The sequence below is a fragment of the Aotus nancymaae genome, unplaced genomic scaffold (assembly GCF_030222135.1).
Source record: "Aotus nancymaae isolate 86718 unplaced genomic scaffold, 86718_ANA_hifiasm-v0.15.2.pri h1tg000062l, whole genome shotgun sequence".
NCBI lineage: Eukaryota > Metazoa > Chordata > Mammalia > Primates > Aotidae > Aotus > Aotus nancymaae.
The window spans coordinates 40,298,833-40,706,204 of record NW_026988476.1 but is presented as its reverse complement, the minus strand read 5'-3'; the positions used below and the strand labels follow the sequence as shown (position 1 = coordinate 40,706,204).

The 407,372-nt window shown below is 43.0% G+C and overlaps 3 protein-coding genes and 2 long non-coding RNA genes across 9 annotated transcripts; 2 read left to right on the top strand and 3 right to left on the bottom strand.

The window, feature by feature from the left end:
* Positions 1–25,086: 25,086 nt before the first annotated feature.
* On the bottom strand, positions 25,087–86,333 carry GLDN (gliomedin). Its single transcript, XM_012442295.3, has 10 exons — positions 85,971–86,333; positions 56,691–56,742; positions 50,783–50,800; positions 50,356–50,463; positions 39,646–39,792; positions 36,218–36,346; positions 33,580–33,660; positions 33,357–33,482; positions 31,798–31,948; positions 25,087–29,192 (listed from the first exon to the last, which is right to left on the bottom strand). Exons 1-10 carry the CDS (start codon positions 86,331–86,333, stop codon positions 28,715–28,717), a joined length of 1,653 nt encoding a protein of 550 aa, XP_012297718.1. The 3' UTR covers positions 25,087–28,714.
* Positions 86,334–109,835: 23,502 nt separating this feature from the next.
* LOC135270387 (uncharacterized) lies at positions 109,836–115,037 on the bottom strand. Its single transcript, XR_010338531.1, has 3 exons — positions 114,764–115,037; positions 113,758–113,862; positions 109,836–109,969 (listed from the first exon to the last, which is right to left on the bottom strand). It is a non-coding gene; the product is annotated as an uncharacterized LOC135270387 (long non-coding RNA).
* CYP19A1 (cytochrome P450 family 19 subfamily A member 1) lies at positions 110,139–209,984 on the top strand. Of its 3 annotated transcripts, XM_012442298.3 has the most exons (11): positions 110,139–110,243; positions 111,157–111,309; positions 176,623–176,805; positions 182,848–182,998; positions 192,084–192,238; positions 197,422–197,598; positions 201,338–201,452; positions 204,194–204,308; positions 204,777–204,939; positions 207,418–207,659; positions 208,922–209,984. In XM_012442298.3, the coding sequence occupies exons 3-11, from the start codon at positions 176,661–176,663 to the stop codon at positions 209,168–209,170; spliced, it is 1,512 nt and encodes a 503-aa protein (XP_012297721.2). In that variant the 5' UTR covers positions 110,139–110,243; positions 111,157–111,309; positions 176,623–176,660; the 3' UTR covers positions 209,171–209,984. The 3 variants fall into 3 exon arrangements, with proteins under 3 accessions (XP_012297721.2, XP_012297719.2, XP_012297720.2); XM_012442296.3 differs by lacking the exon at positions 111,157–111,309; XM_012442297.3 differs by lacking the exons at positions 110,139–110,243; positions 111,157–111,309 and adding an exon at positions 176,342–176,415.
* Positions 148,228–327,447, bottom strand: LOC135270386 (uncharacterized). Its single transcript, XR_010338530.1, has 6 exons — positions 327,311–327,447; positions 317,941–318,053; positions 192,959–193,072; positions 174,811–174,960; positions 149,490–149,557; positions 148,228–148,423 (listed from the first exon to the last, which is right to left on the bottom strand). It is a non-coding gene; the product is annotated as an uncharacterized LOC135270386 (long non-coding RNA).
* A 695-nt stretch (positions 327,448–328,142) lies between these two features.
* On the top strand, positions 328,143–374,288 carry TNFAIP8L3 (TNF alpha induced protein 8 like 3). 3 transcript variants are annotated; one of them, XM_012442404.2, is made up of 2 exons: positions 328,143–328,495; positions 366,978–374,288. In XM_012442404.2, the coding sequence occupies exons 1-2, from the start codon at positions 328,444–328,446 to the stop codon at positions 367,538–367,540; spliced, it is 615 nt and encodes a 204-aa protein (XP_012297827.2). In that variant the 5' UTR covers positions 328,143–328,443; the 3' UTR covers positions 367,541–374,288. The 3 variants fall into 3 exon arrangements, with proteins under 3 accessions (XP_012297827.2, XP_064221746.1, XP_064221745.1); XM_064365676.1 differs by lacking the exon at positions 328,143–328,495 and adding an exon at positions 329,661–329,852 and having other exon boundaries at positions 366,978–367,924; XM_064365675.1 differs by lacking the exon at positions 328,143–328,495 and adding an exon at positions 365,182–365,598 and having other exon boundaries at positions 366,978–367,924.
* Positions 374,289–407,372: the final 33,084 nt, after the last annotated feature.

The window sequence follows — 407,372 nt, the reverse complement described above, 5'->3', positions numbered from 1 at the left end:
ATGGTTTTTGTTTTGAAGTCTATTTTGTCTAGGTATAGCTACTCCTGCTCTTTTGTGGTTTTCATTGGCAAGGAATATCTTTTTCCATTCCTCCATTTTCAGTCAGTGTGTGTCTTATAGGTGAAGTGTTTTTCTATAGGCAACAGGTCATTGGGTCTTATTGGGTCTTTCTTTTAAAAAAATCTAATCAGCCTCTCTATGTCTATTGATTGGAGAGTTTGGTCCATTTATATTCAATGTATTATTGATAAGCAAGGACTTACTCCTGCCATTTTGTTGTTTTCTGGTTATTTTCTCTTTCTTCTTTCCTGTCTTCCTTTTAGTGAAGATGATTTTCTCTGCTGCAATGTTTTAATTTCTTGCTTTCTATTTGTTGTGTATCTGTTGTATGTTTGATTTGAGGTTACCAGGAGGCTTGCCAATATTTTATATAACTCATTATTTTAAACTGGCAACAATCTAACACTGATTACATAATCAAACAAAGAAGCAATAAGAAAGTAAAAACTCTATACTTTAACATTGTCTCCACTTTTAAACTTTGTTATTTCAACTTATATCTTATTATACTGTCTGTCTTGAAAAACTGTAGTTACTTTTGATTGGTTAATCTTTTCATATTTTGATTCAGAATATGAATACTTTATCATAATTATAGTATTATAAGTCTGAGTTTTTCTGTGTACTTATTAACAGTGAGATTTTTACCTTTGGATGATTTCTTATTGCTTGTTAACATCCTTTTCTAATTGAAGTAGTTCCTTTAGCATTTCCTTCAGGACATACCTGGTTTTGATGAAATCCTTCAGCTTTTGTTTGGGAAAGTATTTCTCCGTGTTTGGAGGACAGTTTCACCAGATATACTATTTTAGGGTAAAAATTTTTTTCCTTCAGCACTTTAAATATGTCATGTCACTCTCTCCTGGCCTGTAAGGTTTCCACTGAAAAGTCAGATGTAGTGGAGCTCCATTGTATGTTTATTTGCTGTTGCTGCTTTTAGGATCCTTTCTTTATCCTTGACCTTTGGGAGTTTATGAAATGCCTTGAGGTCGTCTAATTTGGGTTAAATCTTAACATTCTATAATCTCCTATAAATCTGCTTGAATATTGATATATTTCTCTAGATTTAGGAAGTCACAGTACCCCTTTGAATAAGCTTTCTATCATAATCTCTCTACCTCCTCTTTAAGGCCAACAAGTCAGAGCTGCCCCTTTGCAGCTACTTTCTAGATTTTTGTAAGCATGCTTCATTGTTTTTCACTCTTCGTCTTCTCTGTGAATTTTCAAATAGCTTGTCTTTAGCTCACCAATTCTGCTAGATCAATTCTGCTGTTAAGAAACTTTGGGGGCCAGGCGTGGTGGCCCACGCCTGTAATCCCAGCACTTTGGGAGGCCGAGGTGGGCAGATCACGAGGTCAAGAGATCGACACCATCCTGGCCAACATGGTGAAACCCTGTCTCTACTAAAAATACAAAAATTAGCTGGGTGTGATGGCGTGCGCCTGTAGTCCCAGCTACTCGGGAGGCTGAGGCAGGAGAATTACTTGAACCCAGGAGGTGGAGGTTGCAGTGAGCTGAGATCACGCCACTGCACTCCAGCATGTGCCTGGCAACAAAGCGAGACTCTGTCTCAAAAAAAAAAAAAAAGAAAGAAAGAAAGAAAGAAACTTTGGGACAGGCATGGTGGCTCATGCCTGTAATCCCAGCACTTTGGGTGGCCAAGGCAGGTGGATCCCTTGAGTTCAAAAGTTTGAAACCAGCGTAGGCAACACAGGCAAACCCCATCTCTACTAAAAACACAAAAATTAGCCTGGTGTGGTGGCACGTGCCTTTAACTCCGCTACTCAGGAGGCTGAGACACAAGAATCACTTGAACCCAGAAGGCAGAGGTTGCAGTGAGCTGAGATTATACCATTGCACTCCAGCCTGTGTGACAGAGTGAGACAGGGTCTCCAAAAAAAGAGACTGATATGTTCTGAAGAAGTCAATTGCATTTTCAACTCCAGAATTTCTGCTTCTTTTTGATTATTTCAATCTGTTCTATATGATAGATTTCTGAATTTCTTCTGTGTTATCTTAAATTCTGCCAAGTTTTCTCAACACAGCTATTTTGAATTATTCATCTGAAAGGTCACATATCTGTTTCTCCAGGGTTGGTCCCTGGTGCCTTAGCTTATTTGGTGAGGTCATGTTTTCCTGTTTAGTCTTGATGTTTATGGATGTTTGCTGGTTTCTGGGCATTGAAGAGTTAGGTATTGATACAGTTTGGCTGTGTCCTCGCCCAAACATCATTTTGAATTCTAGCTCCCATAATTCCCATGGGTCATGAGAGGGACCTGGTGGGAGGTAATTGAATCATGGGACTTGGTCTTTCCCATGTTGTTCTCATGATAGCAAGTAAGTCTCACAAGAGCTTATGGTTTTATAAAGGGGAGTTCCCCTGCACATGCTCTCTTAACTGCTGCCATGTAAAATCTGTGGTCCACCTGTGCATTTCACCATGATTGTGAGCCCTCCCTAGCCATGCAGAACTGTGAGTTCATTAAGCCTCTATTTATAAATTATCCAGTCTCAAATATGTCTTTGTTAGCAGCGTGAAGATGGACTAATTAAGTTGGTACCAGTTTTGAACCCGCCAAATCTGAGACAATCTCAGTCAATTTAGAAACTTTATTTTGCCATAGTTGAGAACACACACCCATGACACAGCTTTAGGAGCTCCTGACAATATGTATCCAAGGTGGTCAGAGCACAACTTGGTTTCATACATTAGGAAGACATGAGACATCAACCAACATACATAAAATGAACATTGGTTCAGTCCAGAAAGGCAGGACAACTCAAAGCAAATGTAGGCTGACTCAAAGCAAGGAGGGGCTTCCAGGTCGTGGGTAGATAAGAGACAAATAGATGCATTATTTTGAGTTTCTGATTAGCCTCTCCAAAGAAGGCAATTAGGTATGCATTTATCTCAGTGAGCAGAAGCATGACTTTGAATAGAATGGAAGGTAGGTTTGCCCTAAGCAGTTCCAGCTTGACTTTTCCCTTTAGCTTAGTGATTTCTGGGGGCCCAACAAATTTTCTATTCACATTTTCTCCCCTTTTAAAAATATTTTGGAGAAGGCATTTTAGAATGAAATGAGTCTCTGGTCTCAGGTTTCATCTGATCTCTCATGGCTAGGATTGTGTATTCCTAGACAGGTAAGTCTTGAGTCATTAGGAATGCTCGTTTTTGGAGGTTATGAAGTCTCATATCCTAGGAAGAGAAAATAGGGGGAGGAAGGGAGAAAAACAAGAAGAACAATCCTGGAAAATCAATCTAGGCTACATTACTCTGACGTCCATACATCAGTAGGCAGGTATCAAAGAGGTTTATGTATGTAAATAGGTTGCCATTATTTTCTTCTGAAGTTTATGTTGTCTAGCTTCAGTTCACAGGGCTTTAAGAAGGCACAGCTTAGTTTTCAGTGACTCCAAATTAGGAAAAATGGGGAAAAAAGAGGAAAAAAAATGAAAACATTCTTTTGAAGACTTATAGCCAACAAAAAATAAAATAAAAATTGAAAACAATTAGGCAAGATTAGAATTTAACAACAGATGTGTACTATAGTTTTTGAAACAATTTTTCTTCTCTTCAGTTTCCCAGATTTACTAAAGACAAATCATGGTAGCATTTATTTATTATACTTGACCTGATTATTTGTATACAGTGCAGCAAGAATAATTATTTTTTACATAGGCTTTTAAATTGACTTTCATGGAATTTTGTTCCATGGTAGGAATCTCAGATAAGAATTTTTCTTTTGAAGCCAAGCTCAGCCATAGATCTCTGCCATTAAATACTTATGAGTTGGATGAACTCTCCTCTTGAGGTTTCATGATAAACTTAGAGCTTCTGGGCCTGTCAAATAGTGACATTTTTTAATTACCGCAGGTCAGGAACTGTGTACAGGAATTGTGTAGAAAAATGTATGAGGCCAGTTTTTCCAAGGGCCTTTCATTGGCTCCATAAATCAAGTTTGATTCCTTAAAGGAAAGCACATCATTCCAGTCAAAGCCTTGGCAAAATAACCAGTTTCTCCAATTGTGTCCTATTACAAATGAAAACCGATTCTTATTGCACTTATGCAAATAACGGTATTGTCATACAGTAAGAATACTCACAAATAGTTTTCAAATTCTGTAGAAATCAGGTAGCAAGAAACAAATATGCTCCAAATTTTGTTTACAGGTGTATACTTTAATTATTAAAAGCTGTACATAGCTTAGGAGAAAAGTTTTCTTGACTCAGAAAAACAAAACGAAGGATCAGCAACATTAGAAGCAAAAAGTTAAAGAGATTTTTTCTTTTAGACTTTTACTAGTTTAGTTCATGCAGTTAATTCCTGTTCTGCTTGATATTCATGAACATTTCACCTCTCTGTGAGTCCTGAAAGTTTTTTCCTCTATTCTGATGTCACAATCTCCAAAGTTATCAGAAACCTGCATTTGAGAGCACCCGTTAGAATTTTATAGCTGATTATAAAACCACCTCCTAAAGAAGACCAAAACAAGACAACAATTGTCCGTGGTTGACAAAAAGTTTTAGGGCAGCCATAGTCAAAGACACAACTGACAAGGAAATTTGTTACCTATATGGCACACAATAATTTAACCTAACAATTATTATTACTGATAATGTATACACTACATAATATCAGATTTATAGGAGTTTCCCATAATTTGGAACACATACCAATAACATATCTGTACAAAGATAGCTCAAAGAAAACCAAACAGCATTTCATATTTGACAGTGCTTCCTGTGTAATTTTTATACCAAATAAGCCAAACTATGTCATTTTTGGACTTAGGGAACCTAATATCTTAAAAGATTAGTTAGACCAGAAAAAGATATAATTTATAATTTGATTTTGGAATGTTTGTCAAACATCAAAGGTTTAACACTCTTGATATCACAAGATAGGACCATTCATTTAACCCAAGTAGTAACTCAAGGATTTCAAAAAAGGCAAAAACTTTCATTCTTTTAACAGGAGATTTAATTTTCCAAACAGCCCTAATAAAAACAGCATGCAGCTAATTCAATTTGTTTAACATTTTATGAATCACCTATAAAATTTTAATCTTGACCATAAGATACAATTTCCATAAGCCTTTTATAACCTTTATATCCTTTATTAAGGAGTCAGTTAATGCTTCAAGAAAACCTTGTTAATCTGACACAGGGACCCCTATGCTGGTCTTGCATTAGTGTGCCTTTGACATTAATGATTGATTTATAGAGAAATTGAACTATCTTTCAAAATTGACCCTTAAAATCTCACATGCCCACCTCTTTCGTAATAGTCCCTGGGCCATGATTTGAATAGCTTTAATTTCTGGCTCTGTTTCTCAAGAATGCAGTTTGTTTTGATTGGCTTCTTCTACGGGGCCTGAAGATGAGGATTTAATTCCTGTCAGCGTTTAAGATTTGGCAGGACTTGATGTCCTTTTTAGACCCAGGAGTCAAAGCCCTGTAACTCACTGTCACAAGGACTTTAAAAGAACATACAGAAAGATACATAGATGTAATAACCTTAATTTAAAAAATTTAATCTGTTTTTTCCTAAGGAAACCAAAACTTTTTGTTTTTTGTTTTTAATAAATTTTCTTATTGTGACTTAAACAGTTTTTTCATGACATGGTTAGACTTTCTGGTTTGTCCTGAACATCTCACTTTTTAAACAACCAGTCATTTTACAATAGGACTAAATTTGCCATACACAATTATTTCTCATATGAAATTATTTCTCTTTAAGCTTTCTTACCAAAAAAAAAAAAAAAAAAAATTCTTATTTTTACAATTTTCTTTACATCTCTTATTTCCTGGTTCCTTTTACCTTGTTTTTATACATGACCTTTAAATAAGCTTTGAATTAGACAAAAATTGTTTGCCTTTTATTTTTCTTTTTTTCTTTTTATTTTTTTGAGACAGAGTTTTGCTCTTGTTACCCAGGCTGGAGTGCAATGGCGCAATCTCGGCTCACCGCAACCTCCGCCTCCTGGGTTCAGGCAATTCTCCTGCCTCAGCCTCCTGAGTAGCTGGGATTACAGGCACGCGCCACCATGCCCAGCTAATTTTTGTATTTTTAGTAGAGACGGGGTTTCACCATGTTGACCAGGATGGTCTCGATCTCTTGACCTCATGATCCACCCGCCTTGGCCTCCCAAAGTGCTGGGATTACAGGCGTGAGCCACTGCGCCCGGCTGTCACCTTTTATTAAAAGAACATTTTTTAGAAAAAAATACTTGCCTAGAAATATATTTTATAGGAAAATGCCAAAATAATGAAATATCTATTATTTAATTTAATGTAACTTTACATTCTCAATTATGACAAGTTTGTCTACAAGTTTTTATCCTATTAAATTTACATATTTTAATTGTTTACCTAGAATATTTATGAAAACTGTAATGGTCATTTAAACTTATAGAACCACAGTTGCAAAATTATAACTGAGACAGTGAAAAAGTTTTGACATAATTAACTCCATCTTGCTTTTAACCTCCAAGCTGTCCTCGTTCATTGCTGGACATAGGCCATACTAATTTTGGGAGGAACTTAGTTTATAGTTTACCTTTGAAACAAAGATGATAATAAACCTTGCTGCCTATGGACTAGATTGCCTAAAGTCCAAGAGTAGAAGTTATGGAAATCTTACAAAATTCAAGATATAGCTGTTTTTATTAAACCAATATTAATGTCTTATTTATTAATGATTACAGACACAAAGATCATTCTGTTTTGGGTTGTGTTTATAGTTTTGTAAACCCTATGCCAAATGTTGACACCTTTTAACATTTGACAAGGATAAGTATGAAATTGCTTAATTAATAAATGCAACTCAAAATGTGTGCTGGCAATTCTTAAGACATTTCTAATATTGCTTTACCAATAATTTTAAAGCTAGCTTATTTATGAAATACTTTAAATGGCAAACTTGAAAAAGCATTTGACTAGTCTTTTTTTCCTGATAAAGTATTTTATTCAAACACTTTTATTTTCTTAAACCAAATAATTAGATCTTTTATATATTTTCAGTAGTGAAACACTGTGTACACAACACATAAATACATAGACACATTAGGCATGCAGATCCAAGTACATCTTACAGAGTCATAAAAAGCTTTCCTCCCCCCATCTTAGACTTTCAGATTCTTGATAACCTATTTCACAACCCTGGGCAGTTGTCAGCTAAATAGCCTTAAATTTGCATATTAAAGGAACTCAGGTGAAAATCAAATAGCAAAATTTACATCATAAGGCACAGAGAGAGAAAGTCTGGTATGCTACAGGGAAATAAAAATAGATTTAATTGCCAATTAAAAATAAAATAGACCAGGTGTGGTGGCCCATGCCTGTAATCCTAGCACTTTGGGAGGCCAAGGCGGAAGGATCACTTAAGGTCAGGAGTTCAAGATCAGCCTGATCAAGACGGTAAAACCCCAGCTCTACTACATACACAAAAATTAGCCAGGTATGGTGGTGGGTCCTGTAATCCCAGCTACTCTGGTGGCTGAGGCAGGAGAATCACTTAAACCTGGGATGCAGAGGTTGCAGTGAGTTGAGATCACACCACTGCATTCCAATCTGGGTGACACAGTGAGACTCCATCTCAAATAATAATTATAATATAAATTATAAAGACCTTTTAAATATATATACACACGCATACATAAAAACACAAAAAGATCCTATAGCTTTTACTTTAGAACTTTAACCATGAGACAAATACAAATTCATTGGCTCACAAAAAGAATTTGTTGGATCTAAACAGTAGTTTTTATCTTAATAGAAAAATAACAGCAGATTTAGAGCAGGCAGAAAAGAAAAACAGAAAATGAAGATTTAGGAACTCTAGTTTGCAGGTCAAACTTAAGGCTTTTTCCTTAATGTAAATATGTACAAAGACCATATTATTTCCATTTTATATAAACTCTGTCAAGTGGAGGTGCCATAAAACCTACAGAGTGCTCAAAAGAAGGTCATTCTCCTTGTTCTCTCCTCATTCTTACATTATTTGTTTCCCACTTTTTTTCTTTAAAGGAGGATCTGAGCTGTGGTCTACTGTTTTTGTGTGGTGGGTCATTGTGTGCTGTTTGTGGGCAGGACTCCACGGTGAGTTACCATTGAGTCATTTCCATTCTCTTAACTGTCTCCACTTCTCTCTCCAGATGTCTATTACCTCTGAGAGGGCTCAAAATGCTTAGTGGTCAGCCATTATATGCATTTCCTGGATGAACCCTTTTTTAAAATTAATTTTTGGTGGGGATTCCCTGCAGGGCTGCTGCTTATCATGGGGGGTCAACCCCCAAGACACTCCCACAAGGTCCATGGTCACCAGAGGCACCTTCTGACTAGGAGGAACAAAATGCCCTTTCTCTTTGGACCTGAGAAAACTGTCTCTCATTTACCTATGAAAATTATGGTTTAGTTGCTCACACAAATGCTACAGACAAACTGAATTGAGATCAATTTTGGGAGAAAAAGAAATAGAGAAAACCCTCTAGAATGTATCTTTGAACAGAATTAGGATCCTTAAACAGAAACTCCTAAGAAGAAAAAACCAAACAGCCAAGACCACTTCCTGCAAACTGCGCTCAGCCATATCTGACTTTGTAGCTGTCATCCACCATTATACATGACAAAGTTAAACCTTCTCTCAGTGCAAAGCCATCTCTGGTACTCTCAAATCCAAAGAGGTCAGGTCATTCAAAACAGGAAAACACAGTTTTAGGCCCAAGAAGAATCTGCCCATGACTCTTGAAGCTCTGCAAAGAAAACAGAACGCCCCGAAAGTGGGAGAGTGGTGCCTTTGTTCTGAATTCTTTAAAGGAGTTCAAGTCATTAGAAGCCTTCTCTAGAATTTTTTTGGTACTGTAGATGGCAAAAGGGGAAGGAGGTATAGGGTAAAATACATATTGTTTTTATAAGACATATAGCAAACACACAAACCAAACACATGATTTTTTGTTTTCTCTTTTCAGCTGTGAGGAAATTTACCCAAATTAGAGAGGTCTTGTTACACATAATTTGGAATTCTCAGTTGAATTTGACCAAGTCAGGCAGGGATGGTGAAATCTGATGGGAGAAATACCAGGACAAACAACAACAAAAAAACCCCAACAATATGATCACTGGGTGCCCTAATGATAAAAAGAAATTAAGACCAGCTGGTTGTTAACTTTAGCCAAGACAAAACCCAAATTTAGTTACTTGCCTAGGGATGGGTTTCAGGCTAAAGACTGCTCTCTACCATCTTAGAAGCAGGAAAAAAACCTCATCTTCCCTGTTGGAAATAAGCCCAACTCCATAAAGGAGTTACCTGTCTTCCATCATCATGGAAGCAGGAAAACTTGCCTTCCTTGTTGGAACCAAGTAAAACTCCAAAAAAAAAAAAAAAAAAAAAACGGAGTTGTACAGCAAAATAATCTGTAGATCTTGAACAGATTTTGGGAGATCAGGGATTCTCTGGAGTGGGTGCTCCCAGACATCAGCAAATTATCCTGTTGGTTTGAGCCATAAAGTTAGTTCATGCTGGTACCAAGTACCAATATATTTGTCAAAGGTCGGGGCACCTCCAGTCAGAATCTCTCTGTGGTTACCAAAATGTGAACCCCCAAAATCTGAGACAGGTCTCAATTTAGAAAGTTTATTTTGCCAAGGTTGAGGACACGTGCCCCGTGACACAGCCTCAAGAGGTCCTGATGACATGTGCCCAAGGTGGTCAGAGCACAGCTTGGTTTTATATATTTCAGGGAGACATGAGACATCAATCAACATATGTAAAATGAGCATTGATTCGGTCCAGAAAAGTAGGACAACTCCAAGCAAAAGTGGGATAACCTGAAGCAAGAGGGGGCTTCCAGGTCACAGATAAGAGACAAATAGTTACATTCTTCTGAGTTTCTGATTAGCCTCTCCAAAGGAGGCAATCAGATATGCTTTTATCTCAGTGAGCAGATGGGTGACTTTGAATAGAATGGGAAACAGGTTTGCCCTAAGCAGTTCCAAGTTTGACACTTTTTTTTAGCTTAGTGATTTCCAGGGGCCGAAGATATTTTCCTTTCATGCTTCAAAGGGTATTGGCCCACTCCTGGTTACTTTCACAGGCTGGCATTGAGTGTCTGTGGCTTTTCCAGCATTCTGGGGTCTGGACAACAGTGGCCCTCTTCTCACAGCTCCTCCAGGCAGTACCCCAATGGGGACTCTGTGTGGGTGCTCGACCCCACATTTCCCTTCTGCACTGCTCTAGCAGAGGTTCTTCATGAGGGCTCTGCCTCTGCAACACACCTGTTCCTAACTAGATATCCAGGCATTTCCATACATCCTCTGAAATGTAGGCGGAGGTTCCCAAACCTCAATTCTTGACTTCTATGCACCTGCAGGCCCAATGCATGTGGAAGCTGCCAAGGCTTAGGGCTTGCACTCTCTGAAGCCATGGCCTGAGCTGTATGTTCGCCCTTTTTAACCACACCTGGAGTGGCTGGGATGCAGGGCACCAAGTCCCAAGGGTACACACAGCAAGGGGGCCCTAGGTCCAGCCCATAAAACCATTTTTCTCTCCTAGGCCTTCAGGCTGTGATGGGAGAGGCTGCTGTGAAGGTCTTTGACATGCTCTGGAAACCATCTTCCCCATTGTCTTGGAGATTAACATTTGACTGCTCGTTACTTATGTAAATTTCTGCAGCTGGCTTGAATTTCTCCCCAGAAAATGCTTTTTTTTTTTTTTCTATCACATCCTCAGGCTGCACATTTTCTGACCTTTTATGCTTTGTTCCTTCTTGAATGCTTCACCACTTAGACATTTTTTTCCCCAGATACCCTAAACTATCTCTCTCAAGTTAAAAGTTCCACAGATCTCTAGGGCAGGGGCAAAATGCCACCAGTCTCTTTGCATAGCAAGAATGACCCTTATTCCAGTTCCCAACAAGTTCCTCATCTCCACTTGAGACCACCTTAGCTTGGACTTTTTTGTCCATTTCACTATCAGCATTTTGGTTAAAGCCATTCAACAAGTCTCTAGGAAGTTCCAAACTTTCCCACATTTTTCTACCTTCTTCTGAGCCCTCCAAATTTTTCCAACCTCTGCCTGTTACCCAGTTCCAAAGTTACTTCCATATTTCCAGGTACCGTAACAGCAGCATCTAACTCTATTGCGTGAAAGAAAAATATATCTTCAGGCCCCAAAATCACTAAGCTAAAGAAAAAAGTCAAGCTGGAACTGCTTAGGGCAAAGCTGTTTCCCATTCTATTCAAAGTCACCCATCTGCTCACTGAGATAAAAGCATATCTGATTGCCTCCTTTGGAGAGGCTAATCAGAAACTCAGAAGAATGTAACTATTTGTCTCTTATCTGTGACCTGGAAGCCCCCTCTTGCTTCAGGTTATCCCACTTTTGCTTGGAGTTGTCCTACTTTTCTGGACCGAATCAATGCTCATTTTACATATGTCTCCCTGAAATATATAAAACCAAGCTGTGCTCTGACCACCTTGGGCACATGTCATCAGGACCTCTTGAGGCTGTGTCACGGGGCACGTGTCCTCAACCTTGGCAAAATAAACTTTCTAAATTGAGACCTGTCTCAGATTTTGGGGGTTCACATTTTGGTAACAACAGAGAGATTCTGACTGGAGGTGCCCCGACCTTTGACAAATATATTGGTACTTGGTACCAGCATGAACTAACTTTATGGCTCAAACCAACAGGATAATTTGCTGATGTCTGGGAGCACCCACTCCAGAGAATCCCTGATCTCCCAAAATCTGTTCAAGATCTACAGATTATTTTGCTGTACGACTCCCTTTTTTTTTTTTTTTTTTTGGAGTTTTACTTGGTTCCAACAAGGAAGGCAAGATTTCCTGCTTCCATGATGATGGAAGGCAAGTAACTTTTTTATGGAGTTTGAGCTTACTTCCAACAGGGAAGATGAGATTTTTTCATGCTTCTAGGATGGTAGAGACCAGTCTTTAGTCTGAGACCCATCCTAGGTAAGTAGCTGAATTTGGGTTTTGTCTTGGCTAAAGTTAACAACCAGCTGGTCTTAAATTCTCTTTACCATTAGAGTGCTCAGTAATCATATACTTTGTGGGATCATTTGTTTTGCTTAACAGGTTTTTTTTCGTTGTTAATGTTTTTGTTGTTGTTCCAGTCTTTTTTTCCATTGCATTCGACCAACTCTGACTTGATCAAATCTGAAGGAAAGTTCCAAATTATGGGGAATAATGCCTCTAAATTTCCACAGACGTGTGCATACACACACACACACGGTGTGGTGGGGGATAAAAACGGCCAACAAAAGGGAAAAAAGAAAAAAAGGAGGAAAGATTTTTGATTTTGACTACTAAAGGGGCTTTATTTACATAACAAGGTCATCATTTTGCTAGCCGGACCAAACTGAAAGCAGTGATGTCACCCGAGGCTGCAGTTCAATAGCTAACGTACTGCCTTCTTTTTTCCACCACAGCAGCCTGGATTTTGTTCCTAAATCAAGTCCTTTCTGGTTTGATACTTGGTACTTCTGAAATAGCAGCAATTTGTCCCAGCTGAAATATGGTAATAAGATTAAAAAGATTTTTTTTAAAAGAGCTCAATGATTAAAGTCAGTTTAATTAAAAGCTAACATCCAGGATGTGTGTGTGTGTTTTAAAGGCCTTATTGTTTTTGGGGTTTTCCTCTCTCCTAGGACCTCATCCTTGTTTTGAGCAAAAGTTTTTTTCTTCTAATTGACTGAATTCTGTTTTCATCTACTTCCGCAGTCTCTTCTTTCTCTTGCACCCTCTGCTGCATGAGGGACCTAAAATAATTTATAATACCCTGGGGTACCTCGAAGAAAATGGAGAAGCTGCCAGACTCCCTTTGGGGGAGAAACCCATTTTTTATGGAACCCCAAGAATGTAAATGAACAAGTTCATCTCAGTTTTTAAACTGCTTTTGTATTGTGTTACCTGATTTATTAAATGAAGTAATTTTTGCAACAGAGGCTACACTTGGGTTTTTAAAGAAGAGTGTAGCATAGACACTTAGAAATATCTTTGTTTAAAAAATTTTAAGTGCACTGTAACATCATGTAGTCTAGTCTCATAATGATTCTTCCTCTTTGGAAACCCAGGATTCAGTGTGGATTCTGCCTAAAGTTTAGAGATCTAGTTAAAAGATAGGTAGTCCCTATCTAAATAAAACTGACCTCGTTTGACAATGGTATGATAGATTTTTATAATTTTATGTTTGATTTGGCATCCATCTTTAATATCCCTCTAGTACAACAGAGTTTTTGTCTCTGTACCTTAGGATGTAACTTTTGCTATCTGATTTTCACCTTGTTTCCTTTAATATGCAAATTTAAGGCTATTTAGCTGGCAACTGCCTAGGGTTGTGAAATAGGTTATCAAGAATCTGAAAGCCTAAGGTAAAGGAAAAAAGGTTTTTATGAAACTATAAATTGTACTTTTATTGGCATGCCTAATACATCTATGTATTTATGTGTGGTGTACACAATGTTTTACTACTGAAAATATATAAAAAAAGCTCTAATTGACTTAAAGAAAAAGAAGATCGCTTAAATCAAATACTTTATCAAAAAAAGAAAAGACTAGTCAAACCCTTTTTCAAGTTCACATGATTTAAGTAAACATCTTTAATAAGCTAGCTTTAAAGTTATTGGTAAAGTCATATCAGAATGTCTTAAGAATTGCCAGCATACATTATGGTTCGCATTTATTAACCAAATAATTTCATACTTATCCTTGCCAAATATGGTAAGGTATCAACGTTTGGCATAAGGATTACAAAACTATAAACACAGGCCCAAACAGAATGATCTTTTCTTGTGTACTTTTCAATAAATAAGACAATAATATTGGTTAATGAAAATAGCTACATCTTGAATTTAGTAAAATTACCATAATTTCTAATCCTGTGGCTTTAAGCAGTCGAGCCCATAGGCAGTAAGGAGCTTTGCCTTGGGAAAGGACTGTTTTCCTTTTTGTATCAAAATTAAACTATAAACTAAGCCCTTCCCTAAGTTAGTTTGGTCATTTTTGGCCCAAAAATGAACAACGACAGCTTAGAGGTTAGTAACAAGACAGAATTATTTAGGACAAATCTTTTTTACTGTCTCAGTTATAATTTTGCAATGACAGTTTCATAACTTTAAATAACTATGCAGTTTACTTAAATAATCTAGATAAATGATTAAAATAATTAGGTAAATGTAATAGGATAAATACTTGTAGACAAACTTGTTATAATTTAGAATCTAAGGTTATATTAAATAATAGGTATTTCATTATGAGTATTTTCCTATACCAATATATTGTGGAAAAACATCCTTGCTAAAAAAAAAACGTGTCCTTTTTAAAAAGGTGAAGAATTTTTGTCTAATTCAAAGCTGATTTAAAGGTTTTGTACAAAACAAGTTAAAAGGGACCAGGAAATAAAAGAGATGTAAAGAAAGTTAGAAAAATACAGAATTTTTGTGGGGGCAAGAAAGCTCAAACACAAATAATTTTACATAAGAAAAAAGTCTTCTAGGGTAAGTTTAGTCCTAGAATAAAATGACTGGTTGTTTAAGAAAGAAGAATGATCAGGACAAACCAAAAAGTCCAAACATGTCATGAATGATCTATACAAATCACAATAAGAGGATTTATTTTAAAAGACCAAAAACTTTTATAAGATCAAGCTGTCATTCATTGAAAAGAAATTATAACATTCATTTTAGAGATTGACCTTGATAAAAAATAATTTGAGGTTATTACATCTGTGTATCTTTCTGTACGTTCTTTTAAAGTCCTTGTGACAGTGAGTTACAGGACTTAGACTCCTGGGTCTAAAAAGGACATCAAGTCCTGCCAAATCTTAAACGCCAACAGGAATTAAATCCTCGTCTTCAGGCCCCATAGAAGAAGCCAATCAAAACAAACTGCATTCCCAAGAAACAGGGCCAGAAATTAAAGCTATTCAACTCAAGGCCCAGGGACTATTATGGAAGAGGTGGGCACATTAGATTATAAGGGCCAATTTTGAAAGGTAAGTTCAGTTTCTCTATAAATCAATCATTAATGTCAAAGGCACACTAATGCAAGACTAGCATAGGGGTCCCTGTGTCAGATTAACAAGGTTTTCTTAAAGCATTAACTGACTCCTTAATAAAGGATATAAAGGTTACAAAAGGCTTATGGAAGTTGAATTTTATGGTCAAGATTAAACTTTTATAGGTGGTTTATAAAATTTTAAAAAGCAAACTGAATTGGCTGCATGCTGTTTTTATTAGGGCTTATAGTTTGTAAAATGTAGTCTCTTCTCTCAAAGAAGGAGGGATTTTCTCTTTTTTGAAATCCTTGAGTCACTACTTGGGTTAAATGAATGGTCCTATCTTGTGATAAAGAGTTTTAAACCTTTGTGATTTGATAAACATTCCAAAATCAAATTATAAATTATGTCTTTTTCTGGCCTAATTAATCCTTTAAGATATTAGGTTCCCTAAAGTCCAAAAATGATATAGTTTGGCTTATTTGGTATAAAAATTACACAGGAAACATTGCCAAATATGAAATAGTGTTTGGTTTTCTTGAGATGTATCTGTATAGATGTTATTGGTCTGTGTTCCAAAATTATGCGACACTCCCATGATTCATACAATAGAGTTAACAAATTTCCTTGTCAGTTGTGTCTTTGACTATGGCTGCCCTAAAACTTTTTGTCAACCATGGACGATTGTCTTGTTTTGGTCTTCTTTAGGAGGTGGTTTTATAATCAGCTATAAAACTCTAATGGGTGCTCTCAAATGCAGGTTTCTGATAACTTTGGAGATTGTGACATCAGAATAGAGGAAAAAACTTTGAGGACTCACAGAGAGGTGAAACATTCATGAATATCAAGCAGAACAAGAATTAACTGCATGAACTAAACTAATAAGAGTCTAAAAGAAGTAATTGCTAACTTTTTGCTTCAAATGTTGCTGATCCTTTGTTTTTCTGAGTCAAGAAAACTTTTCTTCTAAGCTATGTACAGCTTTTAATAATTAAAGTATATACCTGTAAACAAAATTTGGAGCATATTTGTTTCTCTCTACCTGATTTTTACAGAATTTGAAAACTATTTATGAGTATTCTTAATGTATGACAAATACTGTTATTTGTTTAAGTGCAATAAGAATCGGTTTTCATTTGTAACAGGACACAATTGGAGAAATTGGTTATTTTACCAAGGCTTTGACTGGAATGGTGTGCTTTCCTTTAAGGAATCAAGCTTGACTTAGGGAGCCCATGAAGGCCCCTTGGAAAACTGGCCTCATACCTTTGTCTACACAGTTCCCGTACAGGGTTCTTGACCTGTGGTAAGTAAAAAATGTCATTATGTGACAGGCCCAGAAGCTCCAAGTTTATCATGAAATCTAAAGAGGAGAGGAGTTCACTCAACTCTTATGTATTTAATGGCACAAATCCATGGCTAGGCTTGGCCTTAAACAAAATTCGTATCTGAGATTCCTGCCATGGAACAAAGTTCCATGAAAGTCAATTGAAAAGCCTATGTAAAAAATAATTATTCTTGCTGTACTGTATACAAATAATCAGGTCAAGTATAATAAAGCAAATAAATCCTACCCTGATTCATCTTCAGTAAAACTGGGAAACTGAAGAAAAATTATGTTTCAAAAACTATAGTACACGCCTGTTGTTAGAGTCTAGTCTTGCCTAATCATTTTCAATTTTTATTATTTTCTACAGTTTGAACCAAATTTTATTTTTTGTTGGCTACAAGTCTTTAAAAGAATGTTTTCAATTGTTTTTTCTTTTTTCCACATTGTTCCTAATTTGGAGTCATTGAAAACTAAGCTGTGCCTTCTTAAAACCCTGTGAACTGAAGCCGGACAACATAAACTTAAGAAAACAATGGCAACCTGTTTACATACATAAGCCACTTTGATACCTGCCTACTGATGTATGGACATCAGAGCAATGTGGCCTAGATTGATTTTCCAGGATTGTTCTTTTAGTTTTTCTCCTTTCTTCCCACTATTTTCTCTTCATAGGACATGAGACTACACAACCTCCTAAAAACGAGCTTTCCTAATGACTCGGGACTTACCTGTCTAGGAATACACCATCCTAGCCATGAGAGATTAGAAGAAACCTGAGACCAGACACTCATTTTATTCTAAAATGCCTTCTCTAAAAGATTTTAAAAAGGGGAGAAAATGTGAATGGAAACTATATTGGGCCCCTGGAAATTACTAAACTAAAGGGAAAAGTCAAGCTGGAATGGCTTAGGACAAACACGCCTTCCATTCTATTCAAAGTCACACCTCTGCTCGCTGAGATAAATGCGTATCTGATTCAGAAACTCAAAATAATGCAACCATTTGTCTCTTATCTGTTACATGGAAACCCCCCTCCTTGCTTTAAGTTATCCTGCTTTTGCTTTGAGTTGTTCTGCCTTTCTGGACCGAATCAATGCTCTTTTTACTTATGTTGATTGCAGTCTCATGTCTCCCTAAAATATATAAAACCAAGCTGTGCTCTGACCACCTTGGGCACATACTGTCAGGAGCTCCTGAAGCTGTGTCATGGACACCTGTCCTCAACTTTGGCACAATAAAATTTCTAAAATAACTGAGACCTGTCTCAAATTTTGGGGGCTCCTGAAAGTCACATAGTCTAAGCTGCCTTAAACTGTGGGAGCCCACCTCTTACATCAGTGTGACCTAGAAGTGAGCGATGGACTCAAAGGAGATAATTTTGGAGCTTTAACTGCCCTTCTGGATATTGCATGGAGCCTATAGGTACTTCACTTTGGTCAATTTCTCCCCTTTGGAATATTGTATATTTACCCAACCCCTGTACCACCATTGTATCTAGGAACTAACTAACTTGCTTTTAATTTTATAGGCTCGTAGGCAAAAGGGACTTGCCTTGTCTCAGATGCAACTTTGGACTTTTGAGTTAATGCTGAAATGAGTTAAGACTTTGGGTGACTGTTGGGAAGGCATGATTGGTTTTGAAATATAAGAACATGAGATTTGGGAGGGGCCGGGGGTGAAATGATACGGTTTGGCTACATCCTCACCCAAATCTCACCTTGAATTAAAGCTCCCATAATTCCCACGTCATGGGAGGAACCAAGTGGGAGGTAATTGAATCATAGGGGTGGATCTTTCCCATGCTGTTCTAGTGACAGTGAATAAGTTTCATGAGATCTGGTGGTTTTAAAGTGGGTGTTCCCTTGCACTCACTCCTTTGCCGGCCGCCATGAAAGATATGCCTTTGCATCTCCTTTGTCTTCTGCTGTGATTGTGAGGCCTCCCCAGCCATGCAGAACTGTGAGTTCATTAAACCTCTCTCCTTTACAAATTATCCAGTCTTGGCTATGTCTTTATTAGCAGTGTGAGAACAGACTAACACAGGTATTCGTTGTGGTCATTGCTTGTTTTTACCTGTCCTTCTTGGGGAGGCTTTCCAGGTATTCAAAGGGACTTGGGTGTTGTGATTTCTGTATTTGGTAACTGCAGCTGTATCTGCATTAGGAGGCACTCCATGCCCAATAATACTGTGGCTTGTGCAGGGTCAGAGGTACTACCTTGGTGGGCTCAGATGAGAGCCAGAAGAATTCTCTGTATTAGCAGGCAGAGACTCTTGTTCTCTTCCTTTACTTTCTCCCAAAAAGATGGAGTCCCTCTCTCTATGCTGAGCTGCCTAGAGCTGGGGAAGGGGGTGACACAAGCACCCCTGTGGCCACCACCACCCCTGGGACTGGGTGAGACCTGAAGGCAGCACAGCACTGAATTTCATCCAAGGCCCACTAACGACTATGTGGCTACCACTTATGCTTGCTCAACGCCTAGGGTTCTACAATCAGCAGGTGTGTTCTTCCCTTTAGGGCAGCAAGTTCCCTCCATCCCTGGGCAGGTCCAGAGGTGCTGTCTGGCAGCCAGGGCCTGGAGTCAGATACCTCAGGAATCGACGGGTGCTCTATTCTACTGTGGCTGAGCTGGCACTCAAGCCACAAGACAAACGTTTTTGCTCTTCTCTCCCTTTTCCACAAGAGTCTCTTCCCATGGCCACCACTGCCACAGACCAATGGGGAGTACTGCCAGGCTACTGTCGGTGTTCACTCAAGGCCCAAGCGCTCTTCAGTCAGCTTGTGGTAAATGCTTTCAGGCCTGGGATTTACCCTTCGGGGCAGTGGGCTCCCCTCTGGCCTGAGGCAGGTCCAGAAATGCCATCTGTGAGTAAAGTCCTGGAATCAGGAACCCCAAGCCCCCACTTGGTGCTCTACCCCACTGTGGCCAACCTGTTACCTAAGCTGCAAGACAAAGTCCTCTTTACCCTTCCCTCTGATTTTTTTTTTTTCAAGCATAAGGAGTCTTTCCCCATAGCTACAACAGCTGTGAATGTGCTGGGTCTCACCTGAAGCCAGCAAATCTCAGAGGTTCACCCAAGGCCTACGACATGTACTACCTGGAAACCACTGCTGATTATTCAGGGACCAAGGGCCCCTTACTCAGCAAGTGATGAAGCCTCCCAAGACTGGGTCCTTCCCTTTAAAATAGTGGGTTCCCTTCTAGCCCAGAATATGCCCAGAAATGTTGACTGGGAACTAGGCTCCAGAATGAGTGGCTCAGGACACTGCCCAGTGCCCTATTCTGCTGTGGCTGAACTGGTTTCTGAGTTGCAAGATAAAGTTTTCTTTACTTGTCCCTCTCCTCATCTTGAGTGGAAGGAAAGTCTCTTTCTGAGCTTCAAGCTGTGTGGCCTGAGCCTGAGGGGAGAGGTGGTGCAGGCACCCCTTCGGCTATCCCGGCTGTCTCACTAGATCGTGCCCGACCAAGTCCACTGGCTCCAAGTGCGGCACAGCACTAGAACTCACCTAGGAGCTGTAATCCTCGTGGCCTAGACTGCCTCTCAAGGTTATTTGGAAGCCAAGTCACCTTAGTCTGCAGCGGTGAGGCTTGCAGGAACTTGATTTCTGGCCACTGGAAGGGATGACTCCCCTCTGGCTAGGGCTCATCTGAATGTTCTCTCTGTGGGTGTCAGCTGATTTCTACCTGGTGTTGCTTTCCACTGTGACAGGGCAACACTGAGTTCAAACGCAAAGTCCCACAATTACTGTGCTCTCCCTTCCCCAAGGACACAGATTCTCTGCCAGGGGTTGGGGAAGGGGTGGTGTTGGCTATGCAAGACTGTCTTTCTGACTCTTTCCAGTGCCTCTTTCAGTAATAAGTTAAACCAGGTACTATGATTGCTCACCTGATTCTTTGGCTTCTTATGAAGGTGCTTTTTTGTGTAGGTAGCTGTTAGATTTGGTGCTCCTGTGGGGAGGATGATTGCTGGAGGCTTCTTTCACCATCTTGCTCTGCCTCCATCTGAAAAATTAATTTTTAAAAAGGTTCTGAAAAAACATATGCATTATAAACCCTAAAGTAAAATAAGACAGAACTCACACAATTATACAAACTAATAAGCCCAGAAGGGAAATACAGTGAAATTTTAGAACACATTCAGTCAATTCAAAAGATAGCAGAAAAAGAAAAAGGGGAACAAAGAACAGATAAAGTAAAGCAATAGCAAGGCGGCAAATATAAACCAACCACACCAACAAATGCATGTCCATCGCATGAAACGGAAATGGTCTCAACTGGGAAGTTGGGAGAAAAAAATGTAAGTTGTTCAAACGGAGAGTCTTCAAACCTTTTCTTAAAGGGGCCAACAGTAAATATTTTAAGCTCCTAGGCCATAAAGTCTCTGTTGCAACTATGTAACTTTATAATTTAAGTATAAAAGCATAGACAACATATAAAGATGTGGCTGTATTTTAATAGGACATTAGTTACAAAAACATGTAGCCCAGGAGGCTGTAGTTTACTAATCCCTGGTCTAAATATCTCAATTAAAAGGCAGAAGTTGTTAGAAAAGGAAAAAAAAAAAAAAGAGCGACAGAGAGAAAAAAATCCCATGAAGCTTAACTATATGCTTCCTACAAAAAAAACAAAACAAAACCACTTTACCATGACACCCATAGATTAACAGTAAGAAGGAAAAAGATAAACTATGCTAACAGGAACCAAAAGAAAGCTGGAGTGCCTATTGTAGTATTTCCCAAAGTATATTCTAGAGCACAAATTGGGGGATGAAGAGACAGAGATGGCAAGAGTGAAAACAGAAAGAAACACAGCTCCATCTTTCACCAAGGAGATCAGCTTGCCAACCTCACGTTGCCCTGCCAGACTCCTAAGGACAAGAGAGACCAAAAGACGAAGACAGAAAAGGACTTGCTGGGTCTCCTCCTATGTGGATGTCTTTAGCCCTTATCATCACAGTAGAAAAGTCAGAGGGAGCCAAAAAACATGGGGGGAATCCTAGGTATTCTCTGAGAGGCAAGAAATAGTGCTAAAAGCGTGAGCTCTGGTGTCAGACTGCCTGAATTTGAATCCTGACTACACCACTTACAAGCTGAGAGACAGTGGGTGAGCTTCTTAGTTTTTCAATCTGGAAAACTGATTTTAGAAAGACTATGCCTTATAGGCTTCCCATGAGAATTGCATGAGTTAACACATGTAAAGCATTTAGTATACTGCCTGGCACACAATAAGCACTCAATAATGTGAACCAGGATGAGGGCACTCATGTTGCCACCACCATAGTATTTCTTTTCTTGGTTCTTTGGAGAAAATTAAATGAAAACGATTGTAGCCTATGTGTGCATCTCTTTAAGTTGGCACAGTGGCTCCCATCTTCTAGCAACGGCCAAAAAACGTTCTTAACCGAAAGTACCATTTAGGTAGCATGAATATCCCAGGTGTTGGCAAACTATGACCTTCGGGTTAGATCTGGCCCACTACTTCTTTTTGTATGGTCTGTAAACTAAAAATGGCTTTTACATGTGTATATCGTTTTTAAAAGTCAGATGCATGTCGAAAGTTTGAGAACAAAGGAAAGAGTCAAAAGAAAAACATTTTGTGAAATGTAAAAATTATATAAAATTCTAATTTCAGTGTCCATAAAGTTTTATTGGAATAGAGCCATGCTCATGTATTTGCATATTGTAGTTTTCAACTACAACAGCAGAGTTGAGTAGCTGCAACAGTGACCGTGTGCCCCACAAAGCTTAAAATATTTGCTATCAGGTCTTCTACAGAAAGAGTTTTGCCAACAAACTTGATTTAACTCAGCTCTGAATTTTCCCTTCATTTCCAAACGCCCACAAAGTCTACAAAAACTGCAACTTGGAAGTGGCCAACACAGACATTTTATCCCATATGTCAGAGCCCCAGTCTGTCCCTGTCCATGTTCTAACCTGAGCATAGCAGGTCTTCTTTTGTCGGGAGTTTAACCTTCTCTGGAGGTTGGCAATTCTGATCTTTATGTCCAGGGTCTGATCCTGAGCTTTTTCTCGCCTTCTGCAGGAGACGAGAACCTCTTTGTAAGCTGGAAGTGTAAGGAGCTGGTTAGGAGACCCGTGGCTTTCTCACTCAGCTGTCTTTTGGTGATTAGTCACGCTCGGCTTTTTATCTGTTTCTAGTGGGTCAATCAAGCTTAGCAGTAGCCACCTGATTTTATTATCCTTTCAGTCCCTATTTCTCCCATAATCTCAAACATCTGATACATCACATCAGCTAATACCTTCCTTTCTATCACTATACTATGCCAGTTGATCACCAATGAAAGTTTTAGCAATTAGGCCAATTCCTTGCTAACTGTGCTTCATCTATTATCAACCTGGGGTCCTCGCTGAAGGAAGGGTGGTGAGCGATCCAGCCTGGAAGCCCCATATCAGTGGCTTCTTTCTGGGACCATACTTGGTTAGGATTGTCAGATTTAGCAAATATTAATACAAGACTCCCAGTTAAATCTGAATTTTAAATAAACAAATACTTTTTAGTATTTTTCATGCAATATCTGGGACATATTTTTACTACAATTTTTCTGTCAATTTGAAATTAAAATGTAGCTGAACATCCTGTATTTTATGTGGCAATTCTACAACAGGTTGGGTTCCCTGGGAAGCAAACTCTGAGATGGAGTTTAGCCAGCAGGATGTCATTAAGAAGATCCCTTAGGATCAACATCTGTGGAAGGGAGGTGCCAGAAGCAGGAAGGACAGAGAAAGTCAATCTGCAATACAGGCTCAGTGACAGACTTGGCTGAATCATGGGGTACTCTGGCACTAGAATTGCCTTTTAGCGTAATAACAAGGTGGGCTGAGATGTCCAGACCTTTACACTCTCACACTGATCAGTCGTTGGATGATGGGGTGTGTTCATGGGCAAAGCGGCTCCTTGCAGCTCTGGCCATTTCCGTAGAGGCAGCACTTCCAGCACCAAAAGCAAAATGTCTTTTCTGAAGTGGAATCCAAGTTGTGAGTGCATCAGAGTCCACTGCATTTGTAGAGAGGATTTAAACATCATGCAGAGAGAAGGGGTGATATCTAAGGACTTCTCCACTTGGGCATGATTGAGTGAAATCACATGTGCAGTTTGCCCAGAAGACATCACGGCATAGAGATCATGAGCACCAAGTGGCAGCTACTTTGATGTTTTTAAAGCATCTACAAGTAACAAGTAGTGCTGGACTTGGGCGTGTCTATCTGCTCCAGAAGGTGAGGCTGGGCATTCCCAAGTGATGGAACTTCTCTGCAAGACGAGGCTGGGTTCAGCATATTTCTTTAGATACAGCTTTTTAAAAAGGAGTGCCATAAAAAGTGTTCAAAGTTAATTATTTCTGCTTTCCAGTTATAAGAACCAAATCCTGTCTTTGGAAGCGGTAGGATGAGGTGGAAAACATAAAGTCAGAAACCGTGTTTCCTCTTGACTCTGGCACTCAGGCTGCATGTGTGGTGAGTTAATCATGCATCTTCTCTGGTCTCACTTTCCTAGACTATAAAATGAGAGGGGGATCAAGTGTTCTGGAGGGTCCCAACCAGTGTTGACCTTTTATCCTGCAGTTGTGGATGTGGCCTCTGGGCAAGCAGCTTGGGAGACTGACAGTGCCACATTGCTAGACACAAGAGTCTGATTTTAGAAGTAGTTTAAACCACTTCTGTATTAAAACTTAACTCAGTTGTTGAGTTTGATTGCAGCAGAGTGTCTGGAGGAAACTGTAGTGGGACTGAAAGACCAATCTGAACCTTATTTAAAATCTTTACAGTGAATAGATATAAGATTAGATATCTTAAAATCACAGGCACAATCTTAAAATCACACCCTTAAAGGGGCAAGACTATTATTTTCTCCTTGGACTTTTCTTTTTGCTTTGTAATATTTCAGTTACAAAAGTCCAGTAACAGGCACCTCTAGGGAAGGTTATAAAGAAGCTCTATAGGTCAAGGTAACACGTCCTTGAACTGTTTTTTCATTATTTGGGGACAGTTTTATGTAAATTCATTGTATAACTAAGGGACCATTTTTTTGGCATTGTGACAGTGTTACCTGATCTACCAGGTCCTTGCTCTCAGCCCATGGGAACTATTCACATGGTGTCCCTATTTCTGAAGCCCTAGATAAGGCCATAAGAACAACAGGGTCACTCTGGTTCCCTGCGGAGGAACAATAAAAGTAACAATTAGGATTTGTCAAGAATTGTATAATTATCAGAGCATTTCACATAGAAAAGTAAAGGGAAATAAATACTATTATCCATGTGTTATGGATGAAACACAGGCTCCAAGGGATTAAGACACTTGCTCAAATTCACTCAAATCCAGTTTTAAATTTTTGTTCTTTTCATCTTTAGCCTCAAGTATTATGTCCTCAGTTGCCTTTCCCAAGCTGATGAATTGGCAAATCTTTATTGCATTTATGTCTGTGTATTACCCAGTTCTAGTACTAGATTTCCATTGTTCATGTATTCTTATAGAGAAAAGACAGTCCATATCAACAATTTTTCAGTACTGTATTCAGAATGAGCTAGTAAACTGAGAGCTTCCACCAAGGAGCCACCAGTATAATTCTACCACAATATTGTTTTAGATTGTTTTTTCTTTTAAATATTACATATAAATTAACAAGAGGTGAAAACAACAACACACTTGTTTCAACATGTGATTGTGCTCAGCAATGATTGTTTTATTTGGCTTGTTAAATTACAACCAAAAAGACATTCATCATTATCATTTGTTGTTCAGAATCTGTACAGGTTGGAAATTATGGCTCTTAATACAGTGAAACACAAGCCCACGGCATCTGGATGTAAATGAAAAGCCCTATCACTCACGTCTCCTTCACTTGACATCAGATGATCGTAGCCAAAATGTAGTCTGTGTGACTGGGAGATGACACCTGACTCATCAAGAATTGTACTGTTTCATTTGACTTTTCACCTTGTGACAGTTAAGATGCTTAAGATCAGGATTCCTCATCTTAAAACTTCCACCCCAGAACATTTTCTGCCATAGCACCTGTGCCTAATGATATCTTGAAACCAGAACCACCTGCTTGGCTTCAAAAGGCCACCTTATCAGTTGAAAGAAAATGCTTTGATGTAGAGTCTGGCCTAGCTTTGAGGTTGGGAGGGATGGCTTTATTTACTTTCCAGTGGGAAGCTATCTACTTTGGATTAAAGAAGAGTTAGAGAATATCTGGTTTGATTCTGACATCAGAAGTGCAGATATTTGGAACGTGCTTTTGAACAACTTTGATTATAAGTGAGAGGTTAAACTCCTAAAACAGTATCTTGACTTAAAAACATTAGATTGTACATTCTATTTTAGCAGCGAGCCCAAAATTTTTTTAAAAATCAAATAATGTTTATAAGAATAAAATCTCAATTCTTTTCACTTTTTTTTTATTGCATTTTAGGTTTTGGGGTACATGTGAAAATCATGCAAGGTTGTTGCATAGGTGCACACGTGGCAGTGTGATTTGCTGCCTTCCTCCCCTTCACCTATATCTGGCATTTCTCCCCTCTTTTCACTTTTTTTTTGAGACGGAGTTTCGCTCTTGTTACCCAGGCTGGAGTGCAATGGCGCAATCTCGGCTCACCGCAACCTCCGCCTCCTGGGTTCAGGCGATTCTCCTGCCTCAGCCTTCCGAGTAGCTGGGATTACAGGTACGTGCCACCATGCCCAGCTAATTTTTTGTATTTTTAGTAGAGACGGGGTTTCACCGTGTTGACCAGGATGGTCTCGATCTCTTGACCTCGTGATCCACCCGCCTCAGCCTCCCAAAGTGCTGGGATTACAGGCGTGAGCCACCGCGCCCAGCCTCTTTTCACTTTTAAAGACAATCAGATAAGATGACCCACTGCCACTAAACACTGATCAGACTCAGATGTCCTTACATTTGCATTACTCTGCCATAGCAAGAAAAGAGAAAAAAAGTCCCAGTATGAGCTTCTCCAACAGTGAGCATATGATTCCTTACTCACAAGTAAAGGAGCCAAGATAGCTCAGATATCAAGACTAAGGTTTCTAAAGCATTTTTCTAAAAGGAATAACCTCTTTTGATTGCTACAGATAAACAATGAGTATCGTATACATTACCATTACTATGAAAGTAGATTCCTATCCTGGTCTCCTGTGTTCAGCAACAGCAACATATATATTTAAATACTTTAAAAGAACACCAGCATTCATTAGACAGATCAATGTAGAGAACGTGAATCTCAAAAGAGTGTTTTTTAAAAGCTAGGGTGATGTGGCACAACCATTCTAATGAAAAGGTAGGGGGAGAAGTTTCAAATACTCATCATATTGTGAACACAACAAACAAGTCACTAACAGCTGGGACTTTCAGGGGAGCAGGGAGATCTGATTATTTAAATCTGTACATCTCCTAAGTTTTATTTACTTATATTTTACTTTTTAGAGACGGGGTCTCTCTAGGCTTGTCTTGAGCTCCTGGCCCCAAGCGATCCTCCCACTTCTACCTCCAGAGTAGCTGGGATTACAGTTATGTGCCACCAGGCCTAGCTTATCCCAAGTTTTAAAATACTGCTGTAAATAATGCATTGAACTAGGGCCACTGAGAATGAATTTGGTCCCAGAGAAAAAGTTTCGGAACACCCACAAATTGGGGCAAGTTGCTGAAAAATCTTTACATGAGATTTGCCCTGGTTCCCCTTCCTGGCTGTAGAGCCCCAGGAACTTTTCCAGCTTCTTCCCTATTCTCAGTGGCCCTTCCAGGATATAGCACTGGGCTGAAAGATGTTTAAAGAAGTGAGTTGGCAGAAAATATGCATATTTAAGAGCATTCAGGAACAAGTTCAACTGGATTCTCTCCTGGCATCCAAAGAGACTAGATCACATCCTCTAAAGCTATGTTAGGGAAAGAGCAGCCACTAACTGGCCTTTGTGGAGGACACTTCATCTTATCACCCTTCCCCTCTACCCAAAGGCACGTCACATCCTCTGTGGCTTCTTAGTCTAGAACAAAACAAAACAGGGTCTGGTTCTGATTTTTTTCAAGAATCAGGCTCGCTTTGTCTTTATCGGGAGTCAGCAGCCTTTTTCCATGGAGGGCTAGCTAGCCAATATCTGAGGCACTGTGGGGCCACACACTCTTTGTTGCGATGACTCGACTCTGCTGTTGCAGAGCAAAAGCAGTCACAGGCCGTACTGCATAAACAAATGAGTGTGGCTGTGCTCAGTAAAACTGTATTTACAAAAACAGGCAATGGACTGACTCTGGCCCAGTTCTACACAATAACCGCAAATGGCGCCTCTCTTCTGAACACTGCAAAGTGCTTCCCGTGGTTCCAGCCCGATTAGTGTCTACTTACATAGCATTTAGTACTTTGATAGGGGACCCACAGAAGTATAAGAAGTCAGAGTGACCTGACGACTCGGTGTTCATGGTGCACAGCTACAAATCAACATGATCGGAAACTGGGGGAAACCTGCAAGGTTGTGATTCTGTTTTATTAAGAAACCTGGGCCAGGCACAGTGGCTTATGCCTGTAATCCCAGCAGTGGCAGGCCAAGGCAGGAGGATCACTTGAGCCCCAGGAGTTCGAGACCAGCCTGTGAAACATAGCAAGACTCTATTTAAAAAAAGAAAACAACAACAACAAAAAATATCTTATTAAAAAAAAAAAAAACACCTGAGCATGTAGCTGTCCCTGGCTTTTGCTAATCTCAGAGCTGCCCAATCAGCAGCTGAGGGTAATGATTATTCTGTGGTGGCAGGTGCAGATGCAAAGAAAAGCAATAAATTATGGATAGCGTGATACTTTAGATGTCTTAAAGAGTCAATGCATTTTTTCAAAGAACCAGATATAAGTCAGCACTGAGGGGTTCACTACTCAAGCCACTGGACTTATCAATTCAAAGTTAAAATTTGGTCAGCATGTGGCTAAAAAACTAAACAACAGAAGCAGATACATAAAAGTTGTGAGGATAGCAGCAGCCAAGAATCACCAAATTTCCTACAGGTAAAGAAATCTTACCAATCATCTTAGCCAGCTGATTCAGATTACTAACGGGGAAACTAAGGCCCAAGGAGAAGGAGGTAACTTGCCAAGCCAATTGTGGAGACATCACCAAATCTCAGCCATTTCAACTTCCAACGTGTTGCAATTTCACTAAGAGGGGCTCACTTGTGACCATATAAACACGTACGTCACAAGTTTATGTTCTAAATATCTGGCTTCCCTTAAAAAGACAAGTTTCCTACTGGGAGACAACTGGTCCCATAAAACACCTGAAATTTGCTGAAGGGAGCAGAATGCAGTACATCAATGATTTAAGGTGGTTGACAAAAACTGCACAGGATAAAGCATTAAATGGCCATCTTCCCACGAATATAAATGCTTATCTCTCATGTTGTATGCTAACATGGCAAGAACAGACTGGGAAGTTCTCAAATCAAAGTTTGCATTGATCTGTTTCCCTCCTAACAAATCAAATGCAAATGTGACTCTCATATCTTTGGTGTCTGTGACATAGAGGATTCCTCGGGCAATGAAGGCATTGCCGGCCTTGGATTTGGGGTACGTGGTATTGATGTGCTGCACCACTGAGAATGTCCTCTCATCCAGCTGTGCTACAAGAATGCTTGAGCCATCCACACTTGATGCATAGATAATCCAAAGGCCCTTTTCATCTACAGCTAGATTGAAGTAAGTCTTGGAATTTGCAAAAAGGTATTTTCGATCAAAATACAAAGCATTTTCAAGCTTCAGAGTTTGGGATGTTTTCTTGCCAAATTCAAATCTGAAATATGCAAACAAACAAACAAAAGGGAGACGTGAGTCACTGTTTCTGTGGACGGAGGTGGTTTATCAGGCTCCTCTATTAAACTGAGTTAGTGGGTCTAGGGTAAGGGCTGGGGTTTTGCATTTTTTACAAGCTCCCGGGTAATGCCTGTTCTGCTGGTCCTTGGACAATGCTGTGAGCAGCGAGGGCGTTAAGAGATGATGATGGGCTGTGCTAGCAGAGGCAACAGGGAGACTGTGGTGTGGTGTTCAAGAGAATGCTCCTCGCAGTCAGAATGAATTCGCATCTGAGTGACCACTTACTAGCCATGTGATCCCCAGAAAATTACTTTACTTCACTAATGCTCAGATGATTGCTGACCTCCTGAAATGCCCCCTCAAAGATTCTTAGAGCTGCGCGGGGGCTGTAAAAGAGGATGTAGTCCAATCTTCTCATTTTATAAGCAAAAAATGAGAAGTGACTGGCCTATGAATACAAGTAAGAGGCAGAGCCGGAGGTTGAACTTAGGGTTCTAAGTGTGGGAGTTATTCCTTTACTCCTTGCTGAAATTAAAAAAAAAAAAAAAAAAAAAAGGTTTCACAGCCTGCTAAGAAGAAAGTCACCAGCTGAGAAGGGCTATTGCAAAGTCATGACTGTGACCACCATTTTCTTGTCAAGTAAGTGGCTGGACACCTTAAGCTATGGCATGAAATCTCATGCCCCTTAGCTCCTGGGGGCTGTCTGATTGGACAGATTCCAACTCTAGGCTGTACCTTTTGAATTATAATTCCAAAGGTACCTAACTCCAGGAATGAAAGTTCAGGAACATTAGGCTAAAAGAAAACACCAGAGGGTGCCATTGAGCAGCAGAAGAAACATGAAATGTGTGAGTCTGTGGATATGCATTTGATCCTAACAGACTTGAAGTCTATTAAGAATCCATGAAGAAACTAGAGAGGAGTGAGGCTTGGGAAGGTCCCTGCCCATCTTAGTTCACAGGAATTCTCCTTCCTCTGAATACCTGGGGTTCAGTGCTGCCATTTGTCCCTGTCTGGTCCTGGTACCTCACAGCTGCATTCCTTGGTGAGGCCCATCTCTCCCAGCAATAGCAGGGTCGAATTCAGCTCTGCCTCTCCATCAGGTCCAGGCTCATGGCTGGCATACAGCAGTACAGGCCTCCTAACCACTGCGTCCAAACTTAGCCTTCTTAGAAGACACAGCTCCTTAAAGAGGCCAAGTCTCACTGTGGGGCTTATCCGCCACAGAACTCCCCCGACCCTACCTGTGTGGCGATAGCCCTATATAACATGGCAGCAGGGAACCACAAGATTCAACGAGAAGCATAGGAGGAAAGAGTGTGTCTTGAGAGCAAGGACTGCTGAGCAGGTGGTAGGTCACTTGTCTTTTTCTGCTAGCACAAGACTGCCCAAAAGCGTCAGCCAGGGAGGTGTAGAGATGATGGGGGTGTCACGTAGAGGGAAGTGAGAGGCAAAGGAGGGAATGCTTCCTGCCACGGCTGACGCCAATGTCCGATGTGTCTGTGGATGGAGGTGGTTTACTAGGCTTCTCTATTAAACTGAGTTAGCGGGTCTGGGGTAAGTGTTGTGTTTAGTGATGTGCCTGATCAAATTGCACATTACATTGGGAAACTCGCCCTATTCTAACCTGAGCATTCAAATGCCAAAGGTTGTTAAAGCTGGACCCCACTAAGGGTAGGAGAAGGATGAGGGAAAGAGAAAGGACCATCTTCCCTCATCTTGTTTGGAATGAGTAGGACTGTGGCATTCATAATACTGGGTTTACTGTTTCAGACAGGGAAAGAGCTAGAAGGACTCAGAGTCTCTAGTCCGTCTTTTTAGTTGAGGACATGGAGACACAGGAAGTGCTGTCTCTTGTCCAAGGCCATAGAGGAGGCAGAAGAGCTGGAGCCAGAAACCAGGTGTCCTGGCTTTCGGTTCATTGCTCTCTTGATTTGCCCAAGATGACCTGCTTCTGCCTGAAAAGGCCAGAGCTTGATTTCCTCTTCTTGATTTCCTCTTTTTGAACCATAAAGACAGAACTTCAGCAGTTCTCATGGGGAAGGCTCAGCGGCTGCCCTGGCAGTGACTACCCAGGTGACCCTCCTCCCTTCCCCGTGGGAGAGCAGAGGGCGGCCTGGGAGGACTCCATAGGGATGACGCATGGATCTGAAGGCAGAGACGCCTGACTTGGGGTTCAGTCCCCAGTCTTCAGTGATCTCAGCTGTGACATGAAATTCCTCACATCCAAAGTTTTCCAAAACAAAACTTTATCAGGGAGCAGCAGCACATTCCAGCCGAGAGAGCTCTGAGTTTCTGCTGCTTCTCTCTCAGAAGACGAGGAAGCTGTGACCATCACCCACTCCAGGCCTACTTCTCCCTGGCTCTGACCTTCCTTGGGGTGTCCAGACCAGCAACAAATGCAGACCCCAGGCAGGGGCTGGGCCATGGGGCTCACTAATGTATCCTGTGATTCATTCATCAATAAGCCCTGATTGACCTCTGTGTGTCAGCCCTAGGGTCACAAAGATCATGCTCACAAAAGCACCACAGCACAGGTGCTGCCTGAGAGGCCTGAAAAGGTGCCGTGGTCCAGAGTGACTCACCTCACTATGGTGCTGGAACCCCCTTTGTGGTAGTAGAGAGAGTTGTTGTGAACAGTGTGTCCACAGCCATGGAAATAATACGGGAGGTGGATGAAGGTGTAACTGCCATTCAGAAGAGAGGGCTGGTCCTTGAATTCCTTCACCATGATGCCTGTAGGAGGGAAGCCAGAAAGAGGCTGTTACTTGCTTCCAGCTTGGGAGGGAGTTCTTGGGAGGAATTTCAGAGGAAGGGAAGTTGAGAGTGAAATGTTCCCTAAGGTCCCATGTCCAATGTGAAGAGTCTAAGACTCCCAAACTCAAAGTCCAATTCTCCATATGGATTTCTGAAATGTCCTTCAAATGTGGTAGGCATCAAATTGGCCTTGTTCCTCCTGGGAGAACAGTGTATCACCCTCTCCCTCCCTGTCCCCTCACTCTATACTGTTTATCAAACTCTTCTTTTTTCCTTTTTCTTTTCTTCTTTGAGACAGGGTATTGGCTATGTCACCCAGGCTGGAGTGCAGTGGTGTGATCTCAGCTCACTGCAACCTCCACCTCCTGGGTTCAAGCAATTCTCCCTCAGCCTCCCAAGTAGCTGCGACTACTGGCATGGGCCAACATGCCCGGCTAATTTTTGTATTTTTAGTAGAGACAGGGTTTTGCCTGCTGGCCAGGCTGGTCTTGAACTCCTGACCTCAAGGGATCCACCCACCTTGGCCTCCCAAAGCGCTGAGATTATAGGCGTGACCTAACACACCCAGCCTCATCAAACTCTTTATGAGAATGGCATAGGCCATCACCAGGAATAGCAAATACTTGGTGCTTGGGTGGTCACCTCTTGCCTCCTCCCACTTCTTCCTGCACTGTGCGGCAGCCACTGCTAATATACAGTATTACTCTTCCTTTTTGAGTCCCCAAATTCTGGTATTCTGGGCAGTTACTAATAGCTGCCCAGTTGAATAACTGGCCTTGATGAAAAAAAGAAGTGATTTCTTCTGAGCTCTTTCTCCAACCAGTGAGTATGGCCAGACCCCTTCTTTAACGAGGCCAGTGTTCCTACCACCAGCAATTCCTGACCACATCTCTTTGGGACAGTACAACCAGGGTCCTGCTCAGACACAGTATAACTGCAAGGTGAAGCTTCACCTTCTTCCTGGGCTCTGCGTCCACCAGGTGGCTGGGAAAGATGGCCAGAAGTACTCTTCTGGGAGCGGGGGCAACCTTAGAGAAAGATGGACGGTGCACAAGGATTTGTCTGACAATTTTTTCACATTATGGTCTGGAGGTTTACGAGGCCTGCAGTCACAGTGCTGTGTTTCCTTCTGGACGCTTGGCCTAAAACAGGCTATATGTGGGTTACCCTCGCCATGCCCCTGGGACCTTAACTTCAAAGCTTGCCGCCAGCATGTTCAAAGGAAGAAAGTTTTCTGCCCACTCATCGGTCTTTCTAAAATAAAGAGACATTTATTACACCAACTACCAGGGATTTCAGACACACAAATAGAATACGCCAGAAGGTAGGCAACAGGTGAAAAATCCAGTTGCCACACAGATATGGGTCATCGGCCGAGTGCAAGTACCTGAAAAATGCTCCGTCACCCAAATCCGGTCATCACTCTTGTTAGCAGACTCTCTTATCCAAGTCCCAAATGTCTCTGTCACTTTCAATACTTGCACGGGGTTTCCAATGGAAGTGATCATGGATTCTGCCAAAAGAAGAGAAAAGAATGTCACTTACCAGTCAATTATGACTTGAAGGCATTCAGTTTCTAAATTTCAAGACAGGAGGCTTTGTTTCTGTACCTGCTTGTGGGGAATGTTCACTGGCTTTCTCATCAGCTTTTCCAACCAAGGTATCATCATTCGGTATGGCACAGGTCTCACCTAAAACGACAACAATAATCATCAGAGCAAATGCAGTTGGCACAGTGAGATTTGTTGGACTTTATAGCTGCTGCTCTCCTCTACCTCATTCCAAATTCTTGTCTCATAAGCATCCCTTGCAATAGGTCACCAGATTCCTTGGTTGCTTGCTTTTAAGCAACTCTAAGCCATAGCCTTCCAAATTCTACCCCCTGCTTGTTGAGTTCCCAAGAAGCTTTCCATAAGCACAGTTGCTAAGATAATACAATCCCAAAAGGATGTCAGTAAAAGCGACAAAGTGACCTGAGCCAGCCTGTTCAAGGCATCAGCAATTTGGGGAAATGAGAGACTTGTGGACACCTTCCTGGCCTGTCTGGCAGGTGGTGTCACTATCATGATTGCATTGTTCTGGAAGGATTCTCACTTTCAGGCAAGGTGGTGGAAGCTGTGAAGCAGCAGCCCCAGAGAACGGGGTGGCCCACTTTATGCAGCATCTTCCTGGGAGAGGCATTGGAGGGAAAACACAGATTTAGAGGAAGAACTAATCTAGATTCGTCCAGCCCAGAGACACGGGAGTCCCCTTCATGACCATTTCCCCACTGTCTCTGAGGGCCTAGAGAAACACTGGTCCTTGACAGGGGCCTGGTTCAGGTTGGCTTGAGGCTGCAGCTGAGCTGTGATTCATCCTCCTCAGCTCGTTGGTGTTCCCCTTAATGAATGGGCTGAATTCAGACCTTTGGTGAAGACGTGCCTTAGGGTGGCAGCAAGGCAGAGGGAGGAGGATGAACGTGGCCATGGACTGGACTGCAGGCCCACTCAAATCCTGAGGGGTTCAAATCACCTTGTAGTTGCTTGACGGAAAGGGTAATCTAAAGGGCTCCTTTATCAGTAAAATAAGGGGGCCCAACCCTCCATGATCTCTAAGCTTCCTTCTAGCTGGATAAGCCTGTGTTTCCCTGAAGTCCTGTCATCTGATGAGAGTGGTCTGGGGATCTGTTACTACTTCTCATGGGCAATCCTGCTGCCCCCAGGGTTTCAACGGGGCTTTCATTTAGGGAACTACACGGTATTAAAGACATGGAGTTGGAGCAGGAGAGAGGGCCAAGTTCAGATGCAAATGCCTGGCAATCAAAGACTCATTTCTAGAAGGCAGAGTGGAAGATAAGATAATGCCTCTCATTTAAAGCCATTTTCATGGCTCTGGGTCCAGCCCCTGCCGACCCAGCCCCCGGGTAGATCACGCCAAACCCAGGAGATGGCTTCTCCAGACAAGGGCTGTCACTGGCTGGCAGAGCCTGTGGCAAATTAGAATTCTGCAAAAGCTCAGGTCAGAGCCCTCTTCTCTCAGGGGAGGTTCCACTCAGCTCATTCTTCAAAGGAAGCTGAGCAAAGGGCTGGTGCTAATGTCTGGGGAGGAACTGCCGGGCAGCCCAACGGAGGAGCAGCTCTGCCCTGGTCTCACATTGCAGAATTAGAATCAGCCTCCACCGAGTCGGGTAGGGGGATGGTGCCATCTTCGAAAGCACAGATTCGCCCACTTTACAACAGCTAACTGCATGCACCCAAATGTCTTCCAGAAAGAACAGTGCACCAAACAGAGCTCAAGACCATTTAGGAAAATAGCAGCAATGGCCACAGCAAGGCTGAGAAATTCCAGTGAGGAGCCTCCTTATGAGTGCCATTGAGGAGACGGCTGCAGGTGGCCCTCCTCATGGTTTCAGTAAAGGGACAGATCCTAGGTCACTCCTTTTGGGAAGAAGTCCTAGCATCACCCTAGAAGTATTTTCTATTAATATAATCCTCGATTTCCAGTTAGCTTTCAACCCTGTGGCCACTGTGCCAGAGACTGGCTAAAGAACAAGTCCTCTTGGTCCAGCAGAGCTCAAGTGTTCCTTGCTCTTGGTTGGCTTGACCCTGGGTCAGGTCTCACAGTGTGGATTTCTATCTAAATGGAAGATGCCCTGAGAGCTGGGTTTGAATCCTAGCCCTTCCACTTACTCCTGGAGGTACCTTGGGCAAGTTCCTTAGCTCTCTGGGAGCTAAGGAATAGGATAGTATCAGTTTTACTATCTGAGAGTTAAATGCAATCATGATTCCAATATCATAGGATTGCTGTGAGAATTAACCAAGCACATAGCCCTGTGCCTGGCTCATTGCAGCACCATTGTCTCTATTCGTGAGGACTTAACCAACCCAAACTTCCCCTTCATCTCCTGAGCATCAGTCAAGCTTCTCACTTCCCAAGAGTGCAAACAGTTAGCAGCTTAGCTTTCCAGACTGTTTCTGAGGGGAGGGATGATCTGCTCATCTGAGCCCCTGACCTAACCTCTGGTAAATGAAGGAAGCAGGATGAGGGAAGGAGAATGGGAAGCCTAATTCTATAACTGTCCCTGGTCCTTAGCCTAGGGGCGGACTACAAAGAGACCTCCTATGAGAAGGCTGCAAGAAGGGGACTCTTATTTTGTACAAAACCCTCCTCCCTCTATTAAAACAAATCTGGTCACAGAGCCTGGGGTGCAGATCAAGAGTTTGGGATAATAGACAGAGGTGATGGGTCCTGTGGGGGAGGGGTGCTGACCTGGGCACTGGCCGTTGAACATGTTTGGCTGCCGAGGGCCTTTGGCTCTTCTGCTTCCAGGGGGCCCTGGAGGACCTGGAGGGCCTGGAGGCCCAGGAGGACCGGGTGGGCCTTGGTCACCTTTGGCACCTGGAGAGAGAGAGAGAAAGGGAGAGAAGGAGGGAGAAGAGGGAAGAGGAGAGAGGGACAAAGAAGGGGAGGGAGGGAGGAGGGATGGATGGAGGGTGGAGGAAAGGAGGAAGGGAAGGAGGGAAGAGGGAGATTGATTAAGGAGCTCTAAATATGAGTAGGGAGGACTAACCGGCACCTCCCTGGAGCCTCACTGAGCTACCCCTCCTGGAGGTAACTTACCCTAACACTTGTCTTTGCCATGTTCAGGAACAACCTATAGTAGGTGCTGAGTACCAACTGGGTGCCAGAGACTGTGCTGAGAGTTTCACAGTCTCCCAACCACACTGTGAGGTCATAGTGTTATCTCCTTAGGAAACTGAGTCTTGGAGAAGTGACGTGACCTGCCCAGAGCTACAGCTGAAGACAGTGGAAGCACAGCTTGAGGTGTGTGTCTCTCTGCAAAGCTCATCCTGTTTCTGTTGGCCAGTGCCTGTGTATCTCAACCCTGACTGCCTATTGGAATCACCTAAAAAGCTTTCATGCAATTTTAATGCTTGGGTCCCATCTCGGACCAATCAAATCCGAATGTCTGTGGGGAGGTTGGTCTGCTGTATCATCTGAAGCATCTTCATGTGTAGACAGGCATGAGAAGCACTGCTCTGTGTGGTTGAAGAAATCAGGAGTTCTATAGGTTCCATTTCTGTTCAGCTTCGTGATCTTGGGCAGAGAACTTAACCCTTCTGAGCCCCTAAATTTCTTCATCTCCAAATTGAGTCTCACAATTCCTGCCCTGCCCTGTGGGAATCAGGGAGGCCACTGCTGTGAGTGCTTTGACAGCTGTGTGATCCTTACACGCTTGCAGGCAGCCACTCCTCTAACTTCACGTGGCCAATGTGGATGAAGCCCCAGCAGGGCTGTTGGTTCTGGAGCTTTTGCAAAGATGGCACTGGCTGGGGTGTATAGCCCTTTGGTTCTCCCCGCCTGTCCTGAGCTAAGATTGGTCAGCTAAGGTCTCTTTAGCTGCCTCCTCACAGCCAGACCAAATAAGCCTTTTCAGTCTCTCTACAGCGGGCAAGTGGAGCCACAGAAGCCGGAAGCAGGGATCTGCAGGCAGAGCAGACGTGCCCCAGCCTCCTACGCCATCTCCGCCCTCCTCCTGCGCCCTCTCCGCCCTCCTCCTGCGCCCTCTCTACTCTCCTCCACGGGACACCTCTGCCCTGACCCGGCCTTTTCAGTTGGGGTTTGTAAAGGATGGTGCTTTTCTGAAGGGTTTGTCATCACCCCTCACTTGGTCAGCAGCATGGGGGAACGTGGTACTCTGGATGTGTAGATTTCCTATGTAGCTGAAGTGTAACATAATCTTGTATTTTTCAAACATATTTATGTATATTACTCTGTCAAAACCCCTCTTAAATTTTACACGTTTTGCATAGCAACATCCCCTGTTCATGAAACAAAATGTACTAAACTCAGTTCGACGTTTCCTTGATGCTTTGGCCTAAGCACAGTGCCTGGTGAACAACAGGTACTCAGTCAAGTCCGAGTGGATGGATAGACGGTTGGATGGGCAACTGATTCCGGGTCATCATTCTCAACATCTAGCATCCTCCTAGCTTCCTGAGGACAGATGTTATGTCTTACTCATCTCCAGCTACTAGCTTGATTCAGAAATAATGTTCTCTGGTGTTTGATAAATCTTTATTGACTAATAGTTATATTTATATAGTTATATTTTTATCATATAGGTGATCTCCAAAGTATGGTGCTTCTAAAATTCTTCTGCCTCCTGCTCCTCCATGAGAGTCAGCTGTCACCTGCTCTTTCCCCTGTGCTATTGTCTTTCTGGCTTGCTGCCCCTTACCCTCTTCTCCCATAAACACCAACTATCTGCTTTTACCCTGGCCTGGAAAAGCAGCCACTGTATTTGTAGGGGAAATGCCCCTGATGACAGTAACCGAAGTATATCCTTAGAATGACTCTGTATGGCAGATGCATCTGAATGTGTGCTCAGAGCTGGGGAATCTGGGAGTTGCCAACCCAGAGCTTCGTTCCTTGTTTTGAGGAACATCTGAGCCCCTGACCCATCCCATGGAACGGGGGCCATGCAGGCAATTGAGGCACTGAGTTTTGGGTTAAGTGAAGGTTGCCAGGTGGAGGTGGTTAAGGGGAGGGTGCTGAGGTAGTATGAATGTCCCGCTCAAATCTCATGTTGCCCAGTGTTGGAGGTGGGGCCTGTGGGAGGTCTTTGGATCATGGGGGCAGATCCCTCATGAATGGCTTGTATCGTCCCTTGGTAATAAGTGAGTTATTGAGAGACTTGGTCATTTAAGCGTGTGGCACTTCACATTCCACTCTCACTCTCTCTTGCTCCTGCTCTTGCCATTGATGTGTCTGCTTCCCCTTCCCCTTCTGCCATGATTACAAGTTTCCTGAGGCCTCTCCAGAAGCTGAGCAGATGCCAGCATCATGCTTCTAGTACAGCCTGCAGAACTATGAGCCAATTAAACCTCTTTTTTTAAAAAACAAATTACCCATTCTCAGGTATTTATAGCATAGCAATGTGAGAACAGACTAGTACAGGTGTTAAGTGAAAATGCCAGGTAAATTGCATGCTGTTTGCAGGTGGCTGCGGTTTTCCTGCTCAGCCCACAGCCCCTGGGCTGCAGGTAAGGCAGTTAGCTCATCCAGTCCACTGCCCTGGGCTGTTTTTGTCCTAAGGTGGTTCTCCTGTCCACCCCATTACCACTGGACTCTCTCCCCTGTACGAAGCCCCCAGTAAAGCCCCATGTAGCAGTTGCTGGCCCTGGGTCTCTTCTTTGGATTCTTGAGTCTGTTGCCATCCTTACTGAGGTTGACCGGGGCTTGGCACAACAATATTTTGCCCCAGTCCTATGTGAAAAGGCCATTAGGATCAGGGCCTGAGGATGGCTCGACCTCGACAGCAAATGCTTGTGCTTCCTGTCAGTTGTCCTCTGAGGTATCGTAAGTTGCTTGCTTACTTGTCTTGTTCTGGATTGTGCTGGATTTCAATAGATACTTAGAAAAGAAACTTCCTTCACTCCATTGAAGTCAACCATGGCTTTTAGACCCAATTACCTGAACCACTTATGCTTAGATCCCAGATCTGGTCTTGCCCACATGGAGTAACATGCTCAGGTTTCTCCTCTTTGAAAGCATAGAACTCCAAAACGTGCTGCAAAACAGATGGCCTCATAAGGCCATAAAGGAGAGAAGACACAGGAGCCACCCTTGTGTTTGAAACCAGGTGGTTCTCTGGGCACGCATGCCCTCAGAGAGTCAGAGCGTGCCCCTCTTACCTGCCAGGAGCACGTCGTTGGACACATCTCCTTTGTCTCCCTTTTCTCCCTTCTGCCCTGGTGGGCCCTCATTTCCCTGCGGGCCCAGTTCACCAGGGTCTCCCTTTTCTCCCCTTTCGCCTGGATTTCCTGCAGCTCCAGGTATCCCTGACCAAAAAAACAAAAGACATATTAGCCTATTGTGAAAGAAGTTCAGCATACCACTTTATTGTACTTTGTGCTTTTCGGAGTAGCAGACACACCAAACGCACAGCTTTTCATAACCATTTTAGAGCAGCAGTGTGGCCATATGTTCATTAAAGAACAGCATTTCCGGTGGCTCTGCTGGATTATTTATTTATTATTTTTTGAGATGAAGTCTGGCTCTGTTGCCTAGGCTGGAGTGCAGTAGCATGAGCTCAGCTCACTGCAAGCTCTGCCTTCCCGGTTCGAGTGATTCTCCTGCCTCAGCCTCCTGAGTAGCTGGGATTATAGGTGTGAGCCACCACACCCACCTAATTTTTATATTTTTAGTACAGACAGGGTTTCCCCATGTTGACCAGGCTGGTCTTGAACTCCTGACCTCAAGTGATCTGCCCTCCTTGGCCTCCCAAAGTGCTGGGATTATAGGCATGAACCACCACACCTGGCCTGCTGGATTATTTTCAGAGAAATTTGGCTGAGCCAACAGATCGGAGAGAGGAGAGAACGGCAAGAGGGGTGACAACAGCAGCACTGGAAAGAAGGTCAGGGAGGCCTAATGAGAAGTCTGCAACCATGATGCTCAGAGGGGTGTGTCCACTGCCATAATAGTGGTGTTAAATACATTAGTTTATTCCTCACAACATATCGGAGTGCTAGTCTGGGCGGTCATCCTTACTCTCATTTTATAGGTGTTGAAACTAAGGCCTACAGTGGTTATAACAGATGCTGCCAAATCAGAGCGGCAAAGCAAATCTCTAATGCCCTTTTCTGTGACATTCCAATGCAAAACACTTTCAATCACAATAGCAAAACAGGCAGAGTTTGCTTTAAGACAACCATCAGTAAGGATGCTGAACAAAAGGTAGTGGGTGAAATTTCTGCCTCTGTTCACAGGGAGCTATGACTACAGGAACTGCTGTCCTCCGCACACTGCTAGCAACCAGTCAAGCTCTAAGTTACAGCTTGTGTCCGCCCTGGACCTGGGCAGTGAAAGCACCCCCTAGGATTGTCCCCGTTCACTGCTGGGAGGTAGTTCCCAGTGGCACAGGGAGGAGGACCTCAAATAGCCTATCAATCTCAGTAAGTTGAGGAGCCAAAAATCAGAGTTTCGGGGAGATGGAGGTGGCTAGAATTTGCAAGATAGAAGAGCAGAGAGGAGACAGCTGTGTGAAAGAGCCCTGCTGATCTGCAGAGGGCGCTCTTGAACCTGTGACTGAGGGATGACTCGCACATGTGAGGGAATTCCAGAGGGCTGGGAAAGGAATTCACAGACCATTCACTATACAACTTTTGAGGTTCATATAGCAAAAAGTTCTCATTCTCATTGCCAACATGGAGAAATCTCAAAATACTGACATAACGGGTAGAGTCTTTGAAAAAGTCTAGTTGTAGTAGTGAGGCTAAATTAGCCCCGGCTTAAAGGATGCTGTGGACCCATCATTACAAAGCTTCAAAACAAGTTTCTAAAGGACCAAACTTATCTGCAAATGATTTAACCGCTTGACTCTATGCTTGCTGAGAGTCCAAAATTTGAATCATTCAGTTCATGTAATCCAGTGTATTACCAATTTAAGCAAGAAAAATTATATGATTATCTCAAGGATATAGAAAAGGCCTTTGATACAATTTAGCACACATTCTTAATTTGTCAACAAACTAGAAATAGAACTTCCTCAGTCTGCAAAAGGGCATCTACAAAAAACCTACAGCTAGCGTCATCCTTAATGGTGAAAGACAATGTTTTCTCCCTAAGATCAGAAACGAGGGTATCTAATCTCATCACTTTTATTTAACATCCTACTGAAGGTCCTAGCCAGAGCAATAATGCATGGAAAAATAACTAAAAGGTGGATAGATTGGAAAGGATGGATGAAGACTGTCTTTATTTGCAGGTGTCATGAGTGCTTATGCAGAAAATCTCAAGGAATCTATTAAAAGGCTACTAGAACTCTTAATTATACAGTTATACAGGGTCCCTGAGAGGGGAAGTTAATTATCTAATATTGTACAAAGCTATTGCCAGATATGGATCAATTAACATGATACTCTATCTCAGGGAATATGTGCTCATTTTAACAACAGCTCCTCGGAGATATTGCTCAACAGAGGTATTGTCCAAGTGGCAGAGATTTCAGTGATGGGGAGGTTAGCAAGTCATAATACTCTTCAGTTTATACCCAAATGCCCTGCACTGCCATCAGATTAATTATTCCCTAAAACAGCAGTCCCCAGCGTTTTTGGCACCAGAGGCTAGTTTTGTGAGGACAATTTTTCCAGAGACTAGGATGTGGGGAGAGATGGTTTTGGGATGATTCTGATGAATTACATTTATTGTGAGCTTTATTTCTATTACTACACTGTAATATATAACAAAATAATTATATAGCTCACCATAATGTAGAATCAGTGGGAGCCCTGAGCTTGTTTTCATGCAATGAGACAGTCCCATCTGGGGGTGATGGGAGACAGTGACAGATCATCAGGCATTAGATTCTCAATAGGGCTTGCACTCCTATGAGAATCTAATGCCACTGCTGATCTGACGGGAGGTGGAGCTCAGGGGTAATGTGAGCACTAGACAGTGGCTGTAAATACAGATGAAGCTTCACTCAGTTGTCCACTGCTCACCTTCTGCTGTACCCAGTTCCTAACAGGTCATGGACCGATATGGGTCTGGGGGTTGGGGACCCCTACCCTAAAACATAAATCTGGAGCTCTTAGCACCTTTCATTTACCCTAGAGGAGTAATAAATAATCAAAATTGTTTCTGCTCTTCCATATTCATATTTGTATCCTATATTCAAGGAACTATCCACAGATTATTCTAAGGAAGACAGCAGTGCATGAAAAAGCCTCAAAGTGTTGATCACTGTTAGAAGAAAACTGAAGTGAACAAAAATCATTTGCTAGATTTCAACCAACCAATAGAAAACCTTTGTGAAAACCATGAAATTTAGCTACAGCTGGGAGTCAGAAGACCTGGGGTCCTCACCGCTACCAGTGGTAAGCGTGGGTGGCGGCTGCCCGTCCAGTGGAAGATGATGTGAAGAGGAGCAGGGGCCTCTCCATTGTCAGCACTGGCTCTGCTATGGGTTCAGTGGATTCAGTGGTCAAATCGTGCCTCTTTGAGGGGTCATCAGTGGTAATGCCTTCCTCACAACAGCACCAGAAATCCATTGCACTGGCTCCCCCCAGCCTCAGTCATCAGGCCATTTGGCTGGAAAATGGTTCACTCACTTGAAAGGAGCCCTTCTGCCAGGCCCTCTGTGTGAGAAGACGTTCTTTTGTCAGTTTTAAACAGGCAATTTGGCACTTTATCTAAAGGAGACAAAAGATGAGGGCATTGCCATAGAGTCCAGCCCGCACAATGCACCAAGTGTAACTGACACCTTCGAAAGGTCTCACATGGCCCAGATTTAGCAGTGCTCAGGGAAATGGTATCTGCTGGTTACCGCAGGGATATCTTTTTCAGGCATTTATTATAGTCACAAACAGCCTTCTGCATCATCTGATTTCTACTTCCTTTCTTTTATTCCTTCCTCTTGTCTTTTCTTTCTCAGAAAGGTCATATGTGAAATAGGGAAACGTGCTTGCTGTCGGGCAGCTGTTGTAATGCAGCCCCCACAGGGGCAGGTATTTAAAGCTATTCAAGGCCTTTGTTTAAGGCTGTATTTTGACTCTAGTTGGGGAAGGCATGATCATTGTTCTTTCATTAAGAGAGTGTTGGGGGACATTTTATCTGCACAGAGTTTGCCTTTGCCCTCTTGTCCACCATGGCACTGACAAAGCATCCCCTCGTCTTTGTTGGTTAAATCTCCCTGGCTGTGCTTTGGCTGTGGTATGTCAGAAGTGAAATACACCTAATCGTGATTCACCATCAGGAACCTATGTGTGGCATTTTCCACCCTGCCCTGGCCCAGCGAAGGTCAGGGATGCTGGCTGTGCACAGTGGCAGCTAAGACATGATGTGATCTGGACCCCTGGCTGGCTTTGAGTCAGCACTTTCTGCCAGAGAAGGAAGGCCCAACTCTGCCTGCCTAACTTATGCTACGAGTGGCTCGCTGGCATTTCTTTTCCCTGGTGTCGCCCACTCAAAACAAACAGTTTCATTAGCATTTGAGTTTGGAGTTGTGTGATATATCTGGGCTGAGGTCGACTCTCATCTTCACAGTAGGGGGTGAGGGAGGAGGTTTTATTTTCAGCAGTATCATCTGTTGCTGACTAAGACGGGGGAAAGGGGGCTGGAGGGTGTCACACAAAACCCAGTCCTGAGACATGAACAAGGAGGAGGGCTTTCATTTCTGTTTTTATAAGAATTTGATTTTTAGAGACGACTCTGCAGCACTAACTCGTAAGTGAGAAAATGAGAGGCAGATGGAAGGAAAGAAAATGCTTGATTTTGAGGCAGTGGCATGTCATACTTCATAGAAGACGCTGGCTGCACAGTTGACAACATTTAGGTCTCTTTCAGTTCTGACTCTTCTCTTCAAATCTAAGTGGGTGTTTCCAAATGAATACAGAACACTTCCAGTTAGGTTTCCTTTTGGTCTAAATAAAGTTTCTCCTTCCCCACTTTTGAAAACAACAACAACAATAATAATAGCTAACCCCAGTATAGCACTTACACTGTGTCACGTCCTCTTCTAAGCACTTTATATATATATACAAACTCATTTAATCTTCCTAATAACACTATGAGGTTAATGCTATCATTGTCCCCATCTTACAAATAAGGAAATTGTGGCACAAAGTGATGAAGTAACTTATCCAGGGGCATACCGCTGGTAAGCAGAAGAGCCGGGGCCCAAACCACCTGGCTCCGCTCTTCCACCATCATTCTTAGCTTTTCTAAGGTCAGAACCTGAGAAGCTTTGATGTGTCAATCTTCTAGAAGCCACTCTTAGCCTACAGAGCTTAAGCTCTGGCTTCATCAGGGTAGTCTTATAATGGCTCCTGGTTGCCTCCTGCATGGGTGGAGCTGAACCCCCTGACCTTACTTTGAAGGCCATTACCCCCTAGTCCTACCCTAACCTAGCCAGGGTCCCCGCTAGTACCCAGGGGTGGCCTCATAATCTGTGAGCCTAGGCCTTTCTGTTCTCTCCCCGCGGTTAATGCTGCAGTATCTTCCCTAAAAATCGAATTCTCAGAAAAAAAACAGAAATGCAAGCCCTCCTTCTTCTTTGAGTCTTGGGACTGGGTTTTGTGTGACACCCTCTGGCCCTCGTTTCCCCGCCTTTCCCACTGCTCCTCTACTTATGTCCAAGCTGCTGATCGCTCTTCTCTCTCGCGCTTTACACTTAGTTCTGTTTGCTCATCATCTGCACAGGGAAGTTTGGCTTTTTCCTCTGGCAGTATTGCCCACTATGGAGTATTAAGCAGTCTTCCAACCAGAATAAATAGTTACTGAGTACCTGCTGTTGCCCGGTATATCTTCTCTTTCAACTGGTTTGTGAGGAAGCCCTTGTATACAGACGCTATGTTCTATTCTCATTCGTGCGTTCATGCATGCATTCAGTCATTCATTCTTCACTCATCAATTATTTATTGAACCTTAGCTGGGCCCTAGCTAAGAGATGTGATGAAGAATAAAAGCTGTAAAACATAGTCCCTGCCTTCATAGACTAACACTATAGTAGAGTATTTAAAACCAGAAACCATATTAGAGTTGTTATAACCCAACCTCTTCTGGCTACAGATGAGGCGGTCAAGGCCTCATCTTGGAGTGACTTGCCCAGGGTCTCAGGGCCAGTAAGGGATCAAGGCAAGAGCTCCTAGAACTCTTTCCACTGTTCCCTTCTGCCTTGAAGGCAGGGAACGAGAGGGACGAAATCAACTGTCTCTGACTGGCAGGTTATTACTCATTGAACTGCATGTTCTCAACAATATCCCGCAGGCCTTTCTGAAGGGCTGGAACCCTCCCAATGCTCCCAGGAAGACTCAGCCTTGGAGCTCAGTTGGAGGGTGTCTGAAGCCCTGTATTCTCAATCATTAACTGCACCAGTGCCCAGGGCCCAGGCTTCCTTCCTATTTGCTCCTGCTCTTCAGCACTTCCAATAACCCTGCTCTCACAACAGGGCCCAAGCCCCTTGAGTATGGAAACTGACAGGTCACTCTGGTTAAGAGCAGGGATCCAGAAGTCAGAGAAACCTGGATTCAAGTCCTGCCTCCTCCACTTATTAGCTTTTGACATTAGACAATTTATATCCAATCATTCAACGATGAATTTACTGAGCTTCTTGACAGAGTGTTCCAGGCACCGAAGGTAGAAACTAGGCAAGACAGACACGCCCTGGCTCTCATGGGTCTCACATTCCACTTGGGGAGCCAGTCCATCAGGGCAACAGCAAATAATCACCACGGGGTGATTTCAGGGAGGGATCAAGATTTCAAAAGAGCAGAGGATGACAGAATAGGTGAGACAGGCTAGACACAGCGGCCAGGGATGATCTTGTATACGAGGTGACATCTGAGCTAAGACCTGCAGCCTGGGAAGACAGGGGAAGGCAGGGAGAGGGCATCAGGCAGTGGGCACAGGTCACTATGCCCTAGTCCCACCTCAATCTAGTCTGGGTCCCTAGTGGTTCATGTGCAAAGGCCCTGGGGCAAGGGAGGCTTGGCCTGTTTGAGGAGGAGAGAAGTATCTTCATCTGGAAAGAGCATGGCTAACAAAAGCATTTGTGACCTTGAGTTGTTTTGAGGACTAGATGAGCTGCATGTACTGAGGCCTCAGTGGAGTGTCTGGCAGTAAATGCTGGCTGTGTATTATGGTTCCAAACTTTGTTGCTAGGGGGCACATCCCACCCTAACTGGGTCCCTGACACTGTGGAACACAGGCCCTTTTTCCTTTTCTTGGAAATAACACTTGTTCCCTCTTTGTGGAATGTACTCCCACACCTCCCCTGCCTCACCCCTGCCAGCAAACTATGAATGATTCTTTAACTCTCAGTTTAAATGATGGCCCTTCCTTCTCTACAGTCACAGCATTGGCCTGGCAGGTTGCATACCCACGTGAGGACCTGCAGTGCCTTCCTGGGAGCTGGCTGCTTATCCAAAAGCTCTGAAAGGGCCTGGCACCAGCCTCCAACCTCACCTGGCTGTGTGGTCCTACCCTTCTGTGTGTGCCAGCCCTCCCTTCAAGTCTGGCCAAGCTGTTACCTCCCTCTCTATCACGGTACCTCGGAGCACCTCGTTCTTCTCTTCAAACACACATCTCGTGTTGAGATGGTAGGTGGATGTGACTGTTGTCTGCTGATAACTATTTATCGATGAATGTCCCCACCCTCTCCTGGTGCTCCTCTCGCTGCTCAGGCCCCACCTCAGTCTCCTTTGCCGACTCATCCCCTTCTACTTGGTCACATTGAGGTTGGAGCTTCTCAGGGCTGAAGCCCAGCCCCTCCTCTCCTGACAGGCTCTCTCCCTAAGTGACCTCACCCCTGCTCACATGCCCAGATGCCTCGAAGATGCCCTAGTATATACCTCTCACCCCAGGCCTCCTCTGACTGCACATCTGTTTTCCAAGGCCACCTCCCCACCTCCTCCTGGATACCTCAGGGCATCTCAAACTCAGCACATCCCACGCAGTCCACGATTGTCCCTTTAGATCTGAGTTGAGTGCGGGGCTCCCCAGTTCAGGCAGGAGCAGCTCATTCATCCATTCAGTCAAGCAGGACGGCAACCTCAGAGTCACTCTTGATGCCTCCCTGACCCCCTGACTCCCATATCCACCATCCACCGGGAACTGCTGGCTTCACTCCTAAATATCACTTACCCCTATGGGTCTTTCTGCCCCCGCTCACTGTCCTCCGCCTACGGAGGCCGTCTCCCTGCCTCCACCCTGGCTCCCTCACCTGCCCGTTCCAGCGTGCTCTCCACGCAGCAGCCACAGTGGTATTTAGAGAGGCAGATCTGATTCCATCACTCTCTCCCACATGACAATTCTCTGGGGCTTCTCATGGCCCTCAGGAGGAAGCCTGGTTTCCCTCGGTGGCCCTGCTGCCTCTGGTCCCTCCTCCCTATCTGTTCTTAGCAAGTGCAGGGTAGGAAGGGAATCTGTCCCAGGGCTCAGGAGTGGGTGGAGGAGGGAAAGTGCATCCTCAGGGCCTTGGCAGGGTGAACAGGGCAGTGTGGCTCCTGCTCTGCAGCCTGAGCTGGCCCATGACTGAGCGATCCCATAGAGCTGGGCTCTTCAGATAACCTTTGGTGGCTAGTCTCCCACTTCCCTGGCCTGGGACAAGGACTCCCTGTGGGGGCCTCAGACACTCAACTTTTACCCTTAGTATGAGTGGAGGCTTCTCAGTTAACGCTGCTGACCCCTAGAGGCCTCACTGTCTGGGAGTTTGCTGCAGAGAAGGGTCTGTGTTGTTGCTGCAGTTCCTATGGGACCTCACAGAAACCAAGCATTGGGGTCACCCTCTAGTGACAAACAGAATCCAACACCTTCTCCCTCCTCTGCTGCTATCCTCTGTTCCAGCCTCTTCCCTGTCCTCCTGTGTCCTCTCAGCACAGCTGCTGGGCCGTCCTCTCACCCATACGCCAGGCACAGCACTGCTCCGCTTCACAGCCTCCCCGTTTTCCTCCGAGTACAAACCACAGTTCTTAAAATGCCCAAGGCCGACCTGATTTGGCCTAGTTACCTCTCTGATCTCAACTAGACTAGGTTAACCACTCAGCCTCTCTGTAGGTATCCTGGTGACTTACACGCTCTGCCAGAGCCCTCTGTCCCAGAAACCCTGAGACCCTCTCTCAGCTCCTCCAGGTATTTGCTCGAAGTTCCCTTCTCAGGAAGGTCTTACGTGGCCTCTCAATCTAAATGTACCACCCCCAACTCCACATAAACTTCCTACCCCTTTCTATGGTATGTTTTCTCCTGAGCATTTCTCACCATGGAACAGGCCATATATTCTGTTTATTTATCTTATTTACTATTCACCTCTCCCAGCTAGAATGTAAGCCTCATGGAGGTGGCGGGGCGGGGGGCGCTTATATCTGAGTCTCCGGCATCTAGAATGGTACCTGCCACATAAATACGTGCTTCATAAACAAACGCAGTTTTTCTTTTCTGCACTCCCTGGGTTGCGGGCTGCATGCTAAGCGCATCCTCAAGGCCAGGATCTGTCTCAAGTCTTTTTGAAAACCACTCCTTTCCTACATGCCCTCCTGCCCCTGAGCCTGCCCTCATCATGCCCATTGCTGAGGCCTCAGGACTGAATCACATTTTTGGAGTCTTCCCAGGATAAGCCGATCGTCATGTTATTCTACAGCAATGGTCGTGTATAATTATAATCATTATCCTATATGAACAATCCACTGCTGCTCTGTAATTCCAATGGTAATTGCTGGCCTTCTGAGGACTGAGCTGGCTTGGACGGTGTGTGCCCATTTTCTCTGAAGCTACCCTCTGGAACACAAGCAGGTAGGCACTGCCAAGTGGCAGAGGGGCTCAACAATTTTTCCCTCTCCACTGGCCCTTACTTCAATTGTTAATGAGAATAAGAGTGGAGGTCACCAAAGGAGTAATGCTGTCTGGAAGAATTTTCTACCATTTCTTCTAGTCTAGGGCCAGTCCAAGTGAGTTCGGGTAGCAGAGCCAAAAGGTTGAAAATGAGACAGTGCAGTGGAGTCTCTGGCTGAAAACAACCTCTCTCTGCCGTCAGCAGTGGCCTTGATAGATGGCTGAGAGCCAGGCCTTTGTGGGAGTCTCCTGAGTAGTTTCTTACCCTCTGTCTTTGAGCCCCCACCATGGCATGTGCCAGCTTTCTTCAGGTGAATCTGCCTGGGCCCTGGCTCCCTGGGACTGCTGCTCAGAGCCCTTCAGAATCTTCCCCTTCTGTGCTCCAGCCTCCTGCCTGGCCCTGCACCAGCCCCTGCTTCTCGCTTTTCCCCGGGCACATCTGACATGTTGGTGCTTCTGGGCCTTTGCTCCAGTGGTGGCACGGCCCTGCACATAATAGGGCAAAGGAATCTCCCCTGAGATGCCAGCCATGTCTTTGTAGTTATCCTGTAGACCCTGAAGAGGGGACCCCATGACCTGAGTGCTGGCCTCAGAGGGGCCGGGATGCTGCCTTTCCACTAAAGCAGTTTGAGCTATTCCTCTAGCCAAGAAAAGCCTTACCAGGGGCCAACATCAGTCCATTGATTTTTCAACCAAACACAGATTTGCTGGGCAGGAGGAGGCAATAGAAGGCAAGGCAAGAGCTGAGCCTTGAAAGAGAATGCACCAGCACCAGCTGTCACACGGACCACGGAGCGTCCCTCCCACTGCTCCCTCCACCTCCCATCTGCAGCAGAAGGGTGGGAGTCAGTTCCCAGGAGCTGGCTTCTCCAGTCTGAAATAAACAGTTGCCAAGGTGGGACCAAGAAGTATACACTTGGCGTCCCAGAACACAATGGCTTCTAGGTAAGAGTTAAACCGGCCTTTTGTGCAGAGGTGAAACACCTTACCTCTGCTGCACACAGCTTTAGTCATCCAAAAATGCAATCATGGAGGTAAACAACAGGAAAATTAATTAGAACAGTTGCCCAAAATACCCATTTTTCCTCTTTTCCCATTTGCTCCTTTTTCTCCTTTTGGGCCCTGAGGACCAGGCTGTCCATCCGATCCATTGTGTCCTGGCAACCCGCCAGCTCCTGGAGGTCCTGCATCAAAACACGGAAACAGGGACATTAAAAAAAAATCTTCATTGAAGTTACTGTGATTTCCTCTACCAGTGAAACTGAGCAGGCATCAATGCCTTTTCCACATCCTCTCCCACTTCTTCCCTTCCTTCTCTGGCTGAAGCAGTGCCAAGAAGGGGATGGTGACGGCAGAGCCTCAGGTGAGGGGCGCCAAGAAGGAGACACACAGCCAGGACCGCCTCAGGCTCTCACCCTCCCCACATCTGTCCCGGCAGAGAGATCCCAGGGCTTTGGCCACCCACAGCCACCCCGTGAACTAGAAAAGTCCATAGGCTCTTACCTGCTGGTCCAGGAGGTCCTATAACAGAAAAAAAATTTAGATGAGAAACCACGGGTGGAAGAAAGAGAAACCAGCATTGAACTCAGAAAACAAAAAGCACCCTCCCACCTTTGAGTCTCCTAATCATCTACTGACCCTAAGGAACAGATTCCACACCTTCTATTTAGAATTCATTATATTTGGCCAAAAGGTCCTTTAAAATAATTCAACAAAGACCCATTTGCCAATCAAACCACCTTTGCTTAAGTTTCAATGAACCAAGATTAATTTCTGAGCTGGCCTCACTGTAGATTCACAAATTAGTCATCTCTCAAGCTGTCAGCCTCATAAACGGAGGGCCAGTAACAATGCTGGTGGGCACGAGTGCAGCCCTAGCACAGGGGGTTAGCGAATGATGGTGCTGTCATTGTGGGACTGAGATTTGGCTGTCCCAAGAGTCGCTCCAAGTGCTCTCATGTGGCTGCCTTGTCTCATCTGAGCCACTGGAGGGAGTTGGAAGTGGAAGCTGACTGGCTAGATTTCTCTTTTGTTACATGATATAGCTTGAGAAAAATTGAGAGCATAGATCAGGTAACAAACACCTTTCTTAGTGTGTATATACCCAAGAATCTAAGGGATTCAGATGAATCCAAATTGATTTTGCTCCCACAAATAGGAGTGTCTTATTGTCAACTATTCTGAGTACTCAGACAAGCTAATGAGGTTGTAACTTGAGCAGTTGATTTCCTATTCTTTCTTTCTTTCTTTCTTCTTTCTCTCTATCTCCTCTTTTTTTTAAGATAGAGCCTCGCTCTGTCACCAGGCTGGAGTGCAGTGGCATGGTCTCGGCTCACTGCAACCTCCGCCTCCCAGGTTCAAGCAATCCTCCTGCCTCAGCCTCCTGAGTACCTGGGACTACAGGTGCATGCCACCATGCCCAGCTAATGTTTGCATTTTTAGTAGAGACAGGGTTTCACCATGTTGGCCAGGATGGTCTCGATCTCTTGACCTCATGATCTGCCTGCCTCGGCCTCCCAAACTGCTGGGATTACAGGCATGAGCCACCGCACCTGGCCCTTTTTTGTTTCTTTAGACCACATATAATGATTTACCAATATTGGCATGGCAAGGTCTTTCCATAAATCTAAGCTTGTGACCAATCACAAAACAAGCATTAACTAAGCACTTACTATGTGCATCAAACTCCACCAAGAAATCTTCGTCCCTGTATCTGTCATGGTCACAGTCTATGTGGGGATGGTGGACTCTTTGAAATCATAATGTAGTATGAGAGAGCTACAGTGAAGTGTCCATTCCCATATCCCTGACAAGGGGTACTGGGGAAGTGTGGGCACTCAGTGGTTTGAGAAGGATCCTGGAGCCATGACATTGAAGAAATTGGGCTTAATGAGATCTGGCCTCTATGCATGGGCCACGAAGAGTAAAGGTACAGAGGTGGGGACTTAAAAGATTCAGGGTGGGAGGAAGTGAGAGGACTGGCCCAGCTGGAGTGTGGAGAGACGAGGCTGAAGAAGGACCTGGGTATGGTGGGTGGCAGAAGCACTTGACTGCCAAGCCAAGAGGTGTAGATGGTATCTGTGAGGCAGGAGGGAGCCATGGAAGGTTCTTAGGCAGGGGGATGATGCTGTGAAAGCAATGTGGGTTTGCCAGCCTCTTTCTAGCTGGAAGATGGATAGAACTAGGTGCAACAAGACGAGAGAAACAGTGACAAAGAGACAGGAACAAAGACATGGAGGATGGCTATTGCAGAAAAAAAAAACCCAGGGAATCCTTGTAGTGAAAATCAGTGACAAGATTGTGAATAAATGTGCTGACTGTGATGTTGTAGAGAAAGCTAGAAATTCAGGAGGTATTTCAGCAGAATGAGCAGGAATCTATGTCTGATTGGGTAGGAGGCAAAGGAGTAAGCGTTTCAGATAGCAGGGGGCCTGCGATACAGATGGATAGAGTCTATGTTGACATATTCCTGGGAGAAATAGGTGTTTGAGGGTATGCTTTCAATACATAACAGTCCTACTCTGGGCAAAAATGGTCAGTACAACCTGCGTCTCCATGACTTTACCACCAGATGGCGCACACGTACTGGGAAGGGGGTGATGAGTCAGAGGGAATCAATTAATCATCGTTCCCGACGACAGAGGGAGCCATATTCGGATATACAGATTGGTAGAAGGATGCTTTGACTGTAAGACGGTCGACTTGCCTGTACACAGTAGGTTTCAAGATTTCCCAGGACAGTCTGATAACCATGTCCGTGCATCGGGACTGTTGGTGAGAGCTCCCGGCTGAAGCTTGTATATTCAGGACACGTTAGCGTGGCCAAGGGTCTTACTATGGTCAAGTGCTTAGATTAGGGTTTTCTGCAAGAACTCCACTAACGCCCTAAGGATTGTGTTCCTCTCATATGAATCCAGAGAATTGTCTGCAATGCCTATTAAAATGAAGATACCCAGGCCCTATCTGGAGTTCCTAATTCAGTTTGGATTTAGAGTAAAGCCCAAGAATCTGCATTTTTACCAAGCATCATAGGTGGCTGGGATGCAGATGGTCATGGGCCCTCTGATGTGGTATGAAAATTTTCTGGGAAAAGAATCAGTCACCATCAGCAGACCCTTAGAGGGGTTCTTGACCCTAAAAAGGTTCAGAGCTACTAGTCTTAAGGCAAAAGTAAAAAGTCTGGGCTAGAATTGGTAATGGAAGAGGGGGAGGGCCACGCCCCACCTGGAGAGGCAAGTGAGAGAAGAGGCACCAGGAAAGAGAGATCATCAGAAGACACGTGGAGGAGGAAATCCAGGAGGTCTAATGCCCCAAAGCTAGAGGAGGAGAGAATTTCAGAAGAGAAAGGAAAACAGCCCCAGGCAGACATAAAACATGCTGAGGCATAGGGAGCTGTGGTGATGGCGGGATGCCCTCTTGTCCTCTCAGAATGCCAGCCCAGCTCTCCAGGGGCCCCAACATCCGGAAGAGCCCCCAGATGGGTCAAATAATGTCAAATGTCATGATATGTGCCAACTGAGTGTTTAGAAAACTTTTTCAACTCTTGACCCTTCTCTTTCTTGAATGCCACATCCTCAAGGAATATGTGCAGACATCCACGTTCATGCTAGCAGCGCATGCAGGGCTGGTGCCCTGGGCCTGCCACCCATGCGGGTGCATAGGGTTTCACCTCACAAGGGGGCTTCAGGTGTGGGCTTAATGCTCTGCGGTCGCCATTTAGAAATTCCCAGTGATCTTGGCTTTGAATTTGTGTTTTGTAAATGAAGTCCAATGGGTCAATAAAGTAGGCACAGAGGGCTTGGTGGAGTCCCACTCCCACCACCTTCCTAGGACAGGTTGCCTGTCATCTGTTCCCTTGCCCCGTGATGTGTCCTCTGTACTCCTTGCCCTGTCAGTAACTTCTGCCACCTTCCACCCTGGTAGGGACCCAGGCACAAGTGCAGGAAAGGTGGGGCTGAGTGGTGCCTTGCATGCCTGAGTCACAGGGCAGGACCCCTGGTTCCTGTGAGGGTCTGTACTTTCCCAATAAGTATTCCATGCTTTGGGGAGTATGACATTAGGTAGCAGATAAAAACTCACACCAAAAGAGGTCAAGACTGTGGAAGAAAGAAAGAAGCCTTTTTTTCTGCTTCTTTTGCACAAGAAACCCTGCATTTTCATTTTTCACTGGGCCCTGCAAATTATGTAGCTCACGGTAACTGTACCCATCCCACACTTCTAACCAGAATTGATTAAAACTGGGTGGATGCTTGGTAAGAGCTGAGCCACTTAGATATTTTTTTTCCTTGAAATCTACAATTGGCCACGTGCCCCTAGTTATGTAAACTTGAGGTATGTGATGGCCATGAACACTAAAAACAAGTCAGTCTGCAGAGAGAAGTGTCAGTTCCAGTCAATTTGTGCTGGCTTTCTGGAACAGCAGAAAAAAATGCTACGAGGCTGTGCTCAGCGTCATTAACCCATGATTGATATTTGCCTAGGTATAGAATGAGGGAGTAGTGACAAGTATCATAACTGGGTTAGGCTCACTTGGCAGCAAGGAAAATGTGTAGTGCTTCTGCCCCCGTAAGCAGTTCAGTAACGTGATGATTCCCAACAAATCCACATGAAGAGGATGCAGTGAGTGAAGAATCACTCAAGAACATGGCTTCTTCAAGACACCTGCTCTCCCAGAAGATATGCTGCTGGGTTCCCAAGGAAATGTGGGCTCCTGAGTAAGATGTATTCAGAAAAACATGTGGTGTTTGACAGACTCCGTACTAGCAAAAATAACTAATTACTTAAGCTAGGGGATTAGGCTCACAATCCAACTGAGATGTTAAAGGTTGCACAGAATGGCATAGCATCTGTCCTGACTGCCAGAGCAGTGATAGCTGGATGAGGAAGAGGAATGGGAGCAGGGTTGCCTGGTCACAGCTGGACTAGCCTCAGGTTATGAGTGCCTGCTTTTTCAAAGATGAATCCAGTGGAAAGCTAAATCTCGTTCCTGGTCCCCAAGCCCAGGTTCTGCTCTGGCACATCTTCCTGCCAGGCATCCTCTTAGGGCTCAGAACCAATGCTCTCTGTCCACCCACTGGAGCTACCCAGTTCATTCCTGGGTCCTGTCACTCACCCTCCTGCCAACTACCCTGTCCCCAGTCCAGGCCTTGTGGTTCATCCCAAAGCATCCTCTCGCTTTGCAACTTGTATTTTTCACATCTACTTTTAATTGAAGAACTTTCTGTGTGAAAGAGGGCCCAATTTCAGTCTGGCGTGAAAGGAGAAGGTGCTGTCTTTTGAAAAGCATTTGGAAGTGCTAAAGTAAAACCTACTCAACCCACTTCTAACGCGGGTGTCTTCCCCCACCTCCCTGCCGATCTCTCCTAAGTGATCTCAATAGCTCCGTCCCGTGCATTCACTGTACAGCCTGGCTATCAGGTCTGTCACTATAAAAATAAAATGAAAAAGGAAGATGCTTTTCCTCTGCCTCTCAACAGGCTTTTGTGCCTGTAATTCCATCCTTCCATTTCTCTAGCACTCATTACTGTCACATGTAACTCTGAAAAGGGACTTCCAGAGATGGAAGAAAGATGCTTAAGCTACAAGAGTTTCAGAATAAAGGACCAAGCTGTTCTGAAGATCTTTAATTTCCAGCGAGGGCTGAAATATGACTTGAGTTATTCAATCAGCATTTCCCAAGAAGCCACAGGATTATAGTTTTTCTCTCGGAGGCCAAACTAACTGAATGTGAGTCAGACTTGGATTTGGGGTTCCTGAGGGGAGCTTCTTTCTTACCATCTCACCTCTGTTCACACACTCACATGACCACAGCAAACTCACATTGCACTCCGAATGCAAGGCAGGTAATGAGAAGGAGGTGAGGGAAATATTGCTGAAAAGGGCTAGGCTTCCTACAACCTGATACAAACTGTGCAGGGTTTGTCAACCCTAGCCTGGCCTCCCCAGGGACTGGGACCATCAACTGAGAGGTCCAGCAAAAGCTTCAGGTAGCTTCAAGGTCTCATGGTAATGTTTTAAAGTCAGAGCGGGTGGTTCTAGCACTCTGCAACAACACCTGTACTTCTGATAACAGAACTCTATTAATTAGCAAGGTCTTTTCCCTTCCTCCCCCCGCTCTCTTAAAAACTAGTGGGAATAAGAAAAACATCTCTGGCTCTGGTTCAAGGTACCACATGTTTCTAATTACCCAAGTCCTTGTTATTTTCCATGGCTCTATTTCTATGGCAATACTGAAAATACTGTTTTTCATAATCATATTACAATGGGTTTTCGGCTCATTAAAAACATCTGGTGAAAGTAAACCAACATGTATTTTTATAACGTCACGTGTTCCTAGGTGTTCATTCTGCCACGGGCCTCCGGCGGCACACGTGCTCGTTGCGTGAGCGGCTCTGCTGAGCAGCCGGCCTACCTGTGAGGCAGATGCCCTTGGTGCTGTTGCACAAGTCCACCATCACTCGGATCTGCAGGGGAGAGAGGGTCATCAGAGCGGACAGTAGGCAGCAGGCCCTGGGCTCACCCTTTCTTCACATGAGCAGAAAGCAATCATAGATAGTCACCAAGTAGCTTCAGGAGAACACGCAGTTCAAGGAAAATGCAGTGATGTCCCACATCGTGACAATGCAGTCAACCATAGATCATACACAAGGGTGATTTCGTAAGATTACAGTGGAGCTGAAAACCTCACTTGTGCAGTCATGAGAGAACGTCTTGGTGCAATGCATGACTTTGTGTTTGTGGTGATGCTGGTATAAACAAACCTACCACACTGCAGAGTGTAGAAAGCATAGCACGTATAATTACGTATGGCACATCATACTTGATAACAAATGACTATTACTGCTTTATGCACTTACTATATTATACTTTAAAAAGTCTTTTTAAAAAGGTTCCAGCTGACATCTTGACTTTACCATATTTTGTATTGTTATTTTAGAGTGTACTCCTACTTAGAAGAAAAAAGTTAACCGTAAAACAGCCTCAGGCAGGTCTTCAGGAGGTATGCCAGAAGAAGGCACTGTTAACATAGGAGATGACAGCTCTGTCCATGTTACTGCCCCTGGAGACCCTCCAGTGGGACAGGATGTGGAGGTGGGATACAGTGATACAGACGAGCCTGACCCTGTGTAGGCCTACGCTAATGTGTGAGTTTGTGTCTTCATTTTTAACAAAAAAAGCTTAAAAAGTAAAAACAAACAAAAAGCACCAAACTTTAGAAATAGAAGAAAGCTGACGCCATAAGGATATAAAGCATTTTTGTAGATCCATACAATGTGTTTGTGTTTTAAGTGTTATTATGAGTCAAAAAGTGAAAAGAAATTTAAATTTCATAAAGTGAACAAGTCACACTAAGCCAAGGTTAATTTATAAAGAAAATATTTTAAAATAAAGTTGCGTAAGTGTACAGCGTTGATAGAGAATACCATGGGGTACAGTCACGTCCTGGGCCTTCACATTCACTCACCACTCACTCACTCACTGACTCTCCCAGAGCAACCCCAGTCCTGTAAGCTCCGTTCCTGGTAAGTGTTCTATACAGGTGAGCCATTTTAAATCTTTCATACTACTGTTTTACTGTACCTTTTCTATGCTTAGATACACAAATATTTACCATTGTGTTACCGTTGCCTACAGCATTCTGTACTCTAACACGTTGTATAGGTGTGTAGTCAAGAGCGACAGGCTCCCTCAGAGAGCCGAGGTGCGTGGTGGGCTATAGCATCTAGTTTCGTGCAGGTCCACGCCATAATGTTTGCACAACAAAATTGCCTAATGATACATTTCTTAGAATGTATCCCTGTCATTACATGACATATGACTGTAGTTAACATAAAGCTTAAAAGAAACCCTTAAAAGATGTAAGAATATTTGCTGTCAGCAGCTTGTCTCTCAACATTATCAACAGAAATTCCTTGAATTTCTGTGGAATTCTGGCAGATGATGATGAGGGAATTGCCAAATCCAACTTCCACCACTGTAATGAGTCAGCCCCCACAGCATCTGAAGGGCTTGATCTGTGGGCCTGAATAGAAGGGGTAGTAAGCCTAGTGGTGGGATGAGCACAGATGAGGTACTTAGCCTCTCGGAACTCTGGTCTCCTCCTTTGAATAATACAAGCACCTGGCCTTGAGGATTGTACCTGCTCAGTACCTGGGATATGGAAACTGCCCCTGGGTGGCAGTGATTCTCATGTCATGTGGACACTCCCCACTGGATGACCACCTGTGGTAGATGGTCACTGCAGCATGCCATTAGTCTGATGTTTTGAAAACCAGTGGAAAACAGCCGGCTGCCCCACACCCACTGTATATCTCTTCCCATTTTCCACACTGCTCCAATGAGCTTCAGAAAAAACAAATCTGATCGGGCTAAATTCTTAGGCTGATACTGAAAGATCGCTAAGATAAATGAAAAAATGCAAATGTAGAACAGCACATATAACATACTTTTGTTTATGTAAAACAGTGGTGCACACAGAAATGCTTCTATATGCTTCTCTCTTGCTGCTTTTAAGATACTCTCTGTCTTTCCAGAATATTTCTGGAGATAGATCTAGGAAACCTCAAGTGAGGGGAAAATGGAGGGCCAGGGTGGAAGGGACCTGTACTAAACATGATACACCTTTGTCTTTTCCAAAATTTCACTGATTACTCTTTCCATTAAACTATTTTTCAAAATACCATGTTTTGATGTGAAGGGAAAATGATTTTGTCTTAAATCTAGATTTATTCTGTTTGTTAGGAGATCCAGAAGAAAGCTCATACTGTATTTACTTTTTGTCAGGTATGTCAACCGCTATTTATTGACTGCTTTAGAAACTTATCGTGAAATATATCATACATATCACACATAAAGAAAATGTGGGCCTGGTGTGGTGGATCATGTCTGTAACCCCCATGCTTGGTAGGCCAAGTGGAAAGATTGATTTGAGTTCAACCAGCCTGGGCAACATAGTAAGACCCTTTCTCTACAAAAAAATTAAAAATTAGCTGGATGTAGTGGCATGCACCTATAATCCCAGCTACTTGGGAGGCTGAGGTGGGAGGATTGTTTGAACTCTGGAGGCTGAGGCTGCAGTGAGCAGTGATCCCACCACTGCACTCCAGCCTGGGTGACAGAACAAGACCTTGTCTCCAAAAAAAAAAAAAAAAAAAAAGGAAAAAGAAATAAAATGTGTACAGATAACTTAATGATGGATAATATGACAAACACATATATATGAAATGAAATGGAAGCTTATCAATGCCTTGGAAGCCTTCCAATGTCCCCTCATCCCCAACAGCTCTCTGAGTTGGAGTACACTGGGCAGTATTACTCTCCATTTTATTCAGATAAGAAAGTAGAGATTTAGAGAGATGGCATCATTTACTCAAAATCACACATCTTGCTGGTAGGAGAATGGGACTCAGCTCCAGGTTTCCTGATTCCAGGTCCATTCTACTTTCTATTATGTCTCTGGTGATTATCTTAACATCACAAGACAGAAAAAAAAATTGATTTACTGCTTTTAGTCATTTTCACAAATGAATGTAATCAGCTGCGCTAGGAACAAAATTTATTGTCTTAAAAAATGTGTAATTGCCCATTGAGAGGACAAGAAAAGACTTCACAATGGCTTCATTTGCTGCCTGGGGATCGCAGCAGAAGGGGTCGTTGGAAACAACAGAAGCATCAATAGGGAAATCAGCCTTTCTCTTTGGTACTCATCACTGATCTGGGGCAGGTGCAGCTTCTGTGAAAACTAAGAAGCAGTTTTCATTTCCTGACCTTTGGTTTCATTTGTATGCTAAATGTCAATTTAGATATTTACCAGTAAATTATGTTCATCTTTACTAGACAATAGTCTTTTAGTGAATTTCGGCTGCGTATATAAGATTGTATTGAGATGAAACAGATGGTATGAAAAGGTGCGGCCAGAAAGTTAGAAACTTTTATTTCTGGTCATAATGATTAAAAATTGGAATGAAAATAAGAAAACTCCCAATTGCAAGTCACAAAAATCTAGATGGTCAAATTAAGGAGTCTTATTTGGCATAAGAGGCCTCTTAAAACTTGAGGTAGGTCTAGAGAAGGTTGAAGCTGGAAGAGTCCTTAGAGATCATTGTCCTGGGGGTCCTGGGCATGACCCATTCATGTTGTGGCCCTGCCCCCACCTTGGAGGGCATCTCCCACTGCTCTCGCCCTCCCCTGCCCATCACTGTCACTCTGCTCCAGTCTCACTGGCCTTGTTGCTGGTCTTGGCTGTGCCTAGTGTGCTGTGCCCTGCATCTTTACCTGGTGGGCTTCACTGATGCCTCAAATCAGGCTTTCCCTGGCTCCCAACTGAAGGGAGCCCAGGCAGCCACTCCCCATCACCTCAACTGGCCTTTTGTCTTTGTAGCACTTATGATTATCCAGTACAGTTGACCTTGAATAACAGGTTTGCACTATGCCCACTTGTACACGAATTTTTATCAGTAAATACAGTCAGTTCTCCATATACACAGGTTCTGCATCTGCAACCATCCACAGTATTCAAGGGATGCGAAACTCTCAGAAAAGGATGGCTGACTTTCCATATACGTGGGATCCACAGGGCCAGCGTCAGGACTTGAGAGTGTACAGATTTTGGTATACACAGGGGTTCTGGGCCCAGTCCCCCACAGATACTGAGGAATGACTGTATTATCTCGCTTACATATTTGTTACCTACTCCTGCTCCCCAGAGAAAGGAAGCATTCTGAGAGCAGGAAAGCTTGTTCTTTGTTTTGTCTGCGTCTCCTGTACTATGATTTGAATACGTCCTCCCAAACGCATGTGTTGGAAACATAATCCCCAACATAAGTGTTGGGAGGTGGAGCCTAAAGGAAGACATACAGGTCTGCAGAACTCCACCCTCATGAATGAATTACTGCTGATTATAACAGGGCTTGAGTTCACTCTCTTGCCCTTTGCCTTCTGCTGTGGGATGATGCAGGAAGAAGGCCTTCACTAGATTCTGGTTCCTCAATCTTGGACTTCCCAGCCTCCAGAATTATGAGAAATAGATTTCTATTCATTACAAATTACCCAATCTATGGTTTTCCATTAGAGCAGCACAAAAGAGACTAAGGTACCCTGCGTCTAGAACAGTGACTGGCCTCAGGCCTGGAACTTCTCTGCTGAGGAGAAGTGGTTCAAGTGGGAAAGCACATCGACTGTCTCCAAGGGAGAGTTTCCCTGAGAGAAGCTGACAATGAATTGCTAATCAGTTCATGACAGAAGCGTCTGGCGGTGCTGGGGAGAGGGTGGGTGAGGCACAGGTAAAAAAAAGTCCAACCCAGCCACACTAGCATGGAGGACGGACTTTGTGGGAACGATGGGTGTTAACCTGAGAGCAAGATAAAAACAGGACCCCCAAGAGCTCAGGAGGAATGCATCATTGGCTGTAAGCATCACTGAAGAGTGAAAATTATCTGCCAGAAGAAACAATGGGGCCCATCAGGTTCATCTCCCAGGTGGGAAGATCAATGAAGCAATGGACAGGGACATATTACGTTGTGTGGGGACTTGTTTTCAGCACTGAATGTATTGTAGCTGCTGTGGTTTGAATGTTCCTTCCAAAACTCATGTTGAAACTTAATCCTGAACGTGGCAATATTGAGAAATGGGGCCTTTTAAGAGGTTACTGTATCATGAGGCCTCTGTCCTCAAGTATGGATTAATTATCCATTCATGGATTAATGAGTTATCATGGTAGTGGAACTGGTGGCTTCATATGAAGAGGAAAAGAGTCCTGAGTGAATACATGTCAATCCCTTGCCATGTGATGCTCCGTCCCACTTGGGACTCCTCAGAGAATCCTCACCAACAAGAAGCCTGTCACCAGATGCAGCCCATCAACCCTAGACTTCTCAGCCTCTATCACTGTAAAAAATAGATTCCTGGCCAGGCACGGTGGCTCATCCCTGTAGTCCCAGCACTTTGAGAGCCCGAGGTGGGCAGGTCACCTGAGGTCAGGAGTTCACATGACAAAACCCCGTCTCAAAATACAAAAAAAATTAACTGGGTATGGTGACGTGCTCCTGTAATCCCAGCTACTTGGGAGGCTGAGGCAGGAGAATCATTCGAACCAGTGAGGCGGAGGTTGCAGTGAGCTGAGATCAAGCCCTTGCACTTCAGCTTGAGTGACAGAGTGAGACTCCATCTCAGGAAAACAAACAATAAACAAACAAACAAACAGACATCCTTTTCTTACAAATTGTCCAGTTTCAGGTATTCTGTCATAATAAACAGAAAGTGTACTAACACGATAGTGATAGGGGAAAAGATAGCACAAATGGGCCCTGCTGGTAGCCTGACCAAATTTCCCAGTTGTTTTCTCTGAAAGGGAACTATTCTCATTGGATTAGTAGAACTCTTGGGGATCTCGGCCAAGGAAGAGGCCCCAGGAGAAAAATAACAGACTTCTTGCTAACCTGGCATCAGATGGTTTGAGCTTGTTTTAATTCAAACTAAATAGAGATGGGACATAATTTGGCAGTATCTGTTAAAAAGAAAATGCTACAAATTAGGAATCCCACTTGGAAGAGCATGCAGTGATAGCTGGGACAAAATGCTCAATGCAACATTGGTGGCAGAACACGCAAAGCACCTAAAGGTTCATCAATAAGGGTCTTGTCGAACAAATTTTAAAGGATGAGGTAGATCTATATGTACTATTGGAAAGACAGCCTTGGCATGGTGTTAAGGGACAAAGCAAAGTACAGCCCAAGCCACACAATGCAACACAACTCTTTGGTTGAAAAAGATTACCTATATGTTTCTGTATAAGTACGCAGAAAAGCTGGGAGGGCCACGAACCCAACCAACTGATATTCTTCCCCCTAGAGACTGAGACTAGGGGATAAGAAGAGAGTATTTTTATTTTTATTTTTTTACTTTTTATTTTTTGAGATAAAGTCTCACTCTGTTGTCCATGCTGGAGTGCAGTGGCACCAACCTGACTCACTGCAACCTCCGTCTCCCAGGTTCAAGTGATTCTCCTGCCTCAGCCTCCCAAGTAGCTAGGACTACAGGCACCCACTACCACACCTCGCTAATTTTTGTATTTTTAATAAAGACAAGATTTCACCATGTTGGCCAGGCTGATCTTGAACTCCTGATATCAGGTATCTGCCCACCTTGGCCTCCCAAAGTGCTGGGATTACAGGTGTGAGCCACTGGACCTGGCAAATTTTTTAAAAAATTGTTTCCACTTTTTAGTTTAGATGGTTGTAAAGGTGTGTTGGAATAATAGGTGATTTTTTACTTTGCTGTGTTTTTAGTAATCCAGAGAATGGAAAGTATGTAAGTGCTGTGTTAACCCAAATATCACATTCTCACAATTACTCCCATCACTCGAAATTACTTGAACCGGTCTCTGTTGTTTCTAGAAAAATGAACAGAATGAACTAGAACTCTTGTCCAGTGATTTTCAAATTGTTCATCAGCTATACGACTTTTCTTTTTCTTATATATGTACCAAATCCCAAAATATAAAGCAAATAAAAATGGAGCTGCCCTGGGTAAATGGGTGGGGTTGACCTTAGTGACTTGTCTGTAAAATGAGAGGGTTGGACGCGAAAGATGATTTTCAGACTCTGCTCCCATCAGAGGATGCTGGGTAGGAGGTGGTGAGAAATACTCAGAGGATGTGGGGAGGAGGGATGAGAAAGCTGATGCCCAGAGAAGCCATGGAGTAGCGGGTTTAGGATTACCCAGCTGGCTTCCAGAGCTGAGACATTTCCCCTTCATCTAGTTTTTCTTTCTTTTTTTTTTTTTGGAGACAGTGGTTCGCTCTGTTACCAAGGTTGGAGTGCAGTGACATGAATGTGGCTCACTGCAGCTTTAACCTCCCAGGCTCAAGAGATCCTCCTGCCTCAGCCTCCCCAGTAGCTTGGACTACAGTCACGTGGCACCATGCCTTGCTAATTTATTTGTTTTGTAGCGATAGGATCTTTCTGTGTTATCTAGGCTTGTCTCGAACTCCTTGGCTCAAGTAATCCTCCCGTGTCGGCCTCCAAAGTGCTGGGATTATAGATGTGAGCCACTGCTACTTTTTCATACTGCTTAGCCTTTGCAAAAGGAATTGTCTGAATTCAGCTTGAAACACAGATTTTTTTGCTTTGGTGTACTTTGCATATAAATAGGATATTAAACTTTTATGAATAGATGTGTGATTTAAAATGTGTCAATTTCTATGTGTAGGTGAAAGGCTTATTAAATCAAAACCATGTCTTTCTCATCAGAATGAATAGAGCTAAATGTGGTAAGTTGCTACTGCTCAATGGAACTTGAAACCTCACAGTGTTTGGCTGGCTGCTCTCTTGAACTCCCTTTCTCTCACCTTTTACTCTCAGGATGAATTCATGCAGAAGTAAGAGAGCAAACATGCTCATTATTATCAGCCACTCTGGTTTGTGTGTTGCTAAAACAATGAGGCCTGTCATGGTTTCTCTGAAATTCTCTAAGCGCAGGCTACAGTTTGCTAGCTGGAACACCGTTTAAATGCTAAGTCATCTTCCAGGTCTGACCCATTTTGTAACTTAAATTCCATCTCTTTTAGACAACTGAATACTCTGTATGACTCTACTTAATTATGCAAACTTCTATTATTCTGTGCATGCAAACAATCCTGTTAGAAAAAGCTCCAGGAGCTGATAATTCACCTTACCATTGGCTGAGATTGCTTGGGCTGGAGAGATGGGGCTATGAATATGGTGGTCCACCTGCTTGTCACTGGAGGGTTAGACCACAGATGTTGGAAGAAGCCTTCATGGGATCTGAAGCTGGGGTCAGACACCCTGGACTCATTTCTGGGAAAGGCAGGAGTTTGCATAGGGACTAAGACATGGTGACGGCACTCTGCAAACACCAACGGGAATGTGGGTCTTGCCTTTGTTAAATGTAAATAAATAAAACTGGAGGCCACAGTTTAGTATCCAAGGCCAACGACTCATAGCCACATAACCAAGACTTAACTCTTACTGATTCCCTGCCCCACAAAACATAAACGCTCAAGATAAACAAAATGCTCAGTAAACTTTTCATCTTATCAACATGATTCGATGAAATTAAACCAATCGACTACAGGCAAATCAGCTTAAATAGCCATATCCCTTAAGAAAGAATAAATGACATCCAATCCTGAAACAGGCCAAAATGCTTCCTCCTCTACACTCTTGAAACTGAGCTGTAACTGCTATAAATTTGAGACTTTGTGCCACTTTCCAGTTTGAGGTCTCTTAGTTCATGAACTTTTCTTTGTATGTACAATAAACTCTTAAAATCCTAACTTAATCTAATTTTGATACCTCGTATGCAGCTTCTTTGAAACACAACAGTGGAATTCTGGGGTGTGACTCCTAGACTCCAGCTGCTATTGGGCTGCAGGTGTTTAACAGCTCACGTGAGCCTGTTCAGCCATCTTCTGCCATCCCACATTAGTGACCTAGGGGGCGAGTGTTCCTGTCAGTTCATCCTGCCAGGAATCTGCAGAGTCCAGCAGACTCTGGCTCAGCCTTCCCCAAAGAGCCCAGTTCCTACTGACTGCCCCCTTCTGAGCCCAGCAGTGCAGCCAGTCACTGGCTCACTTTTTCGCTGTTACGCTGGCTTCTGAACTAGGCTCTGAATGGTAGAAACTATTTTGTCCTTTTTCTGTTTGCCACATTCACTCATCCATTCCCTTTTTCAGCACTAGAATGGCACCGAGCACAAAGTAGCTACTCAAAAAAGACTTCCGTATTTATTGCTTGCTCAACTGGGAGGGGAATGTGCTCCCCAACCAATGATATTATTCCTTTCAGACAGGCAATCACTTTGTTTCCAGGAACTGAAAACCTCTCATGGGTTACCTGCTTCTCTTTGTGCCTGCTTGTTTAGGATAATTTGATTTTTGTAGGCACTCCACTAATCCCTAGAAAACAGGACTTTGGAGATGCTAGGGTTATCTAGTCAGGGTTCCCGAGACATGGCTAGACCCCTCCTGTCTCTATCAACATCACAGCAAAACCAGAGACCACTGATGTGGCCTGATTTGTAGGGCAATAGTACACAAGCCTTTCACACTATCTTGAGTCAGGGCACTTGCATGAGGTTCTGCACCCAGGGCTGGTCAGGGCTGGATCAGGCAGGTTGACACTGAGGTGCTGACATGTAAAGGAGGCTAAGACATCACTGAAAATGCAATGCCATGGGGAAGGCATGATATTCAACAGATTTCCTGCTTTGCTAAGTAGATTAGGATGGCAACGGAGGCCAGCCTGCCTTTCAAGGGGTAGGGCTTATTCTCGAGTCATTTGTTTTGCTGAGTAGAGTCTGCAGAGCGGAACTGAATTGGTGGAGACTGGGTGGAGCCTCCAGCAGTGCTCCTTCCCACCCTGCCTCCATCATTGCCCTGATTCTCTAATAAAATCTTAGACAAATAATTACCAAGTGTTGGTTTTTCAAACCAAATGGGTGGACTTCACTCCACCCACAAGCCCTGGCCAGGCTTCTCACATGCAAGGGCTGTGGGAATCACAGGAGCTGGGGCTCTGCTCAGGATTCCTCAGCAATCTCAGTTGGAAGGGGCAGTTCTGGCAAACGCCTGCGTGCCAATGTCTCTGGCAAAATTACGTTCAGTTGAAATCAGGGCTTTGGAGAAGCACTCCGTGTGACATTAACATTGGAAACATCTGAAAATGCATGGCTGAAATTCCGGAAAAAGTATTTCCTCCCCCAGGTGTGCTTCTTCAGGATCTGAAGGCTGAATAAGCCAGCAGGGGTGGCAGATGGCCTGGGAGGTTCTTCTTACTGACCACGGCAAGACCCTAGACAGATTCCCAGCCTCTCTGATGACATGGGGAATGCAATAGGAAAAGTGACGATATTTACCCAGGGAGTGGCTGTGAGGAATTTTGCATGTTTGTGCTGTTATAGAAACACATTTGGTCTTGATTTAAATGTAAATCAATTCTGCTTTCTGAAAAAATCCTCAATTCATACTTTTTTTTTTTCAGACAGGGTCTTACTCTGTTGTCCAGGCTGCAGTGCAGGGGCAGCCTCCGCCTCCCAGGCTCCAGCAATCCTCCTGAGTAGCTGGGACCACAGGCCTGTGCCACCATGGCTGGCTAGGTTTTAGACTTAATGTAGAGATGGGGTCTGCCTATGTTGCCCAGACTGATCTCAAACACCTGGGCTCAAGCAATCCTGCCTCAGCCTCCCAGAGTGCTGGGATTACAGGTGTGAGCCACTTCGCTTAGTCAAATCCATGCTACTTTAATAAAGATATTCATGAAAGTCTAATCACCAGCTCAGTTTAAAAACTGAATTCAAAATGTAATCTGAGTAAATCATACTAAGATTTATAGAAAGAGCCAGGAACAAACAGATAAGTGGCTTAACCCACTGACTGCAAGTTGTTGTTGGTCATTATAACCACCGTCCTAAACCTTTACTGTCTCCCACCTGGAGACCTACAGGCTCCATCAAGCCCCTGGTTTTCAGCCTTGCTCAGTCTTCAGTTCAAGCAACAGCCACTCAGTAATGACAAGTCCTTGTGCTTTTCCCTCGGTTGTTTACCTGGCTAGATAGTAGCTGCTGGCAGCAAGACCTCCTTCTTGTATGAACTGGCTGACCCAGTTCCAGAACCAAAAATCCTGGGCCACTCTCAGAGGTGGCCTCCAACTGTGTTCTCCCAATATGCCTGTGCTTGGATTGTTCTTCTTCCGGGTCAGGAATAGACACACACACACACACATACACACACACACACGCAGTGACAACTTGACATTCTATCTGCTTAACTACCGCAGCTGACCCCAAGATAGTTGTTTCCCAGTCATAAAAAAGGAAGCATCTATAAATCAACTTACTAATCTCACATCCTCGCCTATACTTTATTTTTAAGAAGTTGTTTGATAGTGAATTGCCTATTTGTAAGTGCTGCAACTTTACAACTTATTCTGGACAATTGTTTCTTAAAGGGGACAGGCTCTTTTTATCTCTGTGTTTTAAACACATACAAATGTAACAGAATAGCTTTCAACTGAAATTATATATAATCATGAGAAAATGCAGGTGAATATTTATCTGATCTTGAGATCTTGAGGTAGGAAAGAACATTCTACACATAAAAGCAAAAGAAGAACCCATGAATAGAAGATTTTATAGATTTGACTGCACGAAAATGAAAAATGTCCAATCCCTTCCCAAAATACCCACAAACAAAATTAAAATGTAGATAGCACCCTAGGTCAAAGGTGTAATGTAAATAACATGGACTTTGGAGGCAGACACACTCTGTCTGAATTCCAGCTCCTTCACTCACTGGCTGTGTAACCCTGCACAGGATGTTCAACCTCTCCAAGCCTCAATGACGTGTCTGTAAAATGGGAATAATAATGATAATGATGATAACGACTACCTCACAGAGTTATTATCAGATAAGATAAAGACCTTTTTGAAACACATACCTAATGTTCTTACCGTAAAACCTGGCATGATGTACATTCTCAATAAACATTATAATTGTTATTAAAGGAAAAGTATGGCAATGTGTATTATACACAAAAAGCTAATAATTTTCCTATATAAAGAGCACTTGTAAATTAGTAAAAGATTAAAAGCTCCAATTAAAAATAAGCAAAGAAAATTAATGAACAAATCTCATACAGTGAAAAAAATTCAAATCACCAATAAATATGTTTAATCAAACACCTGCAGTCCCTTCTTGGTGTCAGTGGTCCAATCCATCCACGAGTTGGACTCTCCTCTTTTAAAAAAAACTTTAAACTACCAAGACTCTAATACTTTCCCCAGCCAGTCTGGCTCAATTCCAGGCTGCTGATTCTCCATTTTAGAGTCATTTGTTGAAGTACCAGATTCAAACTTGTATTTATCTTCTGTTGTTTTTGTGCTTCGTTTGAGTTCTTATTTGACTGTGAAATAAACAGTAGGACATTTTTTGGCATGAAGCTAGACTGTGTAGTTTCTGGGATGGTCAGCCATGTGAAACTTACTCAAGGCTATTTATTTCCCTTGGTAATTAAAGGGTGCCTCACTGAGCTATAGCACCCAACAAGGTAAAATTCACAATGTCTAGCAGCCAATAAAAATTACTAGATCTTCAATGAAGCAGAAAACACAACCAATAATGAGGGAGATCAATTAATTGAGACTCACTCAGAAATGATACAAAAAATAACTAAATAAATTAGTAGACAAAGGCAATAAAACAGTTATTTTAACCATATTCCTATGTTCAAGAAGCTAGAGGAAAGATTGAACGTGCTAGACAGAAATGTAAAAAATATAAAAACCACCCAACTCAAAACTCTAGAAATGAAAACTACAATGTCTAATATGAAAGGTAAACTAGACTGGGTGTAGTGGCTCATACCTGTAATCCCAGCACTTTGGGAGGCCAAAGCAGGAGGATCACCTGAGCCCAGGAGTTCAAGGCTGCAGCGAGCTATGATTATGACACTACTTTACAGTCTGGGAGTAGATCCTGTCTCTAAAAAAACAAATAAGTACACTGGACAGGCCCAAAGGCAGATTAGACATTACAGATGTAAGGTGAGTGAACTTGAAGACATAGCAGTAGAAACTATCTGAAATGAAACACATGGAGAAGAAACACTTTTTAAAAGCGAGCAGAGTACCAGTGAGCTGTGAGACAACTTCAAGGAGCCCAATACATGTGTAACTAGAGTCCAGTGCTGGCAGGGACGGCAGACACGTTTCTGAAATACCAATGGCATAAAAACTCCAAAATTTAATAAAAACTGTACTCCCATAGATTCAACAGGCTCAAGAAGCCCCAAAGACAAGAAACATGAAGAAAATGACACCAAGGCATATCATAATAAAACTGTTTAAAACATGTGATGAAGAGAAAATTCTAAAGGCAGCCAAAGGAAAAACGGCACATTCCACAGAGAGAAACACAGCTAAGGATAACAGCAGACTTCTTCAATGGAAACGATGCAAGTGAGAAGATAGTAAAGTAACATTTGTTAAGTACTGCAAGAAGAACAATTTCTGTCTAGAATTCTATACTCCAAATAATTTTCAAAAGTGAAGGTAAAATAAAGAATCTTTAGACAGTTTTGCATCTACCTGTATCATGCTCAAGTGAAAATGAACCACCTACTGTTCAATGCCATTCCCCTCTCTCATCCTTCAAGATTTGACTGGCATGCTGCCTCCTTCTTGAAACCCTTCCTGATCGCCCACTGGACTTTATCCATACCCCTCTTAGGGTCCTGTTAGGTATTGCTTGTGTCATAAGTGTTTAAGGATTTTTCTTTTCCCTCCCACTTGCCTGTGAATTCCTTAAGGGATCCTTTCTTGTTCTTCCTCAGCACCCACAGTGTGCACCCACATGCCCATAACAGGCTCTGAGTGTTTGTTATTTTGATTTACATTTTACTTGGTTGCTAAAAGCCTTCTTTAAACTTCTTTCCAAGATATTTTTGACTGATTCAAAAGTACCTATGTCTGTATCAGGAAACACATGATAAGCCGGGCCCTATGCTTTTAAAAATAAGGCAAAATCTGTGGGCACAAAAAGCTCACAATACAGTAGATTGATTGAATTTGGTTGTTTATAAAGTACTTAAAAAAGTAACAGTCTGGGTTTCATAAGGAATAGACAGACTCTTGACAGAGCCTCCTTAAGTCCAAGTAATGAATAATATCATGCTTAGCATCTCCACAATTTCTTGGCTATGCCTCCAGCTGGGAGGCAAGTATACAGCTACTTCTTGATGACATCTTCTGTTGGACATCTAATGAACATCTCAATGTTAACAACATTCAAAACTGAACTCTTGATCTTGCCCCACAAACCTGTTCCATTTGCAGTTTTGCCATCTCAGTTAATGGCAATTCTTTCCTTCCTCTTGCTCAGCCACTAACCTTGAAGTCCTTCAATTCCTCTTTTATTCTCTCACATCACATTCAAACTGTCAGAAAATTTTATCAGCTCAACTATCAGACATACCTATACATTGTTCACTTCTTATCATCTTCACTGCTTCCACCTGGTCTAAGCTACTATCGTCTTTCACCTGAATTATTGCAATGGCTAAATAAATATAGCTCCCCTACTTCCACCACCTAACTTGCCCACTTACAGAGTCTCTTCTCATCATTGAGAAGCCAGAGTGATTCACTGAGAATTCAGGTCAAATTACGTCACTCTTCTGCCCCAAACCCTCCAAAGATTCCTCATAAAACCAGTGTCCTTATAATAGCCTTCAAGACTTTACATGAACTGGTCTCTTGTTCCTCCTTTCCCACTCCACCCAATTACCTTTCCGACCTCCTTTTTTTTTTTTGAGACAGAGTCTTGCTCTGTTGCCCAGGCTGAAGTGCAATGGCACAATCTTGGCTCACTGCAACCTCTGCCTCCCCAGTTCAAGCGATTCTCCTGCTTCAGCCTCCTGAGTGGCTGGGATTACAGGCACCCGCCACCATGCCTGGCTAATTTTTGTATTTTTAGTAGAGACAGGGTTTCTCCAAGTTGGCCAGTCTAGTCTTGAACTCCTGGCCTCGGGTGATCCACCCACCATAGACTCCCAAAGTGCTGGGATTACAGGCGTGAGCCACCGTGCCCGGCCCTGACCTCTTTTGTTACTGTTCTTCCCACTCACTCTGCTCCAGTCTCCTTCCCTGAGCTCTCTCACCCTGGGGCTTTTGCACTTGCTATTCCCTCTGCCCAAATGACCCTCTCCCCATGTATTCACACGGCTCATTCCCTGGCCTCCTTCTAGTCTCTGCTCAAATGTTACCTCTCCAGTGAGGCTTCCCCAGCTCCACTACTTATAATTACAGCTTCCTGTTCCCCCTCCCTAATCCTCCTCCTTGCTTTATTTTAATTTTATTTTTTGAGATGGAGTCTTGCTCTGTTGCCCAGGCTGGAGTGCAGTGGCATGATCTCGGCTTACTGGAACTTCTGTTTCCTGGGTTCAAGCAATTCTCCTGTCTCAGCCTCCTCAGTAGCTGGGATTACAGGTGTGCACCACCACACGCGGCCACTTTATTGTTCTTCATAGCACTTATCACCTTCAACACTGTAGATAAATACATTACTTATTTGCTTTGTTTTTTATCTCCTTCCCCCCAGAACATAAATGTCAAAAGAACAGGGATTTATACGTTTTGTTCATACTGTTTCTCAAGTACCTACAATAGTGCCTTGGATAAAATAGGTGCTCAGTGGCTACATATTGAATGAACGAATGAGTCTTTGATCAGTAGAGCAGTTCTCTAAGTCAGTCTCACCAATATCTGATGTCATCTCCTATTTGGTGAGTAGCATGAATTTCTAGGAATGAATTTTTTAAATGTTGCAGGACCCACCTCCAAAACTCTTAGTATGGCAAGAAATCAGGTTCAGAAACTGGCAGATACCCAAGTTTATATATGCATTCATCAAGCAGTGGATCAGTCTATCAGTCAAGAGGTTTTCATCAAATTCTTAAGTAGAGGCATAGTAAAAAAATCAAGAGACATATTTAAAGAGATAAGGTGAATAAAGGTGACAAATTACAGGCCAAAATTGTATAAAAACAAAGTTTGAGTTGTATGATACAGATAAATAAGTGCAGAAGAAGTTAGGGTGGGAAGGGATGAGTGTTTTGAAGTGAGCTGAGAATCACTTGTCTTCCCCAGGCCTCTAATGGAGTTTCTAAGCAGGAGTACTGCTGGAATCATCTTTCAGTAACCACTAATAGCAATATTTTATACTCACATTGTTGCCTTACAAAACAACTTCAGATACTTCCTGATTTTTATCTAAGCATTCTTTACATTCATCTGAGAGTCAGAAATCATAGTTAACCAACACATCTGATGTTGGGAGAAAAAGACAAAGAATTCGACCATTACCTCCAAACGCTGCCCTGTGGCATGCTTTGTACAGAGCAAAAACATCTGTAAGAGTTTTCTCAACCGATTCCCTGCTCAGCCCCCTCCCCCCTCAATGCAGGGGATATCTACCTGTGTCATGCTCAAGCTAAAATGAACCACCTGCTGCTCAAGCATGTTCCGCTCTCGTATCTTTCAAGATGAGACTCAGATGCTGCCCTGGGTGATATTATATGATCATTCCAGGAAACATCTGAATGAGGTCCTTTGGGGTATAGTGAGATGCTTACCCACGAAACAATTGTTGATGATGTTAACATCAGGACACTGGCTGGATGGGAGCATTGGTCTAACCAGCATGCAGATTTAGGCAATAAAAAAAATGAATGCATGCGTTCACATTGGACAAAATGAATAAAAAATATTTCCAATTAAAATATTTTAAAAAAATTTTGTGAGCTATATACATATCTATGGGATGTATAGGATATTTTGATACAGGCATAAAATGAGCAATTGGGTAATAATCAAAGCAGAGTAAACAGGGTATCCATCACTTCGGCATTTATTGTGTTATGAACAATCCAATTATGCTCTTTTATTTTAAAATGTACAATTGAATTATTATTGACTACAGTCAAATATTTTCAAATTATGCTCAGTATAATTAATCTCCCTAAATCTAATATCAAAATACATTATCCTTTTAGTCCCCACGAACTATCAAAACACCTATCTGGGAAACAGTATTTTTTTTAGAGGTCTTTGTGTTGTCCCAGTCACCCAGGATTCCAAACTTTAGTGTCATCCTAGAATCTGTCATTTCTCTGGCAAGTTCTTTTGATTTATCTCCAAATTCTTTTTATTACAAGGCTTCCAAATTCCCTGAAGCACAGAATGGCAGCATTTGAAAAATACTAAAATAATAACAATGAGTGAACACATACTGAGTTCTAGGCACTGTATTAAGGACTTTACATAGATTAATAAATTGAGTTCTTATACCTTGTAGGTTAGATACTGCTATCACCACCTTTTTAAAGCTGAGGGAACTGAGATGCAGAGGGTTTGAGTGACCTGCCGAAGGTCACACGGCTGAGAGGCGAGCCACAAGTGAACTCACAGTCTAATTCCAGTGCTCACGCTCTTTATCATTATAAAGGCTTAGATTATTTTGGGGTCTGCCTTATACTTTTTAGATTTGCAAAGGCCTCTTACATGGAGAAGATAGAGCTCTCCTTGGAAGCAGGATGTTCTCCTTTCCCTGAATATTCTTTCTTATCTCAGTTTTCCTTCTCTCTTTTAGTGTCACATTCAGTCCCAAAGCAAACTCTGCATCCTCAAGTCTAAATTAGCCTGCTTCCATGTTTCCTCATTTCTGACCATAACACTGTCTTTGATGTTAAATGGATCTGGACCAGGCGGCTCCTTTTGTCAGAGGTGTTCTAACCAGAGCGACTCCATCTTGAATAGGGGCTGAGTAAAATAAGGCTGAGACCTGCTGGGCTGCATTCCCAGGAGGTTAAGTATTCTAAGTCACGGGATGAGACGGGAGGTCAGCACAAGATACAGGTCACAAAGACCCTGCTGGCAACAGAGCATGCAGTAAAGAATCCAGCCAAATCCCACCAAAACCAAAATGGCAATCAAAATGACATCTGGTTGTCCTCACTGCTTATTATGTATCAATTAGTAATGCATTAGCATGCTAAAAGACACTCCCATCAGCACCATGACAGTTTACAAATGCCATGGCAATGGCTAGAAGTTACCCTATATGGTCTAAAAGGAAGAGGAACCCTCAGTTCTGGGAAATCCCTTCCGCTTTTCCCAGAAAACTCATGAATAATCTACCTCATATTTAGCCTATAATGAAGAAATAACCATAAAAATAGCCAACCAGCAGCCCTGGGGTCACTCTGCCTCTGGAGTAGCCATTCTTTTCTTTCTTTACTTCTCTAATAAGCTTGCTTTCGTCTGTGGACTCGCCGCAAATTCTCTCTTGTGCATCATCCAAGAACCCTCTCTTGGGGTCCAGATCAGGACCCCTTTTGGTACACTTTTCCTTATATCCAATTAGTTAGCAAGATTAATTGATGCTTCCCTCTTGATATTTCTAGGACAACACCCTTCTTCATTTCCAATGCCATTATCTTAGCCAGACATGAATTGTTTCTTGCCTAGATTAATGTAATAACTTTCTTTCTTCTTGCTTCAGTCTTTCCCCATTTCCAGTCTTTCCTGCATTGCACCAACTGATCTGACCTCCTATAAAACCACTGTCTTTATGACTCCTCCCTGGTAAACGGTCTGCAATGGCTCCCAGCTGCTCATCAGGTTTATTCTCAACTTCTCAAAAGTACAAATTCAAACCTCTCTCTAACCCAGCCAACCTTAGTTCCCTTCTCCCCACCCCAAACTCTCCTGTACAGGAAGGCCTGTCTGACTTCTTGTTCTTCCTGATTTGTACCATTTTCATTTCAGTCCCTAGACTTTGGCTCAAATTATTGCCTGTACTTGGAATGATTCACCCTCCTTGCCTGCCCCAGTCTCTACAACTCTCCATTGCCCATTTTGAATTCAGTTTCCTTAGTGAGGATTTATTTTCTCCCTTCTTCATTACCCGCATGCTCTCCACACAGTCACTGTGAATCATTTTTCACTCTAAAGGTCTTCCTGCTCTGAGAGACTGTCCCCAAGTGTGGCCTAGGTTGGGGTAGGCATTTTCCACCTTCCAGTAAAAAGGATACCAGACTTCAACACTCATCCACTGAGTAACCAAAAAACTGGGGAATTATTTTGCCATCACCAGCTCAACATTTTAGAGTACAGTTATTCACAACCCATTACAAAGTACTTCACAGTTTTTATATAGAGCCTAGGCAGGGCCTCCAAATTTCCCAGCACTTTGGCAAGCACAAACTTTTTCTGAATGGCAGATGAAGGGGTTACTCTACCGCATTCAGAACAAACTACACAAATTGCATTTTGAATGATCTTTAGTGGGCCTTGTTTTAATGCTACCTTTCAGAAAAGAAAATTGTGTCTTCAACTTTAGATAAATTAGAAGCAGATTATACCTATTTAAAGTATAGAGCTGTTAAAGATCTACATAAAAGCAACTGATGGGCTGCAAAATGCTCCCTTTGTAGCTCAATTACAACCTAAAATCTTCAGCTTGTTTTAAACAACATGACCTTTAGTCTGTAGATAAAATGCATGTAAATTAATCTTGAATGTCAAGTAGATTTGGCCAAGAATTTCTTTTTTGTGTGGCGGTGGTGGTGGTGAGTTTGAGGAATGTAGAGACAAAAAAAGAATGTCCTTTTTTTTTTTAATTGCATAAGTGTGTTTTTATCAAATCCAAGGACTGTTCTGATAGTTCTCACATTGGCAACAATATCCTGGAGAACACAAGACCCCTAAGAAGTAAAATTATTCTCCTTTCCCAATCTGTTTTTGCTCTACCTTCCACTCACATTTTCTCAATTTTCCAAACGCAATCATACAAAAATTTTTTCAGGAATGCCACCAACAGAAATCAACAGAAGTTAACAATAGCTGAGCCAGTCAGAGAGTGGCAAAGATGACTGCCTTTCAGTGAGTGCCAAACCCCATCATCAGTGGCCGCACAGAGGTGTAACTACCCAACAGGTTCATCTTGCCTGCTGCATAGATAGAGCCAATTTATCAAGACAGGGGAATTGCAACAAAGAGTTTAATACATACGGAGCTGGCTAAGCAGGAGACCAGACTTTTATTATTTCTTGAATCAGCCTCCCCAAAATTCAGAGGCTAGGGTTTTAAAAAGACAGTTTGGCAGGCAGGAGGCTAGGGAATGGGAAATGCTGATTGGTTGGGTCAGGGATGAAATCGCAGGGAGTCAAAGCTCCCCTCTCACACCAACTCTGTTCCTAGGTGGTGGCCACAAGACCAATGAACCAGTTTATTGGTTTTGGTGTGCCAGCTGATCCATCAGGATGTAGGGTCTGAAAAATACCTTGAACACCAATCTTAGGTTTTACAATAGTCATGTTATCTATAGGAGCAATTGGGGAGGTTAGAAATCTTGTGGCCTCTGGCTGCATGGCTCTTGAGCCATAATTTCTAATCTTGTGGCTAATTTTTTTGTTTTACAAAGGTGATCTGCTTCCCAAGCCTGGAGGGAGTTTGTTTTGGGGAAGGGCTGTTATCATCTTTGTTAAAAAGTTGAACTATAAACTAAATTCCTTCCAAAGTTAGTTCAGCCTACTTTGAGGAAGGAATGAGGGCAGCTTGGAGGTCAAAGCAAGATGGAGTCAGCTAGGTCAGATTTCTTTCACTGTCATAATTTTCACACCATTATAATCTTTGCAAAGGCAGTTTTAGAGGGGTGGGAACTGGGAGATCCTGAATCTCTGAAGAAGCCCTGTTGCCATATTAAAGGGGGCTCTGTTTTGTTGTCAATGCCAAGATGACTTAGGTTGGTATGATGCCAATCCAGGCTTCAAGAGGCCAAATATTATCCCAAAGCAGCAGCTGATAAGAGCACAGATGAACAGACAAGTTGGCACCCTAAAGTAAGTGGAAATAAAGAGTAAACCCAGAAACAAGGCACTAGGAGCATGGGGCAAAAAGGGTTAATGGCAAGCAATACGGAGTGCCATGGTCTGAATATTTGTGCAGCCCCAAATTCCTATGTTGAAACCTACTATCAGTGTGATGGTATTAGGAGGTGGGGTCATTGGAAGGTGACTAGGTCATGAAAGGAAAGCCTACATAAATAGGATTAATGACCTTATAAAAATGATTTTATAAAATCATAAAAATGATTAATGATCTTATAAAAATGAGGCCCCAGAGAGCTGCCTTGCCTTTCCACCATGGCGGAAGGCAAGAAGATGAGAAGGCGCCATCTATGAACCAGAAAACAGACCCTCATCAGATGCCCAATCTGTTAGCACCTAGATCTTAGACTCCCCAGCTGCCAGAACTGTGAGAAATAAATTTCAGTCATTTATAAGCTACCCAGCCTATGGTATTTAGTTGTAGCAGTCTGAATAAACTAAGAGTATGATAAATTTTTTTTTTTTTTTTTTTTTGAGACAGAGTCTCACTCTGTAGCCAGGCGCCAAGCTGGAATGCAGTGGCACAATCTCAGCTCACTGCAACCTCTGCCTCCGAGGTTCAAGCAATTCTCCTGCCTCAGCCTCCCGAGTAGCTGGGACTACAGGCGCACGCCACCACGCCCAGCTAATTTTTGTATTTTTAGTAGAGATGGGGTTTCACCATGTTGGCCAGGATGGGCTCGATCTCTTGATCTCATGATCCGCCCGCCTCGGCCTCCCAAAGTGCTGGGATTACAGGCTTGAGCCACTGCGCCCAGCCTAGATAAATCCTAATAATAGCAACAACAAACAAACACTTATTGAGAACCCAACTATACCAGGCACTGCACTTTATCTATATGATCTCCCTTAAACATCCTAACAACCTAATGAGGTAGGTATTATTTTCTCAGTCATACAGATGAGAAAACTGAGACTTGGAAAAGTTAAAAGATTTGCCCAAGTTCACCCAGCTATCAAGCTGTGGGTCCAAGATGTGAATCCATCCAACTTCCAAGTCCACACTGCTCACCACCACCACATACTTCAAAGAATCAGGAGAACCCCTGATTTAGTGCCTCGGGCTCTCCTAAGAATCAACCCTAGTGCTGTTCCAGGGAATTGCAATGTAAGTGGAGGTCTGGCAAACTTTTTCTGAAAAGGACAAGACAAAAAGTATTTTAAGTTTTGTGGGCCACATGGTCTCTGCTGCAACTACTCAACTCTGCTGCTGTAGTGCCCAAACAGCAATAGACAATCTGTAAACAAATGGGCATGATTGTATTCCAATAAAACTTTATTTATGGTGACTGAAATTTGAATATCATATCATGTTCTTATGTTATGTAACATTATTATTCTTTGGCTTTTTCCCCACCCATTTATAAATGTAAAAACTATTCTTCATGGCCTGTACAAAAACAAGTATAATAGCCGGGTGGACTTGGCCGACAGGCCATAGTTTACTGACCCCAGTCTACATCTTCAGCTTTTACAACATTTGGAAATAATCCAGTCCAAGGAAGTGGGAAAGGGAGGTAAACTCTGGTACAGCCAATTTAAGGAAATATAGCACCCATGCAAACAGAAGCTGTGACTTTTTTCTTTATAAACAATAGAATTTTTAGATCCATATCAGTGTAGCTTACAGCAGTCATCATGCAAAGCTACCTGTTTGCCATAATAATGTGTTACTGCTTAATCCAGCTGGAATCTCCTGCTTGGGAACTACTCTCAGAATCGGAAGCACATGCTTTTGAAAGTGACAGGAAATCTCCATCCACTGAAGTTGGAGTTGATTTTTAAAAAACAACAAAAAACTCAAACCAAACCCAATGCAAAAAACCACACTGACCTCAATCAGTAATAGCAACAATAATAATGACACAGTAACTACTACGCTTTCAGAATCAGACGGGTAAATAAGGGAATTGTGGTCGAGCTAAATAAAGCCCTTTGGGTTCAAAACCACTCATAATTCTGAGATGAGACTCCTGCAAATGCATGATAGGAAGTCCTAACATGGCCCCTAACAATGCGAATGTTGTTTGGCCAACATTCTGTCAGCCAATTAAAAAAAAAAACAAAACTTCTTTGAATTGCTGTCAATATTTAAAAGACAGGAGATTTCACATAAAAAACCAGATTTTATACTTCTCTTAAAAAAAAAATCAGGCTGGATACAGTGGCTCATGCCTGTAATTCTAGCACTTTGGGAGATTGAGGCAGGAGGATTTCTAGAGCCCAGGAGTTCAAGACCAGCCTGGGTAACATAATGAGATCTCGTCTCTAATAAAGAAAAAAAAATTTTTTTAATTAGCCAGGTGTGGTGGCACATACTTGTAGTCCCAGATACTCAGGAGGCTGAGGCAGGAGAATCATGTGAACCTAGTTAGTCAAGGCTGCAGTGAGCTATGATCACTCCACTGCACCACTCCAGCTTGGGGGAGAAAGTGAGACCTTGTCTCTAAAAAACAACAACAACAAAAAATGAAAAGGAAAGAAAAAAATCAGGCACAGGAAGCAGGAAGCTCAGGTTCTTGTACAGTCGCTATCAGTGGAAACCTCCCCTTTAGGCATAGCAGATGAACCTCAGGTTGGTGCAGTCCCTACCATGCTCTATTGCTCCCCGACCCAGGAGCAGCTGCCAGATGACCTGGGGTGCAAGGCCCTTTTGACTCCTATGAAGAAGAGAGTAACACAGTCACATGGTTCAAAAGTCAAAATAATACAGAAAAGCTATACAATAAGGGGTTCATTCCTACCTTATCATACCCTCCAAAAGTAAGCACTTTTATTAATGTCTTCAAGTAGTTTTCCTTTTCTTGCTTACACAAGGTAATACAATACATATTTTTCTCTGCCTTGCTTTGTTCACTTAGAATATATCCTGGGGATTGTTCTAACTCTCATTATATAGAGAATTTCCTCATTCTTGTTTTACAGCTACTTAGTATTAGATTAACTTAACTAGTACTGGATTGGTGGACATGGGTTAATTATAGTCTTTTGCTTTTACAAATATTCAGTGATGAATATGTACAAATGTCATTCACAGGTGATACAATCTATGATGAGATTGCTGGGTCAAACAGTATTTGTAATTTTTTCCTGATTTTGCCAAAGTGCCTTCTGCATGGGTTCTACCATTCTGCACTGCAAATAGCAATGCAACAGCATGTCTGTTTCTCTTCAGCTTCCCTAACAGAGTGTGTTGTCAAACTTTTGTAGTTCTGTCATTCTGCTAGGTTAAGGGTGTCCAATCTTTTGCCTTCCCTGGGCCACAATGGAAGAAGAATTGTCTTGGGCCACACATAGAATACACTAATATTAGCAATAACTGATGAGCTAAAAATAAAAATAAAAAAATCGCAAAAAAATCTCATAATGTTTTAAGAAAGTTTATGAATTTGAGTTGGGCCACATTCAAAGCCATCCTGGGCCACAGATTGCATAAGCTGGTTTTAGGTGAAAATTATATTTTGGGGTACTTGTAATCTACATTTTTAAATGAAGAGACCTTTTCCCATGTGCTTATGAGACATTTGTATTTCTTTGCTTGAGAACTATCTACCTCATTTTCCTATTGGATTCTCATTTCTGTTATTGATTTTCCTATTAAATTCTTGTTTTATCAACTTTTAGGAATGCTAAATGTATTATAAAGATTATGTGTCTGTCTGGGCGCAGTGGCTCATGCCTGTAATCCCAGCACTTTGGGAGGCCGAGGCGGGCGGATCACTAGGTCAAGAGATCAAGACCATCCTGGCCAACATGGTGAAACCCCGTCTCTACTAAAAATACAAAAAATAGCTGGGCATGGCGGCACGTGCCTGTGGTCTCAGCTACTCAGGAGTCTAAGGCGAAAGAATTGCTTGAACCCAGGAGGTGGAGCTTGCAGTGAGCCAAGATTGCACCACTGCACTCCAGCCTGGTGACAGAGCAAGACTCCGTCTCAAAAAAAGAAAAAAAAGATTATGTGTCTATGACATGATATGGTTTTTCCAGTTTGTTTTGCTTTGTTTTGTTTTGTGAGACGGTGTCTTGCTCTGTCACCCAGCTGGAATGCAATGGCGCAATCTCGGCTCACTGCAACCTCCTCGTCCCAGGTCCAAGTTGTTCTCCTGCCTCAGCCTCCTGAGTAACTGGGATTACAGGCACCCGCCATCATGGCTGGCTATTTTTGTATTTTTAGTAGGGATAGGGTTTCACCATGTTGGCCAGGCTGGTCTTGAACTCCTGACCTCAGGTGATCCGCCTGCCTTGGCCTCCCAAAGTGCTGGGATTACAGGCGTCAGCCACGGCATCTGGTCCTCTAGTTTGTTATTTATCTTTTGCTTTTGTTTGTGGTGTTTTAATTTTTGTTGTTGTTTGCTGTGCAGAATTTTTTTGTTGCTTCATGTGCCTTTAAAATACAGTCAAATTTATTTATTGTTTGTTTGTTTCTGGCTTTTGAGTTACAATTTGAAAGGAAATCTGCCCAATTCCAAAATTAAAAATAATATACTCATATTTTCTTTTAGTTTCATTTTTTAAAAATATAAATCTTTGATCCATTTACAGCTTGTTAAAGTACACATTGTGAGAATAAAACTATTCTTTTCCAACCTTTATCTTTTCCCAGAGGGCTTGCCTGTTGTCTCAAAATCATTTATTAAGTTCATTCTTCCCCACTGGTGTGAGATACTATATTATGCACTAAATTGCCATATGTCTTTAAGACTATTTCTGGACTTTCCACTCTGTCCCATTGGTTTGTCTATTCATATCCCACTCTGTTTTAATTACTCAGACTTTAATTATATTTTAATATCTCATAGAACTAGTGTTACCCATTGTTCTTTTTATTACATATTTTAAAAATCAAGCACAGATGTTAAATTTTGTCAAATGCCTTTTTATCATTTGGCAATTATGGAATCATATTTGCCTTCCTTGAAAAAATCATTTGAACTGTAACTCCTGCTTTAAAATAGCCAGACTGATTTTCATGTTAGAGAGGTGCCAAGGACCTTTTGAACAATATCCTGGGTGAGGAAATGCATACGGTCCCTCAAGGACAACAATTATCATGGATACGTAATCACCTGTCTCAGAGTATTACATCTTCTCTATGTTTGTTTAATTTATGAAAATATTTATGAAATGCCTTCTGGGTGCTTGACCCTGGATTTTGGACAAGTAAAGACAGGATGATAAAGCTACTAGAACGTCAGCAAGTGTGAGATAGGAAGAGGGGAATGAGAGAGAGTAGCTGAGGGGAAGAGAACAAGGAGGATACCAGAGGAGGTCAGAGAAAAAGAGACTAAACAGAAGTAGCATCTCCTACAGGAGTCAGTAGCAGATGGGTCAAATTTTCTCTTTCTCCCCGCTCACCAGATCCCTATTGCCATTACTGGCCTAATTCAGTGGTTCCCAAGCCCCATCCAGGGCCGCTTTTATTACTTTCTCCCAGGAGTATGCACATGGTTTAAAAAATTTAATGTGCTTCTGGGCTGTGCCAAATTAACTGTACTTAATAATTATCTTGTCTTTTTAACGAAGTCATTTACAGCTGCCAACCAGGTTCTGGTAAGAAGATGCTCAGCTAAATGGAATTCTCATGCTGAGTTGATGTATTTTCAGCCAACAGTACAGAAACTCAAAGTATCAATTACACTGAGGTTCATCTTGGATAAATGAACCATTCTGGAAGGCTTTTTGAAATGTTGACATTAGTCTGCATAGATAGTTTGATTCTTTGTTCCTAGACTTGTAAGGACATAAGATCTCAGGGTGACGACCTTGGGTCTTACTCTCAATCAAGATATGGTAGTGTATAAAAGGGGCTGGGAAGGTGTAGCCTTCACCCATAAAAAATGTGTACACTTGTGTCCACGATATATACAAGATCATTGTCTTAACTTCTCTACAAGAACTTCCCAATGACTTTTTTAAATAAAAAGTTGTTTTCTCATATGAATAATTGTTCTGAGTAGAGCCCAGAGTAAAGATGAGGAAAACTGTGAAGCTGAATGGAAAGAATATTGCTGTAATAAATTTTAAAACTTCTTTTCAGTAATAAAATTGGCTCCTTGGCCTGAAGAAAAGGCCTTGATGGAGATCTGGTGAGAGTGTGATGCCTAACACAGTTACTATCCATAGGAAGTCATGCCAAGGTCCTTCCTGCTGGTGAGTGAGCACTCCACCCCAAGGCTGTGGCCTAACAAATTCAGAATCTCTGGGGGTGGGATTCAGGCATCAGTAAGTTTGAAAGCTTACTCCTCAAATAATTCCAGTAGGCAACCTTACTACTCAAAATGTGGTCTACAGGCCAGGAGCATTGGTAGCAGTGGGAGCTTGGTAGAAATGCAGAATCTTAGGCCCCATCTTAGACCTTCTGAATCAAAATCTGCATGTTAACAAGATTCCCAAGATATTCGTGTGCACAATAAAGACAGTGTTAAGACACAGTGTTCTAGAGGAGTCTTTCTTAAAGTGTGGTGCCTGCACCATCTGCATCAAAATCACCAATGTCACAGGAGGTAGGGGGATGAGGGTCAGGGGACTGCCTTCTCCTAGCCTCAGGGACAGTCCCCCATGACTCTAAAAGGTCAAAACATACCCATTGCAGTTGGGGATGAGATGATGATAATCTACTATTGCATTCCATCTGACTAACATGTTAATTCTGCTCTCTGACTGTAACAGAGTTGGTGGTAGCACTGCCAGGTCACTTAATCTAGCTTTGACACAGAGAGGAGTGTCTCCATTTAATTTGTTAGTGACAGAATAGGTTACAATTTGGATACAAAAGCTTCTACCTTAAAAGTAGGATTAGAAGTATAAAACATTGATGCTCAGATGCATCCCTCTTTGAGGATTTTTAAAAAGCCTTAAATGTAGGGTAGAGCGCTGAGAGAGTGAGAATGAATTCCCCTAAGTAGGTTTTCTCATCTTATAGCAGTCTTTTTTTGGAATTTGCTTAGGTCCAGATTTTTATATAACACGAATTGAAAAAAAAATGAAGAATGGAAAACTTGATCTCTCTCAAAAGATATATTTGAAGTTTGTAGTACTTTTATGTAGTTTTAAAAACATTTCAGCTCATGTAAGATATTTAAAAGCTTCTATGATAACAGAAGCTTTAACTCGATTTATTTTGAAATACCTAGGATTCTGAAGTATGGCTCACACTTGACTGGAGGTAATAGCTGAAATCTTTCTAATTATAAAGTGAAATAAGACTGTTGCAATTGTAATAGATAATGAAATGGGATGGGGAACTGCAATGTTATCTAATAGTATTTGTTAAATACTGAATTAAAAGCAGCAAAAGCAAAGAAACTTAAAACTGGAAAAAAAATCTTTGAGGCTTTGAAGACTTTCTTCAGAGCAGTGTTTCTTAAACCTTTTGGGGGAGGCATGCAATGAGGCCCTCCTTGAAGATCTAGTGAAAAGCTGAGGACCGTCATCCACCTGGGCAGGATGACAGGCACACACACTTGGCCCATGCGGAGAGTAATCCGCAGACCCATGTTAAGAACCTCAGCTTTGACACGGCATTTTAAGAAAAAAATTGCACCATATTGATGTCTCTCATTTGGAACTACTTGACATCCAGGGGCAACTTTCCCAGCATCTAGGTCCCAGGTGGGCAGTAAAACTACGGCTGGCTGTTTTCACTTAAACGGAAACAATCAGGGCGGCCATCTCCTGGGAATGAGGCGATGCCAGGTGAAAAGCCAGACCACTAGATGATGCCAGGGAAAGAATCCCTTTATTGAAAAAGCCTATGCTCTTTCAGAAACGCGCCTCCATCCTCTCAGAGGGCCCCAGCCACAGGCCAGTGGCACCCTCCATCCTCTCAGAGGGCCCCAGCCACAGGCCAGTGGCACAGACGGAGCCCCGAGGCTGCTATGGCTCTGTTCACACCAGAAGACGAAAACTTGTCTAAGTTGAGAAGGAAAACAGGCTCTTTAAAACACTGCCTTCGCCCTTCATTTACATGCGGACTCAAAGAATGTCTGTCAGAGGTAGAAGAGACTCACTCCTTCACCCTCTCCCCAACCTCACAGATGAGAAAACAGACTCCAGTAGGTTGAGGTGCTTGCCAAGGTGACATCCCCAGCTACTCGTGCCCAGGGCCCTCTCCGCAGCACCTCGCCGCCTGGCCAGGGGAGGAAAGGGCGTCGGCGTCGGCGTCCTCGCCCCACACCCACAGCCGCCCACCCGGCTGGGGCGCCACGGGGAATCGAGCCCCCGCCTACCGGCACCATGGAGTAGGTCATCATCATCAGCATGTCCTGGCTCTCGGCGCGGATATGCGACGCGGGCTCCCCGCCGTGGCTGCGCTTGTTGCGCGCTGAGCTGGCAGGGTCTGGGGGTGGGGCGGGCGCTCCGCGCGGCGCGCGGCTCAACTCGGCCAGGAAGGCGCGCAGGGCACCGTCCTCCCGCTGCTCCCGGCCCTGCTGCGCCTCCAGCGCTCGCAGCGCCGCACTCAGCCCGCGCCACTGACACAGCGCGAACACCGTGCCCGCAGCGTTGAGCGCCGAGAGCAGCGCCACGGCCGCCAGGGCGCCGCGCAGGCCCCAGCCCGCGTCCCCACGGCCTCGCTCCGCGCCTCGGGCCATGCTCTGTGCACCTCGGGCCGAGCAGGGCTTGGCAGACTTCGGCCCTGGCAGCTTTTATACGCCTCGGGCAAGCCGTGGGCTGGTGGCAGCGCCGTGAGTCAAGTCACTCTTTGGCCCAGCTGGCGGGGCGGGTTGGGGACAGTAGCGGTGGCGCCCGAGCAGCCCAGAGGGACAGGCGGGCAGAGGCCGGAGAACAGCCAGTGGAGACAGCCCGCGGAGGAGGGGCTGGCAGGGTTCGCGCTCCCAGAGTCCCTCCAGCTGAGCAAACCCTCTCTTCCTCTTCCCACTGCTCTGGGCACTGCCGTGGCCCAGATGGGCAAAGCAAGGGTCAGACTGAGGAGGAGAGCAGGAATTCTTATGGCGAGAAGTCTCCGGATTCCACCCGCTTCTGCCCCCACACTGCCCTGTTTGGAGAAAAAGCTCAGCATGCCCAGATGCTAAGGCACGTGCCCACTGTCCATGGGAGGTCTAGTCCTAGGCTCAGCCGCAGGCTGCCCATCACTCCTCCCCATGGCCATGAGGCTCCACGGGGCCACTGAAGACCCCAGATGACCTTTTCCAGCAAGGGGATGGATAGGGGCGGGGAGACAGTTGGCACTGGAAGGCAAAAAACAAAACAAAACAAAACAAACAACAAAACAAAACCACCCATCAGAACCAGAAAAGCCCAGGCCTGCCTGGCAAACAGGACTCATCCTTGAAGGAAGAGTTCCAGGATTTGACAAGCCAAGAACTCTCCCATGAGATCCAGACCTGGAAAATGGCAGAGAGATGAGAAAAAAAAACAACCCCAGGAATCAGGAAATCTGATTCTAAAGCCATTCTGTTGCTACTCAGCTGGGAGGCTTTGAGCATGTCCCAAGACCATGCAGAGGTGCTTTCTGGTGGAGGGGTTGGAGAGCTGGGCCAGGGTTGGGCGCTTATGTAGCCCTAGAAAAGCATGTTGTCCCATCCCTCCCATTTACTCCTCACAACTTTTATGTTGCCCAGATACCTGCTCTGCCTTAGGGCCACTGTTATCCAAATGCAGAGTCACTTTTGAGCTTCCTCAAATAACTTCTTCACTCATGATCTTGCTCGGCTTCTCCTAGAATGGCTCTGCTGCTCTGGGGCCCCAGGGCCTGTGGGAAACTAATGTAGATAGCCATCTTCTTAATCTATGTTAAGAACCTCAGGTGTGACATTGCTTAAGAAAAAAAATCACTCTTTATGGATGGCTCCTATTTGGTAGACCCAACCAGAAGCCAGGATTGCTGTTACCCTAGCCCCATAACTCAAGGAAGAGGTGGCTCCCGGCCATTGAGTCAGTTGGAGCAGTTACAGAGAAAGGACTTCCTCTAGCAGAGAGGCCTCACTGTTTCAGCACCTGGGGGAGACCAGTAGAAAGATCAGAGAGCAAGAACCTTTTGACTTAATAGTAGGAGCTCTGTAACCATCTACTCCCCAAAGATTTGCATTCCGGTATGGTTTGGATCTCTGTCCCCACCCAAATCTCAGGTAGAATTGTGATTCCCAGTGTTGCAGGTTGAGCCTGAAAGGAGGTGATTGGATCATGGGTGTGGTCCTTCATAAATGGTTTAGCACCATCCCCTCAGGGCTGTTCTTGTGATAGTGAGTTATCATGAGATCTGGTTGTTTAAAAGGGTGCAGCATCTCTCCCGCCCTCCTCTTCCTCCTGCTCCCACTATGTGAGACGTTCCTGCTCCTGCTTTGCCTTCCTCCATGAGTAAAAGTTTCCTAAGGCCTCCCCAGACACAGGTGCTCCCATGCTTCCTGTTCAGCCTGTGGAACCATGAGCCAATTAAACTTCTTTTCTTATAAATTACCCAGTCTCAGGCACTTCTTTATAGCAAGGCGAGAATGGACTAATACACACTCCAATTCTTGCAGGCAGGTTTTTTTGGCATAGGAGAGAAATCTGAGTAACATCAGACTTCTTGTCCCCTACTCTCCAGGGTGAGCCAGGGTAGAGCCTTTGAGGATGCACATGGAAACTGAGGTGACATCTCAATCAGAAATTCTGGATCAAGATTCAGATTCCTACGTTTTAATAGGAATATTGACCAACTTCAGTATTCTTAGAAGAGCATCCAGGATAAGGAGAAATTAGGAAAGCATGAAGGTCCAAGTAGTTCATTAACTACCCCCACTGTGGGGGCATGATGGAAGGGATGGCAGTGATGATGTAAAAAGCTACGTCAGTTTCCTCTCAACTGGAACACTCTGTGACCTACTTGAAGAATTGTCACGTATCCTTATCTGTTTTCATCCAGGTATCAGGTTTAGGGCCAATGGGGAGGAGCCACTGAGCGGGAGGGTTGGCACTCAGCATCAGTCAGATCCTCATTGAATTCAGTAAACACTGGGCACTTCCTGTGCCAGGTATGATCATGGGCATTGGAGATACAGGAGTGAACAAGACAAGCAGCTTATCCTGTGAGCAGTTGGAACACCAAGGAGCCTTCTGGGCTTCTCTTTATCCTAACATTCATTACAGTTACTGCTGACTGACCTTCTGTCATCAATACCCACCATCAATCATGGAAGAGAAGGCTCTTGAGGCTAGGGGCCATGTCACCCCCAACACATAGCACAGTTCCTGGTTTGGAATTCAATATTATTCATTGAATGAGTGAGTGAATGAATGAATGAATGAATAAATAAATGAAAAGCTGTATAGTGAAGGCATTTCTATGTAGAACAATGTGGTGTGTGGTGGGGGGGGTGTGATCTTATGATTACATATGTATAGGTTTTTGTCCATGGTTCCTGGTTCATACTTCCCATGACACTTGTTACAGTCTTTTGTTATAACATAGAGGTAGTTTAGCCCTCAGGAAACAGAATCTCTCTCTCTGACCTTCTTTTGCCCTCCTTTCATCCACCCAAGGCAGGATTCTATAATCTGTTTATGGATCATAAGATCCTCATTCCAGAGGAAGTCATGCCCCATACCCTGGAGGAAGGAATGCTGCAGAGAGATGAAGAATCTGGACAGACACACCTTGCTGGGATTAGATCATGTCCTTTTTGTGCAATCACGTTTTGTTCAATTACATGCTTCAGTCATGGAAAACCAAAGAAGTTTCCATAAAAGGCCCAGAGAACAGGGTTCAGGGGGTTTCTGGAGAGCTGAACACTTGGAGGCAGACAGGAAGGCAAAGAAGAACTTATCCTGTGAGGACAAAAGCTCCTGCACTCAGGATCCTTCTAGACCTCACCTAATGTATCTCTTCATCTGACTGAGCCCTCAACCTGAAGGATCAGACACTCTTTCCAGGTAGATAGTGTCAGAACTGAATTGGAGGACACCCAGCTGGTGCCCACTGCTTGGTGTGTATGTGTGTGGTGGGGGATCCCCACACATTTGGTGGCAGAAGTCTTCTGTGTTGATGATTGTTGTCCTGGTGTGTGAGTAGAGGAAAAACATGGCTTGAGAATTTTTCTGAAATAGGAGGGCCTAAGAACTGTACTGTTCTATGCCACAGAACTGCCCTCCACCACCTTCCTTGCAAGGCTGGCTATCCAATGGTCAGGAGAGGAAGTGGTAGCCTGGACCAGCCTCCCCACTTCCCCACCTCCCACCCCAGTTCAGAGCCCAGATCCAGTAGACACAGTGGAGATGAGGCCTGCTTGGAGTCAGGCAGGCTCTATCAGACAACTTCAAGCCAAGAAGCTGCCCCTCTTGGGATGGAGGGCTCAAAAGTCTTGTGACATGGGCACAAGACTTGGGCTGGGTAGGTGGAAAGCATGGGTATTGCTCTAAGGCAAGACAGGGGCAGAAGGAAGGGCAAAGGAAAGGCCAGACTGCTTTCCTACCAGACTCCACTGTCGGATCTCTCTCCAACTCTTCCTGTGTGGGATAATGGCAGTTTTCACAGAAGGGGGACGTGTTGATATGGCCTAAGGTAGCTATCTTCACTCATCCCTCACCCTGAAGTGGCTGTGCCCAAGCAGCTGCCACAATCTTTCCTCTTTCCCCTTCTCCTCTATCTTCTGTCTCCAACACTCTTTCCACCAGAGTGCCACACAGTGACCTGTCTCCGTCCCTGACCTATTTCAGTGTTGCCCACTTTGAAGCCTAGCTCCGAGCTCCCTTCCTCATCCAGCCTTGCCTTCCTAGGCCAGCCCCAAGCCCTGTGAGCTCTGCAAGCTGCAGGGGCTCTGTGGTTATTCACCTCGGCTTTGGGATCAGACCTGACCTTGAAACTGTTTTTTAACTGCATGACTTTAGATCTGCTACTCAACTTCTCTGAAGAGACTGCAATTATCTATTTCATAGGAGTGTGAAGCTTTAATGAGAAAATACATGTAAAGCACATGTTGTATAATAAATGTTCAGTGCAGGTTTGTGTTGCTGGATATGGGCTGTAGGAACTGGCCGTGTGTGCCTTGTGCTGTTAATTGATATCTTAGTTCTTCCACAGCCTATTTCTTCAGTTGGGTTACCATATTCTTAAGGAAGGGACCTATCTTAACTGTGTCCCCTCACAGCAGGGACTTTTGCCAAGTAGGAATATTTGATTAATCGATTGATTAGCTAATCACACTTTGTAGATGCTTTCTGAGGTACAGAAATTTGAATGCATGATAAACTGGGTTCTTGTATGAATACAGTGGCTTTGAGGTTGGCTATATGGAGCCTTTCAGTATGGATCCCTAAGCCTCCTGAGACTTCTTGAGAGGCAGATATGCCTGCATAGGCTGCCCTGCCTGATACTTAACAGAATGTCCTGCTACTTTTTACTTATTATTTAAAAAAAAGTTATCTATCAATCTGTCCTGTTTTGTTGACACAGGAGGCTCAAGATAGTGGGAACACAGGGAGATATCTAAACTCCCTTTTTTGGAGACCAAAGAAGCCAAGAACAGTGTGTGCTATCTTTACAATGAGAAGTAGTTTTTCCATTAAAAGGCAGATGCTTCGTTTCCAAAAGTCAAATAGAATGGTCCTTAAAAATGATTCCAGCTGGCTAACTTTAGGGCTCTGGAGAATAAAATCAAATTCAAGATTATACCCCAACTCTAGTTCCATAACATTTCTTCCTGATTGTGAAGTGAATAATTTTCCTGTACTCCAGGGCCTGGCAACTGGGTACTCTTGCCTTCAGTAATGAGATTGGCAGCTACGCTGTGACTTCTGATGGCTTTGCTGCCCCCACCACCCTTCCTCCCCACCAGTGATTAGGGAGAAAGTAACCCTAAAAGTTGTCACCACATGCACCTTCCACTCAGCCTCTTCTGGTTTTAACTCCCCATTCCTACTTTTAAACCCCAAGAAACCTCACACCACCCAACCAAAGTCAGCAATTCTCCCTTTTTCCTTTCCTTTGTTCATTCATGTATTCATTTACTCAGCAAATGGTAACTGGGTGTTTAATATCTGCCAGGAACTGTGCTAGGAGCCAGGAATAGCATGGAGAGCAAAGTCAGGCACCATTCCTGAAGCCCAGAGTGGGGAGACAGATTTACCAAGCAATGTTAGACATGAGGGTGCAATTCTAAATGCAGCCATGAGATAAATGCTCTGCAGGAAAGGAGTGCGGTTCCTTGAGATCATATCACTGAAGAGCCTGTCCTGGACTTGGTTCATGGAAGGCTTCCCTGAGAACAGGATGCTTGTGTTGGCATCTGACGCTGAGTTGTAAACTAGGCAAAGGTGGGAGTGAGGAGAGTAGCAGAGAGGAGGAACAACATGTTCAGGGTCCTATGGCAGGAAATGCAATGGCTTATTTCAGGAACCATAAGAAGGCAATGTGGTGCAGCTGGAGCATCAGGAGCAAGGAGGAGGGAGTGAAGTGAGGCTGTAGCTAAGGCAGGGGCCAGGCTCTGTGGGTGGGACCTTCCTTGCAGGGTTGAGGCCTTTACTGTAAAAGCAATGGGAAGCCAATGAGGAGTTTTACATGTATGTGGGAAGGAAAGGAGTGGGTAGATGGATGACAGATTTTCATTTTAAAAGATTACCTTTTATTGCCCAGACTTGCAGCAGCTTCTGTCACTATAGAAACCATGTATGATCTCTGACCTCCACCAGGGCCAACTTCAGCCTTTAAAACCACGCTTCCAAATGAAATAAGGAAGTGCTGAGTTCTAGAAAATGTCACTTTCTCTTTCATCTGTATGTAAAAAGATAGTTGAAACAACAGAACTGTGACTAACGTTTAGATCATTTAGCCAATCTTGATACTAGCATGAGTTTTTGTATGATATACAGCGTGTTGTTAGCATTTTCATAGAAGTTAGCCTTTGGTGCTTCCAGGTAAGAGCACCAAATCAGCTTATCTCTAGGGCTGGGAATAAGAATAGATGATATTGCTTCCCTTGTGAGATTTTGGTCCAAGTTGGGCAGGTAACAACAGCTTTCCACCTGTCACAGTTGCAGTGTCTAGACCTTTGAGTTGCCTATTCATTGTTCGACGTGGAGCTGACTGTGGTTGTGAAGTTGATTCCATTTCAAATCCCCTCTTCACATTCTTTTCTTTCCTTTTTTGCAACAGACATGCCCTCACAACCCCCCCTCCCCCATTCCACCTTTCTAGTGTAGTATATCTGATTGTCACAGGTTAGATTCTCTGGAAACAAGTGCTGAGATGCAATTTGGAGTAAAATGGTTATCAGGGATCAGCACCTGTAGAGGAAAGAAGGAAAAGCAGGATTGGGCAGAGGGAGAAGTCCAACACACTCCAACCCTGCAAATCCTCAGGCGACCCACTGGGAAGTTCTGGATTGTGTATTGCCTGTCAGAGTGTCCTGTGTTAGGCCAAAGTGACTGGGCTTTTACCCCTGTCTCACTCAGTCACAGGACAGATGTGGGCTGCCCTGGGAGGGTATGACCTAGGGCCAGGTGGCTCTCTGCAGCTGAAACACACCTTAATCTTAATCTCTGCAGTCAGGCACTCAGTCCTTTCTTGAAGGGGGACCTAGGGCACATCTCCATGTCTACCACAACAACCACCTGATTTGTGACATTAGTAGGCTTTAAATTGTAACCGTGTCAGGCTGTAGAAAGAAACCTTTTCCTTTTTCACCTAGAGTTATGGCCTTTCAATGAATAAAAAAGTGATTGTTTTCAGAAACAATGAAAATATAAAGGGAAGCTCTAAGAGTGGATTCTGTGAAATCATGGGAATTGCTCATGAATTTGAAACTGCTAAATCTATAGAAGTAAGTTAATACTGCAAAGCTCCACTTATGAAATGCAAGCCACTGTTTTTGAAAGGATAAAACAAAGCCTTGCATGTGTAGAGCACTTCAGTTTTCAAAGTACTTTCTCATGTCATTTGAGTTCCATAAGCCTGTGAAGAGGGCAGGGCAGGTCTTATAACCATTTCACAGATGAGGAAGTCAGGGCTCAGGAAAGCTTAAGTGATCTGCTCGAGGTCACACTGTTGAAACTTCATCAGCCTTCATTTATGCCCTGGTTTATCAAAAGTAGGAAGCTTTTTGGCCCCCATCTTGGGCCACTCAGGAATGCTCAAAATGATGGACAGGAAGTGAAATAATAGAGCAGGGAGAGGATTCAAAGTGATAGAGTGGAAAAGGGCTCAGACTGGCACTTGGCTCCAAGGTTTAAAAAAAAAAAAACCTGGGGCGGGCACTGCATGCTAGAATGTGTAAGCTAGTCAAGAGAGAAAGCCAAGCCTGGTCTAGCAGATTAAGGGGGGTGTTAAGAGAGCAATGATGTAAGAACGTGATTTCCTAGAAACCATGTAGGGAAACTTTCATCTCTGCAGTGAAGAGGTGCATATAGGTCCTAAAAAAAAGTGAATTTGGGGCCTGATAGCCTAAGACCTTTCCTCCTCCCTGGGTTGCAAAGGCAGAGTAACAAGCTAGAACAGATATGCCTTACCTCTCCAGAGAGACTGGTTGGGAGGGACCGAAAGGGATTTCTGCCAATATCAAGCCTGGATAAGATGACACCCTATCTGCCGGGCCTGGAGACTCAAACCAGACACCAGAGAAGTGGCCCCAGCCAGGGGAAGCTTAGGTCAAACCGTAGACCCTAAACCCATGATACTTTCTTAAAGTTGTGTGAGTAAACACATGGTCTCCAAACCACCCCTGATTCTGGGAATAAGAATAAGAGGGTACCAGTATCCGGGCACCAGTGATTATCCTGGGAGATGGACCTGGCTAGATGAGGTAGGGAAGTTGTGCAGGTATGCTGAGTCTATCTCTACCTCTGAGCCTGGGAGATGTGAGAAAACAGGAAAATGAGAGTCTTCCCCCAGGGACTTGATGGGGGATTAATAACCACCATTTGTGGATCTGTCCCTTCTGAGAAGGCACCCCTGCTGCTGGCCCTAAGCTCAGAGAGCTTACATTAGAAAACATTACTCTCATACCCAAGGGGTGCAGCAATGCTCTTAGAAGAGGCTCACATGAAACCAAGCCACTAGAGAACAGTAATACGTATAAAAATATTAGCATTAGGACCTAAACGTTCCAGTAGAGCACAAAAAGTTTCTGGAACCAAATGACAAGATCTGCAGACAAATTCAGTAGCTGGAGCAAAGAGAGGTAATAGCTAATAAGAAGTAAATTTCCCAAGTTAAGAAAGGGCCCGAGTTTGCCGATTGGGAAGTTTTGGCAAGTTCTGGGTAGGACAAATGATTCACAAGTTGGGAAATTCCAGAAGTCTAAAGATGAAAAGAAAATCTTACAGTCTTCCAGAAAGAAAGTGCAAGTGACTTACAGGGGAAGAAGGATCATGGAGGCATCAATTTTCTCTTCTATAACACCTAAAGTAGGGATGATTGAGGCCAATTGTGTGAAGATTTCTGAGAGAAAAACACTGCACACCAAGACTCCTGTAGCAAGACCCCACTCCTCTGTCAGGGCCAAGAAAGCATAGTTGAGGACATGCAAGGAAAAAACACGTCATCCACATCTTCTGTCAGAGAAAAACGTGTTAAGATCTAACCAAACAATAGATGGATCAGCTTAAAGCCTGCAGGATGGAAGGAGGAGGAAAAGGGAGAAAAAAATTAGTGGTGAGCAAGGAGCCTTACAACACATCATCAGTTAAATTCAGACAGATAATAATAGTCTGTTCAGGAATGTGTAATATAATTGCTGAAAATAGAAGAGACATATTTCAAGGGAAATGTTAACAATAGCCTGGAACAAAAAGTTCTAAAGGAGAAAGAGGGAAGTGAAGTTTCCACAGGTCTCACTTTGGTGTGTGAGGGAGGGAAGTGAAAGCGTTCTAAAGGCCTCATGCTGGGGGAGGAAGAACAGTAGGAGAAGAGAGAATCAGGGAGATAGTTGGACTTTTATCTTGGTATAATGTAATAAAAGAATGAGTTTCACTATGAGTGACAAGAAGGAGAATGAGCTGGTAGAATGAAATACTAGAGCTCCCAAATTAAGAAGAGAAATAAAATAACTGAGTAGTAACTTGATACCTAATTAATACAAAGAACATGGAGGGGGCTTAAATGAGTATTAAATATTAAGTAAAATAGAAGAAATAAAATTCAGTGTATTATTAAATGTGAATAGACAGAATTATTCGTAAAAGAGAGACTATTGGATTGGGTAAAATAAAAAGCAGACAGTTACATGCTTTCTTGTATATATGTATACGTACATATATTGTATATATTGTCGTATGTATTATATAAAAATATGTATATATACACACAAGAAAAAAATACATTTAACAAATGTGATAAAGGTTGAGAATAAAAAGGCAAGAAAAGATACCAGGTAAATGCAAATAACAAAGCAGGAAAGAATTACTATGTTAATACCCAATAAAATGAAATGTAAAGAGCACTGAACAAGATAGAGTTGCTATGTTATGCTAAGATAATTTGCAAAAAGTCTCTAATCAGTATGTGTTAAAAATCAAATGTGAAAAATAGTAAAGCCATGTGTGATTCCAGTACCTTTTTTCTTTACAGACAGCGAGAAGTTGCTCCCCCTGAACATGGCCCCATTCTATCCAGTCCTACCTCATAATCATTCTGGGTCACACAAATACGTATGCTCTTGCAAAGATGCAAACATGCTAACTATACGTAGCTCCTTCTGGGTCAGTATTTACAGGTTTGCCCCCATTCCTTATTTCTACGAGGAGGGATTTCCCTAAAATGCCACAGGTCCTCTTCCCCTTCTCCCCCATTGCTTCTCCCCAGAAAGGAGGAATGTCTTGGTTGACTCATCTTCCTCACTTCTCTTCCTTCCTCTGCATAGCCAGCCCTATCAGCCTGCTCTCATTCTGATCTGCTCTCACGTTATTCCAGCTCTCCAGGCGCAGCCTCTGTGCAGGAAGGCCTAGAATGCCCAGTGCTGCCTGTGATTGGTGAGTCTGTCTTTCTCATTTGGAAGAATTATTACTGGACATTTAATGTCACCTTTTCCAATGTCAGCTTTGTCCCTAATAAAGGTGACATTTTGGTCTCCATCTGACTTGCTCTCATCCTACTACCTGATTGGTTTAGAATTCTGGTGAGGAAAATAGGAACTGAATTCTGAGGGTCTCCATACAACTCCAAAACCACCTTATTCTTCCCAAAGTCAACCAGCCATCTTGAATATGGCTAGATTCCTCATCTGCGCTTCCTCATCCCTCATTCATTCCTCAAGTCACAACCATGTAGCTTCTCCTCCCACCAAACATTGAACCCATCCTGCCAAGGTCGCTGATGACTTATTTCAAAATACAATGAAACTTTTCAGTCTAAAGGTCAATTTTACTTGAAGTCTCTGCAACTTTCAAAGCTCTTCATCACTTCCTCCTCCTTGGCATTCCTTCCTCTCCAAAATTCCATGACATTACTTTCTCTTGGTTTTCCTTGTGCTTCTCTGACTGTTCCTTCTCAGCCTCCCTGAACTGTTCTTCAACCTCTATGCCCCTCAATTGCTAGTGTTCTCCAGGGTTTTGCCTTAACCTCACTCTGTGGTCTCTTCCTTGTTGATTTTATCCACTGCCGAGGCTTCTGATCACCACATATACCCAAACCCTGCCTGCTGCCCAGGGCTCTCTTTGAAGCTCTAGACTCAAAGGGCCAAGTACCAGTGGTGTGACTCCATGTGTGATGGAAGAAGGCACCATGTCATTTTATTTTTTATTGCTTTATTAATGACAGCAAGATTTTTTTCACATTTTACTGATAAGTTGTGCATGTTTGTAGGTGCATGTGTATACATCTTTTCCTCACTTGACATTTCTTATGCCCCTTCCCTCCTCCTTTTTTCTGTCCTGCACCTTAGTTTGGGTCACAACACACCTCAGTGATGTTGCTGTGCCACTTCTCCAAGTGCAGCTTCTGCTCCTAGTCTGCTAGTTTGTGAGCCCAGACTCGATTCTTCAGTGCTTGTGATATGTGCATACACAGGGACTGTGTACATCACACAGACCACGACCCCACCCCTGCCTACTCTCTCTCTGCACTGTTTCTCACCATTCCTCCCTTATGCCTTATGTTCCTTCTACCGGCTTCCAGGAAGTACCTACTCCCTCCCTGCTCCTTGCCTCTGTCGTGCTCATTTCTCTGCCTGTTTTCCTCTTCTCCCCTTCTCTGACTGACTGACTTTATTCTTTAAAACACACGTCTGGTGTCCCTTCTGGGAAGCCCTCTGGCCCCACCTCCCAGGGAGGGCTAGCTGCCCTGACTGTGCGTTCCCACTGTAATTGTATTTACCCATTCTGGTGTATATCTGGTCATTTCACAATGGCCTTTCACTCTCTGTCTCGCTGCCAGGCTGTGCATTCCTTGGGGATACACCTTGCTCATCTAATACTCCCAGAACTTCATGCACACCTGGCATGTGGTAGATGTTCAATACATTTTTGAATGAGTGGATATGTGACAGAAGTCAGTGCCCTTACAATTTATTCCTGAGATCTCCCTTCCTGACCACTGGATTCACTCACTGAAGGGAAGTGATCAGTTTCATGCCAGCAGCAGCCTCTGCCCACTGAGAGATGGTGCTCCATGGGGAAACTTTCTTCATCCCCGGTGGTATTTGAAGGAAGTTCTCTATACATGTTTACCTTGTAAAATTTCCCTCCATCATTGGCCCTGGCCTTGCTGACCTTCCCGTTATATTTCTTGGGGGGGGCACTACTAATAACCATGTCTTCTGATGTTTCACAAGAGGCCCCTGGCCTTAATGTCCAAATAGACACTGAAAATGGGTGGAAGGCCCAGGAACAGTCAGCTCTCACAGGGTGCCTTGCTGGTGTCTCCTGCCCCTCTGGTTTGCCATTGCCTGGCTCCTGCTGAGTCTGGAGTGGGGTCCTATGTGCTGAAGCGGTAGCCTCCTGTTAGAGTGCTCCAGGTCATCTCAGCGTGGACCAACGTCTGTTATGGCCAAGAGCCTGGCATCCCAGAGTCAGTGATGAGAAGGGAGGAGGCAGCCCAGGGGAAGAACATGGCTCAGACTCATATGGGAGTGTATTAGTCAGGGTTCTTCAGAGAAACAGAACCAATAGGGTATATACAGAAAGAGATTCATTGTGAGGAATTGACTCACACAATTATGTAGGCTGACAAACCCCAAGATCTGTAGGGTGAGTTGGCAAGTAGGAGACCTACGAGAGTGTAGGTCCAGTCTGAGGACCAGCAGGCTCATGACCCAGGAAAAGCCAATGTTTCAGTTTGTATCTGAAGGCAGGAAGAAGTCAATGTCCTACCCTAAAGCCAGTCAGACAGCAGCAATTCTCTTACTTGGGGGACAATAACCTTTCTGCTGTATTCAGGCCTTCAGCTGACTTTTTGAGGTCTGCTTGCATTGGGGAGGGCAATCTGCTTTACTCCAACTCATTACATTTAAATGTGAATCACATCCAGAAACACCCTCCCCAACACACCCAGAAAAATGTTTGACCAAATATCTGGGCACCCTATGACCCAGTCAAATTGACACATTAAATTAACCATCACAGGGAGCAATAGGGTGATCAGGTCACTCTCAACTCTAGCTGTTGGAAGGCACACCTAACCTACACACACACACACACACATACACACACACACACACCCGTGCCTCTAACTCAGGATTCCCAGTGAGGGTGGTTCCACCCGTTAAGAGGTCTCTTTGGAAATTATGGAGGCATTTGTTACTATCACAGTTTGTTACCACAATGAATGTGGGATGCTGTTGACATTTAGTGGACAGGAGGGGGGATGTCAGATGCTCTGCAGTGGTCAGGACCATCCACATCACAAGTGACTGTCCCTCATGACTTTCAAATGTCCTACTCGATGTTTATGTCCATGAAAACCTGTTAATACTTAGTTGGATCTAGCATCCAACCCCATTTTATATAGAAACACAGAGGATTTTTTTTTTTTTTTTTTGCAGTTTTAACATACACTGAACTTTTCAGGAATGCAGCCTAGAGTGAAGATGATACATATTTGTTCAGGACTTTATGAAGACTGTTCACCATTTTGGAAAATCATGTTATGAATGGCCATGCTAATAACAGTGTTTGAGCCATCCTAACAACACATGTGTCTGTGTGCATTTATAGCTATTGCATTCATGGCGACTCTATACATAGGTGCAGACATCTAACTACTCAATAGGTTTTCCAGTGCAGTTATGTACAAGTTTTTTCAGATACTGAAATGTTTATTTTTCTTTTTTTTAATTGTACTTTAGGTTCTGGGGTACATGTGCAGATCATGCAGGATTGTTGCATAGGTACATACATGGCAAGGTGGTTTGCTGCCTTCATCCCCCCATCACCTATATCTGGTATTTCTCCTCTCATTATCCCTCTCTGCCCTCCCCACTCCCCGCTCTCCTTCCCCTAGCCACTCCCAACTGACCACAGTATGTGATGCTCCCCTCCCTGTGTCCATGTGTTCTAATTGTTTAACACCCTCCTATGAGTGATAACATGCGGTGTTTGATTTTCTATTCTTGTGTCAGTTTGCTGAGAATAATGGTTTCCAGATTCATCCATGTCCCTATGAAGAACATGAACTCATCGTTTTTTATGGCTGCATAGTATTCCGTGGTGTATATGTGCCACATTTTCTTTATCCAGACTATCATTGATGGGCATTTGGGTTGGTTCCAGGTCTTTGCTATTGTACACAGTGCTGCAATGAACATATGTGTGCATGTGTCTCTATAATATAACAATTTATAATTCTTTGAGTACATACCCAATAATGGGATTGCTGGGGAAAATGGTATTTCTATTTCTAGGTCCTTGAGGAATCGCCACACTGTCTTCCACAATGGTTGAACTAATTACACTCCCACCAACAGTGTAAAAGTGTTCCTATTTCTCCACATCCTCTCCAGCAACTATTGTCTTCAGATTTTTTAATGATCGCCATTCTAACTGGCATGAAATGGTATCTCAATGTGGTTTTGATTTGCATTTCTCTAATGACCAGTGATGATGAGCACTTTTTCGTATGTTTTTTGGCCTCATAGATGTCTTCTTTTGAAAAGTGTCTGTTCATATCCTTCGCCCACTTTTGATTGGGTTTGTTTTCTCTTGTAAATCTGTTTTAGTTCTTTGTAGATTCTGGATATTAGCCCTTTGTCAGATGGATAGATTGCAAAAATTTTTTCCCATTCTGTTGTTTGCCGGTTCACACTAATGATTGTTTCCTTTGCTGTACAGAAGTTCTGGAGTTTAATTGGATCCCATTTGTCTATTTTGGCTTTTGTTGCCATTGCTTTTGGTGTTTTAGCCATGAAGTCCTTGTCTATGCCTATGTCCTGAATGGTTTTGCCTAGGTTTTCTTCTAGGATTTTTATGGTGTTAGGTCTTATGTTTAGATCTTTAATCCATCTGGAGTTAATTTTAGTGTAAGGTGTCAGGAAGGGGTCCAGTTTCTGCTTTCTGCACATTGCTAGCCAGTTTTCCCAATACCATTTATTAAACAGGGAATCCTTTCTCCATTGCTTGTTTTTCTCAGGTTTGTCAAATATCAGATGATTATAGATGTGTGGTGTTGCTTCTGAGGCCTCTGTTCTGTTTCATTGGTCTATGTCTCTGTTTTGGTACCAGTACCATGCTGTTTTGATTACTGTGGGCTTGTAGTATAGTTTGAAGTCAGGCAGCATGATACCTCCAGCTTTGTTCTTTTTGCTTAGGATTGTTTTGGCTACGCAGGCTCTCTTTTGGTTACATAGGAAGTTTGAAGTGGTTTTCTCCAGTTATGTGAAGAAGGTCATAGGTAGCTTGATGGGTATAGCATTCAATCTATAAATTACTTTGGGCAGTATGGCCATTTTCACGATATTGATTCTTCCCAACCATGAGCATGGAATGTTTTTCCATCTATTTGTGTCCTCTCTTATTTCCTTGAGCAATGGTTTGTAGTTCTCCTTGAAGAGGTCCTTTACATCCTTTGTTAGTTGTATTCCTAGGTATTTTATTCTCTTTGTAGCAATTGTGAATGGCAGTTCATTCTTGATTTGGCTCTCTTTAAATCTGTTATTGGTGTATAGGAATGCTTGTGATTTCTGCACATTGATTTTGTATCCTGAGACTTTGCTGAAGTTGCTTATCAGTTTCAGGAGATTTTGGGCTGAGACAATGGGGTCTTCCAAATATACAATCATGTCATCTGCAAACAGAGATAATTTGGCTTCCTCTTTTCCTAATTGAATACCTTTATTTGTTTTTCTTGCCTGATTGCTCTGGCTAGAACTTCCAATAATATATTGAATAAGAGTGGTGAGAGAGGGCATCCTTGTCTTGTGCCAGATTTCAAAGGGAATGCTTCCAGGTTTTTCCCATTCAGTATGATATTGGTTGTGGGTTTGTCATAAATAGATTTTATTAATTTGTGATAAGTTCCATTGATACCTAGTTTATTGAGGGTTTTTAGCATAAAGGGCTGTTGAATTTTGTCAAAGGCCTTTTCTGCATCTATTGAGATAATCATGTGGTTTTTGTCTTTGGCTCTGTTTATATGATGGATTACATTTCTAGACTTGTGTATGGTGAACCAGCCTTGCATCCCTGGGATGAAGCCTACTTGATCATGATGAATAAGCTTATTGATTTGCTGTTGCATTCTGTTTGCCAGTATTTTATTGAAGATTTTTGTGTTGATGTTCATCATGGATATTGGCCTGAAGTTTTCTTTTTTTTTGTTGCATCTCTGCCCAGTTTTGGTATTAGGATGATGTTGGTCTCATAAAATGAGTTGGGGAGGATTCCCTCTTTTTGGATTGTCTGGAATAGTTTCAGAAGGAATGGTACCAGCTCCTTTGAATGTCTGGTAGAATTTGGCTGTAAACCCATCTGGACCCGGGCTTTTTTTAGTTTGTAGGCTATTAATTGCTACCTCAACTTCAGCCCTTGTTATTGGTCTATTCAGGGTTTTAACTTCTTCCTGGTTTAGTCTTGGAAGAGTGCAAGTGTCCAGGAATTTATCCATTTCTTCCAGATTTACTGGTTTGTGTGCATAGAGTTGTCTATAGTAATCTCTGATGGTAGTTTGTCTTTCTGTGGAATCAGTGGTGATGTCCCCTTTATTGTTTTTTACTGCATCTATTGGATTCTTTTCTCTTTTCTTTTTTATTAGTCTGGCTAGTGGTCTATTTTGTTGATGTTTTCCAAAAACTAGCTCCTGGATTTGTTGATTTTTTGAAGGGTTTTTTTTGTGTCTCTGTCTTCTTCAGTTCTGCTCTGATCTTAGTTATTTCTTGTCTTCTGCTAGCTTTTGAGTTTTTTTAATCTTGCTCCTCTAACTCTTTCAATTTTGATGATAGGGTGTTGATTTTCGACCGTTTCTTCCTCCTTATGTGGGCATTTATTGCTATGAATTTCCCTCTAGACACTGCTTTAAATGTGTCCCAGAGATTCTGGTATGTTGTGTCTTCATTCTCATTAGTTTCGAATAGCATCTTTATTTCTGCCTTTATCTCATTGTTTATCCAGTCAACATTCAGGAGCCAGTTGTTCAGTTTCCATGAAGCTGTATGGTTCTAAGTGAGTTTCTTAATCCTGAGTTCTAATTTGATTGCCGTGTGGTCTGAGAGACTGTTTGTTACGATTTCCATTCTTCTGTATTTGCTGAGGAGTGATTTACTTCCAATTATGTGGTCGATTTTAGAGTAAGTGTGATGTGGTGCTGAGAAGAATGTATACTCTGTGGATTTGGGGTTGAGAGTTCTGTAAATGTCTACCAAGTTCACTTGGTCCAGATCTGCATTCAAGTCCTGGATTTCCTTGTTGATTTTCTGCCTCGTTGGTCTATGTAATATTGACAGTGGAGTGTTAAAGTCTCCCACTATTATTGTGTGGGAGTCTATGTCTCTTTGTAGTCATTAAGGACTTGCTTTATGTATCTGGGTGCTCCTGTATTGGGTGCATATATATTTAGAATAGTTCACTCTTCTTGTTGTATTGATCCTTTTACCATTATGCAATGCCCTTCTTTGTCTCTTTTGATTTTGCTGGTTTAAAGTCCGTTTTATCAGAGACTAGGATTGCCACCCCTGCTTTTTTTTGCTTTCCATTTGCTTGGTAAATCTTCTTCCATCCCTTTATTTTGAGTCTATGTGTGTCTTTGCATGTGAGATGGGTCTCCTGAATACAGCACACTGATGGTTCTTGGCTTTTTATCCAATTTGCTAGTCTGTGTCTTTTGACTGGGGCATTTACTTCCTTTACATTTAATGTTAATATTGTTATGTGTGAATTTGATCTTCCATTTTATTACTGGTTTGTCCTTTGGTTGGTGTAATTTCTTCATTGCGTTGTTGGTCTTTACCATTTGGTTCTTTTTTGCAGTGGCTGGTTCTGGCTTTTCCTTTCTGTGTTTAGTGCTTCCTTCAGGAGCTCTTGTAGGGCAGGTCTGGTAGTGACAAAATCTCTCAGCAATTGCTTGTCCATAAAGGATTTTATTTCTCCATCACTTATGAAGCTTAGTTTGGCTGGATATGAAATTCTGGGTTGAAAATTCTTTCTTTAAGGATGTTCAATATTGGCCCCCACTCTCTTCTGGCTTGTAGGTTTTCTGCCAAGAGCTCCGCTGTGAGTCTGATGTGCTTCCCTTTGTGGGTGACCTGATCTTTCTCTCTGGCTGCTCTTAGTATTTTTTCCTTTGTTTCAACCTTGGTGAATCTGATGATTATGTGCCTTGGGGTTGCTCTTCTAGAGGAGTATCATTGTGGTGTTCTTTGTATTTCCTGTATTTGAATGTTGGCCTGCCTTGCTAAATTGTGCAAGTTCTCCTGGATAATATCCTGAAGAGTGTTTTCCAGCTTGGATTCATTCTCCCTGTCATCTTCTGGTACACCAATCAAGCATAGATTAGATCTTTTCACATAATCCCATATTTCTTGAAGGCTTTGTTCGTTTCTTTTCACTCTGTTCTGTTTTCCTGCCTTCTCGTTTTATTTCATGGAGTTGATCTTCAATCTCTGATATCCTTTCTTCTGCTTGATCTATTCAGCTATTGAAACTTGTGTATGCTTTTTGAAGTTCTTGTGCTGTGTTTTTCAGCTCCATCAAGTCATTTATGTTCTTCTCTAAGCTGGTTATTCTAGTTAGCATTTCTTCTAAGCTTTTTTAAAGGTTTTTAGTTTCTTTGCATTGGGATAGAACATGTTCCTTTAACTTAGAGAAGTTTGTTATTACCCACATTCTGAAGCCTGCTTCTGTCAATTCGTCACATTTGTTCTCTGTCCTGCTTTGTTCCCTTGCTGGTGAGGAGTCGTGATCTCGTGGTGGGGGAGAGACGTTCTGGTTTTTGATGGTTTCATTCTTCTTGTACTGGTTTCTCCCCATCTCTTGGATTTATATAGCTTTGATCTCAGGTAGCTGCTTGGGGAGGCGGCCTTTCCTTTGTCTGCCTGCAGAGGCGCTGCTGGGCTGCCACCAATTCAGTGGAGCTGCTGCCTCTTTTATTTACTCAGGAAAATTAGGTGATTAGGTGGGCTTCTGCAATGGTGGCTTCCCTTCCCCCCACCGAGCTCGATCATTCCTAGTTGCTCTCTAACTGATGTTCTGGGTGCAAAACTCTGGAGTGAGAGTTTTTTAGCCTGCAGGGCTTTGTGCAGGTGGGGGGACCCATCCTGCCGTATGGGCTCTTTCCCTGTTTTCAGTTCCCCTTCTTTCTGGGGGGCAGATGGCTCCATCCAGCCAGCTTTCTGGCTTTCACGTCAGCCAGTACTTCCGCCTAGATCTATGCTGATGGCCCCAGTGCTGGCTGAAGTTGCTGTTCTGCCCTGTTCAGGCAGCTAGCTGAAGCTTGTCAGCCCTGCAAAGATCTCCTGTTCTGTGGGTTGTAGAGGGCTTGGGTGGAGCGCCATATCCTAACTGAGGTCCCAAAGCAGGAGATCCCCTGGTCCTCCAGTCGGTTACATGCACCTCTTGGGTGGGGCAGTGCCACCACCTTGCCTCAACTTGCCCTATTTGGTTTATACCCACAGTCCAACCAGACCCACAAAATTAGCCTGGTACCTCGTTTGGAATTGTGGAGACCACTCAGCTTCTGTGTCTCTCTCGCTGGGAGGTGCTTTCTGGAGCTGCCTCTTATTCGGTCATCTTGGGATCCTGAAATGCTTATTTTTGTATAAAATTGATTTTGTTTCTTGATTATAACACAGTGACTGCATTACATTTTTTTGATATTATGAATTTGGGGAGGAAATTTTGTGTGTAGGTATATATATTATCTATGGATTTCATTTGAGCATAACAAAAGGGGAGTTACAAGTTACGTGTTGCTTGTTTGTTTGCATTTGTTTGTTTTTTTTCCGAGCTAGAGTCTTGTGTTATAAGAAGGCACACTGAGTCTGATGTGGCAGACAGCCACTATTCTAACTGAACTAGTGCCTGTGAAGAACATGCTTCTGTCTGTTGGGCTGAGCCCCAAGGGGCCTGTGGACACTGGATCCTGAAGACACTGTGTCCTTGATAACCTTATTTTCCACTTTGAGGAAACTTCAGAGATTAAGTCCCCAAGCAACTGACTGATAAATCCTACTCCTCAGTGTCACTGGACTATTTCTCTCTTCTGCCAAGGAATGGAATAATAGAATCAAGTGGCTTCACACCTAGTTTCTCCCAGGAGCTTGCAGGCCCTGCCTCCTCCATGAAGGCCTCCCTGATCAGCTCCACATTGAGGAGCCTCTTTCTCCACTTCTCTGTTCTGCCCACACTTGTTGCAACTTAACTTTTTCTTCATGAATTCATTTCTTATGTTCTCAAAATGACTGTAAACTCCTTGAGGGAAGAAATGGATGTGTTCTATGTCCTAAGGCATTCATTAAGAATGTCAAATGGGTCAGGCATGGTGGCTCACATCTGTAAGCCCAGCACTTTGGGAGGCCAAGGTAGGTGGATCACTTGAGGCCAGGAGTTTGAGAGCAGCCTGGGCAATGTGGTGAAACCTCACCTCTACTAAAAATGCAAAAATTAGCTGGGTGTGGTATGTGTCTATAGTCTCAGTTATTCAGGAGGCTGAGGCAGGAGAATTGCTTGAATCCCCCCAGAGGCAAATGTTGCGGTTAGATGAGATCACCTCACTGCATGACAGAGCACAATTCTGTCTCAAATAAAAAAAAAAAAAAAGAATGTCAAATGAATTAGTGAATGGATGGATGAATGAATGCATGCATGCATGATTTGAGGGGTGGGAATATTAGATGGCTCTACTAATTTAATCTCCTGTGTCTGTGGAAGTCAAACACAGGAGACTGCTTTGTGCTTTCCACCAGCCAGCTCACCAACTGAGCCCCTAATGGTGCCTTGGACTTTAATTGGGAGTTTAATTAGCCCTGGCGCTTGATTCTGAAAGAAATGGAGAACAGTGATGAACACAAACAGGAGAGATCTGGGCAGTAACCAGCCTGGCATATGGCACCATGGATCACCCACTGGCTTTAGGGCTGGACTAAGTCCTAGGTAACTGTACTTCTAAATGTTACTCATGTTTATTCTTTCAAGATGCTAGATGATTAAGACCTTTTCTTGACTGCCAGAAATCAAAATACGAGCTGCTTTTGGATGATTAGCAGTATATGCAGAGTCACTGGGGCTGTAGTGGAAGTAGGGAAAACAGTTCTGGGTTTGGATTCAAAAGACTGAGCTTGGTGCCTGACTTTCCCCACAACTAGCTGTATGGTCATGGGCAAGCTAGGTTTCCAGGTTTAAAAGCCTATGGTTCAATGAAATGCAGTAAACAATGATTCAAAGGAATTACACAGCGATGTGTTTATAGTAGATATACCACAAAGTTAAAGACACTTGCACTTTCAGGCATCTCACTGCCCCGGCTCCTTCCAAAGCCCTGTGTCTCATTTTGTTAGATGGTATCACTATCTTAAACCTGGGTCTCATATTAAAGTTTCTTCCAGGTTTAAAATTCTATTGTTTCTGGCCAATGAACTTGAAAAAGAACATTTTCTGTTATACAACTCCATTCTACTCCATAACTTGTAATTTTTTAGTTTCAAGGACACCACTGTGTCGTATATACATTGTTCCTTTCTTTAGGTACTTAGTATGATTTAGGACAAATCTGATAAAGAAAATTGAAAGTCTAGATCACTGGAAGTTACTAGTATAATGCTTAAAGTTGAGCCACATTCTAAACTTTATTGTAGTTGAAAATTCTAAAGCAAGAATTCTTTAACTATAAGGTCTATGTTGGGTTATTATGAGTTTTGTTCTGGTCTCATTTTCATTGTTCAGGAGTTCTGGACATCTGATGCTGCCCAAGCAATTCTCTTCTTTTCTTTTTCTAGAAGAGCTTTGCCTCTGGCCACTTGGAAGCTGGGCCTTGGGAGGTCCAGCGGTAAACTAACTATGCATTGAGGTGACAGTGCTCAGTAAGACAAATCTTTACTCTGTGGCAATCTGGTTTGGACATCTACCCTAATTAAACTGGGAAAATCTGGGGAGGACTCAGGAATGATCTTAATTATAGACACGTCTGACTTATAATGATTCAATTTATGATGTTTCAGTTTTACGATGGTGTGAAGTTCACTTTTAGTAGAAACTGTACTTTGAGTACCCATACAAATATTCTGTTTCTCACTTTCAATACATGATAAATAAATTACATGAGCTAATCAATACCATATTATAAAATGGGCTTTATGTTAAATGATTTTCCCAGTTGCAGGCTAATGTAAGTGTTCTGAGCATATTTAGGGCAGGCTGGGCTAAGCTATGATGTTTGGTAGGTTAGGTGGACTCAATGCACTTTCAACTTAACCATATTTCCAACATACACTGGGCATATCAGGTTGTAGCACCATGGTAAGTCAAGGAGCATCTGTACTTGTGGGATAACTACAAGGCTCAATCCCTATGGTTAGTGTCATACTCTGCTAGGGCAAGAGACTAGAGCAAGCAAAATGGATGGCAGGGGAGGCGAATATCTCTGGGCTGCAAGTCCTTACAAAGGGATCTTTCTTCCCAGACTTCTCAGTCCTCATAACCCATACACCCTGCCAGCAAAGAACACCCACAGGACATCTGCCTTCAGCTTGCTGTTCAGAATCACTATAAGGGCTTTGCCCTGTAACAATTTGGTTTGGACATTTACCCTAGGCAAACGGGGAATTTTTTTGAGATAGGGTCTCTTGCTTGTTACCCAAGCTGGCCTCAGCCTCCTGAGCTCAAGCAATCCTCTGGCCTCCCAAGCACCTAAGACTACAAGCACATAACCGTGTGCCCTAAACCTGGGAAGTTTATCTGGTTCAGGAATTCTCTTAATTATTTTGTTTTTCTTGTAACTGGTATTTTGTCCCCTTTTGTGAGGAGGGGAAAGGAAGCATTTTCTTTAACTTATCTGGCTTTGTCATTTTCATCAAAAATGAGGTTACAGGTCTACTTCTGACTTTAGTTTGTAACAAACCCCAGAATTTTGTTATTGTTTTGCCTCTGACTTTTATTTGCCCAACATAGAATCACTTCCACCTCAGAATTATAACCCCTAGGGTCCCTAGACCTAATAGTAAAAATTCCAGATCAGTGGACAGCTTAAAGGATTTCCAGTTAACATTTGCTCTACCTTCTGAAATTTGCATCTCCCATTGCTTTTTTTCACTTAATTTTAATTTCTATGTGTTTGTTAGTTGGATTTAAATAGACATTTCATTTTTAACCAGTTTTAAGGTTATTTTTTATTTTTGGCTCATAATTATGTTTTAGTTTATATTATTTTATTGCCATTTCATTCTTAACCAGCCAGGAACTGGCCTGGATTAGGAGAACTGCGTTCTAACCCACCCCTGATTGGTCTATTACATTGTCACACAGGGTGCATTACTTAGTTCCTCAGACTGGGGCTCAATCAATGTGACGGCCCCTCTTTTTACAATGTTCTAGTAGCCTAAAAATTGGCTTTGTTTTTTCATTCTTATTTCTATGTTAGCATCTTTGCAAAAATTCCTAAACTTATTTAGGAACAAATTGTTATTACATGAGGCTAATGGTAACTAGAAGTAACTAGAATAATTCCCAAGAAGTTATGGCTTTATAAAATATTAATTTTTGGCAACGACCAGAAATGTCTACCTTTAAATAAATACCTGTGTCTACTGTTTTTGGGGCTGGCAGAGTGTCTTCTGACTGGCCTCCATGTGTGGGAATCCATTCCAAGTGCTGCTTGATTGTAATATTGGACCAAGCCTGTCGTCACACTGCCCAGTCTTTGGGTGGGAGGAGCTGAGAGATTCTGTGAATATTGTTAGAAGGGACATGTTTTTTCATAGGTTAAAAAAAAAAAAAAGCAGCAGCAGCAAGGTCCACAGGTCCCCTGATTTTAGCCATGACGTAGAAAAGCTCCACACAGACCCTCCTCCCTTCCGCTCTGGCACAGAGTCCCGTTGTCCTTTCAAAGGCGGTGTCAGAAACCCTGTGGTGAAATTCAGCCTTTGGATTCCAGAAATTTGGAGTGTTCTTGGTGGGAAAAATCCACACACACAAAGCAACATTTGGAGATCCCTGTGGTGAGTTGGGAGGTGGGGAGGGCATGCAGTGTGGGAAGGTTGGAAGGGAAAGCGCCGGTGTACATCCTCCCTCTTCTTCCCAGGGCTCTGAGTGTCAGGGCTGAGAGGAGATGACACCCCGGCAGAGGAGGAGGCAGGGTGCTGGGGGCAGGGCATGGACTTTGAGGTCTGTGCTGAGCTTTACAGTTTGCAAACACTTTCACGTTATCTCGTGAGTCCATGGCTCCATAGCCGTTTTAGTCACAGACATTGACTTTCACAGTGGCTAAATAAATTTCCCAAGACCACATGGTTGAAAAAAAAAAAAAAAAAAAAAGAGTAGAGACACACCCAAATCCAAAAATTTTGTGCTGGAAGGCTTTCATGCCATAAAACATTTCCATCTCTGTTTATCGCTGAGGCCACAAGTTCTACTACTCTAATTTCTTTGGAAGCTTAATTGATTTTTTCCCCTCCCTAGGACATCTGCACTTAAATTCTTTAGGAAGTATTATGCCTGAGTGTGGCTAACTTCCTACCTAAGAGCAGCTTCTATAAGAAGGAGCTTCTCAGCAGGCAAGGAGAGAGAGGGCTGGAGAAAGGCCAGGCATGGCGAGCAATTGTGGGCCACCCAAGGGCCTGGACTCTCAGGGTGGTGATAACATGGTGGTAGAGGTTTGGGGAGATGTCCAGAAACAGCAGCCCTGGAGGCCACTGCAAGGGAAAACAGGAGGAAGGCAATAGGTCAAGTTCCTTCTTCAAACCAAGCCAACTAATGCCTGTCCAGGTCCCTTCATGTAGCTCCAGCATTCATTTGGTGCAGAATTCAAAACACTGAATTCCTTGGAGCCATTATTGAGGCTTGAAAGTTTGGAAGCTCTGTGTTAGCAGCTTTTAGGGACAGTTCAGCCAGAAGTGGATGTGTTCCCTACAGACATGAAATTCAAGAAACTGCATTGTTTCCTAATGGGATCACTGGTTATGGACTCATGGAGCTGAAGAAGTCTCCACAGTGGGAGAGAAACTGAGAGGTCCTGCATCCAGCTGGTGAGACCCAGTGCAGTAGGGACTGGTCCAACACCACCTGGTGAGTTAGGTTGTTACAATCAAATGCACTTGCAAAATCCTAATGGAGAAGCAGGGGGTGGAGGTAATACAAGGATGGAAAATATTTTGTCAAGCATCAGATTATGACAAAGCTCTTCCTAAAAGTTAACAATAGGATGACTGAAAGGGGCCTACGATATATTTTATATATTTGGTGGTGGCACTGGCATTTGAGTATTTCTAGTTTGCTTTTATTATCTAGATGATGAACAGTAACAACAGCAGCAGCAGCAGCAGCAATAAACTCTTACACAAAATTCATCTCTAAATGCCAAAGCAGTTTGTTTCTCTAAATATAGCACACAAAAATAGAGAGGCGTTACATAAAGTAACTCGCTATTAATTGTCACTTGTGCTTCCCAGTCAGGTAAGGGCAGCACAGTTCAGATGAAAGCCTCCACTGGCTGCTTGTTCTCTGCTCAGCTCTTGGCCACAGACACCTGCCCTGCCTTGTGATTAGGACACCTTCCTCTGACAAGGGCAGAGATCTCCAAACTCACTGACAGCTCCTTTCCATGCACAGGGAGGCAGAAGGGGCTTGCAGGTTTCCACTCAGCCTATTTCAAGTCTGGCCTAAGCAGCTCCTTTGCCTGTGGAGCCAGGTCTGACCCATGGCCTGTGGTGGGAAGGCCACACCAGATGCAGATATAGGATGGGAGCTGCGGCTCCATCTTCTCATTCTCTTGCAGAAGAGGATGTGTGTGGTGCTCCTTGACTTAGCAGCTGCTCTCAGGAATTTTATTTATCATGGCTTTTTTCCTAAACAGAATTTCTGTCCATTTAGTTCACAGGATGTTGATGGGTTTCACTTTCTTTTGGGTTCCTTTCCACTCAATGAGGGTCCAGGCCTTCCCCCTTCCCAGCATAGTCCAGCCTGCCTGGACACTCTTTCATGGGCCTCTGGGGCAAGAGGATGAGTCCCTAGTGCTGTCTGTCTGCTCTGTTCATGTCCAATTCAGTAGACATTCATTGAAGAGCCACCCTGGGAGGATCCACCTAAAAGAGCAGCTTGCATACGTGCAGGGCTACATAGGGTTCAAAGGCCTTTCATGCTCATTAACTGCTTATTTGTCCTAGAAGGATGCCTAAGCCCAAAGTCTTGCTATATAACATGAAGACAAGATTTTCATGAGATTCCTGTAACCAATGAAGAATAAAGCTTTCAGTAATCATGTGGATCTAATGGTTTAAGTGTTACTTATGGGTGACAGGTGATAGGTTATGAGGATTAGACAAGAGCTGTTTGTAAAATGTCTACAAGGTACAGTGACAGGCTCTGGTCAGATATTTTGATCATTCTACAGTGCTTGAAAGTGTTTGTAAGAATTGTATGTGCATCTGTATCTAACAGAATCTGCTTATATCTTCAGAAAACTTTGTCATAAATTTGAATTACTCAGTGTCTGATCTTCAGATACTTTAAGTAGCACATTTGAGAATGGGAATGTTGATTACGGTGTTTATAAGGAAATAGATGAATATTCCATTAATAACTATGAAAATCTGCTAAAGCTTAGACTAAGCTGAATATATTTAGTTATAATAAAATTGGGTGAACACATTCCAACTTCAGCCTGATTAAGGGAAAGGGTGTAGGGGTGAGACAGGTGGAGCTCGAAAAGGAATAGTGAGAGTTTGGCCAATGGGAAGGGAGGCTGTGCCAGACAGGAATGTGTGGGCTGGTGACAACTAAGGGCAAAGTGCTGGACCCCTCAGAGTTGGGCAATGAATACAGAGGGGCTGAGGTTCATCTGTTGCCTTCAGCTCTGCAGGCTACATCTCAGGGTGTTTCCTGTGAAAGTTCCAAAAGAAAGCTGAATGGTCTACTTGGGGAAATCTGTGGTTCATGCTGGAATGCTGGACATACCACATTATTGGAAAGATGCACACTGAATGACCGACAAAATGAAACTCAACTTTCCAAATGCTAGTAATGAGAGAAGATTCAGTTCTAATGACCAGTTGTTTCCCAAAAGAATGTCAGCTCGATTCATAATGAATGCATTCTAACCATGACAGCCAGTCAGGGCACAAAAAACAGAGCATCCCCAATCCCAGGAAACAGCTCTCTGGAATCTGTGAGCTCTAGAACCTAGATTGAAGAAACTCTGACACCCCTGCCCCATGACCAGCCAAGACTAAGAGTTCTAGGAAGACTGAGGCCACAGAAGGCAGGGGCCTGCCCCCTTTCCAGGAGGTCCCTGACCCATGTGGGGTCATGGTCAGGGCATGAGTGATGCGATTGCTGGAGGGAAACTGGCTCCTGGCTCCAGGTAGAACGTAACCAGTTGGAGCCTCATAGGAGGTCCCTGGCACAGGTCAGCCCATCAAACCAGGTAAGTCCTTGGGAGTCTGAACAGGGACAGGAGACTGTTCTATGCTTTGGTGAGGATCAGGAAGACATTAGAATGTGGTGCTAGGAACTTACCTTTGGAGTTGAACAAACATGGCTTTATATCTCCACTTTGCTATCAACTGAGTGGCTTTGAGTAGGTGGCTTCATTTCTTAGATCTTCAGTTTCTTCATCTTCACCTGTAAAATGTTTTTAAAAAATATTTTAGGCTGTTGAGGGCAGTAAATTAGATCATGTACCTAAAGCACCCAGCACTGTGATAGACTCATTGGTACTTATTACATAGTGGGATAGTACCCTGGCTATGATGCCCTTGTGAGGGGGAGCTATACGGGAGGCCCAGGAGGGAGCTCTGAGTTAAAGATAAGTCCAGATCCTAGACTTCTGGCAACCCCCAAAGCCCCCTCCTGAACACGTTGGGGTGTGATGGGGGTGGGTCAAAGTGTGAAACCTCTGTTCCTGCTCTGTCTGCCCCAGATTCTCTCAAAGAGCACAGAATTGAAGGATAGCACTGGACCAAGTGTCAGGAGAATTGAGATGGGCTCTGCTACTCCCTGGCTGGGTGACCCTGGACAAGTCCTTCAACCTATTGAGGCCTGGGCTTCTCCATTTGTACATTGGAACAAGGTCATCTGCTCTGTGTGTCACAGGATGAACTCCAGCCTTATTAGCCTGGCATTTGAGAACCTTCCATCATACTCCCTCACCACATCTCCCATGAGTCCTCTTCATGCCCACATGGTTCTGCCACACCAAACTCTTCTGGGCACTTCTTTCGCCCCTAGACAGAATGTTCTTGCCCAAGTCTCTGTATATCTAAAGCCCATATTCTTTGGCATCCCCTGCAGCATCTAGCACAGGGTCTTGCATAAAGCAGATCATTTTTTTCTCAGTTAGGATTAGGTTTGATTACATGGGACAGGAAAACAAAAATAATAGTTGCTTAGCAAGTTAGAAGTGATTTTTCTCTTATGCCAAAGAAGCCCAAAGGGAGGACAGCCCAGGACTGGGAAGGTGGCTCCTTGTGCTGGGGACCCATGGTCCCTCGGTCTTGCCACACCAGCACTCTTGGCACCTTACCTCATAGTCCGATATGGCTGCCTGGGTTTCAGACGTCTTATTCTCATTCAGCCAGCAGAGGATGAAGAGGGCTAAGCATGTATTCTCTTCCTTGAGGGAGGCTTCCTAAATGACACTTCTGCTTATAGCTTTTTGGCTAGAACTTAGTCACATGGTCATTATCTAGCTGCAAAGGAGGCTGGGAATGCAGTTTTTAACTGGGCATATTGCCATCCCTTCTTTCCTTCTTTTTTTGAGACAGGGATCTCCCTATGTTGCCCAGGCTGCTATCCAACCCCTAGGCTCAAGCAGTCTACCCACTTTGGCCTTCCAAAGAGTTGGGATTTCAGGGGTGAGCCTGAGCCTCCATGCCTGGCCATATTGCCATTTCTAATAAGATTGATAGGGGAGAGTGGGAGGATGGATATTGGCAACCCATATAGTTGCCTCTGCCACAGTTACTGAAAGAACAAAAAATATAAAAACTCACTATGAAGTTTAAAGCCCTATCTGATATATGAGATTATTATTACAAAACACTTAACTCATTTTAGATGATTAATTGTCCTGATTTTTAGGCTAAAAACAGCCCAATTCTTCTTGACCTCTAGTGGAAATATGATGACATGTTTTTGATTTTTTGTAGAGGCAGTCTCACTATGTTGGCCATGCTGGTCTTGAACTCCTGGCTCAAGCAATCCTCCTGTCTCAACCTCCCAAAGTGCTCGGATTACAGACATGCATGAGCCACCACGCCCAGTCAACATATTCTTGCCATATTTTACTACTGAGGGAACTGAACGCCAGTGAGGCTAAGTGATGTGCCCATGACGGCATAGCTGATTGGTGGAGAAGTCAGAACTGGAGTGTGAGTTTCTGTACTCCATCAGGGCTTCTTCCTCCATGAGCAGCTCATTCAGGTTCTGCTGTCACCTGGAGGCTCTGAATTCTGTGCATCTCCTAACCCTGCATGAGGGCCCTGCTCCGCCAGCACCCCTGGAGGCAGATCCAGGTCTCCTTATTGTCAGCCACATTCCTGCCAGCAGGTAGTTCAGAAACCTTCCATCTGAAGAGAGGGAAACATGAAGAAATAGAGGAGCATGCTATTAAACTAATGAGGCCTTTTTGCTAAGAGCAAACAATCTCTTCCTTTCCTTGGTACCCAGAATCTGCAGGGCCCTGAATTAGGCACTGAAGGGAGATCCAGGGAAGCATGAGGAATGGTCACTGCCCTTGAGGGTCTGGATGTATAGGTTCATTCTACCTTTCATTCATTTATTCAAGAATTGTTTCTTGAGCCTCTACTAGCGGCAGGCACTGGGCCTGGCACTGGGTTTAGAGCAAGAATCATGGCACTGGTATACAACAGTAAACTGCAGTATGGTTCTTGCTCTAAAATTGCTTATAGTCTAGTGGGGGACAGAGGCAAGTAAATAGGCAACTACAAAATGGAATGAAGATTGCAATGATGGGGAGGCGGTGGGTACTCTGGGTATAGACTGGGGTAGGTGGGCAAGGCTGAGTGGGTGAGATATCACTGCAGTAGAGACCCGAAGACTGAGTACATGTAAGCTAAGCATGCACCATGAGGGGTGTGGTGGGTGGGATGGAAGCGTAGAGAATGGCGTAGAGAATAGCATTTTACAGTTTACAGGTGGAGAGAATGTGCAGGAGCACGCATAACCTTCTGAATAGACTGCAGGCAGGCCTGGGGGATGGTGGTGGTGAAGATGGGGAATGTTGAGGAACACAACCAGAAAGGTAGGCAGGGGCCAGTAACTGAAGGACTTTGAAAGGCCTATTGGAGAGTTTCTGTGTTATCTCAAGTGAGATAACAGGCTTGAAGCAGATTTGTATGTTAGAGTCCTCTGGTCTCAGGGTAGACAGTGGATGAAAGCAAGCAGGACCAGATTCAGAGGGGTCAGTAAGGAGCTGTTGCAGTGATGGTGGCTTGAACCAGGAGAGAGCCGCAAGAGGTGCAGAGAAGTTGAGGAATTTGAGAGATCTTTAAACGGTACAACTAACAGATTTGGTGCCTGGGCCAGAAGTAGAAAATGAGGAAGATGGAGGAAACCAACATTTATGAAGAAACAAAGACAGAGGCTAACAAACAAAAGCAATAGCCATTCTCTAGGAAGAAAATGGTGGCACGACCATGTGTTTTGAGCAAGGAACAATTGCTGTGGGCTAGAGAGAGTTTGAAGGACTTCCTAGAAGAGTTGGGATTGGAGCTGGGTGTTAGATATGGGTAGGATTTTGGTGGGTAGAGAGGACATTCCAGGCTAAACAATGATGCAAGTTAAAGTTCTGAGGCAGAATAGTGTGTGATTTGTTTAGCATGGTTTGGTCATGGTGTTCTTGGGAGACTCCCAAAGAGCTGATTCTCCAGGGGGTGCTACTAAAACTCTTATTGAAAGGAAGGACTGCGGAGATGAATCTCCTCACTCTCCCAGAATGGGAGACCCCTGTGCTACCTATGTAGGAACCTCAAGGGGTCTGTGGACCACTAGACAGCCCAGCATACCTGAAACCTCACAGATACTGGCTTCCACCATGACAAAGATGAAAAGTCCCTCTTTCCCAAAATCGATACTTTTATTCTCATAGGCCTCCTGCTGTGCCCCACTCCCCACGTTGAGAGCTGCTGTCCCAGGTGTTGCTTCACTACATCTAGGCTCCTGTGGAGCCCTGCCTGCCAGGACGCACTGGTGAGCAAGGCCTGCAAAGCCATCAGGGAGACTACATGAATCCAAGGCCGTGGAAAACTTAGGTTTGGATACTCTCTCTGCTCCTTCCTGGCTGCGTGACTCAACCTGAGAGGTTGAGTAATTATTCTAGGGTCACGCAGTCAGGAAGGAGCAGAGAGAGTATTCAAACCTGAGTCTGTCTGACAGCAAAGCCTGTTTTCTCCATCTCTCCAGGTACCTAAGCCAGGTGAGGGTTTAACTTCCTTTCTTGAATGAAGGTTCCAATTCCTAGGTAGGAAAGCACAGTGAGTAGGGAAATATTTACATGGAGGCCACACACCACAGCCCTTTCCCAACCTGCTCTTGTGTGATCCTTTTGAGGGTTTTTTGTTTTGTGGGTTCTTTGGGTTTTTTTTTTTGTAGAGTCTCACTCTGTCGCCCAGGCTGGAGTGGTGTGATCTCAGCTCACTGCAACCTCCACCTCCCGGGTTCAAGTGATTCTCCTGCCTCAGCTTCCTGAGTAGCTAGGATTATAGGTGCCCACTACCATGCCCAAATAATTTGTATTTTTAGTAGAGACAGGGTTTCACCATGTTGGCCAGGCTGGTCTTGAACTCCTGACCTCAAGTGATCCCTCTGGCTCAGCCTCCCAAAGTGCTGGGATTAACGGACATGAGCCACTGCGCCTGGCCTGGAGTCTTTTATAGACGGGAAAACCGAGGTCTGAACACTAGCGAGGGCTCCCCATGCCACCATGCTACCTCTCTATTTTCTCAGCCCCTTCTGCAGGCCCCATGCCATAAGAACATGGCTCCTAAGGTTCAGGCCTATGGCCCCAGTTAGGTGGTGCCTCTACTCTGCTCCCCTACGCCCCCGCCTACTATTTGAAGGCCAAAACTACTCAGCTTAGATTCAGGTTGAATGAGTCATCAAGGGTAAAACAAAGAAGAGAATAAAACAAAGAAGACCTACTCCCTTTTGGATGAAATGAACCCACCCACCTTTTGACTTCTTTTTGTTCTGGAATGATGGCAGCATGCCGTGAATCATCACACTCACAGGGACTACTTTGTATTTTTTCTTGAAAATGAAGAGACAATACACCAATAAATTAACTGAAAATGGCTCGTGAAAGGAGGGAAGAATGACCTCCAGCACATCAGGGCAGAGTCAGGGCCACAAGAAGGTGCAAGAGCGGGAGGGAACCACAACGCCTTGGCAGAGAGGAGAGCAAGTGGGGGCCATGCCACAAAGTTCTTCAAGGGCAATCAATGGTGAAAACTGAAGGAGTCCTGTCCGTCCCCAAGTCTGCTTGAGTTAAAGCCCTGCACCCTCACAAGCAGCTGGAGGGAAGGGAGGAAAGATATTTTCAAAAGAGCCATCATGTGTGGGGTGTGGGAATGAAAAACGCTATGTCTAACACAGAGAGCCTCTCCAAGCCACGCTGTCTGCCTCCGGGCAAATGAGGCAATGGAAGTGAGACAGAAGACTCTTGGAGCCAGCTATCAGCACCGCGTTTCTGTCAGGAGGAATGAGCTGAGAAGGTCTGAATCTTCTCCCGCCTGTTCTGCAAATGTGGGATAATTGCACAATGGCTGGCGCTCACAGCGTGGCTCCGGTATTATCCAGGACTCTGGTTCTTGGTGATGGGAAACCGGACAAAATTGGAAGCCAGACGAGCTAGGGCTGGATCGTCTGGAGGAAAACATCCACTTCTCTCAGACTGTTTCCTCTGAGGAAACAGATGATTGCTACCAGCTACCTTAGAGGTTGGGAGGATGAAATGAGGTAATGCTTGTGGAGCTGTTCTGTAAACTGTAAAATGCTATGCAAATGCTGCTTGTTAACGTGTTTACACATGTGGGTGAGTTAACGAGGTCTGACAGACTGGACGTCAAACTCAGAGTCCAAGGCAATAGGGGCATTATGTTCCGTGCCTTAGCCTCTGGAAAACATGATGAAATTGGAAATGCATTTATTGAAAAATGAAAAGTTCTCTGCAGAGCTTCCTGTCCTTTCCAGTGAATTCCAGGCTTCCCATGGCGCTTTCAGGGCTACCCCCGGAAGCTGTTGGGGAAAGCTGACTTCCATTCAGGTTGCTATGAAACTCCATTTTTGGTTCTGCTCTGTGACCATCTTCATTTCAGTCACTTACACCATTATGAGGACTGAAAAGACTCTTGGCAGAAAAGTAGTTTTTTGTTTCATAGCATTAGAGTTTGATATATAATATCATTTTTGAACAGAAAAAGTGCACAGAGGAGTTCATAAAGGGTGGTATTTTTGAGCTGAAAGGGACTTGGAAGACTGTCTAGTTCAACCCTGCGATTTTTTCAGGTGAGGAACTGAGGCCCAGGCAGAAGGACTGGTTTTCTCCAGATCTCACACATGAGCTAGTGAGCCAGGATTAAAATCCCCAGAGGTCTGACTCTGATTCCTGTGCTCCTTCCCTTACCCCAGGGTCAAAAGCTCAGATGCTTTCAGAGTCCAGACGAGTGACGGGGAGGGCACTGGTGGGTAGGAAGGTAGGGAGTTGTAGGATGTTCAGTTCTGTTTATGTTTATCCTGTTAGAGTTTTAATGAGCTACTTGAATGTTAAATTTATGTCAGTCATCAAATCTGGGAAGTTTTCAGCCATTGTTTTTTCAAATTTTTTTTCTATACTAATCTCTTTCTCCTTGCCTTTAAGGACTCCAATGACTTGAACGTTAGACTATTTGGTATTGTCCCACAGATCCCTGAGGCTCTAGTCATTATTTTTCAAACACTTTTTTATCTTTCAGATTAGCTAATTTCTGTTGATCTACCTTCTAGTCTACTGACACTACCTCTGTCATTTGCATTCTGGTATTGGGCCCATCCAGTGAATTTATTTTAGATATTGTGTTTCTCAGTTCTAATATTTCCACTTGGTTCTTGTTTTTATGTAATTTCTCTTGCTTGACTGAGAACTTCTGTTTTTCCATTCATTGTAAGAGCATTCACCTTTATGTCACACAGGATGATTATTATAGATTCTTTAAAGCATTCTTTTCTAATTCCAACATTGTCTTATCTTTTCCCTTGACAACTCGTCATGTTTTCCTGGTTCTTATCATGCTGGGTAGTTTTCAACTGTATACTGGACATTTCATGTAGTATATTATGAGACTCTGGTCTTGTTAAAATCATAAAGCATGTTGAGTTTTGTTTTGTTTTGGCAGGCAATTCACCCCATTAAGTTCAACAGCAAGTTCTGTCTCACCTTCTGTAGGCAGTGGTTTCAATGTCAGCTCAGCTTCCAAAGCCTTTGTTTTGCTGTTTGGGTATGTTCCACACAGGCACATCTTGCAGGTGAGCTCAGGACTTGTGTTGGCTCCTACATGGAATCCCTTTCTCCTGCTCTTTCCTCTGAGAGATTTCCCTCTTGCAAGAAAAGGACCAGCCTCTTTTCCTGGTCCTCTGGCTAGAAGGATGAATTGCTCTCGGCACTGAAGTGGCTGATGATGCCACAAAGTTTCATGCCACTTGGCCAGACCTTAGAGCAAAGTGCAAGAGGAAAAATGTGAGGACTCACATGATACTCTTGACTTAACAGGGACCTCTTTTCTGAACTTCTCTACCCAGAGGGGCACGTATGCTCTTGAGATTTTAGTGCTCAAGCTGCTGCCAAGGTGGTGGCGGTGCAGTTTGGGGGCTGCATCTGACCGTGGGGCAGAGCTGAGAGAGAAAAAAAAGACAACGATTTTCCCCCCACTTTCTGTCTTGCAGGGGCCCCCTTTCCAGATTATCTATCCAAAAAGATGGGCCATTTCTTGGGGTTGTTGATGTCTATGACAGGACATGGAGGTTTCAGGATTCAGCTCACTCTTGGGTCAAAGACAGGAGGAAACAAATTCCAGGAAATTCACCATCTCCATATTGGTCATTCATCGACTTTTGACTTCTCCTCACAATCTAGCTGCTTTTAGAGGACATTTCAGAGACCTAAGTTAATTGCTTTTTTGTATTTTGTTAAGAGTCTTTGGTTGTAATCAGTGAGGGAGATAGTGTGCAATGCATGCCTTTCACGTGGTTGGAACTAGCAGTTGAGCAAAGCACTTGGAATTCATCTTTTTTGGTTAGTGCTGCCCCAGGACTTTCATGGACAGAATCCCAAAATAGAACCTGTATTTGGGAATCCCATATTCCCTGGGCCGGTGGTGGCAGGTCTGAGGAGTCTGTGGCTTCAAGTTTTCTACCTTATTTGGGTAGACGCTTGAAACAATGCTCATTCAACAAAGACGTACTGGGTGCCCACCATACGCTATGTCCTGGAGATACAAAAATGACTAAGACATGGTGCCCACCCTCAAGGAGCTCATAGGTGAGTGGAATAAAGGGATTTGGAGTAAAAATTTAGGATCTAAGCTTGAAAGCTTCTTTCCCAAGGCATCCCGTGGGTCCCAGAACCACAGCACATTGTCAGAGAGCATTTCCTAGCCTGATTCCTAGCCTGATTATGGAGTTTTGCCTTTCTAGAAACGTCTATCATTGCTTCTGTCCTCTGAGAGGAACCAACAGCAAAGCACTGTATATTCAAAAACAGCCTGTAAAGTGCTCCTTTTGTTTTGTGAACTCTACAAATACCTAGATTACCTGTGAGTAATAGTCTTCTTGCCTATTAAACATACACTTAGAGAACACAGTCTGGTTTGGGGCTGGAGAACTAAAAAGGGAGGTGTAGACAATGGAGAGTGTTCAGACAGTGCTTTTAGTAGATGGCATCTGATATTTAAAAATAAAGAGTGGGGGAGTTGGGGGCCATCTGGCAAGGAGATAATCCTTCATAAAGCAGATTAACCATACCTTTGTCTTAGTTCACACCACTGTAACAAATTACCATAGACAGGGTAGCTTAACCTACAAACATTTATTTCTCATAGTTCTGGAGGCTAGAAATCTGAGATCAGGGTGCTAGTAGGAGCAGGTCCCAGCGAGGGTCTCCACCAACTTTTGTTATATTCTCACATAGTGGACAGAGAGCTTAAAAAGCTGTCTGGTACCTCTTCTTATAGAGGCACCAATCCAATTCATGCAGGCTCCACCCTCATGACCTAATCACCTCAAAAGGCCCCACCGCCTAATACCATCACACTGAGGATTCAATTCCAACATGTGAATTTTGGGGGAACATAAACATTCAGTCCATAACACTCCCCAGTCCACCTGTGCTGCCTTTTATCTTTGAAAGCACTTACTTTCTCTTTCTGCATTGATGTAATGCCAGAGCATTGGATCTGGGAAATGAGGTAGAAGGTGGGAGGGAAGAATTGGGGTTCAGCCATTTAGCTACCATAAGTAGGTGCCATGTGCCAGCAAGGGCACCCTGTACATGAGTTAGCTTACCACACTCACAGCAATCAGCAGGCCTGTGTGATAAGTGCTGTGTTTCCTTTATGGTAGATGAGGAGACCAAGACTCAGAAGTGACGTGATTTTCTCCAGGTATTAGCTGGCAAATTGTAGACTAGAATCCAGGTTTTGGCCAGGCATGGTGGCTCACACCTGTAATCCCAGAACTTTGGGAGGCTGAGGCAGGTGGATCATGAAGTCAGGAGTTTGAGACCATCCTGGCCAACATGGTGAAACCCCGTCTTTTAAAATAATAATAATAATAATAATAATAGAGAATCCAGGTTTCATGAGTGTGGGTTTTGTTGATCTAGTTTACTTACTGTGCCAGCCTGTAAGACTTTGGGGTCTGAATGTGTACCTCTTCATACCACTAGAGCCCCAGCAGTCTTCTAAGTGACACATGAGCCATACTGGGGAGGAGTTTGGGGAAAGGAGATCTTACTTTTGACACCAGAGTCTTGGGAGCTCATGAGAGAAGAAGATGCCTGCTGGGAAGCCAGATCCTAGGTTCTCCAGACCTATATCTCCTTGGAGTATAATTCAATCAAGTGCTTATTCCCCTCTTTAAAAAAACTAAAATGATGCAGAAACTAAACAAAGGAAGAAAACACAAGGGAAGGCAGGGATTGTTTTCCAGGACATTTTCATCTGACCAGGAGGGTTAAGTTGGGGACAGAGGACTGATGGGGCTCCATCAGAGGCAGCCCAAGAGAGAAGAGTCATCTCTTCTATCCCCACCTGTCCTCGGTGCTGGCTCTGACCCAAGGAGAGCAGGGGACTTTGACATGGGAGGCTTCTCTCCTTCCTGAGTGGTCAGTGAGGGGCAGCTTCTCCTCCTACTCCAGGAGAGTTTAGGGAACCTGCATGTTGCATTCCAGAGCAGTCAGGGCTTCTCCTTGCCAGTCTCCTACCTTCCCTTTCTGGCTCCTTTTCTCCCACCTCCTGATGTCCTCTTTCTCTTTTAATAGCAGGGAGAACTACCAAATGAACCTTGATGGAGCCTGACTGTGCCAGGCAATGTGCCAAGCACTTTGTGTTCATTTGTTTCTAGAAGAGGGCTTGGTATACTGTAGGTGCTCAATAAGTGTTAGCTCTTACCTTTAGTGTCTCCATGTCCTTCGTTCCACTGATCTCCAGGCACAAGTCAGCAGGCGATGGCTCAGTTTCACAACTACTGCAGAGAGGAGGCAAGAACAAGGTCAAGTGGTGGGGGGAGCAGAAATGAGACTGGCATTAGGGCTAATCACACACAGTTCTCTTTTGAGGCCCTATTTCCATGAGAAGGAAACTGTGGCAAACCCAGACACTGACAGCTTAGCTGGGAACTGAAGATGATAATATACGGGAGCCCATGGTAACTGAGGGCTTGCGCAGCATCTTTTGGCACCAACCTGCACCCAAAGAGCATCCTCAAAAGTTGTCTCATACTTGCCCTGAGCGGCTCTTTCATGCCATTAGCATGCTCTGTGCCAGACGTGACTAATTTTTTAAATCTCCGACATTCTCAATCAGTCATGAGCTAATTCTGTAAGGATGTTAGCGTAAGTACACTCAAATTGTATTCTTCTGCAAAGAGAAAGGAAGATTGCCTGAGACAACTTGTCCCCCATCAGACAAGTAAGATCCCAGCCACAACCTTTGAAGCCTTGTGACATCAATAGATTTTCTGGAGTGGCATCAAGTCCTTTTGATTTTTCTGCATGTCGTATTTTGAACGCCACATTCTTCCCTCCTTTCCACTGCCACTGCCCTGGCTGGGTCCTCAACACATTGCCATAAACTCTCACCAGGCTCTCTGCCACCAATCTAAACAAAACCAAACACTACTAATCATGGATCTTCATGGCACATTTGCTTTTGTTGGCCCCAAAAGCCTCCAGTGACTTTCCATTCCCCCATTGGAAAAGTCTAGACTCGGCGATCAAAACTTCCACCATTGATTGCTTTTCCAAACATCTCCCCTATTTCCGGTTGTGAATACCATGTGGCTTACTTATTATCTCTGGTTTACTATTATCTGCTTTACTTATTATTGCTACATGAATATGTCTAGACCCTTCTGACCTTCCCACCTTTACCCATGCCTTTTCAGCTCTCTTCTTCTCATTCCTCACCACTGATGGACAGACATCCATCCTTCTGGTCACCTGGACTCTAGATAATTTCCCTCCTCCTTAGCAATTCCACCTTTGATTGTGTACACTCCTCATGCTGTATTGTTAACTGTCTTTCTATGTCTATAATTTGCTTTTGTGTTGTAGACATCATCGCGGCACACTGCCATGCTTTCTCACAGAATGTTACTTAGTATTCTATTATTCAATCTACTAGAGCTTTGCAATTTCATAAAGATAACTTTGTCATTACAAATGTTTCCAGTGGGGATTTAGGGCCCTTGAGATGGGGCAAGGAAAGGAGATAGAGGGTGTGTGTGTGTTTTTTAAAGCTTTTTGTTCTTCCTGTGCAAATTATATAACTTCTAATTATTTCCAATGTTAAGGAAATAGTCCCTCTTAACCCTTTTAAATTATTCAAACATTAAAATGATTCACTAGGTTTAAAAACTGCTCTGACCCTTCCAAAAATGTAAAAAAGAAGAAAGAAAACCCAAATATTGACTCTTTTGGAGGAAAAATAAGCTGGCTGTGGTTTTATTTCTCCAATATTCTCAAAGAACTGGGAATGCACCACAAAATGGCAGTGCTTGTTTTTGTGACTTTGGGAGCAAGTAATGAGATGAAAGAAAGTCTTAGGAAACAATTAAATTCTGAAATCAAAGTGTCATTCATGGGCCAGAAGTGAAGCATTTGCCTTTGACTGAAACACACTGTCAATGCCACCCGAGTGTGTACACCTCACCTCTGCCTAATTCCATTCTCTCTACCAAGCTCTTCTTGGGCAGAAGTCACGGAGCCATAGGTGGCACCACTGAGCACTCCTCTTGTGAAGGAGACTTTGGGTTTAATCTCTGCCAGAGGGATTCAAATGCTGCTTTCCTAAGGAGGAGAGCAGGTTTTCTTTGCTTGACTGTATTTCAACACCTCTGGCAGAATGATTCCAGCCAGCCAGTATGCTTTTTTGCTTCCCAGCTTCTCATAGTGCCCTAGATCTTGCATCCTTCCAGTCCTCAACATTTACTTCCCTCTTTACCCACTGTAATTTGCTTCTGTGTTGTAGACATCATCACGACACAGTGCCATGCTTTCTCATGGAATAGATACACAAATATTGATGATATTTTCTGTTGCTATGTAATTACCAAAACTTATTAATTTAAAACAGTACAAGGTGGGGTGCGGTGGCTCATGCTTGTAATCCCAGCATTTTGGGAGGCCAAGGTGGCTGGATCACCTGAGGTCAGGAGTTTGAGACCAGCCTGGCCAACACAGTGAAACCCGGTCTCTACTAAAAATACAAAAATTAGCTGGGCATGGTCATGCATGCCTGTAGTCCCAGCTACACAGGAGGCTGAAGCAGGAGAATCACTTGAACCTGGGGGTAGAGGTTGCATTAAGCTGAGATCGCACCATTGTACTCCATCCTGGGTGACAGAGTGAGAGAGACTCCATCTCCAAACAAACAAAGAAACAAACAAAAACACAGGCACAAATTTATTATCTCATGGTACCAGCTGGCTCCTCTGCTCAGGGTCTCACTAGGCTCAAAGCCCTTTTTGTTCTGTGTCCCTGTCTACCACTGCCATCATCCTATATGCCCCTCTCTGTGGCACTTTGTGCTTCACAGCTCAAGGTCATATTATCTGCATTTGGTTTTGAGACAATCATAACCTTATGACCACTTTCTCCATTCTTCTCTGCTAGCTGAGTTTCACGAGACATAAGACATAGGCCATGCCCTCACAATTCTATACTCAGGCATCTTCCAGAATCACACATTCCTTAATGCAGTGAAGAATTGATGCTCATGAGTGACATCCTACATTGAAATGAAGAGACACAGCCAGGCGTGATGGCTCACGCTTGTGATCCCAGTACTTTGGGAGGCCGAGGCAGATGGATCACTTGAGATCAGGAGTTTGAGGCCAGTCTGGCCAATATGGTGAAACCTCTAATACAAAAATTAGCTGGGCATGGTGGTGGGCGCCTGTAATCCCAGCTGCTCGGGAGGCTGAGGCAGGAGAATCACCTGAACCTGGGAGGCAGAGGTTGCAGTGAGCCGAGATCGCCCCAGCATGGGTGACAAGAGTGAAACTCTGTCTCAAAAAAAAGAGAGAGACAGTCAGCTTGGGGATAGTAAATGTTCTGTTTAGAAATGTATTTCTAGGCCAAGCATGGTGGCTCATGCCTGTAATTCCAGCACTTTGGGAGGCCGAGGTGGGTGGATCATGAGGTCAGGAGTTCAAGACCAGCCTGACCAACATGGTGAAATCCCCTCTCTAATAAAAATACAAAAATTAGCTGGGTGTGGTGGTATGTTCCTGTAATCCCATCTACTTAGGAGGCTGAGGCAGAAGAATCACTTGAACCCGGGAGGTGGAGGTTGTAGTGAGCCAAGATCGTGTCACTGCCCTCCAGCCTGGGCGACAGAACGAGACTCTGTCTAAAAAAAAAAAGAAAGAAAGAAAGAAATGCATTTCTAAAGCTCACCTTGTAGGGTTTCTTGTCCTGTATCTTTAAAAAAAGTAAATTAAAAATGCTGAATATTAGGCTGAGGATTTTCTCTTGAAAGAGACACAGAGTCATGGTCAAGAGATTGGGAATTTCATGGCTTAAGAGGATTCTCTCAGAAGACTTTCTAGAAATAACTTCAATAAGCTCCAATAATCTGCAACCTATTTTTCTTTCTTTAAAACAAACAAAATTAGTTATGCAATTAAAATTTGGAAAATGCAGAAAGCTTAAAGGAAATAAACATTTCCTGTAATCTCACCATCCACTGAAAACCATGGTTAACATGACACAGGAGTGGGCTTGGGTTGGAAAACAAATAGGAAGAGAGTTCTACCTCTGGAAAGCGTTGCTGCCTCCCTTCCACACTTTATGGCACATATTAGCTTAGTGACACTGTAGGGAGAAGCACAAGTTAAAGACAGCTTAATTTGGCAAGATTTACTGCCTAGCTAGGGGCTAAAAAGATGAGTGGGGTAGAAGCAATGGTTTCCACAGCACCCCCAAGATGAGGGGTATCACTTGTGCAAATTTAGCACCAGGGAGCAGGGCCAGGCCAGAACTTCATCTCAACCTTTATCAAGCCCTCAGTATACCTTCCAACCCAGAAAAACAATAAAAATGTTAATTTTTGAAATCACTAATAAAATATTAAATACAATGTCAATATTTATTTTAAACCAAATTGCCCTGAGAGCACAGTTGTTTCTAATGACTTCCTCTTCCCTGATCCTCTATTTTTCTCCCCAGTCTTATCTTTCTGGACTTTTTTGCTGCAGTTGGTGAGCATGGAAGGGCTGAAACCACTATTATCACCACTATCACTGCCGTCCCTTTTGCATGTGAACACCCCGCTGCATCCTGCACCTTGCCTCTTCCTTTATACTTCCTGCTTTGGATGAGGTCCCAAGTATCATCCTCAGCCTGGGATCTTCAGGCTCCTAGAAGACATTTCCTCTTACTGACCCACTGACACATGCAATTGCAGCCCAAAGTTGAACTGGTTGTAAGGGCTCCCTTCAACTTGGCTCCCCTCTCCCCTCTCACTGCCTCCTGCCACCTAATCAGCTTTACTTGTCTGTCTCTTAGAGGGACCATCTCTTCAGTTAGCCATTCTTGTGTACACACAACCTGCTGGTTTTCACTTCCTTGTCTTTGCTCAGTTTTTTCCACCCAGGCGGCAGATGCCTCAAAACCCAGATGGACACTGCCTTTGAGAAGCTCTGCCTAACAAAACCCACCTACATCTCCTAATTGGCATCTCCAAGCACTCATGTGTTTAGGCTAGGCTATGTGTGTTTTCACATGTTTATGTTGTTTTCATTCTTGACTTTATAGTGATGACAATACTAATTACTACTTATTTAAGGGCTACCATGTGCCACAATATATCTTTTTTTAAAAAGGGCATAGGCAGAAGGAGAGGAAAAGCAGTTCAGAGTACTAAGGGGCTATGATTGGAAGGGTGTCAAGAACCAGCTCTCTCACCCTCTGAAGGACTCCCTGGCCCAGCCTGTCCTACCTAAATTCTCTAATCAGAGTACATGTCACTGGTGAGTAAAGATTCTCACCCTCACCTCTTTTACCCCTCCACACCTGCCCACCCCATCTCCACTGGTCAGTGCAAAGCCTCCTGGGAACAGTGACATTCTAAACTGTTAACAGCTGAAGCCCTCCAAAGGATTCTGTCAGCTAGTGACAGTTGGCTGAAGACCGTGAAAGAGAGAGGTCCTCCAGGGTTGGGAGTGAGACTGAGAGGGAAGGGAAATTACCAACCTCAGGAAGAAAGAGACTCTCGGCTTGAGCTCCTTGCATCGTACTGGCAGAGTTAGTGCCTCACGCCTCACCCAGCCATGCCTTCGAGCCCCCTTGACGGTTTACAGGACACAGCCCTGCAGGGGACCCAGAGATGAATCAGATACGGATCTTGCGCTTGAGGAGCTTATTGTCTAGTGGCAAAAAGTGCCAACTACATATAGCCAGGGCAATTTCAAGCGCTGTGGGACTTCAGAAGAGAGAAAGATGTGGGTTGGACATCAAAGAAGGCCTGTCAGAGGAGGTCACATTTGAGCTGGACCTAGAAAGATTGCAGGAGAATTTCCACAGGCAGAGATTGCAGGTGGTGGTAGTTATGGAGCCAGACACCTTCAGTCTGAGACACCTCACCTGATCTGTGAGGGCATCAGGGAGCGGGGAAAGCTGGAGAAGGGTAAGAGGCCAAGGAGATCCTGGCCACCTTCTCTAGTAAGAGGACACCAAAGATCACACATTGCCTGCTTTAACATTTTGCCTACCATTGCCCTGATGAAAATAGGCTACTGTTTGGGAGGAGTAATTGGCTAAAAGTTGAGAACTCAGACTTGGATTTGACCAAGTTAAACCAAGCCTGGACCCCATGATTCTATGAGTCTGTGATTCACAGGTGGAGCCAATGACACATCTTTGGGACTAGGCAAGGCCTCTTGGTCATTGAATTCCCTCTGGGGGAATTCACAGGAGAATGGCGGATGGAAAACCCCACAAAGTGAATATGCCCAGGACTGTTTTCATGACAGTTCCCAATTATTGACTAGCTCATGCCTATCAGCAGAGCCAGAATGGACACGTACTATAAAAAGTATGAGGGCAGGTAGAGGTGAGAAAAAGTACTGGAGGTGACATTAGATGGCAAGAACAGGAAATGAGGTTACTTGATGAGAAACCCCCAAAATGATCAAGAAGGTATTCAGGTAACTTGGTGATCAAAATGAGGTAACTGGGTGATAAAGGGGGAAATTAAGAAGCCTATGCTTTGTCGTACCCAGTTCTTTTTTTCCCCACTGTTACTGTTTTAGAATTGCAGCTCTATGTTTTGTGGAGATTACAGCAGAAATCTTGTAAAAAAATTTTTCTCTGACAGGGAAATAATTCCCAAAATCTTAACTCTTTTCATAATATTTGTGCAAATTTCAAGAATAATTTTTGTTTGATCTTTGGTGGCACCACATGCTTTGGACTTCTGTTTTTAAATCCCAGCATAACCAGTATATTCCCAGGATTCTAGTCATTCCCAATGGGCTGAATTTAGCCAGGAGTAACCCTAGCCTTTCAAAGACAAAGCAACCCAGTGATATGGGACAAAATAGAAGCTGACAGACAAATCAGGTCTAGTCGATCAAAGGATGAAGAGCAGGAGACTCAGGCCAGAGGAAGTAGCACATCTTGGATGGCCAGAAAAAGAAGAGAAGGAAGGCATGTGGGGGATCAGCCCAAGTAGGTGTCAGTATGCAGGACTCTGGCCTCCAATCCTAAGACCCCTTGGGAGGGGAAGAGCATTCATTTTCTACTTCACTTTTTATGCACCTGGCTTGGCGGAAGGAGCCTTGGTCTTAGAGGTATAGTTCCTGCATCCAAAATGAGATGAAGCCTGCCTCTGGTCAAGTTAGGACCAGAAAGGCTAAGTTGATCTAACTTGGAAAGGAAACTTTGTGCTATCTCAGTTTTATGCTCAATGTCTGCCTTTGAAGGGCAAGAACAGCACTAGAGGAGTAGGAAGAATCTCAGGGTATGAGAGAGAGGAGGCAACATAGCCACAGGGTATGAGAGAGAGGAGGCAACATAGCCAAGTCCAGTGTGAGAAACTGCCTTCTGGGGAATTTCTTCACATAGCTGTACTTTTAGCTGGTCTCTCCAGCTTCTGTCTGACCCGCAGTAGGTTGCTTCAAAAGTCCAGTTTTCCTATGACCATTCCAATCCCCTGCAAAATACCTCTTTGATGCTCAACGTGACAGTCCCCTTTGGATCTGACTTCTCTTCTGACAGCTTCCTCACCACCCTGTTTTATTGGTATAATTGTCTTCCCTGAAAAGGTAGTTCCCTTTCTTAGCTTCCTGTTCTTCTGCTCACCTCTTTTTCCTTCCTGTTTCTCCACAAACACTTTGCTGACCTTCAATAATCTTGGTGTCCAGATTCAGTTTGGGGCCTACCATTGTTTTATGTCTTGCTGGGTGACCATTTTCTTTGAGGAATGTCCTCATTACCACATATTTTTAAACTAAAAAGTTTGCATGAATAGGGATCCCCAAGCATTTGACATAAGAAAGGCACACAAATTGGGTTGTAATTCGGGGGCAAGGGTATTCCTTGTAGGAGAGAAAGGCAGCAGAAGCTGGTTCCCAGTATAGGGTTGGAGAAGGAGCTGCTGCTGGTACTGCTCATATGCAGCAGGCTGCTGGCACAGGGGGTTCCGGAGCTCCAGGCTTGGCAGGCATGGTGGGAGGAGCAGGCCCTTTTTGGTGGTCTTTTTGAAACTCTCTGCCTTGACAATTGATTGAGGAATAAGGGGTCAGTTTCACTCAATGCCCCCACAGGTGACTCAAACTTGTATGACACCCAACCATATTCCCCAGAGATGATTTCTCCTATGAAAGCATTTGAAAAGCACCAGAGTGATTTCTTGAGAGTCTTAACCCTCAATGAGAAGCTAATAGCCTGCATGTGGCCCTCTTGTTCATCATAGTTTAGGTTATAAGCATAGAACACAGTACATACATTGTGTAGAAAAATGTTGTAAGACTCTATAGAGCCTAGGCAAGAAGTTGAGATCATGGATTTGCCTTCTCTTTTAAGGGCTCCTTAGGAGTCGCTTCCTCCTTAAAACCCTTTTAATGGATTTCTGTGAAGAAAATCATCTAAATAAGAGTTTTACTCAAACCGGGGTCAGTACTTCCCAGTAGCTCAGGGCTTGGAGGGGGCTGGCGAACATGCTGCAGAAGCACACCAGCAGTGGTTTGGTCCTGCCTAGACCGGTTGCCATTTTGTGACCGGTTGCCATTTCACTCTTCCTGTTGCTCAGATTGGCTGTGCATTCTCTTGCTTTCAAAAAAATGTAACTGCATGAATGAAAGTGCTCTCATCCCCATTTCTGCCCAGTGAAATCCTACCTCTCCTCTCAGTTCAGCTCAAATGCCACCTCTTCTGAAGATCTTTCAGAGTGTCCAGTGAGAGGTCAATGTTCCCTCCTCTGGACCCAACAGCCATTTGGTTGGGTGCTCCCCTACACTCTAAAAGTGAGCATGTTAGTGGAGGTCTTATCTTCCCTGCTGGGCTGAGAATAAGTCAGTAGGAGATTGATGAGCATTGAGGCTAGGATGAGCCGGTATGGTGGCACTTGTTTTTTCAGCTGCCATTAAATCCCTGTATAGGAACTTCTCATTGAGCTTGCTTTCTCTGTGTGTGCAGAACTGCACGAAAACACTCCTCTTGGCCTTTTCTTTGCAAAGGCACAATTAGGTCTGCAAATACAGAATCTGAGCAGCTGTGGCAAGGCAGCCCTGATCACATGGCCCATCTTTTCCATTCTCCAGCTGTCCTGACCAAAGGCCACATTGGAAACAGCTCTAAGAGCCACTAAGAGCTGTGGAGGCAGGAGTAGGGGAGGAAAGACAAATGTCAAAATTCTTGGATGATCCTGGGTAGCAAGTGGCCAACGGGGAATGAGAATGGGTGACAGAGCCTTTCATCTTCGGGGTCACAGCATGTCTGGCTGCAGAGTAAGAAGGCCAAAACATCTGTCAGCTGGGCAGCAGCTCCTATGAATGAATCGCCTTTGTCTTGTTGGAGGCGGGGACAAGTGTGAGTTTATTTCCTCAACAGAAAGCCATGTAAACCAGGGGTCAGATGGAATCCCTGGTGGTGGCAAGAAGCCCAGTATACCTTCAGACAGGAGATGCCCATCAACAATGGAAATGAGTACACAGGGCCTCAGAAGGAAGGGTCCTGTGTCTTGGCAGAAAGCCCCTCACCTCTCTATGAAGCTCTTTGGGGCAGAAGCCCTTGCCAATTCCAGCAAACCTTCATGGAGTATGGGGATAGCAGATGGGGTGCCTGGTCCCAGCCAGTCCTCTCCCAGCTTCCCACTAGCTATGTGGGCAAGCTCACATTAGCAATGAGCTTAGGCCTCCTTTGCTCATTTAAGGAAAATCAGTGATCCCATTATCCTAGGGGTGATTCTTTGCCCCAGACTCAGCTTCTTTTTTCTAACTTCCTTCAGCCCTGCTGGCTCGTCCTCAGCAGTAGCTAATGTAGGATGATTATCAGCAGCAGTTGAGCTATTTTTAAGTCAACAAACTACCAATGCTAAGAGTTCCTGAGAAAGCAGGGAATTCAGAGCCACGGAAGCAAATGCTAAACCTCATTGATGGGCATGGAAGGGAATGATCTGGACTGCTGTTTAAAAAAGTAACCCCCTTATTTTTAGATTGCATTCCAGCCTGGGCAATAGAGCAAGACTCCTGGTCTCTCTCCCCCTTTCTCTTTCTTTCTTTCTAAAAAAAAAAAAAAAAAAAAAAGTAACCCCTTGAATTTAATCCTAAAAATGGCCAAGCTGGAAGAGTCCTTAGAAATCATCTAGTCTGCTTTTTTTCCTCCCTAGAAATTTCTACAGATGAGAAAGTAAAGTGGATGATGATTTAGGGCTGAGGCACTTAGCTGATCCAGAGCTAGAAGCCAACTCTTCCTTCTTCTTATCTGGATGATCTTTTCACAAAGATCAGTAGAATATGTTTCTGGATTTCTTTGTTTCAATGAGCTTCGATTATTACACTTTATTTTTCATAGCATGGGCTCCATAAAACTAAATTACTCTACAAACTCTAAATAAGGTCATTAAACAAGCCCCAAACACAGAGGAACTTTGAAGACGTCGGGATACTAAATCAGTGGAGGTTATAGTCAGTGGACAGATAACTCTGAAGTATCAGCTGGTAGCATATTCCAAATCAGTAAGGAAGGAACATTTGGTTCTTACACCACCCCCATAGTGGCGGCATTCCAGCTGGTGAGTCCTCCTGGGCTCTTGATGCAGTGCTCTCCTCCAGCTCCTGCTTTGCTTTCTGGGGTAAATTCAATACCCAGGGGCAGGGAACCAGACTTGGAAGGTCCTCTCCCTACCTCTAACTCCTGCTTCAACAACCCAGCTCTTCACTGTCTTCTCTGTGAAGCTTTCCTGCATCTTCCCCCATTCCTCAGAGAAGCCCAAATCTTCTCTTAATGTCCCTCCTTCATAACGTGCCTACAGTCATATTGTGAGGTCACTGTGTTAGGCCCCCACCAGGCCTAGGGGTGTTTTTGTCATTTGTGATCTTTCAGCCTCGAAGACTACAAATGAGAATTTTAGTGTTAATATAGGAGAACTGGGACCCACACCAGACAGAGTTCACTAGAGACAAGATACCCCTACTGGGGTAGACACTGAACAGGGAGGGAGACAGGGGAGGAGGCAGAGCAGTGGTGGTGTCTTCAGGAAAGCCTTGTTGAAATCATGGAGGCTGAGGTAGCTTATGAGAGCCTGGGTCTTAGAACTGACACATGGGTCACTGAAAGAGAAGCCCCTCTTGGAGGGGAATGAGAGGCTGCAGCAGCTCTGAGTCGCACAATCAGGAAGGGATTGAAGGCTTGAGGCAAACAGCCATTATGACAAAGGAGAAAATGTGCTTTACTCCATGGGACTCTGTCTCCCCCGGTGGACCTAGCATGCTGGGCAAAGGCTGCTGTCTTTTGGCTTGAGGCTCATCTGTTGAAGAGGAGGCTGGTGTCACCCTAAGCCGGGGGCATGTGGAGATAAGGGAGAGCTGGGTGGGGTGTTTGGAGTCTGGGCCTGTCTCGGCTCTGCCACCAGTTGGTTGCACGGCCTTGAGTAAATCTGCTCTGTCAGAATAATGTGGGCAAGGTAAACTCTAAACTTCTTCCAGGTCTAAAGGTCTGGGATCCCAGGGCTGCATGAACCTGTTCCTAACTCAAACCTGTCCATGGGTGTCTCTAGAGAGAGACGGACGCAAAAGTCATCACTTGGCCCTTTTGGAAACAGTTGAGTCAAAAAGTCCTGGCCCCCTACCCATTTTTAAGCAGGGCCTCACAGAAAACAATTTGCAATCCAACTGGTACACTGGCATGAGGTAAATCCTAACCAGGAGAGCAAACCAGAAACCTCTCTCCTTGGGTGTTCAAAAATACCTCATTTTTTGAAAATGGTCTTTTAAAACTGTAAAGGTGTATAAACATTAGTTTTAGAGCAATTGCTCCCCAATAATTTATTTTACAAACAGGAATATGAAAAATAAATGGTGGTGGGAGGAAGGACCCACTGAGAACACCATTTTTAAACTTTGCTAAGTAAGGACATTGAGGGAAAAAACTCAAATCTACCATCATTGTTTAATGTTCAGCAAGCATGAAGCATTCTAATACCAAAAAAGTGAGAATATAACCTCAGCATAATAAAGGAACAACCCTTTAAACTGAATTTAGCACTATGAAAAATGTTCCTCATTGTCTGCAATTTTAGCGTTTCCCCCTGCACATACATTGGCCCCGTGGATTGGCACCGGGGATCACCAATTTAAGGGGCCAGTGTCTTCTGACAAAGGCCCACAGATCCACATGAGTGCCGGCCTGTTCTTTTCAGAAACTTCCCACACTGCAGAGAAGTGATTGTGAAGGTCTCCATCCCTGCCATGCCCCCACGTGCCACCTTGACTTGGGAGAAGTGGAAGACTCACAGAAGCATGTCAAATCTACATCTATTCCTTTCTCTTTCCCTCAGGTCTCAAGGGAAGAACTTTTCCTCTGCTCCTCAGATTCTCTCAAGGCCTCCTCTACAAAAACCCCTGCCAAGAGGGTTACTCCTAAATAAAGCTCCTACCTCTGTCCCCTTCCCCGGCCCCCAACTGACTTGCCTACCTCCCCTTGCTGCTGTCCCCACCTATTCCCCTTCATGCTGGCTCTAGAAAGATGAGGTCTTTGTCCCGGGCCCCAGCCCCTCTGGCCTCCCTGCCATCCAGCTTCTAGCCTCTCCTCTCTGGAAGGTACGCAAGAATCATCAAGCAACTTCTGGAAATCCAGGAGTCTGTCCTTGGTCATTGTCGTCCTCAACCTGACTGTGTTCTTGAGAACGTTCACGCGCTCCCAGAGACATTCTTTCACTTGCCTTTCTTGGTCTGGCCACATTTGACTGTGTCACTTCTCTCTCTTCTCACTCTTCTCTGCCCTTCCCCAGACCTCTGTGCTGTCTGGGCTTCATAACAGAAGGGCTTGGCCAGCTCGCTCAAAGTCATCCAGAACTGGACCCGAGGGAACCAGCTCAACTTGCAAGTTCTTTTATCTGCGCAGGAGATGGGAAGACGCTAAGACCGTGCTTCAGTGCTGCCCACATCTGTCTTTCTGAATTTGGACTTGGTTTTTCCTTTACATTCCATTCAGTAGGATTTTCCATTATATCCCACAGTGTCTTACCTAACCCCAGCTGTCTATACTCAACAACAATGCCTCCTGAGAGCCTCCTGGGTGTCGTACTCTGTCGTGTGCTTTTGAGGACTAGGACATTAGTAAAGCACAGTCTCTGCCTTTGCAGGCCTCACAAATTCATGGGGAAAACAGATGTTCCAGTTACAGTGAGACAAGGCAATCTGGCAGTAACTCCATAGAGAGGAATGATAGGCTGGGCGGAGGGGTAGAGGGGAGCGGGTAATGGAGGATCCTAAGGAAACTGAGAGAAGAGGAGCTGGAGTGGGGCTGGTCTGCACTCCTGTGTAATGCCTTGGCTAACATTTTACTAGTCCTTCTGAATCACCCTGGCATTGTCAACAAAGAATAATGTTGGAGTAAAAAGCCTTTAGCAGTACTTCACAAAAAATTCTATTGTAAATTTTGCATCCTACCTCAAATTAATTAATTAAAAACCACGTTGTTAATTCACTCCAAGCCCACTCAGCTGCTAAAGAATTTTGAGTATTCAGCTAGAAATCTTTGTAACGAACAAGTAGCTCAATTATTCTAGTTTCATTATACAATGTATCAGACATTCTTTTGCATCAAGGAATTAAAGCACATTTTCTCTGGCAAATGGCAACAATATTTGATTTGAAGACATACCCTACACAAGTGGTTCTTGACCAAATGTAGTTCCATTTAAAAATAAGAGTTTTCACATGATTTAACCTCTTGTAGTCTGGTCTTAGCTGGCTCATTCCAGGGAGTTCTTAGCTCACACTTGCTAATAATTTGGTTTACAACTGTGCAAATTCTGCAGTTGACAATACTGTGCACTAGGCATTGAACTCTTTTATTTATTATTATTTTAACAGGTTTTGGGGAAACAGGTGGTGTTTGGTTACATGCACAAGTTCTTTAGTGGCACGTCTGGTATTTTGGTGCACCCATCACCCAAGCAGTATGCAGAGTACCCAGTGTGTTTTTTGTCCCTCACCCCCCTCCCACCCTTTCCTCCAAGTCCCCAAAGTCTATTGTAAGGCACTGAACCCTTAAGCCTTGTTCCCACAGCTCGGCCAGTTGTCTATGTCCTTTCCCCGGCTTTATTTAGTCACTTCTTCTGGAGGCTGGCCTTTTCTACCCAAGACACCACGGGTAGTGGACCACTCAATCCGTGTTCTCCCAGGCATGCCCCACAATGTTAAGCAGAGAAACCTGGTGTTTGGGGACCAGGCCTGTGTCCACTAAAGGGCCCAGTCAAAGGAAATGTCTTCTCTTTAAAGAAAAAAGGCTACTTTCCACCCATGAAGAAGGACCCTAACCTTCCCCCAGTAGAAATGTATAGGCAGGACCCCCACTACCCTGTACTCCTTTGTGCAATTTAGGAAGAGGTGTCCCATCTGGATGGATACAAAGCTTGGCAGGAAAGCAGGGGCAGGATTTCAGCTCGCTTGGTCCCCTGTGCAAGTGAAGGAAGCTTTCCTCTGAGGTTTATTTAACACTGTTCTCCCCAGACAGCTGCCTTCCCAATTCATAGGCTCAAGACCTTTGAAAGGCATATGCCGAAGGACAGACTAAACCTGTGACAGAGATGATTGCCAGTTTTTGAAAATCCTGAAAGCTTTCCATAGATATGGGATCTACAAGGCACCTTGCCTTCACATGCTGGGTCAATTCCATTGCAGCGGGGAGTGGAGGGCTGGACTGGATGATGCCCAGGAGCCCAGCATTGTGTTGAAATAAATTATTCTGCAGGCTGGTAGTGATTATAAACTCACTACCAGCAAGGAGTTGGGGCTGAAAGGAGAAACATTATAAAATGGTTGCCACTAAGGTGCAGTCTGTTCAGGGCCAATAATTAACCTAGGTGGGGATGATTTCTCTTCTTTTTTTTTTTTTTTTTTTTTTTTTGAGACGGAGTTTCGCTCTTGATACCCAGGCTGGAGTGCAATGGCGCGATCTCGGCTCACCGCAACCTCCGCCTCCTGGGTTCAGGCAATTCTTCCTGCCTCAGCCTCCTGAGTAGCTGGGATTACAGGCATGCGCCACCGTGCCCAGCTAATTTTTTGTATTAGTAGAGACGGGGTTTCACCATGTTGACCAGGATGGTCTCGATCTCTTGACCTCGTGATCCACCCGCCTCGGCCTCCCAAAGTGCTGGAATTACAGGCTTGAGCCACCGCGCCCGGCCCTGATTTCTCTTCTTGATCACCAAGGTTGAGAGCAGAGTGGCTACACCTGTCCAATTTGATTGTTAGGCTGGTCCAAAGAAGAGTTCCTCCACCTTCTTCAACCTTCCTCGGGTTGCTCTCCTCCTCCTTTTACTGCCAAATTTCTTGAAAGAAGAGTCCACACTTGCTGTCTCAATAGCTTCTCTGCCTTGCATCTGACTGACTGAGTGGCTGACTGACGAGAGGTCACAGTGTGTTTGACTGCTGAGGCAGCAGGCCTTTTCTTGTTTCCTATTTGTCAGTGTAAAGTGTTCTAAGCTGATGGTTTCTCTTTTCTCTTTTTCTACTTTCTTCCTTGGACTCCAGTTAAATGACCCCTCCAGGTTACCTCTACCCTCACAGCTGCTTTTCTGTGCCTAAGCTCAACGTATTGCTCATGGTTCTAACCTGAGCTTTGTTCCCTAATCTCTATCTTCTGTGTTGGAGATCTGACCCACTCCTGGGGTTTCCATGATAACGACTCTGCCACAGACTCCCAGAGTCATCTCAGCCGGTCTCATGTGCAGTCCTCGATGACCACATTTCAACATGTTCAAGGCTGTCATCTTCCCTCTCTATGTTGGTCCTGCTGTGGCTTCTTTGAACAAATACATCAAGACGGTGGGGTCATGCACCCAGGTTGGAATCCTAGTTGTACACTTTTCTGTGTGGCCTTTGAAACGAAGTCCTTTTTTCTCATGTTCTGTGAATGCTGCCAATGCTCTTTATACAATAAGCACTTGTCAAATGCTGGTCTCCTTCCCTGTTTCTTATTAGCATCAACCTTTCTCCTCTACAGTGGGCTTGGAATCATCTGGTTTTTCATTGTAATAATGTACTTTCTCCTCCCTTACACCTCCCCAAGCCCATTTATCTGGAAACACCTCTCATGTTGGTCCTCTCCTTTCAATATTGAGGGGAGTCATCTGGGCCTGTGCAACCAGTCTCTCTGCCTGTAGGCTCTGCCCACCCGATCCTCTCTGCCTGCCACTACTGCCTGAAGCATGTTTCAGATCATATTCCCACCCAAAAAGCACCAGTGCCCCCCACTCTCGGTTCCACACCTTTAGTTTCAAGGTTAATGATCTGCTTCAAACCTAATTTTCTGCCAAACTTAGGCTGGCTCAATCACATGGCATGCTGGGACCTCAGTGACAGAATCCAAGGGGGTTGGGTAACCAGGGTTGCCAATATCTATCCAAAAGCCTCCAATCTGGAGGTTGGGGCAATGGTCTAGGGCCCTAGGAGCTGAGCTCTGGTCCTCAGAGCAAAGATCCTAGGCAGGAGGATCAATGACTGGTCCCCTGCCAAGCTGCTTAAAAGTCAGGGCAGCACTAGAGGACCAGCTGGAAGTCCAGAGTCTTGGGAAATAGAAGCAAAATCTCAACCTCTATGTATAGAGCAACTTGAAGGTGAGGAAGAAGGCAATGCAGTGGCCCTGGGCTTCTAGGTTAATGCTCAGGGTGGCCCCTCAACTGTTCGTCTTTATCTTCCCTGGCTTTAGGCATGTACCTGCTTAATTGGTTTGATACATCTCCCTATGCTTACCCCTTTCCATAGAAAGTGCCAGGTCCTCTGAAAGCTCCCTATATAACCTGGCCCAGTGAAATTTTCACAGCCAAGATAGAAAACAGGTGTAAATCTCCATCTTAGGCATTGAACAGGATATGTAGTGAGTTCATGGAAACCCCTTTTCACTCTTCTGAAGACTTAAGAATAAAAAAGGGCTCTTATCATTATCATTTTGTCAGAAGGCATTCTTTCTCCACTTTAAAGAACCAAAACTTCCTCCAGTTCAGAAACAGTAAATGAATGGTCCACCACGTGCTGAGAACTTTGCTGTTCACCTCCATGGTCTGCTCTTAGCAGCATCTCTATGCAAGCACCCCATGGATGCTATCCTGGGTTTCTTCCTTTTATTATTAATAGCTAACATTTACTGAGTGCTTACTATATGCCAGGCACTATGCAAAGGGAGACAGGATGCCTCATTCCCAGGTAGTTCCTGGGAAACTGAACAGAACCTTACCTAGAAACTCTGAGGAATTAGGGGAGTATGGGCTCACGGGGGGAGCAATCCCAGAGGAGACCACACTCAAAAGATGGTTTTGCAACTCAGCCTCATTTCAGGCCTGCTATATCACTTCCACTCGCTCAGTAGTAGGCCTGGCATTTAGTGGGGGACAGGGTCATGTTGGGAGCTTGCGGCACTATTCAGGCTTGGCTTTCACCAGCCTCTGCTGCGCCTGGTTCCATGAATGTAGTATAGGATGTTGGGGAGCTGGAAGAAGACTCTTCCCCAGCCCCTCCCACTCTATCCCAGACCTCTCTCATCTCCCCACCTTTCGAGCTTAAATATTAAAAATTCCCTCCATGGGGTGAGCTTTCAGTCCTTGATTCACTCCAAGCAGGCTTCAAATGCAAATAGTTCCAGAGACGGTAACAGAGTTGTCTCCCAGTACAAGAAGAGTTGAATGACTTGAGAAAATTCTTTGGCAAGGGGCAGGGAGAGGACGCCCAGGAATCCTGGCTGGCTGGAGAGTGGGGAGAAAAGAGGGCACAGTGGGAAGCTGTAGGCAAACACCTGTCATTGTACCATTGCAGAAGGCCCCAAAGGACCCAGCCAGTATGAGACAGGTTGGTTTAAAAGCCTCCTATGGGAAGGAGCCCAGACTGATGACAAGCAGAGCCAAGTTCACGTGCCTGTGGATGAGAGTGTGGCTCTGGGAATGTGAAGCCTGCAGCAGGAGTCCGGGGCAGGGGCTCTGGGAGAGCTGCTTCATGCTCAGAATTGTGCTGGGAATGGCATAAGCAGTGGCCCAGTCAGCTTGCTTATGCCAGGCCCCTCTTCCCAAATTTATGATTTGAAAAGGAATTCTTTTAAGATGTCTTTGGAACCTTGTATATGGTCTAATAAGGCATTTGAAATGTAAAGATTTGTATATTAGGAAAGCATGAGGTAAATTACCTTCATTGAAAAAAAAAATACAGTACCACAGGGAGTAGGATTGTCTCAGACAATTCAGCATGTCTGCCGTTGGGGACCTGTACCCCCACCACCCTGTCCTTCCACAAAGAATGCAACTAACCAAAAACCTTAGATCTGTAGCAATGACCTCGTTTGAGAACAACCCTACCCCCTGAACTTAGCTCACCTTCATTTCTCTTGGCACTTCAAGAAGGAGGTCAGAATGCAGTTGTGTGCGGGGAGGTCACTGCCGCATTACAGATCTCTTGCTCATGCTGAAGGTTGGCAAGATAGGCTGGGAGACAGCAGGGTTCCATCATCAGCGGTGAGCTAGATGCTAGAGGTGGGGCCGGCTGGGAGGGTGAAGGGCACAGAGATACCCCATGCAAGTTTGTAATGGACAGTAGGATACGGGGGAAGGGTGTCTCACCAGAGGAGCAAGGCAGAGCCCAGATCAGGGCTGTCATGCCTGAGGACAGTCTGCATTTAACAAGGAGCAGGCTGTGGGGCCAGGAGGTCAGAGCCAGGCTCTGATTTTCAGGAAAAAGCAAGGATGGGAGAGTGAGTGGGGACAAGAATAAAGGAGGAGGCTAAGCAGACACTTTCTCTGTAGTGGGCCACAGCAGCATGCCAAAGGGTGAGAGGATGGAGCTGGACCAGACTGCTTATCTGAAATGAGGAAGCTCCATTAGATGAACCAGGAACGTGGTGGTGAACCCTGTGGTGTAAGACTCCAGGTTTCAGCAACCCCCAAAGGGTGTGGGATGGTGGAGAAGCTGTAACTCAAGTAGCAGCTGTGGAACACTAGTGGCTAGCCCCAGGGGTGGACCTTGGGGGGTGGGCAGGGGGTTGGTGCCACACTTTGGACAGTGGGCAGAACAGTGGCAGCTTGAACAAGAATTCCTGTCTCCAAATTGGGCTGGGAGTGTGGCAGGATTGAGCACACAGATAACTCGGCTGTCAGGACCTGAGAAGGGCCAGGAAAGGTAGGGGCTGGGGACAGGAGGCAAAAGGTAAGCAGTTTCATTCATTCAAAAATCACTGCACAACTGTGGAGAGCTACCAACACCAGCAGGCCAGGGATAGGAAGATGAGTAAGACATGGTCCTTACTCTTGAGAGGTTCGTGATTGCTGTAGGAGAGCTAGACTGGGGAAAATAGAGAATCCCGTGCCTTAAGACACTTAGTCAAACTTATGGTGCTTTGAAAGCAATGCACAAAAGCAGCTCTCTGTTATTCATGTTTTACTCCCATAATAATCTTTAGCTTACACATATCAAATTTATCCATCCATGGACTATTCCATTGAGGCACTGGACTTTTGAACATTCCACCTTCAACTCACCTCTAAGACTTTAGTTGCCAATAAAATTGGCTGGCAACCTGGGACTGCTTTGGGTCAGGCACCGAGGAGGTGGTGCTTCTGTTTCATTTTATAGTGTTAGCCCCAGACCATTGAAGAAAACCAGGAGTCAGTTTAATAATTACTTTAGGGGTCTTAACTGAACAACTAGTTGGAGGGCATGAGGGAAGGTGAGGCCATCTGAGGGTAATAGGATGGAGACCTGGCCAGGGCAGAGTGAAGGGGAATGCTGTTTGGGCCTAGGAGACAAAGACTGTGTAGGAGGGGCTGCTTTCTGCACAGCAGTGATACCGATGTCTGAGCTGTGGCTCTCCAAGAGTGCTGACGAGGCCCACACAGCTTCAAGGAAGTGGCACTTGTAGCATGTGAGACAGCCTGGTTTGTAGAGGCCCCAAGTTCAAGTGGGCTCTCTTTCCTGGCCAATTCCAAACAGACCTGCCTGATTTGCCAGAGAACACAGGTATCCAGGTTTGCATTGCGTTAGCAATGCCTGTGGGAGGCAATAGGGTGAACTCCTAAGCAATTTTTATTTAGCCTTCTTCTTTCCTGGCTGAGGAGCCTCGGTTGTTTTTTCTGAAAGGATATATCCTCCATTATTTTCATTGGGTGTGTCCAGGGGTGCTGGGAAGAACAAGATAGGCGAGAAGGGAAGGACTAATGAATTTTCTTGCTCATTCCTAAAGTCCTATTTTTAGATTAGAATTTTAAATCTTGAACTCATCACTATGTGCGCTAGTTGTCATTGGATAAGTCATGTCCAGGTGGGACACTTGCTGGTGGCTCTAGTGTTGCCGACCCTGCCCTCTATTGATCCCACCCACCTCACAGATGAACGTGTTGGGTAGGTTCAGCCAAAAGCTCTTTCTTTTAGAATCAGCCTTGGCAAGACTAGAGTGACCTCCTGTCCCCTCTAGAGGCCATCTAGAGGTATATTCTGAATCTGCCGAGGCTTGCTTCTCTCAAGATCTCCTGGGTCAGGGGTCAACTTCTCACCTGTACGTCAGCCAGTGTATCCTCCTATAAATGAGTCCCTGCCTTTTCTTTCCTTCTGGGTGATTTTCATCAGATTGCCTTGCTGAATAGGTACAAAGTAACAGGTCTGCAGAATGAAAACAGCTGGGAAACCCTGAATGGGGTGGAAGTAGGATGGAGGAGGTGGTGGTATCTTCTTAAGGAGGTACTCACGGTGGGAAGGTCTTTGTTTTTCTGGGGGAGGATTCCCTTTTTGCTGTCCAAGGAGACTTCCCTTACGCCATGGGCTTTGACCATGCTTAGTAGTCAGGGCACACTTGACTTTGAAATGCAGCGTGCTCAGTGGAATACGCACTTTGTACCCTTCTGGCCGACTGGTACCACGCTGTGGGTCAGATAAAAATCAACCTTCCAGGGGAAAAGAACAAAAAACAGACAAACAAGTGCCTGAAGACAGAAGTTTAACTGAGTGCTTCCTGGCCTTTGTTTTAGCCCGCCTCATCTAAAGATGTCCCAGATTTGAGCTATGGTGTGTGGAGGGGTAGAAGAGAGAAAATGTATGTGCAAATGAGAGGTGTTGGGCAGGCCATACAGGTAGAAAGAGGAGAGGTGGATTGCACAGGTCAGGAAAGAGGAGAATAGACAGTAGCTTGATTTATAAGCAAGAATTTGGCACATTTTAATTATTATACTTTGCTAAAACACCATGGTTGGCATATAATTGTGTTGCAATTTACTAATTATCCCCAATTTTTTATCTTGTGGATTAGAAGATCTTAGAAGTTGGTGACTTGCTGTGGAATTTGTTCAGTGTGAATACTAAGGTCTGCACTCATGGGGCCACAGTGCCTTGTAAGTTCAAGAGGACACTTGGCCTGTTTTCTTTCACATTTCCCCTACCATATCACATTCTCCCCTGTTTCCCACCCCATTCCCTGTCTCTTCTCACTCAGTCAACTACTTATAGATGAGCATAATTAATACCTGAACATTGACAGGCAGCAACCAGAGGTAAATTACCAGCTCTGAAGAAGGTCAACCAGAGCCAAGCAATCTATGGGGAGAATACCATGGTTCTTTCTCCAAGAAAAGCAGTGAAATTGGAGTGTGTCAGGGTGCTTATTAGGCTCTGATCTTTTGTTGCATTGATTATCATACAAATGGCAGCCCCAGGAGCTTCCCACGTTGAATGTCTAAGCTAAGAAGATGGCACTCTTCACTGTGGTCTTCAACGTGTGCGAGTGTCTCTGAGGTCTTCCTGGAAAGGTTGCTGTAGCTCCCTGAGGCAGGGTGGCTGCCAGGGTGTTGGTGTAACCAGAATTCTGGGGATTTGGGTGAGGAGGGAAGTCAGGTTTTCTCTGGCAGGGGTAAGAAGGGAGAACAAGGGAGAGAAGAGGTGTCCCAACAGGAGAGAGGGGTAGAGCTGTTATAGATGACTTCTCCTGGAGAGTTGGATCAGGCCCACTGTGGGTGAGAGGGGGAATCTTTCCCAAGAATCTAAGTGGTACAATGGGTCTGACCTTCCCTTTAGGTGGTTATTGGAGAACTGACGGGTGTGCATGTGGAGACACGGATGCCCGACAAAGCTGGTGCAGTCTGGATGGGGGCAAGTAAGGTGGTTAGAGGTCTTTCTGTGGAGTGAGACTGTGGTGACTGGTGCCAAAAAGAGAAGATGAAAGTGTCATGTCTTAGGAGCTCCATCTGCAAGGATGATGTGAGACTGGAAAAAGGGGTGAAATCAGCGAGGGTAGCCATCGCCACGTGTCTTGAGGTTTGCTCCTCCTTAACTCCGGCATCTCTGTCTCAGCTCTTCTCATTCCAGAGGTCCCCGTAGACTGTGACAAAGATTTTTCAGAATTCAGAGAGGCAACCAACAAGGGGCAAGCTTGGTGGCAGTACCTCTGACCAGCCTAGTAGCTGTCCCCTGGGAGGCTGATTCTCCCACCCCTCACCACCTGCCTCCCAAGGCTGCCCTAGGGCTCAGCTGCAGGAGGCGGTTGTGCTTTGCTGCCCCCTGCTGCTCAAGTCCTGCTCTTCCATAGGAGCTGTTTGGCTAAATGTCGGGATGTGACTTCTCCAGGCAAATCCTCCCCTCCTGCTCGCAGTGCTCTGGCTCTTCAGAGTAGGTTTCTGTCCAGCATATTGCTCCCGAAAGGGCTTGGAAAACGCTCCCTTGCGTGGTACTGGCTGAGCTTGGTATAAGTGTCTTATACACTTATATTCAGCAAGTATAGTATAAGCTATGCTTGCTGCCCTAGGAATCTCCAGAGAGTGCCCCAAACATCTGGCATAGCCTCTATTCTTACCTAGTCATGTTTCTTTTCAGGCCATTTGGCCTCTTCTAGGAACAGTTTCCTGGAGATAAAGTTGTGGTCACTACACTGGAGTCTTCCTGGGATAGGACCGGGTCCTTCCTAAGGTAGAAGGAGCTGTATAGTGAGGGGACTGTGTGAGTATTCCTAAAAACGGTGTCTGCTGAATTTTCCTCTGGGAGAGGCCAAGTCCTGGGGGAGTAAGCAGCAGTTGGGCAGTAGGCAATAGACAGCACCAGGGTCTGTGGATGGTCTGGCGGGGTGGCATCAGGAGACACTGGTTTCCCCAGTAAGAGGCGCTGCAGCGGCAATCACTTCCACAGAGGATGCCCCGGAGCTTGTTGTCTCTCACTGTCCTGTCTCCTTGGTCAGGAGGCAGGCGCCTGCTGTTCTGGCTTCCCATTCCTGAGACTGGAAGATGGAGCTTGTGTGGGCTGGGCAGCTTTCTAGCAGTGGTGGGTCAGGATGTGGGAGCGCTGTGGTCTAGGCACCTGTGGACAGGTGGCCTGCCACACTGCAAGCCCCAAAATGACACTGGACTGCATTCCTTGATGCAGTTACATCTGTATCAATTTTTTTTCTCCAAGCTTCAAGTTGGAACATTTGTAAGCCGAGCCCTCATGGGTCCAAGCCTGTTTTCTTCTCCACAGCACACTGAGTGAGGGCAAGGGCTCATCACAGATCCCGGCCTCTCCCCACCTCCACCCAGGCAGATGAGAACCTGGAGCCTGCCAAGGACTAGTATCCAGAATGGTGCCTGAGTCACCTCCTGATAGGAAGGAAGTGGCCAAAAGGAGGTGTAGGACCTCATGTCCTAGAGGTCAAAGCTAAGAGTCCAAGGCAAATGGCCTCAAGGCAGAAAGAGTCAAACCAGAGCCCCCAAAAATGGAGAGATCTGGATGGACAGATAAGAAGGGCAGGCTTTTAGTTTTATATCTAGGACCAAAGTACAAATATGAGCAGAGCGGGCTCTTATGGAGGGAGCCAGTCACATGGGGTTTAGGATGGAGTAACAGTTCAACCCCCTTAGACCCATCCCTTCTCTCTCTCTTTCTCCTTTGACTTCTAAATTAACAAAAACATTTAATCACATTCTAAATAAAAAAGCCCTGTGCAAGTACTTGGAATTGGGAAAAGAGGAGAATATGACAGTTTCTGCCCTCAAGGAACATAAAGTCAAGTTCACAGCCTTTTTGTCTTTCAGCCTTCTCTTCTCCCTCTCATTCCTTCACCTAGCATGTCCTCAGCACCAACTGTATACCCAGGCATTATTACTTCTCTTGCCTTTTCCACTGCTAATTCCTTCCTAGCCTCTCCTTTCTGCTTCCATTTCTAGCCCAAAATATAAGCCACAAAGAGAAATTTGGGGAATTAGAAGGAAGAGACTTTAAGAGAAAATGTGGATATCATTGGTGTCTCCATCAGTTTTGACTCATAGCTTGGGTTGGGGGAAGTCAGTGTTTCCTTTCCTCTTGCTGAGGAAATTTCTTCTGAGCCTTAGCTACATCCCACTTACACAGGGCATCATTCTTTTCTTTTTTTCCTGGTATATGTCTCTACTTCAAATTCAGGCTGGTTGTGGGTCTTCCACCCACTCTGTGGCCAGGGGTGTGGGGGTAGATGCCAATCTGACAGTGACCAGCTCTACAAAGTGGAATGAGAACCTTCTCATCCTCCCACTGGGCTCCCACCCCAGCCCCCAGGTCTCACCTTGCCCTCTCCTGTGCAGTGGGTTCATTCGAGGATGCCTTCCAAATCAGGCTGGGGGCCTGAAGGCTTCTAGAATGGCAAGCACTTTGGAGGCTAGGCAGGGCACGCATCTTTAAGACACTAGGTACTGTTTTTACTTCTCATTTTGATTTTAATCCAAGTCTTTGGTCTCTTATTTGCTTGCTTTTCACCCAGGACAGTCACAGAGACCTTGGAGAATGGGGGAGGTAGAAGAAGGAGAAATGCAGAAGGAGGTGTGTTATGGTGTTATCCAGTGGAGGGTCGCATCCAGCTTTATTTTGCCCCAAAAGATCTTGTATCCTACCTGTTAAGAAGCTTGGAATGCCACTATTCCCTTAAATCTTAAAGGAACTTGAGTTCTTCATTTAAAAATATATTCCTAAAATGTAAATGTCCCTATGTGGGACAGTATTTAGCCAGCAGTAAACTTGAAGGGAGGGTCTCAAGGGGCGGTGTCACCAGGAAAAGAGAGAGGAAGGCGCCTCCCCGCAAGCCAAACCTTACCAAACTTAACCGATTGTATTTTCCCTCTCAGCTAATGCTGTATCTCAGTACAGGAGATAAAATAAAAGGTAGAGAGATTTTTATCTAAGCACCCCTGTAAGCCCTGGGTGTACACAACTGAACCTGATGCAGTGACAATCATGTTCACACATAAAAACATCTGGCTGAAGGCTAAGACCACTTCAGATTTCCAACTTACATTTTCCTAAGCATAGCATTTTTCTCTTAATTTTCCTTAGGAAAAGACTATAAAGTAGCTCCACAATTCCTATGTCTTCATACTCAAGCCTGCATTCAAGTTTCCCTGGGACAGCTATCTGTGTGTGTATGTGTGTGTAAATCTTATTTACAGCATCTGTCTAGGACCCCCCATGAGGAGCCGAAGTTTCAGAGAGCCCAGCGATGATGTACCTCCACGGAAGGGAGGCATGGCATTACTCTCTGTTCATGGGAGCGTACGCACAGATCTTTTCTCCTCATGGTCAGCTTTCTATTTGTGATTAGTAATTGGCTTCTCTTGGTACACTACGATCTATTACAAAAGCCAAACATTCAGAGGGCGAGCTGAAATGACAAAATTTGGTTATAATTTATGTTGGCCCCTGACATATATATTTTTTTAATGGTTTGGTCTCCAAGCAACTGATCTCTTAGCAACAAGAAGCACCTTTATAAAAGATGGCACACAAAGAGTGATTGCCAGAAAAGCCACCCGGTTCCTAAACGGACACGCATCATTAGCAAAACTCACCATCTTCAAGAGTCCAAAAACTAGAAGTGACCAGCAGACCCAGGTAACCTTGATATTTGCACATTTTCCTGGAAAAAAAAAAAAAAACTCATGCAACTATTGAAGAGAACAAAATTCTTTGAAATATGTTCATTTTTGAGGTCTTACTAGTTGGTCTTGGCTAACTTTTAATAATAGTATGTATTCTTTTAAATAACTGCTTGTTGATTTTTTTAAAAAAAAAAAACCATGATTTTTGTGATCAGAAAACAATTCACTTGAAGTATTTCATTGGCATGAGAAGGGAAGGAGGGAAACAATCTACTATTTGTTTCAGCATTTATTTCTGTAGGTTTTCATTTGATGGGAAAAAAAAATCACATTGTGGCAAAAATAGGAGTATACAGAATGTCACCCAAGTGGTGTGCACTATTAGGGAAATATGTGTATTTATTTTCTAGTGTATTTTAAAACTGCTTAAATATTTAAAGAGTAGCAAAATAATTTTACTTTCAAACTTTAGCTTTTTAATCCAATGTCAATTTCAGTAGCAAGTGATAGTCTTTTGCTGCAAGTGTTCAAGGACTGGTTTTTTCATTCACTTTAATCGCCGTAAGAAAAGATTCATTCTAAAACTAAAAATAGGAAAAATTACAGGCATCTGTACCTTGTTTGCTTTTTTCAGGTACCCAGAAATTGACAATTTAAATGTCTTTCCAGAAAATTGGAATTAGAAATGAGAAACAATTGTTATTTTATCTATACTCCTTCAATTAAGCACAAGCTTAATTATAAACCTACTTGGGGTGCTCAAAGGGCATAAAAATGAGATGTTTTATTGGGGGTGAAATAAAAATCCTCCTAATTGAGCTTGGAAACAATGTTACATAGAGATACTGCAGATGTAAGAAAACAGATTAGAAAATTTTATTTTCAATAAAGACAAGTTGAGATAGTGACACATCGTTTCATTTTTTATTAAGAACTGCTTTTACCACTTTCTCTCTTTGTCTCTCTCTCTCTCTCTCTCTCTTCTTTCTCTTTTTCTTTCTTTTGGTGCCCTTTCTGAGGTGCAAATGGCTCTTTAAATTGAACTGTATGCAGACATCTTCTTGGAACCAGAAAATGGGAAGCTTTGTCTGAATACAAAGCTTGGGAATGGGTCAGGGCATTCAAAACCAACACAATCCCAGAAATTTTGGGACTTACAGTTGCTACTCTAAGCAAAGTCACCTCAACAGCACAATATGATTACATTTGATTTTAAAGCTGCTTATGATCTTTATTTCTGTTACTACTACAAACTTCAGGCAGAAGAATTCATTTTTGTGATGGCTTTGCTTGGAAGTTAGAAAGTTGGGTGTTTTGGGTTGAATTGCAGAAATGCTTTTGAAGCAATGCACTATGAAATCACAGAGAAGCGTATAGTCTTGTCCTTCAGAACTAAAATTTTATGTACTTGCAGTGTGGTAATTATTGTAGAAATGGTTTGTGGCTTTAAAGTTAAGAAACTTGCATAAATAATTGTAATACGTAACTTGCGTTGGCTGTGTCTGGATATGTTTTCAGTTTTAACGGTACTGTAGTCTCCTAAAATATGAAGGATTTTAAAATGAAAGCAAAGGTATGATAACATTTATATTGCAAGTGGCAGCTAAGTTTTTGCAGTGGTTCTTAAAATCTAGTCACTGTGTCCTTTGAGGTTCGTGTGTTCTGAGTTTTATCTATGCCTGAGGAAACAAGGGGGGTCAGTGGGACTGTAGAGCTTATCATTTTGGCTGGCTGAATGAGCCATCTGACAAAGATGGACAAACACCTGCAAGATGGGAGATACACTATGAAATACTCTGATTAGACTGGCTGCTGTAGACTGAGCCCAAATCATTCTGCTGTGTTGGGATTAGTTACTTCTGAGACACACACACACATATTCACACACGTGTGCGTGCATATGACTGGTCTCAATATAAATGAGGAAACCAAAACAAGCCTCTCTATCAGTGAGAGCTTCCCAGGAAAAAGGATAGTTTTAATTTTGTGAATGATAGTTTCCAACATAATCTTTACTTAGTGTCTAAAAGTCCTAGACAAACTAGATGGCTCTTTTCCTTCAAACCTCAGGCTGGAATCTGGTGTGGAGTGGGCTGGGGGAACACATCAGCTGTCAGGCACACTGTTAGCAGTCCTGCTATGGAGGTGATCTGTGTTGCAAATGAATCCATTTATTTTGGACACCTTACTGCCTGAATGGAAACAATCAGGCAGGAACTTGTTCAATTACTACATGATTGGCCTTTGGCAGATTTTTAAAAAACTCATAAATGAGCCATGCTTCGGATAATTTAGTCTTTCTCTGGCGAGAAGGAAGCAAGGAAAAAAAAAAAGAGTAGCCACTCTGAGTTAGGTGCTTGACGAGGGCTGGGCAATTTGCAATGTATAGTTTTGCTTAATCTTTAAGGCAACTGTGCAGAGGTGTCAGTGTCCCCATTTCACACGTGCCAAAGCCAGACCCAGCAGTTTGCCAATGTGTTACCTAAACAGTGAATGGCAAAGTTGAATTTCAACCCAGGACATCCTGACTCCCAAGCCTGTGTACTTTCCTCGTGTCACGGTACCACAAGGTGCAATTTAAAACTGATGCTAAATAGTCCCTCTGGTCTTAGTAAAGCATAAGCTCTAAGTGGTTGGGCTGGGGGTAGAGATTCAGGCATCTTTTCAGAGAAGAGGCTCCTTAACCACTGGTTCTGTTGGTTGGAGTGACTCAGGTCCTGTGTTTTCAAGGCTGCCATTGGCTATGAACCAGAGGTGGGTGCTCAGTTAGGCTGTGGCCGTGGTAGCCACAGGGCATGGCACCATTTCTTGCCATGATGCACATCCCAAATGAAGTAGGGTAGGACTCTTTGAGGTTCTCTTTCTGTGTGAACAGTTCTGAGGACAGGGCTTGCTGGGTGTCCCCTCCCACCCCAACCCGGGCCACAACAGTTAGGGACTGCACAAGCAGAGCGGAAGCCAAACCACGATCCAGAATGGGTCAAGTGACATGCCACCAAGTTAAGGTGAGGGAAGGAGAGCCCAGGTGTGGCTAGGGCAGGCCTGGGAGTTGGGGTGAGAAGATGACAGAGAAAGCAGAGCTTTCTCCCAAGGATGTCACTTCAAAGTTGCAGGATTTCAGTAAGCTGTCCCCTCTGGCTTATGGTGTTGCCCCTTCTTCAATACCCTGATAGAGAGATCAATCTTAGAGAGGTCATTAAAAAAAGTGAGGTCATTAAAAAACAACCTTCCCCGAAATGGTTTGTGGGTAGGAGATGATGTATAGAGGAGTGAGGGCCAGGGTGGCTATAGGCAGTTCTGGAATAAACACTCTGTGCATCTCTATTTCTTGTGGTACTTGCATCACTCAGACATCTGGAGTATCGTGCCCAAAGCCAGACAGTTCATGTAGGTGGGACTCAAACTCAAGTCTTTGGCTGGAAACACTGTGGCTCTTTCCTACAACTGGGAAACATGATGGTATTTGTAGGCAGATACAGATTCTGAGGTGGTCTGCCTTGAATTTGGCATGACCATCGTGAATAAGGAGAGAGCTCTTCACCTGTTACACTTGAGTCCATTCCCCAGAGGAGAGACTAACGCTCCCAAGAGGCTTAAGAAGCAACCTCCCATTTCTTTTTCCATTCCCTCCCTCCTCAGGGATATCTACGGTTAATCCTCCAGTTGTGAGTCAGAGGGCTGATGGGCAGCTCAGGAAGTCTGAAAAGAATGCCCAGTAATAGGTTCAATTTTTGTATGAAAATCAGTAATAATCCTTGTGCAAAAGTAATCTTCATGCCTCTACTTCCCTAGGGTCCTTGTCTCCAATCAGACATGTTCACCCTGCTTGAGTTCCTGCCTGGTGAGTGGTGCTATTGATGTATATGGTTGGCACATTGACACCACACACCTGCTGTGGAGAGCACGTGCCTAGTCCCACTCTCTATCTAGTACAAAGAAAGTCTCTTTTTATCTGGCAACTCTGGGTAAAAGAAAAGGGCCACTTATGTCATTTTTATTGCATTCGAATGACGTACCTGGCACTGGTCTAGATGCTGGTGTTATAAAGTTAAATAAGACATGATCCTTGTCTTGAAGAAGTTCATAGGCTAATAAAGCTCATTTCCAGTTAAATTTGGGAACTTCTGCTCTTTAGGGCTAGTCTAACAGCAAATAAGAGATTTACTCTGAAATGCATATCTTGAAGGTTGGGAAGGGTTTGAGATGAAATAGGAAAATATAGAGCTGAGGTTAAAACTGAAGGGAAAAATTGAAGATGGATAGAAAGATGGCACTTGCAGTGTGTAGAACACAATGGGCACAAGCATGGATGAGAGGGTGGCCAGGTTGTGTAGAAGGGTGAGCCAGCCTGGCATTTCTTTCTTGGCTGAAGGAGTTCCACATTGAGGCAGAATATAAACAATGAACTTGGTACTATAGGTAGGACAATGGTAGAAAATCCTAAAGACCAGGCAAAGGAGTTTGGATATAGTGAACAGACAGTGAAGAGCTGGTACAAAACCTTCTGCTGATGCAAATGCTGTAATAGCAACAGATTGTGAATACCTATGATTTAAACAGTGCCAGAGGAAAAGATTTTTGTCAAAGTAACATTGACCATGATGGGGGATAATACAACTAGAAGATCAGTCTTTGGAAATTCATGGACTAATCAATCAAAGAGTGGCAGTAGCCACGGAGGATACAGCCTAATCCAAGACTAGTTCAGAGAAAACAATGGGCTAGGTTCAGTGAGTGGATATGGGAGAGGAGAAGAAGGAAAGAAAACCAAAAGGATGCTGGGATCCCTAGAACTAAAGAGAACTTTAAGGCTTAGCTACCGTGTGGGTGGAATTATGGTTGGAGCTGGTTTGTCAACAAGGTTTAGATCTTGTAAATTGTCCATCCAAGTGAGAACATTTTTTGGAGATGTTAAATACGTCGCCCAAACTATAAATCAAGACACACTGGGTCTCAGAAAAGATGTACTCCTCTGAGAGTACAGGAAGACAGGGGAACAATCTGGAAAACATCATTTAGATGTTAAAACTATTAGAAATTTCAAGGTATTATAACGGTTTTATGGGTATACTAGGGTTAACCTGGTAGTCAGAACTTTAGGTGACTGGCAGGCTTGGTTAGAGGGGTCTTGCTCCTCCAGGTGCTTGAAAGAGCATCTCTAGGAATGAGAGAGGGACAGAACAGAAGCTCTGGAGACCACAGACTGCATGACCTGGGTGATTAAGGAGAGGGGGATACAAAAAGAATCAGGATAGAGTATAGGTGAGAAGTGACCATAGACTTGAGAAAAAAAACAGAAGCAAACTGAGCCACCTGGTTCCAAGGAGATGTTCTCTGCAAAGGCAGCAGGGAAGTAAAAAACAAAATGCTTAGAATTGCACACAGTTCATCAGACAGGGTGAGAGGGAGGCTACTGATATCCTCACAAAGCTATTTAGGAGGAACAGGAAGCTAGGAAACCAGACTGCGTGGCAGGCGTTGCAGGGGTGGAATACCAGAGCCTAGTCAGGCCTCCAGACCCACAGGGCCACGTGCTGAATGAACATGAGACAGTCAGTCTAAAGACCTGGGCCTCAGCAGAGACCCATTTTGAAATCTGTCTGCTGTGTGGCCTGAGGATAATCAGCTTGCAGTGGGAGGAAAGAGCATGAACTCTGGAGTCAGATGGATGGATTTTGGTCTTTCCTCAGAAAGAAACCAACTATTGAGACCCCGTCAAAGACATTTAATCTCTAATTCTTCATCTTTAAAATGGAGCTACTTCTGCTTATCTCACTCAGTGGTTTCCTTTTTTAATTTTAAAGACTAAAATGAGATAAGATGCCTATAAAATATGGGGGCAGGTGCTCAGTAAATACCAATTTCCCTAGAACAGTGGTTGCTTATACTGTTACTTGGAGTATGAGGTTTCTTCAGCAACTTCTAGAAGCTGTCTCTGAGGGTGAAGAGGTTCCAGGCAGGGAGAGGGATACTGACTGGGGGACCTCTGGTTACCCACACCCTAGGCTTACCAGAGCACTGGGATCCCCCAAAAGCTTTTGTTTAAGCAGGTAGGGGAGGAAGCAGAGACCAAACTACTGGGACTATTAATAAATTCAGCAAGGTTTCAGGGTACAAGGTTAACATACAAAATCCAATTGTATTCTTATATACTATCAGCAGTCAACTGGAACATAAAAACTTTGAAACAATTTCATACAGTAGTACCAAAAACAAACAAAAATACTTAGGAATAAATCTAATAAAAGATGTCTAATATCTCTACACCAGAAATTACAAAACATTATTGAAAGAAATTGAAAAGGAATTATCATGCTCGTGGATAATTGGCTCTATTGAGCTACTTTAAAATTTCATCAGGCTTTTTGGGGTAGAATTTCACAAGCTGATTTCTAAAATATATATGCGAATGCAAAAGACCTGGAATAACCAATGTGCGTGTTTGTTAGGAACCTTTAAGAAGCAGGTGACAAGACTGCATTAAACACACAAGAGGTTTACAGGGGCAAATGACTGGGAAAGATAAACAGGGAGGGAGCAGGAGTAAGCCGGAAAGCTTTCAGTCCCCAGTGTAGGTCTGAAATCCGTGAAAGAAGAGAGGGAAGGGAGGGTTGTGTGGAAAGGGCTTCAGATTACAGTGTGGCTCTGAGAGAGTTGCAGCCAGCAGCGGGAAAGCCCCAAGCAAAGAGTGCTTGCCGGAAGAGTCCTGCCTGGACTGGAATGGGCTACCACCAGTACCTTTAGCATGCTTGTCGTTGTTTAGGAGCTACCCAGAGAAACACGGCCTTTCTGTGAACATGGTGGTGAACGCATAGGGTGGAGCTGTCAACTGTGCTCCCGATAGTAGCAGTAGTGGTAGCAGTAGCAGTTGTTGTTGTTTTAAGGAGATTTGAGCAGTGCACCTCCATGGCAACCTCATAATTTTTTTTTTTTTTTTTTTAAAGAACCAAGTTGGAGAGTTCAACCTTCAATTTACCAACCTTGCCTTTATATTTCAAGACTTATTATAGCTACAGTAATCAAAAGAGTTTCATGTTGGCAAAAAAAAATAAACATATAAATTAATGGAACGTAACAGAAAATCCAGAAATACACCCACACGTATATTGCCAATTTTTAACAAAGGTACTAAGGGAATTCAATTTGAGGGGAAAAAAAGGGGACGTTTTCAACAAATGGTGCTGAATATAGCCATAGAGAGAAAAAATAACCCTATTAACCCTTACCTCATACCACATACAAAATTGAACTCAAAACGGATCATAGACTTACATATAAAACCTAAAAGGATTACACTTCTAGAAGAAAACAGAATGTGACCTTGGAGTAGACAAAGGTCTCTCAGAATACGAAAAAAGCATGAGCCATAAAAACACCTGACAAACTTGATCAAAAATTTAAAACTTTTGATCTTCAACTGACACAAAGAAAATAAAGCAGAGCACAGACTAGGTGAAAGTATTCAAAACACACGTATCAGACAAAGAACTTGAATCCAGAATATATAAAAAACAAAAAGCTTAATAAGACAACCCCATTTTTTTAATGGGAAAAAACGATTTGACCAGATGCTTCATAAAAGATACATGATGGCCAGTAGGTTGATTGGAAACTGTTCAAAATTACTAGTAACAAGAAGATGCAAATTAAGATCACAATCAGATACCTCTGGAATGGCTAAAATTCAAAGACTGAGGATGTGAAGCAACCAGAACTCTTATATACTACTGGTGGGAATGCAGTGGAACTTTGGAAGATGATTTGGCAGTTTCTTAAAAAGTTAAACATACACCTGCTATACAGCAAGTGAAATATATGTCCACACAAAGACTTGCACACTGATGACCATCATAGCCTTGCTTGAAACAGCCAAACTAAAAAAAAAAAAAAAAGAAGGAAACAAAATATTCCTTAAGAAGTGAGTGGATAAACTGTGGCATAGCTATGCAATTGAGTACTACTTGGCAATATTAAGGAACAAACTACTGATATGAACAATAAGAATAAATCTCAAAATCAATATGCTAAGTAAAAGAAGCCAGACAAAAAAGAATACAGACTGTTTGATTATAATGACAATAGAATTGCAGAAAGCACAAACTGACCAATAGTGACAGGGAGCAAATCAGTAGTTATCTGGGAATGGGGGTGGAGGAAGGATGATTGACAAGTGGGTGATGGAAATTAAATGCCATCTTGATTTTGGTAATGGCTTCACAAGTGCGAGTGTGTATGTTAGAGCTCATAAGATAGTACACTTTAAATATTTGAGATTTATTGCATGTCACTTATGCTTTGGCGAAGTCCTTCAAATGGGATGGGGGAAGGTGGGATCTGATGGAAGGAAACCAACCTCACCTCTACAATAAAAAGATTTCACACGTGCTCTGGAAGAAACCTAGGGGGAACTGATGTACTTTGCTTTCATATTTATCTACTAAGTAGCTGCTGCTTCTCCAGGTTGGGTAGGGGCGAAGGTGGAGCAATGCCTAGTGCCAGCCAGTTGTGGCGTTCAGGCTCCTTCGAGTGCTCTTGCCTGCTCAGCGGCGGTGGGCACAGGGAGGACCGCCCTCCCACCCACCACCGTCTGGGCACAGGGAGGACCGGCCCCCCACCACCGCCCCCAGCCCGCGCCCCCCACCTCCGCCGGGGCCTGGAGAGCAGGCAGGGCTGGTTTCAACCAATAGCGATCCGCCATAGGGTCCCGCGCTCAGAAGGGGTCGCGTTTGGAGTTTAATGCTCTGCAGTTACCATGTGAAATTCTTTATTATTTTTTCTTTGAATCTGAGTTTTTGTATGTGAAGTGCAATGAGACAGCGGATGCTCGACAGCTTGTACTCTTGTCTCACTCCGGTCACATCTCCTGCGTCTTCCAGGGACCGGTTCTGAGCCCCCACCTGGTGAACACGGCTGCTCTCCTCCCTGGGCAGTGGCCAGGCACGGACATGGGGTGGCGCAGGCCTGGGCGCACAGCCAGGGGGCTGACCGTGCTGCAGCGCCCGGTCGCCTGCCAGGGTCGGCCTTTGCCTCGCCAGCATCCCCGTGCCCAAGGGAGTGCAGCATTGAGTAGCAAGCAAATAAAACCGGCCAAGACAGGTGGACAGAAAGACCGTGGAAAAAGGGAAAGACTTTTTTTCTACTTTTTGCACAAGGGGCCCCACGTTTTCATTTTGCACTGGGCCATGCAGATTCCGTGGGCGGCACCGACTACAGGCGGCCGGCTGCAGACAGCTCGCGGCACTCCTGCCTCGCCCAGTGCCTGGGCTGCTCCAGCTGTGAATGGACACAAGCAGAGGAGCTGGTTTTGCTCCTGAAAGCGTCCAACAAAAATGTGTCTCGATTCGCCCTGCTTGGGAGCGACAAAGACCCAATCTTTGTCATTAAAAGCCGGGAACGGAGGGCAGCCTTGCTCCCCAGAGCAGGGAATGTGCCTGGGTAGAAGCAGGGAAAGTTTCTGCCCGCCTCATATTTTCTTCTGGATGCAGACTGCCCTGTTCTTTGACTTCCCCTCCAGTGTGGAATAAGGCTGAGGGTCTCAATTTGGTGAAAAAAGTAACCATGACAACAGCCACATCGTGGAGAGCATAGTAAAATGTGTAAAGCTCACTGGCAATGCCTTCCCTTCCAGAATGAAAACTCCTAGTCAGACAATGACCCAATGGCACCAAAAGAACGAAAGACCAGACCCGGGAAAGCTTCCCGTGCCTTGCCCTGGGGCTTTCCACAGATGAGGGGACCACTGTGATTTGTCAGTTCTTTGCCTCCAGCTTTCTGCACACAGCCCAGGGCTGCTTTCGAGAGCTTATACTAAAAGGGCAAGAGCAGAGATGAGCTGTTTTTAGGAAACATGCCCTACACATGGAGTAAACTCATGGAATTTCAAAATAAAAATAAACTTGGAAAGTTCCAATAAAAGTGTTTAGGGCCTGATAGGATTTGTGCATGAATCCTTGACTCCGAGGGTTGAAGGCCTGGCAAAAGCTTGTCCACCTTCGTCTGGGTGAGGAGGGAGGTGCTTCTTCTCCTGCCATGGGGGAGGAGGCTTCCCACTCAGTCCTTCTATAGTCAGGATGAAGCAATAGCATCTTCAGGGGCACTGGCTGGAAAGAGAGACAGGTGGCCTGGGCTCCAAACTCTGTCACTAATTAGCTGTGAGACCTTGGGTACATAGTTTAACCTCTTAAGATGCTCTGTCTAGTGTTTGCTCTGCTTTGTCCATAGATATGCAGGTGCCTTGTATAAGTATGTAGACGGCATCCATGGGTGGTGTGTAGGCACATCCTCAGGTATTCACTTCTCTTTGCTGTCTTCCCAGCCTGGCAGAGAAGGGTTGGTTGGATCTGGAACTTTTTGTGAGGTGAGAGCAAAGTCTTTCCTCAGCTAGCTCTGGGCTGCACAGCTGGGGAGACTTTGGGAGAGAACAGAAGTTTCTTTTACCTTTGCGCAAAGGAGGCCAGTCATCTCCCTGAATTTTACCAGAAACTAGATTTGCTATGTTTCTGGGGCTATCACTAGATTTATCGAGACCAGGCAGGTCCTCCAGCCTGTAGCCTGACTGGCTCAGCAGGCATCCAGGGATCCGAATGAAGCTCAAACAACTAAAAAGGGCAGGCAGGTAACAATCAGAGTATAATAAACCATCCAGGAATGGTTGGCACTGTGGAAAGAGGGCAGTCCCGGCTTGGGACAAATGGGCGTTGCTATGAGGTAATGTGATTCCTCTGGAGCCAGATCTGATTTTTTTTCTTAAAAGAGGCCTGCAACCTGGACTTTAAAAATTTAAGATAGCCAAAAATTTACATAAAGATAGTGAAAGCAAATGTAAGTCAGTGTAAGCAAAAAGAAGACAGGTGAGCAGGTTGAGTGGGTTAATGACAGGAAACTGCAATTGGGACTGGGACATCTGAGAGTGATGTGCTTTTCCCCGGCTTCCCACAGAGAGCCCTGACCCGAGCAACTCACCTCCCTCAGCCTCTCTTCCTCCCTCCAACGCAAGGAGACTTTCTATCCACATCCCTTTTTTTTTAAAGCCATTATTGCGGCCAATCCTTGCCTAACCTTTATAGGACCTGGATTCTGAAACTCAAAATATAATTTTTTCCATCTGCTTTCTGCTTCCCTGAGGCAATGCTCAGCTGACTTAATGTGGGGAGGGAATAAAGGGTAATCAGATCAACATCTCAGAGGGAAGAGAGGACATGTAATGCTGTCTGACCTGCCCCCAGCCCAGGGGTGGGATCCAGAATGGGAGGCTATACTGGGTGGAGAACACCACACACATAGCCTTGGAGGCCCAAACAGGGAAGTATGCTTGGGAAGTAAGGCCCCGTTTGATAGAGCTGGGTGGAGCGCAGGGCAAGTGGCAGGGGATGAAACTGGAAAGATGGATGAAATAGGATTTGCGTAACATAAGAAAGTATAATTGGCTTGAATGTCTGATGACTTATGTGTTATTTTTGTAAAGTTGGTGACACAATCCTACATCGGTTTTGTATAATTTATCATCTGTGCACTCTGAAGGGACATACATTAATGAACTCGGAGTCTCAGAAACCATGACCTGGAAACCACAGCTATCCTAATTTGTGGGTGGCCTTGATCTCTATGAAGTATCCAAACTGGTACTAATTGGACTCATTTGAGGCTATCAGGTAACTCCAGACTTCACTGAGAGGTGTGCTACAGCTGTCTCCAAGGGACTGCTCCTACTTTCTGCCTGTACCACACCCAGCCCCTGTTCCCTGTCTCCCCAGCTCCAACCAACTGTTCCTGTTCCCTGGTAATCCTTCCCACTCTATCTCCTCACTGTATTGGGGCTGGCCCCTGAAGACTCCATTTTTCCTGCTGCCCTGCATTTTCAATAACAAATTCTCCAGTTTCAGTGCTGAGAGCTGGTATTGGTGTCTTCCAGGCACCTCACCGCTGTCCCTTGACAGTTACTCTTTCTTTCCAAAAGACTGAAATTCTCCTGTAAGATTCACACCATCCACCAATTCACCCTGTCTCCCCTACTAACCAAAGACTTTGGTGTCTTTCTTGGGGTCTTACCCTCCCCTTCTGACTCCTGCCATCATTCTAAGTAACTGAATATCCTTGTGGCTCATCCAACCAATGCCCTAACTGCCCAGTTCCATGATGACTGCACCTTTAGTGCTCTTCTTTGCCCTTTCACCTCAGCACACACTCACATGGCCACAGTGGTGACCCTGCCATCAGAAACTGTTCCTCTGAAATCTCATTCTCTCACCACCAACCTCCAGCTCCTTGCTCAAGTCCGCTGACTACAGCAGTTCTCCAGCCTCAATGAGATTTCCAAGCCAATGGCCCCTCCACTTTTCCTATGTCCATAAATCTCCTCCTATCTTCATTTTCTTCTGTATTTAGCTCAGAGGCCCTGGGTCTTCCTACAGTGTCCTCAAAATACCACTAAATCCTTTGTTCACCTCAGTTGTTCCTGGACCTACTCATGCCTGTTGTCTGAACAGATCAGAATTACTGGAGAATGTGACACAACTGGGCATTTTGGCATGGTTCAAACTTCATGCTCTCCAAACTCAGCTGGGACCTCCACACTGCCTAGCAGGTTTACCATGCTTTTCTAGAAGCTCCCTCCACGTTCACAATCACAATTTCATTTCTTCCTCTCAGAGTTGGAATACTTGCAACCCCTTCTTCCCAAAGAAGCCGCCTGGGAGGGAGAATGTGTCCATTGCATTTGCTCCTGTCCTCTCCTCTCATCACCACCTCCAGTCAAGGACAGTCCCTCACAGGTGCCTGGATCCCATCCCTTCCTCCCTGGTCAGGGCTCTTGTTCCATCATCTATACCCTCTCTTTTCCAAATCTTCGACCTCTTCCTTACCACTGGATTCTTCTCTTCAGCACTCAAATATATGTGAGCATCCACCATCACAAACAAAACCAAGCAAGTGAAAACTTCCCTAACTCCACGTCTCTGTCAAGCTATCACTCATTCTGTCTATTCTCCTTGTACAGCCACGCTTTTTGACCATTATACATAGGCACTGGCTCTACTTTATCTCCTCCTCTCCTTTCTATTCTGGCTTCCCACTTCACCACATTTGCAGAAACTGTCTTGCTGTGGTCACCAGTTGTTCCCTTGCTTTATCAAATGTCCATATTCTGCCTTCATCTGACTTGACCGCTCAGCAGCACTTCATACAGTTAACCAGATCTTCCTTCTTGAAACACTCTCGACTCTTGGATTCAGTAATAAAATAGGTTTTTGTTTGTTTTATTTATACCTTATAACTGTTCTTTCTGAGGATTTTTTTTGCCTGCTCCTCCTCTATCAAATTCTAAATTCTTGAGTTCTTTGGGAGCTCATTTCACAACATATTCTCCCTGGCAATTTCAACTTCTCTCAAGACCTTAAATACCATCTCTACAGTGGCCAAAGTTAGGTCCCTGGTTTAATCTTTCCTGAGATATTACCTTTTCCATCACAGAACTGAAATTAAGTACTTATTTGGGTGACTATCTGTATTTTGCCTGTCTCCCTTCCTGAACTATAAGCTCCAGAAGTGCAAGCAATGTCTTTTTTTATTCACCATTTCCATAATCCATTTTGTCAGCTTCAACACCAACTTCTACCCAATGGGTTCATGCTCTGCCTGCTGCAGGCCAAAGCAAGTATCATGAAGTTTTCTAAAAGCTAGGACATATCACTGCAGCCTTTCTCTGAATTTAAGTGTGCAGCTACATTTTCTTTATTGTAGAACAGGTAATCAAGTAGTTTCTTTTGCCAGAAATGGGGAAATCCTATATTAATAAGAATATAAAAACCCTAGCATCAGAGGGGTAAGGAGTCTTCAGGTCTGTGAGTCCAGGCATGACATGGCAAACTCTATAGATTTTGGAAGGCTAACTGTCAACAGTAAGGAAGAAGAATTGGTAGGAGGAGAGAATAGGGGAAGGGTGATTTGTTGTGATTCTGTTTCAGGAGGCGGCTGACGAAAGCCTTTACTCACAGATGGCATTAAGAATAGAGAGGAAAGGGGAGAGGACAGACTTTCAGAGATGAAATAACAATTGATTGGGGGTGAGATGGTGGGCCGTGAGAGGTGACCCAGAACCTGAAGACTCTATTGCTTCACGCTTCATCCTCTCCAGTGGGCCCTTGCATGCGTGCTGTTCTCACTCCTGGGGAGAACCTGCCCCACACTTCTCTCCTTAGAATCTTATTCCTCCACCATTACCTTTATGAAACTCTCCTTGACTACCCCAGGGAAAATGACTGTTTCCTTCCTCTTAACCCCCAGAGCACTTCATTCAAATGGTCAATTTTATTGCCAGTTGTATGCAACACAAGTGCTCACTCAGTTGGCTGTATCAAGGCATTGTGCCTTGTGTAATGAAATGGCTAAAAAAACCCATGCATTGAAGGAACACACTGCTTTCTTTATTTCCTTGACTTGTAATTAATATTAATTGACCAAAAGCATTATCTTCCTCTTTTTGATTTTTTACAAAGTTGTGGTAGGTCATATTAATAATACCCATTACTCATTTCTCTGATAAGATTATAGAAGTCTAAGGTCTTGGATGATCTTGGCCTGTTCCTTCCTCTGATTTTGAAGTAAACAATTTCTTAACTTTGGGACAGCCTGAGATACCACCTCTGACTTCTAAAATGACTCAATATCCTGAAAACTCATGATAATCCCACTCCAGCTCAGCTAGTTTCCATTAACCTCTTTCCAAGCTATCTGTGTGGCCCTGCTTTATCCTTTTAAGAGGAACCAAACGTTTTTAGTCACTGTGGATGCATATGATAGCATGGTTTACCTCAGATATGCTGTGGGTTAGTTTCTATGGGCCTTCCCTGACTTCACATTTAATGCTTTTCCAAAAATTTCCCAACATCACTAAGGCTTTAGCAACCCTTTAGGACCAGTATTTCTGGGAAAACACTCAAAATACATCTGACTCTGTGTCATGTATCATCACCTAGAGCATGCCACCATCTAGTTCCAGCAAAATCCTACTGATTTCACCAGATAGGAAGGATTGCCTCTCTGGGAGACAGTTGCTGATTCCCGTTGCCTTTCACTGTTCTACTTTGATAATTTGCATATGCCTTTCCTGTGGCATTTATCACATAAAGCTTTGCTATTTTCATCTGTATCCATGTCTTTCTCTCTAGATGTATCATTAAAGGCAAAAACAATATTCTTTTAGTGTCCTTCCTATCTGTCCTCCTCCCCACAATACTGGAATCCTAACACCATGCATTGCACTTATTTGGAGTTCAGGATTCTAGGAAAGTTAGTAAATGGATGAATCATAAATGTAATTTGGGTCAGTTTTTTCACAAAATGAGTCACCTATCTTTGTCTCTTCTCTGTCCACTCATACTGGCTCCCTGTGACTTCTCCCCATCTGTGCATTTCTCTCCACCTCTCAATATTGTCAGTCTGCTGCAGCCCTGGCATCTGTGCCATCACTCCCTCTTTGGACTCATTGTTAAAGATGTCGAGGAAGGTTAGTCCCAAGGTTTAGCCTTTGCATTTAGAGAACTGTCTTACCATTATTCAGTAATTGGGGGGCAAACACAATTTGGATTCCTTTGAATTATTTTAACTTGGGTTTTGTAGAGACAAGGGACCTTTCTCTGTCTCCCATGTCATAAGTAACTTTAATGAGAAATGGTGAAAATATCAATTAGGGCAAGCCCACCTGCACTGGGGCTACCCTCCCTTCAACTCCCCATACCCTGCTGGGTAGAAACCATGTGGGAATTGACTGCTCAGCTGTTCCAGAGACCCTTAGGACAAATTGTGTTTGCCCCCCAATTACTGAATAATGTTTACATAATTTGGAAAGAGGGCGATTTCCTACTTTTGGTAAGAACATTGCCTTCCTCACCATCAGGCATCAGGGCCTTTGAACACACTGTCTTCTCTCCCTGGAATAAGTCACCACCTCTTTGCCATTTCTTCTCCTGGCAAACACCCACTCATCCTTAAGACTCAGCTTAAGGGAGCACATGACTTGTTTGAGGTTCTGGAGGGTCTTCTGTTACATACTCCTGTAGGACCCCACAGCTCCCTTCGATCCATCTTGTTTCATTTTTCCTGTTAGCCAACTGACTAACTGGAAATTTCATCCATAAATGAGCACATATTAAGTAGTCACTGTGCATTTGAGGAATGTCAGCACCTTGAAAGGAAGTTGCAAGTTGTAAATGGAGTTTTTATGGGAGGAGGCTTGCTGATCAATCAAAATAGGACTCAAGAATATATTGTTAGCATCAGAGATACAAGCAGATATTGCATCCATAAACACATAAACAGATAATGGGCATTAATATTTTGATTTTTGAAATAAAAATGTGAATGAATGGCCTGAAAGGACAAACAGATGACAAACTGGATTGGAAGAGTCAACCAAGGAATTATCCCAGAATGCAGCACAAAGAGAAAAGAGATGAAAAATCTGAGGAAGCAGGCAAGAAATATGAAGGGTGAATCCATGAGACTGAATGTTTGGTCTAATTGATATTCTAAGAAGCAAAAATGGTGAGAATGGAGGTGGGGAGTGGGGCAATAGTCAAATATTTAAGCAAGAACTGAAGACTGAAGTCTCAAAACTAAAAAGTCATATACAGATATCTCACTGGGGCCAATCCTTCAATCAATCACTGAAGCTAGACTTAATTTGGAAAGCAGTCGAAGGTCATTTGCAACCAAGTGTCATTTGCAACGGAGATGAAAAATTAAAAAATTTTTTGCAAGGCTCATAATAGACTTCTGAAGATGCCTGCCTCTCCTGTCAGCACCTGCAGACAGTTTAGCTAGTTGAGTTTGCTGTGTCTTTCTCAAAACTTCCTCTAGTTTCCTTGTATCACCGAATGGGAGGTCATGGGCAAATTAGAAAACAGGGGTCAACTAAGAGAGCACTGCCTCTCCTGTATCCTCCCTTATCAACTGCCTTTCTACTTATGGTTCCACCACAGACATTACTGCTTCCCAATACAAATCCAGCTTCTTCATTCTTATTATCCCCCAACTGCTTTACGCAGTCCTACCTCCAGCATTGCAAAGACCTCTCCTCTACTTGCCATCAAAATCTCAACCACATTTCAAGGCCCAGAACAAGTCCCATCATTCACGTGAAGCCTTCTTTGGTCTGTATGCTAATATCTCTTTGTACTTGTCAACAGTAGCAAGCTTCTTAGTTTTTCTCTCCCAGTAGACTACAGGCTTCCCTAGAGCGGAGAGAGTGCCAAACCTTTTCTTAACGATCATTAGGACCTGCTCCAGGTACATGTTAACATGAAAATATGCCAGGAGGGAGAACAAGTTGAAGGATTAGCCCCTGGATATGAATTGTGTTGATGAGGTAATTTCCTCTGTCAGGGTAGAGGATAGGGGGTGGATAGAAAATGTGGGGAAATGACACAGAAAAGGAAGTGTGGGTGGGAAGGGGCACTGGAGGCAAATGTCAACAATCCCACAAGTGTGTTCAGTGACCTGATGGCTCTCACATGATCCCTAATATAGCTGCGACAACAGGGACGTATCAGGAGCTAAAACACTTCCCCGCTCCCCAGCCTGCTCCACGTTCTCAGGACAGATATAGTGACCTGTCCAAAAGCATACAGCTCTTTAGGGACCCCTGAGGGCAAACTCCAGTCCATACCATTTCTTCCAGCTAGTCCCAGGACTGTCCATTATTACCTCTGCTCTTACTGGAGACTCAATCTTAATAAGTTTATTGAAGTTTTACCATATGCTAGAAACCTGACAAGGCCTTAACAGGCTTTATCTCATTTCTTCCTCCTAGTAACCACATCAAGAAATACCATCATTTCCCCCATTTTTTCTAATGAAGAACCTGAGGCAGAGATCTAGCAGTGGACATAGTGACAGTGGGTCCCGCTGGACCCAGGAAAGTGAATGGTGTTGGGAGGGATGCAGAAGCAGCTGAGTTTCCCTCTGCCAATTTGTTTCTCATTCTCTCTACCTGCTACGCCCTTCCTCAACTTGGTATCTTGCAGAATAATGCGTCTTCTTCAAGGCCTGCTTATAAAGCCATATGTGACCTTCCTAGGGTAGTCACTTTTTCCTCTCTCTTCATAGCTGTTTATGCCTCTGGTTGAGCACTTGTGCAATCTGACTTATGATGATGTGGGTGGCTCTATCTTGCCCAGATTAACTCCGTAAGAGCAACAACCTCATTTCTCCATATTCCTAGAGCCTAGAACAGTGGCTAGGACACTGCAGATTTATTCAGTGTTGGGGGTGAAGAGAGTGGCCTCCACATGCGTGCCCTCCATGTGCCCTCCATGCACTGGAACCCTCCTTGGCAGAAGCCTGGAGATCCCATGAGCCCTGATGCTCCTGCAGGGCTACAGTGTGGCCATGGACAGTATCAGTCTGAGGGGCCACAGATGGGATATTAGCATACCAAATGTGCCCCTCATTCTCTCCTTAAACCTTTCTCACTTCTTCTGTGGACTGAAGAATGTAACACCCCATGATGAACTGTAATTTGGGGTCCAGTTAAAATGGAAAATCTTCAAGAGAAATTGTATTCACTTATAACCTGGAAACAAATTTCTACTGGTCAGTGAAGGCAGTTTTAATCTTGAAAGAGCCTCTGGGACATTGGACATCTGAGGCAGAAGGTTGAGAAAAGAACTGGACCCAGGAGTTGTTAATTTGAGGTCTGTGGATGGGCCATAGAGGGTCCAGGATCCCAGAATTATACTAAAAGCTTTGCATGTTGATTCCTGATTGTGTTTCTCCAGAGTGAGATTCCAACACTTTCACTGGATTCCCAGAATGGGTCTGGGACTCTAAAGAAAATGAGAAGAGATAGAGAAGGTGGCCATAATGGGCCATGTGCACCCCAGCTTCCCTGATGTCTCAGTATATCTCTTCATACCTGGGCCTACAGGCACTACTGGCTGGCCTAAGACAATGTGGAAGAAAAGAACTGAGGAAGGCAGCAGGGCAAAAGCATGGGAAAGGGCTGGGGGGGCGGGGGCAGCTAAGACAAAGGGTAAGAATGCTGGGCAGTAGATACAGAGATAAGAGGGGCCCTGTGGCTCAACCCCCTTGCTTTATAGATAAGGAAATGGACATCCAGAGAGGCTAGGTGGCCTCAGCACTCTGGGGTCAGCCAGGGGCTTCCTTGCCAGAGAGTGTCCCTGCTCTAGGACATCTCTACGGCCTCACAGTCTGTTCATTAAACAACAGATAAGCTCTCAAGGAAAGGCCAGCAGTGGTGCTGCTATCTGACTGTTTGGGTGGTAGCTATGGGCCACTGCATTGCTGGGACTTGGCATCTGAAATCACTGCTTAGATGTGAAGAAGGCAAACATCCCTCTGAGGATATGTGAATGCATCGTTCTTTGACGACCCCAGGTCTAAAAGGCTTAAGATGCTAACCATTGGTTCACTCATTTCACATTTACTGAGCACTTACTGCATGTGAGGCGCTTGTGGCCAGAGAGAGGAGCAAGGTGGGGGTCCTCACTCAGGAGGAACTTACGCTGTGGGAATACTGAATGACATCCCCTGTTTCTGCTGTTACAAGAAGTTATCATAAGTTCTTGATAAGTTGAGTAGAAGGATAGATGAGTGGAAGGAAGCAAGGCCACTTGGGACCGCAGTGCGATAAATCTTGGACGTCAAGACTGAGGCATGGCTCTGGATTCTGCCATAGAAAGAGGTTCAGGGGCCTCTGGCTGGCAACATCTGCACTGCCCTAAAGATTGTATATCCACTTGGGGACCTTCTGTCTTTGCTACCAGAGACAAGGAATCCCACAACTCCATGTGCCACAGAGACCTTACAGCCGGAGAAATGACAGACACCACCACTGGCGTTTGGCTCCAGAGGTTTCCCTTTTGCCCTCACCTGAGAGTCCTGAGGTGGCTTTAAGTGTACTCCCTCAGCCAGGGTGCAGCAGGTCTGGGAAGGAAGCAGGTCTCTGGGACTCAGACTCAGCTCATCTGACCCCAAAGCCTGCTCTCGTGATGTTGTAACTTCAGCCTTTTCCCTCTTCGGGTTAAAAGCCCAATTTTGGCTGGAAAATTCTACCACTTTATCTTCTCTGGAGCCAGGTAACCTGTTAGGTCATATAAAATTGAGTTGAAAGTGAAGTGGTGGGAAACTTCTTAGAAAAATGACTGCTGTTGTTGGACAATCCCTGACTGGCCCTTTCTGCCTCCTCCTCAACTTGAGGCCAGACTCCTCATGAGAAAAACTATGGTTTGGGTGTCAGGCAACCCCAATGCAATAAGGATCTGGGGGATCAACCCCAATTCAATAGGCCAGTGGTGGGCCTCTGCTCCCCAAAAACTGCCCTCCACTTTGTCCCATGGCCTGAAATGCCTTTAATGATCAAGAAGTCTTTTAAGACAGTCATTTCTCACTGTGTTTCAAAAAAACTTCCGTGGGATACTCTACCAGATGCAGCCCACTGGGAAGACAGTGGATTAGGTATCTGAGGAACCAGAGGCACCATGAGACAAGCAAAGATGCAAGCTGAGATAAGCGCACCCTGGAAATATGCCCAAGTCCCAGGCTTGCTGGTGGTCAGCCAGTAGGTTGTTGTGAAAAAAGGAGTGATTCCATGAACCCACATGGAGCGCCTCCTGGGGCAAGTGTTGTGCTAGAAGTCATGGGACCTCAGAGATGAGTGAGAAAGCTGCGGTCCTGTCTGACGGATGCCCAAGAGCTTTGGGTCTGCACACACATGTGAAATATGGGGTTTAGCAGCAGGCACCTTTCATACACTGTCAATAGTCTTCCCTATGTGGGTAGAACCCTAGGAGCTGAGGTCTCCCATTTGTGCTCTCAGGACTTTTTGCTTGTTCCACACAAATGGTCAGAGACTATAGCAGAGATAGGAACTACTGAGTGGAAAAGGAATTTGAGCTGAAGGCAGTCCAGGCCAACTACACCATGTGTATCTATCTGCATTCTTCTTGTTGGTTTGTATTGTATCGCTCCTGCTCCAGAATAAGAATTTCCCAGGGAATCACTTGGAAGTTTGCAAGGAAGAACAACTGGAACCTCAAGTGTCATGACCCCAGTGCCAGGGGATGGAAATCATATCACTGAACATGCACATGGATGAACCTTCCCTGCTTTTAAGTGGCCATTGACAAGTGACCTTCCCTGAATCTTATGTAAGTGGTTCATTTTTAAAGGGAGAGAATCATATTATTAGAAGATCACAGCATTTCTTTCCAGTCCTGATACCCTGTGCCTCCTTGATGTAGAAGTTCATGGACACCTCTGCATGTCTTTCTAGAGAACTGGGATTCTCATAAGATGTCCTGGCTAGCAGCACCTTCAGCTTGCTTATCTTACTGCCTCTCATGTCTAGAAAGTAAACTGAATGTCTGAATGTAGTACCCTGCTCAGACAAGGTTCCTAATAAATGTTTACTTAGTGAAACCTTCCAAGACTCTGATTTATATAGTGCCTTGGCAGTCAAAAGCAAGAGTAGTCCAAGACCCATGTCAGAGAGAAAAAGATGAGGGGTGTTTATACCAGGTAAGAGACGGCTCAGGCAAGGAGAGGAAGAAGCAGACTTATCATGGGAAATCAGTGGGGCAGATCTGGATGAGCAGGGAGACATGGAGGAGGAAGAACTTAGCAGGTAAGATGTTGCGGTAAAGCAGGAGTCAGACTTTTGAGTGGAGAGAACCAAGAAAGAAGGCTGGATCAAGATGAATTTGGGGCCGGGCGTGGTAGCTCATACCTGTAATCCCAGCTCTTTGGGAGCCCAAGGTGGGGGGATTACCTGAGGTCAGAAGTTCGAGACCAGCCTGGCCAACACGGTAAAACCCTGTCTGTACTAAAAATACAAAAATTAGCTGAGCGTGGTAGTGGGCGAGTGCCTGTAATCCCAGCTGCTCAGGAGGCTGAGGCAGGAGAATCACTTGAACCCGGGAGGCCAGAGGTTGCAGTGAGCCGAGATCTAACCACTGCACTCCAGCCTGAGTGACAGAGCAAGACACTATCTCAAAAAAAAAAAAAAAAAAAAAAAAATTAATTTGGAAGCCTTGCAGGCAACTGGAAGCAAAGAAGGGTTTTTAGCAGAGGATTGACATGATGAAAGCTGAGTCATAAAGCTATCTGGCAGCAATGTGCAGAACACAGTGAAACAGAAGGTCTGGTCTTGGGAGTTTACAATGGGGAATAAAAGCCAGACAAAGCCAGAGACAGTGCAAACTCAGGCAACAGGTTTGTAGCAAGCATGTATGAAGGCCTGGACACTGTTCTAGAATTGGAATACAGTCAAGAAGGAGAGACACACAGATCCCCATCCTTGGGGAATTCACCTTCTAGAAGGAGAGGAAACAGATTAAAGAATTTGACTTTTCATGAATTAATGCCTCATTTTACCCTGTAAGAGGTATGAGGAAATTTACAAAAATACATCCACTCAGAATGATAAAAATAAGTGATTTTACCTATTGCCCTTGACAACATCCTTTCTTTAGATAAAATGGTGAGTTCCCTATGGCTGACCTTACGAAGTCACTCAGAGTTAGCTTACTGCCTAGCACCAAAGCAAGGCTAGACAAAGGTATTTGCAAAAAGAGCACAAGTGACTAGTTCCCAGTGTGTAGCTCCGTGAAGGTTTTGACGGTTTGATTCAGATACTGAGTAATGGCGGCAAATGGGCTGGAGTCTCAACTGGGCTCATGGAGAGATGGTTTGTTTGGCATCATGCCTGGTCCTTTGAGAGGAGGGCTGTGCTCTAGAGTGTGCTACAGTCCATCCCCCACCCTCCACATTCATGTCACCTGTGTTGCCCTTGAAGGCATTAGAGCTTGGGACTGCCAAGGGGGGATTGAGGGTCCACCAGGAATCCCAACAGATTTTTCACAATAGAGGTTTTTGAGAGCAATTAATCTTAAAAGAGTTTGAGGTGGGGGTAATTTTTGGCAAAGAGGGAAGCCATGAATTTGCCTTCAACTGACCACTGAGATATGCTTTGATCATGAATAGAGCAGAGGGTAGGGTTAAGGCCTATTATAAAAGTTAAGATATAAGCCAGAAGATTTTAAAAAATACAGGGATGTATCTTGAGACAGGGACACAACAGTTTTAGGGACCATGCCTGGAACTTTGTGACTGGATATGGTTAGGCTGGGATGGAGAGGGATACGGTAGGAAAGTAAAGGGAAAAGGGAAGTACAAAATAAGATTTTGAGGCTGGACGATGGGGCAATGATATATAAGATGCTTAGGGCTCGAATCACTTGAGGTCAGGAGTTCGAGACTAGCCTGGCCAACATGGTGAAACCCCATCCCTACTAAAAATATAAAAATTAGCTGGGCATGGTGGTGCATGCCCTAAATCCCAACTACTTGGGAAGCTGAGGCAGGAGAATCGCTGGAACCCGGGAGGTGGAGGTTACAATGAGCTGAGATTGTGCTACCACTGCACTCCAGCTTGAGCGACAGAGCAGGACTCTGTCTCAAAAAAAAAAAAAAAAAAAACGGTTAGGGAAAAGGGAGAAGGTCAGGAGGAGGTTGACGGATTGGGTTTTAGACGTAACTGTGGAGTAATGGTGAAATATCTGCATAGTGGAGTTCACTAGGAAGTCAGCGCTTCAGAGATGGAGAGGACAGGGCCAGGAAGGGAATAGGGAGAGGTGCCCTCACAGAGGTAAGAGCTGATGACAGGAAAATAATGAGAATAATGAGTTCTCAAAAGGAGAATAAAGCAGAGAGGGTAAGTGCTTTAGGCTGGAGAGATGCTCATGGTTTAGGGGGCTGACAGAGGAAGAAGAACAGCTGTAAAGGAACAGAAGAAACAATGGGAGAAGCCTGCCACAACCATCATTGGAGAACAGATACAAGGAGTAGGAGTGGCCAAATGGGTCCAGCGCCACAGAGTGAGATCAAGAGCAAACAGAGCGGGAAGAGGTATGGATCAGGCAGTAGAAACGTCATGTGTCAGCTCTGAGACAGGTATTAGTGCAATCAGGCAGAAGTTGGGAGACAGGAAATGGATAGGAAAAAGATGCATTTCTATAGGAGTTGGGGTGTGAAAAAGGAATGGGCCAGGTTTGCTGGAGAGAATAAGAGGGAGTGCAAGCTTGGCACCCAGCCCGTAGATCCTGGGTAGCTGGGTCTATTTCCCTGCTGGGCCAGTACCCTCCATGCTAAAAGGTGGGATTTAGCAGGGTCTGGATATGCTAGGCAGCACTTCTGCCATGCCAGGGCCTGCCTTCCTCCCTGTGGAAGGCTAGGGTTAGAGCTGTAGCTGTACTAGGGGATCTGGGAGTCCTCATGGCACTATGGGACCCAGAATATGTTCAGTCCCGTAGATCACCAGGACACCTAGGCTCTGCTGTGTCTCCATAGGCCTTTGCCCTGACTTAGGCTGAGGACTTTGGGTATAGGACTGGCATTTCCTTATGCTGAGGTTGGTGGGGCACTGAATGAAGACGTTAGTAGGCTCCATGTAGCACAGGCACACAGGCCGAGTGCATCAAGTGGTCAGAGACCCTGCTTGGTGCCAGGCCAATGTGGAATGCCTGAGCAGACAGAGAACACTCTGCAAATAACAATGGTGGGACCCAAGGAAATGACCCTCAGAAGGCAGTGGAGACCCAGACATTTGAAATGGTCTGAAATGCATAGTACCTGACGACTGTGTGCATGTGTGTGTACGTTTGGGGGTGAGAGGAGGGTATTACTGGCTGAGGGGATGTATAAACAGCCTCTGTGAAGTTCTAGGACCTTCCTATATTCCTGTACCGCTATTTGAAGGCGTCTGTTCAACCTACCTGTGTGGCCCATTAGAATGCCCCACTGAACAGGAAAACCAACGTGCAGTCAGGAGAGAATCTCAAAGTATCTTTCCAGTTGTGGCACTCAGAAGTCCATAAAGCTTAATCCTTTAAAAGGAATCATTCTAAATAGCCCAGGAGTGAACATAAATGAAAAGTCCATGAGTGTGGAGAGTAAATCCCATAATAGGTAGCAAAATGGCATGATAAAGAGCATGGGCTCTGGAGACAGACCCCCTAGGCTCCAATTCCAGCTGTGTCACATGAGCTGGGTGCCCTAGAGCAAGCTGCTTAACTTGCTAAATGCAAGATTTTAAGTGTTTTCTTTCTTTGTAAAAAGAAACTAAGAGGTTTTAAAAGTTCTTGCCTACTTTTCTTTGCATAACTTATGATGATACTGAGGGAGCATCTTTCCTATGCCAGTGAATTGCCATAGTCCTTTATAAATGTGCATCAGCTTCCAACATCTTATGCTCTTTGCTTTCAATGTTGTGAAATACCTCTGAGAGTTCCTTTAATGTGAAGTTTTTTGCTGGCATCACCTCCTGTGGGACATCTTCATCCTTTTTGTCGCAACCACTTTCCTCATTTATGCTTTGAACAATGGTTTCAGGTTTCATCAATGTAAGTCGAAACTTCAAGGGTCCTGGCTGTCAGAAAGTCACATAAAGCTTACTCAGAATGATGTCAAATTCCGCTCTAGACATTTAAAACCTCAACCTGTTAAAAATAGCTTGTCATCAGCAAAGGAACCAGATGATAACAGTCACAAGGCTGACTTTTTAGTCTCAACTTATATATATTAAAAAATGACAACAAAACTGTTCAACATAAGCACAGGCATTTTCAGTGCCCTGCATCCAAGCATTAATGATTAGTTAAATGGTAGAATAATATAAACAAAATGACGAAGCAACTGGATAAATTTGACTATGTTGTAAAATTTTTGTAGTTGCCAGAAATCAGTCTTTGGACTTTAAGATCTCATATAGCTCAGAGAAGAAATACAATTACATATTCCTTAAGAATCTGATGAAAGTTATGGCCTTTCTCCCCTAGAATGTGCACATGAGCTGAAACAATATTTTATGCAGTGTTTCAGGGAATCCACAGAGCCCCCGATATCCAATTAGAAGCCCTGGCTATGAATCTAGAATTTTATTACTAGGTGAAACCCAGCCCATGTCTGTTTGAGAACCATTGCAAGTCCTGAAAACTGTAGGCACTATCTAAATAAAGGCAAACCTTGGAGCATGTCATCTGCCACTGAAAAAGCATTTAATGATGCATCTTTCCTCACTATACAAGTTGGTTCAACCTACACCTCTTCAGCTACAAACTACCTACCATCCCGGAAACTCTGTTCTAAGAGTAAAGGTATTACAAAACCTTGCTGAAAAAGACAGACTCAATGGCATGTTGTTGAAAAACACAGGAGAACCAGCACATCAAACTGAAAATTGGTTGGCTTGCACAGGATGTTAGCAGCTCTTTGAATGAGGTTGCTGAGTAGCACCTGAGCCTATTGCTGTGGCATCCTATTCTGCCTGTCCTCTCTTTCTTCCTCCTTCCCCATTCCTTTCTTTCTCTTCTCCCTTTATTCTTCCTCTGTAATTCTTTTTTCCACACTACTGTTGGCATTGGTCCCTAGGGACACTGCTAAATCCAGCCCATAGTGCAAGAGATATTAGATCTTCATTAAAGTCACTAGAGATGCCCTGAGTTAGTCACTTTGAATTCAACAGATGAACTGATGGAAGGCTCTGAGAAGACCTCAACAATGCCCGAGAAATGTGTTCTTACTGTAGAAACTTACTATTTTGATCAAAAAAGTAACTTTGGTCAAAAAAGGGAGTAGGGGGATTGCTTTTTTTTGTTTGTTTTGTTTTTATTTTAAGTTGATTTGGCTTGAAGGGAAGATTGCCTAAACAAAACCTGCTGATGAAGTCACAAAACGACTCCGCCTCTGGAATGAGCTTTGTTTTCTTATATTTTGGCAAGAAATTTCGCTTTCAATGGGAATGCATGTCACTCTACCCATTCAAGGGCAAGATGATAAGGTTCTATCAGAACAAGCGTCTAAAGGAACCTGAGACTCTACCAAGGTCAGAAATGCTGCAATTCAAGCCAAAAGATCTTTCTTGGGCTTCTGTGTTTTGACTTGTAACCATAAATTAGTCTTGTCCAAATGTCAGATCACATTATAAAACACTAAGTGAATCTGTGCTGTACAGCACCCCCTGAAGCCACGGGAGTTATAGATGAACCTTTTAGGGGATTCTGTAATTTTTCTGCCCCTTTGATTTCCACAGGTCTCTAAATTGCCTTCTCTGACGTAAAGGAACACAAGATGGTTTTGGAAATGCTGAACCCGATGCATTATAACATCACCAGCATGGTGCCTGAAGCCATGCCTGCTGCCACCATGCCAATCCTGCTGCTCACTGGCCTTTTTCTCTTGGTGTGGAATTATGAGGGCACATCCTCAATACCAGGTAAGTCAGTCATTTATTTCTGTATCTAAGGAGGTTATTTACTTGGGCTTTTGGTCCATGATGGTAAAGAAAATTTTGCAAAAGGACAAAAAGCAAACCTGGAAAGATCTCCAAAGACTATGGCCATGTTAGCAATTGAGGACTTGGGTGAAAATGTTCAGACCAATTATCTGCACATGTTAAATGAAAGTACTTAAAAAATATCTTAGATAATCCCTTCCAGTCTGCACTCTGCTTTGGTAAAGTAGGTGTGGCACAAATACCCTTTAAAACAAGCTGAAGATGGAGTGGGCTAAAGTAAAATTCCAGGCTTTTCTGGTTAACTTTTAAAAAATAGATTGCAATTTTGTTCTGAAGGTGAAAATGTCTTTGGAATGCCTTCTCTACTGCTTTCCTTCTCCCTCTCACTCCGCTTCCTCCATGTCCCCACTTTGTCTGGTATGTATCCCTTCTCTTTATTCCACCCATCATTTTCTCTTATTCTTGGGAATGTGGTGATAGTGGTCCCCATTTTTCTCCCACTGCCCAGCTCCCATAGGGTCGAATGGTATCCCGGCAGTGGGAGAAAAATGGGGACCACTCCAGTGCTCTTGGAACATCACACCCTGTTAGAATCTTCAACAAGATCTGTGGGTTAATCAAATGTGGTGAATAATATAATTATTCAGATAATCCCAATAGAAAACCCTTACCCCTCCACCGTTAATGCTGCAATGATCAGATATCAGATTAATTCAGAATGATCTGAAATTTCAGACTGCTTCTTTAGTTTTCAGTGAAAATGCCTCATTGCAGATAAACCTATTTCCAATTCCATAAGATATATGATGAGACTTTAAGAATATACTTATTACACACTGGTAAGTGTGGTGGGCCTCATCTCAGTGGGATCAGAATGGGAGCATGGGGCTGGCTCCCAAAATGCTCTGTGTCTGGATTCTTTTTAACATTCCAGATAATTGCCTGTCTCTTTGCCTGATTCAGCCTGATATTTTAGATTACTTTAACACCCAGCTTAAAGGAACATTTAGTTAATTTTGTTCTCTGCTCCCTGACAGGGTCAACTCCAGAGAAGGCAGGCTCAGAGCTAAGGGATGACTGTTTCATGGTCTTTAACTTGAACTCTCTTCCCCAGTATGGCCCTTCCTCACTGGATTTCCCCTCTCCCAAGGGAGCTTCTAGGTCAGGGTCAGTGAATGGTCAGGGTGGGGTGACTAGGTGGCGGGTGTGGAACACCTTTTCCTCTTCTTCCCTTCATAGGCCCAGGTGCCGAATTCTAATTTGTCTGTATTATCAAAGAATCAGGCCAGGAGAGTCCAGCACTGCCCATGCAGCATTGCTCATCCAGTGAGCCACAGGTTCTCAAGCTTTTAGTCTATGTAAGAACACCTAGGAGGTAGGAGCTTGTTAAAATTTCTGTCCCTGGGCTCTGCTCCTGACTTTTTGAATCAGACTCTTCAGGCCTAGAAACATGCATTTTTAAAAAGTCCCCCCAGCTGCTAATGCTAATCAGCACTGGTGGAATTTCCTGGGACCCTTGACCAAGGAGGTCAGCCTGTTGGGGACAAGCCTGAGAACCAGCAGCCCTGAAGCTCTGGATCAGTGGGAGAGTAGGCAGCACCTCACTCTGTGCACCACTTCTGGACCAGGGCTATCAAGCTGCATCCACTGACAGTCAGAACGAGTAGCACAGTGATTCTCAGCACTCTCTGAGGTGGGGTCTTAGCTAGTTTTGGGTTGCTTTTAAAAAAAAAAAAAAAAAAAAAACTCCCCTCCTGATTTTTTTTTTTTTTAAATCTCCCCTCCATCAGCAGCCAAGGTTGAAAGCCACAGATATGAGCCGAACCCCTGCATTTGACAGAAGGTGAAACTGAGACCCAGGGAATTGATCTGCCTTGCCCAGGCAAAGTGCTGTGACAAGCATGAGAAGCCATGGAGTTCAAACTCCTCATTTTACAAGTGAAGGGTTAAAGGCCAGAGAAAGGAAATGGCTTGCCAGCTCACCAGCTGGACAGAAAGTGGGAACACAGGGGGACCACCAGGAAGTCCTAAAGCCCAGGTTGATTATCATTTTGCTAGCCAGGTAGTTTCTAGTGTCACACTTTGAAAGCAGAAGGTCTAGTTAGAATCCGCTAGTGGCACAGACTGTGAGATCCTGTGGTTTCTGGTTGGGGGAGGGAAGGTAAGAAAATTGGCCTTGTTTAGGGTGGTTTTGCTGATCAATGCTCCTGAGCTCCTGCCAGCTCCCTCAAGTCAGTGCCTCTCTAGGTTCTCGGTTTTGGGGTTTGGGGGAAGCTCAGAGTCAAGAAAGCTCAGGACCAGTGAAAGCTGGAGGGACTTAAGAACTTATAATGATGTAAAGTCCTTAAGTGAGTTATAATTTACAAAGCAGTTGTTTCATGCCCATTTTCTCTGGTGAGGTTGGTGTGTTTGTATCTATTTTGTCGACGACAAAACTGAGACTCAAAGAGTCGCACAACTAGTAAATGATGAAGCTGGGCTCATAACTAAGCTGCTTCTGTGGGTATTTACTGAGAAGCCCTGTTCTCCAGCTAAGGGAAGGGAGGAGGTGTGAGAAGATGAAAGAGATGCAGTTTCTGCCCCGAGGGGATTATATACAAATGGTAAAATCAGTCAGGGACACACACATAGGTGGTTGACTGGACTTAGTGCCAGGTAGGGGCTATGAACGTCCTGAGGAAAGGGTCATTCCTGTTGGGGAGGAGGAGTGGCTGAGGGGGCGGAGTTGGGAGCTTCAGTTCTGAAAAATTGCCCCCAGTCTACTGATCTGGGTCAGGACTCACAGACACCTGGCACTGGCAGCTTTCCCTTCCCCAAGGACTTATAGCCATCCCCAACTCTGAACAAGGGTCCTCTCCCTCAAGATGCCACACTCTGCCCTGGGTGCCACATCCCAGAGCAGAGCACTGGGGGAAAAAAAAAAGCATGGCAACTGACATCCCTCTTTTTCTTGTTAAGACAATATTTCACAGAAAAGTGCACAGTGCAGTGATAAATTTGCCATCACAGGGCAGCCCGAGAAAGAGGATGTTATCCTTGTTCCAGAAGCTCCTCGTGTGCCTTTGCAATCACTCTCTCCCTCACTCCAGAGCAAAACACTGTTTTTGAAATACTCTTTGATTTTGTGACAGTCACTCCCTTGCTTTTTTATAATTTTGCCATATAATTTCACATCCCCAGACAATACAGGTTAATTTTGCCTTGTTTTAAACATTTTAGCAGTCAATTCATACATTATGTATTCTTTTATCTTGCTTCTTTTGCTCAACAGTATAGTTCTAGGATTCATCCACATTGTAGCATGCAGGCATAGTTCATTTTCATTGCCATAGGTATTGAGTTATATAAATATCTCATGGTTTAATTGTCAGTTCCTTTGTTGAGAGATACTTGAGGTGTCTTTAGTTTGGGGCTATTGTGAACAGAGCTGTTCTGAACGTATATGTGCACACAGGTTTCTCTATGGTGTTGGACAGCTGGGGAGAGGTACCAGTTGTTGGCTCCAAGGAGGTTGTCTCTGAACAAAAATGCAGCAAAGTATTTACTGCTCCTTTTAGGGTATGAAAGAGGCTCCCACAATCACTGCCTGCCTAGATAAGCATTCCCAAATCTGAGAAGCAGAGAGCAGCTTAACGTGGATACGACCAGAATATTTCCCTAATATTTTACCAAAGTCTCTACCTTCCTCCAGCATTCTCCTCTCCAGCCGGAGGGTGGGTGGGGAGCATAAGATATATATGTAAATGAAAAGGTAACACTGTATTAAAATTCTTTTATTTTGTAATTATTTTTCACACACTCTCCTCTCCTGCCCCTAGATTCTGATGGGGACCATTATACTTATGATGTCTCCAGTCCCTAATTTGGAGTTAGTATCTGTACCAGTAGCATCTATACCAGTGTTTGCTGGATGAATTAAGCTGATATACAACTGGTCGCTAAGAACTCAAAACTCTAGCTCTCTTCTGGTTAGAACATTCAGGTTCTTAATCTAAGCACAGGGTTCAATCTCCCTTTTTCAGTAGATAGATCTCTCCTGCGTCATGGCTTACATTTGAATGGCAGGTCGCAAATATTAAGATTTTTTACATGGCGGGCTGGGTGTGGTGGCTTGCGCCTATAGTCCTAGCTACTCAGGAGGCTGAGGCAGGAGAATCTTTTGAACCCGGGAGGCAGAGGTTGCAGTGAGCTGAGATAGCGCCCGTGCACTCCAGCCTGGGCAACAGAGAGAGGCTCTGTCTCAAAAAAAAAAAAAAAAAAAAAAAAAAAGGATGGCATTTAAAACTTCATCCTTTATATTAGATACACATGCCTAATTTTTGAAATTTATTCAGGAAATATTTGTTGCGCATCTACAGTGTGCCAAGCTATAAATATCCAGTAAGGTATTATATTATGCGTATATTAATTGATTAAAGGTTAATATATCTAATGACAGTTTAAGGAAATACATATTCAATCAAATCTGCTATGGAAATCTTTTAAAGAGCTTAATGGAATTATTTTAATACAAAGTCAGTCATCTACTGTATACTGTAGTGTTACTAAAATAATCACAAGATTAGTAACCTTAGACCATATTTTGGTTCCATAGGTATTAACAAAGATCGTCTATTTAAAGGGAAAAAAGAGCTGACAGTCTTATTCATATTAACTTAGCTATTGCAAAGTAAAAGACTAAACACGATTTGCTGTGTTTGGGACTAAACATTCAATTCAGATGATTCAAGCAAAAGCTTGAATTCAAGCTACGTAGATTATTACAATTCTTGCCCATAAGGTGAGAATGCTATCTCACGTAGTTAGGTGTGTTTTGGCTTCAGAATGATTTCACTGACAGAATGGAATTAGAGAAAGATTTAGAAAAACTACTACCTGACAATTCCGAAAAACATCCTAAAACTTTTTAATCTAACTTTTTACCACCACCAGTAAAATCAAACCAAGTTTGTTCTCTGATAAAAGCAACAGTAAATTCCCTAGTTCCCTGAATTCATGTTCTTTACAATTCTGCCATCCTCTGCATAAGCAAGGTTGCTATGTGGCCACTACTCTTGGCTAAAACTAGATTATGGGACTCAAACTCCAGTATAAAGGCTGAAAGACCCACTGCCTGACTCCTCAACTCTTTTGCCTAATGAGATTTAGCTTAAGAGCCTTTCTTAAATGGAGTCTTTTTTGAGGGGAATAAAAGAAATAGATGGGCCAGGTGTGGTGGCTCATATCTTTAATCTCAGCACTTTGGGAGGCCAAGGTGGATGGATCATTAGGTCAGAAGTTCAAGACCAGCCTGGCCAAGATCGTGAAACTCTGTCTCTACTAAAAATACAAAAATTAGCCGGGCATAGTGGCGGGCACCTATAATCCCAGCTACTCAGGAGGCTGAGGCAGAGAATTGCTTGAACTCAGGAGCCGAGATCATGCCACTGCACTCCAGCCTGGGCAACAGAGCAAGACTCAGTTTCAAAAAAAAAGAAAAAAGAAAGAAATAGATGTTCTTGGATTGGACATTCTCTTTGTAGATCTCGTTTCTTTCAGTTGAAAGATTTCCTACAAAACTACAGACCAGTTTTAACCCACCCATTCTGTCAACTGGGGCACTCAAATTGAAAGTTTCCAGAAAAAACTAGGCACCAAACAGATCTGCTGGCTTGTCACTTGTCAGTGTTTCCATGTTTGCTACCAAACACACCAATTGACTTGTATTCAAAACTCACTAACCCCAGTTAACATGGGAAGAAATTAGCACACACACCCCAGTTCATTCAGACTGAAATGACTGAGACCAAATAAAACTAGTGTGGCGTGGACACTGAACTCCTTTTTACTCATGGAGGGGAGAAGTGCCTCATGTTAAGCGTGAGGCTTTTGTTTTGTTTCACTTTATTCGTGATTCACAGATACACATCAGAGATAAAGAACATTTAGCTATAAAAGAAAAAAAAAAAACAGGAGCAACACAAAGCAGTTGCTATTTTTGGTATGGCTAAGATGTTTATTGTGCTGTGATGCCTGTCCTAGGTCCCGGCTACTGCATGGGAATTGGACCCCTCATCTCCCACGGCAGATTCCTGTGGATGGGGATCGGCAAAGCCTGCAACTACTACAACCAGATGTATGGAGAATTCATGAGAGTCTGGATCTCTGGAGAGGAAACACTCATTATCAGCAAGTGAGTCTCTTCATAATCAAAGACATACTTTTTAAATTGATGCTGGAGTTTTTTCCACTTAGGACAACTTTGTTTTGAATCTTGATGTGTTTGTTTCTGACGCTATATTTTTACCACTGAAATGAAGGTGAGCAATCCCCAGAAATCTAACATTGCAAACAGAATAAGTGGGTTTTGCTTGAATTGAAGCCAGTGGTACATAAATAAAGAACTCTGGAAAGTTGGGAAATTATTTAAAATCTCTGTGATCAGTGCATGTGGAAACTTAGAAGCCAGATAATTTGATTTTGACAAAACATACTCTTTTCTGCTTTTCCAAGTTTTTTGGTCTTAACCACAAATAAACATTAAAAAGAACCATGCCAAACAAACAAACAAAAACAACCATAAAAAACAAAAATAAAGCCCAAGACACCACTGCACTGTAGTCTGTGTCACAGAGCAAGACCCTGTCTTTTTAAAATGAAATAAAACCTGAGACAGAGGTATCTGGTTAGCAATTTGCTATTCTCCTGCCAAGCAACTGAGCACCTCTAAAAGAGCAGACAGTAAGCTGACCTTGGCTGAATCCAATTAAAGAAAAAAAGAAAAGAAATAAAAGAACAGATGGTAGAAAAAGAAGTCATTCACATGCTGCTCTCCCGTTTATGACTTTATGCCAGTATCCCAGCAGAATGATCTTACATAAATCAGGAACAATATTACCCATTTAAAAAAATGGTGTCCTCCCTCTCTGCATTGTTATATTTTGTGGATAACAAGCAGATTGAATTAGTTCTACGGTTAGCCAAATGGGAATTGACTGTAAAGAACTAGTTTGGTAGAACATTTGTTTTCTTGTTTATTGATCTTAGAAAATGGAGAATTTCAAAGATGGCATATTTCCCTAGACGTTCAGCTATCTTTAGTAGACTTTTAGCAAAGCTATCTGCAAACATTGTCTCAATACATTCTTATATTTGTAATCCGTAACAGAACTTCACCCACAAACTAATGCTGACCAGGGTGTCTTCCAATTTGTTAGAATTATTCATTCAGATACAAAGACTAAAGCTCAAAAGTAAGTGAAGCTTTTCTAGAAACTACATAATTTTTTCAGGTCAAGATTACATACATAAAATACCACATGTCATAAACTACTATATCTTATAAAATACCATGGTATCCTCAAAGCCCAAATATTTGAAGCAGATACTGAAAGAAGGGAGCAGGGGAGAAATCAGTATTATATGAATACTTCCAAATATTTCAAACCACCCCAAAATTTTTTTGGGCCTGGGCTTTTTTGGTTTGTTTCATTCAGTTTTGTGTTGTACCACTTTTAAGAGTAGCTAAGGCAGACCTCAGTTACACAACTAAACAGAAATGGCTTCAGGTGGAAACATCATTTCACCGGGTCCATTGTGAAATACTCTAATGCAGTGCTTTTCAAAGTGTGGTCCCTCAAGGAGCAGGATCAACAAGCCTGGGAACTTGTTAGCAATGCACATTCTTGGGCCCCCACTCTGATCTACTAAGTGAGACAGTTTGGGGTAGGACACACAATCCGTGTTTTTTTGTTTTTGTTTTTTGTTTTTTTTAAGACAGAGTGTAGCTCCTGTCGCCCAGGCTGGAGTACAATGGCACGATCTCGGCTCGCTGCAACCTCCGCCTCCCAGGTTCAAGCGATTTTCCTGCCTCAGCCTCCTGAGTAGCTGGGATTACAGGCATGCACCATCACGCCTGGCTAATTTTGTATTTTTTAGTAGAGACAGGGTTTCTCCATGTTGGTCAGGCTGGTCTTGAACTCCTGACCTCAGGTGATCTACATGCAGGTGATTGTGCTGCACACCTGAGTTTGAGAACCACTGCTCTAAGAACTAGATCATAATTAATTACTTTTTTATTTACTTCTCCTGGTCTATTAGGCTGTAGTCAGTCAAACTGAAGTGAGTATAATATGTTTTTGATATGTTCTCATTTTAAAAATCAGTACTTGAGTCATTTTTACAACTGGATACGGTCTCGCAAATATCCTGGAAGCGCTGGTGTTTGGGTTTGGGGGTAGGGACATTTGCTGCTGCTCTTTCATTTCCCCCCACAGCCGCCTGCCTTCCAGCTCTCCCCAACCCAGAGTCTGCTTTCCCCATCACCTCTTTCCCTCAGCAGACAGGTGAAGTGACCCCCAGATATTTATCTAGAAGTATATCTACCTGCAGTCCAAGATCTAGCGCAGTGCCTCTCACCCTGGCTGTACCTTAGAACCACCCAGGGAGCTTTTCAAAGCCCCACTGCCCAGACCATACCCCTACTTTTAGTTCAGAACCTCTCGGGGTAGGACCCAGGCATCAGTAGTGTTTAATAATCCCCAGGTCATCCCAGGGTACCGCTGAGTTTGAGAACATTCCATCTAGAGAGGGGGTGGAGGAGGAAGCTCCTGGGGCAGGAGGACCTCTCCTCGGGGTGAGGGGAAACAACGATGCAGGTTTGGTTTTGTCTTATGCTAAGATGGTGGAGGTGTGAGACTAGAAATGGAATAAAGAATGATGGACTTGAGAAAGGACCACAGTACCCAGACAGACATCATTTTGAGATACTAGATATTTTGATGCTGGATTCTTAGGTCTCCAGCAAAATTCCCCAAATTTCCAAAGACAATTCCTGAAAGTGGTTGTTTCTTACAGTGGGGGTGGCATCTGACCACTGTGCTTGTCTTAATTAGGAAAGTGACTCCCACCAAGTGAGGGCTGGTGCACAGCGAGACGCAGCCACAACCCACCCACCCTACCCCCGGCTCTCCTAGTTCTTTCTTTGTCCTGCCCTCTCAGGCTTTTCACTTGTCGGAGTCTTTGTGTTCTCCTTAATTGCCTCAGAGCAGCTCAATTTTGCTGTTAAAGGCTGAACTCCCCTCAGGAATAGGACATGTTTGTCCCCATCTCCTTTCCTTGCCTGCTCTTCAAGTCTCTTCCAGAACTCCCCGTACCTCTTGAAAAGAGACGCCATTGGACCTCAGAAAGATTTTTATTTTTGTTTGAATAGTTTGCCAGATTTTTTTCTTTAGAAAAGTTTGAGGTCTATAGTCATTACAACTGTGTAGAAATTATGGTGCACCTTTTTCTCTAGCTTCATCCCAAAGTAGTGGGGGCTGCAGAACTTCAGGGGAGAAATCAGGCATGTGCACTGCTGAGATGCTGCCTGCGCCACTGGGGGCCTTGGAGGTATGGTCCATCTGGTGAGCTATAGATGATGTGTGCAGGGTTTCCCCAGGCAGCTGTGCTCTAAATTAATGAGGGTCTGTAGGTGCTGCATATGACACTATATGTCCACTATATGTCCCTAGATTGCTTTTTGTCATGAATACAAAAAAAAATGTAGCACTCATAAAGGGAAATTAGCAATTAGCATGCTAATCTGGGTTATATTTGCATATGTGTCAACAATTAACATACTAATTAGGGTTATATTTTTACAACTGTCTTGATGTGCAAATTTACACATCATTTACAGGGGTTTCCTCATTTATTCTTTGAACATACATTTACTGAGAATGTATTATATACTAAGCACTGAATGATTCTAATAGTCATTACTGGCTCTCCATTCATTCATTAAATATTTATTGAAAACTTACTATGTATAGCAGGTATTGTTCTAAGCTCTGGAAATGCAGCAAACAAACCAGCCAAAATTCCTTACTCTCATGGAGCAATATGTTGTTAACTATGTCAACAATAAACAAAGTATATAATGTATCAGCAGGGTGACCAATTGTTTCAGTTTGCCTGGGACCAGGGCATTTCCGGGATGTGGGACTTTCAGTGCTGAAACTGGCGTAGTCCTGGGCAAACCAGGATAGTTGATCACACTATTATCAGGCAGAGAAGTGTTACATAGAGAGTGGGGAAGGAAGATGGGGGAGGACCAGTTGTGGAGACGCAGGTGTGATTGTAAATAGGTGGTTCAGGCAGCCCTCACTGAGAAGACAGCATTTAAATAAAGACCTAAAGGAAATGAGCAAGTAGCCCATGCAGAGACCTGGAGGAAAAGCATTCTAGACATAAGGAACAGCAAGGGCCCGAGTGGAAGAATACTGGAGATGAGTATTTACCAGCAAATCATGTCAGGCCTTGCAGGCCATTGTAACAACTCTGGCTTTTACCCCCGTGAGAAAGGAAGCCATTGAAGACTTTGAGCAGAGGAGTGACAGATGACTCATTTATGTTTCAGCAGAATCATTCTGGCTGCTCTGTTGAGAACAGGTGCAAGAGGACAAGGGATGGGGGCAGAGAGACCAGTTAGGCAAGAGGTGACGCTGGCTGGTCCAGGTGGTAGCAGTAGAGATGACAAGAGATGAGGGAAACTTCTGGACATATTTTGCAGGCAAAGCCAACAGACTTCCTGACAGATTGGATGTAGGGTGTGAGAGAAAAAATAAAGTTAAAGTGCTGTCCAGTTTTACATTGAATGGAGACATCGTGTCCTGAGATAGGCAGAGCAAGTCTGGGAGGGGGAAGGATCAGGGTTCCATTCCAGACACGTTAGATTTGACATGCCCAGTTGACACTTGAGTGGGATGATGAGTAGAGAGGACTGAATCTTGAGACCCTCAAGTGTAAATAGGTCAGAAACTAGCAACAGAGACTGAGAAGGAGCAGCCAGACTGAGAAGAGAGAACCAGGAAGTGTGATGTCTGAAAGCCAGGTGAAGAATGCATATCAGGGAGTGGGAAATTGTGAACCATGTCAAATACCACTGATGGGGCAAGGGAATGCATCGAGATTTTAGTACTGCATTTAGCAACAGGGAGGTCACAGGTGACCTTGATGAGAGCAGTTTCAATGGACTGGTGGGGGCAAAAGTCTGACCAGAAAAGAGAATAGGGGAGAAGAATCAGAAGCAGCAAGTGTAGACAAGTCTTCCAAGGAGTTTGCCATAAAGGAGGCAGGAAATGGGACAGTAGCTAAGAGGAATGTGTGGGCAAATGAGTTTTGATTTTTAAAAGAGGAGAAATCACAGCATGTGAGTTGTAGAGGGAATGGTCAATTATGAAGAAAAATCAAATGATTGTTGATGAAAGAGAAAGAAAAGGTGTGCTAGGTGAGGTGTGACGAGGTCCCTGGGGACAAGTGGATGGGTTGGCCTTGAATAGGGACATGGAATTTCCATAGTAATTGGAGGGAAGGTGGAATATATAGGCACAGGTCCTGGTCGTTGGGGCTTGTGGAGATGTTCTTGTAGTTGCTTCCATTATTTCGGGAAAATAGGAAAAGTCTTCAGCTGGAGCTGAGTGGGGAGAATATAATAGTCATCTAGAAGAGTGAGAAAGTGAATGGGCTGGGGACATGCCGTAGAACTGCCAGCGGCACTAAGGGCCCACTTGAATTGAACCGAGAACTGTCAGCAGGTGGGTGTGGGCTTACACACACACACATGCATGCACACATGGTTTTTCTTTTTTTCCCAACCCAATCCAACTGCCAGGTGCAAACATAGAATAGGCTAAGAGTTGGATTTGGCTGGAGTTGTTGTTTTACCAGGCAACCATGACAAAGTAACAAGAGGGTCAAGGGAGTTGAGGATTCAGGGAAGGGTATTCTAACTTTAATGATTGACAATAATTTTTCCCAATTTTCTATTAAGAAAATTATCAAATGAATAGGAAAATTGAAAGAGCATCCCCCCACCACACTTTTCCCCCTATGACACTGACTAGGTCAATTATAAGATATCCTACATTCTGAATTTCTCTCACTATTTCAACATGGCGTCATTTACTATATTCATCTATTCCCTGTATTTCTTATAAACGGAAAATTGGGTCTAAAGACTCAATTAGATTCAGGTTGCACATTTTTGCAGTAACACTTCAGTAGTACTAGGAACTTCATATCACATCGCATCAGAAGATGAGTAACGGGTTGTCCCACTAGCACTGACGTTAAATTTGATCACTTGGTTAGGTGATTACAGTAAGACTCATCTTTTATAAAGAGTGTTTATCTCTTATAGTCACCTAGAATTTAAACTGGGTAAGTGAGGACATTAGAGCAGTGAAGGACAGTGAAAGGTGATAGGATTGATGGAACAGAATAGGCTTGCATGAGGCAAGTGTTATTAAATGTTTGTCACCAGCCGGGTGCGGTGGCTCGTACCTATAATGCCAGCACCTTGGGAGGTGAAGGTGGGCAGATTACTTGAGGTCAGGAATTCGAGACCAGCCTGGCAAACATGGTGAAACTCTGTCAGCACTAAAAATACACAAAAAAATTAGCTGGGCATGGTGGTGGGCACCTGTAATCTCAGCTATTCAGGAGGCTGTGGCACAAGAATTGTGTGAACCTGGGAGTTGAAGGTTGCAGTTAGCTGAGATTGCACCACTGCATTCCAGCCTGGGTGACAGAGATTCTGTCTCAAAAAAAAAAAAGGCACCAATTATTTCATTAATTGCCTCCTTATCACTGTTAAACCTGCCCACAAGTGTGTGAATTGTTTAAACCCAGAACTCAGGTGGCTTCCTCCTCATCACCTAAGAGCTTAGTCTCTGGCTACTTTTCATTTTGAATAGACAATAGGTTTGCCATCTTTGGAGGTGTCTTTTGCCCTCAGTCATGCTTAATGAGGAATAATGACCCTAGTGACCAGACACGCAACACTATGCACTGTCCCTTCTGAGGTTGGAGACTCAGTTGGACTCTCCCCAGTGGTAAGAAATCCTCTCTCTCCCAAATAATCAGTATAACACTTGCTTCCAGCAGTGTTGCTGGTTGGCCCACAAGCCAGAGCCAGGCCTGTCTTGACTGCCCAGAGGAGCTCTGGACTGGGGTCCTTAGCTCATCACTGACCTTCTCTTCTTCACTTTTCTGATTTACTCTGGTTAGATAAATTCAGCTTACTTTTAGTAAACGACCTTGTTTTAAATTGCTGTTCTGTAGCCAGTCATCCATCCCCTTGCTTTATCACTTCTGCCTGATTAGCTTTGTCCCTTGACAAGTCTGAGCTTTGGATTCAAAATAGCTGAGATGTTGGTGCCCCCTAAAGGACACATGAATTTTAAAGTTCGGCTTTTTATTATTAATAGCTAGCAAACATTTACTTGGGTTTGTTTTATGTTTGGAGTTTCTTAGTCTCGTCTAAAAATGGATTAGCAAGTTTTTTAATGAAACGGACAGGCCAATATGATTAATACAGGAAGCAAAAGAAAAATAGTGTTCTGCTTGTCCTCTGAGTGCTTAAAATTTTTAGATATGAGTTTGTGAACAAAGAATATACAAATTACTGACTTTCTGCTTTAATTATAGAATGATGGAGGGGAAGGTAAGTAAAGCTAGAGTTTTCAAATATTTTAATTCATAACGATTTCATTCCTTCCTATGGCTATAGATTTTTCTATAGATGACAAAATTTGAACCATCAGACAAATTAATTCCCTAGAATACAAATGGAAGCCTCTGGATTTTTATTTTTGTTTTTGTTGCTAGGGAGAGGCAAACATGTCCAAAATTTAGGATTATTTGATGAATATTATCTGGAATCAGATCAAGAGAATATTTACTAGTGTTTTGATTTGAAAATAGAGGTTTTCTTCCTGAAATAAATATCGAGTAAATAAGTTATTTATATAATAATCACTGCTTTTTTTTTTTTTTTTTTTTGAGACAGGACCTTGCTCTGTCACCCAGGCTGGAGTGCAGTGGCATGATCATGGCTCACGGCAGCCTCAACATCCAGGGCTCAAGCTATCCTCCTGCGTCAGCCCCCCAAGTAGCTGGGACTACAGGCACACACTACCATGCCCAGCTAATTTTTGTATTTCATATAATAATGATTCTGTTCTGACTTCTTGACATTACCATTATTTCGGGGACTTACTTTTAAAGCTTAAATAGGACTATGGAACACATCCCAGATGTGAGAACTGGATTAATACTGAGCCCACAACCTAATCCATTAAACCAGAGCAGCACATTTTTGTCCTAGAGTCCTCTGGAAATGTATTTCAGCAGGCATTAACTGAACAACCTCACTAAGGCAAAGGTATCCTTTTATGAGCCAAGTGTCAACTAGCAGAGGGAGGAGCAAGAGTCTCTCCTACCCGTCTGAGAACCAATTGCAGATATTATAGTAACCACGTCTAATCTTTGAGGGTTATAGGTTCTGAAACCCTCCATAATAGGAGAATTTGCAGTTGTGAAACAACATTTCAGGAGACCAGAGGGGAAGGAGGGCCAAAGCTGCAATGAATACATGAAAATTTGTATAAATATTAAGTTCACCAAGAAAGTAACAACAACATCTGAAATCAAGATAATACCAATGACATGTATCTTGAATTTGCACAACTGAGCATCATGCAAACTGCGCTATCTCATGACTCATTACATCCTATATCATGGGAGAACTCTGTGACCCTGGAGACTTTGATGAGTCGTGATGGAATGTAGAGCCCCAAAATAGCTTCCTTTACTACCATAGTGAACTTGGCATGCCAGCCCAGCTAGGCCCTGGCCAAGCTCAGAGCTAGAAGTGCCCAAGGAGATGTTTTTCAAGCCCTGAATGACACTCCACTGGAGGGAACAGGCCTGATTAGAGACTGGAATTGGGTGGTGCTAGGCAAAACTGCTGGTTCCAAACTGGGAAAACAAGACTTCAGTAATTCCACAAACTTCCAATTCTGTGGCTCACTCTTGTAGTGGGTGGCATTTTCTGGAGTGAGGCTGGATGATACCTGGGAGGCTGGAGGCTCTTCTGGCTCTCATGATATGGAGGGTTCAGCTTCTTAACACCCTTGCAGCTCTGACTCCAGTAGTGGGACATATTTTCGTGAAGTTAGAGAATAAAGAGAAATAAGGAATGGTATGTGGGTATGTGTGTGTGTTTTCTGTCTTTTGTGATGTTCAAACAGGGAGTCAGTAGGTAGAAATGATTCAACTGGAGAAGGATGTTCTCAGGCTAACAGAAGTGCTTATTCAACCTGAATACTTGAAATCATGCACATTGCCTTTGGAGCAACATGAATTTGCTAAGAGAGCTACCTCCTAGCCAAAATGTATCACCATGAGTTCTCCTGACCCTTAAAAATTGACACCAAGGTTTCCTTTCCTTTCAGGTCCTCAAGTATGTTCCATGTAATGAAGCACAATCATTACAGCTCTCGATTCGGCAGCAAACTTGGGCTGCAGTGCATTGGTATGCATGAGAAAGGCATCATATTTAACAATAATCCAGATCTCTGGAAAACAACTCGGCCCCTCTTTATGAAAGGTAAGCAGGTACTTAGCTATAAACTTCTTTTTTGTCTATGAATGTGCCTTTTTTGAAATCGTATTTTATTTTTTTTAAAGTATTTATTTATTTATTGAGATGGGGTCTGACTCTGTCACCCAGGCCAGAGTGAAGTGGCACAACCTTGGCTCACTGTAATCTCTGCCTCCCATGCTCAGGTGATCCTCCCACCTCAACCTCCCAAGGAGCTGGGGCTACAGGTATGCACCACCACGCCTGGCTAGGTTTTGTATTTTTTGTAGAGTTAGGGTTTTGCCACATTTGAGATCAGGCTGGTCTCAAACTGCTGGTCTCAAACAATCAACCCGCCTCAGCCTCTCAAAGTGCTGGGATTACAGGCGTGAGCCACTATGCCCAGTCTGAAGTCATATTTTGAATTCTACTGCATCACAGCTTTCAAATAATAAAGGTGGAAGAGCTAACATACATTATACCTTTACTCTATAGTAGCCATTGTTCTAAACACTTGATATTTTTATACCATGGCAGCCCCATGTGGTAAATGTTGTTATCACCTACAATTGACAGAAAATGAAGGCATAAAGAGGTTAAGTAACTTGCCCAAGATCCAACCATTAGTAAATGATGGCCCTGAATATAACCCCAAAGCCTGTATTTTTTAATCACCACAAATTTTCTTCTTATTGATGTGCAAAGCAATTTTATGGGCATAAAGAAGAGATGAAGCTATATACTTACAGTCATTTCAGTTATGAATTTAGCATGTCACCCATATGTTTCATATAAACATGGCCGAACAATGTGTTTGCTGAGTCCTTGACTGACAGCCCAGATGATTTAGCAGAAAGGAATCTGTGAATGAAATTAGAGAATTTTAGAACTGAGAAGGACCATATATGTTGTCTCAACTAGCCTCTTATTTTAATAGCTGAGGAACTAAAGTCCCAAAGAAGTTATGATTTTCACCCAGGCAAAATAGGGAGTAATGGATGAGCTGAGACCCAGTTGCAAGCCTCCTTATCCAGTGATTTTTCCCCTTTACCTCATCATGCTGGAAACAGAACTGTTGGGGAATACACATGACTAACCCTTGACATTACTATCAAGCATCAAGAAAGATAATCATGCCCTGGAAACGTCAGTGATAGAATCTGGGGCTAGATGATTTTAAGTCTGGCCCTGTCTATGCACAGCTTTCCCTCCAGCAGCTCGTGCTGTGAACCTAGCTAGCCACCTTCTGTGTGACTGCTAAGATAGGAAGAGCTATGCCAGGACCTGGGCCCCCTGGGTGTTGAGCCCAGCCTTCAGAGCTGCCCCTCACCAAGACTCAGCACAACTCTTGCTTCAGACCCCAGTGTATCACTTCCCTATTGCTGCTGTAACAAATTACCACAAACTAAGTGCCTTAAAATAACACATTTATCTCACAGTTCTGTAGGTCAGAAGTCTGACATGGATCTCAATGAGCTGAAAATCAAGGCACAGGCAAGGCTATGTCCCTTTCTGGGGGCTCTAGGAGAGACTCTTTCTTTGTCTTTTCCAATTCTAGAGGCCACCCACATTCCTTGCTTGTGGACCTTTCCTCCAGCTTCAAAGCCAGCAACAGTGGGTTGAGTCCTTTTCATGTTACGTCTCTTCTGTGAGTTGGGGAGGGGTTGGGAGTGTTAGTAATCCAAGTTTAGAACACCTCAAGATAGTCACCCCTGATCTCCAATCCCCAGCTGGGGGCTGGATAGAGGGAAGGGAGAGAGGATTTCTATTCACCTTTAATCTATTTTTACAAAAAAAGCAAACAATTTAAAAACAAGCCCACCGCTTCTGTACATGTCTAAATATATTTTTAGAAGTGGGTAGGATTGTGAATTTCTGTTGTACCATCTCTCTCTGGCTTTGACCTCAGCTGGGAAAGGTTCTTTGCTTTTAAGAACTCATGATTAGGTTTGGCCCACCCGTTCTCCAGGTCCTTAACCTTAGTCATATTTTCTAAGTCCCCTTTTTCATGTAAGGTAACATATTAGTAGGTTCTGGGGATTATGACCTAGACAAATTTAGGTGCTATTATTCTGCCTATCACTCATGTTGGGGGAGATAAATCTCCTTATATCTTGTAAAACTATGGAATGCATTAATGGAAAAAGTATAGAACTCAGTATTACAGGTTATGAGTTCGAGTCCCAGCACTGCTACTTGCTAGCTATGTGACCTTAGGCAAGTCACTTTGCCTTTCTGAGTTTCAGTTCCCTTATCTAAAAAAGGTGATAAACGTTATAAAACTTGCACTCTAGGGCTACTGTGAAGAACAAATGAAATAATGCTGTCAGAGCCCATAGAAATGTACATTTGACTTTTTCATTGGGCTCAGGTGTATTAGGAATATGTGAACTAGTATTTAGGAGTAGTTGATTTTACATACCAATATCCTCCAGGCTGACACGCAAGAGCTAATTAAAAGAATCTCTAAGTTCATTCGTTTAACAAATTACTGTTCTCATCATTAAACTCGGTCCCAAGATACAATTACAAACAAGATGCGGTTCCTGACCTCAAGGAACTTTTAATGGGGGAGTTGGGGTTGAATTAGGAAGGGGCAGCTCAGCACATCACCAAATACCACCCTAGGTTATGGTAATGCTGGCGGTGTGCACGGAGTGATGCCAAGTACAGATGAACAGGGAATCTAAAGCACACTGAGGGACAAGGGAGACTTTTCAGAGGAATGCAAGCTTATAATGAGTTTTAAATGAAGGTAGAAGCTAATTAAGAAAACAAAGGACAAATAATCTAGGAGTAAAGAACAGGATATTCAAAGGCACAGATGAATAGATAGACATGACGCATCCAGGGACCTGTCAGTAAGCCCTTGTGCCCGGTGCAGACACATTTAGGGATGTGGCCAAGGGGAGGGCAGGGCCAGATCACCAAAGACCTCTCAGTTAAGGCAAAGAATTGAGCTTATCTCAAAAGCCATGGAGAATCACTAAAGATTTTAAGCAGAATGACATGAATATATATGTATATTATAAAAATCCCTCTGGTAGCAGAGTAAATGACTAATTGGAAGGAAGCAGGACTGTGAGCAGTGAGAACATTTAGGAGCTACTGCAGTGTTGCAGGAAGGGTGGAGTGGAGGCTGTGGGTTTAAGAGATGTCAAAAGGGTAGACCCTACAGTAGTAGACCCTACAGTACTTGGAAATTAGGCAAAACATCTTTGTGACTTTTTTTTAGATAGCCTTCTATATGGAAGGTCAAGGTTTCTACATAAAGTGCTACACAACTGGACCCAAATTCATAGTGCCAAAAAATAGGGGGCTAATTGCTTATTGGAAAGTTCACTGTGATGTCTGACATTTCTGTAATCAATGGGAGTCCTAGGCATTTTTCAATGAATCTCCTCTTAGACTCCCCGTTGGTTTTCCTGATATAGTAGAAAGTCTGACACAAGTTTTGGTATCTAAATCAGTAACATTAATTAAAGTATTGACTTACTGGGTGAGTCTGTAGGGATATAGTTAAGTGCAACTTAGGCAATGGCCCATCTTGGGAGGTGGGGAAGGGTGGGGGCGAGGGGTGAAGAAATAGCATGTTTTTCCCAAAACTGCCAAGAAGTGTGTCCATGTTGATAGTATTTGCTGATTGCTTGCCCAATTTTCTTTTGACTGGATAGATTCAATACTTTTTAGCACATTTTAAAAATTAAATCATATCTATATCATACCACTACCTATAAGCAATGTTATTACATTTTTGCCTATAAGTTTGGCGTGTGGCTTCAAACTCTTAAACATAGAAGCAAATCATGCATTGGCCTGGGAGAAATCCACAAGTGACATTCTAAGTCAACCATTCCACACAAAGCATTGAGCCATTTGTCCTGCTTGCTGAAGTGGCAGTCACCCAGAGAACAACATCCTCGCGTTTCACATCTGCCAAGTCCTTCCTATGGTCAGAAAGCCTGTTCCTACCTCAACCTTCCTTCCAAGATGTATGGAAACCTTAAAAGTCTAGGACCAGTCCTCAGGCTTCCTTTCTTATTTGCAAAGTATACCTTTAGGCATGGGGGTTCTGCACCTAAACCTCTGTGTGTGCGTGTGTGTGTGTGTGTGTGTGTGTGTGTGAGAGAGAGAGAGAGAGAGAGAGAGAGAGAGAAAGAGAGAGAGAGAGAGAGAGAGAGAAAGAGGATAGTCTTCTTCTGGAGTTACACCTACAAAGTTTCCCAACATTTTTCATCCCATTTCAAAGACTGACGTTAATAGCAAATCTGAATAATAAAAGACTTAAAAAGAGAGATTACTCCTAAAAGAAGCTTAAAGAAACTTAAGACATAGGGAGAAAGGGGCACTTTAAGGGTTAAACCCTCCTGTGTAGGTCACCTACCGTCAGGACCCACAAGCCACTGCTCAGATAGTCAGGAACAGGGCAAGAGTGAGATCAGAGCCAGTTTATTCTGTTTTCATTTATTCATTCATTCCTCTATGGAAAAAACATGTATGAGGGCTCCCATGGACCATTAGCTTGAAGTGCAATGCTAATGGGCAGCTGTCACTGTCCTTAGAGAGCCCTCAGTTCAGTGAGGGAAGACTGGTAAGCAAGCAAGGAATTGCTTAGCTGCCATGCCATTGGTTGAGTAAAATAAACCTGGAAGTAGTTTGAAGAGAAATCAAAATTCAGAGAAGGGCACTTTGGGGGATTTATACGACTAGTCTTTTACACTTAAACAGGAAGCACCTTAGATCAAATAGTTAGGATCCAATTTGACCAGTTTTGCAGTAATATCCTGCCACCTGTTGAAACACAAAATAAATATGACCCTAGGCAAATCCAAATCATCTTTAGAGGGAAATGTATACAATAAATATGAAATATTACTGATTTGTGACTTATGACCACAAGTACTAAATGTTTCATTTGCAATCTTATAAATAACTGGCTAGAGCATGAAGAAAAGTTTAATTTGTAATAGTTTGTTTAAATTAATACTTATCCCTACTTTCCTTCAACTCATCATTCTTAAGCATAGGATACATGCTTACGGAAAATTAAGAGACCACACAAAAGCGTAAGAAAAGATTATGAAAATTTCCACCCAATTATTAAATAAAAAATTGTGGACAATTAAGCTCCAACATAAAAGGCCAAAATGGCCTAATGTGTGTGTGCCCTGGAGTTCATGATGCCTGATTCTCTGATGTGTACCCTGCAGCTCTGTCAGGCCCTGGCCTTGTTCGCATGGTCACGGTCTGTGCTGAATCCCTCAACACGCATCTGGACAGGTTGGAGGAGGTGACCAATGAGTCAGGCTTCGTCGACGTGTTGACCCTCCTGCGGTGCGTCATGCTGGACACCTCTAACATGCTTTTCTTGAGGATCCCTTTGGACGGTACTGAAATTTTCACTCTTATATCTGGACCTTCTGTCCTTTATTGAAAAATGGGCTAGGAGGCATAGCAGACCAAAGGAATCATACGTCGTTTTCTACATTGCTCTTGTTTAAACATTTCTAAGTGCTCCTGGGTTTTTTCCCCTCGTGTTTCTGCTTTGTTCACTTATAAAATATAAATTTCCATAAAGTAGGAGCCAGCATCTATTTCTTTTGTATCTCTCCTCATTGCTCTAGGAAATAGAATTCTACCCACAGTTGAAACTTAACAAATGTGATTAGTCCATTTAGTTATTACTATATCCTATTACTAACCGACTTGATATATTTAACCATTTCCAACTGTTCTTTTGAGCATGATATATATATATACATATATACATATACATACATACACATATACATACACTCCTCCCTCAAAGCTACCAAACATGAAAACATTGTGTCTATAAAATAAAAATGTCAATACTGCTGGTGACACTGATGCTGATGGAAATTATGATATTAGCTGCCATTAACATAGTATCTAATGTGTGTGCCAAACAGTATTAAAAATTGCTATATATACGTTTGCCATTTATTATTTATAACCTTAACAAGAGGTCTCACTCAAAAGGGTATTTTCCCCACTATGATATAGAAAATGAATATCAAAACATGTGCATGCTCATGTCAAACTCATAGAACTTGATTTTATTTTGGCAGGATTAAACCAATTTGCAACTGCCAGAATTTTAGCTAGTTCTTGAAAAGTTGTGCCATTGTGCAAAAGTCCTTGAATTCTTTGATAACTTTTTAACCTAATGATCAAATACCTGACAGGAATGGAATGGACTTATATCTAATTGTTTCACACTGTTTTCTATGGGTTACATTTTTCATTGCCATTGTGACCTTTATCCACACACTAACTCTGTAAAATGAATTCATTATTCTGATTTTGTACTCATCTATAAGGGATTCTGACAGATTCTGACTTGTAGTAGTTTACCTGGAAAGTATAGGAATTAAAAAATTGGCATTCTTTCTAGTATACCTTTTTTGTTTTTTTCTTAAAGTCATTTATATAATGTACCACTCTTAAAGAATGTTTTAGTCTCCATTTCAGTAATCTGTGCATAAGGTTACTACTATGCGTACACAAAGAAAAATTCAAAAGCCCATTCGGGTATCTTTTAGAACATCATTTACCACTAAATATTTACATAGTTGATATAATGCTTACTATAATAATAATAGAATGGTAATAGATTTTTTTTTACTTCTTATCCATAAGCATTGGCCTTATATTGCCTCAAGAGGAGTAGAATTTATTAAACAAGATTCCTAAATCCATAACTCATATTAAGACTTCATACATTTTGTAACCCTAATAGTGACTATATCCTAAAAACCTATAAATCTCCCAAATCACTCTACTGATTACAAAAAAAAAATGTGCATGCAACTCTACTATCACCAAAAAGCAAACAATCATTTGAGTAGTTTGGTGGTTGCCAGAGGGCAGGAAGGGTAGCGGGGAGAGAAGAGATGAAAAGAAGTTGATTCATGGGTACAAAAATATAGGTAGATTGAAGAAACAAGAGCTAGTGTTAGATAAATCAGTGTAGTGAAGAAAATAAATAATAATCTATGTACAACCAAACAGCTAGTAGAGAATAATTTGAATGTTCTCAGCATAAAGAAAAGATAAATGTTTAAGGTGATAAATATCCTCATTACCCTGATTTGGTTATTACACATCATATAAATGTATAAAAATATTACATGTACCTCTAAATAAGTATATCTATTATATATCAATAAAAAAGTAATCATTAGGATTCCTAATTCCATTCTGCTGTTGACATTAAGTATGTACAACTCAATGTGACTTTTCCTGAATCAGTTTACACCAGTGTTCATTGATTCATACATTCATTTATCAAATGTTTATTGATTGCCTGTTTTATGCCAGGCACTGTTCTAGGTTCTGGGGACATAACAGTCAACTAGACAAAGTTCTTGCCTTCAAGGGATTTACATTCCAGTGGGAGATGTGTACAGAAAAAAAATCTAATAACATATTAGGCAATGTTAAGTGCCTTGAAGGAAAAATGAAGCAGGGCAAGAGGATAGGAAGTGTGAAGGAGGGCGACAGTGGGCGTGGGCATGGATGTCAGGGAGAGGTGGTCAGGAAAGGCCTCTGCAGAGAAGACGTTTGGCCGTAGCTCAAATTTGTTGAGGCCACAAGCCACAGGTAGATACGAGGGAAGAACACTTCAGGCAGAGGAACAATGCATTCTTTTAACATTTGCCCCAACCAACTGACCTGGAACACATGCTACCTGGTATACCACACTTAGACACATAGACAAGCTATAAGCCCTCCCTATTGACTCATCTCTCCTACTCCAACTACTCCATACAAGAGCTGTAGAAACTTCATCTGATGGCCATTTGGATGGGAGCCTTCAATCACTTGAAGAATTTTTAGTCAAACTATCTCACCTGATCTCTTTTCAGGCAGGGATGCCACTCCCAGGGTGCCTGTTCCTACAGACATCACTTCTAAAGTGAGACAGGCATATATTTTACAAGTCTAGGCTCCCTGGTCCCCCTCTAGCCTTGCTCATTAGGAAGGATCATGTAAAAGGAATTGTAAATCTCTCCATTCATTTTTGGATCCAGACTGTGATGCTGGCAAACCTGTGCAACCCACAGTTACATAATCCCTTTTCACAGGGGTCCATGTTGAACTCTCAATTTGCCTAAGGGACCCAGTGCAAGAAAGAGAAAAGGACATGGTCCTGAGGTCAGACAGAACCAGCTCCAGCCTCAGGGCCTGCCTGTCAGCCACACTGCTGTATGATTTTGGGCAAGCTTCCGAATTTCTATGAATTGCAATTTCTTCAACTGCAAAAGGATGACACCACAACGGCCATGGCAAGATTGTAAAGATTAAATTAAAAATCTCTTTCACAAAGCACCTAGCACGATGACTGGTATTCAGCAGTTGAAAATAAATATCTGTTCTCTTCCCTTTTGTATATTAGCTGGTATAATTTGAAAAAGCAAGGGTTTTCTTTCCTCTAGTATTCAATTTAATTAAAGAGCATTTATTAAGAGCTGATTGTACAGGAGGCTTAGGACAAGGCATTGAAGAACACAAGATGAATTCTATACTCTGGACTGAATTTAAATAACTATGAAAGCTATGTGATGAGTGCTATAGGGAAAAGTGAACAAAGCACCATGAGAACACGATTGGAAGCTATCAAGTGTGTACTCCAGGTAAACTGTCCACTTCATGGCTCTGCTTACCTGACACCAAATGAAGTTAAAATGTGGTTGTTAGCCACCTAACAGGCTCTGCTTTTTGTCCTCCCAGTTACCAGAGTGATGGCCATATCAGCCATAGTTACTAGTTCCATTTGTCCAGAGAAACAGGAGCAAGTTGGAAGCACAGCCCAAGGAGGATATGTGATATTCTAGGCTGAAAACTTGAAAACACAAACTTGAAAACTGGCAACTCATTGGTTAACTAAGGCCAACGTGGATGGCAAGGAGAAAAAATCAGAGCTTGATTTGTCCTGTAGTATTCACGTGGCTAAAACCCCTACTGAAGATGGAAACTTGCTTAGCTTAGAACCTTAGCCTGTTAGAAAAATCTACAGGGAATGTTTTCTGCACAGAGCACCCCCCTTAGGCTCACATTTTGCTCAACTGCTTTCTTGTGTGTGTGGTTCTTTTTCTACAGAAAGTGCCATCGTGTTTAAAATCCAAGGTTATTTTGATGCATGGCAAGCTCTCCTCATCAAACCAGACATCTTCTTTAAGATTTCTTGGCTATACAAAAAGTATGAGAAGTCTGTGTAAGTAATACAACTTTGGAAGATTTATGAGTACAATTGGATTGGTTTTTTACCCTCGTGTCTTTGCTGTTTTTGTTGGTCTCTTTGGTAACTTTTCTGCTCTCTAGAGCCCACAAGGGAGCTGGTGGTTAAGTTTCTGATGAAACACTTTTTACAGCAGTTTGGCTGCATTTGGCCAGACCAGAGAGTAAAAGCCTTTGGCTGGGCAGCTTCTCAGCAAGGGGGCTGAGTATGTGGTCTGGGAGCTTCAACTTGGGAACTAGTACACGCTAGTGTATTTTGAGTTGAAGAGAGGGGTTGACTGATCCTGTCATTAATATCTGTCAGAATTCTCTTTGCACATCTGAAAAACTGGAACCACAGAATAAATTTATAGTTGTGTTATTTTTGAATGAATTTAACATAATTCAACTAGTAAGAACTAACAATAGTCTCAATAGAAGTTTTTCATAATGAGTATAGTTAACTTCAATAAAAAGTGTGTGGGTTTTTAAAATTATGTATCTTGTGTTTTGAGGGTCCTGAAATTGTCAGTAAATGGCTTTGTTTTGGTTTTATAATCATCCAGCAGAAAACTAGACAAATGCCCAGTGGCCTACAGACTAATCAATGGGTTTGTAGAGTACAAGTAGCCAGTCAGTAAACACTGCTACCTCTAACCACCAGTAAAAAGCCTATGGAATCTGGAAGCAGAAAGCCCTGCTTTCTATCCTGTTTCTAATGGCCTTGGGAAGTTATTCAAAATAAGATATAACCTTTCTTCTAGAGTGGTGGCATAGGTTAATGAGATCATAGAAGTAAGGCAATTAGCAAACAGCATGGCATATAGTAGGCACTAAATATGTTAGTTTCTCCCTTCCCTGTGTTCACATCTTCCTCAGATGTTCCTAACCATCTCAAGTTCTCCATCTCTAAATGAACCCAAGCTTGTCTGAAGACCTAACTTTATTCTACTTGTGGATTTTGAAATTCATTAATATTAGTTTCTAGAGAAGAAGCCAACTTGATGTTATTTTGTTTATTCTCTCATGGTTGATGAGTACTAGGTGAATGTTTTAGACACTTGGTTCTTTACACATTTCATTTCCACTAGAGCTTATTGTGACTTGAAAAGAAAATAGATAAAAGATGCATCTCTTTACTGTGATCAGAGTTGGTGGCAGTGGTAGTGGTCTGAAGAGTTCATTATATAGCTCTTAGTCATTAGTTTAGCCTTGGTCTTGGGCAATGGACCCATAGAAACTTATTGTATGAGTCTGTATAATTGTTTCTCTGAGGTTTCTGCAGTTCCATCAAGGAACTCTCTATGAATTTAGAGGCTAGAGGCATTCCAACACCTCCTAGACCATTTGGGGCTAGTGCTCAGATAGGAATGCTATGAGCATTCTCAGCCTACTAGGAAGAGGGCACCACAGCCCAACTGAATGAATATCTATTCTTTGTATATAGGAGATGCTCAGTAGACATTTGATGAATGCATGCATCAGTAGGGTATTTCAGTGTATAGGTGAACATGTCACTTAGAATTTGGAAGACAGATTTATTGTACAATTAACATAGTACAGAACATTGTTCCCTGGGATAAGGGAATAATATGCTGAGAATGAACACATACACTGAAGGACAGAGACAAGAAAAATTGAATTTAGATTCAAGGTGAACTTATTTTTCATCTAGTCTGGCCCCTTTACTTTAAAAGGATGTAGGGCCCAGAGATTTAAAGTAGCTTACATAGAAAGAGAACAACCTAAACTGGGACCTGACCCCACCCCATCCAGGTGTTCTTTCAACCACACTGCTAAGATGCATATAAATTTTTATGCAGCTAGTTATTCATTCAACATATATTTACTTAGTGTTTACAATGTGGCAGAATCTAATGAGGCATGAGAATAAATATCAAGAAAAATACCTAGTCACTGGAGTTTACTGTTTAGAACAGGAATCTCAAACTCCACAGTCTTCAGGGCTAGGCAAATAAAAGCAGGCTATGGGGGCCAGGAGCAGTGGCTCATGCCTGTAATCCCAGCACTTTGGGAGGCTGAGGCAGGTGGATCACCTGAGGTCAGGAGTTTGAGACCAACTCGATCAATTTGGTGAAACCCTGTCTTTACTAAAAATACAAAAAATGAGCTGGGTGTGGTGGTGGGCACCTGTAATCCCAGCTACTCAGGAGGATGAGGCAGGAGAATACCTGGAACCCAGGAGGCAGACGCTGCAGTGAGCTGAGATCATGACACTGCACTCCAGCCTGGGCAACAAATTGAGACTTTGTCTCAATTTTGAAAAAAAAAAAAAAAAAAAAAAAAAAGGCAGGCTATGGGAATGTAAAACAAGGAAATGAAGGTACCTGTGGCAAACTGAAGAGCACATGACAGCATTCACAGGTTTTTTTTTCATTTTTTAATTTAAACTTTGTGCCCACCAAATCAGAAATTGAAAAACATTGTTAGATTTAGCCTTTTGGTATCAGTTTTTAACCCTTAGCTAGAAGTCACAGCCTTGATTTTGCTACCAGTATCCTAACCAGAACTCTTGGCTAACTGGCACCTTAACATGAAGTATAAGGTCTACGTAATTTAAGGGTATTTATGAAGAAATAAAACGGTAATTCACTTACTCATAAGCACCAATGAATTCAATTAAAGTAGATCATTTTACCTAAACACATGGCAAATAAATCTGTTTCACTAGATGTCTAAACTGAGTACAAACAGACTATATTTTGACTTTTTTTCCAGCAAGGATTTGAAAGATGCCATAGAAGTTCTGATGGTAGAAAAAAGACGCAGGATTTCCACAGAAGAGAAACTGGAAGAATATATAGACTTTGCCACTGAGTTGATTTTAGCCGAGGTATTGACCTGAATTAACCATAATTCCCATGCCACGTATGTTATAACTGTGTAGAAGTGTGTAAAGATTCCCTTTTGTAACTGTTGCATATTTCTGCTTTTAAATACTTTCTCTAGCAGTTTTGTAATCCCAATCCAAATAGCCCACACATTAGATATTTCAGTCAGACCTTTAAGATTGAAACATTCTAGTAAGACTGACTGCTAAGATTGTGACTCTTTCGTGTCACAATATAAAATATGAAAACAAGGTGAGGGAGCCCAAAGACACTATATACATAGACAATCAGCCTCATTGTACATCTTTCAGCTGAAGATTGTCATGTAGAATGTCCACAGTCAATCACAGAGACATGTGGTTTCTATGATTTCATTTTGTTGAGACTGTTGATCATTGAGTGTCACCTCCCCTCATTTTTTGAAACGTTGATTCATTTTTCCAAATTTTTCCCATCTTCCAATTGTTCAGAAACGTGGTGACCTGACAAGAGAGAATGTGAACCAGTGCATGTTGGAAATGCTGATTGCAGCTCCTGACACCATGTCTGTCTCTCTGTTCTTCATGCTATTCCTGATTGCAAAGCACCCTGATGTGGAAGAGGCAATAATGAAGGAAATCCAGACTGTTGTTGGTAAGAATTTATCAAATAAATAATACAGCTTAAAAAACAATTTCTTCTGAATGCTTTTTCTTATGCCCTAAGAATCTGATGTCAAACATAAATTTTTTTATAATTTACTCCAAACAATATAGCAAGACATTCTGTCACAGTTGATTATACCAGATAGACTGAAAAGATAGTTCTTTCTGTGTTTTTAATCATAAAAATAATACATGCTCATTGGGAGGAATTTAAACCATAGAGTGATGTGTAAAGCCATAAGTGACACTCCCTCCAGTCCCTTCCACTCTCCTCTCCAGCCTCATCCCCACTCTCCAACGGCAACCATTGTTAATAGTTTGCTGCGTGTTTGTTAAGATCTTTTTCTATGTGCCCACAAACACATACTTATGATTGGATTTGTCTATTTTTACAAAAACATGGGATCATATACAATGTTCTGCCTACCTTGTCAGTTACAAAAGACTTCTGCATCTCCCAGGGAAATGATAATCTATCATTTATAGCAGTGTTTCTGGGCTTCAAGCAGCCCATTCACAGATGAACTTCCAGTTTGTGGCAGAAGAAAGAGGTGAGGATGACAGCAAAGACAGGGGAGTGATAAAATTTCCCTCTCCACTCCAATCCAGTGATGCTGGCCCTTTCCTTTCCCCTGCTGGCTCCTCCTCTGCAGGGGAGCTCCCAGGACCACACTCAGGTCTTCCCCAATTCTACCTCTTCCTTATGCTGCCTCAGCTTCCGTTTCATCCTGCTCCACTGTTCTACAGAAACAATGCCACCTTTGAAAGAAATCAAACTTGCTTTCTGGGAGAAAGCAGAATTCCTCATTTGATATTTCCTTCACATGAGTAATCTTTTAGGAACACATTTCTTACAGATGTGAAGAGATATCACAGAATGTAGATTTCCCTCTCTTTACACAGTCCCTGCAAAACAAGTTATTTGCTTGTAAAAGGGCATCATCTTTTTCAAACCTTTGGAATGCTGCTTGAAATAGTTAAACATAAGGGGAAATTTCATCGAAGGGTTAAATATGTGAGAGAAGGGATCTGCAGATGCCTCACAGAGGCAGAAAGATTCCTGGCTAGGTACATAGCAATGAGCCAGAATAACATCTGGACTCCAAATTTCAAAATGTTTTCTCAAGTGCCTCCTATCAGGTTCTCACGTTCTGTGCCAGGTGCAGGGTTATAGCCTTGAACAAGCCAACACCATCGCTGCACTCATGTGCTCATGGGCTGGTGGGAAAAAGAAAACAAGCTCAATAAAGAGAGAGGGAAGGAGGGAGTTCAGGGAAACCATAAGCCTTTAATATACATTGAATACATTTATTTGACAGGCGAAATGTGCCTGTATAAGTTGATGTTCCCCGACACTTCAAAAAGCCTCTGCAAAGATGGAAAAGCAGCAGAGCCATCTGCAAACATCCATGCTCTCTCCTGTGTGCCACACACAGACTCGGTAACTACTTCCTAGTGAGCACCTTTGGTCACCTTCTCCATCATCTTCCTTTCTACTTCCCCACCCCAGATATACAGACCCCATTACCCTTGAGCATGCCAAGGGGAAGGGCCATGAGAGTACTCTGACCAAACTAGACCTTTCCTCAGTGGCTTGGTTGTACAGAAGACTGGGCTGCCTCGGGACCCTGGGCTATTTTTGATTCTGCAAAAAGTGGCATCTCTGAAGCTTTGCCATGTCTGGGAGTAATCTGAGCCGCTTTGACCAGTATCAGGCCAATCTGAGACAGTGGGGGTGTCAGTCAATCACCACCTCACCCAGGGCTGATCTGAGGCACCTATTTTGTTGTGGTGGGGAGAAGAATGTCCTTGTCACTCTACTGCAGAAGATCTTCTTGATGAGATGCAGATGAACTATCAGTGACATGTATGGGCAGATGACTGCACAGGTAATCAGAGGAGAACATTTCATTGAAATGGATCAAATCTGCCATCTCACTTTGACTCTGCAGCAGCCTGTGCATCATCTCTGGGATGGCTGTGGTGCCACTTTGCTCACAAGTGAAGAGAGGAAATGAATGTTCCCGACAATTTAGAGCAGGGAACAAAAACTCAAAGGTTTCAGAAAGCAGGCAGATAAGATGAATGCTTGAAGCAGACTGGGTGTGTTCTAGATGGAACTGCAGGACGTATGCCCCCTCTAAACAGATAATTGGCCACTCAGCGTCAGCCCATTATTGCTATGTGGGAATGTAAGTTCAGTGTCACCAAGTTTTCTGGATATTCAGGCTTTTCTATAAAATCTTTCAGTTTTTAAGGGAATTGGCTTCCTATCTGAATTTTTATAAAACATTCTGTGGACCAAGAATAACATATTTGGTCCTGGTTGCTGGTGTGCATTAGAATTAGAGCCATCATTTTTTTTAAACCAAGAGCAAACTGTTCCGTGGAAAAAGTAGGAGTTTTAATGCCAATCGCAGGTGGAAACTAACATTACCTTCTTTGTCCCTTTTTTCTGTTTTCACAGGTGAGAGAGACGTAAAGATTGATGATATACAAAAATTAAAAGTGGTGGAAAACTTCATTTATGAGAGCATGCGGTACCAGCCTGTTGTGGACTTGGTGATGCGCAAAGCCTTAGAAGATGATATAATCGATGGCTATCCAGTGAAAAAGGGGACGAACATTATCCTGAATATTGGAAGGATGCACAGACTCGAGTTTTTCCCCAAACCCAATGAATTTACTCTTGAAAATTTTGCAAAGAATGTAAGAGCCCTTCCTTAAAACTGAGTGTGCCACTCTTGAAAATGTCAGCGTCAAATCCTCTCTGGTTCTCTGTGTTTGCACCATAAATGTTTCATTTTTCTTACTTGTTCCCCTCTGCCACCTCGCCAGGAGCACACATGTCCCCTAGCTTGGAGCAGGTCTCCCATATTCATCCTTAAGCCAAGGATTCTGGGTCTCCAGCTCTAAGAAGTATCTGCATAGTGGCCACAAAATAGGTGAAAAAGCCAGGCCCTTAATTTGCCTAAAATGAGGTGATTTTTGTTTAACCCAACCAACCTACTTTTCCATTTAAACTTTGTCATCATGTCATCATATTCAGCTATAGTACCATCTGAGCAAAGGAAAGTCCATTACTGCTTCAGATGGAAATCAAATGAGACCAAAAGATTTGGTTTTTGCAAAGTGTCTTTGGTTCATCGAATGGCCCCAGGAACAGCAGGTCCCATTCTAAACAGGGCTTACTAATTAGAAGAGTCAGGTTTTCTTTTTCCATGATTGATGTGTACTAGACATTCCACCTTCATTATGTCAAATTTTAGGCAATATGTTTTTCAATCTGAATTAAATAAGCAGTTCCCTAAGTGCCTTTTTTCAATTTGCATATGGTGTAGAAACGTGATGCTAATTAATTCAGTATGCTAATTCATCTTGTTTCTACATAGGCAATCCAGATAATGCCATGTAAATCAGTCAATTGGTCAACAAAAATTTATTGAACATCTACTATATGCCAGGCAGTAAGTCCAGATGTGGACAAGACAGATGTGGTCCTCATTAATTTTCTACATAACTAAAAATAGTTCGATGATTAGCACTGAGTAGGCCAGGAATCTACATCTTTGCTTGCTTTTGTCTCTTATTTGGTACCACACAAAAATGATCTTTGCCGGAGTGACTTGTAAAACAATAGTAAATCTGTGTCTATTCCACAGAACTACCTGATTATACTAACACTGGCTGTAATAAGATGATTTGCATTGCTTTACCCCAGCACATGAAAGGCAAAACTAGGGACTCTTAGAGGTTGGGTCTGTCTGTGTTGGATCGTAAGGGCTGAATCAAACAGGACAGAGAAGGGGCTTATTTGAGTTCCAGTTGTTCATCTGAGGGGGCGGGGGGCATTGTGGCTGATACCCCAAAACAGAGTGTTCTGACTGACCAATATTTTCAGAATGAATCCAACAGAGATTGAATGACTCTAGCCTTTAATATTCTGGCTAACTGTCTGATCATTTTCATAGGTTCCTTATAGGTACTTTCAGCCATTTGGTTTTGGACCCCGTGCCTGTGCAGGAAAGTACATCGCCATGGTGATGATGAAATCCATTCTCGTTACGCTTCTGAGAAGATTCCAAGTGAAGACATTGGGAGGAGAGTGTGTTGAGAGCCTACAGAAGACAAACGACTTGGCCTTGCACCCAGATCACACTAAAAGCATGCTGGAAATGATTTTTACCCCAAGAAACTCAGGCAGGTGCCTGGAACACTAAAGAAGACTGGTCAGTACCTACTCTGAAGCATTTCTCATCAGTAGTTCACATACAAATCATCCATCCTTGCCAATAGTGTCATCCTCACAGTGAAAACTCAGTGACCCATGGCATTTTATAGGCATATCTCCTGTGGGTTTTCAGCAAGCTGGGTGCTACTGGTCATCTGCTCCTATTCACACCAGAGAACCAGATTATAGGAGAAAAGGTAGAGGCCAAGAGTTTGAGGGAGAAATTGTCAGTGAAGAAACTGTATCCTTAAAGGCCCGATTCCACCAAAAGTGCTTTGAGAAGGATGGGCCTTCATTAGCTAAACATATGTCTGGTTCCCCACTGGAGCTCTACTGCCTCACCCCAAGGGCATTTTTATGTCCGGAGCAGAAACACTCAAGTTGATTAGAAAAACCAGGCCAATGTCAGGGTACCTGAAGTCAAACACACATGCTATTGTGAATTAAAGTACTTTAATTTTGTTTTCTGTGGGAGTGGGACAGCAACATTCATAGTCTTTGAAGAAATGCTTACAAATTCAGCATTTAACCCTTCCTGTGATTAAGCCCAATTAACTCCTGTTTCTGCACATATGATCTGACTGTGGCAAAAGTTAAATCAGAGGAAATTACTTCCTAGTCTGTCAATTTATGCCTCAGCCACTTGCCTGTGCTCCAATTCATTGTATTACCTGTAGATTCAGGTAATACAAGCTAATTTAGTAATAGCCTGGGTTAAGTATAATTAGGACCCTGTGTCTGCTGTAGAAAAAAAAATCACATGATATACTTCAAATTCAAATAAAAATCCTTTTGGCATTTTCCATTGTTGCTTAACTCAATTAGTGTGGCTAACCAAGATATCACTGTAAATGTGGCATTGATTTGCTCTTACCACAGCTTCAGTGATTGGGAGAGGAAATGTCCTCCACATCCGTATCTAATTCTACAACCCAGTGGGCTGAAACTTCTAAGGAGTGCTCCTCTCGTCCCCTTATCCTTCTCCCTTGACATTTTCTCCCCCTCTTTCTTCCCTTGACCCCAAAAGCCAAGGGCAACAGATCCATAGAGAACATGGTCAGAGTAGAATCCCTGCAGTATTTTTTAATCCTACCTCAACTGTAACTGTTACCTGAGAGATTTAACGTTATCTAGTTCATTGAATCATTATAATTGTATGTGGTCATTGATAAAATGCACACCTTGGAATTAGCTTTCTAAAGGAAAGCAGATGAATGGATTAACTTTCCAAACACCATTTTTCTTGTGTTATATAGCCAGTATGACTATCTCTACTGAATGTCGTTGAAAAACTGAAAAATTAAACTTATTTACAAATAGGTAAATATTTGCCATTAAATCCATTGCCATCCCATTTAATTATTCTTTCCATCCTACTGTTTAGTAATAAGGCAACAGCTGAGTATAAAACAAGAGTGTAATCTCCCTGAAAGCAGGAGCTACTTTCTTTCTTTTGTAATCCATCTCCATCCCCATCTCCCCAGCCTGTCTCCCTGTATTCACTCCCAAGCTCAGTTCTAAATAGACTCTTCTGCTCAGAGATATACCCAACTGATGTAGAAACCAAGTAAAGGTAGGTATTCCAAGAATTTAAGAATGGACAGCAGTAAAGAATAAAACATTTATTGAACTTGAAATTATTTGGATCATCTATATGGCCTAAAAATATATGGACTCCAGGCACGGTGGCTCATACCTGTAATCCCAGCACTCTGGGAGGCCGAGGCAGGTGGATCACGAGGTCAAGAGATCGAGACCATCCTGGCCAACATGGTGAAACCCCGTCTCTACTAAGAATACAAAAATTAGCTGGGCATGATGGCGCATGCCTGTAGTCCCAGCTACTTGGGAGGCTGAGGCAGAAGAATCGTTTGAATCCAGAAGGCAGAGGTTGCAGTGAGCTGAGATCATGCCACTGCACTCCAGCCTAAGGACAGAGCAAGACTCCGTCTCAAAAATAAAATAATAATTTAAAGATATATATTCATATATATATATATATGGACTTATACAGATGTATTCAGGTACACAGGCATAGTCCATATAAATATAAATATAAATATAAATATAAATATAAATATAAATATAAATATGTATGTATGGACTATGCCTGTGTACCTGAATATGTCTGTAGATCTGTAGTCAGGTCTAGACTATCAAATACTTTAGACCCCCGAAAGCAAGAAGCAAGGCCAGGATTTGAGATTTAACATATCCAAGTTAATTCACTTGAAAATTAGTAACACTGTTTATATTGCCTCTGGCTGGAGCTGCATGGTGGAAGAAGCCCAACTTTGGATCTGTGTAATTTACCCATCCAATACTCTTGGGACATTTATGTGTATTTTACCTGTATATATATGTAGCGAAGATCTATGTCTACACAGTCAAATTGAAATGAAAGTTTGATATAATTGTACATAGATAACTATTTTGCAGATATAAAAATATGCTGGGGGAAAACAGATTGGAGGGTTGGGGGTGGGAATGAGGGATATGGGGGAGGAAGAGGGGAAGCATTGGTCTGAATGATCCAAGCAAACTCTCCCAGGATCAAATTACCTGGGTAGCTGGGTAGTTGTTTAACTTTTCACTCAGCTTGGCCTGTAAGGCAAACCTCATATGTTTATAGAGGCTTGGCCTATGAATTTTGGAATACCATTGGCTTTTCGGTAGGCTGATAAACACATATTTGAAAATGCTATTATCTCTTCAGAATTCTGCCTCATTGTTAAGTGCTTAACTGTCACTCTTGAATGTGCAATGTGCTGTGGATTCCATTTTCATCAGTTCTCAAAGAACTGAAATGTGTACATTATCAGTGAAATGCATGTATATAAGGGCTCTATCATTATCAAATTGTAAGGACAATTGTACCCTTCTATATCCTCTGGTGTACTAGACACCCCCCATGCCTTGATTGAGATCCCATGTTCTCCTCTCAAGTGGAAATAATCACATCCAGCAAGCTCTCTCATTATTGAGAAATATCACTTGGAAATTGCCACTTTTTATTCCTAAGCAGCACCTTTCACTGTTCATAGTGCTAATATTCCATAAAAGTATGTCCATTGGCCCACTGAAGAATGGCTGGACCCTTTTCACTCTGTATCAACTGGGCTCTGGAATGGAACCTCTCACCTATTCTTGCAGAAAGACATACTAAATTAAACCTTGTGAAAGTAGTAAGTCAAATGGAGCATTTGAGGCTTTCAGTTGCTCTTAGCTCAAAGAACAAAGTCAAGGGCTTAACCCTTCAGGGCTCAACCCTGTCAGGGCTTACCTGTTTCAGCTCCCTTATTTCCTTTTTGCAGCTTTTAGCAGGTATTGGCCTATTCTAGGAAGTCAAAGACCATAACCCTGTTTCTACCAGGTCAACAAGACAATGGAATGTATTTACACAGGACAACCCCCATTCATCAAGTCCAGCCCATTAAGTGTATTTTACCTCTCTCTCTCCCATCAAGAAAACATTTCAAAGCGCAAAACAACTGAGAATCATAAGAATATAATGATAATTATAACCTCAAATCCACTGTGATTTATAACCAAAAGCAAATGTTTCACAAACCTCAGTATTTTAACTTGTTAGCAAAATATTTCTTGTAAAGAAGGTCTTAATAGAGGCATGGCAGCTGACTGCCTGTGGTTCAGGTAATGTTTAAAGTTCCTTTCAGCTTTGCAACTCCATGAATAGGGAAGCAGTGAAGCCCTGAATCTGGGCTCAGACTTTTCATAAGGAGATGCTTTGGACAAGCTGTTTCATCTCTCCATATCACAGTTTTCTCATCCGTCCAGTGGGGATAATAATTATCTCAGAAGCATTGCTGTGAGAATTGCAAGAAATAATTTCTGTGGAACTCTTTAGCACAGTGCTGGTACGCAGCAGCCTCTCACCGAGCACAGGACATGATAATGATGAGCTCAGTAATTAGGCTGAATCATGATCTCCTCAAATCTCTTCTCTTGCAGTCGAGGGGGACAGGAGATGATGTGCCAGATGTTTCTATTATCTCATATTAAGCTTCATCACAACTTTCCCATCAGCATGAGTGCCTCAGTAATCCCTGCAGCCTATTGGTAAGACAGTCCCAAGCACCCAAGCACTGACCTAGTAAAGGAACAACCTGGGTTCGAGTCTACCTCTCATTCCAAAGCCCTTGTCCCCTCTCTGATGCCATCTTCTTGCAGCAGGACTAACTGCTGAGAGGCTGAGGAGTCTCATTCCACTTCCCCAGCTCTCTCACCGTGTCACGCTGGGTAAACCCCTTTGCAGGGCTGCTCGTTCCCCATCTCATTATCCAAGGAATTTGAAGCAAGGAATATCTCAGTTTCTTCATCTATTAAATATGGATAATTTTACCTGCTTTCCCTACTTCCCACATGTGTTTCAAGGTGCTTTCTCAAAAGAGATAGGGGAAAGTGCTGTAAAAGTTTAGTTAGTATAAGGTGGTAGTACTAATGAGTGTATTCCAACAGCTGCCTCAATAGGAAATTATTAGATTCCATTTTGCCATTACCTGACCACCAGGAACACTTCCAGCTTTGCACAATTTCAATTAATTTCAGATTTGTCACTCCATTAAAAAATAAGGAGTGAGTTTAAAAAATAGTCATTTTCTATAAACACACAATGTGCAAGGCAGACTGCATGATGGTAATAAAATTGCCTACATTTTAGCCAAATTGGCAAATGCTAATAAGTCTATTATGATTGACAGCTATTATGCAATTTCTTCTTCTGGCAAGGATTTCATATACGGATGAAATATTCAGTCCCTCACATAGTTATTTCCAATGGGGATAAGCTAGGGGTTTGGTGTGGAGGAGGCAAAGCCAGACTCACGGGCACAAAGGCTTCCTCTTCTAGGCTAGTTAAGCCTGGATAGATGAAGAACTAAGGGTTGTGAAAGTGTATTCATTCTTTCAGGCCAGGAAAACAGTAACTGTAGCCACTTTCTTACTACATTAAGCCCTTTTAACAGTCATGTACTTCTCTTAACAATACTGTGAGGTGGTTATTATTCCCCCCATCCACCCATTTTTATTCCTTTGCTACCTGCTGGGTAGAGTTTCCCTCCCCTACCCACATACACCCTAACACGTATAGCCAGTGTCTCAGGTTCTATTATCAAAAACTACTCCCAAAACATTTTTTTAAACTCCTTGGGAGGCTGAGGTGGGAGGATTGCTTGAGTTGAGGAGATTGAGATCAAAGTGAGCTATGATAGTACCATGGCATTCCAGCCTGGGCAACAAAGCAAGGCCCTGTCTCAAAAAAAAAGTTGCTAAATGTGTCTACCTAAGTTATAAAGCGTAGCTAAGTTTCAAAATGTCATCCTCCCTGATAGTAGAGGTTTTTGGTTTTCTAAGGAACTGTGCAAAAGCTTTATTGGCATCTGTAAACTGGGCTTGTGGGAGGAGTGGTGGAAGGAAAAGAGATGCTACATTCCAGATACCCCTAAAATAATACCACCTACTTCACCCACACGTGAAGCTGGCCTACCTATAGTGAGTGCGGTGTTTAGGTTGCAAGGGTTCCCAAATCAGAATGGTTATAGGAGCCAGGCAGGCAGCATAAATTGGACAATCAGGCAAGCTATAAGTAGAGACTGTGGGAGACAAGGAAAATGTCCCACCTAAAGGCATTCAGGTTTGGTGTTCCTGAATGCCAGTGCCAGCCAAACCAAACACTGTGCCAGCCAAACCAAACACAGTGCCAGCCAAACAAATCTCATTCATGAGCTGGATTGAGCCCATGGTTTAAGGTCTCTAATAACATTCTTGTTCATATCCAACATTTTGTTTGTACCCTGTCCTCACTCAGTGAGAGAAGCAGAGAAGTCCCATTTCACTGATGTGAAAACCAAAGCCCAGAGACGCTGAAGCCACCCACTAAGCACCAGCTCCAGGACTCCTCGGGGGATCCCAGCTCCAAGTCCAGGGCTGTTTGATTTCACCTGGCCAACTTCCCTTCGTAGCTGTGCATATTCTGATGGTGATTTCATGCACTTTCACCAACCTGAACATCAATAGCCACCTCTGTAAATATGGATTACACGAGAGGAACTCTGCAGTCATTTCCAATGCCTTTATTATGTTGTTACTATTTTACTTCATAAACATAGTAGCATCTTTCCCCCTTTGTATCTAAGCCTTAATAGCAAATTGAGTGTATAAGGCCATCTCACTTTCAAGTCAAGCATGTAATCTGGTCACTGAAAGAATGATTTGGGCATCCAGTGTGCATCAGCTGGCAGATTGCAAGCTCCCAAACACTAGCATATCTGCATGTATCCCTAACTTGCTGTTGCAGGGCGATGAAGATGTTGATGGAACACATTTCATTCACAAATAATTACTTTATTCCCTATTGCAACTTTTGAGCAAGCTGCAATAATTTGCTGAAGAAAATAATTTTTTTTCTAAGTGGCATTGGTTTTATGCTCAAACCAACTGAAGCACTAAGAGCTCAATAATACCTCCCTTGCCTGCTGAAATTAGCGCTTTCTCTGGGCACCAATGCCTCTGGCATCCTAATACCTTCTCATAATGCAGCTGCTGCTTTTACTACTCATGGGCCTCTAAAAAACAACCAAAAAACAGATAAAGAGAAATGAACTCTCACTTCACAGAAATGCCTGCCCATGATGATGCAGAAATGGTTGACACATCTTTGCATGTGGTCCTGGGGCAAGTGTGAAGAGTAAAGAATTATTATAAATCAGTCAGACCACAGACCAGGTTATCTCATTTAAACCTCACAACAGTTATGCAAAGTATAGATTATTTCCCATTTTGCAACTGATAAAACTGAATCCCAGAGTAACTTGCCCACATTCACTCAGCTAGAAATTTGAATTTCCTGGCTTATTCCAAAGTCTATGATGATCTTTCCTGTATGCTACCCTAAAAGTGTGATTTGGTCCTTTGGAAAATCAAATATAGTATAATAATAAGTGTCTGTAGGGTCTAATTGGTCAACAATTTAGTATTAATATTGGAGAGTACAGTGCCATATATTAAGGAAACTAGGGAATTCTGGCTCCTGTCATAACTCATACCAGCCACTCCCCATGGGAATAAGTCTAAGAACAGTGACTTGAGACTTTGCCCTGCCTCTCCAACCAACAGCTAAGGGTGAGTCAAACCAGTTCTATTGATTCAGCTATATTAAGCAGCCAAAGTAAAGTGATCCATATGTGTTCTCTAGTCATCCATGTTTTACTCATCTCCATGTCTGGCACACAGCATGCTCTCAGTACATTTCTGTTAAATGAATGAGAGAGTGAATCTTTGAGCCAGTAAGAGAAGTTAGTTATATTAATTTCCTAAGAATAGGCAACACATGTACACATTCTAAAATGTGGCCTTTGCAGGCTACTAAGTGCCGCTGAAAAAGAGTGAATGATCAATCTACACACTTAAGCAAGAAAAACATGGCCCAGTGGCGGAAGCTGGATTCATCTTGGTCACAGAGACTGGCGGTCGGGGTAGATATTCCTGCTCTTTGGAGAACTGGAGGAGATTAGGACTCATGCAACTGAAGATTTCACAAGTCCATGGGTTTGTGCCCCTCACTACAACCAACTGGTGATGATTTAGACATTTTCTAAGGTAAGCCAAAAAGCTGGATTTTGGGACACATAGCCTCAAAGAGGTCATCTTTCAGAATAATCTCTCTTAGCTTAATAATCAGCCCATACTCATAAGGATCACAAATATATGATATTTTGTGTTTAATAATCACATTTGATGCCCATTGGTTACCAGGATAGGTAACACTATGCCTGTTTACAAAACTCATTTCCAAATGAATCAAAAAAGCACATTTTATCCTACTTTAACACAATTGTTCCTGGTTCTCCTTCTTGGGTCTCATTCTAACCTCTCAACAGCCTGTATTTCTACTTCTTGCAGGTCTTTTGTGGCTCCTTCCATAATGAATCCTCTCTAGTTCTTTCCTTCTGCAGTTCCCCTCGGCCTGTCTCAGGACCAGCTCTGAGGACTGTGCTCTAGGGAAACCCCAGCCTGTCTCCCAGCCCCAGCCTTGCCATCTTTTCCCTACTGTTGAATGCCATCCTAACACACCTGCTGTGTGATTGCTTTTCATCCTTCTCTTTCTTCTACCTCTGCAGATTCATCTTCCATGTTTCCCTCATTCCCTTCTGAGCCTCCTGTTATCTATTTCCCGTTTCTCTCACCATCTGCACACACCATCCTGAATTGCTCTGCCTGAGGTCACCCTTTTATTCTGAGCTGATGAAGCAGAAGCAGCCACCCTCCTTTTATCATGATGAGCTCTTGTATAGATGAAATGTAGCCCTTCATCCTTATATTTGTTTCCTAAAACTGCTGCAACAAATTACCACAAACTGGTGGCTTCAAACAGCAGAAATGTATTATCTTATAATTCTGAAAGCCAGAAGCCTGAAATCAAGGTGTCAGCAGGCTCTGTGGGAGAATCCTTCCTTGCCTCTTCGAGCCTCTGGTGGCTGTAGGCTTCCTTGGGTTGTGGCTGCATCACTGTAATCTCTGCTTCTGTGGTCACATTGCCTCCTCCTCCTCTGTCTGTATCTTTCCCTCTTCTGTCTCAAATTTCCCTCTGCCTTCTCTCCTAAGAACACAGCATTTGATATAGGGACCACCCAATTATTCGAGAATGATTTTATCTCAAGACTTTTAACCTACATCTGCAAAGATCCTTTTATCCAAATCAGGTCACATTCACAGGTTCCAGGATTTGGATGTGAACTTGTCTTTTGGGGCCCCATTTGACCCACTGCACCCCCAGAACAGACTAGCACTTCTCAATTTTTAAGAGTAGTAATTCCTAAGCTTTAATGTGTGAATCACCTAGTGATTTTGATACAATGCAGGTTCTGACTCAGTGGGTGTGGGTAGGGGAGGGCCTGAGGTTCTGCATTTCTTTTTTTTTTTTTTTACATATACTTTAAGTTTGGGGTACATGTGCAGAATGTGCAGGTTTGTTACATAGGTATACACGTGCCATGGCGGTTTGCTGCATCCATCACAGCGTCATCTACATTAGGTATTTCTCCTAATGCTATCCCTCCCCAAGCCCAAGGTTCTACATTTCTAATAAGCTCCTGGGTCACACTGATGCTGAGGTAGGCGGTCCACATTTTGAGTAGCAAGGTGAGCCAAATGTGTAGCTGTGTGATTCCCAGAGCAGTTGCAGTGGCACTGCCTAGGAGTTTGTTGGAACAGGAATGCCCAGGCCCCACCTAGACCTGCTGGGTCCAAATCTGCACTGCAATGAGATCCTCATGTGCTCTGGTTGCATGTTAAAGATTGAGAAGCACTGATCTAGTCTAGAAGGTGTTTTTAATCCTCATGCTTTATATCCAAGACCTCTCTTAATCATACTCTGCACCCTATCTTCGTGGAGTCCTCAGCTTCATTGGGGCAGGACTTCTGCAGCCCTGCACAGACTATAACTCCTCTGTGACCCTAAGTGGAAGCCCTTGGAAGGCAATTAACACTGTCTTCCCTTGTACACTGTTCTATTGCATAAATGTCCCCAACCTACACCCCAAACCAAGTAGCCATATGTCCCAAGACTGTTAATTCCATCAAGCCACAGCAGCTGTGACACATATGGAAGCTACCAAACAGGATCTTATTCTGCTCAAGTAAATCACTAGAAAATTCTCCCTGTAATCCTGGTCTTTCTTTTGGATATAGTGATCAGTTAAAAGTGTTTTTACTGGCCTGACACAGTAGCTTACGCTTATAATCCCAGAACTTTAGGAGGTTAAGGTGGGTAGATAGCAAGGTCAGGAGTTCAAGACAAGCCTGGCCAACATAGTTAAACCCCGTCTCTACTAAAAATATAAAACTTAGCCAGGCGTGGTAGTGAGTGCCTGAAATCCCAGCTATTCAGGAGGCTGAGTCAGGAGAATTGCTTCAACCCAGGAGGCAGCGGTTGCAGAGAGCCTAGATCGCACCACTGCACTCCAGCCTGGGCAGCAGAGTGAGACTGGGTCTCAAAAAAAAAAGTGCTTTTTCTACTCTTCTGAAGCTTCCATCAAACTCTCTACTCATAAGGATTCAAACTATGAAAACGTGTCTCTTCTTTCATCCCAGTGAATTAAGAACGGAGGTTCTCACAATTAAAATCTTCCGTTAGATTTCTGCCATCATTTCTTATGTGGCTTCTTTATTCATAGAATTTCCTCTGGAGGAGACCCTCCCGAGCCAGCCTACCTCCTATTATGTAGGAGATACATAATCAGGCAAAACTTGAACTTGGTCAACTTAGAATTAAATTCTACTATTTACCAGCTGTGTGACCTGGGGCAAGTTGCTTAACCTCCTATAGCCTAGTTTTACTCATCTGTAAAACACATGCCCCACAGGCTTCTTCAGTTAGGTAGATCTTGAGTATGAGAACGCAACACATAAGGGGCAGCAAAACAATGTTCAGAGAGCGTTTCCTTCCTTTGCTCTCCTGTCGGTCCTCTTCACACGGCTCTTAGGAAAAGAAATAGGTCAATTACATATTTTTGTTTTCTTCTTCCTCCTCCTTCTCCCTGGCCTAGAGGGCTTTCAAATCATTCATTTTGAAGAGAAGACTGTCCCTAATCTTGTCTTAAAAAGCGTATGTGCCAGGTGCGATGGCACACGCCTGTAATCCCAGCACTTTGGGAGGTTGAGGTGGGTGGATCACAAGGTCAGGAGATTGAGATCATCCTGGCCAACATGGTGAAACCCTGTCTCTAATGAAAATACAAAAATTAGTTGGGTGTGGTGGCACGTGCCTGTAATCCCAGCTACTCAGGAGGCTGAGGCAGGAGAATCGCTTGAACCTGGGAGGTGGAGGTTGCAGTGAGCCGAGATCACGCCATTGCACACCAGCCTGGCAATAGAGTGAGACTCCATCTCAAAAAAATAAAAGTGTATGTATACTTTTCTCCACATCAAAAGAAAACTACGTCAACTGGAAAAAAAAAACTTTTAAACCAGTTTTATAAATTGTCAGAATGAATTTGGAATTTTCTACTGCTTAAAAAACCTCCATCTTATAACAAAAATAATTTATTTTTGACCTATTGATCATTTATTTATTCAACAAACACTTATTGCCACTTATTATGTGCTGGACCTTGTTCTTAGTGCTTATACCTTTGCACCCTATATGTCAAAACAGAAAACAAAGTAACAAATAACGAAGCAGATCATTTCAGACAGTGTCAAGGGCTATGAGGCAAATAAACTGGGTGATGAGATAGTAATGGGGAAGGGGGCTCTATTTTGGAATTAGAAGCTCAGGTAAGACCTCCCTGACACACTGAAGTTAAGATCAAATTGACAAAGAATAACTAGTCAAGATATAGAGAAGAAAGTTCCAGGTAGAGGGAACAGCAAGTGAGAAGGCCCTCATGTGAGATTAAGCTTGGAATATTTGAGGGGACACAAGCAGAGTGGCTGCAATGTCATGATCAGAGGGGAATATGAAACGAAGTGAAGCTGGCAAGATGGACAGAACACACTGGGTCATGAGGTTCTCAGAAAGAAGCTGGATTTTAAATACAGTTGCTGGATCTGGCTCATTCTAGCTCATGAGAGCCACTTGTTAAGATTTCAGGTGTTTTGAGAACTGAATAATGTCAAATTGATAGCTTGAAACTGGCCATAGTGGCAATACTTATACCATGATAATTGGCAAATACTACAAACCCAGGTTCTTCTCCCAGATCTCTCCTCCAAGAGAGCCAGTTGTTAAACATTTACCAGCACACCACTGGTGTATGTGCAATTTAAGGGCGATCAGAAGCCACTAGAAGGTTTAAGCCAGAGGATGTTATGACCTAATTTATGTTTTAAAATAATCCCTCTGGCTGCTGTGTGGAGAATGGCTCCTGGGGATGAGAGGACAGCTGGCGGGAGGTGGGGACAATAAGGGAGACTTGAATCCAGCTTTTCTGACCCCAAGTCCAGTGCTCATTTTACTATCACACAAGACAGACATAACTGATACCTGCGCTTAGTATTATTTTCCTCTTTAAACTTTTGCTCCATAACCAGCTTTCTTCCACACTTAAAATTACCATTAGTACCAGGCATCACATCTGAATATCTCAAATGAGTCAGAGCCTCAAAAACCCTCATATAGATTCTGGAAATAAAAATAACTAAGGTTCATTAGGATGAAACAACAGCAGCTTTTCTTGTAAGAAATTAATCATATCTCAGGGTTTCAGGGAAATTCTTTATATGATTTTACTGTTTTCAAAGATTTATGGAACGTTCTGGCTAGAATGGGCACAGTCCACCATCTACAAACTCTAAGGAGGTTAAGAACGTTTTGCATATGGCCACAGAGCTCTTTGGGGCAATGCGAGGACTGGAAGTTTGGCCTCCCTATTCTCAGTCCAGGCTGTGCTCAGTAAACTCTAGCTTTCCCTGTAAAGAAGCTCAGGCTACTGGCTGCCAGCTGTAAGGCTGTTTGCTGCCTCTGCAGTGGTGCCACCACCCCAGGGATGGGGTTTAAATCTCAGTTCAGCCCTGGAGGCCGCCTCCCAGCACAGGGCCCTGCCAGCCTGGTTCTGGCCCTCTCTCCTGAACCATAAAGCAAGACCACATCTCAGCCTGCCTGTGCAAGGCAAGGCAAAAATGGCAAAAGATGCCTTGCCCATTGATTAATGCAGCTGATTCCTTCAGCACTTCCTTCCTCCGGGGTCTGGACATGGGCCAGCCTTGGTCTAGTTGGCCTATATTCAAGTTACTTTTCTGTTCCTGATGAACTGTGGTTCTATTTATTACGGGGAAAATTGGAGGAAATTAATTGATACATAAGTTTTTAAGTCATCCTTGTGTTTCCAGGGGACTGGCATCAAGCTCTCAGTAATAACACAGTCGTGAGATGCACAGATGGGAAGACACGAGCCTCTCTTTTTTTCCCTTTAAAAAACTTTTTAATTGTGGTAAAATATACATAACATAAAATGTACCATATTAACCATTGTTAATACAGCTCAGTGGTACTTATATATTCGCCTTGTTCTATACCACTCACCAGCAGAACTTTTTCATCTTGCAAAACTAAACATTTCCATTTTTCCTCCCTCCCAAGCCCCTGACAACCACCATTCTATTTTCTGTCTCTACAAATTTGATGACTCTAGATATCTCGTGTAAGTATAACTACATAGGATTTGTCTTTATTGGCTAATTTCACGTAGCACAATGTCCTCAAGTTTCATACATGTTGTGACATGTGTCCAAATATCCTTTCTTTTTAAGGCTGAATAATGTTTCATTGTATGCATATACCTCATTTTGTTATCGATTAATCTGTCCATAGGCACTTCAGTTACTTTCAACTTTGGGCTACTGTGATTAATGCTGCTACAAACATACATGTACAAATATCTCTTCAAGTCCCTGCTTTCAATTATTTTAGATATATGCCCAGAAGTGGAATTGCTAGATCATATGGTAATTCTATTTTTAGTTTTTTTGAGGAACTACCCTACTATTTTCCATAACAGCTATACCAATTTATATTACCACCAACAGTGCAATTTTCTGTTTGTTTTTGTTATCTTTTTCTTGGTGGGGAGCACAGAGTTTCACTGTTGTTGTCCAGGCTATAGTGCAATGGTGCAATCTCAGCTCACCGCAACCTCTGTCTCCTGGGTTCAAGCGATTCTCCTGCCTCAGCCTCCCAAGTAGCTGGGATTACAGGCATGAGCCACCACGCCCGGCTAATTTTGTATTTTTAGTAGAGATGGGTTTCTCCATGTTGGTCAGGCTGGTCTCAAACTCCAGACCTCAGGTGATCTGCCTGCCTCAGCCTCCCAAAGTGCTGGGATTATAGGTGTGAGCCACTGTGCCTGGCCTTGTTTTTGTTTTCTTAAATAGTAGCCAGCCTGATGGGTGTGAGGTGGTTGAAAATTGACTTTTTCTTTAAGAGACAGGGTCTTGCTCTGACACCCAGGCTGGACTGCAGTGGCACAGTCATAGTTCACTGCAGCCACAAACTCCTGGACTCAAGCTATTCTCCCATCTCAGCCTCCTAAGTAGGTAGTACTACAGATGCGAGTCACCATGTCCAGCTAATTTTTAAAAAAATTTTTTTGTAGAGACAGTGTCTCCTGTTGCCCAGGATGATCTAGATAGAGGTAGCTATGCCCAGCAGCCAGACTAGGCAAGAAGCTGGTGAGAAGTCCCTGTTATAACTACACCCCTGCCTTCCTTAGCTGGACTCCTCAGACCTGACTACACGGCCTGGCTTCCATCTCTCTTGTCCAAACAACCAATCCTGCAGCTGCAGCTTGGGCTTGAAAAGCTACTTCCTGCAGCTACTGTCAGGACTCCATCTTTTGCCCCACATCCTTTAAATGCTGGGGATTAACCACAGCTCTAAACAGTTTGTATTTATAGCCCAGAAGCCAAGTTCATTTACATTTATTTTGAGTAAGAAATTATTTATGAGTGATGGACATATATTGTGTGGTTTCTTGGGAAATGAAATATGTCTGCCAAAGTAATTACGTTATCATCTGGCCAAAATCTTCATTTGTTAATCCATGGTCTTAAATAACCTGTTTCTGTTCATATTACTGAGGCACCGTTTATAGAGACAAAGTGCAGCCAACAGTTGAGGTTGTTTTGCTGTGACTGAGGGATGGGTTAGGAAAGGTGCTCTGAGCTTGGCCACAAATGCAGGTGCAAATGCACAGACCCTGGGAAGCACAGGGAAGATTATAAAGTGAGAGGAAGACCCTGTTCCAAGTGTCCAGCTCATACTCCTGCCCATTCCTGCCTCTGACCCCTCTGCCCACTGGCTCTCCCTCTCTACCCCCAGTTCCTAGATCTGTGATCTGTGCCTCCATTGTCCCTTACCTCTCCTCCAGATTTGTGTCTTCCCTTGATTTAGACAGGGCAGCAGACCTGGAATGACCAAGTGGGGAAAACGACTGGATGAAGCTGGAGGATATGGGCTGAAGAACCTAGAGGGCATGTCGCCTAGGGGAAGCAGGCGGGAGGAAGAGAGTGGGTTACATGATGGGACAGAGGAGCGACAAGAAAGCTAAAGTAGATTCACACTGGGACCCTCTGAAGCATGTGTGCTGGAGACTTGGCATGTTGGCCAGAACTTCTAGACCACTGGGTCATCTGCATGACACACATAAACCTATGGAAGCCAGATCCTAAACCACTTATTACATATGATTTCAGAGTTGAGCTAAGTGGGAGGTGTGATGTGGTGTAGAATTTAGGCATTGCAATTCCTAAGAGGAAGGGACAGGAACACAGAGCAACTATGGCAAGGACACCCAGGGAACATGCACAGACTTTGTCTTTGATTTAGAAAAAAAAAAGCGAGCCTGATCAGGGTGGCAAGGATTCTTTTTAAATTGTGACCCAGATGACTAAATGAATAGAGCCATAACTATTTGTGCCTTTAGAAACCTTCTGAGACAACCTCATTATGTAGTTGTAACTACACTATCACTACACTTTAATTTCATCATCATTTTCAATGTCTTTAGTGGTGTTTGGGGTCCTTGGTTATTTTAATAAAGGCATTAGTAGCATGAAGTGTGCTGTGGACACAAGAAGTTAGGAAATCATTGGCTCAGATGGAGCCTTTTAGGCTAGTGGCCTCTGTCATGCGTAGCCCAACACTGTTTCTTACTCATTTCTCTTCAAAATTGTCCACTGAAGGCAACCCCAGAAAAAAAAAAAATCTATTCCAAAACTGTTCCAAGCAGTGGCAGTATCATTAGAATAACAGTATGATCCCTAAATTTAATGTCAAAGTTCTGGTATGTCTACTGAAAGCCAATATCATTCCATTAAAATCACACTTCATTCAGGGGCTCAGGACTGTCTTTTCCTTCATATTTTCAGGGTGTTTCCTAACATTTTGAAGCCAGATTGCTAATGTACCTAAAACATTAAACATAATGTGAAATCCTTATTTTCTAATTTGAAAAATGTCATTTGCTTTGTAGCTGAAATCAAAACAGAAACAGATGAAATGCAGTTACTAAACTTCAAAGCTGAAAATAAGTAGAAAATAGGAAAGACAGGTGATGAGCTGACTACTGTCCCGTAAGAGCCAGCCCCTATTTGTGGCCATTTCTGGACATGATTTTCTCAATAAAGTAACATGGATGTGGACTTTTAGGGTGAGTATAGTAGAGTTTTACAAACATGTCATAGTGTGCTATTGCTCCTGTACTTTTGACTGTCTGATATCCCAAGCACGTTCAAGTTTAAAGTAGGAAAACACTAGTCCTAGTGATGCCGAGAAACTCAATCATTCCTCAGAGTGCCATGGTCATCTGCACACAAAATGTATCTTTAATGTGGCTGTGTTATTTGGTAAATGTGGTGTTAACAAATAAAGTGCTGTGAATGCTCCTCTGCTCTTTGTGGAAATGTCTATTTGTTAAAAATTACTATCTCCACTGCTATCCTTCATCTCCAGAGAATACAGAAGTAAGAGTGACTTAGACCATGTCTTCTCTTACCAGGAACCCCCAAACAGTTTGCACATTGGCCCCACATAGGCTGGGGCCAGTGTGCAAACTGTTTGGGGGTTCCTGGTGAGATACACATGTATATAGAGTCAGTGTCTAGAAAATGTACAACAATGTAACAACAACCACATCATGAAGCACATCACCAGAGAACTTGCCTCATGAAAAGGAGTAGAGGCTGGGCATGGTAGTTCAGGCCTGTAATCCCAGCACTTTGGAAGGCCAAGCCAGGGACGGATCATTTGAAGTCAGGAGTTCAAGACCAGCCTGGCCAACATGGTAAAGCCCCATCTCTATTAAAAATACAAAAATTGGCCAGGCATGGTGGCATATGCATGTAATCCCAGCTACTTGGGAAGCTGAGGCAAGAGAATTGCATGCACCTGGGAGACGCAAGGTGCAGTGACCCGAGATCACATGCACTCCAGCCTGGGTGACAGAACAAGACAAAGGGAAGGAAGGAAGGAAGGAGGGAGGGAGGGAGGGAGGGAGAGAGGGGATAAAGAGAGGAAATAAAGAGAGAGAGAGAAAGAAAGGAAAGAAAGGGGAGGAGGGAGGGGAGAAAGAGAGAAGGAAGGAAGGAAAGAAGGAAGGAAGAGAGAGAAAGAAAAAAGGGAAGGAGGGAGGAATGAAGGAAGGAAGAAAGGAAAGGAAGAGAGAAAAAGAGTAGAGACTGGTTTGGGTGTTCCTCATTTCATTTTCTAATAATTTATTTTTATTGTATTTTTTAAAAGTGTCAATCCCCATGGGTTGAAAATTAAGAAAAATAATTTGTCCTTCACCCCAGGAACCCTGCCTTAGACTCTGCTGAGGCTGAACATATGTGTGCATATGTGTGCTCCAAAGTAAATACAAAAATTCTCTGGAAAGTCTTGTTTCTTTAGAAAACACCAGGGTGGAACATGAGGTCACACTAACAGCAATAGCCATGTATGGCTGGTTCTACCTTCCACTGCTGCTGGCACAGGAACTCCGGCCCCCACAACATTTCCCTTGGGAATTTCTGGGCTCCTCAGGCATCCACTCCTGGACCACAACAACTTTATGTGCCTCCCCAGAGTTCCTTGGCTCCAGCTTTTCTGGGAACTTCAGCCATTTGCTCAATGGAAAGTGCCAGCAGCTGCCTTCCCCTCACTTCTTGATAGCTCTTGCCATCTCCACTGTCCTGGGTTTGGTCTTGTCAGGAAGTGAGAGGCAAGCTGGCCTCAACACCAAGGAGCACAGCCTAGTTTCTTTCTGAACCATAAGATTTCCATTCTCAGTGAACAGGGCCTGGAGACCTCATACAATGGTGGCTCAAATTGGGGGTCAGGGTGGGCAGCTGAAGTTAGCAAGTTGCCTGACTACAGAGGGATGCAGATGAGCAGGGTTGGAGATGTGGTATGAGGCCTGGGGAGGAGCTTTCAGGAGAGAATGTGAGATCCAGCCAGGAGACCTGCTTAAACGAATCTTTAAAGAGCTTACAGGTAGAGATTTCAGACCCAAGGACCATTAGATGTCATGTAGTCTAATGCCTCATCTAACAAATTCCAACACTGGAGTAGGTGGCCCTTGGACAAGAACCCAGAGTCCCCTGAATGGTGTTATAATGCTTTTAAAGATGATCGTTAATTCCTCACCATCCTCTCCTAAGTCCCACTGTTTCCACCCCACATCTAGTAACTACACAAACTAGCTTTGCCAGGACAGCAACCAATTTTAACCAGCCCATCCTAAGACATTTCTATTTGTCAGAGCCCAGGTCCCAGTTTGGGGTTACGGCAATTCACCACTCCCCTACAATTATGGAAGCCCAGGCAGCAGCAGCTGGGGCTTCACTCAGCCTCATTCTCTTTTCCAGGATGCAAAGTGGGGAGAGGGCCCTGCTATGCTCATATCCGCCAGCAGGGTGTACACAGGGAAAAGATTTGCTGGCTTTGAAGCCTGACAGCTCCCAGCAGAGGGGAGTGTGCCTGCCTTGGTTTCTACCAGGGCTGCTCACTGAACTTGGCTGCCTGCCAGGGGCCAGCAGTAAAAAGCCAGTCAGTTTGGTATTACTGTCTGGTAAAATGAAAATACCCCTAAATGCTCATTTGCTCCATCATTTGAGATTCCCTACTGGCTGGCTCCAAGCAGGGCACTTGAGTTACATCATAACCTGGTCACTGAAGATCTGTGACCTTGAGGAAGTTACTCTGTGCTTTCCGCATTTGAAATGAGGAGAACCATAGTGCCTACCTACTGGGGTTGTTGGGTGAAACAAATTTGAAATTTCCTGCTATATATTATGTAATCAATACATATTAGCCAGCAATAATAAGTGATTTTACTTTATTAACTCATCCTTTAAATAAGTATTTATTGAGCACCTACTATGCTTAAGGTTCTGACCCAAGTGTTAGAAAAATAAGATGCTCCTTCAAAAATGTTGTAATTATTTTCTGTCATATGCCTATTAACAACACTATAATCTCTTATTTCTTTGATTGCCCTTGTTATGATGAAGCTCAGCACCAAAGCTGAAGGTCGATCTTTGCTGCTGTTTTGATCCTCAGGACCAGAGGCTCTGCACACATCTTTTCTGTTAGTTCTTGTATTCCATTCTATTCTATTTATTAAGTCACTGCATACATCTCTTGCCTGACCTGCTCCATGCCGGGGTCTGGGCTTGCTGCCTTGCTGATGGGAAGTCAAAGCAGAGCAATTTGGGGAAAGGAGGGCCATTAACCACCCAACCAAAAAAAATATTTACAGGTAAGGAAGTGACTAATGAGGCCTGAGGGGATGAGAGATGGAGGAGAAACAGCAACAATGAAAATACCTCTAAGAAAGACAGGATCAGATGCTCTGGGGAAAGAAAGAAAATACAGTGAAAGTAAAGACCTTGCCAAGGGCCAGCCCATCGTGGGCAGAGAAGACAAGAAAGGGACGGCATGGAAGTATGAGCTGAAAAGCACAGGTTCAGAGAAAAGTTGCTTTTTGTATCCATTTCAGGAGAAGAGCAAGGGGCAGAGAGGCCAACTAGCCATAGATTTCCCATCAAGAGACAGAGAAGGGCAGGGGGCAGAAATCACTGTTTCCGGAGTGGAAAAACACAACTGAGTGTCTGAACGGAGAAAAAGTCACAGTGACAGCTGGCTGGACAGCCAAGTGTCCAGGTTCACTGGCCAGCTCAGGCAGCTGATGCTCATGTCCCCTCACCCCTGAGCCAGTCTGGAGCCAGGATGTAAATAAGTCACCTGCATATGTTAAAAATATAACAGGGCAGCCACTGCCCTTGCTCAGCAATGTTGAAGAGGCCTGCAGATGAAATGGTGCACTTCAAGGAAGAATAAGTACAAAAGAAAAATTGCTGATTATGGCAAAGGAGAAAACAGGCTGATTCATCTGTTAAGCCTGGGTCAAGAAAATATCTTGGCCAAATAACTCACCACTTTTCTTTCAAAGACTAAGCAGACCCTACAAAAATGTGTACCTCTGTGGGCCAAAAGATAGATGCTGGAACCATAAATTGGAAACTGCCCCAATGTCTGCCAATTGCAGAATGGGTGCATACATTGTATTTTCAGACAGCAATGAGAATGAACAAACTTCAACTACATACAACAATGTGGCTGACTCTCACAGCAGAACGTTCTGGTTTCTGCATACCCCCCCCCCCCCCCGCAAATAATAAAGCAAGTTTCAAGTGTATACATAAAGTTTTTCAACATTTCTTTACACCATATAAACCTGCAGTTGTTTTGACTTCTTTGAACCAATTATATACAACATCTTACCAGCTCCCTCATTCAACTAGGGAGTTAAATAAAATATTTGATATGTGTTCATTTTACATTTCCCTGAGAACCATGATTTTACTTATTTAAAAAGACTATCCTCGAGAGGATCCAAGATGGCCACTTAGGAGGAAGTCGGGATTGCAGCTCCGAGAGAAGGCGCAGAGGGTGAGTGGACGCCGCATTTCCAGACGGATTTTTACTGCCCACAGACCAGGAGATTCACAGCAGGAGAAGCCCCACGGGTCGCCAGCACCGCTGGTTTGAGTGGTGTGGCTGCTCAGCCTACGCCCTGGGGTGGGGGGCAGTGGCTTCTTATGCAGAGCGAGAGAGACAGAGTTCCCTCTGAGCCAGCAAGGGGAGCTGAAGCAGGGAGCCAAGCCAGGAGACCCCGGGCAAGGGAGCCCCACGAATCTCAGAGCCGCTGCTTCGGCTGAGGCAGCGACACACAGGGCAGTGGATTTTAACTGCCCACAGACCAGGAGATTCACAGGCGGAGAAGCTCCACGGGTTCCCAGCGCCGCTGGTTGGACCAGAGCAGCCGCTCGGCCTGCACCGGGGGCGGGGAGCAGCGGCTCCTTGAGCAAAGTGAACGAGACTGTGTCCCCTCTGGGCCAGCAAGGGGAGCTGTGGCAAGGAGGCAAGCCAAGAGATTACCGGGCAAAGAGGGCCCCTCTGGAAACACGGCTGAACCCGGGACGGTCCAGCTCTGTGGGGGAGGGGCGTCCTCCATCGGGAAACACCCTGCAGTTCCCGGGGCAATTTTCCGTAACCAAGACAACCCGCCACTACAGAGACTCCGTCACTACAGGGGTGGGCCAGCATAGCGGAAGCAGTTCTAACTACACCCACAGGACTGCAGGGAAGCTCACACAGAAGCTGGGCGGAGCCCAAAACAGCTCAGCGAAGCCTCTGCAGGCTGAGTGTGACTAGACTGCCACCTTGTGGGCAGGGAAAACAGTAGCAACACAGCTGAAAAGCATAAAGCGCTAACCCCCTGGGCCAGAACACCTGGGGAGAAGAAAAGGGGGTTTATGAGTTCAGCTGCTGCAGACTTAAAATTACCAAAATCAGAAAGACAGCAACTACAAAGTCAATAGGCGGATAAATCCACAAAGATGGGAAGAAACCAGCGCAAAAAGGATGAAAACACCCAAAACCAGAACACCTCTCCCCCTACAAGGCAGCACAACTCCTCACCAGCACGGGAACAAGACTGGACGGAGAATGAGTGTGATGAAATGACAGAATCAGCTTTCAGAAAATGGATAATAAGAAACTTCTGTGAGCTAAAAGAACATGTTCTAACCCAATGCAAAGAAACTAAGAACCTTGAAAAAAGGCTTGATGAAATGCTAACGAGAATGGACAACTTAGAGAGGAATATGAGTGAATTGATGGAGCTGAAAAACACAACACGAGAACTTCGTGAAGCATGCACAAGTTTCAACAGCAGAATTGACCAAGCAGAAGAAAGGATATCAGAGGTCGAAGATCAACTCAATGAAATAAAACGAGAAGGCAAGATTAGAGAAAACAAGGTAAAATGGAATGAACAGAGTCAACAAGAAATATGGGACTACGTGAAAAGACCTAATCTACGTTTGATAGGTGTACCTGAATGTGACGAAGAGAATGCATCCAAGCTGGAAAATACTCTACAGGATACTATCCAGGAAAACTTCCCCAACCTAGCAAGGCAGGCCAATATTCAAGTCCAGGAAATACAGAGAACACCACAAAGATATTCCTCTAGAAGAGCAACCCCAAGGCACATAATCATCAGATTCACCAGGGTTGAAATGAAGGAGAAAATACTAAGGGCAGCCAGAGAGAAAGGTCGGGTTACCCACAAAGGGAAACCCATCAGACTCACAGCAGATCTCTCAGCAGAAACCCTACAGGCCAGAAGAGAGTGGGGGCCGATATTCAACATCCTTAAAGAAAAGAACTTTCAACCCAGAATTTCATATCCAGCCAAACTAAGCTTCATAAGTGAAGGAAAAATAAAATCCTTTGTGAACAAGCAAGTACTCACAGATTTCATCACCACCAGACCAGCTTTACAAGAGCTCCTGAAGGAGACACTACACATAGAAAAAAACAACCAGCACCAGCCACTCCAAAAACGCACGAAATGGTAAAGAGCAGCAACACAATGAAGAATCTGCATCAACCAATGGGCAAAACAGCCAGCTAGCATCAAAATGACAGGATCAAACTCACACATAACAATATTAACCCTAAATGTAAACGGACTAAATGCCCCAATCAAAAGACACAGACTGGCAAATTGGATAAAAAGCCAAAACCCATCAGTGTGCTGTATCCAGGAAACCCACCTCACATGCAAGGATACACAAAGGCTCAAAATAAAGGGATGGAGGAAGATTTACCAAGCAAATGGAGAGCAAAAAAAAGCAGGAGTTGCAATTCTCATCTCTGATAAAATAGACTTTAAAGCAACAAAGATCAAAAGAGACAAAGAAGGACATTACATAATGGTAAAAGGATCAATGCAACAAGAAGAGCTAACGATCCTAAATATATATGCACCTAATACAGGAGAACCCAGATACATAAGGCAAGTTCTTAAAGACTTGAAAAGAGACTTAGACTCCCACACATTAATAGTGGGAGACTTCAACACACCATTGTCAATATTAGACAGATCAATGAGACAGAAAATTAACAAGGATATCCAGGACTTGAACTCAGACCAGGAACAAGCAAACCTAATAGACATTTACAGAACTCTCCAGCCCAAATCCACAGAATATACATTCTTCTCAGCACCACATCACACCTACTCTAAAACTGACCACATAATTGGAAGTAAATCACTCCTACGCAAATGCAAAAGAACGGAAACCATAACAAACAGTCTCTCAGACCACAGTGCAATCAAGTTAGAACTCAGAATTCAGAAGCCAACCCAGAATCGCACAGCCTCATGGAAATTGAACAACTTTCTCCTGAATGTTGACTGGATAAACACTGAAATGAAGGCAGAAATAAAGATGTTCTTCGAAACCAACGAGAACGAAGACACCACATACCAGAATCTCTGGGACACATTTAAAGCAGTCTCTAGAGGAAAATATATAGCAATAAGTGCCCACATGAGAAGAAAGGAGAGAACTAAAATTGACACCCTATCATCAAAATTGAAAGAGCTAGAGGAGTAAGATCAAAAAAACTCAAAACCTAGCAGAAGACAAGAAATAACTAAGATCAAAGCAGAATTGAAGGAGATAGAGACATGAAAAACCCTACAAAAAATCAATAAATCCAGGAGCTGGTTTTTTGAAAAGATCAACAAAATAGACAGACCACTAGCCAAACTAATAAAAAAGAAAAGAGATAATAACCAAATAGATGCAATAAAAAATGATAAAGGGGATATCACCACAGATTACACAGAAATTCAAACCATCATCAGAGATTATTACAAACAACTCTATGCACATAAATTAGAAAACCTGGAAGAAATGGATAAATTCCTGGACAGTAGCCTCCTCCCATGCCTAAACCAGGAAGAAGTCGAAATCCTGAATAGACCAATAACAAGGTCTGAAGTCGAGGCAGCAATTAAGAGCCTACCACCCAAAAAAAGCCCAGGCCCAGATGGTTTCACAGCCGAATTCTACCAGACATACAAAAAGGAACTGGTACCATTCCTACTGAAACTATTCCAAATAATCCAAAAAGAGGGAATCCTTCCCAAATCATTTTATGAGATCAACATCATCCTAATACCAAAACCTGGCAGAGACTCAACAAGAAAAGAAAACTACAGGCCAATATCCATGATGAACATAGATGCAAAAATCTTCAATAAAATACTGGCAAGCCAATTACAATGGCACATCAAAAAGCTTATCCACCATGATCAAGTAGGATTCATCCCGGGGATGCAAGGCTGGTTCAATATACGCAAGTGTATAAATGTAATTCACCACATAAACAGAACCAAAAACAAAAACCACATGATTATCTCAATTGATGCAGAGAAGGCCTTCGACAAAATTCAACAGCCCTTTATGCTAAAAACTCTCAATAAACTAGGTATCGACGGAACGTATCTCAAAATAATAAAAGCTATTTATGACAAACCGACAGCCAATATCATACTGAATGGGCAAAAACTGGAAGCATTCCCTTTGAAATCTGGCACTGGACAAGGATGCCCTCTCTCACCACTCCTATTCAATATAGTACTGGAAGTTCTAGCCAGAGCAATCAGGCAAGAAAAAGAAATAAAGGGTATCCGATTAGGAAAGGAGGAAGTCAAATTGTCTCTATTTGCAGACGACATGATTGTATATCTAGAAGACCCTATCACCTCAGCCTAAAATCTCCTGAAACTGATAAGCAACTTCAGCAAAGTCTCAGGATACAAAATCAATGTGCAAAAATCACAAGCATTCCTATACACCAATAACAGACTTAAAGAGAGCCAAATCAAGAAAGAACTGCCATTCACAATTGCTACAAAGAGAATAAAATACCTAGGAATACAACTAACAAGGAACGTAAAGGACCTCTTCAAGGAGAACTACCAATCACTGCTCAACGAAATAAGAGAGGACACAAACAGATGGAGAAACATTCCATGTTCATGGTTAAGAAGAATTAATATCGTGAAAATGGCCATACTGCCCAAAGTAATTTACAGATTCATCGCTATCCCCATCAAGCTTCCAATGACCTTCCTCACAGAAATGGAAAAAACCACCTTAAACTTCATATGGAACCAAAAGAGAGCCCGCATAGCCAGGTCAATTCTAAGCAAAAAGAACAAAGTGGGAGGCATCACACTACCGGACATCAAACTCTACTACAAGGCTACAGTAATCAAAACAGCATGGTACTGGTACCAAAACAGAGATATAGACCAATGGAACAGAACAGAGGCGTCGGAGGCAACACAACATATCTACAACCACCCGATCTTTGACAAACCTGAAAAAAACAAGCAATGGGGAAAGGATTACCTGTTCAATAAGTGGTGTTGGGAAAACTGGCTAGCCATATGCAGAAAGCAGAAACTGGACCCCTTCCTGACACCTTACACTAAAATTGACTCCAGATGGATTAAAGACTTAAACATAAGACGTAACACCATAAAAACACTAGAAGGAAACCTAGGCAAAACCATTCAGGACATAGGCGTAGGCAAGGACTTTATGACCAAAACACCAAAAGCATTGGCAACAAAAGCCAAAATATACAAATGGGACCTAATCAAACTCCACAGCTTCTGCACGGCAAAAGAAACAGTCAATAGAGTGAATCGGCAACCAACAGAATGGGAAAAAATTTTTGCAGCCTACCCATCTGACAAAGGGCTGATATCCAGAATTTACAATGAATTAAAAAAGATTTACAAGAAAAAAACAAACAAGCCCATACAAAAATGGGCGAAGGATATGAACAGATACTTTACAAAAGAAGACGTACATGAGGCCAACAAACATATGAAAAAATGCTCATCATCACTGGTCATTACAGAAATGCAAATCAAAACTACATTGAGATACCATCTCACGCCAGTTAGAATGGCGATCATTAAAAAATCTGGAGAAAACAGATGCTGGAGAGGATGTGGAGAAATAGGAACACTTTTATACTGTTGGTGGGAGTGTAAATTAGTTCAACCACTGTGGAAAACAGTGTGGCGATTCCTCAAGGACCTAGAAATAGAAATTCCATTTGACCCAGCAATCTCATTACTGGGCATATATCCAAAGGATTATAAATCGTTCTACTATAAGGACACATGCACACGAATGTTCATTGCAGCACAGTTTACAATAGCAAAGACCTGGAACCAGCCCAAATGCCCATCGATGATAGACTGGACAGGAAAAATGTAGCACATATACACCATGGAGTATTATGCAGCCATTAAAAACGAGGAGTTCACGTCCTTCGTAGGGACATGGATGAACCTGGAAAACATCATTCTCAGCAAACTGACACAAGAACACAAAATCAAACACCACATGTTCTCACTCATAGGCGGGTGTTGAACAAGGAGAACACATGGACACAGGGAGGGGAGCACTATACACGGGGGTCTGTTCGGGCGGAGGGGGGATAGCGGGGGGATGGGGAGATGGGGAGGGATAGCATGGGGAGAAATGCCAGATGTAGGTGAAGGGGAGGGAGGCAGCAAATCATACTGCCACGTATGCACCTATGCAACAACCTTGCATGTTTTTCACATATACCCCAAAACCTAAAATGCAATTAAAAAAAAAAAAAAAAAAAAGACTATCCTCTATCATACAGGAAGAGGTCAGGTTCAGATGTGTGGCCCCTGGGTTTCCTGAGGAAGGCCCCTTCTTCGCTGTACCAAGCTCTGCTGGGAGGAGGCCACGTGGACCTCACAGGACAGGCGCGAGGCCAGGACCCAGGTTGGCCTTATGCTCCACTTCCTCGCCAGGGTTGGCATGGACAGTGGATGGCAGGATGGATTTTAGAAGGAACTCTGGCTGGCCCAAAGGCAATAAACAATAAGCAGGGAGGGATTCTGGCAAGGCCAGAGCTGTGGGCCCCATTGTGGGCTGCCTAGGGGCTGAGGGACCAAACTGGATCACTGGAGTTTGGTGGTGCATAAAAAGAAAACAATGCACCTTACTGGGGAGGTGCAAACACAGGGTCCTGAAGGACTGAGGTTTGGGTTCTTTGCCCCTTTCCTAGTTCTGCGATCTGGGCAAATTATTCCAGTTCCCAAGTTTCATTTCTTCCTCTTTAAAATGCCAATGATACCACAGTACCTACTCCCCGTGTAGGGGAAGAGCAGTGTGAAAATTAAGTCAGGTGATGTATCTAAGGCTCTGGGTACCATCTCTGCCCTGAACATGTGATAAATGGCAGCTATTTTCGTTGTTATTGTCAGCGAGAGACTGCAGCTTCTGGTAGAGAATGCGTCGAGTAAGTGCTTGTGGCTCTGGGGTTTTTTGGTCTGTAGAGCACTATTCATCACTATTATTTTCCCATGACCTAAAAAAATCATTGCAACCCTCCTGAGGTGAAGTAAAAAATATAACCAATCTAAAAAGAAGTCAAGTTATCATTAATTTATCAAAGCAAGAAGTAAGTACTTTATGATTCTTAACCACAGGAACAAAGATACATAAGGAATTTCTTTCTTTCCTTTTTTTTTTTTGAGATGGGGTCTCTCTCTGTCACCCAGGTTGGAATACAATGGCATGATCTTGGCTCACTGCAACCTCCACCTCCTGGGGTCAAACAATTCTTCTACCTCAGCCTCCTCAGAAGCTGGGACCACAGGTGTGTACCACCAAGCCCAGCTAATTTTTGTATTGTTTGTAGAGGCAAGATTTCTCTATGTTGACCAGGCTGGTCTTGAAATCCACAAAGCAATCCACCCACTTTGGCCTCCCAAAGTACTGAGATTACAGGTGTGAGCCACCATGCCTGGACAGGAATTTCTTTTAAGAGAAGAAGTAGCCAGTGACGGCAGTTGTAATGGCTGGCATTTATTAAGCATTTGTTCTCTGCCAGGCAGGGTGCCCAGAGCACAGCATATCCTGTCATTACATTCCTCATTTATTACATGCTAAAGGCAACCTCATGAGGGGGTGCGTGTTACTGCCTCTTTCTAGTTGGGAAGTGATGAGGAGCTGGGATTTAAACCCAGGCTAAGCCAATCAACCCCACTGTGTGTGGAGGACCCTGGAAGGCCTGATCCTAGATCCTAGGGTGTGAAGGTGGATCTGAGGTGCTGGCAGGACCTCCAGGCAGCACAGTCCAGCCAGAAGCTGAAATGTAGGACTGATGCTAAAGAGAGGTCAGCAATGTTATTCATTTAGTATATATTAATGGAGGGCCTATTATATGTCAGGCACTGTTCTAGGCTGAATAAAACAGGCAAAAATTCCTACTCCCATAGGGCTATAATTCCAGTGGAGCATTTAGATACTAAACATAATAAATAAGTAAAATATATAGTATGTTAGCTAGGGATAAGATCCATAGAGAAAAATTAAAGAGACAAAGGATACAGAGAGCCAGGGATGGGGATGGAGGGTGCAAGTGTACTTAGGGTGGTAAGGGAAGGCCCATTTAGGGGCATTTGTATAAAACCTGAAGAGGGAATAAGTCATGCAGCCCTTTGGCAGAAGAACATTCTGGATGGCAGGAACAGTGGTGCAAAGGCCTTAAGGTGAGAGAACACTTGGGATGTTTGAGGAGCAACAGGAGGCCATTGTGGCTGTACCACGTCAGAGACATGTCAGAGAGAGGCAGGAGGTGCAGACCCAGTGGGACTTTCTATGCTCAGTGACTTGAGGGTGGTCCTGAGCAGACCAAATACATGGGCTGACTTAGGTAAAAGAACCACTGTGGCCACTTCATGGCTAATGAAGATTAGTTGGGAAGGGAAATCACTCAGCAGCCACTTACAGTAGCTCAGACAGGAGATGGTGGTAGCTGGAGCAGTGTGGCAAGTAGCTTTGGGGAGAAGTCATGAGATTCTGGGATTTTGGAGTCTTCAGAAACCTTTGAGACTATCCTTTGAGGGATGTTCCAATGTGGGGCCTGATCCCAACAACCGTTCTTAGAAGGCCCTCTCCTGGTGTCCCCAGGATAACAGAACACATCACCCATGAAAAAGAAGCCTTTCTAGCCCCTACCAAGTGTTCAAGCACTGGGCCAGCTTTTTTTCTATTCCCTAGTGATTCTGGGCCCCTCTCTGAGACACAAACAGCTGCAGGTAATGAGCATCAAAAGCTCTTCAACTTCCCCTCAGATTTTCCCCAGAAATGAGGAAAATTCCACGGGGAGCAATGTTCTAGTTTCTATTGTTGCATTAAAAACCACCATAAAACTCTGTGACATAAAGCACTATGTTCTTACGCTCTGGGATTCTGTGGGTCAATTACATGAGAGTGTACCATGGGGGTGGCTTGTCTCTGCCCCATTATGTCTGGACCCTCAGCTGGGAAAGCTCAATGGCTGGGGGTGATGGATGACAGGAGCTGGCATCACAGAGAGGTGTCCTCACTCACATTTTGGCTGTCAGCTAGGATCTCAGCTGGCTGCTGGGCAGAACATCTACACTTGGCCTCTCCCTGTGGTCTCCTGTGTAGGGTGGTGTGAGCTTCCTCCACAGCATGGTGGCTGGGTCTGGAATGTCTGTGTTATGTACATGAGACCTGGCCCTGCAGCAGTCACTTGGCAAGCAATGGAGATACCAGAAAATAAAGTCGCCACGCTGCAGATGGCAAGACGAAGAGGTGGAAACCACTGGGGACCCTGAATTAACCTGGGGCACTCTACCCCAAATTTTCTGTTTGGTGAAATCAAATACATTTTCTGTATTGCTTAAATCAGTTCAAATTGGAGTTTTCTGTTACTGTCACTAAAGGCAGCATAACTGATACAGTGCTCTTGAACTGCCGTGTCTCTGGTGGATTGCATACTCCTGGGAAGGAAGCCAGGATTGGAGCACCCATGACAACTGACGTCCTGCTGCCAGCAGACAGCTGCTGCCTCATGGGCCAGTTGGGGTCAGGGGTCCTTATGGTGGTTCATGCATGAGCTATGACATGATTCTCGACATCTTCCCCCATAAAGGCAAGGAATCAATTCTTTACAATTATCAAGAATTCACACCCAGGGGATGGAGGCAGGGGTGTGTGGGGCATAGTTCTGATGTGTGGTAACTTGATGGTGGTAAAACAAAAACATGGAAAACACTAGTGGGAGAAAACCCTTCAGACATGGCCCCATCACTCTAACTCCCAGGGAGTTGCTCACCTGAAGCCATGCGTATGGTGAAAAAAGAGGCTGTTAGTGCCCCAGACACATCCCTCAGGCCTTTCAGTGGACTTGAGCCAACTTCAAGCTGTGTGTCTCTATGCTTGTGCCTGGGACTTTTTCCAAAACTATGGAAAACCCCTCAAATCACATGCAAGGAAAGCCAAAAGTCGGGGAGAATAACACCCCTAGGAAGTAGCCTTCCACCAATGCACATGGAAGCTGGTGTATAAACACCCTCATCCTCTCCCTTGGGTGGTGATATTCTGAGGTATGTGTTCGATATTGGTTTCCAGAGCTTCCCCATGAGACTAAGCTCCACCTGCCTGCTGTGGAAGCTGGTGGAACTGCATCCTTTGTTGGCTGCCTTCCTTCCTGAATCAGTTCCCCAGGTCCCCCTCCCCTACTGGTGTTCTCTGACCCTCCCAGATAAGTTGCCTGTGCTCAAATCTGTCTCAGCATCCACTTCTGGGGGGCCCAAACTAAGGCAGTGATCATAAGGAAGTGGTTGAAGAATATGGGAAAAGAAATTAACAGGAAAATCTCTGTGGGGTGAAGTGCAATCAAACCTTAGGGTTCTTTTAACTAGAAAGTTCCAGAAGTCATGAAACCAGGCTTGTTTGACTTGCCAACTGGACATAAGCCTCCTAAATTTTCAAGGCCCACTGGTAGCTCACGGGTGCCCAGTTGTTGAGCCTTCTGTATGTACCGGGACCAGGGCGCCATCAATACCATTCTGATTGGATCCAATCCCAACAGCACCCATGAGCAGCATTTCACAGTAATGATCTGCTCATCCACTCATCTCCTATCTCCCTGCAGCTGAGGAAATCTCTCAGCAGTGATCAGCATCAAGAATGGATCCTCTTTTGTTCTTGTCCATTCAATGTGTTTATTTTCAAGATTGCATTTGCAGAAAGCATTTAAACAGCACCGTTTATTAGAAAACAAAAGTCACCAGATGGAAAAATAGAATAAGAAACACATACACACACACAAACTCCCCAAGAAATACAGCCAGGGCAGCGGGAGTTATTGTTGTCCTGCTGTTGTGGATAATGCAGCTGTGTTAGAAAAGCTGTCTGCTTTTGACAGCCTAGAATTTTCAAGAGGAAAATGAACACAGGTCAACAGAATTCTGTGCTGCAATTCACTTCTTGAGAAAGTTTGACAAACCTTCCTCTTCCTTGTAGGACAGAACAACAGCTACTAGAATTACCATATATATATCAAATCATAAAGCACAGGCAAGTTTTCCTTGCAATAATGCCTTACAGTTGGCCCATGTCTTATCTGGACAGATAAGGTTCTTTCTTAGGTTCTCAAGAGCCTAAGCAACACCCTTAGCCACTGGCTGGCTGCAAAGCCATGCTGATATGAAAACAAGAAAGATAGTGGCTGTTTCTGGGGCTGAGACAAACATCACCTCCTGTCCTTGAAGAAATCAGGAGAACCAAACTGCTTTCCCCTCTCCCTGACTCCACCACCAAACACATCGTGATTTTGCCTATACCAGGAGTTGAAAAACTTCAACAATATACCAACTTTCAGTCACAACTAACTCCTGGCCATGACTTCCTCCCTGCCATTCTTCTAATAGCCAACATGGGGAAGAAAAGATGGCACTATGAAAAGAGGCTCAAGTCAGGATTGATGTTCTGGGTCCTGTGAGGAGTCTTAATATTAGTTTTCCCTGGACTGATCTTAGCTGGACCCCAGGCCTCCACCCACAGCCACTCTGGGTGTGACATGCTCAGAAGAGGGCAACAGGTCACAGCAGCAGCAGGGGGACATTATGCAGCATGGCTGCCCTGGCAGCAGTCAGGGAGTATTGAGCCCTACAGTCAGACAGACTCTTAACTGACTTAACTGTGTGATACTCAGGAGTGTACTTAACCTCCCTGACCTTCAGTCTCTCCAACTGTAAATAATAGCTCCTACTTCACAGGGTTATCTTGAAGTTTAAAAGCATATAAAATGCTAGTGCCAGACACATCATCAGCTCTCTATAAATGGCAGCTCTTATTACCACCACTGTGGGCATTCGGCTGTGGTTTATAACACTGTAAGCAAGTACGGACAAATAACAGCTCTTTCCACAGTTGTCAGTTTTAGGAGCTGTTAACATGATTGCAACTGCGGGTCTGAGAACCCGGGATGACTGATAGAGAACCCACTGGGATTTCACATTAGGGAACTAATGGCATTAAGGAAAAGAGTGGGGTGCAGGGCACAGGGTGGATGGTGAGGACAGCCAGAGAGTGTGGGGAAAGTTACCAGAAGGCCCAGCTGCCATCAGGAGGGCTTCCCAGAGGAGTAGCCCACTCAGCCTGACATGGATGCAGGAGCCACAGGAAAAACTCTGTGAGCCCCGGAGCAGAGCTGACACATGCAGGTTTATTGACCATAAGGTCATGAGAAAGAGATTTTACATAGGTCAAGCCTATCTGAGGAGAAAGGAGGTTAAGACCACAGCAAAGCCGTCTGTTTCATACCAAGTGTCCTCACCAAGCCAGGCCTCCCCCACTTAGCTGGGAGGAGGTTCAGGAGCTGGACAGCGAGATGTGCACACACCTGGATGTGCCAATGCCAGGGCCGAAACTTAGAAGCTAAGGAAGCTTCTGAAAGAGCAAGGTAAGTGCCCCTAGGGATGGGTCCTAGAGCATCCTCAACTGGAATTTATGTTTCTAAAGCGTGGATCTGAATGTTATTCAATACTACTGTGCCCTTTTCCCTCCACGCTTTTCAGACAACAGGATGACCACACACAGCTGGGAAGCAATGCTGCTTTGTAAGCCAACTCCAGAGTGGGTGGCTTATTTGAGGAAAGAGTCAAAATAGACAGAGATGATGCAGGTGGTCAGTATTGGAAGAGTTCCCCTCCAAGGATATGCTGATATACACCTCCCTGGAGCTGAGAGGCACTTGAGAAGGGCCTGGGCCACCAGTGAGCACCCAGGGGGTGAGAGAGATGCCATCATGAACTTCTTGAGGCCAGGAACCATTTCCAATCCACATATCAACTAATTTATCTTGGTTAAATAAAAAAAATTAAAAACATTAATCTTTTATGTATTTATTGCAGAAATACAACTTCTCTTCTTTTCCTCTGTCCTCCATGCACACAACACACAGAGCAAATCCCACATCTTGATAGATGGCTGGCTGATAAGTAACATTGTACTGCCTTCTGTCCTGAAGCCGCGACAAGAACAAGGCTACCTCTGGAAACCACTCACTACACTGATCATGACTGGTTTGATCTCAGTCTATCTCATGAATCTCTGCCTTGTTTTATGGGCCTGTGACACAGTCAGGGCAAACCAATGGATTTCCCTCAAAGGAGCAAAAGAAATCTGTGCAACAGCCTAGTATAAATATATTACATCCTGGAAAAATAGACTATCGTAAAAGTCTACTTTACTGATGTACCCCACTCAGAACAAGCAAACCACACCCTTTATCAACAGCTTGTTATGGCCCCTTTACTACCGCCATTATCCCACCTGAAATAGCCCTCCCAGTCCACAGGAAGTGCTGTTGTGGAAAGAGCACTTATTCTGGAGCGAGACAGGAACAGGTTCAAGCACTGTTTCACATTTACCAGCTGTGGATCTCTTTTCCTATTTGGAGAATAAGGACAACGCTACCTATCTTATGGAGATGTCATGAGGATTAAATGATGTAACTTTTAACCCTCCAGTTTTACAGCTTAGAAGCCAAATCAGAGACGATTCCAGAAGGGAACCTCCTTGTCAGGTCACAACCAAACCATAGCAAGCTGAATGAACGTAGGGAGCTGAGTGAGCATTTTTGAGGTCCAAGTCTGTACCAGGGACCCTAAGGGTGTGAAGGATGTCAGCAGGAGGGGACTCATGATGTCTTAAGACCTAGATAAGGGGTGGGAGCAGAATGGGAGCCTTCCCCAAATCCATTTTCTCTTTTTCCCTAACCAACGAAAGCCTGGTACCCAGAGTTTTAATGTGCCCAGAAGAAAAACTATATTCTGCAGCCTACCCTGTAGATAAGAATGGCCACAAAACTAAATTCTGGCCAATAATATATAGGCATAAGCTATTGAATGAGGCATTTAAGAAAGCTCTTAAAGAAACAGCAGATTCATCTGGGAAGCCCTTTTGCATTTCTTCCTTCCTTTGCTAACTGGAACTCAGACATGAGGACAGCAGCTGCAGAGACCATCTTGGAAGCATGAGGCAACCCTAAGGATGAGAGCACAGAAAGATAAAAGGTGCCTGCGATGATGATCTCCACCTCCAGACTTATTTTATATAGGAGAAAAATAAAGCACTATCACTTGTTGTTTCAGGCCTGATACTAGGGGAGTTTAGTAGCCAGCCTCCAAGGTGGCTCCCAGTGGTCCTCACTGGGACCACTGGGAGGATTCATGCCAATGTAAAGCCCTGCCGCATGTTGAATAGAACTGAACTGTGTAACTAATAGGATATTAAGAAAATGACAATGTTTGATTTATGGGCCATAAAAGACATGTTGGGTTCTGCCTTGCTTTCTCCTGGATCACTCACTCTAGGGGAAGCCAACTGCCAGGTCATGAGGACATGTAAGCAGCCCTACAGAAAAGTCCACATGGCCAAGAATCGAGGCCTCCTGCCAATAGCCAGCATCAACTTGCCAGTCCTATGAATAAACACTTGGAAGCAGAGCCCCTGGCTCATGAAGCCCTCAGACAACTGAAACCCCCAGACAACTGAAACCCCAGTAACATCTTAAGCGCAATCCCAATGGAGACTTGAATCAGAATCACAAGGTAAGCTGCCCCCAAACTTTTGATCCATAATAACTATGTGAGATAATAAATGTTTATTGTTGTTCTAAGACACTAAATTTCTTATGCAGCCATAAATAACTAAAACATAGACATACTCAATTCCTAACTGATACAGAACCTAAAGAGGCAATTTGGAATGACCACACATGATGCCTAGAAGACCTGCACTCTCCAACCTGCTAAAATCCCTTCCTGAGACGCATAGCTTCCCTCCTGCTCTCACTACCTCCCTCTGGACATGTGGGAAACATGCAGCACCCTTCCTGTAGACTGGAGAGCAGACACTGGTGCTAGCTGTAATCAAAGAAGTCAGTCCACTCCATTCCACTAGAGGAGTGATCTCAGCCTCAGCCAGCTCTTTCTCCTCCAGACTTGCCCGGGTGCAGGAGTTCTCAGCCCCACACCACCTCACCTATCACACCTCAGCCCCACTCTCTGCCATACAGTGGGCCCCCAGAGTTCTGGGCCATTGAAAGTAGGTTGTCCATGGGTGTCAGCTGGATACCAAGCCAAGTTTGGGGGAATGGAGTCCCTGAAAGCAAATGCCTCTTAGGGGCAGTCTTCACTGGCCTCACTCAGTGGACAACTAGACTTGTTCATTGAAACTGGTTCCCTCAGGATTTCTGAAACTAGAAAAACTGAGCTGGAAACTGAAGTTATTTTCCCCAAAGTCATGAAAGTTATTTCCAATCTGAGGGGCTGGAAAATGTGCTCACATAAGCCTTGAAAACTCTTCTTCCTACAAAGGTCTCTTACACAGAGACCTTTGAAGGTGAAACCAGAAATGTGCTGCTGCTTCTTTTCTGATTCTTTCCCCTCAAAGAAGATGCTAACTCTTTTCTAATTGCCATTAGAAAAGAGAAGGAATTTCTTATTCCCTTCCTTCCATTGGCAGATAGGAATGTCCACAGGATAGGAAAAAAAAAAAAAAAGATCTGCACATGGTAGGAATAGAGAAAAACATCAATTAAAAACACAAGTTGTATTAGTTGAAGTTCTCCAAAGAAACAGAACTAATAGGAGGGAGGATATATTTTAAAATGAGATTTATCATAAGAAATTGGTTCACATGATGATGAAGACTAAGGAGTCCCATGGTCTGCCATCTGCAAGCTTCCCTCCTTACCCAGGAAAGCCAAGGGTGTAAACTTTAGTCAAAGACCTAAGAACCAGCCACTCTGATGGTGTAAGTCTCAGTCCAAGGGTAGGAGAAGACCAATGTGTCAGCTCAGCAGTTAAGCAAAGAGAAAGAATGCAACCTTCCTCTGCCATTCTTTTCTACTCAGGCCCTCAAGGGGTTTGGATGAGGCCTACCCACATTGGGAAGTGTGATCTGCTTTATTCAGCCCACCAATTCACACGTCACCGTCAGCTGAAAACACCCTCACAACACACCCAGAAATGGCTATCTGGGATGGCTATCTGGGCATCCCAGGCCTTGTCAAGTTGATACCCAAAATTAACTATATATAAAAGCTTATTTATGGAGCACATGACACTCCTTGATCACACCTGATGCTCTGGGGACAAGGACCTCTGTACACATCCCCAGCTGTTTTCTCTTCCTTCCTTTCTTCAATGTTCTTCTGCCAGAATGGTCTTTTCTCAGCTTCATATGTGGCTAGGCCCTATTCCTACATTAAGACTCTGCTGAAGCCACCTCTCAGGATATGTCAGGAGCCAGTGTTGCAAGCTCTTGTAATCCCCATGTTCTCACTCACACCACGTTGTTCTCATAACCCTCTGTGCACTGACCACCATGCTTACACCACTGACCCCTTAGGTGCCTACCCACCACATTATTCTGAGGATTTCTAGAGAACAGGAGTTTCACTTTTGCCTTCCCAATTCCATCGTTTAGGTTCTAGGACAGTGCCTAACAAATAGTAGATGCTCAATAAATGTGTGCTGGGTGAGTAAATTGATTGAATACATGAATAAATATGTAATAAGCACTGCACAGTGGAACACCATCCCTTCCACTCCATTTTATTGTCTTAAGCTTTAAACATTGTCCTTGAATGATGTTTGGGGGCTGCTCCCTGGCCCTGAAATTTCCCACTCTTAAAACTGGTCCTTAAACCACCATACCCAGGAGCAAAAATTTCAGATCACTTCATTTTTCTAACTCAGAATAATTCAGCTTTGATGACTCTCCAGAGTGGTGAGAAATTCAATCTCAGTCACATTTAGGGGTAACAAAGTATAATTTCAAAATGCTAAAAATGTAACTTTCATATAAATATATAAGGAGCATGTGTCAAAAGATTTACATAATTCATTAATGAGAGAAGGAAGGATGACAAAAACTGGCTCAAAGGATGACACAAGGAAATGATATATAGAGAGAGTCAGTGATAAAAAGAGAACAGGGGAATGAGATCGCTAAATTAGATACGAAACTAGTTAATGCCCTACATAGCAATAAAACCATCACTCTTGGGGTTCCCTTCTCTACCAAACAGAAACATTTTCACTTCAACCAGGCAGAAATCGTTCACCTCCCTTCCATTTTTCTGAAAGCTAGCATCTAATGCTATAAATTTTGAGCCTTAATGACCATACATAGTAAACTCAAAAAACTTACTACAAAAAAGTTCACTTCCCTAGAGAAGGCAAGTGATCTCTATTCTGGAAATGATTCTACCCATAAAGAGGTTAAATGAGAAAGAGTTAAGTTGGGGATTTAGGCATTTAAGACAGATGTGAAAACGAGACTAAATGAGATTTAGGCACAATGTGTATATGCGGCAGGGGAGCACGTGCAGGGCAGTGTGACCTGGTGAAGAAAGGACAATAAAGAGAGATTATAACAGGGACGCTAGAGCCAACGTGTACATAAACAAGAGAAGGTGCAAGAAAGCTGGTGTTTTCAGACAGTGATCTGATGAAAAGACCAACAACTTATGTTGGGCAAATATCCAACATGTGCCCTGATTAAATATTAATGTTCTGTTGAGAGTTTAGGATGGATCCCCAGATTCTCCCCTCTGGGGTTTGCTGCTAAGAGAACTGTCTGTACAGAGAAAATGCTAAATGTGAAATAAAATGGTTTTCTACTCCTTCCCCATCACATGGCTCCCCTAAACCTGAAAGGCAGGCCTGCAGAACAGACCCACAGTCCCTGGCTCACCTGCTTGCTGGCAGAGGATCCTACAGGGTGCTCAGTGGCCATCAGCCCCTTGAAGGTGGCCTTGCCTTGGGGCACTTTCTACACAGCAGTGGGAAATGTGAGAGCTCTGAAGACCAAAAATTTGGTGACAAAACTTGAGCTGAACTGATGGAAAATGTTTATAGCTTTCATTTATTCCACATAGTGTGAATATCCTATATTTCAAGGCAGAACTATTAATGAGTTTGATAACAGGGCACTGCTCCTGGCCCCAGTGGTCTATGTTAACCTTTCTGAACTCCAAAAAAATTCTGGATTCTAACACCATCTGAACCAAAAAGTCTTAAGTCAGAGGTGACCCACACTCAGAGATGACCCACATTCACATTTTGGTATCTAATCTGATTTTTCATTTCCCTATTGTTAGATATTTCCAAAGTTGTTTTTAATTTTTTCTGTTTAAAAAAATCCTGCAAGGATGATATCCTTATGATAAATTCCTAAAAGTAGAACCAGAGTAAGGAGATATGCATGTTTTAAGGCTTTCGAAACATGTTGCCAAATTACTTTCTAGCATTTGGCCAATATTTAAGAAAGGCTATCTCAGCCCAACTCACTCACATTGAATGTTACTGTTACAGCTTTACTTTTTATTTATAGAAAACCAGCACTCTAGCATGATAAAGAATTCAAGTAGTACAAAAATATATATACCCTGCTGCCAACTTTCAATTCCTTTCCCCAAAGGGAGGGAGGGAGAGAGAAAGTCAACCATATTCCACATATTGTCCTTAATTCTCTCTTAGCCTTTGCTGGTGCCTCCACAAACACTCTCTGATCTTGTGTCTCCAGAGGCCAGGTGAGGAGAATAACTCATGGTATTCTACTTCCCCAAACTTGGCCTTCCCTCAGCTGTTTAATTTCTGGACTTGACTAAATTTTACTATTCTAACAGCAGTTAAAATTTTCCTTTCTACTACCTAGGTTCTTATTCTAGCAGGATTTGACATCCTGTAGGTATTAGTAGTCCTTTAGCACTGGCTGAGGGAAGATCAAAATATGTAAACACCATTATCTCTATGACTACTGATGTGACAGCTAGCTCTTACCCAAACCAAATAGACTGGGGCATATTTGAGAAGACCCTGCTGCAAACAAAGCCTCCTCTGGCTCTAAAAACGTCTTTCCCTTTAAAGTCCTGGCCCCAGCAAAGATTCTCTATCTCCATTCTACACCAGTTCTCTTGGGGCTGGGGATAGCAGGGAGATAGGCCCTACGTGGTACCCCATGAGTACTGCATGACTGAGGCGATGGTGAGCAAATTCCCAGTGAAAGCCATGGGTGGGGGTGAGGGTGCTCTGAATAGGCCAGGACGACAGTGGTCCACCATGACAGCCACCAGCTCTGCCCACCTGGGTTCTCAACCCCTGGCAAATGCCTCCTCCTGATGCTCTAAGGCTTATATCAGACAGGAAAGGAAAGCAAACAGCCCTGTGTGGATTGGTTGTAATCCTGCTAGGTGGGTCAGCACTATTCATTTTGGATGGCATGTTTCCCAACACCCACCCTGGGGTCACAGAGACAACACTGCCCAGGAGAGAACAAACCCTGTTACAGGCTTCCTTTCAAAGTTCTTTCCCTTTTAATCACAGTCACCAGTGTACTCAATCCCATTCTGTGACAAGCAAGAGGCTCCACGTCACGGAGCTGTCTCTGTCTGAACTAAGTCTGTAAGCTGGAAATCTCATAGGGAGAACCTACCAGGCTGTGCAAATTTCCCTGTGATGTTTAAACAACCAGCTCCAGAGGAGGAAGGAAAGGAGGAGTGGGAGGGAGGTGAGACAGGCCTCCTTGTCCCAGCTCCTGCCTCCTGGCTTCCTTCTCTAGCCTCCAAGTTTCAGAGCTCCCATGCTTTGCTAGGGTCCCCACACTGCTGTTTGCACCCAGGCCTGTCTGCCCAGAATGCTGCCTTCTACAATAGCTGTTCCTTCTCTCTTCCCACTGAAGCCCTAGGCCTGAGACTGCCCCACCCTGTCTCGCCAGACTTTTTAGGTCCAAACCTCATCCCAGCGCTTGTTTCTATCTGGTCTCTAATACCAGTCTGAGATGCCCTTTTGCATCTACCAATAAGGTGTTAGTATCACTGTTGGCTTCATTACACTACTCAGACTTCTAACACATGAAAGACAAGCATCAAAGCACACTTCCATTTCCCAACTTCCCATAGACTTTATGTGTCTAGTAAAATGCTTTCAAGTATTAGTTTTTCAGGGATATACCTATCACATAACTGAGATTTTACTGTACAAAGTAAGATTTCATTTCTAACATAATGATTTTTAAGTGCTTTCATTCTTATTCTATTTGTAGCCAAATTCTCTTTAACGACAGTCTCTTATGTACCTTAGGCCTAACTGCTCTTATACTTCATGCTGGTAAGTGTGGACTAATTTTTATCATCCAATGATACCATATTTTAATGGATACCCATGCAACCTACCCTTAGATTTATATTTTACAAAAGTCTATACTAACAAATGATATAGTACCATCTCTGTGCAATATTTTCTAGAGTTTTTCCTCACAAAGTAATTTTGTACCCCCTGTGCTATAATTCCAGTCAAAGTTGTTCCATAGTCTGAGAAACATCTACACTGGACAAGTATATTATTAGACATATCAATATCAATTTCCTTTGGGCAAATAATTTGCAAATTGTAGCTGGAGGGTGTTCCCTGAGCTGTCCCTTTTAATTGGAAACAAGGAACGAAAAATCTAAATAAGAATGTTAACACCAGGATGTGGACATAGGTGAAGGACCTAGAACTATAAACTGAAATTGCCTTGAAATGAACTGAAATTATCTGACCAGAGAACCAGGTAGGAGATGGTCAAGACATTGTTAATGCTGCATCCGGAAGCAGAGGATCGGCTCAGCCCATCGGGACATTGCAACCCAGACCTTAGCTGTGCTGACAGAGATTCCTGAGACCTGGGAATAGAAGAGGACCTCCTCCAGCCCCCAGCCCTGCAACTGCTTCTCCAAGGAGAGTCAAGGAGGCCCAGTTCTCATTGCTGTTCTCCTCTGATGCTCTGTAGAAAAGTCCCTCTCCATGAAAAGCCAACAGAGACATCTGCCCCTTCCTGAAAGTTCTGGGTCCTCCACTCCTCCCTCTAACCGAATGTAGACCTTCCCTATCCCTGGCTGGGTCTGGCCCCCTGGGCTGTTTCATGGTGCTACTTAAAGGAAGCAAACAAATAGGCTGCTTTCATAAGGTCAAAGAACACATTGGGCTCATGAGGAGACCCAGATAACTCCTAATAAAATCAGCATGGACCCAGACCTGTTCATTTTAATTCCTGATCTGCTACCAACTGTGAGACCTTAGTCAAATTGCTTCACCCCTTTGAGGCTCCCATTTCTCCATCTGTAAAATGTAGATAATACCAAATAGGGATGTGGTGGGCATACTAAATGAATGCATAAAAGAAAAGTATGAAAACACCAAGTACAATTATCAGTCTGGCAATATGTTGATGCTAGCCTTGAACAGTTTGTATTACTTTCTAAAAATAAAAAAGGCTGCTAAGAAAATTTTATGAAAATTCATCTTTCTACTTGTATAATTTTCATAAAAACTCTGGAAGTGTTAGCATGTAAACAATGCCAGATATTCATTTTCTTTATAAATATCTATAATTGAAATCAGCTTTACAAAGCAGAACAAGCCCAAGTAAATTATATGCACGTGATTAATTGTAAAATTTTTATCTCATTAACAAAAACTTATGTAAATCTGAATTAAGAATGTAAAGAACATTCTTGAACTTTTTGATCCATTTCTTCAAGCTTCATTCTAAAAATCTTAAGAATGATACCATTACTCCCACTCCCTGAACTAAATCCAACTGAAGGGAGAGAACACAGTAGAACCAAACCCAAGCCCTGGAGATGCCCATGCTCAAAAATCTTCACTTGGACCAATGCTCAAAGCCATCAGTTGTCAAAGAAATAAAAATTAAAAGTACTAGAATGGCTAAAAATAAAAGGACTGAAAACACCAAATGTTGATGAGGATGTGAAACAACCAGGACATTCATCCATTGCTGGTGGGAGTGTAAAACGGTAAAACAATTTTGGAATGGTTTGTTTCTTCTATAGTTAAATAAGGACCTACCCAATGACTCAGCACTTATAGTTCTAGGCTTTTACCCAAGAGAAATAGAATGTATATCTACAAAAAGACTTGTACAGGAATATTTATAGCAGCTTTATTTATAACAGTCAAACTGCAAACAACTCAAATCCAGGGAAAAGGATAAACGAACTGTGGTACATTTATAACACAGAATACTACTCAGAAACAAATGGGAAAAATCTGCTTCTATGTAATAGATGAGTCTCATAGACATTATGCTAAGCAAAAGAAGCCAATTATGAGAGTGCATATTGTATGAATCTATTTATATGAAGTTCTACATGAGACAAAACTGTCAATAGTGAAACAAAACCAGAAAAGTGGTTGGCTCTGGGGGGATTGACTGAGAAAGAGAGTTTCTAGAGGGTAGAAATGTTTTATACCTTAACAGGAGTGAGTATATGTTCCTTATAAGTTCTAGTGTTCTATACCACTGTAGGATAACTATAATTAACAATAATATATTATTAGTTTTAAATAGCTAGGAGGAGGATATTGAATGGTCCAAGCACAAAAAAATGCAAATGTTTGAGATGATGTATACACTGATATCCTGATCTGGTCATTATGCATTATATGTATGAAAACATCCCTGTGTACCCTAGAAATAAGTACAATTATTATTTATCAACTTAAAATTTTTTTAACATCAGATTATATGTTTAGGATTCATGTATTTTACTACCTATAAATTTTACCTTAAAAATCACCAAAGAAAGGAATTCGATCCAAGATGGCTGAATAGGAACGGCTCTGGATTGCAGTTCCCAGTGAAAATGCAGAAGGTGAGTGATCACTACATTTCCAAACGAATTTTTACTGCCCACAGACCAGGAGATTCCTGGGCAGAAAAGCACCATGAGTCTTCAGCACAGCTGTTTCAGCCAGCCCAGCAAGTCTCCACACAAAAACTCACACAAATCCAGGCACCGTTTCAACTGGTACCTGAAATGCCTGGGAGACAGAGCTGCCCATTCAACTGAAAAAAGGGGGCTGAAACAGGGAGCCAGGTGATCTGGCTTGGCTGGTCCCACCCCCACAAAGACCAGCAATCTGAAACGCTCTGGATTGAGAGTTTCACAGCAAGCACAGCTGGACCCGGGACAATCCAGTTCTGGGGGGGGGGGGAAGGGCATCTGCCATTACTGAGGCAGTCCACCACTACCAAGGCAGTCCACAAATACTGAGGCAGTCCACCATTACAGAAGCAATCCACCATTACTGAGGCAGTCTGCCGTTACAGAGACAGCATTACTGAGGCAGTTCTAACTATATCCCTATAAACAAAACTGCAAGGAAGTTCACACAGCAGCAGGGCAGAGCCCACAGCAGCTCAGCAACGCCTCTGCTGGCAGACTGTGACTAGGCTACCTCCTCGCTGGTCAGGGCATCTCTGAAAAAAGGCAGCAGCATGACAGGAACTTATAAATAAAGCCTCACCTTCCCAGGACAGAGCGCCTGGGAAAAAAAGGAAGTTATGACTTCCGCTGCAGCAGACTTAAACGTACCTGCCCAGCAGCTCTGAACAGAACAACAGAGCTCACAGCTCAGCACTTGAGCTCCTATAAGGGGCAGACTGTCTTCTCAAGCAGCTCCCCACCCCCCGTATAACCAAAGAGACACCTCATAAAGGAGAGCTCAGGTTGACATCTGGCGGGTATCCTTCCGGCACAAAGATAACAGAAGAAACTGGCAGCAACCCTTACTGTTCTGCAGCTGCTGCAGTTGATCTCCAAGCAAGCAGGGTCTGGAGTGGACCTCCAGCAGTCCTACAGCAGGGGGGGCATGGCTGTTAGAAGGAAAACTAAGAAACGGAAAGAAATAACTTCATCAACAACAAAAAGAACATCCACTCAGAGACTCCATCTGAGTCACCAACCACAAAGACCACAGGTAGATAAATCCACAAAGATGGGAAGAAACCAGCACAAAAAGAATGAAAACACCCAAAACCAGAATGCCTCACCTCCTCCAAGGGATCACAACTCCTCATCAGCAAGGGAACAAGGCTGGATGGAGAATGAGTCTAATAAATTGACAGAAACAGGCTTCAGAAGGTGGGTAATAACAAACTTCTCTGAGCTAAAAGATCATGTTCTAACCCAATGCAAAGAAACTATGAACCTTCAAAAAAGGTTTAACGAAATTCTAGTGAAAATAAACAGCTTAGAGAGGAATATAAATGAATTGACGGAGCTGAAAAACACAACGCAAGAACTTCGCGGAGCATACACAAGTTTCAATAGCTGAATCGACCAAAAGAAGAAACGATATCAGAGACTGAAGATCAACCAATGAAATAAAATGAGAAGGCAAGATTAGAGAAAAAAGAGTAAAAAGAAATGAATAAAGCCTCCAAGAAACATGGGATTATGTGAAAAGACCTAATCTACGTTTGATAGGTGTACCTGAATGTGACGGAGAGAATGAATCCAAGCTGGAAAACACTCTTCAGGATATTATCCAGGAGAACTTCCCCAACCTAGCAAGGCAGGCCAACATTCAAGTCCAGGAAATACAGAGAACACCACAAAGATATTCCTCAAGAAGAGCAACCCCAAGGCACATAATCGTCAGATTCACCAGGGTGGAAATGAAGGAGAAAATGCTAAGGCAGCCAGAGAGAAAGGTCGGGTTACCCACAAATGGAAGCACATCAGACTCATGGTGGATCTCTCAGCAGAAACCCTACGAGCCAGAAGAGAGTGGGAGCCAATAGTCAACATCCTTAAAGAAAAGAACTTTCAACCTAGGATTTCATATCCAGCCAAACTAAGCTTCAAAAGTGAAGGAGAAATAAAATCCTTTATGAACAAGCAATTGCTCAGGGATTTCATCACCACCAGGCCTGCTTTGCAAGACCTCCTGAAAGAAGCACTAAACATAGAAAGGAACAACCAGTACCAGCCACTCCAAAGAGGTACCAAATGGTAAAGAGCATTGACACAATGAAGAAACTGCAACTAACAGGCAAAACAACCAGCTAGCATCAAAATGGCAGGGTCAAATTCACACATAACAATATTAACCTTAGATGTAAATGGGCTAAATGCCCCAATCAAAAGACACAGACTGGCAAATTGGATAAAAAGTCAAAACCTATTGGTGTGCTATATCCAGGAAACCCATCTCACATGCAAGGATACACATGGGCTCAAAATAAAGGGATGGAGGAAGATCTACCAAGCAAATGGAGAGCAAAAAAAAGCAGGAGTTGCAATCCTAGTCTCTGATAAAATAGACTTTAAACCAACAAAAATCAAAAGAAGAAGGACATTACATAATGGTAAAAGGATCAGTGCAACAAGAAGAGCTAAAGATCCTAAATATATGCACACCCAATACAGGAGCACCCAGATACATAAAGCAAGTTCTTAACGACCTACAAAGAGACTTAGACTCCCACACAATAATAGTGGGAGATTTTAACACTCTGCTGTCAATATTAGATAGATCAACGAGACAGAAAATTAACAAGGATATCCAGGACTTGAACTCAGACCTGGACCAAGCAAACCTAATAGGCATATACAGAACTCTCCTCCCCCAAATTGACAGACTATACATTCTTCTCGGCACATCACACCTACTCTAAAATTGACCACATAATTGGAAGTAAATCACTTGGACAAACAGTCTCTCAGACCACAGTGCAATCAAATTAGAACTCAGAATTCAGAAACTAACTCAGAATCACACAATTTCATGGAAACTGAACAACTGGTTCTTGAATGTTGACTGGATGAACAATGAAACGAAGGCAGAAATAAAGATGTTCTTCGAAACCAACGAGAATGAAGACACAACGTACCAGAATCTCTGGGACACATTTAAAGCAGTGTCTAGAGGAAAATTTATAGCAATAAAAGCCCACATGAGAAGCAATGAAAGATCTAAAATTGACACCCTATCATCAAAATTGAAAGAGCTAGAGGAGCAAGATAAAAAAAAAAACTCAAAAGCTAGCAGAAGATAAGAAATAACTAATATCAGAGCAGAACTGAAGGAGACAGAGACATTAAAAAAACCCTTCAAAAAATCAATAAATCCAGGAGCTGGTTTTCTGAAGAGATCAACAAAATAGACAGACCACTAGCCAGATTAATAAAAAAGAAAAGAGAGAATAATCAAATAGATGCAATAAAAAAACAATAAAGGGGATATCACCACAGATTCCACAGAAATACAAACCACCATCAGAGATTACTACGAACAACTCTATGCACATAAACCAGTAAACATGAAAGAAATGGATAAGTTCCTGGACACTTGCACTCTCCAAAGCCTAAACCAGAAAGAAGTCAAAACCCTGAATAGACCAATAACAAGGGCTGAAGTTGAGGCAGCAATTAAGAGCCAACCAACCTAAAAAAGCCCAGGTCCAATGGGTTTACAGCCAAATTCTACCAGACATACAAAGAGGAGCTGTTACCACTCCTTCTGAAACTATTCCAAGCAATCCAAAAAGAGGGAATCCTCCCCAAATCATTTTATGAGACCACCATCATCCTGATACCAAAACCCAGCAGAGACTCAACAAGAAAAGAAAACTTCAGGCCAATAACCATGATGAACATAGATGCAAAAATCTTCAATAAAATACTAGCAAACTGATTGCAACAGCACATCAAAAAGCTTATCCATCATGATCAAGTAGGCTTCATCCCGGGCATGCAAGGCTGGTTCAACATATGCAAGTCTATAAATGTAATTCACCACATAAAAAGAACCAAAGACAAAAACCACACGATTATCTCAATTGATGCAGAGAAGGCCTTTGACAAAATTCAACACCGCTTTATGCTAAAAACTCTCAATAAACTAGGTATCGACAGAACGTATCTCAAAATAATAAATGCTATTTATGACAAACCCACAGCCAATATCATACTGAATGGGCAAAAACTGGAAGCATTCCCTTTGAAATCTGGTACTAGACAAGGATGCCCTCTCTCACCACTCCTATTCAATATAGAATTGGAAGTTCCAGCCAGAGCAATCAGGCAAGAAAAAGAAATAAAGTGTATTCAGTTAGGAAAGGAGGAAGTCGAATTGTCTCTATTTGCAGACAACATGATTGTATATTCAGAAGACCCTATGGTCTCAGCTCAAAATCTCCTTAAACTTATAAGCAACTTCAGCAAAGTCTTGGGATACAAAATCAATGGGCAGAAATCACAAGCATTCCTATACACCAATAACAGACTTAAAGAGAGCCAAATCAAGAACAAACTGCCATTCACAATTGCTACAAAGAGAATAAAATAACTAGGAATACAACTAACAAAGGATGTAAAGGACCTCTTCAAGGAGAACTATAAACCACTGCTCAATGAAATAAGAGAGGATACAAACAAATGGAGAAACATTCCATGCTCATGGTTAGGAAGAAACAATATTGTGAAAATGGGCATACTGCCCAAAATAATTTATAGATTCAATGCTATCCCCATCAAGCTACCAGTGACCTTCTTCACAGAACTGGAAAAAACCACCTTAAGCTACATATGGAACCAAAAGAGAGCCTGCATAGCCAAATCAATTCTAAGCAAAAAGAACAAAGCGGAGGCATCACGCTACCTGACTTCAAACTATATTACAAGGCTACAGTAATCAAAACAGCATGGTACTGATACCAAAACAGAGATATAAACCAATGGAACAGAACAGAGGCCTTGGAGGAAACACCACACATCTACAACCATCTAATCTTTGACAAACCTGACAAAAACAAGCAATGGAGAAAGGATTCCCTGTTTAATAAATGGCAAAACTGGCTAGCCATATGCAGAAAGCAGAAACTGGACCCCTTCCTGACACCTTACACTAAAATTAACTCCAGATGGATTAAAGACTTAAACATAAGACCTAACACCATAAAAACCCTAGAAGAAAACCTAGGCAAAACCATTCAGGACATAGTCATAGGCAACGACTTCATGACTAAAACACCAAAAGCATTGGCAACAAAAGCTAAAATAGACAAATGGGATCTAATTAAATTCCAAAGCTTCTGAATAGCAAAAGTAACAATCATTAGAGTGAACTGGCAACCAACAGAATGGGAAAAAATTTTTGCAATCTACCCATCTGACAAAGGACTTATATCCAAAATCTACAAAGAACTAAAATAGATTTACAAGAAAAAAAAAAACCCATTCTAAAGTGAGCAAAGGGTATGAACAGACACTTTTCAAAAGAAGACATCGATGAGGCCAACAAACAAATGAAAAAATGCTCATCATCACTGGTCATTAGAGAAATGCAAATCAAAACTACATTGAGATACCATCACATGCCAGTTAGAATGGCAATCGTTAAAAATTATCTGTAGACAACAGATGCTGGAGAGGATGTGGAGAAATAGGAACACTTTTACACTGTTGGTGGGCGTGTAAATTAGTTCAACTATTGTGGAAGACAGTGTGGCAATTCCTCAAGGACCTAGAAATAGAAATTCCATTTGACCCAGCAATCCCATTACTGGGTATATATCCAAAGGATTATAAATCATTCTATTATAAGGACACATGCACATGTATGTTCATTGCAGCACTATTTACAATAGCAAAGACTTGGAACCAACCCAAATGCCCATTGATGATAGAGTGGACAGGGAAAATGTGGCACATATACACCATGGAATACTATGCAGTCATTAAAAACGATTAGTTCATGTCCTTTGTAGGGACATGGATGAACCTGGAAATCATCATTCTCAGCAAACTGACACAAGAACAGAAAATCAAATACTGCATGTTCTCACTCATAGGCAGGTGTTGAACAACGAGAACACATGGACACAGGGAGGGGAGCATCACACATGGGGAGACTAGGGGAGGGACAGTGTGGGGTAGGGAGTTGGGGAGGGATAACATGGGGAGAAATGCCAGATATAGGTGATGGGGATGGAGGCAGCAAACCACATTGCCATATATGTACCTATGCAACAATTTTGCATGTTCTTCACATGTACCCCAGAACCTAAAATGCAATATATATATATATATATATATATATATATGTAAAATAACCAAAGAAAAATGTGTACTCTAACTAGTACACTTGCTTTTCTCAGCAGTGTGGGTTAGGAATTCTGAAATTAATTTGTGTGTATCTTATGCTTGAGCAAATGAATAAATATACTGATGAAAATAGGAGCCGTGTTTCTTACTGTCAGAGAAAAGAGTTACAAATATGGAAAAGGGGAAATTAGAGTGCTCTCTGAGGTTATGGATTGGAATTGGAGGTATCAGTATGAACTTATTTTTTGATACATAGATGAATAGATAAATATATTTCCTAGCTCTGTCCACCGAGAGTGTCTAGGAGCAATGACACACCTGCAGCAGTGAGCACAGCTAGCACTTAGGTCTTGGTTTCTAAATACCATTCTTCACTAAAATGAATCAAGAGTCCTTGAAGAAAAGTTTTGGATTCTAAGACTGGGGTGTGGAAAGCACAAGATGCGTTTAGGATGTCTTATTTCACAAGAAACTAAGAAGATGCTTGGTGAGCAATGGGGAAAATTCAGTAGGACCCAGGGTTAGCTTGAAGGAACTTACAATGAGTTGAGTCCCAAACTCAAATTTGGGACAATTTGAGCAACAATTAGAATAATGCATTATATTTAACTGAATAAAATAAAACCCCTGAGAGCACACTTATAAAAAAAATGCCAACTAGGCAGGGCACCATGGCTCACACCTGTAATACCAGCACTTTGGGAGGCTGAGGCACATGGATCCCTTGAGGTCAGGAGTTCAAGGTCAACCTGGCCAACATGGTGAAACCCCATCTTCACTAACAACACACAAAAAATTAGCTGGGTGTGGTGGCACATGTCTGTAATCCCAGCTACTTTTGTCGCTGAGGCAGGAAAGTCACTTGAATCTGGGAGGCAGAGGTTGCAGTGAGCTGAGACTGCACCACTACACTCCAGCCTGGATGACAGTGAGAATGAGAGTCTTTCTCAAAAAAAAAAAAAAAAAAAAAAAAAAAGGCTGGCTAATAAATATAGAAGGGATGATGGAATTAGAAAATCATCAGTGGTTGCCAAAACTAATTTGATAAGGGTGAAAGGTTGATGAGAAACAGAATATTTACAGTCTCAAAGCATTTCCCCTCAAATTACTTATTACTTACAAAAGGGAAAATGGTAACATGGTGGAGAAATTTGGCAGACACTTCCTGTTCCAGTTACTTTGTCTACATGACAAATTACCCCCAAACTCAGCACCATTAAGCAGCCATTTATTATGCTCATGGATTCAAGAGTCAGGAATTTGGACAGAGAACATCAAGGATGGCTTGTCTCTGCTCCATGATGTCCAGGGGTCTTAGCTGAAAAACTGAAAGGCTAAATGCTGGAATCGTCTGAAGGCTCCTTTACCCACATGACTGCAGTGAGTGTTGTATGTGGCAGAGAGCCCCAGTTCTTCCCCAGGTGGCTGGTTTGGGCTTCCTGATAGGATGGTGGCTACCTGGATTCACCACTGTGCAGTTAGTATTTTTCACTTTGTCATTGATAAATAGCTTGTAGGGAGATGGTTTGAGATTAGATGAATATCCTATCTCTTGATCAAGCTTTTAGCCACTACTTTCAGCATTGTTGCAAACTCTTTTTTAAAAGGCCAATTTATTTCATAGACATTTATATTTTTTCAAAAAGTCCAAACAGTGTAATTCTTGAAAGCACAGAATCCTTTTGTTTGGCTCGCAAGCTTGATCTTTGAAAAAGCCCTCTGTTTCTCCAGCTTGAGAATCTTTGCTAATCAGATAGGTTTTCTTTAAAAAAGATATTTCATTATACTTTTAAGGGCCTGTCTATTATTACAGACTGAGCTCGAGCATCTTTTCATGTTTGAATCATTTGTATTTCCTTTTCTGATAACTAGAAGCTTTTTACATATATTAAAGAAAGTAATTATAGAATAGAGAAATATATTAAGGAAAATCACCTTTTATCAGTTATACAAGTTGAAAGCATCTTTGTCAGTTTTGTGTTTGCCTTTTATCTTTTAATTTGATTTAGTGGTTTTTTTTTGTCTTGTTTTGTTTTTGAGATGGAGTCTCACTCAGTCACCCAGGCTGGAGTACAATGGTGCGAACTCGGCTCAGTGCAACCTCCAACTCCCAGGTTCAAGCGATTCTCCCACCTCAACCTCCCGAGTAGCTGGGATTACAGGTGTAAGCCACCACGCCCGGCTAATTTTTGTATTTTTGCAGCGATGGGCTTTCACCATGTTGGCCAGGATGGTCTCGAACTCCTGACCTCACGTGATCCGCCTACCTTGGCCTCCTAAAGTGCTGGAATTATAGGCATGAGTCACCGAGCCCAGCCTGTGTTAGTTTTTAATACACAATTTTTTGTTGTTTCTCTTTTGCAGAATTACCAATTTGTGTGTGGGTGTGGTTTCTTTAAAGAGCCTTCCCCATTCTGATATTATTAGTTAAATCTCCCATTTTTATATACTATTTGTATGACCTCATTATGTTTATATATTTAACCTACCTAAAATTTATTTTAGTGTAAGAAGTGAGATCCAGCTCTTTTTTAATAAGAGGATCCATTTGTCTCAATCTCATTAAATGAATAGTCCACATTTTTCCTATGGATGTAGCTTTTGTCATATACTAAATTCAAATATGTATTGGTTTGACTTTCTAGTCTGTATTATTGATTTAATCATGGATTTGTACCACATTGTTCTAATTACTGTAGATTTGTAGTATGTTTCAATATTACATATTATAAAAAAGTAGGACTTTTCCCTCCTCATTACTTTCTTTTCCCCCCACAATTTTTCTATCCAAGAATATGCTTGCTTGTTTGTCCATGTGAACTTTAGATTCAGTTAACAGGCCTAAAAACTTCTGGAATAATTTAGGGAGACTTAACATCTTCATATTAATCTTCCCAAGTATGGTTGTTCAAACAGTAGATCTTCCCATTGCTTAAGGCTTCTTTTGTGTCTCCCTTCTTTGCATAGCTTAAAAAAGCATTTTAATATGTTTTTCACAAGAGCTGACCACCGTCTCATCTTGCCCTGTCCTGTAAGAGCCAGCCCCTATTTATTGCCATTTCTAGACATGTTCTTTTCTTTTCCCCTAATAAAGCTACATGGATGTTGAGTTTTAGGATGAGTATAGTAAAGTTTCATTAAAGTGTAGTAATGTGCTATTGCACCTGCACTTTCAAATTTCAAGTAGAAAGCAATACTTCTGGTGATGCTGAGAAACTTAATACCATTCCTCAGAGAGTCATGGCCATCATCAGGCAAATTTATTTCAGGGGTATTTTATCTGTTTCATCACTATTACAAATGGGTTCTTTTCTCAAATCCTATTTTCTGCTTGATTGCTATCTATGTATAGTTAAATGGGCTCATAGGTTCTCTAAGCATATCACTTAATGGGAGGAAGAGGATTTTATTTCTTTCTTATATCAGTCACCAACTCATAATGGTAGAAATGAATCTAAGGCTATATACCAAAAGCAACTTCAGGCAGTTCACTTTTTTCTTTTCTTGATAGAATGAAATATCAACAGAACATTCAGCAAATTGACTTTTGGACTGTACATTTAACTATTGAATAAGTACATCTTTAAAAAAACAAATGGTTTCCACTTATATTAACTGTATCTGCCCCAGTTAATACAAGTGATGAGACAGAAAGATTGAGGGGTGAGATATGGAAGATTTTGCAGTGCTTGTCAAAAGTCATAACCATACATCCACTTGGGGTGTGGTCTTTGCTGTCATTGCACTGCCTCAAAAAAAAATTTCTTTTTGGCCAGGCACAGTGCTTCACACCTGTAATCCCAGCACTTTGGGAGATCACAGTGGGAGAATCGCGTGAGTCTAAGAGTTTGAGATCAGTCTAAGTAACATAGTAAGATCCTATCTCTAAAAAAAATTTTTTTTTTTAAATTTTTTTTCAGAGACAGGGTCTTGCTCTGTCGCTGAGGCTGGAGTGCAGCGGCACAGTCATGACTCACTGCAGCCTTGATCTTCCAGGCCCAAGCAATCCTTCTACCTCAGCCTCTCAAGTAGCTAGGACTATAAGCTTATACCACCACGCCCGGCTAATTTTTTTTAAATTATGTTTTAAACTCTTGAGCCCAGGAGTTTGAGATAAGTTATGTTGCCCAGGCTGATCTCAAACTCCTGGGCTCAAGAGATCCTCTTGCCTCAGCCTTCCAAAGTGCTGGGATTATAGGTATGAGCCACTGTACCTGGCCTAAAAAAACCTTTTTCTAAGGTGACTACGTGAAGCTCCCACAACATTTCACAGTCTAATTCAGAAGCTCATATGCCTAAAGAGGCTAGGCAGGTGACATAAATGAGGGAAGTTGACCTGGGGGTCATAAAACAGGGAAAGGTAGGAACTAGAGCAAACTAGATACTTCCTGCCTCTCAGCACCAGCCATTGCTTCCATGTGGTAACTAAAATTCATGTTGCTATATCTTCCAATTTTTTCAGAGAAGCCAGAAATCCAGATTTAATATATAAAATTTTCCCATTTTTAAATCCTGGCTCAAAATTTTTAAAACAAATACCATCGTGCAGGCCAGATGTAACTCAGGCCCTCAGGTCAGCCCACGGGAGGCGTGCCCTGCTCTAACCCTTACTCCTAGGGACCGCCATGCTGAGTGGCAGACCCCAGCAGCCCACAGCAGTGAAAAGTTCTCTCCATGCTAAGGTAGTGCCCAGCACAAACCATGTAGACTCCAGCCTTAGCCAGCTCTGGACTCTAGACTGACCATCACCACCTTAGTTTAATGGGACAATTAATAGCCTGCTTTGCACCAGAGAAGTGGAAAATCAACTACAGAGTTTTAACATTCTTTAATTATGGACACGACCAGCTTCAGGAAACCACTGATTTCATAACGGCCTCCTCCCCATGAAGCAGCTGTTAGGCACATTATCCTGGGCACAAGACACTCAGGGTGCTACATTGGCTTCTTCACAGAATGGCCACTGAGAGTGCTTCCTGACTCCATAGGAGAGGCTAGAGCACACCCCTCCACACTCAGTAGGCAAAGACGGATCCTTCTCAAATATCACATTTGTCACAAGAACCAAAGTAGCATGCTTTTAAAAATTAATCAACTCTTTCTTCAAGAGTGGCATCTTTTTAAAAGAGATCTATTGATGTACAACATTTGTAAACTGACTTGCAATTTTCAGTCTCCCTTGTCCTCTCCTTATCCAGTCTTAAAATAACTTCAAGAGGGAGGTGTTGTGCTAATCATTAGTTTACAGGTGAGAAAGCTGAGATCCGGGAAGGTCAAAGGTTTGCTGGCTGGAGGTTCCACACTGGGAGGTAGAAACATCTGTGGCCCTAGGGGGCAACTCAAGTTAGAATTGGCTGTGCCCCTGGGGATGGCCACCTCCAGGGTGGCTGCTGCTATCTGGATAGCACAGGGGAAGAAACAAAGTAAGACTGTCTGCTTCTGTTTACGCAGCTTAAAAAATCCTCTGTCCATCTTCCAATGGTTGATAAAGCAACCAGCAGAACAAGGCTTTGCCTCTGTTTTGTGTGGAAATCTAGGTAGAAGGAAAGAGATAAATGGTGCAGTGTCCTTCAAACCTCAGGAAAAGGCAGAAATAAACTCCACAAAACCATAGGAGAGAAGATGAGACAGACTGACAGAACACTGAAAGTGAGACTACCAGAACCCACTGAGTCATTAGTTCTTAAAGGGAAAGTCAGGCTGCTCAGAGAAAAGAGATAATTAGATCTTTTGTTTGTGTATTTATCCTAAATGGCTTCTCCACTTTTTGGCGATATCTTTGCTAAGATTTCCACTGTTTTATATAATGAAGTTTTATGGGATTTTTTTTATTTTTCAAAGAGGAATCTATTTTTATAGAGCTGGAATATTGTGAGGCTAATTTTGTATCTCAAAAAAGCAGGCTCTCTGCAGGGGAGGCAAGTGAGTCTCTGTCGCCACCTAGTGGACGTTGCTAAATGGGGTCCCTCTGAGAAGGCTCCCAGTAGGCGGTTGGAGCCCCCATCACATCGCACCAATGACAGACATGTGACAGCCACTGAAGGGCCACAGCAGTCTTAGCAGGCCAATCCACAATTGCGTGTAATTTCTGATTAGAAACACATGTCATTTAAAAGATCTTCAAAAATTGCTTTTAGCATTTGTACCTGGAGAGAAGCATCGCAAACTGAGCGTGCGGTCTCGCCTGACGGGTGTGTCCTGTTCTCCAACATTATTTCCACATTTTCCCCTTAACCACAGTCCTGCTTTGTTGACTTCAACATTCAATCCAATATGTGGGCTATTCAAGCTGACTATATTCTAGATCCCAACCTGAAAATGGTTCTTTCTTCTGGCTTTCCAACCTTGCCTTCACCTATGACATGCCACCATGCTTCTCTTCTCCAGCTACTAAGGCTTGTCATCTAGGACTGTCATTTCTGCTTCCAAAATATTTTTCACCCCTTTTCCTCCTGGGGCCACGCCCTGACCTTTATGGCCTGAATTCTGGATTCACTGATGTATTTGACCCATTTTGACTAGACACCAACTGCAGTTATTTGCAGCTGCAGCATGGCATACAGGGTAGAGAGAAGAGGCCAGTATGGCCAGTAGAATCAGAAAAGGACATCTTTACAGAAAGCTTTAAATGGGCAGCCCAGGTGGAGAAGAAGGAATAGTTTCTTTGCGGGGCTTGAGCAGCATGATCTCTTTCCAGTTCAATCCACCATACCACCTCATCAGCCTGACTTCTTTCCTTTATTCCCTGACTCAAAAGCCTTCAAAGACCCCTCCTGCATCCATTCAGCTTGTCCACAGAGTCTGCATTACCCTGTGCTCAGAGATATAAACAGGGGTGGGATTCAGTTCCTGACCTTCAATTGCTCAGCATGAGGAAGACAGACCAGCAGACCCACCGTGTGGAAAGCGCTGCCCGAGCCTGGGCTAATGGGTGCCTGGGGGAGCCAGAGAGGGTAAGACCAATTCTGCTGGGCAGCAGGGAGAGGCTGGCCAGGGGAGGTTCCCAAGAGAAGGTGACATTCATACTGGATGCTGAAAGATGAATAGAAGTTTATCAGTAGGAGGAGGGGGAAGGAAAGGTGAGGCAGACAGCATTCTGGGCAGAGGGAATGGCAAGCAGAAAAGCACAGAGGAATGGAAGAGTTAGGGGTCAGGGTCAGTGGTCCTTCAGCACAGCCTGGAAAGGAGATGCAAGGCTAGTGTGACAATGACCCAGATTCCAATCACAACACTGGATGTGATGGCCATATGTTCATCCCTAGCATGTGGGTTTATTATCCCCCCAAGGCAACAAGAACTAATAATGAGGTTTCAAATGAATACAATCCCATGCAGTCACTTTGACTCTCATTTCTCCTGCTGCTGTACTGATCTGGCTGGGGTTGTCTGGGGCCCAGTGTTGTCATCATCTCAGGCTCTGGAAGCACGGCTCACATCCACAAGTCACTGTGTGGACCGAACAGTGTGAGTTGTGGGATTCAGGCGTTGATTTCCCAGCTGTGGCGTTGGCAGCTGATGGCTCAGATGAGTTTTCATCTTGCTCTCTTTCAACTTGCTCTCAGTTGCAGAAAGCTGCCTCACCCAAAGATACGTCCCCTTCCAATAGATAACCCCTTCCCACAGATAACCCACATCCAATAGAGGGGTAGATGCTGGGGGCAAAGCCCAGGCCCCTGGCTTTCATACAGCAAAACTTAGAGGGACCATCCTAGCTCCAGACCCCCAATGGGATTGGTTGAGACCTTTGTCACATTTGTATCACAGCTCAACTTCTCCCTCTTCCCAATATTGATCCCAAGGGCATGCCCCAGTCGAAATTCCACATACAAATCTGTCTCGGAGTTTGCTTTTCCAGGAACCTGATTTGCAGCAGATAGCTCAGGAAGCCTGGTTCCCATTCAAACAAGTTCTAAGAGGATGGACATAGTTTGAAAAGAACTGTGTCTATCAGAAGGAAGTCGGCCAGCCATGGAAGCCCCACTGATACAGTCTAGTAGTGCTCACCCAGGCACTGTCCTGGGGGAAGAAGCAAGGTCAGGGCCTCACAAGCTCCATTCCACCTGGTACGACTCTTCCCTCTGGAGGAGATGGCTTTGTAGGGCTGTTGGATCTGGTGTCATTAAATGCAATCCACATTCCATAACTAATTCCCCTCTTCTTGCTCATGTTCATCAGCAGACATTTTGATTCTCATCTGTCTTTCTGCATACCCCATCTGCAGAATGAGAATGCCATGCATGTGCAGTCCATCCTGCGGTTACACTTCCTTATTTTCAGTCAGCGTATTGATATTTGGGCCTAAAGTTGGTCTCTCGCAGACTCTGTCAGCCCAAGTGGACTGTGCAGGAGATGGGGAGAGGATATATGACTAAGCCCACAAGGCAGAAACCCCATCTTAGGTGGTGGTGAGTCCACCATGGCAGTGCCTTCTAGGGGTGCCTTGGTGGACACATGGTGCATTCCTCCTTATGATACCTCACCTTCGACGTTCAAATACCCAGAGGTCTCACTCTGAGGAAACCAAGAAACAATTCTGCTTCCCCCAGTTTAGCCCTTGCTCAGTTAATATCTACTAGGAAATGGATTTCTTTTCCCTAGAGGTCAGGAAAGATGGCTGCTTGGGAGATTAAAATTGCTTTTTCACAAGCAAGACAACTAAGGGAATCGAGAGCTCCCCTGGGGATGAGCCGGAACGAAGGCCTTACTGTGACAAGATAGTACCAATAGGCTTAAGAGCAAGAATTTCTATAAATAGCCCCCTTGGAATAAAGGAGATGGGATCGCCAGTAACTGCTCTATGACTTCACTTGAAAGCCTCAACAGCAAAGTGATCAATATTATAGACAAATAGCCAGTCAAACTCGTGTCTGCCCAGCCAGCTCAGTGCCATGGAAGGGCATCCACTCAGCTGCTAGTCCCTGAGGGCAGGGGCCAGGTGCCTGGCTGGTTCCTTTGAGCTCCACTATAAATGTGGAATTCTAGATAGACTTTTAGTGTCTCTCACAGTCTAGGTGTTTCTCTGGGTGGAGAGTGCTCCTCAAGTATCTGCTTTTGCAAATTGACTTCAAATGAAATTTAAAAACTTGCTCCTATTCCTACCACTTTTATCTCCTCCCTAATCCATCTTCTCCCCTATACCACATCCCTGCTCCCCCTCTGAAGGGTGGGTCCTCAGAGGTCTACCCAGGGAGAACACATGTGGCCTCTGGTCGACTTGATCAGCTGAGACATCTTTCCCCAGGCTTATGTATCAGCTGAGCTGGTCCTGGCAATGTCACTTCAGAGGAACCAGCAAGGTGTGTCTGAGAGTGAGCACTGGGAACAGCTCCAACCATCTCACTAAGCACATCTTTTACACCATGGGAAAAGGAGGTTCAGGGACGTGAGGTGATCAGAGCCCAGATCGCATTCTTAGGCCAGTGCCCCTTGCATCCAGATACTCTGCCTAGCTGCTTTCATCATGTATTATTATTCAATAGCATATTTAGTAGACCATGTTAGTGAATAAATGTTCACTAAGCCCCCACCATGGGCAAGCACAGAGGTGGGTTCACTAGGAGAAAGTGGGAAAGTCTTGGTGCTGGATGGTGTGGCACCATAGGCAGGCACACCCAGGAGGACATGGTGGCACACTCTGGAGAAGTACCCAGGGTCTGCAGGAGGCTTAGCTCCAAGAGATGATGGGCAAGGACTCAGAAAGGCCAGATGAAGGACCGTGGGCAGGTATCTCTACCTTACAACTTGGCCAGGGGCAGCCTTGGCATTCACTCAGTCTCCAGTGTCTAAGAGCAGAGAGTGGGCACTGATTCTCAGGACTGACTGTAATTTGCAGGGTCTGGTACAAAATTAAAATGTGAGGCCCTTTGCTCAAAAAATATTATGCATTTCAAGGTGGTGGCAGCAAAGCATTAGACCAAGCACCAGACTCTTCTAACTATGTGGTGCTGTGTGACTGCCCAGGTCGCACGCCCAGCAAGTCAGCCCTGCTGCTACTCAATGTCACCATTTAATTCATGAACCCGAGGAATGCCAGGCCTCTCATCATCCCATCCAGACCCATACTGAACAAAGGAGGAAGCTGAGACCCACGGAGGTAAAATGACACGTCTATGGTCTATCAGCTGGTCAGTGACTGCCTAGTGTCCTTAGACTCTAGCTTTGCCCTGCTTTGGCCAATCAGAACTATACCGTATCTATTTGTCTAATCATCTGCTTGTTTACTTTTTACTATGAAGCTGGCTATGTATAAGATAAAAATAAGAAAATGTGTCCTCTTTAAAGAACAAGGTGAAAACACCTGAAGGCAGATCTCTTTACCAGCCCTAGACTCTCCAGCCACCACTGCTGGTTCCTCTTTCTAAGGAAGCAGCCTAGCCCATCCGGGAAGGCCCTGCAGTATCACCCTCCCTCCTGGGCTCACATGCAGCATGCAGCACTCCAAGGTATGAAGAGCACCTCCCTTCGGTATAGGCTTACCATCCTTGGTGAGAACGGGGTTATGCAGAGCCACAAATCAGGCCTCACAGTCCCAAGGAGGAATGGGTCAAGCAAGCCACTTTGTTCTTGCACCTTCTGTGGGCCTTGGATGTCATGGTATCACTACTGGAAGGACCTTGGAGATGAGCAGAGTAACCGTCCCATTTGACAGATGACAGACCTGAGGCCCAGACGGATGTGTAGAGTTGCAACAAGAACTAAGGTCTCCTGGTAGAAAACCCAGCTCCCCAGATGCCAATCTCAGCTTATAAATCATGTAACCATATTCCTGGCAGTACTCCCTTCTCTACAGCATGGGGATGTGAGGGGAGAAGAAGGACAAAAGGGAGCGATAGAAGGGTCTTCCAAACCAGGCAGAAGTGGCCAGGTCTGCTGCCTTCCAGGTGTGTAAACTTTGCCTTAGTTTCTTTATCTACAAAATGAGGCTATTAATTAACCTCAAGAATTGGACTACATGAGGCAAGATACCTAAGATGCCCAGAAGAGACTTGCCATTATGGCAAGCACCCCACTCTTCTTTCTCCCTTTCTTACTCCATGTCAGGGGTTCCAGTGGGGACAACACTGAGATCTATATACTTCTCATGCATGGTGTTAGGTGACACATTCAAACACCGTTGTATCACCTGTTATACACGGAACTTAAGAACTTCAGGAGAAAACATTTTAATCATATATTTACTTAGGATTCTAACTCCTAGGGGCAAACTGGGAGTCATTGGGAGGTGAGGGGAGATCCTTACTTTGAAGCAGCAGAGGCCTAGGACCACATCAGACACTACTAAAATGTCCAGAAATCCATGAGGGAAGTGGGAACCCTAAAGGAGTTGCTAAGATCCTGTGCTCAAGCAGAGGAAGGCTAAGGTGGTAAGATCCAGGAGTTCCCATTAATGGGTCTCAGGGATCCCTCAGGCCATTGACACTGCAATCACCCCCATGCACTCTGCCATGAGGAAGCCTAAAGAGGTCCCTAAGAGTGGGGGCTCAAAGACCTTCTGGTCAAATGATAGGCAGTCGGCCATCACCATCACGAAGCCCTTTCCCTGCTGGCTTCTGGCCTTGGAGGATCTCCTCAGTGTGGGCTGACGCCTCCCGCCCTGCCCTCCTCACCCAGTCACAGTGCCTTCCAAAATGAGGTGCACCTGTCTGTGATTTCCAACACCCCAGCACCTCCCTTCCGAGTCAGCCAGGAGCCCTCACAGAGCTGCTTTCCCCAGAGTGCCCACTCTCCCACCCCACCCCAAGCCAGCACCAGCCCTGCCTCAGCCTCCCACTTTGTCCTGGATACACGGGTCACATTTCCCCACAATGATGACAAAGTATGCTGTCATTTGAGGGAACACACTCCATGCAGATCCCTAGTGGTAGACATTTGTGATTTCATGGACCCTTTAGGAGACTGCGGAATGTTCCTTCCTCAGGGAGAGCTGAAATCTTGGGAGGTCTGAATTCAGCACAGATTAGAATGGCAGAATGGTTAGAGCAGGATGTGGAGCCAGACCTGCCTTCCAATCCTGGTTTGGTCACTAACCCATGTGGTCCCTCACACAGGTTACTACACCTCTCTAAGCTTCCATTTTCTCATCTGTAAAAAGGCTAACAGCAATCCTTTCTATGGAGGAGTGAATGAGAGGGTTCAAGTAAAGAACTCTGCACTGCGCCTGGCACTTGAGGAGTCCTTAGTAAACATGCAAAGCAGTGGCTGCTCTGGATAATCCCCAACGTTCTCCCTATCTAGTCCCTCATGCAACCCACCTACAAGATTACAACAGCTTCTTCACCTGACTCCCCACAAACACAACTGGGTGACTTAAGCAACAGAAATTTATTTTCTCACAGTTCTTGGAAATCCAAGATCAGGGTGTCAGCATGATCAAGTCCTAGTGAGGACTCTCTTCCTGGCTTGCAGACACCTGCCTTCTCATTGTGGCCTCATGTGCTGGGGAGAGAGATCAAGCTCTCTGCTGTTTTTTCTTATTAAGCCACTGATCCCATCATGCAGACCCCATCCTTCAGACCTCATCTAAATCTAGCTACCTCCCAAAGGCTCCATCTCCAAATACCATCATATTGGGAGTTAGGGCTTCAACATATGTATTTGGGGGGAACAATTGATTGAATCACATCACTTCAGAAATACCCACAGGTAACATCCACACTTCTTGGCATAATAGCCAAGCCCCAAGCTTGCAATGAGGACTCAATCCCCTTCAGTTTCATCCCTCCCTGCCCCCTCCTCCACGTGAATTTCATCCCCTCCTCCCCTCGCTCCTATTGACTCTCAGCTTTGAAGCTTTATACCCAGAGGCCTCCACCCCTCTCATGGTCCCTCTCCTTTGGGAAATTCTCCCCATCCCATCCATGAGAGACCTCTGTGGTCCCTCCATGCTAACTCTTTCCCACAGTAGGCCTCTCACTGGGGATTGTGACACAGGCCTGTCTCCCCAGAGACCATGAGCCTCATGGGGGGAGGAACAGCATCCTGGTCATCTCTGTGCACTCCCCAGTGCCTAATACAGCGTTGCACGTGTGTTGCTGAATCAATGAATGGAATCATTAGGTAATTATCTAATTATTGCAGACAAGTACAAGACTCTATCCTCTACATTTCAGACTCAGCATTGTAGACAAGCAGAAAAGGAGGGAAAGAGCCCCAGGTGCACACATTCCTGTGCTTACAGCAGCATCTTAAGGGTAACTAGCAGCCAGCCATGCCCTGCACCCCCTGCACCACCCACAGCCACCAGCATAGGCACACTGCAGAGCTTTTGCTGGCTTCCCTGAGAAATCCATCATGCCAAGCACTTCACGTTCTTTTCAGATTTTCTGATGGTTCATGAGGTCACCAGGAGGAGCCACACCACAGAGCTTGCACATTTCCCTGGGAAAGTTTGTCCTTGCAGAGCCATCACCGCAGCTCTTCCACAGCCCTCAAGACCTGTCTGCTTCCTCCTTGCTTCTCCAGGCAGTTGATGCTTCCAACAGCTGCCTGGTCCTGATCAACCCCTTCTTCCCAGAAGCTCCTGCCTCTGCCTGTGTGCCCAAACCATCATTCCTGTGGCATAAAAGGACTCTCTGGTTATGGAAACACTTACTGGAGATGCTGGTGGAGGATGCAGAAAACATTTAAAAACATGTCCTGTTGCTGAGCACTGAGTTCTGGAGAGAAGCCACCTCTGGGAGAGAGAAAGGGAGTGGCAGGGCTTTGATTTGTCCATACTGTTTGATTTCTTTAAGCAAGGGGTTCTAAAGTCAATGTGACAAATCAGAGAGGTACAGGTTTGGCTTTAAGGCATGTGTATTGGGGGGCAGCGTATACTTCATAATTTTAAAAAAATGTCTTTAAGCAAAAGTACCTGGAGACAGAAACACAACACCCTTCAGGATGAGACTGGCCTCAGCCAGCTTCCCCAGCCAGCGTGACAGGGGGCCCTCCACCCTGCTCTTCCTGGTCCCACCCAAGACCCCACACTCCTACTCCCCTCCAGGCCTCAGCTCTTTCACCCCTTGCCTCCTGGGGCCCAGACATCTCTCACTCCAAAACCAGCTGGGCCCAACTGGCCCCCTACCGCTTCCCCAATCCACACACCCTTGCCTTCTTCGTGGGAGCCCTCAGGCTTCTCAGCACTGCCAGACTGCAGAGACTACAGTAAAAATAACTAACAAAGCAGATGCCTAGAGCAGCCATGAATATTCTTTCAAATCTCATAGGAAGAATTGTCCCTGAGGCTCCCTAGGAATCAAAAGTGGGCCAAATCCTCTCTCTCACAGCAATTTCACTTGAGCTTCTAGTGTCTGAACTCTGCCTTACTGACTTTTAAATTCCTGGCGGGTGCACCTGGATCTCAATTCCTCCCTGAGAAAGTGGCATTGGAGGAATGAGGAAGAAGGTGAGGAGGAATGAGGAAGAAGGTGAGGAGGAATGAGGAAGAAGGTGGGAAGGAACCATGGTGGCACCAGTTCCACGAAGGTTAGTCACACTTATGTCTCACGGGGACCCCCATGCTTTGCTGTCTGCCCGAGTCAGGAGAGAAGCCTCTCCTAAGAGCAAATCCCAAACTAGGCGTGCCCCTCAGCTGTCTCCTCTGTGCCCTGCTCTTCACCATCCCCCACTTTTCCAGATCCATCTTCCTCTCCCTTTTATGACTTGAGAGGTTAAGCCTTCCCCATCCTGCTGTCATCAAAAGGAGCTGTGGTCACATATAGTGAGAAGGGCTTATATTTTATAATAATAACATTCTTTAAAACTTTTCAATGAAGAATAACTGATAATGAGAAAACTATATATCTCACATGTGCTCAGCTCAATGAACATTCACAAAGTGAACATCCTTGTGAAACAAGCTCCCAGGTCAAGAAATAGAACCTGAGTAGCTTCCAGAAGTCCACCATGACCTCTTCCAGGCACCATCTTCCCACCCAAGGGGAGTGCTATCCTGACTTCTAAAAGCACAGATTCGTTAGCCTGTTTTATGCTGTTCTTAAGAAGAATCATTCAGTGAGAATTAATTTGTGGCTGGCTTGTGCCCAACATTATGCTTGTGAATTTCACCCAGCTTGTTTCTTGCCATTGTAGTTCTTTACCCTCATTGTTAAACTAGGGTACTGATATGGCTTGACACTACGTCCCTACCACATCTCATGAATTGTAACTGCCAATGTTGGAGGTGGGGCCTGGTGGGAGGTGTTTGGGTCATATGGATAGATCCCTCATGCTTTGGTGCTGTCCTCATCTTAGTGAGTGAGTTTTTGCAAGATCTGGTTGTTGTAAAGTGTGGTACCTCCTCCACTCTCTCTTGCTCCTGTTTTTGCCATGTGGCCTGCCTGCTCCTGCTTCACCTTCCACTGTGACTAAAAGCTCCCTGAGGCCTCCCCAGAAGCAGAGCAGATGCCCACATCATACTTCCTGTAAAGCCTGCAGAACCAGAAGCCAGTGAAATCTTTTTTCTTTATAAATTACTCAGTCTTGGGTGGTTCTTTACAACAATGCAAGAACATCCTCATACAGGTACCACTTATTTATCCACCCTCCAACTGTTGGACATGTGGGTCATTTCAGTTTGGGCTATTATAAATAATGCTGTTATGCAGGGAAGACTTTCTAAAGGCTTTGCCTGTGTCCTTTCAAAGCTGTTTTCCTCCCTGAAGGTTAGAAGGATGATAAAAGATGGGACCATGGAGTCTTCTGAAAGATTCTGGGAAGAGCTGACCCATTTGGTGTCATTTGTGGGGTGGCCCTGGATCATCCTGCCACAGTCCATCTCTTTTCTAATAGCTCCAATTTCCTGGAATGCTAACCTTCCTCTTTTGGGTCCATCAACTTGCCCAAGGTCACAAGTAATATTTAGCTAAAGCAGGATATAGACTGTGATCTATCTGAGCACAGAACTCAGAGGCTCTTACCACTGTCTCTCTTGTGATAAGAGACCCTCTCCTTAAGGTCATTATTAAAATGAGCCTATCATGACTAGAAACAGGTAGCACCCATTAATGCCCCAGCATAGATTTTTTTAGAAAAGGGAACTCCAGGAGGTCGAGGCTGTAGTGAACCATGTCTGCACCATTGCACTCCAGCCTGGGCAACAGAGTGAGACTCCATTCTTAAAAAAAAAAAGAAAGAAAGAAAGAAAAAGAAAGAAAGAAAAAAGGTAGGGAACTCCAAGACTATGTCAGTATAGATATGACTGGTGTGGGGAGGAGAACAGGAGAGAATGAGGCCTCCAGGGAGCAAAGAGAAGAAAGTGGAGGCCTCTAGGTAAGGGGTGGAGTAAGGGGGAGTAGAGCTGTCGGGAGGATGAGTAGACTTGGCTTTGGGTTTCCCAAGCCCCAACTGGTGGAGGAGCACCAGCACGACTTTTGTTATTGTATTCAAGTGCCATCTGTACCACTACTGACTGTTTTTCTAAAACTAAATATATTTTAAAAGGAAACTTTATATCTCCATTCTAAATCCCTACCAGAATCATTTGCCAAAAATAGAATATAACTGTAGAAAATAAATACAATGAAAACAATCATATGTTTTTAAATTCTAACTAAATAATTGTCTGCCAAAAACTGTGAGCCTGAGGCCTATTTTCTCTGTTAAAGAGAAACTCTAACTTGAGTTAGGGAGTTGTGGAGAACATTACCACCATGATAAGTATTCCTTGATACAATCAGAAAGATTAGAAAACAAATTAGAAAAGGCATAACTTTCTCACCCTGCAATTCAAAGTTATCATATAGTGGGTTGATGGACCACTTAAAATGACCTCCAAACCACCAGTGTAACATGTCCTTTGGTAAAGAAATTCTCCTGTGGAAAATCAGGCTTGTCTTGTTTTTGTAAAAAAAGCCCAAACCTCCACCCCAGAGGAGCCCTGAGAAATGGGGGTTGTGGCTACGAAGCAAATCTGGAGCATTTCTAGGGAGGTTACAACAAGGAGGGCCCTCCAGGGCCGCAGGCAGTGGACCCTGACCAAGTGCAACTTCTCTCATCCTTCTGATTAGCTTTCCTAGGATCTGCCAGGAAAGCAAGAGCCAAAGGTTAGCACCAGGAAAGGGAGCTCTAGCAAGTTCTGATGAGTCTTTGGCTTTGATTCCCTCTTTCCTCTTCTTCCTTCTTCCTCCCTCCCCTCCCCTGCCCCACTTCATTTCTCCAATCTCTCTGGCTGCAGTCCATCTCTTAATGAGCATGAAGTAGAAAAATAGGAGGCACTGGTGCAGCTACAGTCAATCATGAAGACTCTGGATGCTCAGCAAGAAGGTTCTCAAAATAAGCCTGGCCTCCAGACACCCTCCATCCAGACATATCTGTTGGTGGTGGCCCTGCTGGACAGTCTATTCTAGCTGACTTCATATACGTAGGAGAAGATGGAAAAGACACACTGAAATGCCATTAGGGGTTTTACTTGGGGATTAGGAGTGGAAGAAGGGGGGATTCATAGGGACTTTATTTCATGTATAAACCTTTATATTGTTTGCATTTTTTGATGACTATGTACCAACTCAATTAAAAACATTTTCACAAATTGAACAACCACCACCAAAAGAAATGACTCAACAAACATTGTGGTAACCATGTTTTGCCTCATGGGAGATCTGCATTCTGCTTGGACTCAATATGGAAATTACTCTTTTCACCAAAGAAATCAAGGTCGAAGGCCCCACCACTGCCAGGTTGGAGGTATAATATTGACTATTCAAATTAAAGACCTGCAGAAGCAAAACTGCAGTGTCACAAATAAAGAAAGGAAAGCCATTGGGGAGTAATAAGTAGTTAGTAGCAAGCAGTTAGCAAAAACCATATTAAAAGATGGAGGCTGCTTTTAAAAAGAACTTCCAGCAAGTAAAAGCAGATCATTTCTAAATGCTCTTGAAAGAAGTTTCCACCATTATTTTTCTACATTCACTCCTTGTTTGCTTTTATATGGTATTTATCACAATTTGAAGTTATTCTAATTACTTGTCCACTTATTTTTTGTCTCACCCATAGAATGTAAGTTCACAAGAATAGGGATCCTATCTGTCAATTATACTCCCTGGCAAATAATAGACAAATAATTTGTTGGATGACTGTGTAGTTGAATGAAAATAATAATAAATACCCTGATATAAGGAAATAACAACTTCAGAACAATCTACTGTGAGACAAAAATAGTATAGAAACTCATTTGAGATTTAAAAAAAAAAAAAAAAGAGTCCTGCAGGTTATAAGAAAAGATTTGCACCAGAGATTATGGAGACTATACTAATGGTTTTTACTAGTACCTTAGTGAAGAAAAATTACAAATTAATACCTTGGTTTTACTGCCTAAGTCAATACCTAAAACTTAGAAATTGTTGCATACACATATACTCAAGTTAACTGTCTTATAAAGCATACAGATTCTTCCATCCACAATGTGAGCTGGGTGTTTGGAAAGAGCATAGGTTTGGGGCAAGACCAATCTGGATGTGAACTACAGCCCCACCTCTATAAAAGAGTATGTGTGGTCCTGATTCAAACTGTGGAGAAACACGGATGAGACAATTGGGGAGATCTTAACACTAGTAGAAAGATGACGTTAGGAAGTTGTTCATTTGGACAGGTGGGATAACAGCATTGTGGTTACATTTAAAAACAGGCCTCATCTATGTAGGCACACGTGCTGTGAATGAAGCAGTATGATGTCTGGGATTTGTGTTAGAATAATTGGGATGAGGGCTGGTTAGCAGAATGGATAAAACGAGATCAACCATGAGTTGATGCTTGTTGAAGCTGGGTGTTGGCTGCACAAAACTGCACCATCTTTTCTTTCCTTTCTATTTTTGTATAAATTTGAAAATTTTTCATTATCAAAAATTAAAAAACAAATCAGTATGTATGTAAAGATTAGAATAACACTATGTGAGTGACTCTCGGTAAATTTCTAACCTTCTCTTTGCTTCAGTTTCCTTTTTGTCTGCAAAATTGGGATAATAGTAACAACTACCTTGTAGATTGCTATGAGGTTTCAATAATGAAATACAGATATAAAACAGTGACTGGAACATAGCAAGAGCTCATAAATATCAATTGTTGATATTAATTTTTTCAGAGAGAGAAAGAGCATAAAGTGTGGACACATCAGTATTAAAATACTAACAATCTTCATGGAGATATAAGTGATCTTAATGTTATTTTTTTACCATATTTTCTGATATTTTAAAAAATGAATATGTATTATATACATAATAAAAATTAAGTGAGAAGTCAGGTCCAGTAGCTCATGTCTGTAATCCCAACACTTTGAGAGGCCAAGGTGAGAGAATTGCTTGAGCCCAGGAGTTTGAGACTAGCCTAGGCAACATGGTGAGACCCATATCTATAAAAAATTTAAAAATTGGCCAGGCATGGTAGTGCATATCTGTGGTCCCAGCTACTCAGGAGGCTAAGGCAGGAGGATTGCTTGAGCCCAGGAGGTCAAGGCTGCAGGAAGCCTTGATAGCACCACTGCACTCCAGCTGGGTAAAAAAGTGAGACGCTGTCTCAAAAAAAATTAAAATAAAAATCGAACTAGAATATTGCCTCAAATCCTTTTATGAATGAAGTTAAATTACCTAACCAACCAAAGTTTAATGAGCATGAAATTAAATTACTTCTTAACAGAAGGCTAGCAAGGATCCAGGAAAAATCAAGACACAAGAAGGGAGGTGGGGCCTCCCAGAAGAGAGGATAGGTTGGGAAGTGTTGGGGAGCCCTTCAGAAAGGATAGAGGCCTCAGAAAGCCCTCCAGTGACAGCTTGCCCCATATGGCAGTCCTTTCTGCTTACTTTTCTTCCATTGAGAAGTTTCAATCCTTGCCTGGCCTCTTTGCTCTCAATATATGTTCTCTTAGAAGAAAATACCCTCTCTAACACCCTAAATGGTCACACTTCAAAGACAGCTTCCAAAGCCACATATCCAATCTCCATTTCTGCTTAGGCTGTCTCCCCACTGCCTGTACAGCAATTTCAATTTGGCCTGCCCATTTTCACCTTAAATCTTATTGTATCTACAATGGCATGAATCCTCTCCCCAGCCCCACAAGTGACACTTATTAACTGCCTTTCCGATTCCATTAGCTATCCAGTCTCCAGAGTAAACCCTCCCTTTCCTTCTGCTCTCAAAAATAATTCTATTTGACAACTTCTATATAGTAGCATAGTATGTGCCAGGAACCGGGGTTTAATAGATGACAATATGGTAGCTCTGCACTCAGGAGTCAAGTGCTCATTCCAGTCTTCCTGTTTGGAATGCCCTTTGATCATTTTTCCCTCAATAAACTCCTATTCATCCTTCAATGCCCAGTCAAATGTTACTTACTTTGTGACACTTTTTCCATCTTCTTCCTCTGAGGCCTCAGCTTAACAACTGTTGCCTTGTGTTTATTTGCTGTGGAAGAGGCTGCTAATTGCCCCCCCAATATTTATTATATTTTTTATCCCATAACAATAGATTCCCTAAATTTCAGCCCAACAAGTGATCTCCCAGAATAAAGACTATATTTCCCCAGCCTGGGCAACATAGTGAGATCCCACGTCTATAAAAATTTTTTTTTAATTAGCTATGTGTGGCGTGTGCCTGAGACCCAGCTCCTCTGGAGGCTGAGGTGACAGAATCACATGAGCCCAAAACGTCAAGGCTGTGACGAGCTATGATTGCACCACTGCACTCCAGCCTGGGCAACAGAGAGAGACTGTCTCTAAAAAAAAAAAAAAAAAAAAGACCAATTTTCCAGTCTCCTTTCTAGTTCATTGTGAGTTCATTGTGGCCATGTGATCAAATACCACTCAGTGGGATGTGAATAGAAAGTGAGGTATACAACTTGTAGGGAGAAACTTTGAAGGAGAAACTTATGATCCTTCCACTCTCTCCATCCTTTTGAGGGGACCAGAGAGGTAGTAGTGGTGAGCCATGTTGGTTCAAGCAGCTGAGGGCAACATGCAGTGGAGAAGAGTTTCCATGCTACTCCCTGGAGGCCTACCTCCAGTCGTTAAGTAAAAGAGAAAGAAACCACTTTATGTAAGCCACTGTTATTCTGTGTCTCTGTAACATGCAGCTAAACCTATTTCTTTCTTTCTTTTTTTTTTTTTTTTGAGACGGAGTTTCCCTCTTGTTACCCAGGCTGGAGTGCAATGGCGCAATCTCTGCTCACCGCAAACTCCGCCTCCTGGGTTCAGGCAATTCTCCTGCCTCAGCCTCCTGAGTAGCTGGGATTACAGGCACGCGCCACCATGCCCAGCTAATTTTTTGTATTTTTAGTAGAGACGGGGTTTCACCATGTTGACCAGGATGGTCTCGATCTCTTGACCTCGTGATCCACCCGCCTCGGCCTCCCAAAGTGCTGGGATTACAGGCATGAGCCACCGCACCCGGCCCCTAAACCTATTTCTTAAATAATATACTTGCCTACCTTTTATCCCCACTTGGTGGTTGTATAATTCTTGAAGGTATAACATGCATGCAATTGAAATCTCCAAATAACAGAATGAAGAGCGTGAGGCAGAAGGAATAATTAAAAATACAATCACTGAGAATTTTTTTTAACTGACCAAAAAAATTCTCAAGCCATAGATTCAAGAATCTGTAGGAACTAAAGCAGGATAAATACAAAGAAAACCACAATACACACATCATAATAAAACTGCTGAAAACCAAACAAAGAGAACAATCTTGAAAGCAGTCAGAAGAAAAAAAGACAAATATACATGCCCAGTGCTTGGCGTAGAACAGGTCCTTGAGAAATATTTTTTGAGTGAATAAATGATGGCTTGGATGACTGTTTGATAGACTAAGATTGCACTGTTGTCCAGCATGCTGTGGTAGGCGGCACTGGAATGGGCATCAGGAGACCTAAGTGCTAACTCCAGCTCTGCCTTAATTAGCAGGCTGAAATTAGATGGGCCCCTTCTCCCCTCCAGACCTCTGTTTCCTTTCTATAAAATGAGGAAACCAGATTTCTGCCTTTGATAATGGGCACAGTGGCTCACCCCTACAATCCCAGCACTTTGGGAAGCTGAGGTGGCAGATCATTTGAGGTCAGGAGTTCGAGACCAGCTTGGTCAACGTGATGAGACCCCGTCTCTACTAAAAATACAAAAATTAGCCAGGCAGGATGGCATGCACCTGTAATCCCAGCTACGTGGGAGGCTGAGGTAGGAGAATCACTTGAACCTCAGAGGTGGATGTTGCAGTGAGCTGAGATCATGACACTGCACTCCAGCCTGGGGGACAGAGAGAGACTCTGTCTTAAAAAATATAACATACAAAACAAAAAAATAACAGCAGAGCAGCTTGTTGAAGATCACCCCTCCCACTGAGAACATCTGAAAAAACTAGATGATGATACAAAAGGCCAGGCACACACACACACACAAAAGTATTGGAGAGATGCCCTGGCAGCCAGGGCTTGAGGAGATAGGACCTTGGGGGAAGGGAACTAGACTGACTGACATGAGTTCAACAATCGGCCAGCACTTTCCCCCACAAAGTACTTGCTGACTCATACGCAGTTCACGGTGCGTGGATGGATGGTATTTTAGGTTTAGAAAGCTCACCTTAGGTGTCAGCAGCTGCACAGAGTTGAGGAGACAAAAATGGGAGTGTGTGCTAAACACTTTCTTTGCCCTAGAAGCAATAAAAGTACTAATTTACGGTGAAATCATGAATATGTGCTGTAATCTTTGAGGTAATCACTAAAAGAACAGTAAAATAGTGTATGACTAACAAATGGTTAGAGGAGGAAATGGAATTATTAAAACATTTGATTTGTCCATAATCCAAAAAGACAAAATGGAGATTTCTGGTTACTGGGGACAGGAGAAAAAGAAAATTGGATAGCAACTGCTTAATGGATATGTATTTCCTTTTGGAATGACAAAAATGTTTTGAAACTAGATAGACATGTTGGTTGTACAACATTGTGAAGTGCCACAGGTTGTTCACTTTAAAATGGTTAATTTTATGTTAGATGAATTTCACTTCAACAAAAATAAAAAACATAATAATGTTAAAAATACTTGATTTCTCTGAAAGAAGGCAAGAAAAAAGAGGAAAAGAAATATACAACAGCTGGGGCAAAAAAATAGTAGAAGCAAGATGGTAGAATTAAATCCAATGTATCAATAGTTTACATTAAATATAAATAGTCCTAATATATCAGACAAAAGACAGAAATTGTCATAAAACCCAATTATATGCTGCTTATAAAAGAGACATTTAAATGTCACAATGCAGGAAGGTCAAGTAAAGGAAGGAAAAAGATATATAAACACAAAGCTAAGGAAAACTCTGGAAATGAACTAATATCAGACAAAGTAGACTTAGAGGAAGAAGCAGTACTAGAGATAAAGAGGAACAATTCATAATGATAAAATCCAGTCCACCAGAAAGTCACGATAATTCTAAATTTGACTGAAGCTAATAACAATTTCAAACATATGAAGCAATATGTGACAGAATTAAACAGAAATAAACAATCTATAGTCATACTGGAATACTTAACATGCTTCTCTCGGTAATTGATAGAAAAAGTAGAAAAAAAATCACAAAAATATCTAAGATTTAAACACTACCAATATATTAACTTGAGCCAATTAACTTACAAAGAATTTGGATTCAACAACTGTATGGTATACACTTAAGTTTTTCCAAACTTTTATATTTACTAAAATTGATTGTACGTGGGGCCATAAAGCAAGTTTCAACACAATTCAAAGGACTGAAATCATATAGCATATGTGCTCTGACCACAGTAGGATTAAGCTAGAATCAGTAACAAAAAGACTACAAGATACATTTAAGAGATTCATTGTACAACAGAGTATAGTTAATAACAATGTATTGTAATTTTTTTTTTTTTTTTGAGACAAGGGTTCACTCAGTTGCCTAGGCTGATGTGCAGTGGTGTGAACATGGTTCACTACAGCCTGGATCTTCTAGGCTGAAGCAATCCTCTTGCCTCAGCCTCACGTGTATTCTTGAAAATTGCTGACAGTAAGATTGTAGGTGTTCTTGTTACAAAAAAAAAGAATAAGTATGTGAAGTAATACATATGTTAACTAGCTCAATTCAGCCATTCCACAATGTGTACATATTTCAAAACATTACATTGCATATGATAAATAGGTATGATTTTTATTTGCCAATTTAAAAATTAAATTTTAAAAATGGGCAAAGGTGTGGAACAGATGTTTCTTCAAAGAAGATATACAAAAGGCCAATAAGCACATGAAAAGATGCTCAATACCAACCACAGCCAAAACACACTGAAGTACACAAACCAATGACACTCTGAAGAAACTGCACCAACTAGTCTGCAAAATAACCAGCTGGCATCATGATGACAGGACGAAATTCACAAGTAATAATATTAACCTTAAATGTAAGTGGGGTTAATGCCCCAATTAAAAGATACAGACTGGCAAACTGGATAAAGAGTCAAGACCTATCGGTGTGCTATATTCAGGAAACCCATCTCACATGCAAAGACACACATAGGCTCAAAATAAAGGGATGGAGGAAAATTTACCAAGCAAATGGAAAACAGAAAAAAGCAGGGGTTGCAATACCAGTTTCTGACAAAACAGACTTTAAACCAGCAAAGATTAAACAAAGACAAAGAACGGCGTTACATAATGGTAAAAGGATTAATTCAACAAGAAGAGCTAGCAATCCTGAATATATATGCACCCAATACAGGAGCACCCAGATTCATAACACAAGTTCTTAGAGACCTAAAAAGAGACTTGGACTCCAATGCAATAATAGTGAGAGACTTTAGCACTTCACTGTCAATATTAGACAGATTATCAAGACAGAAAATTAACAAAGATATTCAAGACTTGAACTCAGTTCTGAATCAAGTGGACCTGTTAGATATCTATAGAATTCTCCACCCAAAAATAACAGAATATACATTCTTCTCAGTGCCACATGGTACTTACTCTAAAATCTATCACATAATTGGAAGTAAAACACTCCTCAGCAAATGTAAAAGAACTGAAATCATAACAGTCTCTCAGACCACAGTGCAATCAAATTAGAACTTGAGATTAAGAAACCCAACCAAACAACTACATGGAAATTTGAACAACCTGCTCCTGAATGACTCCTGGGTAAGTAATAAAATTAAGGCAGAAATCAAGTTCTTTGAAACCAATAAGAACAAAGAAACAATGTACCAGAATCCCTGGGATGAAGGTAAAGCAGTGTTACAAGGGGAATTTATAGCACTAAATGCCCATATCATAAAGCTAGAAAGATATCAAATCAACACCCCAACATCACAACTGAAAGAACTAGAGAAGCAAGAATAAACTCCAAAAGCTAGCAGAAGACAAGAAGTAACTAAGAACACAGCAGAACTGAAGGAGACAGAGACACAAAAAACTCTTCAAAAAAAAAAATCAATGAATCTAAGAACTTATTTTTTGAAAACATTAATAAACTAGATATACTAGCTAGACTGTTGAAGAAAAGAGAGAAGAAACAGAGAATCAAATAGACACAATAAAAAATGATAAAGGGGATATCGCCACTGACCCCACAGAAATACAAACCACCATCAGAGAATACTATAAACACTTCTACATAAATAAACTTGAAAATCTAGAAGAAATATATAAATTCCTGGACACATGAACTCTCCCAAGACTAAGACAGGAAGAAGTAAAATCCCTGAATTGCCCAATAACAAGTTCTGAAATTGAGGCAGTAGTAAATAGCCTACCAACCAAAAAAAGATCAGGACTAGATGGATTTACAGCCGAATTCTACCAGTAGTTTCACAAGGAATGATACCAGTTCCTCTCAACAAAGAGGAAACTCCTCTCAAAAAAGAAAACTTCAGGCCAAGATCCCTGATGAACGTCAATGTGAAAATCCTCAATAAAATACTGGCAAACCAAATCCAGCAGCACATCAAAAAGCTTATTCACCATGACCAAGGTAGCTTCATCCCTAGAATGCAAGACTGGTTCAAAATACGCAAATCAATAAACGTAATTCATCACATAAACAGAACTAAAGGCAAAAACCACATGATTACCTCAATAAACACAAAAAATGCCTTTGATAAATTCAACATCCCTTCATGTTAAGAACTCTCAATAAACTAGGTAATATGATATATTTCAAAATAATAACAGCCATTTATAACAAACCCACAGCCAATATTATACTGAATGGGCAAAAGTTGGAATCATTCCCCTTGAAAACTGGCACAAGACAAGGATGCCCTCGCTCACCACTCCTATTCAACATAGTATTGGAAGTTCAGGCCAGGGCAATCAGGCAAGAGAAAGAAATAAAGGGCATTCAGATAGGAATACAGGAAGTCAAACTGTCCCTGTTTGCAGATGACATTATCCTATATCTAGTAAACCCCATAGTCTCAGCCCAAAATCTCCTTAAGCTGATACACAACTTCAGCAAAGTCTCAGGATACAAAATCAATAAGCATTCAAATCATAAGCATTCCTATACACCAATAACAGACAAACAGAGAGCCAAATAATGAATTAACTCCCATTCACGATTGCTACAAAAAGAATAAAATACCTAAGAATATGGCTAAGAAAGGATGTAAAGGATCTCTTTAAGGAGAACTATAAAACACTGCTCAAGGAAATAAGAAAGGACATAAATAAATGGAAAAAAAATTCTCTGCTCATGGATAGGAAGAATCAATATTATGAAAATGGCTATATGGCCCAAAGTAATTTATAGATTCAATGCTATTCCCATTAAACTACCACTGACATTCTTCACAGAATGAGAAAAAAACTACTTTAAAATTCATGTGGAACCAAAAAAGAGCCCAAATAGCCAAGATAATCCTAAGCAAAAAGAACAAAGCTGGAGGCATCACCCTACCAGACTTCAAACTATATGACAAAGCTATAGTAACCAAACAGCATGGTACTGGTACCAAAGCAGACACATGGGCAAATGAAACAGAACAAAGACCTCAGAAATAAGACCACACATCTACGTCCATCTGATCTTCAACAAACCTGACAAAGATAAGCAATAAGAAAAGAATTCCCTATTTAATAAATGGTGCTGAGACAACTGGCTAGCCATATGCAGAAAATTGAAACTGGACCCCTTCCTTATACCTTATACAAAAATTAACTCAAGATGGATTAAAGACTTAAATGTAAAACCCAAAACTATAAAAATACTAGAAGAAAATCTAGGCAATACCATTCAGGACATAGGAATGGGCAAAGATTTCATGACAAAAACATCAAAAGCAATTGCAACAAAAACAAAAATTGACAAATGGGACCTAATTAAACTAAAGAGCTTCTGCACAGCAAAAGAAACTATCATCAGAGTGAACAGACAAGCTATGAAATGGGAGAACATTTCTGCAATCTATCTGTCTGGCAAAGGTCTAATATCCAGAATCTATACGGATCTTAAATAAATGTACAAGAAAAAAACAACTCCATCAAAAAGTGGACAAAGGATATGAACAGATATTTCTCAAAAGAAGACATTTATGCAGCCAAAAAACAAATTTTTTTTAAAAAAGTTAAACATCACTGATCATTAGAGAAATGCAAATTAAAACCACAATAAGATACCATCTCACGTCAGTCAGAATGGCAATTGTTAAAAAGTCAAAAACAATAGATACTGGTGAGGCTGTGGAGAAAGAGGAACACTTTTACACTGTTGGTGGAAATGTAAATTAGTTCAATCACGTGGAAGACAGTGTGGCAATTACTCTAGGATCTAGAACCAGAAATACCATTTGACCCAGCAATCCCATTACTGGGTATATACTCAGAGGAATATAAATCATTCTGCTACAGTGATACATGCAGGTGTGTGTTCGCTGCAGCACTATTCACCATAGCAAAGACATAGAATCAGCTCAAATGCCCATCAATGATAGACTGGATAAAGAAAACATGATACATATACACCATGGAATACTATGTGCCATAGAAAGGAACAAGATCGTGCCCTTTGCAGGGACATGGATGAAGCTGGAAGCCATTATCCTCAGCAAACTAACACAGGAATGGAAAACCAAACACCACATGTTCTCACTTATAAGTGGGAGATGAACAATGAGAACACATGGACACAGGGAGGAGAACAAAACACACCGAAGTCTGTCAGGAGGGTGGAAGGAGGGAGTGCATCAGGATAAATAGCTAATGCTTGCAGGGCTTAATACCTAAGGGATGGGTTAATAGGTGCAACAAACCACCATGGCACATGTTTCCTATGTAACAAACATCAATGTCTTGCACATGTATCCTGGAATTTAAAATAAAATTTAAAAATAATAAACTAAATAAAAACATTGAATTCAGTGGAAAAAAAAAAAGAAAACATGTTCAACATCATTCATTGTTAGGGAAATGCAAACCAAAATCACAATGAAATACCACTTTCCACCTACTAGGATGGCTATAGCCAAAAACATGGAAAATAAGTGTTGGCAAGGATGTGGAAAAATTGAAATTCTTGTGCATTGCTGTGGGAACATAAAATGGTGTAGCTCCTGTGGGAAACAGTTTGATAGTTCCTCAAAAAACTAAACAGAGAATTAGCACATGACTTGCAGTTTTACTCCTAGGTACACATGTACTCGAAGGAATTGAAAGCAGGGACTCAAATAGATACTTGTATGAGAATGTTCATTGCAACATTATTCACAATAGGCAAAAGATGGAACAACTCAGGTGTTCATTAACAGGTAAGTGGATAAACAAAATGTGTCATACATATAGAATGGAATATTATTCAGCCATAAAAAGGAATGAAGTTGTGATTCATATTACAACATGGATGAACTTTGAAACATTACGCTAAGTAAAAGAAGGCAGACACAAAAGGACAAATGATTGTACAATTCCACTTATATGACACACTTAAAATAAAAAATTTCATAGAGACAGAAAGTAGAATACATGTTACCAGCAGTTGGAAAGAGGGAGATGTGGGGAATTATTAGTTTAATGGTTACAGAGTTTCTGCTTGGGGTGAGGAAAAGGTTTTAGAAATAGTGGTGATGGTTGTACAACAATCTGAATATAATTAATGCTACTGAACTGTACAGTTAAAATAGTTAAAATAGAAAATTTTGCTATACATATTCTACCACAGTTTTTAAAAATCAATGTAATACATCAAAACCACTGAATTGGACATTTTAGATGGGTAAATGATATGCTATGTGAATTGTATCAATATTTTTTTTTAAGAAAAAAAGAAAATTTCCGTCTGTTTGGAAATTGAGCAACACAAATCTGAAATGAGAAGGCCAGAACAGATGCTCTCTAGGGTCCCTTCAATAACTGATGGTCTCCATGTCTGAAAGCCTTATCTGCCATGTTCCTACTTCACGCTGAGCAGTGCGGTCTTTATGGCAATCTTTTCCCTGCAGCTTCTGAAGCTAACAGGATTGTTGGCCTTTGCCTCATTCTTTCTAAGACAGAGAGAAAGAAATTCTTTGGGCAGAGTGAAACAAGCTCCTACTTGCTCTCCTTCCTCCCTTTGCCACCCGTTTCTGCAGGAGACATTCATGTTTCCCAATAACCATTTTTCCCGTCTTGGAGATTGTGTCACATCACCAGGGAAACATCCACAGACCTTCCAGCTTCCTGGGAGGCTCTGTGAGCCCAGTGACAGTAGCCATTCCATTTCTGAGGCTGCTCACAGGAAGGGAAGCAGCAGCAACCCAGAAAGTGATGCCTGGACTATGTACAGAGTCCTCAAAAGATCCCATAGAGACCGAGAGACCAGCAGGGTAGGGACATCTTTCTGCCCTGAACTTCTGAGCTGGGCCACTTATGGCTATCTTGTATGGGCTCCTGACACTAGCTAAAAGTAAGTCACATACAGCTGGCATCACTTATTGGAGGGGTAAGTAGGGTCTGACACAGACCAACTCCCAAACTGACAGAGGCTCTTTTCAGTCACCCTGTCCAGCCTTATATTTTCTGGAAAAGATTGAATACTCCTTTACATTATGGTAAACATGACTGAAACATTTAACAGGCATCCAAACCTCATTCATTCAATATACCCTTATTAAGCTCCTACTACATACCAAATACTCTGCTTGACACTGTGGTTACCGAGAGGAATCATAAGGATTCATAGCTAAGAGAAATAAGCTTTAAGGTGTAAAGGAACATGTGTTCAGGGGTATCCACTGGGGCTATCCTAAAGATGGGTCTGAAGCCCAGTATTTTCCTGAAATTAGAGCCTGGGCTATGGCCAGTCCTGGAGCCTAGAGGGGCTCAGATCGTATAGCTCCACAGTGAAAACCAAGGAGTGGCCTTCTCCCAACACTGCCCCAGTACCCAGGGTCCCTGCATCCTAAAACATAGGATGCAAACATTTTTGGAGATCTCATTAAAGCAGATATGTGGGTATGAGGGAACAAGCACTTGGTAACAACAGGAAAAGACACTATTACCCATACACTCACGTTATTGGCATGTGACAGAGACCCCTGGTTCCAGGGCTATGCTGAAGCCTGGAGAGGGCTCACGTGTCACTCTCGGGTGACGTTGTACTTGCATTTTCACAAATAGGCAAAATGAATAGGAGATGTGGGTCCTGTGGGAGAATGAAGAAGGCTGGCCCTTCGAGGAATGGCTATAGGGACAGTGTGAAGAGAGGGTACAGGCAAGTCCAGGTGGCCTGGTTGGAGTAGGCAGGAGTTACTTCCAGCCTCTAGAGGATCTGCTGGGCCAGCCCCAGGCTTCCCTAAAGTAGCTTCAATGTCTGCTGGCACTTGGGCTACCAGCCCCATGCAGCACCCTTTCATGGTTCTTCACCTGAGCCTCTGCTCCTCCAAGCCTCAGTGTACCTGTGCTCCGACCTCTGAGAAGGGGGCCTGCACAGATGAGGGTCAGGCTGATCTCCTCAGTTCTGCAGCCAGGCTGCCCTTTTGGCCACACCAAGCTGACATGTAGCCCTGCTTCCCTGGGTAAGGTGGCTGGCAGCCAGCTGAGAGCAAGCCCCAAGGCATCTCCAAGCAGGAGAGGTCACTCAGGCTGGGCACAGTGGCTCATGACCATCCATCCAGTCAAGTAAGTTCTCAATAAATTTTCCTTGACTCAAACACCCTCAGGTCCCAAATTCCCCAGCTTAGCCCCTTCCAAGTTTAAGAAATCTGTGCTCATTAATGCAAGAGCCATGAACCCTTTGGAAGAAAACCTCAGAACCTCAGGACAATGGGAGAAAGTGCTGACAGGCAACCTTGATGCAGCAGGTAGAAGATGGTACATATCATTGATGGCTACACAGCCCATGCCTTAGAGACAGCATATGGATGTCTGCTGAGTCTCCCTCAAGGAGACTATCATTACCATCTTACATGAAGCTGGTATGATGTCATACCAAAGGGAGTGTAGGAGTGTGCCTCTAAGGCCCACCCCAGAAATCACACCGTGACTTGGAACACCTATAGGATCACCACCCTTGGTATCAGGCTGAAGCAGTCCTTGAGGCAAGGATTCAAGTACAAGTACCTTATTTGTACTCAGGCAACATGGATGGGGCACAGGGAAATAGGGAGGGAAAGGGACAGGGAGGGGAAAGAGACAGGGTCTTATTATCAAGTAAGTTACAGTGGACAACTGAAGTTCAAAGTTATGCTAACCTAGGGGTTAATTTGTTAGTTGGTTGGGGGCTGCTTCTAAGGGCAATAACTCTAAGGTGCTTCCAGATTGCTCTATGTGTGGGCAGAGGGTGTTCTCATGGCCAGAAAGAAGCCCCAGGGCAGAGTCGCAGGTATTTTGCAGTAGGCAGCCATCAGGCAGGTACAGTGAGTGTGGGGTGTGAGCAGGACGCCTGCACTGTGCTCCCCTTGCTGTGTGTGCTCCCAGCTCACTGTGCAGCCTTGAATTGTTGAGCCAGCATCCCAGGATATGCGACGAGGTAAGAAAAGCAAAAGCCTGGAATACAGTCACAAGCCTCTGGTACCTGGACAGTGTTTCACTTCCTGTGAATTAACTAATTCACAACCCAGTTTACCTTGTAAGTTTGATGATTAGATTAGGTTATCCAGAGCTCAATGAATAATGACTATTTATTAGCTGCTTAGCTATTTGAGGCTTTCAACCCATATTGTGGTAAATCATCAGAACACCTGAAAGGACAGTTTTGTTATTTCTAATTTAGAGATAGAAAAAATTGAGAGTTAGAAATTAAATGACCTGGCCAAGCTCCCATAGCTACTAAGAATACTCAGAATTCAAGTGTATGTGAAATACGGGTCTTTGTGAAATTCATACATTGTGCTCTAGTACCTCCTTGACTCCTGGGTACTCTGATGAATCAAACCTCTGAACCTGCAAAGATGAGGTGATACTCTGGACCCACAGTGACCTCACCAAGTTGCAGATATCCTGTGAGAGACAGCCAGCAGTCAGCCCCAATTGCTCACATCTGCTTTCTGTTCATTCTCGTCCTACTAAAAAAATTCCCACTAGGTCCTCAGTAATTCCCCCAAACTCCCCAATCCTCAATCTCAACAACACCTTCTTCTCTGCATTAAAGAAAATAACATTCTAACACTTGTTAAAACAATAAGGAACACTTTATTCAGGACTACTGTGATAGGGGTATTGCAATGGGGTGAGAGATCGGGTTCAACTTCAAATTCAAGGACAAGTGGGAATGTCAGTCAGGAGCAGATTGAGAAGATTCGTGGATATGGAAAGTTGCTAAGAGAAGACATCAAGGGTAGGAGATTCTTTTGAAATCAACTTAATAGGATTCTTGCTAAACACAGACTAAGGTGATCAGATATCAAGCATGGGGGATTCTCCCTTAACTAACTTGGCAGGATTCTTACTAAAACTGGACCAGGCAAGGACAGACACAGAAACAGAAGCCCAAGATGAAGGCCTAGATGAGAAGAGGCTCACAGGAGCCTTACTAAAGTCTAGTGAAAGAAAGAGTCTTTGTCACTTGCCACAGTGGTCCAGATAACAGTTATGAAGCCAGACACTGGGACTTGGTGATCTGAGTCCTCAAAATACCCTGAAAGGCAGGGACCAGGATCATCATCTTTGCTTCACCAATGAAGAAACAACAAGTTAAGTATCTTGCCCAAAGTCAGACTGCCAGCCAATAACAGAGCTGGGATTTGAACCCAGAAACTCTGGTGTCAAACCCATAGCTTTACCCACCACATGACAAAGCTTCTCATCTTGTTGATTCTTTAGTGGATCTCATGCTTAATTAACCTTCCCATCACCAATTTGGGATAAAGAGACCCAAAGAAATGGGGCTATCATATAATCCTGCTTTACAACAGACCATCCTTCACATCCTCACAAGTTACTTTGGGGCCTCAAAGATAAGCCATTGTAATGGACGATTCATAATGTGATTTAACCAACAAAAACATTGGTATACAAAAAAGGAAACTGAAGCAGATTTCTGCATTCGTTTCTATTTTTGTTGTGTTCTGCTTTTGTTTAATAATAAGGGGGAGGAGACTGAGCTTGAGCACTGATCTGCAGCAAGAATTTTTTATTACCAGTGGCTGAAAAACAAAATGGGTTTTAATTTCTTCCAATTTCATTTCAGTTTTGCCAGTGGACATCTGTGCTTGTGGTCTTGGAAGCTGTAATACATGGCTAATACTTTCCAATAATTTTCTTTTGATAATTCCTCTGACAGTGTGAAGAAAAGGGCCTAAACATGGATTAACATCACATGACAACATTTTCCCAAATCTGTGTGGGAAACTGCTATTTTTCTTTTTCTACCAAGATAATAGGGGGAAAAAAGCAACTTATCAGAGCAGAAAGCAGCAGACTAGGTTCAGGGAACTGGGGTTCTCCTCCTGGCTCTGCTACCCACTATCCAGCTGTGTGGTCTGAGGCAGGGGACATCATCACTCTGGGTTTCTGTTTCCACATTGGGAAATGAGATGCTTAGACTGCATGATCCCCAAAGTCCCTCCCAGCTCTGAAATTTCCAGAGTCTCTGATAGAACATGGTGCCAAATGACCTTCATAGTGTCAGCATCTTAGCTTTGGACCTACTTTTGAGTTAACCTGGCTCACTAACTAACATAGGGAAGGAAATCCACAATTAATTCTGCACACATGTGAGAACTTAAAAAAAAAAAAGCAACAGTTTACATCAGGAATCTCAAATGACAGGTGGCATAAGTGAGGGCATCAGGCTGAGCAAGGAAACATTAGGGAGCAGTGGGATCACCGCTAACTGAGAGCTCACAATGTGTCTGAAGGCGGCAGCTGCTCCTTAGCGCCGTCCAGTGGCTTCCATGTGGCAATGCAGACCCAGTGCAACCACAGACTGATTTTTCAAGCAAAAACAGAAATCTAGATTTTTATGTGCGGTTTTCCAATTTTTTAAAACACTGCTGGGGCCAAAGAAAACATACTCAGGAGCCCTAGTTAGCAAATCTTGAGTCACATGCACTGGGTGTCTGTATCATTCTCTTTTCTCCAGGAGCATCCTGTACTTCCTCTGTTCATTTCTGTTTACTCATCTGTTTCCCTCCTGGACCCACAGCATTTTGAGGGTCGTGGGTTCTATGCCTGTCTTGAGTAGCAGATTATTGGTAGTCAATGAAATGAAGTAATTTTACTATTTACAATGAACACTTCACTGTATTAGTCTGCTCAGGCTGCCATAAAAAAATGCCATGGCTTAAACAACAGAAATTTACTTCTCACAGTTCTGGAGGCTGGAATGTCCAAGATCAAGGTCCAACAGGGCTTAGTTTCTGGTGAGGGCTCTCTTCCTGGTTTACAGAGGGCTTCCTTCTCACTGCATCTTCACATTGGTGTGTGCACACAGAGAGAGAGCTCTGTTGTCTCTTCTCACAAGGACACTAACCCTATTGGATCAGGGTCCAACCTTATGACCTCATTTAACTTTAATTACCTCCTCAGAGACTTCCTCTCCAAATGCAGCTACACTGAGGCCCAGGGCTTCAACATATGAAGTTGAGGAGGACACAAACATTCAGTTTATAATACCCACCCGATGCCAACTCACAAGAATTTACCAAAAGCATGGGGGAGGGAAAGGACAAGAAGTTACATCTAGAGGTCAAGAGAGATGGGAGACGCAGGGCCTCTCAAGTCCAGGCTTGCCCCAGCCTTTCTCCTAAAGAGACAGCCCCCACTTCTCACCTTGATGATGCTTCTTGCTCCTCCTTTGCCCACTGAGCTGAGCAATGGGTCTCACCAGGACCAAGACCCTGATATTTCCAACAAGCTGATACACACGCAAAACCATCCGGGCCACCCCTAGCACCAACAGGCATCATCTCCCTTCCTTGCAACAGGCCCAGGTAGGTGAAGTAATGGGTTCATGGTCAAATGTGTGGTGAGTGGCAGAGCCCAGATTCAAACTCCTGCCCCATTCCCCGAGCATCACTGCTTTCCTCTCACCAACTTCTCCACCACGTGCCCTGTCCTCAGTCTAGAACTTTCTGATGCTAGGATTCAGTACCTGAAGCCCAAACTAACTGATACCTCCAAGGAATCATTCCTCATATTTCCCAGTCCCCTGTAGGAAGTATTCATGAGGAGTGGCCTCTGGGCTCCCAGAAATGACCCCTCACTCAGAAATGGTTTTCTACCACTCTGTTGTCCAATGCTTGAAATTCCATTTTTTTATTCCTAAGTTAAACCCTGGTGATGAAGCCTGGTTACTATCAGAATCATTCAGGAAGCTTTTTAAAATTTTTTTTACGTCATGAAAAACTCACTGGTTTTCCATCTATTTATATTTATTCTAAAATTTTAAACTATATGTAAAGAGAAAAGGAAGAAAAAACTCACCTGAAATTCTACCCTGAGATTACCATTATTGATACATTAATGACCTAAATTCATGCATTTCATTATGAATATATATTTTAGATATTTATTTATATATACATATAAATATATACATATATGTGTGTGTGTGTGTTTTATATATATACAGCATCCACAGGCATCACCTCCCTTCCTTGCAACAGGCCCAAGCAGGTGAAGTAATGGGTCCAAGGTCACATGGGTATATATAGATATATTTATATATATAGCTTTTATGACTTCTTATCACACAAGCTGTTTTTTTTTTTTTCATTGTTACCTCTTTAAATACAGTATTGGCAGGGACACTACCTTGGTTACTGTCTTGTTCCTCCTCCGTTTCCTTTCACCCATACAACTTGGTGCAGATCACCAGTGTGAACAACCTTCTCTACATTTACCAATTCTACATAAATATATAGACAGATATAGACTAATGATGATGATGATGATAGAAGTTTAAAAAGACAACAGCGATTACCCTTTATCATTTTTTAAAAAGCAATATACATTGCTCTGGATCCTGATTTTCTTATTTAATAATATCTCATGGGAATACTTCTTAGTCACCTTTTTAAAAATTAAAATATTCCATAATAGTGATCATTACAATTCACTACATTATTCTCCTTCTGATGGGAACTTTAGGTTCTATTTTTGTCACTATGCATAATGTTGCAATAACTCTCTGAGGACATATTTATCCATACACATTGCTTTTATTCCATCAGAGAGATTCCCTGGAATGGAATTACCAGGTTGAAAGGATGTGCATTTTTAATTTTAATTGCTAATGCCAGATGGCTTTCCAAAATGTGGTAGCAATCTCCATTTCTACCAATGGTGCATAAGTGAACTCTCTCCTGCCTCCCACCAGTAGTAGGTGTTATCATCCTTTAACTTCTGTCAACCTGACAGGTGGAAAGTGATAGCCCATTGTTACTTTTTTTGCATTTCCCTACTAGTGAACTTGAGCATCTTTTAATGTTCATTCGTCATTTGAATTTGTGCTTCTATGAAAGGCCTGCCCTTATTCTTTGCCCATTTTCAATTGAATTATTTGTCTTTTTGTTATCAGTTTGTAAGATGTTAACTTTTTGGGGGTAGCAACTGGCTAGCAGTTGACCTAAACTGTTTCTTTGTCCTTGTAGGAGCAGCCAGACCATGTGTCCCAGCGTCTCGTGTGCTTGTGTATATCCATAGTATCAGTTCTAGTCAGTGAAGCATGGGTGGAAGTGGAGTATTACCCTTCCAGGCCTGGCTTACAAAACTACCCACCTGTGAGCCTACCTACTAATTTCCCTTCCACAAGGACCTTAGAAGCCACATGTTAAAGATGGCGGTGCACACAATAGAAGGAGCCCAGGTTCCTGAATCTCTGCCTGGAGGAGGGCTGTCTGCCAGGATCACCCATCATGGACTTGATATGAGTAAGAAATTCAGTTCTACTGTGCTAAGCCATAGAGTATAAAGGGTTTATATGTACAACAGAGCCACTCTAAATAACACATCTACCACCTGCCATATGTGTTACAACTGTTTCCGCCAAACTATCATTTGTGTAATGACTGTGCTTGCAGTAAAATTTAAATTGTAAAACGTTTATATTTTCTTGTATGCCTGCATTTTATAGCCTCTATATTTTCCATCTAAAATGGTTTCTTGGAACCTTTTTACAAGTACAGATTCTAAGATCCACCCTAGAAAACTCTGCTGCAAGCAGTCTGGAGTGGAGCCAGGAAATCTCGATCTTCTTAAAGCCCCCTGGAGTTTTCTGCTGCATCCCAGGATTGGAGAGTATTGCTTAGGATGTTAAAGTGGCAGCCCCTGCCACAATGGAAGTAACTCTGGGGGTAACCTAACCTGCCTCCTAAAAGTAGATTCCTAGCGACACCTGGAAAGAGCCTAAAGCTGGGTTAGCCCAACATCATAGGAGGTTCTGAGCCCAAACCGAGGCTTCTCCACTTCCTCAGGTATGCCCTGGGGTAGGCAACTTAATTTCTCTAGGCTTCCTTTCCCCTCTCCTACAAAATGGAAGTGATAATAATTCCTACGTTGTGATAGGAATACCTACTTAGTTTTCAGGGTCAAGGCAAAGATAAAGATACATGTAAAAATATTTCACCCTAAACCTGGCACATGGGACTGGCCCAAGAAATTATTAACTCAAGGCTAATAACATAACTTTGAACTATTTAACTAAATATTACCTAAATATATATTAAACTAAATATTAACCAAAATAAAACCCTGCCCAATTTACAATTTTGCCTGTGATAGTTCTGCTGGACACCATCGGGCACTAAGCCCTTTCAGTTCAAAATGCAAATTATAGACATTCATTATGTGAGATATATAGATACAGATACAGATAGATATATTTAAAGAGCAGTTAGCTTTACAAGCATAGAATAATTCCAGAACCTCCCTCAAAGCTTGCTTAGTTACATGTGTCTTGTATTAACATTTTTGTGCATGCATGTGTGAGGTGTGATGTGTTGGCGTGTGTGTGTGCACGTGTGTATGCCTGTGTGTAAATGCATCAGGTTAAGTGTAAGGACTATGAGCTCTTCAGAAAAGGTTTGGATGCAGTAACAGTGACTCATAAATTACTGCTCAGGGTGATTCCTGACTAATCCACAGAAAAGCAACTGCCAACATTAATTTAGGAAAATGAAATTTATTCAGGGACTGCCCTGTGCCAGACACTGCGTTGAGTATATTTGCTCTCTCAATCTTTAAATAGCCCATCAAATTGTATGATACTCTTCCCAGTAATGTCTTGTTCCTACAAGATAAGGAAACTGAGGCTCAGAGAGGCTAAGCTGCCCATAGTTACAAAGTTTCTGAAAGGGTGAAGGCGGAATGTGCCTCTAGGTATACGGTTTCATTACAGATGATGAAAATGTTCTAAAATTAGTTTATGGTGATGCTTGTGCAATGTGGGCATACAAAATAGCCACTGACTTACACACTTTAAACAAGTGAACTTTATGGTATGGAAATGATATCAATAAAGCTGCTTTAAAAAACAAAAGTGCATCCAGGTCTAGCTGACTCTACAACCAGACTTGAATGAAATGCTTCTTGTTTAAAGAGTGCCTTCATGCAAATCACTTTGTTCATGTCTGGCTGCTTTTCTGCTCCCACCACCACCCCATGGCTGTGGAAATCCCTCTGCCTCCTAAGGGGAGGAGTGAGATGGATAAACAAAGCCAAAACTCTTGTATGGCCTCCAGGCCAAATGGTCAGCAAGTGTGAGGCGGTCATCAGTGTCAGGAATCTCAGCAACATGTGGGAGCAGGTGTCCTTCCATACGCACCAAACCTCTGCAAAAACCTCATCAGCCATTTGTAATCTGAGTCGGCTAGCCTTTGTTTAAAATCCAGACCTGTTCTCATGGATCGCACTGGAACCACTCAACAGCTCACCTTTGCCTTTAGGGTTACATGTGGAGCCTTTAGCACAAACCCCAAATCCCTCAAGACCCAGGGCCTGTCCACTGCCACACCATACCCTATGCTCTGGCCACTTTGAAGACTGCACTGTCCCCTGCCTACCCATGACACTCAAGTCTTCATGCTCTGGTCTACATTGCTCCTTGTCTTCCTGGGAGGATCCTACTCGGCAGGAGATTTGATATGAACATCTTATGTGTGGCTCCCCTCTCTCCTCTCCCCACGGTCCCACATCCTGTCTTCCACTTACATTGTCTTCATAGACCTATCTCAGCATCTTTCACACTGCATTGTCACCATTTGCTTCTTGCCATCTTCTCTCCCCTCCACACCCCTATCAATACTGGTCCACACAGACTATTGACCACTTGCCACTCCACTTAGACAGTGCAAAGGCACTGTTGTGGCTTGAATTATGCCCCCCAAAAAGATATATTGAAGTCCTAACCTCATGTCCTTGTGAATGTGACCTTAATTGGAAATAGGGTCTTTGTAGTCATAATAAGAGAAGATGAAATCATATTCATTAGGGTGGGGCCTAAATCTAACTGGACCAATGTCCTTATAAAAAAGGAGAAGACACCAACACACAGGGAGAACACCATGTGGTGAAAGAGACTGAGAGCAGAGTGACGCAGCTGCAAGCCAAGGACTGCCAAGGATTCCCGGCAGCCACCAGAAGCCAGGAAGAGGTGAAGAAGAGTCTTCCCCTAGAGCCTTCAGAGGGAGCATGGCCCTGCAGATACTTTGGTTTCAAACTTCTAGCCTCCAGAACTGTGAGAGAATAAAATTCTGTTGTTTGAAGTCACTCTGATTGTAGTACTTTGTCACAGCAGACCTAGCAAACTAATAAAAATACTTTATCCCCATTAAGACCAAATCTGATTTCATGATCTTATCATCCAAAAAAGCCTCTTCCTGACTTTAGCTCTACCTCCATCCTGTTACACCAGCCAGAAACCCACAGCAGTGCAGGCAACTTCCTCTCCCTCCTATCCCCATTTCCAGTTCATGACTTTAGAAGACATTACTGTGTCTTCTAAATATTTCCCCAACCTGCCCGCTTCTCTCCAGCTCCATCCTACCAACCTAGTTTATCATCTCTCACCTGGACTACTGGCCTCTCTGCACACATTCTTGCCCCACCAATTTTTCTCCACGTGGCAGCCACAATGACATTGTTTAAAATGAAGTCTAATCATGGGTTCTCATCCCCCTTCAAAATACTTCCTGACTTTCCATTATTCTTAGGAAAAAGATAAAACTCATTTCTCTAGCCACGGTGAGCATCACCCTCTCTCTCACTCTGAGATCCAGATACTCATTGAGCTTTTTGGAGTTCTTTCAATTTGCCACACTCCCTCCTACCACAAAACCTTGTACCAACCATTTCTTTGTCAAAAGGCTTTTTACACCATTCCAGGCTCCCAAATAATTACCTCCTGATCTTCCTTAAGATGCAGCTTGGCCATCACTTCTTCAGAAAAGCTTTCTCTGACCTGGTCAGGTAATTCTCCCTAACTGCTGCTCCCCTTGGCACCTCTTCAATGGTATCAGTGAAGGGTACTCAGTCAATATTAGATTTGGCTGCATTTAATAGAAACATACCTACAGTGGCTTAAACAGAAAGAAATGTATATTCCTCTCATATAACCAGAAGTCCAAAGGTAGGAAACCCAGGCCAGGCTCCTTCTTATGTCCCACTCCACCATTGTAACAGGAGGCTTCCAGAATCACTTATGGCTCAATGTCTGTAGAAATCCCAACCATCACATTGGCATTCTAAGCACCAGGAAAGATCAGCCAAAAGGATGTCCTCCTCGCCTTTAAAAAGACACTTCAGTTGTTCCATTCCTCTGGCTCACTAGCCAAAGCTTAGTCACATGGCCGCATCTAGCTGCAAGGGATGCTGAGAATGTGTCTTTCACTCAAATAACAACAAAAAAGTAGGATTGTGCTACCAAGAAAATGAAAGTGAATAGATGAGGCAATTATTATTGTGATCATACATTATTTGAGTGATTTGAGTATTAATGTCTATTTTTCCAACTAAACAATAAGAAATATGGTGGCAAAACCTATGTATATTTTTGCTCACAATTATATGCACAGGTCTTAATGAACATATGTTGGGTATATTTGACAGAGCAGTCAAATTACTCCTCTGTTTCCCCATCTGATAAATGAACATAATAATAGCACCTATCTCAGAGAGTTGTTGTGAAAATTATATTAAATAATATATGCTGGACAGGCATGATGGCTCATGCCTGTAATCCCAGCACTTTGGGAGGCTGAGGCAGGAGGATAACTTGAGGCCAGGAGTTTGAGACCAGGCTGGCCAACACAGTGAAACCCTGTCTCTACAAAAAAAAAATCCAAAAATTAACCAGGCATGGTGGTACACACCTGTAATCCCACCTACTCGGGAGGCTGAGGCAGGAGAATTGCTTGAACCCAGGAGGTGGAGGTTGCAGTGAGCCGAGATCACACCACTGCACTCCAGCTTGGGTGACAGAGTGAGGCCCTATTTCCAAAATAAATAAATAACATATGCAAGATACTTCACATAAAACCGAGAATCTGGTAAACATTCTATAAACATCAAATATTATTATTAATCCCCACTGAGGTGAACTCTTTGGAGGCAGATTCTGATTCACTGGCATCTAGGTGCTTACTAAAGGTTGTTGAATGAATAAGTGAATTAATGAATGAAGTAAACTGGGAAGGATTATAATCATATATATTTTACAAGTGAGAAAAATGAAACTGAGTCCATTAATAAGTGAGATTAGTGCTGATTCTGGTCCCACCACACATTTAAATATGAGAAATTTCAGAACCAAGAAAATAAACTTCAAAACCAGCGAACAGATTCAGGAAAGTTAGCAACAGCAGTGGCAGCCTGGCAGACTGCAGATCTTCATGAACCCTTAGATAAAAATAGAGCAAATAGATAACAAAACTAAAACCCATAAACAACATTTCCAAGAAAACTAAGTGTCAAGAGGTCCCTAGGAAGCCCAAAACACAAGCAGATGAAAGAAGCCACCAAGAACCACAGATCTGTGAGTTATGGATGTGTGCAGAGAGGAAGCAGAGGCAGCATCGGGGCTTCTGATGGACCTGAGAGAACCCCCAGAGAGCTAACAGATATCCACTGGGAAGCCTGGTGGGCCAACTGAGACAAAAACTGGGAGAGGCTGTGCCCAATCGTAGACTAGGGTAAGGATTAAAGGGGCTGGAGCAGCCAGAGCCCCTAGGAATGCTCTAAACTGACAGCCAGGGTTTCCTTCCAGGACAAAATAACTCAGTTCCACACTGAAAATAAACTACTTGTAGCAGAGTAAAAATAAAGCAGGACAGGGACAAAAGAGTTGAAGACCAGCTCAGATAGATGCAAGGAAGGGAACACAGCCAGTAAATCTCAGAAAGCAGCTGCCATATATTTTAAAACCACCTGAAAACAAAGAAGTTATAAAAGCAAATTAGACAAGCTATCTGAACCAAGTCTCCTTCTCAAACTAAATTCACATAAAATGAGCAAAAGACAAGTATCAAGGTCAAATCCCATCCACAGTTACTATATTAAAAAGAATAAGCAGAATGACTTTTTTCTAGAAAACATAAGCATACCAGAAAAAAGTACTCTAAATATCTGAGCTATTATATACAATTTCAAAACAAGATTAGTAACATTGAGAAATGATAAGATATAAGATCAAGAAAATGATACAAGATATAAAAGAGTAACATGAAAAAAAAATTTAAGGCCAAATGCAGTGGCTCACACCTGTAATCCCAGCACTTTAGAAGGCCAAAGCAGAAAGATCACTTGAGCCCAGCAGTTTGAGCTATAGTAAGCTATGACTGTGCCATCAAACTCCAGCCTGGGAAGAGACCAAGACCCTGTATCTAAAAAAAGAAAATAAGTGACAGATATAAGAGAATTTTTAAAATAAGAAAAAGGTTTCATATTTATATAGTATATATTTATAGGCAAATAATCTATTTTACATACAAAATATATTTTATATGTAAAATAAAATATGTAATTATATTATTTATATAATTAGTATATATTATATAAAATACGTAATATAAAATATATTTTATATGTAAAATGCCCATCAATGATAGACTGAATAAAGAAAATGTGATACATATGTGCCATAGAATACTATGCAGCCATAAAAAGGAATGAGTTCATGTGCTTTGCAGGAACATGGATGGGGCTGGAAGCCATTATTTTCAGCAAACTAACACAGGAACAGAAAACCAAATACCACATATACTCACTTATAAGTGGGAGCTGAATGATGAGAACACATGGACACAGGGAGGGGAACAACACAAATTGGGGCCTGTCGGGGACAGGAGGAGGAAGAGCATCAGGATAAATAGTTAATGCATGTTAGGCTTAATACCTAGGTGACAGGTTGATAGGTACAGCAAACCACCATAGCACACATTTACCTATGTAACAACCCATACATCCTGCACATGTATCCCAGAATTTAAAATAAAGTACAATAAAATTTAAAATAAATAAATAAAAGAAAAAGGCTTTATCTATCTAAATATATTTTAATATATTCAAGTACCACAAGAGTAAACAGACACAATAAATAATTCCTCAAGAAAAACAGACAGTGAAACGAAAAAAATAATTATTAAATTTAAAAAAACAAACAAAAAGAATTTCAGAGGAAAAAAAATTGGAGATATCAAAGAAGAGCCAACAAATTGATAATAGAAGTGCCTAAAGATAAAAACCAAAGCAAAGGAACAGATTACCATAGTAAAATGACTGGACTCTAATTTTTAAAAAAGGAAAACAATGTGCTGGCATCTAGGCAAAAAGAGCAAACGACTTACAAGGAAAAGAAAATCTAGTTATCATCAAACATTTCAACATTTTATTCCACCAGAATATAGAGTACATTTACAACTTTTTTATAAATCTAAAACCATCCTAAAATAAAAATGTGTTTAAATTTTTCTTTAATTTGTTTTGAATTTGAATTTAGAACATCACAGGAAATCAAGCTGTTTTATCTTTAAATAAATGTGTATGTGGGTATATGTGTGTGTGTGCATTTTTCTACCTCTGCCTACTGTAAAGACATAAATAATGACCCAATGGCCAATCTAGCCCCAAGATTGTGGCCTTGAAGTATCACCTCCAATTTAAAAAAATGAGGACTTCTTGGAGAAATGGTCTGTTTTTGTTCTGTGGCAGGAAATATACACAATAAGCCTTAAAAGGCCTTGTCATGCCAAATACCTTGTCATGCCAAATACCTTGTCATGCCAAATACCTTGTCATGCCAGACAGCAAGGAAGCTATCAAAGACTATGAGTTTCATGTCAAAGGACTCAGGAACCAACTTTGGCCAAATATGGGCATTTTGAACTTCAATAAGGATAAACATTATAATGGACTGAAATCAATCAAATATGGTTCATAATTATATTAAGAAAAAAAATCATCTTCAGAGAGCCTATTGACTTTCTTATATGAACTATATTACTAAGTATCTTAATAGCAGATGGAGGAGGAGGTCTTTTTATATAAAATTATTCCAGTAAATAAGTGAAAATGACATAAAAGAATATCACCATCTTACAACTCTCCAATGAATTACTGGATCTAGACATTGAACATCAATGACTGGTAATATAAGAGAAAAAAGTGAAAAACAGACATTTTGAGCGTTCTAATGAAAAAACACACACCAATAACAATCCAGTTAAAGGGATCAAATATAGGTTTGATCAAACCTCTGGATACAGCTGCCAGTTTGTAGGAAATATACAAGATGGAGAAACATTGAATTTCACCGCAAGAATGCAATCGGCAAAACCATGACTATGAAAATCTCCATATGTCAAATGGAGCAGGTTTTTCAAAAGATAAACTGTCAGAAGAATAAAGAGATGGAGGGGAATCTGCAGTTTAAAAGAGATTTAAAAGACATTTAGATTTCTTTAAGGAGCAAAATTAAACTTTAGTGTCTAGGATGTACAACTGGAGTGATAAAACTGTAAAGACATGCAAGGAAGTGGTTACCATAAAAGTCAAGATGATGGTTACTTTTGGAGGGATGGAGGAGGTCATCACTGGGACAGGCCCCATGAAAGGGCTTCCAGAGAAGCTGGCAGAATTCTGTTTTTTTACTTAGGTGGAGGTAGGTTAGAATGATGTTTGCCTTATAACAATCCTCTAAGCTATCATTTCTTTTGTGTTACATTTTCTATATTTGTGTTTTGTTTATCATAAAACAATTGAAATTGAGCAAAGAAATGTTTTGCCATTAAAAATTATTTCAATCTTCAATTAATAAGGATGCTTGAAGAAAATATTAAAGGGCAGAAAAATGCCCACTATAATCAAAGAAATAATTGAAGAAATTTTTTCTTAATCTGAAGACACACTCAGTGAAGCTATGGAAAGGATATGTAGGCTGCTATACAGAAGTAAGACTTACAGAAAGCAGTTTCTAGAAGGACTTTTGACTAAGAAGGCTGAGAGCTTAAGCCACTGCCAAGGAGTTGCTCAGGGCAACTTCAGCTTAAGCCAGGAGAGGCACTGTTTCCCGATAAAGAGGAGGTGATTGCCTGGTGTAGTCCAAGTCACCCTGTGAGTCAGGGGAACACAAGTTCCTGTTTCAGCCCTGCACTGCCTCCCTGTGACCTTGGGTGAGTCACCTGATCTCGGTCTGTCTTCAACAGAATGGGGAGTAGGATGAAATGCTCTCTAGAGTCTCTTCCAGCTCTATCTTTGTATACTTTTATGATTCTAAAGCAGGGTCTCTCACAGTGTGATCTACCAGCTACCTGTGTTAGAATCATGGCCTGACAAACAAGCCAGATTCCTTGGCCTCATCCAGACCTACTAAGTCAGACTCTCTAGGTATGGAGCCCTGAAATCTGATTTTTGTTCAAGGACCCCATTTCTTTCTTGTAACCCTAGTTTAAGGGCCACTGTTCTAAGGTATTGTTTAGGTAGAAGGAGGGGGATGATGGGGTTCAGGACATGCCACCCCAAGATATGGCATCTTGGCAGTTGAGAAAACAGCAGTGGCAGGAAGGTCTCTCTGGCCTTCTCCTACCCTTCTCCCCTGATGCAGGCCATAAAAGAATTATCTGATCTTCTAAAAGCAGGTTATAAAAACCTCATTCCAGAGACATCTTCCCTATACCTGGAGGAAAGAAACAACACACAGAGACACAGAGAAGCATCTGAACAAACAGGCCTTGCTAAGTTTCCCCATTTATTACCAGTAAATCACACCCTTCTGTCCTCCAACATACTTCTGCACAACTGTTCATAAAAATACAGTTTCCTCTGTTTTTTTGGGTCTTCATTTCTGAAGGCTCCAGTGTCACATGAAACTCATATTACATAAATGTGTATGCTTTTCTTTTGTTATTCTGCCTTTTGTTATAAGGGTTTCAGCCATGAACCTACTCATGGATGAGGAAGGAAATCTCTTCTTACCTACAGAGAAAAGATCTCACATCTCTTCAACTCCCCTTTATGTCAAGCACCATAGGCATTTGATTATATAGTTTAGATTATTAGATTATATAATATCTCATTTAATCTTTAGAGCTACCTAGAGAAGAAGGTGGTGTGCCTGTCCTTAACCGTTGAGGAGAGGGCAGCTCAGAGGGTTATGGTCACAAAGCCAGTAGAAGTGATGAAGGGCTGCTTCTCAAAAAACTAAGAAGGGATGGAGGGAACTAAATTCACTGAGAAAATGTCTCAGGATTAGAAAGATCCTAGTTGGATGACCCTGTTCTGCTCTCAGCACAGATATATTCTGAAAAAAAAAAAAAAAAGAAAAGTAAGACCTTTCCTTTGTTGAGTTGGAAACCATTTGAAGCTTCTGGTGCAGGGAAATAAATAGTCCAGAACAATATTAAAGCTAAGTAGCCCCAAGATGGACAATAAGACATCAAGGAATAGCTGTGACTCCTGAAGGTGAAGGAGGAATTTATGACACAGCAACAAAGTGACACATTGATTTCTTTAAAAGTTGCTATAAAATATTATATTTAAGTATAGGGAGTACTTAATAGACCTCGAATGTCTTAATAAAGAAGAATGTTTATAAATAAGGACCAAAGATGTCATGACTGGAAGCAGATCTCAAAGCAGACCATGCCTTATAGTACAGATCATGTGTTTGAAGCCCCGTGGTCTGGGTCCAGCATATCTAATACATGGGAAGAGAAGATGTTAATCTTCTTAAAGGTAGAATCTGCAAATAAAATGAGTGAAATTCTCAGCCAATGGCACAACTATGTGGGAGAGGAGCAGAAATTCCTAATATCTGTTAGAATTTTCTAAAGTAAATCAAAGGACTGGAAGTGGCTGCAGTATAGGTAGTGCTCTGCTCACTCAGCCGGGAGAATAGAGCTCAGACAGCCTCTGGCTGCCAAAGTCAGGGTGTGGGAAGTGGTTTAGTCAGACAGCACAGCCACTAAGATCACAGAAGCGTTTGCAGCCTACCAGCCACAGCCACTGAGCTAGCACTACCAGGGAGGCATGTCTGCCCTCAGGGAGTTTATCAAGCCAGTGGGAGGCTAGTCACACACAAAGAAAAGATGACTAACAAGAAGAGATGGTGGAATGAGAACTACAGAGCAAGATGTACAGGAAGTGCTATAGAAGTACAGAGGAATGAGACACTTGAAAGGCCTAGGCTTCCAGGGAAGGGAGTTTCTAAGGAGAAGAAAGACTTCTAAGCCAGACTCCAAATGGGAGGAAGGTGAGCAGAGGCACAGAGTGAGCACACCACATGGCACAGTGGGAGCATGGAGAGTCAGCCAGTTTAGTCGGAGGAGAGTGTTCCTACAAGGGATGTAAGGTTGCAAAGAGCCAGACTGGGCATGGAGTATGGGGTTTGAATGACAAGATTAAAGAGCTTACAAGTTTTTTCATAGGCATTAGGAAGCTACTGAAAGATTAGGAATAACACAACCATTGTAAATCCCAGATCCATGTGTCCAGGCTTTATATGGAGTTGCAATAAAAAAATAAAAAAAATTAAAAAAAAACACAAACCAAACAGTCAAAATTAACCAAAAAGAAGAAAAATTCTAGTCTTTTACTTTCATCTCTCTAATGCATAGCTCCCAGCAATTCTTCTTCAATCCATGTTGCTCCCCCTCCTCCTCCAAACACACACTCCATAATCTTTTATTTGCTATATTGCCTAATCACCTCCTTCACTTCTTTTTCTCTTCTCTCTCGCACTTTATTATAAAAATCGACTTGAATTTTCAGGCTTCCCCTTCCACTCTGTGTCACAAAAGTCCTGGAAACTTCAGACAAATGAAAGCACTTTTAATTGTGGTTGGGGGAGGGGGGAAAGGATGGGGTATAGGAAGCAAGAGTTGAGGTATACAGATAACATTCTCCTAACCAAAATGAGGGAAGGGAATATTCTAGTGTAAATATATTTTATCCCATCACTATAAGATGGGGTATGAGGAAAAAGTGGGGTCTTAAGAAAATGTCTACAATTATTGATCTGACCAGAGACGCTGAGTATTCCCCAAAATCTTGACTGTTACGATCCACACACAGAGAATGCTAGATATGTACATGCAAAAACCATGGTCAGGTAGATATGGGAATGACACAGTGTTTTGATGACTGGGAGCCAATGGCAGGATGGACAGGTTCAGTGACAGGAGGGCAAGCATGAGAGAATGGTGACCTGATATTGTGTGTCATCAAGGCTGGCACCGAAGATGGTGAATGATCGGCAACACTAACAAGGAAAGCTAAATTTCTGTGATTTTTCTCAAGGTTTGTGAGTCACCAGTTAGCCATTTCCAAACACTTCAAGCTGCATGTCTAGGTCTTCTGAGAGGAATAAAAATGAGTTTGTTTGTATTCTCATTAAAATTTATTTTATCTTAGGCATAATTTCAGACTTATAGAAAAGTTGCAAGAATAACTATTTTGTAGAATATCCCAGATTTGGCTTTCTCTGGTGTTTCATTGTCATTAGATTCCGATTATGCCCTCCTGGCATCACATAGTGATGCCACTGGGTTCTTCTCAATGTCTCGTATCAGGAGGCAGTGTATTTTTATTTGAAAATATATTAAATGGAGTGTTTGTTCAGAGAATGATTCTGTAGAAATTACGTTTAGATATAAAAAGGAGAACAAACAGCTCCTAAAGGAACCATAGTGAACAATGGAGTTATTGTCCAAGATGACACCAGAACATGGGGCTGTTTTCTTTTCTTTTCTTTTTTCCTGTCTACAAAATGTGTTTATGTGTTTAGTCCTGAGGGCATGTAACCCAGTTAGCTTTTAAAACTTTAAAAATCATGATTATAAGGAACATAATTCTGTATTAGTCTCTCTCTATAATATACCCATAAAATAGAATGCCATGTAGCCATTAAAATGATAATGTCTAATCATATGAATAGATATGAAAAGATGTGCAGAATAAGTTTTAAAAAACCTTGAGATCTTGAGAAAGAGAAGGATCTGGAAAGATACATACCTAGCAGTGGTTATTTCTGGGATGTGATATTATGGGTAAATTTCACTGTCATTTGTCTTTATTTCTTAATAATTAGAATTTTGATAAGTATGATTGCTTATGATCAACAGGAGCAATCAAAATGCTTCCATTTTGAAAAAAGAAATCTGTTATGAGTCTTGGCAGCTGAGCAGCATCTCCTCAGAGGCAACCCTTCTCATACACCCCTTCTTCTTCTCTCTCCTACCAGATGCCCTCACTGTCTACATCTTGACAAGAAAGGGAACTCCCTCCATTTTCCTGCCTTGCACCTCACAGTTTCTCTGCACTACTCTCAACACTGCCTGCTGCCCTCCTCTCAAAGGAAGGAGCTTCCTTCCCCCCTTCCCAGGTGCCTCTGCTCTGGTGTCTCTATTTCCCTCTTACCTCTGATGTTGTACCCTGCAGGAAGGCTCAAGAACCCTTCCCCATCCCCTCCCATCCAGCCAAACTTCCTGGAGAGGTGTCTACCTTGTTGCCTCCATCGCCTCACTAAGCCTTGAGGTTGACTTCCATTCCTTACCCCAGAACACTATGCTCTTAAATCCAGGTCAAATCCAATGTGCTCTTAAATCCAGGTCAAACCCTTTCATTTTCTAGAAGATTCCTCTGCAGGATCTGCTGTCTTCAACAGCCTTCTTGAAACATCTGTCCTGATCTCCAGGATACACTGCAGCCTCAGCCTCTTTCTCTTCTCTGACTTCTCATCCCCAATGAGTTATTCCACCAGACCCCATCCTGGGCCTTCTGCTCTCCTCTTCTACATCCTCTCCCTGGATGATCTCACCTACATCAGTGACTTCTCTGCAAACCTCCAAGGATCTGCTTTCAGCTGTTAGTATCCAGCCTTTTCTATCATACAAGATAGACAATACTGGCATTTCCATTTCTTCAGCCACTGAACTGCTAAGTCCAAGTGATTCTACCCCTGAAACAACTCTTCTTTTTCCAGTTTTATTGAGGTATAATTGATATATTAAGATTTTATGTATTTACAGTCTAGTCCCTCTTCCCCCAGCCCACTGCCATTGCCCTGGTTCAGGCCATCACTTGTTTAGATTGTGACAGAGCCAGCTTCTGGGTCCAATTACTTGCCTTTACAAACTACTTTAAAGCTGTCACTGAAATTCCCTTCCTGAAACATAAGTCTGATCATGTCATTCCTCTGCTCAAAACCAACATGCAGATTTCCCATAGGGTGCTTGTGCCATGGAGATGCTAATAGTAAACAGGGCAGTATTTTTAAAAAGTCAATACCCACAGAAGTTTAACTTCTTTTTTTTTTGAAATGGAGTCTTGCTCTGTTGCCCAGGCTGGAATGCAGTGACGCCATCTAGGCTCACCGCAACCTCCACCTCCCGGGTTCTACGTCAACCTCCCAAGTAGCTGGGATTACAGGCATATGCCACCAGGCCCAGCTAATTTTGGTATTTTTAGTAGAGACAGGTCTCACTATGTTGGCCAAGTTGGTCTCGAACTCCTGAACTCAAATGATCCATCCCACTCAGCCTCCCAAGGTGCTGGGATTACAGGCGCGAGTCACCGCATCCGGCCCAGAAGTTTAACTTTTTAATAAACACTGGGTTAAACAAAGCCCAACAGGTTTCTTTATTGTAGAACTTAACAGAGTCCTTCATATGCTAATGACCCTTTGAATTTCCAAGAAAGAGTGCATTAGTGTATTATTTCTCAAATTTATTTGACTTCAGAATTCTTTCAATTTACGCAGAACATTTGCTCTTTAGGAAAAATCCTGAAGGAGACAGGGTCACAAAATGGAAGGAGCCTGGGTTCCCGACTCACTTTTTGGCACTGAGCCTCCCAGAGAGCAGCCCTAAGAGAAACATCTGTGACGGACTAGTGCATGGGTGAAAAATAAACATTTATTGTGTTCAGCCCCTTAAACATCAGGGTTGTTCGTTATAGCAGTTAGCCTATGCTGTCCAATACAGAATGCATGCAGGTATTTAAGTTATTTGCCAAAGAATAGATTATCTTTTTTGACCTGCAGAGTTTTTGTCACAAACAATAATAGGTCACAAGAATTGTAGCCTTACTAAGGCACTGTGATAAACCTTTGCAAACAGCATCTCCTTTAATCCTCTTGACCACCCAGTAGGATAAGTACAATCATTGTCCCATCTGAGAGATGAAGAAGCTAAAGCTCACAGAGGTTGAGAATTTGAGATGGGAAGCCCAGGATATGCATGTAGGTCACTTGACTTTGGGTTCTTGATCTTAATCACATCAAGGTCCTACCTCCTAGGCCCAGGTTATGAGGTCAGAAAAGCTGGGTTCCAGGTGTGATTTAGTTAGTTACCTAGATTAACCAAACAGCTACACAACTTACTTCCAGTCTTTTTATTTAGACCAGTAGCTCCCAATCAGGGTTGATTTTGCTTCCCCAGGAGACATTTGGCAATATATGGAGATATTTTTGGTTGTCATAACTGGGGAGGTGCTACTGGTGTCTAGTTGGTAGAGGCCAAAGATGCCACCAAAACATCATACAATGCAAAGGGCAGCCCCCAACAACAAAGAACCACCCACCTCAAAATGTCATAGTGCCGAGGTGGAGAAATATTATGTTTTATAGACAGAGCACAAATGTCCAAATAAACCCACACTCTTGTTTGGATTAAGAATCTTACTTTAAAACCCTGCTTTAGGCTTTAATTCTGAAAAGGGCAAGAAAGGCCACGGCCAACAAGTAGCTTTTGGTGCTCAGAGATGTGAGCCTTGGCCATTTTTGGAGGGAATCCAGCCCAAAGAAGACTTTGCCACATATAAACAATTCGGTTTGGCAGGACCTCAGGAACAATATATGGTGACAGAATAGAAATTCCTTTTGAAAGAATGCCAAACCTTTTTGGTTTCCTAGTAACGTAATTTTCCTGAGATTTCTCTCATATTTGAATTTCAGCATCCCTACACCTATATTAAATCAAGGCAACAAAAGACAGTTTTTATAAAAAGACGACATAATAGAATCAGCTTCTTGGAGAGAGAAAGAAACCTAAAGGCCATCCAGTCCTTCTCCTTGCCCACCCCTTCTGGCATGTGGCACCCCTGTTTCAACATCATATGATGCAGGGCAGGGATGTTACCATCATAAGGTTCCCGTTTCATTTCCAAAATGGTCTGTTCGAAACTTTTTTCTTTCAGGGCCAGAAACCTGCTTCTCTGAACTCTCTGTTTTGCTGCCCCTCATTCAGTGCACTCAGGGAGGGTTGGGGAAGAAGGGATGAGGAGATGGGTTTGGGGGTGGGAAAGCGTTCTTCCATGAAAGCTTACTGAGTCCCAGGCGCTGTGCACTTCATTTCTAATCCTCCAGCATCTCCCATAGCAACCTCAGGTAGTGATCGTCCACAGCCTCCCTGCCCCTGAGTGTTGTCTCTTTTCCAGATGAGACATTATGAGATTTCACATGGAAACATCCCTTTCACACCCCACTCATTCCTTCACTCATTTATTCAGCACATAACTACGGGGCACCTATGATGTGCCAGTCTTGTGTCAGAGACTTGGGATACAACATTGGGCTGGGCAAAATGGCTTGTCTGGAAAGCAGGGCTGGCAATACAGTCAGCAAGGGAAGCCCTCAACTTAGGGGCTCTTATTATCTGCAGCAAAAAATTTCCATGCCAGCACCCTATGGGGTAGTGTAGGGCATCAGGAACATATCCCAGAGGGAGTGATGTCTAACTGGACAGGTAAGCAGAGATCCAAACGGTTTCACCAGGTGATGGGGCATGTAAAGTGTTACAGGCAGAGGGAAGAGTTTGTGTAAACACCACAAGGGCACCCAGGGCACTGAAAACAAGTTGGCATGGCTGATCTGAGGGAGGCTGGACCAATGCTGAAGAGATGGGCCCAGACTGGTAGGCCCTGCAGATTGTGTAATGGATTGAGTTTTTAGCTGAAGGGCCAGAAGGACCAATGAAGCTGAGAAACAATAGGATTGGAGTCAACTTACAGAAAGCCATTCCTGGAAGCTGTGTGGAGAATGGATCAGAAGGAGCAGGAAGGCAGGGACTCTGCATGGGAGGCTGTGCAGTCACCCTGCCTCCCTCAAGGGACACAGTGGCATCAGGGACTGAGAAAAGGAACAGTGGTGGTAGAGGGATTAGGGGTCTTTAACCACTTCCCATAATCTCCATCAAAGCACCTTCAAAAGTCACCTCAATAAACAGAAAGTCAAATTCAAAGCAGTGCTTAGTTATGCTCCTGCAGCTAGGAAATGAGCCCCCGGCCCTGCACCCCTCCCACCAGCAGATATTCCTTAAGCACCCCCATGTTGAAAGTTGGTATCCAGCCTGAAGAAATAGAGGTATTTAGGGTAGACATGATTTGGACGTGAAATACACACAGAAAGAGAGAGAGAGAAAGAAGGAAAGATGACTGGTCCCAGGATTGAACAGTGAGTGGATATTGGAGAGGGAGTGGGTGTTTTCTGGTGGGGAGGAAGGATTCACTGGGGCCAGGTGGAGTTAGGTAGCCAAAGGGCAGAGAGGGAAATTTGGAGCCCCGAGAGAATCTGGGTATGAGGAGAAGTCAAAGGACAAAAGGGTGAGCCTGGAAACTGAATGAACTCTCCTGAGATACTCCTGAAATCTTCAGGGATCTCCACAAAACTCACAAAATACTTGCCACAATGTGTGCCCATGGAAACTGGAGTGTGGTTGAGCTCTTATACATCAAGAGGATGTATAAGAAAATGGGGGCCAGGTGCAGTGGCTAACGCCTGTAATCCCAACACTTTGGGGGCCGAGGCAGGTGGAACACGGGGTCAGGAGTTCAAGACCAGCCTGGCCAAAATGGTAAGACCTCCGTCTCTACTAAAGATATTAGCTGGGCATAGTGGTGCACGCCTGTAATCCCAGCAACTCAGGAGACTGAGGTGGGAGAATCTCTTAAACATGGGAGAATCTCTTGAATCTGTGAGGCAGAGGTTGCAGTGAGCCGAGATCATGCCATTGCACTCCAGTCTGGGCAACAGGGCGAGACTCCATCTCAAAAAAAGAGAAAAGAAAAGATATTGTCTTTATTTACTTTTTGTTTTGTTTTTAAAGACATAGCTTAGCAAGAAGAGGCCTTATATTCTGCCTGACAGCACAGGGTTTGGGGTACTTGCCTTGCACCTGCTCTGCACTGCCTCCCCTCCCTGCAAATCCAGCTATTAACTCCTTAAGACTGGAAGGATTTCACTTTTTCCTGTGTCCTCAGCAAGTCTAAGACCATAGCTGACAGGTAATAGTTACTCAATGAGAACCTGCAGATCTGAGGGGAACTGTTGGGGAAGACAGCAGTGTGGTTTTTCCATCAGGAAAACAGGGTCAGGGGACAGCTGCCTTGAGAGGTCACTTGGTCCTCTACTCTGGGTGCCCCATGATGGCAGGGGCCAGGCTGTAACTGGCTTTGTGTTCCCAGCCCTTGCCACCCACCAGGCATTCAATGAAAGTTGGATGTAAGAGGCTAGGCATTAGGGCCAGGAAAAGCAATATTTATATATCAGGGGAAATACTACAAAAGCAGGATGTTTTCTTTTTGGAATCAGGGAACTCCAGGCCAGGGAAGCAGACCCGTTTTGGTTGCTGGAATAGTAGAGCTGTCACTGGTGGAGGATGGTGGGAGAGTTTCCAGGATCTTCATTCCTGGTGGGTGAACAACACAAGCAGGATGCATAGATCAGCTCCTTGATGCCTAGAGCCACAGAGCTGTTCCTGTTAACATTCTCAGTTCAGAACCTCTTCCTGCACACATTCAACAAGAACTCTGGGTAAGACAGGTTTGGGTTTCAACCAAAACTTCAGCACTCACCAGCTATGTGACCTTGGGCAAATTACTTAGCAATTCTGGGCTTCCATTTTCACATCTGTAAAATTGGCCTAAAACTTAGTAGTAGTACCTCACTGAGAAGTGGAATAGATTAAATGAAATCTTGACATATGAAAGGCACAGTTCCCGGCACATAGCAAGCACTCAGTATATTTCCCCAGGGTGGTAGAGGCGTACCCAGGGTGAGCCCTGGCCACACTTGCCTGGTTGAAGGTATTTGTTCTCACAGCTCCTTTGATAATTCTATGCAAACAGGCCCAAGCTCAGAAAAGGGATAGGAGGATAGTTGGGGGTATAAGGAGTGACACAGAAGCTAAGACAGAGTAGGGCTGGGGCTAAGGGGAACCACCTGCAAGATGTCTGCCCCCTCTGCTGGTGTAGGGGAGGTGGGAAGTGGCCAACTGAAGGCTATAGAGGTCATCCCAGGGAGGGCCCTGGAAAGCACCCTGTAGCAGGGTTGATATTTGCTGACTCAAGAAGAGAAGGATGGGGTTATAGCCCCAAGGGAGTCGACAGGCAGTTTCCAGGGCCTCGTCCAGGTAACCAGGGCTCAGGATCGAGCTCCTGAGTGATTCCTCTACCAGGGCTTACTCCAGGCCTTCAAGGCACTTGGACTGGGGAATCAGGAGTAACTCCTCCTGCCACCCAACCATTCTGACTTCCTCGTTACCACCCTTTCCATGCCTCCACCCAACCACCCGGGCCTCCAGCTGTTCCTCAGCCCCACCAAGCCAGCTCCCACTCAGGTACTCTGCCCCTACCGCTCTCTGTCCTGGCATGCTGGTCCCAATAGCTCATCCACTGCTTACAACTCTCTGCCCAACAGTCACCTCAGCCAAGAGAACCTCTCTGTCTGCCAGTATAATATCATACACAACTTTCACCATCCCTTTCACTCTCTAGCCCTCCCCCCACTCCCCATTGTCTCCACATAACTTGCCACCATATGACCCATACACATTACTGGTGAACTTGTTATTCTCTACCTTCTACACTATAATATATGCTCCATGAAGGTAGGGACTTTGTTCACTCCAGTATGCCAAAAGTCTGGCCAAAATACCTGGTCCCTGAGCATGGACCTGCCCAATAACTATTTGCTGACTTAATAATGAGTGAGTGAACTGCCAAACCCCATCTGCTGGCATGTGAAGGATACGAACATCCTGAGCTGGTACAGAACTGGCCAGGACCAAACCAGGACCTTATGAAGGTCACAGGTACTAGTTGCTCGTGGGTTTGGAACTGAGGAGGAGAGAGCTGAATTTACAGAAGGCAGTAGCCTACCTTGACTCCCATCTACCTGCTTGTATCAATCCAGGGAAAATTGTATTAGGAAACTTTTGAACACTGAAAAATTTCTTTTGATTCAGTGGTGCGAACCACGGATGATAGAACTTCAGGCACCATGGCCAGCAGAGAGAAGGTGTCCAGCTGTTTGGCTCACCCAAATCACCCCTTGTGTCACTTCATACCTACTTTTAACTCCAATAGTAACCAAAAGATTGTTTACGCAGACAAGCCATTAGAGAAATTTGAGAATTTAAGTCATAGTTTCAGCAGTATTACCCAAATAAACAGCAGCTTGTGGTTAGGTCTTGGATGGAGTTTTTGCCCACAGGTCAGGGTTTCTCCTTTCTGGTGCTTAAAATCACTGCCTTGCCAAGAAGGCAGCAAGCAGGGTATCATTACAGTGAACAGTTCATGACACAAAATGCAAGAATGTCCAAGCCCCACCCAGAAGCCCTTGGTCATGATGCTTCCCTGATCTGCTCATGACTCCATCCATTGAGAGGAATTATTTTGGTGCTAACAACACATTTCCCAGTTCCCATCCATATGTAGGGAGAAATGGCATGCCTCTGTGTGTCAGTGCCCAGAAACAAGCAGACTCTCAGAGTCGGGAATAACAGAAGCCTCACCCACAGTCTAGCAGACATCTGAGAGGTCTCCAGGGAACCTCATTGAAGAAGCAGTGTTATTTTCCAGAGAGGTCGGAGCATAGTGGTGATAATATGGAAAAGGAGAAAGAAAATGAAACATCCGGTTCTGAAAGCATGAGCTCAGAAAGCAGTGGTTGTATAAGAGGCTGTCCCTTGCAGGAATGTCACTATTCCTTCTTGTGACTGCCTTCCCTGCCAGGGCACTGAATTTCTCCTGGGCCACAACTAGTTACAACGAAACCCCATCCCCAAGAAAGAATCACATCTGCATGGTGTTCACATGAACAGGATCTGATCTATGCCTTCAGCAAAATAACATAACTGCATGTCCATGGAGCTGTTTTATTGGGATTAAATAAAATTGTGTACATAAAGGATCTAGAAAATCTTTGCTTGGGAGTCAGTGTGTGCTCAAAAATATTATTTTTCCTGTCTAAGGATCTCATTACTTTGCTTAGTACACGATATTATGTTACTTGTAGTGATGATTATTTCTTTTAACATTTGGCTTAGACTACCCCTTTTAGCTTCTTGCATTTTTGTCTCAGAGAGTATAAAGTATGTTTAGTTTTTAGTTGTAATAAAGTTATGTGTTGGAACTAGTTCAGTCTAATAATAATCTCAAACATCAGAGTTTGAGGGATATTTGTTCCCTTCATTAATCCACTTACCTCATTTTGTTCCAGAAGTATTTTGAGGGGCCTACAAAAATAAATACAGCAGAATATAAAGAGATAAGATTAATTATTATAAGTTGGTTCCAAAATTGGTCCCAAGAATCAGAGAAGCCAATGCAAAGAGGGAAAACTGAGCAAATGATAAGATTCACAGTGTTTGCAAGACACCAGTTCCTTCAAGAAAGCACAATTTTTCTTGCACTAAGCCCTAAGTGAACTCTATTCCATCTTCAACAGTATCTCTACAGAATAGCTGCCTCTGATCCTGCCTGCTGGTACAAAACAGGGCACCACACCTGAGAGCAGCTGAAGACAAGATCTAAAGAAGGTAGGTTTCTGCTGGACTTGTGTGATTCAGAGGTGGGATCTTCTTGCAAGAAGAATCAGTGAGATGTACACTTGTTCCAATTACTATAGGTGTATAACAAATTACCCCAAAACCTAGTGGCTTCAAATTATTATTTTAGTTTGCTTACAATTTTGAGAAAGAGGAAGGTGGACAGAGCACAACAAGAATAGCTTGCTCTGCTCCATGATGTTTGGTGTTCACATAGGGGTGATGTGAAAGTTGGAATCTGGAAGCATCTTTACTTACACAGCTGATGGCTGGTGCTGGCTGTTGGCTCAGACAGGGGCACTCACACATGGCTTTTCCATAGGGCCAGGGCTGCCTCGCTGCATGGAGGCTGAGAGTATTCAGAATTCTTCTGCCTACTAAGTGCTAAGCGTTCCAAAGATGAATGTCCCAGATACCCAGACAAAAGCTAGATAGTCTTTTCTGGCCTAGCCTCAGAAATTATCCAAAGTCCCTTTCGCTGAATTTGGTTGGTTACAAAGCAAGTTACAAGCCCACTCAGATTAAAGAAAGAGGACAAAGACCCCACTTCTTGGTAAAAGGCATGCCATCACATCATAAAAAAGCATATGGATGAGAGATATGGTTCCCACCATCTTTGGAAAACACAATTTTCTACACATCCTTTATGCAATCACCTATACATACTATATCTTGCAATAAACACTTTGATAAGAATTGAGCAGACCCTTGGTCCTTAAAGGGTATCTTTTTGGTGTCAAACATTAGATGAATATGTCTTGGCTTGGTCTAAATAGGTATACAGCACATTTAAGTCACTGTGACCATAAACTAAATGGCTCAACAGAATCTAGGTCCTCAAATAAATTAATGTGCTCAGGCTTCTACCACAAAATACCATAGACTAGGTAGCATAAACAACAGAAATTAGTTTTCTTACCATTCTGGAGCCTGGAAGTTTAAGATCAGGATGCCAGTACGATTGGTTTCTGGTGAGACTTTACCCTTGGGTAGCAGATGAGCACCTTCTGGCTGTGTACTCAGCTGACCTTTCTTGTGAGCAGAGAGAGAGAGAGAGAGAGAGAGAGTTCTTTTGTCTCTTCTTATAAAGGTATTAATCCCATTATAAGGGCCCCACTCTCATGACTTCATCTAACCCTAATTACCTACCAAAGGCCTGCTGTTCAAATACTATCACATAGGAGCTAGGCCTCTACATGTGCATTTGGAATGGACACAAACATTCAGGCATAACACCATGGTTACAGACATGTCAGCATTCAGTGAAAAAATGGCATCAATTCCTGAATATTTCTAAATATCTGGAGTCTTTAATCAAGTGGACAATTTACCCAAACACATGAATTTTTCACTTTCTTTCAACTTAGTCTTACAGCTAAAATTCAAGCCAGAGACTATGACATAGATATAAATAGATCCAGAGCATCATTATATATAATTTGGAAAGGGTGTCACTGGCATACATCTGTAAGCAGTTCAGGAACACTTTCAAGCTGTGTTTACATGATATAAACATCTGGATGAAAACTGAAAAAAAAATAATCGATTTGGATTGGAAACAAAGCAGAAGTACAAATCTCAGTGTACTGCACTGGCCCTTGGAATACTGAATGCAGAACCAATCCCCTTACCCCAGGAATGAGATAATGGTGCACAAGAAGGAACACTGAAATGGCCAAGATAGAAAGGGGGCTTTTGTGGGAAGGCAGACTTAAAAAACAAAAACAAAAACAAAAACCTAATTCCATTTTGCAAACAGGAGATGAGAAGGGATAACATCAAAGACTGAAAAACATAAAGAATGTGAATATTAAAGCACCAAACTGCTAGAACTGGGAGCTTTGAGGCTTAAAGGCAATGATTTTAATTCAACTAAAAATCCAATAAATCCTGGTCATCAGGGAAAGGGGCATTCAGGAAACTCAAGATTCTAGATAGCCAACAAATCATTTCTTTAAGCATCACAACCTATGTTCACTTTTCAAGTAGAACCTATTCTCAAATATCGAACTTATTCCCATGGCCTCTTAAATAAGAGAATACACATCACTCAGATAACTACACTCCAGCCCTCAGGCATAGTTTCTGTGTAGAGAAACTATGCCACATATCCTTGTGTCCCAGTGGTCCCTGTTAAAGGACCCCAGGACCCCAAAATACTTTAGTTGTTGTGTATATTTTTTCAGAGCTCTCCATTTTCTCTTTCCAACATTTCCTGGCTTTTTGTTCTTGCAGCATGCCTTACCATAAGTTCCCCCAGAAGCCGACCCTGAATTAAGGACTTGAGAGCCAGTTATTTGGGAAGTGGTCCCAGGAAACACGAGGAAGCCCATCCAGGTGCATTCCTGAGAGGCTATTTATTTAACCCCGATGGACAGCTGGGCTTCAGTCCTGCCAGAACTTCTATAAAACTGTGCAGAACTGTCCCACACAAGGGGCAGGAACCTGGATTTCATCCCCAAATCTTGTCCATCGTTCTCTAAGAACCACTCTCCTTAACTCCCAGGCACTATTAAAAGCCTGCAGGTGTTTGCAGTAGGAAGCCGTCAGGTGAGTAAAGAGGTAAAGTGGGTGTGAACAGGGGCACCTGCTCTACCCTGCCCTCCCATTCCCATACCTGATAGAATTTTGGAGTAAAGAAAGAAAACTAGACTATGAGTGAGAGCCTGCAGGACTCTCCTGAGTAAAAGACGCCTTTTCTGATAGCTTAGGGGTCTTCACTTTCTGATTTCTCCCTGGTTCTTGGTTACATATTTTAAAGGTGCTATAATGCAACTGGTAGTTAAAATTCTTTTTTGGTCATTCAAAAAGTCCAATCTAATTAATTTTTGAAGCAAAGTAAGAGTCCACTAAATGGCAGGTTGTGTTAGCTAAACTCCCTAGAGATAAAAACGGACTTGCTAGTATTACCTCAAGTAACGGGAAATGACCAGATCTCAAAAAGAGTCTGTGTGAAGATTAAGGCTACTGTCCCAAGCAGGACACCTGAGTGCAAATGGGGAAACTGTGGCAGAACCCAAGCACACTGGTTTTCACACTCTGTGAGGCAGAGCCAAAGGGGAAACTGCGGGTCAATGGATAGGCAGGGGCCCAAGGCACAAGGGATGCCACGTTACAAACAAGACCCATCCTTTATCTTTTTATTTTTGGAGGGGAAAGGCCTTTTATCTTTGGTCAGGACTGGCTCAGGAACTGGCAGGGAAGGGAGTGTAGGGGTGGGGAGGCATGTGCAAAGTGGCGAGCTGAGGGCACACAGAGCTGGCATCTGAAGAGAGCCAGCACAGGCAGCCCATCTCTTATTTAATGCCCCACATCAAAATTCATGAACAGCCAGAACAAAAATCCAGGTGTCTTCACTCCAACACAGTAGAAATTACTCAACATTGATTCATCCAGAGGCAAAGCTAAGAGGATGTGGGTTCCAGGAACACAAGGGCACACTGGCCAGAATGTCACATGAGGATAATTCAGAGAGAAGGGCCCAAGGCCAGGTCAGAGAGCCAAAACTTCCAACCATAACAGCAAAGCATCCACTGGCAGGAAGGAGACAGCCTTAAGCTGAGGGAAGGAGGGGCCAGGAGTGCACATACCAGGGAAGAGTCTGCAGCAAACAGAGAGCCAGAGGAAAGACATGCAGGAGCAGGGCAGAGAGCAGAAACAGACTGACATGGCGCAGATGCAGGACATGGCTGGGCTATGACAAACCTCTTGCTGTGTGGACTCTGGGTAGTTCTTTGTTTTGGTGTATACTCAGGACTCTCCTGGGAGTGGGGAGCATAGCAGGATAGTAAAGAGGTTGGCTCTATGATGGCTGAGAAAGCTCAAACTCTGGCTTGAGTGTAGCTGGATTTGGGCAAGGCTGGTTAAGGGGAGACAGCCAAGAGAGTGCTATTGCAGCAATCGAGACACTGGAAAGAGCTGGGGGGCAGGAGCCATGGAGATGGAAAGGAAAGGATAAAATCAAGGGACTTGTGGTAGAAATAGCATCAGATGTTGATAGGACTTTGGATGGCAGCATGGAAGCAAGGAAGACAGAAATAAGGGCACTTATTTGGAGACTATGAGACTGGGGAACTGGGAGGCTGTTGGCACCTTTAGTGCAATGGAGATGTAATTGTTGGAAAGATGTGATTGAGCTGAGAATGGTTGCACTGACCTCATACTCCACTATATCAGAAGAGAGCATGTTGGGATGTGATTCCTGGTTTCAGAGGCTCTCCTCTTTCCTGCCAGTAACTCCTCATTCCTCTAAACTCTTGCAGCAATATCACCTATACTAAGAAAGAAGGCACATGTCCCACGTGCTTGTTTCCTGGGACAGAACCCAAATATTTGATCCTTGGACTTACAAAATTCGTCAAGAGAAGTTAAAGTATGAGTTACAAGAATGTGGAGGATGAACCAAGTTCCTGGGTTTTCAACAACTATGTGACTGAGACAAAATACACATTAGAAGAAAGTAACATGGAATTTGGAAGGATAGAAGACAACAGTTAAGGTAACTGGAAATATGGTGTCAATGTGTCTGTTTTAGAGGAGGACCAGTCCACTTGAACGAGGTCACTGTGACTCAAACATTATACTGTAATGATGTTATCCTGAAAGAGCTTCAATAAATCTAACCACTCATGAATGTCTAGATAACACAAATTTGGCAAGATCTAAAAACCAGCTAAGATTGATAGTGACAGCCAAAGGAGAAAGTTGTTGAAACATTGGAAACTCTCATGGGATGATGTCTGTTAATGGTTTGAAATAAAATAAATTTGATATCCTTGGCCATTGAAGGAATTCCCATCTCTGCAATAGTGATTGAGGTGTTAAGATGCCCACAGCCACAGTCAAGAGGCCAGGGAAGTAATGGAGAGAGGCCCAGGTGTCCTACTAAGGGATGATATTAACTTATGCCCTTCCTCAGAGAATGAGCAAAGGCTTTTGGCAACTAAACCTGGAAAATTACTCTCTTAGAAGTGTTGATAGCTTCGTCCAGGCAGATTGCTTTGAACACAGAAGGGAGGGATCAGTTTAAGGACAATGCCAAGGGAAAACTTGGTGGAAAAGAGCATGTTGGCTAGATAGAATGAGAGGAATGGAAAGAAAACCCAGAAAAGAATAAAAGGGAAGGGAAAGGGAGAGAGATGGAAGAAAGGTGGGGGAAGAGGAAGGGAGGATAGGGGAGAGAGTCTTTGATGAGATGAAGAATTGAGGAGGCATTGGTCAAGTCTTGCTTTTGTTAATTCCATTCCAGATGGATATGGGCTACTAGAACACTGGACAGTACAGGATAAAAGGAGATGAAAAATCAGTTCTGGGGAGAGAGATTTGGGAAGTGCGGGTAGAAGCCAAATGAAAACTGAATGTAGTAAAGCAAGCAGCAGGAAGTCACTGCCATCCTGAGCTGGAGTAGAAAGGCCATAAAGGAGCATGGTAATATGATGGGAAATCCCGAAACAGGGACAGAGAATGGGTTCTAGTCTCAGTTTTTCCTCACTCTGGGCAAACCACTCCATCTTTCTAGATTTATTTCTTCATATCTAAAGTGATAGGGTTAGACTAGGTGAACTTAAACATTCCTTCCCCCTTATACAGCCCTCAACTGGACATAGATGTTATCAAATCCGAGACTTACATAAATGGAATCATCCAGATTGGAACATGTATTTAGCTTTTCTAAGTAGAAAATGCTTGGAAGGGAGAAATAAAACGTTCCACTCAATACTTGGCGAGCAATATTTGTTCTGTAAAATAATTAGTGAGTAAGCATTATTGAACTGGATTGTCACATAATCATGAGAGGATTAAAAGAAAAAACAAATTTAAGAGACTCAATTTTCCCTTCCATAGATCAGAAGGATGATTAACATAAACCATGGGAGAATAATTTTAAAGACATGCGCAGGAAGAGAGTCAGCATCAGATGAAAAGCATGCTTGTCTGGGGATCAGGAGCCTTGAGTTCTAGTCCCAGCTCTGCCACTCCCAGGACTTGAACACATCATTTCCTTTCCATGCCTCCATTTCCAAAGGAATCCTAAAAGTCGTGGACTCCAGCCTCCTACAATACCCCTGCCCATGATCATCCAGTTGTGTAATAATTAAAAAACATTTTCTTATTCCTGTACCATCGGTACATATCTGTACCAATGAGGTCTAACTAGGAAAGTATTTTACATATTTTCAAAGGAGACCGTGTAATGCAGGGAACTGGCTATACAGGTTTGAGAAGCCAGAGGATAGTGAGGTAACTTAGACATTTGCAGTAGCAGAAAGTCACTGCCACCCTGGGCTAGAGGACAAAAGGGAGGAGGTGCTGTTACTGAACCCTAGGGGCTGGGGTCACCTCATGAAAGCTGGAACCACAGTGGGTCCATTTGGTGGAAGCCAGAGCCACAGAGGAGACATAGCCATTGTCAAAGGTGCCAAGATTGAGGGATAGAGGATAGGGGAGACTATTCCTGCCCCGATCTGCCCATTTTCTGCCATTGCCTCCCATTGGCTGTATCCAGCTAGAAACCATCTAGTATATAGGCCTGGCAAATGCAGCCTGCAGGGGTCAGCCCCTTTTCCACACAGAGGATGGAAAGGGCAAGGACAGGGAGTCCAGAACTGGCACAAGATCCAAATTCTTCCTTTTTATAAGTTTTATCCCTTAGTCCCACATCAGCCTAGAATCTGAGTCTTTGCACATTTAAGGACATCCATCCAGTCATGCCTTGGTTGTTTTTTGTTTGTTTGTTTGTTTTCCTGAAAACCATACAGACTCTAGTTGCTGCTGAAGCCTCATGGGTCTTGATTCCATCTTCTTCCCAGTGGGAATAATACTGACCTTTTCTATGTCACAGAGCTGTGTAAGGATCTAGGAAAATGGGAAGATACTAGGAAGAGCTCAACAGTCACTTAGGGTACCCACATACAAGCTGTGCAGATGCTTGTAAGAACAGCTCTCATACAGCAGTGGAGTCACATCCTGCAGCCAAAATGAATGCCACAAGTGAGATCAGGCACCATATGTGATCAGGGAGGCTCCCAGTGGGGCTGAACCTAAGATCCTGGTGCTGCTGTTTAAAGAACTTATAAATAACCCCATAGGGTTGGGCTAGGGTACAACAGAGGTTGAGCCCATGGAGTTTTCTTCTCTCTCCCTCTTGCTTTTCTCCCTTTCTCTTTCTCAATTTCCCTCTCCCTCTGGATCAGTGCTTTTGAGTCACTGTAACTGCATTAACCACCCAGGAAGCTACCCTGCCGGCAGCTCAGGAAGCAGAAGCTAAGAATCCAGGAAAACAGCTGAATGCCCAAGTTGCCAGCCTCATCCACCCTCTGCCTCCTACAAGGTGTCTGGACTTGGATGGGGCTGAGCAGAGGACACATTGCCCACAAAGAAAGTGTGGAAAGAAACTTTGCACTCTCTCCTAAACCTATAGAAATCCCTTCTGGGCTCAACTGATGCTGGACAAATCCAAGAATGAACTCAAATAACCCACCCTCTGCCTAGTGGAGATTAGTCCCATGAAAATTCTTGATAACCTTAAAGTCTTGGGATATATACAGCAATTATTTTGTTAGCTGCAATTTTCTGTCTTGTTTCTCTCTCCCAAGGTAAACCAAGGAGGCTGCTGAAAGTTCACAGACATTGAAAAATGATGCGTGCAAAGATTTAGACACGAGGATATTGACTGATGCTATTATAGCAGAAAATTGGAAACAACCTAAATGTTCAGCAATAGAGGATTGTTTAAATACATATGATGTACTCATCCAGTAGAATATTGTACAGCTATTAAAAGTCATGTTATCAAAGGATACAATGATTTTCACAAGATATCATTAGAAGGAAAAAGCAATTTACAAAAGCAGAACACTGTACACACGCACAGAAGGAAACTTTTCAAAACCAATTGCAATCATGGTTAAATCTTAAAATTATGATTAATTTATGTTCCTTTTTGTTTACATGTATTTTCCAATTTTTCTACAGTGATGTGCACTGCTTTTGAAATAAGAGAAGGGAATAATAAAAGCTTATTTTTACAGGCAAGAAAAAAATAGAAAAAGCTCCCTTTTTCAAGGCTGTCTTCTAGCACCTTGTTCTGTTAGACAGATAAAAAACTAGCTGGGACCCTGCTCTCCAGCTTACCTACTGTCCCATGGAGCCTCCCTCAGCTCTGGGCAGAAGCTTCCTTGGGACCAGCGTCTACCTTGAGACAAATTATCAAAAATAGGGCGAACCTCTCACTTTGAAGAACCAAAGGCCACTTCAGCCTAGAGAAAACAGCTGTTCTAGAGCTGGTGGGGTTTCAAAGCAGAGTAGCAGCCCTAGCATGTGAAAAGTATCTCCCTGCCTCCTCCCACTGCTGAAGGTTTGCAGACAGCTCCCTTTCCATCCCACAAGAGGAGACAGGCAGATGAGTCATAGCACTGGCTCAGATTAAAGGAGTATTATTGCGTTAGCAAAAATGGATCTATTTTATTATCTGTTTCTTGACACCTTACAAATATGCTTTACCCATCAGACAGGCAATTTCCTTAAAAAGCCAGTGATTTTGTTCACTGGAGTTAAGAAATGACCAATGAGTGGTAGAAACTCGTATGTCTGAAGAGCTGCCAGGCTGAAAAGATGTAGTGGAAACATTGAGGAAGGTGGTTTATAACCCTCAGACTCTAGATTCAAGTCTGCAAAGTGATGCCATTCTTCTAAAAATATACAGAGGAACTACAGAAACCCTTTCCCCTTTTTTCTTTCTTAAGAGTTTTTTTTTTTTCCTCAAGAAATATTTCCGAGCTGTTTGTAAAGGAGATTCACCACCTCAGATTTCACTGTTTTAGTGGGGGTGATGGTCATAAGATACTATTTTAAGGACTTCCTTCTCTTACACAGATTTTTCCATACTGGGAGGAGAGATAAGGTATGTTCCACTAATGTTCCTCATTAAACTCACACTCGTGCCAGTAGTCATTTCCCTTTGTCTTGCTGTCCCATGACAACAGATTGCACATCATAGGAAATTGGAATGAAGACCTTATTTAGTTTGGATCTCTCTTCTCTATTGTCTAATTGCACATTAAATTTTTCATTCTATGTCTGCCTCCTTTCACAGAAATATACTATGAATGAATATAGGAACAGGTAAATGAATAGGCATTATCTAAGAACTTAAAGACTTTTCAGGATACCTTGACCAGTTCTTTCTCCTCCCCACACCCCAAGCATTTATCTCTAGGTCAAAATGTACTGGATACTTCATGAAGACCTGATAACTGATGAGCATACATGTGTTGTAAATTTGTGCTCTCAGCACATTGTTTACTGTTGATCAAATTCTAATAGCTTCTGTTTCCTTTTTGCTGTTATCCATACATGTCTCTGTGGTCTTTCTGTCTCCCTCACACTGCAACCCAGGCTACCTGTGCATTAAAGCACAAACAAAATCAAAAAAGATTCCATGAAGTACAAGGAAAGAAAGTCTAAGGAAACAGGGAAAGTTTCACATTTCCTGTTATTGAATCTAGGCACAGCCTTTAGAGGAAGATGAATGCCTTTTCAATCCCATATGCTCTGTTCTGTGAAGCTATCATTGTTGTTTTACCTTATGACTGCATAGCTACTATGGCAAACTTTTTAAATGATCCCAGCTATTTGTTTTATGAGAATTATCTTGTATCCAAACTTTGCCATTACTTTTTTCTTTTCACTAAAAAATGCAATTTTAAAATATTTTGTTTTTCTAAATGAGATCCATTCGATCTAAGAATTAGTGTTCTTTCCAGTTATCAAACATTAACTGTGTGCCATGCATTGGGTAATAGCTTTCACATTCATCATTTCATTTATTTACAACCCCATGAAGGAAACCAAGGAAGACTAAGCCATTTGCCCAAGAAAACACATCCAGTGTGGGGCTCTTTTGACCGTTTCATCAATATCCATCCAACTTTTATCACTAGATCCATGAGTTTGGCCATCCTTTGTTTTCTGAAAATACAAAGTAAAGTGGTATTTGTACTCTGTTAAGCCCACACTTCACTAAAGAAGGCAGCCCTCAGGTAGACCAGGAGCCAAAACTCACTTATGGCACTGTACCATAGCAGTCAGGAGCAGATCTGGACATCGGAAAGTCCCAATTTCAAGTCCCAGCTCACCCACTTACTGGACCTGAGACTACAGGGATGTCATCTACTCTCTCTGAGACTGTTTTCCCATCTGTCAAATGGGAATGAAATTAAGTTGAATGTTATGAACTTGCCAACTTTCAACCATTTTCTACTTCCAAAAATTATTTTCAAATGGTTTACCTAAATTCTTCACTGGGTCATTGTACAGATTAGATGAGGACACATACGAAACGTTAAGTAAGTGTCGCTTTTTAGTAGACTTTTTCTTCTTGATTTTCTTTTGCTCTGGCCAATGGTTTGCATTCTCTGGGCAGACTTTACATGCAGAGAACCCGGCTTGAGGCTTTATGAGTATTGGAGCCTATAATAGGGAGACAAAACAATAAGAGCATATAGATAACCAAGAATTAACAAAAAAGGCCTTACTGCTCTGTGCATTCCCCTACTCGTTTGGGCTCTTAATCAGTAAATCGCTTTTTTTTTTTTTTTGAAAGGAGGGTGTTATGGAAGTTTAGCTTCACCACCGCTTACCCCACCTTCCTGCCAACCCCAGGAGAAGATTCAAACAGCCAGAGTTAGCATTACCTGCCTATGTGTTTACTTCGTCGCCAGGTGCCAGGCCCTGCGCTCGGTCCCGCACAAGCCTTGCCTTACTACTTCCCACAACAGTCACCCCCCACCCCCCCGCCGCCCGCCTTCCCTCATTTTCCTAGTGAGGAAACAGACAAACACAGGTCTCATCCAAAGTCTCCGAGCTGTGGAGTTGGACTCGAACCCTGGCAGCACCAGAACTCGAACACTCGGAACCTCTCCTTTCCTGCGCGATTTGAAGCGCTTTTTCACCTATGAATCTTACAAACTTGGCCTCACCCTAGGGAAGGAGGAGCTGGGAGTCGCCGACTAGCACAACTTCGCCGCGCTCTGCATGTCCGTGGGCTCAGGCGCCGGGCAAGAGTAGGGAGGCACGGCGCTGCCCCCGGGGTATTTAACCCCAGCCTGGAGCCTGCCGGGCGCCGGGCGCTCGGGCTCCTCGGCGCTCGCGCCTCCCCTCCCTCCTCCCAGTTCTCTCCCGGCGCGCCCCACCCTCCGCCCCGCGCTCGCCTCGCACGCAGGCACCGGCCGGCGGGCGCGGGGAGCTGGGCACGGGCGGCGCTTGCCTCTACGGAGTCGCCCCCTGGCCGCGGCCGCCGCGCACCGCCCAGCCCTCGCAGCCCGGGCTCCAGACGCCCCTCTGTCCGCAGAGTGCGCCGCGGCTGCCCGAGCGCCCCGCAGACGGGCGGGTGGCCGTGGACGCCCAGCCAGCAGCCCACAGCATGGATTCGGATTCCGGGGAGCAGAGCGAGGGAGAGCCAGTGACAGCCGCAGGTACCTAGGGGCCGCGACGGCCCAGCCGGGTGGGCTGGGGCTGAGGAGAGAGGAGGCTGGGGCAGGAAATCGGGAGGCCGATCCCCAGCAGCCCGACCCCTTCCAGGCCAAGACTGGGTATCACTCCGCACCGTGAGTTTGCTTTGGGGCTTCCCCCAACCCCATTGCACTTGGGCGCGCGGGAGGGAGAGAAGGTGCATTTGGGGGTGGCTCTCCTTGCTGCCAGTCTCCTGCGGCGGGCTCTAGTTGCCCGGGCTGGGTGGGGGTGGGGAAGGGTTCGGGAATCCGCGTCCTGTAGTTTGCTGCAGAGAGGGTTGCAACACATCTGCCTTTTGAAATAACTTTTCCAGTGTGAGCCGGGTCCTCGAACCTGGGGCGCCGGGACTGCGCTGCGGAGCAGGTGACTGGGTCCGAGAACGTGACTGGGGGCTCTGGGCAGAAAAGGCCTCGCCAGGGGATGGGGCAGGGGTCAAACCACAGCTTGTGGCTGCGGTTCCTGAGGCTGCTAGGCGAGCCCGTACAGAGGCGCTAGCCCATGGCTGCCGCGCAGCCGGCAGAGAAGGCCCTGCGGACTGGTTCCCCGAACACCGGCGCGGCGGCGCGCGGGGCCCGGCTTCTCCTTTAAGAGCCCCGCCAGCTTTTCGCAATCAATAGTTATTGAAGCAATAGGTGGATGCTTACTTAGGGAAGAAAAAAAAAAGAATGTCCTCCCCCGCCTCTCCCCGATACTGAGCAACAGGAGGAAGCCACCCACAGCCGTGGGTCGACTTGCCGCCGGGCTCTGCCCACCTCCACCGGTCCGCTCCGCCCCCAACCCACGGGTCTACGCACCTGGGACCGGCTCGCACTCTGCACGTGCCCACGGCTCCCGGCTCTCGTGCAGCTCTGAAGGTTAGCCCTGGGCCTGCAGACCCGTGACCTGCGGGTTGGGACCCCCCTGGACAGACCGCAGCCCTGGGTTAAGCCCCCCTCTTCCCAGTGTCAGACTAGAATCCTGGCGGTGGGGACCAAGTGACAGGAGGCTCCAGTCCAGGCTTGGGTGTAGGAAAAGGTGGTTCGGGAACCAAGCGGGACAGCGCCCTACGTATATTATTACCCTTCATCCTCACAGCCCCTGGCCAGGCAGTTATTTTCATTTTACAGAGATTCCCAGAGAGTAACGGGCTTACCCACGTCTCACAGCCAGGGAGTAGCCAGGGCCCAGTGATGCCCTTCACCCTGCATCAGACTTCAGAGAGGGTGGCTGTGGCCCGCCCCTTTGGGTGTTGGGAAAGGCCGAGGCTGGTGGAAAGGAAATGCCAAGATGCCTGTATTTGAGGATTCCTGTGTATGTGCAAAAGCCACCTGCTTTGCGTAGGTATGTGTGGCTATAATTCATAAACATGAGCCCTTTGCATGCCTGTATGTTTCTGTGACTATAAAGTGAGGAGATTTTGCTTCACAGGTGGCTTGTGGATTTCCTCTCATCATTTAAAAGTTCCAGTAGGTGTTTCGTGTGTATCTATTTCCAGAGCGCAAGCAGGAGGGAGACATTGACACTGACACTAAACCCGTTCAAAATCCCAAGAACAACATTCTCTGCGCTACCCTGCGCAACCCTCCGTCTCTTCTGGTTGAAGTTAAGGGGCTGAAGAAGAAGGGGGAGGAGGATAAGGAGGCTTAGAAAAAGAGGAGGGAGGAGAAGCTGGGGAGGGAGGAGAATCTTCAGAATCCCTGGTACTTGGGTGAAAGGGAAGGAAAAGAATTCTTCCACACCCTGTTATCTTCTCTCTCCAACCTGCCCCAGTGTTTAATATCCCTGTGATATTCACAGTCAGTTTGTGTCAGAAGGCCTCTGCATAGCTGACAGCAAACATCACTAAGGTCAGATGGGCCTCATGAAGAATAGGGCAGCCAGTTCTGGTGAGCTGTCACCATTTGTTTGTGCCTTACTGTTTTCTGCAATCGTTTCTTCTTTCTGAGTGTGCTTGAATCTCACAATTTGAACATGTATTTTAATGTCACAAGCCATTCTGCTAAATGGCATTCAGTCTTACTCATTATATTCCATTTTAAAGTATTATCCTGTATGACAGTGCTCCAAAGTTGGATGTTAATTCACCACCTTGCTAGGGCTGCATCCTGTCAAATGGAAACCGTTGTTGTAGATTCAGATACAGATTAGATGACAGGTATGTTCTTCATAGAGGCTGACCTTTGTCCCCACAAGAAACTTGACATTCATCCATGGACCTGTATCTATGAAAGCTGAAGGGGTATCACTGAGAAGTACAGCAGAGTGAGTGGGACCTCTTGGAATATTTATATGTGTGGTACCTCCCTCATAGGGAGTTGAGACATAAAGGCTGCTTCCTCATCCGTGCCTTTACATTTCCTTAATTTGTGAAAAATCCCTGCCATAAGATGGACCTTATGAGGTTAAAAGTCTGGACTCTGGAATTGGACAGACCTGGGTTTCAGTCTCCACCTCATGGGCAAGTTATTTGACCTCTCCAACCTCAGTTTCCCACTCTGTAAAATGGGGATAACAATAGTACCACAAGGGCTTATGAAGATTCAGTACAATAACACATGATAGGTGTTCCTGGTAATCATTTAGTAAATGGTAATGACTACCAGGAACACCTTTAAGTAATCATTTAGCTGTTATTTTGGTTATTACCTGATTGGATTATTTGTTGTAAGAATACTGCTAAATAATGAACCCCAGTGTTTTAAAATATAAATGCATGTGTAAAACAATTAGTGTTGCTATTGTTATTATCACATTAATATAATTGCCTAAAGAGATTTGTTTTGAATTTTCTCCTTTTCAGTCTCTTGTTTTCTCTGGGGTGTGTGTGTGTGTGTGTTTGAGTGTTTGAGGAGGTATTTTTAGTTTACTTCTTCTCATCTTCATCCATCTTCCAGCACAAGGCATGAAGATGGGGACATTCCAACCTGCTGCTTTCACCAGCCTCTCCTACACCTCTAGGGAAAGTTATAAAAAACAGAGAACCCCTTACTCAATCCACCTGCTAACATGGAGATGAAAGCATTTCTTCTTTCATGGTGCTTCAATGGAAGAAGAGGAGGCAGTCCCCTGCCTTCACACTCTCCTGTCCCATTGGTAAACCTTTTCCCTTCAAGGTGGCAGGAAGCGTAGGAGGTGCTCACCTTCCTCCCTGCCACTTTTGCCCATCATGGTCATCTTTCTCTTCACCTGTTGGCAGAAGAGTAAGGTAATCTTCAAAGACAACTCACTTTTTACTGTACCCCTTTCAAGAGACCCTTCCAAAGTCCCCCCAACTTCCTGCATGCAGAGCAGATGTCTCATAGAGCAACACGCTGCAGTGGACGGTGGGGTGAAGGATAAAGTTTGTCTCCATCTGCATATTCTGTTTTTGATAATGATGCTTCTACGTCATTATGCTGCCCGCACTCTCCTCTGCCTTTCTGTCATTTTATGGATCTTTCTATGATTAAGAAAAAGGCAGGATTTATGGAACACTGGATTCTTTCCAGAGACCCAACTTGGCAGTCTTTCCTTTGGCAGACCCACCATCCATCTCCCAGAAATCCTAGAGCAAGGTGCATTCACTTGGGAGTGATTGAGTCTTTCTTGAGAAGCAACGGGAGTAAACATTAACGACATCAGGTTTTTCCCTTTCTGTCTCGAAAGATCAAGGCAGCCTACTCAGCTGAGGGCAGATGAGCTCCTTCCTCCCACAACTAGATGGTCCAGGGCAATCAAGCTGATGGTGTCCTTGTGTCTGGGTCGGTGCTGCAGAAAAGCATTTCCATGTGATGGAGTCAGAATATGGTAGGGGAACCACAAGAGAAAAACAGAACTGGGAAAACACCAGGCCCCTAATTCTGCCCTTCCTGTCTCTCTCCTCTCCTACGGCTCAGCTTGGTCCATGTGAACAAAGTGAAGGAATGGGTAGGATTCAATAGGATCCTATTGAGGAAGTGGCAGGTGAAGAGGAAAGACATTCCAGGAGTCATACAGCTTGAGAAAAGGCACAAACAGGAAGTCAGCTAGAATAGAGGACACCTACTGGGGAGTCCTGGGAGATACAGGTAGGGGCATGTAGGGAGGAACAATTTTAAGTTGGTCTTGGCAGGGCCTGGGGAGTCCCCATGATTCTTGAGCAGAGATATGACCAAATGAAAGCTGAGTTTTCAGAATATACATCTGGCAGAGATGGAGAGATGCACGGTTTGCCTGGACTTAGCACCTCAAATCCCAGGGTGTGGCTACAGCATCAGAGAAGGTGGTGGCACTAAGGAGAGACAGAAGAGGGAGGGTGCAAATGGTATTTCAGAGAAATCAACAACAGAAGTTGGTGACAGATTGTACAAAAGCAGTGAAAGGAGAGGGAGAGTTGAAGGAGACAGTGGCATGTTGTGTTGGGTAATGTTCTCTGGAGGCAGAGAAATGCAGGAGACAGGCTTCCCGACCCCACAGATGCTCCCTCTTCAGGCACTTAGCAGTGGTGTTTGGAGTAGAGGTTCTTTTCCCCTTTAGACGGTAAGTTCTGCAGGTGCATTGGTTTTGAGGCACCGTGAGGTTTGAGGGTTTACTGATTCTCATTACTAGGTTCCTTGCAGAGGCTCTTTAGTAATCTTTGTCTACTGATGGGTTGAAGATAAATAGGCTGGTCTGCTGAGGGCAAGGACAACCTGGGAATGATGTGCCATTTGGCTATTAGTCATATTACCATTTCTTATTCCTGTTTGTTGAAATTTGCACAGATGTCTGCCTCGTGCACAGAGTAAGCTGTAGCTGCTTTGGGAGTCGGGACCTTGTCTTGTGCTTCCTCATGTTCCTGAGATTTTATGGACATAGTAAGTGAATGAGCATCTTGAGGAACGTCCTGAGAACTTTGTCCCAAAAGGCCAGACCAGCAGCCAGAAACCTGTCCCATAAAGTAGAACTGCCAAGGCTTTCCTTCAGTGTTTTGTTCTGTTCAGTGTTTTAAGATTTCTTGTACTGTCTGGGACTCTGTGTTAGGAATTATGGGAAATGCAAAGAGATATAAGGATACAGTTCACTCTGTCCTCCAGGGCTTGACATTGGACAGGGAGACAGGGTATGTTACTGATGACCACAGCCTAAGGCAGTACATGAAGACTCCTCACCTCCCTTGCCTCGCATCACATCCCCAGCCACATCTCCCTTGACACCAGCCCTTTCTATTGCACACTTTCTGTTTATTCCTCTGGTGGACTGTTAGTGAGCTTCCTAAGGGAAAGGACTGGGTCTTTTTAATCTGTGTCAGCCCATGCCACCCATGCCACTATGCTTCTCCCCTAAGCATAGTGGCAAGTTGCAGGCTGGGTGGGTGGATGGTGGTGTGGGTTGATTTGATAGGAAACAGATGGAAGTCAGTAGCATGCACAACATTTATTTGGAACTTCTCTTGGAATTAATACCTGTATGAGGCAAGGGAAGAAAAGGGGAAGGGAAGGGAGTGGGACTGGGCAGAGAAGCTGAACTACTGCACAGACCCAACAGCTTCAGCTGAGCCCACAGCAGCTCTGGAGCTAGAATGGCTCATCAGAACAATTCTGAGTTGGGGATGAGAGGCCAGGCCTTTATATCTTTGCACCCCAAAATGAGCAGCCATTAAAGGCAAGCCATCACAAGGAACAAAGTATGACGTTGGGTGAGGCTGTTCTCTCCAGCTGAGGGCTTCTGCAGGTAGCACTCCCAGTCGCTTTTGGAGGAAGTTCTTCAGTCCTGAAGGGGAGTCCATGTAGCACATGGAAGTGGTCATCAGTGATCTTTAGGGCTGTTTACTAGGGATGGCAGTCCTGTCTACCAGCAGAGGTCAGGGGATAGTTGTGGAACTGCAAACTTTGTCTAGACTTCTTTGGACAGTTTTGGTTGCCAGGTGGAAGTGGCCATTCTAGACCTCATAGCTCTGAATCCAACTGTTCAATCCACACAGTCCAGTAAATGCCAGCAGATCAGCTGTTTTGTATTCAGAGTGGTGCTGATAGTATAAAGAAATGCACTTAGATGTGGTCCTGCCTTCCAGGGGTCTGTAGCCATGTTGGGGAGAGAAAACCCACCCCAAACTGGATCTGTAAAACTGGGCAGCACTGGCAGTAAGTAGTGCAGTTTTTGGAGCACGGAGCAATGTGATTTGGAGTTCTAGTGGAAGGGCTTCTTGAGGTAAAGATTGAATTTTTATGAATATATACATGGAAAGCTCTATTTTCTATGTTATTTTTCTCTTTAAAAATACAGCACTTGCCTTTTTATTTGTCAACAAAGCTAAATTATGGTCACACTTCCCATTAGCACGGTTCCCTAACTGGTTTATTTCCCTCCGGCATTACCCTCGGCTCCCATTCGAATTCACATGTAAATCTCTATAAAGACACTACATAAATAACTTTGTTTTGTTTTCCAGTCACTTGGCTTCCAACTCTTTATGTAAAATGCCTGTGTAGGTGGATGTTTGGGCTGTATTCTATACAAATATAGAAATAAAAGGATAGAGAAGAGGAATTTAAAAGATAAGTTTCCTCTAAAAATCCAATCCAAAAAATCATATAAGGAGAGCAAATAAGTTCCCCCTTCCCATACATATATGTTAAGGTGTGCTAGAAAATTTTTATTTTATTACATATCAGAAATGCTCTTTTTGGGCAACGGCCTGGAACAAATTCTGAGTCTGCTTTAGAACAATCTTCACGTTCATATTGGGTTTCCTAAAGATCACTGCCTGGGAACAAATTTGAGCCTGTTCATGGAAAATCTACCAGTGTGCAGGCTATAAAAATGGAAGACTTGGCAGCACAGAAAGTGCTAGACACACCCTAATAGAAACCAATATTTTGTAACTCAGTTCTCCGGGAAAAAAAGGAGACGCTTGGGGTGTTCAATATTGCTTTAAACTGCTGAAAAACCACAGGGACAGCCACTGGCTTCTAGGTTGTGTTTCAGAAGTAAAATATACTTTCTGGGAAAATATTCTGGCCATGACAAGAAGCATGTCAGCCATACGTAGCTTCATGGAGACTCCAGTTTATATTTTTGTAGTAGAAGCATCCAGTTTCACATGAGGGAGGAGATTCTGGAAGGAGCTGTTGCTAGTGAGCACACACATCCCACGCTCCTGATTTGGAGCCTGTGGGTTATGCTGGGAAGGTGGGCAAATACGGAGTCAAATACAGGAGGGAGGTGAGGGGGGCCATCTGCCCAGCAGACCTCTGTGGCAGCTCTTTCCTGTCACAATTGAGTCCTGGCTCCTTGGTTTCCTTAGGATAAGACTGAGAATGTGAGGATGAGAAGACTGGGATTGGGAGTTACCGGGTAAGAGAAACCAGGGGTTTAAGAAGTTGTAGACCAGATTACAGTGGATCGTGCCTGTAGTCCCAGCACGTTGGGAGGCTGAGCTGGGTGGATCACCTGACATCAGAAGTTCAAGACCATCCTGGCCAACATGGAAAAACCCTATCTCTACTACAAATACAAAAATTACCCGGGCGTGGTGGTGCATGTCTGTAATCCTAGCTACGCAGGAGGCTGAGGCACGAGAATTGCTTGAACCTGGGAGGCAGAGGTTGTAGTGAGCCGAGATCACACCACTGCACTCCAGCCTGGATGAAAGAGAGACTCTGACTCCAAAAAAAAAAAAAAAAACGAAGTTGTGCTAAAATAAGATGAGAAATAAGATGGCATGATCCTTGCCAGCCCAAGGTCAACCCCAGAGGGCTGGTACTGAACATGAAAGTATAATAATGTTTTACTTTTTTATTTCTCCTATATTAAGCATTTACAATGTATTGGAGACTGAGTTAATTGTTTATATGGTAGTTAATCCTTATACTAGCCTTCTGGGCTATGTACTAGAATAGCCCCAATTGATAGAACAGAAAACCAAAACACAGAGAGGTTACGTAACTTGGTCAGGATTGCACAGCTTATCAGTAGAAATGAAGCCAGTCTAACTCCAGAGACTCTTCTCTTGCACCAGGTAGACCATGTAATTAGAATCATGGATGCCACCAGGCTGCTTTGCATCCCCCACGGAGCTCCCACGGTGCCCAGAACCCTGACCCTTAGACTCCCTCACCCTTAGGTGGTCATTCTGCCTCCACAAAAGCCTGTTGTAAGCTGCACACACTCCCTGCATTAGCCCAATAATAACATAGGCAAGGACTGGCTGACACCAGCTCCAGATCAGGGGATGGTAAAGGGCGATTTAGGAGGGAAGTTAGGAGAATCAGCACAAAGCCACTGCTAGGGAGAAAGCCCTAGAAGGACACTGCAGCTGTAGGCTTCTTCTGGATCACACGGGCATGGTGAGAAAGGAGAGAAGAAGGTTTGAAAAGCAGAGTTAAGAGAGATACCAAAAACAAGTACACCCTTTTTCAGAGTGTGCTTAAGCTGGGTTCTAAGCCCTTTTTTCACCCCAGCATTTAGAATCATTTCCGATATACAATCCCCAGGACATGGTGACCAGCAGGACTTGAGGAGAAAAAAACTCAAAAGGCAAGAGTGCAGCAGAGTGAAAAGAACTTGACATTCAGAGCTGGATGACTCAGGTTTGGGTTTCCAGTGTTGTCGCTTAGTTATTGCTTGTCAGTAACATTATTTTCTGACCAAAGAAGTGCAAGCTCATGGTAGACTATGTGAAAACAGTACAAAGAAGAAAATTAGATTGAGCCCTAAGAAAAGATTGCACTCTTCCAAGAAGGCGGTCCAAAAGCAACTCTAAAAAGATGTGAGAGCTTTATTTATGGAGGGAGGAGGGTTTAAAAAGAACAGGAGTCCCATTTCTGAAATGTTGACCTGGGATGCTAAAAACATTTTGTTCCACTGCCAGGCAGTGTTAGAACCAGAACTGGAGGCCAGACCCCCTGGCTTCTCTGTGTTTTCCCCAAAACATAGGTAATTTAAAGGAAAAAAAAGGATCAGAACTATTAAAAGGAGATAATAAAAGGACTTTTGCTCTTTTTCCTTCTGACACCTTTCTACTGTGTTCTTGCCACTCCCTCCCATCACTTGTGTTTCCTTTCTTAGGTTTCTCCATCCTGGGCCCATTTGCCCACAGGTCAGATAAGCACAGGCCCACATCAGCACGTTGCCCAGGGGCCTCCTTCTCTTGGGTCAGGCCCACTCATCTTTCTCAGTCAGAAGAGCCCTCCACAAAGCCCTCAGAAGATTAGTACATTTTTTTAAAATACTTGAGAAGCATTTGTTAGGTTTTACAGATGCCCAGTGACAATTTACTTGGAGCTTGAATAGCTCCCATCTTCAAGAAAAGGTTTATTGGCCACTAGTTCTCCAATTACGCTTTATCCTTCTTTAGATTGATTTTTTTTATTATTGTAAAGAAACTGGATGTTTGTTCATCCATGTTAGGTCTCTCTACCTTTAGGATTTAACTTCATAATTCTCTGAGTCAAACAAGGCAGACAGAGCTAAATTTATACAGGGTCAGCTTTTAGAGAGCCCATAGCAGTATCTGGTAGGCGTCAAACCTGAATTTTTGTGACTGTATTTTTCTTTCTAACTTCTCTGTGTATAATCGTGGTTTCCCTGTACTCTTCCTTAACTGCTACTCCTGCATCCCCTAAGATACAGCTCTTGCCTTGCTTTTTTTCTGACAAAACACTTTATTTTAGAAAAGACCATCCATTCTTATAACAAGCTATAAGCTGTGGGAAAGCTAAAGGTTCCCAAAGTTGTACTCCAGCCCAGTCTTCTCTCCTGAGCAAGAATCCTGTCTTCCAAAGGCCCCAGACCCCTCCTCTACACTGTTTAGGAGACATCCAGGCCATCACCTTTCTCTCACTTTTTCCCAACTCTGCTGGTGGGCTTCACAGCCACCAAGTCACTTAAAAGACTGTGAAGTCATAGAACAATGAAAACTCCTCCACACATGTTCTCATATCAAAACCATGATATGGATAAAGTAGGTATTATCATTCCCAGTTTACAGATGAAGAAACAGATGCAGAGAGATTAAATTATCCCCATCACAAAGTAAATGGCAGATTTTTGCTATTTAAAACTGCCTGGGGTGGGGGCAGAAACAAGCCTAAATAAACAACTTCAATATTCAGTCAAATATTTATGGAATTATTAAATACATAATGACATTTCCACACAGTGGGATATTATTCAGGTGTTAAGGAAAGTTAATTTGAAGAACATTTGATGTTAGACGGAAATGTTCACATTATAACATTGTCAAAGAAGGCTCAGTAATCTGTGATCCCTGTTTTGCTATATGTACATATATACATAAATGTGCATACACACACGCACACACCCCCCATACATATACCCCTTTGTATATGGAGAAGGGGAGAAATTTCCCCTCGCATTCACACACATAAACACTTGAGATTTTTTGTTAATGCTCAGACAAAATAAACCACTCTGTGCTGAGTGTATAGGTAATTTTAAATGTCGTCTTTGTACTCTTCCAAATTTGTCTTCAGTGAGTACATGCAGCTTTCAGCTGGTAATTCACTTTTATAAGCAACAGCCAAGTGAGCTACCGTGCCTGTTCCCCAGCTCATCCTCCCACAAGGTTGTCCAAGGCCCCTCCATCCTCTCCCTTGAAACTTACGCTTCTATCAATTCCCTGTGTTTCTCTTCCCCCTAGAGCATTCCTCTGTGACCCCCCTCACCAGCTTCTCCCAGTCCCCTACCTGGGGTGATCCAACCTTCTGCTCTGCTCACCCCCTGTCCCAGCCTCAGCCCCTACTTTCTCTGGTGCCCCCCACCCTCATCACCACCTCCTGCTCTGAGCCCATCTGGCTTGCCTTTGTGGGCCTCTGTTCCATGAACAGAAGGTCAGAGTAGTTAATGAGCTTATAAATATGAGGCCTACAGACTGGCCAACGGCTCTGCAGCCTCCCAGTCTAAGCAAACCCGTGGGTGAGCTTGTGGACTTAGCCATCTTGGCTGCCATGCAACATTGCTGCTGCTCGCTGGCCGGCACAGGGGCAACCTGGCAGCTCTAACCCATGTGCCCTCTCTGACCCTTCCTCTGTCCTTGACCTCCATCCCAGATTTGAATGATGTTCGCTTCCCACATTTTCATTTACCTATACTAATTCTGTGTTTTTATTACTTTTTAAATTAGAGGGGAAAATAAGGACATTTAAAAGTCTGTTATAACAGGATTGTTAGCTTTTAGGAGGTATTGGTCTGCCACCACCACCATTAGTCTGTTGTTCCAAAAAAAATTATTATTGAGGAGTGGTGTGATATTAAATATAATGTGAATCTATTTCTGAAGGAATTAGATTGAAATTTAATTGAGGATTCCTTGTGCATCTTGGAGCTAAAAATAAGAGATCATATGTTGGCCTCAGAATTCCTTACTGCCCTCTAGTTTCAAGCAGAGGGAGCCCATTCAGGAAGCCTCTAGAAAAGGAAATGCTCACCATTTAGATTCACATTTAACAAGTTTTTAACCCAGTTTTAAATTAGCCCCAAATCACCCTTAATAATTGGTATTCCCCATCAGCCAGGATTTTGTCTATCTTTATTTACTTTCTTGGTTTATATTATGAAAAATGATTTATCCTTACTCCTTTTCAGGTATAAAATTATACAGTCAGGTGTCACGTAATGATATTTTGGATGTGACAGTGGTCCCTAAGCTTACAGTGGAGCTGAAAATTCCTTGTACTTGATGATGTCTTGACGATGCTGACCCTTTGTAGGCAGAGGCTAATGTGTGTGTTTTTCTTAGTTTTTAACAAAAAAGTTTAAAGAGTTAAAAAAATTAATAGAAAAAAGCTTATAGAATAGAGACATAAAGGAAAAAATAATGTTTGTACAGCTATACAATATGCTTGTGTTTTAAGCTAAGTGTTATTACAAAAGTCAAAAAAATTTTGAAAACTTAAAGTTTATAAAGTAAAAAAGTTTCAGTAAGCTAAGGGTAATTTATCATTGAAGAAACAAAAGTGTTTTTTATAAGATTAATGTAGTCTAGAGATACAATGTTGATAAAGTCTACAGTAGTGTACAGTCATGTCCTGGGCCTCCACATTTACTCTCCACTCACTCACTGACTCACCTGAACAACTTCCAGTCCTGCAAGCTCTATTCATGGTAAGTGCCTTAGACAAGTGGGCCATTTTTTATCTTTTATACTGCATTTTTACTGTACCTTATACATGTTTAGATATTCAAATACCATTGTGTTACAGGTGCCTACAGTATTCAGTACAGTAACATGTGGTACAGGTTTGTAGCCTAGGAGCAAAAGGCTGTACCATATAGCCTAGGCGTGTAGTGGACTTGACCATCTAGGTTTGTATAAGTACACTGTATGATGTTCACACATGGCAAAATCTCCTAACAATGCATTTCTGAGAACATAGCCCCATCAAGTCACTCATGACTCTATATTGACTGTGCTTTTTCACCGTTCCAGAAAACTCCCCTCATTTAAAAAAAAAAAAAAGTCACTCTTTCTCAGTTTTCAAGTTGAAATCAGGAAAGTTCCTTTACTTAGTGCCTTTATGAAGGAGCCATCTTTTCTTATTATTTGCAAGTGAGTGACTATGACCACTGTGATCTTAAAATGAGAGATTAGGAAATATGAGAGGGAAAATGATTGAGATAGGAGTAAATTCTTGGACAAAGAGAGCATTGTGCCCAGAATGATGGATAGCTCATCCTGAGACCAGCAAGCGCGGTAAGCACAAGGGCTGCTACCAACCAGCCCTACCCAGGCTTTCTTCTCACCCTGGGAGGGAGGTCAGTGAAGGGCTGAGACTCAGGGATGGGTGAGGAGGCCTGTTTCTACCCATTCTTAGTGTTTTGTTTTGTTTTCTGTTGTGTTGTTAAAAACCAAAGTCCATGTAAAAAATAGCTCTGCCAAATTGTCATAACCCGATTAGGGTGGCTGAGGTCTGAGCAGCTTGTGAAGAGGGTGAAGATTGGTGGTGATTAGGTGCCGAGACAGCACATAGGTGGAATCAAGGCTGGTCAAGGGCCAAGAGCAGCTGACCAGTGGTTCAGGGAGTCATGGGGCACATGACAGGAGTGCAGTAGGGCAAGTCCATTCTCTCATGAGTCACTTGGCCTGCAGCCAGTCTGCCTGTCATGGGTTCCCCAGCTTTCTGGGGCCCCTCCACCTGGAGGGTAGCCTCTCTTAAGCTCACAGAATCTAAAACTTCCAGAAAAGCTGGCTCCCCCATGGGCCCTACCCATCTTGTCCACACTTGAGCAGCAATTTTTTTCCTCCTGACTTCACCCTGTCCTCCCCATCTTCATGGTCCTAGCTCTCTGCCTCACCTGAGATATCTTCCCTTCCCTGGCAGCATCTCAGGCCCAGATGCTCCTCTCTGTTTCCTCTGCCTTGGGCCCCCACCACCCCTACAAGCCCTCCTGGGTGCTAAAGGGACTAAGACAGCGAAAAATCCAAGTCTTATGGCCATTCCTCGAGTCGAGTCATGAAGCAAAAATCTTAAAAGCTTCCAGAGAGAAAAAACAGGCGCTTACCAACGTATACTAATTTCTAAATAGCAACACTGAACTCTTGACAACAGTGATGGCCTGCCTTTGAATTCTCAAGGCAAATGATTTCCAACATAGAGTTCTGGACACAAGCAAACCATCCATCAAGTGTGTGGTTGGAATAAAGTCATTGTATGACATGTCAGATCCCCAAAACTGACTCTATTATGTCCTCTTCCTGAGATAGCTGCTTACTCAGGAGGCACCCAACTGAGGCCCCCAGGCCAAATCTGGCCTGCCACCTGTTTTTGTGTTTACATTTTTAAGTGGTTACACCTTATGTGGTTATATAAGTACCTACACAGTATTCTCTATTTTGCCTCTTTCTCCTTTACTCTCTGGCTCTTTAAGGCAGTTTGCCGATGCCTGTGCTGGGCCAGGTGTTCCACTGAACTGAGGACTAAATTTAAAAAGAGGAGTCATGAGATCCAAGAAACAGGAGATGGACACAGGAGAGAAGGGGTAACGAATAAAGGGAGGACCCAGAATGACTGCCTGTATCAGGCATCAAGAGAAACATGCCCAGACTTGAGTTGGGGGACAGAGGGCTGCCGGAAACGTCACCAAGAGAAAAAAAAATGGAAGCAGTTTATTAATGTGTTTGAATCTATTGAGAAGAACTTATATTCTGCTAGAAACTTTAGGAGTGAATTGGCACTGGACAGATAAAAAACTAACTAGAAGATTAAAAAGTAGTGTTTAACTTCATGGGAAAACAAGATGAATAATAAAGAAAATGCAGGCACGGAAGTTATGGAACACATGACTCAGCTATGAATGATAGCTAAATCATAGTAATGTCATTGCTCAAGTTTGATTTAACCAAATGTTGAAACAGAAGCAAATTGGAAGGTGGAAGGAAAAATGAATGGGAAAGAAAGCTAAGTTTTCACCTTCCATAGTAGTAAGTTAAAAGCAAATAAAATCAAGAATTAACAGTGTAAGAATGTAATTTAAATATAGAGGTGTAATTGTTGATTGAAACAGCTAAAATACTTTAAAGTATTCTGTTTGTAAGGAGCTAGCATCAGAGGTGGGCCAGGGGATGCTATATTTTGTTGTAAGCCTCCCTCATAAAATGACTTTTATTTTCTTTATTTTTTTGAGACAGGGTCTTGCTCTATCACCCAGGCTGGAGTGCAGTGGCACGATCAATAGCTCACTGCAGCCTCGAATTCCTAGCCTCAAGTGAACCTCCCACGTTGGCCTCCAAAGTGCTGAGATTACAGGCATGAGCCACCATGCTCAGTCTGATTTGACTTTTTAAATAATTGTACCTGTATTACTTTGAAAACAATTTTTAAAAAAAAAAAAAGTGACAGAGCAGCCTGGTGAGTGATGTGGCAACCATGCCTAGGTGGGAGCATTCAGGCCCCTGTTTGGAGGACATGACAGCTCTGGTTATTACTGTTCCTGACATGAGTGTGAATGCATTTCAATAAAATGTCAAGACTGAGAGCCATGCATTCAAGCAATGAACATTTTCTGTTTCAGTCCCTGGCTACAGTTGCCCAGATAAAGAAATCTTGGTCCCTGCCCTCGAGTTCACAGCACAGTGGGTGATAAAATTCCTCATCCACCTAATGGACGATTGATTGCTCCACAAGGTGATAAGAGATACTCCAAGGCAGGTGATTGCAAAAACAAATTGCCTAGAAGTCAGAAGTCATTCAAATAGAGCCCTGGAAAGCTAAGCAGGAATTGGGCTGGGAAGAAGGTAAGAGGTCAGTGTCCCAGCACGGGGACAGAAAATGCAAAGGTGCAAGGAGACCCAGGCCTCATGAGTGTTGAGACCTGCCTGTGGCCTGGAGCCAGGAGCTTAGGGTTTGTAAAGGGTGAAGAGAAAACAGATGTCTGTTCAGTGGCCTTGTGTGCCATGCTAAAGAGTCATCTGGGTTCTCTGTCTTGAAGGTTATGGGAATCCCCTTGAGGCCCTTACTAGAGGAGCAGCGTCATCAAAGCCTGCTGTCAGCCCAGTGTGGAAAATAGAACGGAAGCTGGAATAGAGAACTGAGCAAGGAGACAGACAAGCATTCGAGGGAGAAACCATGAGGGTCTGTGCTGAGGTAGCAAGAGAGGGGCAGAGGAAGGTAGGTGCCTTTGAAGATATAGGAGCTGAATAGACAGTCGGAGACCTCATTAGATATGGGAGGTAAGGGAGAGAAATAAGGCAACGATGGTCCCCAGGTTCTTGTCTGGACACAGGCTACTGGCAGAGCCACGTATACTACAAGGAGAAGACTTCAGGAGGGTTGGAGAAAGAAGCTGAGAGAAATGTTGAATATGGATGGGGAGGGATCTGTGGGAATCCAGGTGGAGGTCAGGCAAGCCGTTATGGATGGGAGAGCCCCTGGACTGGAGAACATAGGGGACGCAGCAGGGGGCAGTCCGTGGGACAGGGGTGGCGTCTCACACTTGAGTGTCTAGCGAGAGAAGAGGACCCTGAGAGACCTCAGGAGGACACCCAGACATGAGGCATAGACAGAGGAGGAGGAGGTCTGGAGGAGGCTGAGAGGGGCCAGGAGAGCTGGGGTTAGGAAAGCGGAGACCGAGAGGGTCCCATGCTGCCGGCAGCCAGGTAAGCCTAAGTATCAGGGTGCCCTCAGCGTTCCAGGATTACAGTAGTCAGCATATCTGCCCCCGCAACAGCCTTTGGAACCCCCTACTCATATGTGTGACAGCCAAAAATGCCCTCCCATGTTTCCAAACACTCGTCAGGGCCAATTACAAGACTATTTGGTGAGAGCGGGTAGATTGAGTTTGTGGTGAAAGCCAGGTTAGAACAAAACCACAGCTCCTCTGTCCTGCTGTGGCCATTCCCTCCTCAGGTCCCTTCCGGGGCTGCCCAGTCACTATTTATTTTTTGAAGTTTATATTACCGAATTCCTAGCACATGTCAGGGATGCCATAGTGAACACGACAGTCAAGGTGATATAGACATTTTTGCTCCTTTGTTCAGCTAAAACCGTGTTCTTCTCACATGACCAGGAAAGATGAGGCCTGCAGACACATTGAAAGGTGAAGAGAGCAGAACTTATTAAAAGAAAGCTCTCAGAGAAAAAAGAGGTCATGCTAACAGGCTTCCACCTCACAGACTGGATTCCTGGCCGGCACACTCGAGCTAGAGTCCAGGCTCCTCCCCCTGCCCAAGGCGCGAAATCCAGAGGCTCCGCCCCCCACCCCCCTAGTGCGCATGTGCGTATTTTCTGAGCGAAGCCGTAGGAAAAGGGCGGGCAGACGGGGCGGTTCTCCCTCTGTGTTGCGAGTTTTATATGGGCCCAGCTGTCGGGTGTTTACGCTTTCAGCCTGTTCTAGGCTTGAATGGGGGATTTCGCTAGGTATCCTTGGCTGTCTCCTGTCTCTGAAAGGTCTCCCCTCTTGGAGCTGCCAGGGAAAAAACAATTGAAGCCAGGTGGTGGTTCCTTAACTAGACCCATTTGCAGAAGATCGGAACGGGGTGGGCAGCAGGGCATGCTTGGCTCAGGGAAGAGTTGGGCTGAACAAAACGGGATGAGGCTGGGGAGACAGGCGGGGCAGCTGGGATGTGGAGCCAGTGGGAAGAGCTGGCCTTGAGGTTTCAGACACGAGTCCCACCCACAGCTGCGTCAGCACAGGGCGGTCTGCTGGGGCTGGGGGCCTGGCAGTCTGTGGTTTGTTCTGTGGGCACTGTGGCCAACACAGGAAAAGGCCTTGGGGAAAGCCAGCATGACGCCTGCTGACCGCATGCTCTATGGCGAGCACAGGCCAAGGCCTCACAGAGGAAACTGAGGTTTAATGGAGGAGTCAAGGGCCCTAAGAAAACAGGGGAGTGAGTGGCATTTTGGAGGCAAGCCTCAGATAAAGAAAGCTGGAGGCTCCAAGGTCGACGACCCAGGTGTTACAGTGTGAGGGAGAAGCAGGAGGATCCCATTTGTGAAGAATGGCAGGAGCAGAATGGGGGCGGCAGGGAACCAGCACAGAGAGGAGAAACGTGGAGGACCCCTCCACAGGCATCAGCGCACATCTGATGTGTGCCCAAATCATGACCGAAATTCAATTTCTCGTACTTAAGGGGTTACTATGAAATTAAGAAGAGAAAGCAAATTAGCAGAATCTTCTTGTCTGCTTTCTCATTTAAGACCCAGAAACCAGCGGGTAAAGAGATGGGCCCATGGCACACAATGAGTGTGCTAGGGGTGGCAGGCACAGGGCTGGAGGCTAGGCGCTCTCTTATACTTCCTGCTGCTGGCTTAGTGGTGAGAGTCAGGACCAGGGCTGGGCTCTCTGGTTTTCCCTGTATGCGGGGAGCTACTCCATGGGTACAACCCTGGCATCTTGATTGTGCGGGATAGCCATTCTCAGCATCTTTGAGTGACCACACCTGGTGATTTGGTTGGAAAACAGTGAAACCTTTTGGTGGTACTATTTTTTATTACCATGAAGTATAAAAAATTCTATTCTGAGCCATTTGTGTCCTTAGCGCTTAATTTAGAAAGGAAGGCTGACACTTTGGGAGGCCGAGGCGGGTGGATCACGAGGTCAAGAGATCGAGACCATCCTGGTCAACACGATGAAACCCCGTCTCTACTAAAAATACAAAAAATTAGCTGAGCATGGTGGCGCGTGCCTGTAATCCCAGCTACTCAGGAGGCTGAGGCAGGAGAATTGCCTGAACCCAGGAGGCGGAGGTTGCGGTGAGCCGAGATCGCGCCATTGCACTCCAGCCTGGGTAACAAGAGCGAAACTCCATCTCAAAAAAAAAAGAAAAAGAAAGAAAGGCTGAGAAAAAGTTACATTTCTGAGACATTTCCAGGAAGTCAAGCCTCGACACAGCTACTTGGCCCCTCCTTTTACGTGAGGTGAATGGGATTCCCCATGGACTCAGAGTGGTTCTATCACAGTAGCAGTTCCAGCAGAGCCTAGAAGCCCAACCTCAGGAGATCTTGAGGGTGCCATACTACTTCCCATCTGCTAACAACATCCCTCAGCACTGTCATTCCACAGGCCAGATACTGACCATGACACCAGCGGATATTAAAAATGTGGCTTGACTTGTCTTAAATCTGTAAACCCAGTTTTATAACAGAATAAATGTAAGAGAGATTATAAGCAATATATTACATGTCCCTTTGTTGCTGTTCCACATTCAGATTGACTGAAATCCAAAAATGTCATTGTTCAGGATTCATATTTCACTAGAAAAAAACTAAGTAGAACATTGAGGAAGCTGTAATGCTGTCTGCCAAATCATCTCCCATCCAGAAGTACCTTCGGGTTTCTTCTCCCTCGTGTGTTCCGACCTCTCAAGTACAGCTAACAGTTTGTCTGGTTGTTGTTAAGCTCACTAAGCTAAGGGTTTACATGTTACTACATTAATTAATTAGAGCACCTTCCAGTAGCCTCAGTCCTTTAGGTTTAAATATCCACTGCCACAGGCCATGTTTTGTTCCTTTTTTCCAAGATAGACTGGAGTTTGTTCCATTTTATTGTTTTGCACATTTTAGGTTCTGCATCCATACTCCAAAAATTACAGCATTCCAAAGACTGACATTTTTATTGCATTAGGCTGTTTGCTAATTTCACATATTACTGTGTTGGCATGCTCCCACAGCTCTGAATGTGGCATCCTACTGGTGTCCTTGTTAGCAGTCTGGTGTTCTGAGCCTGGGTTCTTGGGTGCCTGCTGTGGTGGAGAAAGTTTGGGAGCTGCCAGCAGAGAGAGAGGATTACCCAGAGAGACAAAAAATGGACTGTGCTATTCCAATGCCCAACAGCTCCTCAGTATATTAAAATAGCTCATGAGTGTGAAGGGGCATAAATGAGGAGGCTCCAAGGGTGGTAGGAGGGAGGGGTGCTGCTGCCATGGAGAGAGGGTTACTGCAGAAACTGAACACTGAGAGCGTGGTGGGCGATATATCTGGCCCCCAGGTGATGCTGCTGTTGTTGGGGCAAAGACAGGCAGGGCCCAACTGGGCCAACCAAGTAGCTCTGTATGAAAGGCAAAGGGTGGACCTTGTGCTCAGTTCATAAGGCATTTGAGTACATTCAGTTCCACTTGCACATTGTGAATATGCACCTCCTTCCAGGTGTGGGTCCTGAACTGACAGAATCTGGGCCTCAAAGAACAAGCACAAACACACTAAAATCATTCAGTCATTCATTTACAAGACATATACTGAGCAACTTCTATATAGTAGGCACTGTCCTGCTTATGGGGATTCACAGGTTGTCTGAGCATCAGTCCCCAAGAACTCAGCTCCAGATGCGGAAAGTGGAGGGCCGGTCACAGTGCAGCACAGGAATGGGGCTACCACTGAGCTGGGTGTGAGGGCGAGCCTCCCTGGCAAGAGGGACATAAGGGTTGGCCAGGGTCTCATGGTGGGAAAGAACCTTCAGCTGCAACAAACAACCTGTCAGCTGTGCCTCTTCCACCTTGATGAGGGTCCGCTGTTTCAGCTATGGCACAAGAGAGTCAGGGCATGATTGGCAGCCAGGGAAGCACCCTCAGGGAGCACTGGCTTGATTGCTGGTACCATTTGGTTGTCATCTGACTATTTCAGCCAGTTGGGTTAGGACAAAACTGTTCTTGTGAAGGATCGAGCCTCCTTTTAGCTTTGAATTGGGCAAGCAGGCCTCTGGTGGGAAGGATGGGACGAGGTGGGCAGAGCCAGAAGTCTTCATGGAGCTCCTCTTCAATATCCCCTGCCAGTATGTTACTTAGGAAGGAGCATTAGAAGTGAATCCTACGATGTGCCAATAGGCACTCTTTTCCCCAACAGGCAGCCAGGTGCTGGGTTGTTACTTTCTGCAGATACTTCATGGCAAAAACTGGAAACAGTTTGAAACCTACCAAGAGGGACTGGTAGAGAAAATAGTGGCATGTGTTATTGTAAAAAAAAGATGATGTAGTACATTTGTTGTCATGGAAAGATATCCTTAGAATGTTGATTGAAACGCAGGCGAGAAAATAGTGTTCATTGGTCCTGTGTTTGTGAATATTAAAGTGCACATGCCTGGGAGAATGTTTGGAAGAATATATGGTTTGGCTGTGTTCCCACCCAAATCTCATCTTGAATTGTAGTTCCCTGTTTCCCATTGCTATAACAGAATACCCAGGACTGAGTAATTTAAAAAAAAAAAAAAAAAAAAAAAAAGAATTGTAGTTCCCATAATCCCCACATGTCATGGGAGGGACCCAGTGGGAGGTAATTTAATCATGGAGGTGGTTACCCTCATGCTGTTCCCATGAGAGTGAGTGAGTTTTCATGAGATCCTATGGTTTTGTAAGGGGCTTTTCCCCCTTTTGCTTGGGGACTTCTCCATCCTGCTGCCCTGTGAAGAATGACGTGTTTTTTCCCCTTCTGCCTTGATTGCAAGTTTCCTGAGGCCTCCCTAGCCATGCTGAACTGTGAGTCAGTTAAACTTCTTTCCTTATAAATCACCCAGTCTTTAGTATTTCTTCATAGCAGCATCAGAATGGACTAATACACACACTAACTGTGATGCCTGCGGGGATTGTGGGGTCTCATTTCCTTCCATTAGCTTGTTTGTCTTTTCTGACTTTTCTCAGGGTTCGTGAATTATATGTTGTCATGAAAGTATTAAAGAAAAAATATTTTGAGAAACAGCTCCTCAGTCTTTTTTTTTGAGACAGAGTCTTGCTCTGTCACCCAGGCTGGAGTGCAGTGGCATGATCTTAGCTAACTGAAGCCTCCACCTGCCAGGCTCAAGTGATTCTTCTGCTTTAGCCTCCCAAGTAGCTGGAATTATAGGCATGCACCACCACACCTAGCTAATTTTTGTATTTTGTAGTATAGACAGGTTTTTACCATGTTGGCCAGGCTGGTCTGGAACTCCTGACCTCAAATGATCTGCCCACCTCGGCCTTCGATAGTGCTGGGATTACAGGTGTGAGCCACTGTGTGTACCCAGCCTCAGTCTCCCCTCTTAAGATAAAACAAAGAAGCTAATAATTGAAAATTTTACTAGTAGATGATCTTTATCACTTTATGCCTCAGAGTGATCTACCATTCAGAACAACTACTTTGTGGCTATGCTAGGAAAAGTAAGGAAAAATCTGGTGAGCTTAAAATGCTTGCTAAGTGAAGTATCATAAGTGTGTGTTATTTAGGGGACAATTGCTCTTTTACACCTGAGTAAACATTTTAAAAATTGATTCCTCACCTCATCCTCACTCTCAAGATATACACTAACACAATGGCTTTATAGATGAGGTTTACTAAAACTGTCAAAAAATAGCTAATCCCCACCTTACATAAACACCCTCAGAAATAGAAAAAGAAGGAAAACTAGTCAATCCATTTTATGGGACTAGTTTTCTCTGACATCAAAATTTGACAAAGATAGTAATAGACCAATCTCGCTTTTTTTTTTTTTTTTTTTTTGAGACTGAGTTTTGCTCTTGTTGCCCAGGCTGGAGTGTAATGGTACGATCTTGGTTCACCGCAACCTCCACCTCCCGGGTTCAAGTGATTTTCCTGCCTCAGCCTACCAAGTAGCTGGGATTGCAGGCATGTGCCACCACACCCAGCTAATTTTTTGTATTTTTAGTAGAGACAGGGTTTCACCATGTTAGCCAGGCTGGTCTCGAACTCCTGACCTCAGGTGATCCACCCACCTTGGCCTCCCAAAGTGCTGGGATTACAGGTGTAAGCCACTGTGCCTGGTCCAATCTCACTTTTGAGCATAGGTGCAAAATGCAATATTTACTAATAATACTAGTATTTACTAATTTATTACTGGTTAGAATTCACCAGTATAGTAAATACATATGCATCATGACCAAGTAAGGCTTATCCTGGGAATACAATGATGATTTAAATCAAAAAGTCTTTGAATAATTGGTTAAATTTACATATTAGAAGAGATAAACTATATGATCGTCTCAGTGGATACAAAGAAAGTATTTGCCAAAATTGGATACATTTCTACTTAATAGCAAAGAATGCCTTAGCAAAATAGAAATAAAAGGAAGATAACTTGATAAGGGGTATCCATCAAAACCCATAGCAAACACTGCATACTCAGGGACATTTTAGAGTCAATCCTGTTAAAGTTAAGAACAAGACAGGGATGCCATGTAACACTTTCTATTCAACACTGTGCTGGATTTTCTACTGGTGCCATAAAACAGGAAAAAGAAATAGGGGGCCAAAGAAAACAATCATTTTGTGTAGGCAATGTTGTGTACATAAAAAATCCAAGAGATGCTATATAAAATATATTAGAATTGGCCGGTCGCGGTGGCTCACGCCTATAATCCTAGCACTTTGGGAGGCCGAGGTGGGTGGATCACGAGGTCAAGAGATCGAGACCATCCTGGTCAACAAGGTGAAACCCCGTCTCTACTAAAAATACAAAAATTAGCTGGGCGTGGTGGAGCGCATCTGTAGTCCCAGCTACTCGGGAGGCTGAGGCAGGAGAATTGCTTGAACCCAGGAGGCGGAGGTTGTGGTGAGCCAAGATGGCACCATTGCACTCCAGACTGGGTAACAAGAGCAAAACTCCGTCTCAAAAAAAATAAATAAATAAAATAAAATATATTAGAATTCATAACAGAGCTCAGCAAAATGTTTCAATTGGAGATTAGTATACAGGGATCAGTTGGGCTCCTTTGCATCATTAATAATTTAGAAACTAACAGAAAATTTACACTAACAGCAGCAACCAGAACTATAAGGTAGCTAGCGGTAAATCTAATGAAAGATATGCAAGAGCTTTATGGAGAGGACTGTAAATATGACTGAAGGACACAGAAGGAGATCTGACTAAATGGAGAGACATATCATGTTAATGGAGAGGAAGATTCGGTATCATAAAAATACCAGTTTAGGCCGGGTGCAGTAGCTCACACCTGTAATCCCAGCACTTTGGGAGGCCAAAGCAGGCAGATCACCTGAAGTCGGGAGTTCGAGACTAGGCTGACCAACAAGGAGAAACCCCATTTCTACTAAAAATACAAAATTAGCTGAGCGTGGTGGCACATGCCTGTAATCCCACCTACTCAGGAGGCTGAGGCAGGGAAATCACTTGAACCCAGGAGTTGGAAGTTGCCGTGAGCTGAGATCACACCATTGCACTCCAGCCTAAGCAACAAGAGCAAAACTCTGTCTCAAAAAAAAAAAGAAAAAAAAAAGGAATCAGTTCACTTCAGATTAACATAGCGTTCTCATGGCATTTGATCATATGATCCTAAAATTACTATGGAAGAATAAAGGCAAGAATAATCAAGACATTTCTAAGCAGAATAAAGTGAGGGTGACAGAGGGCACTTCCCTTGGCCTATCGTGACTTATGAGTTAATTAAGAAAACATGGTTTTGGGGCTGAAATAGACAAATGGAACAGAGGAAAAAAACTCAAAAACAGATCTATGCAGTATAGAAACCTGATTTGAAAAGAAGGGGCCTACCAGATTGGTAGCAGAAGGATGAGCTATTCAATAAATAGAATAAATTGTGGGGAGAAAAAGATTCCCAACCACCTGCAATGTGTACGGATAATTTTCAGATTAATTGAAGACCTAAATGTGAAAAACAAAACCTTTAAACCTCTGGAAAATATATGATTATCTTTTATCACCTCATGGCAAGAGAAAAATTTTTTAAATGAGATACAGAAACTACCAACCATCAAGGAAAAGATTGATAAATTTGACTATTAAAAATTTAGATTTCTGGCTGGGCACAGAGGCTCATGCCTATAATCCCAGCTACTCGGGAGGCTGAGGCAGGAGAATCTCTTGAACCCAGGATGTGAAGGTTGCGGTGAGCCGAGACTGTGCCATTAAACTCCAGCCTGGGCAAGAAGAGCAAAACTCTGTCTCAAAAAAAAAAAAAAAAACAGATTTCTGTCCTAAAGACACCATAGTAAAGTTAAAATGTAATGCCACAGACTGGGAGGAGATAGTTGCCACCCCTGTGATCAGCAGACGCTTGGTATCATAAGCAAAATGTACAATAAAGAAAAAGATATATAATTCAACTGAAAAAAATGAGTAAATTATATGAACAAGCAATTTGCAGAAGAGAAAAACCTTAAAGCCCAATAAACACAAAAATATATTGATTCTCACTAGCAATCAGGTACATTATTAAAACAAGGTACCATTTTATACCTATCAGATTGGCAAAAATTAAAAAGTTGGATGATTTGAAGTGTTGATGAGGAAGTGGAACCACAGGAACTCAGACACTGCTGCTGGGAGTGAAAATGAGTGCAGTCCCTCTGGAGAGCTATTGGCAGCCCTTGCTGCTGTAGGACTTGGCAATCAAGTTCTAGGTGTAGACCCCAGGAGACTATTGTGTATGTGCACACAAAGAGACATGTTTGTGGACTTTTTTGCTTTCAGAAAATGGAAAGAACTTCAATGTCCATCAGTAGGAAACTTGAAGATATAATATATTTATATAAGCAACTAAATGACTAAACAGGATACATCTTGAAAACGGGATGTGAAATAAAGAGATGCAGAAGGATCTGTGTAGTATGACACCTTTTGTGTGTAGTTTAAACGTGATGTTGATGCATGCATACTCACAAAATGAGAGAAAAGCATAAAAACATGATGGATGAAACAAAAATACAACTTCTGAAGTGCAGTTCGATCTGGGAGCTAGAAGCAGAAGAGAGGGAGTTGAAAGCAAAGAGGGCTTTCTCTCTCCCTGTCTTTGAGGGTAAAATATTAAGAATTTTTTCGTCTGGGTGGTGTGTTCACACAGTGTTTGTTAAACTATGTTCTGTTTTGTCCATATGTTATAAATGCTTAATATTTAAAACATTAAGAATTGTTCCATTTGGGTGGTGGCCACACAGTGTTAAATTATCTTCTATTTTGTCTATATGTTTGAAATGCTTGGTGGTTTTTAGAAAATTAATTCTTGTGAGGGAAAAAAACTGCTCAATCTCCATCCTAAAGTGGGCAGTAATTCAGCAAACATTTAAACTAATTGATGTTTGTCACTCCGTGCATCGCAGCTCAGTGTGGCAGAATGAAGCACTGGACTCAGGCAGACTCTGGGGCAGACTGCCCAATCCAGCTCTGCCACTTTCTAAATGGTAGATTCAGACAAGCTACTTAATCTCTCTTTGCCTTGGTTTCCTTGATGTGAAATGCTGCATCTACTGCTATTGCTGACGTTAGTGCCTACTTCATGCAGTTGTTGGAAGAATGTGATGGCTTAACTGTGCATAAAGCACACAGAAGAGTGAGCACTTTATTATTATTATGCCTGAATATGATCTACCATTCAGAGAGACACTAGTTATTTGTTAGATGCAAGGGGTGGGGATGAATAGCTTTGTTTAAAGAAATCATGTAAGTAGATGTTGTTTTTAGTGATGGTTACTTTTCTGCAGTGAGCCAAAAATATCTCTCAGATCTCCAAAATTAACCTGTTGATTTGGATATGATTCATCTCCCCAGTGGCTTCACAAGTATCTGCTTCAGTTAGCTCTGGTAAGTAAAATTATCAAACACTCATTCACTTTTCAGAGCTGGCTGTAAAATCAATATGAAAAGCAAAATCAATATATTACTCTGTTGAAATAGATAAAATTCCCTCTACAATTGAAAGCTACATCTATCAAGTCTTGATGAATGAATATGTGCTATTTTATCACATAAGATTGTCCCTTTTGTATTAAAAAAAAAGTGATAAAATACAACTCTTGTAGGTAGGTGGAGATTTAAATTGAGGCCTTTAATGTTTCAAATAAGTGAGAAATCACAGTCATTAGGGAGCCAAGGGCAATTTTTCCAAGGCACAAGCAAGAAAGCAAAGACTGCAGGCTTTGGTGTTTGGTGAACTGGGACCCAACTGCAGCTTTGCCACTTACTAGACACTTAGCTTGCAGTGAATTACTTAAATTGGCTGTACCTCAGTTTCCTCATCTATAAAATGGAACTCACAGTCCCTCTCTTGAGGAATTGTTGCGAGAATCAAATACATGGAATATAGCACCTCTTGTGCCTAATCTGTACTCAGCAGTTGTCCTTATCTCTGACATTATCATAGAGTTACAGATTGCTCAGTGCTGATGGGTGGTGGATTGGAGGCTCTAAAATAAGATGAGATAATGAGCTAAATGGTTTTACAGCTCTCCCTGCCAATCTCTCACTTCAAGGCCCAGGAATAGGGGTAGGGGAAAGGTTTTCATCTTGAAGACAATTAAATGCTGCTTTTCAAGTGTAATTATTCAGTGTAAGACATTGAAGCAGTCTGATATCGTGTCCTGTTTTGACTCCCATTGCTTTGGTATGTTCTTATTCATCACCCTCAAAATGTCCAAAAGAGTTGGGAAATTTTGTCATGTTTGGTGCCCCCAAAACACACAAATCCCCATTTCTGGCCTGTGGATGAATGAATCTCTGGAACTGTGTAGCTACCCAGGATCTCAGGGGCACCTAAGCCAGAGTAGAGTCAGGAAGGCTGGTCACATGGCAGAGGGGGTGAAGACTGATGAACCAAGAATCCCTGTTCTGTGTTTGGTTGTCTCTGGTAATTGAGGCTTTCATCCTTCCAACCTCTGCCCCAGTCCTACTGCACCTAAGCCTGCCTCTCCCTCCACCCTAATTTTTAAATAATTCATTCTCTTGATGAAAGAGGAGTGGTAGACCAGGTGTGGTGGCTCACGCCTATAATCCCAGCACTTTAGGAGGCCGAGGAGGGTGGATCATGAGGTCAGGAGTTCAAGACCAGCTTGGCTAACCTGGTGAAACCCAGTCTCTACTATCACGGGTGGTGTGCACCTGTAATCCCAGCTTATTACAGGAGGCTGAGGCAGGAGAATCGCTTGAACCCGGGAGGCGGAGGTTGCAGTGAGCTGAGATTGCACCACTGCACTCCAGCCTGGGAAACAGAGCAAGACTCTGTCTTGCCAAAAAAAAAAAAAAAAAATGAGGAGGGGTGATTTGATGGTGGATGACAAAGGTGAGAGAGACTCCCAAGAGAGATACAGTGTGGCTCTGACTAAAGTGAATAGAGAATCCACTTTAACAAGCTAAATGGATGTGTTTGCATTTTGAAGGAAGAGCCAACTTATCCCTCAATATAAGCCCTAGTGGGCTAATTATGTTAGGAAGATGGGTCTTTTCATCATCTCTTCCTTACTGGAAAGGAACAACATTTGCAGGGGAAAATGGGAAGCCAGGGTAGGACAGGTGAGGTTTGAAGTATCCTGCTAGACATGCTGGTGTCACCATCTCCCCCCAGATCTTCCACAGTTACCTGGAATTCAGACTGAATTCGTCTTCCCTACAGGCTGGCTCCTCCTCCAAGATGCCCATTTCAGTTGGTGGCACCTCTATATCCCTTCACCCCATCTGTCTCTCAAGCTAGAAGAAACACTCACCGTCATCTTTGACTCATCCCTGAACCCCAGCAATCACCAATGCTGTTCTTTACTGTGCTCTCTCCCTGTCACCCAGAGAACAAGCTAAAGATCAGAAACACAAGAAGTTTAACTATCCTTCTAATTGCCACGGCTTCCTACTGCCTTTGGGAAATTATCTCAAGGCAAGTAAAAGTGTTTGAGATCTATTCTTCTTCAGGTTGTCCTGTAGAAATGTTTGAAATGTTGATGGCCCATTTCTTGTCAGATCTGATTAGATCATTACTTTTCCTTTAAAGTGGGGCTGCAGAAAAGCTCTTGCCAAGAGGAGGGATAATTGTCCACTCTGTGTTTTCCTGCTGTTCACATGAGCTTGTATGATTAGCATCTCGTCTTCAGTCCTCAGTTTTGTTTCTTTCAGGGATCTTTTGAAATCACTGGGCTATTTTGCAAGGGCTAGTTTAGTTAGAATGAAATAATATAATCAGTGAGTCTGTTTAACCAAGCACACATAAACATATGCTGAAATAAATCAAAACTGCTGAAAGAGAACAAACAAGTGAGGGATACACTAAGCATCTCTCCCCACCCATGTGGGGGATCTTTCCCTCGTTCCTCAGAATGCCACACAACAGTGGGGCCCAAATCTGTCTGTTTATTAAATATTAGTAAAGCTTAATTTATCTCATTACAAAAAAGGAAACCTAAATAGAGGTTCTAAGAGTTCCATTTTGTGCATCCAACCAGTGATGCCTTGTAGAGGCTACTGTCGTTTAAGTCGTGGGTCCCACAAGCTGACTGCTTCCGTGGCAGGTGGTGAAAAATTTGGAAGACTTCAGGTCTTCCCAGAAGCAAGGGTAAGCTCAGGGTATCTGTCTTCAAGGTAGGTGGCTTCTTTGGAGGGTTGGGAAGGGACCAGACCCAAGAAAGAAGTCTTCAAGGATATGCTGCGAAGTTAACCCTGAGTCTGAAAAATCCATTCTCTAACCTTCTAAATCATCTAAGTTTTACCATGGGTGCCTTTTAAAGTGTCCCTAAATGCCTTTTGTAAGCCTCAAAAGTGCCATCTCACTCAAGTATGAAAGGAATTGGACTAATAAGAGGCACTTTTCAAGAGCTTCTAAGCTTTGATCATTTCTCCATGGGGGAGGGGAGGATCAAGGTGTTTTATTTTTTTGCTTGTCTCTAATTCAAAGAGAATTAGAGACAGCCCACCATCCCTTAAGGATTTTATTTCATTCTACCTCCTCCAGCTCCATGTTCTTTCTTTAGAATTCTAGTAGTATATACAAACATTTTTATACAAGGGATGGAAAATGTTTTGTAGTTTGACTCTACTGGAGATGCAACAACTCAATGAGCCTCTCTGGAAACTACAACTATGTTAGCTTCACATTTCAAACACTACTTAAAGTTCCTTAATGGTCTGCGCCCACAAGTACTTAGAGACAACCAAAAACCTAAAGCAGAGGCAGTGTCTTTTTGAGGAGGCGTTTTAGCTTTGTCAGGATATCCCATCCTTCAGACCACCATGCCTCACCCCTACAGCAAACACCTTCCTCATTATTCACCCACAGAACAGAAAAGGAGACGGGAAGGGGCAGGGAGTCCATCACTCCACGCCCTGGCTCCTGGCCACTTAGCAGTAGTGAAAGATGGAACATGAGGGATGTGACAGGTTCAGTCAGCTTTTCTGGCTGCATAAACGGAGCAGAACGGAATTTTTCTGATGCATTAATGGCCTGAAAGTTCAAGTTCAGGCTGGGCGCAGTGGCTCATGCCTGTAATCCCAGCACTTTGGGAGGCTGAGGTGGGTGAATCACAAGGTCAGAAATTCGAGACCATCCTGGCCAACATGATGAAACCCCATCTCTACTAAAAATATAAAAATTAGCCGGACATGGTGGCACGCGCCTGTAGTTCCAGCTACTCGGGAGGCTAAGGCAGGAGAATCGCTTGAACCCAGGAGGCAGAGGTTGCAGTGAGCCGAGATTGCGCCACTGCACTCCAGCTGGGTGACAGAGCAAGACTGTCTCAAAAAAACAAAAAAAGTAAGTTCAAAAAGTTCAAAGGAGTTTGTGATCCTGTTCCATCTCAAAGGAGGCTTGCCTGAAGTTCTCTCTTTTTTTTGTTTTTTTCAACTAACAATTAAGTGTCAGTGATTGAATGCCAGAAACTTGGACTATCAGGAATCTCCCTCTGCCCAGGGCTCTTACCCCATCTCTTGGGCCTTCCCTCCTACCTTCCCTGTCTTCTGGGTCCCCTGCCTTGACAGATGATGCCCATTAAGCATTCCAGATTGTTTTCTTCTGGGAACCATCTTCACTCTTAACTTCTGCTTGACATTTTTGGTTAATTCTCTTCCCTGCCATTATCTTAAGCTATTTAGAGAAGTGAAGTAATTCTGATGTGTACTGGCGATTACAAATAATTTCCCATTTTATAATTTTGACACAAGTATCCACACTTACATTCAAGTTTTCCACACACTCCTTAGAGAAGTTTCCAAGTCCTGTGAAAAAGAGGGGAAAATAGCTGTCCCCTCACCCTGTCCACTCCCACATCCTGGAGTGATGCTCAGAGCCCTTTTCTGGGCTATAGCTGAGAGCTCAGAGCCTGTCATCTTTTATAATCATCATTTACTTTATTTTTCTCAAAATTTATTACCTCGTTCTTACCATGCTGAAGCTTATCTACCCACTCACCCAGTTTGGTAAAGATCTTCCTGCTCTTTATCACCATCAGCTTGGCATTGCACCATCTGGAAGAGCTTAGTGTTTTCTAGAAACAGGGAAACATCACTTGTACTCCGGCTGAACATCATTTATAAAAGCAGCACCTCAGACTGGCCCTAGCACTCTTCCATGCAGTGAAGTTCCCCACCCCAACCCCCGCTTAAATTGTCTTTTGCTTTCTCTCTCCAGATTAGCTCACCGCCATTGTCACACCATTCTCCCAACATAGTCCTGGTGTGTTTCCTTTCTTGTAAATGTTCAAATGGTCCATATTCTCAGAGCCTTTATATTATCTTTGCTTGAGTTCTTCTGTCAATCTTGGTTTAAGGAAGCCCCCTGTCTTTCTACCAGGATGAATTTGCTATTACTGCATAATCACATTTTTATGTCTATTCTGAGATTCTGAGGTATTATGAAAAATGGGAACTTTTGTTCGAACTTAGTTAAAAGAATTATTCCTGGCCAAAAGAGCTTTCCTAGGGCTTGTATACAGAAATAAAAGAAGTTTTTACCAAGACCTGTCCTCCATCTTTTAGTATTTCTCCATTAATAAACCTGGTCCACTAGTTAGGCCTCTTTCCCAAATATCCCACGCACACCTGTGATCTTGACTCCCAAAGTTTAGCTCATCCTCTTTCTCTCAGCCTGCAGTGTCCCTCCCTGGTGGGTCACCAATAGGCACCCTGTGCAGAAGCCTGAGGCAGAAGGATGGTTAAAAGCAAGCCCAAGATTTCCATGTGCAAAAAGTCTTCCAAATGGGACTGCTCCCTCAGTGCCTCTCTCTCCCTTAAATCATTTGTAACATTATGTATGCATGTTGGAAACAATGGTATCTCCCCACCTTCCCTATTAATCTCTGAGAGTTGTAAGAGTGTTCTGTTGACCAGTGTCTTTCTTGATTTTATTTCTCTCAGTCCTATCCCAGTATGTCCTATAATGCATGCCAGAGAATGTGATATATATATATCGTATACTTATATGCATATGTATATGTCCAGTAAGTTTCAGAAGTGGTAGACTAAACAAAACTATGCAGGTATCTTTACCTACATAGAATGGTGAACTGTCAAAAGCAAACCATAATATATTGTCATCTACAAACTCATTTAACCGACCTCAAGGCCTTCTTTCCTGGAGCATCTAAAAGGACGAGCGCTCTGTGGGATACACGTTGGAGCACACTGTTGTAAACTGGGGGTCCTACATTCATCATGTCAGAATCACTTAGGGAGCTTGTGACAATCTGGGGTAGAATATGGAAATCTACTTTGTTGCTGTTTATTCTTAACCTTCCTGGTGATTTTGGCGGTCCATAACATTTGGGTTCCTCTGCACAACAGTTTTGATCTTTAAAGCTTCAGAGATGCTATCCCTGTGACCCTCCTGAGCCCTCACTGTAGAAGTTTGTACCCCAAATTACTTGCAGGTAAATAATAAATTCTTATACAAGAGAGATGGCTGAAAGCTTATCAGGGAAGCCACCCAGGGCCTTTGTGACTTGGGGAAAAACACTGGCCTGTATCCGTGACTTTAGAAACCACTTCCTAACATAATAGCTGTCCCTACCTACATGCAAATCCACCTTCAGAGCCCATTTAGTTTACCCCAACTATTTTCACTCATCCCAGTGTGGGCTGTTTCACATGTTTCTGTATTTTGTTTCATTGTCTATATCCGGCCTCATTGCAGGATCACATTCAGAGCAAGACCTAACTGAATAACTTTCCTTGGGATTTCTTCATAGCTCTGGATACATAGTCAAATTAAGAGTAGATGCTCAATAACTGCAGAGAAAACAAGGGACAAAAGGGAACTTGGTCTGAAAGGGACAAAAGGTTGGCTCTAGAATTAAAAACCAGGTAGAGTGGGTGATGAATGTGGCATGATGGGTGGCCACTCAGCTTCCCCTGCTGAGATAGGAACTTCTTAAATGGTATCATCTTCCTCCACTCTGAAGTTGTGTCTCTGTTACTTCTCTGTTCTTCTATCACTAGTAGTTACAGAATAGATGATGAACTTGTCCCAATTTGTATGGGGCATTTCCAATTTAGCAATGAAAGTCCACTGCCTGGGAAAGCCCTCCTTACTGGCAAACTGGACATATGGTCACTCAGGAGGCAAAAATAGTTCCCTAATTAAAAAAATCAAGACTGCTACATTCATTCTACCCACCAAATACATTTCCTATTGCTGCTGTAACAAATTAACAAAAATTAAGTGGCTTAAGACAACAATTTATCATCTTATATTCCTGGAGATCAGAAGGCCAAAATGGATTTTGCAAAACTAATATCCAGGTGCTGGCAGGGGCTCTGTTTTTTGTTTATTGTTCCTGGAGGCTTCAGGGGAGAATCCCCTTGCTGGCCATCTCCAGCTTCTACAGGACACATTCCTTGGTTCTGACTTCTTCCTCCATCTTCAGAGCCAGCCACCATGTCACCCCATCCTCTGTTTTCATCATCACATCTCTCCCAACTCACTCTCCCACCTCCCTCTTTCACTCTCAATCACATCTGCAAAGTCCTTTTTGCCATAGAAGGCAGCATATCCAGTGGTTCTAGGGATGAGAATGTGGTTGTCTCTGGAGGCCTATTCTACCTACCACACCCACTTCTCTCTGGGAGTTGATAGACCACCTTAATGTATTAAAGAAATATTTTTAAAATCTCATAGAAAATAAGCTATTTCACTTTGCTTAATCAGTGTTTTTCAAATTTATGTAACCAAGAAATTCTTTTTTTCTTCCCAAGGAACACTTCTTAACATTTCATGGAAGGCTGCTGCTCTTGCAAAAGAGTAGGATTTAGAATGGTAGATGGGCAGACTGCAAGTCCAGAGACATTCCACAACATGTACAGAGTTTTGAGGGAACCAAGTTATAGATCCAAATTCCTCTTGACAACTGCATTACATATTCTTTGTACATACTAATATACAAACTCATCTGCCTAAGAAGAAACCTAAGGTCAAGGCATGGTGGATCTCCCTTTCTTCCACTCTTGCAGCCTCTACCTCCTGAGCTCAAGCAGTTCTCCTATCTTAGCCTCCTGCGTAGCTGAGACCACAGGTGTATGCCCGGCTAATTTTTTATTTTATTTTCTCTTTATTTTATTTTATTGAGACCGGGTCTCACTGTGTCATATAGGCTAGAGTGCAGTGGCAATATCATGGCTCACTGCAGCCTCAACCTCCTGGGCTCAAGCCATCCTCCCACCTCAGCCTCTCAATTAGCTGAGACTACAGGTGCACGGCAGCACACCCAGCTAATTTTTGTATTTTTTCTAGAGACGGGTTTTGCCATGTTGCCCAGGCTGGTCTCAAACTCCTAGGCTCAAGTGATCTGCCCAGCTCAGCCTCCCAAAGTGCTGGGATTACAGGGTATAGTGGCCAAGCAAAAAATCCTAATGGGACATTTTGCCCTGGGGTACAAAACCTCCTGGGTCAAACAAAGAGTTGATGTGAAATTTGCCTTGCCGATGATAACTCTTTTGATAAGGCACCATAACCCACCCCTGCCCATCTTATTTAGAGGTACATTTCTACTAAAACTTTATTTCTTATGTCTAGTAAGTAGTTATCAAAGTTTTGATATTTTATATCATACCTAAAGTATTTAAAATGATAACTCGCTCCAAAGAAAAATTTTTAATTTTTGCTTAGAGATTTATGGTCCCTGGAATCTTCTTTTAATTTAAATTTAAACTCATATGCATCCTTTGGTTGTAGAGAATTTGATGGATTGATCAAATATTTTCAGGCATAAGCACATACATGCATTTAAAGTGCTGTGGGTGAAGTAGAACAGAGATACGATTTCAAGGAGAAAAAAGAACAATGTAACATTTTTAGAGAAGACCTTGTTCATGTCATTTTTAAAGTGTTATATAATGGATATTATATAACAACAGTAATTATGTTAATTGGACACATTTAAAAGAATGATTTAACAGGTTAGTTTGAAAATGTCACTATTTACATTATCTAGAAATTGTATCTTTCCTAACTAATCTTAACATGAAAAATACTTGCTGACAAGTTTTTAAATATTCGAGAAGGTACACAGTTTAAAAAATTCTTTCGGGGGCCAGGCACAGTGCATGTTCCTGTAGTCCCAGCTACTTGGGAAGCTGAGACAGGAGGGTTGCTTGAGCCCTGGAGTTCAAGGCCAGCTTTGAGGGCACCATAGCGACACCCCCATCTCAAAGAAAAACAAAATAAAATAAATGTTGATTTTTGTTGTTGTTGTTGAGACAATCTTGCTCTGTCAATCAGGCTGGAGTGCACAGGCGCAGTCTCAGCTCACTGCAAGCTCCGCCTCCTGGGTTCAAGCACTTGTCGTGTCTTAGCCTCCCAAGTAGCTGGGACTACAGGTGCATGCCATCACGCCTAGCTAATTTTTGTATTTTTAGTAGAGACGGGTTTTAGCCATGTTGGGCAGGGTGGTCTTGAACTCCTGACTTCAACTGATCCACCCGCTTTGGCCTCCCAAAATGCTGGGATTACAGGCATGAGCCACAGTACCCAGCCAATTAGTTATTTAAAAAAAAAAAAAAAAATTGTTATGGGGATATGTGAGGTCTAACTACTGGTCCAGAGCAGAATGGAGGAAATGCTGGCAGTACAAAGAGCAGGGTATGGAATCAGGCCAGCAGGAAAGCCTCCAAAAAAATGCCCACTTCACCCAACCAAAAGAGTTAAACAGGGCCTGGCACAATGCCAGCACTCCTTTCACTCAGCCAACACCTGCTGTGTGTGGCCAGTGTGCCAGGCACTGGAGGTAAAGTTGGGCTTAGACATGACTCCCTGCCCCCAGGCACTAACTTGCTATTGGACACATAAGTAATTGACCTGCTGCTTCTGGGTAACTACATGTTGGCTGCATTTCTAGAGAATCTGAAGACCTTATTCTTGGGTAGTTTTTAGAAGCTGTGACTGACTACAAAGCCATGACTCATTTTTTTACTTTCTAGAATGAATCTCTAGATTCCCCTATTCCTATTAGAATAGTCACCTGAGGAGGCATATGCTTATTTCAGTGACAGAGCAATTGCTCAAAAGTCTTTAAGCATCTGTGGAATTTACTTCAAAGCATACAGTGCAATCTTTTGAATATGCTTAGTGCTTGTAAATATTTGCTTTTGGAGAACCTTTGATTTTGCAGAAAACAAAAGCTATTCACACAAAGCTCTGGTGATCATGGTAGTTGATGAGACTGGGCAGGAATATCATTTGACTCAAACTCTGGAATAGTATCAGTCAGGAAGTTGGAGATTTCTCATAGTAAAGAAGAGTCAGGAGAGACTGTTCATTCCTTTTATGTTCTGCACGATGAGTGTTTATTCCTTTTGGCACTGAGGCAGGAGAGAAAATCCTGGGCATATCATGGTCACTTGACTGTGAAGTTGCTTAAAGATTCTGTTGTCTCAGACTTTGGGAGAGAGCTTGCTGGGGCTGTGGAAGGCCCCTGGTGCTCACTGCTTTAGTTCTGCTGACCCCGCTGCAGCTACCCCATGCCAGGTTGTACTCTGGAGGGACCCGTATCTGGAAGAAGCCAAAGAGCAGAAGTAGCTGTCCTTTAAGGACCCAGGGCTGAAGGTATGTGGCTGGGCAAGCCATGAGGGGGCATGTAGGGCCTATGGAGTCCTGATAAGTAAGCAACAAGGAGGAAGAGGCCCCAAGTTGGGGAGGGTTCCAGGTTGGGAAGAACAATGAATAATTGTTCTGAGAAATGGCTAATCACAAACCTGCAGGCACAGCCACCTCATTCTGTTTGTGGTCCCAGCAGCAGAACCTCTTCTGCATGTAGCTTCCTCCAGCACAACCCTATAAAACCTCCTCCAGCTCCTGCCTCTTTGAAGGCAGCCCCTTCTCTGCTGTGCGGCCTGTTGTAACCTTGCAACATATTTTCATACTTTCCCTGATAAATCTACCTTTCTTTACCTAAAGCTGTCTTGGCAATTTCTTTCCCACCCGTGACACCAGCCCCAGCTAGTTGTACTGCAACAGGGCCTTTGTTTAAATTGTGTTTGAGTGTTTACTGAGTCTGTGTCTGCAAGGCCGGAGCATCCACTGATTAATCACTGCCCACTGAAGGAATGAGTCCACAGGAAACAAAGAGGGAGGGGCCAGACAGGGAGAACAGAAGACAGGGCATGTAGCCATCACTCTATTTACTCTACCTATCCTGTCGCTCCTGTGTGCACACAAAGCACTGGACAAAAGCTCTTGGGATTCTCAAGGACCCTCAATTCTCAAATGAACATTGAGTATAAGTTTGGTGTATACTGTATTTTACTACTTTCTTATTCTTCTGCATTTCTCTGGTATTTTACTCAACAGATACCATTTCCTATACCCAGAACTGAGCTAGGTGCTGCGGGAGACATTCTCTCTGTCCTTGGGCAACTTGAATCTGCTTGGGAAGATAAGAACAATATGCATACGTACTGTAGAGTGAGGATGGCCAGTGTGTTTCATTTCAGATGTCAGCTCCAGCTAATTGGTGGCCTTGTGGAGTATTTCATCAAATCAAAGGCACCATCAATTGTAAGATGCCATTTTATGTGTTCTAAAGAAAGAAAAAAATGGCTGGGTGCAGTGGCTCACACCTGTAATCTCAGCACTTCAGGAGGTTGAGGTGGGTGGATCACAAGATCAGGAGTTCAAGACCAGCCTGGCCAGGATGGTGAAACCCTGTCTCTACTAAAAATACAAAAAATTAGCCAGGTGTGGTGGTGGGCACTTGTAATCCCAGCTACTCAGGAGGCTGAGGCAGAGAATTGCTTGAACCCAGGAGGGAGAGGTTGCAGGGGCCAAGATCGTACCATTGCACTTTAGCCTGGGCGATAGACTGAGACTCTGTCCAAAAAGAAAAAGAGAATGAAAAAGAAAAGAAAAGAAAAGGAAAAGGAAAGAAGTAAGGAATGAAGAACGGAGGGAAGGAAGGAAGGAGAGAGAAAGAAAGAGAAGGAAAGAAGCTGTAGGTTAAATTATGAACCATTGCTTTCTTATTACTTAGAATTTTTATTTATATTTATTGCAAGAGGCTTTTTAGACTTATCTGCATATAATGTGGATTTTTAAAAACATATATTGCTCTCACTCATAAAGTAGAAAATAACAGCAAAATAAATTGGGTCTGGTTTTCCTAAGCTGCTTCACCTTCAGAGTACTACTCATCTGTAGCATCTTTGACATGGAGTTATTGATGTCTGTGTTCCCACAGTACAACTCTCTATGCCATCAAGAGTATTCAGATGGCAACAATTCTTACACAAATTTCTCTTGACTTGCTCCCAAATCTCTGACACCTTTGTGTAAATTGATGTGTACACAGGTAATAACAGCCACAGTACAACAGCTACCTGGCAACAGTGACTGAAAGACCCATCCAATTTTCAATATTTCAAAAGCCAAAAAATACCTCTTAGACTCAATGATATGTGGGTTCTGAGACTCAGTCAACATTATTGTCATGATCAACTATCCATGTCTGCCCTGGGAATGGGGTTGACATTGGGGCTACATTCTCACCACTAAGCAATAATTTGCTCCTGTATAGTTTGCAAAGCTGAATGGTTTCCAGTGTGACAGCAGTGGTAGGGAGTTCTCTGTGAGCTAGTAGAATCAAAAAAGCTTTATGAATGAAGTAGGTCTAAAAAGGTAAGATCTGGCCTAGTTTCCTCCAGCAGAGGAAACAGCATAAGCACAGTTTAGAAGATTCAAAAGGGTAAACAAACATGTCATGTGGAGAAGAAAGTAGGGGAACTAGGGTAGGCTGGGGTTTAGTTAGGGAGTTGGGGGATATATATAAACACATGAGTTTTTGCTCTAAGAACATAAGTTCAAGTTAAGTGTGTTTTACTTGTGGGAAAGTAATAACAGTTCTTTTATCTTTAAAACATTTATATCTTTCCTTACCATAGGTCCTGATGTTTTTAGTTCAAAGAGTCTTGCCCTTCAAGCCCAGAAGAAGATTCTAAGCAAAATAGCCAGCAAAACTGTGGCCAATATGTTGATTGATGACACCAGCAGTGAGATCTTTGATGAGCTCTACAAAGTCACCAAAGAGCACACTCACAACAAGAAGGAAGCCCACAAAATCATGAAAGACTTAATCAAGGTGGCGATCAAAATCGGGATTCTCTACCGGAACAACCAGTTTAGCCAAGAGGAGCTTGTTATCGTGGAGAAGTTCCGGAAGAAGCTGAACCAGACCGCCATGACCATTGTCAGCTTCTATGAGGTGGAATACACCTTTGATAGGAATGTGCTCTCCAAGCTGCTGCATGAGTGCAAGGACCTGGTGCATGAACTGGTACAGCGACACCTGACGCCCAGGACCCACGGGCGCATCAACCATGTCTTCAACCACTTTGCCGACGTAGAGTTCCTCTCAACCCTATATAGTCTGGATGGAGACTGTAGGCCCAACCTCAAGAGGATTTGTGAAGGAATCAATAAGTTGCTAGATGAGAAAGTCCTTTAAATGCCTTGCCTCCACCTGGACTTTGCTGCTTTAAAGTTACAGTGCCCAACCATAATCTGGGTGAGAATCAAGAACATAAGCAGAAACCCTTGTCAAAGATGTCCATGTTCTGTCCTGTTCATCCCTCTGATGCTGATGCTGATGCTGAACTGAGCTTAGGTGTGTTTTTCTTCTGAGCTCTCTAGCAAAGTTTCTACTTAAAATCACCTGTGTGTAAGCCCAAAGAACATTTCATCTATTTTAAGCAGAAAGTCTGTTTTGCTTATTACAGTGAGTGCAGTTTATCTCACAGAGTGGGAGGAGCACTGGACTGGGAGGACAAAGATTTGGTTCCAACTTTACCAGTTAGGACTCTATCCTCTGCATTCTGGAACCATGATGCCTGCCTGTCTGCCTTACAGGGCTGTTGTGAGGACCAGATGAGATGATGTATGTTCATGCTTTTGGAAACTCTAATGGTCTTAATATTTTTGTCTTCTGAGTGTGAGGGGATAAACCTGGGTATAGAATATTGAGCAGCATAGGAGAAAAGAACAGTAGAATCTAATGGACTGGGTTTGCAATCTGTCTCTAAATGCACTGCTTCGGACAAAGTAAAATCCAAAGGTGTGAAAAAGTGTAGCTGCAAATTGGAAAAATGTTTTTCAAGAGTTATGTTTTTGGCCCAGCATGGTGGCTCACACCTGTAATCCCAGCACTTTGGGAGGCCTAGGCGGGAGGATTGCCTGAGGTCAGGAGTTCGAGACCAGCCTGGCCAACATGGTGAAACCCCGTCTCTACTAAAATTACAAAAATTAGCTGGGTATGGTGGTGCACGCCTGTAATCCCAGCTACTTGGTAGGCTGAGGCAGGAGAATTGCTTGAACCCAGGAGACAGGGGTTGCAGTTAGCTGAGATGGTGCCACTGCACTCCAGCCTGGGCAACAGAGCAAGACTCTTTTTTTTTTTCTTTAAAAAAAGGTGTTTTTAAGGTCTTAAATGTTTAGGTTTATGATCCTGCGGAGGGAAACTTTCCATGGGGGGTGGGGAGAGAGTTTTCCACCCATAACAACACAGAAACAGAAGCACTGTGCTCCCTCTGCAGGACCAGCCTTCCCTTATCTAAGGGGCATGGAGCTCAGGGAGGCTTTATTCCACGCGCACGGGAGAGTCAGGCAGAATGAACCCCTACCAATCTTTCTTGGCCTTTCACAGTCATTTTGTGCTGTTGTCTCTGGTTCATTAATAAATTAAAACTACCCTCCAAACAAGAGATCTTAGAGTTGTGATTCAGAATAAAATTCCTTGGAGTTAAATACAGTGTTAAGAATAACAGGATTGAAAAGAATAAGAAAATGAAGAGTAAGAGTTCTGCACTCGGAACCCAAGGGACAGTAGCTTCAGAGGAGCACAAGTAGGTGTGTCTGTGAGATGGTCAGTGGGGAGCTAGGCCATAGACACAAACCACCTTCTCCAAATGTCACAGCCTTGCTTTCACAGCGCAGCTTCTGACATCTTTTCATCATAGTCTTAACTAACATCAGGACAATGTACTTCCTTTCAACATTGTGCCATATTAAGAGACTTGCTCCTTTTACCTTTCCTCCCATCCTCCTATGCCTCTCTCTGCCTAATAATAATATAAAAATACCATACTAGCTCAGCCCTATGGTTCATCCCACCCCATGGTCTATCTATCTCCAGCAGGAGCATCAAGAGATGGTTTGTGGGAAGGTGTGAAAACAATGTGCACTGAGCCTTGCTGGCCATTCAGCCTCAGCTGGCTCTCATGTTAACATCATAACGAACCATCTGGTTATGTTCTTCAGCCATAGCACCCAGAATTAGTTCATAGGAAGGCTATTCAGTATGGAATATGGAAGAGTAAAACAAACCCCTGTTCTCCATATTAGACAAACATGGCCTAGCCCTCTACTCAAACCCAAGGTCTGAACAATGATGCCCTGTGCACACCTGGGCTGGGGAGGTGGCTGGTCATTTGGCACTGCTGGTAGGAACTACAGGCAGTTCGATCCCCTTCCTTCCCACCTGCCTGTGAGGCATCAGTCCAGCAGTAGCTGGATATTCTCATGCAGAGTCCTCAAGGTTTGCCTTGATGTATTCATCTAAGGATTGTTTTCTAGTTCAAGAGATGGTTCTATAAGTAAGTAGGTTCATTGTTCATTAAATGGACCGTTACAGAGAACTCAGACCCAAGAGGAATGAGTGGACCTGTCTTCTGTCCATGTGAGATACAGTGAGGAAGAAGCCAGGATCCCCAGCTAAAGAAGGTGGTGAGTTCTCTACTGGCTCTGCGGGCCACAGCACAATAGTGTAGGAAGGATGAGTTGGGTTCTGACAGCCCACAAGTCTCTAAAGAAACTGGGTCCTTCCTGCTCTGGTCAGGGAAGGATGAAGGATCAGCACTTCCACCAGTGGATCTCAGCAAGTGCAATGGCAGAATGTGGACCAAAACATTTTCTATTACCTTAGGCTCCCCACTGAGGGAGCTGGTGGGCTCTCTATCTGAGACCCCCAGACTTAGCAGCAGCTACCAGTGGGGAGCTGGGCTACCTGCACACAAGAACTTCTCTAAAAATACAAAGCCAAAACCAATCCCGTGTGCACATTTCAAACATACAATTGGCATCTAAATCAAGTGATTCTTGAGTTTCATTAAGCAGCTGAAAGGCCTACAAATTTCAAATACTTTATATAACAATCCAAAGACCAAAGCAAACATCTCATTATACGGCCCTATTGGTTTATCCTGAGGACTCTAACTATATCACCTGGTGACCCTGAAAGGTTGTTTTGGCTGAAAAAAATGTGACAGAGGCCAGCAAATGCTTTAGAAAGCAGGACTCTAGATGTGCATTTGTGCTCAGAACTCTGTACAAAATTCTCAATATGAGAACCCACAAAAGCAGAGTTAGAATAGCTACATTTTTAGGCCCTAATAACAAACATATCATTTTGCAAAATGATGGGAAAGTAATTTTAAAAGAAGCAATGGTACAAGATGGCTCAACTAATCCTGCCACACACAGACTTCAGACAGCGATGCCTGACTCAGCAAACCAAGTAGGGGAGAGACATTCTTTAAGGGTGGGGAATGGCAGGAGCAGGTTGAATCAGTCATCTGGAAACATCACTGGGTCTTCAACCATCCCTGAACACTCAGCTCAGTCCCCACAGGAGGACACCAGCGAATTGTGCTGAAATCCTCACCAAGCCCTTTGGTGCATGTCACTCCTCCTGTATCTGAGACCTGCAGAAACACATTCCCCGCCAGCTGCCGCCGGCCATGTGTCTGTACCACTCTTCCTCTCCGTGTTTGCATCTGTGGGTCTTGACACCCTAGTAACTCCAGGTCTCTGCTCAGTGACAAAATGAAAAGACTTCTTCATCTGTGCTTCTCCTTCAACTCTCATCTCTCCCATCTGTACATTTTTTAGAATCAAATCAGAACATTCATTGGCTGCTCCAATAAACTTATTGCATCCATTTATATTTTTAAAAAGGAAAGAGTTCAAATCAGGCCTATGTGTCCTCTGCCCCCATATCTTTTTTTAATTCTTTTACTTTTTAGAGATAAGGCCTCCCTCTGTCACCCAGGTTGGAGTGCAGTGGCATGATCACAGCTCACTGAAGGCTCAAACTCCTGGGCTCAAGCAGTCTTCTTGCCTAAGTCTCCCGAGTAGCTGGGACTACAGGTATGCACCACCATGCCTGGCTAACTTTTTTTTTTTTGTAGAGATGGAGGTCTCATTATGTTGCCCAAGGTGGTCTCCAACTCTTAGCCTTAAGCAATCCTCCCACTTCATTCTCCCAAAGAGCTGAGATTACAGACATGAGTGAGCCACTGTGCCCAGCCTTGCCCTAATATTTTTATGACTTTTCTTTTTCTTTTAATTCCACATGATCTCCGAGGTCAAGACCGAAACCAATTAGGGAAAATTCAACTTTGGCTGTGAAAACATTGCACTAACAGGAGCTATTTAATAGTGGACTAGCATGTTGACAATAGTGTTATAAATCAGATGGACTTGAAGAAGAGGGTCGCCAAGGCCTGCCCAACTGGGAGTTGAATGGTCAAATGGATTTTGCTTGTTTAGTCTGACCCTGCTACATGAGCCACAGCCCAAGCTGGGCCCAGCTCATGCTCCTTTTTTTAGAGGGAAGTCTTGCTTGTTAGCAAGGGCAGGGGAAGGGGTGGGGGACAAGAATCTTTTACAACACTATTCCTCAAAATAGCATCTATGAATCTCTGAAAGTCCTGAGGGCAAGGGGGCGGGGAAGGTGGAGTCCATGAGATCCAAAACAAGTTTTTAAGGTTTTTTTCATTCTGACAACTTTTTTAAAAAATTAAAATCAACATAAGTATGTTCCACATCATGTGGGAATGACCTTATAGCCATGTGGTACCATTTGGCTTCAGTCTGAGTTTCTGAGTTTGTGTTTACAACATTGCTCATGCTGACTGAGCATGGCAGGTGAAAGAAAAGAATTTAACTTCATGTGTTTAAGGTCTGACATCACCTAGAGGTCTGCTGGGGTAACTTGTGGGGTCTGTGAGTGCTCAATTTCGAGAATCATTGCTATGACATACGAAAGTGGAGGCTTGCAAAGAATGAATGCCACCCTTCCCTAAACAGTGACTTATTTGTGGGGGCTCAAAGGTTGAGAGGTGAGCCAATTGTCTGGAGCACACATAGGTCTGCATTCTGTGTGCAGGTCAGCTTCCACATGTTCTGCCTGCCCTTTGAAAACTGGCCAAGAGAAGCTACCACGTATGTGTTAGTCTGCTTGCATTGTCATAAAGATACCTGAGGCTGTGTAATTTGTAAAGACAGAAGGTTTATTTTGTCTCATGGTTCGGCAGGCTGTACAGGAAGCATGGTGCCAACATCTGATCCTGGTGAGCGCTCAGGGAGCTTTTACTCATGGCAGAAGGTGATGTGGGAGCAGTCATGTCACATGGCAAGAGAGGGAGCAAAGGAGGAAGAGAGAAGCCTCTCTTTTAATAACCTGTCTTTTAAACAACTAGATCTCACATGAATTCAGACCAAGAACTCACTCATTACTGTGAGGACAGCCCAAGACATTCATGGGGGATATGTCCCCATTGACCCAAACATGTTCTACCAGGCCCCATCTCCAATACCAGGGATTACATTTCAACATGAGATTTAGAGGGAACACACATTCAAACCGTGTCAACATAGAAATCAAATTAAAGAATTGACCAACCTATGCTGGCAAGCCTAATACTAATTTTAAAGGCTCAAGAGTGTCCATCACTGGACAAAGCAGGCAGTGTTACTCCCAAGGAAAGGAATAGAGGAGAAGCTTTCGAAGAAGTCATCTGCACATGCTTACACCCTGTCCTAGTTCTAGCTTCATGTGCTGGCTTGCAGACACAAGTCTGAGGCCTCAAGAGACCTTGTATGCTTCCAGAATCCCAGGAGGTTGTTCCTGAAGAATGAAGCATGTGGTTTGAAGATACTGGTGGTACCAAATTCCTTCCAGCCTCAGAAAAAGGAGAGGTCAGCTGGTGCAAAGACTCACACCCACCCCCAGCAGCACTGCAGTTCCACTGGTAGCCTTGCCTTTTCCTTACATGTCCTTCCTTTGCTAAGTTGGGACAGGTCTGTACAGAGGAGGTGTCCTGGCAGCCCACCCAGGTAGCCAGAGTCTGGGCAGCCAGCTCTCCCAGGCCTTGATATAGAGCTCCTCTTAGCTGACTATTAAGGCCATACTGGACCAATTCCTGAGACAAAGGAGTCTGGGGTTTGGCTCCCAGCTCAAGGAGCAGCTGGGCCGGAGCCAGAGCTTGGCACAGAGTGAGTGCTGGAGGCTAGTGGGGAAGTGGCAATTAGGTTATGTTAGGGAGAAAAGCACTTTCTCAGGGTCTGTCACTGGTGAAGGAAGAGCTTGTGGGCTGGTTCCCAAGGAGGGACTTGGGCTCCTTCCACCTCTCCCAGCAGCTGGCTTCCCTGTTAAAAGGGTCATATTTCCTCTCAGCCATGGGATGGGGCTTCCCCTACTTTGTGTTTCAGAAATAGCAACAACTTGGTTTTAGAAATAGATTGTTGGCTTTGGGTTGGGGGAGATGAGGGAGATAGATATTTTGGAGTTTGCTGTCTTTTCAGCTTTCATAGACAATAGAAGGTGTAGAACATGGAGCCAGCCATGGGTCAGGGGAGGATTCGTCTTAGCTTGCCCACTAGCAGGGATTTCCTTATGCTTTACCTCTCCAAGCCTCAGTTTCCTCAACTGCAAAAGCAGGAAGTTGCTCAAGGTCTTTAAGAATGCTTCCAGTTCCATAGTTCTTCCAAGTAGCATAGAAGAGAGGTTCTGGGCATTTCTGCACTGTAGGTCTCTTAGAAGGGAAACCTATTCATTATTCAATGGAGCAATAGGCTCCAAATTGAAAAATGACTCCTCAATGATCCTCTTCAGAACTTTTGAATGAAGATCTTAGTTAATGGATTTCAAAGGGGAAAAGCTGTAAGCCAGAAAAATGAAAAGTAAAATCAAGACTCCATAAACACCAGAGAACTGCACACTGTGGGCCCAGGTAGTCAGCCAATTAGCCAACTTAGCAGGAGCCTCCTGTGGTTCGATGTTAGGCCCAACCCTCTACTGAGACATGCATTACAAATAGAAATTGTGTCAGACTCCAGAAAAATGTCTCTGGACGGAGAACAGGGTATAAGCAAAGTCATGAATAAGTCATTACTGATTTGAGTCAAATATCATAGGATGCTATCAGAATTATTTTAAAATATATTAATAAAGCCATTCCACCAATAAACAAAACATTTCATGGAATTCTCAGTCCTTTTTAAAAAATAGCTTTATAAAGATATAGTTCACTTAACATACAATGCACCAATTTGAGGAGTACAATTCAATGGTTTTTTAAATTGTGATGTGTTATGTGCTACCTATGGACACTTTGGTCAATAACTGACCCCATACACAACAGTCGTCCCATAGGATTATAATGGAGCTGAAAAATTCCTGTCACCTGGTGATGTCTTCATGATCCTGACCCTTTGTAGGCCTAGGTTAATGTGTGTGTTTGTTTCTTAGTTTATTAACAAAATAATTTAAAAAGTAAAAAATTTAAAAATAGAAAAAAATTTATAGAATAAAGATACAAAGGAAGAAAACATTTTTGTAGAGCTGTACAATGTGTGTGTTAAGCTAAGTTGTTACAGAAGAGTTAAAATAGTTTTTAAAATTTTTAAAGTTTATAAAATTTCAGTAAGCTAAGGTTAATTTTATTGAAGAAAAATATTTTTTATAAATTTAGTGTAGCCTAAATGTACATTATTTATAGTTTATATGAGTGTGTGATAATGTCCTAGGCTTTCAGTCACTCAACACTCACTGACTCGCCCAGTAAAACTTCCAGTCCTGCAAGCTCCATTCACGGTTAAGTGCCCCATCCAGGTGTACCACTTTTTATCTTTTAGACTGTATTTTTACTGTACCTTTTCTATCTTTAGATATGCTTAGATACATAAACACTTACCATTGTGCTACAGTCACCCACAGTATTCAGTTCAGTAACATGCAGTACAGGTTTGTAGCCTATAGGAGCAATAGGCTCTACCATATATCCTCAGTGTGTGGTAAGCTATGCCATCTAGGTTTATGTAAGTACACACTATGATGTTTACCCAACAATGAAATCACCTAATGACCTATTTCTCAGAATGAATCCCTGTTAGTATATGACTGTATTCATTAATATGTGCAACCCTATTTTGAATATTTTCATTATCTCAGAAAGAAGCTCTATATTTTATCAATTACCTCTCTACCCCCGTAAGACCTTATTAGCAACATAAAAGTTGATCTCCCCCACCCCAAATATCACAAATAAGAATTTTTCAATATTGGAACTGCTCTATGGTCTTAGATTCAGATCAAGCAAATCCCAGTTACATGAATGACTGACTCATTTTGCCAAACCACATCCTAGATTGAGCCTCAAGCTCCATCTGTGTCCCCAACCTCAACATTCTTTTGATATGAAGCCTCATCAGCCTCTTAACAGGGGTGACCTCTGTGGGGAAATGGGTTCTGCAAAATGTTAAGGACAACCTGGTTGCCAGAGGCTGGCCTCTCCCTCATCATCCTGCAACCCCATTGAGGATGCAGAGTCAATAGCCCTGTGCTGGGGGTGCCATAGAAGGAATTCAGGCATTTCATAGGGCAGAGGATCTCAAAATGGAGACCGTGAAACACCTGCACCAGAAGTCCTAGGGATGGGAATGGCCCTATTAAAAATGCAGAATCCTGGGTCTTACCCCAAATCTACCTGCTCCAAATTTCTGGAGGTGGGGCTTGGGAATCTGCATAGTTAAAAAGTTCCTTGGTGATTTTTAGACACAGTAAAGTTTGCTGATCCAGTATAGAGGACTCCACTTGAAATAATTTGCATCTCAAATTCTATGGTTTTCAGAGAATGTAATTCCTGCCTGAATTGTTTTTACTTCCCGCCCTTTTCAGCTTTGAAACTGAGCCCATCCCCTTCTTCCTTCGTGTTCAGGACGCAACCTCTGGGCATGTGCTCACCCCACTACTCTTCACATTTTTTCATCACCTTGGGGCTTTCATTAAGCCCTATCCTCACTAGCTACAAGTGCCTGAAGGACAACTATCTTTAGGCAGTTATTTCCAATGCAAAGAGCCATGAGAACCATGAGAAAAGTGGTACAAGTTGGACTCCATTGTTCTGGCAATTGCTGCTTTTTTTCCATTTCTCACCTCTCAATTAATTACCTTTTAAAGTAACTGTTTAAAAATTTTATTCCAAGGTCAATGACCTGGGATGCTGATCTGGAGATATAATTTCTTGAACTATATTTGACCCATATACAAAGAATAAACAGAGGGAGTCCCCACCTCTTGAGGTAAATGTCATCTTCTGCTAGGCCTCTCTTTGGCCCTTTTCTTTCCAAGGCCTCCTCTCCAGTAATGTCAGATGATCTGGAAACTCCAATGTGGAGGATTACTTCTGGAACCTGGAGGTAAAAGGGGGCAGGAAGAGCACCCCAGGTGACATTGGCTTTCTTTAGCCAATGGAGAAACAACATCTATAAAAGTCGAACCTGGTCTCAGATCAGCCAGCCATGAGACTCCCAGATGGGAGGCAGAAAAGAAAACAGGGACACACAGGAACAGAGGGGAGAGGCCTCCAGGAACAGGTACATTTGGTTGTAAGTAGAACAGGGCTACCAATCCCTTTAGCTTTCCCTAACCAAGCTCTCCTGAGAAAAGGGAAGAAGGCTTCATCTTAGAAAAGGACTTTACAGCCAATGAACAACAAAAAAAAGGGATGTGGGGAGCCCAGCCATATTGTAGGAGTTGTTGCTCCCAGGCCTCCCTAAAGGGTTATCCAGGTCCTTCTACCATCACTGGGAGGAGGTCCCCTAGCACAGGGCAAGACTACAGGTGTTAGCATACAAGGCCATTCCTGGCAGGGGTTGGGTAAGGCTCGGCAAAAATGAGGGCTTGCCCTGACCTCATGCCTCTAATCTGACAACAGGCAGCTCACTGGTCTCTGGAGAGACCAACTGGCTTCTAGTTCAGATACCATGCCACACCATGGTCATCTCACAAACTCAAATGCCCAGACTCAGCAGGGCACTTCTCTTCATTATACATGGATGGAGGCTCCTTCCCTTATCATTTAGTTGGGAGGGGCAGTAATTAAAGGTGTTTCCCTCCTACTGCTCAACACAATAACAGACAACTTCACTCTTGGAGCCCCTGCCTACTCAGCCCTTGCCCTTATCAAGGTTATATATGTGTGACCGGCTTTCCTCCTTTACTCTCTCTTCAATTTTCAGGTCACCGAAGAAGAGGTCATGTGGGCATCAGTCACATGCTGTGACCTATCAATTCAGAAGAACTAGGGACCCATTTCTTTCAATCTCTCTAACTCCTCACCCTTTGACAATCATATATCTTTTTACACGTTGCCTAATTTTCTACCTCTGTGATCAAAATCCCAAGGAAAGGACAGGCCTTCATGTTGTTTGGGTGTGCACACGTGTGTGGTTACACGAGCATCTCTTTCAAACTCCCAAAACCATAGTAAAAGATATATTTTCCCTTTTTAAAATTAAACCCAGTTGACAAATTTCTCAAACTCCCTCTAAGTTAACTGCAAACAACAGGATTGCTTGAAAGATTTTCGGATAAACTTAACATCTCCAGGACCTTGAATGTGGAGAACTGGCCCATTAGTACATATGTTTGATGCCTCCCAGCCTGGAGCAGGTCTTTCCACCATCACTGGGAGGAGGGAAGAAGAGGTGATATTTCACTTCCCACCTCTCCCCTTAATGCCTCTCACTTACCTTCTGAGTCATGGTGGTCTGATTTGTGGACTAATCAATGCCATCTTGGTGTACTGGAAGAGATACTACGACTATTGGGAGACATACTCCTTCACCCAGGAGAGAATGGCAGCTCGGTCAGGCTGCTGAACTCTCGGCCTTTGTAGGGATCTGATTCCCCCTGGCTTCCCTCCCCCACCTTGGAACTGCTGAGGGAGAAAAGGCCCACAGGGGTGTGGGTGACCCTCACAGTGGTGGCTGGCCAACTCCTCACTTGCCTGTGAGTTCCCAGAGGAAATGCAAACAAATCAGACTACACTTGGCTGCTGGCCAAGGAATCTTTGAACTTCTTCAATAAAAAGTCTTTAAAACTTTGGTTCTGACCCAAATCTTTTGCTCCAACATAAAAACTGCAGGGCCTTAAGACTTTCTGTTTAGAGAAACAGTGTGTCTCTGGCATTTGAATAAGGGTGTTTATCTCAGAAACCCTTCTTTGAGTTCCACTATGTTCTGTAAGCTCACTATATCTCACCTTCAGCCTTCAAGCCTCCCTGAACATCTAGCATGAGTGCCTACACCTCTTGCAGCAGTTCTTTCTTTATAAGCCCCTAATTGTGCCTTGTAAAAGGGCCCAGAGGTTGCTGAGTTTCCCCTGAAATCGAGACAAGACAGAGGAAACTCTCCAGCAGGAGGTGTTTAAAAGGTACTGGTCATTGATATTTGCTATCCAATGTGGTCCTGGAGCTGCCATCATTTAAAAAAATAAAATAAAATGCTTAAGGAACTGGTGCAGTATAAGGCATAGTTGTTTCTTTTAGAGTAAATGGTACATTACTGAATGGTACATTTTCATTCCCTCTTCGTTGCTGCTTAATCTCCAAAGCAGATTATATGGCACATAGCTGTCTCCAAAGTCTTATCTCCTATCTTTATAAATAGAGGTCTCAGAAGGAGGGAGAGCCAGGTTTTTCAGATGTAGGCCTTCCCCTTCATCCCATGTGTTCACCCAATCAATACCCTCACTGCCTCCACTTCTGTACCTTCCTGGATATAATTTTATTGAGTCTATTTTCTGCTGTCAAGAGGAAGTCTGGAGGAAATCAGATCAATTGCCAGCAAACCACTAAAGAGTACCCTTTTAATCTACCCCATCACCAATTTACCTAAACAACATGGACATTCACGCAACAGCAGAACTCTTCCTGGTGTGTCTCCTGAAAATATAGACTTGAACCTTCTCAACATGAATTCTGTCTGATCCCAACTTGCAACACATCTGGAAATCAAAGGCATTGGGAAAAGTTCTCTCGAGTTGCAGACTGCTGGAAAAGTAACCTGGGAGCAGGAAAGGGTTCCAGACTCAAGGACAAAAGAGAGAATTACAGATCATATCCAAGGCATATTTTTTAGAAAACTCAAGTGAACAATAATTGTTAACCCGTTTCCTTAATTGCTTCCTTAATTAACACCTTCGTAGAATCCAAACTGTTCATTTTCACCTGAATAACTTTTCGTGACAGTAGATGGGAACCAACTCTGCTTCATAATTAATTTTCTTTTATGGCACACTTCCAGAAGTGTCATAGGGTATTGTGTGTTGTAAAATAATGGGTCTTGTTGTTGTTCTTGTTGTTGTTAAAGTGCCAGGATAAATTTACACGTACATAAATGTGCTGGCTGTAGTATTTTAGGACACTACCAAATTATTTATAAAGGTAGACATTGTCAATGAAAGAGTCAAACTTTGTAAAATATTTGAAGAGATTTATCCTGAGTCAAATATGAGTGATCATGGCCTGTGACACAGCCCTCAGGAGGTCCTGAAAACATGTGCCCAAGGTAGTCGGGGTGCAGCTTGGTTTTATACATTTTAGGGAGGCATGAGACATCAATAAAATACACTTAAGAAATACATTGGTTTGGTCCAGAAAGGCGGGACAATTTGAAGTGGTAGGGTCAGGGGTGATGGGGGTGGTGGTTTCTTTTTCTTTTCTTTTCTTTTTTTTTTTTGAGGCGGAGTTTCACTCTTGTTGCCCAAACTAGAGTGCAGTGGCGCGTTCTCGGCTCACTGAAACCTTGGTCTCCCAGGTTCAGGTGATTCTCCTGCCTCAGCCTTTTGAGTAGCTGGGATTACAGGCACCTGCCACCATGCCTGGCTAATTTTTGTATTTTTAGTAGAGACAGGGTTTCACCATGTTGACCAGGTTGGTCTCGAACTCCTGACCTCAGATGATCCACCTGCCTCAGCCCCTCAAAGTGCTGGGATTACAGGCGTGAGCCACCGTGCCTGGCCTGCTATAGGTAAATTTAAACATTTTCTGGTTGACAATTGGTTGAATTTGTCTAAAGACCTGGGATCAGCAGAAAGGAATGTTTGGTGGTAGAGACCAAAGTTTTACTATGCAGATGAAACTTTAACTAGCAGGCTTCCGATAGAATAGATTGTAAAATGTTTCTTATTAGACTTAAAATCTGTATTGATGCTAATGCAGAGAGGTATAATGAGGCATGTCCGACCCCCACTTCCCTTCATGGCCCAAACCAGTCTTTCAGATTACATGTTAAGAGCCCTGGCTGAGGAGGAAGTCCATTCAGATTGTTTTGGGGGGTGGGCGGGGGGAGTCTTAGAATTTTATTTTTGGTTTACAGCATCATTAGAGATTAAAAGGGGTTCTAAAGATGCCTGCTCCGTTCCCAATTTAGACATCTTTTCTTTTTAAACTGGTGATAATACACATAACATCATCTTCCCCACCACCATCAAAAAAAAAAAAAAGTTTACTTTAGCCATCCATAAAACAATTTCATATTCTATCATAATATTTGTGGACTAAATGTGATACTTGACCTCTTTTTTGTTCTGTCTTCATTTTTCCCTATCATTATTTTTATATATTTACATGGAAACTTCTAAAATTGGCCAGAACCATTTTGGAAGAGACAAATTATGACAGCAGATGAAATAACATGTTCATAGATATTTATGATGTTGTAACTTTCTGAAGCACAATAAAGTCAACTCATATGAGGATAATATTGTTTTACTAATGCTAGTATTTATGGCAAGTCATAAATGAACATGCTGGATGCCTATTTTGGGTAAAGACTGCTTTTAGAGCATTGGGAGAATTTCTCACTGTGGCTGTTTAAGAGGAAGATGATCCTGGAGGAAGGTGGCCAAGGCTACATTTAATGTGGTGTGGTCATTATCACTTCCTAGGTGAAGAGCGCTTTCTGTTGTTCTCAGGTTGCAGCCTGGAGGCAGCTAAGGATTCATAAAGCCCTACATTTGCTCCTGCTTTTTTCCTGCCCATCTCCTTCCTCTGCCTCTATCTTTGCTCTAGGTTTCCCTACAGCCTGATTGCTTTGGAGCTCAAACACAAACTACTTGCACTATCATTTCTCCACTTGCTCATCCCTGCCCTCTCCCCAGCCATGAAACCCAAATTCCTTTTCATCCTCCATATATACCCCTAAAGAACAGAATTTAGCTATTCTATTAATTAGCAGGTCTTGCTTGGAAGTCCACATCAGAAAAGCAAGTGCCAAAAACCCTTCTGCTGTTTTCAATCTATTGTTTCTCTGAGCCCATCTTGTTTCATTTTCAGCTTCCAAAATTTTGGTCAGTTTGAGAAAATGGAAGTGTCCCAACAGAAAAGACCAACTTTATGTAATGACTATATGCTTGGTGAAGGTTTAGGAATTCCCAGGAAAAGCCTGAAATTCTAACACTGGAACTCCTTTTAGGTAGAACATCATGTGGTCATACATTTCTGTGCAGTTTGAATACTTCTGAGAAGGAAATACAGTAATCCATTATCATTCCCTAACCCGTTGGCACAAATGGTTGGCACAATTTTATATTTTGTAGTAAATTCTTTCAGCAGCAATGAGCTGAAAAATAAAAATTTAATGAAAATTTAATAATCAAATTTCCATTTCACAAGAAAGTTGATGAAGGATACACAACTTGCACAGAATGTTTATTTTACCATCTACCTCTGTGACAGTGTGATCACATAAGAATTAGAAGCAGCATCAGCATCTGCTTCAGGAATTAGCATGTATCTTAAGAAGACTGCACCCAAAGACATGGATTTATCATATACAGCTGGAGAATGTGTGTTTACCTATCACTCTGCAAAGCACAACTTTTCATTTAGATCAAATGATTCCCCCCTTAAATAAATTTTGCTCATTTTTGATTCCAAGTTTTCTCATGCATGGACAAAAGGTAAATTAATAGAAGTACACTGCAAACAGTTGAATGATGCCTAGCTTAATACCAGTATCATTAGATGATTCAAATAGAAAATCATTTCATTCCAATAATGCCTCAATTTGTTTTCATCTAATTAAGTATTAAAATGTTTATTTTGCCAAAAGTGAAACATTTATTCTAAATATTATTGTAAATTCAATTAAAAATCTGACATCAAGGACATAAGTACTGATTTTTGCAATAGTAATGTTAAGTACAAATTTTGTAGTAAAACTTATGTTCTTACTAGATTGAGCAAAAATGTATTTGGAATGGATTGTGGTGCATACATAATTTATAACTCAATATCATAAATCAAGCAGCTACAGTATGGTGTTATATTGAGAGCCTAGCCCCACCAGCCTGCATCCTGCCTGGGGGCCCAACACAACCTGCATCTCCACATCCCTGGAACCCTACTAACATCATCAAGCCCAGCCACCACCACAGCTGGCTGCTGCCACCAAGGCTGAAGCTTAAATCATTGGCAACATCCCCAATGCTCCCTATAGCAAAGCTGCCATGCATTTTCATGAACCCTGAGAACAAACCCTCCGCCCACAGCCACTACTACTGCAGGCTGCCACCACGGGGGTGAAACACAAGCAAAGTGCATGCTCCTAAGCTGCCTGCATACAGCTCTTGCCCTTGAAAGCAACCCCACCCTTGCTAGTAGCAGGGCTGAGGATACCCCCACCTGAACATTCACTGAGGACCTGGGGATCACCCTATTTCTGCCTACTATAGTTAGTGCCTGCATGCACTACCAGGGGGCCTGAGGATCAGTTCACCCATCCCAGCTCTGCAACCCACTAATGCCCAAACATGCCATCCAGGGGCCTGAGAACCACCCAGACCAGTCTACCAGTTTGGGCACTTGAGCCTCATAGGGGCCTGAGGTCAGGCCCACTCAGCCTGCCACTATCACCATAGCAGGAATCTACCAGCATGTACCACCTGTGGGCCTGGTGACCAGCCTACTCAGCCTATCACAGCCACCACCAACTCCAGCAAGGACTGCTTGGGAGCCAGAGAGTTGTCTCAACACTACTACTGCCATTGCCCACACCATTCTCACTCCTTAAGGGCCTGAAGAACTTGTTCACTATTGCCACAACCAGCACCTGAGTAAGCTGCCTAGAAGCCCAAGAATCAGCCAACCTGGACCTGCTAACACAAGTGCCAGCATACGCTGCCCTGGGGCCTAAGGACAGGCACATTCTGCCTGCTGCTGCCACCACTAGGGCACAAGCATAGGACTACATTGTGTTCTTGTCCTCAGCAAAATTTCACCACAGACTCTACTAACAACTATATCCTAAAACCAGTAAGGAAGTCATAGATATCACTAATGCTGTTTATAGCTAAAGAAATCATGCAGAGACTACACTACTTCATGCACCCAAAATCAAAGCAAAAGTGCCCTACCCAATCAGCACCATAGATACATCTTCAGGAATAAGTACTCTCCTATGAAAGCAAATACAAAATACTGGAAGAAGTGACTGTTACACCAGATGCACAGATATCAATGTAAGGACACAGAAACATGAAAAGCAAAGAAATATGACACCTCTAGGAAAAACAGTAATTCTCCAACAACATATTCCAATCAAAAAAAAATTATGAAGTCACAGAAAAAAAAAAATTGATGCTGAAGAAGTTCAGTAAGATACAATAGAACACAGAAAAACAATACAAACAAATCGAAAAACTATTCAGGAAATAAATGAGAAATTTACCAAAAAGATAGAAATCATTAAAAAGAAACAAACAGAAATTCAGGCAAGGAGGTGGAGCAATATGGCTGAACAGAACCCTCCAGCAATCATCCCCACTGCAAGAACACCAAATTGAACAATGATCCACACAAGAAAGCACCTTCATAAGAACCAAAAATCAGGTGAGTCGTCACAGTACCTGGTATGAACATCATATCAAGGAAAGAGGCAGACAGTCTTGAGTTGCTGACATCACCCATCTCCCTTCCCCCAGCACTAGTCACGTGGCATCGAGAGAGAATATGTGTGCTTTGGGAAGAGGCAGTGTAGTGATTGTGGGACTTTGCATTGGAACTTGGCACTGCCCTGTCACAGTGGAAAGAAACACAGGGCAGAAATTGGCCAGCACCCATGAAGGATCATTTAGATCAGCCTTAGACAGAGGGGAATCATCCACATCCATTCCAGTGGTTGGAACCTGAATTCTAGCTAGCCCTTCCACCACAGGCTAAAGCACTCTGGGGTCCTAAATAAACATGAAAGCCAGTCTAGGCCACAAGGACTGCAATTCCTGGGCAAGTCCTAGTGCTGTTCTGGGCTCAGAACCAATGGACTTGGGATGCATACAACCCAGTGAGACACTGGCTGAGGGAGCCAAAGAAATGCTTAAATCACCCTTCCCCTAATCAAGACAGTGTAGCTTACAGGCCCAGGAGAGACTTCTTCCTTTTACTTGAGAAATGGAGAGAAGAGACTAAACAGGACGGTCTTGCAACTTGGATACCAGCTCATCCACAGATTAAGAGGGCACTAGGCAGTTGTGAGACCCCCATTCCATGTCCTGCCTCACAGATGATATTTCTAGATATACTCTGGGCCAGAAGAGAAACTGTTGCCTTGAAGTGAAGGACCTAGTCCTGGCAGGATTCACCACCTGCTGACTAAAGAGCCATTGAGCCTTGAATAAACATCAGCAGTACTTGGATGAGACACAAGAGCTGTGCTGGCTTCAGATGTGACCCAGTATACTCCCAACTGTGGTGGCCACAGGGAGAGGACCCTTCTGCTTCAGGGAAGGGCAGGAAAGATTAAAGGGGACTTTGTCATAGAACTTAGGTACCAGCTCAGCCACACTGGCATACAGCATTAAAGTAGGCTCCCAGGGTTCCCAATTCCAGGCCTTGGCTTCTGGATGGCATTTCTGGACCCACCGTCAGCCAGAGGGGAGCCCGCTACCCTGAAGGGAGAGACCCAGACCTGGCAGCATTCACCACAAGCTGACTGAAGAGCATGTGAGCCTTGAGTGAACACTGGCACTAGCCAGAAAGTACTCACAGTGGGCTTGGGGCAATGGTGGCCATGGTGAGACACTCCTGCATCAGGAAAGAAGGGGGAAGAGTGGAAAGGACTTTATCTTGCAGCTTGGATGCCAGCTTAATTAACCACAGTAGAATAGAGCACCAAGTAGAATCCTAAGATTCCCAACTCCAACCTCTGGCTCCCAGATGGCATTTATGAACCTGTTCTGAGCCAGAGGTGGGAGCTCACTACCATGAACAGGATATAAGCCTGGCTGGATTTACCACCTGCTGACTGAAGAACGCTTGGGCCTTGAGTGAAGATCAGCAGTAGACAGGCAGTGGTCTCTGCAGGATGGGCAAGACTCAGTGCTATGCTGGCTTTGGCTCTGATACAGTGCAGGTCCAGTGGTGGTGGCCACAGGGGTGTTTGTGTCACCCCTCACCCAGCTCCAGGTAGCCCAGCATGGAGAGAGAGACTCTGTTTGTTTGGGGGAAAGTAAGGGAAGAGAAAAAGTGTATCTGCCTGGTAATCCAGAGAATTCTTCCAGATCTTTTCCAAGACCACCAAGATGGTACCTCTATAAGTCTGCAAGAATCACAATGTTATCAGGCCTGGGGTGCCCCATAATGCAGATATGGCTGTGGTGACCAAAGACTTAGATTACAATACTGAATTCCTTTTGAATACTCAGAAAGCCTTCCCAAGAAGGATGGGTACAAATAAGTTCAGACAGCGTATAAATACCTAACTCTTCAACGTCTAAACACTGATGAACAACCATAAACATCAAGACCATCCAGAAAAACATGAATTTACCAAACAAACTAAATAAGGCACCAGTAACCAATCCTGGAGTGACAGAGATATGTGATCTTTCAGACAGAATTCAAAAATCATGAGGAAACTCAATGAAATTTAAGATAACACAGAGAAGGAATTCAGAATCCTATTAGATAAATTCAATAAAGAGATTGAAATAATTTTTAAAAATCAAGCTGAATTTCTAGAGCTGAAAAATTCAGCTGACATACTAAAGACATACAGAGTCTCTTAACAGCAGAATTGATCAAGCAGAAGAAAGAGTGAGCTTGAAGACTGGCTATTTGAAAATACACAGTCAGAGGACACAGAAGAAGAAAGAATGAAGCATGCCTGCAAGATCTAAAAAACCTTATAGAGGAGGTAGACAGAAAGACTGGGGTAGAAAGTGTATTCAAAGGAATAATAACAAATAACTTTCCAAAACTAAAGAAAGATATCGATATTCAAGTACAAGAAGAATATAGAACACAAAACATCTTTAACCCAAATTACCTCCAAAGCATTTAACAATCAAACTTCCAAAGGTCAAGGATAAATAAAGGATCCTAAAAACAGCAAAAGAAAGGAAATAAATAGCATACAAAGGAGCTCTAGTACAACTAGCAGCAGACTTCTCAATGGAAACCTTACAGGCCAGGAGAGAATGGCATGACATATTTAAAGTGCTGAAGGGAAAAAAAAAAATTATTGTAGAATAGTTTATCAAGCAAAAGTATCCTTCAAACATAAAGGAGAAATAAAGACTTTCCCAGACAAATAGAAGCTGCAGGATTTAAACACCAGACCTGTCCTATAAGAAATGCTAAAGGGAGCTCTTCAATCTGAAGGAAAGGATGTTAATGAGCAATAAGAAATCATCTGAAGGCACAAAACTCACTGGTAATAGTAAATACACAGAGAAACACAGAATATTATAACTGAAATTGTGGTGTGTAAACTACTTATACATTGAGTAGAAAGATAAAAAGATGAACCTATTAAAAATAATAACTGCAACAATTTTTAAAGGCATATACAGTGTAATGATATACAGTGTAATCTTCCTATTTAGGAACAACAAAGAGTTAAAAAGTGGGGGGAAGATAAAGTTAAAGTATAGAGTTTTTATTAGCTTTCTCTTTGCTGTCTGTAGTTTGTTTTTGCAATTAGTGTTAGATTGTCATTAGTTTAAAATAATGAGTTTTAAGATGTTATTTATAAACCTCATGGTAACTTCAAATCAGAAAACCCGCAACAGAGACACAAAACATAAAAAGCAAGAAATTGAAACATACCACTATAGAAAACCACCTTCACAAAAAGGAAGAAAGGAAGGAAAGAAGGAAGGAAGAAGAGACCACAAAACAACCAGAAAACAAATAACAAAATGGTAAGAGTAAGTCCTTACTCACCAATACTACAATGGAATGTAAATGGACTAAACTCTCCAATCAAAAGTCATACAATGGTTGAATGGATAAATAAACAGGATCCAACAATCTGTTGCCTATAAGAAACACACTTCACCTATAGAGACACACATAGACTGAAAATAAAGGGATGAAAAAAGATATTCCATGCCAATGGAAACCAAAAAAGAGTAGGAGTAGCTTACGCTTATATCAGAAAAAATAGATTTTAAGACACAAACTACAAAAAGAGACAAAGAAAATCATTATATGATAATAAAGAGGTCAATTCACCAGGTATGATGGCTCATGCCTGTAATTCCAGCACTTTAGGAGGCCAAGGTGGGCAGATCACTTGAGGCCAGGAGTTCGAGACCAGCCTGGCCAATATGGCAGAAAACCCATCTCTACTGAAAATACAAAAATTAGCTGGGTGTGATAGCACATGCTTAGAATCCCAGCTACTTGGGAAGCTGAGGCACAAGAACTTCTTAAACCTGGGAGGTGGAGGTTGCAGTGAGCCAAGACTGTGCCATTGCATTCCAGCCTGGGCAACAGACTGAGACACTGTCAAATAAATAAATAAAGCAATTCAGCAGAAATTCTGGAACTGAGGCCTGAATAATTCATTAAATGAAATACAAAATAATATTCAGGCCAGGAGGGGTGGCTCACACCTGTAATCCCAACATTTTGGGAGGCTGAAGCAGATGGATTAGTTCAAGTCAGGAGATTGAGACCAGCCTGGCTAACATGGTGAAACCCTCTCTCTACTAAAAATACAAAAATTAACCAAACATGTGGCGGGCATCTGTAATCCCAGCTACTTGGGAGGCTGAGACAGGAGAATCACTTGAACCCGGAAGACAGAGGTTGCAGTGAGCCGAGATCATGCCACTGCACTCCAGCCTGAGCAAAAGAGCAAGGCTCCATCTCAAAATAATAATAACAAACAATAATATTTGAAAGCTTCAACAATAGATTAAATCCAGCAGAAGAAAACATTTCAGAACTTAAAAATAAGTCTTTCTAAAATATCCCAGTCAGGAAAAAATGAAGAAAAAAAAGAATGAAACAAGTCTACAAGATGTATGAGACACCAAAAAGACCAAATATTTAAATTTCCAGTATCCCAGAAGGCAAAGAAAAAAATGAAAAGTATAGAAAACCTATTTTATGAAATGATAGCTGAAAACTGCCTAAGTCTAGCAGAAGCATTAGATATCCAGGAAGCTCAATGACACCAAATATATATAATTTTTAAAAATCTCCACAGCACATTGTAGTCAAACTGTCAAAAGTCAAAGACAGGGAGAGAATTCTAAAAACAGCCAGAAAAGAATGTTTTATCACTTATAAAAGAATCCCCATAAGACTAACAGCAGATTTCTCATCAGAAACGTTACATACCAGGAGAAAATGGGATGTATATTCAAACTGCTAAAAGAAAAAAAAAATTCAGTGCAAGAATATTATACCCAGCAAAGCTGTCCTTCAGGATTGAGAGAGAAAGTCTTTCCAAGATAAGCAAAAGCTGAGAGAATTTATCACCCCTATACTGGCCGTACAGTAAATGGTTAAGGGACACAGGGATCATTTTCAAGGATAGACCATACGTTAGGTCACAAAACAAGTCTTAAAATGTTCAAAAACTGAAATAATATCAAGCATCTTTTCTGACCATAAAGGAATAAAAATAGAAATCAACAACAAGAGAAATTACGGAAACTATAAAATTACACGGAAATTAAACAATATGCTCCTGAATAACCAGTGGGTCAACGAAGAAATTAAGAAGAAAATTGAAAAGTTTCTTGATGTAATGGAAACACAATATACCAAAACTTATGGGATACAATAAAAGTAGTACTAAGAGAGAACTGTATAGATATAAATGTCTACATCAGAAAAGAATAAAAACTTTGAATAAACAACCTAATGATATATCTTAAAGAACTAGAAAAGCAAGAACAAACCAAACCCCAAATTAGTCAAAGAAAAGAAATATTAAAGATCAGAACAGAAATAGATGAAGTTGAAATGAAGAATACAAAAGATCAATGAAACAAAAAGTTGTTTTTTTGAAAAGTTAAACAAAACTGACAAAACTTTAGCCAGACTGACTAAAAAAAAGAGAGGAAATAACCAAATAAATAAAATGAGAGATGAAAAAGAGACATTACAACTGATACCACAAAAATTCAAAGGAGTATTAGAGGCTATGAGCAACTATGTACTAATAAATTGGAAAATACATAAGAAATGGATGAATTCCTAGATACATATAACCTACAAGGATTTCTACCATGAAGAAATCCAAAACCTGAACAGACAAGTAACAAGTAAAGAGATTAAAGTTGTAATAAAAAAATCTCCCAGTAAAGAAAACCCCAGGACCCAATGGCTTCATTGCTGAATTCTACCAGACACTTGAAAAACTAATTCCAATTCTACTCAAACTATTCTGAAAAACAGAGAAGAGAATACTTCCAAACTCACTCTATGAGGCCAATGTTATCCTGATACCAAAACCAAAGACACATCAAAAAAACAAGACTACAGGCCAAAATCTCTGATGAATATTGATGCAAAAATCCGTAAACCGAATTCAAAAATACATTAAAAAGATCATTCATCATGACCAAGTGAGATTTATCCCTGGGATGCAAGGATGGTTCAACATATGCAAATCAATCAGTGTGAAGCATCATATCAACAGAATGAAGGACAAAAAAAATCATATGATCATTTGAATTGATGCTGAAAAAGCATTTGATAAAATTCAACATCACTTCATGATAAAAATCCTCAGAAACCTGGGTACAGAAGGAGCATACCTCAACATAATAAAAGCTATATATGACAGACCCACAGCTAGTATCATATGGAATGGGAAAAAACTGAAAGCCTTTCCTCTAATACCTGGAACATGACAAGAATGCCCACTTTCATCACTGTTATTAAACATAGTACTGGAAGTCCTAGCTAGAGCAAATCGAACAAGAGAAAAAAATTAAAGGGCATCCAAATTGGAAAGGAAGAAAAATGATCCTTATTTTCAGATAATCTTACATTCAGAAAAATCTAAAGACTCCGCCAAAAAAACTATTAGAACTTAGAAACAAAATCAGTAAAGTTGCAAAATACAAAATCAATACACAAAACTCAGTAGCATTTCTATATGCCAAGAGTGAACACTCTGAAAATCAGGTCAGGTGCGGTGGCTCACACTTGTAATCCTAGCATTTTGGGAGGCTAAGGTGGGCGGATCACCTGAGGTCAGGAGTTCAAGACCAACCTGGCCAACATGGTGAAACTCCATCGCTACTAAAAATATAAAAAATTAGCTGGGTATGGTGGCACGTGCCTGTAATCAATCCCAGCCACTTGGGAGGCTGAGGCAGGAGAATTGCTTGAACCCAGGAAGCAGAGGTTGCAGCGAGCTGAGATTGCACCACCAGCCTGGGTAACCGAGCAAGACTGTCTTTAAAAATATATATATATTAATGATGAAAGGAAGAAAGGAAGAAAATAAAAGGAGGAAGGGAGGGAGGGAAGCTTACCCTTGCTTGTGGGTTCTATGCTGTTCCTGCAGTCCCAGTGCTTGGGGCTGTGTCTCCTTTGTTCTCTAGTATTAGATCCCAGGAGAACCACAGAAAGGCTGGCATGATAACTAATGCTTGCCCCCTACCTTTGGGCTTCTAGGACTGGCACCCACACTCCCCAGACCAGAAAGTAAAGCTGCATTTCAAACTCAAAATCGGCATCAGACCCAGTCTCAAACAGCTGGTTCTGAACTCCAGGGCTCCTGCCACCCTAGGCTTGGTCCCAGAACTCTGAAGAGGAGCTGGTAGTCTGATTATACCACATTCTGCTCTGTTGGGAGCAATCATGGCACTTTGGCTGAGAAATGTTATATTCAGACATTTCAAGTTGATGTGGCTGAAAATTTTAATTTGGAAAAGAAATTTCACACATATTAATAATAGTTCAGTTTCAAAATGTTTATTTCATTAAATAATTATATATGTGCATATGTGGGTGTGGTGTGGGTGGGCGTGTTTGTATCTGTCTTCCTGTATGCTGGATTTATCTACTTCTCATTCATTTTTGGTGATCATTATTATTCTAATAGAACACTACAAAAAAAATACCAGTGAATCATCAATGATTAACTCGTTGAAAATAGTTTTCCTCTAGCTTCATGATTACCTGCTTCAATAAAATAAAATAATCACAGCATTATTTAATTTCCTGACCCAACTACCAAATTAATCTAAAATAAAACAAGTTACTGTAATCCCCCAATTTTCTTTAGACTAGCTGGACTTTTGGCGGTCAGAATCACTTCAAATCTGGAAGTAACAAAGAAAAGAAAAAGAAAAATATCTTTCTCTCCAGTAGAAAAAGAACCCTCCCTGTGACAGGCTGTGACTTGTCAATCTGCTCACAGACGTTATGACACCCTCTTATTGGCAGAGCTCCCAAAGGGCCAGCTGCTTCTCACTAAAGCCAAGAGGTGTGAAAGAATAAAAGGGAAAATGAAATAAGAAAAAAGAGGATATTCAAGGAAGATCATGAAATCCCAGTGCAAGTCCTGATTCTACAAATAGATATCTATATTGTATCATTTAAGCTCTCTGAGCCTCTGTTTCCTCATCAATAAAACGGGGGAAATCCTGTGCTACAGGGGCCTGAGGAGACTAAGATAAAACCCATGACAGTGTTTAGAACAGCTTCTGACCCAGATGCACTCAATAAAATAAAGGAAGGAGGAAGGGAAGAAAGGAAGATTACCCTTACTTGTGGGTTCTATGCTGTTCCTGCAGTCCCAATGCTTGGGGTCATGTTTCCTGTGTTCTCTACTATTAAGATTTCCTTGTTGTTGTGAAGACAAACTACTTTTTCATGGAGGCCTTTTAGACTTAATTAAAGGTAGAGTGTTATTATAGATAACAGTAAATCATGTAGAAATGTGTGTTTGAAATGTACTCGTAGTCAACAAGTTGGGAACCCCTAAATGTGAGGAAGGCTGACGTCAGAAGCTAATTATGTACCACTTTTTTTTTTTTTTTTTGAGACAGAGTTTCACTCTTGTTGCCCAGGCTGGAGTGCAAAGTTGCAATCTCAGCTCACTGCAACCTCCGCCTCCCAGGTTAAAGTGATTCTCCTGCCTCAGCCTCCCAAGAAGCTGGGATTACAGGCGCCCACCACCATGCCCAGCTGATTTTTGTATTTTTAGTAGAGACAGGGTTTTGTCATGTTGGTCAGGCTGGTCTTGAACTCTCGACCTTAGGTGATCCACTTGCCTCAGCCTCCCAAAGTGCTGGGATTCCAGGCGTGAGCCACCACACCCGGCTTTATGTACTGCTTAAGACAGAAAAAATAGGTTTCAAAACTAGTAGTGGATGCCTGAAGCACTATGGTAGGAAGGATCCTGAAGCTGAGTTTTAAATCCAGAGAAGAAAGATGTGATAGATAGCAACACCTACTATGATTGCAGAAGGGGAAGTGATGGCACATGCCATTCCTGATATTCTATGCACAAAGGATACAATTTCAATGAGTTCTGTAGCCAGCCTCACAAGAGAAATTCAGACAAGTAATAATTCTTAAACCAGGAAATAATTTAAGAATCACTCCATTTACCAAAAAAAAAATTCAGCACTGCTGCCAGTGCTATCCTCAGCACCCATGTGGACAACAGCCCTGAGGACAGGCCTGCACCACCCTCTGCTGCTACCACTGGCACCCATATGTGCCACCCAGGGGCCCCACAGCCAGCCTGCTGCCAGTACTGCCACCAGTGGTGCCATGCATGCCACTCAATGACTCACAGCTTGCCTCCCAGCCTACCACTGCTACTCCCAGCACATGAGGATGCCATCTGGAGGCTACAGAATGGGCCCATGCAGGCCCCCCACCCACCAGCACCCACACATGCTTCCCAGGGGCATGAAGACTAACATGCCTGTCCCACCAACATCACCACTGGTGCCCGAAGACTGGCTCACTTGGTGTCCCCATCCCTAGCAAAGACTCGTCACAGCCTCGATTAACACCTTTAGCCTAAGTCATCAAAGAACTCACAGACACTAATGACATTGATTACAGTCAAAGAAATCATATGGAGACTACACTACCGTGCCCACTCAGAATTAAAGCCAAAACACCCAACCCGACCATCACTATAGATACAACTACAGGAAAAATCTTTCCCTACAAAAGCCAATCCATAAAATTGGAAGAAGTAACTTTTATACCAGACACACAGATGCCAATGTAAGAACACAAGAACCATTTAAAAAGCAAGGAAACATGACACCTTCAAAAGACCACAATAATTCTCCAGTAACAGATCCAAAAGAAAATCTATGAAATGCCTGAAAAAGAATTCAAAATAATGATCTTAAGAAAACTCAGGGGATACAAGAGAACACAGATAAGCAATACAAAGAAATCACAAAAACATTTCATGATCAGAATGAAAAAATCAATGAAGAGGTAGGTATTGTTAAAAAAAAAAAATCCTAGAGCTAAGGAATTCAATGAAGGCAATTAAAAATACAATCTGGCCAGGCGCTGTGGCTCACATGTGTAACCCCAGCACTTTGGGAGGCCAAGGTGGGCGGATCATGAGGTCAAGAGTTCATTGGGCAACACAGTGAAACCCTGTCTCTACTAAAATACAGCTGGGTGTGGTGGCAGACGTCTGTAAACCCAGCTATTCATAAGGCTGAGGCAGGAGAATCGTATGAACCCAGGAGGCAGATTTTTCAGAGATTGCAGTGAGCTGAGATTGTGCCATTGCACTCCAGCCTGGGTGACAGAATAAGACGCCATCTCAAAAAAAAAAAAAAAAAAAAATCCAAATCTTTAATAACAGACTAGATCAAAGAATTTCTGAACTTGAAGACATACATTTTGAAATAACCCAGACAAAAAATAATTTAAAATAATCTGAAAAGCCTATGTAACATGTAAAACACCATAAAGCAAACAAATATTCAAGTTTTGGGAGGTCTAGAAGGAGAAGGAATGGGTAAAGTTATAGACAACCTATGTAATAAAATAATAGTGGGAAACTTCATAAGTCTTGCAAAAGATATGGACATCCAGATTTTTTAAAAGTTCAAGGATCCACCAAATAGATTCATTCCAAAAAGGCCTCCTCCAAGGCACATTGTAGTCTAAGTGTCAAAAGTCAAAGACAGAATTCTAAAAAAAAAAAAGGAGGAAAGAATCAAGTCACACATAAGGGAATCCCTATCAGAGTAACAGTGAATTTCTTAGCAGAAAGTTTACAGGCTTTGAGAGAATGGGATAATATATTCAAAGGGAGGGAGGGAGGGAGGGAGGAAGGAAGGAAGGAAGGAAGGCAGGCAGGCAGGCAGGCAGGCAGACAGGGAGGGAGGGAGGGAGGGAGGAAAAAAGGAAGGGAGGGAGGAAGGAAAGAAGGAAGGTAGGCAGGCCCTGTCAGCCAAGAATACTACACCCAGCAAAGCTATTAATCAGACATAAAGGAGAAATTAAGTCTTTCACAGAGAAGCAAGAACAGAGTGAATTCTTCACCACTAAACTGGACCTACAAAAAATGCTTAAGAGAATCCTATATCTAGAAGGAAAATGATGGTATTTGCCATGATGAAAACACATGAAATTATAAAATTTACTGGTAAAGCAGATACACAAATGAGAAAGAAAAAGGAATAAAAAACAACAAATATAAAGGTAAACAATGAAAGAGGAAGAAAGGAACAAAGGATGTACAAAACAATCAGAAAACAAAATGATAGGCATAAGTTCTCATCTATCAATAACAACCTGGAATGTAAACAGTTTAAATTTCCCAATTAAACTATATAGACTGGTGAATTAAAAAAAAGCAAGACCCAACTACATGCTACCTATAAAGACACACAGATGGAAAGTGAAGAAAAAGAAAAGTTCCATACAAACAGAAACAGCAGCTTGCAGGAATGACCATACTTACTACACTCATATTGGACAAAATAGACTTCAAGGCAAAAAACATAGAGACTGAGTCATTATATGATGCTAAAGGGATCAATTCAGCAAGGGGATATAACAATCATGAATATGCATGTACCCAACACTGGAGTATCCAGATATATAAAGCAAATATTATTATATTTTTTATTGTACCTTAGGTTCTGGGGTACATGTGCAGATCATATAGGATTGTTGCATAGGTACATACATGGCAATGTGGTTTGCTGCCTCCATCCCCTGTCACCTATATCTGGCATTTCTCCCCATGTTATCCCTCCCCAACCTTCCTACTCACTGCTATCCCTCCCCTAGTACCCCCCAACAGATCCCAGTGTGTGATGCTCCCCTCCCTGGGCCATGTGTTCTCATTGCTCAACATCCGCCTATGAGTGAGAACATGCGGTGTTTCATTTTCTGTTCTTGTGTCACTTTGCTAAGGATGATGGTTTCCAGATTCATCCATGTCTCTATAAAAGACACGAACTCATCGTTTTTTATGGCTGCATAGTATTCTATGATGTATATGTGCCATATTTTCCTTGTCCAGTCTATCACCGACGGGCATTTGGGTTGTTGGTTCCAGGTCTTTGCTATTGTAAACAGTGCCACGATGAACATACATGTGCCTGTGTCTTTATAATAGAACAATTTATAATCCTTTGGATATATACCAGTAATGGTTCCAGGTCTTTGCTATTGTATAAAGCAAATATTATTGGAACTAAAGAAAGAGATATACTTCAACACAATAAGTATTGTTGGGAACTTCAACACCCCACTTTAAGCACTGGACAGATCATCTGGACATAAAATTCACAAAAAAAAATCAGATGTAATCTGCACCACAGATCTGTAATCTGCACTTAACAGGCATTTACAGAACATTTCATTCACAACAGCTGCAGAATACACATTCTTCTCATCAGTACATGGAACATTCTCCAAGATAGACCATATGTTAGGCCATAAAAGAAGTCTCAACAAACCTGAAAAAAAATTAAAATCATATCAAGTATCCTCTCAGACCACAATGCAATAAAACTAGAAATCAATGACAAGAGATAGTTTGGAAACTGTACAAACACATGAAAATTAAACAACATGCTCCTGAGTGACTACTGGGTCAAAGAAGAAATTAAGGAGGAAATTTTTTAAAAAACTGAAAATGAAAGCACTACATACCAAAATCTATGGCATACAGTAAAAGCAATAAATATTTGCATAAAAAATGTAGAAAGAGCCAGGTGCAGTGACTCACACCTGTAATCCTAGCACTCTGGAATGCCAAGGATTTGATTCCAGGAGTTTCAGACTAGCCCAGGCAACATGGCAAAACCCCATCCCTACAAAAAATTTAAAAATTAGTTGGGGCCGGGCGCGGTGGCTCAAGCCTGTAATCCCAGCACTTTGGGAGGCCGAGGCGGGTGGATCCCGAGGTCAAGAGATCGAGACCATCCTGGTCAACATGGTGAAACCCCGTCTCTACTAATACAAAAAATTAGCTGGGCACGGTGGCGCGTGCCTGTAATCCCAGCTACTCAGGAGGCTGAGGCAGGAGAATTGCCTGAACCCAGGAGGCGGAGGTTGCGGTGAGCCGAGATCGCGCCATTGCACTCCAGCCTGGGTAACAAGAGCGAAACTCCGTCTCAAAAAAAAAAAAAAAAAAAAAAAAAAAGTAGAAAAATTTCAAATAAACAGTCTATTGATGGGCCAGGCATGGTGGCTCACGCCTGTAATCCCAGCACTTTGGGAGGCCAAGGCAGGCAGATTACCTGAGGTCCGGAGTTTGAGACTAGCCTGGCCAACATGGCAAACCCCATCTCTACTAAAAATACAAAAATTAGCTGGATGTGATGGCACATGCCTGTAAACTTAGCTACTTGGGAAGCTGAGGCATGAGAATCTCTTGAACCTGGGAGGCAGAAGTTGCAGTGAGCCAAGATTGTGCCATTGTACTCCAGATTGGGAAGTGTCACAAAAAAAAAGACAGAAAGAAAAGTATTTTAAAACAAACAACAACAAAAAAAGCTATTTCAAACATTTGAATAGAAAGGAATTCTTCCTAACACACCCTAAGCAGACAACATTACCCTGACAAAAAACAGACAAGAAAACAACAACAAATGCTATAGGCCGTGAACATAGGTGCAAAAATTCTCAACAATACATCACAACCAAATCCAACAATGCATCAAAAAGTTAATGACATGATCAAGTAGGATTTTCCTAGTGCTGTGAGGATGGTTCAACATACATAAATCAACAAATGTGATACTTCACATCAAAAGAATGAAGGACAAAAACCATATGATCTTCTCAACAGATGCAGTAGAAGAATTTGACAAAATTCAATGTCCCTTCATGATAAAACTCTCAACAAATTGAGCAAAGGAGGAACACACCTCAACATAAAATCCAAATGTGGCAAACATACAGCTAACATCCTACTATATGGAGAAAAGCTAAATGCTTTTCCTCCAAGAACTAGAATAAGACAAGGATGCTCACTTTTGTCACTCTTATTCAACATAGCACTGGAAGTCCTAGCCAAATAAATTAGGCAAGAAAAAGAAATAAAAAGCATCCAAAATGGAAAAGAAGTCAAATTGACCCGCTTTGCAGAAGATACAATCTTATATATGGAAAGACCTATATTCCACCAAACACTCTCAGAATTGATAAACAAGTTCAGCAAAGTTGCAGGATATAAAATACACTTCAAATATTGCTAGTTTTTCGCAGGTTTAGTGATATTGTAAAACATTTTTAAAATAAAATACAAATAAACAAATAAAAATCTCTAGTGTTTCTATACACTAACAACAAACTAGCCAAAAAAGAAATCAAGAAAGCAATCTCATTTACAATAGCTATGAAATAAATAAAAGAAAAGGGAGACAAGATGGCTGACTAGACACAGGTGGCAAGCACCACTCCTACTGAGAGAAATTAAATCATCAAGTAAACAACCATATGTTAAGCAGATCTTCAAAGAGAAAATCCTTAGAGTGGATAGAGAGGAAATGCTGAAGCCAAAGCTGAAGAGGGAGGAAGCTGGGAATCCTGCACAGAGTACTCAAATGCTAGGGCTAGTTCCTGGGCCCTGAACAGTCTTGGGAAAGGGGTGAGTGAAGGAAATGAGATTAAATAAAGAGACAAAATCTACAAGACATTGGCATTCCTGAGAGAGAAGCAAGAATAAGCAACTTGGAAAATATTTGAGTATATAGTTCATAAAATTTCCCTAATCTTGCTAGAGACGTTGACATGCAAACACAAGAAATACAGAAAATCGTTGCTAAATAAGACCACCATCCTCAAGGCACACAGTCATCAGATTCATCAAGTCAATGCAAAAGAAAAAATATTAAAGGCAGCTAGAGCTGAGGGTCAAGTCACATACAGAGGGAACAGGCTAGCAGCAGACTGCTCCACAGAAACCTTACAAGTCAGAAGAGATTGGGGGCCTGTTTTCAGTGTCTTTAAAGAAAAGAAATTCCAAGTAAGAATTTCACATGTAAACTAAGCCTTATAAGTGAGGGAGAAATAAAACTTCTCAGACACACAAACACTGAGGGAATTCATTTCAACTAGACTAGCCTTACAAGAGGCCAGGGAGTGCTAAACCCAGAATCAAAAGGACACCCGCTACCCCCAAAACACACTTAAATACATTCTCAACAGGCATTATAAAGCAGCTATGCAATCAAGTCTACATAACGCCAGCTAACAATATGATAACAGGATCAAAATCAACTAACTTTTATGCTCTGTGACCAAGCATAAAGGTTATGTAATGGGCTAATGAATCGAAGTGGGCTAAATGCCCCCACTTAAAAGACAAAAGTGAAGCTAGAAAAAAAGACAAGACTCAACCATCAGTTATTCTCAAAAGACCATCTCTCATCTAATGACACCCACAGGCTCAAAGTAAACAAATGGAGAAAGATTTATCATGAAAACAGAAAAAAAAAAAAAAAGCAGAAGTTGCTATTCTTTTATCAGATAAAACAGACTTTAAACCAGTAAAAATTAAGATACATAATAAAGGGCATAATGATAAAGGGTACAATCCAACAAGAAGACTTAATTATCCTAAATATGTATATACATCCAACTTTGGAGCACCCAGATTCATAAAACAAGTTCTTCTTGCTCTACAAAAAGACTTAGACAACCATACAATAATAGTGGGAGACTTCAATGCCCCATTAACAGCATAAGACAAATCATCAAGGCAGAAAGCTAACAAAGAAACTCTGGATTTAACTCAAGACTGGGCTAGTTGGATCTAATAGACATGTACAGAACACTCCACCCAACAACCATAGAATATACATTCTTCTTATCTACATATAGAACATATTCTTTTTACATATATATATATTTATATATATTATCTTGCAGGATTGTTACATAGGTATACATACACATGCCATGGTGGTTTGCTGCCTCCATCCCCCTGTCTCTTACATTAGGTATTTCTCCTAATGTTATCCCTCCCCAACCTCCCCACCTCCCATTATGCCTCCCCTCGACCCCCACCTCCCAATAGACCCCAGTGTGTGATGTTTCCTTCCCTGTGTCCACGTGTTCTCATTGTTCAACACCCACCTATGAGTGAGAACATGCGGTGTTTCGTTTTCCGTTCTTGTATCAGTCTGCTGAGAATGATGGTTTCCAGATTCATCCATGTCCCTGCAAAGGACATGAACTCATCGTTTTTGATGGCTGCATAATATTCCATGGTGTATATGTGCCACATTTTCTTTATCTTGTCTATCACTGATGGGCATTTGGGTTGGTTCCAGGTCTTTGCAATAGTAAACAGTGCCACAATGAACATATGTGTGCATGTGTCTTTATACTAGAATGATTTATAATCCTTCGGGTATATACCCAGCAATTCCATTGCTGGGTCAAATGGTATTTCTATTTCTAGATTCTCGAGGAATCACCACACTGTCTTCCATAATGGCTGAACTAATTTACACTCCCACCAATAGTGTAAAAGCGTTCCTATTTCTCCACATCCTCTCCAACATTTGTTGTCTCCAGATTTTTTAATGATCACCATTCTAACTGGCGTGAGATGGTATCTCAATGTGGTTTTGATTTGCATTTCTCTAAAGACCAGTGATGATGAGCATTTTTTCATATGTTTGTTGGCCTCATATATGTCTTCTTTTGAAAAGTGTCTCTTCATATCCTTCGCCCACTTTTTGATAGGGTTGTTTTTTTCTTGTAAATTTGTTTTAGTTCTTTGTAGATCTGGATATTAGCCCTTTGTGAGATGGGTAGGTTGCAAAAGTTTTTTCCCATTCTGTTGGTTGCCAGTCCACTCTAATGGTTGCTTCTTTTGCTGTGCAAAAGCTCTTAAGTTTAATTAGATCCCATTTGTCTAGTTTGGCTTTTGCTGCCATTGCTTTTGGTGTTTTAGTCATGAAGTCATTGCCTATGCCTATGTCCTGAATGGTATTGCCTAAGTTTTCTTCTAGGGTTTTTATAGTGTTAGGTATTTTTTTTTTTTCTCCTTTTAGCACCTCTACAAGCAAGGTATTAGGTCTTATGTTTAAATCTTTGATCCATCTGGAGTTAATTTTTGTATAAGGTGGAAGGAAGGGGTCCAGTTTCAGCTTTCTGTATCTGGCTAGCCAGTTTTCCCAATACCATTTATTAAACAGGGAATCCTTTCCCCATTGCATGTTTTTGTCAGGTTTGTTAAAGATCAGATGGTTGTAGATGTGTGGCGTTACTACCGAGGCCTCTGTTTGCATATAGAACATATTCTAAGATTGACTGGTCATAAAGCAACATACATAAATCAACAAATGTGATACTTCACATCAAAAGAATGAAGGGCAAAAACCGTATGATCTTCTCAACAGACGTAGAACAAGAATTTGATAAATTCATAAAGCAAGTCTCAATAAATTAAGAATAATTAAGTCATACCAAGCACACTCTTAGACCATGGTGCAATAAAAATAGAAATAAATATCAAGAAGATATCTCAAAACCACACAAATACATGGAAATTAAACAAGTTGCTTCTGAATAACTCCTGGGTGAACACTGAAATTAAAGCAGAAATCAAAAAATTATTTGAAGTTAAGGATGAAATATACCAAAATCTCTGGGATGTAGCTAAAACAGTGTTAAGAGGAATGTTTATAGCACTAAATACCTTCAGAAGGTGAGACTTAGGGTGTTCTCAAATTAATAACCTAACTTTGTACCTAAAGAAACTAGAAAAGTAAGGAACAAACCAAACCCCAAAGCTAGCAGAAAAAAAGACATAAGTAAAATTAGGGAAGAACTGAATGAAACTGAGATGTAAAAATCCATACAAAAGATTAATGAATTTATTATTTGAAAAAATGCTAGCTTGATTAACACAGAAAAAAAGAGAGAAGATCCAAATAAATACAATTGGAAATGACAAAGATGACATTATAACTGATCCAACAGAAATATAAAAGATCCTCAGAGAGAATATTATGAACTCTATGCACACAAATTAAAAAATCTAGAGAAAATGGATACATTCCTGGAAATATATGATCTCCTAAGATTGAATCAGTAAGAAATTGAAACCCTGAATAGACCAATAGCAAGCTCTGAAATTGAATCTGTAAAAAACAAACAAACAAAAAACCCACCAACCAAAAAAAGCCCTGGACCAGATATATCAACAGCCAAATTCTACCAGATGTATGAAGAAGAAATGATAGCAATCATACTAAAAAAGTATTCTAAAAAATTGAGGAGGGACTCCTCCTTAACCTATTCTATGAAGGCAACATCAGCCTAATACCAAAATCTGGCAGAGAATGACAAAAAAAGAAAACTTCGGTCCACGAATCCTGAAAGCACAGATGCAAAACTCCTCAACAAAATACTAGCAAACTGAATCCAACAGCACATCAAAAAGTTAATTAACCTCATTCAAGTAGCCTTTATTCCTGGGATGCAAAGTTGGTTTAATATAATGCAAATCGATAAATGTGATTCACCACATAAACAGAATTAAAAGTATAGACCATATGGTCTTCTTAATAGATGCAGAAAAAACTTTCTATAAAGTCCAATATCTCTTCATGATAAAAACCCTTGATAGACTAGGCATCAAAGGAACATATCTCAAAATTATAAGAGCCATCTATGACAAACCCACAGTCAACATCATACTGAGTGAGCAAAAGCTGGAACCATTCCCCCTGAGAACTGCTCACCACTCCCATTCAACATAGTACTAGAAGTCCTAGCCAGAGCAATTAGGCAAAATAAATAAAGGGGATCCAAATGGGAAAACAAGTTAAACTATCTCTCTTTGCTGATGATATGATTCTATACTTAGAAAATTCTAAAAACTCTACCAAAAAGAGAATGAAAAAAATGACTTTAGCAAGGTTTTAGGATACAAATTCCATAAACAAAAATTAGTAGCATTTCTATTCATCAGTAATGTCCAGACTGAGCGTCAAATCAAGAACATGATCCCATTTATGACAGCCACAAAGAAAATGAAATACCTAGGAATACAGCTAACCAAGGAGGTTAAAGATCTCTACAAGGAGAACTAAAAAAGAAAACACTGCTGGAAGAAATCAGAGATGACACAAATAAATGGAAAAATATTCCATGCTCATGGATTGGAAGAATCAATATCATTAAAATGGTCACACTGCCCAAAGCAATTTATAGATTCAATGCTATTCCTATCAAACTACCAATGTCATTCTTCACAGAATCAGAAAAAAACCATTCTCAAATTCATATGGAACCGAAAAAGAGCCCAAAGAGCCAAAACAATACTAAACAAAAAGAACTAAGCCAGAGGCATCACACTATCCAACTTCAAACCATACTATAAAGCCATAGTAACCAAATCAGCATGGTACTGGTACAAAACAGACATATAGACCAATAGAACAGAATACTCAGAAATAAAGCCTCACACTACACAATCTTATCTTTGATGAGGCCAATAATAACAAGCAATAAATGGTGCTGGAATAACTGACTAGCCATGTTACCCCAGAAGAACAAAACTGAATCTCTACCTTTCACCATATAAAAAAATTAACTCAAGATGGAGTAAAGACTTAAATGTAAGACCTCAAACTATAAAAATCCTAGAAGAAAACCTAGGAAATATCTCCTATAGAATGGGAGAAAGTTTTCACAAACTATGTATCTAACAAAGGTCTAATATCCAAAATCTATAAGGAACTTAATTCCACAAGCAAAACACAGATAGCCCCATTAAAAAGTAGGCAAAGGACATGAACAGACACCTCTCAAAAGAAGACATCCAAGCAGCCAACATACATATGAAAAAATATTCATCATCAGTAATCATCAGAGAAATGCAAATCCAAACCACAATGAGGTACTATCTCATAACAGTCACATTATTTATTAAAAAGACAAAAAACACAGGTGCTGGTGAGGCTTTGAAGAAAGGGGAACACTTATACATTGTCAATGGGGATATAAATTAGTTCAGCTACCACGGAAAGCAGTTTGGAGATTTCTCAAAGAATTTAAAACAGAGTTACCATTCAACCCAACAATCCCATTACTGGGTGTTCACTCAAAGGAAAATAAATAATTATACCAAAAAGACACACACACTTATAGATTCATCACCATGCTCTTCACAATAGCAAAGACATAGAATTGAACTAGGTGCCCATCAATGGTGGATTGGATAACAGAAATGTGGTACATATACACCATGGAATTCTATGAAGCCATAAAAAAGGATGAAATCGCTGGGCGCAGTGGCTCACGCCTGTAATCCCAGCACTTTGGGAGGCCGAGGCGGGTGGCTCACGAGGTCAAGAAATCGAGACCATCCTGGTCAACATGGTGAAACCCCATCTCTACTAAAAATACAAAAAATTAGCTGGGCATGGTGGCACGTGCCTGTAATCCCAGCTACTCAGGAGGCTGAGGCAGGAGAATTGCCTGAACCCAGGAGGCGGAGGTTGCGGTGAGCTGAGATCGCGCCATTGCACTCCAGCCTGGGTAACAAGAGCGAAACTCTGACTCAAAAAAAAAAAAAAAAAAGAATGAAATCATGTCCTTTGCAACAACATGGATGGAGCTAGAGACCTTTATCCTAAGAAAATTAACACAGGAACAGAAAATCAAATACTGCATGTTCTCATTTATATATAGGAGCTAAACATCAGGTACTCATGGACATAAAGACGGCAACAATAGACACTGAGGACTACCAGAAGAGGTGGGGAGGGAGAGGGGCATGGGTTGAAAAACAACCTATTGTATTGGATACTAGGCTCACTACCTGAGTGCAATATATCCATGTAACAATCTTGTACATGCTTTGTTGTATAATCTTTTAGATATTCCTGTATCTAAAAGTTGAAATTCAAAAACAAACAAAATAAATAAATAAATTCCCAGGAACTTAACAAAGGAAGTGAAAGACCTCTACAAGGAAAACTGTAAAATACCAATGAAATAAATTCTTTTTTTTTTTTTTTTTTGAGACGGAGTCTCACTCTGTCACCAGGCTGGAGTGCAATGGCATGATCTCAGCTCACTGCAACCTCCACCTCCCAAGAAGTTGGGACTACAGGTGTGTGCCACCACACCCAGCTAATTTTTGTATTTTTAGTAGAGAGGGGGTTTCACCATGTTGGCCAGGATGGTCTCGATCTCTTGACCTCATGATCCATCCACCTCAGTCTCCCAAAGTGCTAGGATTATAGGCATGAGCCACCGTGGCTGGCCTGAAAGAAATTCTTGAACATCAAAAGATGTTCACTGAAAGGTGAAAGAAATCATTTCTTTCATTGGTGTTTGGACACAACAAGTGGATCCAAACAAATGAAAACACTTCTCTTGTTCATGAATCAGAAGAATTAATATTGTTAAAATGACCATACTACCCAAAGCAATTTACAGATTCAATGTAATACGTATCAAAATACCAATGACATTCTTCATAGAGATAGAAAAAACAATTCTAAAATTCATTTGGAACTACAAAAGACCCTGAATAGTCACACACACACACACACACACACACACACACACACACACACACAATCCTGGACAAAAAGAACAAAGTTAGAGGCACCACACTACTAGATTTCAAAATATGCTACAAAGCTATAGTAACCAAAATAGCATGGTACTAGTATAAAAACAGACACATAGAACAATGGAACAGAATAGAGAACTCAGAAATAAATCCACATATTACAGCCAACTGATATTCAATAAAGGTGCCAACATACATTGAGTAAAGGACACCCTTTTCAAGAAATAGTGCCGGGAAAACTGGATATCCATATGCAGAATAATGAAACTATACTCCTATCTCTCACCACATACAAAAGTCAACTCAAAATTGATAAAAGACTTAAGCCTACAACCCAAAACTATAAAACTACTAGAAGGGCCAGGCGCGGTGGCTCACGCCTGTAATCCCAACACTTTGGGAGGCCGAGGCGGGTGGATCACGAGGTCAAGAGATCAAGACCATCCTGGTCAACATGGTGAAACCCCGTCTCTACTAAAAATACAAAAAATTAGCTGGGCACAGTGGCGCATGCCTTTAATCCCAGCTACTCAGGAGACTGAGGCAGGAGAATTGCCTGAACCCAGGAGGCGGAGGTTGCGGTGAGCTGAGATTGCGCCATTGCACTCCAGCCTGGGTAACAAGAGCGAAACTCCGTCTCAAAAAACAAACAAACAAACAACAACAACAACAAAACTACTAGAAGAAAATACAGGGGAAGTGCTTCAGGATACTGATCTAGGCAAAGACTTTATGACTAAGACTTCAAAAGCATAGGCAACAAAAGGAAAAATAGACAAATGTGAACTATATTAAACTGAAAAGCTTCTGCACAGCAAAGACACAATCAATACAGTAAAGAGACAACCTGTTGATTGCAACAAAATATCTGCAAATTATTCATCTGACAAGGAACTAATATCCAGAATATACAAGGAACTCAATTCAACTGTTAAAAACAAAAATACGCAAATAATCCCATTAAAAAGTGAGCAAAGGAAGTCAATAGACATTCAAAAGAAAACATGCCAGTGCCCAACAGGTACATAAAAAAATGCTCAACATCACTAATCATCAGGGAAATGCATAGCAAACCACAATGAGATCTCTCCCCAGTTAGAATGGCTGTTATCAAAAAGATAAACAAAAAAAAAATCACAAATGCTGGTAAGAACGTGGAGAAAGGGGAACTTATACACTTTTGGTGGGAATGTAAATTAGTACAGCCATTATGGAAAATAGTATGGAGGATTCTCAAAAAATTAAAAATAGAACTACCATACATTCAGCAATCCCATTATTGGGTATTTATTCAAAGTAAAGGAAATAAGTATATCAAAGGTATACCTGCACCCCCATGTTTATTACAGCACTATTTCCAATAGCTAAGATATGGAATCAATCTAAATTTCCATCAACAGATGAATGGATTTAAAAATAAGCATAATGAAATACTATTTAGCCATAAAACAAATGAAATCCTGTCATTCACATCAATATGAATGAGCCTAGAGGATATTATGTTAAGCAAAGTAAGTCAGGCACAGAAAGTTAAATACTTCATATTCTCACTTATAAGTGGAAGCAAAAACAAATTTTTGAGCTGATGGAAGTAGAGAATAGAACTGTGGGTATCAGAGGCTGGGAAGGGTAAAGGGGAGGGAAAGATGGGGAAAGGTTGGTTAATGGATACAAAATTATGGCTAGATAGGAAGAATTCATTCTAGTGTTCTGCAGCATTGTAGGGTGAATATGGTTAACAGAAACTTATTTGTATATTTTCAAAAAGCTAGAAGGGAGGATTTTGAATGTTCATAGCACGAAGAAATAATGTTTGAGGTGATGGATTTGCTTTTTATCCTGGTTTGATTATTATACATTATATACACATATCAAAATATCACTCTATAGCCCATAAATAT

Excerpts from the sequence above, each read along its gene's own strand:
- GLDN (XM_012442295.3), bottom strand. The coding sequence starts at position 86,333 with ATGGCCCGAGGCGCGGAGCGAGGCCGTGGGGACGCGGGCTGGGGCCTG. Across the intron at positions 56,743-85,970 it reads TGACCTACTCCATGGTGCCG|ATCCGAGTGATGGTGGACTT; the intron begins GTAGGCGGGGGC and ends TCTCCCCTGCAG. Across the intron at positions 39,793-50,355 it reads TGGGAAAAGAGGAAAAATGG|GGATACCTGGAGCTGCAGGA; the intron begins GTATTTTGGGCA and ends TTTTTTGGTCAG.
- CYP19A1 (XM_012442296.3), top strand. The coding sequence starts at position 176,661 with ATGGTTTTGGAAATGCTGAACCCGATGCATTATAACATCACCAGCATG. Across the intron at positions 176,806-182,847 it reads GGGCACATCCTCAATACCAG|GTCCCGGCTACTGCATGGGA; the intron begins GTAAGTCAGTCA and ends TGCCTGTCCTAG. Across the intron at positions 192,239-197,421 it reads TCGGCCCCTCTTTATGAAAG|CTCTGTCAGGCCCTGGCCTT; the intron begins GTAAGCAGGTAC and ends TGTACCCTGCAG.
- TNFAIP8L3 (XM_064365675.1), top strand. The coding sequence starts at position 365,535 with ATGTCAGCTCCAGCTAATTGGTGGCCTTGTGGAGTATTTCATCAAATC. Across the intron at positions 365,599-366,977 it reads AATCAAAGGCACCATCAATT|GTCCTGATGTTTTTAGTTCA; the intron begins GTAAGATGCCAT and ends TCCTTACCATAG.